Source organism: Mesoplodon mirus (genome assembly GCF_964341445.2).
Source record: "Mesoplodon mirus genome assembly, chromosome: 4".
Lineage (NCBI taxonomy): Eukaryota > Metazoa > Chordata > Mammalia > Artiodactyla > Ziphiidae > Mesoplodon > Mesoplodon mirus.
The window spans coordinates 127,485,420-128,062,135 of record NC_138979.1 but is presented as its reverse complement, the minus strand read 5'-3'; the positions used below and the strand labels follow the sequence as shown (position 1 = coordinate 128,062,135).

The 576,716-nt window shown below is 38.9% G+C and overlaps 6 protein-coding genes across 9 annotated transcripts; 1 reads left to right on the top strand and 5 right to left on the bottom strand.

Moving 5' to 3' along the window:
• Positions 1–5,273: 5,273 nt before the first annotated feature.
• On the bottom strand, positions 5,274–9,657 carry SSTR1 (somatostatin receptor 1). Its single transcript, XM_082619231.1, has one exon. It carries the CDS (start codon positions 8,917–8,919, stop codon positions 7,747–7,749), a length of 1,173 nt encoding a protein of 390 aa, XP_082475357.1. The 5' UTR covers positions 8,920–9,657; the 3' UTR covers positions 5,274–7,746.
• A 56,993-nt stretch (positions 9,658–66,650) lies between these two features.
• On the bottom strand, positions 66,651–292,581 carry LOC309802015 (uncharacterized protein). Of its 4 annotated transcripts, none has more exons than XM_082617173.1 (8): positions 292,485–292,581; positions 264,996–265,074; positions 226,860–227,062; positions 178,313–178,496; positions 174,799–174,934; positions 117,534–117,631; positions 115,750–115,823; positions 66,651–66,843 (listed from the first exon to the last, which is right to left on the bottom strand). In XM_082617173.1, exons 3-5 carry the CDS (start codon positions 226,939–226,941, stop codon positions 174,832–174,834), a joined length of 369 nt encoding a protein of 122 aa, XP_082473299.1. In that variant the 5' UTR covers positions 226,942–227,062; positions 264,996–265,074; positions 292,485–292,581; the 3' UTR covers positions 66,651–66,843; positions 115,750–115,823; positions 117,534–117,631; positions 174,799–174,831. The 4 variants fall into 4 exon arrangements, with proteins under 4 accessions (XP_082473299.1, XP_082473300.1, XP_082473301.1 ...); XM_082617174.1 differs by lacking the exon at positions 292,485–292,581 and adding an exon at positions 291,606–291,819; XM_082617175.1 differs by lacking the exons at positions 264,996–265,074; positions 292,485–292,581 and adding an exon at positions 233,545–233,605.
• Positions 292,582–316,779: 24,198 nt separating this feature from the next.
• Positions 316,780–382,430, bottom strand: LOC309802012 (tetratricopeptide repeat protein 6-like). Its single transcript, XM_082617170.1, has 18 exons — positions 382,367–382,430; positions 380,292–380,428; positions 365,834–366,003; positions 363,176–363,296; positions 361,607–361,757; positions 358,855–358,937; positions 357,839–357,915; positions 357,244–357,404; positions 354,430–354,564; positions 350,666–350,779; positions 347,525–347,644; positions 341,550–341,623; positions 335,721–335,931; positions 332,577–332,729; positions 331,657–331,827; positions 323,079–323,304; positions 322,498–322,628; positions 316,780–316,849 (listed from the first exon to the last, which is right to left on the bottom strand). The coding sequence occupies exons 1-18, from the start codon at positions 382,412–382,414 to the stop codon at positions 316,787–316,789; spliced, it is 2,346 nt and encodes a 781-aa protein (XP_082473296.1). The 5' UTR covers positions 382,415–382,430; the 3' UTR covers positions 316,780–316,786.
• Positions 382,431–382,476: 46 nt separating this feature from the next.
• Positions 382,477–562,285, bottom strand: LOC309802905 (uncharacterized protein; the record flags this gene model as incomplete). The annotated part of the gene is made up of 12 exons (XM_082618776.1): positions 562,200–562,285; positions 535,263–536,222; positions 473,958–474,050; positions 469,202–469,411; positions 463,471–463,604; positions 458,880–459,074; positions 438,893–439,034; positions 417,118–417,222; positions 400,735–400,827; positions 386,011–386,381; positions 383,814–384,273; positions 382,477–382,539 (listed from the first exon to the last, which is right to left on the bottom strand). Exons 2-12 carry the CDS (start codon positions 536,205–536,207, stop codon positions 382,477–382,479), a joined length of 2,811 nt encoding a protein of 936 aa, XP_082474902.1. The 5' UTR covers positions 536,208–536,222; positions 562,200–562,285.
• Positions 415,389–416,135, bottom strand: LOC309802016 (NADH dehydrogenase [ubiquinone] 1 subunit C2-like). The gene has a single exon (XM_082617177.1). The coding sequence runs from the start codon at positions 415,824–415,826 to the stop codon at positions 415,464–415,466; it is 363 nt and encodes a 120-aa protein (XP_082473303.1). The 5' UTR covers positions 415,827–416,135; the 3' UTR covers positions 415,389–415,463.
• Positions 562,286–563,196: 911 nt separating the features above from the next.
• On the top strand, positions 563,197–568,680 carry FOXA1 (forkhead box A1). Its single transcript, XM_082618821.1, has 2 exons — positions 563,197–563,337; positions 565,716–568,680. The coding sequence occupies exons 1-2, from the start codon at positions 563,266–563,268 to the stop codon at positions 567,042–567,044; spliced, it is 1,401 nt and encodes a 466-aa protein (XP_082474947.1). The 5' UTR covers positions 563,197–563,265; the 3' UTR covers positions 567,045–568,680.
• Positions 568,681–576,716: the final 8,036 nt, after the last annotated feature.

Sequence of the window (576,716 nt, the reverse complement as noted above, 5' to 3'; positions counted from 1 at the left end):
GTTAAATCGCTACTTCTCAAACTTTAAAGTACTTTAGAAATACCAAGGCTCCCCCCAGACCTAATGAATCAAAATCTCTAAGGTGGAGCATAAAGAACATACATTTTTTAAGTCCTTGGGTGATTCTGATGCAAGGCTATAGACCACTTGTTAAAAAATGTTTGCCTTAGAAACATATAATTTCAAGGATGCTGCTGCCTGACCTTCTGATACTATGTCCTTCTTCTGGAAAATAACACCTGAAGCCTAGTCAGTGATGTAAACTACAAATCAAAAGAAATTCTGAGAAAAGCTCTATTGGGAGAAGTGGGAAAAGTCAGAAAACAAAGAGTCCCAGGCTGGGGGGAGGAGAGTTAGGAAATGGGAACTTAAAAGGGAAAGGAGGTGGGGGGCAGAGATCTGAAGTTCTGTTTCACCAATTACTACCTAAGAAATCCCTTTTTGCTCAATTAATTACCTTGTGTGTGTTTAAGTTCAGATTCCACACCGAGTTTTATATAGGGAGACTTGGGGGTCTTTTGAAATAGACGTGCAGACATCTGGTTGATTTTGCTAGTTACAGTGGCTCATTGGACATGAAGGAGAATGTTTAATTTAATTATTGACTTTGAATAGACATTTTTCCACTGCTAATAATATTAGCTAGATTAATGAATTGTTCAAGGGTTATAGAGACAGAAAGAACACTATTGAGAGTTACTGTTCATCGATATTTGGACAGCCTTTCCTAGAATAATCATGCAAGTCACATGTGTTATTGTAAAATATTTTCCTGCTTACCTATCTTGTCTCAGATTTCTTTTTTCTCTCTCTCTCTCTTTAAATTTAAATGAAGTATTAGTTGTCTTTTGATACAGGTATTATTATTGTGAAAGTCAGAACTTTTTCTGTGCATGCTATTCTACAGCATCTCCATAATAAGTCTTCCTCCAAATGGAGTCTGATACATAGTAAATCTTTCTTAAATTTTTAAAGCTGGGAGCACTGGAGGTCGTGGTCTGTGTCTGGTCCCGGCATGTAGGTGCTGAGGAGGGGCGTAGAGTTGAATTCCACTGCAGAGATAGTATGTTAGCTGATGGCCACATCTCATTTCATTTTATACATCTTGTCCACTCAAAACTGAAGACTTGAATCAGTCTGGCTTAAAGAGGTATTTATTTTTAGAGTCTTAAGCTCATTATTATTCCAAAGAATTTTAGAAGCATGCCTGTAGTCTCAGCCTTAAATAAGTATAATATTTCCAGCTTTAGGCCAAGAAGATTGCATTTGATATATGTTTTGACAATAGTTAGGTTTATCATCAAAGTGAACGTTTTACCAAAGGGTTTTTAGATAAAATTGTATCTCCTTTTTAGATGATGCTTTTCTCTACCCAACAGTTTGACAAGCAGGTGTTTTGATATTTTAGTTTTAACTGGTTGCTTCTGTTCACAAGCTGTGTCATCATTGCAGGAGCACCTTCCTTTTCCTTATGGGTGAAATCAGAAGCTGGATGTATCTGATCATCCCTAAGGCAGTTCTCTCAGGAGCACACTCAATACAGTACCCTGTCTCCAGATATTCAGCAAAGCAGTAAATAATCACTTATAACATTTTATGGGCACCTGCCTCCATCTTGGGAAACCATGTAACAATGTTGAACCTCTCTGGCTTCTTTTAACACCAACAAATGAAATGTGTTGAATGAAAAGCAAGATATCCGTCTGAATATGTGGAAGAGGTTCTCATGGGCTCAGAGGTGTATGGTGCAGCAAGACAGCAGCATAGACTTTGCAATACCTTGTTTTTAAAGCACACACTACTGTAACAATTATGCAACTGTCTATGAATCATTATAGTTAAGGACCTAACCTCTCTGATGTGGCATGCTAGAATGGAGACGGGAATGAACAAGATTTGCAAGACATAACCCTACTACCAAAGTGTTTTTTAGAAGACTGATATAAATATAACATCTCTATTATTTGTTTAAAATATGTTGGGAATATATCACAATTTTTAAAAATGTATCTTCCATAATATTTTCCAGGAGAACTCCTTGCCTTTTTCCTCAGGCCCAAACCGTACATTCAGCATTTTTCAATGGTCACTGTTAAATTGGATGAAGCATCAAAAGATTTTCAAACGTGATCCTTTCTTGGGCCATTCCTGGGGGGAGAAAATGGCCTCAGAAATTCCACTCTGAGAACACAGAGGTCCCCAGTAAGAGAGAGAGCAAGGACATTAAACTGATACATTTTACCTTACTCAGTAAATGTTTCATTGCTGTCTCTCACCCCGAGGTGAGGCTCATCGCCTTAGCATAAGAGAGAGCTCCCTAACACCATACACAAAAATAAGCTCAAAATGGATTAAAGACCTAAATGTAAGGCCAGAAACTATCAAACTCTTAGAGGAAAACATAGGCAGAACACTCTATGACATAAATCACAGCAAGATCCTTTTTGACCCACCTCCTACAGAAATGGAAATAAAAACAAAAATAAACAAATGGGACCTAATGAAACTTAAGAGCTTTTGCACAGCAAAGGAAACCATAAACCAAAAGATAACCCTCAGAATGGGAGAAAATATTTGCAAATGAAGCAACTGACAAAGGATTAATCTCCAAAATTCACAAGCAGCTCATGCAGCTCAGTAACAAAAAAACAAACAGCCCAATCCAAAAATGGGCAGAAGACCTAAATAGACATTTCTCCAAAGAAGATATACAGACTGCCAACAAACACATGAAAGAATGCTCAACATCTTTAATCATTAGAGAAATGCAAATCAAAACTACAATGAGATATCATCTCACACCAGTCAGAATGGCCATCATCAAAAAATCTAGAAAAAATAAATGCTGGAGAGGGTGTGGAGAAAAGGGAACACTCTTGCACTGCTGGTGGGAATGTGAATTGATACAGCCGCTATGGAGAACGGTATGGAGGTTCCTTAAAAAACTACAAATAGATCTACCATATGACCCAGCAATCCCTCTCCTGGGCATATACTCTGAGAAAACCATAATTCAAAGAGTCATGTACCAAAATGTTCATTGCAGCTCTATTTACAATAGCCCAGAGATGGAAACAACCTAAGTGTTCATCAACAGATGAATGGATAAAGAAGGTGTGGCACATATATACAATGGAATATTACTCAGCCATAAAAAGAAATGAAATTGAGCTATTTGTAATGAGGTGGATAGACCTAGAGTCTGTCATACAGAGTGAAGTAAGTCAGAAAGAGAAAGACAAATACCGTATGCTAACACATATATATGGAATTTAAGAAAAAAAAATGTCATGAAGAACCTAGGGGTAAAACAGGAATAAAGACACAGACCTATTTGAGAATGGACTTGAGGATATGGGGAGGGGGAAGGGTAAGCTGTGACAAAGCGAGAGAGAGGCATGGACATATGTACACTACCAAACGTAAGGTAGATAGATAGTGGGAAGCAGCCACATAGCACAGGGAGATCAGATCGGTGCTTTGTGACCGCCTGGAGGGGTGAGATAGGGAGGGTGGGAGGGAGACGCAAGAGGGAAGAGATATGGGAACATATGTATATGTATAACTGATTCACTTTGTTATAAAGCAGAAACTAACACACCATTGTGAAGCAATTATACTCCAATAAAGTTGTAAAAAAAAAAAGAGAGAGCTTGTTTCCAACTTCTAGGCAGTGCAGAAAGGCTTGGGAATCAGGTGAGGCAGGGGGGGATAGGGGTTGCCTAGAGATTTCTAAATTCTTTTTTTCCTGCCTTCCTTAGCCTTCACAAGGCTAAGACTAAAGGACTCAAGTCCTATGCTTTTCCTCTAGTGTAACACGGATGCAAGGTATGTGGAATGTTTTTCATGAGTGAGTTTGACAAAGGTAAGGAGAGATGCAAAAGACCTGAGACAGAGCCACGGAAAAAGTTATCAGCCAGAAGAGCTCCTGAGGGTCACCAGTTCAGAGCTACCCTAGACCCCCTGTGGTCACGGAGCCAAGAGGCTCACCACAGGGCTGCCTGCTGCGGCAGGGCCAGGTCACTGCTTTCAGAGGCAGAGGTAGACCCCAGGCTGGTGGGCCATATGAGAACTCCCAGAAGACTCCTGAGAGGGTTGCAGCGCACAGGAGCTGTGGCGCAGTGCTCACCAAGCTGAGAAGTCAGATCACTGGCTCCAGAAGCTGCTGATTTCAACAAACTGCAACCAGGAATCATCCAGGTGACAAATGACCAGTTCCCAGAGAGCCAAGGGCAGACAGAGCTGCTTTTCCAAGGACCCTACCTCGTCCCTTCCTCCACTGGGACACAAAGTCTCTCCCAATATTCACTCTAAAGCCATTTTAGAGATGATAAAAGGGGAAAGGGAGGCCAGCCGAGAGACAGTTGAAATTTTCTGAAAATGGCTACTTAAATTATCAGCTCAGTTGGATGTTTGAACATTTATTTAAGTTTTCCTCCCAGCTAACCAGTTGGAAGGGGCTTGGAATTATGTTCAGATTAGTTAAAACCAAAAGAACAAAATGTTTTCTCTGCACATCAAAGTTATGAGTTCAATTTGCCACCTTGCTATAGCTTTTAAAAGTAATAAAAACAAGTCCAGCTGAGATAATGTACAGAACTATAAAGCCTACAGTTACAAGGCATTTGAAGGTATTTGAAGGCCACAGTCCCCCCACCCTGCTTCTGGAATCACTGCTTGGAAAATACTCCTTTCTCCTTATTTTGCTGTGAAAATAAAATCACTCTAAAAAAATAAAGGCTGTTTAAAACAAACAAACAAACAAACAAAAAAACTCCTTTAGTACCTTCCTAAATTCTTCCAGGGATGGAAATGGCCATCATTGAACAAAGCATAAAGTATGTTTTTCTTCTTTTATGTTGAAATCTGATTTTTATATTCCTTTTACCTATTGCCCTCTGAAACATCTTTAGGTGATCACTTTTTTTCCCCCTTCCATTACCTTTCCCTGGGATGTAAATTAGCAATTACTTAGCTCCCACAACAAAGTCTGAGGTCATAAATGAGGGCAGACAGTAATTTAATCTGTGAGAGACTGTGATATCATCTAGTTAGTTTGGTAACAACAGCAAACCACAGAGTACTTCCTATTCATACTGTCTCCGTTTTTTTTTTCTTTTTTTCTCTCTCTCTGAAGTAACAGACTTTTCTTTACCAGAAAAAATCAAATTATAACTTCAATCTTGGTAAAAATTCCAAAGGTAATCGAAATCTTTCTTCTTAAAATCTATGAAAGAGCAACCAAGCCAATCTGTGTGTGTTTTAAGTAATCTGTTGAAACAGGAAAATTCCAATGGCAAATTCAGACAACTTGCAGCAACATAATACATTTGTTTATTTAGTTAATATTACAGTGGTAACAGGTTAAGAGCACTAGATCTGTGTCCTCAAAAGAGGATAGTGATCAAGATTTTTATTTGTAAATTTCACTGTTCTTAACTATTAAAAATCTATTTTCCAAAGGAGTAATAATATGCATTATTTTTAAATGACAGATCTAAACTTTCAAATTTATGACCAAGAGCATATTTGTTCATTAAACAAAACATTAGGGACATTTTAACTATTGGTTGCTGCTTTCAGGAAAGCACAATGTTCTTGAAGCAAATATACACAAAACATACTTTTCCATGGTGATTTCAACCATTGTGTATCATGTCAGTGAGGGAACCTGAGAACCCCAGATGTTGAGAACTCTCCGATTGTTGCAATACACTCTGGTTTAAACAATCAACCAACAAACATGTATTTAGTGCCTACTATGTACAAGCCAGCATCCTAAACCAATACAGGAAACACAAAGAAGTAAAATTATTGGTCCTTGCCCTGCTCAGGCTTCCAACGAAGTGGTCAGATTACACACAGACACAAATTACTCTACTTTCAATGTCTTCAAAAGAAGTGATGACGTTAACTAGATTGTATGTTAGAATCACCTATGCTGGAACCGAGAGGAAGCAGGGACATAAGCAGGGGCATCCTCGGCACCGATTAAAGTCTGTCTGAATCAGATTTCTGAGTTCTAAGTCTGAGGGCTGCTTGAACCCTCGTATCTGAAAGTGTTCTAGCCAGTCTCACATCTGCCACTGTTAGTGACTGTATTTGGCAATTGTTTCACGGACTCATGATAAGGGAGCAAGATAAACAAATATATATAGTATGTGAGTATATTATGATTTGAGTACAGTATATATTATTTGAATATAGTATATATTCAAATCATATGTAGGGTGATGTTGAAAGCTAGGAGTTTGGGACTTTCCACTCTGCATGGGAGAAGGCTAACCCACGTTATTTATTTATTATAAGACAAACAAGAGACTACATAAGAAAAGTACGAAAAACTCTCCAAACTTCACTGAACACAAGCAAAAATAGAAAGGCTAGAGGAAAGGATAAGAAAAGAGGGCCTAGCACAAAGGAGAGGCTTGGATGGGACCCTGGGGAGAGAGCCTTCCCCACTGCTACCTCCGCGCCCGCCCCATCGCCAGTGTCCCAAAGAAGAGGCCCTGGGCTAGGCAAGTGGAGGAAAGGAAAGCAGAGACACATTTTTTCAAACACCACAAATAAATAAATAAATACGTTAAGCAAGAAAATAACCTATTAGGCACCGCTTGAAAGGCAGCAGCCCTCAGGGGTCGGGCAGGCCGCACCCTCTACCTGCAGGTGGCGGCGACGCGGTCCGGATCGGCCGAGACTGGGAAGCCGTCACCTGAGGTCCCGGCGCGGTGCCTGTCGTTACTCTTGGATGTGCACCTCCAGAAGCTTGGGTGAAGGAGAAAGCCTAGTGGAGCTGCAGCCAAGCTCCCAGGCGGCCCCCGGGGAAAGTGCGCCCTGTCCTTCCTGGCCTAATGCAGACCAGCGCCCCGGGAGTGCCCAGCTCTTGGTCTTAGAAACTAAAAGAGTCGTTTGTCAACCGGGCGGGAGGATGGCTTCCATTACAAGCCCTCCTCCCCCACCAAAGCCCGGAATCTTTTAAAACCCCCTAGTCGCTTGTTCTCAGCTCCTTTTTGCTCCAAAGTGGGCTTTAGATAAGGACTGCAGGATGCCTGGGGTTCGAAGCGCGGGACCGATTTTACTAAGCACCTGGCTCCGCTCTGGGTGCCGTGGGAGGGGCGGAGGGGCTCAGCGAAGCGCGCACCTTCCTTCACCCGAGGGTGGGAGAAAGGACCAGCTGCCGAGATCCTTCTCAAGTCTGACTTCCTTTGAAGTAGGGCTGCAGAAAGGGAGAGTGGTGGTTCTCGAGACTCCGCTAGAGGCATCAAGCAGAATCTGGAGAGCGAGGGGCCCTGCAGGGCGCGGCTGAGGGCTAGCCGGGTTTTCCCGAGGGAAACCCGTGGCGGTAACCGTGGCTCAGCTTAAACAGAAACGACGGCTGGCGGGGCTGAGGGTCAGGCTCAGCTGGCGACGTTAGTAAGTTCGCGATCTGCACCAGTAGGACGGGGCGGAAAGAAAGACCGAAATTGCCAAGGGAGGGGCAAAGAGGGATGCAGAAGTGTAATCGCAGGGGAGGAAGAAGCGAAAGAGGAGAAAGGGGCCCGCTAGTCTTCCCAGTTTATAAGCAAAGCGTCCAATTCCACCTTTGTCGCGTGCCTTTCCCGGGTCTCCACCAGAAGCGCGCAGTGTCCTAGCCCCGCTTTTCCCATTGCACCCTGACTCCTGGGATACTTTCACCTCTCGCACCCGGCCTTCCTTTCTCCTCATCCTCCCCTTCTCTTGGTACAAAGCTCCTGCTTGGCCCTGGGCTCAGAGAGTAGTGATCCGGGACGTGCAGGTGCCATTACGGAAGACGCCGCCGGACTCCAGGTTCTCAGGCTGGAAGTCCTCCACACTGTAGGCGCGGCTCTTGAGGGCCGTGGCGTAGTAGTCGACTGGCTCCTCGGCGGCGTTGTCCATCCAGCTGAGGCAAAGGATGCGCTGGAAAGAGCGCTTGAAGTTGTCTGAAAGGAAGCCATAGAGGATGGGGTTGGCGCAGCTGTTGGCATAGCCGAGGATGACCGACAGCTGGCTCACCGTGGCGTCGTCCTGCTCTGCGAACACGTTGACTAGCTGCACCACATAGAAAGGCATCCAGCAGATGACAAACACCATCACCACCATCATCACCATCAGGGTGATCTTGCGCTCTGAGCGCTTGCGCTGTTGCCAGCCGGCCTTGAGGGCCACCATGCGCATTTTGGCGATGATGAGCACGTAGCACAGGCAGATGGCCCCGACGGGCAGCAGAAAGCCCATGAGAAAAGTGTACAACACGAAGCCCACCAGCCAGCGCTGGGCGGGCTCGGGCATGAGCATGTTGCAGGCCACCGTGCCGTCACTGTTGGCCGCCGTGCGCGAGAAGACCACGATGGGCAGAATGACGAGCAGCGATAGCACCCACACGCCCAGATTCACCACCTTGGCCACGGTGGGCCGGCGGTAGCGTGCTGCCTTGATAGGGTGCACCACGGCCACGTAGCGGTCCACGCTAAGCACAGTAAGACAGTAGATGCTGGTGAACATGTTGACTGCGTCCACGCTGAGCACAAGGCGGCAGAGCAGCGCGCCGAAGGGCCAGTGGCGAAGCAACGTGGAGGTGACCAAGAAGGGCACGCTGAGCATGAGCAGCTCATCGGCGATGGCCAGGTTGAGGATGTAGATGTTGGTGGCCGTCTTCATCTTGGCGTAGCGCAGGATCACGTAGATGACCATGGAGTTCCCACACAGCCCCACCAGGCACACCACGGAGTAGATGAAAGAGATGAGGATAGCGCTGCCCTGGCCCTCGCTCAAGGTCCCGTTCTGGGACGCATTTCGCCCCGGCTCCTCCATCCCGTCTGCAGCTCCGGCCCCGGGGCCCCTGCTGCCGCCGCCTTCCCCACAGCTGCCTGGGCTGGGGCTAGGAGAGGAGGGAGAGGAGGCGGTGCCATTGGGGAACATCTCAGCTGATGGGGGCCGATGGGGCTGCCAGGGCTGGGGCGTTCTCCTGGCGCCCCCGCCGCTTGCGCTGTCACTTGGCACCCCGGCCGTTCGCCCGCAGCTCACAGCCGCTGGGCGCCTGGGGGAAGCGCTCAGAGACTGCAGGGAGCGCGACTCCACCGGCGCCGGCGGAGCGCATCGCCCAGCGGCTGCCTGCGCGCAGCCGCTCGCCGTTCCAGGGCACCTGGGCACACGCGAACGTGGAGAGGAGAGGCCGGGAGACTAGGGCCCCGCGCGGCACAGCCATTAACTGCCGCGGCTGTGGGCTGGTGAATGATTAATAGGCACCACCCGCGCGTCAGCAGCTACGAAAAAAGGGGGGGGGAGGGGGCGGAGAAAGAGAGGGAGGTAGGCGATATAGGTGGCTTATCACCCCTCGCCCAATTTTTTCCTTCCCAGTTTTGAGCTCCGGTCGACTAGAGCAGCTGCTTCTGGGGTTCCCCTGCAGCACCCCTTTACCCATCCTTCAGGGGGACCTGGGGAGTTTCTCCGCTTTACTGGAGGGTGGATGGGAAACAAAGGTGGAGATTCTGTCCCATCCCACCCTGCTTCTATCCAAAGCAAAGATTGAAGCAGACCCTAGGCACGGATGTCTGGAGTTCATCTCCGTTTCCCTCAGTTGCTGCCCCACCCTGGGGGACCCACTCCCGTCCAGTCGTCCGGGGCCCCAAACTCCCACCTCCCGCCCCCGCCTGCCCTGCCCCTGAGAACCGCTGCGGAAGTCCTTACCCAGGGCACGCTACCTCCAGACCGACGCGTAGATGGCCCGTGCAAAGTGCCTGTGCGGTCTGGTAGCGCGGTGACGTTCTTCGTGCAGTCCCACTCCTTTCCTTGGGCGGGACCCCAGCACAGGCGCCCACTCAGATTTACTCTGAAGAGTCGCGGAAACTGACCCTACGCCGCGAACGTTAGGAGGAAGGAGGACAGCAACTGTGCATTAGGGACTCCTGCGTTACAACCCCGCAGGCAGCTCTTCGAGGGAGGGAGTGTTCGGAGGCTTGAGAAAACCATTGCGAATCTCTAAATACAGCTTGTAGTGCCCAGAGCCCCCTGCGTTTCCCAGAGGAAAATCGACTTTAGAAAGCAGGACGCGCGCCTGGGGGCACAGAAGGAGCCCGAGGCTCCCCCCGCCTCCCTCTCCCCCCCCCCCTCCCAAACGTGCCAGGCGCGATATTGGAAATCCATCTAGGTGTTCGCTGGGTATAGATACGGCTGCGACGCTTGGAAAGGCTCCGCCCGCATCCCTGATGTACTTTGTACCCGGGAGAATTGGTGGGCCCCGGGGGAGGAGAGTGTATAGGCCTGAGAGAGCAGGGATGCCAGTCGGGGCCGGCAGGTGATCAGACCTGTCACCAACTCCAGGAACATCAGGACGACCTTCGAGTCTCTCAGTGAAATACTTAAGATTGCAGCCTTTTCTGAGGCCCCTGGATGTGTGCCACGTGCCTAAACTTTTAAGACACAAAAAATCAATGTAGGCATGCCTAAAGCTCACTGACTTCATTTAGGAACTGAACAGTTACTGTGTTTAAAAAAAAAAAGTTCAATTATCATGATTTTTAAGGATCTCTAGGACTTTCCACCATCCCTACTCTGGGCTCCCTTTGGCTTTCCAATCCTTCCAGTCCAAAGAAGAATCACTCCATCCAGCTCCCCAATTCTTTTCAAGATCCCTTCAAGTCTTTGTCTGAACCGTGCAGGTTCCCAGGAAGACTGACCTTCAGCAGCCTAGTGCTGCGGGCCTCTTGCAAGCCTAAGCTTTGTGTCAGTTTTTGTTAGTTCTTCCTCTCAGCCAGGCGGCACCCACTGTGCTGTGAGTCTCAGCTTCCCTCCCACCAGTACAGTTTACACTAAGGAGAGGCAAACCTAAACAGAAACTAAATTCCTCATCGAGGATATTTGTACCAGACAGTCCAGAATGCAGAAATGGATGCAGAAATTGGAAGAAAAAAAAGTAAAATTTCTATTTTCCCCTTGCTTTATCTGGGTATCATTTGCATGTATGTGCTTTAGTTCTCAAAACTAAGTGCTCCTCAAAGCAAAAGAGTAACTTTTGTAGTGTGTTGATTATAGCAATCAGAGATAAAAGAAAAGATGAAGACTGTCATAGGAATGTGTGCAACGGACACTGAATTATTAATGAGAAATGTGCTGGGAAGATATCTGAAATTTCCTAAGACCCAAGCTGCTTAACCCATTGCTTTATCTCAACAAATTACTTTATCTTAAGTAGGATGTGGAATTCGTGGTTAGTTGTATTTCATTTTCCTTAAAAAATACAGTGCATATGGAGGGAAAAAAAAAGAATGTTTATCAGGTTTTTAAAAAACCGGCTTCTTTTTCCCCAGCAGAGCTTTTAACAAGCCAAGCCTCGTAATGATTTAAATGTCTCTTTGCCAGTCACTGACTAAAGACACCTGGCTATTCCTCAGGGGGGTGACATTTCAACAGTCATCATCTAGATGCCTTGGCTTTGATCATGGTTGCTCCAGGGGGAGTGGGTGATGGGAGCCAGTAAAACACAGCTCTGTTGTTCAGGATCTCATATGTTTATTTTGCAGCTCATCTTAGGGAAATCTCCTCTCAATTTACTGGTAGCCTCATATACAAAAGAAGAAAACTTAAGACCTAATGTGAGCATGCTTTTTTGTTTCTTTGTGAAGTGGTTTCTATGATGAATTTTTAATCCATGAAAAGAGATTGACAATGAGATGCTACTTTACATCCACTAGGGTGGCTATAATAATTTTTTTAAGGAAAAGAAAGATAACAAATGTTGAGCATATGAAGAAATTAGAACCCTTATATGTTGCTGGTGGGCATAAAAAATGATGCAGCAACTTTAGAATATTTGATGATTCCTCAAAAAGTTAAACAGAATCGCCATATGACCCAGCAATTCCACTCCTAGGTATTTACTCCCCAAAACTAAAATAGGTATTTGAACAAAACATTGTCCATGAATCTTCATAACAGGACTATTCATAGTAGCCAAAGAGATCAACAATCCAAATATCCATCAACTGATGAATGGATAAACAAAATGTGATATATCTTTTTATGATCCATCCATAAAAAGGAATGAAGATTCAAAACGCACTACAACATAGACAAACCTTGAAAACATTATGCAGAGTGAAAGAAGGCAGACACAAAAGTCACATATTGCATGATTCCATTTATATGAAACATCCAGAACAGTCAAATCCATAGAGACGGAGCAGCTTAGAGGTTGGCAGGGGTTGAGGGGGAGAGGGAATGGGAAACGAGTGCTTCATGGGTATGGGGTTTTTTGGGGGGGTTTATGAAAATTTCTGGAATTAGATAGTGGTGGTGGTTGCACAATGCTGTGAATGTACTAAAAGCCACTGAATTGTACACTTCGAAATGGTTAAGATTATGAATTTTATGTCATGTGAATTTTTCTTCAATAAAAAGAGATTGAGATGGATATGAGCCATGCAGTGTTATCAAATCTTTTCAGCCATTTATTTCTTAACATTGTATCTGTGAACTAATCCATGAACAAAGGAAAACAACCAAGAAAAAGGCAGCATGTTTCTGGGCTAAACAACATATGATTGGAGTTGCAGCTGTTTTAAAATTATATTAAAGGCAGAAGCCCAGTTAGGAATCTGCCTTCCTCTCAGACCTCAATTTAATATAAGCATTTCTTAAAGAAACAAGAACACTAATGTAGTTAATTATGTATCTAAAGCCTTGAAAAGCTTAAAATAAGCTTGTTTTCTCCAAGACAGTTAGCTGTCCCTCATTTCTCTCTTCTTCTGTTACTATCTTTCCTATGCCTCTATGATCTGAATATTTCTCCATATGAGAGAAGAAAGAAGATGGCTTTCAAGAAGGGGAGAATGAAAGTCCTAATTTAGGAAGCTGCAGATTCTTAGGCAGACTCATTTTCTTCCCCCACCTCAATTCTCTCCTACAAGCTACACTCCCCCGTGCTATCGTGTACCAGGTGTACACTTTGATTACTGTGTTTATCACACTGTGCTGTGATTTGTGTGTGTGTGTACTTGTCTGTCCTCACTTCTAAATCTGTAAGCTTGTCCAGAACAGGGGCTATATTTTATTTATCTTTATACCCACGACACCTAGCACAGAACCTGGAAAATTGCCCAGTACCTCCTTGTTCTATTTTCCCAAGGCATCCCATGGATAGTACCTTCTTTCTTCTAACCCATAAAATTTAGACACAAAGAAATGAACTTTGGGCCTCTTGCAAGAAGAGCTTTAATATCTGTGTAATATCACCATCTGTAATAATTCCTTATACATTTCAGTCTTCTGAATAATTTCAATCTGCATATCCTATATCAACAGTGATCATGCTGATGACTCATTCATTGATCATTCTTGGTCTTAAATTTACTGGCAGAGAAAGGGCTCTGGAAAATGGGTAGTACATACTTTAGTAGCTCATGATAGTTATTTAATAGTGTCATGCAATATGAAAACCATTATACGTGGAAGATCAATTCTTTCTCATTGCAGCCCTATGTCCCAGTTGGTTTGGTGAAACAGTAATTATCAGGAACTCAAACTCTGCTTCTGTCAAAATCATTACTAATGTGTTTTTTTCCAGTTGGAGCCTATGGTGATCCTCAAATGAGCTCCTTTAATCCATGTCAGTGGTAAAGGGCTGGCTGGGGCCAGGGATTAAAGGGAACGCTTCCTGGAACATACTCTGCACTGGCATCATCAGAGTTGTGTTTACACACAACTGTCTTGGAAGATGGGACCAAACTGGCTCTGAGGGGTGGGCACCGCTCAGCAATGTGACCCACAGCAGAGGTATATGTCACTCAAGGGCCATCTGTCATTAAGCAGTTAACATGATGACAGCCTAATAAGAAAGTCACCAGAGTGCAAAAGTAGCTATGGGGGGCTTCCCTGGTGGCACAGTGGTTGAGAGTCTGCCAGCCGATGCAGGGGACACGGGTTCGTGCCCCGGTCCGGGAAGATCCCACGTGCTGTGGAGCGGCTGGGCGCGTGAGCCATGGCCTCTGAGCCTGTGCGTCCGGAGCCTGTGCTCTGCAATGGGAGAGGCCACAGCGGTGAGAGGCCCGCATACCGCAAAAAAAAAAAAAAAAAAAAAAAAAGTAGCTATAGGGCTAAGAAACAATCCTGGACCTCATTTCCCAGTGATGCCCCATCGCTTCACAACAGCCCTGATGGCACGTGGTTCAGTTCATCACCAATCTCAGCAAACCTGCCCTAGCTCACTGATTTTCCTATTGCCTCTCTGTGAAACAGCAGGACAGTGTCTTTTTTTGTGCTTTCAAAAAACACACATGGTGCAACAACTCCCATTTATCTCTATGGATTCTCTACTACGAAATGATATTTCTAAGAACAAGAATTCAACACATACAGAAAAGTTTTCATTATTACTGATGGATAAATAAAAATAAAACAAAAGCAGCCACACGTTACCTGTATTATTTTGAGTATTCTTGCCCAGTAATACATTCTTCTGTAATGTAGTCTCTGTTAGTCAAGGATTTCAAGATCGGTTGCATTGGTTTCAATGCACTTTGGGGGCATTTTTCTTTTTAGCAGAAAATACCAAAAAAATGCTTTCAAAGGCACAAAATCATAATTTTGTTTCTTTTTTTTTTTTTTTTTTTTTTTGCGGTAAGCGGGCCTCTCACTGTTGTGGCCTCTCCCGTTGCGGAGCACAGGCTCCGGACGCGCAGGCTCAGCGGCCATGGCTCACGGGCCCAGCCACTCCACAGCATGTGGGATCCTCTCGGACCGGGGCACGAACCCGTGTTCCCTGCATCGGCAGGTGGGCTCTCAACCACTGTGCCACCAGGGAAGCCCTAATTTTGTTTCTTTTGATTGATGTTTGATTTTTGAGCAGAGTGTCTAAACATTTACAACAAATCACCCATTCTTTGAGAGAGGGCTGTTCCTTTGGAGTGGGCTGTATCTGTCACTCAGCTTCACCAGTTAAGGAACAACCCAAAGCCAGCAAAGGGCCAGGTGTGGAAAGTAAAGCCATTTTGTAGGTGAAAGCTATGTAGCCTTCTTTAAGATATAAAATGTTTTATTCTTAGTTTAAAAACAAAAGGCATATAATTAGAGAGAGATTTAAATCTATGTAGTCATCATAACACCTGCCATGTTGAGACAGGAGCCTAGGCACGTGCTCCATCAGCCAAAACACTGCTTTACTTAGATGACAGGAAGCAACTTAAATGCTGGTCTTTTCTCCTTTTCCACAATTAAGTTGGAATTGGTCAGTGGCATGTCTGTGTTGCTTACATGTCTGTCTTCTGCTCGAAGCAGGAAGAATGGGCCGTGAGTGATGGACTCAGAACCACCGAGAGTGGTCCAGGAAGGGAATGGCTGGATCGCCTGCGCACTCCCTCCTCCTGAGGACTGGCAGCCTCACCACCTACACTGTGCCCTGCCTCTGCTCTCTCCTTTCTTTAGGCAGTTGCTGGGGCAGGGGTGGGGAAGGGATGGTACTTCACTTTGACCTTGAGGAAGCAGCGAGAATGCCTACCCCTCCTTTCCTATTGGGAGAAGCAGGTGAGAAGATTGCACAGTCCAGGTGGGACCACCTGGCCTGATCAGGAAGTCACCATTCTTTGACAGCTGCCTGGGTGAACTGAAATTTCACTGCTCATGCAATTAGCCAGAACACTGGTTTCTGATACTAGATCCTATGATTTTTTAAAAAAATTCATAGAAGTCATATTCAGACTATTGTAGAATACTGACATAATTACATAATTGTATATTGTCACTTATGGTCCCCATTTCTTAGTGAGAAAGAACTGGAAATTAATATCAGAATTCCATTATGTATGAATAATGCTGTGTTTTTAATCAAAACTGAGTAATCTGTTCATTAATTTAACAAATATTTATTGAGTGCCCACTGTGTGGCAGGCACAGTTCTAGGCATTGGAGATGCAGTTGCAAAGATGAACTCGTTTCCAGCGGAATTCTAGTGAGGCAGAAAGAGAGTCAACAGATGGACACATGGGTAATGTAACTGCATTTAGTGGTAAGTTCTAAGAAGACAAGTAGGGGCAAGAGACCAGAGAGTGCCGGAGGGGTGGGTGTATTTGACCTAGATTAGATCAAAAGGGCAGGGAACGTGATGATGAAAGAGCAGCCCTGGAGGATGTGAAGGTTAAGAAGTACTGTAACTTCAGTTATAGCAGCACGTGTGAAGCAGTGGTTCCAGGCACACTTCAGTTACACCCCTGCATCCCTCCGTTTCATTTATTTATTTTTTGCTTCCTAACGTCATCATAATTTAGAGAACACCTTTAGATCTCATCTAGACTGCTCTTTGAACCTGGTGGATCCCACTGACTATTTCAGTTGAGCTTTCCGAACCCTAGGAAAGTAGATTAGGGGAACAACAGCCTCTGTAGAGTGCTGCCTTTGCAAGGTTTCTCCTCTGGGGCTATGCTTCATGTTACACTGGCACCTGTAAGCAGACTAAGGGAGGAAAAGGCCAGGAGTTCAACATGTGTAAAAGCCAGTTCTGAAACTGAGAACACTTGAACAATGCATTTCTTCTTCTTCTCAGTGAACTGGGAAAACTCCTTCCTGAGTGGTGAGGCACAAGCATGCGTGCTCTGGATTATCTGCCAGGGAAGAGCACGGGAACACCTGAGCTCATCCATGAGATGGGTGATGGCGTGCTGCTGGTTTCTCGTGGCCAAGACTTAAAAACAGATGAAAACGAGGATCTGCTTCGGACCAGAACTGTGTGCAAATGAGTACATTTGACAGCAGGGACTGGAAAGAGGAAGGCAGGCTAGTTGGGGAAGGGGTTTGGTGGGAAAGGGAAGGTTCTGGCACGTCGTAGGACACGTGGGCTTAGTGTTGTCTTCTGTAATCACACTTTATATGCAACTGTCTACTATAGCAATTCTGGGTAAAAGCAAAATTCTGGTTTTCAATCATCCCATGTTTCTCTCATTGGTGGTAGTGCAAAACTCATACTCGAATTAACAAAGTCTCTGATGTAAATAATTAATGATTCAGTTGACTCAGCACCTCCTAGAGAGCACAGCCCCGTGACTCCCTGCCCAGGGGTCCCAAGCCCACTTCCAGGGCCAGTGTGGCCGACTGCAGAGCAGATACACACACCTCTAGGCTGGAGGGGAGGCCAAATGATGACTGGGGGAGGATGAGGCAGATGAGGAGCGAGCTTGGCTGAGGGGGCCAGGGTGTCTCTACTCATGTACATGAGGCTGCTCACTGTGCAGGACAGAGCCAGGGGTGAAAACTGAAGTGGGCAGGTTCCAGTGCAGAGCTCGTGAGGAGTGCCGGAGTCTACATTCAAATTCTGCCAGGTCCTAACGAAGGTAGGATGATAGGGCATATTTTATTAATAGATCCTAAGCTGGATTTATAACCCTCAAGGTAAGCCAACCAAACAAAACAGTTGGGTCTCTGGGAGAACTCTGAGCACAGATGTTCGACCCAGGCCACTGAGAATATGAAGAGAGGATGTGGTACCAGCCATTGTTTCCTTTTCTGCCCGTTCCCTTGGCCCTTCCCCATTTCAAAATGAAATTTTGCTCCTCCTCTAGTCGCAAAGCAAACTATTACATAAATAACCCTTGAAGCAAAGAAGTAACAGCACAAAGGGTGGTTCAGGCCCTTGGAAGAACGATAGGGGGTGAGGTGTTATGGAAATGTAGTTAACATCTGGGTCCCAAATTTGCCAGTAAACAATAGCCTGGGGCATCCCTGGTGGCGCAGTGGTTGAGAGCCTGCCTGCCGATGCAGGGGATGCGAGTTCATGCCCTGGTCCGGGAAGATCCCACGTGCCGCGGAGCGGCTGGGCCCGTGAGCCATGGCCGCTGAGCCTGCGCGTCTGGAGCCTGTGCTCCGCAACGGGAGAGGCCACAACAGTGAGAGGCCCGAGTATCGCACAAAAAACAAAAAACAAAACAAAACAAAACAAAACAATAGCCTGTCACACCTTTAACAGTGAAAAACTGGATGGGGCAAAGGAGGCATATTTCTTGTATTTAATACAACAGAACAGTAATTAAACTCTAAAACTGATGTTGCTGAGGAATTTTTATAGACACAGAAACATATTCAAAACATTGCTGTGTGAAAAGTCTACTTCAAAGCTATATGAGCCCATTAAATACACACACGCACACACACACACACACACACACACAAACCGCAAACGAGCATATGTCTGCAGAGGTCTGAAAGGGCAGTTACTAAGATATTAAAAGTGGTTATCATGAGGCAGCTGTGTAATGGATGACATCTCCCTTTTGTACATAGAGATTTTCTCATTTTTCAGCCATGAGTGTGTATTGCTTTTAAATAAAAGTGATAAAAGCTTTTCTTTTTTCATTTAAAAAGAAGAAAAGACTCCAGGCCATAAAGTGTCTGCTCTATTTAATGGAGCATTCGCTGATTTATTTTCTCCTTAATTATTTTTGCTTTCAGAAAAACAGTAATAAATTTATTCTAGAAATTAACATGTTGTGATGCAAATTAAACAGTAAACAAAATGTATCCAGTAGAAGGTGACAGAAGGAACTAAAAAGTTTCCTTTCTTCCAGAAACTCCTATAGCCCCATGGCCACGTGGTCTCTTGAGTGTGCTTGAGTCTCCTATGCCCACCTCTTGGAATCGCTATTGTCATGTAAATTACAATATCTACAAAATCGTGCTGTTTGTGAAAGCATGGTATAGTTGTCTACTGCCAAACTTTTGAGTTTAGATTACATATTTTCCATGAATTTAACCTTGTGCAGATTATTTGACCTGTTTGTGACTCCGTTTTTTCTTTTGTGAAGTATAATGCATCTACGTGACAGGATTGTTAAAAGAACTAAATATGTTCAAAGTGTTTAGAGCTGTGTCTCACATGTGGTAAGCATTATATAAGTATTTAGTATCACAGGATTCCCCTGCTATCTGGAAGTAGAGCATTCCTTTGAAACCTTTCATAAGCAGAAATGGCATAAAGCAAAGAAGCAATTACCTTAGGACACATTTTGCTAACAGATGCGCAAAATAAATCAAGATAAAACACAGATGCTCACAGACACTTTTCAAAGCTATGGTGCTGGATGCTGAGATGTTGAATGTAGTTCTGGGGAAGGACCATGGCTATGCCTCTCTCCCTACTTCAGCTGCGTGGTGCCTCTATAATCATTCATTGCAAAACAAATGCTGACTGCTATTTTTGCTTTTTGCCTTTTTTTGTAGAAGCAAAAATCCTCTTCGGATTTCTTTCCCTTAGCAAAAACAGTTACTAATGTAGGTCTTTCATAAAAGGGATGTGGCATAAATCGAACTTTCAGTATGCAGGGGATACCCATATAAAATAATGTCTAAAGTATGAATTACAATGTAACATTATTTTTTAATCAGTCAAAAGAACTTAACAATTTTGTTTTTGCCTCTTGCTCAAGAACGTAATACAGTAGCTCTAGCACGCACTTATTCAGTTTAAGAAATATTTACTGAGCAGTTACTCTGTGCATGTTACCTGTCCTTTCTTTTCCCTCCTGCCTACACAGTTTCATAATTCAGCTCTGTGAACTGTGTTCCACCACAGGCTTTTAGTACATGTCACACATTCAGCTAAAATAACTCTAAAATGTTAATCACTTCTATCAACATCATGCCAAAGTCCATCCAGTCCATCCACATCATAAGGATTTGAACGCACCACTGTATTCATTGCTTCAAATAACCCAGTTTTTACACAGGCACAGTATGAGTTTACTATAACCTTTCTTTTTGTCTCAATTTCCAGTGAGACCTCCAAGACCCCAAGCAGATAACTGTAGTTGGGATGGGACCTGGGCTGCACTCCTCCCCCCATCCTCCCACAGTAGAAACACGGGGAGTCCTAACCACTGGACCACCAGGGGATTCCCAGAAAATGTTTTCAAATTCTAAACAGAGGTGCTGGTCCACCTCTCTCAACCCATCACCCACTTCCAGTCTATATTTAAGAGTAGAAAGGAAGATTGAGGGAGATTATTTCCTTAGAGAGAGTTGTCAGAGTGCTGTGCACTTTCCCTCCCACAGAAGATGGAAAGTGACTTCCTACCCAGTCAATAAAGCATGGGGGCTTCTATAAAACCACTTGGAGAGCTTGTCAGATGTCCCCTGAGGTTGGTAAGACACAGAGACTGGTGCCTGATTCTTATTTGGAAAATTTGAAGGTGAGCAAGGGACCTGCTGGAACTTCTGATGACAGAGTGAAGAGGAAAGACTACAATTGGAAAAAGCTCAAAGTGGGGCAGAGGCGGTGTTTCCCGTGAGCTGGAATGGACAGCACAGCGCACACAGGTGGGAGCACCAGGAGGGACTCAGGTTGCCTGGCGGAGTGAGGTGACCTCAGCAGGAAGTTCGTGTATGGGGTGGGGGGCTGAGGGGGGTGCAAGACCAGCTGGCAGAGGTTGCTGGGCCAGAGAAGGGCACAGAGGAAGTCTCTAGAAAGGCATGGGGGTGATGCTGAAGAAACTACCAAGGAATTCCACAAGAGAAAGAGCCACTCCCAGAGGTCACCCATGCACAGTTATAATTGCCAATCAAGGAAGAGCCTTCCTGTCCCTTAAGGCCCTTCCCTCTCCCTCACAGGCACCAAAGGCAGACAAAGGGAGTGAGGGAAAATAATGTAGAGAAATAATAAAGACTCCAATAAGCTGTGAGGATACATTGTGCAACACAGGGAACATAGCCAATATTTTATATTAACTATAAATGGAGTATAACCTTTAAAAATTGTGAATCACTATGTTGTACATCTGTAACTTATATAATACTGTACATCAACTATACTTCAATTTAAAAATTTTTAAAAAGAAGAAATAATAAAGAATCCAACCACTCGCCTCTTCCTTACTGTAGAATCTAAGCATGGGTCAGGCTGAAGCTGGTACAGGGACAGGGAGCTTTAAATTGAATCAGAAATTAACGTTTCAATTTAGAAAGAATTGCTTTTTATAATGTCTGAAAATGAGACTGTTAATATCTGAAAGTGAACCAAAAATTGATGAGATCCATGTGTATTAAGACTTTCCACTCAGTTTTGTCGTATTGAACTTCCAACCACACACACTATGAGGAAGTTTCTACTTACCACCCTCATTTTACAGATGAAGAAATCAAAGCACAGAGAGGTTAGATAAGAGGCTCAGGTCACACAGCTAAAAAAGTCAGAGCTCAGATTTGTTTAGCAATCTAGCAGAGGGCTTATCCTCTTAACGACCATTCCACACTTCTGTGGTCTTATCTCTTACAGAACTCACTCAATAAAAAGATGGTTTTGGATGGTAAAGAAGTTACATAAAAGGCAAATCTGTCATTTTTGTTATTTATGTTTTCCTCAATGAGTCCAACAATTACTTCATTTTTCCCCTTTATTTGTATTGCCTAATCATTTGAAAAAAACAAATGTGCCCTTGGTTAGAAATTTAGAATAATGTGTTTTGAAAAAAATTAGCCTTAATAAAACATTACTGCAAACAATTTAAGACTGAGCCATTGATATATCTGTACCAAAGAAAATGCATTTTTCATTAACTGCTGACCACCATTTTTCAGTTCTAAACGTGTAACGGTCAGCACTGTAGGCAACCTAGCACTTTGCTTTGCATGAGAATTTCTGTGTAGTTTTTTTTCTTGCTTTATTCCTGTGTTCTTGCCATGGCTTACTTTTGCCCTACCTCAGACAAACGTATACCAAGCAGTGGGTCAGCAGAGCCGCTTGATAGAGGGGAAGGACTGGCAGCTGCTTTGAAATTTGTACTGACTCCACAGAATTACAGCCAAAATGTATTCCCAGGACAGGGAGAGGGATTGCTGCTGAAACAAAATCAATTAAAAATAAATAAATGTTTCTTCCTTAAAGCAAGCGCATGTACATTTCAAGTGGTCTAAGGGCTTGGCACTTGGACCTTGATTGATTTGACTGACAACTGTAATAAAGCTGAGAATATACAGATGCCAGATTCATTCAGATAGGGGCACATTCTTTCCTAACTGAAACGTCATGCTTCTCTTCACTAAACAATTAAGTGGGAAATCAGCATTTTCAGTTCATAAAAATGCCTTAACTCACTTGGGGTAGTCACATAAGAGAACAAAATTGTAAAGTTCAATATTCACACTTGTCCAAAACAATTCTACTTTAGCACTGGAATTCTTTTTTTTTGATGGTAAAAGTTTAATTGCTATGTTATCACCTCTAAACTTAGAGATTCTTAGATGTGATTTTCACACCTGCAACATTTTAGCACCTATTTATTTTCTTGGAGAATTCTATCCAAATCTCTTCGTGAGAACACATGCTCTTAAAATCCACCAGAGGGAGATTTTAACATTGAGAACTTCAACAGAGAAGTTCTGGATTTGACATAGTTGTATTTTGGCTGACAGCTGGAACAACTTAAATTTTGAACTAAGCCTTGATGATAAGGTTTACATCTTGATAAAGCTACTCAAGATATTCCAGCTATATTAAAACCAGGGTTGAGTGGCTAGGGAGAACTGATGAAATATTGCTCTGTCTTGTCAGAGAATACACGAGGTGTCCGAGTGTGTCTGGGGGGGGGGCGGAGCTGGGTGTGGATGGGATAAGACCTTGTGTCTCTAGAGGAGAATTAGATGACATAGATGACAGAGTAATCTCAGGCCACTGCCACTATGTACACTGTCAGTAATTCCTGGTTTCCACTGATGCGTAATACCTTGATTTGGCCCCTCAGGGCAGGCTTTGACACTGCAGTTCTCTATAAGAATGATAAAAGAAGAAGTGAAAAAATGTATATAAGGGATATTTTTGAAACAGTTTGTTTTATTTGGGGAGACATGATATTATTGCAGAAATCTGGATAACCAAAACCATTGTGCCCCATCAAATCACTTGTTTGTATCAAGCAGCAACAACATGGTGCTATCAAAATTCCAGTTAATTTTTTAAAATAGATGATCTCTAGAAAGAACTCTGTAACAGGATTTGAGATGCAGTGTCTTCTCCAAAGTTTGATTAACTCCTACTAACATATGGAGGTGTTCTTAATGCCCAGTTTAACAACTGCAGTTTTGTGGATTTTTTTTTTTCCTGTAATTGAGAAACAGGATAAAAAGACCTGGTTCTGGTGCTGGTTCTAGTACAGACACTTCCCTTTCTGCCATTTTCAGAGGTGAATTTCTGCCACATACAAATGACTCAGTCATTTCTCCCAGTGAATGAATTTTTTCATACTCTTGAGTGAAAAAAAAATATATATATATATATATCCTTTTTCCCATGCAGTATAGTAAACAAACTAAGTGCATCCTTTAAAATATTGTGGGACTGGTTTTTGTGGTTGTTTCTTTTCTTTTTAGATTTGAATTAATGTTTTATCCCTTTATCTCCCCAGCTCAATAGGCAACACACTGTTAGGTTCTTGCCTCAGTGTGGTATGTGGCTGGTTTCCAGGCTTTTATTCTGTAGGGCTTAGGCCAACTGAGAGAATATGTTTTGAGAAGAAATATTCCTCCAAAATAAAAGGAGCTCCCTGGCAACATGATGGGGTCAGGGCAAGGGAGAGGTCTGTGGGTTCCAAAGATAGAGAGCCGCTTGACTTTGCTCCCTGGAAGAATTCTACAAGTATGGCAGGACCCTGAAGTCACTGGCCACATCCCATAGCAGGGAGGCTTGAGTGTAGACCCAGGGCTACCAGTCTCATCCATGAGTTCTGTACCTGGAACAAGCATGGGAGCAGCAGAATAGTGGACTGTGAAAGCTGGTCCCTGGATGATTGAGCTGTAACAAATGTAGACCAACAACCAAGGTCCAGAAGAGTCTCCAGATACTTCAGATCTGGGTGTGAAATACCCTTGGAGCTTGACACAACCTCGAAGGAAAGGAAGCACCAGAAATGGCAGGAAGGATTTCTCGCCAACTTTAGAAAAATCTGTGCCCTAAACACAAGCATCAGCTCTTCCAGATAGTTCATGTCTTGTCTCACCATGTATGTTCTTCAGGTCAGAACTTCCAACGTCAGACCCTCATGACTTTACAGTTTTCCCTATTCTGACTAGATCCAGGACGCACTACTCTAGATACTTTCTTACTAGCACTCTCAACATCCTTGCTCCCCTGTTCATCTTCTGCAGTTGTCCAGCAAAATCGCCACCCCTGACCAATCCTATCCATGTTCTCCATCTCTAAACCCAAGCTGCTGAATGGCGGCTAGAGAAATTCCTCAACAGCGTGGGATCGTTACTACTGAAAATCGCTTTTCATCTCAAACTGGACCCATAACCTTGCCTGACAAGACTTTGATCTATCCCTACACAGTCACCTTTCCTATTCCCCACAACTGCTACTTCAAATCAGTACCACTCCTTTCAAGTACCCTACTTCATTCTGTCTTTCCTTAATTCTCTCTCGCTGGACCTCTGATGTTTCACAGAAAAAACAGAGTTCATCCATGAGGTAGAAAATCCCTCATGTTCATTCACTCTATTCCCCAGAGTTTTTTGTTTTTTGGTTTTTGGCCATGCCACAGGGCTTGCGGGATCTTAGTTCCCCGACCAGGGATCAAACCCGTGCCCCCTGCAATGGAAGGACGGAGTCCTACCACTGGACCGCCAGGGAAGTCTCCCCCCAACCCCCCCAACCCCCCTGCCACAAACTTACTAACATCCAAACTCATCTTTCTCTCCTTCCCTCTAATCTTGGGGGAAAACATATCCCCTTCTTAAGCAAATTCCCTACTTTGCTTTGGATCTCTTGCCCTCCAGCTTCCTCAGGGAATTCCTTCACAGGTTGTCCCCTTTCCCTCTTTTGTGGTGGACTGTCTATTTGCTTTTCCTACTCAGCATCAGCAAGTATCTCAGCCAATAATATGTATTGATCTTAGGCATTTGGCATGGTGCCAAGGATTTTCTCTTATTTCATTTTATTAATTTTTTGTTTAATTAAGTTAAACCTTGTTAATTCTCACAAGAATATGAAGTAGGGACACGAATCTCTCCATTTAACATATGAGGAAACTGAGGCATAAAAAGATTTTTGTAACTTGCCCAACACCTCACAACTAGTAAATAACAGATTTCAATTCAGTTGTCTATATTCCAGTAGATGCAATATTTAATTATATACACACACACTCAAATATGTGTGCTGTTCTAAAAGATTGTGCTTTTCATTAAAAAAAAAAACAGGGGCCTCCCTGGTGGCGCAGTGGTTGAGAGTCCGCCTGCCGATGCAGGGGACACGGGTTCGTGCCCCGGTCTGGGAGGATCCCATATGCCACGGAGCGGCTGGGCCCGTGAGCCATGGCCGCTGGGCCTGTGCATCTGGAGCCTGTGCTCCGCAACGGGGGAGGCCACAACAGTGAGAGGCCCGCATACCGCAAAAAAAAAAAAAAGAAAGAAAAAAAAAAAAAAAAAAAAAAAACCCTCCATTGCCCCTCTGTGCCCCTTTATTTGCACCATATCTCCTTCCTTCCATTCAGGGCCAACACTTTAGGAAGAACAATCAGCACTTGCTATCTCGTTTTCTATCATCAACCTGCTCTTATTAAGGTCATCACTGTTCTCCTTTTGCTAGATATAATGAAACATTTCAGACCTTATATTAGGGACTTTCCAGTTGCATACGACAATGCTGACATTCTCTCCTTCTTAATGATTTATCCTACCGATGTTTCCTTGACATTCTCTTGCCTAATTTTCCTCTTACCTCTCTGCACGTCACTTAAGTTGATATTCCCTGGGGTTCTACACTCAAGCATCTTCTCCCTCTGTCCACTCTCCAAGAGCAATCTCATGCATTATCACAGCTACAACTTTACCTTTAGGCTGATGACTCACATATCTATCCCTACCCCAGGCATTTCCTGAGTACCAACTACCTATTAGACACCTTCACTTAGATGGTCTAAGTGCATATCCAACTCAACATTTTCAAACCTCCATCAACACCTTCTCCTGAACTCTGCTTATTATAAATTTATTCTACAAAAATGCATTGACCAGTTAGTTTATGCCAGGTACTGTTCTAAGGTCACAGCAATGAACAAAAAACCCCCCAAAAGTCTGCTTTATGTAATCTGCATGCTACTGGGAAATGCTGCTGTGTTTCTATCTGTATCTGCCAGGATTTAATCAGGGAAGTAGAATCTCTATAAATATTACAGACTAAAGGGTTTATTATAGCTATAATACTTTCCACAATGGTGGGGGAAGCTGGGAATATAGCAGTCTGAGGGAGAGAGTTGTAGGAAGTTGGGAAAGTCACTAAGCAGGACTCCTGGAACCAGACCCATCCAGGTGTCAGAGCAGGAACTTAAGAACTCGTGCGTCAGGGTAGGGACAGCTGTTGTCTCTTCTCTCCCTACATCTAACCTCTAGGACCTTCAGAGAGTAATGGCTGAGGCTTCACTTATGCTCATTTTACCCTGAGAACCTACAGCAACAGTCATAGCTCAGCTAAATTGACATAGTCCAAAACCACCACACTCTCATAAATAATATATAGCTAATTTTGCCATTGGTGTTTTAAATCTATTCTGGAAATGTCTATCTTTTAATAGCTAAGAAAGGAAAGAAAAAGGAATATCCAGGATACACATCTCAAAGGAGGATGTGTTTTTCACATAAACATGGAGGAATAATGGAATAATAGGGAAGAGGGGCAATGGGAGCCCCAGAAGAATGCTCTTGAGATGCTCTTGAGAGAGAAATTCAGGGTCCTCAGTGTGGACCCCAGTTTCAGTTATGGCAAGAATACTGGCTTGAATAGAGTTTAACCAAAACTGAGGTCCACCCAAGACCTCAGAATGTGATCTTATTTGGAAAAAGTGTCTTTGCAGATGTAATCAGTAAGGATCTTGAGATGAATTCATCCTGATTTAAGGTGGGCCCTAAATCCAATGACTAGTGCTCTTTAAGAAAAGGCGAGGACAGAGAGAGATACACAGGCAAGGTGGCCATGTAAAGACAGAGGCGGAGACTGGAGTGATACTGCCACAAGCCAAGGAACACCAGGAACCACCAGAAGCTGGAAGAGGCAAGGAAGGATTCTCCCCTGTAGGCTTCAGAGGGAGCATGGCTCTGGAATATCTTAATTTTGGACTTTTGGCCTTCAGAACTGTAAGAGAAGAAATTTCTGTGGTTATAAACCACCAAGTTGTAGTCACCTGTTACAGCAGTCCCAAGAAACTAATAAAGTAAGAATATTCTGCAAGTGTATTGCACCTGTGTGAAGAGGGTGAGTTTTGATAATCTTTCATTTTTTAAAATATTTTATATAAAATACCTGCTTGTACTATTTAAATAAATCCATTTTCTCCTTAGACCAGCCAGAGAGGATTCTGTTATCAGCACTCAGAACCCTGGTGATACAGATAGAGGAGCCCAGTGAATAAGAGACGGTGAAAAGGAATTGTCTGCAAGAAGCTAATTCTTTAAATCCCTGCCAAGTTAATTAAATAATGTTAGGCTATGAACTTAAAACCTACCTACTCTATCTTACTTAGGCTGACATTTTCTTCCACTGTATTAAAATAACTCTACATTTTAAATTTGCTGATTGCATATGCTCTGTGTAGATTAGGGAAGAAATGCCACAGAGGAAAGGAAAGGCTGTGTAAACTAAGTGTGTACCTCTGGAAGCATAATATTCCCCACCCTCATTTACTTCCTGGGTTGTGCCAGATGACAGACAGCCAAGAGAGGCACAGAAGTGTAGAACCTCAGAAACAGAAGCTGCTATAAAAGCCATCTAGTCCAATCACTAGATGGTCAGTCGATCCTCCTTACAACATCCCTTGAAAGACATGTCCAAACCATCCCTGAGCCTCTCCAGTGACAGAGGTCTCATTACCTCCTGAAGCAGTCGATGCATTTTAGGACACTCCAAGGGAGACAAAAACTTCTCCAGATGATTTGAAATCTGATACTTTTGATAATTTCTAAATTTTGCAGTCTGGGGCTGCTAAGAATCACACTCATCTTCCTGAAAGACGGCACTTCCCACATTTGAACCCAACTATCACTTCCACACTAATTCTCTTTCTCAGGCTTAAGGCTCCATTTTCTTTGACTAACATGATTTCACTCCTTCCCCGCTTTTAGGTTCATCTCCTTTGGCTGTGCTCCAATTGGTAGCACTAAGTGTTCTTTCAAAGTCAAAGGCAACAGCCTTAACCTTCCTTCATTTCTCACAGTGACGCTGCACGAGATTTTGACTTCCCCACCACCAACAGATTCCATCAGAACTCCCTCCTTTGTGCTCCAATAGCTTTAGTCTGATAGCTTTAGTATCACTTTGTGCTACAATGTATATTTAAGTTCCTGCCCTGCCCTGGATTGGGCAGTGATTTTACGGAGGACAAGTATAATTTCTTCTATCTTTGAATCTTAAGTAAAAATATCACATTCCTGGGCACATAGCAGGGTTTAATAACTGAAGTGTAACCAAAAAACGAATGGGTTGTAAATATATTCCTAGGAATGGTCTTTGACCACTGATGTATCTCATGAAATGACTAAGGAGTCAAAAAGAATGCAGTTATATAAAACCAAAACTTTGGTGTGTTGTGTGATCAAACTACCTCAAAGAACTCAATAAAAATCACATTAGAGAAAATAGGCCTTAGATCTATGGAAGCATCAACTCGGGGTGGGGAGAACCTGGATTGGACAGGGGTCTTGACTGGTGCAGATCAGGGTCTGGATTTTGTTCAGGTTGCTACTTCTCTAACAAAAGTCACACATTCACCAAACAGGTAAAGTGATTACAGCTGACACTTGAACAACACAGGTGTGAACTGCACAGGTCCACTTACACTGGGATTTTTTTTTTCAATAGTAAATACTACAGTTCTAGAGGATCTGCGGTTGGTTGAATCCTTGGATATGGAACTGGGACCATGGAGGAACCATGTAAACAGAGGGCCGACTATTAGTTATACTGGACTTTTGACTGCAAGGAGGGCTGGTGCCCCTAACCCCTGCATTGTTCAAGGGTCCACTGTAGTTTGAGGGGAGGGTAATCTAGGGCATGGGGAAGTAAATGACTGTGACATTGAAGGGTAGTGGGTGGCAGAAAGTGACAGCATGAGATTCAAAGTGGAAGTTTTCTTGAAGCAGCTAGGAGAATGGTCCATAATGGCAACGAGGAGAATGGAGAGCACCTATCCTACCTCTAAGTCCAGACATTAAAGTGGGAGAGAAACAGCCACTATTTGAGAAGGCTCCAGAAGAAGAAGTGTTCTTAGAAGAAAGCCAGGTTTAAGTCAGAGCAGGGTGAAGATCTTGGAAGACATTGAGGATACAGGGGATGTAGTATTAGAGGGAGCACAGTCCACAAGACCATCCTCACTTCTGAGACCAATTGCAAGTTCAGGGAGTTCCCAAAACCACCCTCAGTTTTGATAATTCACCAGAAGACTCACAGAGCTTACTGAAAGCTGTTATCATCACAATTATGGCTTATTACAAGGATACAGATTAAAATCAACCTAGGGAAGAAGTATCTAGGGCAAAATCTGGGAAAGTACCAAGCTTGGAGCTTCCAGTTGTTTTCTCCCCATTCAGTCATGGAAAGCTTTACTTCCTCAGCACTGATGTCTGATGATAGCATGGAACGTTGCCAGCCAGGGACATTCACTCAAGCCTTGGTGTCCAGAGTTTTTACGGGGGCTTCATCACTTAAGCTTAGTTGACTGATCAGTGGCTGATCTCCAGCTCCAGCCCCTCAGGAAATCAAGCTAATACTGTGTAACCCAAAGCCTCCACCCTAAACCCCAGTGCTATTTATCTGACTTGCCAGCAGGTAAAGACACTCTTACCTGGCACGATATTCCAAGGGTTTAGAGAACACCTCCAGAAGCCAACCAAGGGCAAAGGCCAGATCTCCCTTTTGGCAAGGTTAAATTCTCTAGTACACAGGGGATTATACTAATGATTGATTTTTCACATTGTGTTATAAGTATTTGTAGATGTGTATGTCTCCTACAATGGAGGTAAGATCCTTGAGGTCAGAATCCAGGCAATATGCAATGTCTTCATGTTGGATGAACAAAAGAGTAAATGCATGCCTCTATGTTTGGTGTGGATCTGTACAATATAATAACCTCTAATGCCCTGGTCTGTGAAATGTGATTTTACTTATTCTTTTTGAGGAACATGAATCTTTCAACTTCTCTTGTTCCTGAAAATGAGCAAAAGTTTTCCTTTTATCAGTGGGAAAGTCTCCAGAAGAATATTGCTTTAAAGCATCCCTGCTCTACGCCTTGAAAGACAATGCATTCAAGGATTTATTCGACTTCAGAAGGACACAGTTCTCTACAGTGTGGTCTTGATGCCTAAACCAGTGCATATTTTACTAGGAGAGAAAATGAATAAATTTGTAAAATGTTTCGTGGCTTGACAGGCATCTGATTTACCTCAGCACAAAGGAGACATCTCAAAGGCAGATGTCAGCTTATTGGTTTGACTAACAGACTTATTCTAACCATCATCTCTCTCATTACCGCTGGAAAAATGAAAGAATGACTGGAAAAGAAAACATAAAAGAATGTGCATAAAAGGCTAGAGTTAAATGGAGATATCAGAACTTCTTTTGATGTTATAAGTCCCCGGCTTGAATTCTGTCAACAAGCACAGCACCTCAGAAGGTGAACCTTGCCGTTATTAAAAATAGCTATAAAGAATATAAAATACCCTTATGCAATCAGAGTATAAAATATTTCAAGGTATTAGAAAAATCACTGTCGAAGGAGAAAGGATTACCATTCCCCTAATTCTTCTTATGCTAACAATAGTGTTAAATCCATGTAGTTACCTAGAACAAACCATTAAGTCTATTATTCAATCTCCATCTAGGGTCACTTTTTTGGTTTTCCCGCAGAACATAATGTAAGGATTAAAGAAATTGTCAATAATTCTTTTTCTTTTTTCTTCAAAGAAGAGACACTTTTTCATTCTAAGTTATTTTGGACATGGTTCTCACTCTCAGGAAGCAAAAAGAATGGCACTTAACAGAAATAAATAAGAAAGTTACAACCATTTATGTATGGGAAGCCATACACAATCTGAGGCCAGGAAGCCGTATCAGCTATTTCATGGTAAAGCACTACCATCATGGTACCTGGTTCAACCTGATCACTTCATTAAGGCACTCTGATTTGACCTGCCAGAGAGTATCTTCAAGACAATCTCGAGACAGATTTGTTAGGTCTGCGATGTGACTCTTAATGAAGCTCTTTCTATTACTGATTTTTAGTTATTTCACTAAAGATTATGCATTCACAACTTAATATAGTGTTCTTACAGCTAATATTGTCCCACTTCATGTAATACATGAGAATCCTATCAGAGTACGTTCCATTTATTCCACAGTTCTTTGTGCAACTGTTACCATATATTTTACTTCTTCATATTACATATATTTGACCACATACATTTATTTTTATTTTGAGCAGTTAGTAATCTTTTAAAGGAATTAAGAGGAGAGAAAGAGATAACTATTTATATTGATCCACATATTTTCCATTTTTAGTGCTCTTCATTCCTTCTTATTGATTCATGGTTCCATATGGTATCACTTCCCACTAGCCTTAGCATTTCTTATAGTGCAGGTATGCTGAGGTGAAATTTGTTGTTTTCACTCCTCTGAAAATGTCTTTTACTCTCATTGTGAAGGACATTTCTACTGTGTGTAGAATCCTGTTTAATGTTTTTTCTTTCTTTCTTTTTTCCTTTCAGCTTTTTAAAGATATTATTCTACTTTCTCTTGGTCTGCATTTTTCTGATTTCTCAGCCATCATTTTTATCTGTGTCTGCCTGTATGTAATGTGTATTTTTTCTGACTACTTTTAATATTTTCTCTTTATCAGCAGTTTGATTAGGATGTGCCAGGGTATGGTTAGCTTTATGTTTATTCTACTTGAGGTTTCCTAAGTTTTGGATCTGTAAGTCAATGTTTTTACCAAGTTTTGGAAATTTATGGTCATTATTCATGTATTGTTTCTACTCTATTAACTTTCTCCTTTCCTTCTGGGACTCCAGTCACACATTTGTTAGATTGCTTGCTCTTGTCCCACAGGTCCCTAAGACTCTGTTAATTTAATTGCAAGTCTTTTTTCTCTACATTTTTTTGGATTGGATAATTTTTATGATCTGTCTTCAAGTTCAATGACCTATTCTTTACAGTCTCCAATTTCTTATTAAGCCAATCCAGTAAATTTTTCATTTGAGATATATGCTTGTAAATTCTAGAAATTGAATTCTTTAGAGTTTCAATTTCTCTGCTGACATTTATCATCTGCTTGTCCTTTATGTTCATCTTTTCTCCATACTACAATAAAGATGTTAAAAAAATTTTTTTTAATAAATAAATAAATGAAGAAAGAATGCATCAGTGAATAAATAGTTTTGATTCATGTATTAGAAACCAGTATCTCAGTGACAGATGAAGTTGTCCAGGAACAGATTTACTTGATCTATCCAAGCTCATTGCTTATCTTCTTTGAGCCATTAATACATCATTTCATTTTTTATATGAAAATGCATCTTAGGCACTTACTAAATACCTAATTATACAGAAAATAAAGATATAATTTTAGACATTGTTCCTAAATTTGAGGAGTTTGCTGCTTTAGTGAAGAGTCAAGATTTCAACATATAAAGCATTTATAAAATAATATTATGTATATACATATAGGTTTCTTTTTTGTTTCAAGTAAGCATTGCAAAATGAGCAGTTTTTAAATTATTACTTGCATACTTAATTACAATCAATTTAGCAATTTGGAAATACTATTAGCAAATTTTAAGAGCCATTTTTCAAAGTGGCAGATATGTGTGCAGCACTATACATGTTGTAAAAATGCTGATTTACTTTCTATGTTCTCTACCTTAATTTGTTTCTGATTCACTAAATAAACATTCCTTTTGTTCTTGTGCGTAATTCTTGTCTCTCCTTTTTAGTTCATATAATAAAACTTTCAGGCCACTAGAAATAGGTTCTTAAATTCAAAGAAATACATTTTTGAGATTTAAAAATACAATGAAAGAAAAGGAAATGCCATGTGAAGGCCAGAGAAAAAAGTTAGAGTGAACATTAAGCAAATTTAAACCTGCCATGACTCTTCATGAATGAGTGTTTTATATAACAACCTAAAAATACCTGGGCCCAGTCATTGTGGGCATTGTTTGTGGATTGTTTTTTAAATATGTGCTGAGTGTCCATAATGTGCAGGAATTGAAAAGAACAAAGGCAGCACGATCTTACCATCTAAAGTATAAGAGTCTTAGTATGACAGGTGTTACGTAAGAGTCACCTGTAAAAATTCATTTTTGCGAATTGACTAACTTTAAATCCACTTGGAACTTTACTATTGTATGTTTTTAAAATACTATGAAAAATAAAACAAAATCCTATTGTTACTTCAAGACCACTTACTGATGGAAAGAATATGGACTTTGGAGCCTAACAGATTTAGGTTCCCAATCCTTTGTCCAGACTTAATAACTATGTAACCTTCGTTGTTTTACTTAGTGTCTGTGGGCCCAAGTTGTAAAACTGGAATAATAATAGACCCTCCATAGGGCTGCTGTTAGAGTTAAAACATCTGTGCTCCTCATATATAGGATATACAATCCATGTTCCTTCCCTCCTGTTAGAGCCCACCCTCTGTCCTATGCAAGTGAAACCGAGTCCCCCTAAAAGCGAGTCCCCCTAAAACCGAGTTCCTCTGCTGAGTTTATGATTAACCTCTCTATCCAAAACGTTATTACCATTCTTCTCCAACACCTGTTCTCCTCAAGATTGAGGAGAATCAAAGAAAAGGGGGGACTGAAACCGAGCAAGACCCTGTGGCGCCTTCCCACGCGCAAAAGTCTTTCCGTGTCCACCTCCCCACACCCCCAGCTTTCTTGTTCGTAGGAAAAGGGCTTCAACCTCCTAGACCTTCCCTGAGTTCCAAAGGACAGATTCAAAGTTACTAATTATGGAAGGGAGGGAATGCAGAAACAAAGGAGAAGCAGTTAAGAAACCATATAGTGCAACCATAAAGCTGGGTCCTGGGTCCTCCTTAGGCTATATACATAACAAGGTATCTCTGAGTTCTGCAGGAGCTAAGGCCCCCACCCAGGTGGAGGATGGTAACTTCAGGTTGAGCACAAGCACTTGGACCCCAGACTGGCTGGAACCAGAAGGCTGGTAATTGAGATTCCTAGACCACCACCCTGATACCTCACCACCAACCAATCAGAGGAAAGCCACACACCCTGCAGACCTCCCCCCAAATTTTACCTATAAAAACTCTTCCCTGAAAACCATCGGGAAGCTCAGGTCTTTTGAACATGAGCCACCCTATTCTCCTTCCTTGGCCCTGCAATATCTACTCCAAATTTCGATGTTTCGGTTTGCTAGGCCTAACTGTATCAGGCACATGAACCTGGGTTTGACAACGCTAGTAATAGGGCATACATCTTAAATTTTGGAAAAATTCAAATCTCATACACATCAAAATTTCTTAGTGTAGATTTTGAGTAAAAGCAAGAAGCATAATGCCCTTGCATCAAATCAAGTAAGTCACCCATAATTTTAAATAACATGATTTTTCTTATAAATGTCTTAGCTTCAAATTCATTTTGCATAATTGGATGATCCAAGACAATATGATTAAGTCAAACTGTGATTTATTCTTTCAAAATCTCTCTTGGAAGTCACTTTCAGGACTGGCAGTTTCCATGAATATTACTGATTAATAAATATCCATCCATTCCATGAATATTACTGATTAATAAATATCCATCTATTGATTGCTTTTGTCTTACAGATGAGAGTGTCTTAGTACCAAATCATTTTAATGTTTCTTCATCTAAACTGGACTACATGTTAGAGGCTCATAGAATCACATCCCCTGAAAAACAGCATTTAGTGAGTTTCCAGGATTACACTTAATATTATTCCGTTTGAAGTAAATTTAACATAAAGAAATCTTTATTTTTCAAACAGATAACTGGGGAGAGGATACAACTGATAGTTACTACACATCTATGATATGACGGTCATAATTAAGGCATTAAAATGCTATTTCAAGCTCCTGTTCTTCCCATGGCATCACATTTCCTCAGGGAACATGTTAGAGGTGTCTGATCCTAACAGGCAGATTATGTCTGGTGATCTCCCTTAGTAGTATCAGGAAAATATGTGACCCACATTCCTAAGCAGAAGATTTGGAATCTGATAGAGAGAGCTCTCAGAGACAGAAACATGCCATTTTCCCCTGGGTTCCATCTGAGATCTGGTGAAGAGAGATGAGAAGTTTCTCAAAGTAGGGTCTATGGAATGCTAAGTTCCAAAAGATACTTTGTGAAAAAAAGAATTCTGTAATCAATTTGGAAACACATCAGACCATATCCCCATCTTGGATGTAATTAGCATATTGAAAGCAAATTAGCATATTGAAGGCTGTGAGTAACACTAGAGGGAAAAAAAAACTGTTAGCCTTAAAAAAACTCAATATTCCCTAAACTGCTTGCTTTCGGAAACCCTTTTGCATGTAACTCACATTTTCTGCAAACAAAATAGACCACCTTACCTCTCAAAAAAGAAAGACTAGTGCACTGTGTTTCAGGTTCACACATACATATTTTTTGTACTATTCACCTCTTGATTATAAAAGTTTAATTAATTGAAACTATTAAAACATTCCAGATATTTTAGGGTATTTTTTCTAGGTGTCCATTTTAAAAAATGAGCAAGCATCTGAATAGTTCAGACTCCCCACACCCACAAAGTCTTCAGTTATTAACCTACTCCAAGCAAAGCTTGAAAAGGTCTTTTTTCAAAGTGTCAGAACAAGAGCTGTGTTCTGGGTTTTGATGCAGTGGTAGAAATTCTGTTTTTGCAGGAGAGATTGGTGCGGGCAGAGGCAAAACTATCTCAGTATAGTATATACAATCATGGTAACTGTATATCTTTTGGCTTAAATGCTGGAGCAACACTAAATTACTTACCACAAGCCTAATGAAAACATAACTAATGTCAGACTATACAGTTTCCATGAATGGAGCTGCTCTCTATTGTCTTTTAACTCTAACGTCCGGATAAAATCAATGGAACAGAAGAGAGTGGTCAACATGACACACATTTTCATTTTAACTCTGTTCCTAAAAGAGAATGACAAGCATAATTTTCTGTCTACTGCTAGAGATGTCGTGGCTCAGAGAAGCTACAGAGACAGTGTTTGGCATGGTTGTGACTTCTATCTGATACCTTCCTAAACAGAAGGAATTGATTGCTACAAAATCAGTTAATCTAAGATCTTGGAGGACATTTACCATATATTCATTGGAAGCAAGTCAAATGCTTTTCATAGACCATCCTTCTGGAAAAGTTTTTGTAAGCTTGGTAACTTTTCATAAGTTAGCATCCTGGGCAGCATAAAAGGCAGTCTGGTAACATAATTATGTTTCTTTTTAAGGTAAAGGTAAATTATTTTAAACAACTGAAAGTCATTCCTTCTTCTCCTGTCCTATCAAGGACAGGTATTGGCCCATGCTGGTGATAAGCATCAAAGGGGTGAACTGACTGTAGTTAATTTAAAAGTAATAAAGTCAACAAAACGTTCCTCTGTTTTTATTATCACCACGCACCAACAGTTCTAAGCGTTGTCAGTGATAAAATACACAGCATTGAAAAAAATACTGTGTTGGTTTATGTTCAAACAATTGTTATAGTTACAACTGAGTTTACTGATATATCTGTAAAGTTCATATTGGTACATTTTATTACTTACCATTTGATAAAAACTCTATTCTACATGGAATTTAGTTCAGAGAATTTCCAATTATACTTTTCCTCCAGGACTCAGCCACACATTTTCAATACAAGAATAAGTTTGTCAGAGATCAGAATTATCTAAACTTGCTTCAGGCTCAGTTCGTGTCTACAACCCTTGTGGTACTATCGATACATATTTCTGTATTTAAACAGTAGATTGGAAATAAGCAATGATAGCTCACAGTGATCATAAAGCCAAAGAAATAAAATGTGATTTTCTTCAATCTTGTCATTCTAAGTGCAATCACTTGCTTAATCTTGAGGATTTCACCCTTTGGAAGTGTTTTTTGGTTTTTTTTCTTGTTTTTTTTTCCTGTTTCTCCCCCTTTTTCTTTCAAAAAAGACATTAATATAATTAAATAGTATTAATCCATTACTTTCTTTTCTTTCTCTTTTTTGGACTTAATATTTAATTAATTTATTTTTGCTGTAATGAATATTTCTTTTCTGGCCATTATTATTATCATATGTTTCATTTCATAATTATTACTGAGAACCATTTCACCATATAAAGGAGTGTTTGTTGAAAACTGATCTGCTCTGGTTGTCAAATATGCTAGGGATGCTACCCTCCCATCTGAGGAGTTTCATTCATCAATATGTCCTTTTGAAAATAGGAGCAGGTACAGTGCTTCATACATGATTCATGTAACTGGTTTCTTCAGACTATGTTCCACGGTGCATTCTTACATTATGAAGCAAGGACTAGGTGGAGTTGGATATACTCTTCCTTGTAGGAGACTGGATATTTGATGTGTTCTTGTTTACTTCTTTGGCCTGAGGTTTTTGTGACAGAATTTGGGTGGAGTTTCAAAAGAGTGTCAATGGAAGGACATAGAAGAATGTTGCTGAAATACCAGATATAATGCCCCTCATGTGGGCCACTGTAGACAGAGAATTGGAAAACAAAGATACAAATAAACAAAAAAACATGATTCTCAGAAGAATAAAGTTCACAAATAGAAAGCAAATCATGGAGAACCAAGCCAATCTGCATACCTAAACACCAAGGCAGAGAAGGAAAGTTCCTTCAAGATCATGTGGAATAGTGGTGCTCAACTTTTATTGGTTAAAAATCACTGTCCTAGACATTGGTAAATGTTTGGGGCCCTCTCCTCAAAATATCAGATATATCAACACAAAGCATATACAAACTTTTATGGTGTTTCATATAATATCTGGAGTTTCACGACTCCATCTTTGTAGTCTGTATTCAGAAACTCTGGTCTAGTTCAGAGGTGATGAAAATGGCTCACAGAGGTGGAGAGATCTGCCCAGCATTCCTGGGAAGATCTCCTTGTTCTAGTCTAGTGCTTTACACCCTACTGCTTTAACATTTGCTGAATAATAGGTTCATAAATAAACATTTACTAAAGTAAGGTCAGGCAACAAATTTTAAATATACAAATAATTCATGCATTGCTAATTATTCGTTGGTATGCATTTCTCTTAACAATTTCATCTTGTTAAATTATTTTGTATATAAAATACAGAACTGTGGATAAGCGCTCGACATCTGAACCACAATCTCTTCATCTTTCAATCAAGATATTGATTACCGCTTGGGAGAACTATACCAAATACTGTAGGTTCTCAGTAAATAATAGTTATTATTATGAGTTATTATTATTCTCATTATTAGTAAGGCTAGGAGAAACCTTAAAGGTCACATCATCTTTTTACGAACAAGAAAACTCAGACCAGGGCAGTGAATTCTTTAGGGATATGCAGCTAATTCATAGCAGACTACTGGTAAAGAACTCACTAGTAAAATGTATATGCTTCTCAGCCTCCTCTTTTCCCAAAACCTTTATCCACATGCCACATAAGCTCCAGGAACAGAGATAATCTCTGCTCCTACATGTATAAGGAATGCTTTCTCTTCTTCCTGGGATTTCTTGAATTCTTTTAATTTTTAATTTTTTTATACCTAGCCCAACTGATGGTGTGTGTGTGTGTGTGTGTGTGTGTCTTTCTGCTCATTTCTCTGGCTTGTTTTTTTTTTTTTTTAAGATTTCCTAATCAAATATTGGTAAAACATCCACAAGCACTAACTGAGGAAGTCCAGGCCTCATGTCTGAGGTGAAGAGCTCTAAATAAACATGGAGGCCAAAACTTCTCCTATATGCTACACTGGCTTACAAAAATAAAACTGACTTTCTGCCCAGGCCAGAAAAGGTGGAACTGTCATCCGAAGACTATGATGTGTGCACAACCCCCCACCTTATTGACATCCCTCTATCCCCCTACCCTGCCACCACCCCTCCCCCGCCGCCTAAAGATGGGGAGGAGGACTTAGAACTTTCTGGGACAACGTATTAGAAAGGCAACAACTCCTCTTCCTACCCCATCACCATTTTCATTCAAGTAAAATTAGGTTAACCACAATTTTCAGAATGGCCTGGAATGGGGGGAAATGCCTCTAAAATCTAGTCTCAGAGGCTGTGTATAGAAGAAACAGACTGGGCTGAGGCAACGTTTGGATTGAGGAATGGTCAAGGTGGAAGAGATTGATAGAAGAGCTAGAAAAAGACCTTCTCGGTGAGAGTTTCTGGTCTACTCCAGCAGCAGTTAGAGGACCGAACACTTTCTCCTCTGCCAGCACCTCACAGCATAGGTGCCATGCCTCCAGCCCTGCCAAACAGGCCTGGAATGATCAAGCAGGTGACTGTTTGTGAATGCGAAATAAAAATGACCCAGCAGAGGCAGCAACCTTAGAATTAATGACTTGGAGAAAGCAAAGGTCAAGTATTGTTTCTTATCTGTTGGAGAATGCTTTTTTTACCAAATGCTTTTAACTTTATCCTCCTCCATAAGTATTGTAGGTGTTTTTCATTGAGGTATACTTTCTTTGACATATTTCAAAAACTGGGTAGGGGGGGAAATCTTCTGAACTCTCTGATGCTCTCCTCCAAGTAAAATATAAATGCCAATTGTGCTCTCAAGTTTTATGACGTCACAGATGGGACGAGATTTTCTATGCTCTGTTAACACTCGAACACAAGTTCCTAGCTAGCTGGCTCTTTGTTATTTAAATTAAGTGAAATAAATACATATAAACCTACTATGCATGCCTGATATTTAATAAGTGCTCAACATATATCTAGGGCATGAATGAATAAATGTATGACATCCTGGACTAGATACCAAAATTTAAAACAATTGGTAGAAGTCTGACTTACTACTGTGTTTCTCAAATTATCTTTTTCTTTAAAGTGGTTCAAACAGAATGGGTAATACATATGCTTGCACATATGGCAAAATGTTTAAAAATTGGAATTGTATCTTTCAAATTTGTGGTTTTTAAGTCCTATCTTCTATGCATAGAAGAACCATAACAAGAAAATAAAAGGAAAACAAAAGTATTACCCCTTGTATTTGAATATAATATAAATTTTGATTCTACTACTGATGTGATATTGTAGCTCACCAAGTCTTGTCTCAGTGGACACAGTCCATTTTTTCATCACACTCTGGAAATCCCAAAGAAACAGACATCTATTTTTTCCTTTTACCTAATTCACCCTAAAAGATTTCTCCCCTACCTGTGTGTATTGATGTTGTTTCAATGTTCACACACAGCCTCCTGGTGAGCCGGGGCTGTGTACTTCTAATTCTTTCTTGTACAATATTTTTCCCATCATATTTTAAGTCCTACACCCATACAAAGGCTATTTGATTGATATTTTGGTGCATAAAACCTAGGAACCAGTCGCCCATCCCAATTACTTATGCATAAGTTTCCAATTTTCATTTTCAAATGGCTGAACAAAAGGCTTTTGTGTAAGAAGCAATACTTCAATAATTCCTCCTTGATAATGATGATATGGCCATTTAATTATTTTTCCTGTTATAAAAAAATTCATCAAGGATCCAGCCTTCTATTTATCACCAACCGGTCGACACCCACTGGTAATATAAATTGCTTTTTATTAATTTTATGCATAATTAAAATTTCATTTGAATGTACCAGATTATAAAGATGAGGAAGGTTAAAGCCAGACAGATTTGAAAGTGGTAATAATTACACTACCATTTTCATCTGAAATGAATGAGAAAACTACCCTTTTTATTTCATTAAATCAAGCTGTAAATGAAAAGTGAACAAAGCTAAAGGATAATCTACTATAGGTAGTGAGGAAAGAGGAAACCCCAGAAGAGGTTGCCAAATAATTTAGCTGTTTATGTGCAAACACCCAATGGGAAATCAATAGGATTCACACATTTAAAGCAAATCTTACCCCATGCTTCTTGGTGTCTTTGTAAATATGGCAATAGCAATCAGAGAATTCATTTTGCACTTTTTTTTACTGGTACTAAAATATGTAGACTCAATTTATAAATTTTAATATTAAATAAATTATGCAAAAAAGACATCAATAAAATTCAATTTTATAATGGAAATATTTACTAACTGAAGTCTTTATTGACATTTAGCTTTGAGATCAAGAGTTGGTACAGTATACTTTTTACTGATCAATAATAATTTAGGATAATTTCACTGCTTTGGTTTGTGTATATAAATAGCTCATAAAACGGTAAGCTTCATTTGCTCATTCAGAAAAGTTAGACTTACTGTACTATGTTATCAATCACTGGGAGAGAGTCAGGTACCTTCAGAAGCTACATTAACATTTTAAGGTCACTAAGGGGTCATTAGAAAATTACAATAGGGCTTTAGGTAGAAAGTTGGATGACAGGTGGATAGGTCAGCACCTCCACCTTTAGGCAAGTTCATGCCCTTGGTTACCTTCATTTAAGTTGTTTTGGAAGAAATCACCTATTTGTTTTCCATGCATACACGCTAGTAAGAAATTGAACAATAAGAACTAGGACTCAAATCCATGATGGCATTCATTCATCCTCAGGTGAACTTACATTTGCCCTTGTTTTAAGGTATACTGGCCTTGTTCCCATGTGTGTCGACTAAATTTTTCTTCCAGAGTTACAGGAGCTCTTTCAGATCAACAAGGTGACATTTCCCAAGCTAGAGTAAAAATTTATTTAATGGTACCCAGTCTGCCTAAAAGAGTTAATACAGATGATTTTTTTGTTCCTCCCTTTAACAGAATATGGCCTGAGATTGTTGTGGTTTGTTTCATTCTGAAACAAGGAATAGCTGACCATTTTCTACTGTTAACAGGGAAATATTACAATCAACATGGAAATATTTTATTAAAAATAAATTTGAAAAGTTGGGGAAGAAACAATGAGTCTTTTGTGAAAGACTGAGTTTGTGAAATCCTGAAGTGCAGTGCTCAGGTCTTGTGTATGTCGCTCAGACTGTCTCTTGGCAACACAAAATAAAAATAGCAGTAATGAGTTTACAGGCTATGTCTATAATTTAAAAAAAATTCTTTTTTTAAATCACACTGGTTGACAAGTGTAGAAAACCAGGCCAAAAAAAAAAAAAAAAAAAAGGAAAAACCTATCAAGTGGGGTAAGAGAGTTCTGGTCTCGTAATTTACAGATTAATCAAAAAATGTTTGTAAGGCAAAGAGTAGAGAAAGAAAATATCAGAGATGAAGGAAATCGAACAAGAAATATTCCTTTCTATAGCTCTTGTAATTTTACAGATGTATCTAGAATCATAGAATTTACACAGCCCAAGCCATTGACATTTTTTAGATAAGAAATTAAAAATAGGGCCTCCCTGGTGGCGCAGTGGTTGAGAGTCCGCCTGCCGATGCAGGGGATACGGGTTCGTGCCCCGGTCTGGGAGGATCCCATATGCCGCGGAGCGGCTGGGCCCGTGAGCTATGGCCACTGGGCCTGCGCATCCGGAGCCTGTGCTCCGCAACGGGAGAGGCCACAACAGTGAGAGGCCCGCATACCGCAAAAAGAAAAAAAAAAAAAAAAATAGAGTAGGAGTGAGACCAACAAACATCTCCAAGTCAGTGGAGGGTCAGTGACCAGATTTCCTGGCTGGTGCTATTTCCACGTTCCATTCCTTCCTCTTGCTGTTCTGATCAGTGTGGCTGAGCTTTGTCACTGTGAAAGCTCCTAAGGAATAAGCACCGGCTACCGTAAGGAACCCCAAATTGGGGTAGGGAGGTGCATAAAAGATTAATGAATGGCTTTACCCACAGATCCAGGCATTATTTTTTTAAGCAACCAAGTCAATGTAAGTTCCCATAAATAAGATTTTTCAGTTGATTCTCTCACTGTGAAAACATTGGCTTTCATCGTTAGAAGTAATTTCTCCCAATTTCTCTCTATATAGGAACGGCTATAAAGTTTAGTCATGAATAAGCTCATAAAGACGAGAGAAATGCACTGTACAAGATAGAAGGAGAAGGAAAAACAAGGACATGCAAAGGAGAAAGGAGTCAGTCCAGTGACAGAGCTCTGTGCCATCCAACCTAGAGTTCCACCCTAGTTGTGTAAGAGATGGCAGCCTCAGTGGATGCTGGCACACATACTTTGCATGACCAAGAATTTTATACAAACATATGGTTCTGTGTGATGCTCCTGAAGAAGAACAAAGTAGAGGACTTGTTCTCCCAGATAGCAAGTCTTAGTATAAAGCTATAGTAGGTAAGGTAATATGGTTTTGGCACAGGGGCAAATAAATAGACAAAAATATGTTAAATCAGAGCCTAGAAACAGACTCAAATATACATGAACAATTGATGAAGGAATGGTCTGACATTACAAACAAGTGGGTAAATGATGGATTTTACTATAAATTATTCTGGGACAACTGGTTATCCATATGAGGTCAAGATGGGGGAAGAATATGGATCCACACCTCTTTCCCATTGCCCTAAACACACATAGAGAAAAATCAGCTCTAGTTAGATTTAAAACCTAAAATAAAAGGCAAAAGTACAAAACTTTTAGAAGAAAATATGAGATAATTTTTGAAGAATTTGGAGTAAGAAATTTTAACAATCCACAAAATGCCCAAATTATAGCCATACCATTTTCAACCAACCATATTAAAGTAAGAACTTCTGTTCATTAAAATACTGTAAAGAGAGGGAAAATACAAGACACAGAGTAAGAAGAAGATAGCTTCAATTAACATAACTGACAAAAGAAAACAGTTCAACAGATAAATACATTAAGGTATATTCACAATGAAACAGCAGTGAAAATCAATGAACTGTAGCTATATGCACAACACAAACAAATCTCCAAAATAAAGGAGCAAGTCACAGAACTACCTATTAAATAAGTTTCAAGTTACACAATGCTCACAAACAAGCAAAGCTAACATGTGATAAAAGTGTAAAGAACCCAGGAGGATGTTTATTGCAAAAGGCAGGATAGTGGGGGATAAGGAGGGAATGCAATAATTGGGGAGGGACACAGAGGGAAACACCTAAAATACTGACAAATGCTCTACTTATCCTGGATGGAGAATATATGGATAATCTCTTTATTAAACCATATACAGATACATACTTCTATAAATGGAAAAGATAAGTTACTTTTATTCTAATTTAGAATTTCTCATGTTCTTCAGGTTTGGAAAATAAGTAAGCTATTTAATGAAGAAAAGGTAATCTCCAAAATTGGAGAAGGTGGGACAAGACTATATTATATACATGTGTAAGTATATGGCTTTGAATGGTCTAATCAGTCCTGGTTAGAAATTCAGTATAATTCAACTCACCCAACATTTACTACACACATTTATTAATATGTAGCTCTAGGAGCACAAAAATAAAAAGAGATAAATCTTTTCCTAAGATTGGCCACAACACTTTTTTGGGGAACTTGCCGCCCCACTCCTACCCCTGTTTTCAGTTTAGTTTACAAATAATTCATTTGTATTAATGCTTGGGCTTGTTCCATATGGGTGTATTTTCTTAGATGCTTAACCAAGTTCAGTTAGTGTAACTGAATTGTCAGAAAAGTTATAAAATGTAAACTTGAAGGAGTATTGAAGAACTAGGTCTAGAACCCAGTTTACTTGACATTTCTGTCATGGTTTTTTAACGTATGACAAACAAACGTTTCCCAGGAAAGATTTCCAGCTTGATTAGACTATGTGTGTGACATTCATAATGCCTATATTCATGAGCTCCTTCAGGGCAAGGGATATGTCTTCTTCATCTTTGAATCCACTGAATCTAGCAAAGAGTCTGATACTTTACTAGGGTATAAATACGCCAATAAAAAACATATGCATGTTTTTCATCCACTCAAATATATATGTGTATATATGTGTATGTGTTTACACATACGTATACACACACATATATATGTATATGCACACATACATATAAGAAAGTCTCTGTGTATATATTTATATACATACACACACAATGAAAGTGTACAAATATAATGTGTAACTTTCTTTTGACTGCTTACTATATGCCACAGACTATGTTAAGTGTTTTAATTGTATTGACTCCTCTGGCCAAATGACCCTAAAGGACAAGTACCATTATTATCCCCTTTTTACAAATGAGGAAACTGAGACAGAGCCGACATGTAAACCCAGTCAGTTCACTCCAGAGTGATGCTCTTGACCACCACACTATACTATAATGACTCATATAATAAGGAAAGCTAAAATGTAATGCAATTCAATTTAATTCAACTCATCCAACACTGATTACCACTATTGGTCAAGTACTACAGTTAGCTCTAGGAACACAAAAATAAAGAGAGGTAAGTCTTTTCCTAAGACTGGCCACCATACATTCTTTTGAGAACTTTCCACCCCACCCTGTGAACATGTTTAGTTTCAGGACCTCATTACTTCAGTCTAGCCCAGAGATAGCCATTTGATAAAGGCCTATCCTACTGAACTACAATATCTTATTCTCCTAGAACCAGTAACTGGTCTGGGAGTGAGCATGTAGACCAGTGAGACCAATCAGAGTTCTTTGGAGATGATATATGGATGCTGGGAAAAAGAAGTTGAAAGATGTTCCCTTCCCCTTGGACTGCTAAATACAGATGGTGAATAGGGGAAGGCGTGTGCATTTTCCTCAGAAGATGCTCATCTGTAGGAAAGAAGGAGAATGTCGGCAGCTAGTAGGAACAGACATAGGACCTAGAGGAGGGAGGAAGAAGCCCCACTATGTGGTTTAAGCCCTGGGATTCAGCCAAATTTAAAGCCCCTGGACTCCCCAGTAAGTGAGTTAATAAACTGTGCTTTCTGCTGGAGCCTGAAATCATCTTGTTCCTATGACAAAAAAACCTCAGGAGAGCATCTGCCATTCTGCTCAAGCAGTCAAGTCAGAAGACTAAATTACAATGTATTCTGGTTATGGATAAAGAACTTACTAAAGTAAATATTCATTTTATCTTCAAGATAAATGCCAATCATGGATCTAGCAAAATTACAGGTAACTCACATTCCTTCTCTTGACTTATATGGAACAATACTATGATTTACAGCACAATAAGGGAGAGAATGTTCCCACAATTTCCATAAGAGAAAGGGGAGCTGGGGGAAGGCGAGCATTGCGGAGTGGAAATTGTTTACATTTGGGAAGACAGTGGCTAGGCAAAGTTCAAGCTATCTGGTACAATACTTTGTACCGATAAAAAATAGATAAAAATACAAATCTCAAAATAACACTATAGTTAAAACACAAGAAATTCAGAATCAGGCAGTTGGCCTGGGAAATCTTTTAGGAAGAAAAAGCTTTAGGGCTTCCCTGGTGGCGCAGTGGTTGAGAGTCCGCCTGCTGATGCAGGGGACACGGGTTCGTGCCCCGGTCCGCGAAGATCCCACATGCCGCGGAGCGGCTGCACCTGTGAGCCATGGCCGCTGAGCCTGCGCGTCCGGAGCCTGTGCTCCGCAACGGGAGAGGCCACAACAGGGAGAGGCCCGGGTACCGCAAAAGAAAAAGCTTTAGTTCAGATCCCAGTCCTCCATCCCCTAAGAGGAGGAAGTGCTCAAAACATCAAGCAGAAGCCAAGCTCTAAAGTGTTAGCGTTAACAGGTGGGCCTTTGTGTTACTCCATACCCATGTTTATATACCCTATTTTTTCACCTAAATAATAATAATAATTCATAAATAATAATACATCTTAGGAAACAAAGCTCATTTTTCTTAAGACTGTCCTCAACAAAATATATAGAACAAAGATTTATTTTTGTTCTACCACTTGTTCAGTGGGAAATGTGTAATAATAACTGTAAGTACTTTTCTTTTTCCAGCTGCACTTGGGCAAAAAGTTTCCTGGAAAGGCTAAGATCTGGGATATTCAACAATGCAGACTGAGATACTAGGACAAAAACAAAGACCTGTTTACCAGACCTAGAGCTCAGAATCAGAGCCAAGATCAGCATGGAGGGGCTGAGGCAAGGACCCAGTGTTCTGTTTCCTATTGCTGCTGTAACAAATCACCAAAATTTATTATCTTACAGTTCTGGAGGTTAGAATCTCTAAAATTAAGGTGTTGGCACGACTTTGTTACTTCTTTAGGCAGTAGGGGAAAAATTCGTTTCCTTGTCTTTTCTAGCTTCTATGAGGACCCTTGTGATTGCATTGGGTCCACCTGGATAATCCAGGATTCACGGGTTCTGAAGGTTAGGATTTGTACATCTTTGGGGGGGGAAGGGGTGCATTATTTTATTTACCACACATAGATTTGTGGCTCCCTTACTGAAACCTGTCCCAACTAAGGCCAGGATATGAGCTGTGGGATGGAGCTGGCATGGGGAGTCAGTTCACCTGTGGTGGGGAAAAAAAATAAGGATGGGCTGGAGACCAAATAAAATTCAATGAGTATAGCTGCATATTCAGTGTTAAATTGCTTTTAGCCTCTAGCTTGCTAAAATGGGTGATTTTTTAGGGTTGTGCTGTATTAACTTTTTAAATAAAATTATACGAAGTCATTTTTACTGTCTGGCCAATATATAGTGACATTCAGTTTATGGCACAATAGAAAAAATGGACTTTGGATTATTTAGACTTGGTTTTGCGTCTCAGTTCTTATATTTATATAACTGTCATCTTGGGCATTACATATTCTCTCTCAATTTCCATTTCCTCATTTGCAAAGGGGTGGTAATTTCTGCCTCATAGGATTGTTCTGAGGATTAAATGTAATAATCATGTAAAGTGTTTACTTAGCACACTGCCTGGCATATAGCAGGCATATCGTTTCAGCCTTCCTTTGAAGCATGTGAGCCTTCCATTTTTTTGGTAGGAAATCACACAATATCTGAATATTGATTGTTATTCAAGAAGCTCTGTTTCTCTTTTTTTCTTGTAAAGCCCCCTTTTCCTGAAAGTGGGAACATTTGTAAATTCTACTTATTTAAATTTTTCTTTCACTTCTGCATTCAGAGAAGTTTTAACTCCAAAACTATTGGTGTAACTCACCAGATAAATGATAGTTTGAGTACGGTTAGTTTGAATACGATATTAATGCTTCCTTACTAAAATCAATACCTAGCATTCAAATTGGTAGAACAACTGGATTTTAATGACTACAGTGATACTGGTTCACCTTTGGAACCAATTTTCAGTTCTTCAAAGAATCTCTGGGGAAATATATTGACAACTTCTTGCAGTCCAGTTGTTTGACTGGCTTAAATGTGTCCCACATCCCCAGTGGTCTGGGAAATCTGTTACTTTCAGAAGCCTTTTGTGTTATGTCCTTGCTTTAACAAACTGAAACTTCCTTGTAAAGAAAAGAACATATTGTATGTCCACAGTGAAGCTCTCAGTAATCTTAAGATTTTAATCTTAGAGAAAAACCTTAAAGATTTTAATCTTAAATATTGCCTTTAGCAACTTGAAAACTTATGTTTTGAAAATAAAATTATGAAACTTAAGCTGGTCACAGCGGATAGCTGACTTGAGTTCACTTTCAGTTCAGAGTCCACAGCCATCAATGAATGTTTTTGCACAATACTGAAGCCTCTTATAGGGATCTATTGTTATTTATTGTAATATAAATAATAGCTATCGAGTCTTGGGCCCTGCTGTGCATTCTACTGGATTTCGGATGGGGTACACTCCAAGTGTCTGTATTCTGCTTCTGTGCTCTCCAAGCAGAACACCCACACAGTTCTCTACACAATGATCAGGGTTTGGTATATCTGAATGAACTTTAAATTTTCTGAAAAGAATATATCTCCGCTTTGTTTACCCAAATGGTAAGGGCATTGCTATATATTGAAAACTGCTCCTTTGATTTGAGAAAATTAGCGATGAAATTTCTTTTTGCTGGATCCTTTTCCTGGATCATTAAAATTATCAAGTGTAGTTCAGTTAAGAGGCAAATAAGAGTCCTTTGTGGGAAATCCCCCATAATAGAAGATTACACAGCATATAAAAACAATTTCCCAAATGTTCTTTGTTGAGACAGATGGTGAAACTATTCAATGTAAGCTACAGTACCTCCAATTGTAATATTTAAACATCTGAACAGTGACTGATGGAGCTTCTTTAGTAATGCAATCATCCCATCAAAAGTCTTGTTCATAAGTATAATAGGAGTAGAGAGAGACCTTAGTTTGCCATATGTTTGGCCCCTACATCATCAATAACATCACACTCCAATACACCTTCTCTATATTGTTTTACTGCAAAATAAAATGAATGTCTCACAGTATGTGAACCCTAAGAAGAGTAATTTAGAACATCAAAATTTTCAGGGGGCCCCAAAGCAGACATTTGAGGCCTGCTCAAGTTTTGCTGTGGAGGTTGGATTCAATTGTTTGCCAAGACTATTTGAAAATGAATTTATACTGCCAGCTGCTGCCCAGCTTTTATTGCCAAATAAAACACTCTACTTTATTATAACTAAAAATTGACATAAATAATCTCCCTTTCTCCTGTAGCCTACCCAATAGGGAGGTAGCAAAAAGGAACAAGTTAAAAACAAAAAGTCAAAAAAATAGAGAAGGTAAAAAAAGATCATGACACTACAAAATTTGGGGTGCTGAAAATGAGAACATGCAGTTCAGAGAATTAGGCTAAACTCAGCCTTTGCTTTTGTCATGAAAAAATAAAAGGCTTATAATGGAGATTTTACTAACACAATATTGTCTCTTTTATTTATTTCTGCTTTATTTACATAGAAACTCAAATTAAAATCATAGCTCACACAATGGCTACTCAGTGATACCTATAACCTTTGAGGAAGTTGAACTGGTCCATCAAAGAAGGGTGAGTTCATTGTCCCTTGAAAGAAAACTTTAGTGATTTTTTTTTTCTTTTCTTTTTTTTTTCTTTTTTTCTTTTTTTTTTTTTTTTTTACTGTAGTCAAGTCTGGCTCTCAGTCTTGCAGAATGAGAGACTAAATTTTGCCTACCTGTGTACCAAGAGGTGAACTGACAATTAACCAAGCTTGCAAGATAATGATCTCAACCCAGAACACTTACATATGCAAGACCAGCCTATCTTTCTCCAGAAGCAGAATTACATGGGAAATAAAATTATAATCACAAGGTTAATCTATTAGTTAATAATTATTAATTCCTGTTACAGGGACAAAAATCCTTAAAAATGTTAATTCTCTTTCTATTGGAACAATGACATTGGAAGTCAATTAATTATTAGAAAGTTGACTATTATTTGTTATGGTATAGGCTAATATATTATATCACAGAAAACCTGTCAAAAATCCAGAAACAGTAAAAACCAAAAGCACATCAGTAAAATAGTATTTAATGAGAGTTTAGTATGCTCAAAAGAATAGTTCACAAATTGGGAGTCTTCCAAAGCTGAGATGGAGTTCAGAGGCACGACGTTACAGGATGGCTTATAAAGTGAAAATGAGGAGTTGTTTAATGTGGAGTTATTACAATGTGGGTTCCAGATGGTGGGAGATTGGTTAAAAGTGATTATCTTACATCATTTTAGGAAGATGACTTAAGTATCTTTTATGATTATCTGAGACATCTATAAGAAATAACCTAAGTTTAGTTTCACTTAACGTTCATGAAATAAGCTAGATTTAGTTTTGTTTACATGGTTCAAATGGTTTTGTCTGCTTGGGGGATTTTTAAGTCTGGTCTCCATTTTATTTTACTTTAACAAATGCCAGAATACCATGGCTTTCACATAACCATCCGGACTGGACAAGCTATTCTGCTCCAGGAGGCCGTCTAGTGACCCGGATTCTGCTGCGGTGGCATATCATTATCCCTCAGGGCTGCCCTTGTCCACCTGGTGGGAGCTGTCTCACAACCATCCACATCTTCCAGCCGGAGGCAATGGAGCAAAATGAAGATGTGGGGGAGGGGATGGAGGTGCATTTCTGCTTTAAAGCTATGATCAGCAGTTTCACAAAATACTCTGCTCACATCCCATTGCCCTGAATATTGTAACATGACCAACCTTAAGAGAAGCTGGAAAATGTAGTCTCTAAGGAGGTGGCCATGTGTCCTGCTAAAACTCAGCTGTACAGCAGAGGTGAGCGGTTCTGTTACTCAAAGGACAGTCTCTGCCAGAGCATGGTATCTGAACAAAGTGAGTTGAACTAAATGTTTAATAGAATCAAGTTATGGTAAGCCATTCCAGCTCTAACAGGTGAAATATTCAGTCTGCTTCTTCCTTCCTTGTTGATCTGTGATGCCTCCTTTGATATGAAATGGGCATAATATATAAACATCAATTGTTCCTACCTCTTGAGATTGTTATGAGGATTAATCCTCAGGTCTTAGCTTTTTCTTCTAGAAAGTCTTCCAGGCAACTTCTAGGTTCCTTATAGCCCAGCATATACTTCTTTAATCATAAAGCTGTCACGCACCCTTAAAATTGTTTGCTTATTTATCTGCCTCTGCCATTAGACTATTAAGCCCATGGAGAACAGGCTTTTAGGTTTTCTTGTTTACTCTTATACCCTAACTCAATGCTTGACACATTATAACTGACTAAGGTACAGCCCACTGTACCCACTGAAGTAGTTTATGGGAAAGGGAAGGCATGTTCCTGAGCAGCCAGAGGCAGCAAAAGGGCCCTGAGATATATGGAAGAGAGGAGAAGATGCTGAAAGGTTTTCAGAGAGTGAACACATCCACTTCACAAGCTTGGTCTGAAGCTCCATGAATCTGAGTAAGTAAAAATAAGGAAGGGAATCTTCAAGATGATTAGAATGAGGAAAAATTAGGAAACAGTTGTGCTTAGTAAGCGATCGCAACCGGTTTGCACAGTTGACCCCAGTTCTTTTACTGAGAGTAGAAGTTGAAGGTAGCTTTATCCCCTCCCTCATCATGTGAGGAGATTCTGGGTGAAGTGAGCACCACTCCTATTCTAGGAAGAGCTGTGCCATTTTTTTCTTGTGTTTATGAATTATACAAGATGAATCTTAGGATGGGCCTCTGATTGGCTGTGTGTCACTTGGCACACTGGTTTTCCATCTTCAAGAAGGGAAAATACCACTGTGAGTTATATTCATAACCACACAGGAGACGCATTACTGTGGAACCTGGCTGGCATGGCTGTAGCTCAGCATATGGGTCATCAGGTATAAAACAAGTGATAGGATACCTGCAGGGGTATCGCTATGGTTGTTCAGTATTTTTAAAAGTTCCTTGTACCTCAGAGGCCTTAGAGGGCTGAAAGCTCTTACAGACACATTTGCCTATCCCCTCTCCAATATCAAATAGAATCCAAGTTTTGAAGAGCAGAAGAGAGTAGTTTTATCCCCTTCTCTCAGGAACTCCATGTGGGAAGAAATTAACAGGGAGGCAGAATTTAGGGAAACATATGGGGATTTTTACCACCTTCAGAGCTGTCTAAAATGAGAGTAAACGAATTGCCTCTCAAATACGGAAATTCACTTCACTTTCAGCCAGAGAGGAAAAGCTAGATCTTAGTTTTCAGCAGTGATTTGGGGCAGAGAGGATGTGATGACCTCTAAGTTCTATTCTGACTATAAAATTCTATAATGTAACTTTTTCTTGATGACTCAGAGGAACATGATGAATGTGAATGACTGTACTGTACAATGATGCAGTGAGGTCCTCAGGGTCTGTGAAGTGAGTTCAGCTGCATTTCCCTATAATGCCTTGCTCCAGGCTTTGGTGCTTTTGCTGTTAGTTTGTATACTTCTGCCCTCAACTCTGTCCATCCCCCTGCCCAGACTGGTCAGTTAACACACTACATATTGACTTCTCATCTAAACTGAAATCTTTGGTAGACAAGAAGCAAATTTACTCTGGGTACATAAGACAGGGCTTTGGCCAAAAAATTCCACTCAATGAATATTTGGTGATATTTGATGAATATTTGGTGAATGAACGATGAGTGACTTCTTGTGAGAGAATGCTACTCTTTAGTTACCACTGCTTAGAAAGGATCCCTGCACCATGCATTCACCCCAAGTCCAAGCCACATAAGACCCCTTGCCCTTTTCTGAGCAAAACACCTTGTGCTACATTCTTCCAGTGGCTCGAAATTTCAACTGTTTCTTCCCTGTCTTCTCAATGCCTACTCATCATTAAAGCTCCCATTTAAGTATCATCTCCCGTTTGAAGCCTTCCTAGGGCATAATTAACTGCCTCTCTTATGCCCTCTTAGAATTTTATGCATACTTTTATTATGTAACTTTAATATTTTATCATAGCTATTTATTCCCACTTATTCCTCCAGTTAACTCTGAGCTTCTTGAGGACAGAGTATCCTACCCTCAGTGCAATGCCTAGCATATCGTAGGTGCTCAGTAGACAATAGGTGGCTAGGTGACTGAATGAGGCAAGTTAATGTGTCACCTTCTGATGGAGAAAAGCCCATGGCTTTAAGGCATTTATCTCAGGAGGCGTTTTTGTCAGCTTTCTAATTCCCAACTTTATTCTAGCTCTAAAAATCTTATGTCTACATGAACAGGTCATGCTGTACTACAGTGAGGTTTATTAGAGATTCACACACACACTCACACACACAAACCCTCAAGCACCCCTATTAAATTTTAAATCTTTTCTATTTTGACACATTTTGAGAAGACCATTTTTTTTTATCACTTTAAGTGTTCTATGAGATAAATGTGTTATAAAAAAGCCAATTCGATTATTACTTTTAAAATGACCATAGAATTGTATAAGGCATGGTCTACACAGAGCTTCTTGCTCCAAATTTGAAAGAATATGCAGCTAGAAGAGATTTATCCACAATGTAATAAGTTATTGGAATCATTAATATATAAATACATTAGATATGGGCCACGACGTGCATGTGCAATCAGGGATGCAAATACTACCTCTTCCCATCATTTCTGTCATCAAATCATTTCAAATATTATGTTCAAAGAACAGTTTAAGTGTTAGTTATCAAAAAACAGTTTAATTGTCTGTATATCTTTTCTACAAGAAAATTGTAGAAAGTGAGCTTGAAGCCCAAACCTTAAAAATTAGGTCTGCTAATTAATGACATCTGTTTTCACATAATTTGATTATCAAAATTCTGCCATTTTCCTGCCTTACTGATTCATCTGTGGGAATTTATGAGATCATTTTTGGCACTTAAAATATTGCTGGCAATTATCTCTTGGTAGGTAGGAGGAGCAGGTATAGTTTTTTCACCATCATCACGCCCACCCTGGCTCACCCCTGCATCACCTCTGCAGTTTTCCTGAGTCAAGAGAGTTCTGCCTTATGGACCTTGTCTTAGTATTTGAGGACACCAGTGACTGAAGGGTGATCCTATGTCACTTAGGCAAATGGAAGAATTTGACAGGAAAACAGAAGTTTCTACTTCTCCTTTACATGAGCTGCTTATTTCTAACCATGGGTTTCCAGCAACACAAGACATTGCCAGTTATGTCAGAGAACAGTTTTCAAAACAAAAAACATTTAAATTCAGTCTGCTTTTTTTAAATTCAACTTTTAGAGCACTATTTAGAAAAGAGAATAGTGGATTTGGATGAGAACAATACAACACTAAAGATGTATAATATACTTGCATAGTAACAATCAATTTTACATAAGAAAAATAATTTATTGCCAATTGGCTTTCGATAGATTTTTCTCATTAGGGCTAACTTTTTTCACTTAGGAATGAAAAATCAAGTTATATATTGCTTCTTTGAGTACTTTCAAGTCATCTGAATTGAAAAGATAGAATATCTTATAGGTTAGAGGCAGTCGTTAAACTTTTTTTTAAAGATTTTTTTTTATGTGGACCATTTTTAAAGTCTTTATTGAATTTGTTACAATTTGCTTCTGTTGTTTATGTTTTGGTTTTTTGGCCATGAGGCATGTGGGATCTTAGCTCCCCGACTAGGGATCAAATCTGCATCCCCTGCATTGGAAGGCGAAGACTTAACCACAGGACTGCCAGGGAAGTCCTTAACTTTTTAATAGTTTAGCAAATTTATAAATTGATTGATTGGAGCTCAGAATGAATTTCCGCAGGTAGATAATGTTTTACATTGGGTTGGTCCACAGGTCTATCCACAAAAAAGTTTTTAAAGTGTAGTTTACATGAAATACCACTAGGTTTTATTAAGACCTAAGTACTGTAAAGATTGTGATCCCCTTACACATGATTCAAGATAATACATTGCCTTTTTTGAAAGACAGAAAATTTGTCTACATCCAACAATTAAAATAACCCTTTAAATTTTCTGACTGCAAACATTTTAGATAAGTATATCCAACATGAAGATGAATTCTTTTCATTTCTTGTGCCATAGCTGTGCTGGTGCCTTCAGTAGGGCTTAAACAGCCTATCGCATGATCAAGTGCTAAGCAGTCATACATAACAATGCTTTAGATTAAAATGGATCCTCAATTCCACGTTGGGATGCCTGGTGCATCTCTAGTTCACAGTGTGAGACAAGGTCTGTTCCAGACTCATATTCTCAGCACTTAAATTCAGTGATGACCATGCAAGATTACACATTGGGTAAAGGTCGTCACATCGAGGTCCTTTACCCTGTACACACTAAACAAGAAGTAATGGGATGTCTGTTGCAGACATCCACTGGACTAATGGTCAAGAAACCTTGCCACTAATTCTCTGTGGGATTTTGAATAAGTCTCTGGACTTCATTATCAGTGTATTGGAGGGTTGAACAAAACTACAGCATCTCCAAGAGACCTTACCACTCTTCCACAAGCGTGTTTCTTATTTCTCGGCTGAGCAAACAGAGTTTTCCTGGATCATTAAGCAGTCCAAAGGCAATGATTCTAAAATGGAGTAGAAATGACTGAACAATCAAACAGTGGGTCCCAATAGTGAGTCTTGGAAAGTAGGGAGAATCCTAACCTATAACCACAGAGCCACTTGCAGATGTCAAATCACTATTTTCCTATTTAATAATTTCCATATGCAAAGTCTTATCCCTATTCTAAATATCTAGTATTAGTATAATGAGGCAATCTTATTCAAAAACAGATTTAAGCAAATAGTCATAATAATTCTAACTTTACTGATAGAGTTATTCAGTAGACCAACAGAAGTCAGTTTGGTGACTGCCTATATCCATTCTTAAAAAAAAAAATTCCCATTATGAGAGTCATTGCACAACTCTGATAGTATCAAAGTGACTCTTACTCATTAGAAGGTCTTTTCCAAAATCTTTATTATAATTTCATCATCTTGTGTTTTCATGAATCACAAAACTTTTCTGAAATTTAAACCAAACTGAGGCATGAGAATGGCTTGTTTTTCTAGTGAAATAATATCTCTGTGTTAAAATGGAAGCTAATGTTTATTGAGTATTTCTTTTGTGTAGGTTTTATGCCAGCCAGAACCTACCAGACCTAATGAGACGGTCAGGCATTAGTATTACTTCATTTTATACATGACTGTTTGAGACACTTGTTATTGGACAAATATTCCACCAGAATGGAAATCAGTTTTTCTTTTTTGTTTGGGGACTTCTGGTACACCCTTGATTCTCAGGGCAAGAAAGATTAGTCCAAAGGGCTCACTTTTGTTAGAGTTACAAATGTATGACCCAGTTTCAAGGCCAGTCTGTGTGACCGAGTCATGATGTTGGCAATTTATCCACCAAGATGAGACTTCAAGTTGGTGAAAGTAAACCTGAGGGTTAGCATTGCACAGAGATCTCTGTCATTATCAATTGTCACTTTATCTTTTTAAATAATGCCAAAACAGTTCATACATTATATTTATAATATTTAGCTGAACATATCTAAGTAAACAGAAATATAACTAAAGTTTAACTATGCAAACCTTTAGCTTTAGTTACCTTTAAAAAATCTAAAAGTACACATTTCCTTATTTAATGTTGAGACATATGAGTCACCACAGTACAAATTTAGTCATGACTGAAAGACTAGCTTTGAATAATTATATTCATGACAATAATAATGATATTACCATAATATAAATCTGCTCAATAAAGGGCATGTACTCACATAATTTTATAGAGCAAAGAAATCACTGGTGTAATAGTTTTCTCAGCTACACCTTCAGTACAGGGATATTATTTTCCTTAAATAGCTTCTACATTGAAAAATTCATTTCTAATATAGGCTTTCTCTTTTGATTTTGATCCCAGAGAAAATCTCTCCACGTGTATTATTTATTTTACATAAGACATATTTTTATTTAACATTAACTGTGGTTAACAGAAATAACTGCCAAGCTCAGATTCATATTAGTGTTTGATATTATTTTCATTGTTTATGTTAAAGAGTCATACTAATTGTCAGTAAAATTTTATGTTATGTAGTCACATCCTTCTTCTCATTTGCAGTGGGTTCATGTACTAAAGTATTAGTTACTAATACTAACAGCTTTACCAATTCCCAGGGTTTAATTAGAATACCATACAATGTACATAAGATGTAAAAACACACAAAAGCACACATGCACAGTGCTGTGATTTCAGAGTCAGAGAAACCTGTATTAAAATCCTTTAGACACCACTAATTCACTATGAGAGGTCAAGGAACCTAGTAGTTGCTGTAAAATATAAACACTAGTCCTTACATCTAGAGCACAGAGTGAGGTTACCTATCAATGAGGTCGCCAGTGGGTCCTCTTGCTCAAAATGCTTCTTGTGCCATCAATTTTAGGGGGACACTACTCATTCTTTATCAAGTCATTCTTTTATTGGTCTTCTAACTTTTTTTTGAGTCCATTATTCGCACCAACAGTAAAGTGACATTTATGAAATATGAAAGATGTTGTGTCTCTCTTCTGCTTCAAATCCATCCATCCATCTATGCATTCATCCACTTAACTATTTATTCTTTTTTTTTTTTTTTTTTTTTTTTGTGATACGTGGGTCTCTCACTGCTGTGGCCTCCCCCACTGCGGAGCACAGGCTCCGGATGCGCAGGCCCAGCGGCCATGGCTCACGGGCCCAGCCGCTCCACGGCACGTGGGATCCTCCCAGACTGGGGCACAAACCCACGTCCCCTGCATCGGCAGGCGGACTCTCAACCACTGCGCCACCAGGGAAGCCCCATTTATTCTTTATTATATTGTCTCAGGTCATTTCAATGGTTTTGATTTATAATACAGCTCTATAGTTTATTATTTAATAACTTGTATGATCCAAAGTGCAGACAGTACAAGTCATAAAACAAGGAGGGAATAAAAAATTAAACAGACATTTTCCCATTCTCTATAATTTAAAGAAAAGTTATATTAGATGATAAGGCCTGCAACTGCATTAACCATTTTGTGATCTGTTCAAGATTTTGGATTTGGATACAATTACCTGAAATTAAATAAACTCATGCCTGTAACATAATTTTTTAAAAATACAACACAGTAAGTCATTTCAAAATGAACCTCTCACACATCATGTACAAGTAATTCTGGTTTTATCATATTATAAAAAGTCCAAATAAAATGAGATATTCTTACAGTAGTACAGACGTGGACACAGATGCCTAATGTTTGTCTGATTAGCCACCCATTTGTTTGTTACTGGAGAAGCCTGTGCTAGATTCTCTAGTATGATCTTTATTCTCTCATTTCAGTATTGAGAGGTTCACTTCACTCATACACCCTAAACCTAGTCTAAAGGGAACCAAAATCCTAGATTGCCATAATTACTAATGGGAAATGTATGCTTTAGATTTCAATATATCCTGCATGCAAATTTAGAAAACAACACACTAAGATACATTGGAAACTATTTTGCCCTATGGTATTATTTTTTTTAATCTAAGAAAAAATAAATTTTAGAATATAATATACCTAAGCAGTCAAGTTAGTCACATCTTCAGTGCATTTAAAGCATACGTAACAATTAGTTTATTCTGCTTGTCCTTTTCCAAAAAGAAACATCCATTTTGCTATAAACTCTGACAAAAATATACACTTTAAGCAATCCAGTCATTTCTACTCCAGAAATTTATCACAAAGCTCAGAAACAAGAGCATATTTACAGAGCAGAGTTTAGTTTCCACCTACCCTGATGCTATCAAGGCTGGGTACAGTGAGATATTTTTCTTTATATATTTTCTTATTTTGCCCTTTTCTTTTTTTTTTTTTTTTTTTTTAAAGCACTTTAACATTTCTTGTAAGCCCACTTTAGTGGTGATGAACTCTTTTAGTTTTCGATTGTCTGGAAAACTTTTTATGTCTCTTTCAATTCTGAACGATAACTTTGCCAGATAGAGTGTCCTTGGTTGTAGGTTATTTTTCCTTTGAGCTTTTTAAATATATCATTCCACTCCCTTCTGGCCTTCAAAGTTCCTTCTAGTGTACTTTTCATTTCAGTTATTGTATTCTTCAGTTTCAATTGGTTCTTTTTTACATTTTTTTGTTGATGTTCTCAATGTGTTCCTTTATTCTTTTCCCAAGTTCAGTGAACATTTTAATGGCATTTTTCACAGAACTAGAACAAATAGCCTTATAGTTTGTATGGAACCACCAAAGACCCCAAACACCTAAAGCAATCTTGAGAAAGAAAAACAAAGTTGGAGGTATCATGCTCCCTGACTTCAGACTATTCTACAAAGCTGTAGTAATCAAAACAGTATGGTATTGGCACAGAAACAGACACACATATCAATGGAACAGAACAGAAAGCCCAGAAAAAAACCCACACGTGTATGGTCAATTAATCTATGTCAAATGAGGCAAGAATATAAAATGGGTAAAAGACAGTCTCTTCAATAAGTGGTGCTGGGAAAACTGCACAGTTACATGTGAAATAATAAACTAGAACATTTTCTTACATCATATACAAAAATAAATTCAAAATGGATTAAAGACATAAATGTAGGACTTGAAATTATAAAACTCCTAGAAGAAAAAGCAGGCAAGGGCAATAAAAGCAAAAATAAACAAATGGAACTGTACCAAACTAAAAAGCTTTTGCACAGTGAAGGAAACCATCAACAAAACAAAAAGGCAGCCTACTGAATAGGAGAAATTGCAAATGATATATCCGATAAGAGGTTAATATCCAAAATATATTAAGAACTAACCCAAATCAATTTTTTACAATCTAAAAAAATGGGCAGGGGCCCTGAATAGACATTTCTTCAAGGAAGACATACAGATGGCCAACAGGTACATGAAATGATGCACAGCATCACTAATCATCAGGGAAATACAAATCAAAACCACAATGAGATAGCACCTCACACCTCTTAGAATGACTACGATCAAAAAGACAAGAATTGTGTTGGTTAAAAGGTGGAGGAAAGGGAACCCTTGTGTATGTTGGTGGGAATGTAAACTGGTACAGCACTATGGGAACCAGTATGGGGGTTCCTCAAAAAAATAGAAATAGAACTACGATACAATCCAGCAATTCCACTCCTGGTTATTTATCCAAAGAAAATGAAAACACTAACTCAAAAAAGATATATGCACTCCAATGTTCACAGTAGCATTATTTACAATAGCCAAGATACAGAAACAACCTAAGTGTCCATTGACAGATAAATAGATAAAGAAGATGTGGTATATATACAGTGGAATATTACTCAGCCATAAAATAGAATGAAATCTTGCTATGTGTGACAACATGGATGGACCTGAATGTTAATATGCTTAGTGAAATAAGTCAGACAAAGACAAATATTTTATGCTTTCACTTATATGTTGAATCTTAAAAACAGAGCAAACAAACAAATATAACAAAACAGAAACAGACTCACAGATACAAGAACTAGTGGTTGCCAGAGGGAAGAGGGGTGAAACAGGTGAAGAGGATTAAGAGATACAAGTTACCAATTATAAAATAAATAAGTTACAGGGACATAATGTACAGCACAGGGAATACAATCCATATTTTATAATAACTTTGTATGGTATATAATCTATAAAACTAGTGAATCACTATGTTTTACACCTTAAACTAATATCACATTGTAAGTCAACTATACTTCAATAAATTTGAAAAAAGAAGGAGTGGGTACAAAGCCCACTGTTGGGCACTATTATGGAAATTTGTCTTCCCTCTTTGTACTCTCTTTTTTCTTCCTCAGTGGTGTTACTCACAGCTCTTGCTTCAGAATTGTTCTCGTATAAAAATTACATAGGTTCAGATGTAAACAGCTCACTACAGAGCTTCAATATCTTGAATTTGGCAGAGATGTGCCCCTTAATAAGAGAATATAAATCTTAAATCAAAGCAGAGTTTCTCAAGTGTAGTAAACTCTCAGAAACATCTGGAATCCTTGTGAGAAGTGCACATTCCTAAATCCCACTCCTGAGGATTCTGATTCAGTAGATCTCAGGTGGGGTCAAGGAACCCAGGTGACTCTGAAAATTAACCCACTTGGAAAACACCGACCTAAGGAATGACTTTTTAATTATAGATTTCAGGCATCAATGAGTCAAAGGTTCTTTCTGACAAGGTGGCATAAGGTTGTGGTGATGGTTTTAAAATTGTTTACTGCAGGGAATCAGGGGACTAGGATAACGTGATTTGTGATTTCCATATAAAATACTTGTAATTGATCATCTTTGAGATCTGCCTTTCAATTTCCCATTTTAACTAGCTTTATAATTAACAAATAATAAATGATGGACCTCTCACAGAGACCTAGCATTTCCTGCCCCTTAATACTGAATATAGCTACGAACATTAAAACAACTTCTATTTAAGACCATTTAACATATCAGTTAGAAGCTAATCCCTAGTGATTAATTTGAAAAGGAACCTGTGCTGGAAGTCAGCATCTAATTTTCAAAATGGAGAATAAGGTTGGAAATAAATCTGATGATTATTGAAGCAAACTGAGTGTGACATGGGAACGATGTAAGAGTCTCTTGGGAAATGATGGTTGGGAAGAATTATTAATAGAGAGTTTGGGCTTATTTTTCTGTTTCAAGATTTGGAACACTGAACTTAAACTTTATGTCATGAACTGTAGGTGACAGAGTCACTTTCCCTTCAATATTCATCAGATATTAAATGAGTTTGACCCTGTAGGAGACTCAGGGAGATGTGAGTAAGAGGACTATTCCACTTTGCATTCATAGTTTCAAGAACTTCAAATAAATAAGTGGTAAAGAAAATCCAAACATGCCATGTCATCATTTTGTTTGCTTATATGTTCGAAATAATTTAGAATTAGAAAATATGTCACATTCAACTGTCCCTTAAGGGAAATACCCTGGTAAGATTGGGTGGTTTTATTGTTCATTATTATTGTTGTTTTATGAGCATAAACTTCATTAAAAGAGTGGGAATAAAATAACATTCAGACTGTTTGTTCTTTATATAACCAAAGACATATGAGCTCTGAACTGGCTACCAATTAACTTTGCGAGCTTGGGCAAGTTGACTTCACCTCTAGCTTGCAGCTCCCTCATCTGTAAAATGAGGGAGTCAGATTAGACAACGTTAGTGTCCTATGCGGCTGGAACATGGTGCGAAGGAGTGACTTGACCTGACTCCTGGTTTAGGAAGGATGGTGGGTAGTGAGGGTTACTCATAGAAGTTGTATGAGGGTGTGTTTATACATTTTACACAAATTCACTACATTACCTGGATAGGTCACATTTTACAAAAGCATTAGCAGGCGTGGCAAACTCTTCTTAGCACTTTACTTACATTAACTCATTTAATACTCACAACAAAACTATAAAGTACATACTATTAGCATTGTCATTTCCATTTTACAGACAAGGACTTTGAAGCACAGAGAAGTTAAGCAATAAGCCCTGAGTCACCCAGCTAGTAAATGGCAGAGCCAAGATTTGGATCCCGACTGTGAGGTCCCAGAGAACGTGCATGCTTAACCACTGTGCTGTACCACCTCTCTGCTGGGCTGTGTGAGGAACTTGTTTAGATCTCATTGCTAAAGCTAAGTTGTGGGTGTGCTGAGCTTGGGACCGGCTGAGACATTGATGTGGGGTCAATAACTTTATTGAGAAGTTAAACCAGGGTTGCTAATATGATCTGGGGAAGCAGAAGTGCAATGTCTGTTACAGGAAACCAAAATGGCAGTTACACCAGGTACAGCCACAGTGATGCCCAACAGGTGTCGGGGGCCCTTTCAAGGCGGGGAATAGCGAGGAGTTGATCCCAACATCCATGTGATTGATGATGCCCCCAATTTCATGACCCTCCACAAGTCCTTAATAAACTGCTGCATTTGTAAAACATACTAACACCACCAAAAATGCTGTCACTCTAACCTATAAACCAAACGCACAATATGTCTAAGATTACTTGTGCTTTTTTTTCCCCAAAAGTTCAGGCTAACTTAAAAAACAGCATTGACAGTGATCAGCCTAGTGTTGGTCTTACTTTAATGGAATTCTTTTCATGTTTTACTATTAAGTGTATTTGACATTAATTTCTGAATTGTGAGCGTGTGTGTGTGTTTAATGCTAAGGGTATTTCTTTCTCTTCCTCTTTTCAACATTATTTTTTAAGAATGACTGTTGAATTTTACTAAATGCTTTTTTGGTACTTATCGTCATAGCTTTCTTTTTCTACTCTAACTACTTTAATGTTAATATTTAATGAACATTTCTATTATTGAACCATACTTATATTTCATAACAGACCATGCTGGGCTACTTTAAAATATACACTAACAAGTATTATTACAGTTTTGTAAATACAAAAAAAAATTTTACTTAATCCTACCAGACAAAATTGTGCTGTAATATAGCAGAAACCACTGAACCAATTTTAGAATCATCTGTAAAAAGAATACTAGTACATGCTTCTTTCTTCTTTTGTCTGTCAAATGTTCATTTCTTAGTGAATTATTTCCCTAGTCACTAACAATATCTAGATCCATGAAACAAAATAAAATGAAGTATAATAACTGTATGAGAATGTTACTCTTAGGAGATTCTTAACTTATGGAACCTCAGCTTAGAAGATTACCTCTCTGCATAGGAAAATTCAAGATGTGAGAAGGGACAGCTCATAAGCATAAAGTCTCATCCATCATTTTTTAAGAGAGATTAGACTAAAGGGAAAAACCTATTTTCCCCTCAGTGCAGAGGTATGTTTTCTGTGAGATTAATGCTTTTTGAAAAATCTCCTTTGCTCCTAGAAAACAGATGAAAGAAACACTAAAGCAATTGGTTCTGCACAAGAAGAAAATTCTTATCTTTTCTGGACACAATAGGCAGCAGCAGGTGGGTACTTGCTTTCTTTGTGGAAGATGAAGCGATTTTTAAAGATTTAGAAATTGGAAAGCTTCCTCTGAGAACTCCAGACGTGAATGTGAGACAGGCTATGCCTCCTTCAAAAAGAGAACAGTAGAGCGCTCAGCTTGAAAATGCAGGTTTGGGACTCAGAAGACAAGTTCTGCCACTAATTATCCATGCAACTTTAGGTAAGTCCCCTAACCTCTCAAAGGCCTCAGTTTCTTTATCCTTAAAATGGTGAACATAACACATTCTTCTAAGGGTGAACTAAGCAATGTACAGTACTTAGCTCAGTGTCTGGTACAGAATAAAGTACTCAGTAAATGTTAGCTAAATACATATACATACACTCACAGGCACACATTATGAAATACTTTCAAAGCTTCGAGAAACAACCAGAAATGCCTTGCTGAGTCCTCTGGTTCCAAGGATACAGCTGAAGAAGTGCCCTTAGGCGCAAAATGGATTGTAATTCTAACTAATCCAGCTAATCCAGCCACTATGGGACAAGCAGAGCTGTACCTAAAAGCTTCAAAACCAGGGGAATGATTCTTGTTATGAAAATTTACCAAAGCCATGTTTTCCCCAGTGAACAGACACCTTTTACAGCACAAAGGTCTTCCTCATGGGAGGATCTGACTTCTTTCTGGCTTAGAAACTAATTACAAATCTTTGCTATAAGAAAGAGCACATAGAAAGGGAGAGGAATCTAATGCAAATACTCTGCCCCCACCAAAATTCAAACATTAATATATTTAAAAGTAAGAATTAAGTATTTATCAAATTATCCGTTGATGAAATTAAATGTTATTACTAAGGTAAGTATTAGTAAAATTAAATATTGATCAAAATTATTCCAAAGTTAATTTCATTGAAGTGTGACAGAATAGGAAGGCAGCCTGGTCTGTGATGAATACCATACTTGGGAGAAGTGGGCTTTATTCTTGGCTTCACCTTTCTGGGTGTGTGGAACACTTCAGAGATACTTATTAATCCAGCTGTGAGACCCCCAGAAAATAACCACTTTGTTAGCCTTACTTCATTTCTACCTGTGCGAACTGGGCAGGTGAGGCTAAAAGCTCTCAGGCAGCTCTAGAATTCTCTAATTCCAAATTGTGGCAGGGTGGGTCACACAGCACAGCTCCAAGTGGAAAGTTACTCCTTAAGTTTTGCAAGCCAGCAGAGCATATTCTAGGATGGCCAGAATGGGGCCTGAGGAAATTAGCCAGCTCTGAGCCCCACGGGCCATGTTCCCTGCACCTTGGTTTGTTCATTCGTAAAGGGAAAGGATAACCAAATTCTTTTCCAGGGCACCTGTGAGTCCTTGCATTTCTACACTGATAGCCCAAAGCTCTTGCCTTCAGAAAAAATGCAGTTAGGTTCCACTTGGAACTGCCAAATTAGAATAAAAATGAGTATTAGGAACCAGCACCTGGATTATAGGACGAGGAGCTTCAAGATGGCGGAAGAGTAAGACGCGGAGATCACCTTCCTCCCCACAAATACATCAGAAATACATCTACATGTGGAACAACTCCTACAGAACACCTACTGAACGCTGACAGAAGACCTCAGACCCCCCAAAAGGCAAGAAAATCCCACACACACCTGTGTAGGGCAAAAGAAAAAAGAAAAAACAGAGACAAAAGAATAGGGACACGACCTGCACCTCTGGAATGGAGCTGTGAAGGAGGAAAGGTTTCCACACACTAGGAAGCCCCTTGGCGGGCAGAGACTGCGGGTGGCGGAGGGGGGAAGCTTCGGAGCCACGGAGGAAACTGCAGCAACAGGGGTGCCGAGGGAAAAGCGGAGAGATTCCCGCAAAGAGGATCGGTGCCGACCAGCACTCACCAGCCCGAGAGGCTTGTCCGCTCACCCGCCGGGGCGGGCGGGGCTGGGAGCTAAGGCTCCAGCTTCGGTCAGAGCGCAGGGAGAGGACTGGTGGCGTGAACACAGCCTGAAGGGGTTAGTGCACCACGGCTAGCCGGGAGGGAGTCCAGGAAAAGGCTAGAGCTGCCAGAGAGGCAAGAGAATTTTTCTTGCCTCTTTGTTTCCTGGTGCACCAGGAGAGGGGATTCAGAGCGTCGCTTAAAGGAGCTTCAGATACGGGCGCGAGCTGCAGCTAACAGCGCGGACCCCAGAGACGGGCATGAGACGCAAACGCGGCTGCTGCCGCCACCAAGAAACCTGTGTGCGAGCACAGGTCACTATCCACACCTCCCCTCCTGGGAGCCTGTGCAGCCCGCCACTGCCAGGGTCCCGTGATCCAGGGACAACTACCCCGGGAGAACACACGGCGCACCTCAGGCTGGTGCCACGTCACGCTGGCCTCTGCCACCGCAGGCTCGCCCCACATTCCGTACCCCTCCCTCCCCCCGGCCTGAGGGAGCCAGAGCCCCCGAATCAGCTGCTACTTTAACCCCCTCCTGTCTGAGTGAAGAACAGACGCCCACAAGCAAATTACACACAGAGGTGGGGACAAATCCAAAGCTGAACCCCAGGAGCTATGCAAACACAGAAGAGAAAGGGAAAGCTCACCCAGCAGCCTCAGGAGCAGCGGATTAAATCTCCACAGTCATCTTGATGTACTCTGCACCTCTGGAATACCTGAATAGACAAAGAATCATCACAAATTCAGGAGGTGGACATTGGCAGCAATGATATATATATATATTTTCCCCCCTTTTTCTCTTTTTGTGAGTGTGTATATGTATGCTTCTGTGTGTGATTTTGCCTGTATAGCTTTGCTTTTACCATTTGTCCTAGGGATCTGTCTGTCCGTTTTGTTGTTGTTGTTGTTGATTTTAGTATAGTTTTTAGCACTTGTTATCATTGGTGGATTTGTTTTTTGGTTTGGTTGCTCTCTTCTTTCTTTTTCTTTATTATTACTTTAAAAAAAATTTTAATAATTATTTTTTTATTTTTCATTTTAATAACTTTATTTTATTTTACTTTATTTTATCTTCTTTCTTTCTTTCTTATATATTTTTTCTCCCTTTTATTCTGAGCCGTGTGGATGACAGGCTCTTGGTGCTCCAGCCAGGCATCAGGGCTGTGCCTCTGAGGTGGGAGAGCCAACTTCAGGACACTGGTCCACAAGAGACCTTCCAGCTCCACGTAATATCAAACTGCAAAAATCTCCCAGAGATCTCCATCTCAACGACAAGACCCAGCTCCACTCACCGACCAGCAAGCTACAGTGCTGGACACCCTATGCCAAACAACTAGGAACACACCAACATCCATTAAGAGAGAGGCTGCCTAAAATCATAAGGTGGCCACAGACACCCCAAAACACACAACCAGACGTGGACCTGACCACCAGAAAGACAAGATCTAGTCTCATCTACCAGAACACAGGCACTAGTCCCCTCTACCAGGAAGCCTACACAACCCACTGAACCAAACTTAGCCACTGCAGACAGACAAAAAAAAAACAATGGGAACAAGAAACCTGCAGCCTGTGAAAAGGAGACCCCAAACACACTAAGTTAAGCAAAATGAGAAGACAGAAAAACACACAGCAAGAGAAGGAGCAAGGCAAAAACCCACCAGACCTAACAAATGAAGAGGAAATAGGCAGTCTACCTGAAAAAGAATTCAGAATGATAGTAAAGATAATCCAAAATCTTTGAAATAGAATGGAGAAAATTCAAGAACCGTTTAACAAGGACCTAGAAGAACTAAAGAGCAAACAAACAATGGTGAACAACACAATAAATGAAATTAAAAATTCTCTAGAAGGGATCAATATCAGAATAACTGAGGCACAAGAATGGATAAGTGACGTGGAAGATAAAATAGTGGAAATAACTACTGCAGAGCAGAATAAAGAAAAAAGAATGAAAAGAATTGAGGACAGTCTCAGAGACCTCTGGGATGACATTAAATGCACCAACATTCGAATTATAGGGGTCCCAGAAGAAGAAGAGAAAAAGAAAGGGATTGAGAAAATATTTGAAGAGATAATAGTTGAAAACTTCCCTAATATGGGAAAGGAAATAGTTAATCAAGTCCAGGAAGAACAGAGACTCCCATACAGGATAAATCCAAGGGGAAACATGTGAAGACACAAGTTAATCAAACTATCAAAAATTGAATACAGGGCCTCCCTGGTGGCGCAGTGGTTGAGAGTCCGCCTGCCGATGCAGGGGATACGGGTTCGTGCCCCGGTCTGGGAGGATCCCATATGCCGCGGAGCGGCTGGGCCCGTGAGCCATGGCCGCTGGGCCTGCGCATCCGGAGCCTGTGCTCCGCAACGGGGGAGGCCACAACAGTGAGAGGCCCGCATACCGCAAAAAAACAAAAAAACAAAAAAACAAAAAAACAAAAAAAAAAATTGAATACAAAGAAAAAATATTAAAAGTAGCAAGGGAAAAACAACAAATAACACACAAGGGAATCCCCATAAGGTTAACAGCTGATCTTTCAGCAGAAACTCTGGAAGCCAAAAGGGAGTGCCAGGACATATTTAAAGGAATGAAGGAGAAAAAGCTACAACGAAGATTACTCTACCCAACAAGGATCTCATTCAGATTTGATGGAGAAATTAAAACCTTTACAGACAAGCAAAAGTTAAGAGAATTCAGCAGCACAAAACCAGCTTTACAACAAATGCTAAAGGAACTTCTCTAGGCAAGAAACACAAAAGAAGGAAAAGGCCTACAATAACAAACCCAAAACAATTAAGAAAATGGTAATAGGAACATACATATTGATAATTACCTGAAATGTAAATGGATTAAATGCTCCAACCAAAAGACATAGACTGGCTGATTGCATACAAAAGAAAAGACCTGTATATAAGCTGTCTACAGGAGATTCACTTCAGATCTAGAGACACATACACGCTGAAAGTGAGCGGATGGAAAAAGATATTCCATGCAAATGGAAATCAAAAGAAAGCGGCAGTAGCCATTCTCATACCAGATAAAATAGACTTTAAAACAAAGACTATGGGCCTCCCTGGTGGCGCAGTGGTTGAGAGTCCGCCTGCCGATGCAGGGGATACGGGTTCGTGCCCCAGTCTGGGAGGATCCCATATGCCGCGGAGCGGCTGGGCCCATGAGCCATGGCCGATGGGCCTGCGCATCCGGAGCCTGTGCTCCGCAACGGGAGAGGCCACAACAGTGAGAGGCCCGCATACCGCAAAAAGAAAAAGAAAAAAAAATAAAAATAAAAAAATAAAATAAAACAAAGACTATTACAAGAGACAAAGAAGGACATTATATAAAGATAACGGGATCAAAACAAGAAGAAGATTTAACAACTGTAAAAATTTATGCACCCAACATAGGAGCACCTCAATACATAAGGCAAATACTAACAGCCATAAAAGGGGAAATCAACAAAAACACAATCATAGTAGGAGACTTTAACACCCAACTTTCACCAATGGACAGATCATCCAAAATGAAAATAATTAAGGAAACACAAGCTTTAAATGATACATTAAGCGAGATGGACTTAATTTATATTTATAGGACATTCCATCCAAAAACAACAGAATACACTTTCTTCTCAAGTGCTCATGGAACATTCTCCAGGATAGATATCTTGGGTCACAAATCAAGCCTTGGTAAATTTAAGAAAATTGAAATCATATAAAGTATCTTTTCCAACCACAATGCTATGAGACTAGATATCAATTACAGGAAAAAATCTGTAAAAACATACAAACACAAGGAGGCTAAATAATACACTACTTAATAACCAAGAGATCACTGAAGAACTCAAAGGGGAAATCAAAAAACACCTAGAAACAAATGACAATGAAAACACAACGACCCAAAACCTATGGGATGCACCAAAAACAGTTCTAAGAGGGAAGTCTATAGCAATACAATCCTACCTTAAAAAACAAGAAACATCTCAAATAAACAACCTAACCTTACACCTAAAGCAATTAGAGAAAGAAGAACAAAAATACCCCAAAGTTAGCAGAAGGAAAGAAATCATAAAGATCAGATCAGAAATAAATGAAAAAGAAATGAAGGAAACAATAGCAAAGATGAATAAACCTAAAATCTGGTTCTCTGAGGAGATTAAGAAAATTAATAAACCATTAGCCAGACTCATCAAGAAAAAAAGGGAGAAGACTCAAATCAATAGAATTAGAAATGAAAAAGAAGTAACAACTGACACTGCAGACATACAAAGGATCATGTGAGATTACTGCAAGCAAGTATATGCCAATAAAATGGACAACCTGGAAGAAATGGACAAATTCTTAGAAATGCACAACCTTCCAACACTGAACCAGGAAGAAACAGAAAATATGAACAGACCAATCACAAGCACTGAAATTGAAATTGCCATTAAAAATCTTCCAACAAACAAAAGCCCAGGACCAGATGGCTTCACAGGTGAATTCTATCAAACATTTAGAGAAGAGCTAACACCTATCCTTCTCAAACTCTTCCAAAATATAGAAGAGGGAGGAACACTCCCAAACTCATTCTATGAGGCCACCATCACCCTGATACCAAAACGAGACAAAGATGTCACAAGGAAAGAAAACTACAGGCCAATATCACTGACGAACATAGCTGCAAAAATACTCAACAAAATACTAGTAAACAGAATCTAACAGCACATTAAAAGGATCATACACCATGATCAAGTGGGGTTTATCCTAGGAATGCAAGGATTCTTAAATATATTCAAATCGATCAATGTGATACACCATATTAACAAATTGAAGGAGAAAAACCATATGATCATCTCAATACATGCAGAGAAAGCTTTCAACAAAATTCAACACCCATTTATGATAAAAACCCTCCAGAAAGCAGGCATAGAGGGAACTTTCCTCAACATAATAAAGGCCATATATGAGAAACCCACAGCCAACATCATCCTCAATGGTGAAAAACTGAAACCATTTCCAATAAGATCAGGAACAGGAAAAGGTTGCCCACTCTCACCACTATTATTCAACATAGTTTTGAAAGTTTTAGCCACTGCCATCAGAGAAGAAAAAGAAAGAAAATGAATCCAAATTGGAAAAGAAGAAGTAAAGCTGTCACTGTTTGCAGATGACATGATACATACATAGAGAATCCTAAAGATGCTGCCAGAAAACTACTAGAGCTAATCAATGAATTTGGTAAAGTAGCAGAATACAAAATTAATGCACAGAAATCTCTTGCATTCCTATACACTAATGATGAAAAATGTGAAAGTGGAATCAAGGAAACACTCCCATTTATCATTGCAACAAAAAGAATAAAATATCTAGGAATAAAGCTACCTAAGGAGACAAAAGACCTGTATGCAGAAAATTATAAGACACTGATGAAAGAAATTAAAGATGATACAAATAGGTGAAGAGATATACCATGTTCTTGGATTGGAAGAATCAATACTGTGAAAATGACTATACTACCCAAAGCAGTCTACAGATTCAATGCAATCCCTATGAAACTACCAATGGCATTTTTCACAGAACTAAAACAAAAAATTTCTCAATTTTTATGGAAACACAAAAGACCATGAATAGCCAAAGCAATCTTGAGAAAGTAGAATGGAGCTGGAGGAATCAGCCTCCCTGACTTCAGACTATACTACAAAGCTACAGTAATCAAGACAGTATGGGGCTTCCCTGGTGGTGCAGTGGTTGATAATCTGCCTGTCAGTGCAGGGGACACGGGTTTGAGCCCTGGTCTGGGAAGATCCCACATGCCACAGAGCAACTGGGCTGGTGAGCCACAGCTACTGAGCCTGTGCATCTGGAGCCTGTGCTCCGCAACAAGAGAGGCCATGATAGTGAGAGGCCTGCGCACTGCGATGAAGAGTGGCCCCCGCTCGCCGCTACTAGAGAAAGCCCTCGCACAGAAGTGAAGACCCAACACAGCCAAAAATAAATAAATAAATATATTTTAAAAAGAAAGAAAAAAAAAAAGACAGTACGGTACTGGCACAAAAACAGAAATATAGATCAATGGAACAGGATTAAAAGCCCAGAGATAAACCCACACACATATGGTCACCTTATCTTTGATAAAGGAGGCAAGAATATACAGTAGAGAAAAGAGAGCCTCTTCAATAAGTGGTGCTGGGAAAATTTGACAGCTACATGTAAAAGAATGAAATTAGAACACTCCCTAACACCATACACAAAAATAAACTCAAAATGGATTAAAGACCTAAATGTAAGGCCAGACACTATCAAACTCTTAGAGGAAAACATAGGCAGAACACTCTATGACATAAATCACAGCAAGATCCTTTTTGACCCACCTCCTAGAGCAGTGGAAATAAAAACAAAAATAAACAAATGGGACCTAATGAAACTTAAAACTTTTGCACAGCAAAGGAAACCATAAACAAGACAAAATGACAACCCTCAGAATGGGAGAAAACATTTGCAAATGAAGCAACTGACAAAGGATTAATCTCCAAAATTTACAAGCACCTCATGCAGCTCAATATCAAAAAAAACAAACAACCCAATCCAAAAATGGGCAGAAGAACTAAATAGACATTTCTCCAAAGAAGATATACAGATTGCCAACAAAAACATGAAAGGATGCTCAACATCATTAATCATTAGAGAAATGCAAATCAAAACTACAATGAGATATCATCTCACACCGGTCAGAATGGCCATCATCAAAAAATTTGCAAACAATAAATTCTGGAGAGGGTGTGGAGAAAAGGGAACCCTCTTGCACTGTTGGTGGGAATGTGAATTGGTACAGCCACTATGGAGAACAGTATGGAGGTTCCTTAAAAAACTAAAAATAGAACTACCATGTGACCCAGCAATCCCACTACTGGGTATATACCCTGAGAAAATCATAATTCAAAAAGAGTCATGAACCAAAATGTTCATTGCAGCACTATTTACAATAGCCAGGACATGGAGGCAACCTAAGTGTCCATCAACAGATGAATGAATAAAGAAGATGTGGCACATATATACAATGGAATATTACTCAGTCATAAAAGGAAAGGAAATTGAGTTATTTGTAGTGAGTTGGATGGACCTGGAGTCTGTCATACGAGTGAACTAAGTCAGAAAGAGAAAAACAAATACCGTATGCTAACACATATATATGGAATCAAAAAAAAAAAAAGGTTATGAAGAACCTAGGGGAAGATGGGAATAAAGACACAGACCCACTAGAGAATGGACTTGAGGACATGGGGAGGTGGAAGGTTAAGTGGGACAAAGTGAGAGAGTGGCATGGACATATATACACTACCAAACGTAAAATAGCTAGTGGAAAGCAGCCGCATAGCACAGGGAGATCAGCTCAGTGCTTTGTGACCTCTTAGAGGGGTGGGATAGGGATGGTGGGAGGGAGGGAGATGCAAGAGGGAAGAGATATGGGGACATATGTATATGTATAACTGATTCACTTTGTTATAAAGCAGAAACTAACACACCATTGTAAAGCAATTATACTCCAATAAAGATGTTAAAAAAAAAAAAAAAGAACCAGCATCTGTGAGTCTTTTCCTAATGGGTGTATAAGTGGGTTTAAATTTTCTGACACATTTAAACTGAATGGTAAGTCCCTCGACCATCTGGCCCTAGGACAGTTATGCAAAGTGCTGCTCCCCACCTGGGCACGGAGAACATTTTTATTAACATCCTGCTGGGCAGGCGCATGCATAAAAAGATACTGTGATTGGTACAAGGTCAAAAACCAAAGAAATTTGAAAAACACTTGGACTCTGAGAACTACAAAATAAAACCTTTTTCTGATGAAAATTATGTCTGTGAAGCTAAATGGCTGAAGTAGGAAAGTTCATAGGTTAGACTTCAATAAAGAAAGTCTTTAGCTTAGATTTAAAAGCATAACTATGGTGATGGTGAAGGTTTAACTGTCCTTTAGAAAATCCATCTTCCTTCAGAACGGCTGGTAAGAGATGACTTCAGAAATATTCCTGATCCCTGATATGATCATATTAACACTGCTGGTCACTATCACTAGATTCCATTTTTGCCAGTTGGCCTTTGGAAAATGTCTGCTTGCCTGGAAAAGTATAGCCCTTGTTATATATATTCATCATATATTTGTGCTTCAGAGATAAACTCACACCTCTGAATTTGATTACTTTTCCTTAATTAAATATAGATTTCTATGGCTCCCACGTGTCTTGAATAAATCTGATTAAAAACAAGACTCCCGCTCCCTGTGCCAGGCTGAGACTGTTGCGCTTTGCTTATTAGTAAGACGAGCACTTGGATGGCGGTCTGCACTAGCATGCACTCACTCCATGAACAGGGAAGCCTGGCTTCCTTCTCCAATTTCTTCTGCTTGCTCATTGATTCCTTTAACAGGGAACACAACTAGAAGTACAGCTTAAATTCAGGTATCACTGAGAGAGGTGATGTGTTCACTGGAATTCAAAGAGCCAGAGAACTAATCCCCTCTTCCATACTTCACAGAAGAGATTTTAACCTTTTTTGAATATTTCTATATCATCCTGGAAAAAAACACAACTGCCCAGAATACTAGAAATGAGTCAAATGTGTATTTGACTTCTCAATATGTCAGAGCCCATGAGGTAGGTGGGGGAATGTGTCTTCTGCCACTGTCTCAGCCCCGAACTAAGGATATTCAACCAGGGAGCTCCTTGAGCCAAGGTCACCAAGCTGCCCCTTATCTCCCAGGGATGTGTCTGCCTTAATAGCCTTGTGATGGATTTCAGGTGCTGGGACCCTGTGTCCATTACTCTTCTTGAGGTAGGACGTCTGCAAGACTCCTTCTTATGGATGTCCAATAGGTCAGTCAACTTAATTTGCTCCAGATCTCACAGCTAGCTAGTGGCAAAGGAATAAGACTTGTCAATCCAAGTCCTATCGCCACACATCCAGACATATATGATCAGAAGCCTAGAGGTGCCCAATGCTGGGCACAGCCCCCTTCTGTGTTCTGCCTCTCACTCCAGACTCCCCAGTCCACAAAGGCAGGCAGGCATCATGAAGCTGCGGCACCCTGGGGTTGGGGGTGGTGCAGGAGAGAGCCCCTGTCAGAGGCAGTGCATTGCTACTGAGTGCACTGCTCTCCCACTGCTTTAATAATTTGTTGTAAAACAAACAATGTCACCAGGGGAATTGCTGCCAGTGGATAATGGCCTCCTGCTTTGCAATTAAGCGCTGACATTCAGGTGTGCCTCACCAGCCATGGTATACTGCTGCTTCCTGTTCCAATGTTCTCACCCATGAGCGTTTTCTGCTAATCAAATTTATTATCCTATACCGCAGATCTTGACATTCACTTCCTTTTCAGCCTGGTGGTGAAGATTTAGAGAATATAATTTTTAAGCTACCCGTCCTTTCCAGCCTGGCATTCATAAGGCCCACAAAGAAACACAAACAGATTTAAATAAAGCGCAAAAGCTCAAAAAGTTTACAGCGGTAAGAAATACCAGTTGTCAGGGGATTCAGTAGCAAGACAACTTTTTCAAGTGGATAAGGAGGAAGAGATTTGTGAAAGTACCTTTCATGTCATGCTGAGATTACTCCCTACTGACCAGTTAACTCAGGTTCAGGTCCATAAACCTGGCCTCGGATATGACATCTTGTGGCATCTCACAGGATCTCTCAACTCAGACCTAACAGGAATAACCCTCTGATCTGCAATGATGTTTCAGTTCTTTCATCAGAAAAGGGTATTTCATGTACCACCTATGTCTCCCTGGTGGGTTCAGAATCATCAAAATACTAGTTACTCCATAGAAGTGGCTACTTTCTTATCAGCTCAGGGGCATAGAACTGTGCATTACCCCAGGCTCTGAAAACCTCACACCTGTTGCCCTGCAAAGAAGGGATAGAGAGCCATACTTCCCATAAGTATAACCACTGTTTGAAATGTCTGTACAAGAGCTAGGAAGATGAGCTCCCGAGGTCTCGATTCTCTCATTTGTAACTTGAGGGCAGTAAAATACATGATCTCACAAACCTCCTAGACCATGATCTGTGATAACCAAAAGGTCTCATGAATAGGCACCAGGAACCCATTATTCTCCCTCATTTCTCCACACCAATCTCGTTGCCCCAAGTAACAAGCCATCTTCGGGGGCAGCCCCTTCTCCTCGTCTTGTTTAAGGTCCAGCCCCCAGCATCTGCTGTCTCCAGCCCATAGCCACCTTATCCTCCTCCTCCACCTCCTCATTGCTTCCCTGGTTTGCTCTCTCATCTCTTTGCTACCCTGTAAACCAAATTTATCCCAAGCCTGCCCCAGAGATCCATTTTGTCATTGTTTTCTATCTTCTTTTCCAAAAGAAAATGAAACAAATTTGCTGTACAGTTAAATGCAAACCACCTTCAAGTAGTTAACAGGTTATTATAAATTGACACTAGGGGCTTCCCTGGTGGCGCAGTGGTTGAGAATCTGTCTGCCAATGCAGGGGACACGGGTTCACGCCCTGGTCTGGGAAGGTCCCACATGCCGCGGAGCAACTAGGCCCGTGAGCCACAACTACAAGCCTGTGCGTCTGGAGCCTGTGCTCCACAATAAGAGAGGCCGTGATAGTGAGAGGCCTGTGCACCGCAAGGAAGAGTGGTCCCCGCTTGCCACAACTAGAGAAAGCCCTTGCACAGAAATGAAAATCCAACACAGCCCAAAATAATAAAAAAATAAAGATACTACAAAAAAAGAAAATTATAGACCAATATCACTGATGAATATAGATGCAGAAATCCTCAACAAAATACTAGGAAACATAATCCAACAACACATTAAAAGGATCATACACCATGATCGAGTGGGATTTATCCCAGAGATGCAAGGATTCTTCAATATACGCAAATCAATCAATGTGATACACCATATTAAAAAATTGAAGAATAAAAATCATATGATCATCTCAATAGATGCAGAAAAAGCTTTTGACAAAGTTCAACACCAATTTATGATAAAAACTCTCCAGAAAGTGGTCATAGAGGGAACCTACCTCAACATAATAAAGGCCATATACGACAAACCCACAGCAAATATCATTCTCAATGGTGAAAAGCTGAAAGCATTTCCTCTAAGATCAGGAACAAGACAAGGTTGTCCACTCTCACTGCTATTATTCAACATAGTATTGGAAGTCCTAGCCTCGGCAATCAGAGAAGAAAAAGAAATAAAAGGAATACAAACTGGAAAAGAAGAAGTAAAACTGTCACTGTTTGCAGATGACATGATACTATACATAGAAAATCCTAAATAATGCCACCAGGGGCTTCCCTGGTGGCACAGTGGTTGAGAGTCCACCTGCCGATGCAGGGGACACGGGTTCGTGCCCCGGTCCGGGAATATCCCACGTGCCGCAGAGCGGCTAGGCCCGTGAGCCATGGCCGCTGAGCCTGCGCGTCCGGAGCCTGTGCTCCGCAACGGGAGAGGCCACAACAGTGAGAGGCTCGCGTACCGCAAAAAAAAAAAAACATAATAATGCCACCAGAAAACTACTAGAGCTAATCAATGAATTCGGTAAAGTTGTAGGATACAAAATTAATGCACAGAAATCTCTTGCCTTCCTATACACTAATGACAAAAAAATCTGAAAAAGAAATTAAGGAAACACTGTCATTTACCATTGCAACAAAATGAATAAAATACCTAGGAATAAACCTACCTAGCGAGACAAAAGACCTGTATGCAGAAAACTATAAGACACTGATGAAAGAAATAAAAGATGACACCAACAGATGGAGAGATATACCATGTTCTTGGATTGGAAAAATCAATATTGTGAAAATGATTATACTACCCAAAGCAATCTACAGATTCAATGCAACCCCTATCAAATTACCAACGGCATTTTTTACGGAACTAGAACAAAAAAATCTTAAAATTTGTATGGAGACACAAAAGACCCCGAATAGCCAAAACAGTCTTGAGGGAAAAAAATGGAGCTGGAGGAATCAGACTCCCTGACTTCAGACTATTCTACAAAGCTAGAGTAATTAAGACAATATGGTACTGGCACAGAAACACAAACATAGATCAATGGAACAAGACAGAAAGCCCAGATGTAAACCCATGCACCTATGGTCAACTAATCTCTGACAAAGGAGGCAAGGATATACAATGTAGAAAAGACAGTCTCTTTAATAAGTGGTGCTGGGAAAACTGGAAAGCTACATGTAAAAGGATGAAATTAGAACACTCCCTAACACCATACACAAAAATAAACTCAAAATGGATTAGAGACCTAAATGTAAGACCTGACACTATAAAACTCTTAAAGGAAAACATAGGAAGAACACTCTTTGACATAAATCACAGTAAGATCTTTTTTGATCCACCTCCTAGAGTAATGGAAATAAAAACAAAAATAAACAAATGGGACCTAATGAAACTTAAAAGCTTTTGCACAGCAAAGGAAACCATAAACATGACGAAAAGACAACCCTCAGAATAGGAGAAAATATTTGCAAACGAATCAATGGACAAAGGATTAATCTCCAAAATATATAAATGGCTCATGCAGCTCAATATTAAAAAAACAAACAACCCAATCCAAAAATGGGCAGAAGACCTAAACAGACATTTCTCCAAAGAAGACATACAGATGGCCAAGAAGCACATGAAAAGCTGCGCAACATCACTAATTATTAGAGAAATGCAAATCAAAACTACAATGAGGTATCACCTCACACCAGTTAGAATGGGCTTCATCAGAAAATCTACAAACAGCAAATGCTGGAGAAGGTGTGGAGAAAAGGGAACCCTCTTGCACTGTTGGTGGGAATGTAAACTGATACAGCCACTATGGAGAACAGTATGGAGGTTCCTTAAAAAACTAAAAATAGAATTACCATATGATCCAGCAATCCCACTACTGGGCATATACCCAGAGAAAACCACAATTCAAAAAGATACATGCACCCCAATGTTCATTGCAGCACTATTTACAATAGCCAGGTCATGGAAGCAACCTAAATGCCCATCAACAGACGAATGGATAAATATGTGGTACATATATACAATGGAATATTACTCAGCCATAAAAAGGAACAAAATTGATTCATTTGTTGAGACGTGGATAGATCTAGAGACTGTCATACAAAGTGAAGTAAGTCAGAAAGAGGAAAACAAATATCGTATATTAACACATATATGTGGAACCTAGAAAAATGGTACAGATGAACTGGTTTGCAGGGCAGATATTGAGACACAGATGTAGAGAACAAACGTATGGACACCAAGGGGGAAAGCCTCGGGCGAGTGGAGGTAGTGGTGTGATGAACTGGGCGATTGGGATTGACATGTATACACTGATGTGTATAAAATTGATGACTAATAAGAACCTGCTGTATAAAAAATAATAAGAATTAAAAAACAAAGAAGTTTCCAAGTTTGGAAGAAAACTGAAGCTGAGTAATATTTGGAGTCAAGGACTAGGTAATTCAGGTTATAAATAAAAATAATAATTGAAAATATTTATTGGAAATGTATTGTCAAATATATATCCTATTTAATATATGTAGAAAAATTTCTGCTTAATTAACTATTTGATTGAGCTAAGTTTTTAAGAACTATATATGTATTTGAACTTGACTTTTAATGCTGGATAAAATGATGATCCTGATGGTGTCCCTAATTTGGAGGAAACATCTCTCCTGTAATTCTGGAAATCAGTACACTCCCAAAGCTAGAGTATTTGAAGTTGAGAAGAAAAAGGAAGAAAGGAAGAAAAGAAGAAAGGAAGGAAGGAAGGAAGGAAGGAAGGAAGGAAGGAAGAAAGAAAGGAAGAAAGAAGAAAGAAAGGAAGGGAGAGAGAAAGAAAGAAAAGGAAGGAAGACGTAAAAATAATTTTTTATTATTAATATATAATATAAAATAATATAAAATGTTAATTCTACAGTATAAATTCTAACATAATATAAAATAGCCCAATAAAAAGATTACTTTTCATGTATGTGTGATAAAATAACACACTGCTAAGAGACAAATTTATAATAATCTATACATAACTGCTTAATCTCTTAGTAGCAGAACAGTTAGATCCCATATTAATATTGCATCCACTTTAACCAAGAATCTAGTCATATTAGGAAACTACTCTGGACTTCCCTCTTCCTGTTCACTTGCTCTTTAGTAAATGGAAAGTGTGGAGTCCAGGGATCACACTTTCCATTTGACATCATCAAACCAATGAATTCTCTAGTAAAGAGCTGAATTTACTACAATCTGAGAAAAAAAAAAAAAAAAGCCTTGATAGGAAGTGAATGTAAACCTAGAGTGACAATGCCTTTCAGACACACACGTGATTTCCCCAGAGCATAAAGGAGCCTAGAGTGCATGCTCATCTGTAATTACAACAGAGAAACAACTCAACAGAAGATGTCTGTAAGCAGTTTGTGCCCTGAGATTTACAGTGCTAATCTGCTCTGTTGGGTGGAGTCAGCAATGTGCCCTGACTCTGCCACTGAGGGACGTGGAGTCATTAAGACAGAATCATAATGCTAACTGTAGCAGGAAAGAAGGAACTGATGCTGAAGGCGTTCCCAGGAGCTCCAACTGTTGTTATTGCTACTGTAGAATTAACACTGCCATCTCAGAGCACCATGATGGCTGAATTGAGCCCATGCCCTGTGCAAAAAGTCAAGAGCCTAAATTTGGCATTTTGCAAACATTTTATAAATAGAAAAGCAAAAGCAAAGAAATGCAATAACTTTGATCTCGTGCTTTTTAACATTTGGAAAAATAAAATAATCCTGTTTCTTTGTTTACTCTAAGACTCTGCCATAGGCCTTGCTTGGAAAATGGGAATAAACTTGCCTTACTTTTTTTTTAGAGGTTGGGTTTTGTGTGTTAACATGTTCCTTCTCTCCCTGTTATAAATCTGTAATTGTGGAGATGCCATGCAACTTGGTAACTTCTTGAAGAGCAAGAGTTAAGGCAATAGAGAATGAGAGTTAATTTCATATGTGCTTATGTGGAAATGTTCTTAGTCAAAAGAAAAATCTATGTCTTCATGATAGATAACATAAGATAAAGTTTAGATCCTATGCTTCCCAATTACCTCAAAAGTACTAATTAATCTTGGGAAACTCAATAGTTTAGATGTTGCCAGAAATTTTCAACCTGTTTCAAGAAAACTTCCATAACCAAGAGTTTCCCTCTTTACTTAGGCTTACTGAAAAGCCCTTAGGATTTGCATATGGAAGTCGAATATGGTAGGTTCTCCATTTACCATATGACGTAGTGGGTTTCTCTACTACCACTGCAAGGAAACTGTTATCGGCTTCTTTGTTCTTGTTGCTTAGTTTGTCCACAGCTTCCAAATAAAAGTATAAGATGCTTATATAATTTCTTTAGGTAGTTCAAGAGCTCACTAGTTGGTATTATTACAAATTCATGAACTTTGGTCGATGCAAGGAGCCACTAACTGATGTCAACAGAAACGGTGGGGACCAGAAAAACTCCATTTAGCTTTAGAGTGGAAAATTTGCACAACGATGTTAACTACCTGTCTTCCAGAGTGTTGATAGTTCTGAGGCATTGGGTCAGATCAAAATCACTAGAGAAATTATTAAAACCATGAATGTCAGGAACCCATAGATGCTGATTCACATTTAAGGGCCAGGATACCAGTATTTTTGAAGCTTCCTAGGTGATCCTAATACATTAAGAAAAATTGAGAAGCACTATTCTAAATGATAGGTAGTGATTTATATAATGAATTTATTTCCAGAAAATAAAGAGTACTCTTAGAATGGTAGTATTTTCCCCTCAGGATCTGAGGGTTTTCAGGGCTCATTATTGCTTTTGAAACAAAACTATTCTTTGGGAAAAAAATTAATAAAGAATCTATATAACTCCAGTGTCTCTCCTTCCACCCCACAGGGTACAGGGTACTATATATATATATATTGCAAAAGACTTTTAAAATCTTTCCTACTCATCACATAATTTAGCTGAAAATACCTAGGAATACTAGGGGGAAAATAAAGAGCAAAACAAACACACCCACATAGAAATATACATTTAATTAAATTTAAAACAAAAACAACTAATTTTCCTCTCCTATGGTTTATTCTCCCCAAAGTAGTTACAGCAATATTGCAGGTGGGAGGAAAACAGACTTGGATTGAACTATAGAACAACGGTGTTTTGGTCCGGTGGAGTAGAGTCCCAAGGCTTCTCCTTAGGAAAAGTCTGTCTCTGCCTTGATTTCAGGCAGAGCTCTTTTTTGCCTTCCAAGTTCAACGCCGGGTTGCTAAGAAAAGCTGTTTGTGCTAATAGACTGACCTTTCTACAGTTTGCTTTACATTTCTGCGGAAGTGGGAACCACTGCAAATGTTTATTAAGATCTAATTTTATAACATACATTATACAAGCATTACATTCTATTTGATTAAGTCACCTCTGAGTTCTCGGGTTAGCTAATTACTAGAGCAGGAACCTTTCAAGGTATTAGTAGTTTAGATTAGTGGTACCCAAAGATTTCCAACCATGTTCTAGGTCACACGCACAGCTTACCCTTCAATAAAAACCAGTTCCCTGTCCTTGAAAAAACCTCTCTTAGTGATATCTGTCATTTTTCACTTCTCAGCAACAGCTTTGATTGCTTTCTTAAAAGAACATGGAAGAAGAATATAGATGTAAATCTATAAATTCAAAAGCTATTTCTCATGGGAATCTGTAAGAGCTCTGAAAATTGCATGCAACTAAAATAGAGAGAAAAAAATAAGCTTTTGCTGATTTCTTTTTTTCTTCAGCAGCATTACAGTACATACATTAGAATGGGGGCTTTTGTATTTAAATTGACAATCCTGGTGTTTCAAGCCAAACCTGTGAAATATTGTCTTTTCAGTGATGATACCTCCTTCTTAACTGATAATGGTAGAATCTGAACAATGTTTTGCCTTTTCACTTACTATTGTGGAGACCTTTTCTTCTGAGAAACTCCATGAGATTTTAAATCTTTATTTCATCCATTAGGCTACTGATGGTTTGCCTGTCTGTTTGCTTGTTTTGGTAAAATATGCATAACATAAAATTTACCATTTTAAGTGTACAGTTCAGTGTTGTACAAACACCACTGTCCTCCATCTCCAGAACATTTTTCATCTCCCCAAACTGAAACTCTGTACCCATTAAACAATAACTTTTATTTTCCCCTCCCTGCAGCCCCTGGCCAACCACCATTCTACTTTCTGCCTCTATGGATTTGACTGCTCTAGGTACGTCATGTAAGTGGAATTGTACTGTGTTTGTACTTTAGTGTCTGGCTTCTTTCGTTTAGCTTAATGTCTTCAATTTTCCTCCATGTTGTAGCATGTGTGAAAATTCCATTCCTTTTTCAGTTTGAATAACATTTTATCATATGTTGATAATACATTTTGTCTATCCACTCATCCATCAATAGACATGTGAATTGTTTCTACATTTTGGCTGTTGTGCATAAAGCTGCTGTGTACATTGATGTACAAATATCTGTTTGAGTCTCTGCTTTAAATTACTTTAGGTATATATTGCTGAAGCAGAATTGCTGAATCTTACAATAATTCTGTTAGGTTTTTGCATTTTCCTAATGGCTAGTGATGTTGAACATCTTTTCATGTGCTTATTGACCATCTGTATATATTCTTTGAAGAAATATATATTCAGCTCTTTACCCATTTTTCAACTGGGTTGTTTGATTTTGTGTTGTTGAGCTGAAGCTCTTTATATATTCTGAATATTAACTCCTTATCAGATATAGGATTTGTAAATATTTACTCCATTCTATGGGTTGCCTTTTCACTCTTTTAATATTGTTCTTTGATGTACAAAATTTTTCAGTTTTGATGAGGTCCAGCTTACTACTTTTTCTAGGTTTCCTGTGCTTTTAATCTCATATCCAGGAAATCATTGCCAAATCCAATGTCGTGAAGCTTCTCCCGTTTCCTTTAAGAGCTTTATAGTTTTAGCTCTTATGTTTAGGTCTTTAATTCATTTTGAGTTAATTTTTGTATATGGTATAAGTTAAGGGCCCAACTTTATTTGCATGTGGATATAGTTTCCCACCACCATTTATTGAAAAGACTGTTCCTTCCCCATTGACTGATCTTGGCACCCTTGTCAAAAATCACCTGACTGGGGGACCTTCAAGATGGTGGAGGAGTAAGATGTAGAGATCACCTTCCTCCCCACAAATACATCAGAAATACATCTACATGTGGAACAACTCCTACAGAACACCTACTGAACGCTGCTGGAAGACCTCAGACTTCCCAAAAGGCAAGAAACTCCCCACATACCTGGGTAGGGCAAAAGAAAAAAGAAAACATAGAGAAAAGATTAGGGACGGGACCTGCACCAGTGGGAGGGAGCTGTGAAGGAGGAAAGGTTTCCACACACTAGGAAGCCCCTTCACTGGCGGAGATGGGGTACGTGGTGGGGGAAGCTTCAGAGCCACGGAGGAGAGCGCAGCAACAGGGGTGTGGAGGGCAAAGCAGAGAGATTCCCTCACGGAGGATCGGGGCCAACCTGCACTCACCAGCCCGAGAGGCTTGTCTGCTCACCCACTGGGGCAGGTGGGGGCTGGGAGCTGAGGCTCAGGCTTCAGAGGTCGGATCCCAGGGAGAGGACTGGGGTTGGCTGTGTGAGGAGGCTAGTGGACTATGGCTAGCCGGGATGGAGTCCGGGAAAATGTCTGGACCTGCCTAAGAGGCAAGAGACCATTGTTTCAGGTGTGCGAGGAGAGGGGATTCCTTCCCTGTGTGCCCATAGAAGGCAGAGCACTGCCTAAGCGAGCTCCAGAGACAGCCGTGAGATGTGGCTATCAGCTCAGACCCCAGAGATGGGCGTGAAGTGCTAACGCTGCTGCTGCTGCCAACAAGAATCCTGTGTGCAAGGGAAGGTCACTATCCACACCCCCCACAAGAGCCCGTGCAGCCCACCACTGCAAGGGTCCTGTGATCCAGGAACAACTTCACTGGGAGAACACACAGTGCACCTCAGGCTGTTGAAATGTCACACCGGTGTCTGCTGCCACAGGCTCGCCCCGAATTCCAATTAGGACTACCATACCCCTCCCTCGCCCCGGCCTGAGTGAGCAAGAGTGCCCTAATCATCTGTGGCTTTAACCCCATCCTGTCTGGGCAGGAACGGAAGCCTGAGGGTGACCGACATGCAGAGGCGGGGCCAAAACCAAAGCTGAACCCCAGGAACAAAGAAGAGAAAGGGCAATTTCAACGTGCAGCCTCAGGAGCAGCAGATTAAATCCCCACAATCAACTTGATGTAACCTGCACCTGTGGAATACTTGAATAGACAACGAATTGTCCCAAAATTGAGACGGTGGACTTTGGGAGTAACTGTAGACTTGGGTTTGCTGTCTGTGACTGATTAGTTTCTGATTTTTATGTTTATCTTAGTTTAGTTTTTAGCGCTTGATATCACTGGTGGATTTGCATATTGGTTTCTCTTTTTCTTTATATTTTTATTATAATAATTAAAAAAATTTTTTTAAATTTTATTTATTTAAAAAAATTTTTTTTCTTTTTTTCTCCCTTTTCTTCTGAGCCATGTGGCTGACACGGTCTTGGTGCTCTGGCCTGGTGTCAGGCCTCAGCCTATAAGATGGGAGAGCCGACCTCAGGACACTGGACCACCAGAGACCTCCCAGGCCCCACGTAGTATCAATCGGTGAGAGCTCTCCCAGTTATCTCTGTCCCAACACTAAGACCCAGCTCCACCCAATGGCCAGCAAGCTCAAGTGCTAGACGCCCCATGCCAAACAACTAGCAAGAAAGGAACACAATCCAACCCATTAGCAGAGAGGCTGCCTAAAATCATACAGAGTTAACAGACATCCCAAAACACACTGTCGGACGTGGCCTTGCCCACTAGAAAGACAAGATCCAGCCCCACCCACCAGAGCACAGGCACAGTCCCCTCCACCAGGAAGCCTACATATGCCACTGAACCAACCTTACCCAATGGGGGCAGACACCAAAAACAACAGGAATACGAACCTGAAGCCTGCGAAAAGGAGACCCCAAACACAGTAAGATAAGAAAAATGAGAATTCAGAGAAATATGCAGCAGACGAAGAAGCAAGGTAAAACCCACCAGACCAAACAAATGAAGAGGAAATAGGCAGCCCACCTGAAAAAGAATTCAGAATAATGAGAGTAGAGTTGATCCAAAATCTTGGAAATAGACTGGAGAAAATACAAGAAACGTTTAACAAGGAGCTACAAAAACTAAAGAGCATACAAACAATGATGAACAAAACAATAAATGAAATTTAAAATTCTCTACAAGGAATCAATAGCAGAATAACTGAGGGAGAAGAACGGATAAGTGACCTGAAAGATAAAATAGTGGAAATAACTACTGCAGAGCAGAATAAAGAAAAAAGAATGAAAAGAATTGAGGACAGTCTCAAAGACCTCTGGGACAACATTAAATGCACCAACATTCGAATTATAGGGGTCCCAGAAGAAGAAGAGAAAAAGAAAGGGTCTAAGAAAATATTTGAACAGAATATGGTTGAAAACTTCCCGAACATGAGAAAAGAAACAGTCAATCAACTTCAGGAAGCACAGAGAGTCCCATACAAGATAAATCCAAGGAGAAACAACCCAAGACACAAAAATTAAATACAAAGAAAAAAAAAAGCAGTGAGAGAAAAGCAACAAATAACATACAAGGGAATCCCCATAAGGTTAAAAGCTGATCTTTCAGCAGAAACTCTGCAAGCCAGAAGGGAGTGCCAGGACATATTTAAAGCGATGAAAGGGAAAAAACTACAACCAAGATTACTCTACCCAGCAAGGATCTCATTCAGATTCGACACAGAAATTAAAACCTTTACAGACAAGCAAAAGTTAAGACAATTCAGCACCACCAAACCAGCTGTACAATAAATGCTAAACTTCTCTAGGTAGGAAATACAAGAGAAGAAAAAGACCCACAAAAACAAACCCAAACAATTAAGAAAATGGTAATAGCAACATATATATCAATAATTACCTTAAATGTAAATGGATTAAATGTTCCAACCAAAAGGTATAGACTGGCTGAATGGATACAAAAACAAGACCCATATATAAGGTGTCTACAAGAGACTCACTTCAGACCTGGGAACACATACAGACTGAAATTGAGGGGACGGAAAAAGATATTCCATGCAAATGGAAATCAAAAGAAAGCTGGGGTAGCAATTCTCATATCAGACAAAATAGACTTTAAAATAAAGACTATTACAAGAGACAAAGAAGGACACTACATAATGATCAAGGGATCAATCCAAGAAGATTTAACTATTGTAAATATTTATGGACCCAACATAGGGGCACCTCAATACATTAGGCAAATGCTAACGGCTATAAAAGTGGAAATCAACAGTAATACAATCATAGTAGGGGACCTTTAACACCCCACTTTCACCAATGGACAGATCATCCAAAATGAAAATAAATAAGGAAACACAAGCTTTAAATGGAATGTTAAACAAGATGGACTTAACTGATATTTATAGGACGTTCCATCCAAAATCAACAGAATACACTTTCTTCTCAAGTGCTCAAGGGATATTCTCCAGGATAGATCATATCTTGGGTCACAAATCAAGCCTCAGTAAATTTACGAAAATTGAAATCATATCAAATTTCTTTTCCAACCAAAACGCTATGAGACTAGATATCCGTTACAGGAAAAAACTATAAAAAATACAAACACATGGAGGCTAAACAATATACTACTAAATAACCAAAACATCACTGAAGAAATCAAAGAGAAAATAAAAAAAATACCTAGAAACAAATAACAATAAAAACACAATGAACCAAAACCTATGGGATGCCGCAAAAGCAGTTCTTAGAGGTAAGTATATAGCAATACAGTCCTACCTGAAGAAAGAAGAAACTGCTCAAATGAACAATCTACTCTTACACCTAAAGCAATTAGAGAAAGAAGAACAAAACAACCCCCAAAGTTAGCAGAAGGAAAGAAATCATAAAGATCATTTCAGAAATAAATGAAAAAGAAATGAAGGAAACAATAGCCAAGATCAATAAAACTAAAAGCTTGTTCTTTGAGAAGATAAACAAAATTGATTAACCATTAGCCAGACTTATCAAGAAAAAAAGGGAGAAGACTCAAATCAATAGAATTAGAAATGAAAAAGGTGAAGTAAAAACTGACACTGCAGAAATACAAAGGATCAGGTGAGATTGCTGCAAGCAAGTATATGCCAATAAAATGGACAACCTGGAAGAAATGGACAAATTCTTAGAAAAGCACAACCTGCCGAGACTGAACCAGGAAGAAATAGAAAATATGAACAGACTGATTACAGGCACTGAAACTGAAACTGTCATTAAAAATCTTCCAACAAACAAAAGCCCAGGACCAGATGGCTTCACAGGTGAAGTCTATCAAACATTTAGAGAAGAGCTAACACCTATCCTTCTCAAACTCTTCCAAAATATAGCAGAGGGAGGAACACTCCCAAAACTCATTCTACAAAGCCACCATCACCCTGATAACAAAACCAGACAAAAAAGTCACACAAAAAGAAAACTACAGACCAATATCACTGATCAACATAGATGCAAAAATCCCCAACAGGGCTTCCCTGGTGGCGCAGTGGTTAGGAGTCCGCCTGCCAATGCAGGGGACACGGGTTCATGACCCGGTCCGGGAGGATCCCGTGTGCCGCGGAGCAGCTGGGCCCATGAGCCATGGCTGCTGAGCCTGCACGTCCGGAGCCTGTGCTCCGCAACGGGAGAGCCCACAACAGTGAGAGGCCTGCATACCGCAAAAACAAAACAAAACAAAACAAAAAATCCCCAACAAAATGCTGGCAAACAGAATCCAGCAACACATTAAAAGGACCATACACCATGATCAAGTGGGGTTTATCTCAGGAATGCAAGGATTCTTCAATATATGCAAATCAATCAATGTGATACACCATATTAAAAAATTGAAGGAGAAAAACCATATGATCATCTCAACAAATGCAGAAAAACTTTCAACAAAATTCAACACCCATTTATGATAAAAACTCTCCAGAAAGTAGGCATACAGGGACCCTACCTCAACATAATAAAGGCCATATATGACAAACCCACAGCCAACATCATTCTCAACGGTGAAAAACTGAAACCATTTCCTCTAAGATCAGGAACAAGACAAGGTTGCCCACACTCACCACTATTATTCAACATAGTTTTGGAAGTCCTAGCTATAGCAATCAGAGAAGAAAAAGAGATAAAAGGCATCTAAATTGGAAAAGAAGAAGTAAAACTGTCACTGTTTGCAGATGACCTGATACTATACATAGAGAATTCTAAAGACACTACCAGAAAACTACTAGATCTAATCAATGAATTTGGTAAAGTAGCAGGATACAAAATTAATGCATAGAAATTTCTTGCCTTCCTATACACTAATGACAAAAAATCTGGAAGAGAAATTAAGGAAACACTGCCATTTACCATTGCAACAAAAAGAATAAAATACCTAGGAATAAACCTACCTAAGGAGACAAAAAACTGTATGCAGTAAAGTATAAGACACTGATGAAAGAACTTAAAGATGATAAAAATAGATGCAGAGATATACCATGTTTTTGGATTGGAAGAATCAACATTGTGAAAATGACTACACTACCCAAAGCAATCTACAGATTCAATGCAATCCCTGTCAAACTACCAATGGCATTTTTCAAGAACTAGAACAAAAATTTCACAATTAGTATGAAAACCCAAAAGACCCCGAATAGCCAAAGCAATCTTGAGAAAGAAAAACGGAGCTGGAGTTTTCAGGCTCCCTGACTTCAGACTCTACTACAAAGCTAGAGTAATCAAGATAGTATGGTACTAGCAAGAAAACAGAAATATAGATCAATGGAACAGGATAGAAAGCCCAGATATAAACTCATGCACATATGGTCACCTTATCTTTGATAAAGCAGGCAAGAATATACAATGGAGAAAAGACAGCTTCTTCAATAAGTGGTGCTGGGAAAACTGGACAGCTGCATGTAAAAGAATGAAATTAGAACACTTCCTAACACCATACATAAAAATAAGCTCAAAATGGATTAAAGACCTAATTGTAAGGCTAGACACTATAAAATTCTTAGAGGAAAACATAGGCAGAACACTCTATGATATAACTCACAGTAAGATCCTTTTTGACCCACCTCCCAGAGAAATGAAAATAAAAACAAAAATAAACAAATGGAACCAACCTAATGAAACTTAAAAGCTTTTGCACAGCAAAGGAAATCATAAATAAGTTGAAACGGCAGCCCTCAGAATGGGAGAAAATATTTGCAAATGAAGCAACTGACAAAGGATTAATCTCCAAAATATACAAGCAGCTCATGCAGCTCAATATCAAAAAAACAAACAACCCAATCCAAAATTGGGCAGAAGACCTAAATAGACATTTCTCAAAGAAGATATATAAATTGCCAACAAACACATGAAAGGATGCTCAACATCACTAATCATTAGAGAAATGCAACTCAAAACTACAATGAGGTATCACCTCACGCCAGTCAGAGTGGCCACTATTAAAAAATCTACAAACAATAAATGCTGGAAAGTGTGTCATGAAAAGGGAATTCTCTTGCACTGTTGGTGGGAATGTAAATTGATACAACCACTAAGGAGAATAGTAAGGAGTTTGCTTATAAAACTACAAATAGAACTACCATATGACCCAGCAATGCCACTACTGGGCATATACCCTGAGAAAACCATAATTCAGAAAGAGTCATGTACCACAATGTTCACTGCAGCACTGTTTACAATAGCTAGGACATGGGAGCAACCTAAGTGTCCATCGACAGAAGAACTGATAAAGAAGATGTGGCACATATATACAATGGAATAATCCTCAGCCATAAAAAGAAATGAAGTTGAGCTATCTGTAGTGAGGTGGATGGACCTAGAGTCTGTCATACAGAAAGAAGCAAGTCAGAAAGAGAAAAACAAATAATGTATGCTAACCCATATATATGGAATCTAAAAAAAAAAAAAAAGGTTCTGAAGAACCTAGGGGCAGGACAGGAATAAAGAAGCAGAGGTAGAGAATGGACTTTGAGGACACAGGGAGGGGGGAAGGGTAAGCTGGAATGAAGTGACAGAGTGACATGGACTTATATACTACTAAATGTAAACTAGATAGCTAGTGGGAAGCAGCCGCATAGCACAGGGAGATCAGCTCAGTGCTTTGTGACCATCTAGAGGGGTGGGATAAGAAGGGTGGGAACGAGACGCAAGAGGGAGGAGATATGGGGACATATGTATACATATAGCTGATTCACTTTTTTATACATCAGAAACTAAGACAACATTGTAAAGGAATTATACTCCAATAAAGTTGTTTTTTAAAAAAATCACTTGACAGTATATGTGAGGGTTTATTTCTGGGATCTCTATTGTATTCCATTGGTCTATATGTCTGTCTTTATGCCAGTACCACACTGTTTTTATTCCTATAACGTTGCAGTAAGTTTTGAAATCAGAAAATGTGAGATGCTTAACTTTGTTTTTCTTTTTCAAGATTGTATGGGCAATTTGGAGTCCTTTGAGATTCCATACGAATTGTAAAATGGACTTTTTCTTATTTTTGCCCCCCAAAAAAGTCACTGGGATTTTGATAGAAATTGCCTTGAATCTATAGATGACTTTGGGTATTACTGACATCTTAACAATATTAAGTCTTCCAATCCACTAACATGGGATGTCTTTCCATTTATTTTTACTTGTTTGTAAAATGAGTGATTCATCAGCCACTGAAAAACATTTCTCTCATGCTGAAGATCTTCTTCCAGTTAACACAGGACCTCTTACACTAGATAAGAGTTCATTAAATACAGAAGAATATATGAGCAACTAAAAGACTAGTTAAGTATGCTGATGAACAACAGAATCACATTTCCTTCACATAATGCACAAATAGTTTTAAGCACCCTCTCTGTTTTATTTTTGTCCTTTACCTAAAAATGCAACCAACAAATATAGCTCACTTTCAGTGTGTGCATGAGACTGAAGGTGTTGATTTGTGGCCACAGGTCTTTCCTTATAAAACTGTGGAAGGCTTTTTGTACCCACAATTCTGTTTAGCAAATAGCCCTAAGGATATACAGACGTATATTATTATACAGTAATATACACAATTCTTGCTCTTCCAGAGCTTACAGTCTAAACTGAGAGGGAGGGAAATAAGACAAGCATACATTTAGAGATTTGGTTGTATTTAAACAATTGTTTCCACAATAACACTTGGAAATAGCACAGTGATATCTACAAGTCAGTTCTTTTTAATTTTTTTCACCTTTACCTCTCCCACCCATGCTTTATTTGACTCTACATCTAGTAAAGCTTATTTTGAAAAATAAGTCAGTAGTAGTTTTAATTTTTTACTTTAAAAATCTAATATAAAGTCTATATTTGGGGCTTCCCTGGTGGCGCAGTGGTTGGGGGTCCACCTGCCGATGCAGGGGACACGGGTTCGTGCCCCAGTCCGGGAGGATCCCGCATGCCGCGGAGCAGCTGGGCCCGTGGGCCGTGGCCGCTGGGCCTGCGTGTTCGGAGCCTGTGCTCCACAGCGGGAGAGGCCGCAGCAATGAGAGGCTCACGTACCGCAGACAAAAAACAAAAAACAAAAAACAAAAGTCTATACTTGGTTTTGTAGTTCTTTGTCTTTTTCCTTTTTTCCTGAGAGTTGATATTCTGGTAGCCTTGGGCTTTGTGTCAGCTATTTTGTTATTATTGTTGTTAGTTTCCAGGCCAGAAATGAAAATATATTGTGTAAAGGTACATATTAAAATGGTCCTGAACTTTACAATAATTGCTTTTAGGTGTCATTAATAGATCTTTCCTTCTAATATACATATAACCTAAGTTATTAAAATTTAAAAATGCAAAACTACTTCTAGAAGATCCTTATCACAGTTCAAATAGTTTTCTGTTGATTAGCATGGAGAACATTAGTTGAGCTGTCTTTGGTAGAAATGTTGCCAACTCTGCATATTTGCTGCAGAATGGCCACAATTCATGAATATCTTACTACTGTCCATAATTTGACACTTGGAATTGAGTGAAATCAATTACTTTTTTATAGTCCATGATATTTTAAAATTATTTTTGATGCCTAAGATTTTAAAAGCCAAATGAAACTAAAGCATATGTTGTTTTAAAATCCCAGCAATCTGTCATTTAATTGACTTCCTTGTGATTTTTTATAGCAAACAGCAAAAATGAATAAGATGATTTGAGAGCTCTCTGCAGTACAGTAAATCACATCATTTTCTAACATTTAATGGACATGACTTTACCAATATTTTGGGACACAGTATAGCTTTTAACTTCATTTTTTTTTTGCTTGTGTAATTAAAGCATATAGCTGGGTGCACAATTTAATAATGTTCCTTCTTTCCCTCTGGTAATCTCAAATTGGATGACTAAATTCTTTAGCACAGTGGATATTTGGTCTATAAAACTATACCTGGAAATCAAATTCTCATGAGACTGTATACAAGCTGATACATGTTTTAGATGCAATCTGGATATCTTAGCTGGCTTTATGACTAGGTTACAGTTAGCTTTCCCAAGCTCAAAATCATGGGTGAGCCTTCAGGTACATGCCTAATAGGAAACAGCTCTCAAACACCCAGACCATCAGGAAAGGGAAGCTCAGAGTCAAGGGGCACTAAATACTAAAACTCTCTAAATCAGCCACTATAAGAAGCATGAGGATAGAGTCTGTGTCTAAACGGCTTTAGCTAAACGTAAGACTTCATATAGTGCCTCGAGTGCAGTAAACGGTAAAATCATGATATGATGGAGTTCTTTCCTTCTATCATTTAACAAAATGCAATCCATCAAATGTACGGTGACTGTCTACTATGTGTCAGGCAGATGCCCAGCAGCAAGATAAGATGGATGACATAGAGTCTGCCATCAAAGGGCTCACAGTTTAGTGAAAGAGACAGGCATATAAATAAATTAACTACAAATATGTGCTATGTGCTCTAAGAGAAGGAGGTATAAATTGCTGTAGGTACCCGAGTACAACAGCAATGTATTTTATCATCATCATCACTACAAACATCACTATCCATGTTCTATATTTAGAAGTAAAAATTATCTCAAGTATTATAAGATTAGAATGTAACTTTATAGGTTTTCTGATATTTACAATATGAAGGTCTGCATACATGTTTAAACACACCAGTGTGTATACTATTTTATATGGCACTGAACGCTCTCTTCATGCACCTCTTGACAAATAATTGTGGAAGATACGGTTGTGACAATTGTTAGGAAGATAGGTGACTAGGCGCCATTTAATACTCAATCTCATGATGGCAGATGTCATGTACTCTAAACAATACACCATTTCACAGAATATTTATCCTGACAAATGGAAAAATTATGACTATTCCTCGTTTCAGGTTTTACCTATGAGAGCAGTACATGAAATAGTCACCGATCATTTCCATCTATCACATTTTTAGCAACTGAAGTTTAAATAGTACAAGCAATTGCCCTGGAGGAAGTTTGGTTCCGCTTTGATTCAATAATTTTTCAGAGTTCAATTTTGGATTCCTCATTATTTCACTTTTCTTTCAAGCCAACCCTCTACCTCCCAACAGCAACCTGCTGCTCTAACTCCAAGTGGTAGAATTTGATTGGGGATCCATTCAGAGCTTGTCATTATCACTCAGGATTAGCTTGAAAGCTTTTACAATGGGGCAAAATAATATTTTCACTCTCTCCCTGTCACTCTTTATTATCGTGATCCTAACTACTGTAGAAAATGGCATTTCTCAATTTGATCAGGGAAGAGAGAATATGGGGCTAGAGGCAGATTAAGAGTTATGTAAGCAGATTTAGAATATCATAAGTGGGTGGTAAGGTAATTAGCATTTATCAAACAGCAAATAGGTGCCAGACACTGTGGGGACGTATGTATATAGCACACTTCATGTTAAAAAAAATCTTGTGAGGTTAGAATTTGCGCCTATATTTTACAAAAGATGAAAATTGAATCTCAGAAAGTCACGAAGCTATTAAATGGCCAACACAGGATTCAGAATCAATGGGAATATTGAATAAGCGGCAGTACAAAATTGAAGGACGTGGCATGTGACAGCATTAGAAGTCTGAATCTGAACCTTGGAAAGTACAGTATTAAAGTAAGAAACTAGATTCGGGTAGGTAGAAGTTGAGGAGAGAAAGTACCAATTGCTAGAGCCCTCTATCTAGCTCTCTGACTCTTCTTTAAAATAGGAATTGTGACTATCATAAATCAAAGGAGCCAAAGTAGAGATAAGAAGCAATGATGATAGTCCAATGTTCTAATAGATTGGGAATGGGGGTTACCTTTACATTATCTAGAAGTAGGAAGACATTTGTTAGCTTGGAGAAAAACTGCCATTAGTTGGGGACTATAATGAAAGCATCTACGGATGGCTGGTGTTAATGCCTCAGTGGGTAACCAAAGGAGACATTTAAAATGTGTAAGTAATTGTCATGCATACCAAGGTCTCACAGAAATAGGGTGACCTTGATATGCTGGATTGAGAACAGAAGGTTGGATTCTTTATTAAAAAGCTACATCACAGATTTACTAATGATCTCAAGCAAATCATTCAAACCCCCAAATATTGTGTCCTCATCTATACAACAGAGTGATTATATCTGCTACTAAAATATCACTGAAAAGTTGATTTTTTAAAAAATTGACTGTTTTACAAGAGGGAAACTTTCAATATAAGATTTTTGCATCAGGTCAATGACTAGTCAAAAATATATTGTGATGTTTATCTTATGTATCAATTTGCCTAGACTATAGAGAATAGTTGCTTAGTCAAACTCTAGATGTTGCTGCAAAAGTGTTTTTAACGCATGAGTAACTTTAACATTTACAGTAAACTGCTTTAAGTAAAGCATAATATGGGTGGGTCTCATCCAATCAGTTGAAAGCCTTAAGAGCAAAGACTGTTTCCTGAAGAAGAAAGAATTCTGCTTCCAGACTGCCTGAGTTTTCACCCTTCAAAGTCAGGACTACAACATCGAATTTTACTTCAATTTCCAGCCTGCCAGCTTGCCCTATGGATTTGAGACTTGCCAGCTGCCATGATCATGTGATCCACTTCCTCAAAATCTCTCTAGATATAAACAATATATAGATATAACTTATTATCCTAGTGATATTACCTCCATATTTTGAGTTATTTGCAGAGAGATATTTTTAAGTCACAGTACTCTAAAAATGTTAGTATCTTTTCCCCCTGATTTTATTAAGTGCTCTATTTATGGTATTTATTTTAGGGATTACCAACTGTTTGGAATATACCTAGTTCAAAAGAAAGTAAATAAAAACATGTAAATGAAAATGAAACATCAATTTTTATGCATCTATGAATTAAATTTGAAATTCACAGAAACTCATGGAGATAGTGAATACTTTAGCATTTAGAGGAAGGGAGAAGATTTAGTCGTGTATTAGAAGATAATATCCAAATGAATAAACTTTCTTTTTGGCAGGTAAAATATTCCATAAAGTTTTGAAATAAAAAGCAATTTCCATTTTTTATTGACTAATGCCTCATATCTAGCTGAAGATTTTTATTACTGATGTCTCAACTGCACTAGCAAGCCTTTTCTTCACTCAAATATTTGCATCAACTTGATCAACTTTACTTTCAGCTCAATTCTTCTTTGATTTATCATATAAGGGAAAACATCTTTTTATTTGATTTAAACAAGAATTGATTTCTTTTCCTTTAATTCTTTAGAATTGAAAAACTCTGAAATGAGTTTTGAGCCTAAATCATTCATTCATTCATTCATTTAAAAACTTAATAGTAAACATCTATTACTGGAATTGGATCTAGAGGATTTTAAATACCAAGACTGAGACCAAAAGCTCTAAGCTGTGGTCACTACCCTATAATGCTTATCCTGTCTGTGAGGAGAGACAGTACCCTTGTAGTCTAATGACTAAGGAAGATGCATCTAATTAGATCTCACAATAAGATGTAGTAATATCATAATTTGGAGAAGAAATTAATGCGTGTTTAGTGTGAGAAAGAAAAAAGTATCCCCTGGCACCCAGGAGCTTGCCTGGTATTATCATGCTTTGGTGCTGTTATAAGTTGTATTTGCAGTCACAGTAAGGCTTTGATGTCCTCCTGCCAAGCATAAACAATTTCACAGAACATTAACATCAGACAGGGCCACTCCACAAGGCTGTGATAGATCGAGGCAAAACCAAGACCACTCTGCCAGCATGTCTGAACACAAGCAAAACACGAACATCGTCCAAGCCGCAAAAGTGACAACACGTTCCGTGTCTGGCCAATATGAGTGACTGTTGCTTCCCCCTGCCCTTCTTTCTTTTGTAATTTATTTGTTAAAGAAGCTGGGTGGTTTGTCCTGCACAGCTTCCCATGCTAGTTACCCTATAAAGAGTGACTGCTGCTGCTTTACCAATTAACAGTGCTAGCCTGGATCTAGTTTGCCTTCTTCCTAGATAAGATTTATTAAGATATTCAATCATAGCCCAAATCCTTTTCTAACACCTTCATTTCCCTTGCTGCTATGGTAATTAACCTAAATTGTTAGTTCATAATAATCCAGGTAATAATGAATGTAACATACAACAAATGTGTTTACGGAGGTCTTTGGCTAGAGAGCATTGGAAGTTAAATTCAAAGATGAGGAACTGTGAGACTGAACTTAAGAGATCTTCAACATGTTCCATGAAGGTGTAGACAGGAATGACAGGATATATTATCAACAATTTGCAAAAAGTAAGTTATACACCATGGACTTCAACAGGGCACATGGGATTATTCTGAGCAAAGAGTAAATTTCTGAAACTCTCACGGCAGATGTGAGAATTTTGGAAAAGGTAAAATGTCTACTACATAGGCTGGAGGCTTCAAACAGCAAGTATGCCAGGTAGTAAAAGTGCCACAAGTAGAAGCCCAGGATGCTTCTATTAATATCCATAAATTGCTTCTTTATATATCCATTCATGTTTGTGTTTAACAAATATTTATTAAACATTGTGGGTCAGGTGCTGTGCTTAGTACAGGTAAAGACACAACTGTGAAACAGCTTTGGGTCTGAACAACCTCTTTTTTCCCACTGCCACTGTACTCCTTTACCTAAACTCCTAAACGATCACCATCCCTTTCAACTGGTTTTCCTGCCTCCCATACCTTTACCTGCCCCCAACCATTTCCAACATTCTGATGCCAAAACAAAGTGTCAGCCATTGTTTCCCACCTTAAACCCTCTAGAGGGTGCACACACACACAAAAATACAAATCCCTTAGTACAACATTTAGAACTTTCCACAGCCTCTCTCCAATCTATTTTTCCAATCTTACTTCACTGCTGTCCTACAATAACATGGGATGCCGGTGAAATTAAACATGGCTTCCGAATATGTCACAAGCTTTCTGGCCTCATATCTTACACTATTTTCTCTGCTTGGAACGTCCTCCCCTAGATTTGAATGTTCAGATCCTACCCATCTGTTACATGAAATCATTCCCAAGTTCCCCATCTAAATAAGTTCTCCCTCCCTATACTGTAACATTTCATCCATGTTTCTCTTTTATAGACATGTTGGTTTATGTCACAGTTTCTTTCCTGAACATGTTTATTTTTTAATTAAAATTTTTATTTTGAGATAATTGTAGATTCAAATGCAATTGTAAGAAATAATATAAAATGATCCTGTTAACCTCTTACATAGTTTTCCCAACGATAGTATCTTGCAAAACTAAAGTACAATATCACAAGAAGGATATTGACATTGATACGGTTAAGATATAGAACATTTCCATCATTGCAAGGATCCCTCATATTGCCCTTTTATAGCCATACTCACTTCACTCCTGCCTTCACCCCCTCCTTAACTTCTGGATACTGCTAATCTGTTCTCCATTTCTATAATTTTGTCACTTCAAGAAGGTGGTATAAATGGGATCATATAGTATGTAACCACTTGTGATTGAATTTTTTTAACATCTTTATTGGAGTATAATTGCTTTACAATGGTGTGTTAGTTTCTGCTTTATAACAAAGTGAATCAGCTATACATATACATATATCCCCATATGTCCTCCCTCTTGCATCTCCCTCCCACCCTCCCTATCCCACCCCTCTAGGTGGTCACAAAGTACTGAGCTGATCTCCCTGTGCTATGTGGTGGCTTCCCACTAGCCTGATTCAGTATAATTATCTGGATATTCATCCAAATTGTTGAATTTATCAACTGTTCACTGCTTTTATTTCTGAAAAATACTCCCATGGTATGAATGCACCATGGTTTGTTTAATCATTCACTCAATGGAGAATACCTGGGTTGTTTCAAGTTTGGGGCAAATATAGATTAAAGTGCTATAAACATTCATGTACAGGTTCTTATATGGACATAAATCATCTTTTCTCTGGCATAAATGCCCAGGAGTGCAATTTCTGGGTTGCAAGATAGTTACGTGTTTAGCTTTTTAAGAAACTGCCAAACTTCTTCCACAGAGACTGTACCATTTTATATTCCCAGCAACATACATGAGTAATTCAGTTGCTCTGCATCCTCACTAGCATTTGGTGTTATTGCCATTTTTTATTTTAGCCATTCTTATAGGTGTGTAGTGGTATCCCACTGTGTTTATAATTTGTATTCCTTAATGGCCAATTATGTTGAATATATTTTCATGTGTTTACTTGCTATGTTTCTTAAGGAAGTTATAGTTGAAAACTTTAAGAAGATCAGCATATGTTTTATAATTCATGGAGTTCAATAAGTTGTTGCTGGATCTGTAAGTAAATCTGGGAAAGGGCTCAAGAGGCTCTACGTGAAAAAATGAAGCACAGAGAAGATGGATAAACAGGCCAACAGGTCTGCCTAGTGGTATAGGTAATAGACATCAGTTCTTGTACTTCAAGAACAATGTTCTTTCCTTATACCACCCGTTACTCCCTATGTGTCCTAAATCCAAAAAAACTGTTTAGCTTTCTTGACCCTCAGCTGTGTCCCATGTAGTCAACCATGCACGTCTGCTTGACAGATTGTCTTCCCTCGGCCTTTATGGTACTATAGTCCCCAGGTTCTTCTCTTACCTCTTTGGCAACTCCTATTTGTCTCTTTCTTAGATGTATATTTTTCTCCACTGGGGTTTCTTAAAGTGTGGTCCTCAGTCTCCTCTTTTTTCATGATCTCTCCGTGAGAGAGTGCTCGTCCATGCCATTTGAGTATCTCCTATAGACTGATAACTTACACATCTCCAGACAGGCCTTCCTACCTATATATCTAATTCACTTTTGACATATCCATTAGCATGTCTCAAAAGCATTTTAAATCCAATACGTCCAAAACTTAACTCATTTTCTTCTCCTCAAAACTTAACTTATTTTGTCTCTTCCAAAGCTTCTGAAAGCAGTAAATGGAATCACCATCTGTGTTGCACTTAGGAAGAGAAGCCATCTAGCATTTTAAGAGACAAGTAGGAGATTCTGTGTTTAGATTTCAGAAAGATCATTCTAGTTTCAGTGAGAAGACCAAACTGCAGAGGTTGGAGAGTTCTTCTTTGAGTTTCATTAGTATATCATGCTCTAGACAATAGAGCATTTGCACTGGTTTTCTGTCTAGAGTAGTCTTGCACTGTGAAGTTAATTACTTTACAGTAATTAACTCTGACTTTGCTTCCAGATCTCAACTTATTCTTCAATTTCCTGTGGAAAACCTTTGCTCACCTTGCTAAGTCAAAACTTCCTATTATCACCCTGACAGTGGATATAGCATTTGTCATAGTTATTTGGATGGTTATTTGTTTAAAATCCACCTTCAAAAAAAGTCTACCTTCCATCAAAAGAAACTATGCCTGCTTTTGTTCACAACTGTATCTTGAATACCTAGCAATGTATCCATACATGGCTCTTCATAAATAGTTGTTGAAAGAACTAAAAAAATTAATAAATGAGTTCTGTGGAGAAAAAAAAGGCACACACTAAAAGCTTCTAGGGCAAGCCCTGGGTGAATAAAAGTTTCTACAATGAAATATGATATTATTCGATGCTCCTAATGATTAACCAGACCTACAGACAGATTCTGAATCAAAGAAAGATTCAATATATTTTCATTTATTTAACAGACCTGAGATTGGTCATATGCTCTGGGTATTTCTAAGTGTAATACAAGAAATATTAGTATATTTTAAAAATGTTTTCAAGATTGAAATTGACATAAAGATATCATCTGTAGGAGGGGATTTGAGAAGATGGCGGAAGAGTAAGACGCAGAGATCACCTTCCTCCTCACAGATACATCAGAAATACATCAACACATGGAACTGCTCCTATAGAACCCACTGAATGCTGGCAGAAGACCTCAGACCTACCAAAAGGCAAGAAACTCCCCACACACCTGGGTAGGGCAAAAGAAAAAAGAAAAAACAGAGACAAAAGAATAGGGATGGGACCTGCACCAGTGGGAGGGAGCTGTGAAGGAGGAAAGGTTTCCACACACTAGGAAGGCCCTTCATGAGCAGAGACTGTGGGTGGCGGAGGGGGAAGCTTCGGAGCCACCAAGGAAACCGCAGCAACAGGGGTGGCGGAGGGCAAAGCGGAGAGATTCCCGCACGGAGGATCGGTGCCGACCGGCACTCAGCAGCCCGAGACGCTTGTCTGCTCACCTGCCGGGGCAGGCGGGGGCTGGGAGCTGAGGCTCGGGCTTCAGTTGGATCGCAGGGAGAGAACTGGGGTTGGCGGTGTGAACACAGCGTGAAGGGGTTAGTGCACCATGGCTAGCCGGGAGGGAGTCTGGGAGAAAGTCTAGAGCTGCAGAAGAGGCAAAAGACATTTTCTTCCCTCTTTGTTTCCTGGTGCACGAGGAGAGGGGATTAAGAGCGCTGCTTAAAGGAGCTCCAGAGACGGGCAGGAGCCGCAGCTAACAGCGTGGACCCCAGAGACGGGCATGAGATGCTAAGGCTGCTGCTGCAGCCACCAAGAAGCCTGTGTGCGAGTGCAGGTCACTATTCACACCTCCTCTCCCGGGAGGTGCCCCGCCACTGCCAGGGTCCCGTGATCCAGGGCCAACTAACCCAGGAGAACACAGGGCGTGCCTCAGGCTGGTGCAACATCATGCTGGCCTCTGCTGCCGCAGGCTCGCCCCACATCCGTACCCCTCCCTCCCCCCGGCCTAAGTGCGCCAGAGCCCCCGAATCAGCTGCTCCTTTAACCCTTTAACCCCTTCCTGTCTGGGCAGTGAAACAGACGCCCTCAGGCGACCTACACGCAGAGGGGGGTCCAAATCCAAAGCTGAACCCTGGGAGCTGTGTCAACAAAGAAGAGAAAGGGAAATTTCTCCCAGCAGCCTCAGGAGCAGCGGATTAAATCTCCACAATCGACTTGATGTACCCTGTATCTGTGGAATACCTGAATAGACAACGAATCAACCCAAATTGAGGAGGTGGACTTTGAGAGCAAGATTTATTATTTTTTCCCCTTTTCCTCTTTTTGTGAGTGTGTATGTGTATCCTTCTGTGTGAGACTTTGTCTCTATAGCTTTGCTTTCACCATTTGTCCTAGGGTTCTGTCCGTCCGTGTTTTTTTCTTTTTTTTTACTAAAAAAATTTTTTTTCTTAATAATTTTTTATTTTTATTTTAATTACTTTATTTTCTTTTATCTTACTTTCTTTTAATTTATTTTATCATCTTTCTTTCTTTTGTTCTATTTTTTCTCCCTTTTATTCTGAGCCATGTGGATGAAAGGCTCCTGGTGCACCAGGCAGGAGTCACTGCTGTGCCTCTGAGGTGGGAGAGCCAAGTTTAGGACACTGGTCTGCAAGAGACCTCCCAGCTCCACGTAATACCAAACTGCAAAAATCTCCCAGAGATCTCCATCTCAACACCACGACCCAGCTTCACTCAACGAACAGCAAGCTACAGTGCTGGACACTCTATGGCAAACAACTAGCAAGACAGGAACACAGCCCCATCCATTAGCAGAGAGGCTGCCTAAAATCATAATAAGTCCACAGACACCCCAAAACACACCACCAGACATGGACCTGCCCACCAGAAAGACAAGATCCAGCCTCATCCACCAGAAGACAGGCACTAGTCCCCTCCACCAGGAAGCCTACACAACCCACTGAACCAACCTTACCCACTGGGGAGAGACACCAAAAACAACGGGAACTACGAACCTGCAGCCTGTGAAAAGGAGACCCCAAACACAGTAAGATAAGCAAAATGAGAAGACACAAAAACACACAGCAGATGAATGAGCAAGGTAAAAGCCCACCAGACATAACAAATGAAGAGGAAATAGGCAGTCTACCTGAAAAAGAATTCAGAATAATGATAGTAAAGATGATCCAAAATCTTGGAAATAGAATAGAGAAAATGCAAGAAACATTTAACAAGGACCTAGAAGAACTAAAGAGGAAACAAGTAATGATGAACAACACAGTAAATGAAATTAAAAATACTCTACAAGGGATCAACAGCAGAATAACTGAGGCAGAAGAACAGATAAGTGACCTGGAAGATAAAATAGTAGCAATAACTACTGCAGAGCAGAATAAAGAAAAAAGAATGAAAAGAACTGAGGACAGTATCAGAGACCTCTGGGACAACATTAAATGCACCAACATTTGAATTATAGGGGTCCCAGAAGAAGAAGAGAAAAAGAAAGGGACTGAGAAAATATTTGAAGAGATTATAGTTGAAAACTTCCCTAATATGGGAAAGGAAATAGTTAATCAAGTCAAGGAAGCACAGAGAGTCCCATACAGGATAAATCAAAGGAGAAACACGCCAAGACACATATTAATCAAACTATCAAAAATTAAATACAAAGAAAAAATATAAAAAGCAGCAAGGGAAAAACAACAAATAACACACAAGGGAATCCCCATAAGGTTAACAGCTGATCTTTCAGCAAAAACTCTGCAAGCCAGAAGGGACTGGCAGGACATATTTAAAGTGATGTAGGAGAAAAACCTACAGCCAAGATTACTCTACCCAGCAAGGATCTCATTCAGATTTGATGCAGAAATTAAAACCTTCACAGACAAGCAAAAGCTGAGGGAGTTCATCACCACCAAACCAGCTTTACTATAAATGCTAAAGGAACTTCTCTAGGCAGGAAACAAAAGAGGAGGAAAAGACCTACAATAACAAACCCAAAACAATTAAGAAAATGGGAATAGGAACATACATATCGATAATTACCTTAAATGTAAATCGATTAAATGCTCCCACCAAAAGACACAGAATGGCTGAATGGATACAAAAACAAGACCCATATATATGCTGTCTACAAGAGACCCACTTCAGACCTGGGGATACATACAGACTGAAAGTGAGGGGATGGAAAAAGATATTCCATGCAAATGGAAATCAAAAGAAAGCTGGGGTAGCAATTCTTATATCAGACAAAATAGACTTTAAAATAAAGACTACTAGAAGAGACAAAGAAGGACACTACATAATGATCAAGGGATTGATCCAAGAAGAATATATAACAATTGTAAATATTTATGCACCCAACATAGGAGCACCTCAATACATAAGGCAAATACAAACAGCCATAAAAGGGGAAATCGACAGTAACACAATCACAGTAGGGGACTTTAACACCCCAATTTCACCAACAGACAGATCATCCAAAATGAAAATAAATAAGGAAACACAAGCTTTAAATGATACATTAAACAAGATGGACTTAATTGATATTTATAGGACATTCCATCCAAAAACAACAGAATACACATTTTTCTCAAGTGCTCATGGAACACTCTCCAGGATAGATCATATCTTGGGTCACAAATCAAGCCTTGGTAAATTTCAGAAAATTGAAATTGTATCAAGTATCTTTTCCGACCACAATGCTATGAGACTAGATATCAATTACAGGAAAATATCTGTAAAAAATACAAACACATGGAGGCTAACAATACACTACTTAATAACGAAGCGATCACTGAAGAATTCAAAGAGGAAATCAAAAAATACCTAGAAACAAATGACAATGGAGACACGATGACCCAAAACTTTTGGGATGCAGCAAAAACAGTTCTAAGAGAGAAGTTTATAGCATTACAATCCTACCTTAAGAAACAGGAAACATCTCAAATAAACAACCTAACCCTGCACCTAAAGCAATTAGAGAAAGAAGAACAAAAAAACCCCAAAGTTAGCAGAATGAAAGAAATCATAAAGATCAGATCAGAAAAAAATGAAAAAGAAATGAAGGAAATGATAGCAAAGATTAATAAAAGTAAAAGCTGGTTCTTTGAGAAGATAAACAAAATTGATAAACCATTAGCCAGACTCATCAAGAAAAAAAGGGAGAAGACTCAAATCAATAGAATTAGAAATGAAGAAGTAACAACTCACACTGCAGAAATACCAAGGATCAAGCTTGTAGAGTTACTACAAGCAACTCTATGCCAATAAAATGGACAACCTGGAAGAAATGGACAAATTCTTAGAAATGCACAACCTGCCGAGACTGAACTAGAAAAAAATAGAAAATATGAACAGACCAATCACAAGCACTGAAATTGAAACTGTGATAAAAAATCTTCCAACAAACAAAAGCCCAGGACCAGATGGCTTCACAGGCGAATTCTATCAAACATTTAGAGAAGAGCTAACACCTATCCTTCTCAAACTCTTCCAAAATATAGCAGAAGGAGGAACACTCCCAAACTCATTCTACAAGGCCACCATCACCCTGATACCAAAACGAGACAAAGATGTCACAAAGAAAGAAAACTACAGGCCAATATCACTGATGAACATAGATGCAAAAATCCTCAACAAAATACTAGCAAACAGAATCCAACAGCACATTAAAAGGATCATACACCATGACGAAGTGGGGTTTATTAGAGGAATGCAAGGATTCGTCAATATATGCAAATCAATCAACGTGATACGCCACATTAACAAATTGAAGGAGAAAATCCATATGATCATCTCAATAGATGCAGAGAAAGCTTTCGACATAATTCAACACCCATTTATGATAAAAAAACCCTGCAGAAAGTAGGCATAGAGGGAACTTTCCTCAACATAATAAAGGCCATATATGACAAACCCACAGCCAACATCGTCCTCAATGGTGAAAAAATGAAACCATTTCCACTAAGATCAGGAACAAGACAAGGTTGCCCACTCTCACAACTATTATTCAACATAGTTTTGGAAGTTTTAGGCCCAGCAATCAGAGAAGAAAAAGAAATAAAAGGAATCCAAATCAGAAAAGAAGTAGTAAAGCTGTCACTGTTTGCAGATGACATGTTGCTATACTTAGAGAATCCTGAAGACATTACCAGAAAACTGCTAGAGCAATCAATGAATTTGGTAAAGTAGCAGGATGCAAAACTAATGCACAGAAATCTCTTGCATTCCTATACACTAAGGATGAAAAATCTGAAAGTGAAATTAAGAAAACACTCCCATTTACCATGGCAACAAAAAGAATAAAATATCTAGGAATAAACCTACCTAAGGAGACAAAAGACCTGTATGCAGAAAATTATGACAATGATGAAAGAAATTAAAATGATACAAATAGACGGAGAGATATACCACGTTCTTGAATTGGAAGAATCAACATTGTGAAAATGACTCTACTACCCAAAGCAATCTACAGATTCAATGCAATCCCTATCAAACTACCACTGGCATTTTTCACAGAACTAGAACAAAAAATTTCAAAATTTGTATAGAAACACAAAAGACCCCGAATAGCCAAAGCAATATTGAGAATGAAAAACGGAGCTGCAGGAATCAGGCTCCCTGACTTTAGACTATACTAGAAAGCTACAGTCATCAAGACAGTATAGTACTGGCACAAAAACAGAAATATAGATCAATGGAACAGGATAGAAACCCCAGAAGTAAACCCACGCACATATGGTCACCTTATCTTTTTTTTTTTTCTTTTTTTGCGGTACATGGGCCTCTCACTGCTGTGGCCTTTCCCGTTGCGGAGCACAGGCTCCGGATGTGCAAGCCCAGCAGCCTTGGGTCACGGGCCCGGCTGCTCCGCGGCATGTGGGATCCTCCGGGACCGAGGCACAAACCCACATCCCCTGCATCGGCAGGCGGACTCTCAACCACTGTGCCACCAGGGAAGCCCTTGTCAACTATCTTCACAATGTATCTCAAGGTTAACCACTTCTTACTGTCTCCTATGCCACTATTTTAATCCAAATCACTATTTTATCTTGCTTCGATTTCAGTTGAATTAACTGATCATCCTGTTTTCATTTTTGTTCTCCTGAAAGTCTAGATCCTACTCAGTGGCTAGAGGCATCCTTTTAGATCCAGTTTACATTTTCCTGTTCTCATCTATCCTGTGCTGGTCATCTATTGCTGCAAAATCGATCATCCAAGCATTAGAGGTATAAAATAGCTACCATTTTATTATGTTCATGATCTGTAAGTCAAGAAATGGTAAAAGGCACAGTGGAGATTGTTCACCTTTGCTCCCTAGTGAGCCTCAGCTGTGGCCATTTGAATGGCTGGAAGTTGCTAGAACAGCTCTGCTAGGGCCATATGTCTGGGGCCTTGGTTCTTCTTCATCTGACATCTGTTGAGGTCAGACTGACCCAGATGACTTCCTTACTCATATCTGGTAGCTAGGCTGGAATGGATGGAACAGCTGGGTTGGCTGGACATCGTCTTATGTTTCTCTCCCTACAGAGCTCTCTGCATGATTAGCTTGGACTTCCTCACAGCCTGGTGATCTCAGAGATGTCAGACTCCTTATAAGGCAGCTGGTAGGTTCCAAGATATCTGGGTGGAAGTTTCAAGATTTATTATGACCTGTTTTTGTTTCCGAATATCACTTCTGCTGCATTCTATTAGTTAAACAAGTCACTACGGCCAGCCCAGATTCAAGGGGAGGGAATTAGACTCCACCTCTCAATGGAGGGATTAGCAAATAATATTTGGCCATTTTTAATTGACCACACTTCTCATATTATTCAGAGTCCTTACTTACCAAGGCAATTTAAGGCCCTATACAACCTGTTTCCTGCTACTTCTCCAATCCCATCTTCTATTATTCTTCCCCTTGTTATCCTCCTATCTGTTTCTCAGATGTACCAGTTATGTTCCTATCTAGGGCCTCTTCATTTGCTATTTCCTCTGCCTAGAGTTCTCACCCCCAGATAATTGAATAGCTCACTGTCTACTTCATTCAAGTGTCTACATATATGTTGTCATCTCTAGAGAGGTCATCCTTGAGCACTTCTGTCACATTCCATTCCCCTAACCTTCATTTTCCTGCATTGTACTTATCTATCATATTATACTGTTTTTCTATATATTGTATATCTCACTGCCTAGTGTGCAATTTCCAGGAGCAGAAACACTTTCTTTTTTTATCTCTGTTGCCCCAGAGGGTAGAATAGTGCCTGATACTTACTAGGTGCTCAATGAATACTTTTTTCATGAAATATATGAGTAATTCTTAAAACCATCTGTAAATTTGGTTAATAAAATCCTGCCTCTATAGAGTATATACTGAGATATCTTTCAGTTATTATATATTTGTTGTAACTCAGACTATTAAGATTTGGGAGTAATATTGCTGTTCTCAAGAGATCAGCTGGAGCTGACACAAAATCAGAACTGGTCCTGAACAGACACATGTCCTGACTCTTTTTATTTTTTATTTTTTTTATTTTATATTGGGGTATAGCTGATTTACAATGTTGTGTTAGGTTCAGATGTACAGCAAAGTGATTCATTTATACATATATCTATTCTTTTTCAGATTCTTTTCCCATATAGGTTATTACAGAATACTGAGTAGAGTTCCCTGGGCTATACAGTAGGTCCTTGTTGATTATTGATTTTATATATAGTGGTGTATATATGTTAATCCCAAACTCCTAATTTATCCCTCCCCTCCAACGTTTCCCCTTTGGTAACCATAAGTTTGTTTTCAAAGTCCATGAGTCTGTTTCTGTTTTGTAAATAAGTTCACTTGTATCATCTTTTTAGATTCCACATATAAGTGATATCATATGATATCTGTCTTTCTCTGACTTACTTCACTTAGTATGATAATCTCTAGGCCCATCCATATTGCTGCAAATGGCATTATTTCATTCTTTTTTATGGCTGAGTAATATTCCATTGTATATATGTACCACATCTTCTTTATCCATTCCTCTGTTGGTGGACATTTAGGTTGCTTCCATGTCTTGGCTATTGTAAATAGTGCTGCTATGAACATTGGGGTGCCTAAATTTTTTCAAATTATGGTTTTCTCTGGATATATGCCTTGGAGTGGGATTGCTGGATCATATAATAGCTCTACTTTTGGTATTTTAAGGAACCTCCATACTGTTCTCCATAGTGGCTGTACCAATTTACATTCCCACCAACAGTGTAGGAGAGTTCCCTTTTCTCCACACCCTCTCCAGCATTTATTGTTTGTAGGCTTTTTGATGATGGCCATTCTGACCAGTGTGAAGTGATACTTCACTGAAGTTTTGATTTGCATTTCTCTAATAATTAGCAATTTTGAGCATCATCAGAACAGACATGTGTCCTGATTCTTTACCTCATTCATTTAGAGAATGTAAAATGCAGACTAGTTAAGACCAATGTAAAAGGTAAAAAGTCCATATATTTTAGATGTCCTAAGGCCTAATTATGCATGATATTAACCATGAAAAAGATTTAAGATGGCAGGAAAATCACTAATGATGTAAGCCATTTTTACAAAAGGCACAGCTATAAGGAGCAAGCTGGGTGATTCCTACAGTAAAGAGTGTTCTTCAGAATATGATTCCAAAATATAATTAGGGTGCTGATTTTTAGAATGACTTATAATTGTGATTCATCTTATTGGCTATTATTATTGCCTTTTAAAATAACCACTTATATAGGTTAGTAATTATTTTGTACAAGATCTGTAGTGAAGAAGTTTGATTCACTTTCATTTATTATTTACTTCTTTGTGCTGTCTATATTACAAAACTACCTTCAAAAGAGTTATTGGGCAATAATTATTTGAATCTTGTATGTAACCCTGTATTAACATTGGGAAGGCAATATTCTGTTTCTACTCAGCTGGAGAAACCCTTCTATCATTAATCTGCATGATATATTTAGCCCACATTGGGACTGACCAGTCAGGAAATTGTTTGTATAAATTTTTTGGTCTCTTGCTTGAAGGAAGGGATCAAATTGATGATCCGTGTACTGTATTATATTGCACTGGGGAGCAATGTCTACCAAAAATATATAGGCTACTAAATTCTGGGGTTACTTGCAATTGATGGCTTTTAATGTTGATAATATTAACAGAATCGATATGTCCACGTTATCATACTATGCTTGGGATAAAATCTTAAACCTTTTCACCATAAACCGGTGCCTTACAAAATGTAGTCTTTGGATCATCTGGCTCAGAATTAACTGGAGTGCTTATTTAAAATGCCCCAATTCAGTTATACTGAATCAGAATCTCTGGGGGTGCGAGTCACATATTTGCTTTTTTTTTTTTTTTTTTTTTTTTTTGCGGTATGTGGTCCTCTCACTGTTGTGGCCTCTCCCGTTGCGGAGCACAGGCTCCGGACGCGCAGGCTCAGCGGCCATGGCTCACGGGCCCAGCCGCTCCGTGGCATGTGGGATCTTCCCGGACCGGGGCACGAACCTGTGCCCTCTGCATCGGCAGGCAGACCCTCAACCACTGCGCCACCAGGGAAGCCCCACATATTTGCATTTTGACCACCGCCACCCCACCAGGCAATTATGTACTATAAAAGCTACTTTAAATTATATACTCTAAAAACCACTACTGTATGCCAGTGTGGCTGAGATGGGAAGTTATGTTCAAACAAGAAGAGAGTAAAGATGAGCTAAAAAGTCATTAACATCCATCACTTCTTCTTTTCTCAAGAAAACCTTTAAATATGTCCCTGCCCCAGGACCTAAAAAAGACAGAGTGGGGGTCACAGAGGCAAGGAGAGTTCAAGAAAGGGTACAATTTATGGATCTCTGATGTCTGGAAGGACAATGCCCCCCGCCAGGTTGCAAATCTACTACAGCTTAGGGAATAGTGTAATGTGGTGGGTATAAATCTTGACTTTATAGTCACAATTTGAATTCAAATCCTGATTTTGCCACTTATCTTTTAACTTCCCCTTTTGCACTCTCTAATTCATTTTTCATATAGGAGCCAGAAGGATACTTTAAAAATATAAATAGCACATGATGTTTTCTCATTTCTCTTAAGATAAAAGCCAAACTCTCTTCTGTATATGACAAGACCTACTGAATGATCTGGTTCCTGTTTATTTCTTCAATCCCATCCAAATCCTTTCTCCCATGGCTCACTATTTCAACTCGAACTAACCTATTTTTTATTCCTAGAAAATACGAAGCTCTCTTCTGGTTTTATACAACCTATTTCTTCTGCCTGAAATGCTCTGCCCTGAATCTTTGTGTAGGTTTTGCCTTTTTATCCAACTCATCTCAGCCTAAACATTATCTTCTTAGACAAGCCTTTGCTTATCACACTATATAAGTAAATACTGCCACCTGAGAAAATATATTTTCTGTAATTGTAGCATAATGTAATATAAAGTGATTAGCTCTGGAACCAGAGTACCTGCACTTAGAACTAAGATCTAACCAAATATTGCTATTAGTCCTATGATAGCATTATTATTACCAGTGCTTCACAATATGTCCTCAGCTTGTATTTACACAGTCGTTATATTTATTTATTTGCATATTACCTTTTAGTGTAAGCTTCCTTCACTATAATAAGCTCCACAGGAGCGCATTTTGGCTCAGGTTTGTTCACTGCTCTAAATCCTGTTCCCAGCTAAAGACTGGGCAGAGGCTCTCAGAACAGTTGTTAAAGGAAGGAAGGAATGAAAGGAAAGGAGATGTAAGGGGTAGCTTTTGTTGTTGGTATTATTATGATTATTGAATAATTATAATAATAATTATTTGTACTAGTGCTATAATATTCTATATCATGTTATAGTTAACTGGGTTTGAAGTTCTACATCTATACGGGTTCCTTGAAGGTAGTGCCTTAATCATCTGAGACTCCCAGGATATTGGGCAGATAGTTACTTAATCAGTGTCCACTATTTGCAGTAACATGGATGGACCTAAAGGGCATTATGCCTAGTGAAACAAGTCAGACAAAGACAAATGCTCTATGCTTTCACTTATACATGGAATCTAAAAAATAAAACAAACCAATGAATGAAACAAAACAGAAACAGACTCACAGACATAGAGAACAAACTAGCAATTACCAGTGGGGAGAAGGAAGGGGGGAAGGGCACGATAGGGGGAGGGGACTAAGAGATACAAACTACCATATATAAAATAGATAAGCAACAAGGATATTGTACAGCACAGGGAAATAGAGCCATTATTTTGTAATAACTTTAAATGAAGTATAATCAATAAAAACATTGAATCACTATATTTTATACCTGAAAGTAATATAATATTGTTAAGTCAACTATACTTCAATAATAAGTAAATAAATAAATAGATATTTTTAAAAACTCAGCATCCATTGGGTTGAATTGCTCAAAGAATAATGGAAGTGAGAGGGTTTCAGATAGCAGAAAGAAGGTGTTATCCTTTGATCCACATGTAAAGCATAATCATGTTTTGCTATAAATAAAATCAGACAACTAGAAAAATGAGGCAGTGAAAAGGAGTCATGCAAAGGAATAAATACCAATAAATTCTGCAGGATTTTAAATCAGAAAAGACTCAACAGCTGACAAGTATGAACAAAAGTTACAGACAAATACATTATTAGATAATGTAAAAATGTGAATGATGTAATTACTCACCAACAAGAGATTTGGATAATATTAAAAATATTACTATTACAAGAAGATTTAGTTGGAAAGTTTTGATCTCATGGCTTAACTGATAATTTAACTAAATGCAAAACTAGTAGTGTGACAGCACAAAACTAGTTTTGCATTTAGTTAAATTATCAGTTAAGCCATGAGATCAAAACTTTCCAACTTTCTATTCTTCAATTTTCATATTAAATGTTTGCTGAATCTTATTCCTTCCACATTCTGAATGCTTCCGTCAACTATCCTCTCTTTTCCCACGGCTACTTAACCCAGTCAGGTCCTGCTTAGCTTGCCCCAGGCCCTTGTAAATTTCTCTTCTCCTTGCCACTGGTCTCCCACCCTCTTTAATCTGTAGAGCTCTCTTCTAATCTATCACATCACATTACCACTGGACCCCACACATGTGACTGTGGCACTTCTCTGTTCATTATCCTTGGTCACTGCTCATTACCCATCAAATATGTACCAACTGTGGAGCATATTAGTTCAAACCTCACTTTCCTAATCTATTCCCTACCACAACGTACGTGCAGCCGACTCACCCTCTGCTCTATCCCCTCTTGCCTTTCTACTACAGTGCTCTACACTTTTTGTGCTTTGTAGTTTTAGTTATTATTTTCCTTCTGCCTGGAATTTTTTTTTTTTTTTTTTTTTTGCGGTACGCGGGCCTCTCACTGTTGTGGCCTCTCCCGTTACAGAGCACAGGCTCCGGACGCACAGGCCCAGCAGCCATGGCTCACGGGCCCAGCCACTCTGTGGCATGTGGGATTCTCCCTGACCGGGGCACGAACCCGTGTCCCCTGAACCGGCAGGCGGACTCTCAACCACTGCGCCACCAGGGAAGCCCCTGCATGGAATTTTTATCTTTCCAAAGTCTGGCTGTCAAAAGCACATCTATCCTTCGAGACCTGACTCAAATGTTATTTTTCACTATTGCCTTGTCCGATTCCTTCAGTAAGAATAACTCTTCCCCTTTCCATCTTTCTATAGTACTTAGCACCCTCACTGTCTATCATATAATATAGGTAGCTTTATCCCCTACTTGATTATAAGCTAGGAAGAAACCATATATTATTTAGCTTGGAATAATTCACAGTGCTCAGTAAAGTGCCCTGCACATGGATATCGATCTGTTGATCAACAAGTTCTATTTAAGCTCTAGTAATTCAATCCAGTGTAATCATCTGAATAACACTTTTAGAGCCCACATTCCAAAAGTTATAAAATACTGGGACTATACTACAATTTCTTTTTTTTAACTTTTTATTTTATATTGGAGTATAGTTGATTAACACTGTTGTATTTGTTTCAGGTGTACAGCAAAGTGATTCAGTTATACATATACATGTATCTATTCTTTTTCAAATTCTTTTCCCATTTAGGTTGTTATATAATATTGAGCACAGTTCCCTGTTTTATAACTTCAAAGTTGAGATAGGACATTTTTCTCATGATTCAGAAGATCATATTTTTGGAATAGAATAGTGTCTTAGGAATGGAGAAAATGAATGTATTTTAATATTTTTGTTTCCTTATTTATTCAACAAATTCTTATTGAGTACCTATTATATGCAAGAGACAGGAGATACAATGGGAAACACAAATGAAAATAGTCTCTGCCTTCAGAAGTCTGCAGTCTGATGAGGGAAAAAGGCACTAATCAAATAATCACATAATTAAATCAAATAATCCATATTGTAAATACACAAATGTGGACAGTTTTACAGACTGAGATACTTGGTATTATGAATAGTTCCAGTCAGAGCAGAGAGTAAGGTTTCTGCATTGGAGGTGATCACTGGGGTGTTGAACTGATATCTGAAGGATGAAAAGGAGTAAACTAGTCAAGAGATAAGGATGAATCAAAGGGAAGAGCGTATGCAAACTATAACAGAAGAGAGCTCTGAAGGAAGCAAAAGAAGGCAAGCCTTGAGGCGAATAGGGTACAGAGAAATCTAGGCATATGGGGAGGGGTCCAATCTCCTAGAGCCATGTTCAGGATTTTGGTCTTTATCCGAAAAGTAAAAGGAAACCTCTAGAATGTTTTAGGGAGAAAGAGGGTGGGGTAGGGTGGAGAAGATGAGGACAATTTAATTTGCATTTCAGAAAAGATTTCTCAAAGTTCCATTATTAGATATATGATTTTCAAAATGGAGCTGGTTCTGGCTTGAGATCCACCATACATGTTTACATTCGTGCTAGAAAAGTAATTTGACCCTAACAAAGCCCTTAAAATAGCCTCCCTTTTCTATCTGGACCAAAAACTCTTCAATCTAGCTTTCACAACCCTCTGTGATCTGGCTCAGCTCTATCTGGGCCCATTCCTCTTCTCATCACCTCAAATTTTCCACCCCATTCAGATGGGTCTTATGACTGCTTCCCACAAAGACTGTACACACTCTCTGTATCCACTCACCATACAAGACCTACATATTTTTTAGGTCCAGCTTGCTCTTATTCATGAATGTGTCACTTTTCTCTGTCTCCATCAACTCCTGTAACTAATACCATGAAAATAAAGCATGACCGTACATAATTTCACAAGTTGCTATTTTATTCTTTCATGTTCATACTATTATCTTCCCAACATGTTTATTACCTTCTCAAGGGAAGGACTGGATTATAGACTGAGTTTTAGTCCCTTGCAGCTGTTAGCACACTTCCATGAAAATAGTAGATATTCAAGACATACCTGAATAAGTCTTTCTTGAATGTTTACACTCCTCTACTGGTACTAGAAGGTAAGTGGGGAGGACTTCAGAGCAACTATGGAAACAATACGAAAGATTTGTGTAAGGAAGGTGAATGCTGTTGTAGGTCAACAAGGGATGAAGCATGAGTTTTAAAGTAAAATTAAGAAACCAAAAAAAGATGTTTTGGGTATAGAAATTTATAATACAAATTTTTTCCATATTTTTAATTATTTTTACTTTGAAAAGATTTCAGACTTACATATAATTTGCAAAAACAACCAAACAAACAAACCAAAAAAACAGTTCAGAGAGTCCCCATATACCCTTCACCCAGCTTGCCCTTAGAGATTATGCAAATATAGTTTCTCCTCAAACTTCCATTTGGCATCCATCTGTGGACCTTCCCTGCAACAGTTATGTTTGCCTAGTGATGACTTTCTATTTTCCTCACTCCTCCTATATTTATTAATTGGAATTCTTCTGTAAGTAGCTTTCCCTTCTCTGCTTTCTTTCTCATTGTCAAAGAAAAACTCTACAGTGGATGAGAACTGTCCCTAAAAATTTACTGTTTGCTTTTCATGAGGCACCATGATATTATTTAAGTTTAGACTCTTAGAGATCCTCTACTATTAAAAGTGGCACTCAGTCATGGTCAGATTGAATGCTTTCAGGTGACAGGACAAGGTCTCATAACTTGCGCTGTGGGTGACAAGCATGCAGTGGTACTCACAGGGGCTTAATCAGTGTTTACAGATTATATTTGACAAGTAGGCACTGAGTTTGAAATACAGATTAAATAGCCTAGAGAAGTATTTAGAATTAATATGTAACATTTGAGTGACCTTTCTCTGGTGTAATCACTTGGAGAGGCAATATGAGATACTGCTGCAAAATGAAATGCTGCAATACTAATAATGGGCTTACTTGTGAAAATATGCTCTTGCTGTTCTGCTCAAATTTAGTGTCTATACCCTAATTATGTTTGCTGAATTATGAAATCAGTGAATGGATCAAATATTTGGCATATATATAAAATAATATCTAGTGTTATGCATTTAAAGTTTCAATATGCTTTTACTTACACCACAGCTAAAGAACCATTCTAAGAAGTAGAAAGCTATTGCTTGCCTCATTTTACAGATGAGAAATCAGGTACAGTAATTAACTGACTTGCCTGAATTTAGGCTTCTTGTTCCTTCCACTGGGCCATTATGGGAGCTATTCATTACATTTATTCTCTAACTCATTGGTTCAACAATTTTAACAGACAGCCTATGTAACAATTCGATTTGTCCTAAAGCATTTGCACTTATAATACAACTGTGCTTTTGCACTGACCCAAGTCATGAAGAAGATCAAGCTGGTTTTGTTCAGCACCACCAAGTGCTAGGAATCCAGATTCCAAGCTCTTCTGAGGTTTGCAAGTTTAATGTGTCATTGGGAGTTGGGGGCGGGGGGGGGGGCGGTGTTTACAAAGTCACAGGCATCTCATACCTGAGGTGTTCTGTGGAAGATATGCTGGCTGCTGTTGAGGAATGTTCTCACCAGGAACTGATAAAAGAATTGTTAGCTTAAACCTGAGGTGTGGGGGTCTGAAGTACCCACAGGAGTGGACAATAGGCCATCAGTCAACACTGACTCTGCTATGTCCTCAGACCCAGTCACCCCAGACTCCTCTCTTCCATCATTTCCCCTCTGACTTTTAGTCTGGCAGGAGGAGTGGAGTTGGGGACATTTGTCTCTTACTCTTGGGGTTTTATCCAAAATATTTTGATTTACATACCATAAGTCCTTTTCATTTCCTCAGGGTATAAGCTTTGAAATTCAAAGTCAGGAAAAGACTCCTCTTCCTCTTCTACCTTTTTGCTGTCATTTTTTTACCTGAGAAAATAAGAACAGAATGTTCCGAAAGTTAAAGAAAAAGGCAAGGGGGAAATCTGTTACTATTTCATGAGAATTAGCTCTCCAAACACTGCTATCTGCTGGCTTTCTGTATGACAAACCAGGAGAGATGACACCACCTATAATAAAACTAATAGATTATCTGTTGTGTTTGACCATATTGAAAGAATTTTTAGAACTCTGAAGGAAAAATTTGGGAATGAAATAATGATACTTGCATGGAAAACTAAACAGACAAAATATAAGGTAATTAGTAACTACAGGAATACAAGAGTATGTAGCACAACTATGAACAATATTGACACAGTAATACTAATGTAAACCCTGAATATTAATTAAGCCAAAGTTGTGATATCCACAAAGTGACAGGCTGGGGAGTGATTTTGGGGGAGGTGGAGGCAAAAAGCAAAGACAGAAATCTAAAATTTCTGTGGGTGAAAATCAGCAGATAATGTCCAAAATGAAACCATCAACAAATATCAATATATGCATGTTATTTCATAACACATAGGTAAATATGCAGTGAAACTGCTGACACAGAAGAATAAATTTTCCCCAGGTGACCAGGAGTAGGAAGGTGCAAAGCCAGGGACTTCTGTTTTTTGTAATAAGCTTTGTAATCATTTAAACTACATATATTTATTTGTCAATAAAAATAAAAATTAATTTTAAAAGTATTTCAAATATAAACTGAAGATTTGATAGAGTCTGAGCTAGCGATAGTTTACAGTCTCTTAATCTTTTATTTTCTTAAAACAAAGGTAATATATGTCCTTAAAATGAAATTAAAAATTAGAGAAAAGTATAACTTGGAAAGTGAAAGTCTGCTGGAATTCCACACCACGCAGAGAAAGGCAGTATAAACAGTTTAATGTATAATACCTCCAAAATATTTTTTTTACCCGAAAAAGCAATCATATTATAGAAAATTTGCAACTTGAATTTCTTTATTCTCTAACAGATCTTGGACATCCTTTCATGTCAGTGTTTATAGTTTTAACGGATATAATATTTCATATTCTGGGTACATATCACACATAAAATGTTCATTGTATGATCTACTATAACGTATTAAATTATTTATTGATTGTTTCCATTTTTCAACAATATTTAAATGACTATTCCATACATATATCTTTGTGTAATTCTAAGAGTGCTTCGGGAGTAGAAATTTTTAAAATGCAAATACTGGTTCAAAAGATATGAGCACTTTACATTTTAATGGATATTGATAAATAGTCCTTCAAAAACGTTATAACTTTGAGTAGTCCCACCAACAACAGGACTATTTAGCTACAGATCCTTATTCTTATTAGACATTAGTAGTAGGTATCTACAAAGAATTTTCATATATGATGCTAGGAATTCCGTTGTGTCCCCCAAAATTCATATATTGAAAACCTACCCCTCAATGTGATTGTATTTGAAGACAGGGCATATGAAGAGGCGATAAAAGTTAAATGAGGTCATAAGGGCGGGGCTCTGATCTGATAAGGTTGGTGTCGCCAGGGCTCTTTCTCTCTCGGCCATGTGAGGATACAGTGAGAGGGCAGCCCTCTGGCAAGCCAGGAAGAGAGCTCTCACCAGAAACCAACCCCGCTGGTCCTTGGTCTTGGATTTTCTGGCCTCCAGAACTGTAAGAAAATAAATCTCTGGTATTTAAGTAGCGCAACTTGTGTTTTTTTATGACAACCCAAACGGAATAATAGATATGGCATTTCATTTAAAACTCCTATCAATGCATTGAGGTACCACTATCTCCAATTTACAGATGAGGAAATTAAGAACTTGCCCAGGTCAGGTGGTTTTTAAGTGGTGCTGCAGAGAGTAGAATGCAGTTCTTTTTACTTATAGTCATGTAATCCTTTTCACTAGAGAAGAGTAGTCTTGTTTATTACAATTCCAGCTCACTTGGTAGCTTCTACTATGGGAAACCTAATGAAATCATAAAATGACTGAGCTGGAAAGGTCTTTGGAGATTATCTAGTCCAGCAAAGGAAGTGAGGCACTGAAAAACAGAGTAATTGACCCAGGATCACGCAGCTAGTTAATGGAAAAACAGGGATTGAAATTCAATTTGACTTCAGTTTAGTGTTCTTTAATTCTGACACACTCATATTTCAGAGTTATATTTTTTAATGTACAAGTTATTTCTTGCTATGGGAAAATCTATAAATACAGTTATTTTGCAGGTCACAAACTTTATCTTATGAAATAGAGGTTGCCCTTTAAAATCCCAATTGAATTTATTTTCTGATGCCCTTTGGTTAAAGTGATGTAGCAGGTAATGGCCAAAGCTTGTTTCAAATTTTTTCTAAACATGATCAAGACTAATTCTTTTCTATATGGCTCTACTACAGGACTTCCACATCTTTTGTTTCCACACTAATTAAGGGACTGAAGCCTTCCACATCTCTTGTTTCCACACTAATTAAGATGCTGATTTCTTCAGTCTTTGGATATGTGCAACAGTAGATTAGAGTTGTGTCTGCTTCCTGTATATCAGCAAAATGGATCACACTGCTGCCAGGAGAGTTCCACTAGTGTAGTAAATCTTAGAAGTACTGTACATATTCTGAGGATGAAGTGCAATATTTAGAAGGCAGTACAGCAATTTTCTGGTGATCGATACCCCCACCAGGACAAAAAAAAGAATCTCAGCAGAGAGCCACAGATTATCCTCAAAATTAGCAAAGTAAGAAATGCTTTTTGAAAATAATTATTTTCCCTCTACAAAGTTGTACAGAATTTTTTAAATTTTTAGCTTTTTTTTCAAATTTAGTTTTGGCGTTTTGTTTCATAGGATATCAGAGTTAAATTGAAATTGGCAAAGAAAAGAAGCCAGTCACTTCATAACTCTTTTCTACCTCCCTACAATATAGCACATTCAGTAGCTTGGAGATTCGACAGAATACTTGGTGTGAAACTGTGGTATGAGTAGAGGAACTAAAAGGTAACATTGGGCTTCCCTGGTGGCGCAGTGGTTGAGAGTCCGCCTGCCGATGCAGGGGACACGGGTTCGTTCTCCGGTCTGGGAAGATCCCACATGCCGCGGAGCGGCTGGGTCCGTGCGCCATGGCCGCTGAGCCTGCGCATCCGGAGCCTGTGCTCCGCAACGGGAGAGGCCACAGCAGTGAGAGGCCCGCATACAGCAAAAAGAAAAAATAAAATAAAATAAAAAATAAAAGGTAACATTGATTCACTGAATGTTTCCAAGACTTAGTAGAACCTTGGACTAGAAACAGCCTGAGGACATCTGATTCATGTTTTTTCTAGTGTCCAGGAGAAAAATTGAGCTTTTAAAAATCTTTTAACAATACCATAAGTATTTACTCAATCAAGTATGAGCTGCACTTATTTTTAGTGAAATAAACACAATTATAAAATTATTCCCAGTAACACTATCCACAGGAAGCTGATTATCAAACGATTTTGTTGTTCAAAATACAATGTTTTTCTCCACACAGAAAAGCATAACACAGAAGAAGAAAGGCAACAGGAAGTAGGATGATGGAGGGAAGAGAGAGCTGGCAACCTGCTCTGCACATCACAATCATTTGTCGGGGGAGGAAGCTTTTCTAAAACACAGGTACCCACACTCCACCCAGGGCTTCTGATTAAATTAGTCTGGATTGGGGCCAGGCATGAATCTCATGCACAACCTAGGTTGAAAACCACTATGATAAGAGAATGAACAAGCAGACGTGAAGGCACATGAGGTATCTCAATGACCTTGGGAGAACTGCAGAGAATGGACACTCCTGTCATCTGAGGGTTGGCATTATTCTAGGGACACAGTGTCCAACCCCCAAAGACAGATAATGATGATCTTGGAGTCTTGGAAAGGAAACAATTGGCTGTGCTGCCTGCTTGAGCAAGTTACTTAACTTAACTTGTTACTTAACTTGTTACTTAACTTGTCTGAGGCTTGAGCAAGTTACTTAACAGTTGGTGTCTCAATTTTCCCATCTGAAAAAAGGAAATGATAATACTATCTGTCTCACGAGGTTATCATTAGGATAAAATGAGATCATCCACATAAACAGTGTTGCTCAGTGTCTAGCACATAATAAGTTCTCAGTACATGTTATCTACCCCATCGGGAGAAAGTAAGGAGATCATTTCTTTGCCTTTTAAGTACTTACTAGCTGAGGTATTTACCAAAAATAAATGCTCAACCAAGCTGTGCTGCATATATTGTGGAATGAGAAATGAAAAGCAAGTAGAAGTGGTCGTGATGAAGCCCTCATTACAACTGCACTCAGATTGCAGCAGCATCCCTCATGCAATGTCTCGCCTGCCATGGCACAGAGTGGTGGATGGTTACAGTAACAACCTCTCTAAGAGAAAGAGAAAGAGTAGCTGGAGCAAGTGTGTGTGTGTGTGTGTGTGTGTGTGTGTGTGTTTTGTTACTGTTGTTGTTGAAGTTGAAAAAACTTGAGTAGATCTATAGGCTGAAAGGAAAGAGCCAAAAAAGAGGCAGTGGGGAAAGTGCAGATGAGGGAGAGGTGTTTGATGGAACAAGAACCTTGAAATTGCAGGAACTCACGTGGCAGGATCAGCCTCTGATGGAGCAGAGCACAGTCCTCCACTGAGGTGGGAGGAAAGAGCATTAGAAAGCCATAAAAGCAGATAGATATGTAGGTAGGGCAGGAGAGTGAGCTGAGCAAGGTCTCCCTTGTTGGTCCTTATTTTCTCTGTGAAATATGAACTGAGGTAGTCTGCAGAGGTTGGAATGGAGGAGGAGAGGAAGGGAGCAGGAGGGCTTTAAATAGCTGCTGGTGAGATCCCAAAAGCTCCAAAGTATCCCTTACTGCAGTAAGTCATTTAGATGGTATTCTTGATTTGTCTTCTTGGCAGATTCTTGACAATTTGCAGCCTTTTGGAGATAATTAGTTTTCCAAACAGATCCCACTCTGGGAGAATCAATTGCAGTCTTTTAATGCAGGCTTTTATGAATAGCAATAAAACATTCTGCCATCTAACCATAAAGAAGAGACTCACATAAAGTCCTCCCTTCATTGAAAAGGGAGATGTTATCTTCTAAAACTAAGCTGCAAAATATCGCTGCCTCCATACATTGTGAGTTCCTATTAAATAACTGTTTTGGTGGCAGAGGCAGAGGTTAAAAGCTGCAGTTTTTAAAACAGAGATTTTTATTTCTAGTTCTAGATAATTAAACTTGCTTCTCTTTTGAAGGAGGAACAAGATTTTTTTTAATGAAAACAAACTATACAAGAAATACAAAAATAGAAAAGTTAAAAATGTAAATATACATATGCCAAAAGCCAACCACTTTTCCATTTTTCTGACTTAACCCTTAACCAAAAAAAAATGTATTTCATGTAGTTTAAGCTAATGAATAAAAGGTCAAAGAGCTGAGGAAAGATAATAACAAGAAGCATAAAAACAATTGAGAGAGATGAGGAAAGCATTGGAGCAAACCACTTTGCAGATGGAATTGATGCTGAAGTCCATAGGCAGGCCAGAACTGGGAAATACAGTTGAAAGCTCAAAAGACAGAGCGATAAGAAAACATAGTAAAGGGCATGCAACAGCCCTTCAGGGTCTAATCACAAGTGCCCAAGACAATTAGAGCTTTAACAAATATAGCACTGCTTCAGAGAAAGTCAAAAGCAAAATGAAAGTGCTTGCCTCCAAAAGGAATCAGAGACCCCTCTGATCTGGAAAAAAAAAAGAAAATTATAATGTAGGAAGAATGATTGCTTTTTTATTTATCAGTACTCAGTGTCTCTCTAATATCTGTTGCTACATTTTTCCTTCATGTCATTATGTAATTCAATTCATTTCAACAAAAATATTTAAATTACTTGAACCCAGGCCATGAAAATATGTATAAGGTATACATATACACATGTATAGGAAGTATAAATTCCTTCTTCTTCTTGTTTTCTCGTTAGAAGATTTATATGTAATAATCTGTAGTAGATTTATATTATTGTTCAAAACTATGGACTGCCTGCCACTCCCTGCAGGAAGATTATACTTTCTCATTGCATTGATTTCAGGTTTAGCCATGTGACCTGCTCTGTCCAATGAAATGCGAGCAGAAGTGATATGTATCTGTGCAGAAGTGAGTAAACATAGCAGACCTGAGGTGGGTAGGCTTAGAAAGGCCCACTTTCAAGGCTGGCCCTTGGCTGGTGTTGGGGAGTTTGGTTTCAGGAATGTTCCCATCATTCTCTGGTAAGACAAGCTCACTGTACCCAAACTGTTTGCACAAACAGTGTGGCTTATGCTGAACACAGGGTCCCCTTCTTGGAGTCCAGAATTGTGGTACATGCTAGGCAGAGGGTACCCATGTGACTATCTTCCAGTAAAACTCTTGGGTGGTGAGTCTCTAATGAACTTCCCTAGCAAACAACACTTCAGACATGTTTTCACAATTTGATGCTGGAAGAACTAAGCCCATCCTGTGTGACTCCACTGGGAGAGGACTCTTGGAAACTTGTGCCTGGTTTTCTCCAGTCTTTGCATCATGAGCCTTTTCCTTTGCTGATTTTGCTTCATATCTTTTCACTGTAATAAATCACCACCATATGAGTATATGCTGTGAGTTTAGTGAGTTCTTCTAGTGAGTCACCATATCTAGAGGTGAGCTTGGGGACCCCTGACACAGGGTCACTTCCAGGAAGTCCTTCACAGCTTTTTCTCCTCTCTCAGGATAAGTGTCACTGCTCCAGCCAGAGGCTGCTCTGCCTTCCGGGTCTCAGAGTGAAGATGACATGACAAAGCCAGAGCCAACCTGAAACTGACTAACATGAGGCTTTGAGATTTTGGAGTTTCCATTACCACAGCAAAACCTAACCTTTTCTGGCGGATCTGTAATTCCAGTGATACATTTGCACAGTTCTTTTGTGCTCCCATAACCTTGTCTCACATTATTTACTTTGACCATCCCAAAACGATATGAAGTGTGGAGGCCAGTGGTGATATTTCTATGCTAAAGACTAGCTGGATCCTTCTCTTGTTCCCCAATAACATGACATTAAATAAACAAATCTCTAGTCAATTTGAAGCATAGTTCCATGGAGTTGCCTGTGTAAAAAGCAGATGAATAGCAAGTTAGTCACTGCAATCTGGAGCACTCGCAGTTACAACTTTCTATTCGAGGTTCCTCTTAGTGTTTACTTTTTTGTTTTTTGTTTTTTTCTGTCCATAGCATCTTAACAGGCATAGGTGTGTTTCCAGGCCTCTGGTAGTCCATCAGTTAATTTGCTCTGGTGGTTAAGTTTCTTTGAGATGATCTCGTAGAATTACTAAATTAGATATAATTTATGTCACATAGCTTGTATTTTAAGTCATACTAAACCAAACCTAATTCTCAAGTTCGGAAAAACTCAATTTATTAATTATCTATTGCTGTGTAAAAAATTACTCCAAAATATATTGGCTCAGAACAACAATAAGCATTCATTATCTCATAGGACTTCAGTCCATGAGGAATTCAGGAAAATCTTAGCTGAGTGGTTTTGGCTCAGGACTTCTCATCAGTTTGTAGTCAAGATTGTGACCAAGGCTGCAGTCCACTTTAGGCTTGACTGGGACTGGAGGATCTGCTTTTATGGTGGCTTGTTTACATGGTTGGCAAGTTAGTGTTGTCTGTTGCCAAGAGGCCTCAGTTCCTCTCCACATGTGTTTTCCATAGGGCTGCTTGAGCATCCTTTGGGTATGACAGCTGGCTTCCTGGAGGGCAAGTCATCCAAAAGAAAGCAGGGAGGAATCCACAATGCTCTTTATGACTTTATCCTGGAAGCCATACACCATCACTTCTACATTTTATTCATTATAAGTACATCACTAAGTCTAGCTCACATTCAAAAGGAGAGAAATTAGACTCCACCTTCTGAAAAGTGGAGTGTCAAAGAATCTGTGAACATATGTTAAAACCATTGCATCCATGTAAGTAATTATTGCTGTTCATCAATATGTGCAATTCTCCCTGACTCTGGGCAGACTGCAGACAGTGAATTTCCTGCCCCCTCATGTTAGGTGGGGCCATGTGACTAGATCTGGCCAATGGGTTGTGAGTAGACTACTCAATAAATACTTCTGGAAAATTGGCTATTTATACAGAAAAAGATGAGCCATTCTTACTTTATGTCATTCACAAAAATAAAATGCAGATGAATTAAAGAAGTAAAGAAGAAAATCAGTAACATGAAGACTTTCAAAGAAAGTTTATAATATTTATGACACTGGAGAAGACAAGAATTTCTTAAGACACAGAAAATATAAAGATAAAATTTATCTTCAACAAAAGACATAGCCAACAAAGTGAAAGGTAAGACACAAATTAGAAGAGGACAAACGCAACCCATGTAATTAGCAAAGAATCCAGGGTACATACAGAAGTCATAGAAAACCGTAAGGAAAAATAACAGACCAGTAAAAATAAATAAACAATGCATACAGTAAGACAAGTCACAGAAGGGGAGATGAAGGTCTTTCAATGTCACTAATAAACCAGGGAAATGCAAAATAAGCTACAACGCAATACTATTTCACACTTGTCATATTAGCAAAAATTAATCAATCTAAGAGTACAAACTCTTAGCCAGGTAGCTATTACTAAATAGCTGTGAATGTAAATTGAATATAAATTGGTACAAGCATGATGGAGAGCAATTGAACTAGAGCCAATAAAATTTAAAATGTAAGTAGTCTATGACCCAGAAATTCCACTTTTATTTCCACCTTCCTGACCTTGGAGAAGCACAGGGGATATGTGCACAAGGAGACATGTGCAAGGATGCTCACTGAAGTACTGTTCAGAATAATAAGAACCTGGAAATAACTTGACCATTTCTCAAATGTAAAATGGAATACAATACAGCAGTTAAAATAAATGAACTAGATCTCCATTTACCAACATGGCAAATGTACCATGTTAGTAAAAATCTCAAAAATCAATAATAAGTGAAAAACCAATTTGCAAAATGGCATTCATAATGTGATTCAATTTATGTAAACTTTAAAACATGTAAAACAATACCATATAGTGTTACTAAATAAAGACATATGTAGAAAAGATTAAAAACCCTGTATGCATTTCAAGGTTGCGGTTACTTCTGGGGAAAAAATATGCAAAAGGAGTGGGGAGTGGAAGAGGGGTGGTTTGCTGTATCAGGCATTTTTCCTATTTTTTAAAAAGAGATGTGAAGCAGATATAGCAAAATGTTACCATTTGCTTAATACTGGTAGTGAATGCAGGTTGTTATTTTCCATAATTTTCAGTGTGTTTGAAGAATTTCAAATTTGAACACTAAAATTTTATTTTAAGAAAACCACTGGACTAGATTATCTCAATTTCTTATTATATTAAAATCTGTGATTCCAATGGGTACAGGGGTAATCCCTAAATCATGAGTGATTTGTAAGATCCTGGGCTTTAAAAATTATCCTGCACTAGCACCTCCTGTAAGATGAATTCTGTATATGACATACCAAAGCCACCATCCCTGGAGCAAGACTCACTGATGCCTGTAGCCCAGGAAAGTCCTCAGGCCACCCAAAGTTCTGTCCCTTTACAACAAGATAGTGCCATTATTTCAGTTCTGGAAAATATCCTTCAAATCATTTATCTGTTATCTCCTCAAAAGAACAAAAATGATTTGCACTCTACTGAGTGGTTCTAGCTGATATAATAAAAGTCTCTGTTTTGACAGAGATAGGTTCAAGGTATTCAATTCCCTCTTTCCCAAAAAACCAGTCCAATCACATTTGAATTTATTAGGAATGAAAAATACACATAAATCTTCATCATCTCCTAATTTCCTAAGGTTTTGGAAAGAGTGGAAAACATATGAATTATACTTTGATTGTAATTGTCACTTCCTGGACACAGCTGGATTACGAGAAACTGTGAAATTGCTTAAATTAAAAAAAAAAACTAACAGTTCTAGTTTTGCTGACAAGAGAAAAGTCCAACTTTCTCCCACAGGAAAGAATCTTGTTATGTTTCTAACCACATTTGGAGCTGGATGGGACTGAATAATGTAGATAAGCCTCCAGTCTTCCAGATGTTTATCCTGAATAAATCTCCAAACTTTGAAGGGACTGCCTGGGAGTTAAGCTTTTTAGCTTTAAGCTTGAGCTGGCCAATAATGAACAATAAAATAGAAAGTTGATCCATTTCCCAGTCTTTCCCATCATTACAGTACAATACCAAGAGCAACATTAATTTAATCTACGATGTTTCTGCACTGGGTGTGACTGCATATGTGTGAATGAGTATGTGTATGTGTACCATTGTGCAAAAAGATCTCCATCCAAGGACTCAGAATTGCTCCTTCTCAATAGCAGAGGTTTGCAAGTCTCCACAATATGGACAGTGTTTTGGATTTGGGCCAAATAATCAGGGAAGAAATTACTGAATTATCCTAGTCATAAATTGTCCTTTCTAATGAGTCTAAACCTCATGATTATTTCTTAAAATCTCTTTCTTTTATTTGTCCATCATTCTTTCATTCAATAACACAACAATATTTACTGAGCACCTACCCTGAGAAGATTCTATACAGGGCATTTCACAGTCAAGTCTATGAGATTATAAAGCAACATGTCATTTTCTGTTTTCCGTATCAGTTAAGCTGCGGGAAAATTAAGTCACAGAACTCTTAGTGAAAGATATGATTTCAGTCCTATTTTCTGATCCCTGGTAATACTGGTGGTGATAATTTTCCATCACTGTAGTCAATTACATCCAGTAACTCAGCAAAATTACACAGAATGTGACAATAAGAGGAAATTGAAATGATTTGTAAAGCAAGAATTCATCACATTTTTGGGAAAAAATGAACAGTACCCTGAAATGAAAACCATTAGAAGGGAAATGCATTTCATTAGCCTGGTTTTCCAAGGATGGTTAGGTTATAAAACTAGTTTGCTTTGTTTTAATCCTTTTCCTCCACCCTCTGTCATATAACCTCATGTTGTTATCGGTGTTCCATGATTGTTTTGGAATCTTTATGAGAAGAGAGAAAAAGGAAACCCGAAACATTGTTTCGGACTATTGTTAAATATAATGGATTATATTGGACCCTTCACTTACTTTCCCTAGGAAATTTCAACAGAAACTCCAACCTCCTCTTACCTCACAAGCACACTTTCTATAGTTGTACAATGACCATATGGGTCCATATGCAGTACCATATGATGGTATTAATTTTCAGACTGTCACCACACTCATGACAAAAACAGTGGAAGACTGAAAACGTATGTGCCTGTGTGGGTGTGCATGAGTGTGTTATCATGTGTGTTTCCATGCCACACATGTAGAGAGAGACAGAAAAAAAAGAGAAAAAGAAATAGAAAAACAAGAAGTAAGTGGGGAAACTATTCGAAAAAAATAATACAGCAAAAATCCTTCTTGAATTACTCTACACCAATTGAAATTTATGGTAGAAATTCACCATGAGGTAAAAAGAGAAAGACCTGGAAATGACTTCTTTTTTAAATAAATGAAATGAACTGAATAAGAACTGGTAGTTCTTCTTAACATGGAAATAGTTGTAAAACTATCAATAAAGTTAAAATTCTATGAATAAAGTGGTCTGCGAGATCATCTTTAAATATGGTTTAGAATGCCAACACTGCCAACATTGTGGAGGGTTTCAGTGTGTTCTCCTTCCATGGTCCAAGGTAGTTGGTGCTCTGTATCCCCGGTTCTATTTCCAAGGATTCAACCAACTGTGGATCAAATATATCAAAAAAAATAATTCCAGAAAGTTCCAAAAAGCAAAACTTGAGCTTGCTACAAGCCCAGCACCTATATATACAGCATTTATATTGTATTAGGTATTACAAGTAATCTAGAAATGATTTGAAGTATGTGGGAGGATGTGTGTAGGTTATATGCAAATACTAAGCCATTATATATAAAGGACTTGAGCATCGAGGATTTTGGTATCCATGCGAGTGTCCTGGAAAAAAATCCCTGGCAGATACCGAGGGATGACTGTATTTTAAGATTATTTTCAGAGATACCTGAAGCCTTTAACTGTTCTGTTTTCTGACTCTAATATCAGAACAATGAAATAAAGAAAATCCAGAATCTGCAAGTTAAAAGGGAATTCACACCCTGGTGGGAAAACTATAGAATAACCAATACAGTAACACACTTTGTAAAACTATTAGACTTCAAGTTTGAGAATGTACTATGATCCAGGCCAAAAAGCAAGCTACTAAAGGCTGAATACAAACAGGATGGCCTTGGATTATTAATAAAGGACTTTTATATTTTAGACGATAAGGAAACTATTATGTATGTGTATATTTATGTATGTGTGGAAAATATCTAAAGGATATGTACCGTATCCATTTAGTGGTATTGTACAGGTGATCTTTGGGGGTTGGAATGTGATCTTGTGATTTTGTTTTTGCTTATTTTTATTTTCTAATCTACTGCAATGTGTATGTATTGCTTTGTAGAAATAAAATGTTGTTAAAAATAAAAATAAAATAGCAAAGTCATAAAAAACAGATAAGAAGAAGATAGTGGAGCACACTCGAAAAGGAAACAAGACACAAGAAAATTATATGAATAAAATAGTTTGATTTTTAAATAGACATTCATGTATTTTGAGGAGAAAAACAGAATTACAAAATCCAAAAAACCCCAAGAAATAACTGGACAAGGCACTTAAAAATGAGAGACACTAAGCACTGAATTATTTTGAAAACAGATATATGTTAAATAAATTATAGATACAGAATATAATTATACCAGTATTATGAAGTAAAATTAAAAGTTATAATTTAACTAACAAAATTTAGGAAATGAGCTCCAGAAGATAGGAGGAAAAGACTGAGATTTCTTCATCTTTCATAGGGTAGAGTCACTAGCTTCTATCTGTGGATGATAAAGTAATGGTAACTTAAGGATGTTCAAATGTATAAATATACTCCCAGGAAAAGCAAAAAAATAAAAATATAGAAGAAAAAAAAGCATTGATAATACCCCCAAATTACTTTACAAAATTATGAAAATTATAATGCCACTAATCAGAATTTTTGTAATATACCTAAAGCAATACTCAGTGGAAATTTATACCATGTTATTCAAGAATAAATACTAAAAATATATTAATAAAGTTAAAAAATCAATACAGAAAAAAATATCAAATGTAAGATAAAAGTAAAAATTATTTCTATAATGTAAATAAAATAAGAGAAATAATGAACAAAAACAAGAGGCGGTTCTTGGAGCAGTGGAGAAAACAACATGAAACTATATAAACTGCCAGCAAATCTAAAAAAAAAAAAAAAGGAAAAAAGCACAAATTTGCAAACTTAGAAATAATAAATGGAAAATAATTAGCAAAAATATTTTGTAAAACTCCTCATATAAATTTGAAATATCTGGAAAAACTAAGTATCACTTCTAAACAATTTTAGAGAAATATTGCTAAAATTAATTCCAGAAAGCTAAAATTGACTAGTTACATTTGAGAATCTAATCAGATTCTGATGAGTCTGATAAGAACTTGCCCTCTAATGAGAAAAGTCCAGAAAGTTGAATATATCTGTGAATGGGACAGATTATTTCAGTGTTATTTACATTGTTCCAGAACATAACTAGTGAAATAACATCTCAAAATACTTTTTCCTAAGGCAGCATAATATTAACACCCAAACTAGACAAAACAGCCCACAAAAAGGACAACAGACCATGGGCTTCCCTGGTGGCACAGCGGTTGAGAGTCCGCCTGCCGATGCAGGGGACACGGGTTCGTGCCCCGGTCCGGGAAGATCCCACATGCCGTGGAGCAGCTGGGCCTGTGAGCCATGGCCGCTGAGCCTGCGCGTCCAGAGCCTGTGCTCTGCAACGGGAGAGGCCACAACAGTGAGAGGCCCGCGTACCGCAAAAAAAAAAAAAAAAAAAAGACAACAGACCAATCTCATTTACAATGAATAACAATGAAAAATATTCAAAATAAACTTAGCAACTACATTTCAGTAGCACATTTAAAGATCAATGCACCATAAACAAGTAAGTAGGTTTTATTCAGAAACATAAGCATGATCTATGGAAACTAATAATAGGAAACCAGTTAATATAATTCATCATAATAGGTAAAGTAGAAAAACATGTTATCAGTTCTGTACATAATAAAAAATACTGTTTAGTAAAATTCAAAAATTCCTGGCTAAATTTGGAAGATATCCTATAACAACTGGTATACAGTTGATAACAGACTTACTAGAAGCCTACAGCAAAGAGTCTTTTAGTGGTTAAACATCAACAGCTTACCCATTAAGTCAAGAACAAGGTAAACATTTTTTTAAATGTATTATTCAACATTGTTTTGAAAGTACCAATCAATTCAATTATCTAAGAGGAAAAAAATAAGAGTTTTAGAGGAAAAGAGTGGCAAAATTATCTACAGATGATATAACTGTTATCTGAACAACACTAGAGAATCGAAAGAAAGAATGAATGAATGAAAGAGAGAGGGGGAGGGGAAGAAAAGAAAGAGAATGAGAGAAAGAGGGAAAGAAAGCGGGGGCGGGAGGGGAAAAGGAAGGTGAGAGGGAAGGAAGAAAGGAAGGGAGGGAGGAAGAAAGGAAAGAAACAACAAAATATTTGTTAGTTGTTACAAAATTGGTATCCTAAAAATCCAATTGCTTTCCTGTATGAAAACTATAACTGGGACTTCCCTGGTGGCACAGTGGTTAAGAATCCACCTGCCAATGCAGGGGACATGGGTTCGATCCCTGGTCCGGGAAGATCCCACATGCCAAGGAGAAACTAAGCCTGTGTGCCACAACTACTGAGCCTGTGTGCCACAACTACTGAAGCCCGCACGCCCTAGAGCCCACATGCCTCAACTGAGCCCACGTGCTGCAACTACTGAAGCCACGTGCCTAGAGCCAGTGCTTTGCAACAAGAGAAGCCACCGCAATGAGAAGCCCGCGCACCACAACAAAGAGTAGCCCTCGCTTGCCGCAACTAGAGAAAGCCTGAGCACAGCAACGAAGACCCAACACAGCCAAAAATAAAATTTTAAAAAAGAAACAACTATAACCATTTGAAAAATAGCACAGTGTAAGGGAAGATCCTATTTACCAATAACAACACTCATGTACACACAAACATTCATGTATGACTTGATAATAAAAAAAGAAATGGGTAGGGAACCTCAAAATTTTCTTAGTCATAAAAGATATGAACTCCTAGAAATACATACCTATTCTTGGTTTAAAATATTCAATAATAAATATTACAGTTTCCTATAAATTAATCTAAATATTTGGTGTGATATCATTAACAATACCAACATTTTTTTGTAAAGAGACAAATTATTTTTCAACTTTAATTGCTGGAGGACATTATGCTAAGAGAAGTAAGCCAGACACTAAAAAAAATACTGTATGATCTCCCTTACATGTGGAATCTAAAAAAGTTGATTCATAAAAGCAGAGTATAACATGGTTTCCAGAAGCAGGGAGGTGGGGAAAATGGGGAGATGCTGATCAAAGGGTACAGAGTTGCAGCTGTGTAGGATGAATAAATTCTAGACATCTAATGTGCAGCATAGTGCCTATAGTTAATAATACCATATTGCATACTGGAAATTTGCTATAAGAGTAGCTATCAGGTACTTTCACCACATATACACACACACAAATGATAACCATGTGAGGAGATGGATATATTAATTAGCCTGACTGTAGTGATCACTTCACTATGTACACGTATACCAAGACATCATGCTGTATACCTCAAATATATACAATTTTTATTTTAAAAATAAAATTTTAAATAAAGTTTAGTTGGAAAAATAAATATGTGAAGATAGCCAGAAAATTCTGAAAAAAAAGCCCCAGTAATGAAGGGGCAGGGGTGGGGAGCAGAGGGAAGCCTAGGTAGCCAGATTATGGAGGGATTACAAAGAGTACAGAAATATAAACTAGTTAGCTATTTAAAGTAAGAGTAAAGCCGAATTCTCCCTTCGCTCGATACAAAGATAAATTCAACTGGTTTAAACTTGGAAGGAAAAATAATGAGATTATAACCATAATAAAGAATATATCCCAATTTTTCAAAATTCTGAAGTTGAAAAACTTTTTAAATCAAGACTAGAAAATCCAGAAGCCATAAAAGAATATGCTGGTAAATTGCCCTCATGAAAATCTGAAACTTTTGTGTGGTTAAAACCAAATAGTATAAACAAAGACAAAAGCCAAAAAAACAAACTGAGGGAGAATATTTGTAATATATTCAAAAATAAAAGGCTATTCTCCTTAAAATATAAAACTGTCCTAAAAATCTATAAGGAAAATACCCAAAATCCTTTAGGAAAATATAGATTAATTAGCATTTCACTGAAAAGTAAACACATATGGCTTATAAGTAGATGGAAGGATGCCCAATCCTTTTCATAAATAAATGCAAATTAAAGCAAACTAAAGATAGCAGTTTTTAGCTGCCAGATTGGCAACAGTTTGATAGTATACAGTCTTGGCAAGGTTGTGAGGAAAAAGGCATTATCACACGCTGGCAGTGGGTGTACACAGTGACATAACTTCCTTGGAAGGCAGTTTGACAGTATCTATGAAAGCTAGAAGTGTGCATATCCGCCAACTCAGAAATTTGATCTTGAGGAATTTATCCTACAGATAGACTTTCATATTTGTGCAACTGTAAATGTACCCCAAAAAAGGCTTTGAAGCACAGTTTGACATATTAAAAAAAATAAAAACAACCGGGAACAATCTAAGTATCAATACAGTTAGAGGGTTAAGTGGGCATGAGCCCTGGGACTCTACTGCCTCGGCTGGTGTCGGGGTGGTTCAAAGACTTACTAGCTCTGTGACCCCAAACAAGTGCCTTAAGCTCTTGTGCCTTAGTGTCCTCACCTGTAAGGTGGTGCTAAAAGAAGTCTCTATTTCATAGAATTGTTGTTGAGAAGAAATGAGTTAATACATATAAGGTTCTTATGACACAATTTGTATCATACATATATAAAGGTATATATGATATTTTAAATTATAATATTGTCATATTTTAAAAATTATATTTGCAATATTGTGATATTTTAAAATTGTTATATTTTTGAATTATTTTAAATTGTCACATTTTAAAATTATTTTAAAACACTGTAAGCTCATTGTTGATATGAAAAAATCTCCAGGATATATTGTTACACTCAAAAAAATAAGAGAAAACAGAGTGGGTCTTGTGCTCCTAAGTATGTCCAAAAAGATATGTGTTCACGTAAATCTCCAAAATGATATGTGAACATCTAAATGCATCCCACACTCCTCACAGGATGCACAAGGAACTGCTGATGGTTGTTGCCCATGGGGAAAGAGTTCAAGATCTGAGGTCAGAAGCAGATATTTTAGTGTGTACTCTTGCATGGCTTGACATTTCTACCTTGGAACTACATTAATTTTGTAATTTAAAAATCTAGGTTGTTATTTTCTTTTTAAAGAAACTGAAACAAAGAGCAAATTAGAGAGGTCCTCACATTAAATTATAGTTCTCAGCCTTATTCAGGAATAATGTAACAGTCTACAATTTCCTTTTTCTATTGGATGCCCCTCTGATTACATTACCCATCATAACTCCAGAAAACAGAGCAATTAGTGTCATGAAAACACCTGTGTGTTTTGTGATTACAATGCTTAACAGCTGAGATATCCAAAAAAATTCCAAGCTTGAAAATAGAAAGCAATAATAGAAAGCACAAATCCTCAGCTCAAACATCCCACAATTGGTTCCTATACGGAATCCCCTCTGAGTGCACAAATGACTTGCCTTTCCTTAGGCTTCCATTTTTGCATACAATTAAAAGGCTGACTATTTACTAGTAACCTTAAGTGAGCTATTAAAGTTTATTAAAAGTTGAAATCATTTAAAATTATATTAATACTCTACAATTCTGTTAGCACTCAGTTCTTTCAACAGGGAAATGAAAATGAATAGGATAGGCAGGACATAGCATCTATATTCATTCCTATCACTGTGTAACAAATGGACCCCCCCAAAAAAAACAATACACACTTATTATTTCACAGTTTCCATAGGTCAGGATTCTGGACACAGCCTAGCTGGGTCCTCTGCTCAGGATCTCACAAGGCTGCAATCAAGGTGTCAACTGGACCAAGTTCTCATCTGGAGCTTGGGCTCCTCTTCTAAGCTGATTCAGATTGTTGGAAAAATGTCTTTCCTAGTGGTTGTGTGATTAAGGTCTTGCTAGCAGTTGGCTGTATACTGCTCCCAGCTCCTACAGGACTCCCTAGGTCCCTGCCACAGGTCCCCCTCCATATACTGTCCCACTGTATTCAGCTTACTTCTTCCAGGCCAGCAGAAGAAGCTCTCACTCTGGTCTGCTGAGAAGGAGGCTTATATAACCTCACATAATCACAGGAGTGACATCCCAGCACCTCTGCCATATAACGTAACCTAATCAAGGGAGTGACATCCCTTTACCATATTCTATTGGCTAGAAGTAACTACACATTCATCCTGCATTCAAGGGGAAGGATTACACAAAGGTGTGCCTCCCTGGGGTGATCTTGGGGTGTGTCTGCCTTGGCATTCTACTTGAAAGGCCAGTCAGGAAAGTCTGAGAGTTATTATTATTAAAGATATAAGGGGTAAAATAAAATAATTTAATGTGATATACTTACAAATGCCAACATCTGGCAGAGCCTACAGTGTGATGATGTTGGTTGATACGCTATGTGGTAGTTAGAAAATGGTAAGTAAATATATATATATATATTTTTTTTTTTTTTTTTTTCTTCCCTTTGCGGTACGTGGGCCTCTCACTGTTGTGGCCTCTCTCGTTGCGGAGCACAGGCTCCGGACGCACAGGCCCAGCAGCCATGGCTCACGGGCCCAGCTCCCCGGGGGCATGTGGGATCTTCCCAGACTGGGGCCCAAACCTGTGTCCCCTGCATTGGCAGGCGGACTCTCAACCACTGCGCCACCAGGGAAGCCCAGTAAGTAAATATTTTAGTGGATGAAAAATACTTGGATGGTCATGTTCCATAAACAGTTCCATAAACCATTTTGATTTTTGCCTTCTATGCCAGCAGGTACATTTTTAAATAAACACACACATACAAAAAGGCCATGCTTCCAGAAAGTATCCATTTTCTACTACAACTCACACCTGACATTTGGATATAATCTCTCTGGGAAATTTTTGGTGTTTTTTTAAAATGTTATTTCTTCAAACCCTGACATTCAGAAGATGGCAGCCACCTGTTCAGAAATAGGTCGGGAAATGATATCCAAGGGCATAGGTGCTTATAGGCTACTGGGCCTCCCTATCGCTTCCTCATTTCCTTTGCAGTCACCTCTGGAGACATGCTCTTTTCTCCAGTCACTGAATTTATTTGAGAGAGATTAGAATTTATCAAGTTCAATTGAGCCCTGGAGGAAATGATTAGTCACCTTCCCAGAGTAAGTATCACTTTTTGCTTAGAAGATGGTTAAAAAAGTAATGATTAAATTCACTTTCTGTAGGAAATTATTATAGGCTGGTTAATAATTCGTATTTATTTATAAGCACAATTTAAGTATGTGCATAGCTTACCCTTGAGAACTACAGAAAGCACAGGCTTAAATAGGCCAAACATTTCCAACAGAGATATGAAGGAAATACATACAGACTTCAGTGAATGAGAACACTTCCATATGTGGCTTTCCTTCCTGTTTTTGCAAGATTGAACAAAGTCTGGGAGGTACTTTGAAGGCCCCATAACATCTGAGATCAGAGGATCCAATCTATACAAATGCTAAGGTGTCACATACAAAACAATGATTGCACTACTTAGAAATGAAGTTGACATTTGAGTGAAATTCCAAGATAAAGCTAAGACATTATCTGTACCTAAATTATCTTTAAATAATCCTTAAATAAAATTCAAATGCTAGGATTGCCTATTCCTGGGTCTTAGATAGATAAATGGAAGCACATATCCTGAAAATGCCATTTACAGTGAATTTTCCCCATAGATTCCTGCTCATACTACCTGAGTTAAAACTCAACTCTTCCACAGTAGCTTTTTGAACTTAGGCAGGTTACTTACAATCTGTAAAATATGGGTAATTGTACAACCTATAAAGTTCTCCAAATATGAAGAGATATTGTAATGCAATTGTTTTTAACACAGTGCCTTGTATGTACATAGTAAGTGCTCATTAAATGCTATTAAAATAACACTATATAGAAAAAGATTAAGTCAGAATCTTGTGTGGACAAGTCTCTGCTATCTCATTTGTGGGTTTTGAAGGGAGACGGTTTGAGTCTTGAAATACAAAATAACAATGCTGATAGATGTAAACATTTCTCTACATGATAAAATTATACTGCTCTTCTTTAAACGGTACCTGCATTTTACACAATTGAAAAAAAAAAGTTATTTTCTAAAGTTTCTGTGTCATGACTGCTGAAAAAGTCCAAAGAGAATTTTCAGGGGGCAACAATCTGAGTCAGAGAAGAAAGACACATGCAGTCACCTCTTACTCCTGGTGAGAAAACGGCTGTGTTCTTGTCAAATGAGAGTCGTTTGATTTGCTGTTTTCTTAACCCCATTTTGCACATCGAGTTCCTCTAAAGGCCTGCCATCTCCTCTCTGTTTCTTCCTCTCTGAGATCTTGTGCACTCTCAATATCTCCCTCCCCCTCCCCCTCCCCACCCCCGTCCTCTCTTTCCCTCTCTCTCTCCCTGTCTCTCTTTGTTTCTCTGTCTCTCTTTCTCCTTTGCTGTCTGGAGCTGAGTAGCAGCAGCTCCACAAACTCCATACCTCTCTTTCTCAACCCCTATGGATTTGATCATCTCATTATTGAAATGCAGTGTCTTTTGTTCATATCTAAGGTAGATATTAACATTTTTATTGAAAACCAAAGTAATTCACTTACTCTGTGAATTCTCCACTGCTGTAAATGACAGAAGAGACCCTCTTGCCAAGTGCAGTCATTTCAGAGGTTTTATTACATTCAAGAAGAAAAAGGTCCAGGTTAAAATGAAGTTAACAGATTTGCTGAAGGGCATGTTTCTACACACAAGAAAGTGTTTCCCTTTCTAACATATTTCATTGCTGAACTCTGTGATCTCACTCCACAGAGCTGCCTGTCTTAAGGTGAAACTCCAGATCTGAATGGTGCATTGGAGCAAGTTTTGGAGTACCAAACCAGAAAGTCCCCCACTTTATGCACAATGCCCAGGGCAATGGCCAGTATTCTACTTCTTTCAGCTGGATATTTTTCTGAGCCCAGGAATAATCAGGGAAACCACATTCCAGGTTCATTGTCAAAATCAAGGGACCCAATCACAGGGTATCTGCTAGCATCTGGGAGCAAACAAATCCTCTCTGCATGGCTCCTGCCTTTCGGGAGCCTCAACAGGCCTCCCTGATCTACTGGTCTGAATTAAATAGTGGCAAAGGCACCCTCAGTATCATCACTAACTTAAGGGATGTCAGGTTTGATGAAATGACTCTGAACACATGGGAGACACCGGGATATTAGGCCTATCTCAGGGACCTCCACTCCAGACCAGATAAGGTAACATAAAACACCTTAAGACCTTCCCTCTCTTCTCAAGAGCTTCCCAGTAAGAAGAGAACTGAACTGGAATTCAGGAGACTCGAGTTCTAATATGCCAGATCACTGCCTGTCTTTGAACTTTCCCTCTTCTGAAACTCAAGGTTCTTGATGGAAATATAATGACTGTAAAAATACCAAACCAATCTATTTGAGTACTTATGATGAGCAAATAAGATAATGCATAAGAAAACTTCTGATAAAATGTAAATACCATAAGAATGAAAAAGGCCATATGCGATTTTTCAGTCCTCACTCCAAAGCCCCATTCAGGATCCAAAAAGCACTTGAGATCCAGGAGATCAGCCCAGAGTCTCCTGATCATACCCATCAGGCAAACCCATGTACCCGGCAGTACCTGCAAAGGTTCTGAGCCCTACCACAGGGAAAGGAGGACCAGTGCCTGGCAAAGTTCTTGTCAGATGCCTAATCAGGAGGTGGATGATGCTGGTGGTCTAGGAAGAATTTATGGAGAGAGAGCAGGTAGAGACATGATCAGAATACAGACTCTATTTGTTCCCCTACCATTTTACTATTCCTACAGACAATTATACACCTCCTTCCTGGTCTTTGAAGTTATGAAGATAAGACTTAACAGATAATTTCTCTCAAATTTAGGTTCCTGGACTCAGGATGAGTATACATTTGACTTTTCTACAAAGTGTGACATTAATCTGAAAATAAACACAGCTAGAAGATGTGGAGGATCCAGGAAAGAGAAGATAAGACTTTTCTTAAGGGAAATCTACCCAACATGCAGAAGATGGAGAACTCAGTATCAGAGTTCATGCTTTAGAGATGCTTTGTTCTGGAATGAGACCTAATGAAAGAGTAGTCTTTGAATGGAAACTGTTTCCCTCGCAGTGCATGGCATCTGCGATTATTTAATGGGTTTGCTGATTAAAAAACATCTCAGAAGAGCCTACATCTCTCGTTCAGGTTTGTTTCATCAACAGAGGTGTGGATACAGACCCTAATGGAGCATTCTAACTTGGATGGTCCCCAGAATCCTCACACTCATTATGTACAGAACTGTACTTTTTATCTCCTCTATCCCATATTTTCCCTTCCTCACCACCATAAACCCTATTGAGTTCTTTATCACACCCTCAACTGCCCAAATGAAAAAATTAAAATGAAAATAGGAGAACTAATCAACTTCTTCCTCAATTTCACGTTTCCAAATGCAATCAATCATCAGATCCCGATGATCTAAATTCTAAAATACCCATTGATTTCACATCCACTTTTCTTCATCACACTACTACTATTTTAGTTAAGAGGGCAATAATTCCTGACTTTGTTTACTGGAATCTAAGCCTCCATACTACGTAAACTGCATTATTATTTATTGCATCACCGAGAAAGAAAATAAAATCTTCAGGTTAATCTAAAACATGCCACCAATGGTAAGATAAATGCAGACTTCAGAAATAATAAAATGTGGGGAAAAAATATTATAGAGCAAAATTCTGTACTTTTTCACCTCCAGTTTCTCTCCTTTCATCTATTCCTGCCCTCCATTCCATTCACATTCCATTTAGAATGTTCTTTCAATAATGGGACCACAGTGGTTTCTTGCTTACCACATTTCAAATTATTCTCTATACGTTCAGGATAAAATCTAACATTAGTGCAACATACAAGGCCCTGCTGATTTCTGCAACTCTCGACACTCCTTCTCTTACTCTAAGCTCCAGTCATGCAGAGCCACTTACAAATTCTGAAAACAAGGAAAAGAAGTTCTGTCCAAACTTCACATTTCACACATACTCTTCCTTCTACTGACATGATCTTCTCAACCCTTCTAACCCCCTACTCAACCTTCAGGTCTCAGCCAGCTCAAATGTCGTTTCCTCCAGAAGCTGCTTCTGACTTCCAGAATAGGTCTGGGCGTCTCTTCTGTGTTCTCATAATATCCTGTGCTTAACACACATCACACGCCATGGAATTTGCCTCTTCATCTCTTTCTCTCCAGAGAGTCCTTGAGATCAGGGACTGTGTCCTGTACACTAGCACATCCCTAGTGCCTCCCATGGTGCCTGACACCTAGATATTTGTTTAAAACTGACAACACATGGAGAGCCAATGAGAAGTTACCAGGCAAACAATTACACCTGCCATAGGATTTTTCTTCAAAGATTTCACAGTTGGTTAGCTATTATCTGCTACCTGAATCAAATATCAAATCTCTATCAAAAGTTTCTCATCAGGACTTCCCTGGCAGTCCAGTGGTTAAGACTTCACCTTCCAATGCAGGGCGTGTGGATTCGATCCCTGGTCGGGGAGCTAAGATCCCACATGCCTCGTGGCCAAAAAACCAAAATATAAAACAGAAGCAATATTGTAACAAGTTCAATAAAGACTTTTTAAATGGTCCACATCCAAAAAAAAAATCCTTAAAAAAATGTTTTTCATCAATGGATTAAATACATCATGAATTCCAATCATATATCCAGCTAGAGTTAGATGCTGTTGTGTTTTTAGGGAGACCATCCTGGAGTCGGAGAGTGAAAACTAATACAATTAGGGAGCAAGCTTGAAAACAAAACAATTAGAGAAAAAGCAAAACAGGATAGTGTAGAAGTGCCTAGTTATGTGCGGCAGATATACCCATTGTTGGCACTCAGAGGAAAGAGAGACCACTGAAAACTGGAACAGTCATAGAAGGATCCATTGAGGAAGATAATCTTGAGCAATCTCTAGAACAAAGCACAGAACTTAGACTGGTCACATTTAGGAGGGACTCTTGTGAGCTACCAAAAAGAGGGCCATCTGTCATTTTATTCAGTTTACCCTATCTTGGTGGATAAAAAATCTTTTTCAGAAAGATTAGAATCATAGTCTTCGGGAAATGGAATAACCCAATTTGAAATCCACTCTTAGTTAAATTCTCAAGCAGATTCATTCTTCTCTCTTCTCACCCTATCATAGTCTTCCTATTCCTCCTGCATTATGTTGTTATTTAGCTTAGGAAAAAACCTACATAAATCCTGAAGAAGTCTAAGGATAATTATTCTGAAAGTGGAGAATTTCAGCAACACTCAACAGAGCTGTCCATGCAGCCAGCATTTGCCTGTTTCAGCCAATGTTAGCAGCCCATCAGTTTCTCAGACAGAACGTCACAGTGACCTGCAGTTGAAGACTCACTTTGCACCACTTAGTCAAAATGACAAGCATGTCCCTAGTGACACAATGTTTGAATGGTTGGCCATGGGTTTGCTGAGGTGACAGCCCATGGGTCTAACTGGAATGGCAATTTCCCCCTAAAGAGCTTTTAAAGGCTGCTTCCACCTCTGTCTCCATGTCTTCCTATTATTTTTTTAAATTTTAACAACAACACTTCAGTTAATGATAGAGAATTCTGCCCTTATCTTATATTGTCAAGCTCATCACTCACGAAAAAATAGCTATCATGAAGTCAGAACTGGGTCCACCACCACCCTTGAGCCTGAGACAGTGAGTAGAAGTCGGGTAGGAGACCATGGCTGGGATGAAGTACCTGTAAGGATAATCAGAAGTTGTGTACGTGAAAAAAGATGTAGGCCCCCTCTTTTCTGTCATGGTGGCTAAAATGTCATCTTTGTGGATACATCTCTGTTATGTATCATTTCTGCAAGCAACCATTTTTAACAGAATTTCCACTCCCATGGTCCGTACCATGAACCTCTCATCATTACCAATAACTACAAATCCTTTAATAGTAGTAATTTTATACATTTTGGTTTTTTGATAACCCTATTTTCCCACCTCATTCCCTCTAGAACTTCAGTATCAAAATTCTCATGATACCATCTTGATAGCCAGTATATTGACTATCCACCTTTACCCTGTCCCTTTGACTTCTTCTCTCCTTCCCTTACTCAACTTAAGTTTCATGACCAGTCATTATAATCACCTCTTTGCATGCACTGTCTGAGAAACCATTTTTACCTTTATATCTTCAAACAGGTCTGTTGGTTCCTTTCAACGTTTGTCTGAAAATGTCTTTATTTCCCCTTTATTTCCAAGAATCTTTTTATTGGATATAGAATTACAGATAGAACAATTTCTACTTTGAAAACTTCAAAGGTGTTTTTAGTGTCCTATGGCTTGTATTATTTCTGATGGAATGGCTACAGTAATTCACTGATTTTCTATATGTAATGTGGGTTTTTTTCCTTATAAGTACTTTAAGGATTTTATCTTCATCACAGATTTTCATCATTTTGCTTTTAGTATATCTTGGTGTGATTCTATTTGTGTTATCCTCCTTGTAGCTCACTGGTCTTACTGAATGAATCAGTCAATTTATAATTTTCATCAGTGAAAAATTTCAGAATAGCTTGAAAAAATTTTAGGCCTTAATTTATTCAAATATTTTTTGCTCTCCCCCCTCCTGTCCTTCTGGGATTCCAATTACTCATATTCTAGTCTACTTAATTTTGTCCCATAGGTCACTGAAGTTCAGTTCCTTTTTTTTTTCAGACATTTTTCTCTCTGTGCTTCACACTGTATAATATATAATACATATTGCTATGTCATCAAGTTTACTGATCTTTTTTTTTTCTGCAAAGTTTACCTCTTTTAATCCAATCCAATGAATTTGTCATTTATGGCACTGTATTTTTCAGCTCTACAATTTCCATTTAGGTCTTTTTTCCATTTCTCTCATTATGTTATATTTTCCTTCAAAGTCTATTACCTTTTAAAAATTTCAGTCTACCTATCTTATTTTTTAAAGTGTCAGTCTTTTAATTTTATATCTCATTTATTTCTTTGTCTGTTTGTAGACTTGACTTTTTTTCTCCTGGCAATGGGTTACATTTTCTCATTTCTTTGTATTTATCATATTCTGGACATTTTGAATTTTATGTTCTTGAGCGCCAGATTTTATTTTCTTTCTTAAAAAGGGTTAAACATTTTTCTGTCAGGTAGCTAAGTTACTTGTTCAGCTTGATTATTCTGAGGTTATTTTTTTAAAGTTCTGCTGAGGTGGGTTTAGTTTAAACATACCACTTATACATGAGCTTTCTAGAGTCTTTACTGAATGTCCCAAGTGTTCATTGAGGACCCTCTACTCTGGCTAATTAGAACTCGAATGTCTTCTACCCTGGCATACACTATGAGAATTGCTTCAGCTTAGAGCTTTCTATTTGTTCCTTTTCTAGCATCATTTGTGGCTGAATATTCAGCAAAAGAATCAAAAGTATCCCTGTGCAAATTTCCTGAGTTATTTCTCTGCTATTTTCCCTGCAAATGCCAACCACCTCAGCCTCCCTCAACTCCTCAATTTTTTCTTCTCAACTCAGTGAGACCACTGTGTTCTGGTTGGGTCTCTTCCCTGTACTTTAGTCCAGAAATGCCTCCAGGCTTAAATCCAAGGAAAATGTAGGGTTCACCTCACTTACTGCCTCTCCCATAGTGATCATTTCCCCACATTTACTGATGTCCAATGTTTACAAAAGTTTCACTCATTTCTTCTGGTTTTCTTGTTGTTGATGGTAAAGTCTCATCCCAGTTACTCTAACATGTGCAGAAGCAAATGTTCTGAGTATGTTCCTTTTTAAAATAGGTGCTTAGAATAGTGTCACAGTTCAAAAGCTGGATGTATGTCCTCATCCCCAATGAAGTGTTCAAGAGAAAGCATGAGGTTAGAGTTGAACAAGTCTGGGATTCAACTCTGGTTCTACTATTTGTAAGTTGCATGATCTTGAACAAGACCCTTACCCTCTCTGTGCTTATGTCTCCTCTTCTCTATAACAGTGGTAACAATAATGACCACAAAGAAGAGTAACTGTAAGATTTAGATGAAATATTACACATGGAGAGCTTACAGCGATTACTCAAGTTTAACTTCCTCAATGAATCCTTCTATGACTGTTCCAGTTTTCAGTGGTCTCTGTTTCCTCTGAGTGCCAACAATGGGCATAATCTGCCACACATAGTTAGATAGTCCGTATCTATCTTGTACTGCTTTTTCTCTAATTGTTTTGTTTTCAAGCTTGCTCCCTAATTGTATTAGTTTTCTCTCTTCGACTCCAGGATTCTCCCCCTAAAAACAAAAGAGCATCTAACTCTAGCTGGGCATATGACTGGAATTCACAATGTATCTAATCCATTGGCAAGAAAATTTTGATAAAGATTTGTTATTTGATTCAGGTAGTAGACAGCCAACCAACTGTGAATTCTTTGAAGAAAAGTCCTATGGCTGGTGTAATTGTTTGCCTGGTAACTTCTCATTGGCTCTCCATGTGTTGTCAGTTTTAAACAAATATCTAGGTGTCAGGCACCATGGGAGGCACTAGGGATGTGCTAGTGTACAGGACACAGTCCCTGATCTCAAGGACTCTCTGGAGAGAAAGAGATGAAGAGGCAAATTCCATGGCGTGTGATGTGTGTTAAGCACAGGATATTATGAGAACACAGAAGAGACGCCCAGACCTATTCTGGAAGTCAGAAGCAGCTTCTGGAGGAAACGACATTTGAGCTGGCTGAGACCTGAAGGTTGAGTAGGGGGTTAGAAGGGTTGAGAAGATCATGTCAGTAGAAGGAAGAGTATGTGTGAAATGTGAAGTTTGGACAGAACTTCTTTTCCTTGTTTTCAGAATTTGTAAGTGGCTCTGCATGACTGGAGCTTAGAGTAAGAGAAGGAGTGTCGAGAGTTGCAGAAATCAGCAGGGCCTTGTATGCTGCACTAATGTTGTTGGATTTTATCCTGAACGTATAGAGAATAATCTGAAATGTCGTAAGCAAGAAAGACAACAATGTAGCTTCACAAGATCAGGCATCTTTGTTTTGATGTATCTCAGGTGTCTGAACAGTGTCTGACACAAAGTTATGCTCAAAAGAGATGTGCTGAATGAATGAAGGTATCTATACATCAGTAACAAACATGGAACCTCCCAGTATCATTGCCAAGACAAAGCTGATGCTAAGTCCATAGCATGTCAGCCCTTTCACTCTACAATTTTTATGTTGCCCATTCTCCCTTAATCTTCACAGAAGTTTCAGCCCATTTTCTACCCATCTGGCTCACAATGATCTGTTCTAAGCATTTTCTTGCCCATATTTGCTAAAAACATGTATTCTTGTCCTGGAAAAAACATAAATTAAATTACCGATTTGTAGTATTTGGGATAATTTCATTCTTATCCATAGGAATAAATGTATTTTGTCTTAATTACCACTATAATTGCCTTCACAGACTACTATACAGCCCTCTGCAGACTGCTCAAAGTAAAACCTAGTTAGAAATTTGTAACAGAGGTTCTTAATATCTTAAGGATATAATGATATTTTTAAGAATGACAGCACCCTACTTTGATTGTATATCATTTCTTACCATCTGTCACTTTAAAATTCAGGTTGCTGAGCAGAGAGAGTTCCCTGAGGGTAAAGGTTGTTATTTCTCATCCTTGTGTCACTAATCCCCATCATAATGCAGGACACATTGTAGATGCCCAGTGCATGTTTGTCAAATGAAAGTTAAACCATCAAAACGTATTTGCCGAAGGCCCTCTGAGAAGGTAATCTCACTCAGGGGTCAGGACACACACATAAAAGAAAAATAATATGAAGTAGTAAAGCCTGGAGATGTGGAGAATGTCCCCAGAGTACTAAAGCTGTCCCAGTTAGCTGTGTCCTGCAGAACCCCAGGCTACAGTCACACTTTTAGAAAGAAAGGTGAAATATGAGTTTTCTGCTTATTTACACCTTGAATATTCTAGGGAAATGACTATATTTGACATGTAGAATTAAGGAAAAGGCGGGAAAAGAAAAACATTTAAAAATGGGTTTTACTTGTTCTTATTTCTTATCTAAAGGCATATTTTCCTAAAACTTGTTAATCAAAACAATGTAAATGTTTACCATAAAAGCATTAAAAAGCATTATTATGAATATATTTACTATTGTTTTCAAAGCAAAGTGACATTTTAACTCCATCTTTCTTTGTTTTATCATGAAATCTCTGGAGAATGGCACGTAGAGAAAGAACTTTGGACTTGGATTCAGAAGACTTGAATTTTAAGCCCAACTCTGCTTTTAAATAGCTATGTGATTTGGGGTAAGTCTTTTTACTGAGAACTTTGGTTTCTTAGCTATAAAATAAGAGCATGTTCCTAGATAATTACTGAGTTCCTTTCAGGGACTAAATTCAATGACACCCATTCTGTAGGTCCACAATTTACAACTATAAAGCAAGTTACAAATAGGATGTTTTAAAAGAGTCAACCTCCAGGTAAAAGACATCTCGATTCATTATGTCTTTAGGAATTCTGTTCCTTCTCCATGTAATCAAAAGTAAATGCAGCCTGAGGGATATAAAAGAATAATGCATCATCATTACTATGATTAAATAGAAAAAGCCCCAGAGTTGGCTTGCTGCTGTATAAATCACAAATTAAAACTTTGTTATGGACATTCATATTCCAAAAATAATCTTTTCCCGTAGGATGGTTCTAGTGATTATTGATCATTTCACATAGAAAAAGAGACGGGTCTATTATAGTTAATATTAGTTGTATCAGTCAGTTCTTGGCTGCATACAAGAAAAGTGCACTCAGTTATCTAATCATAAAGGTGGGAAGGACATTGGGGGTTCCCAAGGCGAGGTTTGGAGAGCAGGCAGAAACCCAAAGAGGTCTGAAGCTTTCATAGTTTGGGCCACAAAAGGATCCATGCCCTACGGCAGGAAAAATCTGGTTACCGGGCCACTCTCTGTGACCAGTCCGACCCCCAAATGCTATTTTCACCTTGAATCACTCACGTAAAAGTTCCAGGAGCAGGTTCCTCCTACTCTTGGCGAAACCAGGGATTTGGTCCCTCAGATTAGAGGCCAGAGTGGAAGTCTGAAGCCAGGGAATATCCATCCTTCTTGGACTACCCGTAATAGAGAAGTTTCACAAAATGGACATGTGGGCCTAATAGCTGTGTTTTGGGAGGGGGAAGGGGGAGAAAAGTAGGTGCACAACAGTAAAAAAAAAAAAATCTCTATATATTGTTCAATATATCAATAAAAGAAAGCAAATACATGCATACTTATGTTTAACGGATTAGGTGGGAAGTAATAATCACAGAGTTAAAAGCAACTGTAAGTATTTTAACATGATTTGTAGATTTTTTTAATGTTTAATTACATAAGTAACACAGGAATAAATTCAGTAAGTTTATTCAAATATTACTTAAATACGTAGAGTAAAAATTGTAATATTCCTTTCAATTCCCCCAGTATAGCTCCTTTTCCCAAAGGTAACCACCACCATCCATTTGTTGTTAAATTTTCTGGAACTTTTCTGTCTATTTATAAATATATATCAGTGAAAATATAATTTGTATATATATACATTTATACATATACACAAATGTGAAATAATATATTGTATATATAAGTATGTAACTTTTTTTACATAAAATATATATTGAAGGTCTATCCAGATAAATCCATATAGATCTATCTTATTCTTTTTAACCGTTGCCTAGTATTCCATTGTCCATTATATACCATATTCAACTAGTGCCGTATTGGTAGATATTTAAATTCATTCCAAACTTTTAATTCAAATGTGAGTGAAACACTAAACAGTTATTTTAAAGCACTTGGCAGAATGTGTGCATGTCTGTGTGTGTACTCCTTCTCCTTAAAATGAATCATTATATGGGGAAGGAGTGATATCAAAGCTCTACTTATCCAAGTAGGAGCTATCATGTTGCTGAGTTATTTATCTCCTATAGGAAGGCGAAAAAAAGATTCATTTTGAAATCTGATTATAGGTTGAATCAGTTAGGATGATTTGAGCTGTAAGTCACAGAGTTCCAACAACAAGAAAAACAAAGTGGCTAAAATTCTTAAGGAGTTTATTGCCTCACAACAAGAAATTCAGAGGTAGATTTTTCAGCAACAGGGCAATATCAACAGGGACCCAAGTTACCTGCCTTCCTCAGCACTTTAAGAATGACTTTGTCTTTCATTCTGCCATGAGAGCAACATGGCTGCAGCAGTTCTAATGCAACAACATTCAAATCCAAAAAAAAAAGAGAGAAAAAAACCCCACGCCACTGCTTTATATCCCTTTTTAGAGACATTTCCCCAAATCTCCCCAATGAACTTTCATTTGTATCTAATCAACGGGGATTGTGTCACATGTCCACGCTGACACCCATCACTGGCAAGAGGAAAAGAATTAGTACAACTGACTTAGACTAGAAAACCTGCACTATCCTCACCGCTTGAAACTGGAGAAGAGCACATGAAACATGGCCACCCAATACACTGGGTTTCTTTAACAAGGAAATAGTTGAGGTAGAGCAGATGATGCTCTGTAAGCAAACAGTGGTCTATAACACCAACAAACCACAAACTTCCCTAAGGAAATTTCATAATGCGTACAAGTGAAGGTCTTAGTGGAGCATAAGTCATTAGCATGCCAAGTGATTCATTTCTCCTGACCTGAACATCCCAGTTGCAAAGCTAAAGTGACAGTCCTACAGCCAAACCAGGTATGATTCCGAGGAAAATGGGAGCTCGAAGACCCATCCCCAGACAAGGGAAGAGCTAGAGTTTCCTGCTTGTCTCTAGACCACCCTTTCTCATCCCCTTTTTACTTTTCCTACCCCATAAACACACACTTCTGACATAGAATCCTGGGAGGTGAAAACAGATGTTTCTTTGAAATAGCAGCTCCTCCTAAGGAAAATATCCACTTAAGTATACATGTTGTGTATGTATGCACACGTGTACACACACATGTATGTTCATGTATATGTGTGTGTGCTTTTATAATACAAATAAATCATTTAGAAAATGAAGATGAACAAAAAAGGAAGAACTTTAAATCATCCAAAACCCTCCAGCCAGAAATAACCACTGTTGATATAGGATTATACTATTTTGTAGTTAAAAACTCCTTTTCACATCAATGTTTGTTTATGCCATCAAAGAAAATTAATTCAAAACACAGATTTTTACATTGCCACATACTCAATTTTCAATATATTTTCTAAACTTCACCACTAAAAATGTTTAAATGTCTTCTTTATCAAAATTTCTGCATAAGTTTCATCACAAATGCAATGGAGGAAACCAAGCAAAATAAAATGAAACACAAATGGTTCCTCTGTAAATAGCAGTCCTGGCACTACTCTGACCCTGTGCTAGAAAGTCATTACGAAATTCATGATAAGTTGGATCAGAGCCTTCCCCAAAGCAGCTATACCTCTAACCCAGATGTTCTACTGGCGCTCTTTCAACTCTAGTATTGACTGGCGCCTTCTCTCTACCCCACTTGTAGGCCAATCCACTACCAACCCAGCAGCAACGCAACATTAAACAGGAATGATACCCAGCAGCACTCTTTGAAAATGGAAATGAGAGTCTTCATTAATTTAGAAAATCCAGGACTGCGTAGGAACATTTTCTGCAATAATTTCACTCCCAGATTAAATCACTGACTAAACCAGTACTCACAGCCACATTATCCAGACCATTCGCTTTGATCACCTCCTTTGGTTAAAGCAAGCATTTGTTTTTTCACTCGGGCTCGAAAAGGTAAAGAGGTAAGTTTAGATTCAGACAAGTAATGCTCAGTTCACACCGAAATCTGGGAGAATACAATTCCTTATGGTCCAAATGTGTGGCCCTGAGCAGCACATAAATGCTAATTGGGTTGTGGAGAGACAACAGACAATGCTGCTGAAGGGGGCCTTGGCCCAGTTACATAGATGCAGTGCCACTGTATATCTGCTGACATCTGTTCATGGACCATGTCCTTGCCAGAGCTATAGTATGAAGGCATTTATAATAAAGATATGTGAACATGGTACCCTGAAGCCAAATTTTTTTTTATTTTTAATCTCCACTGAAACATAACCTCATAGATCATTTTAGAAATCTAAAAAAAAAAGGAGATGGGGATGGAGTTCGAAGAACCTGCTTTAGTGAAGTGGCAAACTGATAAGTACTTTTCAAAATCCTCTATGCCATAATTTGTTGCCACAGTATGAAGACTAATAAGCGGTGAAAGCCTAGTGTTGTTGACCATAAAAGTAGGTTTTAAAATATAGAGTTTGAATAATAATTACACACATTTGTTTATATATATATGGAGGCTGCCCTTAGCGTCAGGTTTGATGTGTGAGGTTGCAGGGTTGTCTGTAATTCATGCCTCACAGCAAGGCAGGTCTTTTTATGTCAGAAACCAAACGTGAGATTACCTGTTCATTTAGACATCAATGTGGCACTTGGCACCTGAATTCAAATTGTGTATTATTCATCTGTGGTTCAATAACCTGATTATTTTTACATAGGAATTTAAAGTAAAATGGCACCTGGATATATTGAGAGTGGCCTGCAGCTGGAATCTAACTATCACAGACAGCATTTGCTTGAGGAAAATATAATTTTCAAAAGGCAGGGGTCAGCAGCCACAGGTCACTAAGAACTGCTGTAGGAAGTCACTGATTCCTGGAAGCTGTGACTGGGGTCTTGACACCCTGAAAGTTTTCCCAGACTACTTGGCTAAAGCTCATATGTATTTCCTTGTTGATAATGGAAGACGGGAACAAGGGAGAACAGTGCCTTGGATTTGATTTTGCAGGGAACAGAGCAGCACTTTATTCATTCAGTAAGTTATCTAACAAATGTTCATTGAGCATTTACTATGTACCCAGCACTGTATTAGATGCTATATATATAACAGTAAGGGAAAACAAATATTCCCATGTCTTCATGAAGCATAAGGCTTAATGGATAAGATTAACATTAGTCAAATAATCATACAGATAAATAAAAAATTTCTACATGATAAATGCTGCCAATGAAAAGTCTATGGTACTGGGCTTCCCTGGTGGCGCAGTGGTTGAGAGTCCACCTGCCGATGCAGGGGACATGGGTTCGTGCCCCGGTCCAGGAGGATCCCACATGCCGCAGAGCGGCTGGGCCCGTGAGCCATGGCCGCTGGGCCTGCGCGTCTGGAGCCTGTGCTCCGCAATGGGAGAGGCCACAGCAGTGAGAGGCCCGCGTACCACAAAAAAAAAAAAAAAAAAAAAAAAAAAAAGTCTATGGTACTATCAGCTCAGACAGGAGGGAAATATGACATAGCCAAGAAGGTAAGACAGGGTATCCCTGGAGAGGAGGCGATTTTCAAGTCTGAAAAATGAGTAGAATTCTTAAGTGAAGGGAGAGGGAGATCATTCATAAACTTGGAATAATATGTGCAAAGGTCCTGAGGCAGAAGGAGCACATACATTTGGGGGACTGGCAGATCAGTGTGGCTGACACAGAGTGATCAAGGACAGGCTGTTTTCAGATGAGCCTGAAGAGGTAGGAAGAGGCCCACCATAAGGAAGCCTTGTAAACCCTACCAAGGGCTCATATTCTCAGCCATACAGACAAAATTTGTGCAAACGTACTTTAAAAAGAGGTAACAGGTACATATAAAAAAATTAAAGTCAACATATATTGATTTGCTAGTGCTACCTGCAAGGAACAATGCTAGATTCTGAAAAAGATGCCAAAGGAGTACAACTGTCTGTGTCCATAATACATAAGCAGCCCAACTAATAGACAGTGGACTGTGCCCCATGTTGTGAGAGAACATCTTTAAATAATATAAAATTTACTAGAGGAAGAGATCATAGAAGATGACAAGAGAAAATGGAATCTGCGAAAAACTTCATGGAAAAGGTTTGATGAACAGTCAATAGAATTTCTACCAGAAGATACAGAGGGCCTGGTGTTGGTACTATCAACAAAGGTATCAATGTGAGCAAAAAACCAAACACCAAAAGTAGACCATGTTCTTCATCTTTAGGAAAAGGTAGAAACTCCAGTTAGGTTGTGATACAGGTTATGCATGGAGATGGTGCAACATAGCAACGTCTTACACTTACATAATGCTCTACACCTTTATTAAACTCTTAATCTCAATAAATCTTCAAAATAACACTATGAGAGAATATATAGGAAGCTTCAGCAATTGTTCCTGTTTTACTGAAATCTAGAGAGGATAAATCATTTGTCCAAGAACACACAATGAGCAAGTGATTGCCCCAGGATTAAAACACAGGCCACGAGTTTCCACTCCTTCACTGATTCACAAATTTCATTCATTCAGAATCCATCTTTATGATTTTGCCACATCTGCACATCACTTTTCTGTTATACACTTAACTGTTTCTCTTTCAATAACTTATTCTTTTTCCTTAAAAAAATTTTAAAGGGAAATTTTATATCACTCCCTTAAATGAAAAACCAATATCATCTGTCACAACTTAAAGGTAACCATAAACATAAAGACTTTTAATACAAAACATTTCTTTAGATATTACTGTCTTTAAAAGAGCCTGAGACACAAACATTTCTTTGTTAAAAAAGAGAGATTGGGCCTCCCTGGTGGCGCAGTGGTTGAGAGTCCGCCTGCCGATGCAGGGGATACGGGTTCGTGCCCCGGTCTGAGAGGATCCCATATGCCGCGGAGCGGCTGGGCCTGTGAGCCATGGCCGCTGGGCCTGCGCATCCGGAGCCTGTGCTCCGCAACGGGAGAGGCCACAACAGTGAGAGGCCCGCATACCGCAAAAAGAAAAAAAAAAAAAAATGAGAGATTAGCCAGTATTATAAAGGCGTTAAGAAAAACATGCTGGTAAGGACATGGAGAAATGGAAACACTCAAATACCCTTGGTGGATGGGAGTATAAATGGGAACAACCACTATGAGAGTAATTTGGCAGTATTTACAGTATGTGTACATGTGTGTGTCTGTATATACACACACACATATATAATGTATATAAATACATAAAATATATTTAGATATGTATATATATATGTATATATATATGTGTATATATATGTATATATATATATGTATATATGTATTATTTTGAACACAGAAATTCTACTTCTAGATGCATACCCTAGAGCAGGGGTCCCCAACCCCCGGGCCATGGACTGGTACCAGTCCATGGCCTGTTAGGAACCAGGCCACACAGCAAGAGGTGAGTACGGGAGAGCCAGTGAAGCCTCATCTGTATTTACAGCCACTCCCCATCGCTCACATTACCGCCCGGGCTCTGCCTCCTGTCATATCTGCAGCATTAGATTCTCATAGGAGTGAAAACCCTACTGCGACTGTGCATGCGAGGGATCTACGTTGCGCGGTCCGTATGAGAATCTAATGCCTGATGATCTGAGGTGGAGCTGAGGCCGTGATGTTAGCGCTGGGGAGCGGCTGCAAATTAAGATTATCATTAGCAGAGAGGTTTCACTGCACAGAGACCATAATAAATCAACTGCTTGCAGACTCATATCAAAACCCTATTAGTGAGTGGCAAGTGAAAACAAGCTCAGGTCTCACACTGATTCTGCATTATGGTGAGTTGTATAATTATTTCATTATATATTACAATGTAAAAATAACAGAAATAAAGTGCACAATAAATGTAATGCGCTTGAATCATCCCGAAACCATCCCCTGCTCTGCCCCCGGTCTGTGGAAAAATTGTCTTCCACGAAACCGGTCCCTGGTGCCAAAAAGGTTGGGGGCCGCTGCGCTAGAGCAGGGGTTCATGAGCTTTTTTCTATAAAGGGCCAGATAGTAAATATTTTCAGTTTTGCAGGCCATCCAGTCTCTGAAGCAACCACTCATCTTTGCTGTGGTAGTGCGAAATTAGCCATAGACAATAAGTAAACAAATGAGCATTATTGAACTCCAACAAAACCTTATTTATGGACACTAAAATTTGAATTTCATACATGTCCTGAAATATCATTCTTCTTTTGATTTTTCTCAACCTTTAAAAAATGTAAAATCCCTTCTTAGCTCACGAGCTATACAAAACAAGTGGCAGGCTGGATTTGGACTCCTGGACTGGTTTTTTTGCTGATTCTGCCCTAGAGAAATTCACCTGCATGTGGATAAGGAGAAATGTACAACTAGAGTATGTCTCTTGCAAGTGTGTTTTGAATAGCAGCCTTAGTTTAGGTTCCCAAGAATAGATCTGGAAACAAGGATTTGCATTCACATAGTTTATCTGGAAGGTGATCACAGGAAAAACAAGTGAGGAAGTGGAGATGTGACACAGGGACAGGCAGGAAAACAAAGGGTGCATGATCAACAAATTGCAACCGTGGGCAATTGAGGCAAATACTGGTGGGAAACACACCTCAGGGTTCTCTCATAAGCGGTATGAAAAGAGCTGGGTTATTTATCCACTAAATTCCTGCCTATCATTGAATGAAGACTGCTTCAGGCTCTCTGGCATTTCAACTTGCTCTGCGAGCAGGCTGAGTGTGCTCTTAGTGTACCAGAACAAAAACCCTCCAGCAGAGTGTCACTGGAAGCAGCCTTCAGCCTGAAGAAGTGAATGCCAAGGTTGTAAGGGCAAAAACTACAGCATATGCTAAATAGCAAAATTTATAAACATGAACCTGAAAATGAATCGATTGCTATTTGCTCATACAAAGGAGTATTACATATCAGTTCAAATGAATAGTGTAGATCTACATTAGTCAAGATGGATACATTTAAATACATGATATTGAGGAAAAGTGGAATTTTTATCATGGCAATTACAAGATGCAACATTTATGTGAAGCTTAAAAGAATGCAAAACTGTAGCAAATTCAGAAATAGCAGGTGCATTTAGAGAACAAGGGAAGGAAAATTACACAGAGGACCACAACTTTATCTCTAGTCTCTTTTTTTTTTAAATGGGAAAATGTTATGTAATAAAAAATCTGGGTGTGGTTGCATGTGTATTCATGTTAATATTTTTATATATCTCTTTGTGTATTTGAAATTTCATAATAAAACAGATTTAAAGAAATGAGTCAATCTATAAATCTGGGTTGGTCTTGTCAAAGGAGCAAACCTCTAGAAAAAGGGAATGAATTAGTAGTGCAAAAAAATAAAATAAAACTTTGAGAGTGGTGTGGAAGTTTTCAATACTTATTGTTTTTAGAAATGTCATTGACTTTGGTAGAGAAGAATTGTATGAATATGAAATATGTAAATAACTTTTATAGTAAAATAGCTGGGAAGATTACGAAAAAGATTAAGAAAAAAAAGCTAGCAAAGTAGTATTACTAAAAGACAGTGACATTTTGAAATGTTCAAACTCTTGGTGTTAGCTGTTGAATATTTATGGAAATGGCTGCCTTGTCTTTTGTCCAAACAAAACAGAATTTCCTTTTTCTCCTGTTATCATCTCTATCATGATAGAATCTCATTTTTTGATAAAATTTCACCCATATTTTAATGATTTGGAAGTATCAACAACTGAAACTTTTGAAAATATTGAGTGTTTGTGCTTTGTACATAATTATTTATGGCAAAGAATTTAAAATATGTCTAACAAATATCAAGTGCTTACAGTATGCTAGCAATGTGCTAAGTGCCTTAAATATATAATCTCATATAATCCTTATTCAACCTTATTATGTAGGCATATTACTCTTCCTGCCTGGAAACAGCTCAGTGTGACTTGCCCAAGAATATAAAGTTAGGACTTGTGGTGACTAGGCATTTGAAATGCGTCCTGTTAGTTCATTTTGGTCTTTACCCTTAGTCACTTGTAGTATACTGCCCCCCAAAAGAAAAACGTTTATAAGTCAAATTCTATCATACAAAGTGAGGAAACATCAAATTTTACTTTAACATTTTTCCCCCAAAAAATTGGCGATTACTAGATTTTGGAAATCTTTTGGGTCACCAGCACTCCATTATAATGTTTTATTGTAATAAGATTTAAGTATTTGCCATAACTCACTTTCACAGAACCAACTGCACACTTGGAAAGTTCACAAGTTAAATTATACTATGCAGAAGGGCTAAGACAATTTAGTATACTCCTGGTTGTCATGCATTTAAAAGAGGTTCATTTTTTTATAATTCTCCCTCTGACTATACAGATTGGGAGACATAGGATTCCTCCAGTAAGGATGGCACTGGCTCTGGCATTCACAGAACACTTCAGCACCTAGCCAGTGTCTGACCATGTCCTATTCCTTGCCAAGCTCAAAAAGTGCTAACAGTATTGGTGAGAATCCTGTCACTATTATGTTAGTAACGGGTGAATGGGTGTCGGGCTGACTCAACACAATTCCACAGGTTTCAGATAGGCTCGTCCTGAGCTTTGACTGCTGTCCTTACCTCTCACCTGAGATATGACCCTGCAAGCTGTCTGGTCAAGCATCTACTAAGAACAAGTTGTGCACTGTTTAATAAACTGTTTTGTGATACTAACAACCCTAAAATCTTTGTGGCTTACAATAATATTTATTCCTAAGGAGTTCAGGTCAGCTGCAGGTGTATTGGTTACATAGGTAACCAGGTTTGGGCTTACCTAGGCTAAGCTGGTTCCACTGGGCCAGCTTCGTATGTCTACTCTTCTTGGGATCTAGTCTAAAGAAGCAGCCACTGCTTAGGGCCTGGTGTCCTCGTGATGGAGAGCAGATGGTCAAGGGTGGACAGAGACAAGTCACACAAGATCATTTAAAGCTTCTGCTCAGACATGGTTTACCTCCTATCCACACATATTCCAGTAACCAAAGCATGTCACGTGACCATGGCCAAAGTTAATGGGACAGGGGCAAATGGTCCACCTATAGGAAAGATACTGAGAAAACTGTGGCAAAGGGCAAGCATGTAAAATCCTTCCTAGTGGGAGAAAGGTAATAATTGGGAACAATAGTTCAACTTTCTTCAGAAGGAGAAAATATCAAAGAAAAAGGAAGAGAAAAAACATATATATATATATATATATATATATTTATATTTATATACACACACACTCATATAAATTTATAAGTATTGTAGTAGTCAATTTTTCAGCTGGTTAAAAAAATCAATTTTCTAAAATTATAGCCATCAAAAGTATAATAATATTTGGGGAGAAATCTCAACGTCCCTCCCTCTTATGTTTTCACATGGAGGGACTTCCAGCCTCCCTCAAACACCTCATTCACTCCTCCCAGGAGAAGGAATGATAGGTGCATTTAAAAGTGTCTGGGAATCACACTCAGGTACTCTGGGCTCTCTCTTTTGAAGCAACCTCCTAGTGGGAGAGTATATTCTGGTCTATCCTCTTCCATGATGCAAGACACCTGTCCCTGTCCAGCTATGCCAGTGACTAGATGGGTAGATTTTATTTAGAGGGAAATTATTAGTAAGCCCACTGTAGCCCTAGTCATGACTTCAATCCAGCTGTTATGAGTAATCTGAGGTCCATCTGTCAGCCTTCTATGTCCATTTCTCACTTGTTCCATTCTTAGGCAGGGTACAAGTGTTCTTTATGACTTCCCCTCAAAACTCTAGTAATAATAATTAGTTAATGTTTGTTAAATACCTACAGCTTAAATATATGACCTCATTTAATTATCACAATAAGACTGAAAATTAAGTCCATTTTATAGCTGAAGAAACTAAGCCTCAGATGAGCTACGTGATCCTCTCAAGGTCACACAGCTAATAAATTGATAGATCTGAGTTTCCATATCAGGTTTATTGGAAGCCAAAACATAGACGCTCTATCCTAGCCCAGACTGCCTCTTTGTGTGGTGATGGTGGGGGAGAAGAGCAGGGAAGGCACAAAATGGCAGTGTCTGAGGTGTTAGGTGTTTTTCTTTTCTTGGCTTTCTTATCTCTCTGCAAATCGTATTGTTAATATTCAGACATGTTTTACTGTAGAGCTTTTTCATCTTTATATAAATTTTGGTAATTTATTAGTACAGCTCTGATCTTGTTAGAAGACAATGGTAAGATAGGGTTTAATTCAAAGAAATTTTCATTAGTGTAATTTTACTAATATATCCCTATTCTGATATAAGGATATACTAGTGCAGAGAAGAATAATGACCTCTTTGAAGACTTTCGTTCAAAGAGAGCCTCCTGGGTCTTGTAAAGTTTTCTACAGTGCTTAAACCCTTAAGCTACTGGCTATTTTCAAATCGTGATAATTGGATCTGTGACTTCTATCTATGTAATTGTAGAGGTCTGGATTTAGCCAGAATTAAGGTAAGCAAATTTTTATCAGTGACTGATGGTGGGATTTTTGTTCTTTACTTGATATCTTGATATTTACCTGATGCTTTAAAAAGATATTTATGTATCTTTCTGGCTTCCTGGTTTTAATTGAAGATAATATGATATCATGTCTCTTTTTCCTTCAGCCCTGAGATTAATAAAATATACTCCTGGAAACTTCCCATTCACATAATTGCTATTCTCTCAAAATCTTGATGTAGGGAAACCCCACAAACTTCAATTCCTTCTGCCCTTTTCTCCGTGTTACTTGTCAAACCGTTATTGGAAATGAGCTTCTGACCTTTTTTTCTCCCACACTATTTCTAATAAAGATGCTGCCACATGGCCGTATCCTAGTAACTAGGTTTTACAGTGAGAAAAGCGATTAATAAAGAGTCCAAGATAAGGCTGATTTCGACCATCAGCAAAGGTAATTTGCTAGTCTTGTTCTCTTTTTCAATTTCCTTAATTTAGATGAATAACTGATCTACATTTAATGCCCTTTCTGATAAAAGTACTGTCCTATAGGCCCACATTAGCATATTTACTTTTGATTACCTTGCAGAACTCTATTTGCTCTCTTTTCTGAATAGCTTAATAATTCATATAAGGCTCCAGAGGAACAAAATCACTGTGCGTGGCTGAAAAATCCAAACTCCTCTGTTGGGGTTAAATGGTAAGCTTCAAAGAATTTTTAAAATAAATAATCAAGATAGATACTCCATCTTGCCTCTGAACTGCTGCATAAGCATTTCCTCACTCATCTGAATTTGCAGGGACAAAAAAATCAGTAGTTACACAGGCAGGTACCAGAGACCAAGATGTTCCCATTTCTTACATGGGAGTCCTCAACTTTCAATGTCATAGCTTGCTTCTCTAGTCCTAAATTAAGAGCATGAAATTGGATGAGGGAACAAAATGTATTCTTCTCAGGCAGATTTGAGGAACAGAGAGGTACCCAGGAGAAGGACCCTCTGCCCTTAGAGCTGTTTGCTGGGCAGAATAGGAAGGGCTTGGGAGAAAAGGCCTGAGTGGGCTTGTGACTGTGTCATGACAAGACATTTTTGCTGTCTAAGTCACAGAGGAAGACAGGTACCTTGACCCAACCCTTACTTCCTCCCAGCCTGAGCGTGGCATGCCTCTGTCACCTAGAGTCACGAAAGCCATATTCAGGCAGAGTCCAGTAGCATTAGGCTGTGAACACAGAGGTGGGTTTCCCAACACCACTCCTCTCTCATATTTGTTGCCCTTTCCAAATTCTAGCAGCTTTAATGATGGGGACTCACTGGGCTGACAGTTCCGTGAGATTCAGATCAGACATACAGTTGGGTTTGCTCAGCATGAGAGTCACACTTCTCCAAAACATTCTTTACTGTAATCTGCCTAAAATTAATCTCTCAGAAATGCTGTAAGTCCTTTCTAAATATATACTTTTCAGTTCTTTGGTGATGGTTGTTTTTCTTCTTCTTTCAGTGGACTCAGCCCACCCCACACTAACTTGGGACTAGGGACCTCATGCTGGCCAGTATTTCAGCTACAGTGGGGTTCCTTTCCTAAATGCTTTAGGCATCTGTGGCTTTTCTTTCTTCCTTTACTGCAAAAGGGCTCCATATATCTTGGTTTATCACAGTATGTTTGCAGCCACACATATTAAACAATGCCAATTGAGATCCACATGGCAAAATATGAAAACTCAAGTGAAATTTATATCTCTATAATGCAGTGTTTCCTGAACTTTGGACTTGCACAGAGCATCATCCTGATTTTTGTCATATCTTTCCCCTGTAGTGTTGAGATTTTTCACTAAGTTGACTCACAGTTTTACTTCTGAAAATTAATTTCAAAGGAGGCTACCATAAGTATAACAATCACTCACCATAAATAAAAAGTAAATATGAAATAAATACATAATCACTAGAATACAAAACTTTTCATTCCGAGACTTCCGGGGAAGATGGCGGAAGAGTAAGACGCGGAGATCACCTCCCTCCCCACAGAAACACCAGAAATACAGCTACACTTGGAACAACTCCTACAGAACACCTACTGAATGCTGGCAGAAGACCTCAGACCTCCCAAAAGGCAAGAAACACCCCCACGTACCTGGGTAGGGCAAAGCAGAGAGATTCCTGCAAAAAGGAGCGGTGCCGACCGGCACTCACCAGCCCGAGAGGCTTGTCTGCTCGCCCGCCGCGATGGGCGGGGCTGGGAGCTGAGGCTTGGGCTTCGGTCACAGCGCAGGGAGAGGACGGGGGCTGGCGGCGTGAACACAGCCTGAAGGGGCTAATGCGCCACAGCTAGCCGGGAGGGAGTCCTGGAAAAAGTCTGGACCTGCGGAAGAGGCAGGAGACTTTTTCTTCCCTCTTTGTTTCCTGGTGCGCTAGGACAGGGGATTAAGAGCGCTGCTTAAAGGAGCTGCAGAGATGGACGCGAGCTGCAGCTGAAAGCGCGGACCCCAGAGACGGGTGTGGGACACTGGGGCTGCTGCTGCCACCGCCAAGAGGCCTGTGTGCGAGCGCAGGTCACTGTCCACGCCCCGCTTCCAGGGAGCCTCTGCAGCCCGTCACTGCCGGGGTCACGGACGGCTTCCCCAAGAGAACGCACGGTGCGCCTCGGGCTGGTGCAACGTCACGCCGGCCTCTGACGCCACGGGCTCGCCCCGCCTCCGACCTCCTCCCTCCCCCGCGGCCTCAGTGAGCCAGAGTCCCCGAAGAGGCTGCTCCTTTAACCCTGTCCTGTCTGAGCAAAGAACAGACAGACCTCCGGCGACCTACATGCACAGGCGGGGCAAAATCCAAAGCTGAGACACGGGAGCTATGAGAACAAAGAAGAGAAAGGGAAATCTCTCCCAGCAGCCTCAGAAGCAGCAGATTAAAGCTCCACAATCAACTTGATGTACCCTGCATCTGTGGAATACGTGAATAGATCACGAATCATGCCAAATTGAGGAGCCTTGTGAATGAAAGGTTCTTCGTGCTGCATCCAGGAGTCAGTGCTGTGCCTCTGAGGTGGGAGAGCCAACTTCAGGACACTGGTCCACAAGAGACCTCCCAGCTCCACATAATATCAAACGGTGAAAATCTTCCAGACATCTCCATCTCAACACCAGCACCCAGCTTCACTCAACAACCAGCAAGCTACAGTGCTGGACACCCTATGCCAAACAACTAGCAAGACAGGAACACAACGCCACCCAGTAGCAGAGGGGCTGCCTAAAATCATAAAAAGTCCGCAGACACCCCAAAACACACCACCAGATGTGGACCTGCCCACCAGAAAGACAAGGTCCAACCTCATCCACCAGAACACAGGCATTAGTCCCCTCCACCAGGAAGCCTACACAACCCACTGAACCAACCTTAGCCACTGGGCACAGACACCAAAAACAACAGGAACTACGAACCTGCAGCCTGCAAAAAGGAGACCCCAAACACAGTAAGATAAGCAAAATGAGAAGACAGAAAAACACACAGCAGGTGAAGGAGCAAGATAAAAACCCACCAGACCTAACAAATGAAGAGGAAATAGGCAGTCTACCTGAAAAAGAATTCAGAATAATGATAGTAAAGATGATCCAAAATCTGGGAAATAGAATAGACAAAATGCAAGAAACAGTTAACAAGGACCTAGAAGAACTACAGATGAATCAAGCAACGATTAGAAACAATAAATGAAATTAAAAATACTCTAGATGGGATCAATAGCAGAATAACTGAGGCAGAAGAACAGATAAGTGACCTGGAAGATAAAATAGTGGAAATAACTGATGCAGAGCAGAATAAAGAAAAAAGAATGAAAAGAACTGAGGACAGTCTCAGAGACCTCTGGGACATTAAATGCACCAACATTTGAATTATAGGGGTCCCAGAAGAAGAAGAGAAAAAGAAAGGGACTGAGAAAATATTTGAAGAGATTATAGTTGAAAACTTCCCTAATATGGGAAAGGAAATAGTTAATCAAGTCCAGGAGGCACAGAGAGTCCCATACAGGATAAATCCAAGGAGAAATACGCCAAGACACATATTACTCAAACTGTCAAAAATTAAATACAAAGAAAACATATTAAAAGCAGCAAGGGAAAAACAACAAATAACACACAAGGGAATCCCCATAAGGTTAACAGCTGATCTTTCAGCAGAAACTCTGCAAGCCAGAAGGGACTGGCAGGATATATTTAAAGTGATGAAGGAGAAAAACCTGCAACCAAGATTACTCTACCCAGTAAGGATCTCACTCAGATTTGATGGAGAAATTAAAACGTTTACAGACAAGCAAAAGCTGAGAGAGTTCAGCACCACCAAACCAGCTTTACAATAAATGCTAAAGGAACTTCTCTAGGCAAGAAACACAACAGAAGGAAAAGACCTACAATAATGAACCCAAAACAATTAAGAAAATGGGAATAGGAACATACATATCGATAATTACCTTAAATGTAAATGGACTAAATGCTTCCACCAAAAGATACAGATTAGCTGAATGGATACAAAAACAAGACCCATATATATGCTGTCTACAAGAGACCCACTTCAGACCTAGAGACACATACAGACTGAAAGTAAGGGGGTGGAAAAAGATATTCCATGCAAATGGAAACCAAAAGAAAGCTGGAGTAGCAATTCTCATATCAGACAAAATAGACTTTAAAATAAAGACTACTAGAAGAGACAAAGAAGAACACTACATAATAATCAAGGGATCGATCCAAGAAGAAGATATAACAATTGTAAATATTTATGCACCCAACATAGGAGTACCTCAATACATAAGGCAAATACTAACAGCCATAAAAGGGGAAATCGACAGTAACACAATCACAGTAGGGGACTTTAACACCCCAATTTCACCAATGGACAGATCATCCAAAATGAAAATAAATAAGGAAACACAAGCTTTAAATGATACATTAAACAAGATGGACTTAATTGATATTTATAGGACATTCCATCCAAAAACAACAGAATACACATTTTTCTCAAGTGCTCATGGAACATTCTCCAGGATAGATCATATCTTGGGTCACAAATCAAGCCTTGGTAAATTTAAGAAAATTGAAATCGTATCAAGTATATTTTCCAGCCACAATGCTATGAGACTAGATATCAATTACAGGAAAAAATCTGTAAAAAATACAAACACATGGAGACTAAACAATACACTACTTAATAACGAAGTGACCACTGAAGAAATCAAAGAGGAAATCAAAACATACCTAGAAACAAATGACAATGGAGACACGATGACCCAAAACCTATGGGATACAGCAAAAGCAATTCTAAGAGGGAAGTTTATAGCAATACAATCCCACCTTAAGAAGCAGGAAACATCTCGAATAAACAACCTAACCTTGCACCTAAAGCAATTAGAGAAAGAAGAACAAAAACACCCCAAAGTTAGCAGAAGGAAAGAAATCATAAAGATCAGATCAGAAATAAATGAAAAAGAAATGAAGGAAACGATAGCAAAGATCAATAAAACTAAAAGCTGGTGCTTTGAGAAGATAAACAATATTGATAAACCATTAGCCAGACTTATCAAGAAAAAAAGGGAGAAGACTCAAATCAATAGAATTAGAAATGAACAAGGAGAAGTAACAACTGACACTGAAGAAATACAAAAGATCATGAGAGATTACTACAAGCAACTGTATGCCAATAAAATGGACAACCTGGAAGAAATGGACAAATTCTTAGAAATGCACAACCTGCAAAGACTGAATCAGGAAGAAATAGAAAATATGAACAGACCAATCACAAGCACTGAAATTGAAATTGCCATTAAAAATCTTCCAACAAACAAAAGCCCAGGACCAGATGGCTTTACAGGTGAATTCTATCAAACATTTAGAGAAGAGCTAACACCTATCCTTCTCAAACTCTTCCAAGATACAGAAGAGGGAGGAACACTCCCAAACTCATTCTACGAGGCCACCATCACCTTGATACCAAAACCAGACAAGGATGTCACAAAGAAAGGAAACTACAGGCCAATATCACTGATGAACATAGATGCAAAAATCCTCAACAAAATACTAGCAAACAGAATCCAACAGCACATTAAAAGGATCATACACCATGATCAAGTGGGGTTTATTCCAGGAATGCAAGGATTTGTCAATATACGCAAATCAATCAACGTGATACACCACATTAACAAACTGAAGGAGAAAAACCATATGATCGTCTCAATAGATGCAGAGAAATCTTTCGACAAAATTCAACACCCATTTATGATAAAAACCCTGCAGAAAGTAGGCATAGAGGAAACTTTCCTCAACATAATAAAGGCCATATATGACAAACCCACAGCCAACATTGTCCTCAGTGGTGAAAAACTGAAACCATTTCCACTAAGATCAGGAACAAGACAAGGTTGCCCACTCTCACCACTCTTATTCAACGTAGTTTTGGAAGTTTTAGGCACAGAAATCAGAGAAGAAAAGGAAATAAAAGGAATCCAAATTGGAAAAGAAGAAGTAAAGCTGTCACTGTTTGCAGATGACATGATACTCTACATAGAGAATCCTAAAGATGCTACCAGAAAACTACTAGAGCTAATCAATAAATTTGGTAAAGTAGCAGGATACAAAATTAATGCACAGAAATCTCTGGCATTCCTATATACTAATGATGAAAAATCTCAAAGTGAAATCAAGAAAACACTCCCATTTACCATTGCAATAAAAAGAATAAAATATCTAGGAATAAACCTACCTAAGAGACAAAAGACCTGCATACAGAAAATTATAAGACACTGATGAAAGAAATTAAAGATGATACAAATAGATGGAGAGATATACCATGTTCTTGGATTGGAAGAATCAACATTGTGAAAATGACTCTACTACCCAAAGCAATCTACAGATTCAATGCAATCCCTATCAAACTACCACTGGCATTTTTCATAGAACTAGAACAAAAAATTTCACAATTTGTATGGAAACACAAAAGACCCCGAATAGCCAAAGCAATCTTTTTTTTTTTTGCGGTACGCGGGCCTCTCACTGTTGTGGCCTCTCCCGTTGCCGAGCACAGGCTCCGGATGCGCAGGCTCAGCGGCCATGGCTCACGGGCCCAGCTGCTCCGCGGCATATGGGATCCTCCCAGACCGGGGCACGAACCCGTATCCCCTGCATCGGCAGGCGGACTCTCAACCACTGCGCCACCAGGGAGGCCCCAAAGCAATCTTGAGAACGAAAAAATGGAGCTGGAAGAATCAGGCTCCCTGACTTCAGACTATACTACAAAGTACAGTAATCAAGACAGTATGGTACTGGCACAAAAACAGAAAGATAGATCAATGGAACAGGATAGAAAGCCCAGAGATAAACCCACGCACATATGGTCACCTTATCTTTGATAAAGGAGGCAGGAATGTACAGTGGAGAAAGGACAGCCTCTTCAATAAGTGGCGCTGGGAAAACTGGACAGCGACATGTAAAAGTATGAGATTAGATCATTCCCTAACACCATATACAAAAATACGCTCACAATGGATTAAAGACCTAAATGTAAGGCCAGAAACTATCAAACTCTTAGAGGAAAACATAGGCAGAACACTCTATGACATAAATCACAGCAAGATCCTTTTTGACCCACCTCCTAGAGAAATGGAAATAAAAGACAAAAATAAACACATGGGACCTAATGAAACTTAAGAGCTTTTGCACAGCAAAGGAAACCATAAACAAGACCAAAAGACAACCCTCAGAATGGGAGAAAATATTTGCAAATGAAGCAACTGACAAAGGATTAATCTCCAAAATTTATAAGCAGCTCATGCAGCTCAGTAACAAGAAAACCAACAACCCAATCCAAAAATGGGCAGAAAACCTAAATAGACATTTCTCCACAGAAGATATACAGACTGCCAACAAACACATGAAAGAATGCTCAACATCTTTAATCATTAGAGAAATGCAAATCAAAACTACAATGAGATATCATCTCACACCAGTCAGAATGGCCATCATCAAAAAATCTAGAAACAATAAATGCTGGAGAGGGTGTGCAGAAAAGGGAACCTTCTTGCACTGTTGGTGGGAATGTGAATTGGTACACCCACTATGGAGAACAGTATGGAGGTTCCTTAAAAAACTACAAATAGAACTACCATATGACCCAGCAATCCCACTATTGGGCATATACCCTGAGAAAACCATAATTCAAAAAGAGTCATGTACCAAAATGTTCATAGCAGCCCTGTTTACAATAGCCCGGAGATGGAAACAACCTAAGTGTCCATCATCGGATGAATGGATGAAGATGTGGCACATATATACAATGGAATATTACTCAGCCATAAAAAGAAAAGAAATTGAGCTATTTGTAATGAGGTGGATGGACCTAGAGTCTGTCATACAGAGTGAAGTACGTCAGAAAGAGAAAGACAAATACCGTATGCCAACACATATATATGGAATTTAAGAAGAAAAAAAAAAGTCATGAAGAACCGAGGAGTTAAGACAGAAATAAAGACAGAGACCTACTTGAGAATGGACTTGAGGATATGGGGAGGGGGAAGGGTAAGCTGTGACAAAGCGAAAGAGAGGCATGGACATATATACACTACCAAAGGTAAGGTAGATAGCTAGTGGGAAGCAGCCGCATAGCACAGGGAGATCAGCTCGGTGCTTTGTGACCGCCTGGAGGGGTGGGATAAGGAGGGTGGGAGGGGATATGGGAACATATGTATATGTATAATTGATTCATTTTGTTTTAAAGCAGAACCTAACACACCATTGTTAAGCAATTATACTCAAATAAAGATGTAAAAAAAAAAAATTTTCATTCCCCTGAAAATCATCTTGCAAAGCAACAGGTTTTGGAAAATTCTGGTATGCAAGCTTACAATTTACAAATTTCTCTAGTATACATTCATTTAATTTTCTCAAAAATCTTATGAAATTGGCTAAGTAGGTATAACCATCCCCATTTTGAAGATGAGAAATGGGCACTGGCTTCAAAAAAGAGAGTTTTCATGCTAAAAGAGACCTTGCCACTGTTTTTATTTGAAGCCCAAGTTTTCTAATTTCTCACAACTGATGTGTGACTTTCCCAGGATCATCTGTGGTCTGAGTCTAAGATTCCAGACTGTAGATTTTTTTTTAAATGCCTCTCTGAATTTGTTCCATGCATACCATAAAAAACACACCAAAAACCTTCTTGTGACTATCCACATTTTGAATGCACCAAAGCTGTGCCAAAATGATATAGTTGAAACAATTGATGATTGACTGAACACTGAAAAGTTCTTCATAACACCAAAATTTTATTTGGTGAGGCAGGTGGCATTTTTCATTCCATTTTGCAGATTAAAACATATCAAGAAGTATTTAAATAATCTGCCCAGAATCAAATTTTTTTTTCTCAAATTAGAAACAAAAAAAGTTAAAAATTTTAAAAGACCCAAATGGAGTTTAAATTGTGTTTTATAAATTACATTGGAAAACAGGACCTCTGTGTGAAATTCCTCATACTAAAAATCTAAACTATTTAATAGATATAAAATGTCAATGATTTCTTCACTAAGTTAATGAAGAGGTAAATGCTAATCATCTAAAGCAAATAGTGAATCTAAAATTTCAGATAGATATTTAAACATGAGACAACAGCTACCCTACTTACTAGTCAAAAGAAACAGAAGATATTACATAGATGTTCAAACAAAAATATCCATAAGAAAAAGAAGACTGTCATTATTATTATGCCATTGAACAGTACACTAATCCATTCTACAAATAAATGTGTTCTTAACAAACGCCCATTACTTCTAAAATTTAATTTAGTTTACTTATAAATATAAATGTCATAAAGGGAATTTAAAATTTTTAATGATAGACAAGAGTATACAATAAATATTTCTTCCTCCCTCCCTCCCTCTCCCCAGACCCACTTTCTATTTCTGCACCCCAGAGATAATCACTGTTAACTTTCTTGTATACCTTCCAGGAAAATTTGAAGTATATTTATATTCTTTGTTTTTAGGCAAATACCATCTGAAATATTTATAGCCACACTATTTTGATTCATTTTTTTCTTGACATCTTTTCATATCATCTATACAAATCTTTTGTATTCTTTTAATGGTAGCTGAGTGTTCCAGTGAATGTGTGCAACCATGTAATCAGTGGTTGGCAAATTTTTTTCTGCAAAGGGTCATATTGTAAATATTTCAGTCTTTGTGAGCTATTTCAGTCTTTGTGAGCTATGTGGTCTCTTTCACAACTACTCAACTCTGCAAAAGGCAACACCTGATTGATGTGTGTAATTGTACTCCAACTACACTTTACAGAAACAGGCTGCAGGCTGGCTTTGGCTTGCAGGTCATAGTTTGCTGACCCCTGATTTGTACAATCAGCCATGGAGTGGTGGATATGGTTATTTCCTGTTGTTGCTGTTATGAACACTGCTGATATGAAGCTCTATAATGCATATATGCTTGCTTGGTCAAGGTAGAATGAGTCCACTACAGAATATTTAAAATACTGCTTTAAAAATGAGAAGACTATCTTGTATATTCTGCACTTCTTTCCATCAAGTCCATATGGTCTCTCTATGGACAAATGGATATTTTTCTTGTCTGGGCCCTTTTATTTTTTGATCTGGCCTACCCTAATGATGGTTAAGTGAAAAATCCAGAGACTCAAATCTATTATTGTAACTATTGCCTCTTTCCCCTGGTTTGTGTTCTGTGGAGATTAGTGACAGAATATTATCCCTTTGGGAGAGAACTGTCTAACTTAAAGGTTACACATAAAGGGAAACACCTGGAGCAAGGCTGAGTGGAGATTGAATGAAATACCTGTCTTTTTCTTTTCTTTTTACTTTCTGCCTCTTTAACTGTTTTTTCTCCTTCTTCTTCCCCTCCCCCCCCCCCGAGACTCTTTGTGGCTACTTGAGCTTTAATCAGAATAGTTCCAGACAATAGGAAGTTTCTGGAATCAGCTTTTAGCATTTAATTAAAGACCTCAAAGACATTTCTATCAGCTACTTCAAAGGACAGACAAGTTAACACTTTCAACTACAGGGTTTTTGGGAAAACATCAGAACATCAGATCATGTGTTATCACAGAGGATAGTGGGCACAATTTTTTCCGCTTCCTTGAGTTAAACATTTATACGATCGATGCCTGGCAAGACACTTTCAGGTAGAGTTAAACAGGAGCCTCTGTTCTTGCTCCTCTACAAATGGTCTCATGATCAGCCCCTGCAGACATATGACTTTTAACTCATTTTTGCTTCCTTTATCCCTGAAAGGCTCATAGGGGATGTCATTACTAGCTAGAGCACTTTTATTTCCCCTTTTCACTACAGCTTGAAAAAATAAAGTCCTTGCGTCCTTTATTCACCATCATCCCATCAGACTTTTAGGCTGAGGTTTTTGAACAAGTATCTTTGTGCTTAAAATTTATTGAGTTTATAACTAAATGCCTCACCAATAGAGGGGAACACTCACCATCTGAAGAAGGTCCCAAATGACCCATAAAGATTTAGTACTGATATGACAGTTAATATTAACCTGGGTCTGAAATTTACCTTGAAAAATTAAATCCAGTCAGGTTCATTTGATTCAGGCAATGTCATGGTGTGCATGGTTGTGCCTTTTGTAATGAACTAACTTATCTTAACCAGTGTTATCTGGCACATCTCACCTATGAAAGAAGGTTAAAACCCCTTTTAGTGTTCATCCAGGTTAAGTCCCTCCCACCTATCTGGAGAATATCTGCCTTTTCTCGCTAGTGTCTCACTCCCTTTTCATAGTAAGTTTATGAAGCCCAGGGGTGTTTATTCAAACAAAGAAGGTCAGTCCTGGTTACGAGTGATTCAGAGAAAAAACATCAGAAAGTCTCATCAGTCCCCTTAATTGTATTTGCTACCGTTGCTACCAAAAATCACGGAGTCCGGTACTACTTTAGGGATCCAGGCATGGGCTACACAGAAACTAGGTTTTCTGGGGGCAGTTTCTCAGAAGAGACCAGAAAAAGGCAATGTTTCTTTTCCTGGTGTTTTAACTACCTCTGGTCTCCCCACACAAAGCATTACAGGAAATTGGAGAAAGTCTCCCTAGGGGATGGACCCTTTATGTTAAAATCTTGCGATTGTCACCCAAAAGAAATCAAGCAGATATGGGGGTGGGGGAGTAAAATGTGTCTGTCAGGTTAACATAACCAAAAAAACAAAAAGAGGGTGGGCCAGTGTGTATCGCCTGGAGCAGACACCCTGATGAGCTTGCAGTCAGACTTTGCTAACAGTACCTGCAGCTAAAACACATATGAGCTTCTTCAGAAAACCACAGAAGGGCTTTTTGGATAAGTCCCTATGTTGACCCAAGAAATCAGTTTTGGATTTGGACTGGAAACATCTAGTTTGACAGTGAATACACACACACACAGAAATCACTGTTTATTATATAAAATTTTGCTCCACACAAATTGTCACAAAGCAGCTGACCCTGATGTCAGCTGAAACTGGCTGCAGGTGATGAAGCCATCCTTTCCAGCTGCTGTCCACACAGCCTACCTACTGCCGTAGGGGAGAGCCCATAATCAAGGTGTTGACAACAGCGTATCACCCTCAGGGCTATCGAGGGATGCAGGCATTGCCAGGCTTCAGGAAAGGTAAAAATATTTGACTAAGGTAACCTGTGATAAAAGGATGCTATTTTTGCCTCACTCTGTGACACACACACACACACACACACACACACACACACACACACACACACACACACACACACACACCACCCCCCCCCCCCCCAGATCTCTTTATGATGCCAGGAATGTTGTGATTTGGACTGGCTCTCTAGAACCCCTTGAAGGCCTACATTACCAGTTCAGAATCCAGAACATGGCTTTCCTTCCAGTCAGTTTCATCTCAGGGCTAGTCCAGGCAGGGCCACTCCAGTATATCAGATAGAGTTTAATAACTTTCAAACTTACAGGAAAATTATCAAAACCTAGAGTACCATGTCCCTGGAAGGCTCTTTGATCCCTTGACAAAGTTGCCCATCTCTTCCTCAGCAACTTTTAAAATGGGGATAGGAAATAAAAAGTCCAGAACTGTCAGAGGTAGGATCCTTACCTTACAGCTACATTATCAAAAGGACCCACTCAAGTGGTCTCCCCCCCCTCCCAAAAAAAGGTCTTCTCCAGAGTGCCCTGAATGTCCTGCTCTCTAGGAACTTTTATGACAAGATCTCTTATTAAATACATATATATTTTTAAAGTTCCACATCTCCGATATCCCATTACACAATGAAGTAGTGTAGATGTTTAGTTTGAGCACATACCTTATAATACATGAATTAAGCTAGCAGAGCAGAAACTAAAATTTCTACCACTGAGTTGGTTCATCATTCATATTGAGTCAACAGTACACAGCTAACAACTGTAAGATATTTGTTTTGGAAAGACTGAGAGAGTAAATATATGCTTTCTGTTTTCTATGGAAAATTTAAATAATGGATTTCTCAATTTTCTTCTGACCAGTAATCTCAGCAGTCATCAGGTATATTCCCCTCCTGCTAATCCTCATCAAGACCTTGAGTCCCCTGGGTAGCATCTCTGACAAGAGTCCCCCCAGTGAGAGCCTGGATCATTGTAAGCATCCATGTTCAAAAGCTTCTCTTACCTTGAGCCCAAATATGCCCCTTATCGATATCTATATTGGTCCTTGTCTTCACTTTTGGGTTCACTCAAAGTAAGTCTAATCTCACTCTCAGTCCACAGCCATTTGAGTATTGGCCGGCAGCTCCCAGGTTCTTCAAAAGCTTTCCTCCTCCAGGTTGAAAATCTCTGATTGTTTCAACAAATCATCTTATCATATGGTTTTGAGTGACTCCACCACTATTTTTTACTCTTTACCAGTGTTAAAAGATAAACTGAGCTGTATTAAAATTTTTAAGAGTGTATTTGAGCAAAGATTAATTCAAATAAGGCAGTACCAAACTGGAAGTGGTTAGAAGCACAGGAGCCAGGGGATATACTTATACAGAGAAACTGCAGAAGCAAAGAAAAGAAATTATTTGATTGGCTGTAGCTTAAAGCCTAGTTGGCTATTTGTGATTGGTTGTCCTTAGTGTTTTTTTTTTTGTTTTTTTTTTTGTTTTTTTTTTGCTGTACGCGGGCCTCTCACTGCTGTGGCCTCTCCTGTTGCGGAGCACAGGCTCCGGACACACAGGCTCCGCGGCCATGGCTCGCGGGCCCAGCCGCTCCGCGGCATGTGGGATCTTCCGGGATCGGGGCACGAACCCGTGTCCCCTGCATCGGCAGGCGGACTCTCAATCACTGCGCCACCAGGGAAGCCCATCCTTAGTGTTTTGATTTTGTAACTTTGAGACATTTACAGGCCAGGATTTTGATTTGCTTACATAAGTCACTGTGCCATTAGAGCCTTAGTTGCAAGAACTATGCTTCTAGGGTACTCCATACGTTGATCATAATAATAATGTTAAAGAGAACAACTATATGTACCAAATGTATACACGGACTGCTTTGAGTGATTTACATTCCCTAACTCTCTTACCACCTCAGTAACCCTGATACAGTTTGAGTTCTCTGGAAGCAGATGCTGGGACAAAGTTTGAGAAAAGGAGGCAGCAGGGGAGTAAGATGTTTATTAGGGTTCAAAACCCGTAAAAGGGAAATCTGCAAAAGGAAGCACAACTGCACAGAGAGAAAAATTGAATAGTTATGCAGGCCTGATGAAGCCTCAGCCTATCCAGCAGGGGGCTTTGAAGCAACGATTGCCCAGCAAAGTTAGCCAAGTTATCTCTTATGGGGCCAAATGGCTGAACTTTATACAACCTATACACACACTGCTCAGACACTGGATGCAGACTTCCCAGGGAAGGGTGTGACCTCAGGTGAGGTGACTCTGCAGCTGAGGCAGATCCTAAAAGCAGTCCCTGCAGCTGGGCCACAAGTGCTTCCCAGAAGGGGTTCTGGACAGCACACCTCCATATCTGCTCCATATCTGCTGCAAACCTGTAAGGCTGACACTTTTACTCTTTCCATTTTACACATAAGGAAGCTGAAGTGAGTCGGGTTAAGAAACTTACCAAGATAATGCAGCTGGTAACTGAAAAATATTGATGACAACATTCACTCTATAGTTAAAATTATAAGTAAATTAAGTGTACTCGCACTGAACAGCTAGTTCACTCGTCTACACTGTGCCAGGCAAAATGCTCAATATTGGATAAACTCAAACACAGTGAAGGGGGCTTCCCGGGTGGCACAGTGGTTGAGGGTCCGCCTGACGATGCAAGGGACACGGGTTCATGCCCCGGTCCAGGAAGATCCCACATGCCGCAGAGCAGCTGGACCCATGAGCCATGGCCGCTGAGCCTGCGCGTCCGGGGTCTGTGCTCCGCAGCGGGAGAGGCCACAACAGTGAGAGGCCCGCATACCACAAAAAAAAAACAACAACAACAAAACAGTGAAGGGTCTGCAATTGTGCCCTATTTGCAAGCTAACAAATTAGCCTACCCCATTTCATGGTTGTTGGCAGAAGATACAAGACCCTGGGCTCCGAGAAAAAGACCTGACTACTCACAGCACAGCAGGCAGGATGAGCTTCACGTTCACATCAATCTTCCTCCCTTCCTCCACCCAGGTTGATTGCAGGTGATGTGGAAGGAGTCTCAAGTGGAGGCTGCACACACGGCTGGTTTGTGTCACAGCTGAGGAACCTGGAGTTTAGGAAATCCCATCTTTCAAAAGGGGTTGCTAGAAAATCTACCCAACCTTTCCCCCAAGGGAGATATTTTTATTATCCTGCTCAGAAAAACATCTTCTGCCCCTTAAGGGATGTGAGACACAACATGTTCTCAGGCTGTTTGCTATACAAACATCCTTGAAAAGACAGTCCATGACAAAAGTTGATATGAGACATAGAGAAATGCCATGGAAAACTGTCTCCCAAAAGATAAAGTGGCATGATTTTGGCCCTCCATGCATCTAGCGAGGAAAACAAAACCAAAATATAATTATAAAACACTATGAGAATTTCTATAATAGGGGTAAGACTAGGAAGCAACAGGAATGTACAGAAGACACCAGTGACTGGTTAATTCTGGGAAAGCATTTACACACTAGGTGATTTTGAGTTGTGTGCTGTTAACCAGTCTGTGAATTCACTGAGTGTGGCAATCATGCTTTCTCATGATTGGTGTTTAATAAGTTTTCTAGAATTTAATGACATTTGCAGAAAATAGGAAGGAAGGAAGGGTAGGATACCTCATGACCATAAAATTTACCATCATGTGAAGGACATAAACTTCGTGTAATAAAAATTTGAGTCCTAAAGATTTTAAACTTTGGCAGAATGATGGTGATGAAAACATTTGCAAAATAGCTTTAAAAATTCTAATAACCTTTTTTCCCTCATTTCTTTGATATCAAATGACAATGCCCAGTAACTGGAACATCTATACATCATCCTTGACATTCAGAGTAATATATTTGAATAGTTACTGCATTTCAGAATATGTTTTTAGATGAATAATTACAAATATGCAACATGAAACATGCATTTTACCCAGTCTGCTGCATTATCTAGCAGATCATTACAACTTGTTTGCACCTTTAGCACTGAATGTGTTACATTCGCTCCACACAATCACATTTTATAAACTCCAAGTTAAATCTGCTGCTTTATCTTATTTTATCCTGTCTTCTATTCTCTGGAACAGAGGTGGCACATAGAGTAGAATCTCTGACTCATGGAGTTTCAGTCTCGGGCATTTCAGAAAACTGAGTAAAGATACTTCTGTTAGACTAGAGAAGGACCAGCGGCACTCATGACATATAATGAGAAATAAGAAATAAAGGAAAAGAAAGGAAAAACAGATAAGAAAACTAAAGTCCAAAATCTTTTCTACAAACGTTTTGAACCCCTCTAAGAGTCCTCTAAGGGTGTATCTGTAAAAGGCAACACAAAGAATACAAACGCCTGCTCTTAAATCACTCATTACCCTCTTCTTTTAAACATTGAGGAAGAAAACATCCTCTCTTGATATTGCACATACTTTACAGGGCATGTAAAAAGAAGCATCTTCATGTGTGGGCCAATGGCATGTACTCCATGCACCAATGAAGCTAGTTCATAGCTTTATCCTCCCCTAGTCTTTTCTCTATGTCTGTCTCATTCCCATCAGTGACCAAGCCTAGGCTTCATAAGAAGACAGGTACCCCTGGACATGAGCTCAATTCAATTGGACAAATGCTTATTGCATGTTTATCATACGCAGTACTGTGTTGACTGCAAGCAATTCAAAGACAGATAGGACACAGTCCCTGCGTTTAAGAAGCTTGCTTTCCCACACTCTCACCATTTCTTCCACCTACACATTTACTCACATCCATGCCTTTCTTTCCTCTTTCCTTCATTCTGAGCTTGCCTGAAGCCAATCCTTCACCCAGGACTCTGAATTATATCTTTCCCTCACTCCCTTGTTTATGACTCCACCTGATTGCACATTATAAACCTCTTGCCTTTTACTGGCTAGGGTCAAAAGTGGATAGAGGTACAGATGAAACAAGAATGACAGAATGTTGACAAGTTTTGAAACTGGGTGATGAGTTCATGGAGGTTAATTATACCATTTGCTTATTTTGTATATGTTCGAAATTTTCCATTTAAAAGAGTTTTAAAAAGAGATAGAGCAACCAGAGAACTGATTGAGTACTATAGACTTCTTTTCTCTCTCACTGACACTGGTCATACTTAATGTAAGTAAACAATTTTTTTCTACATACACCTGTACTGCTCTCCTGTTGTGGCTGATGTTAATTCTGGGTGTAGAAGGAAATCTGAGAGGAAGCAGGGAGGGTAAATCAACACATACCTAATTACATCTCATTCTTGTTAACTATTCTTTGTTAGCTCTTTGAAGAAAAAAATCAAGTTTTTTAAAATGACATTCATGACTCTTTATAACTTCCCACCTTATCTCACTTACGTCCATCTTTATTTCACTCAATATTTGCTCGTACCATCCAGCATGGACATTATCAACTGCCTGCACCTCAATGAATTTGCCATGAACACTTACACCTTCTTGACCTTACAAATACTAATCTCCTCTGCCTGAAGAGACATCTTCATCCCCCAGGTCTTCCGGCAGTTCTCATTCATCTTGATAACCGTGCTGAAATACTACAGATGTATATTGTCTTGCCAAACCTAACACTCTATTGTACTTGTCTGTTACTCACATGCTTCCTCCACTAGACACGAGCAGCTCCAAGGCTGAGACTGTGCCTTATTTATCTTTCTATTCTCATCACCAGCCTAATGACTGCAACTTAGTAGATGTTAAAATTTTTGGTAAATTAACAAATGAATACATGTAAACCATGTGCTAAAGACATAGTTATATTATATACGAATATAAAGATATCATATCTGATAAAATTAAGAAGCACCAGAAAAACATTTTCCAATGACTCACTTAAATTTTAAAAAATCTTATAGTGCCTAATAAGACACTATTTTAGGGCACAGGGTGATGACTGAAACAGACAACGTCTCTGAGCTCACATGGCTTGCATTCTATTTAGGGCTGACAGACAATTAAAATACAGAATATAGTATCAAGTAGTGATACATGTTATGAAAAAAATTAAGGCAAGATCAGTGTTGGTGGGGAATAATAGACTACATAAGGGAGCGAGTGTAAGCATCTCTGGGGAGGTGATATTTTAGCTGGGACCTGAATGACGAGAGGTGACAAGCCAGTTGTTAATTAGGAAGAAGAACAGGCTGAGCAAAAGAAGCCAACAGTGAAAAGACCCGGGATTGGGAATTTCAGGAACTAGGAATTCTTGTGCCCAAACCTGAAATTCTACCTCCAGAAAGACGTATCCTTTGGGGTCTTACAGGCTTTTCTTCACCATTTTTCTATTAAAAACCAAACACTGCTAGAAGCGGTGACATTTCAAGTAAAGATTAATTAACCATCTGCAGCGAATGAAACAGAGTAGAAGGGGGAAGTGAATTGCAGAGCAGATCCCTGAAAGGAAAGACCAGAGGGCACTAAGCCTTGCCTGTGTCACTCTGTACCTACCTTGACCCTGGACAGAGATGGGCCATGTTGAGATAGCGTATGTACAGGTGAGAGGGAAACAAGGCGGCACTGCTGCCTCCTCTCCCAGTTGTGCGCAGCCTGTCTCCTCCATCCACTTTGCATCCTCTAAACAACCAGGGTCGGTGACAGCAGGGACGGGTAAACTCTGAGAGGCCATCAGTCACTGTAAAGAAAATAGAAGAATCAATTGTGTTTGACTTTGAGCAAATGACCCTGCTATGGCAAGACAGAAATATGTGGCGCTTAGGAGTCCAAGGGGCTGTTAGGTTCATAGCAGTGACTTTGCCACTGATACCTCTTAGCAGTGGCAGTAACTAACAGAATGGTCAATAATAAAGGCTCAGGGGACCAAGATCACTGATCCTGTAAAAAGAAGAAAATCTGATGTCCTTTCAGACACTTGGAAAAATCAACAGAGCAGCAAGAGCCAAATAAAGAAGTCAACAGCTCTACCCAACAGCAGAGATGCAGGGACATCAATCAGGAATATGTGTCACAGGAGGAAAGTAACTTATTGTGCACACAGGTGCAATGGTCAGATTACACTTTCTATTCATTTTGTTAACAGAAACACCCTCAACACCTATTGTTCCACCAATACAAAGTATTATGCCCAAAGTGCATTCTGTCTACCTCATTTCATTTAATCCTGACAAGCTCTTACTCTATCATGCATAGTTTGTACATAAAGAAACTGAGGCTCAGAGCCACATTCACAAGTGGTGGAGCAAAGGTTTTTTTTTTTAAATCGACATATAGTTGATATACGATATTATATTAGTTTCAAGTGTACAACATAGTGATTTGACATTAATATACATTACGAATTGATTGCCACAATAAGTCTTTTATTTATTTGGGCCCTCTCTCTTTTTTTCTTGATAAGTCTGGCTAAGGGCTTATCAATTTTGCTTATCTTTTCAAAGAATCAGCTCTTAGTTTTATTGATCTTGTCTATTGATTTTTTTTTGTCTCTATTTTATTTATCTCCACGCTGATCTTTGTTATTTCCTTCCTTCTACTAATCTTGGGCTTTGTTTGTTCTTTCTTTCTGGTTTCTTTAGGTGTAAGGTTAGGTTATTTGATACTTTTCTTGTTTCCTGAAGTAGGGCTGTATCACTATAAACTTTCCTCTTAGAACTGCTTCTGCCACATCCCATGGATTTTGGAATGGAAAATGGAGTGGAAAAACATTTTGGATATGTTTTGTTAACTTATTTGAAGAAACTGTAAATTACCATTAGTCTCCTGTAGACATTAGCTGGAGAGTAAATTCAATCTCAATGAATTAGTCAGAGAAACACACTTTAACTATAACTTTGGCTGTGAAGAACAAATTCACTTTACAGGGAAGAATGTATTTCTAATGGTCAGGGATTCTGTGGAATTCAAATCAATGTCACTTTATGAGTTTTTTTTTAATTGTTCTATATTTTAGGAAACACATGGAGTTTTAGCCTTCAGAAGTGTAGAACACTTATGGACTTGAATTTTTTAAATGTTTATTATTTTTTATAAGTTGTTTTCCAAAGAAAAGCATAATTTCAGAAGTGCTTTGTATATAAGCTGGCTTCCTAACAATTTCCAACCTTTTTCCTACTATGGATAAAGGAAAGAACAATAAATCTGCATTTGTACAGTGAACAAAAAAAGTGGTATCTATACATACCACTTATTACCTATGTGACATTAGACAAACTAGTTAATCTCACTGTGTTTCTGCTTCCTCCTCTATAAAATGAGAATATTAGTACCTCATAGTAATTAAAGCAGTATTTAAAGCCAGTCCCATAGTGAGAGCTCAGTAAAAATTGCTATTATAGTTATATTTCTTTCCCCTCATGCCTAATAAGCACTGGTTGACTGGATCGTCCACTTTGCCAAATCCTTCTTTTCTTGCTTCTCTCTTCTGCACCAGTCCCCTTAAAATCTCCCCATAACCTTGCCCTCAGCAACAGCCCACTCACTTCTTTTTTAAAAAAAAAGATAGATTTTTTTTTAATTAATTAATTTATTTTTGGCTGTGTTGGGTCTTTGTTGTTTCCTGACTCCAGTAACCATTTGAGTTTGAAATCCCTGTGCATACTCATCATCAAAGATCTCTATAAAGCTAGGAATCACCGCCCTTGTTAGTATTTTGTTGAGCTTTCACAGTGTGGAAATCACCCTGCTGGACTCCATAGGGCTTGGGTACTAAGGTGAGAACTGTGACACGGTGGAGTGCTCACACCCCACCTCAGGGCAGGGCTGCTACTCGGCACCAACTGATGCTTCCTGTGCAAGAATGCAAGCCTAAAGCTGCCAGATACTCCAGGGCTTTTTTAGGAAGCAGGAAATAGCCTGTAAATATTGACAACTAATTTAATTTTTAAAAATCTTCAGGCAGATAAAAAAAACAATCAGAAGTTGAGTTGTAGGCCCTCAACTTGCAACCTCTTACCATAAAAGGTCCATGTGCTTGACTTGACACAGGATAAAGTTATTTATTGTCTCAGTACCTCTATTTCTCTAACCATAAAATGAAGATAATACCTTCCTAATGGGAGTGTTTGGAGGATTAAATGTATTACTTACTACGTGGTAAGCACTTGGACTATTTGGCACATAATAAGTATTGTTATTCAAAATTATATTTTAACACATTTTCCTAGATCCTTCTGAATGAACTATGTAGTATGTAAGTCCCATGTTTGATTGTATAATCTCAATAAAAAACCTCTCAAGCTGGGGCTTCCCTGGTGGCGGAGTGGTTGAGAGTCCGCCTGCCGATGCAGGGGACACGGGTTCGTGCCCCGGTCCGGGAAGATCCCACATGCCGCGGAGCGGCTGGGTCCCTGAGCCATGGCCGCTGAGCCTGCGCGTCCAGAGCCTGTGCTCCGCAACGGGAGAGGCCACAACAGTGAGAGGCCCACGTACTGCAAAAAAAAAGAAAAAAAAAAAAAAAAAAAAGACAAGGTTTGTTAAGACAATGAACAACCTCTGCCTGTTAAGCAGTCTTTAGTTGCAGTATTCAGTTTGTTATCTTTCAAGCTGATTTGCAGAGTTTCACTATAGACATCGCACTCAGTACCACTTAAGGACACATTTTAAAATTGGATCTAGCTAAAGTAAAAATCCTTGAAAAAATAGGAATCCACACTTGAGAGTCCATTCTAAACCATGGGTGTTCAAACATAATAGCCCTTTATTTCTCAAAGTGTGGTGCTGGCGGGGCAGCATCAGCATTTTCTGGGGACTTGTTAGAAACACAGAATCTTGGGTCTCACCAAGACTTACTGAGGTAGAATGTTCACTCCCAGGGGATCCATGTGCACAATAAAACTTGAGAAACACAACTAAGTAAGTTATCCCTATAATGTCCTAGAATTTGTGTGTGATCAGGGAAAGGGATAGGAAGGAAGATAGAAGAATTTCACCTTCAAAATTACAGGGAGGGTTTTTGCTGTTTGATAACCCACTCGAGGAAGAAAAAAATGTCAAAAGCCAGCCCTCACCATCTGTTCAATTATAGACATCTAACGATTCCAAACATTCCAAAGAAACCTAAAGGTTTATCGTAGACTCAGGCCCAATTTGCTGGAAGTTGCTTTAAGCTGAGACTCTGGCTGGGATATTGACATCCTTCAGCCTGGCTGCTGGGACCTGCTGTTTACCCCTCCAAGGAGAGGAAGTAAGTACAATGCTTTGTTGGTGTGGCAGCAAAATCAGAGAAAGGTGCTAAGCTCAATTTGCCTGGAAATATCACTGACAGCCTTGCTCATTCCTAAGGGATGACAGAAACAGGTAGATAAGTCATACTTTTTCAAAAATGAAGAAAGGAAGGAATGAGGGGAAAAGAGGATGAGAAGGAGGGGAAAGGAATGAAGGAAGAAAGGAAATAAAAATCATTGTCAGGATATTTACTTGCCTCTCCCATTTCCATCATTCTCTTTTTTTCTAGCTGTTGAAAAGTCAGTGCTTCTATAATCTATCCTGGACTAATCATAAAGCAAGAGAGGCATTCTGCCAAAGAACCTCTTGGAAGTAGGTGAGGAGAGACACAGGGCTTTATTTATGAGCTGGAGACCCACCTCATATGTAGGAGAATTCAGCCACGCTTATTCCTCTTCCTGTGTAAATCCTAGGCAGGCAGACACTATTCATTTATGAGGCTGTTCACTTCCAGCCTTATACGTTCAGGCAAAGAAGGGATGGGTGTTGGGCCACAGTTTGGTTTCCGTTCCCTGACAATTCCCTCACTGTCCTGTCAGCATGGCTGCATATCAGTGAATACTCTCAACAGACTACACAGCATGTGACCAGCCATCAACACAGCCCAGTGGCTCTTACTGTAAGGAAAATGCTAAAATCCGCTCTTTAGAAGAAATAGGTTATAAAATCAGCTCACGATGTTTTAAAAATTCCTTACATTTTCCTCTACATCCTCTGTTTTTGTAGATAATACAGATATTCCTGAAAAATAGCATGTGTGTGCACACACACTCCTTGTCTGAAGAAATCTCTCTCAGAGAAGAGTTTGTAAAAATATAAGTTTGCTAGTAACTCAACCAGCAATGGTGTATACAGGCTACAGCTCATTGGTTTAATTCTTCAAGTTCTTCAGGTTTCATAGCACTCAACAAATATTTTCAAATATCTTCTATGAGTCTAGCACCCTGCTAGTTAACCCAAACCCTCATAATCCTTCTGGGAAGAAAGAATTAATTAGCTATGTTAATTGTATGTTACTATTTGATCAGTATAGGAGTCCCTCTGTATAAAACTAGTTCAGTATGGAGCACATACAAATACTAAAAACTAAAAGCATAACACATTCTAGTTGAGAGTCATTTTTCTTTTAATAATTGAGCCTTCCGGAACATTTCCACAGAAGGCATTGTCTCTGTACCATAAGTCATGTAAATTGAAGGAAAGATTTTTCAGCTGAACAGGGCCCTGGCATTCAAGAAAGTCAAGATTCTGGGAGTAAGAGAGCAGAATGTCAAAGTCTCCAGAGAACCTTGTTGTACATGAACCATCGTTTCATCCATCATTTTTTAAAGCAACTCTTTTAGATGATTTCCTCTCTGAGCATGAGAAGGGGGGCCTTGTTCACAGACCCCTGAAAAGGAAACATGAGGAGCAAGTGTGACTCTCTCAATTCTTCCCCTGCCAATTATTCCCTATCTCAGTCCCCTTGGCTTCTGCTTAGCAGAGTTCACAATCTGAAACTATTTTACTTATGTGTCGGTTTGTTTGTAATGTATTAGCAATTATAATTCTCCATCCCCAAAACTCTAGGAAGTTAGGGATCACACTTCTCTAGTTTCCTGTTTTACTTCCAGTGCCAAGCACAGTTCTCAGCCCATAATAGCAGTTAATAACATTTTTGAATTAAAAAATGAATGAATGTTTTGCCAAAACAAATCAATGCTGAGGCGGTGAGGCTGTACCCCCAACCTCACATTGCCTTTGTCTCGCTCCCCCTGCTGGCCAAGACCCACACTTGGTGTTGGGGTCTCTGTAAAATGAGAGACACCAACCACCTCTACTCCCTAATGAGATGCTTGCTTGTAATCCAGTAATATCATTGCAGTGAAAGCTGAGAAGCCAGAAAGTTTCTGACAGGAATGATTCCTCAAAAGGATAACATTACCAAATGCACTTCCTGAACATTTCTAGCAAGTGGCAATTCTTTGATGCTTTGGGAAGAGCCTGGAAAGAGCAGCTCTTGGGTACTATTCTAAAACTCACAGCATTCATTTCCAAATAGAACCTGTGTCATCCACCCTGCAGATGCTGGGATGTCAAGGTCAGATTTCCAAGGTAAACCCTAAAGCACTGCACTGAAGCAAGGAGCCCTCAGCCTTGTTTACTCATGGCTCTAGAAGCCAGTCCAGCACCCAGGATGTAAGGCATCCTGGGAAACTTGACTATTGATGAACAAATTAGGAAGAATTTTCCTAATTCTTGAATGTGTAAATAATTCTTAAATGCCTAGAAATGAAAATAATATAGGGAAAAGCTACAATTTAATATATTCAGTAAAAAGTTTTTAATACAAAGTATTTGTGGCAAGAAAAATATTGAGTCAAAAAATTGGGGGAGCACACCTAAAAAATTAAATTCAAGGATTTTTTTAAATCCTGTAAAAATTAATGATGTATAAGGACTTACCAAAAATTATGTGAATGTATATGTTATCACACATTCCTTTGAAGCCTTGATTCTTCTTTATGTAAAATACTGAGAGTGATTTCTCATACTGGACCAGACTAGCTTGTGGTTTCTTATCTAGGTTCTAAGTGGAAATGAATGCTTCAGAAGTCCATTTTTTTCCTGCTCTACCCTGGCCCTGGCTCTCTGGTTCTCTCTGTGTCAAGTTAGTCCAAAGGGAAACTCATCATGTTCTATAGAGCAAAGGGATAAGTATCACAGATAGAATTGGTGGATGCATTAATTTATTGGATGTAAAAGTACATAAAAGCCTTTTGATGATACGTTTAAGTGGAATCTTACCAGTGTGCTAAAAGGAGAACTACACTGGATGAACAGAACAATCACTAAGAATGAAAAGAACAATGGTGAATGGTAGTCCTGACTCTCGTTCCCAGGTAGAAAAATGGACTAAACATTCCAGAAAAATACCTGTTTGACTAAGCCACTGAATTGGAGAGTAGCCAACAGAACCTACTTTTGGGCTGCGGTCACCCCACCCATTGTGAAGAGGTGACTCCTCTCTGTGACTTAGAGGGCAGATAAGTGCCCTGACAAGAAGCTAAAATCTCTTAAACATAGTCACATCCTCCAATAGATGATTCTGTGCTACAATAGTGCAGTGTGGAACATCCAATATTCTCAATTTCTTGGAAAACAATGAACATCTTTACTAGTTTGTCCGTGCCTTGTTTCCTTAGCTGTAAATGGAGGAATAGTAGTAGTGACGACCTCAAAGGGTTGTGGCAAAAATGAAATGTAAAGCTTTTAGAAGAGGTGTTGACATGTAGAAAGCATGATATGTGTTTGAGATCAAGGTGTTGATGATGGTGACAACTATGATGACGTTTTCCTTTTTTATAGGAAGGTACTGTCCTAGAAACCTTCAGTGACATAAAGAAATAACGTGTTGCTTTTCAATGATAGGTCATTGTGTAGATTTGTACTATTGACCTCAATTCTTCACCTCTTCTCTGTATTCATGTTTTACTTACTTATTTTGGCCAATGGAATGGAGTGTTGGAAGTGACATTGTGCCAGTTCCACATCCAGGCCTAAAGAAGTCTTGCACATTTTGCTTGCCCTCTTGCACCTCTAACACTGCCATGACACAGACATGCATTGGGAGTCTGCTGGGCCAAGGAGGTTAAGAGATATATCAAGCAGACCAGAAGATCTGGAGCATAAGCTGAGTGCCTCCTGTGTTTACTGTTATGTGCCATTGAGATTCTGTACTTGTTTGTTATGCAGCAAGTTAATTCAGCCATATTCCATACATTAGTGAAATTAATAGGAATAAGCAATGAAAAGAATATATAATAAAGCCAGGGCTATAAAAGCAAACTTTGCTTTAGCTGAAGTGTGTGTGTGTGTGTGTGTGTGTGTGTGTGTGTGTGTGTGTGTCAAAAATTATGGAATTTTATAAGTAAATAGTGGTCAAATATGGCAATTCCATATGGTTCAACCTAAATATTCTAAGGTTTGTGCATTGTGACCACTATTTAAAATACATTCATACATAACATATACATACTACTATACATAAAATAAGTAATCATCAAGGACCTACTGCATACCACAGGGAACTCTACTTAATATTCTGTAATAACCTAAATGGGAAAAGAATCTGAAAAAGATTCTTTAGATGTATGTATACGTATAACTGAATCACTTTGCTGTACACCTGAAACTAACACAACGTTGTAAATAAACCACACTTCAATAAAAAATTAAAAATAAATAAAATTACGTAAACACGGAAAAAAATTTTTAATACATTTGTTTATCAGTTGGAAGGAGAGTTCCTTACATTTAAATAAGGAGGGGGTTTTAAAACTGCCTATCACATAACTGACATTCAATAAATAGTTATTGAAAAAGTTATTGAATAAAGACAAAAAACTCAAACTACACTTTGTATTTGCATCCTATTGGAAGGAACTTTCTAAGGGCTTTATAAAATGGGCAGATATTTTATGGATCCTGAGCAAGCTTTCCTCAAGAGCAGGGAAGCTCCTAAAAACCAAGAATTCTGTTTCCAGTGGCTACTAGATAAATTCCTCCTGGTTACATCAAAATCAAGTATAAATGTATTGAATACTGAGAAGTAAGTGCTTTCTCCTTTTCAGGGAGTAGGTCAAATAATACAAATCAGTATTCTATATTATCAAAATGTGGAAGGAATCTAAACATCAATTTTCTTTCATCAGATGTATTTGTGTGTGGATATTCTCAAAATAAAAACTCTTGTCATAATACTGGAGAACAATTTAGTAAATAGAATTTCAGATTTCTGTTTCTGTCTATATATGGGATTAGTGCTATTGTCCCATTATCTGGATCCAGTCTATGCCTAATAAATGTATTAAAGAAAAGCATCTTGTTCCACTTCCCCAAACCTTTTTTTTTTTTTTTGCGGTATGCGGGCCTCTCACTGTTGTGGCCTCTCCCGTTGCGGAGCACAGGCTCTGGACGCGCAGGCTCAGTGGCCATGGCTCACGGGCCCAGCCGCTCAGTGGCATGTGGGATCTTCCCGGACCAGGGCACGAACCCGTGTCCCCTGCATCGGCAGGCAGACTCTCAACCACTGCGCCACCAGGGAAGCCCTCCCCAAACCATTTTTGCCATGCTTACATCATGATGTTTCCTCATTCAAGCACATGTCTCAGTGTTTACCAAATTTTAGCATCCCATCATGTTGTTTAGCTTAAATGGATAATCTCAGGCTGAAATAAGTTGCTCTCAAACGTAAGATGTCTCTTCCATTTTTAGTTGCCATGAAGAGTTTTACTATTGTGAAATGAGCAACTGTTGTCATGCTGCTTTCTCTCAATGAGTATAAAGTGATCCATTTTTAGTAACCATGGTTATCACCAAAAATTCCATCAGTCTGAATTAGATGCACATCTCCTTTGTTAAGGAAAAGGACTGAAGAGCATTCACTTTCATGCCTGCATTTCATTTTTAATCCAACAACGCCTATTCTAAAAACAGGCATTGATGTACTTTTCATCTCATAATCTGCCACTTGCTTTCTCTCCTACTCTGGCCAGGCAGGATTAACAACTGGGAACACACATACGCATTTTCATATCCCTATTGATGAGAGAGACTAAAACTCAGACCAGTTTTCTCCAAGCTCCTAGAAAGCTGAGTAATCTTCAGCTATTTCCTGGGAGGTAAGTAGAAAAGAGTGGCAGATTAGAATGTAGCTCTGAGATAAATAAGGTGCTGCTCTCCCCAGATCAAGACATTTAGCTTTCCTCCCATTTGCACTCTTTCCCTCACCACAGAAGTCAGGGGTCCTTTACCAAATTGGCTACAGTGCAGCAATGGCAGGGTGAGCTATGGAAATGTGTTGTCGTGGAGCCCACATAGCAAGTGTGTCAGTCCATGCTGCAGGCAACAATGACCAGGAAGCAAAACATACCGGATGAGCAAAGAAGTAGAAAAGCTACATGTTTATTCCAAATAAGCAATTAAGATACATTTTTAAATTTCCTGCTATACCAATTTCTAAATCTAGACACTAAAGCTAATATCTTTATCCACCTGATTCAAGTTGTACATTCCTGATTATGATTTTAGTATGCTTTAAATGTCTATAATCCTTTACTAATTTTAATCACTTTTAGAAACCTGATCTTATTTGATCCTTGAAACAACCCTCAGTAGCAGTTTCTGCAGAAGGTTGGTATGTTTTATAAATGAAGAAGCTGAGGAGCAAACACCAAATATTTTCCAAGATCAACTTCCTAACTCTCAGTGTTTTTCTAACTCTGCCAGCATTTCTCAAAATTGATCATGTGAGATCCTCCATGAAAAGGGTGTTACACAACATGTATTCACATTCTAAAGTCTTGAGAAAGTCTGAAATAAAGAATGCTCCTTAAATGTTTTAACTCAAAAGTTCCTTAACCTATTGTGCATAAAACCCATTTGTTGCTCAAAATTCATGAGCATCCTCTGGAATTGCCTCTTAAGTCCTCAAAGCAAGGACTATATGTTATTCAAGTGTGTGTTTGGGTGATGTTATGGGTTGAATTGTTGCCCCCTCCATTCATATGTTGAAGTCCTAACCCCCAATACCTCAGAATGTGACCTTATTTTGAAGTAGGGTCATTGCAAATGTAATTAGTTAAGATGAGGTCATACTGGAGTAGAATGGGCTCCTAATCCAATATGACTGGTGTCCTTATAAAAGGGAAACTTGACATAGACCCACACACAAGGAGAACACCACTTGAAGATGAAGGTAGAGATGGGGGTTGTGTAGCAGAAGTCAAGGAACACCAGAGACTGCCAGAAAACCACCAGAATCAAGGAAAGAAGCATGGAACAGATTCTCCTTCACAGCCCTCAGAAGGAACCAGCACTGCCGACATCTTGATCTCAGACCCCCAGAACTGTGAGACAATAACTTTCTGTTGTTCTGAGCCATCTGATCTGTGTTCCTTTGTTATAGCAGCCCTAGGACACTAACAGAGGTGACAAGAACAGGGTATAGTCATTCATTTCCCACATTCAACAAATATTTAATAACTGCCTCTACTTACAGAGGATAACAGTCCCTGCCCTCACAGAGGTGACATTCTAGTGAGGAGACAGAAAATAAATAAATGTGAAATATAATTTATTTTCACTTGCAAGAGGAAATTGAGGCTTAGAGATTTCTATTTTGTCCAAAATATAGAGTTTTACTCATGAGCACAACAGGGAATCCCAGAAGACACATTCTCGCTAGGGTGCTATACTCTATGTCCAGCCAGTGCTCAAAGCACCATTTCCAAATTGTATGTAGCTAAGTAACATGAAATTCTCTTTCCTGGCTCTCATTTGCCAAAAAGTACGAGATCTTGGCAGAGTGGAAGTACTGGATTTGAAGTCGGGGAACCTGGGCTGAGTTTCTAATTTGCTTTCTGTGCAATCTATTACACTATTTTATACATTTGAGTCTAAATTTTCTCATTTGCAAAATAGTACCTACTCCATACAATTATCGTGAAGAGTATATGGTGATAAAGAAAACAATCAGAGTGAAGTAAATCAGACAGAGAAAAACAAATACCGTGTGCTAACACATATGGAATCTAAGAAAAAAAAAAATGGTTCTGAAGAACCTAAGGGCAGGACAGGAATAAAGATGCAGACATAGAGAATGGACTTGACGAAACAGGGAGGGGGAAGGGTAATCTGGGACGAAGTGAGAGAGTAGCATTGACATATATACACTACCAAATGTAAAATAGATAGCTAGTGGGAAGCAGCTGCATAGCACAGGGAGATCAGCTCGGTGCTTTGTGTCCACTTAGAGGGGTGGGATAGGGAGGATGGGAGGCAGACACAAGACGGAGGAGATATGGGGACATGTATATGTATAGCTGATTCACTTTGTTATAAAGCAGAAACTAACATACCATTGTAAAGCAATTATACTCCAATAAAGATGTTTAAAAAAAAAGAGAAAAGAATCAGAATTTAATTCCTCTGAATCTTTTGTTGGCTCAACCTCATAGATTCTGGACATCTTTCACATAAATTTGTTGTATATTTTGTTTTGTTTTTGTGTTTTGCTTCTTTGCTTGTTTGTTTGGTTTTGGGTTTGGTTTTGGGCTCCAGATGCCTAATTTATCTACTCATAGGTTCTGGGCTTGTGACCACATTTGGATTTCAAGGCAGGAAGTTGTTATTCTTTTTTTGTGTGTGTGGTATGCGGGCTTCTCACTGTTGTGGCCTCTCCCGTTGCAGAGCACAGGCTCCAGACGCACAGGCTCAGCGGCCATGGCTCACGGGCCCAGCCGCTCCGCGGCATGTGGGATCTTCCTGGACCGGGGCACGAACCCATGTCCCCTGCATCGGCAGGCGGACTCTCAACCACTGAGCCACCAGAGAAGCCCAGGAAGTTGTTATTCTTTATGTTCCATAAAATGTATATTAAAGTACCAACTATCTCTGTGCTCCCACTCCTCTCCCCACCACACACACATTAGACAAATAACTGGGCTAACAGTTATTCCTTTGACAGTGACCCATGGTTGGGATGATGGAAGGTGAGGGTTGTTTGAGTAATAAGGATCCCCCCCACACACATATACACCCAATACCCTTTGCTTTTCCTAACTTCTGCTGTTTTCAAATATAGCATCAATCAACCCCCTAAGGAAATAGAAATAGAAACCCAAAGCTAGCAGAAGGAAGGAAATATTAAAGACTAAAGCAGAGATAAATAAAATAAAAATTCTTAAAAATAGAAAATCAACGAAATCAAAAGTTGGTTCCTCAAAAGAATCAACAAAATTGACAAACTTTAACTACATGGACTAAGAAAAAAAGAGAGAAGACTCAAATTATTAAAATCAGAAAAGAAAGTGTAGACATTACTACAGATTCTACAGAAATAAAAAGGATTATAAGAGACCACTATGAAAAACTGTGAACCAACAAGTTGGGTAACCTAGATGAAACGGACAAAATTCTAGAAACACAAAACCTACTAGAAACACAAGACTAAATCATGAGAAATAGAAAATCTAAATAGACCTATAACTAGTAAGGAGATGGAATCAGTAATCAAAAATCTCCCAACAAAGAAAAGCCCTGGACCTGATGACTTCACTGGTGAATTCAACCAAACATCTAAAGAATTCAACCAAACATCTAAAGAATGTCTCAAACATTTCCCAAAAATTAAAGAGGAGGGGAGAAATCCTCATTCTCTGAGGCCAGCATTGCCCTGATTCCAAAGCCAGATGAATACACTACAAGAAAATAAGACTACAGACCAATAACACTTATGAACATTGATGCAAAAATCTACAACAAAATACTAGCAAACAGAATTCAGCAGCATATAAAAAGGATTATACACCAAAACCAAGTGAGATTTATTCCTGGAATGCAGGAATTGTTCGACATATATAAAAAAAAATGTAATAAGCCACATCAACACAATGAAGGGGGAAAAATATGATCATCTCAATTTGACAAAATTCAACACCCTTTCATGATAAAGCACCAGTAAACTAGGACTAGACGGAAACTACCTCAACATAATAAAATGTATATATGAAAAACCAATAGCAAACATCATACTCAATGGTGAAAGGCTGAAAGCTTTTCCTCTAAGATCAAGAACAAGGCAAGAATGCCTGTTTTCAACACTTCTATTCAACATCGTACTTGAACATCCTAATAGCCAGAGCAAATAGGCCAAAAAGGAAAAAAAAAAAATCCAAATTGAAAGGGGAGAAGTAAAATTACCTCTGTTTGCAGATGATATGATCTTATATGTATAAAGTCCTAAAGATTTCACACAAAAAAAACTTTTAGCACTAATAAATGAATTCAGCAAGGTAGCAGGATACACAGTCAACATACAAAAATCAGTTGCATTTCTATACACAAACTATGAACAATTTGAAAAGAAAATTGCAAAAACAATTCCACTTAACAATAGCACCAAAAAGAATAAATACTTAGGAATTAACAAAGCAAATGAAAGACTTGTACAGTGAAAACTACAAAACATTGCTGAGAAAAACTGAAGAAGCCATAAATAAATGGAAAGACACCCCACGTTCATGGATTGGAAGATTTAATATTGTTAAAATATCAATACTACCCAAAGTAATCTACAGATTCAATGTAATCTCTATCAAAATCCCAATGTTGTTTTTTTGCAGAAACAGAAAAACCCATCCTAAAGTTCATATGGAATCTCAACGGAACCTGAATAGCCAAAACAATCTTAGAAAAGAAGAACAAAACTTGAGGATTCTCACTTTACAATTTCAAAACTTACAGTTTTGAAAGTAATACAGTAATCCAAACAATGTGATGTTGGCATAAAGATGTTGGCATAAAGACAGACATGTAGACCAATGAAATAGAGAGTCCAGAAATAAATCCTTGTATATATGTCAAATTATTTTGGACAAGGACACCAAGACCATTAATTAGGGAAAGTGTTTTCAACAAATGATGCTGGGAAAACTGGATAGCCACATACAAAAGAATGAAGTTGAACTCACCTAATGCCATACACAAAAATTTACTAAAAATGAATCAAGGACTTAAATTAAAGCCTTAAAACAATAAAACTCTTAGGATAAAACACAGGAAAATGATTCATGACACTGTATTTGGCAATGATTTCTTGAATATGATACCAAAAGGCAAAGGTAGCAAAAGAAAAAATAGACCAACTGGACTGCATGAAAACTGAAAAATTTTGTGCATCAAAAGACACTATCTACAGAGTAAAAAGGCATCTTGCAGAATGGGAGAAAATATATGCAGATCATATATTTGACTAAGAATTAATATCCAGAATGCATAGAGAATCACTAAAACTCAACAATAAAAAAAGAACAACCTTATTCAAAAATGAGCAAAGGACTTGAATAGACATTTCTCCAAAGAAGATATATGAATGGCCAATAAGCACATAAAAAGATGCTCAACATCACTAATTATTAGGGAAATGCAAATCAAAATTACAATGAGATACCACCTCGCACCCATTAGAATGGTAACTATCTAAAAAACAAAACAACAGGTGTTAGCAAAGATGTGGAGAAATTGGAAACCTTGTGCACTATTGGTGGAAATGTATGTAAAATGGTACACCCTCTGTGGAAAACAGTATGGCAATTCCTCAGAAAAGTTGAAAATAGAATTCCCATATAATCCAGCAATTTCACTTCTGAGGATATGGCCAGAAGAATTAAAAGCAGAGTTTTGAAGAGATATTTGTAAACCTCTATTCATAGCAGTTATGCACAATAACTAAACCATGGAAGCAAGCCCAGAGTCCCTGAACAGATAAATAGATAAACAAAATGTGGTATATACATACAATGCAATAGTATTCAGCCCTTACAAAAGAATGAAGTTCTGACACATGCTACGACATGGATGAACCTTGAGGGCATTATGCTAAGTGAAATAAGCCAGTCACAAAAAGACAAATACTGTATGATTCCACTTATAGGAGGTACTTTGATAGTCAAAATCATAAAGACAGAAAATATAATGGTAGTTTCCAGGAGCTGAGGGTTAGCGGGGGAATGGGGAGTTATTGTTTAATGGTATAAAGTTTCAGTTTCACAAGATGAAAAGAGTTAATGGGGATGGATGGTGTTGATGGTTGTATAACAACGTGAATATATTTCATACCACTGAACTGTACACTTTAAAATGGCTGGTGCTGAATTTTGTTTTGTATTTTACCACAATAAAAAATGTGTAATTAATTGATTGATTGGTCTGATTTTTAGTATAATATATAAAAAATTTTTGTTTGATAATACTATTGGAGTGTTAAGAGAACTCAGAATTACCATATTTGTACTTCATTTCATTAGTGTATGAGAGTTATTTGAGTACCTGAAGTGGAATTTTGTCAAAATTCTTTAAAAAGAATTTATTAGTGACATTTTTATTATACTACTATTATCACATTTATATTTTAAATGCTTAGGAGAATTTTCATCTATAAGTTGTACAAGAAGTTTAAAACTTCCCTTAAAAGTAACTGTTGAAATTTCCTAGATTTATTATGTAGAATAATAATATTTTAAATTGGGCTTCCCTGGTGGTGCAGTGGTTGAGAGTCCACCTGCCGATGCAGGGGACACGGGTTCGTGCCCTGGTCCGGGAAGATCCCACATGCCGCGGAGCAGCTGGGCCCGTGAGCCATGGCCGCTGAGCCTGCGCGTCCGGAGCCTGTGCTCCACAACGGGAGAGGCCACAACAGTGAGAGGCCCGCATACCGCAAAAAAAAAAAAAAAAAAAAATTTAAATTAAATTGAAATATTAAAGAAAAAATTAGATTCATCATATTATTACTTTAATACCTCAAAGGTTAATTTAAAAATCCAAAGTAACCCCTAAACAATCTTTATTGTGTATAAAAAGCTGTTTTCAAGGACACCAAAATAACCTGTATTTATCATTTGTCATGATTCCCCCACACACATGGACTTTTTAGATTAAACTATCCACTACCAATTCTGACTATGGTAAATAGGTTTCATATATGATCCAATGATCATGAACCATTGAGTCATCCCAGAAGCCACAGTGTGGAGCTGCTTGATTCATGTTTCTTTAGCTGTATGGATACAGGAAAGCATAGAAATTATGAGTGCCTCACGAGTTAGATGATCTGGATTTTAAACCTGCTCCACCACACACTATATATGAGACTTCTAGCAAGTTACTTCACTTCTCTGTACTGTTTCATCACTTGTAAAACCTGTACTCATCACTTGTAAAACCTGTACTTACTTCAAAAGGTAGTTGTGAGGTTTACAAAATTCAACAGACTTGATGTACTTAGCACAGTCCCTGACGCATAATTAGGTGTTCAATAAATGTTGGCTGTCGTTGCTGTTAATTATTATTATTATCATTAGCAAGAAAGGGTTAAGGATGTCAATTTCACTTAGATGTTCTCAAAGAGGTTTAAGCGGTTATTTGTCAAAATTTATCATGAAGCCCTCTATTTGGGAGACTTCTAAATCTATCTTTCTGTATTTCAATTTCTATGACTTTCCAGTAGCCTCAGGGCTGATGATTTAGCCTGAGGAAAATACCTGCTTAAAAAAAAAAAAAAGAGAAAAAAAGCATGTGACGTTAATCTCTCGTTTCAGGTTTAAATCCTAAAGCCCTGCAGATTCTCTTGTTTCAACCACGTGGGAGATTAGCAGTTAACACACTAAAATCTTGCTGTTTTCTGACCTTTGTCTGAAGAGTAAAAACAGCTATAAAGACTGCTGGGATTGTAGGTGATCTTATCTCTTTAACTATATGGCTCTTGGATGCAAGGACTAATATGGGGAATGAGAAGTATTTCTAATAGTTCATTGTGAACAGCATAATAGCAATTACAGTAGTCCCCCCCTTATCCACAAGGGATACATTCCAAGACCCCCAGTGGATAGTGCTGAATGCTATATGTACTATGATTTTTCCTACACATACATACCTATGATAAACTTTAATTTATAAATCAGGCACAGTAAGAAATTGACAATAACTAATAATAAAATAGAACAAGTATAACAATATACTGTAATAAAAGTTATTTTATAACTTCTCTCTCTCTCAAGATATATTATACAAATTTAATGACTTTTCCATCTTAACTGAGCACTTATACACTGTGGCTGTAATTTTTGCCATTTGAGGTGTGACAGTAAAACGAGCTTGAATTTCTTTTTCCTTTTTCACAATTTCATGGACCGAAGATTTGTTCTTAACATACATCTTAGCACCTCAGCCTATGATTTTTTTTTCTTTCCTTATTAAGTCAAGAACTATCACATTTTCACTTAAAGGAAGCACTTCACAAATTCTCTTTGGCATATCCAAATTGCCAGCATTACTACTCTTGTGCTTTGGGTCCATTATTAAGGAAAATAAGGGTTACTTGAACGCAAGCACTGTGATACCACCACAGTCAATCTGATAACCGAGAGAGCTTCTAAGTGACTAACTGGCGGGATATGCTGGACAAAAGGATGATTCACGTCCTGCGTGGGTTGAAACCGGACAGTGAAAGATTCCATCACACTACTCAGAATGGCGTGCAATTTAAAACCTATGAATTGTTAATTTCTGGTATTTTCCATTTACTATTTTTGGATTGTGGTTGATCAAGAGTAACTGAAACTGTGGAAAACAAAGCCAGGGATGAGAGGGGACTACTGTACTTTTATAGCACTTGCTATATGCCAGCACTGTTCTTTGTACATTAACTATGTACTATTCAGAGCTACTGATTTAGAGGCACTAACTTTATTCACTCCTTAGAATTTCTCCCCTCAGCAAGTGTTTGAGGCCAAGTATTTCAAAGAATATAGAGGATAAATACAATTCCACAAAGCAAATCTGTGTACTAGGCTGATAAGAGAAACAGTGCATGAAGCAGTCAACCTGGTGATTATTAGGGATTGTTCGTAGCTAGTTAAGAGGCTGAAGCTGAAAAACAGACCCTGCTTTTATCACTCAATTGCATGATGCCTCAGTGGTCACCGTGACTCAGATCCAATCTGCCATAATGAAGATGAACTCAAATTTGCTCTTTCTGTTCTGAGGGGCCATTTCTCATTTATTCTTCCCTCTGCCCTCTGGAAAAAGAGAGAGCTCAGGAGAATTTCTGTGTCAGGAAATGAAAAATGCTCTGAATTTTCCTAAGGATTGAAAGATATTTCTTTAACCCATGGTTAACATATACATGATCAATCTGGACTTATGGAGAATGTGGGTGACCTCAAATGCTGCAGAAGGAAGCAGTGGACATCACAGGTTCAGTGCCCCCTGGTGGAGTACGATGAAAGGCACCCTCCTTTTCCTTCTGTCCCTAAAATGTCTCTAAGATCTTACAATACTCATGTTATAGTATATCCATTTTTTCCATTGCTTCATCTTATCTTTCCTACTTTCTTTTTTCCTTTGGCCAAATTATTTTACATTTCTATGTTTACATTATTTCATCTTTTTGTAGTTTTGTAAACAAACTTCTTTCTGGACAACTAACCTATCATTAATAAACATGGCTGATGATCAGCCTATGGGGCACAAGCTCAGCTGCCTAGGGTGTTTATGGCTAGCATCAATTCTCACTGTCTAATTTGTCAGTGACTGGGTCACCCCAATAGTTAAATATTTTTCATATTTTACCTACATATAAGTATACACATGTATATATGCTTACACATACAGTCAACCTGTGCTTTTAAAACTCTTTGTTCCTTAGGGTCCTCAAAGACTAAAGAATGCAAAGAATATTACCCTCAAATTGAAAATATGTATCCCAACTATATTCAAACAAATATATCATACAAAGTACCTATTTATTTAATGGCCTATAACTAATATCTGTAATTTTTAGGTACTCAATAAAGCAATGAAGATCACTAAGAGTTCATTGTCATCTCCAAGAGCTCTATAGCCATTTGACATCAGAATTGCTCAAAAGAGAAAGATTCTGCATCTCTGATATGACTGTACATTATGTTTACCCTCAGGCCCAGTCCCATCCATATCTGTAGCTGTGATTTGCCCATGTATTTTAAAAGAGATCTTCTCACTGATTATACCCATAGGGTTATAATACCATCCCAGTCAGGGCTGATTTGCATAAAATGGAAATTACTTTCCATAGAAAGAAGTTTAAAAAAAGAGCTTTGGGTACTTAAAAAATCAACGTAGAGCTCTAGGTTGGGCTTTGTGGAATGACTCCTATCAAACCACTGCAGAACTGACCTGCCAAGACCACAATCAGGAAATAGGGCAATCAGGAAGCTGCCACTGGAATTTTGACTTCAAGAACGTACGTCTTAGTGATGCTCCAAGCCCTACCTCACAACGCCTACAAAGCTAATAATTGGAGACAAGGATTCCACTTTAGGTAAACCCAGGGTCTCCACAACTCTGTTTTCCAGGAGAAAACAAGAGGAAGAAAAGTTGAAATGCGGCCTCTAATTTCATGCAAGTGCATTTGATTGGCAAAATCTAATCACATCTGAGCCCTTATCAAAGGAGTCCAGGAAATGAAAATTTTAGCATTCTAGTAGTTTTACCAAGCAGAAAGGCATTTTAGAAGAGCATTTTTCAAATTCTACATTGTAAATTACTTGTAAGTCATAAAATCAATTCATTTAATGGGCCATGAAATAAATTGATTTTTAATGAAATGGAATAGAATAGAATATATTCCTATGTAGTAACAGAGGATTGTTTTGCAAAGTCTTCCTATAAAGGAAGGAAGTTTTGACACACGCTACAACATGGATGAATCTTGAGGACATTATGCTAATTGAACCAGTCAGAAAAAGACAAATACTGTTTGATTCCACTTATATGAGGTACCTACCTAGAGTCATTAAATTCATAGAGGCAGAAAGCAGAATGGTTGTTTCCAGGGGCTGGGTGAGGAAAGAATGGAGAGCTGTCTAATGGATATAGAGTTTCAGTTTTGCAAGATGAAAAAAGTTGTGCAGATTGGTTGTACAACAATGTGAATGTACTTAACACTACTGAACTGTATACCTACATTAAGATGGTGTTTTCCAACTTTAAAAAATCTTTTAAAATTCTTTAATATCCCAGAGCTGGTATATTCTCCAGTATTCCCTCTCTCAGTGAGCAGCACCTTTATCTACCCAGCGGCTCAAGTCAAGGAGGGGTCTAGGAAGTCATTCTTGACGCTCCCACTTTACACCCAATCCATCATCCCTGTAATTCTAGATAACTCCCAAATCTGCCAACTTCTCTCCACCCCCCACTGCTTTTATCTTAGTTCTCTCACCTACACCATTTGTCTTCCACCAATGATTGTAACAATACAATCACCAAATTTCAGCCAGACAGAGATGTCTAAAACGGAGAATGGATCATTTTACTTCCTCAAGAAAGTCCAAACTCCTTAAACAGACTTACAGGCAAGGACTACATAACCAGGTCACTGGTGATCTCCCCAGTCACATTTCTCACCACTCCATCCAGCCTCACTTTTCATTATGTAGTACTAGTCATACTACAGACTCAGGGTCTGAGGCTGATCTGGGTTCCAGATGAGTCAAGCACTCATGGTTTTGAGAGACGTTCATACAGCTCACGGCCATCACACTTCTACCCTCTTGCACTACTCAGCTATAATCTTCATTAAATGTGTTTTGATTTGTGCAGCAATGTCTTTGGCCATGATTCACCAGGCCTACCAAGTACATTAATATCAAGAAAGAAGCTATAATGGGCTTTTAACAATATAATTCCCCAGAAAAACAGAACATATTTCAGTCTCTGAAATGTTCCTCTTTTTAAAATGTAGTAATGAAAAGATAATTTGATCTTTCAGACATTCCGATGACATTTTTCCATAATCTGCTCTCTTGTGCTCTCTACTGGGCTTACTCTGTCTTCATATATTAGGAACAAAAAGTTATAATAAAAATTTCATCCCTCATGTACAATTCTACATTATTCTGGCTGAGAAGGCTTCTTTTGCAACTTTTCTTAGGTTTTGTATTTTTTCCTCTTTCATCACCGTTCCATGAATCTCCAAGTCCTCCCCTTAGTGCTGATGCCTCAGGGTTAATGAGCCTCACTGAGGACAGCAAAGGGACTGAGCTGCCTGGCCCTTCCTGTCCTCCTCTTGACCTAGTTGAGATGCTGTCCTCTGCTTTTCGAGAATAGAAATAAAGAGAAAAAATATATCAAATAAACTAGGGAATTAACATTGCTGAGCAAACAGAAGCTCCTAAACTCAATAATGAACAGTGAATTTACATATAATCTTTTTCAGACATCACTCTTGTGGGAACTGACAGTTTATAGTCAAACCTTCTATGCTTTCCTCCCTAATTCCCCATTCTCAGAGACTTCATCCAATCTCAAAATTCAACTCTAAATTCCATCCTGCCAATTCACAACTCTGTCATTGGGCCTGACACTTCACCCAGTGATCCAGTATTTCCAACCATAGTTAAGATCTTTCTATATGAGGTTCCTGCCATTTCCATAAACACAGAATTTCTAAATGGTATTCCTTCCACATCTAAAGCCCCTATTGTTTGTTTATAACCTTATCATTCTCCCAGATACCAGGGTTCAAGTTATCCTACTGAGCACCTAATATGTGTCTCTATGATATGTGCTGGGCCCAGAGAAGTGGGGTATAATCCTCACCCCCAACATGTCCCCAGTCCAGCCAGGGATAGTGACAAATAAACCAGAGGGTAGGTGCCAAAGTCTGAAAAGTGTCACACTGTGATCGATCACAGTTTACTTTTCTCTTTCCTTCATCCTTGATATTCAACTTTTCACCAAGTGCTGCTATTTTTTAACCCAATGTTTATAAGATTCATCACTGACACCAGCCTTCTCTCCACTTTGAAACCCTGAAGTTGTCTTTCCCATGTTTTCCTGCATTCAATCAGTCTAAGTACAATCCGAACTTCTTTGGTTTTGTCTCACAGGTTCATTCCTCTTCTTTGGAAGGCTGCCAGGTCATCACGCCCTGTCTTGTGTACTCTAGCATCTTCCTTTTATTGCTTCCACTTCTTCCAATCCATTCAGAACATCAGGCTGAATTTCCTACGGTGTTACATTCCCAAAGCCATTCCCCTACTCAGGAACCTGCTGCGGACTGGATCCTATCCACAACTGTGGGAGACCTTCAGGGGGTCCCCAATGAAGGCCCACTCTAGCTCTCCAAGCTCATCTCCCACTAATCTTTAACACTCTACTCAGGAGTGAGAACCAAGGCTCATTTCCAAATGTGTGCATTTAATAAGCACCCCTACCCTGCCAGCGATTGAAAATCTACTCAAATTCTGCCTGGCCTTAAAGGACAAGCTCAGGTTCCACCTCTTTTCCTGACCATTGTGACTCAACCTAAGTGTTCCTTCCCTGATGTCAACAGGAGTGAGCCAGGTTCCCCAGGTCACCCAAGGCCCAAGGAATCTGCTTAGAAAAGGTTCTGCCTTCTCTGTTGCAGAGGTGAAAAGTCAACCAATGTCCTTTTATCTTTTTTATTGTATAAATTCTGTTAGTAAATTCTGGATTTCCAAAATAGAGTAACAAAAGAAGGAAAAGAAATGACTCAGTCTTAAAAAGACAAACTTTTTTGAAAGTGAGATATTTGAGACAGTATCAGGTACCTCCCAGGTTCCAAATGGAATCAAGAACTCACTGCCTTACCAAGCCAGCTCCCAGAAAAAGTATTACAGTAACAATCTCAGCCTTCCCTTCCCCTGCCACATTTGCCCTTCAGGCTGACTTTTTTCCCTTCCACCTTTAAGATTTTACCTTTTCTAACAAAACTTGCTCTCATGGAAGGACCTCATGAGCAAGAAAGAGAGCTGTACTAAGATCTGTGTTCTAGTGCCAGTTCTAAGAGAAGGAGTCAACATCAAGAGAAGTCACTTCACCTACTCTGTGCTTCATTTTCTTTGTCTATGAAATAAGGAAATTGAACAAGATTGAACTCTGCATTCAGTCCTCCCAGTTCTGACATTTTTATACACATGGTACTATATACAGGGTGATTAATTAACCAGTGATTAATAAATAAGTCCTAAGTTGTTACTTCTTCTTGAAGTAATTTTATTTTAGCAGACCAAACACTTCAAGCAAAATAAATTAAGCTAACAATTGTATTTCTCCTGCTCTTCTGGAGAAAGACTTTGGGAGAGGGAAAAAAAGGTGAATGAGGTCAACCTGGCTGGCATGATTATCACTCCATGGCAATAACACGACTATAACATTTTTAAAAGGGTTGATAGTTCAAGCACATAAGAACAAGAAATCAAGCAAAACCTTCATTTCAAAGCATCCATTGGTCTCACTCTATTTCTGGGTCCAATAAATAACACTACTGGTTGAGCAAAGGCATTTCTGTGATTTTTTCAAAAACTGTTTGAGTGCTTCCATGTCATAGGGGTTGTAGGAGCTCACTAATTACTGGTCCAATAGCCAAGAGGTCAGGAAGTTGAAAAAAGAATCCTGAATAGAAATGTAACAGCCATTTTGCTTTTTCCAAGCACAAGAAAAGGCCAGTGGAAGCAGATGTTTGGCCTTTGAAGAGCAGCTTTCAGAGAAGTCATAACCCAAGGGCTGAGTAATACCTCTTGTAAAATGAAAGACTCAGTAACCCCCAGGGGAGGACCCAGATCCAATATTCCAGTCTGAAGGTAAAGGGCAAGATGTTATGTATTTCACTGGAGTGACAGGTACAGCTACTACCTAGAAAAGCCATCTCGTTGAATCAGATCTTTCTTTATCATCCCTTATGTTACAGGGGTAAGATCATGAGCATAAAACAAAGGAAATCATGAGAGAATATTTTCAATCATGAAGCACCCAGTGAAGCATGTAATCAAGTGGAAAACTGTCAGTGATTGCTTATTGTATCTGTACAGGACAGGACATTGGTTTAATGGCTTTACATAAATGGGAAAAGACAGCTTGGTAATTGACTTAGTATAACAGTAGACAATGTAGAAAAGATACTTCGGGAGGCAACAGGGCATTAAGTACAATCTTAGGGATACTGAAATCTTAAGGGTGCTGAACACTGAAAAGTATGAAGAGTTGGTCAGAAATTATTCTTTAGATGATATATGTATTTAAAAACAACACTGATTTTTCTGGAGTTTATAATATTGGCTGAACTATTAGCAAACAACTGAGTCCATCTCTTCTATTTCCAACAAGAAGCCACTTTTTCTTCATTCTAGAAAAGTCTGAAGAAAGTTTCTCTGGACAATCTTACAAAACTAGATCCAAAGTATTAAAGGAGAGCAGGAAATCAGGAAAGGCCTGAAACTTAAGACAAGTGTTTGCACTCCCCCTCCCTTCATAAACAATGTAAATGCCCCTTTGCCCTACAAATTAAATCCTCTATAACTCCAAAAGACAGTGGAAAATTTTGAATACATTTAGGGATTTCATTGCATCTAAGTCTACCTACAATAAATAGGTCACTGACAACAGACTGGAAATATTTCATAACTTAGAAGAGCTTGTTGTAATATGAGGCACTGAAAGCTTTGACTGCTCTGTACTGTCTCAAACCACAGAGAAAGAAAAGAAATGAGGTGATATCAAAACTCAGTGCCAGAAAGTAATGACATCATGATAACATTATGTTACAGCTTCCTATTCCAACCTAAGAAGCAATAATAAAGTAGTGAAGGAGAATTTTGGAGAAACAGTAATGGCAGAAGAGGGTGAGCAAGAACTGGAGCTATGTAGCATGGAGTTCCTTGTCCTTTCTCCCTCAGCCTCCTTCAAGACTTCTCCCCCTTGAACTTTTACCCCATGCAGAAATTAACAGATCTTAGTTATACTGGGAATAAACTCATGTAGAATAAAAACTGCTAGTAAAGGGAACATGATAGGACCCATTTCTTCACACTATGAATCCATTGTGTAGCAAACAAGGGCAGAGAACTAACCAAGGAACAGAAAAAGATTGTGTTAAGAGGAGAATTTTTGTTAAGTTACTCCTGGTCCCTCAATTTCACCACCTCTGTTTTTCCTGTATCTTCACAATGGGATGGAGAAAAGTGATATTTATTCAACAAATATTTTATTACTATTATTATTATTATTACTGTGAGACACCTTGGCCATTACCAAGATAAAACATGGACTTCCCTAAAAGGATTTGTACTTTAATAAAAAAATTCCTTCCTTCCTGAACAATTTTGTCTTCTGGCTTCCACAACATCACCCTCTTGCTCTCCTATCACCTTTCTAAGAACATTATTTTTGTGTCCATTTTGCATTTTCCATTAGCTTTTTCTAAATCCATAAATTACAAACTATTCTTCAGGAAATGCCTTCTTCCAAGATTTCAGCTACCACTTTTTTGCAGTTTACTCACCAATCTAGAATACCAGAGCCCAGCTATTTATTAAAATTCCATTTCCTATTTCAGTTGCATTCTGGACCACCTCCAGGTGAATATCCCAAAGGCATGTCCCCCTCAAATGTCTAAAACAGAATTTATTTTCCCGTTCCCCTTTATCCTTTACCCTTTCCTAATCTCTTAGGTTTACTTCTAGAGGCAAACCCTTAGACGAGAATGTCAGTGCAAATAGTTTATCTGAATGATGATCCAAGAAAGACTACTCAGGGATTGGAGCAGCGAGACGAGGGAGAAAAGGCAGCCAAAAAGGCTTAGTTATCAAACAAGTTACCACTATGGGAACCTAGAGCTATATCCCACTGGGGAGCTCTGCGAATAGAATACAAAACTCAGAGTAACCCCACCTGCGGTGCAAAGATGCCAAGGCATTTACCCACAACTCCCGTCAAACACTGGTTGAGGGTGTTACCAGGACATTAATTCTCCAGCACTTCCCACGTCCTTTGCCTCTGCCACCAGAGAAAGCCCTCAGGCGTTGGAAGCGCACTTCAGCTTTCAGGCTGTGTTCTGCGTTTTGGTCAATGGCGCCACACCATCAGTGACCCCAGCTAGAAGTCTTAACAGTCATCCATGATTTCTCCCTCTTCTTTGTCCCCCACTTTTACTTAGACACCAAGTCCCGTTGATTTTACTCCCATTATAGTGTTAACTTTGTTTGCCCTTCTCAATCCTTATGCTATTGCCTTAATTGTTTTCATGCCTTTCTTAAAATATTGCCATGAATGGATTTCTATCTGGTCTTTGTCCTCCAGTCCTCTCCTTAGAGCTGCCAGCAGAGTCACCATCTTTTATACTATTCCTGGAGAGATAAGAATAATAATAACAGCCAATAATGCTAAATGCTCTCTCTATGCCAGGTACTAGACTAAGTGCGTTACATGCATTATCTCACTTAATCCACACAACAAATTTATAAGACAGGCAATGGTTTTTATCCCCATTCTATCGATGAGGTCACTGAGACTTAGAGAAGTTAATAAAGTCAGAGCTCATAAGATCAGAGAAGGAATCCAAACCCAGGCAGTCTACCTCCAGAACTCTGGTGATTAACAACCATACGATGTGGATATCACCACTGTACTCAGTCATCTGTTTACAGTGCAAATCTAATTATGGCATTCCCCCAATTAAAAGCCCAGCCCTAGCCCAGTGGCTTTCTAACACTTTAATGATCAAAGTCCTAACTTTTAAGCGTGACGTGACACCGCATCGCATACTGGCCTCAAGTTCTAGCTTATCTTTCTCCACCTGCACTCACATAATGTTAGTTAATAAATTTGAGCCACAAGAAACAGGAAGCAGTGTGTTTGACTGAAATATGGGGTGCTTTGAGAAGAGTCATAGATGATAAGCCTGTGTTCATATCACAGAGGCCTTCTATAAATCACTAGATCAAAGAAGCTCTATGTCCCTCCAAAAGGTAACCACCTGCCTCAGCCTTCAGCAGTTCTAAAAAGCGGTCAGGACTTTCAACCTCACACCATGGCCTGAGCCAGCTGCGAGGCTGGCTGACCTGCAGACCTGTCCACGAAGTCCTTGCAGTCACCAGCAGGTGCTGTCTGGTTTCCTGCTGTTCCCTTTGCCTGCCTATCTATGCCCCGCCCTTCCTTCCGTGGCCACTCCAACTGTTTCTTCCTCTACGAGGTCTTTGCCTGCTTCTCACATCACCCTTACTCTGCTCTGAACTCAAAAGAGTCTCATTGTCTGTCAACCAGCACTGCCTTGTATTCTTATGAGGTCATTTCATTTTCCCCTGAAAGTAGAGCCTGAGTACATAAGGGGTTAGAAGGCATCTTATATTTCACTGAATGCCCTCCAGCACCTAGCATGTAAATGATTTTCAATAGACAGTTGGATGGAAAAATAAGATGACCCATCAAGATTCTTTCCAAGCCTATGATGTTTTAAGTCCTAACGTTCTCACATTTGGAATGTATGCTACCATAGTAAATTACACATATCACTGTTGAAAGAATATTAAATTCTGAAGGTCAACACAGGTCTAAGTAATAATAAGCAATAGGCTATATTTCATATATGAAAGTGACCCACTATCAGTAAAGCAAATATTGTGAAAGTTAAATATTCACAGGGTTGGCTGTTATCAGACTAAATGGTGTTATGGGTGGTTAATATTGCACAGGACAATTCTGTTATCCTTTTAACAGGATACTAATCAGCCACCACACCCCTGCCAGTTCCCCTGCTCCACCTCCTCTTTACGATTTTGTAGGTTAGCACTTAGGATATAGATGCAGTGAGACATATTTCCCTGACAAGGAGTAAAAAAATGTCAGTAGGTAAATAAGAAAATTACATTTTACAGAAGAATTCATTTCCCAATGTTGGAAACATATGCAGATTGTTGCAGTTTTGGGTCTACTCACACTGCTAATACCTCATGTGAGATGATTAAAACTTGCTCTTCTCAGGAGAGAGATGGATGTGGAATTATATTTTCAGCATGGAATCAGCATTTTATCATCAAAGTGGCCACAAGAATTATGTTACAATTGTGTTACAGTATTTCTGCTGTGAAACATTATGCAGCACAGAGGTGGGAGAAATGGAAATTGACCTTCATTAGAATGATGATACCACCCTACGGCTGGAGACAGAAGGCAGCCTTCCTACCCAGTAGTGAACTTCATTGATGAGTGGGAGGAAGAAGCTCTTTGTGGCCAAATCACAGTAGTACAGCACAACATGCTAAATCAGCTCCAAGTTTCCTTTGTTCAAAATCAATTTTAAAGAAAATTGTGTTTCAGTGAAGATAGCTCTTTCCCCTGCGATGTTGCTGCTAACATAAAATCCGGTATCAAAAGACATACTTAGTTAACCAGAATAGGTGATTCTCTTTCAAAGTACAGTTCTTAGAAAAAGGATTTTTACTTGTTTATTTCAGCTTATTTATGGTAGTAACACTCTATTCTTTCTAATTTTATACTAATCACTAATGTAAAATATATATACACCTAAAGAAAGTATTTTTGAAATGTAATAACATAATTTAATAGCAAGAATCTTAGCCTCAAACTCTGTATGATATTCATGAAAATGGAGAAGTTAGTATAAGAAAAATTAAAGAGAAGGAGGGCATGACAATGTCTTCAATAACTTTTACAGGCTGGTGTCAAACACAGACTAAAAAAATTATTTTGAAAACTTAAAATAGCCACTAGTTGAATGATGTGTACCTTCAAAATAACTGCAGAGATTCAAGTAAAAAAATCATAGTTTATATAGAAATTCATTTGGAAAAACTATTTAGAAATATTAAGTATATTATAAAATATTTAGACATAAATTTTGTACTGTGATCCAGCAACTTCATTTCTAGGAACCCAACTAAGAAAATAATCACTGATGCAGAATTGTTGGAAAAGACTGGAGGAAAAAAAAATCTATCCATATGATGGACAACCATGTGACCTTAATGTGGGGACCATGAAAATGTCCCCCATAGACCTCCAACTACAGGAAATATAATTGACCAAGGGCCTACTTGGCTGCCGCATTTTGAAATCCATTGTTCCACCTGCACTGAAGCTATACCTCCCAAGGCCTGCCCCCAGCTAATGACCAAAGAGACAAAATATAATACTAGGACAGACTCATTCCTGGTCAGTCTTGCATGGAGGTATGATGGCTATCTCAGTCTTATCTGACTCCCTTTCTATTTTCTCTCACACAAGCACTTCTAATAAAATCCTTGCAGGTTTAATTTGCTTTGCAACCACCTAGAGGGGTGAGATAAGGAGGGTGGGAGGGAGACGCAAGAGGGAGGGGATATGGGGATATACGTATGCATATAGCTGATTCACTTTGTTATACAGCAGAAACTAACACAACACTGTAAAGTAATTATACTCTAATAAAGATGTTAAACAAAAATCATTGGGTTTTGATACAACAGTCTCTCTCTCTCTCTCTCTCTACCAGATTGTTTTTAAGTTGCTGGTCTCTTAATTTCAAATCCTTTTCCAATATCCTGCATTTGTACTCTCCTCATGATTGCTGGTTTTGATATCATATTTGTGTGTGGATGGTTTCCTACCTTTACTGTGTGTTTGCCTTTACCAGTGAACTTTCCCATTTTCTTGTTTCTAGTTGTGCCCTTTTCTTTTCTGCCTAGAGAAGTTCCTTTAGCATTTGTTGTAACGCTGGTGTGGTGGTGCTGAATTCTCTTAACTTTTGCTTGTCTGTAAAGCTTTTGATTTCTCTGTTGAATCTGAATGAGAGACTTGCTGGGTAGAGTATTCTTGGTTGTAAGTTTTTCCCTTTCATCACTTTAAATATATTTTGCCACTCCTTTCCGGCCTGCAAAGTTTCCGCTGAAAAATCAGCTGATAACCTTATGGGGATTCCCTTGTGTGTTATTTGTTGCTTTTCCCTTGTTGCTTTTAGTAGTTTTTCTTTGTCTTTAATTTTTGTCGATTTGATTAATAGGTGTCTCAGTGTGTTCCTCCTTGTGTTCATCCTGTATGGGACTCTGTGCTTCCTGGACTTGAGTGAGTGTTTCCTTTCCCATGTTAGGGAAGTTTTCGGCTATTATGTCTTCAAACACTCCTACCCCTCCTACTGTCTTCTTCTTTGTTTTTGGATGCAGGATATCTTTTTGGTAGGTTCCAGTCTTTTTTGTCGATGGTTATTCAGCAGTTTGTGGTGATTTGGTGTTTTCGTGAGAGGAGGTGAGCTCAAGTCCTTCTACTCTGCCATCTTATCCTCTACTTCTCAGTCAGCAGCAACAACTCTGTCAATATGTCCTCATCAACCTAATGAGCAATGCCAATGTGAGACCCAGGACCACTCACCCAATGGAAGAATCCCAGGTTGAGGCAGGGGACAGGCAGACTGCATGTAACATCTGGAAATTGCTTGACAGTTTACAGACTGTTCTCAATGGATTTCCCTTCCCTGGTGAGCTTCAAAGCTTCCAAGATCTTGGCAGCTGGGAAGTGAAAGGCAGAGGGAGGGAGCATGGGGCAGGAGAAGTGCCTGGACGTGTGCCTATGGGGTGGCTGCCAGAGGGACCCCTCAATCAAAATCACTGGGGACTCGCTTCTAGAAATCTACATTTTTAACAGACACACCAAGTGATTCTTACGCACACAAATTTCAGAACTGCTGATCATTCCCAGGCCCTCTCCCTACTCCCCTACCACTACTATTACCCTCATCTAAAAACACCAACAGCACCTAGATTGTCCTCTAATCCAAACCTAATTCTCTAGATCAACTTCTGAGAAACAAGTATACTTATTTTTTGGGGGGGGGTGGTATGCGGGCCTCTCACTGTTGTGGCCTCTCGCATTGCGGAGCACAGGCTCCGGACGCGCAGGCTCAGCGGCCATGGTTCACGGGCCTAGCCGCTCCGCGGCACGTGAGATCTTCCCAGACCAGGGCACGAACCCGTGTCCCCTACATCGGCAGGCAGAGTCTCAACCACTGTGCCACCAGGGAAGCCCCCACAAGTATACTTATTTCTAATCCTGAATACTAACAATCCTCCAAAGAGATGCTGTCAATGTGCCCAAAAAACTTGAAAAATTGTTGCTAGCAGGTTTACTTAAAATTGGAGGTTCTTCTATTCTTGTGTTCTTACTAGGATGACCTGTATTTATTTGGAAATTAAAGCATCTTTCACAATGTGAAAGTAGCTTCAGCAGCTTTTCCATTACGTTAGCTATAATTTTATAAACTGATTTGAAAAGCAGTAGTAGCAGTAGGAAGTAAGAACACTAGTAGATAATAGTTGACTGTATTGAATGCTTTTCCTATATCAAGCCCTGTGCACTTTATATTCAACTATTCTTGAACTTGCATTATATACGTCTGCGTTGGTGGTTATATTTAGACTTTCTTGAGGCTTAAACCACTTCGTTCACATAGTTGCCATAGTGCTTTACCCCAAGCAAAACATTGTTCCTTCTCGTATCTTGCCCCTCACTCTTATTCTCAGGCAGCAAAATATGGATTTGGAGGAAGCCTTCCTCTTAATGAAGTCTCAATTGAAATATAATGAATTCTAAATGACACCATATCAGCAAACCCAAAGGAAGATCCCTAAAAGGATATATCACCTAAGATGATTTATGGCATTGATTATTCTTAGCTGAGGTAGGAAAACACATGTAACAAGAAATGCCTACCTAGTGCAGTTTCCATAGCAGCAGATGTACCAGGATTCTAGGCTGTGCCAAGACTCTTTCTTCCATTGTGAACCCTGTGAATTTCCTACTAGCAACTACAGTGGGTGACTTTGGTCCTTTGACACAGGAAAAAAATTATTTAAAGTTTTGAACATATACTAGTTCTGGTTCTATTTGGGCAACACTAGTGTCCTACATCACAAAAAGGAAAGCTCTGTTCAGAAAACTATCTTTTCAGGAAAAAAAAACTGTATTCATTTAGGATCACAAAAAATTTTTTGTTTTATCTCTTGAGTAAGATAAAATGCTTCTTTTGAGATACATTTTTGGCGGCCTTTGAAATTGTGTGTGATGTGTGATGGGGGGGTGGGGCATGGAGCACTGTATTAACATATTCACTGTAATCAGGAAAATACATCACTAACCCCATATTTGTTTCTAACAACTCTGGCTAACAAATTCTTACCTCTCTTCAGAAAAAGTGCCTGTTAGACCTTACATGGAGCTTTCAGGCCAGAAGATAGAACTAAAGATGGAATAGGGTATGGAATAAGAGCTAAGCCAGTGATGAAGGCGCAGACCTGAGAATCAGGAATTCTCTGTTCAGACTCTACCATTAACAAGCCATGGAATCCCAGGCAAGACTGTGAATCAGTCCAACCAAAATCTCTTTCAGCTCTCTGGGGGTGGAACGCTGCTGTAGAAACACAGACTTCCAACTGGCAATATTACAAAACACTCAGTGTCCAACCCTAGCCAAGCCCTCACCAGTGTTCAGTAATATTATACTACTGTAGAGAGAGAAAAATTTAAGAGTTCAAATTAAAAGAGTAACAGAGACAGACGGGTTATAAAAGTGAAAGGAATGTCAAAGAGGAGCTTGGTCAAAGAACATGGTCTTCACTACTCTGATGTGTGAAGCTCACAGTCTTCTGCCATCGATCCTGATATCTATTGCATTCCTGGTGGAGATCTCAACCTGAGGGGCTCCATGGACACGCATCATATGGCTGTGCATCCCCCGAAACTGTATGGAAAATTAGGGGCTTATGTGTCTTCTCCTGGGAAGATGGATCATTGCTTCCTTAAGTTTTCCATAGAGATTCATGACCAAAATTATTTTTATATACTCAATAAAGAAAGGCAAGTGACATTATCCACACCAGCATGAAGATGGTCTATTTATCTTTGAATCTACAGTTCTGTGCATGATATACCTCAAAAAAGTTTCATGAAAGAATGAATGGCTTAATGAATGGAAGAACAAATGCACAAACTCCTTTTGGGAATAAGTTGCTGGAAACTGAGACGCACCCTGCCTGCCTCAAGGAGCACAGCTAATCAGAAGCCTCGATTCCTCAAATGAGCTGTGATCTCTGCTTCCCCATGGCAATTTGTGAACAAAATCCCACTGCTTTCCTTTCGACTAGATATAGTGCTTGGTATTATTGTTCATGGTCAATTAGTTTCAATGGAAAAATGAAATCCATCATAATATTCATTTTTCTAATGGAAAAGTAAGAAGCAATCTTCTCTGAAATAGGGATGCATGATAAAGAACTTACTGGAATAGAATTGAAAAGGAGAGCACTATTCTTGGACCACCATATTAGGGTTATAGGAGCCAGTACCAAGCCAGAGATACTTGTCCATCAGGCCACAAGCCAAAATCTTTGGGTTTCAAGTCTGCCCATTAATTTGAGAGGTCATTAAACTACTTTGGCTCTTACTCATAACCCAAGAATACAGGTGTCTTTGGTTTATTTACTGCACTTGTTGTTCTCTCTGGTCCCATTCCAACCAAGAGCTGTCTTTTTCATGTTCCCATTGCTGACATTCTGTTACCCTGACCATTTTCCAGGCAGGCCCCACTGATAGAGCTCTCAAAGCTGCCTTGTACAAAAGTCTGCCTCTTCATGTTCTTCAAAAAGTATTGATGCTTATTTTGCATAGAAAAGCCAAGCGTCTGCCTCCATTTTCCTACCCCCAACACAAGATGGCTGTTGGAGTCCCATTCAGGAGCCAGGAAGGTTCCTGCTGCTTCTGTGAGTATGTCATGAGACTTGTGCTGCAGGACAGTGTGTAGAATTTACAAAGTACTTTGACTTCTGCTTCTCCTCTGTATACACCATCTTTAAAAATTCAAAGTTCTGTCTTCCAGGGCAGTGTGCCTAAAAGATTGACCTTGGGCAGGAGTGTTCCCTCACTCCAACTGAATTGAGACAGGCCCAAAGGCTACAGATCTTTGAGGGTTCAATTGTGGCCAAAAATCATAGGTTCTAGCTATGGGACTCACACCAGACTTTCATGGGCCCGATGAAAGGTACTTTAGCTATCTCTGTGACATTCAAGGACACTCACTTCATATAGGCTAAGGTATTAGAGTGGTGTATCTCCACTCAGTCTAGCTCACCTTACCTTGCCCTAGATCATTCAACAGCTGCCTACTGAGTACTTATTTTTTATTCCTATATTATGTTAAGCATTAGGAATAAAAGTCCCTACCCCAAGGATTTTACAGTTTAACAACACAATGAGATAATTGTGGTTAAAAAAAAAGTTTATTACAATGAAGTGTGTTCTATTAGTTAATATTGTTCTTTAAAAGATTGGCCATTGTCATTAAGCAGGAGAAATAAATGAGGCAAAAATAAAAAGGAAAATGCAAAATTATCATTATTTGAAAATCATATGGTTACATAACCATAAACCCAAGAGAGACAACTAAAAAGCTATTAGACACAATGAGATAATTCAGCAAAATCTCTGGTTATAAAATTAACGTCCCCAAATCGATTGCTGTCTTGTATACAAATAATTACTGCTGAGAAAATACAATGAAAAGATAAAATAGTTAAAATAAATATAAGAAGTATATTGTATCTATGTAAAAAAATAACTTTTAAAATTCTACTAACAGATACAATGCAAGATGAATAAATAAAAAGACACCTGTTCATAGAAAAACAAAATAAATATTACCAACATCAGTTATTCTTAAAATAATGTATATCATTAATGCATTACTATTTGTAAAGTACTAGTTTTCTTAGTAACTCACTACACTATGAAACCTACATTAAAAAGTTGGTACTGGCACAGGAGTACACTAACAGATCAACAGAACAAATTTAAGAGTTCAGAAATAGATCATATATTTTTTAAATTTAGTATACAAAAAGTAAAATTTTTTATATCAGAGGGGAAAAGATAGATTTATCCAAAAAAAATGGTCTGGCATTTCGGCAAAACCAAAAATGGATGGCTAATTCAGTCCTTCAACCAAAATAAATTCAAGATGAATCAATAATGTAAAGAAGAAAAAACTAAAACTAATAGACAATAAAAGCCAAGATAGAAAAGAAAATCTCACAGAGATCCACGGGGACAAGTACAATATGTGGACATGGGTTAGTGGGGAGTTGGAAGTGAGGAGTGAAAGAATGGGTAAGACAAGGCAGAGATATGTCATGCCCTATTAAGAAGCAACAAATTAACAGAATAAAATAATAAGTCACTAAAAATGTACTAGAAGTTTCAGCTACAACATGCAAAAAGCTTAGAATTCTTTACCCCATCCTTACAACAAGAAAAAGCTGAAGAAACTGAAAACTAATAACTTTTCTTAAACCCATGAAAGAACTGAGTTTGCAGGGGAAACAACCACTCCCAAATCTGAAGAAATGGGCAAATCCAGGGAGTGACAGTCAAAATCTGCCTATCTATAGCAGAAACCACTGGAGCTATAAACTTGTAAGAACACTTAAATGGTAACCCTGAATAATGAGAAAAATGTCCTGGTGTCTCTGGTAGGAGGAAAAGAAGAGGAATCCTTGTGAAATACATCCAGAGTCTTCTATATAGCAAAGGCCTACTCTCCAGAACAAAAGACTCTACCAGAGCTTGTTTCCAAGCCCTGGGACTCCAGCCCTCAAAGCCTTCCTGTCTCATCTAGGGGAGGTGTGGGAGAGAGGAGAAGCTATTAAAAAAAAACTCTTGTGAGGATCTCAGGCCATAGACACAAGCCCACAAAATATCACACACACCAGGGAGACTCCAGTGTGATACCAGTGGATTATAGCTGAAAAAACTTCAAGACACAGATCCTCTTGGAGGAGAAGGACTTAGGGAAACCCAAAGTCAAGAGGGGAGATAAGAGCAGGGCACCCAAGTCAAGAGGGGAGATAAGAGGAATTTAAAGTGTCTGGCACCTTTATCAAGAGCAAATACAGCCCAACTGCATATTAACATAAATCATCACAGTGAAGGCTTATTTCCCCAGTTCCTATTATCCAATACAACATGTACAGCTTCCAACAAAAAATTCCAAGGCACACCAAAAGGCAAGAAGAAATAGTCTAAGGAGAGAAAGAAAGTGTCAGAAACAGATATGACACTGATCTCCTAAAGAAAACAGAAGCAGAGGGAATATTCCTTAATTCATTCTATGAGGTTAGCATTACTTTAATACCAAAAGCAGAGAAAGATGGTACAAGAAACAAAAGCTGCAGTCCATTATTTCTCATGAATATAGATGTAAAAATCCTCAACAAAATTTTACCAAATTGAATCTGACAATGTTTAAAAAAGAATTATACACCATGACCAAGTGGTATTTATTCCAAGTAGGCAAAGCTGGTTCAACACTTGAAAATCCATCAATATAATCCACCAAATCAACAGACTACAGAATAAAAATCATATTATTATGCCAATTGACACAGAAAAGCATTTGATAAAATCCAACCCATTCATAATAAAAAAAAATTTTTTTTCAGCCAACTAGGAATGAAGGAGAACTTCCCCAATTTGATAACATCTACAAAAAACATAAAGTTAACATAATATTTAATGGTGAAATAAATACTGATCACTTGCTCCCCAACACTAAAAACAAGATAAGGATTTCTCTCTCACCACTCAAATTCAATGTTATACAATAAGTACTAGCTAGTGGAATAAAACAAGAAAAAGAAATAAAAGGTGTACAGATTGAAACTGTCTCTATTCATGATGACAAGATATACTATGTAGAAAATCTCAAAGAATGATCAAAAAACTTCTGGAACTAATAAGTATAGCAAATCACAGGATATGAAGTTAATACACGAAAGTCAATTACTTTCCTATATACATGCCAGCAATAAACAACTGGAATTTGAAACTAATAAGACAATACCATTTAAAGTAGCATCCTCCCAAAATGAAATACTTAGGTTTAAATCTAACAAAATATGTAGAGGACCTGTATACAGAAAACAATAAAACAGTAATTGTTTAAAAATGAAAGCATATCTAAATAAATGGAGCAATATTCCATGTTCATGGATTTGAAAACTCAATATTGTTAATTAGGGTGTCAATTCTTCCAAACTTGATCTACAGATATAATGCAATCCCAATCAAAATACCAGCAAACTATTTTGTAGATGTCAACAAACTGATTCTAAAGTTTATATGGAAAGGCAAAAGACCTAGAACAACCAACACAGTACCAAAGAAAGAAGAGGAGAAGGAGGAACAGGAGGAGGAGGGGAAGAGGGGAGGAGGGGAAGAGATGCAGGAGGAGGAAGAGGAGAAAGAGAAAAAGGAGAGGGAGAGGAAGAAGGAGAAGAGGAAGAACCATGTTGGAGGACTAACCTTACTCTATTTCAAGACTTATTTTAAGGTCACAGTAATCAAAATAGCATCATCTCAGCGAAAGAATACATAGCACAATGGAACAGAATAAAGAGCCCAGACTAGACCTACACAAATATAGTCAACTGAACTTGGACAAAGGAACAAAGACAATTCAATTGAAAAAGAACAGTCTTTCAATAAATGGTGCCAGAACAACTGGATGTCCCTATGCAAAAAATAAATAAACCTAGACACAGATCTTACATTTTACATAAAAATTAACTCAAAATGTATAATAAAACTAAATGTAAGATGCAAAACTATAAAACTTCTTCAGAAAAACACAGGAGAAACTGCACAATGTTAGGTTTGGTGATAAGTTTTTTAACACAACACCAATAGCATGATCCACAAAAGAAAAAATTGATAAATTGGGCTTTGTTAAAATTAAAAGCTGCATTCTCTAAGAAAGACACTCTTAAGAGAATGAAAAGGCAAACCACAGACCAGGGGAAAATATTTGCAAAACATGTATTTGATTAAAGATTTGTATCCAAAATATACAAAGACCTCTTAAAAGCCAACAAAAAAGCAAACACCTCAATGAAAAAAATGGGCAAAAGATCTGAACATCTCCCCAAAGAAAATATACAGATGGCAAATAAGTATATGAAAAGACTCTCAACATCATCTGTCATTAGGCAATTTCAAATTAAAACAACAATATGATACCACTAAACACATATTAGAATGACTAAAACCAAAAGCTGACAATACCAAGGACTGGTGAGGATATGGAGCAACAGGACCTCTCATTCATTGTTTATGGGAATGAAAAATGGTACAGCCACTTTGGAAGACACTTTGGCAGAGAGTTCAGCAGTTTCTCACAAAACTAAATGCAGCCCTACCATACAATTCAGCAATTGCACTTCTAAGTATTTTCCCAACTGATTTGAAAGCTTTACGTCCATGCAAAAATGCATGTGAAAGTTTATAGAAGCTTTATTCATAATCAACAAGAACTGGAAGCAACCAAGATGCCTTCCATAAGCATAGATAAACAAACTGGTATATACATCAAATGGAATGTTATTCAGCAATAAAAAGAAAAGAGTTATCAAGCCACAAAAAGACATAGATGAATTTTAAATGCATATTGATAAGTGAAAAAAGCCAGTCTAAAAAAAGCTATATACTGTATGATTCCAATCATATGACAGCCTGAAGAAGGTAAAATTACAGAAATGGTAAATAGATGAGTCGTTGCCAAGGACTCAGGGGGAGGAGATGATTATACAGGTATAGCACAAAGGATTACTTTTTAGGGTGGTAGAACTATTTTGTGTGATACTGTAATGGTGAATGCAAAATATTAAGCATTTGACAAAACCCATAGAACTTTATAGCAAAAAGAGCAAACTTCAATGTATGCAAAATTTAAAAAAATCAATCTAGGAGGTGGTAGGATCACAACAGAGAATGCAGGATGTGGCAAAAGAATCTAAATGTCTTATAAATATATGAAATACCCTCACTGACGTAGGTAGGGGAATAGGTTGGCAACCTAAGTAACTCTGGCAATGAATGGAGTCTGTAAGAGTAAAGGCAATAGGAACTGGACATAGCAGTGTAATAAAGTTGTTTCTCTTTGGATTATGGGTTAACACTTCTGAAAGCACTGTATGTGTATGCCAGAAGTGAAAATTTAAGTAAATGGATGACAGATGGGGGGAGTGGGACCTTAGAGATAAGGAAGGGAAGAAAACTAGAATGATCCATGAAATAATAGAGTTGGAAACATCAGTATGAACTCACTGGATCAGCTTTATCATATAGATACAGTTGGTTACATATCCAAGTATCTTTAGATAGGTGTATATACATAGGTTAGAACACACACACATATCTCCTGTTCTTTCAGCTGAGAGAGCCCAGTAGGAGCACAATCAGTGCCCAGATCTTGCTTTTAAATACCATTCTTCAGAAAAAAACAGGGCTCCTGGGAGAAATGGCTGATTCTAGGACTGGGGCAGGAAATACACAAGATGAGCCTGGAGCATCCTATAGTATCAGAAAGTAAGGAGGTGCTTTAAAAAAGCCTAATAATAAATAACAATGATGTAGGTATGTCAAAGGGATCTAGGAACCAAATGAAAGAGCTCCCAATGGAACTTTGAGCAACAAAGCTGGAAAAATTTGAGCAACAAAATTAATAAAGTAATATTAGTTTATAACTTAAAATATAAAATATATACACATGAGCACTCATGAATCCATGCTGATGTAAGTGATTGAATGAGTAATTAAGTTGGGGAGAACAGACAACTTTCCCCAGCAGAAGAATTCCAAATAATTTGTGCAGATATGCCACAGTCAAAGAGGTGGAGCCTAAAACCCCACCCCTTAAGTGTGGACTGTGAATATTGACTTCCTTCTTCCCTTCCTTTCCACAGTATATGGAAAGGGGGAAAAAGAGTAACTTTATGGAAGAATATGGGAGGGAGAGCTCGGGGAAGATGGCGGAAGAGTAAGACACGGAGATCACCTTCCTCCCCACAGTTACATCAGAAATACATCTACAGGTGGAACAACTCCTACAGAACAACCACTGAACGCTGGCAGAAGACCTCAAACCTCCCAAAAGGCAAGAAACTCTCCACGTACCTGGGTAGGGCAAAAGAAAAAAGAATAAACAGAGACAAAAGAATAGGGATGGGACCTGCACCAGTGGGAGGGAGCTGTGAAGGAGGAAAGGTTTCCACACACTAGGAAGCCCCTTCGCGGGCGGAGACTGCGGGTGGTGGAGGCGGGGAGCTTCGGGGCCGCGGAGGAGAGCACAGCCACAGGGGTGCGCAACGCAAAGCGGAGAGATTCCCACACAGACAGTCGGTGCCGACCGGCACTTACCAGGCCGAGAGGCTTGTCTGCTCACACGCCGGGGTGGGCAGGGCTGGGAGCTGAGGCTCCGGCTGCGGAGGGGGGATCCCAGGGAGAGGACTGGCGGCGTGAACACAGCCTGTGGGGGTTGGTGCACCACAGCTGGCCGGGAGGGAGTCCGGGGAAAAGTCTGGACCTGCCGAAGAGGCAGGAGACGTTTTCTTCCCTCTTTGTTTCCTGGTGCGCGAGGAGAGGGATTGAGAGCGCTGCTTGAAGGAGCTCCGGAGACGGGCGCGAGCCACGGCTATCAGCGCGGACCCCAGAGACGGGCATGAGACGCTAGGGCCGCTGTTGCTGCCACCAAGAGGCCTGTCTGCAAGCACAGGTCACTATCCACACCGCCCCTCCTGGGAGCCTGTGCAGCCCGCCACTGCCAGGGTCCCGGGATACAGGGACAACTTCCCCAGGAGAACGAATGGCACGCCTGAGGCTGGTGCAACGTCACGCCGGCCTCTGATGCCGCAGGCTCGCCCCGCCTCCGTAACCCTCCCTCCCCTGGGCCTGAGTGAGCCAGAGCCCCCGAATCAGCGGCTCCTTTAACCCCGCCCTATCTGAGCGAAGAACAGACGCCCTCCGGCGACCTACACGCAGACGCGGGGCCAAATACAAAGCTGAGACCCGGGAGCTGTGCGAGAAAACAAGAGAAAGGAAAATCTCTCCCAGCAGCCTCAGGTGCAGCGGATTAAATCTCCACAATAAACTTGATGTACCCTGAATCTGTGGAATACCTGAATAGACAACGAATCATCCCAAACTGAGGAGGTGGACTTTGAGAGCAAGATTTACTATTTTTTCCCTTTTTCCTCTTTTTGTGAGTGTGTATGTGTATGCTTCTGTGTGAGACTTTGTCTGTATAGCTTTGCTTTCACCATTTGTCCTAGGGTTCTGTCCGTCCGTTTTTTGTTGTTGTTGCTGTTGGTTTACTTTAAAAGATATTTTTCTCTTAATAATTATTTTTATTTTTTATTTTAATAACTTTATTTTACCTTACTTCATTTTATTTTATCCTTTCTTCCTTTCTCTCTTTCTTCCTTCCTTGCTTCCTTTCTTCCTTCCTCCCTCCCTCCCTCCCTCCCTCTCTCTCTCTCTCTCTCTCTCTTTCTACTTTTTCTCCGTCTTACTCCGAGCCCTATGGATTAAAGGCTCTCGGTGCTGCAGCCAGGAGTCAGTGCTGCGCCTCTGAGGTGGGAGAGCCAACTTCAGGACACTGGTCCACAAGAGACCTCCCAGCTCCACGTAATATCAAACGGCGAAAATCTCGCAGAGATCTGCATCTCAACACCAACACCCAGCTTCACTCAACAACCAGCAAGCTACAGTGCTGGACACCCTATGCCAAACAACTAGCAAGACAGGAACACAACCTCACCCATTAGAAAAGAGGCTGCCTAAAATCATAATAAGGCCAGAGACACCCCAAAACACACCACCAGACGTGGACCAGCCCACCAGAAAGACAAGATCCAGCCTCATCCACCAAAACACAGGAACTAGTCCCCTCCACCAGGAAGCCTACACAACCCACTGAACCAACCTTAGCCACTGGGGACAGACACCAAAAACAATGGGAACTACGAACCTGCAGCCTGTAAAAAGAAGACCCCAAACACAGTAAGATAAGCAACATGAGAAGACAGAAAAACACACAGCAGATGAAGGAGCAAGATAAAAATAGGAAAGAGGCAGACTACATGAAAAATAATTCAGAATAATGATAGTAAAGATGATCCAACATCTTGGAAATAGAATAGAGAAAAGAGAGAAAATGCAAGAAACATTTAACAAGGACCTAGAAGAACTAAAGAGGAAACAAGCAATGATGAACAACACAATAAATGAAATTAAAAATACTCTAGAAGGGATCAATAGCAGAATAACTGAGGCAGAAGAACAGATAAGTGACCTGGAAGATAAAATAGTGGAAATAACTACTGCAGAGCAAAATAAAGAAAAAAGAATGAAAAGAGCTGAGGACAGTCTCAGAGACCTTTGGGACAACATTAAACGCACCACCATTCGAATTATAGGGGTCCCAGAAGAAGAGAAAAAGAAAGGGACTGAGAAAATATTTGAAGAGATTATAGTTGAAAACTTCCCTAATATGGGAAAGGAAATAGCTAATCAAGTCCAGGAAACACAGAGAGTCCCTTACAGGATAAATCCAAGGAGAAACATACCAACACACATATTAATCAAACTGTCAAAAATTAAATACAAAGAAAACATATTAAAAGCAGCAAGGGAAAAACAACAAATAACACACAAGGGAATCCCCATAAGGTTAACAGCTGATCTTTCAGCAGAAACTCTGCAAGCCAGAGGGACTGGCAGGACATATTAAACTGATGAAGGAGAAAAACCTGCAACCAAGATTACTCTACCCAGCAAGGATCTCATTCAGATTTGATGGAGAACTTAAAACTTTACAGACAAGCAAAAGCTGAGGGAGTTCAGCACCACCAAACCAGCTTTACAACAAATGCTAAAGGAACTTCCCTAGGCAAGAAACACAACAGAAGGAAAAGACCTACAATAACAAACCCAAAACAATTAAGAAAATGGGAATAGGAACATACATATCGCTAATTACCTTAAATGTAAATGGATTAAATGCTCCCACCAAAAGACACAGACTGGCTGAATGGATACAAAAACAAGACCCATATATATGCTGTCTACAAGAGATCCACTTCAGACCTAGGGACACATACAGACTGAAAGTGAGGGGATGGAAAAAGATATTCCATGCAAATGGAACCCAAAAGAAATCTGGGGTAGCAATTCTCATATCAGACAAAATAGACTTTAAAATAAAGGCTATTACAAGAGACAAAGAAGGACACTACATAATGATGAAGGGATCGATCCAAGAAGAAGATGTAACAATTGTAAATATTTATGCACCCAACCTAGGAGCACCTCAATACATAAGCCAAAAACTAACAGCCATAAAAGGGGAAAACGACAGTAACACATTCATAGTAGGGGACTTTAACACCCCAATTTCACCAATGGACAGATCATCCAAAATGAAAATAAATAAGGAAACACAAGCTTTAAATGATACATTAAACAGGATGGACTTAATTGATATTTATAGGACATTCCACCCAGAAACAACAGAATACACATTTTTTTCAAGTGCTCATGGAACATTCTCCAGGATAGTTCATATCTTGGGTCACAAATCAAGCCTTGGTAAATTTAAGAAAATTGAAATCGTATCAAGTATCTTTTCCGACCACAACGCTATGAGACTAGATATCAATTCCAGGAAAAGATCTGTAAAAAGACAAACACATAGAGGCTAACCAATACACAACTTAATAACCAAGTGATCACTGAAGAAATCAAAGAGGAAATTAAAAAATACCTAGAAACAAATGACAATGGAGAAACGATGACCCAAAACTTATGGGATGCAGCAAAAGCAGTTCTAAGAGAGAAGTTTATAGCAATACAATCCCACCTTAAGAAACAGGAAACATCTCGAATAAACAATCTAACCTTACACCTAAAGGAATTAGAGAAAGAAGAACAAAAAAAACTCAAAGTTAGCAGAAGGAAAGAAATCATAAAAATCAGATCAGAAATAAATGAAAAAGAAATGAAGGAAACGATAGCAAAGATCAATAAAACTAAAAGCTGGTGCTTTGAGAAGATAAACAAAATTGATAAACCATTAGCCAGACTCATCAAGAAAAAAAGGGAGAAGACTCAAATCAATAGAATTAGAAATGAAAAAGGAGAAGTAACAACTCACACTGCAGAAATACCAAGGATCAAGCTTGTAGAGTTACTACAAGCAACTCTATGCCAATAGAATGGACAACCTGGAAGAAATGGACAAATTCTTAGAAATGCACAACCTGCCGAGACTGAATCAGGAAGAAATAGAAAATATGAACAGACCAATCACAAGCACTGAAATTGAAACTGTGATAAAAAATCTTCCAACAAACAAAAGCCCAGGACCAGATGGCTTCACAGGCGAATTCTATCAAACATTTAGAGAAGAGCTAACACCTATCCTTCTCAAACTCTTCCAAAATATAGCAGAGGGAGGAACACTCCCAAACTCATTCTACAAGGCCACCGTCACCCTGATACCAAAACCAGACAAGGATGTCACAAAGAAAGAAAACTACAGGCCAATATCACTGATGAACATAGATGCAAAAATCCTCAACAGAATACTAGCAAACAGAATCCAACAGCACATTAAAAGGATCATACACCATGATCAAGTGGGGTTTATTCCAGGAATGCAAGGATTCTTCAATACATGGAAGTCAATCAACGTGATACACCATATTAACAAACTGAAGGAGAAAAACCATATGATCATCTCAATAGATGCCGAGAAAGGTTTTGACAAAATTCAATACCCATTTATGATAAAAAAACCCTGCAGAAAGTAGGCATAGAGGGAACTTTCCTCAACATAATAAAGGCCATATATGACAAACCCACAGCCAACATCGTCCTCAATGGTGAAAAAATGAAACCATTTCCCCGAAGATCAGGAACAAGACAAGGTTGCCCACTCTCACAACTATTATTCAACATAGTTTTGGAAGTTTTAGGCCCAGCAATCAGAGAAGAAAAAGAAATAAAAGGAATCCAAATCAGAAAAGAAGAAGTAAAGCTGTCACTGTTTGCAGATGACATGTTGCTATACTTAGAGAATCCTGAAGACATTACCAGAAAACTGCTAGAGCAATCAATGAATTTGGTAAAGTAGCAGGATGCAAAACTAATGCACAGAAATCTCTTGCATTCCTATACACTAAGGATGAAAAATCTGAAAGTGAAATTAAGAAAACACTCCCATTTACCATGGCAACAAAAAGAATAAAATATCTAGGAATAAACCTACCTAAGGAGACAAAAGACCTGTATGCAGAAAATTATGACACTGATGAAAGAAATTAAAATGATACAAATAGACGGAGAGATATACCACGTTCTTGAATTGGAAGAATCAACATTGTGAAAATGACTCTACTACCCAAAGCAATCTACAGATTCAATGCAATCCCTATCAAACTATCACTGGCATTTTTCACAGAACTAGAACAAAAAATTTCACAATTTGTATGGAAACACAAAAGACCCCGAATAGCCAAAGCAATCTTGAGAACGAAAAACACAGTTGGAGGAATCAGGCTCCCTGACTTCAGAGTACACTACAAAGCTACAGTAATCAAGACAGTATGGTACTGGCACAAAAACAGAAATATAGATCAATGGAACAGGATAGAAAGGCCAGAGATAAACCCACGCACATATGGTCACCTTATCTTTGATAAAGGAGGCAGGAATGTACAGTGGAGAAAGGACAGCCTCTTCAATAAGTGGTGCTGGGAAAACTGGACAGCGACATGTAAAAGTATGAACACTCCCTAACACAATACACAAAAGTAAGCTCAAAATGGATTAAAGACCTAAATGTAAGGCCAGACACTATAAAACTCTTAGAGGAAAGCATAGGTAGAACACACTATGACATAAATCACAGCAAGATCCTTTTGGACCCACCTCCTAGAGAAATGGAAATAAAAACAAAAATAAACAAATGGGACCTAATGAAACTTAAAAGCTTTTGCACAGCAAAGGAAACCATAAACAAGACCAAAAGACAACCCTCAGAATGGGAGAAAATATTTGCAAACGAAGCAACTGACAAAGGATTAATCTCCAAAATTTACAAGTAGCTCATGCAGCTCAATATCCAAAAACAAACAACCCAATCCAAAAATGGGCAGAAGACCTAAATAGACATTTCTCCAAAGAAGATATACAGGTTGCCAACAAACACATGAAAGAATGCTCAACATCATTAATCATTAGAGAAATGCAAATCAAAACTACAATGAGATATCATCTCATACCGGTCAGAATGGCCATCATCAAAAAATCTAGAAACAATAAATGCTGGCGAGGGTGTGGAGAAAAGGGAACCCTCTTGCACTGCTGGTGGGAATGTGTATTGGTCCAGCCACTATGGAGAACAGTATGGAGGTTCCTTAAAAAACCAAAAATAGAGCTACCATATGACCCAGCAATCCCACTACTGGGCATATACCCTGAGAAAACCATAATTCAGAAAGCGTCCTGTACCAAAATGTTCATTGTAGCTCTATTTATAATAGCCAGTAGATGGAAGCAACCTAAGTGTCCATCATCACATGAATGGATAAAGAAGATGTGGCACATATATAAAATGGAATATTACTCAGCCATAAAAAGAAACGAAATTGAGCTATTTGTAATGAGGTGGATGGACCTAGAGTCTGGCATACAGAGTGAAGTAAGTCAGAAAAAGAAAGACAAATACCGTACGCTAACACATATATATGGAATCTAAGAGAAAAACAAAAAATGTCATGAAGAACCTAGAGGTTAAGATGGGAATAAAGACACAGACATCCTAGAGAATGGACTTGAGGATATGGGAAGGGGGAAGGGTAAGCTGTGACAAAGTGAGAGAGTGGCATGGACATATATACACTACCAAACGTAAAATAGATAGCTAGTGCAAGCAGCCGCATAGCACAGGGAGATAGCTCAGTGCTTCGTGACCACCTAGAGGGGTGGGATAGGGAAGGTGGGAGGGAGGGAGACGCAAGAGAGAAGAGATACGGGAACATATGTATAACTGATTCACTTTGTTATAAAGCAGAAACTAACACACCATTGTAAAGCAATTATACTCCAATAAAGATGTAAAAAAAAAAAAGAGTAACTTTATGGCATGAGAAATCTGAATACACAAGGAAATTTCTAAAATTCATTTTAAAAAGCCATAGCTGGTTATGTTTTTTTTCCCACACATACTTTTTTCTGGATATAAAGATCACCTTTCATATCTTCAAAAAGTACAGAATATCTGTGCACTTCTAAAAATGATTTTCTAATGAAAGAAACAAAATATGCGAAACACAGCAACCTCTCCCACTGTCCCCACATTCTCTTAATACCCGAGCACACCCACAGAACAGTTGTAAACCCTAAAAGAAATGATCAACACCATGTGTCTCTAGTTTCACCACTGAGTACTGAACTGGAAGGACAAAATTAATCTGGTCAAGGAAGAAATGCAATAAATATAAATCCATTCCTTGCTTAAAAGAAAAGAATATTTTCATTTTAATATTTATCCAACCATTATTTAAAGAAAGTAAATTAAATTAGAAGGATTGGATTCCTTGAGCTTTTCTGCCTAGAAAATACATAATTTATTCAGCAATTTATAAAATGAAAATCTTAATGGATTAAAATATTCAGAATTGTGTATTTATCTTGGGAAACAGAATGCCCAGAAAAAGTTAGCAAATATGTATCACTGCCTGTGCTTTTCCTTTGTTGGATCAGTTATACTCTTAAGATGAAATTTTCCATGAATTTTTATGACTTCCTATGGACAGACACACTGTTTAGTGTTGAAACTGTTACCCAGGTGGAATTTTAGTACATTCTGTCTCTTTCTAGGGAATGACTCAAACTGAGCCAGAAATCCAAACATAATGGAAGGAAAGATACTAAGAGATACTAGAAGAGGTCAGGCAGTAATATTATCTTTCATATCCTGCAGATTCTGTTTTCAGAGTTCTAGCTCCCTATTGAGTCCAGTGCCCTCAGGCTAAACTATAAAGCGCACTTAGAGAAAGGTACTACAGTAGTAGTAGTAGTAATAGTTACTCTAGCTGATATTTCTTGAATACTCAGTATATGCCAGGCAATGCTGTCATCTTCGGCTGATAACATCCCTGAAGACTGTTATCGTCCCCATTTTACATCTTGGGAATGGAGAAGCAAAGAGATTAAGAGATTGGCCTAAATTCACACAGCTAGTGAGTGACCGAGCCAGGATCTGAAACCGGCAGCCCAGCTCCAGGACCCCACTACCTACCTGTCAAAGCACTGTGGTCATCAGACCTGAATCTGGCTTCTCATTCTGCCACTCTCTATTTAACCAAGCAGAGCTCCTCCAACGTGGCTCTTCAATGAGTCTATCACTGCCTACCCCTCAGGCTCTGATGGGAATTTGAGGAGATCAGGTAGGTGCCTTGCCACAGATTCAGGTCAATGGGAGGCATTTGATTACACTTAGACACGCACAGAGATACAAAGATGCTTAAGACAGGTCTCCTGTCCTTGAGGAGCTCACCTTTGGGAGGAGAAGGGGACCTGTATTCCTTCACTGAGGACAGATGGAATTGTGTCCGTATCTCTTCCACAACTGTGTGCATCTTGGATCCGTTGCTTTGTTTTATGACTTCCTCACGAAGTGAAATGCAACTCTGGATCACTGACCTCCAGGCTTGTTCTTCTGCCTCTTGCCAACTGCACAGTTGGTAACAGCCTCCTAATCTGGTGAAAATATATTATGATTATGCAGTGCTTTAGGAAGACAAAAGATGGTGAGCATCAAGACAGTAGGGCTCATCAGCTGCGGATCTCAGGCTTAATGGTGTTACACAGTGTTAAAAACAAGACAGTCAGGCCCAAAATGGAACCATTTATGCTAAGCCCCACATCAACAAACTGAGATTTACATTAATTACAGTTTTGGCTCTATCAGAAATGGAATCATAAACCAATCAGTCAGGAATCACCTGATAGCACTGGTTAGTAATCTGCCTGATAGACCCCTGCCATCCCCTAAAGGAAAGTAAACTTGAAATAACCAGCACACTTTATGGCTTAGTATAACTTCCTTGTGCCTGCTCCCTTCTGCCTATAAAAGTCTTTCATTTTGTACCGTTCCTCAGAGGTCCTTTCTACTTGCTAGATTGGATGTTGCTTGATTCTAATGAAATAAACTCTTAAAAGTTTTAATATGCCTCAGCTTATCTTTTAACAACAGGAAATCTTATGATGCCACACAATGGGGAATCCATTCCCAATAAGGACTCTCAGAAAGGATTTTAAAACGTCCTTCTCAGCATTAGAAAACCTGAACACCAACTGTGACTGCAAGAGAGCTGGCCTCCATAAAGGTACACAAATACAGAACAGTGAGGATACAGAAGAGCTCAACATCATTAAAACACGAACAAGAATTGTGCAGAACATACTGAAGCAAATAAAATTTTCCATCTAAGTTAATTGTTATTACAAAAGGCAGTAGTAATTCATCTTTGATATCCTTTAGATTCTATTTGCAGAGTTCTAGCCCCCTCCCATTTATTAAGCCCAGTGTATTCATACTAAAGTATAAAACCCACACTTAGAAAAAAGCAGTGTAGCAATAATTATAGTAATGGTTATTTAAATGATATTGTTAAGCACTTAGTATGTGCCAGGTAATACTGTAAGCCCATTTAAGCTGATAACAGCCCTATGAGATAAGTAGTATTATTATCATTCTCATTTTACATCTTAGGAGTGACAACACAGAGGAATCTAGTACATAAACTACATACAGTAAGGCAGGGCCTTTGAAAGAGATTTCAGTGATTTGATACAGTTTTATAAGGAGCAAAGAGACTTTCAAAGAGAATCACTCGGTGAGCATTCATTTTTTCTTTTGTCTGGGTAGCATGGATCAGAAGAGAAACCCACAATGTTAAAGGAAGGATACCATGGTTAGTTAGTAAAAATACAATAGTTTTAGGGAATTCCCTTGCTGTCCAGTGGTTAGGACTCTGTGCTTTCACTGCCGAGGGCCCGGGTTCGATCCCTGATCAGGGAACTAAGATCCCACGAGCCGTGGGCATGACCCCCAAAAATAAAAAGTACAATAGTTTTGCACAGTTAGCAAGACTTTAGGGGGAAACAATGCAATAAAAAAGAAGGAGACCACAAAGCATTTGTGGTCCTGGGCTCTTGGGCTGAAAGGAGGCTAATAAAATGGACAGAGAATTCAGTGAAGCTGAAATTAGACAGTGGCACCCTGTCTTGTGCTAACGTTAAAATTTGAAGATACAGATGCAAATGAAGTAATCAGAAATCAAGGCAGAGTCTCAAATGCGACTTTGGCAAAAGACCAGGACATGATTTGGGAAAGCTTCTGCTGAACACAAAGTATAGGATCATAGGGGGATAGTCGAGGTGTGCAAATAAATAGGATTGGGCAGGGCAGGTATATTCAGAACCTCCTAGGTAGTGCAGACTGTTGTTTTCTGAATAGGTCAAAACCAGTGTGAATAAACGTGGAATGATAGTAAATATATATGTTGGTCTCTGCCTCTGTTCCTGACACAGAACTCCTAAGGCTGTTATAATTTCCTGAGGGATAGGAGGGTCTGACATGGAGCCCCTAAATCCCTTGGAATTTCCTCGGTAATAGAAATGGCTTTTGTTCTAACAGTGACTCTTTGTGGGCTCGTGGATGGGGGCTGATTACCCGAAAGCCCAAGCCACGATATCAAGGCAGCTGAAGAGCTGTCATCCAAGTGGTTTTGCAGGTGATGTCAGGGTGTGGAGGACATGTAACGAGGCCGTAAGAGTCTCTCCTGGCCATGCCAAAATAACATGGTGTAGTACTGAAGAGGGCTTAGACTCTTACATCTGCTGGAGGGACCTCAAGCCAGTGAAGTTTATGATAACTACTGTTGCTTTAACTTTACTTATGCCTTTAGAATTATGATGTCTGAAAAGCTTTAAACTATATATTTGGAAGGATGTGTACCAAAATGATAATAACGGCTGTTTTTGGATGATAGGGATTATGAATAACTTATTTTCTTCCTTTATCCTTTTTAATTCCCCCAAATGTCCTATAATTAAATTATATATTATAATATGATTAGCAAACAAACACACAATGTCATTTAAAAAAAAAAAAAGAAAAGATACTCTTGGGGCTTCAGTCAGTGCCATTCAAACACTCCCAAAAGATGGTAAGCCTTCTCAAGAAATAATCTCACAACTTCAAGTTCAGAGTATAACAAAGAAAACCTAAGAACTTGGAGACCCAAGAGTGGGAGGACAATTCTTCCCAGGAAATTCTACTTCTCTTCATTTATCACCAAAATCATCAGCAACATCAGCAAACATCATCTCAGACGTCCAAAAAGCAAAGAAATTAGAACTAATTGTATTGAATTCAAGGCTTTGAAAAATTTTTACATATGTAAAATATAATACACAGTCCATTTGATGTGCTGTCTATGGTTTGAATTACTGTAAATGTGTAGACATAGATAGCTACACATAGGGATGTAAATACAAAACATACACATATACATGAAGTATACATAGGCTTAGATGTACGTATACATTTATCAGAGATCTCAGAATCATACTTGAGACCCACTCTTATATTTTCCAGTATATCCTCTTTAGTTCCTTAACTCAAACTTAACACATCCCCCAAATTTTCAGAATCCTAATCTTAAATTTCAGGAAGGAATTATTAAACAGTCCAGTCACTAGACAATTTTCACTTCTTTTTATGTCTGTTATGTATTCATAATAGAACAGGTGGTGTGCAGAGTTCAGGAAGATTTAAGAAAAAGAATATAAGTTTTATTTAAAACACCAAAAAGATTTACAGCCAAATAAATAGCTGAAGGAAAATTATTAAATATACTGCATATTATATTTAGCAATTTAGATAATAAATTTAAGGTAGTTAAATTTCCTACTTTGAAAAATCTACAATTTTAAAATACATCAGCAAATGATATTTAATAATAAAATTTTATTTGCAAATGAATTTTGTGAAGCACACATTATATTAAAAATCAGGGCTTCCCTGGTGGCGCAGTGGTTGAGAGTCTGCCTGCCGATGCAGGGGACACGGGTCCGTGCCCCGGTCCGGGAAGATCCCACATGCCCCGCAGCGGCTGGGCCCGTGAGCCATGGCCGCTGAGCCTGTGCGTCCGGAACCTGTGCTCCACAATGGGAGAGGCCACAACAGTGAGAGGCCCATGTACCCAAAAAAAAAAAAAAAAAAAATGACCTATTATCTTATAGCTTAATACAAAATGCATTAGTGTTGACCTCTGTTTATATTATTTATATGATATAGCTATAGATTAATCCATAATTCATAAGGAAAAGTAGTCCCAGTCAATATCAATAACTAAAACTTTTCTACAATTCCTAAAAGATAATATATATTTATGGATTATACTACACAGATATTTATGTAAATAAAATACCCTCAAAACTTCCTCCAGAATGATGCAGAAAAAGTGACAGGCTAGAAGGGTCCAGCATTATCAAAGAAAGAAGCTTAAGACTACATACAATTTGGTTTGTTTTTATGCTTAAAAAGTCCTTCCCCGGGCTTCCCTGGTGGCGCAGTAGTTGAGAGTCCGCCTGCCAATACAGGTGACACAGGTTCGTGCCCCGGTCCGGGAAGATCCCACATGCCGCGGAGCGGCTGGGCCCGTGAGCCATGGCCGCTGAGCCTGCGCGTCCGGAGGCTGTGCTCCACGATGGGAGAGGCCACAACAGTGAGAGACCCGCGTACCGCAAAAAAAAAAAAAAAAGCCCTTCCCATTGTGATTTTGGAATTCAACTACGAAGATTAAGACGTGAACCTCGCAGAGGTAAAAAGCAAACTCTAAGAATGCAAACCATGTACTCTAAGGACATATACAGGAATAAAATTCTTGAAGCAAATAAAGGAGCATCTGTGGCAAAAAGCCAGGTATTATCCTCCAACTCCCCTCCTCCAGGGGGGTATTCTGAGGGGTGTTCTACACTGTACCCCAGAGCTTGCAATACAATTAAATCCCAGTGGTAAATTGATTGACTCACCTTATACTTGCTTCCTTCTCTTGCCTATCTCATGTCCCCACTCCTTTGTCAGTCCTTCCTTGGATCATCTCCAAAGAAACTACTTTCACACAAATCCTTGTCTCAGTGTCTGCTTCTGAGGAAACCCAACCTAAGATGATACGTGTGTCCGTGAGTCCCTCTGAACTATAAAAACACCCTATTTCTCCATTTTCTACTGTGATAGGCAGTGAAGAATAAGAAGCAGTATAAAACTCAGTCTGAGAATATAAAAGGGCTCTAGTCCTCCTGAAAAGGGGCTATTTAGTATAGATGGAGGTCAACTTCATCCATACTATGTATTAGTTTTCTAGGGCTACAATAACAAATAACCACGAACTTAGTGGCTTAAAACAACAGAAATGTATTTGCTCACTGTTCTGAAACATGGATGTCTAAGACGCTCCCTCTGAAGCCTCTAGGAAAGGAGCCTTCCTTGCCTCTTCTAGCTTCTGGTGACTCCTGGCAATCCTTGACATTCATTGGCTTGCTGCTGCATCACTCCAATCTCTGCCTCTGTCTTCACATGGAGTTCTCCCATGTATGTCTCTCTTGTATCTTCACATGCATTCTTGTAAGGACACCACTCATGGGATTTAGCACCCTGCTCCCGCCCCAGTCCAGTATGATTTCTTCTTAACTTGATTATATCTATAATGACCCTATTTCCAAATAAGATCACTTTCAGATACAGGAGGTGTGGATTTGAAAATATCTTTTGGGGGGTACAGTTCAACCCACAACATGCCATATCTACCAGCTTAACAGAAAATCAAGTCAGAAAAATCCTTACTCAGAAAAATCAGTTGTCAGAAATCCAGAAGTCCAATATGCAGATCAAGTCTAACATAGTCTAACAATTAGAGAGCAGAATAATTATGGCTTCCCATATATCCTGGCAAGCAACTCTTCAACTTCATCACTCCTTGAGCAAAAAAGTAATTTAAAAGACGAAGAAGTGCTCATTTAGTGTCTAGGAACATACCATCAAAATGCTCTAGTGTGGAAGGCACTCCTGACTTTTTTCACCGTTTATCTCTTAACCAAATCAGTCTCCTGCTGAGATAAAAACAAAAACGGCTGTTCACAAAATTATATATGCAGTGCTATCTCAACTATTTAAAAATGTACATAACATTTTTAGAAGAAAAGAAAATATTTTAGAGGAAAACAACAAAACGCTGACTGTGGTCATCTTTGAGGATACAATTATGAGTGCTTTATTACTTTCTTTTCGATATTTTTGTGTTTTCCAAGTTTTCTACAATGAGCATATATTGTTAGGATTTTATCATTAGTGGTTTAATATGTGTTTAATGCTTATAACATACATGACACTATGCTAAGAAAATTGCACATGTTATTTTATATAATTCTGACTGAAAGGGGGAATAAAGAACCTATGTAGGAAGTATTAACCCCATTAGGTAACTTGCCAAGGATCACTTAGCTAATATATGGTAGAGTCTGGATTCAAATCCAAGTCTACAGAATTTAATTCTGTCCCCCACGTACTGTTTTCATAATCAGAGAAAAGGGGCTATTCTAAAAACAGTATCTGTTAAAAAAAAATTCAACTGCATAAACTTTAAAGATCTTATTCAACAATTTAAAGCTTTATTCAACGATTCACAAATCGGGCAGCATCCAGTCTAGCAGACAGAAAGGAGCTCTGAAGGGTTGTACAAAATAAAAGACTTTAACAGGCAGAAGGGATTAGGAATAAGGAAGTTATACAAGGCAAAAAAAAAAAAGGATTGGTCCCTGCAAGGTTACTTTCCTTTAGGGGATGGCAGGTGCTGATCAGGCAATTCCTGATTTACTGGTTTAAGATTCCATTTCTGGGAGAGCTGAAACTATAATTAAGTCTGGGTTTGGTGATGTGTGGCTTAGCATAAGTGACTCCATTTGGGGCCTGTTGTGTTACTTTTAACAGTACCTGAGATAGCAAAAATAGTGGAATCAACATGTATAAAACAAGCTGCCTAAAATGCAAACAAAACAATACACCTAGAAAGTATAAAAATCTGTAAAAATAATTTATCTCAGGTTTGCACAATGTCAATTACCAGATATTCAGTGGTCTTACAGTATGAAAATGCATATTACCACCTACACACTTGATACAGTGCCTGGAAATCAATAGTCATCACAGGTAGGTTCCACAAGTCTTTGAAGAGGGCAGCACAATGACCTGAGTCTGAGCCGATCTCCACCACTTACAAAGCTTTATGACCTCAGTCCGTTTATTTGTTCTTTCTGAGATTCCATGTTTCCATTTGTTCTTTCAACTAGCCATTAACTCAACACATATTTCTCGTATGCCTAGTATGCCAAGCATTATGCTGGGTCCCAGGGTGAGTGCAGTGTCCTCGGTACTGCACCTATGACTAAAGATAATAATGCTTGCTTCAGGTGGGGTTGTCACTAGTACCGCGTGAAACAAAGTGTCTGACACAACACTTGACATGTGGAACGAGCACAATAAGTTTTACCGCTGGTATAGTCTCAGTTTTTCCAGCTATAAAATGGAATTTATCTTATCCAACTTGGCTGGATGTGAGAGTACTGATCCCCATAATCCTTTAATTATACATTTGCCCCCGTCCAGAAAAACACCTTGATTTTTAAAAGATGCTTCAGAGAAATGGAGATCGGAGGATAAGATGAGAATATAGATATTTTATACAAGGATTGCAATAGATTAAATTCCACTTACTTTAAAATGTTTCATTTTGACTATCAAAATTTGCAATGCCATATTTATAACCCCCTGTCAAAACTGAGACTTCACTAGGAAAACTCGAAGAATATTTATTAGGCAGGTTCTTATGATCTTAGTTTCTATGATATAAGAAGTTAAGGGAAAAGTTTGATAAGAACTATGCTAAGTAAGTTCCTTTTTTAAAAGGTTTTCAGATAGACATCTTGAGATCTAAGTCAAAGTAAGTTCCTCCCCTAGCCAGAAATATGTTCGTGTACGTGTGTCAAACGATATATATTTCCTGTGATGTACATTCAGTACCTTGTGAGCATGACATTTGAAGCTATATCAAGGGATTTACATTGATTTTCTCTAATACTCCAAGCACGCCTTCTAGAAAAGTTAGACATCTCCTCCATCAGCCACTGAAGCTAGGAAACATTAGGCAGTGTACCAAGTTATACTAGTGTCAATAGTAAGTGTCAAGGCCTGAATGTGACCCCGATTGTCTAACTTCAAAAATTAACCTTTTTTGATAACACCACACCCAAGCTCCAGCAACAGAAAATTCATTACTTCCCAAAGCAGTTCCTTTTTTCTTTTAAAAGCTCTTACAATTCAGAGTTCCTTCTAACATTGAGCTGAAATCTAGCCCCTTCTAGTAGTCACCATTAGCTCTAGTTTCACCCCATTGTTAAATTAGTTAAGCTAATTCCTCTTCTGCTTGAAAGCTCTTCAAATATTCGGAAGCACCTTTCATTTCACCCCTTCTCCTCTACCAAGTTTTACTTTCTGCAAAACTGAAGAGCCCCATTTTCCCACTGCTCCTTAGATTACATTGTTGTGAGTCCCTGCATTCTTCCTACGCGGTTCCACTGATCATAGTCTCATTTGTTTATATCACTTTTAAAATGTGATGCAAAGAGCTGAAGACAATACCACAGGTGTGGTCTGAAGAGTACAGAGTTGGATTTCATTATTGCCATCCTTGTCCTAGATATTATACTTCTATTTATGTAGCTCAATAGCAAATTAGCTATCTTATTCCAGCTACTTCATGCTGCTGATTCACATAGTATTTGCTGTAATTATTATACTGAAGCTTCCAGGTCTTTTTCACATGTGCAACTATGAACCCACATTTTCAACATTCTATTCCTGTGTCTTGCTAACATGACTTTTTCTGTTAAGCTACACCCTCAGTTCTTTCTTTAACCCACAGGAAATCACTATCACCAAATGCTCATTCTGGTGCTGCTAAAGTTCTAGCCTACTGCTTTCTAAACAAGGCTAGCTTCACGGACATGTGTTTGCAAAGTCCCACACTCAGATGGGTCCCTCACTCAGTTTAATGCTCTCCTGTCACCATCTAGAAATTCTTAATTTTATTTACTTATTAAATTTTTAATTTATCTAAATGTAGAATGACATTAAATAGTAAGTTAAAAAAATATCATGACAAGTCAAGATAGAGACCACAGAAGAACAAAGCTTTATATTTTGGCATGTTTAATAGCCCTTCTACTTGCTTTTTGAAAAAGGGGTCTCACATTTCCATTTTGCACAGGGCCCTGTGCAAAATACTACAGCTGGCCCTGTTCCCAGGGTGGATGTTCAAAATACTTAACAATAAGTACAGCATGGGCCCCACTTATTGGAAAGGTACCTAACCAATCAGAAATTGGTGCTAATTGGTATGTAGAACTGCAGCATACCAGTTGAATAGTGGCCTTGCTGCTTTCTGTTGAGGTGACACAGTTTCCTAGAGAAGCATGTGACATTATAGAATCCCTTGATGTACACTCAACTACCTCAGGCCTGAGACATCAATCCTGCTTTCTCTCTCCCCACTTAACTGTCTCCAAACTGCCCCATCTCATCAAATTATCTTTGTTCATTCCTTGTTCTGAACTTGAAAGATAAACAAACAAAAAACATTATTTCCAAGAAATAATGAAAGTGAAAATTCTATTAGAAGCTTGCAAAAGTTCTAGAAATCATTAGCTGATTTACCATTTCCCATAGAGACCATACCAATGTCAGACCTGTTGCATTTTTCATTTCTTAACTTCATGCCTTGAACGATTTCTGGTAGGAGAACCTTGGGGCACTAGATGCTCTTCTAAAGACAAGGGGAGGGGTAATAGTTAAAAAAGTTTTCAGGGACTTCCCTGGTGGTCGAGTGGTAAAGAATCCGCTTCCAATGCGGGGGGCACAGGTTCGATCCCTGGTCTAGGAACTAAGATCCCACAAGCCATGGGGCAACTAAGCTCACGTGCCACAACTACTGAGCCCGTGTACCTCAACTAGAGAGAAGCCTGCATGCTGCAACAAAGAGCCTGAGCGATGCAACTAAGACACGATGCAGCCAAAAATAATAAATAAATAAATTAATTAATTATATATATTTTAAGTATTCATACATCAGTCCTCTGATGAAGGTCACAGAACTTTGCCTTCCAAAAGTACTCATCATTATTGGTGTTATTGCATATAGAGATTTGGGAACGTGCAGTTGAAATGCAATTATAACAAGGAAATTCTCTGATTCTTATTCTTTCTGAAGTAAGTATAATCTCAGTATCCAGTGCCATTTCCTCATTGACCAATAAATACTCACTCACTCACCTGCCCTGACTTCCATCCTGGTCCTGTCCAGGTCTCAGACAACAATCACATTGAAAAGTCAGATTATCATCACTCTTTATGTATATCCTCATCTGTAACATTTCCTCAACTAATATCCCACTTCCTAAAACATCCTCCCCTCTCTCTTCTATATGCCCCATATATCTTTAAGGTTTTAGTTAAAGTTCCATTTCTCTGTGAAATTCTCCTCCTCTCCACTACTAAGTTTCCTGCATTACTCTTTTCAGACTTTCTATTCTAAAGGCCTTATGTCTCAATATCTTAATAAGATCCAATGTATCTGTCTCATAATTAGAGAGCATCCATAGTTCAAGTACAGTGAAGGCTGATTAAAAAATTTCTAGTCATGTACATCTACAAAAGATTAAAATCTATTCAATATGACAGGAAGAACATTAGCTCTGAGTTTAAATTCCACTTTTCCTATTTTCTAGTATGTTATCTTTGAAAATTCCTTTACCTTTATGAACATATATGTTTATTTGTAAAATGATAATACCCACCTGGTAGGGGTGTTACATGACAATCAATACGTACAATACCTGGCATAGAGCAAGCACTTACTAAATAATAGCTATCAGTATTTGAAAGCACTCTACCACAACTTGCCTGATTATTCATCATTTCAATTCAAGTCAGTACTAAAAATAGATAATGTTTTCTACCACCAACCAATTTTGTGGGAGATAAATAAATAAATAAGTCTGATGCTTAGGAAGGCCATTATAAGAGAATAATATTTGTTAGTGAAACAGAGAACATGTTGGTGAGAGCTAAAATGAAAACAACGGCTCAGGAGACTAGAAATAGACGTGTGGGTATATTAAGAGAGTACAATATGTCCTGGGGTATCAAGAGGGACCTCATGGTTTCTTGGTCCCCACAGGAAGAAAGATATAAAATAACCTGTATTTCTTCAGAGGGTCCCTTGAGGGATATCTTGAATGCCCCACTCCTGCTGGCCAGGCATTCAAAACCCCTACTGGTCTGGTGCAGATTAAAAATTATAGGACACAGATGAGATTTATGTGACAGCCTCATGCCTCATTTTTCTCACCCCAGTGACCTTAGTTCCCAGAATGCCATTTTTTTGTAAAGTGTATCAACACTAGAGAATTTAACAGGTTGTCTTCATTTTGCTTATTTCTCCAAAATCCTACTCTACAAACTTTTTGGCCTTTCAGCTGCAGAAATTATTTCTCAGGGATACATAAAAATGTCAATATTACCAGGCGGTCTGATGATGCACGGCATACTTCTTGCTAGAGCAAAGGTGATGAGGAAGGTATTGCTTTGAATCAAACACTGACACAGGGCCAAAAATTATGGCATGTAATACATTCACCAATGGAATAAATTACAAATGTGTGGGGAGTTGTGATGATGCATATATGAGATATGTATCACACATAGGGAAAGCCAAGCCAAACTGTAAGGTGAGAACTTGAAGAACCTCTCAAAATTGTGCTCACGTTAACTAAATTGGAATTTTGAATTAAAATGCATTGCATATATGTTTGAGGCACTTAGGGGCAGGAATAAGGAAATATGCTCCTCCTTCATTTTGCTCATTTCTATTTATCCTTCAGACCTCAACTCAGCAATTACCTTCTTCAAGAAGCTTTCTGTGATCCCCACTGCATCCCTCGACACCACCCACCACTGCTGCCACCACCATCATTGTTGCTTCTGCCACTCACAGACACCACCACCACTACAGCACGATCTACTCAGGTAACCCTGTGCACGTCTCTTATGAGGCTATATATCACACTACATTTAATGGTTACTGGCTATTCTCTCACTAGACTTATTTTTTGGTGTCAGGGACTGCTTTTGTTCATCTTGTCCCACACCCCCTCCCCAGTGCCTAATAACTAGCCTACCTAGAGTAGGTACTCAACAAATGTTTGCTGGATGAATGAACAAATGTAAAAATAGAATTACTGTTTAGAAATGCTTGCAGTATGGAGTGTCTTCTTTTTAACAAATTATAGCCAGATTCTCACAGAAATTACCTAGTAACTTCATTAATTCTTTCCAGCCACTAAGGATCTCTAAAGAAGCACTTTACTGAATGATACTCTAGTGACCAGAAAGAGGGAATGTGGCTAATTCCAAAAGAAGGTTTCCATGCAGAGTTTGCCCACAGGAAAAATATGACTAAATACTTTTTAAGACCACAGATTGGGGAGCAGTAGATTAATTCAGCAGGCTGTGTCTTTCCAGACTAAGGATTGTTAAATTGCTCACCAATGACTCTTGAAAAATAAGGGGGACAATCTGAAGTTATTTTGTTCATTTCTAAGGGTTGTTCCTTTTCATTGTGAGACTTGCACATATTTGAAAAGCAATGGAAGAAACAGGAAAAAGGGGGGAGTATGGACACCAAGGGGGGGGAAGCGGGGGAGGGGGGTGGTGGTGGGATGAAGTGGGTGATTGGGATTGACATATACACACTAATATGTATAAAATAGATAACTAATAAGAACCTGTTATATAAAAAAATTTTTTAAAAGGAGTGGGGGGGAAGTGAGGCAGAGAGATAGGAAGAGGGAAATGGAAAAGTTAAAAAATATATATATATATATATAAACCCAATATCACATTAGTCATTACTGCCAAAAACCAGCATAAGTTTGGAGTCCACTCACTTGCTGTATCTGATTCCAATTCTACCACTAACAATGTGACATTAAGAATGCAACTTCACTCCTGTTTCTTTTCCATAAGTTTGGGGCGCTAGTGTTGTTTACCCAAAGGTCCCTTTACATTCTATGATTTTATAAGCTTCTACAAATAAGCACCGAGTATCCTCTGTTTTCTCAGCTCTCTCCCTCTCATTCAATTAAAAACCCAAGGGTCCATGTGAAGAAAAGTACTACAAATGAGCACCTACCCAGGGATCTCAGAGGTTGTTGTTTATTTACTTGTTTTTTAACCCACACGGTGAAAGAGAAGTTGCTTCATTCTGCTGCCAAACTTGAGGAGAGTTATAGGCACCATAACTATGTTTGAATTTTAAGTCCTTTATCAATCAAATTCCCCCAGGGTTTAGTGCTGATCTCATTCCAATAACTCAATACCTTACAACAAAAAGAAAATAAGAAAGACAAACAGACTAAGACAGAGTTACATGGCTCTCCTGGCTGTTGTTGTCACCTATTCCTTTAGTCAGTATGTTCCCAGAGAAAAGATCAATGTAGCCAAGGGAATAAATAAAATATATGTAATAATAAAATATATGCAACTTCACACATCTATTTATTTACTATCCAGCATCCACCAGAGAGGAAGAATCTAACCAATTTTCACTCCAGCCCTTTCCTCAAATCAGAGAACAAACATAAAGAAAAAAGGGGAGGAGAAACGTGGCAAAGAGGAAAGAAACGGTTGATTTTAAGAATTATGTGCACCACATACGACCATGCTTTTGTATATTATTTACTTTGTTGTTGCTTTTCTAATTAACGTTATTAGTAAAAGGTTTTTTTTAAGTTCCAACCTGCTTCAACTGACAGATATTTTGCCCTCGCTGAAGAATCAAGAGCAGAGGGAATGACTCAGGAAGCTGAGGTGAAGACCTGTAGATCTGGGACAGTGAGGGAAGTCAGCCCCTTGAAACAGAACTGAGCATTCCTTTTCCACTTGGGTATACCCTTATATATTTGCTCCTTCAAAGCTGATTTTCTGCAAGATATTAAATAACTTGAAACTCCTAACTGTAGAACTTTTTATACACTCAGTGCACCCATTTATAATTTTATCTATAGTAAAGTAAAAGTAAGGGACTTAGGAAAATAGCTACCAGAGATCTGAGACAATAAATTCTGTTGGTACATGTATTATTCTCCATAACAATATTTTTAATAGATCTTTATTGGTGTATAATTGCTTCACAATACTGTGTTAGTTTCTGTTGCACAACAAAGCGAATCAGCCATATGCATACACATGTCCCCATATCTCCTCCCTCTTGCGTCTCCCTCCCTCCCACCCTCCCTATCCCACCCCTCTAGGTCATCACAAAGCACCGAGCTGATCTCCCTGTGCTATGCCGCTGCTTCCCACTAGCTAACTATTTTACATTTGGTAGCGTATATATGTTAAGGTTACTCTCACTTCGCCCCAGCTTCCCCCTCCCACCCCGTGTCCTCAAGTCCATTCTCTATGTCTATTTCTTTATTCCTGCCCTGCATAGATTCATCAGTGTGGGGTGTTAAAAAAAAAAGAGAGAGAGAACAATAATAAAGTAAAAAAATAAAATTAGACTAGGAAACTAACAGATATGTTAGAAAGAATATAAAAATAAAAATATAGATGAATCAACAACTGGAAGGTACAACAGTACCACAATAGTAAAAGAGAGGAGGAGGGAAAAGAAAAAGGAAAAAAAGAAAGTGGGGGGAAAGGCCTTGGCTGTGGAGGGCGTGGCCTAAGCAAGGGCGAGGTTTGGGTGGTAGGCAGGGCCTATGCTCAGGACCCACAGAGCTGGAAAAGGCCCTGGGCACTGTGCGGGGTGGGGCTTAGGCTCAACGGAACAGAAGGGGTCCAGGCATGCCCCCACCCCTGGTCTCAGAGGGTGGGGGACCTCACCTGGGAGCCCAGCAGGCTTCCTGGGCTCGAGTGGGGAGGGCAAATGCCCTCCTCTCCTCTCCTGCTCTTCCAGTGTCTCCGGGAGGGCTCCTCGTGCCTACCTCTCCTGTTCTCCCCTCAGCCTGCCTCCTATGCCCCCAGGACCCAGGCAGCCTGGAGGGGCCTTTGGAGGGCAGGACTGGCCTGGGAGCTCAGCAGACTCCCCAGGCTTGAGTGGGCCAGGCGATCGCCCTCCGCTCCTCTCCCCCTCCTCCCGGAGGGCCCCTCCTGCCTGCCTCTCCTGATCTCCCCAGCCTCAGGGGTGCCTATCCTGTCTGGCTTCCACTTCTTCTCCCCGCTCAGTCCCCCCATGTCCTACCAGTTCACTTGGGGGTTCCTCCCATCTCTTTGGGCGTCAGGGTCCCCCATCAATGGCTGGCAGGCACCCTAGTTGTGGGGAGACGCTAACTCGGCATCTTCCCACACCGCCATCTTGACTCCACACCCCATAACAATATTTTTGTAATGGAAAAACATACATATATCTCTGATATTAACTGAGCTTTAAAGCTTTCATTATCTCAAAAGAGGGGATTTTTTCATCCCTATTTCCCAAGATGAGCAAAGGATCCCTTGAGGATCCCACATGAAATTAACCCAGCAATAAACCAGTGATGTGCTGGTACACCAGCTCTCCAAATAAAAAAGCCCTGATCTGTAGTATTTGCTACAGGATGTAGTTTCCATGCTATAAATATTCCTACCACGGCCAGTTAAAGCTACCAATGTTTTAACAAACAACTTGCAAATACTTGATTATTTGAAAATCAGTTCTGAGAGCCAGTGCGAGTTGATACAAGTCAGTTCCAGCACACCAGCATCACATAATTAAACAACTTAAGAATTCCATTCAGAAAGTAAATTCATTTATTTAAATAACTTGAATAAGTCATCAGGCTTCACAATTTCCTCCTTCTAGATTTTCAAATACTGACTCCCTGAAAATGTCACCAAAATAACCTGTTAAAAGAGCAACGTTGGGCCTCCCTGGTGGCGCAGTGGTTGAGAGTCCGCCTGCCGATGCAGGGGATGCGGGTTCGTGCCCCGGTCTGGGAGGATCCCATATGCCGCGGAGCGGCTGGGCCCGTGGGCCATGGCCGCTGGGCCTGCGCGTCCGGAGCCTGTGTTCCGCAGCGGGGGAGGCCACAGCAGTGAGAGGCCCGCATACAGCAAAAAGAAAAAAAAAAAAAAAAAAGAGCAACGTTAAGTTGATTGCTTACTAAGGTATGGGAGATCACTTCCTTGAGAGATTCTTGGTAGCATTTCAGAGAAAGGAAAGCAAAGATAGGCCATTTATAAGGTTTTTAGGGTCTGGTTTAGGCAGAGTTTTGTTTTTTTTTTCTTTTTTTTGTAAAAGGTGGAGAGGGGAGTTTGATTAGGATAAGTCAGACTTTTGACATAATAGTTTAGGATTGGTGAACACAACAAGGCAAGGGTTTCAAAGTGAATAGTGAGGAATAAACCATCATTTGATGTTATCCATCATTCAGAAAAGGACTATTTATTCTGATGAGGGTACATTGAGTAGTCTAGTGTTCAGATGAGTGGATTTGGGTAATGTTCCTGAAATAATAAAGTTACTTGCAACTTTCTCTTTCCCGGCAAGAGTTTCCTGGAATCTTAAAAATTATGCTAACGAGGTCAAATGGTTAAATTACTTTAATGAACACAGCCAAATAATAAAGCTCTGTATGGTTGTACCAGGTTTTGATTCCCAGAACCAAAGGTCCATGAACCTGGAGGCTTTTTTGCATGCAAACCAGTGATTTCCCTGTCAAGATTAGGAAGGGGCCACCGATTTCCCCCCCCAAGTCATGGGGATATAAATAGTTGATGAATCCTTTGAAGACACCCACAGAAACCTGACAAGTATTCTGGAGCTCCAAAATGTAGAAAGAATAGCAGGGCATAGAAAGTTTAGACATTTGTCAGGCTGGTGTAATCAGAGAATTCACAGCTAGTCCTTCCAGAGAAATGTTGCAAAATATCTACCACTCCCCTTTCTCCTCTTTGTGATACATACTAATCTGCTTTAAAATACAGATTTCTCAACATAGAGTCCCACTAACACAGTGTCTCTAATATTTTAGTGTGAATGAATTGTTTAATTCATTGGTTCAGTCTATCAATCATTCAATCAAACAACAAAGTGCCTATTAACTTTCAGATTGTGTTTAGCATGCAGTCACCAAGATGGATATAATTTTTTAAAAATATATTCAATTAAAGGGAAAAAACAAGGGGTGCAAAATATTACTATCATTGGTTACAGAATCTCCACTGCTCGTGAACTTTCCACTTTAAAATTTCTTAATAAGCTTGAAAGAAGCAACAATATGTCAACCTTGACTGCCCTTAAATAGTGGTCTTGAATACTTACTTCAGTACAGGATATTGCATTATTCATAGCCTAAAATAAGGCTATGTATGTTGTTAATGTGGAAACATTTAAGAACATTATGATCCCTGTCATATTTTATGGGCACATAAACAGTGAAAGTTATTTCAAAAACTTTTGTAAGAAGAGGCATAAAATTAAAATATAAATGAAAAGATTATTACTAATTTTTCATTAAAGTTGCTTCCTTTTCCCATTTTTTCTGGTAAAATCAAATGACTGCTTATTCCACTTTTTCCTTTATTAATTTGAGATACCTTCCATTTACCTGCTTTTATAATCAGATGCATTTTTGTCTCTACTGATATTTGAAATAAAATACCAAATGTTTCCCTCATAAACATTCTCCTTCTGAATAAACTGATACTTTTAGACTACTTCATGTTCCCTCCCCCTGCCCCATGAGACATTGGGAATACTTTTACTCTGCCCCCTCCAAGCCAATTCTTGCTTTTGCTGAGATAGTTTGCTACATTTTTTGTACTTTTTTAGCCTAGACTATTAGACTTTTCTTTTAGTAGGTTCCTTCCATTTCAGAGTCCGGATTCAGCTCTTACATTATGCTCTTCCAGACAACTTATCATTTTCTATTTAATGGATAATTTAAATTGATTCTCCCTGTTTTCTCTCTTCATCTTCCCTTATTTTACTTTCTGATATGGTTCATTTCTTGTTTAATTGGAGTCTTTTACCAAGTGGTTTTCTGAGAAGGAATACACAGTGGATAAGCTCGGCTCCTTATACAAAACTAAACCTTATTTATTAATGGTGGGCACGTCATACCTGATTAAATAAGATTTATTCTCAGATATGACACTAAAGGTATGGATTCAGTTGCACAATTTGTCCAATTATATTGTAGTAAAAAGGAGGTCAGACTTTTACTGAACCTCTGCAAACAATATTATGGCTATTGAAGGAAGAACACTAAGTATAGAAGCATTTATGAATTCTGAAGGGTCAGTGAGAACCAGCTACCATTAAAATATTTATTTCAGTTTTAAAAAGCAAGATTTACTAAACTGGGGCATAGTGATATTTTAAGAACAAAGAGAAAGAACTTACTCATCTGCATTAAAAAATGGAACATTAAAAACCATGCCAACTAAATTTCAAATAAATAACCACAATTTAATTTCCTTTATCAGTTTGTTTAGTCACACATAATTCACTTTTGTTCCACTGGATTCTGGGCCAAAGAGTCTGCTTTCATCATATATATCTGCTTCAAGACTGGAAAAAGTCCTGGAATTCCTAACAGTCCATTGGTAAAATCTGAAAGTCATCTAAGCATTGAGAGCTCAGAAATATATATCCAAGTATCTGTTCTTTAAAGTGTCAATATAGTGTCTGATAGAGTCCATCCCATGAGACTCTAAAACTGTCCTTCTTTGTTGAAGATACATCATACTAGTCTGTAGTGTACAAAATAGCCTTCAGGCAAACATCTAAGGGAAGCTGAAACTTGTTCAATAATGAAACTGAATGTGGTCAACTTAATACAGTGACTAATAGTATCAGAATGGAGGAAAATAATATTCTCTAATGGAGTACAGTATATAACTATTTCATAAGGGTTTGATCAATGTTTTTCCTGAGAATAGAAATAATGAGAGCACCAACAAATCTCAAGGGTTTTCTCACAAAATGTACAATTCCTGAAATATTTATCTTAATAACATTTTTCCTATATAAACTTAAAAAGGGAAGAGTCAGCATGTCTTCTGATTTAACAATTACTCCCATGTAGTTTTTACAATGGTGTCAAACTAATTGTGAAATATGGAGTATACCAAACACTCCTATTTATTTCTAGCATTCTTACAGGTATAGGTAAAGTTAAGGTATAAATACAAGGTAAAATAATAAATCTTTTTTATTTTCTAGGGCCCTCTGTTAACTCTCAAAGACGGTTTTAGATGTAAAAGATGTACTGATTTTATTTTTCTAGTTTTAGGGTCTAAATCAAAAGAGTTATTAGAAGAGATTTGCATAGTTAATTAAGATAACATATTTTAAAATAACATATTTTAAAATGTTATTTTAAATATGTTAAATTAAATAACATATTTTAAAATATGATATTTTAAAATAACATTAAGCAAGGTAACATGATTGTAAGGAATTTTAACTCTTTCACAAGTGAAGGATCTTTGCTCTTTATTTTTGCTTTTTAAAAAATAATTAAGAACATTACAAAAAGTTAATGCAAAACAGAAAAAATTATTCTGATGAAATATGGAGTCTCTACTATCTGAATAGAGGTACAGAATAACATTCACAGAGGGTATAGAATAACATTTTTCTATCCCTTGTTAAGATTAATTTATTATTTTCACAGAGAGAAAGCTAAATTCTAGTTTTTTTAATTAATATGATATTTGGCAGTAAAAGATTCACAAGCTCTTTTTTGTTTCTTAAATTATCTTGTAAATAAATTCTTCAAAACTGAACTGTGCCAAAATTTTAATACATTTCATAGTTTTTTTTTCAGACTAAACTATTATAATTCAAGGCAAATAAAATCACTTTCCTCAAATTCTCTACAACTTGCTGTACATACTCAGATTTTTGTCCTTCACTGTGCTCTCTTGAGAATATTCTGGAACAAACACACTTTAATGTAAGATTAAATCACTCCTTTTTTTCTTAAAAAAACAAAAGTACATACACAGTTGCATTTCTCTCACACTATGGCTCCTACTATAGTCTCAAGCATCCGTATTAATTATAACTTTTATATTGGTACAGCCACTAAATAACTTCTATTTCGCAAAGCAAACTAGAAGATAGAAAATTGAGAAATGTATCATACTTAAGAATTTTATCAGTCTAACAAAACTCATGAATACTGATAACAAACTTTCTCCAGATACACACATCCTTTACACCTTCATAAAGTGGCAAAAATAGAACATTCATTAACATGAATATTCCAAAGATACAGCAGCTCTACAGTGTATCAAAATCAGATGCAAAAAGCATATGAACTTGAAATTATGCTTAGTAATCAATGTTTTACTATCAATAGTACTTACAAATTATCTGTGTTATCTACTGATTATCTTTTAAATAACATAATTTTTTAAATTTCAAGGTTTTAAGTTACCTACTGATCTCGGAAATGATGTTCAAACTGACACACTGCAAAAATAATTACTGCTATAAAAGTGTTTGTCAGAATTGTGAAGACAAATTTATAATTTTATAATATTAAGCATTATGTATCTATAATATTAGTTTATTCGATTAATAAGTCAAAGTAACAAGTTTAGGAATTTTATATTAAACTAGTCTCCTCATGAGAAAACATACCCAAATTGTGTTTTAAAAAAATACACTGCATTATAATGACACTGATAAATCAAAAAAAAATTATTAAACCTGTATAATTCATCCAAAGATTCACTTTAATTATGTAAACTTGGATTCTTAATGTGTTCCTAAGCTAGCAGTTTCTGTAAGAAGGATTTTTTTTCCTCAGATGCCTAGTGCATTTAAAGTAGTAAAAGGTTAGTTTCTTTATTTTCTGTGAACTCTAGGAATATTTAATTTATATAAGCATTTGTTCATCTCTAAAAACCAATCAATCAGAACCGAGTTCCTCAAATTTATTATAAACTGTAATCTAATTTATTAATACCCTCCAGAAGTAAGAAAATATTTCCCATTCACACGCAAGAGGTAAAGGTTTTTCTGAATTACAAACACACAGCTTTTAGCCCAGTTGTACAATTTTAACTGCAGGTCAAAAGTAAACCCAGAAACCCCAAAATTCATCAGTCTAGATTTCAAGAGTCGTTGCCCTTCCCAACGGTCAACAAATATTTTTCAAATGATTTGAGTGGAAAAGTCGGAAAACAGAAAAAGATTAACAGATCTTTAGGAAAACAGAAAAAGATTAACAGGTCAAACTCTCACCCCTCAGGGACTAGATCTTCATCATCCATTTGACAGAGATCATCAATGGTCAGACCATAAAACCAAATTCCCAACCACTGCTGCCACCAATGGGGAATGGCTTTATTGACCATGCAGGAACCAGAAAAAGCAAAAACACAAAATCAAGAGAGAGAGAGAGAGAGAGAGAGAGAGAGAAATCTGAAGAAGCAGAGCATCAACAAAGCTAAACTTCTGTTGCTGCTTGGCATTTACTCCAGGGGGCAAGAAATGCTCAAGCAGCTCCTGAGGTGACTTCTCCAAAGAAGCAGCTCTTCAAGTGAGTGCACTTAGGTATTTCAATGGAAGATCTCCAAAACTATTACAAGAATCATTTTCAAAAAGGTAAAACCACAATTCTCGTGTGATATGAGCACTTGTCAATGATTTTTTAACTCACTAAATAATGAGAAAAACAGTAAAATATTTAAGAGAGAGAGAGCAATTCAATGAGGATTCAAAAAGGTAGGCAGAAAGGAAGGTGGAGTCAGAAAGGAATGTTAAGATAAAATTGCTGAGTATAAAATTGATTTTGTCTTACAGAGCCATAAACTATATCCTTTGGGGTTATCTGTTCCACCAAACACAAATTATTTTCATCTCTACCAGACAAAAATATGCATATTAATCTCAGCCACTATAGACTTATAAAATAGTTTAGTCAACAGAAAGTCAAGCCCAGCCCTGCACAGAAAAAGCACCCAATAATCCCTTCTACCTAGTCCAACTTTGGGATCATTTTTTTCTAACAGGAGCTCAAGAATTTTTATCATACCTCAATATATCTTTTTTCACACACCCTACCAATTTCTGGGGAGCCCTTTCAGAGTGCAGATTTAGATCTTTTTTCAAATCAGGGACAATTCCTGCTAGTATTTAATCACTGATTCTCTCTTCAAAGAGAGAGTTCCTCCTTCTCCTTCTAGAACTCATAATGCGTACAGTGGGTCTTATAGAGTCAACCTTCTCTTTTCCCTAATGATTTCCATCTCTTGGTATTTTTCCACAAATTTCTATCTCAAAAGTAACCTTCTTCTTCCAATCAGCCACTGAATTCATTAGTTGGAAAATGTGATTTTTAGTTACAGGAAGTATTTGTGCTATACTTGACTCTTTTAAAATGCCCTGATTCCTACAACTCTGTTTGCCAAGTGTGCATTCTATTTGTACTCACTACTCACCTTTCTGCTGCTGAGTCTTTAGATTGGTTGTTATTTTGTTGGGTTTTGTGTTTTTTGTTATTTTGGGTTTTTCTGTCCTTCTTGTTGACTCATCAGAGCTCATGTACAACATTCTCTTAGCCTCCTGCATAGAAAGACTCAGCCCACTCATTCACTGACCTATTGTGAGCTGGAAAATCTGGCATATTTATACAAAGCTGATTTTGATCCTCCTTCTCCCACTCTGGGCAAGGTTGGTGGGCACAGACCTCTGTGAAGCTTTTCCCAAGTGCCTCTGCTTCACCTCAAGGGTCTCTAGTGCTGCTTCTCAACTTCTCACCCAGCAACAGAGAAAGGCCCCCACGCCCAGTTTCCTCACTGGGATTCCTAAAGCCCAAGGGCTCACTTGGATCCAGCTACCTATGTGCTCCATCACACATGTGGAGGCAAAGGAAGCAGGGTTCCACTCGCCATCTTTCATAATTCTTCACCAAGTACAATTTCAAATTCTCCTCCTTCACTGGCGTTGCCTGAAGCCCCCTGAAACTGCTACGTCAGTTTGCCCATCATGCAGTGTGAGGATGGAGATTGTTCTTAAAATAAGTGGAAACATGAAAATTAAACTGCGTTTGACTAGGAAGGCTAAACTATGTCTTCATTTAACTTGAAATAAGTAAAATGCTCACGTCTAGACTCTCTACACTGACAAATCTCAGGCTGGCATTAGAATCGAGTTATCCTCTCTACCGTATGTTCACCATTCAATGAACTTGGGTTCTTTAGTTATTTTTGTTGAATTCCTATACTTGAGGGTAGGATATTTAAAGAATGGGTCAGGTACAAAGCCATACTGAGCCAGAAGAGAGCTTTTGGAAAAATGTGGGAAAAGTTAGAACTTAGGCTTCCACAGAATGAAGAGGTTGTTTTGGATTTTTGTTTTTTTTTTTTTTTTTTGAATTGCTTGTCTTTTTCTCATGTTGCACCTGCTGCAATAAAATGGACCTGGGGCTGCCTCGCAATGGGACCACCTTAGACCAGCCTTAGACCAGCACTTCTGTAGGCCTTGGAACAAATCGTTCTCCTCTCTGACTTCAGTAGTCTCATTTGGGTGTCTTTCCTTTCCTCTTTTCACCCAGCATGTGTGTGATCTTAGGAGACAGACATCAACTGCTATATTGTAGTGGTGGTTGTGGTTCTTAGTGTGTTTGTTAAAGTTTATCTCATCCACTTAGGTCTGACTGCTGTAGATTAAAAACATTTTTGTGACATATTGTGATACAGCTCAGCTCCCAAGGAAACTAAATTTAAGCTTGGAACTAAACCTCCAGCTATTTATAGTTTATCTGTACCTGAATTTATCTCTTACATATCACCTTTGCAATCTGATGCAGAGTTAGGAGACATTAATAATGATACTCTACTTAAGATAATGGACCTGGCTTTGTAGAGATGGAGAATGACACATCTTTTAGGATTACATAAGGCAGCTTTAATGGCCCTAAAAGATTTTATTTCTTCATAAAGAAGAGACAAACTTACAGCACTGTCAGTATGATTAGAACCTTGAAATGGGTTCGGAGATTTTCCTGCCTTGTTCCCGTTTGGTGTCCATAATTATTCAAAGATGCAATAAGAAAACAAACCTTGCTGAATATTTGAACAGTAGCTTGATTCTGCTTTTTTCCCTTTGTAAACAGAAAACAGTGCTTGCTTTTACTTTGAATTATAGCTTTAATATCATTTTACTGTTTTATAAAAATACAAAAACACAAGGAATAATATAAAAGTTATCTACAGTCTCAGTAACTAGAGATAACCTCTGTTAGAATTTGCTGAATTCACACATATATGCATATAGCTAATGAGTCAGTCATTTCTATATATTCAGTCCTATCTATGATTTAGACTATGATTTATCTATGATTTATGATTTAAATCTATGATTTAAGGTAGAGCTAGTTTTTAAATAATACAATCAAGTTTTTTTTTCAAAATCCTATTTGAATTTATATTTTTTCTAATTACAAAATCCAAGAGTAGTATAAGTATTAGTTTAACCTTCTTTTACTTCCCAATTCTTGCCAGTACAGCCCAAGATTATGCACCTAAAATATTATCAAATCAGTTTTCATTCTGTCTTTTTAAATTTTTATTCTTGTATTTCATTTGGATAACAATTTAAAATAATTACTTGGGCTTCACTCTATTCATATATCTGGCATCAGTGCTCTCATCATGGTCCTTTAGGATAATCTAATTTTTTAAATTGACATATAGTTGATTTACAATGTTGTGTTAGTTTCTGGTGTACAGCAAATTGATTCAGTTATACATATATATATTCTTTTTCATATTCTTTTCCATTATGGTTTATTACAGGATATTGAATATAGTTCCCTGTGCTATACAGTAGGACCTTATTGTTTATCTGTTTTATATATAGTAGTTTGTATCTGCTAATCCCAAACTCCTAATTTATCCCTCCCCCATCACTTTTCCCCTTTGGTAAACACAAATTTGTTTTCTATGTCTGTGAATCTGTTTCTGTTTGGTCAATAAGTTCATTTGGGGAATTCCCTAGCAGTCCAGTAGTTAGGACTTGGCACTTTCATTTCTAAGGGCGCGGGTTTGATCCCTGGTCAGGGAACTAAGATCCTGCAAGCTATGCGGCATGACCAAAAAATAAAAATTTTAAAAACTTTAAAAAATAAGTTTATTTGTGTCATATTTTAGGACAATCTGGTTTTTTTATCCTTTCAAGTAACCTGCCTTGAAAACTTTGTTTTTATATGGGGAATTCACATTTTCACCAGAATATGCCTGGAACTCCTCATTTTATTCATTTTATTTAAAACATTTTCCTAAATCTATAGTGTCAGGCATTTTTTTTCAGATCCAGAAACTTTTCTTTATATGTCTTTGATTATACACTTAATTATACTTTCTATTCATTCGGTCTCACCCTCAAGGATGCCAATTATTCATAGCTTCATGCTCTATTCCCCAAATCTATCCTTTTTTATAATTTTATTTTTTTCTGCATTATATAATAGATTCTACATTAACTGTCCCTAAAGGGGATTCTAATTTTGCAGTGGTATTTTAATTTTTATGGATTCTTTTCTTACCATTGGCAACTCTTTTTTAATCTTTATCCACTCCCACTTCAAATACTCTTTCACAGATATCCTTTTTGCCTTTTAATAACTCAAAGCAGGTGTATTTTAAATATTCTTCTTTTACTATGATGAGCTTTCACACGTAGTTTTTTAATTGTACTTTGTAGCAGTGGATTCCCTTTTTTATGTTACATGGGGCTTTTTTAAAGGTTCTGTTTGGGGCTTTTTTTCCCCCTTATTTACACATAACTGAATGGAGAGGAATTTTCACCAGGACTGGTGAATACCAAGCAGCAGGGGCAGTCTTTCCTTTATTCCCACTCAGTGTTCCCCAGCTCTGACAGCGTCTCCCTCTCAAGCCCTCCCCTGAACGTGGATGAGCACAGCCCCTCCAGGTGTTTCTCTGGGAGATACTCCAGGAGATACCTTCTCTTCTTGTCAAATCCTCTACCATGAGCTGCATTAATTCCTGGATAATCTGATCCTGTACAAGTCTTTTTATGTGTTCCCAGACACTGTGTGTCTGTGTGTATGTGTGCATAAAACCTATATTGAACCAGTATGCTTCATGATGTACTAAAAAGACAACAGTCCCATGTTATCCCCTTTTATTGGTGTTTTGTTTTTCTTTGCTTAACATAAGCTTTTAAATTTAAATATAATATGTGTAGAGAAAAGTTTATAAATCTTAACTGTGCAGTTTGATGAATTTTTACCTGGTGGATATATCCTCATAGCGACCAACCAAATGAAAAATTAAAGCATTATCAGCACCCAGATACCTTCCTTGTACCCCTTTCCAGTCATTAATCCTACCCAAAGGGAATTACTATTCTGATTTATATCACCACAGATTAGTTTTACCTGTTTTTGAAATTTATGTAAATGGAATTATACTGTATGTATTCTTTTGTGTCTAAATTCCTTTGCTCAGGATTATGTTTTTGAGATCCATTCATGTTGTACATAGTCAGAATATGTTCATTCTCATTTCTCTGTAGTATTCCATTATATGAAAATAGCATAATTTTTTACCCCACCTCCTATTGATACACATTTGACTTATTTCCTGTTGGGAGATATAAGTATATCTTTTGGGATACATATGCTTACCCATAAGTTATGTGTATACACAGCTGTGGCAGATTCTGCCAAATAGTTTTATAGGCAATGCATGAGAGTGTCTGTTGTTCCAAATCTTTTCTAACTTATAGTATTATCAATTTCTTTTCTATTTTATGCATTCTTATAAGTGTGAAGTGATATTTCACTGTTTTATTTGCTTACTGACCATTTGAATATCCTCTTTGGTCAAGTGTCAAGGGTTTTCCTATTTTCCGTTGGGTTGTCTGTCTTCTCATTGACTTATAGATGCTCTTTACATATTATAGATATCAGTTCATCATCAGATATATGTACTGCAAAATATCTTTTCTCACTCTGTGGCTTACTTTTTCACTCTCTTATAGACATTTTTCATTTTTTATACTGAAATAATTTTAGAGTTCAAAAAATTGCAAAAATAGTAGGTTTCCTGTATACTCTTCACTCAGTATCCCCTAATGTTAACATTAACACTTAACTAGTTCAATTATTGAAACCAGAAAGTTAATATTGATACAATTCTATTAATTAATCACAGACCTTTTTTAGAAGTCTACCAATTGTCCCACTAATGTCCTTTTCTGCTCTAGGGTCCATTGCAGAAACCAACATTGCATTTAGCTGTCATATCTCCTTAGTCTCCCCTAATCTGTGACAGTTCCTCAGTTTGTCTTTGTCTTTCATGACTTTAAAATTTTGGGGGTGAGTACTGCCAGTTGTTTTGTTGAATTTTCCTCAATTTGGGTTTGTCTGATGTTTCTTAATGATTAGGTTGAGAATACGCATTTTTAGCAATAATGACACAGAAATGATGTTGTGGCTTCCCAGTGCACTATATCAGGAGGTACATAATGTTCCTATCTTATCACTGATGATGTTAACTTTGATCAGTTGGTTAAGGGCGTGTTTGCTGCATTATTCCTCTATAAAGTTACTATTTTCCACTTTGTAACTAATAAGTGTCTTCTGGGGAGATACTTTGAGACTATGCAAATATCTTGCTTTTCATCATACTTTCACCCATTAATTTTAGCACCCATCAATGATTCTTATCTGCAACAATTATTTATTTCTATATCTGTCAACTTTATATATATATATATATATATATATATATAAACACGTGTCACAAATTCATATTAATACCTCTGATAGTTCAGTCCACAATCTTTTTCGCTTTCTCAGGCATGCAGCACAGTCCTCTCCCTGAGTGGTCCTCGTGAAGCCGCTTTTCTAGAGAAAGCCCCACCCATCCCCAGACTAGGGGAGAAATTTATACTGTTCTCACAAACAAGTTTAGACAAAACTCTTCAGTAATCCTCTTGCAAAGTCCTCTCAGAGGAGTCCAAGAGATGTGGGACACCTTGTAAACCTGCCTCTGAAGAGACTCCATCTCACACTCACTGTTACTGCCTAGCATATTGGTGCTCTATCAAAACTGAGGCACACACACAAAAAAACCCAGACTAATGGTTATATACATCCTATAGGTATTCTCAAGGTTCTGACTGGGGACAGAGGAATGCCATTAGCCACATTAGAAAACATCCATGGTCAAGTTTGGAAGGAATCTCCTGACTCCAGTAGTTGGCTTAAATGGAACACACCAAAGGGCATGGGCAGTTGCCCTCCCTACTACTTCCTTGTTGGTGATGCACAGATCAAGGTTTTTGATCATTCACATGATGGTTAGAGGCAATTCCCCCAGGTGTTGCCAAATCAGAAAATCATTTCCACGTTTCTGTGACACTATGTCTCTGCCACTGCATGTACTTTTACGAGTATCTCAACGGGAAGGTTAGGGGGTAAATCGATGTAACTAAGTTGGTCATCATGAAACATTAGAAATCTCTATATATGTTTGGGATTTTTTAAGGTTTTTAGGTTACTTTTAGGAACATCTTTAAGATGAAGGAGTATAAAAGATTAAAATAATATCAAAGTTATGCATAATTAATTACATTTTAGTCTGTCCTGTGTAATTTCATCATACAAAATATATAGCTCTTTCTATTTCTATAAGTGATTTCTTGTAATTTTTAAATTAAAATAATAGGCAGTTCACTCAATACTGCACCAGAAGTTAGGGGTCAAGTCCCAATGAGTATGGGTGTCCTGAGAATTTGAGGCTGTCAGGATTCATAGAATCTCTGCTTGCTGGGACAGTTTACCAACCTCTGGGCTGTGACTGAATGATCCTCCTTCCACACAAGTAATGAGACAGGGTGGCAAACAAGGTTACCAATAATAATCACAAAGGCCAACGGTGATAGAAAACAACTGTTGTTGATGAGTCCTATGTTCACCCCTCCCTGATAGGATGAGCTGCTAAGCGGTGAGCTCAAATTTCTATCTCATTAAATTTTACCTTGATAGAATTTCCATCCTCTCCTCCAAGCATCCCCTGTCTCTCAGTTTCATCGTGAATATGGTGGATGAAGGAAATAAATTTTCTGAATTGAATACAGAGTATTTTGTATTTCTAACTGTACTTCTTACTTATGCACAAGAGCATGGCTAAAAAGCAGAAGTTCTAAATAGAGATTCTAAGGGATTGATGAGCTGTTTCCTTTCTCATGTCATCAATTATCATGGCCAATAAATCAATCGGACTGATTGGCTCCCTACAGAACTATGTAGGATGCATTTCTTCATACATTGATATACTACCATTTATTGTTACCTTTAATGATCATTGGCCAGTTTCCAGTACACAGTGAACTGGCAATGCTTCAAAAGTCAACTAGAATAAAATCTTCCTGTTTCCATATTTTAAAAGTATTACTTCATTCACTTAACTAACATCATTACCATTTCTAACTTTTATTCTAAGCACTGTTCTAGGCTTCTAGTAATTATATCACAGTCCTTGCTTTCATGACAATACAGGAATAATTATTATTTGAGCTAGTGTTTACAAAACATTGCACAAGAAGCACGGTAAAATGTCACAGAGATACAGAAGTAAGAATAAGTGCTCCCATCTGAGAAGATTAGGGAATGTTTCACAGAGGACTTAGGAGGGACTTCGGGGGAAGATGGTGGAAGAGTAAGACGCGGAGATCACCTTCCTCCCCACAGATACACCAGAAATACATCTACACGTGGAACAGCTCCTAAAGAACACCTACTGAACGCTGGCAGAAGACCTCAGGCCTCCCAAAGGCAAGAAACTACCCACGTACCTGGGTAGGGCAAAGTGGAGAGATTCCCGCACAGATGATCGGTGCCGACCAGCACTCACCAGCCCGAGAGGCTTCTCTGCTCGCCCGCCGGGGCAGGCGGGGCTGGGAGCTGAGGCTCAGGCTTCGGTCGGAGCACAGGGAGAGGACTGGGGTTGGCGGCGTGAACACAGCCTGCAGGGGGTTAGTGTGCACGGCTGGCCAGGAGGGAGTCCGGGGAAAAGTCTGGATCTGCCGAAGAAGCAAGAGACTTTTTCTTCCCTCTTTGTTTCCTGGTGCGCGAGGAGAGGGGATTAAGAGCGCTGCTTAAAGGAGCTGCAGAGACGGGCGCGAGCCGCGGCTAACAGCGCGGACCCCAGAGACGGGCGTGGGACGCTGGACTGCGGCTGCCGCCGCCAAGAAGCCTGTGTGCGAACACAGGTCACTGTCCATGCCCCCCTTCTGGGGAGCCTGTGCAGCCCGCCACTGCTGGGGTCCGGGGATCCAGGGGCGGCTTCCCCGGGAGAACGCACGGCGCGCCTCGTGACGTTGCACTAACGTCACGCCGGCCTCTGACGCCGCAGGCTCGCCCCGCCTCCGAGCCCCTCCCTCCCCGCCCCCCCCGCCCTCCCCGCCCCGCCCGGCCCGGGTGAGCCAGAGTCGCCTAAGCGGCTGCTCCTTTAACTCCGTCCTGTCTGAGCGAAAAACATACGCCCTCCGGCGACCTACACGCAGAGGCGGGGCCAAATCCAAAGCTGAGACCCCGGAGCTGTGAGAAAAAGAGAAAGGGAAATCTCTCCCAGCAGCCTCAGAAGCAGCAGATTAAAGCTCCACAATCAACTTGATGTACCCTGCATCTGTGGAATACATGAATAGACAATGACTCATCCCAAATTGAGGAGGTGGACTTGGAGAGCAAGACTTATGATTTTTTCCCCTTTTCCTCTTTTTTTTTTTTTTTTTTATTTTTTTATTTTTTGCGGTACGTGGGCCTCTCACTGTTGTGGCCTCTCCTGTCGCGGAGCACAGGCTCCGGACGCGCAGGCTCAGCGGCCATGGCTCACGGGCCCAGCTGCCCCTCGGCACGTGGGATCTTCCCGGACCGGGGCACGAACCCACGTCCCCTGCATCGGCAGGCGGACTCTCAACAGCTGCGCCACCAGGGATGCCCCCCTTTTCTTCTTTTTGTGAGTGTGTATGTGTATGCTTCTGTGTGAGATTTTGTCTGTACAGCTTTGCTTCCACCATTTATCCTAGGATCCTATCCGTCTGTTTTTTTATTTTTTCTTCATAATTATTTTTTATTTTAATAACATTATTTTATCTTATCTTACTTTATTCTATTTTACTTTATCTTCCTTCTTTCTTTCTTTCCTTCCTTCCCTCCTTTAGACAATGCATCATCCCAAATTGAGGAGGTGTACTTTGAGAGCAAGATTTATGATTTTCCCCCTTTTCCTCTTTTTGTGAGTGTGTATGTGCATGCTTCTGTGTGAGATTTTCTCTGTATAGCTTTGCTTCCATCATTTGTCCCAGGGTTCTATCCATCCGTTTTGTTTGTTTGTTTTTTCTTAATCATCTTTTATTTTAATAACTTTATTATATTTTATCATACTTTATTTTATTTAACTGTATCTTCTTTCTTTCTTTCTGTCCTTCCTTCCCTCCTTCATTCCCTCCTTCCTCCCTCCCTCATGCCCTCTTTTCTTTCTTTCTTTCTTTCTTTCTACTTCTACTAATTCTTTCTTTCTACTTTTTCTCCCTTTTATTCTGAGCGTGTGGATGAAAGGCTCTTCGTGCTGCAGCCAAGAGTCACTGCTGTGCCTCTGAGGTGGGAGAGCCAACTTCAGGACACAGGTCCACAAGAGACCTCCCAGCTCCACATAATATCAAATGGCAAAAATCTCCCAGAGATCTCCATCTCAACACCAGCACCCAGCTTCACTCAACAACCAGCAAGCTACAGTGCTGGATACCCTATGCCAAACAACTAGCAAGACAGGAACACAACCCCACCCATTAGCAGAGAGGCTGCCTAAAATCATAATAAGTCCACAGACACCCCAAAACACACCACCAGACGTGGATCTGCCCACCAGAAAGACAAGATCCAGCCTCATCCACCAGAACACAGGCACTAGTCCCCTCCACCAGGAAGCCTACACAACCCACTAAACCAACCTTAGCCACTGGGGACAGACACCAAAAACAACGGGAACTACGAACCTGCAGCCTGCGAAAGGGAGACCCCAAACACAGTAAGATAAGCAAAATGAGAAGACAGAAAAACACACAGCAGGTGAAGGAGCAAGATAAAAACCCACCAGACCTAACAAATGAAGAGGAAATAGGCAGTCTACCTGAAAAAGAATTCAGAATAATGATAGTAAAGATGATCCAAAATCTTGGAAATAGAATAGACAAAATGCAAGAAACAGTTAACAAGGACCTAGAAGAACTAAAGATGAAACAAGCAACGATGAGCAACACAATAAATGAAATTAAAAATACTCTAGATGGGATCAATAGCAGAATAACTAAGGCAGAAGAACGGATAAGTGACGTAGAAGATAAAATAGTGGAAATAACTACTGCAGAGCAGAATAAAGAAAAAAGAATGAAAAGAACTGAGGACAGTCTCAGAGACCCCTGGGACAACATTAAACACAGCAACATTCGAATTATAGGGGTTCCAGAAGAAGAAGAGAAAAAGAAAGGGACTGAGAAAATATTTGAAGAGATTATAGTTGAAAACGTCCCTAATATGGGAAAGGAAATAGTTAATCAAGTCCAGGAGGCACAGAGAGTCCCATACAGGATAAATCCAAGGAGAAATACGCCAAGACACATATTACTCAAACTGTCAAAAATTAAATACAAAGAAAACATATTAAAAGCAGCAAGGGAAAAACAACAAATAACACACAAGGGAATCCCCATCAGGTTAACAGCTGATCTTTCAGCAGAAACTCTGCAAGCCAGAAGGGAGTGGCAGGACATATTAAAGTGATGAAGGAGAAAAACCTACAACCAAGATTACTCTACCCAGCAAGGATCTCACTCAGATTTGATGGAGAAATTAAAACGTTTACAGACAAGCAAAAGCTGAGAGAGTTCAGCACCACCAAACCAGCTTTACAACAAATGCTAAAGGAACTTCTCTAGGCAAGAAACACAACAGAAGGAAAAAACCTACAATAACGAACCCAAAACAATTAAGAAAATGGGAATAGGAACATACATATCGATAACTACCTTAAATGTAAATGGACTAAATGCTCCCACCAAAAGACACAGAATGACTAAATGGGTACAAAAACAAGATCCATATATATGCTGTCTACAAGAGATCCACTTCAGACCTAGAGACACATACAGACTGAAAGTGAGGGGATGGAAAAAGATATTCCATGCAAAAGGAAACCAAAAGAAAGCTGGGGTAGCAATTCTCATATCAGACAAAACAGACTTTAAAATAAAGACTATTAGAAGACACAAAGAAGGACACTACATAATGATAAAGGGATCGATCCAAGAAGAAGATATAACAATTGTAAATATTTATGCACCCAACATAGGAGCACCTCAATACATAAGACAAATACTAACAGCCATTAAAGGGGAAATCGACAGTAACACATTCATAGGAGGGGACTTTAACACCCCACTTTCACCAATGGACAGATCATCCAAAATGAAAATAAATAAGGAAACACAAGCTTTAAATGATACATTAAACAAGATGGACTTAATTGATATTTATAGGACATTCCATCCAAAAACAACAGAATACACATTTTTCTCAAGTGCTCATGGAACATTCTCCAGGATAGATCATATCTTGGGTCACAAATCAAGCCTTGGTAAATTTAAGAAAATTGAAATTGTATCAAGTATCTTTTCCGACCACAACGCTATGAGACTAGATATCAATTAGAGGAAAAGATCTGTAAAAAATACAAACACATGGAGGCTAAACAATACACTACTTAATAACGAAGTGATCAATGAAGAAATCAAAGAGGAAATGAAAAAATACCTAGAAACAAATAACAATGGAGACACGACAACCCAAAACCTATGGGATGCAACAAAAGCAGTTCTAAGAGTTAAGTTTATAGCAATACAATCCCACCTTAAGAAACAGGAAACATCTCGAATAAACAACCTGACCTTGCACCTAAAGTAATTAGAGAAAGAAGAACAAAAACACCCCAAAGTTAGCAGAAGGAAAGAAATCATAAAAAGCTGATCAGAAATAAATGAAAAAGAAATGAAGGAAACAATAGCAAAGATCAATAAAACTAAAATCTGGTGCTTTGAGAAGATAGATAAACAAAATTGATAAACCATTAGCCAGACTCATCAAGAGAAAAAGGGAGAAGACAAAAATCAATAGAATTAGAAATGAATAAGGAGAAGTAACAACTGACACTGCAGAAATACAAAAGATCATGAGAGATTACTACAAGCAACTCTATGCCAATAAAATGGACAACCTGGAAGAAATGGACAAATTCTTAGAAATGCACAACTTGCCAAGACTGACTCAGGAAGAAATAGAAAATAGGAACAGACCAATCACAAGCACTGAAATTGAAACTGTGATTAATAATCTTTCAAAAAACAAAAGCCCAGGACCAGATGGCTTCACAGGTGAATTCTATCAAACATTTAGAGAAGAGCTAACACCTATCCTTCTCAAACTCTTCCAAAATATAGTAGAGGGAGGAACACTCCCAAACTCATTCTATGAGGCCACCATCACCTTGATACGAAAACCAGACAAGGATGCCACAAAGAAAGAAAACTACAGGCTAATATCATTGATGATCATAGATGCAAAAATCCTCAACAAAATACTAGCAAACAGAATCCAACAGCACATTAAAAGGATCATACACCATGATCAAGTGGGGTTTATTCCAGGAATGCAAGGATTCTTCAATATATGCAAATCAATCAACGTGATACACCATATTAAATTGAAGGAGAAAAACCATATGATCATCTCAATAGATGCAGAGAAAGCTTTCGACAAAATTCAACACTCATTTATGATAAAAACCCTGCAGAAAGTAGGCATAGAGGGAACTTAACTCAACACAGTAAAGGCCATATATGCCAAACCCACAGCCAACATCGTCCTCAATGGTGAAAAACTGAAACCATTTCCACTAAGATCAGGAACAAGACAAGGTTGCCCACGCTCACCACTCTTATTCAACATAGTTTTGGAAGTGTTAGCCACAGCAATCAGAGAAGAAAAGGAAATAAAAGGAATCCAAATTGGAAAAGAAGAAGTAAAGCTGTCACTGTTTGCAGATGACATGATACTATACATAGAGAATCCTAAAGATGCGACCAGAAAACTACTAGAGCTAATCAGTGAATTTGGTGAAGTAGCAGGATACAAAATTAATGCACAGAAATCTCTGGCATTCCTATACACTACTGATGAAAAATCTGAAAGTGAAATCAAGAAAACACTCCCATTTACCACTGCAACAAAAAGAATAAAATATCTAGGAATAAACCTACCTAAGGAGACAAAAGACCTGTATGCAGAAAATTATAAGACACTGATGAAAGAAATTAAAGATGATACAAATAGATGGAGAGATATACCATGTTCTTGGATTGAAAGAATCAACATTGTGAAAATGACTCTACTACCCAAAGCAATCTACAGATTCAATGCAATCCCTATCAAACTACCACTGGCATTTTTCACAGAACTAGAACAAAAAATTTCACAATTTGTATGGAAACACAAAAGACCCCGAATAGCCAAAGCAATCTTGAGAACGAAAAACGCAGTTGGAAGAATCAGGCTCCCTAACTTCAGAGTACACTACAAAGCTACAGTAATCAAGACAGTATGGTACTGGCACAGAAACAGGAAGATAGATCAATGGAACAGGATAGAAAGCCCAGAGATAAACTCACGCACATATGGTCACCTTATCTTTGATAAAGGAGGCAGGAATGTACACTGGAGAAAGGAGAGCCTCTTCAATAAGCAGTGCTGGGAAAACTGGACAGGTTCATGTAGAAGTATGAGATTAGATCACTCTCTAACACCATACACAAAAATAAGCTCAAAATGGATTAAAGACATAAATGTAAGGCCAGAAACTATCAAACTCTTAGAGGAAAACATAGGCAGAACACTCTATGACATAAATCACAGCAAGATCCTTTTTGACCCACCTCCTAGAGAAATGGAAATAAAAACAAACAAATGGGACCTAATGAAACTTAAAAGCTTTTGCACAGCAAAGGAAACCATAAACAAAACCAAAACACAACCCTCAGAATGGGAGAAAATATTTGAAAATGAAGCAACTGACAAAGGATCGATCTCCAAAATTTACAAGCAGCTCATGCAGCTCAATAACAAGAAAACAAACAACCGAATCCAAAAATGGGCAGAAGACCTAAATAGACATTTCTCCACAGAAGATATACAGACTGCCAACAAACACATGAAAGAATGCTCAACATCATTAATCATTAGAGAAATGCAAATCAAAACTACAATGAGATATCATCTCACACCAGTCAGAATGGCCATCATCAAAAAAATCTAGAAACAATAAATGCTGGAGAGGGTGTGGAGAAAAGGGAACACTCTTGCACTGCTGGTGGGAATGTGAATTGGTACAGCCACTATGGAGAACAGTATGGAGGTTCCTTAAAGAACTACAAATAGAACTACCATATGACCCAGCAATCCCTCTACTGGGCATATACCCTGAGAAAACCATAATTCAAAAAGAGTCATGTATCAAATTGTTCATTGCAGCTCTATTTACAATAGCCTGGAGATGGAAACAACCTAAGTGTCCATCCACAGATGAATGAATAAAGAAGATGTGGCACATATATACAATGGAATATTACTCAGCCATAAAAAGAAACGAAATTGAGCTATTTGTAATGAGGTGGATAGATCTCGAATCTGTCATTCAGAGTGAAGTAAGTCAGAAAGAGAAAGACAAATATCGTATGCTAACGCATATATATGGAATTTAAGAAAAAAATGTCATGAGGAAGCTAGGGGTAAAACAGGAATAAAGACACAGACCTACTTGAGAATGGACTTGAGGATATGGGGAGGGGGAAGGGTAAGCTGTGACAAAGCAAGAGAGAGGCATGGATATATATACACTACCAAACATAAGGTAGATAGCTAGTGGGAAGCAGCCACATAGCACAGGGAGATCAGATCGGTGCTTTGTGACCGCCTAGAGGGGTGGGATAAGGAGGGTGGGAGGGAGGGAGACGCAAGAGGGAAGGGATATGGGAACAGATTTATATGTATAACTGATTCACTTTGTTATAAAGCAGAAACTAATACACGATTGTGAAGCAATTATACTCCAATAAAGTTGTAAAAAAAAAAGAATCATAGAGGATTTAGTATCTGAGCTTATCTGTAAGAGTTGTTAGGTTTTCAACAGATGAGATTAAGAGATAATGGAAGGACACCCCTAGCAAATGGAGTAGCATGGCAAAGTATATGAATATTAAAAAAAAAAAAGGCAAGTGGCCTTTTGACTGACGGGTGGGGTACTTAAAGATAGATAGAATAAAATGTAATTTTGGAAATGCAGGTTTGAAATAAATAAGGGAAAATTTGAATGCCAGCCTAAAAGTTTCAGATTTCCTTTTGCAATCTGTCCAGCAAATAAAATAGACTTTGAAATTTTATTTACTTAAATTCTGACTAAATATGTCCCATTTATTCTATCTGAAAGACTTTCTTACTTGCAAGAAAAAATGTTTTCAAAATCTACAGATTTAATGTTCTACAATATCAATTCAGTGATTTTTTTAATAAATTGAAATTTTTCGTTTTCACTAAGTACATTATATGTTAGAGAGCGACACCTAATGGTAATATGTTATTTTACAGCTAATTCTATGATTCAGGAAAGATTGCAGAGTTCTCCCTGAAGGGAGACTTCCCAGGACTACTGTAAGGGCTGTGATGGACACTAAGGACAGTGAGAAGAGATGGCAGGTGATTGGGAAGGGCCCCAAATTTCCTGAATTACCAAGTTCCAACAGAACACCAATTATCAGTTGGCATGTGGGACCCTCCATGCCTCTGTTTCCTGCATCTGCCAGGTGATGACAAGCCTTAAATATTTTTAACTAAGGATAGTATAAGAGTGAAAAATGTACACCTATCTAATACTAGGTTCTTCAGATCCCCGGGAATTATAATGTATACACAGCAAGAAGACAAACCCCAAATGTCCAAATGTTTGTCTAACACCACACATAAACCATAAAAATTTATAAGAACAGTCTTACATTCTATTACTGGTGTCTTTCTGAAAAAAGGAGGTAACATCACAAAGTGTCATAAAATGCCTTCAGCCCCCGAAGTTATTCTTGCGCCACCTCCAGTTCAAATGCCATGGCAGCATCTGCCTATCCCTGGTCATGGGTTTATGCTGGAGGACCTTCTCTTTTGCTTACATCCTGCAAATATAGTGGGGGATGATCCAGACTAGGGTACTCTCTGGAGCACGTTGGGGGAACAAATCCAACCCATTAAAAAAAAAAAGTCATGCAATGACTACAATAACTTTCAATGCACACATTCTCTTGCTCACCCTCTAATACTGGCAAGCTTAGAAAGAAAACGTTCCATTGTTTTAATGAACAGGAACTTAGTTCTCACTTACTCTCTGCCTGTGTTTAGTATGAAGACCAGTCATCACTCTAACCAACTGGGACTCCGGGCTGCAATCCATAAATGCTGGGCTAGAGAAGAAAAAGTAAAAGTTAGCACAGAACACCTAGGTCGTTTCAGGTCCTCCGTTTGTCAACAACACAGCCTTCTACTCACATCTTCAAGTAGTACAAAAAAGAAAACGAAAATAATCCAATTTGCTTATATGATTCTATCTGGGTACACTTCATTTCAGCTTTTAGCTCAGGTTTTATCATTTTAGCTCCCACCATGACTTTGAATTATATTTCTATTAGGATACAAGTTTGTATATATAATTTATTTTCCTAACTGACATTAATTTAATGCCATGTATTGAATATCTGTTATGTGCCATCACACAATTATGTACAAGGAAAAAGGCTGACAAAAAACAAGTAACCTTCGTTTCCAACATCAAGTGTTTGTTTTTCCTCTACATATGCATCCTAAGAAAATATTCTTAGGCACATCAGGTTTACTCAAGTCTCTTAGCTTGACTCAGCTAGATTTATATTATATAATGGCTAAAATAGACTTAAAAATTTTTCAATTCCTATTCTTGTTTATATTGTAATCTCCCAAGAACTTATGAAACATTGGAGGAAGAGACGGATGTTCAAATATACAGGGACTATCCTAAGACATGAACATTGGCTGGCAATGCATATAGAAATATTATTGTGGAATCTGGAGGGGTTCGATGAGAGTGATCAGGGTATATAGGCCCCACCTGCCTTTTCCAGCCCCCAGAGGCGGGGGGCAACTAGTATGGATGGAAGGACCTGATGTTTCCCAAGGTGGCCCTGCATGCTAACAGCCCTGCCAGGACAGGCTCCTTGGTGCATTGTAAACAGAACAGCAGGCAGGATAAGTGCTCTCAGGAGGATGCCTACCAGCCACCCCAACACAGGGTTCTTTCCAGCTGGTTGGAAGCCTGCCTCTGTGACAAGATAAATCCTAAAGGGACTGATTCTCCCTTCATCTCTCCTGCTTCCCCCCACCTCTAGCAGAATAATATTTCTAGCGAGAATCACAAACAGATAGTGATGCCTTTTGTCCACAAGTTTGTTCATTTATTTTAGTATGAACACCCCAAGCCCGATTTGCATTCTCCTTTAAAACCACAGCTTGGGCAACATCGCTTGTAAAAGTAGATAACAAACAGCTACGTAAAGTCTAAACCACAAAAAAACACTTGTGTACAAGAACTTTCCAACTTTTCTTGGCCACTTTGAAGAGCATGAATTTCTTTAAACAACGTATAGCATATTTTTAAACCAAATCTGAACTTCTCTGTCTTTCGAGTCACGAATTTAGCCCATTCACATCTTATGTGAAAGAAAATATACATACCTTAACCCTGTTTGTTGATTTTAGGTTTACTCTTTATTATTCTTTATTGTTGTAGATCCCTCTGTTCATAGGGGCCTCCAAACACACACTCTAATAAAGCGGCACCATCCAATAGGACATTCTGTGATGAGGGAGATGTTCTATATCTGCGCTACCCAATTCAGTAACCCCTAGCCACAAAAGGCTATTGGGCACTTGAAATGTGGTTAGTACAACTGAGGGACTGGAATTTGTATTTAATTTAATTTTAGTTATCTTAAATTTAAATGGTCACATGTGGCCAGTGGCTACTGCATTGGACAGTGTAACCTAGAAGCTTCTGTCAGGCTGGGATGCTGGGAGAGGAGGGTCCCCACTTGACCCACAGGAGCCAGGAGCCTGAGGCTGGCATATCTGAGTCCAGCCTGCTTTGTCAGCAATTCCAGAGCAAAGGAGGGTCCAGGTAGCAGAGAGGAGAAGAAAATCGCCATCTTAAACGGGCTCTGGGTCAGCTCTCCAGGTGGCTTTTGCCTCCTCTCTGCAGGCTACTGGCATCAAGAGCATCGAAATGTCTCATCTCCAGGACTCTGAAGTTTTCCACAACACCAAGAAGCCCTCTCAGGCATTAAGGGATCTCTACCTGATGTCTTAATGAAGATCATGGGTAGCCAGTCCCCTTCCTCTTGCATACTTGGTTTGCTGCTCTGGTTTCTGGCCCTAGACTTAGAACCGTGGCTCTCAAACTTAAGGAGACAGTGGGATCAGGTAGGTCATCGGGAACCACACACAGCAAGTAGACAGGCCAGCTCCTTTTCAAGAGGATCCAGAGGCTTCCACTTGTTGGGCCCTGAAGAAGCCACAAAAATCTGCCATTTCACCATAGGCTTTGAGGAGAGACTAGCCCTCTCCGTTTCTGTGTCTCTCAACTCCTCACAGCAGCACAGGGGACTAGCAGCCCAGGGGTTCTCCCAAGTTTCCTCCTTTAGTTGTTATAATGTTCCAGAAGGAAATGGGAATGGGGGCTGTCAAGCCTGTCATATTCCAAGAATCTCCTCCAGCAAATTCTCTGAGAAAGTGTTGTATCATTGTCCTACCTACCTTCCAAATGAATAACTAAGGAGTTGGAAATGCTAGACAATTTCAGCCTGGGTCCCAGAAGCCTGTTCACCCATGGTTGGATGGCACTTTTCTAAAACTTAGCTCTCTTCCTACATTCTACTTTAGGCAATCTTTCCCACCTCTAACTGCTGACCGTACTCTGTCCTCTGTGGCAGCTCCCCTCCTGCCCTTCCTCTTTGTTTTTTGTTTTTGGAATATACCTTACATATTATTAACATTTTAGAACTACAAGGAGACTAAATATCTTCTACTCTAAGTCCCTAAATTTAAAGGTGAGGAAAAAGAATCACAGGAAAGACAAATGAAGGCATGCATGCTGTCACTTTCCCTTCCTCTTCTATACCATAGCAGAGATCACTAATCAATTAAAGAAATCTTTTGGACTGGCCTCCAAATCTTTCTCAACAGAATACTCCAGGCAGCCTCTTCATATTTAATTATGAACATGATTGGCATTATACATTAAGCCCATTTGCCAATCCAGTGTTAAATGATGTCAAAGTAATCTGTGGCAAAACTAAGACTGAGACCTGAACCCATGTCCCGTTTCTCAGGCCACTGACCTTTCTACTACTTCACAGTGCTGTGCTTATGTTCAAAGGTCATGCTTTACATCCTCCCAGCAACGCTTCATTTAGGTTTAAGTTTTCCAAAAACCATCTAATCATGTTGTCTTTTAACTCATTCTTCTTGAATAAGGAATACATTTACAGGGTTTAAAAATCAAAGTTTGGGGATTCCCTGGTGGTGCAGTGGTTAAGAGTCCGCCTGCCGATGCAGGGGACATGGGTTCGTGCCCCAGTCTGGGAAGATCCCACATGCCGCGGAATGGCTGGGCCCGTGAGCCATGGCCACTGAGCCTGCGCGTCCGGAGCCTGTGCTCCACAACGGGAGAGGCCACAACAGTGAGAGGCCCGCGTAAGCAAAAAAAAAAAAAAAAAATCAAAGTTTGGGATTAGCAAATGCAAACTATTATATATAGAATGGATAAACAACAAGGTCCTACTATATAGCACAAGGAACTTTATTCAATATCCTGTTATAAACCATAACGGAAAAGAATTTTTAAAATACAAAAAAAATCAAAGTACTATAAAGGTGTGTCCCGAGAAGTCATGCTCCTACCCCACTCCCACACACACCATCCGTCCACTTTTACTAGTTTCTCATTTATCCTTCCAGGCTTTCTTTGTGCAAATACAAACAAATCAAATATATATTCTAATTTTCTGCCCTGGTCACACACAAAAGGTAGCATATTATATACAATCTTAGTTAGCACTTTGCTTTTTTTTAACTTAATATCTTCTGGAAACGGATCTTCCTCATTATTCAGCAGGTACAAAATCATGTTACCTCTGACATTTAGCTCCTTCAAACAAGATCCAGTCTGCAAGACATGTCTTCTTAAGCCCTGTTTTTGTCCTCTCTGAGCTGTGATGCCACTATTTGGGCAGTTAACGTCCAAGCAGCCCTTTTTACATAAGTTTAAAGATTATTCATGATCCTCCTCAGAATGCAGGTCAAGTTTTTCTATTATCCAGCAGTTATGGCCAACACATTTATTTTAAAATAAACTTTATTACAACCACCACTCTTTTGAGAAACATTTTTTAAAGGCATGGAGGCACACATAAAGTATCATAATGGCATTGATAAGAGTTCAGTATTTTGGAGTTGCCAGGTAGAAACCTGGAGGCTTCAGAATTGATTTTAAGGATGGAGGCCTGGTTATTACACATCTGCTCCTAAAACTGCTGTCAGTTCCGCTCTCAGAAGGCCCGAGGCTTCTCTGGCATACAGGTCCCTGGTAGAGCCCCTTTAGATCTGTGGCTGCCCTAAAATTGACCCACTAGACCGAGCTCTGATTAAGTGGACCCCAAAGTGTCCACCCATATTCTTTTGTCAACTGCCCTGAGTGAGCGTGCCTGATCTATCAGAGGAAAGTGTAGAGTCTTCGGTCTGCGCAGCATCCTTGCATTTTCTGATCTTTATTACCTTCTATATAGGTACAAATCACTTCTGCATTTTTCAGTTCCTTTCAATTGCCCTGATAATAGAGAATGACCCCTCCTTAGAAAGCCAGCATCTCTATGGGAAAATAATGCTGGGGACATTATACAAAGCAAAGAAACAGATTTAAGGATATATATCCTCATTTCCTTCACAACACTTCTTGGATGGCCAATTTCTTTGAACAAAGGCTAAGAAAACAATTTAGGCACAGCGTGGATGGAGATAACAAATAACAAGACCTTGTAGCTTGGATTATTGATGCCAGAGAGGTGGAGACATCACATGGAGATTGTTTTGCCTCTTTCCTACCACGGCTCCCCAGAGAGAGACAATCTGGGAGTCCCATGAAGAGAGCACACCAGGCACCCCGCAGGGCCCCAGGACTGAGCAGACACCAACAAGTCAGGCTAAATGCTAGACAAGAACATCAGCCTTAATAGCATTAATTAGTCATTTTTTTCTTCCTCATGTAGCCAACCACTTAAAAATCTGAATCTTGGGAGGTAGCTGAGTAATAAGTCACTGCTGGACAACCCATCTTGACTTTAGAAGTTGCTATTGTTTTTTACCTTACCCTCAAGTGTTATCATTAGGTTTTAAGCAAAACCCATTTTCTTAATCATCCCCAATCTCCCCACCCCTTCTTCACTAGAATAGCATCATCAACAGGCTGCACAAATTGGGCATCTGAGATTTAGCTGGATTAGTAACACCTCAAAAGATCATTTATGGCTGTAGCAATCAGCCTCCAATTTCATCTAATTAGACAGCAAGATTATTTCCCTAAATCCTCACTAATATTTTGAGTTAACAAACAAGGAAGCAATCCTGATAAAGAGAATAAATGAGTTTCATAAAGCCACTGCTCTTTTGCTCCCTCTTCAATAACCTGACCGCTATGCCCCACGTACAAATTTAAGTGTCAAGAACAGAATACATAAGCATTCGTCACAACAGTCATTAGCCAAGAAACCTCCAAGGAAAATCCCCTGAATCAGAAGCATTTTAACTCTGGGGCTGCCATCCACCAGGAACAATGCTACCTACTGCTTTTATGCTTAAATTCTTAAAACACTCAGGGACGGAGAAAAATCTTGCTTGGTCCCTAATCATGAGAGTACTTAAGTATTTACTAAAGCTAATTTCTCCCAATAAATTATAGCTCATTCCCCAAAGATGTTATTTCTCAAAGACACTGTGAAGCATTTAAAAAGATGCGGATGAGGCAATCTGACTAAGCCTGCTCTAGCTTGGTAAGTGACAACTTTTTTCATCTGAGACAACTGTAGCCTATGTCTATTTTGAGCACACATAAGGATATTAAAATTAATGTAGGGCTTCCCTGGTGGCGCAGTGGTTGAGAGTCCGCCTGCCGATGCAGGGGACACGGGTTCGTGCCCCGATCCCGGAAGATCCCACATGCCGCGGAGCGGCTGGGCCCGCGAGCCATGGCCGCGGAGCCTGTGTGTCCGGAGCCTGTGCTCCGCAACGGGAGAGGCCACAGCAGTGAGAGGCCCGCGTACAGCAAAAAAAAAAAAAATAATAATAATGTAAAGTTGGATCGAATGTTGGCAAGCGTGCCCCATGGGTAACAAGATGAGAAATAACATAGCAAATACACAGAACAGGGCGTAGAGAAGAACTGGCTGAAAAGAAGAGAAGGAAATAAGTAGAAGACAGAAGAAGGGTTAAAGAGGGAGAGAGAGCCTGCTGAGGTTGCCTTGACAAAGAGTGTGTGGCCACTTTTGTGCTCCACGAGGGGATCTGGTACGTCAGAACTTGGGCTGATTGACTAAGTGTCCTGTAAATGTGCCTGGCTTTGTCCCAAAGCTCTTAATGCACAGTGACCCTGGCAGGGTCATGCTATACCTCGGCTTACTTGGCAACATTATTCTGGAAGATAAGGGAGAGGTTGTATTGGGGAAGCAATAAGAAACGGGGTGTCCAGTGGGATATTGGGGAATTCTGGTTTTCTCCTTCCTCAACAGAAGAAGTTCAGGCAGGGTCCCTTAACATTTGCCCTCAGCAAAATTAAATGTGTCACCCACTCCTGCCATTTGTAATCAAAGGAGTACAATGGGCAGAGTTTACAACTTGCTTTCTGGAAACTTTAAAATGTCTAGTAATTTATTTTAAAGTTAATTACTCACTTGCAGGTGTGCAAACTTACATTTCCTAGAAATCTGGAAAGCCAACTAAACCCCTTGATTTTCTGAGGACCAATAGTATAGCTTATTAAGGCAAATGTCAACAAAGCAAAGAGAGCCTGCCCATTGTTTTCCCACTTGCCATAAGTGCAAATAGCACCCCAGTGGGAGTCTGGAGACCTGTTTATTTTTCAGCTGACAAAGGTGAAAGCTATTAAGTGGTGGAGTCCGCTCTGAGCTCCATTGTGTCCCACACTTGTTCCCTAACCTCTAAACCACACATCAGCCAGTCCTTTGTACCCTGATTAATTACCGAACGAATATTTTTCAGACTTCACAGATATCCGAGAAATGCCAAGATACTAAAGAGCAAGTCAAAGGGTCCCACCTTCTGCTGATGGGCTGCCTACCTTGTGTGAAGCCATCCCCACCTTGGTGGAACTGAGGACCCTTTTAATAGCTGACATTTATTAAGCACTAAACTATGTGCCAGTGTTCTGAACACTCTCTGTGAATCAACTCATTTATTATTCACAACTGCTCTGAGAAGTAGTTGTCCCATTTTACAGATAAGGACACTGATCCCTAGAAAAGTTAAGTGGCCCAAGGCCTCACCACAAGTGGCTGGGGGATGCCTGAGTATAAACTGTGGCTCCAAACTGTCCCTCTGTGAGACCAAGCCACCATCTCCCTATCTTCTCTCACTCCTTTTTTAAGGCTGCTGATATTTTTCTTTAAGGTCATACCCCCAAATGCTTAGTTTAGAAACGTTTAAATATGTTTTATCATTGCCATCTTCTACTAAATTTGTACTTTTTCCCAAATATTATCGTGTCTTTCCAGTATTTTGATTTTTACTTAAAAAAAAAAAAAAAAGAAATACCCAGGTCGTATACTATAGGATCCCTCTCCTTCCAACCACAGCCTGTGCAATCAAATTTAACCCCAGAGACAACCAGGGCTAACAGTGTGAGGTGTGTGTATGTGTACCCGCTATGTATTTACTGTATTGTATCTAGGGACCATATGTATGTATGTATGAACTTAAATACATACACAAACACATTTACCCCTTCTAACATAAAGGGATTATACCCAAGATATAGTTCTGCAACTTGCTATTATCAATAAACAATAGATCCTGAAGCTCTTTCAATGCCTATGCATATAGATATGTCATTCTTCTAAGAGATGCATATAGTCAAATGTCACCTTGACCGAGGGTATCCCTGGCCATCCGTCCTATACAAAATAGCACCCCACCCACCTCTGTCATCCTCCTGCCTTTGCTTTATTTTCTTCTCAGCTTTTATCAACCCCAGACACGTATTTATTTGTTTACTGTCTCCCTCCACTAAAAGGTAACCTTTATGAGACAGGGCTTCCTTTTTTTACTGGTGTATTCCCAGCCCATAGAGCAGTGCTAGCACCTCTGAGGTGCTCAAAACATATGTTTTTTCAGTGAACACTGTTGAGATTACCCTTCAAAAAGACTTTATCGATTTACATAATCACAATAGTGTATGCGTGCCCACTGACCCACAGCCTCACTAACATTGCATATTATAGGACATTTAAATTTTTGTTAATCCAAGAGCTCATTTTAATCTACATTCCCTGAGAATCTGCTGAGTAAATTACCTGCTTAAATATGTTTTTTCAATGTTTCTGATGAACCTAGGGGCAGGACAAGAGTAAAGATGCAGATGTAGAGAATGGACTTGAGGACATGGGGAGGGGGAAGGGTAAGCTGGGACGAAGTGAGAGAGTGGCATGCACTTATATACACACTACCAAATGTAAAGTAGATAGCTAGTGGGAAGCAGCCACATAGCACAGGGAGATCAGCTCGGTGCTCTGTGACCACCTAGAGGGTGGGATAGGGAGGGTGGGAGGGAGAGGCAAGAGGGAGGGGATATGGGGATATATGTATACGTATAGCTGATTCACTTTGTTATACAGCAGAAACTAACACACCATTGTAAAGCAATTATACTCCAATAAAGATGCTAAAAAAATAATTAATAAATACGTTTTTTCTCTTTGGCAGTTGGATTTGATTTCTTCTTACCTACTTGTAGGAGCTCTTTATACCTGCTGGGCGCCAATCCTTCGTATTTTATGAGCTGAAAATATTTTGTCCTATTCTGGCACTTGTGTGCCACTGGTTAGGAATGGAAGCTTTGACTGGCTCCTCAGGGAGTCCCGCTACTGGGTGGAGACCAGAAGTCCTGTGGACTAAACATCATCGTGAACTGGCTTGTTCCAGATGACCTGGGCTTTCCAAAACCATTCGGTCAGCAGCTACCATTCACTGAACCCTACTCTGAATAAAAAAGATTCCCAAGATTGTGCCTCCTACAAAGCCTTGTCAGAGAGCACAGTGTTGAATCAGCTGCTGTCAGGCGCTCATCAGGTCAAGCTAAAACATTTAAGGAATATTGCTGGAGGACACACTGTCCATCTAGGCCTTTGTATATCCTATCCGGCCTAATTATCGGAGAGCTGAATTCTTGGCCTCTGCTCTCTTGGAGTCACACTAGCTGACCTCCACTTATCCAGCTAGCTGGTTAACAGATGTTCCTCATTCCCTCTGAAAATGCACCGAGGAAAGCCCAGGGCCAGCTGAATGCTAGCAGCTAGCAAATCCGAGCGTTTCTGCCTCCCCAGTTATTTGCTTGCCAAGACTCAGTTGTGTTTTTTCTCAAATCTATTTATACTATTTAATTGTGTTACTATAATTTATAATTTGGTTAAATATTATATAGAGTAATCAAAATGTGGATGAAAAGAGATTAGTTGTTTCTGTGAAAACTTAGTTGATTGCTTTGGATACTCTCAGTAAATTAGGTGCTAAAAATTGCTGTCACACTATATTTATATGAGACAACGGTAAAAAAAAAAAAAAGGGAAATTTCCAAAAATGTGGAAATTTAGAATCATTCCTCCTTCAGACTGGATAGTAAAGAAAAGGCCCAGGCTCTACATCAAAAGACAGCTCAATGACTGCACCTTTAGTTATAATAAAATGAATGTCACATGCATGAATTTTTTTATGATTCTCTGCTTTAATACACTTTTATAGTAGCTGATCCTACCCAAATTGTATTCTGCAGATGGCAGCGGCGGCAGCAGCGGTGGAAGCTTATTACAAATGCAGGACATCTGGCTGGCCCCAGACTTGCTGATTCAGGACCTACATTTTAACAAGTTCCTCAGGTGACTGAGCACGTTGCACTTTGAAAAGCACCAATCTACAGAATGTGTTCCCTCTGATTTCATAAGCGATATTAAAATAAATCTATGCAGTTGAGGAATTTTCTAGATATTACTCAGCCCATGTCAAAATGTCTTTTAAATTTGGTGGTAGAGAAAGTTTCTTCCTCACAGACAGTAGTAATTAAAATATCAATCTTAATTTCCTTTTCGTTTTGACCACAAGGAAATTCATGAGCAGAGTTTTTACTCTGCTATGTCATCTGTTCTCCTCTTCTTATTTTAATTGGTACTTCCCCTAGTGTGACAGCTGTTATTTATGCTTTGTTATTTCACTGCTTTATGTTTCTTGAAATTTATTTACTTTAGTGTCTTCCCTAACATCATTTACAGAGAAAAGTAGGGAGGTTAAGAGATAAACACTCCTCAGTCTAGCACTGTCAGTCTAGTCAGAATTTAATCTGACTCCTCCCATATCCCTGACCTCAGCTCCTGCTTCCGCCCACATGGACATCAACCTCTCTCCTTTACTCAAACATCCTTTTGCTTTTCTCCTGAACTCTTGATCTCTCAGAGTTCAGCCCAAATTATATCTCCTTTTTTTAAGGTTTTCTCTGGTCATTCTGGAGCAAAAGTCCTTTCCCCACTAAACTCCAAAAGCACTCTGTTGGTACCACCCCTCCAAATACAAATTCACATTTAGGCAAGTATTGAGTCCAACTGCGTACGTGGCTTGCAAGAGCACTTTGAGGGGAGGGAACATGTGTCATTTGGCTACCTGCTGCACAGTAAATGCTATATTAATGAATGAATAAATAAACGTGTAATGGTATGAATTAAGTACATATGATGAGAGTTTCATTTGGTTTAAATTCAAAAAAAGAAAATTTGGCACAGGTAGCCACCAACCTGGTCAGTAAAATAACACATTATTTTTACATTTTCTGCTTTACTCATCATTCGAAGAGAGTCATAACCCAGAATTTGGTTGGGGGTCTGAAAATTTTACTCAAAACATGTGAGATGACATGTATGATGTGAACTTTAAGTCAAGACAATGGGATGTTAGGATGTGTGGTAGGGTAGGTCAGATGTCCATGTACAATTTGGACGGGTGATAGAAAATATTTCCATCTTTACACAAACAACACTGCTCACCTGGGGCTTCTGAAACGACTTCTAAAGACTCACAGGCCTTTAGCCTTTTAAGGCCAAAAGCTCCCCACAGACTGTCTCACAAGGATCTGCAGGGGAACATGGTAACATTGACTTCGGTGGCTGAGAGATAGTGCAACACAGCAGCAGACAGACAGTCTGGCACACAGCCAGCCAAGAAAATGGAACATCTGTGTATGAGCAAAATACCACTGCCCTTGAGCTAAAGGCATGAACCTCTGGCAGGGAACATTAAAAGGCTCAGACTCCCTAAGCAGAGAACGAACTTCACTCCCGTGTAAGTGCAGGGGAATGGCTCATGCCACATTCACTCGCCTGGCACACAGCAGTAAATCAACGAAGCCAATTTTGTAATTAGGAGACACAGAGGACAATAAAGTTTACCAATTCTCTCACCTTCCATTGAGATCAGTACTGTCTGACAGAAACGTAAGGCAAGCTATGAATGTAATTTTAAATTTTCATAAAAAGGTTTAAAAGAAATAAGTGAAATTAATTTTAATAATATGCTAAAAGTAGTAATAATAAGCTATGTTTAACCCAATGTACATGAACTGTTAGCATTCCAATATGTAATCAATATTTAAAAAATTATTAATGAGACATTATATCCACTTCACATACTAGGTCTGTGAAATACACCATCTCATTTTGGACTAGCCACATTTGAAGTGCACAGTAGGCACCTGTGGCTAGTGGTTACGATATTGGACAGTGCAGACTTTAGATACTGAAAACACAAAAGTGGTAAAGTAAGCATCCATAAATAATGGGAAAGGTCCTGGCTTTGTAGACCAAGGCACCAAGCTACATTTCTACTCCTTGGCTTACTAGCTAGCTCTTGGCACAAGAGAGGCCACGTAACCTCTCTGAGCCTCTCCACATTAGGGAAATGTTGGTAAGTAATCTCTACCTTCAAGTTGTAGGGATGAATGTATGAAGAGTCCTTAGCAGGATATGGGCCCCATAGGACACTCAGTAAGTGACAATGGATATGATAATATATCCAGAGAGAAGGACTCCAGTGCTAGCTGTGAGAAATCCCTCTGAAGGGTGTTAAATCCTTGTGATTTTCCTGGTTTAAAATCACAGTAATAGGGCTTCCCTGGTGGCGCAGTGGTTGGGAGTCCGCCTGTCAATGCAGGGGACACTGGTTCATGCCCCGGCCCGGGAAGATCCCACATGCCGCGGAGCGGCTGGGCCCGTGACCCATGGCCACTGGGCCTGCGCGTCCGGAGCCTGTGCTCCGCAACGGGAGAGGCCACAATAGTGAGAGGCCCGCGTACCGCAAAAAAAAAAAAAAAAAAAAAAAAAAAAAAATCAAAGTAATAGAAGAGAAAGAGGACAGTTTCATTCTATTTTTTTCTAATTTTACAGTACGTTATTCCAATAGATTGTATTCCTTTTATGAAAATACACAGATTGGAGAAAACCACGTTTTGTTATCATCTTTAAATCAAGGAGTCAAAACATTTTGAATGTGCAACAAATCAATATTTAGAGAAGTTAGAAGATAAATACCTTTCACCAAGGAATGCTTCACCTCATACCCCCACTCACACAAAATGATTTCATGATCAAGAACTTTAAAAGAAAGTGGCTAGTGTCAAACAGCTAAGTAGATAACTGAAAATGTTTTCAGACTTCTGTAGTGACCTGGGGCCCAGGTCACTACAGAATTTAACATCTCATGTGCATAAGTGTCCCTTTCTCTTCTGTCACCAGTGGGTGTAGCTGGGGTCTTGGGAACCCAGTCTACATTTTTGCTGTATTAAAAAGTATTGATCATATTGGAAAATATCTCAGAAGAAAAGGAAATGAGATTAGGCATTCAGCAAGTAGGAAGTTGTTCTAGAAACAGAGTTGCTTTACATAGATTTTAATGGAAAAAAAAAAAAGACTGTCAAGAGACAAATTGTGAAGAGACAATTTCCTGGCCTTAAGCAAAAGGAGAATAGGATCAGTTAGGTAGGTGGAAGCAGGGCTTGGGAGATATAAGAATTCACAGTCTTCCAGAAAAATCTAAGGTCAAAATAATTACTAGAGAGACTAGGAAAGAAAATACATTATGATATAAAGACACAGGGTGCAGGGGGCAATGTCTCAAATCACTGTGCAGGAGGAAAAGGGATTGGTTTTTGATGGACAAGCAGAGCAACAAGGTAAGAGTATGAAACTAGAAGGGAGATACCAGAGTGACTTCCTGGAGTGCAAGAATAATTAGAAGACAAGAATAATTTATCCTTTCAGAACAGAACTACAACTTCAGAGATGCACCAGTAAGAAGCTGGGTCGAAGTCACTGCAGCCCTTAGAGAGGTCAGATGTGAACTGTGGCAAACCGCTTCCATGTGGAAGGAGAAAGAAGGGCTGGGGCACTCTGGAGGCTGAGGGGACAGAAAGATATCCCATGTGGTAGAAAGCAGAGAGCAATCTCACTTACGAAAAAATTCAGGACAGGATTCTTTTTAGGTTGACATTGTTAACTGTAATTATTAACCATCTTTTACATTCCCCCCTGCCTCCAACTTTCCATCCTTTACCTTTTCTTTTTTCCTTTATGGTTGCCATTGACAACAATTTAAGAAGAACCAGCTCTTGCCTCCTAAGAGTGAGGAAATTCTACAGAACCAACCTATCAAGTGGTTAGATTAGAAGGTACTGCTGGTGGGGAAAAGAGACATTTGGGGAAAATGTTTTTTATTTAGCAAATTTGAAAATAGTATTTCTATAAGAATGATTATTTCCCACGTGTTTTTTTTCTTTAGAAAGTTTCCAACTGACACAAATTTTCCAGAAGACTTGTAAAAGTTGTTAGCCAGGTTCGGAACAAGTTTCACCACATGGCTTCTTGAGGTCAAAAGCAGTAATGTGTGACTCTTACAAAGGAACTCCTCTTTCCTCATGTTGTTTGGCCACAGTTTTGTGCCCCTACAGCCTCACAGGATAAAGCCAAGATAAACTCTCCACATACTCTCACTCTGCCGTGGTTTACAATCTACACTTACTACACTGTCAAGCATTTCAAAATTGCTCTGGGTCTTGTTGGCAAGTTATTATCTACCAGGAAGTCTGGAATTAGTAGAGGAAGCATCACCTAAAGCAGTGGCTTTTAAACCTCTTTCTTACCTCAACCCACAGTACAAAATAATTTTTATATCGTGACCCTGCATACACATACACAAAATACACAAAAACATACATAAACTGAATCAAGAGAATCGTGAAACAATACTTTATTACCCTAGATGCACTCTGAAATTTCAATTCCAGCTCTATTTCATCCAAAAATAAATAAAACAAACTTGTTGCTGCCCACTATAACTGATCACTGTCCATTAATGGGTCCAAACCCTGTTTGAAAAACACTAACCTAAAGACTTTCCACAATCTGGCCCCATCTCCCTATCTTGTATGAGTTCCCATTTCTCCTAACATAGATTTTAAAGTAATATAACAGCTTTCTTTTATTGTGTACCTATAATGTGACTATGTGTATAATATCTCTATTACTAACAACCCTGTGACAAGAGTATTGATTTCCTCCCAATAGACAGATGAAGAAACTGAGCCTCAGAGAAGTTGATCAAGCAAGTAAGTGACTGAGCTAGAACTTGAACTAAATGGGTGTAACCCTGGAGCCCCTTCTTTTTCCACTGGAACACATTGGCCTCCAAGTGGGCATGACTCCTTATTGCCCCTCCACCCACTCTGCCTGGAGCCCACCCATGTTCATGCTGTTCCCCTAACTGGAAAGCCCTTCCAGCCTCTTCTTCTAGCAATTCACACATGCCTACTGGTATTTCTGGACCCAGCTCAAACCATGCTTTTTCCAAGAAACTACCCAGATGATGGCCCTCGTTCTCCTTCCTTTTCACTCTAGGAGGCAGGAAATCTCAGAGGTCAGAGCTGAAGCACAGGAACCAGACTGCCAGTTTTGATTGTTAGTTCAGCCGTATACAGTCTGGTGGTGGTGTTAAACTTCTGTGTCTCCATTTCCTCTTCTGAAAATGGAGATAATAATTGCTCCTACCCCAGAGGACTGTTCCCAGGATAAATAAATTAACAGACATAGACGAATTTGTACAGAAGCTGGTACATAGTAGGTGATTAATAAATGTTAGTATTCAGTTGTACCACAATGAAACTTCATCAGATCCAGTCCTATCCCTTAATGTTACCCAATATGTATGTAGCTTATTTCTTTGACTAGAATGTAAACTCTTCTTGGGCGGGACTGTATCACATTTATATTTATATAAGTACCCCAGAGTTACACAGTACCAGGCATGCCATATGCACTTAACAAATATCAGATTTAGGAATTACAAAACTGGCAATGCCAGATGAAGAACTTTTTTTTTTTTAGCAAAAGAACAGCTGAGGAGGACCTGCTAGCCTTCACTTTTCTGAAGGTAAATATTAGTTACCATTGGAGATGATTTTGTTTTGGGAAATTCCTCAGGATGGTTTTTAAGTCCCACACATAGAAGTGCTCTGAGGACATCTGTGGTGCAGATGCTACTCTGTGCTCTGTTTAGTGACTAAGCAGATATAAATTTCATAGATTATGTACTGAGGCTGATGTTATTTTAGTTCTTGAGCTTTTATTTCCACTTAAGTTTACTTAGTCTCTTCAAATTTAATGTTGTCATTCTAAATATGATTCTCTCTCTCTCACTTCCCTTTCTTTCCTCCTTCACCAGGACAGTCTAAGTTCCTAAGCCCAGCCACAGCAAGCATGGAGTGAGAAATAGGCCAATAAAGTCTGAAGATTTTTTTCCAGCTCTGGGCATTTAACGAGGCTGTGAACATGGCTCTCACAGGTTGGTCTGTTACACGCACCACTGCAGAAAATAGGACATTTTAAACTCACTCGATATAGCCTCTTTCTTTGTCCCTGGTTTTCTTTTTAAGCTCACCCAGTTTTATTCATTCTGCAAAAACCTCTGCCCCCCACAATAAGTACCTTGCAGTAAAGAAGAGACAGTTGGAGCAAAGGCAAAGACCTCCAGCCTGGCTGACTTTTGCCACCGGTTATAATGAAAACACAGTTTTTTTTCTTGAACACAGAACACAAAACAGCAAACACACACCAAACAAAGGCACAAAGAGAAATCTCACGGGAAATTCATCCGGAACATCTAAGGAAAATCACGTATTTTACTGTATTTGTTACCTTTTCCAGGAAGTGAAAGTGTGAGAGCCCTTAGACATCTGCCTTCAGGGAAAACATTTCCGTTCCACTAGAAATGCCCTTACTGATTTTGATGGCACCCAAACACTGGTCTCCCTTCTAGAACTTCACCTGGTAAACGCTGATCCTCAGGACGTGGTTCTGCACTCTTGCTCCCACATTTGGTGGTCTTGTTCAAGGAAGATTGGTGGGTGAAAAGGAAATACAGAGAGAAATGACAGCTCCCTGGAAGCGGCATTTTTTTTTTCTAGAAAGTGACTTGAATAGGCTTTAGCTGAGGGATAAATCTTCCCCAAACTCTACCTGCTCTATTGAGGGTTTGTACAAAGTTCTAGAAGAGCCTGGACACTCACTGGATGCTCAGAATTCTTGGTGTTACAACCTGTCATTGTATGATTTCACTACAGAATCCCTCAGTGTGTTATATGGCATGTGCTTATGTTGGCACAAATAGAAATGTATAAATCAGTGTACAATCAGCCAGGTCTGAGGATTTTACAGCCTCCTTTGGAATACTGGTAGCACACTAACATTGCAAAATCAGATTCTTGGCTTCAGCCCAAAGCAATAGGTGCTGGTGTGGTCAGGGTAGTGCTTTAGGACTCATGTTTATGTGAGTTTGGAGAAACTTCTTTTCAGAACCACATACCCACTTTGGTTTTTGTACTGAGACTTGTTCTCCCAGGCTCCTTGGGACACTTCTGAAGACCCCATGTTCTACCTCCAGCCACGAGCTCAAGTGATCAGTCAATAAGGCCCGCTGGAGCCCGGGCTTGACTGCTCATGGAGCTTATGACAAAGACAGACAGTAAGTACTGCAGAGCAGTGTTATTCATGTAAAATAAATAGTTCTGTTAAGAAATCTTAAGCGACTTCCGGGGAAGATGGCGGAAGACGAAGACGCGGAGATCACCTTCCTCCCCACAGATACACCAGAAATACAGCTACACGTGGAACAACTCCTACAGAACACCTACTGAACGCTGGCAGAAGACCTCAGACCTCCCAAAAGGCAAGAAACTACCCCACATACCTTGGTAGGGCAAAGCAGAGAGATTCCCGCACAGAGGATCGGTGCCGACCAGCACTCACCAGCCCGCGAGGCTTGTCTGCTCGCCCGCCGCGGGTGGCGGGGCTGGGAGCTGAGGCTCGGGCTTCGGTCAGAGCGCAGGGAGAGGACGGGGGCTGGCGGTGTGAGCACAGCCTGAAGGGGCTAATGCGCCACAGCTATCCGAGAGGGAGTCCGGGAAAAAGTCTGGACCTGCCGAAGAGGCAGGAGACTTTTTCTTCCCTCTTTGTTTCCTGGTGCGCGAGGAGAGGGGATTAAGAGCGCTGCTTAAAGGAGCTGCAGAGACGGGCGCGAGCCACGGCTGAAAGCGCAGAACCCAGAGACGGGCGTGGGACGCTGCGGCTGCTGCTGCCGCCGCCAAGAAACCTGTATGCGAGCGGAAGTCACTGTCCATGCCCCGCTTCCAGGGAGCCTGTGCAGTGCAGCCCGCCACTGCCGGGGTCCGGAGATCCAAGGACGGCTTCCCCGGAAATACGCACGGCGCGCCTTGGGCTGGTGCAACGTCACGCCGGCCTCTGACGCCGCAGGCTCGCCCCGCCTCCGAGCCCCTCCCTCCCCCCCGCGGCCTGAGTGAGCCAGAGTCTCCAAAGCGGCTGCTCCTTTAACGCTGTCCTGTCTGAGCGAAGAACAGACGCCCTCCGGGCGACCTACACGCAGAGGCGGGGCCAAATACAAAGCTGAGACCAGGGAGCTGTGAGAACAAAGAAGAGAAAGGGAAATCTCTCCCAGCAGCCTCAGAAGCAGCGGATTAAAGCTCCACAATCAACTTGATGTACCCTGCATCTGTGGAATACATGAATAGACAATGAATCATCCCAAATTGAGGAGCCAGGAGTCAGTGCTGTGCCTCTGAGGTGGGAGAGCCAACTTCAGGACACTGGTCCACAAGAGACCTCCCAGCTCCACATATCAAATGGGGAAAATCTTCCAGAGATCTCCATCTCAACACCAGCACCCAGCTTCACTCAACGACCAGAAAGCTACAGTGCTGGACACCCTATGCCAAACAACTAGCAAGACAGGAACACAACGCCACCCATTAGCAGAGAGGCTGCCTAAAATCATAAAAAGTCCACAGACACCCCAAAACACACCACCAGACATGGACCTGCCCACCAGAAAGACAAGGTCCAGCCTCATCCACCAGAACACAGGCACTAGTCCCCTCCACCAGGAAGCCTACACAACCCACTAAACCAACCTTAGCCACTGGGGACAGAAACCAAAAACAACGGGAACTACGAACCTGCAGCCTGCAAAAAGGAGACCCCAAACATAGTAAGATAAGCAAAATGAGAAGACAGAAAAACACACAGCAGGAGAAGGAGCAAGATAAAAACCCACCAGACCTAACAAATGAAGAGGAAATAGGCAGTCTACCTGAAAAAGAATTCAGAATAATGATAGTAAAGATGATCCAAAATCTTGGAAATAGAATAGACAAAATGCAAGAAACAGTTAACAAGGACCTAGAAGAACTAAAGATGAATCAAGCAACGATTAGAAACACAATAAATGAAATGAAAAATACTCTAGATGGGATCAATAGCAGAATAACTGAGGCAGAAGAACGGATAAGTGATGTGGAAGATAAAATAGTGGAAATAACTACTGCAGAGCAGAGGAAAGAAAAAAGAATGAAAAGAACTGAGGACAGTCTCAGAGACCTCTGGGACAACATTAAACGCACCAACATTCGAATTATAGAGGTCCCAGAAGAAGAAGAGAAAAAGAAAGGGACTGAGAAAATATTTGAAGAGATTATAGTTGAAAACTTCCCTAATATGGGAAAGGAAATAGTTAATCAAGTCCAGGAGGCACAGAGAGTCCCATACAGGATAAATCCAAGGAGAAATACGCCAAGACACATATTACTCAAACTGTCAAAAATTAAATACAAAGAAAACATATTAAAAGCAGCAAGGGAACAACAAATAACACACAAGGGAATCCCCATAAGGTTAACAGCTGATCTTTCAGCAGAAACTCTACAAGCCAGAAGGGACTGGCAGGACATATTTAAAGTGATGAAGGAGAAAAACCTGCAACCAAGATTACTCTACCCAGCAAGGATCTCATTCAGATTTGATGGAGGAATTAAAATGTTTACAGACAACCAAAAGCTGAGGGAGTTCAGCACCACCAAACCAGCTCTATTACAAATGCTAAAGGAACTTCTCTAGGCAGGAAACACAAGAGGAGGAAAAGACTTACAATAACAAACCCAAAACAATTAAGAAAATGGGGCTTCCCTGGTGGCGCAGTGGTTGGGAGTCCGCCTGCCGATGCAGGGGACACGGGTTCGTGCCCCGGTCCAGGAAGATCCCACATGCCATGGAGTGGCTGGGCCCGTGAGCCATGGCCACTGAGCCTGTGCGTCCGGAGCCTGTGCTCCGCGGCGGGAGAGGCCACAACAGAGAGAGGCCCGTGTACCGCAAAAAAAAAAAAAAAAACCAAACAAACAATTAAGAAAATGGGAATAGGAACATACATATTGATAATTACCTTAAATGTAAATGGATTGAATGCTCCCACCAAAAGACACAGATTGGCTGAATGGAAACAAAAACAAGATCCATACATATGCTGTCTACAAGAGACCCACTTCAGACCTGGGGACACATACAGACTGAAAGTAAGGGGATGGAAAAAGATATTCCATGCAAATGGAACTCAAAAGAAAGCTGAGGTAGCAATTCTCATATCAGACAAAATAGACTTTAAAATAAAGACTACTAGAAGAGACAAAGAAGGACACTACATAATGATCAAGGGATTGATCCAAGAAGAATATATATCAATTGTAAATATTTATGCACCCAACATAGGAGCACCTCAATACATAAGGCAAATACTAACAGCCATAAAAGGGGAAATCGACAGTAACACAATCACAGTAGGGGACTTTAACACCCCAATTTCACCAATGGACAGATCATCCAAAATGAAAATAAATAAGGAAACACAAGCTTTAAATGATACATTAAACAAGATGGACTTAATTGATATTTATAGGACATTCCATCCAAAAACAACAGAATACACATTTTTCTCAAGTGCTCATGGAACACTCTCCAGGATAGATCATATCTTGGGTCACAAATCAAGCCTTGGTAAATTTAAGAAAATTGAAATTGTATCAAGTATCTTTTCTGACCACAATGCTGTGAGACTAGATATCAATTACAGGAAAAGATCTGTAAAAAATACAAACACATGGAGGCTAAACAATACACTACTTAATAACAAAGTGAACACTGAAGAAATCAATGAGGAAATCAAAAAATACCTAGAAACAAATGACAGTAGAGACACGAGGACCCAAAACCTGTGGGATGCAGCAAAAGCAGTTCTAAGAGGGAAGTTTATAGGAATACAATCCCACCTTAAGAAACAGGAAACATCTCGAATAAACAACCTAACCTTGAACCTAAAGCAATTAGAGAAAGAAGAACAAAAACACCCCAAAGTTAGCAGAAGGAAAGAAATCATAAAAATCTGATCAGAAATAAATGAAAAAGAAATGAAGGAAACGATAGCAAAGATCAATAAAACTAAAAGCTGGTTCTTTGAGAAGATAAACAAAATTGATAAACCATTAGGCAGACTCATCAAGAGAAAAAGGGAGAAGACTCAAATCAATAGAATTAGAAATGAACAAGGAGAAGTAACAACTGACACTGAAGAAATACAAAAGATCATGAGAGATTACTACAAGCAACTCTATGCCAATAAAATGGACAACCTGGAAGAAATGGACAAATTCTTAGAAATACACAACCTGCCAAGACTGAAACAGGAAGAAACAGAAAATATGAACAGACCAATCACAAGCGCTGAAATTGAAACTGTGATAAAAAACCTTCCAACAAACAAAAGCCCAGGACCAGATGGCTTCACAGGCGAATTCTATCAAACATTTAGAGAAGAGCTAACACCTATCCTTCTCAAACTCTTCCAAAATATAGCAGAGGGAGGAACACTCCCAAACTCATTCTACAAGGCCACCATCACCTTGATACCAAAACCAGACAAGGATGTCACAAAGAAAGAAAACTACAGGCCAATATGACTGATGAACATAGATGCAAAAATCCTCAACAAAATACTAGCAAACAGAATCCAACAGCACATTAAAAGGATCATACACCATGATCAAATGGGGTTTATTCCAGGAATGCAAGGATTCTTCAATATACGCAAATCAATCAACATAATACACCATATTAACAAATTGAAGGAGAAAAACCGTATGATCATCTCATAGATGCAGAGAAAGCTTTTGACAAAATTCAAAACCCATTTATGATAAAAACCCTGCAGGAAGTAGGCATAGAGGGAACCCTCCTCAACACAGTAAAGGCCATATATGACAAACCCACAGCCACATCGTCCTCAATGGTGAAAAACTGAAAGCATTTCCACTAAGATCAGGAACAAGACAAGGTTGCCCACTCTCACCACTCTTATTCAACATAGTTTTGGAAGTGTTAGCCACAGCAATCAGAGAACAAAAGGAAATAAAAGGAATCCAAATCGGAAAAGAAGATGTAAAGCTGTCACTGTTTGCAGATGACATGATACTATACATAGAGAATCCTAAAGATGCTACCAGAAAACTACTAGAGCTAATCAATGAATTTGGTAAAGTAGCAGGATACAAAATTAATGCACAGAAATCTCTGGCATTCCTATATACTAATGATGAAAAATCTGAAAGTGAAATCAAGAAAACACTCCCATTTACCATTGCAACAAAAAGAATAAAATATCTAGGAATAAACCTACCTAAGGAGACAAAAGACCTGTATGCAGAAAATTATAAGACACTGATGAAAGAAATTAAAGATGATACAAATAGATGGAGAGATATACCATGTTCTTGGATTGGAAGAATCAACATTATGAAAATGACTCTACTACCCAAAGCAATCTACAGATTCAATGCAATCCCTATCAAACTACCACTGGCATTTTTCACAGAACTAGAACAAAAAATTTCACAATTTGTATGGAAACACAAAAGACCCCGAATAGCCAAAGCAATCTTGAGAACGAAAAACGCAGTTGGAGGAATCAGGCTCCCTAACTTCAGAGTACACTACAAAGCTACAGTAATCAAGACAGTATGGTACTGGCACAAAAACAGAAATATAGATCAATGGAACAGGATAGAAAGCCCAGAGATAAACCCACGCACATATGGTCACCTTATCTTTGATAAAGGAGGCAGGAATGTACAGTGGAGAAAGGACAGCCTCTTCAATAAGTGGTGCTGGGAAAACTGGACAGCTACATGTAAAAGTATGAGATTAGATCACTCCCTAACACCATACACAAAAATAAGCTCAAAATGGATTAAAGACCTAAGTGTAAAGCCAGAAACTATCAAACTCTTAGAGGAAAACATAGGCAGAACACTCTATGACATAAATCACAGCAAGATCCTTTTGGATCCATCTCCTAGAGAAATGGAAATAAAAACAAAAATAAACACATGGGACCTAATGAAACTTAAAAGCTTTTGCACAGCAAAGGAAACCATAAACAAGACCAAAAGACAACCCTCAGAATGGGAGAAAATATTTAAAAATGAAGCAACTGACAAAGGATTAATCTCCATGATTTATAAGCAGCTCATGCAGCTCAATAACAAAAAAACAAACAACCCAATCCAAAAATGGGCAGAAGACCTAAATAGACATTTCTCCACAGAAGATATACAGACTGCCAACAAACACATGAAAGAATGCTCAACATCTTTAATCATTAGAGAAATGCAAATCAAAACTACAATGAGATATCATCTCACACCAGTCAGAATGGCCATCATCAAGAAATCTAGAAACAATAAATGCTGGAGAGGGTGTGGAGAAAAGGGAACACTCTTGCACTGCTGGTGGGAATGTGAATTGGTACAGCCACTATGGAGAACAGTATGGAGGTTCCTTAAAAAACTACAAATAGAACTACCATATGACCCAGCAATCCCACTACTGGGCATATACCCTGAGAAAACCATAATTCAAAAAGAGTCATGTACCAAAATGTTCATAGCAGCCCTATTTACAATAGCCCGGAGATGGAAACAACCTAAGTGTCCATCATCAGATGAATGGGTAAAGAAGATGTGGCACATATATACAATGGAATATTGCTCAGCCATAAAAAGAAACGAAATTGAGCTATTTGTAATGAGGTGGGTAGACCTAGAGTCTGTCATACAGAGTGAAGTAAGTCAGAAAGAGAAAGACAAATACTGTACGCTAACACATATATATGGAATTTAAGAAGAAAAAAATGTCATGAAGAACCTAGGGGTAAGACAGGAATAAAGACACAGACCTACTAGAGAATGGACTTGAGGATATGGGGAGGGGGAAGGGTAAGCTGTGACAAAGGTAAAGAGAGGCATGGACATATATACACTACCAAACGTAAGGTAGATAGCTAGTGGGAAGCAGCCGCATAGCACAGGGAGATCAGCTCGGTGCTTTGTGACCGCCTGGAGGGGTGGGATAGGGAGGGTGGGAGGGAGACGCAAGAGGGAGGGGATATGGGAACATATGTATATGTATAACTGATTCATTTTGTTATAAAGCAGAAACTAACACACCATTGTTAAGCAATTTTGCTCCAATAAAGATGTAAAAAAAAAAGAAATCTTAAGCAATGAATTTCAATAAATAAATAGTTTTTCAATAACAGCAGAATACAGAACCAAAGAAAACAAAACTTCGGTGCAGAGTAAAATCTTTCTGACTCGTACCAACTTCATTTTCACTTCTCTTCCTCACAATCTCCACATAGTTATTTTAAAAGCAATTTCATTTCTACTAACAGGTTAACATATCTTTCTTCGATGCTGCTGAAAGCTATAGCATCAGAAAGGCCTACTAGTCAGTTTTCAGAGTTTCTAAATAATCCACGTGCTCCTTCTAGAATAGTATGAGTACTTCCTCCTGAAGTAAAACTTTGTTGAGCAACATCATACTTCTGAGATTCTTCTTGGCAAATCAGAATTCTCCCTTTGAACTTCCCTTTCCAGTAATTCTATCCAGGGATGAACTGACATCAGTGTCTGTTCTAAGCCTAAAGGAAGATATCCTTAACCTTTACACACCAGGGGCTTATTTTCAAAGAATAAGCATCATTTCATATGGAGTCAGAACACATCATGGGAAAAAAAACTTCAGGGAGACTAATCGAATCCTTCACTGAAGCTTTGGAGCAGGGGGCTGGCTGGCTAGGAGAGAAGAGGCAAGGACCTATTTCAGGGAGTTGACAGAAGGTGGGTAGGCAGAGCCTGTAGGCCTGTGCTGAGGGAGAGTGAGGACGGAGGAGACGTGGGTGTCCTCCCATCTCACTGGGTGCAGTGCGATATATCTGTCCTAGAACTTGGGGCTAAGCAGTTTACTCCCTGAGACAGTCACCACACTGAGATGAGGAGAAGGAACGAGTGAGAGAGTGCTGAGCCATCCCAAGGGCACAGAGCCTACACTCAACCCAAAGACGGGTCCTCCCCGCAGTGGTGCCATGGCCCAGAGATTCAGGGTCAGCTTCAGTCTGTATAAACAACAGCACGTTGGTGAGAACAGAAAGATCACATGACGTCATTCCCCTGAGTTTAACTCTCCAGTGTCTCCCATTGTTCTAATGATAAATCACCAACTAAGTTCCAGGAGCTTTTCAAGCTTGCAGATTGGGCCTCGACACACCTCGCAGGTCTCCTCTCGGGAGACTCTCCCTCTCCATTCTTTTTTTTTTTTTTTTTGCGGTACGCGGGCCTCTCACTGTTGTGGCCTCTCCCGTTGTGGAGCACAGGCTCCGGACGCGCAGGCCCGGTGGCCATGGCTCATGGGCCCAGCTGCTCCGCGGCATGTGGGATCCTCCCGGACCGGGGCACGAACCCGTGTCCCCTGCATCGGCAGGCGGACTCTCAACCACTGCGACACCAGGGAAGCCCTCCCTCTCCGTTCTTGTGCTGCGGCCACAGTCACCTTCTTGGTGCTGCCACGCTGTTCCTGCTCCTCTCAGAACCGTCTCTGTCTAAAATGCTCTTTCCCCCACTCCTCACCAATTCCGGTATCCTTTAAGTGTCATTTATTTCATGGAAGTCAACCGATCTGCCATCACCCTACACTTTCTCTTTTAGCACTTGATACAATTTTATTAAACCACAATTTGTTTAACAGCTGTCTTTTGACTTTGACTGGAAGATCAGTGAAAGTAGGAACCATATCTGCCATTAATTCTCAGCATCTAACACTCATAGTGGGTGCTTGGTAAACGTTTGCTGACTGAATGCCTGAGAATAAATGCCGTTGTGCAGGAGAACATGGGAGAGACTTCAGTTAATAACATGTTCTTTTTCTGGAATTCTGAACCCCCCCCCCAGATTAATGCTTCCTAAGTACCCTTTCAGTTATACACAGAGATTTTATAAATTATAAATAAAATAGATCTTTTAAGAACTTATAGAATAATTTTAGTCTATCTTCAAAGCCAAAATATGACATTTCTATTAATAACTGTGGGAAGAAAGAGGAAAATATGCAGAACGATTAAGATACTGTAGCACAATTCATGTGCTATGCCTTTTCACCATTTGATTTAATGGATTAATTTTAATTTAGTGAATTTTAAAATTTAGAATTCCAATTATGCTACTTTCTGTTCTCTGTTATTATAGGCAGTTGTTCTGGCATAAATGGAGCAGAAAAAAGTATCTGGGCAAGAATTGATTATTACCAGGTAACAGGACTGGAACAGGTATTAGAGTGATCAGAGATAATTACCAAGTAGGTAAGATTGATCTCAATTCTTTCCTGAAGTGTAGTTGAGTTTGATCTAGTGCTTCTCCAAATTTCGTGTGCACACAAATCACTTGGGGATCTAGCTAAACTGCAGATTCTTATTCAGTAAATGTGGGGTGAGGCCCAAGATTCTGCATTTCTAACAAGCTCCTAGGTAATGTCTACACTGTTAGTTCAAAGATCACAGTTTAAGAAGCAAGGAAAGGCCTAGAACAAACTGGACTGGTCAACACAGATTGGCACAGGTCAGAGGGCACATTAGTGCCGTGAAGGTAAGGATTTTCTTCACTTAGAGATAGAGGCCAAAGTGCTAAAGGTAACATATTTCATTAAGAGGCTGGTGGGACCCAGATCTAAAGGGTGAACAGTAAACACCAGCTGTCGCCAGCAGGGGGCAGCAGAGTTCAGGGTAAATTGCACAGGACTCCTCCCACCACCACCCCCAACAGGCCAAACACCCCTGAGGGTAATTATAATAAAGCTCAGAACAGTACCTGGGTAAGAGGGCAGTTGGAAAAGCAAGACACCAAGAAAATCTGCAGCATGGAGGGAGATGCTCACATAGGCCAGAATAAACTCGCAGGAGGGGACACTTTGCAGCAGTGGAAAGCACACCCGTCATGAGATCTGGAGACCCAAGATCCAGTTCAGACATGGAAACGGAGCAGTGCCTTTGGGCCAGCTCTCACGCCCCATCAGCCTTGATTTCCTCGGCAGGAAATGAGGAAAAAGTGCAAAGGGTGATCTCCAATGCGCGTTTCCAACCTTCACATCCTTTGACCCGGGCTTCTGGTTTTGGCTTTGAGAAAACTGACAGGATCCCTATCCTTTAGGCAACGGGTTGGGAGTCAGAGGGAGGCAGAGCCCACAGAGGGCCGGCTGCTCACTCTGCTGCGTGAGGCCCAACAGGGCGTGTGGATGGGCAGTGAAGCTGTTCGGTCTGCAAGCGGGGGCTCCGTGGCAGCTGTGGGGGGGGTTGTATTTGTTTTTAATCTGTTAAAGATTACACGCAAACTGGTTAAAAAGTAAATAGGCCTGAAAGGCTTATAACTGAAACAAGCCTCTCATCCCCCTTATCTTCCTCATCCTTTTCCTTGGAAGCAACGTCTTTGAATCCTTTCCGTTTCTTCTTCAATTTGCCTCCATATTTCCAAATAATATGTATAATATAATCCTACTACTTGATCAGTAGCTACTGGCTTTTTACTCCGGTGGATCAGGAATTAATTCAATCACACCATCTCTTCCCTTCATTATTCTCCAGATACCATTTTTCTCGTTTTTTGGATCATGTCTATATTTGTCACCAGCAAAGACCAGTAGCAATTCTTGGAAACTAAAAATAGAATCTGGGTAGTAAAACAAAGTCTAACCTTCTTCTTTTCCTTTGCGCTTCCTCTAATTTCACTTGTTCATAGGGGGCCTCGCAAAGAAGCTTCGCACCCAGCCCTTCAGACCAGAATTCCTAGTCCAAACAGCCGCAACTGAGACTTCAGCCCTGTGGACGGACCGTGCGCAGAATCCCCGCGCTCCACACTCAGTTCCAGATGGCGGCAGCGGGCCGTGTGCAGAGACGTTGCGCCTGCGCTGTGACCTGGAGCCTGAGGAGCACGCCCGCCCTGGACCCGGAAGCGTTCCGCTGCTGCCACCCCCACCCCCCCGCCCCGCCCCGCCCCGCCCCGCGCTGAGGAGAACTCAGTAAAGCAGCCCCGCCCACAGCCTATGGGTAGAGCATGTGTGCTCTAGAGCTCAGGACCCTCCATTCTCTGATCAAAGAATAAAGCTTTCCTTTGCTTCTGAACCAAACTTGGTCTCGTTCTGTCGGCTCCAGTGACACCAGGCAGAAGGACCCTTGTTGGGGCCCCGACTCAAAAGGGTTGGTAACATAGTCACTGTTTCTATTATTATGACTATGTAAATATTATTCAAGGAACATACTATGTTAAGGACAATAATATACTGTGATTATATTTAGCTTCTTATACAACCTTCTGTTTATTCTGAAATTAATAATTGTCTTATTTTTTTAGTTGCTTAGTTTACTTTGACCATCTGACTAAATTTTGCACACACCCCAGCACCTCTATAAAATGTCCCTTCCAAAGACAGTTTTCCACAAAGGAGAATTTGTCAGATTATTCTGTTTCACATTTTGGTGTTGGATCCTGCTTCCTGGATTCCTGTGTTTGGGGGATTTTTTGTTTTGTTTTGTTTTTTCCTCATTTTAGTGGAGCATATCCTCCAGTAACATCCAATACCCTTATGTCAATGCCTCTTTGGTTATTGTGGTTGTCTAAGGTACATTGTCTAGTAGATTCCTCAGGAAGAACTCACGGAACCAATGCTTCCTGAGTTTTGGCATGGTCATGACAGTGGGTCTGAATGCTGTATTTTGTTTGGCTGGTTATGAACTCCTTAGCTTACATTTTCCTTCCTTGAGTATCCTAATTATGTTATTCCATTGTTTTCTGGCATAACACATTGCTCTCGAATGGTCTGATAAAAATTGATTTTCTTTACCTAACACATGAATTGTCTTTTAACCTGGATACCCTGAAGATTTTTTCCTTTTATCTCTTTCAAGTCCCATATGTTTACTAGACTATGTATCGAGGTTGGCCTTTTGGGGGTCAGTTTTCCCAAGTTTTCTCTTTTAATCTGAGGCTTGAAATCATCTTTGATTTCAGGAAAGTTTTCTTGAATTATAAACTTTAACATTTGTTGTACTGCAGTTATTTGGTTTTCTTCTTTGAGGATTCCTGCCATATGTACACTGGATCTTCTCTGCTAATCCTTCTATCACTTACTCTCAAATTCTGTTTCTTCAGTTCTGCTTGATTTTTAAAAGTTTTCCTTTTCCCCTCTTCTATTTCTCTAAGGCAATATCCATTGCATTTATTTTCTTTTGTTTTCCTCCTTGTTTCTTCATTTCTAAAATTTTTTTTTATTTTTACTTTTGTGAATTCTGTTGTTTCGCATTTAAATGTCCCTTTCTCCAGTATCTCCTGAGTCTTCCTAATTCTGATTTCTGTTGTTCTCTCATAATTTCTATCAATTTCTTTTAGCTTGTTTTGAAATATTAGTTTACAATTGTCATCTGCTTTGTGGGAATATCTTTCTAGAATCTTTCATTGAATGGGGATGTTATTCTACTTCTTAATTCTTTTTTGAATAACTCTGTATTGATTCACTCACAATCCTTTTCTGTTGCTCATTTTTCAGACAGAGGGGTTTTACTATACTTTTAGGAAGGAGGGGCGAGTGCATAGCTTTTCTAGTTTCATAGCACTAGGATTCCCTCTTGTGTTGTTTTTGAAGAGATAAATATTTACATGGCCTTGAGCTTTCTGAGACGTGCCTTCTGTTACCCTCTCCCCTCTTCATCAGAACTTCTCATTCCTTTTCCATCATTATTTCTATTCTCAATTGGATTCTACTTCCAGCAGTTTCTCCTCAGTGCAGATCTTTGCCTGCACTAAGGAAGGAGCTTTTGGTTTTTTGTTTCTAGAGTTGGCAGTACCCAGATTACCCCAAGTTCTCTCTCATTAACTGTAGTCTCCAGCTCTAGTCACGGATTTAACTCAGATTTGGGTATGGAAACTCTAAACACTGTGGTCTTTTGACCACATCTCACTGTAAGCCAGAAAGTGTGTGCTGGTTCCACATTGCTTGTACTACATTCCACTCCCAGGGTTTCCTGAGTATGTGTCACTTTCAGAGGCAAAGTCTGAAAGGATTTGGGGAAAGTGACAATAGCATAATTTAGGAAACTCCTTCAATCCCTCTCCATATAAGAACTGACAGAGCAACTATTAACCTTGAGTTTTTGTTTTTCCAGTATTATTTTTTAAATTGGCTACTTACTGGATCCATGATTTTGGGTTTTCTCTCCTAGTTGTTCTGTCCGAGACCTGAGTTTGAGGTGAGCCTGTGATCTCGGGCTTACACAATCCACTCTTTCATCATTTGTAAATAGGATCAAGAATAATACCAGAGTTATCAGGATAAGATGAGATGATGTGGAAGTTGAAACTTATGAAATTGCCTATGATTTAACCTGACATGTAAAAAAATTATGAACTGTAAAATGATATGCCATCGTTAGTTATTTCAAAATAGATTTATGTAATATGTGAAAACCTATAACTTTATGTTTAAGCACATTGTTAGCACCTAATATGCTTTTTTTTTCTTTTCATTTTTTTTTTTTCTGTCTCTTCCCAACGGAATATTGCTTCATAAAGAGTAAAGATTTTTATCTGGTTTCTTCAGTGCCATATCCTCACTACAGAGTTTGGTGCCTGGCACCTCATAGGCACTCCATAAATACTTGATGAATGAATGAATGAATTGTGCTAACTTTGCCTTAAAGCATATTGTGAAGGATAAAATGAATGGGCAAAAAATAAATTATTATTAGGCCGTTGTTGAATTGGGCCTGTGTAACATGCTCTGACAAACTTTTCCTTCCGCATCTCCGTTTGCTTTGCATTCTTGCCAAAAAATAACATTGGTCCTTGCTGTGGAGCACGGACGAGGCAACACCCAGGGCAGCGCCAGAAAGGGCTACTGCTCCCAGCCTCCATCCTCCCATCCAAAATACAAAAAGCCTGAAACAATGTGGAGAATAGCTGGACTGAGAACAAGGGACAGCTCTGTCCCTCTCTCGCTGGCGTTTATGCAAGGAAGGCTGGCAGTTTGTTTTTAAGTAAATAGACTTGCTTTAATGGAGCAATCTGTCAAAATAAGCCGGGCTGCTTAGAGGGGGCTGAAAAGGTGCAGCACCGCTTCCGTCTCCCATGGGAGCTATTTATTTGAGGAGGATGACAAATGAGAGGCAGAATCCTGCGGTAATGACACTCAAAGCAAGAAAAATAATAGCGTGTGGCTTAGAATGGGCTCATCTTCACTCGATGTATAGATGCGTTTTGTGTGTTTAAAGAGCCAGCCCTTTTCATTTGCATCTCAAACACACCCTCCAGGAGCAGACAACGCAGAGGCATTACCGGGCAGCTAGCTTCTGGTTTGAGGGTTTTGTGAGAACAGGGGAGGTAACAAAGACCAGATTAATGAGCAAAAGTTTAGTCTCTACAGGTTTTCTGCCTCTTTACTAATGGAGGGGTGACAAAACCACTAATTTGCTTCATCGCCACACAGTGTACTTAATAAATAACATGTTTACATCGTGAGATATATGGGGTTGGACACGGTGCAGAGGGGCGTGGAGGGAAGAAATTACCAAATACTCACATGAAGACTCATATTTTGGACTTTACTCAAAATATTCGCTGCTTGTGAAATGACACAATGAAAGGGCCAGGTGTAGTTTAACCCTTTTAGTTTGTGCCAGAACCTTGAATTCTTTGGAAAGAAGAAAAGGATTTATTGTAAACTGCAAACGCTTTAATCAAGTGGCTTTCTTCACATACCATGAAAGCATTTTGAAACATTCAAGTAAAAAAAAAAAAATCCCTATTTTCTGAATATATAACTTCTTAAACACCAAGGACGGGGCCAGACCAAGTCCCATCAAGTAACAAGGCACAATAAGAAGCTTAAAATAGGTAAGGATTAAGTTACATTTGTATGAATAAGCTCATTTTTGTTGTTCTGGTCTCAATCCTTAAATGATCCTATCGTGTGCATGGAAGGTGTCTCCTCATTAAATGGTACATTAATATTCTCAGTGTGGGTCCCAGTGAGACCCAAAGTGTCCCCAGGGCTCACCAACCTTTGGAAATAACTACATCAATAGCAATAATTCCTAGTTTGCTTGCCCAATGTCCCCACCTGGAGGGCCCTCCCCTCACCCCAGCCAGGTGCTCCTGAGATGCCCTGGACGTGTCTCACGTGCAGGTGAGAAGTCTGCACCTGCTCCCTTCACGTGAGTACAGGTGCTGTCCCACTACTGGCACGTTCTGAGGGGAAGCCATTCTCAAATGCCGTTCTTGTCCCAGGGCTATCCCCAGTCTCCCAGATCTGCAAGACACACCAGCTGCCAAAAGATGCACATCCCCTTCGGGCCTCTCAGAGCCACTCATGCCAGCTCCATGTCCGACTTTGTTTCTTGGGCCTTGAAACAGACTGACTTGTGCCCCACATTTCACAAAATCTTTCATGAAATCACCTTCATAGCTTCTACCTTCTGCCTCACTCTCCACCTGTCTCAGATATAGACCAAGGCCCTGGAAATGGAATAAATACCCCTCCACCATCACCCAAAGGAGCACAGGTGTCCTCCTTCCAAGAAATATTAACATCCCCTATGCAAATTAACTTCTTCAGGGCCTTCCCTCCCATTTGACAAACGTGTCAAGATACACTTGAACCTTAATAGGAGAGTGTCTAATCCTGCCTCTGTCTCTCACACTCAGGCACCAGGTCCTATAAATGAATTTTTCCTTTGTAAAACTTCACTCTGACCTTCCTTTCCTTCTCATCTGCCACCATCTTCATTCAAGCTTCTTATTTCTTTACTCCCGGCTGACCTCAAAAGTTCACTAATCGGAATCACTTTGCTAATTCAACCTAAAAGCCGCTTCCAAAACAAAAATCCTTAGACTCTGTCTTGAGAACATATACTTCTTGCTGTAGTTTCTGACTTTCCACTGGCCGTATGAATCAGGTCTGTTACAGAAAGAGTGCTAGCCTTGGAATCAGTTACCATGGGTTCAAATCTTAGCTCTACACTTGAATAACTTTTGTAACTTTAATTGCTTAAAGCCTAAATGTCATCATCTGTAAAATGTGATATTAATATCTGCTTCATAGGGTTATTGTAAGGAAAAATTAAATAATGAATGTAAAGTGTTTTTTTAATGTGAAAATACAAATGTGAAGAATAATGTTATGAAAATTCAAGCACTTCCCCTTGGAACTAAAGTCCTCCATAAGCTGGCCACCACCCGCTTTTTCAAAATTTTCTCCAATTAATCCCATTTCCAGCCCTCCTTCCAGGACTTATCAATCTGTTTCTTGCCCTTCAAACATGTGTTTCACTTCCAAATAATGCTACTTGTTATAACAGATAAACCAAATGTCAGTGGCTCAGTACAAGAGAAGTTTATTGCTTGCTCACTTAAAATCCAAAACAGGTATTCCTACTTGGCAGGTGGTTCCCCTCCAAGTGATGATTCGGGGATTCAGGATCCTTCAATCTTGTGGCCCTACCATCCTGAACACGTGGTTTCCAGGGTCACTCCAAAAGGAGAGAGACCAGGGAGACTCACACAGGGAGCTTATTATGGGTCAGGCCTGGAGGAGGCACATAGCAGAGCTGAGTCACATAACAGCATCTAATATAATCACACAGGGTGTCCAGAAATGGAAGGACACAGGTTTGGTGAACAGCTGGCTACTCTGTGCTACCACCACAGACATACGTATTTCCCAGACTGTATTCCCCAGATACATCCTTCAAAAACCAGCTCAGGCCTCGCTTAATTCATGAAGTCCTTTTGGAGCAATCTGGATGATGATCTTATTCTCTGAACTCAAACTCCTAGCATACATTGATTATGCCAGCCTTTGACTCATTTGCCTCTTTTTTGTTAAATCACATAAACTTATATCAAGTCTCTTTCTTCTTAAACTCGGAGACATTTAAATCTGATAGTGCCCTCCTTGATGAAACATTTCCTACATCCATCAACATCCATCATTTCAGACCTTCTCCTGCCTCCTGTGAGCTCTAGTCATGGTTCAGTGCTTTTTTCCACTGAATAACTGTGAGAGTCCCCCAAAGAATGATTCTTCTGGTGAAAGTGGCTGGGAGGCTGCAGTCAGGCCCCAAACCTCAGCCTCAAATCCAGAAGGCATTGGCTGGGGAAAAAGCTGACTTCAGCTCAGAGATCTTCCAAAGTTTCTAAAGCCTCTTCAGCTGGTAAGTAGAGTTTTTCGATGTTAACAATTCAGACAAAAAAAACAAAACAAAAACAAAAACAAAAACATGATAGAGTAGAATTTATACTTGTTTTTAGCCAAGAATCCATGGTAAGAATTGGGTTGTACTGGCTATAGAGATGTAGTAATAATAGGAGTTAAGTATTTAAGTGACATTGGGAATAGTAGAAGATGAAAAAATGTCTCTGTTCACTTTTTATAGTGTTCATCAGGCAGACATAGTCAGGCATGTAATCCATTTTCTCCCTCGAGACGGCAACATGTGTTCTGTTCACTCCTGTCTGTTCTTCATTGCTTTGGGGAACAAATAAGACTCTATGAGATGAAAATATGGGTATAATTTGGAGATGGAAGAAAATTAAGAAGCTGGATTCAACAGTAATTGCTTACAGAAATTTAAAATATGAAAACAATTTACCAGGATTCCAAAAACCCATTGCAATTTTAAGATGACTTTCAATTCCCTCTCCTCTCCTCCTCAGATGCCTGGCTCTCACAGGACAGTTTGGACATCACTAGATTCTGAAACCTCTAGAGAAGCCCAAAAGGTAGAGAGTGATCACTGCTCTCCAACCGCTTCAGCAGCACAGTGTGAAGCCTGCATGCTCTGGGCAGAGAAGCTGGCTCAGTCCATCGTTTTGCACAGACACAAACCTCGCTTCTCCTTCCGCTGTTGACGGCAGGGAACGGTGTAAACACTCCTTCACATTTATTCACGCAGCTCCACTCCTGCTCCGTTGACGTTCCTAAGCAGATGTACAAGTGCCCGATGACAATTAACTGATGATTCATCCTTCAGGACGCCTGCTAAGGCAGGCAGGCTGCCTGGCTGTGAGTGAAAACATACTTTTGCAGTAGCTAATCTTTCCCTTTGGTCGAGGACCAAGTCAGCCTAGGCATGGCTTTGAAGTTATTTCTGTCTCAGTGGATTAGAGGTATCAAAAGAAGCAGCTCCACAAACCTTTAACAAATATTTACAGTTCTGCACTAAACAACCTCCACCGTACCTTAACCTTTACTGTCTTGTGAAATGCTTGCCAACTTCCCTGCCAAACACATACACTTGACAGAGTAGGAGAGAGGGCAGCAGCTCAAAGAAAATGAAGTGCAAAACGGTAAGGGATCCACTGTCTTTGCTGTGGGGGAGAAAGAGGCCCTTTTGTGCTGACCTACCTGCAGAGGGGGACTCCCTTCCCCTGTCCCCTCCCCCATGAGGGATACTCCTCCACCCCTGATAGCTCACCTTCTCAACCAGGGTGCTAAAGAGACACGTTCTGTATTCAGCTCACTGAAGTCGTGGGACTGCCCTGAACCCAAAGTTTCCAAATGTGCCAAAGGATGGCTGTAGCCAGTGCAGGAAGGACACAAAACAGTAGGTTAAACCCCAAAGGAGGCTGGTTATGAAGCTGTTGGTGTTTTGGTCATTTAGAGGACTGCCACACTTCGCATAGTTTATAGTAAGCCTCCCTCCTCAGAGGTTTTTCAATGAAACTGCTCATCACAGAATTCTCTAGTTGCTTCCAAAACGCTGTAGGGATTAGTTAAATAGATGACTGATGTGTTTTCTAGTTTTAAGACTCCTTACTGTGAGCACAAAAATCTCGTAACAAAAAGAGGTGGATAATTATTTTTTAAAAAGGATAAATGAAAGGAGCCGGCAGGCAGGATACCCTGTCGATGGGGTGGAGAAGAGCAGCAGGCCAGCCCCTGCCTCTTCTCTGTCCTGACTTCTCCGGGGGCCGCTGCATCTTACCTCTGGAGTCAGGTCCACGATAAGATACATAAAGGAGACTCCTAGCAGGGTCCAAATTGGTGAGGTCCCCCAAGGGGCTTCAATCAGAAACAGAGGCCCGTGGCAGAGAATCTACCAAAGGAAGCTTTAGCGGAACAGCAGCTGCCGACATAAGAGCCACTAAGGTTTGTTCATGAATCCCCCTAACATAGTACTCAGGGACCCCCCAGAACTTACTGTGAGACTCTGAGGGGACCTAAATGGAAGCCTGCAGCAGTGATGGAGGCAAGGGTCAAAAGGATGCTATACGGTTAACAGGACCACCAGCTGTTACCTCTGGCTAGATGCAGATGAACTCAGAGATATAGTGGCTAGGGTCGTGGTTAGGCATTTCATTCATTCATTCACTCATTCACTCATTCAACAAATGTTTATATTTCAAGACACTGGGTTAAGTGCTTTGCAAAACAAAATTACACATTGGTTTTGCCATCTAAAAGCTTGCACTAATCGCTACTACAAGTACACAAATATCCATAACACAGGTTAGGAGTGGGTCATTATATAGTCACAGATAAAGTCTGCACTGGCCAGGTGGAAGACAGTGATGATTTCTTGTTGGGAGAATTTGGAAAGATTTTGTATAGGAGCTAAGGGTTGAGGTAAAATTAGTGTGTGCAAAGGTGATGCAGAACGTATTCTCAAAGAGAAATATTCTGAGTGATGGTATTGAGAAGGGAAAGGTTGCACATGCTTAAAAATAAAAGTAGGTAGTTCCATTGTCTGGGCAATAGTGTACAGGAAAGGAAATAGTGGGAAACATGGTCAGAAAAGTGGGATAGTCAGGAAATGGAGGGCTGAGTGCACCAGGTCAAGGAGTCTGATTTTCTGTATAAAGTGATGGGAAGTCATTCAAGATTCCTTGGCAGAGGAGAGACTTGATGATTACTTCTGGAAAATTAATCTTTGTTTAACAGCCAAGAAAACTCTTGTATACAGGGACAGGTTTATGATCGAACTTTACAGTAACTCCTGTTACAATAAGACTCAGTATCATAAACAAGCAAGAAGATCATTCATCAGTTTTCAATCCTAAACTTATGTTTTCCTACTGCCCAGAGCACTGTTACAGGCTACCCACTTTCTGCATGCTCAGGGAGTGAAAACTCGTAAATAATAGCTTATGTCAATCATAATTAGGAAAGTCTGTCTGCTAGAGAGAGGGGCAGGGCAGACACAGTGAATAGCTAATTATTATATAAAAATGACTCTAACCCATGCTTACCAACAAGGGGCACATCCTCCAGGAAGTCTTTCTGGTTGCCCCACAATCTCTCCTCACCTCAGACAGATTTGGCAGGGAGCTTCTTTCATAGTCCACAATCCCCAGGCATGTATTCTTAATATCTCAAATGACTTACAAAGTCATTAATGCACAACTACATTCCAGAAAATTGGTGAAAACATCTTTTTTTCTACAGGGATATTTTCCTTGTTAATTATGTAAAAATAACAGGAATAGCTCATAGACATTGAGAGTCTTATTTTGAAGCATTAAACATAGCATAAACTCAATATACTTTATTTCACACATTTTAAGAATATGAAATAGGAACAATGGTCATAACTCCATGAAATCGAGCCAACACCTGTTAGTTGTAATCAAAACCATCTCTATTTATAGAAAATGCTTCCATGACTCCTGCAGCAGTTCATGAATATTTGCTTTTAATTTCAGAATTGCTTTACAGTTTCAAAATTTAAAGGACTTAAAAATTCAATGTAAAGTTTTCTCTCTTTTCAAAAAGGTAGAAAATACATCTTTATTAGCAAAATTAGAAAAATTATATAAGCAAATTAAAGAAAAATCTTTAGTCCCTTAATCCTACCATTCAAAGATAATGACTATTAGTACAATGTTGTACATATTCCTCTAGATAGTTATGTAAACAGGAGCACATTACCTTGTAGTTGTATATTGAACAATATATTGTGAGCATCTTTCTATGGAAAAAAATTCAGCTATGATACGCAGTAATTTTTAATAGAGAAATAACATTTTATTGTATAAATAGACCATAATTCATTTAATCTATATGCTCTTGTAGATTTAGTGTTTTCATTTTTTTCATTTTAAAAGCAGAACTTTTATGAGCATGATATCTAAATATTTGCTTACATTTCTAATCACTTCTTATGACATGTTTATAGAAGTCTAATTTCTAGGTCAAGGGATAGGCATATTTTAAAGGGTTTTGATGAGTATTGACAAATCATACAGAAAAGTTAGACCAATTTAATTTCCCTCCTGCAATGAATGAAAGTGGCCATTTTCTTGAACACTGGATATTATTATATTATTTGTGTATTTAAGTATTTTATAATGCATATTACTCATGTGATTTCTTCCTTTTTGAGTTATGTTTGGGTTTTTTCTTTTTTCGGGGAAAGGGGGCTCATTCTTACGTTTAACAAGTATTTATATATGTTGCAAATATATTTTAATGTTTTGTTTTATCATTTTTGTAGTATTTTTGATACAGAGTCATTTAATTTTGTACATGGCCATATCTATCCACCTTTCACTTTCATGATTTCTGAATTGTTGTCAGATATAGGAAATCTAGCACACTCAAGTTTACGTAAATATTTATCAAATTTTTATACTATTCTTATGAATTTATGTTTGATGTTTAAATATCTTTAATCCATTTGGAATTTATTTTGGAACGTGGTGGCAAAGCAGTGGTTTGTCCCTGTGTGTTTTGCAAGTAGCTAGCCAGTTGTCCAAACACTATTTGGTAAAAATTTCATTCCCCCGTTTAATTATATATCAAATTTTTATAGATGAATGGACCAGTTTGAGGACTTTCTATTTTTTCTTTTTCTTTTCAATTTTCTCTATTTTATTTTAGCTTTATAACACCTTGTAATATCTGGTATGGTATGGTGAGGGCCTCATGATTGGTTTGTTTTGTTCAAACAGAAATTGTGCTAGTCTCACCTATTTATCCTTTAACAATTTCAAGATGTTATGAAAATTTTAAACCATTTTAAAAGGCATATAGAATAATTAAATGGACACTCATGTACCTAATACACATCTTAAGGCTTTTTTGAGTTTACTTATATCCTTACTATGTATGTCAATATATATACTTGTTTAACATTGGTAGTGTTCAATATTATGTTTGTGAAGTTTGTGCAACTGACATATGTAGCTCTAGTCTTTCATTTTCATTGTTTCCTAATATTCCATTGTATGAATGGGATGTATCATTTAAATTATTTATGCATTACCTTGTAAATAAAGTTTTATGTGGTTTCTTTTGCTATGAACAATCTTGTCCCTGTCTCCACGTATATATGTAGGTATTTCTTGACAATATATACTGATAAGTAGAATTGCTGAGTTGTGGCATGTATATTCTTCAATTTATACTTGGTGTTCTTCTGTTGCTGTCCAGAGTGGTTATACATTTACTTTGCTACTAGCAGTGTATAAGAGTTCCCATTGCTCCACAGCCTCACAGATTTTAGTGTTTTCAAGCTTTTAAACTTTCACCAACCTGATCAATTTATTTTTCCAGATGAACTTTAGAACTGTGTTGTTCTATGACAAAGGAGGCAAGAATATACAATGGAATGAGAACCTACTGGGTAGCTCAGGGAACTCTACTCAGTGCTCTGTGGTGACCGAAATGGGAGGGAAGTCCAAAAAAGAGATGATATATGTATATGTATAGCTGATTCACTTTGCTGTACAGTGAAAACTAACACAACATTGTAAAGCAACTATAATTCAATAAAAATTAATTTAAAAAAGAATATACAATGGAGAAAAGACAGTCTCTTTAATAAGTGGTGCTGGGAAAACTGGACAGCTACACGTAAAAGAATGAAATTAGAACATTCTCTAGCACCATACACAGAAATAAACTGAAAATAGATTAAAGATCTAAATGTAAGACTGCATACTATAAAACTCTTAGAGGAAAACATAGGCAGAACACTCTCTGACATAAATTGCAGTAAGATTTTTTTGACCCACCTCCAAGAGTAATGAAAATAATAACAAAAATAAACAAATGGTACCCAATAAAACTTATAAGCTTTTGCACAGCAAAGAAACCATCAACAAAACGAAAAGAAAACCTACAGAATGGAAGAAAATATTTGCAAACAAAGTGCCTGACAAGGGATTAATCTCCAAAATATACAAACAGCTCATGCAGCTCAATATCAAAAAAACTAACAACCCAATCCAAAAATGGGCAGAAAACCTAAATAGACATTTCTCCAAAGAAGGCATACAAATGGCCAACAGGCACATGAAAAGATGCTCAACATAGCGAGTTACTAGAGAAATGCAAGTCAAAGCTGCAATGAGTTATCACCTCACACCAGTCAGAATGGCCATCATCAAAAAATCTATGAACAAGAAATGCTGGAGAGGATTTGGAGAAAAGGGAACCCACCTACACTGTTGGTGGGAATTTAAACTGGTACAGTCACTATGGAGGTTCCTTAAAAAACTAAAAGTAGAGCTACCATATGATCCAGCAATCCCACTCCTGGGCATATATCAGGAGAAAATAATAATTCAAAAGGATACACATGCCCCATTGTTCATTGCAGCACTATTTATAATAGCCAGAACATGGAAGCAACATAAAAGTTCATCGACAGAGAAATGGATAAAGAAGATGTGGTACACATATACAATGGAATATTACTCAACCATAAAAAAGAATGAAATAATGCCATTTGCAGCGACATGGATGGACCTAGAGATTGTCATACTGAGTGAAGTAAGTCAGACAAAGACATATATCATATGATACCATTTTTATGTGGAATCTTAAAAAATGGTACAAATGAACCTATTTACAAAACAGAAATAGAGTCACAGATGTAGAAAACAAACTTATGGTTACTAAGGAGGAGGGGAGAAGGGATAAATTGGGAGACTGGGATTGACATATACACACTATTTTATATATATAAAATAGATAACTAACAAGAAGCTACTGTATGAAACAGGAAACTCTATTCAGTACTCTGTAATGAACTATATGGGAATAGAATCTAAAAAAGAGTGGATATATGGATATGTATAAATGACTCACTTTGCTGTACAGCAGAAACTAACACAACATTGTAAATATACACTTCAATAAAAAAATAATTTAAAAAATAACAGTGTTGTTAAGTTCTAATAGAATTTGTAACTTCATGTATTTGGAAAAATTAGCACACACACACATAATATATTATATGAACTCTGCTTACCTCAGAACATGATTTTTCTTTCCAATATTTTCTTTTGCCTCTGTAGTTTTACACTTTTTCATAGTTGTGAACATTGCTTAAGATAATTCATATGCATTGCATATTTTGTTGCTACTGTGAATGAACTCTTTTATTCAAAAGTTGATTTTTTAAGCCAAAAATTTACTTTATTCTTTTATTGACTTTGAATATAAGTAGATTAGTGCCCCCCAAAAGATGGAAAATATGTTAAGAACAAATAACTGAGCATATCACAGCATTACCTAAAATGTCAACTAAAAGGTCAGCATTGAAATTAAATTTCAGTACCATTATAAACACTGCTGGTCCCCTTCATTTGATCTGCACCACTTTCCAGAAGCTTGATTTTTTTAAAAGTCACTTTCAATGACTCCTCCTCCTAACAGGCTGATACAATGAGGTGATCTAGAATTCATCACATGGAAGAGTGGGCAGAGGGTAGGCAATTCCTTTGGGATCCTCCTGCCCAGGACACTTTGCAACACCTTAGTAAGTTTCACTAGCAGTTGTAAGGACAGTGCTTAACCATTAGCTTTAACCATATGCTCAAAACTCAATGACATAAGAGAAGGTAGGCATAAGAATGGGGTCTCCTATCTCAATGCTCCTCCCTTGGTCTCTGAGCATCCATCTCTTCATCAATAGAAGTTATCAAGTACCTACTATGGACCAAGGGTTGGGTCTGATGCTGTTAAGTTAGGGGGAGAGAATATGAAAAGATCCTAAGACATGGTTTCTGGCCTCAAAGAGCATACAGCCTAGCTGAAAAGAGAACCAACGTGCATGCAGTATTCAGTTCAGTACCCCTAAAGAGTACTCTCATGTTTTTCTATAGTACTCTTAGTTGCATCCAAATATAGAGATAGACAGATCATAGATAGACTGATAGATACATAGATAGATAAAGATAGACATATATAAAATTGTTGGGGTATTTTAGTTTCTATGTCACCCTGTGAATTGGAACAATGGAAAATATTCTTTTAATATCACAACTGGAAAGATGACCTAATTTAATGCTCTGCATCTCAACAGTCACAGCCAGGTACAAAGGAGACCATTATTTCTCTTGGGGCCCTGAGTATGTTCCTCCTGCCATCACCACCCACTGGCCCCCAGTTGTGGGTTGTCCTGGACTACAGCACTTTTCTCCCCACCTGGGGGAGATATTATGCTGAGTGCCCAGCTCTGTTTAAGCAATCTCTGGTGTGAAACAGTAAACTCACCTACTTCTCAGAATTTTGAAAGGTGTAGAAAAAAAAGTCCAGAACCCTGTGTACCTGGGATTAATTTTACCTGTCTTCAAAAAATAAAATAGTTCCTCCCTCTAGTCTCTGCTTTAGAATGACTTGGCGTAACATCTAGTGGGAGAGAGATTATTCTGTTCATTTGTCTTGCATTAGGGTGCACATCATTAAAGACCTAAATACAAGATTAAAAGTAAATTGCAAGCTATTTTGATTCTTCAGAGGGAATTAATAGTATCACATTCCTTAATCTTCTGTAGAGGATTTACAAAGTAGTTTCATAAATATGATCTCTAATTCCCACAACAACCCAGTTGGGTAGGCTGAGCAGGTTAAATACTACCCCCATCAAATCCATAGAGCTTCAGGCTAGAAGAGACTTGAAGACCCTTTCCTGAAAACAGGTTCAGAGAAGCTGAGTTGACACAACTAATAGAGATGGGACTAGAAAACCTAGTTCTGACAACCAGACCCATTGCCTTTTTACTACACCATGATGCCTCATCTATCTTATGTAGAGAAGGATGAAAGTGGTCGCTTAGTCTGTAGATGACTGCAATGGAAGGAAGGAGGGCAAGGCGCTCAAGAGTTTCAATAGTAGAATGTCTCTATGACCACATCACCTGAGATCCCCACATTCAAGATTATGGGAGTGTGAGGCATAGAACCACTTAAACCTCCTGTGGTTTGTGTTCCAATGTTACAACTGATGCAGAAGTGAAAAGCCTCACTTCAGCTTCTCCAACTCCAAGGGAACATTGCTTTCCAGTCAATGCATCCCACTCGGCTTTCTCAGGGGATGTCTACGTCTGGAATTTCAGAATCTCTGAGAAGGAAGGTAATTTCTAAGACTGACTATGATGCACAGGGTCCAAACTTAGTCCAAAATCTTGAAACCCCATTAGAACAAATTCCACCTAGAATGGAATCAAATTTTACATTCCCCCCGCCCCCCACCAGAACCAAAGCCATGGAAGAATAACAAAGCCAGAGCAAGAATAACTTTTCAGCCCCTGCCTCCTTGAACTAACCCTTGTGTGAGCCCATAGATGTACTGACAAAACTAGACATGCTGGGAAGGAGGTGAGAGACTGTTTATTTTATATGGGGACCCCTGTGTCTACCTTCATAGCAATCAGCGACATGGGAGATGTAAAGGTGAGACAGGTTGCCCAAGGACTGTACGGCAACCTCCTTCCCCTCGTGAGGCGGGGTAGTGTGTGGCCTCATAGCTAAGCTCTTTACTTGGCAAGCCACCAGGCATTTGGGACAGACAACTGGATCACCATGCCCCCGTGACATCAATACTGTTCAGACACTGGAGTGAATACGACAGGAATTTGATCCAAAGATTGGTTTTGGAGAACCATACTCAGACTAGAAGGCTGAGCCCCTGAAAAAGATCTGTCTCGCCAGCTGGCCAAAATAAATACGTGCAAAAATAAAAGAAAAGGGGAGAAAAGCAAATTATGAATAGTTTTCCCAGACATGCAATTCTAAACCTAAGTCCAGATATGCACTTTAGAAAAAAAAAGTGCCCTAGTCTTTTGAGCTATTTCATCTCTGGGAACAAATTTATTTTACTTTAAATTTGCTTTGATTTAGAAAACAGACATAGAGTGAGATCAAGGAACTTATATGCATTTATGCAGAAGTTTATTATTATGAATATTAAAGCACATTAATACAAGACTGAAATGCACATCACTTGATCACTACTGATATGAAACATATTAATACATGACTACCTACTATATCCTGGCAGTAAACCCTGACTTTTTGCTGTGAACACTGAAATTCATGTTCACATTTTAAATTCTATTTTTTGTTTTGAGAGGTCAAATTTCCCCCCAATATTAAATTGACTTATTTCTACAAATATGCATCAAATGCCTTCTCCATGCTATGCAATCCATTACTGAACTCAGGACTTCTTGTTTTTTATATTGAGGAGAGGAAGGAGAGAAAGAAAGTGAAGTTTCCCATGGGAAAATATAACTTATTAGAGACGACTGTTTACATTGCTAATTTTCATGTAACTTAGAAAAGTACATATCAAATTTGGAGATGTTTTAACTCTCCCATTAAGAAGAGATGGGTATTATTTTGTTCTGCTCATAATGACCACGGTCATATTATATTTTGAAATGGTAGCACACATTGGTTGTTTTCAATCCCACAGTCTCAAGTAAAGACAACATCAGTGAAACAAAATTATTATGAATAATAGATTAACTATTATGTGCTACAAGTTTAACAGCAATAATATAACTAGTAAGTAGACTGTTTAAAAGTAAAGTCTTCAATGGTAAAGAAATAATTCATTCAAATACTATAATATTATGTAAAATGGAAAAAGATATTTTTATAATTAACTGTTATATTCCCTTGTTGTAATATTCTCAGGCCTGGGAGAGCAGAATGTTTACAACTGGTATTACAATCCATATCCTCAATAGCTTTTTAATGACACTGCTCTTCTTTGGTTAAATTATGTCACATAAAACCTCCAAGAGAAATGAAAAAGAACACAATAATGAACAAGACATATGAATTTCCCACACTTCTTCAACAGCCTTGCTGATCAGCTCATACATTACTGAGCATGCTTTCAGCACGGCCACTCTGACCCTACTAATGAACATCTTTTGAGAATCACAACTGTCATGAAAGGAAAGAGACCTTATTAACCAAGAAAGTTCATATCCCACGTAAGCCTCGCACGTTAAATATTGCATAATCTGTTCACAGGGGAGCAGGAAAGATCAATATTTTAAGTACAATAATCTCAAATAAGCTTAAATGAATGTTTTTGTATTTGGAAAATAGTGACATACTTTGAACCCTAAACTATGAGTAAACGTTTTAATAAAAAGCACCTAAACACTTTCCATTACTTTTGACAATTTATTTAAAATTGTGTTTATGCCTTTGATGCCTGACCCATTTATACCTGAGTTATACTGTAAGTGAAAGTCAAAGAGAAGACACCTTTATTATTATGACAGGTTACTGTTTAACACCAAATTTCTGCATCTAAATGGCTAAAAAAATCTTGTTCTGAAAACTCTCTAATCAAAGAAATGTGGATAATAGAAGATGAATAACAACAAAAACATTCAAAAGCAAATCCACTCATGTTGTATTGATGTTGCATCTATATGCTTCATGTGTTTAATTACATCTTAATATGTACTTACCCACATCAATGATGTGTAGTTTTGTGGTAAATCTCAGATTCATTACTTTTCTTTAATAGTGTCTAGCACAATATGAAGCCCATTTAATAAGAACCTTTGATGATGGTTACAGACCCACAGTGGAACTCCCAGTTACCACAAGGGTATCTTGTTAAAAAAAAAAAAAACCCTTTTAAAACAAATTTATAATCACCAATAACGAAAATTCCAGCACCGACTTGTCACTATTTTTTAAGTACTCTTTCTTCAGTCAGAAAGAAATTCTGTAATCCAGTCCTTCTCAAACTTGAATGCACAGACAAAACACCTATCTATTCTGATTCTTATTCTGATTCTGGGGTGAGGCCCAAGATTCTGTGTTTCTCACATACTCCCAGGTGAGACCAATGCTGTTGGTCCAGGAACCACAGTTTGTGTAGCCAGAGTAGAGGATTATTTCTAGGAAACCAGTAAAAAGCCTCAGCACCCTACTAGAGTGTTCCTTGGATTTTATTAAGTTTTACTATAAAGATGCTCATCCCAAACACGACCTACCTTCTCAGCTAAATTAAAGAATGATTGTCACTGCTGTGAAGACAGATACTTCAAATGGAAAATATAAAGCATAAACAGGCTAGCTCTGACTTAAAGGAATTAAATTTATCCTTCTCCCACTGAAACAGTCATTCATTAATCAAACATCTGTTGCACATCAAGGAAGTACCCCCCTGTGAAGCAAAACAAAATAAGAAAGGTCACAAACCTCATATTTAAGGAGTTTGCTGTATGGTAGGAAAGATGAAACATCTTCCCCCAAAACACAAGTAAGTGTATCCCCAGGAGAAAAGGAGTCAGTCAGTGTCCTCGAACAGGTGAAAAGCAGAGGCTGGGGAGAGTCTGAAGAGAGAGATGATTCATAGTTGTGTGAATCAAGCCTTCCTGAAGGGAGTGGGAGTCACCCTCTGAAGCATGAGTTGGGTTGAACCTGCAGAGATGGAAAGTGAGCAATGGTCCCCACAGAAGTACAGAGAGAAATTTCAGGGCTTTTGCTAACATTTTAATTTCTACAACAAAATACTTAATATTTAACATTTGAGAGCAAGTCATTAAGTTGGAAACCCAGTGGACTAGACCTTCTTTGCTTCAGTATGGATAGGAATCTCTCAGGAGCTTATTGAAATGCAGAGTCCTTGGCTCCTTCCTAGAGAATCTGTTTTACTACAATTGAGATAAGGCCTGAAATATGCATTTTTAATAAGCATTCTAGCCTATTCTGACCCAGGTGGACCACAGACCCCATTTTGAGAAACCGTGAGTTCGAGTATGGTCTCAGGAGAGGAGATGAAAGAAAGAAGAAGGGATGTGAAGAGAGTCAACAAAAACAGTTAGGAAAAGAAGAAAAAGAAAAGAAAACAGCTCTGTGTTTATCAGTATGAAAGCAGCCAGTAAGGAAAGAGTTTAATTCTGAATGCTCTGGAAAGGAAATGAGATCCAGAAAGCTGATACCTAAGTAACTCACACATTTCATAAAGTTTGATGGACAGTTCCACCAGGATTTTTCATTAGCCATAAACAATTCCTCTTTTATAACACAGGTCTCCAGGTATGACTCCTCTTGGCATTACAGGTGTAGAGAAATCACTTGAGTTCTCCCCTGCCTGATGCCCAAGAATTCGATAAGCCATTGCCATTTTTAAAAGACTGTCATTTATTGCTTGTGGGTCACAGGAGAGCTGAATGGCAGAAATTACTCTTAAAGCCTTGCCCTGTTTAGAGAGTTAGGTCACATTAGCCATTTCCTGTCAGAGGGTCCTTCCTTTATCCCGTAAACTTCCAGGGATAAATCTCAGAGAGTCTTAGTATCCAGAAAATAAAGTCTGGCTCAGTAGAAACTACAACCCTATAGCATAGTGAAGAAAATTACTAGGTTTTAAGGTTAACTTTTATCCTTTAATCTTCCTCATTTTAAAACAAAATTGAATTGCTTACTTTGGGTCTAGGTTATTCCAAACAGAAGATAAAACGTGGAGTTCCTGAAGTCCTCAAGGAATCGCATAATTTCTGGGGTGCCAAGAGATTGAGTTTCCAGGGCATAGATCTCCCTGAAACCTGCAGGCTGATGACAGGCAACTCCTTTGAAGGTGACGGGGCCTCAGTACCTGTCCTCCCTCACACAGCTTAAAATCAGAGGAAAGAGCAAAAGCCCTGGAGTCAGACTGTTCAACCCCTTAATTGATGTGTGACTTTAAGCAAATTACCTAATCTCTCTCTGCTTCAGTTTTCTCATCTATACAATGGGCATGTTAATCATAATAACTGTATGGGGTGGTTGCAATAATTAAAGAGCTAATACATGTACAGCATTTAGAAAAGATCTTGACACAGTAAGCACTTACGTGTTTTTATTATTCCACATATTTTACCTGGCGCAGAATGGATCCAAGTAGATATGAAGATGGAACTTAAAATATTAAATAAAAACACATGTAACATTGAAAGTACTTTGAGAAATGGATTACTCTTCAACAGGTTAGTCAAACATGCATCAAACAAACAAATAAAACTCAAAAAAGAGGAGCTTCAGCCTTTTTTATCTGGCTTTCATAGGTATTTCCATTTCAAAGTATTCCAGAAACACCATTTCTCAAATTTCTCAGGTTGCCTGGGTTTGTATTATGGCTCCTCCCTTAACTGTGGGACCTCTGTGAGCCACCTAATCTTTCTGGACCCAAGTTTCCCCATCTATAAAATGGGCTCATGGGCACCCACTGTGGAGGGAGCCTCAGGAGTAACGTTGCTGTGTTGCTGTGCTCTGGAGGCTGCTTCTGTGTCTCGGTGCCCAGCAACGGAGGAAAGTGAATGCTGACCCCTACTGGTCTGTGGCACATCCCGAAGCATCCACCCAAAAGGGAGAAATGTCTCCAAAGTCTTACGTTTTACTGTTAAGATTCGTGTGAATTTTTAAAGTTCTATTCCATGACATTGCTGTATCCTTTTATGTCTAAATTGCTTTCCAGTTAAATTACTTAAATTTCTCCTTCCCCTTTCCCTCTGACACTCCTCCAGTAAAATTAATATGCATTGGCTACCCACTTATTTCCCTAGTGGTTAAGACATCCCAGGTTCAGAAACCCGAGAGGAAATTTCTATTCAAAAACCACATTTCGAACTTCCAGGAGAGTGAACATAGGCAGATGCTGCAAGAGTGATTCCCTCAGAGAAAGATGGAAGCTTCCAGCCCTTTCCCTGTGTGCCTTGCCTTGTGCGTCTCTCCCATGTGGCTGTTCCCTGAGTTATATCCGTTGTAAGAAACAGCACACAGTGAATGGTGCTTTTGAGCACCTTCTGGAATTACCTCTCACAACTTTTCCAGGGACACTTTCTTAAAAGATCCAGCAAGCATCCAGTTTACTGAGATATAATCCCAGATTCATGGAGTTGTTGCAGACCAGATACCTCTTATCTCACTAAGACTGGCCGTGTGGCTGACAGGGTCTTGGTGCTCCGGCCAGGTGTCAGGCCTGAGCCTCTGAGGTGGGAGAGCCAAGTTCAGGACACTGGTCCACCAGAGACCTCCTGGATCCATGTAATATCAAATGGCGAAAGCTCTCCCAGAGATCTCTATCTCAACGCTAAGACCCAGCTCCCCTCAACAACCAGCAAACTATAGTGCTGGACACCATATGCCAAACAACTAGCAAGACAGGAACACAACTGCACCCATTAGCAGAGAGGCTGCCTAAAATCATAATAAGGTCACAGACACCCCAGAACACACCACCAGACGTGGTCCTGCCCACCAGAAAGACAAGATCCAGCCTCATCACCAGAACACAGGCACCAGTCCCCTCCACCAGGAAGCCTACACAACCTACTGGACCAAACGAAGCAAATGACAATCTCCAAAATTTACAAGCAGTTCATGCAGCTCAATATCAAAAAACATAAACAACCCAACAAAAATGGGCAGAAGACCTAAATAGACATTTCTCCAAAGAATATATACAGATTGCTCAACATCACTAATCATTAGAGAAATGCAAATCAAAACTACAATGAGGTATCACCTCATACCAGTCAGAATGGCCATCATCAAAAAATCTACTAACAATAAATGCTGGAGAGGGTGTGGAGAAAAGGGAACCCTCTTGCACTATTGGTGGGAATGTGAACTGATACAGCCATTATGAAGAACAGTATGCAGGTTCCTTAAAAAACTAAAAATAGAACTACCATACGACCCAGCAATCCCACTACTGGGCATATACCCTGAGAAAACCATAATTCAAAAAGAGTCATGTACCACAGTGTTCACTGCAGCACTGTTTACAATAGCCAGGACATGGAAGCAACCTAAGTGTCCACTGACAGGTGAATGGATAAAGAGGATGTGGCACATATATACAATGGAATATTACTCAGCCATAAAAGGAAACAAAATGGAGTTATTTGTAGTGAGGTGGATGGACCTAGAGTCTGTCATACAGAGTGAAGTAAGTCAGAAAGAGAAAAATAAATAACGTACACTAACACATATATATGGAATCTAAAAAAAAAAAAAGGTTCTGAAGAACCTAGGGGCAGGACAGGAATAAAGACGCAGACGTAGAGAATGGACTTGAGGACACGGGGAGGGGGAGGGTAAGCTGGGACGAAGTGAGAGAGTGGCATGGACATATATAAACTGCCAAATGTAAAATAGATAGCTAGTGGGAAGCAGCCACATAGCACAGGGAGATCCACTCTGTGCTTTGTGATCACCTAGAGGGGTGGGATAGGGAAGGTGGGAGGGAGACGTAAGAGGGAGGAGATATGGGGATATATTTATATGTATAGCTGATACACTTTGTTATAAAGCAGAGACTAACATACCATTGTAAAGCAATTATACTCCAATAAAGATGTTAAAAAAAACAACAAACCACATTTCCAAAACCAAACTATACTGAAAAGTTGAGCGTATTAAGCTATTTTCTGGATTGCCAAGGACTTTCAAACATTTTTCCCCCATCTTGTCTACTCACCATCAAAGATCCAATATAGTAAACACACAGCATGGAATTGAACGCAGGAGATGCAATACTAGAGAAGCCAGCTTTTGGTGGAGATGAGAATATACTGCAGAGCTATTACACAGCTCATATATTGTTCAGGGTAAATTACAACCTGAAAAATTGTGTTGAGATGTCTCCCACATTTCAAAGGCATAGTGGTACTATAGAATTCGTAAATTTCCTGAATAGGGCTCCAAGACTTTAATAAACTCATTGCTCTATCATTTTTAGGAAGGAAGACCTCATCTCTAGTTTTTGTGTAATAAATCATCTTAACTTAGACACTAAAATTCTTATCCTGGTCTTCAAATTCAAAAGAGAGATTCATTCTTAGCTTATAAAGCAAACACACCTAAATGGCAGTCTCCCAGACTGATAAATTCAGATTATTGCGATTTATAACAATTTTTAAAAAAACACTTACTACTGTGTAACAGTCATAATGCCGTAAAATATTAAGTTAAACTCCCAGTTTCTTTTTCTTTTTTCAAATGTAAGTCAAGCTAAGTTGATTTATAGGTCTCCTATGGGAAGATTATAGAAAAAAAGAAATGTTTCATGTAACATAACTAGGGATCTATTCCTTACGGCTTTGAACCACATAAGTAAAAAGCATACTTTAAAGTGTCAGATAGGGGACTTCCCTGGTGATGCAGTGGTTAAGAATCCGCCTGCCAATGCAGGGGACACGGGTTAGAGCCCTGGTCCGGGAAGATCCCACATGCCAAGGAGCAACTAAGTCTGTGAGCCACAACTACTGAGCCTGTGCTCTAGAGCCCGCGAGCCATAGCTACTGAGCCCGCACACCACAACTGCTGAAGCCTGCGCGCCTAGAGCCCGTGCTCTGCAACAAGAGAAGCCACTGCAATGAGAAGCCCGCGCACCACAACGAAGAGTAGCCCCGCCGCAACTAGAGAAAGCCCGTGCGCAGCAATGAAGTCCCAAAGCAGCCAAAAATAAAGAAATAAATAAAATTTATATTAAAAAAGTGTCAAATAATAAAAAATATATATGTAACAATAAATGGAATTGTCTAACCTATTAATCAATTGAAGTAAGATTAAGGAGCATTTTTATATTTGAAATGTAAATGATGCTTTTTCCACTTAGAGATTTATTTATTTTAAGTTATAAAATTTATGGTTATAAAATTACAAGTATCATCAGAATAAACCCCTGGTCTCTTAAGATCCCTTTCTCTATTAAAATTTGTGTCATGAAGTTGATACACATGTTGAAGCAAAGTTTTCAGTTGGTTTTTTTTCTTCTCATCAGAGGCTTTGGAGATGTTTCTACTTTCAGAGAAGAGATCTAAAATAAAGCAAAATCACCACATGAGTACCTGCAAACTAATATCTTCTCCTTTTGCAAGTAAATTAAAGTTGCAGTGCTGAGAAGATAAACGACCTCAACCCACTCACACAGGTTTGGACAGCAAATTTTATATTTTCCTTGGAAATTTAAGTGACTATGACCTTACCATATATACTGTAGAAAAAGATTTTTTTAAGACTAAGTTTTTCCAAAGAGATGGTGATGGTGCAAACATGGACCTCAAATGGTTTGTGGGCAGGACCTGCCTGAACCAGCTGGACCTCTAAAGAGGGCCTGCAGGCCAGATCTAGTTTGAAGTTCACTGTAGGCACCCAGGGAAGAAGGCAATGTGCATCTTTTACGGTCATAAATATTGCCTCAAGTAAGCTATTTAACTAAGGGGGTGAGGGAGATTATTTTATATTTTTCCTATTATAGAGCCAAGACACGTTCAATGATTTAAAAATGAATAAATCAGAAAATGCAGAAGCGTCAAAACTAAAAAATCAAACTGAGCTTCTCTTAAACATCCCACACACCCTTTACCAACAAACCCTACACCATCAATCTCATTCTCCACAGGTACTAACTGTTAAAGGCTGGTGTATTAAAATCATTTAAGGCTTTAAAAAAAGATATAATGGGTATATTCTTTATATGTTTAATTTTACAATAAAGTGGAATTATACTATAAATATTGTTCTACATAATGAAAATCAAATTATCACTAAAGGTTTCCAGGCTAGCATAGAATCAGAAAGAAGAGAAGTAGCTGGATTACCTTAATGGTTTAGTGGATTAAAACTATGACAATGGTATGACCCATTTACTTTATGGGGATGAACTAACAAGAAGTCAAAAGATCAGAATGTTCCTATCCACTCTTTGGAACACCAGTTCAGCAGATAGAGCCAGGAACATGCATATAAATGTTTGCACTCTGACCATTCCCTGCCCCAATTTTAGGTACAGTATACACCATGGCCCCTTGATTACTGCAAGATATCATTTTTTAAAGGGGAATAACAAAAAATTTGTTATAGTCTCTTATTCACACTATACTTGATTGGGTTACAGCTTGATTATGTCATAGCATCATCCAATTATAAAAAATTACAATGATTAGCCTGAGATGTTAACACATCATGATTTCAGACATTTCACCTTCATCACCTTGACAGCTACTTACTTGTTATTTTTACAGCAGACTGATCTCATTCATTACATCTTGGTTTTTCCAAATTTCATTTTCTAAGGCATTCATCTTATAGTTCTAAGGGTGCCGTGTGTGTGTGTGTGTGTGTGTGTGTAAGTTAGACATTGTGAAAGCTATGTGGATGCTAAGAACCTCTCTACTCACAGGAGATATTAAATAAGAATAGCACTGAGGATGAGTGCTGTCATTGCTTTAACCTTTGAACAGTCTGTGCCTAGAATCTCACAGGATGCTCACTTTATCAGAGAAATGAATAGTAAAACACATATCTGTAGTGTGTTGGGTCATAATGTCCTGCATTATGAGTGTCCAGGCCTGCATTTTACTTAAGTAAATACATCAAATATTTATGAAGCACCAGCTATGTGCCAGGAACTGTGACAAGCATTGGTGATACCATGGTGAACAGGATAGACCTAATCCTTGCCCTCGAAGTTTCTAGTCTAGTGCGGAAGACAGTCATTAAACAAGGATATACAGATTTGAAGGGTAATCCAAAAGAGTAGGTAGCAGTGCTGTGGAAGTGTAGAGGAAAAAGACCTAAGGCACACTCTTAGGGAGAGGAAGATATATCTTCCTGAGAATAAATAAGCCAGGTAAAGATGGGTGAAGAGAAGAAGACAAGTTGAACATTGGGATCTCATAGTAGATCGCCAAAGTGCCTGTTATTTTTGGAAATCAGTGATTCTCAGGCATTGACAAACAAAATATTTTTATGCCACTGGAGAACCTCTAGGAGTGAGATCCTGTTACAACACGCTAAGAAGGAAGAAGGTAGAACGAGACTCTCACAGCTCAAGGATATTGCTTCTAGCTCCGAGCTGCCTGTCCAGGCACAAATCAACTTCTCTTCTTGCTCACTGAGGAGGCATTATATGTTTTTCCCTCCCTCAATGTGATTTCTCTTCCAGCTACACCCATCTAGTAGTGACACTATAGAGCACAATGTTTCCTAAAATGTGATATGAGGAACACTGGTATAAATTAGGTAGAACAAGGACAAACTTATTAATAGTTATGCATTTATTTTTACAAATTCCTTCTCTCTAAATAAATTCAATTAATACTAGCAAGTCAACTTAAAGAAATATATTGAATAAATAAAAATGAAACTACATTTGGATAACATCATTATACTCGAGGTGCTTTAAACCAATTATTTAACCTTTCTGCACCTCATATTTTTCTTCTGTAAAATGAGAATAATAAGACTGTCTCAAGTATAATGGTGAAATGAAAATGTCCTTAAGCTATAGGTGAGTTTCTGGTACTTAGTAGATTTTTAGCAAGTGGAGTTTTCTTTTTCTTCCCTTTCTTGCTGCCTACATACTGATCTTTCTACTGTCATTCCTATCTGGTCTGTATTATTAAAGATAAAATGTAAAATGCTGCCCATTGACTGTATTTCAAATTAAAAGCTCAAGATAATCTTACTACTATCACGCATTTATCTAAGGCTAGGCTAGATACATAGATACTTAGACATAGACATAAATAAATACACATATATGCCAGTACAAAAGAAGTGTTAAAGACTGGAAATCCCTTTTTTGCACTAATAATCATTAGGCAGACAGAGAGCTTTAATGTCATCACAATAAAGGTTATTTAATAGACTATGAGTTCATCTTGTTTTATTTCTCTTTAGGTGAAAAGGAGCAGAGGCTTTTAAACTAGAATAGAGGTTGACTTTCAGCTCCACCATTTAAAAGCTGTGTGACACTGATCATATAACTGGATCCTTCTGAGCCTCAGTTTCCTCATCTAATGATACCTGCTACCTTACAAGACATGGGTAAAGAAGTAGAGACAATGAATGTGAGGCAGAGAACACTATACCTTGCCTGGTCTGGCTTAGCCTATGTGTGGACCAAGAGAAGGGCCTCAGGTGGAAAGTTGTAGGTTCTTGCAAGAGGTTGGGGGTCAGTACAGACAGAAACTGTGGGTACCCAGGGGATGTGGACCCTGGGTCATGTAGCATTTGGCATGTTAGGTATGATTTTCTCCATTACGCTATCATGGCCCTTGGTTTGTATCATTCCTGCCTCTTGTTATAAGTATTTGTATGTAATCAGGAAAAAAATATTAAATTACTAATTCTTTTAGCATGGGTTGTCCCAGAAAGCAGAACCAGAGGAAAATGTTTCTGGGCAATGACTTTATCAAGAAGTGTAAACCCAGAAAAGCAGCAGCAGTAACAAAAGGAAGCAAAGCAGGGAAGCCAAAAGCCAAAAGCCAAAAGCACCAGTACATCTCGAAGCTGACCGCTAGTATGTGTGAACTGATTGCTTAATCTCCAAGGACCATCCTCCAGGAGGCTGTATAAACCAAGTGTCTCAGGACACTCCACCAAGAGATGGAAAGAGCCTATCTACTAGTTCCTTTCTCTCATCATCAAAAGTTCATTTGACAGGGACTTGGGTCCCCTGCACATCTGCCAGGCACGTAGCTGGGCACTACTGCAGCAAGTGACACCTCAGCTTTAAAAGAGATGCCCAGCGCTGTAGGTGAGAGATGCGTGGCTGGAGCACAAAATGAGGGTCTGTCTGTGGGTGCATGAGGTTGGCCTGAATCTCATCTGTGGCCGGGCTGGGACTAAAGGTTCTAGAGATGAGTGAGAATGAGAGGATCTGAAGAGGCGTATTAAAGGTGTCTGAATCACCAACTGAAATAACTTACTAGGCACGACCCAGTCCTCACATGGACCCACATATCATGCTAAGAAAACTATCCTGAAAGAGTGTGAAGAATCCCCACAGTGGCTTACGAATAAAAATCAGCTTTGTATTGTGAAAATCTGGTACATCAAACTGAAAACTGAGTAGATAGGGGTATTTTTTTCCACAATGCCTCATCTCAGTGAAAACAGGTCTCTGAGGAGCTGGAGATGTCCTGGAAGAACGAAACGAAGAAGGAAAATAAACTGAGTGAAGCAAATCTAAATGAGTTTACAAGTCAGGAAACCTTGTTACTATCAGTGAGATAAAGGAAAGGAGTTCTCTGGTTCACCAAAGAGATATCCTATTAAGAATTTTTACCATATGACCCAGCAATCCCACTACTGGGCATATACCCTTAGAAAACCATAATTCAAAAAGAGTCAAGTACCACAATGTTCACTGTAGCTCTATTTACAATAGCCAGGACACAGAAGCAACCTAAGTGTCCATCGACAGATGAATGGATAAAGAAGATGTGGCACACATATAGAATGGAATATTACTCAGCCATAAAAAGAAAGGAAACTGAATTATTTGTAGTGAGGTGGATGGACCTAGAGTCTGTCATACAGAGTGAAGTAAGTCAGAAAGAGAAAAATAAATACATATGCTAACACATATATATGGAATCTAAAAAAAAAATGGTTCTGAAGAACTTAGGGGCAGGACAGGAATAAAGACGCAGACATAGAGAATGGACTTGAGGACACGGGGAGGGGGAGGGTAAGCTGGGACGAAGTGAGAGAGTGGCATGGACTTATATACACTACCAAATGTAAAATAGAAAGCTAGTGGGAAGCAGCTGCATAACACAGGGAGATCAGCTCCGTGCTTTGTGACCACCTAGAGGGTTGGCATAGGGAGGGTGGGAGGGAGAGGCAAGAGGGAGGAGATATGGGGATATATGTATAGCTGATTCATTCTGTTATAAAGCAGAAACTAACACACCATTGTAAAGCAATTATACTCCAATAAAGATGTTTAAAAAAAAGAAAATTTAGCTGTTTTAATGTATTTCTACTTGTCAAGTTCTATGATGCACTAATTATAAGTGTATGCAGATTTTTAATATACTTTTATGACATATGCATTAAAGAGGCAGAGGTATCTCAAGGAAAGCGGACGCTCAAAATCTTTATAGGTGCTGTTCTGGAAGGGAGGCAACATGAAAAAGAGGAACGTGTTTCTCTGTTGGAAAAACATGAGTAGCAGGAAGAATACAGACCTGTGTAGATATTGTTCAAAGGAGGAGAGAGGATATGTGCTTGACTTCAATTTCTTTATAGTCATCAGCTCTCTATTTTTTTTGATCTGGATACTGTTGATTACATTTATATATTGATGAAAATGTCAATGAGACTTTTTCTAAAATCACACAGTATTATTTTAAAAGGAATTATTTTACTTTAAAGAAAATATTGTGTGTTAATATGTCCCTTGAGAAACATTCTCATTTAAATTCTACACCTTGTGAAGAAATTCAATTATTGAGTTGTTCCAAATCTGCAGAAAATGATCTGAAAGTTTTATAATTAATATAAAACAAAACGGTATTGCTAAAATGCATTAAAGAATTATATAAAAGACTAAACATAAAGAACAAAACAATGAAGATAGTGCAAACTTTTTTTAAAGCAACAAATACGTTTCAATTTCTGGAAGAACAGCTGTGTAAACTACTACAGAATCCATGGTCTATGTAGTCATACCACTGAGGCATGTTCTTGAAGATCAAGTGCTTGTTTATAGTCAGCCACAGCTTCATCAATCAGACCTATTTTACCACGAACTTCTGCTCTAAGATTATATACTAGAGCATCATTAGGTTTCAAAGACAGAGCTGTAAAAGAAAAAAAATTTCAAGATATGTTTTGTGCTAGCACTCAAAAAGCCTCACTTTTTTAAATAAAAATTTTATAATATAAGAACTTTAGTATTACCTATTTGAAAACATTTTCCTCATATGTACCTAATTATTTAGTTAAATTTAAAACACTGAATCTTTCTAAGAAAATTAACTTGGGAAAACACAGTACAATGTTTTTTTTGAAAGGCTGGCAATGTTTATGTATGGTTTCCCTAATAATTTTCTATGTCTTAGCTTACCAATGCTGTAAGTTATTACATAAAGGAATCCATACTGATTACATTAAAGATATGATATATAAAACCATTAATTCTAATGTTAGTTTATCTAGGCAAATAGACCTGATGATTTTCTTCTTTTGTCATCAAAAACAAACAAATCAACCATTATAATATTAATCAAAAAAATTACAAAAAAATATACCTTTACTTAGGTCTTCTTCAGCTAGTTCATATTGCTTTAAACAACAGTAGAAGTATGCTCTGTTAAAATATACTGCAGCCCAAAATGGACAGCTTTCAACTACATATGCAAAGTCTTCTTTTGCTTCTTCATATCTCTTTAATACTGTATTTGCAATAGCTCGATTCATGGTAGCACATTCATTTTCTGGATCAAACTTTAAAGCCTCTGAGAAGTAGTCACTAGCCTATACAAATGTGAAGATAATGATAATCTGAATATATTTTAATTGGCAGCTATACAGCAACTTGAAACACTTTTAATATAAAACTAAGGCCAGTGGCACACTGAGGAGATAGTGGAAGCATTTCATCCCACATACAGATGATAAGGAGGTGCCAGCATTTGTAGAGAATGTAAAAGATAATAATAAAACCAACCAATAGTTGGTCTGCTTTTTGTTATCACCATGTGTCAGCAGTTTTAGACAGTGTCAGAGATAAAATACTCTCTGCTGAGGTGAAATGTTCCACTACCACCTCCCCCTCCCCACCACACACAAATCTCACATCCCTGTACAGCACTAGAAAAAAGTAAAATATAAGTTAGAAAAGAAGGTCACACAGGAGGATGAAATATAAGTTCGAAAATTAACATTTTTCATATAAAAGCAGAGTAAGGGCTAAAGAGAGAAGTGAATTTTGAAAATAAAGTTCTAAACCTTACCAAAAGAGATTAAAAACTCCGTTATACTATGAAAAGCTATAAAGGAAGGAAGACAGAAGATTAAAATCAGCTTGTCAAGAAGATCAAAAACTCTAGATGATTCACAACTCATCATCAAGCCGGAAGGGACCCTCCAAATTGTGGTCCATCTACTGGTGTTGGGGTCTTGATCAACAATAAGTTAGAAAATTTTAAAAAACTGGTCTTTCATCACACATAGCTTGAGATGCCAATTAGACACCCTACTACTCAAGGTAGGAATCTCATCTCTAACTCTATGATGGATGGAAAACTCCTACTTTAAAACTTCCCTAAAGGAAAAGTCGTTTTTAACAATATGGCTTGCTGTCTCCAATTCCTTACCACTCGACTTTTCCCCAGTACAGCACAGTCTGGGTTCTATCTACCTCCCCCTAGCCCGTGAGGTCTGCTCTTGCTAAGGCTGAAGATGTCGTCAAGCCCAGTAGGCATTTTCTAGTCCTTTCTTTCCATGGCATTTCTGTGGCACGGATGCTCTTGGTCTCTCCTTCCCTCTTAAAACTCTCTCTGTCCTTGAGACAGGGTGTCTCCCTAGTTTTTCCCCTACCTCTCTGATTATTTTCTATCAGTCTTCTTCATGGAACTATTTTTCTCTATATTTCCCAGGGATGTGTCCTCAGTTCACTTCCATTGTGGGTGAAGTGAAACATTGAGAGCATGGTGGCCAGGAGCCCAGACCATGGGGCCAGATTTCTAGGTTCAAACCCTGGCTCTACCACTTATTAGCTCTATGTCCTTTGGTGAGTAACTAAAACACTCTGACTCGATTTTTCTCATCTATAAAATGGAGGCAACAAATCGAACCCTACTTTCAGTGCTGCTATGAGGATTAAGTGAGCTGACAGGTAAAGTACTGAGAACAATATGCAGAATATAGTAAGGACTCAGTCAATTATTACTGATACATCATTTTTTTTTGCCAGTGTCTACAAATGGAGAGATGTCATAGCCCTCAGGTAATACTCCATGAATTTTACTGCCTGAGACTTTTGAGAAGCAATTAGATCAAGATTGTGTGCCCATCTCATCCCAGAATGGGAGCTATTCTATGCTGTAGTTAAGTGCAATTTAAGGATCCCTTAAGATGGCAGCAGAATTGACATCCCTCTGTGAAGAACTTAAATTAAAGAGAATTCACTCCTGAACAGGAGGCTGGACTCACAGTCATTATAAATGAAGCAAGGGAATGACTCCAAGCAGAGCCAAGACTTCCTTCAAAAATTAATTTGTTTCATTTTAATTCACCAGTAAATGATCGATAAAGGCTACACAATTCTACATCACAAAAGCATGACTTGCAATCAGGTAGGAGCAAATGCCTACCTCAGCTAAAATAAATGAACTTAGTAAAACACAATAGTATGGTTAACTTTGAACAATGTAACTTTCTATTACAGCTTTGAAAACATATTACTTAGAAAATGAAAGCCTATGAATTTAATGAGGTTACTTGAAGAACAGGAGCATTAACTATGAAGTAGTTAGAGGCCAAAGACACCTACCACAATAGATGGCCTTGATTTAACAACTGGTCTAATGCCCTCATATCTGTAATTAATTAGAAAGCAGATCCAGGTATTTTTTAAAAGTCGCCTGTAATTCATGACACATGCATGTAGCTCCTCCAATTGTGGTTTAAAACCATTAAGTCACTAACCAACCATAAAAGAAGCCAGAACACATACATGTTTTAACCCTTTAGAGATTATCTGGTCTGTTGAGGGACACTTCCTCCTGGCCCTAAATCTTCTTTCCATACATCAGAAACAAAGGGGGAGGGGGAGGATGGACAGGAAATAGAAGAATTTGCTCCACAAAGAAGCATAGAACATACCAACATAGCTGAATAACTACTCTCAAAGTCTGCTTGTCTCTGAAGGGAGCACATACTGCAAAGCCCGAGTATCCAGTATATCAAGACAGAGAGCAGAATACATTTTAGATCAAATATTTGCCCAGCTGATGTGTCCCCAGCTTGGGGGAGAAAGAGCCATACTTAAAAAAAAAAAATCAAAGATCAAACTACACTTTAGATCTAACCAAATAGTTTTATACATGATGTCCATAGAGTGATTAAGGACAAATAAGTTTAAATGTGAGGGTCTCCCTCTCATGTGGACCTTAAACACTGACAGAAACAGAAAATTGCCCTGGGCACTGTGTTTGTCTAATGCTCGTTAACTAACTCTACAATGCAGAGAAACATTGCCAAGACCCAGCCAGAGAGTGGTCTGAGCTTGAGGAAGTTTAAGGCAACTGACCCTGGCCTGTCAGCCTAGGAAAACATTAGCCTCCTAGCTGTCTGAGGTTTGAGCTATGACAATCTCATTCATGCCTTATATAATAATACCTTTGATAATTCTCTGTCCCAGCAGCTAGCTTCACCACTGAGGTCAACCAGCCTCATCAGAGGGGTCAGCAAGCTAACTGATCTAACTTGGGCAACAGCTAAACTAAGGCAATGGCAGTAGAAATAGAATGGAAAGGGCATATCTGAGATAAAAACTAAGAAGGAGGGCTTCCCTGGTGGCGCAGTGGTTGAGAGTCCGCCTGCCGATGCAGGGGACACGGGTTCGTGCCCCGGTCCGGGAAGATCCCACATGCCGCGGAGCAGCTGGGCCCGTGAGCCATGGCCGCTGAGCCTGCGCGTCCGGAGCCTGTGCTCCGCAATGGGAGAGGCCACAACAGTGAGAGGCCCGCGTAACGCAAAAAAAAAAAAAAAAAAAAAAAAAAACTAAGAAGGAAATTTGACAGGATTAGATGACTGATTAGATGAAGAAGTTGAGGAAGAGAAAGTTACAATTGATGCTAATGTTTTTACTCAGGTGATTCCATGGAATGACATCTTGAATTGAGACAGGGTTATAAAAAGAAGAGCTGGACAGGGCGTAGAGGATAGAGAGGTTAATTCAGTTTTGGCTCTCATGCACTTGTAGAACATCCAGTTTTAGCAACTGGTGATAAATATGGGTTAGGAGCTCAGAAGAAAGGTGGAGGCTGACATGTAGTATAAGCCATGGGTATAGATGGGCTTTCTGAGTAAGGAAATATGGAGAGAAGAGAAAGCAGTGTGATTCCTGGCATTAAAGAGCTTAACTGGAATGAAGAGATAAGAGACTAACACACAGAAACAATTGTGGAGTGACAGAAAGCCGTACTGAATCTGTATAGAAATAATTATATACAAAGAAGTATGGAGTCAAGATCTCACTTTAAATTTAACCACAACCTCAAATGAGAACTTTAAGTTGTCTGGTGGTTCTACTATACTTCCCTAGAACGTTCACCCTACTGTTCTCTAAAACAATTATTTCACATTTTCTCTTTTCTCTTCAAAACTCCTAGCCATACTCTCCCCCTTTTTACCTGTCTACCTCACTCTTAACTGGTAACTGGTACTCATATTCCATGGAAAAAATGTAATCATTTAAGAGAAATACCTACTATCAAAATCTACCTATCTACAGCCAGCTGTGCCCCAATTCTCTGCCTTCTCTCATGACATAATGGATAGTGTGTCCTGCTCCCTTCAAAGGCCACCCCTGGAACTTCCAAACTTTAGCCCCATCAAATCCTCAAAGATTTTGATCCTAATTATCCCTGCCACTCTCCCCTGCACCAACAATTTCTCCCTTTCTACTAGATCCTTTCATTAACACAGGAGCATGAATCAGCATCCCTCATATTTTAAAAAATTAAAAATATGAACACCTTACTCTACTTTAGCCACCACCCCCATTTCACTACTTCTCTTCACAGAAGAATTTCTTCAACTCGTTGAACTGTCTCTAATTCTTCACCTCACATTTTCTCCACAACCCTTTCCGCTCAAGGATCTGATGCCATTGTGACTCCAACAATGTTCTTGCCAAAGTCATCAATGATTTTCTCCATCCACCCCTTCCTTGACTTCTCAGCAGCATTTGACACAGGACACATTTCCCTTCTTGAAGTACTTTATTCTTGAGGTGATATCATGCTCTCCTGCTTTCCTTCCCAACATCCTGACTGGATACTTCCCACTCGGTCTACACTCTGGAGTCTCCTCTCTGCTTCACTTCTAAACATTGGTATTGCCCCAGGGCTTGCTCCTTAAACCCCTTCTCTCCATCTATACTATTCACCCAGATAATCTCATATAGTCCCACACCTATGCTAGTACTGATATAATGACGCTTAAATAAGATGGTATTAGATGTTTATCACTACTAATATTGCTTATTTTCTATTTCTTCCTCCAATAAAATGTAAGCTACATCATAAAAGAAGTCTTCCTTATCTTGTTTAGCTCTGTATCCTCAGGGCCTTAATTCCTAGCACATGGCAGGTACATTATAAATATAAGGAGAATGAAAGAATGAAGAACTAAGTGGAATCAGGAAATATCTGCTCAGCTTTTCCAGCAAAATACATACAAGGACTTTATCCTCTCGGTAGATAAAGGTGCCCCAAAGATCATTTTTAAGGGGTGTGGTGACAGTATTGGGTGTTAGAGGAGAATACAGAGGTTACAGATCTCAGAAAATGCAAGCAATAAAAACAACTTTTTAAAATGAGAATGTTATCTTAGAAGCAAGGACTGTGAAAAGTTCTGAGAAACACAGAGTTTGTGGTAGAAGCCTTCCCAAACCAGGCTAGGCTAGAAAGGACATACTGTAAAGTCTTGTGCAACAGCATCAGTGGTAGCTCAACTCGGAAAGTTACCGTGGCCTATCACTGTATCTCTCACAAGAAAATCTGCTATTAGTCCAGGAAAAAAAATTATCTCATTCAAATATAAGGAACAGAAAAGTAATTTGCATGCCTTCATTGTAAAAAACAAAGATAAAAAAGTAAGAGCTTAATTTTTGGAAAGATCATAAAAACTGACCAGAAAAAAAGTATTCCTACAATGTAGATAAAAATTATAATGTAACATTATAAAATAAACTAGAAAAAAATTGTTAAGGAAGAAACTACATTTAAGAAATAAATAAATAAATAATAAAGGATCTTAGAAAAAGAGGTGGCCAGGAAGATATGTCATGGAAATGGTACAGAACTAAAAAAAAAAGTTTTAAAGAAACCTGGATCATAAGGTCAACAAGGGAATAATAGAAAACACAGTAAAAATTTAGGGGATGCAAAAGAAAATGAAACAGATGTTAAAAGATAAAAAACATTTGAAAAAAATAATTGGCATATAGGAGTCAAAAGATGTCCTATTTATAATCATTGGTATTCATCCCCAGTGAAGAAAATCAAAACAATGAAATCGAGAAAAATATTTACACTGAATTCAACAAAGATTTTCTGAAATCTACATATTGAAAATGCACACTCTGCACTTGATAACTTTGACCCCAAAAGTTTAACTCTAACACATACTTTTTTTTTAAGTAAAAAAACTTTTCACTTATGGGCTTCCCTGGTGGCGCAGTGGTTAAGAGTCTGCCTGCTGATGCAGGGGACATGGGTTCGTGCCCCCGTCCGGGAAGATCCCACATGCCGCAGAGCGGCTGGGGCCGTGAGCCATGGCCGCTGAGCCTGTGCGTCCGGAGCCTGTGCTCCGCAACGGGAGAGGCCACAACAATGAGAGGCCCACGTACCGCAAAAAAAAAAAAAGAAAAAAAAACTTTTCACTTAAAAAAAATAAATAAAATAAAATAAAATAAAAACTTTGGTTATCCTGATGAAAAGAAGTCACCAATAACAAAAATCAGGTTTGCATCAGGCTTTTGACACTAACATATGCAACACCAAAAAAATAGTGAAACAACACTTACAAAACACTCAAGGAAAGAAAAAATGAGTCAAGGACTCTAAACCCAGACATGTTGTCGTAAGATATAAAGGCTGCAGGCTAACAGCTGTGAACATGAAACAATTCAAGGAATATTGTTCTCATGAACCCTTTTTCAGGACTCTACTAGAAGACTAATTTCAGAAATGAAATGATTGGTTAGGAGGGAAACTTTTGCAAAAAGCCTGGTGATGAGAATTAAATATATTTAACTGAAGAACTAAGACTAAACGTGAAATAAAGGTAACAAAATACTATGCAAATATTAAATCCTCTGGCAGTGTAGGAATAACGAAACACAATAAAATGGAAGAATACAGAGAGAGTGGAAAGCAAGCTGACATGACAAGCTGACAGAACAAGCTCAAGTATATTTAAGGATATAAATATAAACATTTTTCAAAAGAGCATACTATTAACTAAAATTGACTAATAGATGAGAGGGAGAAATAAGGGAGGAAGAGATTAAAGGGTCATTTTATTGTTCTTCATAGAAGAGAACTAAACAAATAAGGAAGTAAGGGTACAAAGGTATTTTTATAAAGGTCATCACTAAAGCAAACTGTAAACCTTCCTAAATATTAGAAAAACTCTGTAATTTTTAAATAAAACAGACCACAGAATAAAATATTTTAAATACATGTAAACAGGAAATATATAAAATAACAGAACTAAGACCAAACATATTGACCGTGCCAAAATGTCAATGAGATATAACCCACCTATTAAAAGATAAATATTTTCAAATTGACATCTAAACCAAAATCCAGCTCTATGCTGTATAAAAGAGACACAGCTAAAACAAAAGATTCTAAACACTGAAAATAAAAGGAAGGACAAAGGACTATCAGGCAAAAGCAAACCAAATGAAATCAGAGGTCAGGATCTTCACATCAGGTAAAGGAGAATTTATTCCAAAGAGAAACAAAGAAGAGCATTTGTAATGCTGAAGACTACAATTCACAATGCATATGTAATATGTATGAACATCTATACATGAAATAGCAGCAATTTTCATAAAGCAGAAATTACAAGAGATGTAAAGAAAACTATATAGGGCCACACTAATTATAGGATACTTGAATAAACCTTCCTCTGTCCAAGATAAACCAAATTAAAAAAAAAAGTATAGATATAGACTAATTATACTCCAATATTAGAAAATATAAAAGCCCTTCCTCTTGAACATTTTAAGTGCCCTATTAATTTATTCTTTAGTCAAAGGAGAAATAAAATTTCAAGTGCAATGTTTTGGGAAAACAAAAACAAAAACATTAAAGAGCAAAATACAGGGGATACTGCTGAAATAGTACTCGGGGAAAAGGCATAACCTTAACAATTTATCACAATATAAATGAAAGGGTGACAATAAATGGATTAAGCTTCTGACTCAAAAAGATAGACAAAGAACAAAATAAAATTGAAGATGAACAAAAGAGTGAATATAGATTTAAAAAAACCCAAAAAATAGCGTTTGAGTCATGCAATGCATTACAGTTCAAATAAAATAAATTCAAAATATAAAAAATATCATCTAATAACCCAACACTTTCATTTCAGCCGTTATGAATTAAGGTCCAAAAAGATTAGGTTGTCATGAAAACCAGAACTAACAGACATATCTCCATACTCCAGTCAAGTGCTCATGTGACTGAAACTTAGCAAAGGTAGAAATTAAGACAAGTTAGATAATCACATCACGAAAGAGAGTCTGGAAGGAAGTCTGACATTTGGCTAAGTGGGGGCAAAGAGCAGAGGATTCCAGGCTGGAAGCTGGTGACAATGGATAGCAAGGCGACTGCCGGCACTCAGAGAAGTCCAAAACAATGTTTACTGGACAAGTGCTGAGTGGCTGATGGTAATGAGGAGAAAAAATCCATAAAGGTGTAAACATTTAATAAATAATTATAAACATTTTTATGAAAGAGAAAAATATTTTTAAAGAGCTAATGAATAAATTAGCCTGACATATAAGGATTGCATTTTGAAACTATATGTAGCAGAGAAAGCATTTATGGTCAAAAAGAAAATGTTAAGGAAAACTCACATTACCTGGGAAAACTGCCTGTGGTGAAAGTAGATATTTCCTGCATTAAAGTAAGCCAGCGAGTACGTGGGGTTTAGAGAAATTGCTGCTTGATAGTCTCTCATTGCGTTCTGTTGTTGGCCCATAAACTCATGAATCACACCACGATTTGTTAAGAATTCTGCTCTAGTATTGATCTGCAATATAATAGTATGAGTATTTAGCATCTGGGAATAGTACTTATCTCCAATTTCATGTCTGCAAAAATGGACGTTATGAAATCTTTTTGTGGGAAACTAATAATTTTACAGGGCAGGTGAAACCCCATTAGAGCAAATATTTTGAGAAACAACTCTGAGTGAAGTTGGTTCAGTGTCAACACTTTGTTGATTTGGTTGCAGTAAAACAATCTTAGTGCTCTACTCAGTTCCTTTGCAAAGAATAGATGCACGGGGGAAAAAAGCTCATCTGTTTAGCTCTGTTAAAGATTACAACATCTACCTAAATTTACAAAAAAAGAATCCGAAGTCTAGAAGAAAAAAGGCAGATTTTCTGTCACTGCATTTTTTATTTGCCATTTCACTACAGAAGAAGCTGGGGATTTATACTATTCTTTCTTTAGTTCCTTCAAACCCAGAATGTTATTTTATTTTTTGCATTCATTTTTCATTACACAATAATACTGATGTATCATGAAACTATAAATTTGCATTTACTGAGAGGAATCAACATTTATTAGGGATTTGTTTTTAAATTTTTTTAATGCATTAGGTTATAAAACTGGTAAGCTATATAAGACTCTTTAGGAATCTCCTGGGGAAAAAATACAAATATTATTTTCTCTACAAGTCACTTTTAGAAAGCAACAGAGAACTTCTTATTTGATCTTATTCACTGATGATGTTAATTTAATGCTAATGATAATATAATCTGAGTGGATTTTTACCTTTATGGCAGCATTTATATCCTGAATTGCAGCAAAATTATCACCCATCTGAAGAGAGACAACAGCTCTTCCTTCATAGGCTAGGTAGCTCTTTGGATCAACTTCTATGGCAATGGTAAAGTGGTTCCAAGCTTTCTGGAATTTTCCTTGGGCCTAAAATAATTTTCCATTTACACCAAGTAGGAAATTGTCCATATCACAACAAATGTTTATGATTCTAACTTAATCAAATAAAGCCTTTAGTAAGGGTATATTTATATTGTACTTAATCTAAGATATTTTAAACAAGAAAGTAGGCTGTACTGTGAGTGCATTCAATTGACTGATTACCCCTGAGCATTTATGCTGAAATTTTAATTAACTGAAATAAATCTAATTGTCAGAGTCATCTCTTATACCAGTCTTGAACAACATAAAATCTTAACCACGACAGGAAACACCAATGCTTCTGACAATCACCACAAATTTTACATTGAGCTCTGCACACACAGGCAGGAATTGTCTATTTGCTTGGCATTGAATCTCCAGTTATACATACTATACATAATAAAATAAATATGTGTTGAATAAGTAAATGAATAAACTGATGGTGTAAAACCTATTTGATAAATTGTACCAGCATCACACATTCCATGAAAACTGCATGCAAATCTACCAGGCAGGTGTTTATACCAACCTTAGCGCCAACTGGAAAAAAAGAAAGAAGGTTAGGAGAGGACACTGTTAACAGAATGATGTCAGAGTATTTCCTACAGAAGGCCATTTGGCAACTAAATACCTCATCACAGGAAGGCAGTGAGTGGATAAATTCAGCACAGTCCAGGGACTGTCCTTTATTCCTGTGGGTTCAAAATCCCAACTTGCCAGAGCCTCAGAAGTGGACTCTCACATAAACCAAGCAAAGCCCAGGGACTCTTGCATAAAACTAACACGAAATATAACTAATAAGTTAACCAGACATTGTTCTTTAACCAGTAAAGCTTCTCCCTCACAGTAAATTATGTGGAAACCAACATCGTCACCACATGTTCATTTGATAAACAAGGAATTGAACTTGTCTGTTCTGACAACAATTGTTTTGCTCACTTCCATAACTCTAGTGGTAGGCACATAGTAGGGGAATCTGTTTCATATTTGTCCAAGAAATGGTCACTCTTCCCCCGAACAGGATTTGATGGGCCTCTCTGACTCTCCTTTTTCAGTCCTTCCTTTCCTGATTCAAGCCTTCCTCACACTAATATGTTTTTCAATCCTCCTTCAGGTTGATATATATCAGTGAGATCATCATAAAACACAAATCTGATATCAGTGCTCTGGTGAGTGACATTCACATTTTTCACTGACCTGGACCAGTTAAAAAGACTTTCACCTCCAGTCATTACTCAATTCAGTCTCATCCCATACCACTCTCCCCTTGTCCATAACATTCCATCCCCTTGAGCCCTCTGTCTCTTTCTCACAAAACTTTATAATGGGCTGTTCCCTCTCTCTGGAACACTGTGTTCTAAGCCCTAACTCCTAGTCCTAATTACTAGTCTTTCACACCTCAGTTTAAATGTTAATTTCTCAAAAAGCCTTCCCTCACCCCTAAAATGAAGCTAGGTTCCCTTGTTATAAGTTGTCCTAAAACCCATCCTTTTTCTTTGTTGCACTTATCCTGAATAGAATTAAATAATTATTAATAAGACTGCTTGGTGCTTACCTCTCTAGTAGGCAGTAAACTCTACATGAAGAACCAGTGTATTTTGGGCACTGCTGCATCACTAGGCCTAGATCAGTTCCTGTCCTATACTACGTGCTCAGTAAATCCTTGTTGAATGCAATGAATGATGCTGTTAACACATTTCTTTTGATTACAGTAAGTTCCAGCTGTTTTAGGAGTTACCCTGTCTCTAAATTGACTTTGCAAATTTCTACTATGATCAAATAATGGCTAATTTTATGTTTAACACTCAGAAGGCAATCTTACTTCCCTTATTAATCAGTTCTTGGGCATACCACACTATAACCAAACCCACAACCACCTCCAATTTTTTTTTTTTTTTTTTTTTTTTTTTGCAGTACGCGGGCCTCTCACTGCTGTGGCCTCCCCCGTTGCAGAGCACAGGCTCCAGACACACAGGCCCAGCGGCCATGGCCCACGGGCCCAGCCACTCCACGGCACGTGGGATCCTCCCGGACCGGGGAACGAACCTGTATCCCCTGCATCAGCAGGCGGACTCTCAACCACTGCACCACCAGGGAAGCCCAGCCTCCAATATTATTAATCTTAGGTCAGCCAAATTCACTTACTTTTAAATGAAAAAAAATTCAACTTTAATGACAGATTAATAGGAATTTCTGCAAATTACCATAATTTAAACATACTTTGGACCACTGTTTAAATTTTTTAATATTAAAGGGGATAAAAAGATTATTCCTTTCCTTTTCATGGAAAATATAACACATCTGGCACTTTATTCCACAAATACCACTACATCTTTTGTTAGTGCAAATAGCTCGGTGAGTGCATGGGTCAGGTCAGAGTGTCCCAGAAATCACTCAGAGACCTGCGTGACAACACAACAGAGCAACACCCTTCCAACTTGCTGGAAGGACAAATGCCTGGTCTCTTGCATTCCGGTATGTTCTAATCCACTGCCATTTGGAAGATGACCTGAATTCAGAAATCTCTATACAGTGGTTGTCTGATCCATTGCATAGATCATACATTGTTTATTCCCTTTAGCTTTTCACTAATTTAATAGGCCAAAACCTATGGAGCCCAGGTATAAGCTAGTGAAACAAATTTTAGCCAGGTTCTTATATGTGAAACTCATCAGGCAAGTCTTAAAAGTTGTCTATAAGTGTGGTAGGTATAAGGGGGTGAGTTAGAAAGGGGTGTAGGTGTTAAGGAAACTCAAGTTCAGAAGATGCTCATCTCACTATCACACCAGGTCCCTGGGTATGCTCTCCAGGTAGGCTGCCTATAACTCATCAAACCCCTGCTTCCCACTGCTGCTCTGAATACGAATAAGAAAAGAAAGGTAAAATGTTCATAGCCAAAGAAATATCATGTATCCCCATCACCACTAAAAGGCCAAATATATTCTTTTTCTTGTCCAAAAGGTGCTTCCGTGGTAAAATGTTGTTATACAATATTACCTGCAAATTATAGCCTAAACAAATTCTGGCTTTTGTATAGACTGGATTAAAATGCAGTGCTTTCAGAAAGTCCTTCTGTGCTTGTTTGATGGCCTCATCATGTCCATATTCCATGTAAGAATTTCCCCGTCCAATGTAAGCATCCAGAAAACAGGGATCAATTTTAACAGCCCAGGTAAAGAAATTGACAGCTTCTTCAAACTCTTTATTTCTGAAAATAAATTAAAATATTGATGATTTCTGGTGAATAATCTAACTGCTTTTCCTGTATATAACCTCTTCATAAAGAAATGCATTGACCCTTAAAAAACTTAATTTTTATTTATTTTATTTATTTATTTTTTTGCGGTACGCGGGCCTCTCACTGTTGTGGCCTCTCCCGTTGCGGAGCACAGGCTCCGGACGCGCAGGCTCAGTGGCCATGGCTCACGGGCCCAGCCGCTCCGTGGCATGTGGGATCTTCCCAGACCGGGGCACGAACCCGTGTCCCCTGCATCGGCAGGCAGACTCTCAACCACTGTGCCATCAGGGAAGCCCAATTTTTATTATTTTTTATTATCATAAGAACTAATTGTGTAAGTCCATATGACCTAAGGAAGCCTGATGGATTCTTTAAAGATATTGGTAAAAGGAAAGAGGGGAGGTAAGAGACATTTTTATAGCAGAATATGCTGGGATGACATGCTAGAGTTCTTTTTCAGAAGTATAAAAATCTGAATGGCATTCTTGAACCTGTTTTTAACAGTTATCAGTGGCCAGTATAGAAAAACATATGCTATTATTTATAAAATACACTATTTAAATCAGATTAAAATAAATCCATTGTTATTTATTTAATATGTCCTTTATAATGAAAGGAGCTAAATTTTTATCACATAGGAGTTCTTACTTCAGATCTTCTATAAAGGCAGCCCATTTCATCTTGGACACCAAGAGAGGAGGGGAGAAAAAGAAGTAAAATGCATTTTGTTTATTAACTTGTGAATATATGTGACTAAATGATAACTCTGTCTATCTTCCTTAATTAGTCTCCTATGGTGAGGAGAGGGTTGTTGAAGGAATCGAGTATTCCCATGTCCACTTCACATGCATATGTAATAATTATTATTATTATTTTTTTTTTCTTTTTGCGGTATGGACCCAGCTGCTCTGCAGCATGTGGGATCTTCCCAGACCGGGGCACGAACCCATGTCCCCTGCACTGGCAGGCAGACTCTCAACCACTGTGCCACCAGGGAAGCCCCCTAATAATTATTTTTAATCTCAATTAATATGGAGAGTCTAAAATTTTTTTAATAGAATGAAGGCTCTAACACTGAATAACTGCTTACTTACCAGGTACTGTGCTAAGTGCTTTACATATGCGATTTTACTTAATTCTTCCAACATTTCTGTAAGCTTGTTATATTTTTTTATATTTTATAGATTAAAAGAATATCATGGCTCAGAAAAGTTTGCACATAGTAAATAACATAGTAAATAGCATGCTAATATTGCACTGAGCAAATATCTGGGACTCAAACTCAGGTGAGCCAGACTCCAAAATCCATGCTTTCCCACAGTCATCTCTACCCACATTCTTCACCTTTAACATGCTTGTAGTTGGTGCACAGAGCCAGTGAGCTGATATCTCAACAGTGTAGTCAGAAGAAAGCCTTGGAATTCAAACCTAAGCCCAAACATACAAATTAATAGTAATTTTTCAGAACTGTTAGAAGGATCAAATGACAGCATGTGAAAAACCCTTAGCACAGAGACCCTCGCCCAGTAAAGATTATTATCTTCCTTCCATTCTTTTCATTACTTCCCAAAAAATTTTCAAATTTTTATGAGATGCATCATTACTTTGCTAACTTCTCCTTTGTGAAATACATGGAACACAGGGTAACTGTTCTAGAAACTATCATCTCTTAGATATTACTCAGCATTATCTTTTAAAATACTGTTTCCCAAACCTCAGCCCCTCCTTTGTGACAGTTGCCCTATGTTCCACCTACACTATCGTTTACTTAGTATTTTTCTTTAAGTCAAGTCACTCTCTTACTTAAGTAAGTCTATTTTTTAAAATAACTTAATTTCAGTACCACAAATACAAAATCAGTATCTCATGCCATAAACAGAAGGCAACCATGAAAATAAATAAATATTGGTGTTGGATAGTGTAGTCTGTAGAAAACTAAACCTGAGAGCTGTACCATCTATTACCAAGTGTGGGAAAGATGTTAAAGACTAACTCTTAGCTGACATCTTCTCCTTGATGTATTCAGAAGGTTTGAGAAAGAATTCACTTTGAAACTGAAAAGCAATTCAGCTTCTCATAATGTGATTCAATATTTTTTTAATGCTTGTGCACACCATAAAAAATAATGGAGTTACTCATGATATTTGCTCCATGTTTTGGCAAACACTACCCAAAAGCATTCACCAAGTATTGTGTCAGAAGATCACCCAAGAATCAACACTGAAGCACCAGGAAAGCCTGGCCTCTGACGTTACAAACAGGGGAAGGTTAACATTCACATACGTGGGCCACCTGGTATCTTCTGAGTTCACTCTGTGGATTCTCACTAAGAAAACATGGGCTCCCTTCCCTCAAGTAGTTTACAATGAAACTATCCTCCTCCTTCCTCATAACTGGCACTATTTGAGAAGTAAAAGTTCACTGAACATAAGGTCACAATGCTTGTAGCCCTTTCTCACTGTATTACAGAAAAAATTCTAGCATAAATAACAAATTTTTTATCAAGAATAATTACCCAGTAGTATTCCTGTATAAAAATGCATTTAGTTGATAGGTTTTGTTATGCTCAGTATTTCTATCTATGGATAGTGAACTATTTACTTATGATGCATACCTATGGTGACCATGTAAACTGAAGTTTACAGGGCAACCCCAGCTCTCTCATATTTTTCCCACAAAACATTGAAATGCTTCTGGCATATTTACATTCAAATTGTATCATACACATTGCTCCCCTCTTACGCAGAGGGAGATTTAAAATCCTTGTGAGTACATATGCCGATATATGGTTTATAAAACATAATCTCACCCTTTGAATAGTCTAACCAATTTAAAAAGAACAAGAACAAGCAATGAATTGAAGCTATTTTTCTATACATATCTAGTTATCAGCACTAATGTTTAACGAACATCTAGTCTGTTCTGACTAAGTAAATAATCATTAAACCTTAAACCTGGAAAGGGATCCCGAAAGCTACCTGGCAAGTTCTTCAAAGCTGATGATAACTAAAAATCAAGTCCAGAGGAGGTGAGAGAGCCAAAGCCAGAGACTCCCAGACCCCTCCATCACTAGAAAAAAAAGAAAAACTCCATAGACACAGCAACTTCATTTTTCTGAAGATGTGTTTATCACACAGTGCCCTGCAGGTTGGAGCTCCTGTTAAATAATCACATGGCAGTTAGACAATGAAAAAATGTGGCAGTGTCTCTTATATCAGGATACAGGTTCACTGGCACATAAATTGTTAAACATCAATTACACAAATATAAAAGTATATTAAATTAGTTTTTCTAAAACAAAAAGTGTTTGTATAAATCTAAAATAACGTGATCACTGATGGAAGGTGCATGCCTCTCATTATGGTGTCTATTAACTAAAAATCGTATGCTCAGCTTGCAGGCTAGGCCATGGACACCAAGGCCCACCTCATTTTCCAAATTAATCACATAGGTGACCAGACGTGCCCTACTGAGTTGTACAAATAAATCATAAATACCTCCCAAAACTAAAGAATGTGGCTTGCAGAGTCGAAGACTCAGAAATATTTTATGCAATTATAAGAATGGTAAAATAAATGTGCTGAAGTAAAAAAATGGACAGAATATGTAACTCTGAGCCACCAGGCTCTCCCTCTGTGACTTTTTTTTTTTAATCTTAAGGTAGCTTTCTCAAAGAGATCTAAAAATTAACTCTATCTTAACACTCTTAGTGATCAAATTGGGCAACAAGTAGGATATTCAGCCTAAGGAATGTTGTCTCCTAGCAACCACAAAAGTGAGAACCAGAGATATACAAAGGCACACTTCAAAAGTCTGCAACCCCACGAGTTCAAAGATCAAAGCCCTAAAATTTAAAGATTTATTGCTTTTTAAAAATTTTCCAAATGGGAGAATTTTTACTTTCTCCACTATAAGACGCCAATAGTGAATCTCATTATTTACAAACCATGCTGCTGTAGTAATAGGTTATAGCTCACCTTGAAAAGCAAAAATATTTTTCCTGAAATAAATGTAACCAATCACTAAACATTCCTTATTGTTAAATTCAGTAAAACTGTTAAAACACATGGAATTGGGACTATGAGTTATCAGAGCTTTACTGTTGATTTAAATTCTACTTTTATTAAAGGACAATAGAGATTCTAGCGGGATGATGAAAGGTGGTTGTTTGGAATTGCAAAGCAGTATCAGCTTAAGGAGGCTCCACCATATATACCCAGTGATTACATTTCATAAAAGAGATCAGGAACTGACACACAGAGAAATTTACTGACTCTAATAGTTGCAAAACATCGGAATGAGGTTGAGAAAAATTTTGGTGTCTATTTTTAGTTTTAAGAGAATTCAATGACCTCAGACATTTTTGGCCTGTACTCGCCTACCAAAATAAACACATCAGTCATCGTTATTCCATTTCTTTTTAAGAATGACAATTACTTAAAAAGATGAATTGTACAAAGGTTGCTGGATTAAAATAGACAATGGTGTGACTGTGTTTTGATGTCTGTATAAAACTAAAGGTCCGAGACCAGTCAGTTTAGGCCTTTTAACCAAAAACGCCTTCACAAGTTCCAGTTATTATACTACTATGTTCATAAAATTTAAAAAATCTAATTCTCATAGGGAAATGTACCTGTACTAGCTATGTCCTAAAAGGGGAAAAAAGAATTTCAATTTCCTAAATAATTCAAACTATGTTTTATTGTCTAAATTGTATATTTACACAGCCTAGTCTACTATCCTAATTTCCTCATCCAATTAACTGCTATTGTTTCTCTCATGAAAAATAATGCTGTAAACTATTACTTAACCAAATACACTTTATTTCACATTAAAATACTCATGTGCTGCATTTCTATGCTTTTAAAAGCAAAGTGTTTAGAAATTAATTTTTAGATGTCAAATGTATGTGTAAAAATGTAAGTATTATAGTTAGCAAAATCAATCTACTGTACTCTAATATTATCTCAGAGTAAATTTTAAACTGATCTTCCTCTGTATTTTAGCCTCATATAACTGTTCTTTTCTCCCCTCTATAACTTACTTATTTTTACAATAATACCAGAAACAGGTAATGATGTTTTAAGTAATACATTTTTTGTAGATTTTATTATACCATGTAGATATTTACTGGTATTATTTTAATCATTTTTAGATTTAGAAATGCTTTCTAAATGTAAAATTTTCTTGGAAATATAATATTTTTCTAAATCAACCTCTCTTCCAAGAAACAGGCTTTTTAAAAGTTAGTTCCATTTTATGAACAAAGTTAATAACTTTATTTTATTCTTAGATATTTCAAGTTATGCATGATTTCATTCTGTGTATTACCAAGGTCCTTTCCAATAAATGGGCTTGAATCAGATGGATACCCGCAATGCTCTGATGCAGGTATTTACTTGCTGACTTGGCTAAAATAGTTTATTAGTACGTAGAAGAGTGCTGATACAGGGATTCTTTGTGCCTCTCTCCATTTTTGTACTCTGTCACTTCCACAATATTCTCCTCTGTTTCTTCTATTCTTCTATTATAATTATAAATCTGATGGTCTCACTTGCTCTCACTTCAACATAAATTGCACCCCATACCTGTGACAGCATATGGCAGTAGCTTGACAAAGGCTCACATTAGTCTTGCTTATCAGTGCAGCTTGTTTAAAATCCTGAAACAGTTTAACAAATTTTTGTTAATTTTACAGCATTATATTTTGTGCTTTCTTAAACTTCCTTCTAACATTGATTCTACCATGAATAAAATTTACACAAGCATTAAAATATACATCTTCTTAAAACCCTTATTTTTTCCTTTTAGTATCACATATAGAGCGAGAACAGCTGGAGCAGAGGAAACCCATAACCAAAAACTCACTCAGAGTCTTGCGCTACTGTCCACTTTTCCTGTGATTTTGCCTGGTATTATAAGGAGGTATCAGGTTTACTTTCTTTTTATTGTTTTTTCCCAGTGAACACCACCAGAGACTTCCCTATCCAGACAGAGATAGAAATTTACCTGCAGAGAACCTTATGACTATAGGACAAACAGGCACTCAGGCCCAGGGAAAGGGCATAACTGAGCCTCTATGTGTATTAACTAAAGCAGCTGCTACCTTTGCAACCCACACTTCTAGGGGAAAGTGTGTCATTTTATCCAGAGGTCCTAGAGGCCTCCCAAGAGGGAGCAATGGAAACGCTAACCACAAGATTTGAAGTCAGGGCAGTCAGCTGGGGTGTACATGAATGGCACTGGGGAAGAGGTTAAGAGAACTGAAAGTGCTAAGTCGGCCAGAGATCCCGTGGCACCAGAGACACAGTGTCTGAAGCTCTTTAGCTTTTTAAAGCCCTACATAAACAACTGAAACCTGAAGCAAAATAAAAACATCACTAAACTGAAATAAATAAAATATATAAATATCTACATATCAAAAGATCATGTCAACTGCAATGAGATATATATGTGTATTTGTGTGTGTACACATATACATAAATTATGTGAGACTGATTTCAATGTTTGCCATAAAATGGGAAGGAACCAGGGCTTCCCTGGTGGCGCAGTGGTTGAGAGTCTGCCTGCCGATTCAGGGGACAAGGGTTCGTGCCCTGGTCCGGGAAGATCCCACATGCCGCAGAGCGGCTGGTCCCGTGAGCCATGGCCGCTGAGCCTGCATGTCCGGAGCCTGTGCTCCGCAACGGGAGAGGCCACAACAGTGAGAGGCCCAAGTACCGCAAAAAAAAAAAAAAAAAAAAAAAAGGGAAGGAATCTTTCGAAAGTAAGAGTTCAAAGCCTATGAAGGAATAAAGATGGCTCTGGTTTTTCCCAGAGGACTGCTTCAGCAAGAATCTTCTTGGGCAGTTTTGGTTGTGAGCTCACTTGACCAAGCTAGACTGTGGAGAGTACTCTATAGTCCCCTAGAGTGACTAAAAGAAACCCTTCCAGACTCCTTTATCATTTCCAGGAGGCTGGGACGTGGGCATTCTACAATCTTAAAGGGCAAGTGTCAGAGTTCTGGTTTCTACCCAACAAGGGAGAACCCAACCATAACGACAGTCTCCCTCCTCCCTCTCCTCCTCTATCCCCTTCCCCTCCCCCTCATCCTTCCAAAAACCTTCCTTGGCTGTACTAGAGAGAGGAAGATGGCTGTTTTTTTGTTTGTTTTTTTTGTTTTTTTTGGTTTTTTGTGGTATGCAGGCCTCTCACTGTTGTGGCCTCTCCCGTTGTGGAGCACAGGTTCCGGACGCGCAGGCTCAGCGGCCATGGCTCACAGGCCCAGCCACTCCGCGGCATGTGGGATCTTCCCGGACTGGGGCACGAACCCGTGTCCCCTGCATCGGCAGGCAGACTCTCAACCACTGCGCCACCAGGGAAGCCCAAGATGGCTGTTTTATGGGGGTAGAATAAGTTTTCTGCTAATACTGGGGGTGGAAGATGGATGTACAGTCAAACTGAGCACTCTTGGATCCTACTGGAGGAGAAGGGTATTAGTCACAGACCCACCTGAGAACATGGACTCCCCACTTAGATTCCCAGCATATTTTGATACTAAATGGAATTATTTAGAAGAAAATAAGAAATTTATTGTCTAATCAAATATGCTACCAGATAACTCCCGTAGGAGAATTTTTTTTTTCTGAAATGGGGGCAAACTTACAGTGTAACTGAGATTTATTACAAACATTCCTATTAATTTTGGGAGTTAGGAGGAGTGACCACAAACTTAAAAGGCTGAGAATACCAAGTTTAGTTTTATAATCAGATAAAACTTACAAAAGTCAGCTTGACTCTATATATAAAATCATTGTGATGCTACATGGTAGTTAGACATTATCAGCAACAGACACAAATGATGAGTTGGGATTACTTAGAATAAAGCTAACTGCAGTTTTTATGATTTTCCTCTTCTGCACTAGTTTTATTTCTAATATGGATCATAAATAACAAACCACACAAAGTCACTCACATACAAAGCAAATTCCCTCCACTCCCTTCCTTCTGCTGATGAGTTTATTTATAAGACTCTTCACCTGCACCATCTTCCTGTGTGTCAGAGGATGCGCTCTTGACCTCATCCTTCCCATCTCTGGAAACTTGCTCCATCATCTTCTTCTGTCCTTTGTAACTTTAATCCTTTTCTCACCACCCCAACCTAGTATGCCTTCCCTCAAACCTGCCTGCCCGCAAGCTACACATGGCTTTGTCTTTCTAGTTCCTGTCACTACCGATCTCTGAAAGCAGAGTCAACACTCACCATCTCCATGTCCCCAAATGCCATCAACTTCTTGTTGTTTAGTAAGTCCAATTTCATTTCATAATTTGTAAACTGCCTCTAAAGGCATTTTTAAATTTATTTTTCTCAAAGTAACTCATGTATCCAGGGTAGGGTAGAGGGTCCAGTGAAACTAGAAAACTCACAATGCTTACAGGGATGCCCCACGCCACCTCTCCTTATCTCTGAGCCCCACTCCCCAGAGTCAACCATTTTTCATCTTGCTGTTATTTCTTCTGCTGTTTACCTCTGAATTTCTAAATAACATGAGTATTTTATCATGTTTAACTTCCAACATAGGATAGAACTTAGCTACCTTACACCATCACTCCACACACCTCCCCTTCTCCCACCATCCCCATATCCCTATGACAATGTGTTTATTTTACTCTTTATTTTACTTCCCTCAAGTGTAGAATCTTTCTCTACCCACTCATATTTAAGTTTTAAAATCTGGAATGGTAGTTTGGGGTGTCTGGGTACCTCTTCTCCACTATCTTTAACCTTGTGGGATTATGTCTTTTTTATTCCTTCACTGTCTTCCTGGTTTTCAAGAGGACAAAGAAATAAACAAATGCTCTCAATCCAACAAGCTTAACCATTAACTTCCTAAACAATTCCAGTTTAAATGCCGCACTCTACTTCCCACGTTCTTATGAAGATCACACAACTATCAATTAACTAACATGTGTTCAGTGCTCATCCTACTTGACCTTTCTGTTAATCAATCATTCCCACTAAAAATGTTTCCCTGGTTAGGTTTTAAGACTCTGTTCTCTCTTGGTTCTGCATTTAGCCCTCTTATTATTCAGTCATATATTACTTCATTGGTCTACCTGAGCCAGCCTCTTTTTAAAAATTTTTCAAATTAATTTTTTAAATTTACAGAGGGGTGAAACATTTTTTTTGCTTTTAATTACAGGCATATCTTGTTTTATTGCACTTCGCAGATACTGCACTTTGTACAAATTGGAGGTTTGTGGCAATCTTGCCTCAAGCAAGTCTCTTGGCTCCATTTTCTCCAAAAGCATTTGCTCACTTCGTGTCTCTGTAACACATTCTGGTAATTCTCACAATATTTCAAACATTTTCATTATTATTGTATTTGTTATGGTAATCTGTGATCATCAGTAATCTTTGATGTCACTACTGCAAAAAAATTACAACTCACTGAAGGCTCAGATGATGGTTAACATTTTTTATCAATAAAGTATTTTTTAATTAAGGCATGTACTATTTTTTAGATATAATGCTATTGTACACTTAATAGACTACAGTATAAACATAACTTTTATATGAAACAAAAAAGTCACTTATTGCTATATTCACTTTATTGCTGTGGTCTGGAACCAAACCTGCAATAATTCCAAGGCAGGCCTGTAGTGTTTGCAGGGCATATTTTTTTTCCAGCTTTTTTACTTTTACCTATCTATATCTTATATTTAAAATGTGTTTCTTGCAGTCAGAATATTGCTGGGACTTTAAAAAAATTCTAATCTGGCATTTTCAATATTTCAATTGGTGTATTTTGACAATTTCCATTTAATGTAACTACTGATAAGGTTGAATTTAGGTCTACCATTTTTTTTTTTAGGTCTACCATTTTGTTATTTGTTTTATGCTGGTCTCCTCTGTTTCTGTTCCTTTGTTTTCTCTTTCCAGACTTATTTGGGATTATTTTAATTTTTTAATATTCCATTTTAATTAAAATACTCTTTTTGACTGAGGAGGTCACAGTTGAGAAGAAACCTGAAATGAAAGGAGGGTGTGAACCAATAGGAGGAATATTCTACACATAGGGAACAGCTTGTGTGAGGACCCTGAGTCAGAAAGGGAGCCTGGCATTTCCAAGGAATAGCAAAAGGCCAGAGTGGAGTAACCTGAGTGGAGAAAAGAAGAACGCTGACAATGAAGTCAGATCAGTGAGCAGCAGTTAGGTCACTAGGGTCTTGGTTGGCCATAGTCAAGAGTTCAGATTTTACTCTAAGTGTGATGGGAAGTCACTGGAGGGTTCTGAGCAGATGAATAACTTGCTCTGCTTTATGTTTTTAAGAGTGCTCTTTGGCTGCTGTGTGGAGAACAGCATGCAGAGGGAAAAGAGCAGAAGCAGAGAGGCCAGTTGGGAAGCTACTGCAGTGATCCAGCGCAGAGAAGGTGGAGGCTGGAAGGAGGAGAGCAGTGGCAAAAAATGAGAAATGACTGAATTTAAAATATGTTTTGATAGCAGAGCTGACCACACTTGCTCATGATTTAGATGTGGGATGTGAGGAAAGAGAGGGATCAAGAATGATTCTCACCAGACTATGAGCTCCTCAAGGACTGGAAATCTGTCTTACTGATATTTGTCTCTGTATCTTCAATGTCAATGTCAGTACCATGACTTGTCTGAAGGAACACAGGATTTGGAATCAAGTGAGACCTGAGTTCAAATCTTGCCCCAATACTTCCTGGCTAACTAAGACTTGATTTAACCTCTTTTGAATATCAGCTTCCTCTTCCGTAAGTTACAATCATAAATTGTGCAGCATTATTGAGAAGCTGGCAGGTAGGTAGTGAGTGTGCGATAACTAGAGTTAATGTTGTTCTTAAGTACTAAATAAATACTTACTAGGTGGATAACACAGGCCCTACATTTAATTCTCCAACAGCTGAGGTCTTTTGCTTCCAACTCCCATTTTCCTCACTTTCTCCACCCAACACTATTGCCCAGAGTTCCACAGATTTTTGCCTACACCAAACAAAGCTTCCCCTACCTGAGGGAATTCTGAATGGTATATCTCAAAACCAAAACCTAAGGGAGTTCCACTCTTGAAATTACATTTCACCATAGTGTAAATTGCCTAGAATACAGTTTCTCAGACACTTCCTTAATAATAAGTAATTTTGTGGGACAGAATCTCAAAAGATGACTCCAGAAGTTGAAAAATAATATCAATACAAGGAAAATTGTGAATGAGAAAGAGCACTAAGCAGCAAAGTAAATGATACATAAATCATTTTATTGAGTTTTGTCTGTAGCTAAGACACTCCCTTAGGGGAGATGATAGTCTTGATATTTTATCAATTCGGAATTTTTTTTTTTACATATTGGCTATTTATCTGTATTAAAAAGAAAGTAAAAAAACACTTTTTTGCAAAGATTCTATTACTCATTCAAAGTATTTCAACACAATTCTTGCTAAAGTTGAATTTTTGCTCATTAATATTGCCATTTGTTATCAAGAAAAACTTTTTCACTGGTTTTCAGAAGTGAACATGCAAAATCAAGTGGGTTCATTTTTACAAGTAAACAGAAAGGTTTACCTCTAATGCAAAACTGAACTGCTCTAGTTCTGTGTAGATGAGTCCACGATTAATAAGGGCATTTAACATCACAGTTTCTCCAGCATCAAGGAGAAGCACAATTCCATAATCTGTTAATGCCTAAAAATGAAATAATTACTTACACCCTAAAGTCAACTCTTTAGAGCATTACTGCATTGACCATGGACAAACTAGTACCTCATAATTGGTTCTTTAATGTGACAAAATTTATGGCCAAAAATAATCATTTGTTAGATTTAAAGGTTTCCCTTAATTAAATACTGTGGATGTTGCTCTCTCCTAATAAGCGGTGTGCACTGCGCTTGCCCTTCACATGTTATCTGTGAATCATCTGTGAACTACTTTTATTGTGTATGGATTGAAGCAGGGATGCAACACCCTTCCCCAACTTAATAGTTTCACCAAAAGACTGCTGACATTAAAGCAGAGCACTTGTTACCTTTTGAAATTTAATTTCTTTGTAGTGATTTATTGTTTTCTTCACTGAAACCTAAGTTTTATGGAGGCACAGATTATCCATTTTGTTCACCATTGTAAAGCCAGTAACTAGCACCATGCCTGCACATACTAGGCATCTGATAAATTTTTGTTGAATGAATAAATCATAAAGCAATGAAAACAGATCTTAATAAAACTAACAAATAAGTACTTATTGGAATATTACTTCAATATTCTCATTTTTTTAAAGATATTAGTCTAAGCTGAGAATCAACTCAGAGGACCTCTCTCCATTTTTTATCTTTTTTTTTTTTTTCATTTAATGAACAGCCAAGTTTTTACTGGTCATCTACTCTGTACCAGGTACTAGGAGCATCTCAAATTTGGGCTGGAGCTGAATCTCTTAATTCATTTTCCTTCTGAACATTTTGTCCCAAAGAGCCATATAATTTCATCAGAAAAGGCCCAAATCATATTATATATGCCTGTAGCACATGCTAACTGAAAATGCAAATAAAATAGTATTTTACTATTTGCTTAGTGGTTCTCCTCTACTGTTTCATGATTGGGCACTCAAGCATCTAAAAGAATTGTACAATTAAATATCCTATATGTATATTGTGGCATAACTATAAATAAACATTGACAAGGCTGTAAAAATAATTTGTAACACTTGTAAAACAAAACAGAACTAGAATGTTTGCCATTTTCCTTTCACAGAATCACAGAATTAAAACCTGTATATATATCAAGATGCCTTAGAAATCCACTAAGCAGCTGAATATGTGACACAAGAGGAAGCAAAAGCTGGGAAATGAGATTTCGTGAAGGTGACAATGAGCAGGCTTTGTGTTTTGCCTCTGCTATTATTACTAACCTTTCAGCCTTGAGAAAGTTACTTAACACTAAGCCTCAGTTTCCTCATCCACAAAAATGGGATATTAATAACTCATCATATTGTTGTAGAAGTCCACTTTAAAATATTTTGATTATATGTTGGTAAAGCATTTAGCCCAGTGCCTGTCACACAATAAGCTCTAAATGAGTGGTAACTGTTACTGTTTTTATTAATATAAGGTGATAGGAACCAGAATTCACCTTTTCTAGTTTTTATGAAATCATATCTTGGGAGTGCATTTTCTGCACAAAGTACTTGGGTTTTCTCAGTCTTGTTATGGGAGGAATGCTGAGAAACGGGTGGAGGTAGACAAAAGGGAGGAGGTGACACTGTAAAATGACATCTGGTCCACATGCTGGAGGTCAGATGGTTTCACAAAGCCACCTAAAGACTGTTAACCAGAAGCAAACAAACCTGCGAACCGATACAGGTCCCTATTCCCTGTGTGACTTGGATGTGTTTCTAACCTCATTTCCTCAACTGTAAAAGGAGCCCATTGAATGAAAAGCGTTGGGTACCTGGCAGCTCTAAATAACCAATATGTTCTTATTCTAGTTAGGTTTCTATTTAGGTAGTTTTTCGTTTTCTTTATTCATGGAGCACTAGCTCTGTTACACATCAGAGATAACAAAGATAGTAGTTCCCTGCCCCCACCCAGACCACTGTTTGCAGTTCAGGGTTACCCAGAAGAGGCAGGAGTCGGGGTGGGGAGGGAGCTGTCAAAGATACCTGCTGTGCAGGTTACTCTGATAAATGATCCTTTAATTAGCTCCTAGAATGGTTTACAACAGCCTGTGTTAAAAATTAGTTATTCATTTGTCAACATTTCTGGAGGAAACCTGATAATCCGGTTACCAGGAATTCTACATCCTCTTAGAAATAATGTTTCTCAACTTCTTCCTTCCATAGCAAATAAACTACTAAATTTCTAAATGTTTTAAACAGATTTAACTTTCCAAGTTTCCAGGAAATTGTGGGAGTGTGCCCACACACAGCAGCAGGTACATGATGCAGTCTTTTAAAGAATGCTTCATTGACTATGGAAGTGGAGAGAAACAAGGAAAGGGAAACAAGTGGACAGCACAAAGGGAAGCAAGAGATTGGACAAAACACTAAGAAACTACTGACCTGCTCCCCAGTGAGGGATCCTAACTGGAAAAGAACCAAACCAACAAGGAGAGAGTGGAGAAGGGGTAAGATTTAAAAATATAAAAGAGGGCTTACACTGGTAGCATCTGCATCAGGACAAATAGAGAAAAAGGTTTGCTGCAGCCATCAGTTAGGCCTTCAAAACGCACAGACAATCCTGGTCACTGGTCCCTGAGCTGGAAACCATCACTCAAAACTCCCTGCTGCATCTGTGGTCTGACCACTGTAAAAAAATACCTCCACAAACTATTGTAGTTAATGTTGAGATTTTGAAGCAAACAATATTGCTAGTGGTCACTGCTTAAAAATTCTGCACACGTTCATCAGTAGAAACATTTTCTCAAATGAGAATTATGTAATACATTTAAATTTACATGGCCTTTAAATGTTTATATAAGCATTGTAAAATTAAGTTTTCATTTGACATTGCAGAAATTGTATAAGAAAATTTGGTAAGCACTAAAAAGAAAATAAATATTATTTGAAATGGTTCTTTGGTTTCTCAAGTTTTATGTGTATTTCCACAGAATTATTTTTCCAAAATTGTAACAAAAATAATAAGAAAATACTTTACACATGCTTTAAATAAGTTTACAAATGCTTTAAAGTGTTGTTTACTAAGATGGTCATCTTACCATTTGAAGTTCATTTATCTTGGTGTAACATAATGCTCTATTATAAAATGCTATATAACTGTTTTTATCCATGTTGATAGCTGTAGTTAAATCTGTAATCGCTAGTTTATAAGTCTATAAAGAAAAAATAGTTAAGTGAGAAGGGTTAATCATAATGGACTGAAATTTAGTTGTAAAATAAATTCTTGATTCTATCAGAGTTTTGGGAATACTCATTTAACCATTCTGTGTATCATCCATGAAATTAAGACAATCAAGCTAATCTTTCACAGAATTAATTAAGAAGGTCCCTTGGTAGGAACTGCTACAGTTTCTCTCACCTGCAAATAAAATTCAATATATAAACAACTTTAAATGATTATCTTATTTCCATTGTTGCTATATAGCAAGGAAAAAATTAAATTTCTTATGGATAAAAGAGAAGCAAGCCTTATTCATCCAGCAAACATTCACCAGAGCTTGCTTGCTTCTGTCACTCTCACTGTCATATCACATAATTGTCATGTTTTCTATCCATGTTCTCTTTTGCTTCTCTTTGATGCTTCTCTGATACCTTAGATCATCCATTTATATAGATAGTAATTTTCATGGAATTAACAGGTAATACAAGGTCTCACCTTTGCTTTAAGGTATTATTTGCAAAATATTTCATATGAAATGGCTACAGAGAAAGTTCAAAAAAGAAACTCAGGGAGAAAAAAAGTATTCCTTGAAGCATCAGGTATCGATAGTGTTGCTACACCCAGTAATTTCCATTTAGGAACCATAAACTCAAGTAATGATTTTGTTCTGTGTGTATAACTGTATTATTTAAAAGAGTAAAATAATAAAAAATTTCAAACAATCCAAATGTCCAACAATAAAGTGGTTAAAAGTACACTATGGTGGAATATTATGCAGCCATTAAAAATGGTATCTTCAAAGATTAAATATAAGAAGCAGGGCACAACACAGATTATGTAAGTAGCATAGTCACAATTTTGGAAAGTATATATTATATTTTATTAGGAAAAAAAGACAAAATTCAAATACATCAAAATGTTCTCAGGAATTACCATTTGATGGTGGGAAAACAGGTGATTTTTTTTTATTAGTTTCTGCTTTATAACAAAGTGAATCAGTCATACATATACATCTGTTCCCACATCCCTTCCCTCCTGCGTCTCCCTCCCTCCCACCCTCCCCAAAAACAAGTGATTTTAATCTTCTCCTTTATTCCTCTCTGTATTTTCCAAATTCTCTACAATGAATATTACTTTCCTAGTAAAAATACAGAATCAGTGCTATATAAAATGCAAATGTCAAAAATAAATATCACCATTTTATGAAAAATTATGAATTGAAATCCTTTTGATGTACTGTCAAAGTGTAACACCTTCTATGTAGTTCTGCCTTCGTACCATGGCAATACTCCTCTCACAGAGGAAAAAAAGGAAGTGAGTCCCTCCTTAGCACCTGAGCAGCCAACCACTCTAAAATGCCAGAGAACAAGGTAGGAAATGCCTTACCCTGTTGTAGTATTTCAGAACTCCTCTGTAGATGTAGGCACGCACACTCTGAGGATAAATTTTGATGGCCTCATTACAACTCAAGATTGCTTTGGAGTATCTGCCTTTCAAACCATAGTAGGCTACTCGACTTAAATATGCCTTTTCAGAGAAAGAGAGGAGGAAAGCAGGAACAGATATTTTAGTAAAAGTATCAGTTCTACCAAAATATATGGTAGCTGGAACAAATTTATGCCACCCAAAGATGGTATAAAATATAGACTTTTTGTCACTCTCTTTTATTAAGAAAATTTCAAACATACAGAATAATTGAAAGAATAGTGAACACCCATATGCCTACCACCTGGATTCAATAATTATTAACATTTTTCAATTTTGTTGTATCTATTTTTTTCTGAACTATTTGAAAATAAGTTGTAGACATCATAAAACTTCACCCCAAGTCTTCCAGTATGCATCTCCTGTGAAGAAGACATTCTCCTACATAACCACACTACCACTGTATGTCTAAGAAAATTAATAGTATTTCCCTAAAATCATCTAATATTTCATCCATATTCAAATTTCATATGCTTTTAAAATCAAGATCCAACGGAGTTTCACCTATTGGGTTTTGTGTTGTCTCTAGTCTCTTAAGAGGCAGGAATCAATATGACAGTGAAACAAGAAGTAAGTAAAATTAATAACATAGTATATAAAATAATTATTAATAGGTACATTAAAATATTTACAATATTTGTATACACCACAATTCATGAAGCACTTTTACCTATATAATTTCCCTGTTGGAAATCATATTTTTAGTTCAAGGGGAAATACAGATATATGGATTATTAAAACTGTGCTGAAAAGTAGGTAAAACTAACTGACTGTTGCTAACTAATAACAATAACATTTAAAGATTTAACAGTTTTAGCAAATTTAACACACTTTCCAAACCACTGAAATTGTTCAGTTAAATACCTGGTAATGTTTTGGATCAAGGGTAATTGCACGATTAAAATCCAGGATTGAACTATCCTTGTGGAGTTTTACTTTACAAAGCCCACGTTGATAAAAGCCTTCTGCAAAATCAGGATCTGCTTTCACAGCTTTTGTAAAAGAATCAAAAGCCTAGAAGAGCAAATCATGTAGTGAGTAGAATGTATTAATTTAAAATGTTAATAAATTACAGTATATAACTATTGTTGAAAAGTTTTCATTTTAGTTTTTGGTCATTTTAAATATGTTTCTCCCAGTGAACGTTGTGGAGCAAAAAAAATTTATGAACAAGCCAGATTTATTATTATAATTTACAGGTTCCCTTACTCCCAGACTAATGTCTGCATAATCCATGTTGTTACAATACTTTCAGAGGTGTAACTTTAATCATTATTCTTCCTATTGTGTTTCTTCAAAGAAATCACAATTAGTACATTTATTTTCCATGTGGGCCAGCAGATATATGGTTAAAAAATTTCAAAGCAATGGAACTCCAAAATTTTTCCTAATATTGTAAAGCAAAGTTAGGTTTCCTCTGCTTGTCCAAAACGGCTAAAAACATGAAAAATATTTGTAATTAATCTTAGATTTATTGTAATTTCTTAATGGAACAACTAATCAAGTGCAACTCTTTTTTAAAGTTATGAAGATGCAAGTTTCAGACACTGTCCACCCCTATGAATATAAGGACTGGAATGGTGTGTGTGTGTGTGTATAGTTGTGGAATATTCAGAAATAGCCAATGGAAAATACATATTTATCATATCACTGAAAATTTTGAAATGGAGAATTGTGTGAAAGAGCCAAATACTGGATAAATACGTAATAATTGAATCAACTGGTTTTCAGTGAATCTGGTTTTATTCTGATTTGAATTGCTCAGTTGTCAATAAAAGAAATCAGTGTCCTAATCATTTTCCATTTATTCTACATTACACTGAAGCACTCAATATAAAGTACTTACAATTTAATAAGTAAATTTATACTAATGTGATGAAATTTTGATATAATAATTTCTTACAATTAAATTTGTTTAGTGGGAAACATTCATTAGTCTTCCGAATAGTGTTGACGAACAAGCATCAATAAAATGTTTGAATAAATAAAACAATGTAGTAGGTTTTGCAGGGTGCAGACTGCCTATAGTAAGCCAAGCTTTATAAGAAGCTTTGGTCTAGTCGCTCACTGTTTAGGTAGCCTTCAGAAATGGAACTGAATGCAAGGAAACAATTTCTAAAACCATAAAATACCTATGCTCTTAAATACACAAAATACCAGTTGTAAGTTGCCTTCCTCCATGTAACAAAGACCCAAGTGATACAGACAGTCTGATGAAGCTGCTACGGCATTTCGTCCTTTATCAGAATGAGAAAAGATATCCAGCGCCTTTTTAAACATTCTCATGGCTTCCTATAATGATTTTTAAAAAAAAGAGAGGGAAGGGAATGTTTCTTTCTAATATTTATTTAACACAACAGCCTTAGGTGTTAAAAGGAATCCTGAGCACACAGCCCTACTCTCATTTCACAAGAGGACACACAGACCTGGTAAAGACACAGATCTTGTCAGTGCACCAAGAGGCAGGACTTCTGACAGGCAGGAAATCTGACCCACCCAGGTGCCTATCCTACAGGCAGGTACGTAAGCAGGGTTACACAAGTGGACTTTTGGAACTATAATTTCAAATTCTAAAGGGTATTTTCTCATAGTCTTAAATAAGACTAAAATTTATAGACCAATTTATGACCAATTTCCTAGTAATTCTCCTGAAGGGAATGCTGGGCAGCTATTAGGTAGTAAAAGTTCTCCACTGATAATATCTGAGGTTGTTTTAATCAACTTTTATTTTGTCCTGCTATGCTCTCAAGGGGGTTCCATTGACACCAGAAAATAAACTAACATCAAAAATTACCCATTTAAACTATTCTGTCAAAATAGTTGAAACTCTTAATGAAAAAAATTCAATTTTCCAAATAGAAACGTGTTTTCATAACTAGCTACTCAATGTATTTACCTAATATATAGAAATATAGCTACTTGTGACTCTTTAGTCCACTTTCTTAATTATATTAAATTGCTAAAGAAACAATGAGGTTTAACTTGGATATGCTGTGTCCTTTGTGCCCACCCTTAGTTTACATCACATGTCTACAGCTTACCTCAACATTCATCCTTCCAGCCTCACTCTCAGCACATGCCTTTGCAATAGAAAAAAATGCATCACCTTCTCAATTTCCCTCATTTTTACTTTTCAAAGTCTATATCTTCTGCATTTCCATCTTTTTTTCTCCTGTCTTTGAATGGTTTCCTTTCTTCTTTTCAGAACTAACTCCTCAAGCTGTGCCCTTGACCCCAACTCCTTCTGTCCCGCCTTCTGCTTTTGGATCTCTGCCCCTTCATTGCCTCCTGGAGTCCATAAAGTCTTCCATCACATTTAAATTTAAATGAACACATCTACACTTCCTCCTGTAGTTGATGTCCCACCTCTCTTTCCTTCACTACTCTAAATAGTAGTGGACGCTCTCGTAGGGCAAATGTACATTCCAAACACAGTACTGTGGCAGCCATGTGGAGAAAAGCTTGGAAGAGTTCAACACTATTATATAATTCAAACAAAATACAAATATGTTCTGGACTAGGATAATGACCAGAGAAATAGAGAAAGGAAGTGGATTTGAGAGACATTTAGAAAGTAGAACCAAGAGAGCATGACTATTGATTGGGTAGAAGAGGGACCCAATCAAAAGTGACTTCAGGTTTCAGGGAGGTTAAAATAAATTTAAGATTATTCCAAAGAAGGAATTTGATATCATAAAGGTGTCAGTTCTCCCTAAAATAATCTAGAGATTCAATACAATTCAATCAAAATTCCAGCAGGGTTTTTAATGAATCTTGACAAGATGAATTTAAAATCTTGACCAGCTGGAAGAGTAAAGGCCCAAGAATAACCAGGAATTTCCTGGAGAAGAAGATGGTGTGGCAACTTGCTCCACCAGATGTCAAGAATTACAATAAAGCAACAGTAGATAAAACATTGTACTATTAGGCCAGGGATAGAAAAATTGACCAAAGGAATAGAATAGAGAGCCCAAAATCAGATCCACACATACATGAAAGGTTATAATAGGACAGATGTACCACTTCAGATCTTTGGTTTAGGAGAACATTTCAATAAATGATACTGGAACATTTGAGTATCCATATGGGGAAAATTGAAATTTTATCACTATCTCACATTCAAAAATATCAACTTAAGGTAGAGTGAGGTCTTAAATGAAAAAAGCAGAATTTTTAAACTTTTAGAAGAAAATATGGGAAAATATCTTCATGACCTTGGTGTAGGGAGGGAATTTTTAAACAAGAATTTTTTTAAAGCTGTGACAATAAAACAAAAAAAGATACATTCAACTACATTAAAATTAAGACCCTCTGCTCATCAGAAGACATCATGAAGAAAATTTTAAAACCAGCCACAAATTGCAAGAGGATACATGACACACATGTAACAAATCAAGGACTAATACACAGGACTTATTTTTTTCAATGCCAAAAATCAACATGAACAAAACAAACAAAAATGTGTACAGCAAATTGATAGAACAGGAAATATAAGTGGCTATAAACATATAAAAAGATACCTCAACCTTTGCTCAAACTGAGAAATGTGAATTAAGACCATAATGAGACATTAGTTTTTATCCACCAAACTGATAAAAATAAAGTAGACAGCACCAGTTATTGTAGAGGATGGAGATCAATGGGAATACTCATACACTACAGGTGGGAGAATAAATTGGTACAACCCTATGGAAAATGTGCCATTTTCTTGAAAGTTAAACATTTACATTCTCTACATATCAGCAATGTTAACAGAAAACATGAAAAAGAATATTACCCTTACTCTTAAGTGGGAAAAAAACAAAAGGAAACAACCCAAGTATTAATTAATAGAAGAATCCATAAATAAATGGTATGATTTAGTTTTGTAAAAAAAAAATATATATATATATATATATGTAAGCAGTAATTTCAAGCACAATATAAAAATTCCATTAATAGGTTTAGTAAACGTTACTCAAGACTTTTCACCTTGTTCCTCTTGGCCTTCATTTGAGCTTTTGCTAATAGAGCATACATGGTGACCTCAGGCTTATTCAAAGTGGTCCCATCTAAGACCTGAATGGCCTTGTCATGGTTCTCACAAAATGAATAAATGAGTGCTTGCTGTATAGGACTCAACTCAATGAGACCTAAAAGGAAAGGAAAATTTATCAATAACTTTGCCAAGTATCTAGGACTTAGAATATAATTATTTTAAGACAGTCAAGCAATTCAATAATCTATTTTTACAATATGAATTAATAAATCAATATGATACTAAAATCTATTTACTGTCAACAAACAATAAGACATTCCAACTGTAAACAAACAAACAAAAAATAACAGCGTAAGCCTGGTATTTCCTATAATAATCTCTCTCACAAAATTCACTAGGGTATGAAGCATTTTACAAATTGGTTACATACATGTGAAACTCAAGTTTTAGTTTCAAAATCTAACTTTGACTTTCAAGTGAACCCTTCATGCTATCTATACAGAGCTTCTGAAAATAGTATAAAAAATTTAAAGAAGTATTTCTTTTTAAATTAAGACAATATTATAATTTTACATTGATTATATTTACCTTCGGTCATTTCTGCTACTTGATAAATAGTGAACTTTGCAAGATCATAGCACTTCATCCTAAGAAGATATTGTCCTCTGGAAGAAATAACAGCTTTTTAATTCTAAGCAGTTAAAAATAATTTTTCTAAAATAAAGATTTTATACTCAGTTACTTAAAATTTTAAAATTATAATACATTTATTCATACTTATTATAATACATTTATTCATACTTATGTATGACAAAAACAATATGAAAATTATAAATATTTTATGTAAGTCTAAATAGGCCAATTAACGTGGAGATGTGAGAAGAAAACAATTTAGGAAATGTGAAGCTGAAAGAAAAATTGTCAGATCTTTTTGTAATTATTGGCATTTAAAAAGTTATACTCTGTTGCTGAGAAATTTTAAAAGCTAAACACAGTTTAAGGGGTATACAAATGGAGAAGTATTTATATAAATTGTTAAAATGTGGTTCAAGAATTAAAAGACAAGCAAGACCTTATCAGAAAGCATTGTTCCAGTCCACTTTCCCATTTTCCGTAAATCCATTTCCCATGTTAGTAATTATGATATATTTTTGGTAGTGATAACTCATAATTTGCAATGGGTCCTTTTATAGCAAGCTCTACTGCATTTGAAATACAATTCAATGTATCTTTTTTTTTCACTGAATTATCTGAGGTTTATACTTGGTACCTCTGGGTACACAATCAAAATATATTACCTTACTTTCATGAGATCTGTGATAACTATCTAACCAGTAATCTAGAGAGGCCTCAAAGAACTTAAACACAGACAGTTGTGTTTTGATGCAAGGACAGAACAAAGGGAAAGATCTGTTATCTTATATTATGAATTATCTTAAAGTTTAACAAAAACAACTATATCTGACTTGCTGGTTTGGAGATGGCCATTTCTGGGAGATTAAATGTAAAACAAGGAGGCTGGAAGGATCAAGAAAGAACTAAGGATTCCAACAGCTAGCTCAGATACTAAGATCCCAAGAAGAATTCTATTTCTATGCACATACCTTATTATATATAATTGGATTCCATCTGGCTGAAGGTGGATAGCACGAGATAACTCTCTTACTGCCTTTTTCAATTTGTGCAACTGTTAAGTGATAAACAGAAACTTAGCTCATAAAAATACTGATTGCTTCCTTTCTGATAGTTATTCCCTCCCACCCTTCAATACAGAAATTTTGCAGGAATCTCTCCTAATACATGTGTTTCTTAAGAATCATCAAAGCAAGTGGGATACAGAGAAGTTTAAAAAAACATTTATGAAGCAAAGTCTTTTGTTTTTCTTTAAATTATCTTTAAATTTGAAGAATGATTACACAGATCCACAAATATATAGTTTTAAATAAATATGATTATATCATATATTCTAGTTTGTTTTTCCTTTTTGTTTAGCTTTTCAGTTTTTCTCCCTCAACCATAACACCTTTTACACCAAACTTTACTCATGTTAATAAACTAGCTTGCAAAGGAATGTAAAATAAAAAGTAAAAGTCAATTCCACTTAAAAATAAGAAAGGAAAAACAAGCTTGCATTTAATGAGTAAAATGAATGAATAAAACAAAATACAACAATGATGAAAAAGATATCTGTTTAAAATCAGTATACAATGAAAAGTAAACAATGATTCTTTTCTTAATACTGGTTACAGAGCATAATCTGAATTTATACAAATTTTTACAAACATTGGGGGAAATTACAAAAGGGGGAAATAAACACATCCCAGCAAAATGAACCTGGGACAACAAACGACTCCTCTTACTATGCTGACATGGTGATCAAAACATTTGTGCATGGAAGTAGACAATACCTCTTAAAATGGTACAAAGTGTTTGGAGGAAATAGTGGGTGGAGTCAAAAGAGGGAATTCAAAAGGAGGGAGTCTGAGATGTTTTTAAATAAATTTAAGAATTACTGTGGAACTTCAGGCCTGCTGCTTCTCAAGCTAACCCTGATCAGGTTGGTGTAATTAATAAACTACCTTTCATATGCCTGCATTGCTCCATCTGGTTCCAATCATACATAGCTATGCATTGAGGAAACCCTGAATGGGAATGATGGAAGCTCACTCTTTGGTCTTTACAAGCTTTCCTGGGGTTGGACTTCTCCAGGTAGCATTAGATTGGATTTACCCTGGAGCCTAAACCCACACTGTAGGCATATGTATTCTTCTATATACATACACAGGGTTTGGTTTGTCATTGTTTTATCTACATGGGATCATACTGTATACACTTTAAAGTCTTCTAAATCTTGTTCTAGAATATCTCTTGGAAACCCCTCCAAATCACCTGGCATAATTCTAACTATTCTTTTTATTGACTATATAATACTCTATAGTGTGAATACAACATAATTTATTCAACCATTACTGTAAAGAGGTTTTTGTCTCCTCAGAACAATGAGTCTTTGAATATATGTCCTTGCACCTTGATATTATGCTGGTGCTTTGGTTTCTAAATATGCTTGGAGGAAATTCCAACTTCCCCATAAGGCCTCAGCTCCATCAACAGGGAGTGAAGCAAAAGGGCCACACACACTCCCCACCCCTTCCCAACAGGGATCAAAAGCAAACCTACCCTGAGGACAATACCAAAATGGCCCCAGGGTCTTCTGCTTCCATCATCAGGAAGGTAAGGACTTAGTCACACTGCATCCTGAGATGAAGACAATAACAGAGCCTCTAGCAAACTCCCAATGGACATGCAGTGTGAGCAAGAAATGAACCTTTGTTATTTTAAGATGGTGATTTTTGAAGCTTTATTTGTTGTTGTTGTTTTCCACAGCACAACAGGCTATCCTGACTGAAACCAATGTGAGTAGAGGACTTGTAGGAGACGAGGGCAGAAAGGTAACAAGGAGCCAGTTCACATGAGCTCTTGTAGGCCTTTGGCTTTTGCAAGATTTGGCTTTTATTCTGAGCACAAAGGGAAGCTATTGAAGGGTTCCAGGCAAAGAAGTGAAATAACCTGATTTATGTTTTAACAGGATCACTATGCTCCTGTTTTGAAAACCCATCAAAAAGGAATAAAGAACAGAAGCAAGAAGACCAGGAGGCTACTGCAATAACTCTGGTGAGAAATCAGTGTCTTGGACAGGACGGTTAGTGATGGAGCAGTACAAGGGAATATCTATTTTGAAAGGTAGACACAACAGCTAACAGTCTTTATCTCTGGAAAGTCCAAGTTGGTTGGAGTCAGAGAGAGCTCTTATTATTTACTATATTGTTTGAATTTTACACTAAGGATATATTATTTTTTTAATTTAAATAACTCGTAAATTTTAAACAAAATTTAAAGGAAAGTGTGAATGATTTGGACACCATTCTATGCACAGATCTCATTCTATGAACTCACCCATTCACTCACTCCTCATACACACACACACAAAACTGATGGACTCTAAAATGTTAACAGTAGTTATCTCTAGAGGATGAAATAATGGATGGTTTTTAATGTATTCTTATTTGCATACATATATTACATGTGGTAAATATACATTGCTTTTGTAATAAGAAAAAAAACAGGCATTATTAAAAAAAAAAAAAGACAAAAATTCACACCTAATCAGTAGAGGATTTTTAAGTGGGTAATTATAGTTAACTATCAATATATCTATCTAATATGTATTGTTTATAAATGCATTAGGCTCTGTAATTAGCTGAAAAAGAATACATTGATATATTTTAAATTACATTGAACAAATATTCAAAAAATTAAAACTTTTTAAAAAAATCAAAGTTCTCAAACCTTAAATACCTTATGATAGGCTTCTGCTTGACAAATATAGCTTTGAATATACATAGGGTCAAGTTTAATAGCCTCAGAAAAATACCAAGTGGCTTCAATGTAGTTATCCAGGTGTAGTAGATATATGAGGCCAATATTTATATAAGCCAAAATAATGGTTCTAAAAAAATGAGAAAGCAAAATATTCTTAGACATTTAAATTATTCCAGATGTTCTCCAATTATAAATGAACCTAATGAAATACATACATCAATTTATACCAGGGTTCTTTCTCAATGTTTTCCTAAAGCAAAATAAATTAGTTAAATATTTTCTATTAAAAATTATAAACACCTTTATGAAATCCTTAGTTAGGAAGAAACATTTGTAGAGTCTGTCCTAGGAACTGATTTCCTGAAGTCTCCTAGACTCTTAGCAATACTTCACTCTTCCTTGACTTAATCTTGACTTATCTTGGATAACAAGCTTAGTTTTCCTCAACTCAAAAGTTTTTGCCTCAAGCTATGTTATATTCGACAAGAGAAAGGGTGAGGAACAGTGAGAAAGAGCAATATTCTCAGAGGCTTAGGGTTAAAAATCCTCTCCACAGAGGTATTAACCCAGTTGCTTTTCTATATCAAATAAAAGTTGTTTTTCTCTCTTAGAATCAAACAATTTTCAATGTAGAAATAACCTTAGAAATTATTTGTTCCATGCCTCTATTTCAAAATGAGGAAACTACACATTCTGTATCCCAACTGCACAGAAGCCCTGACCCTTTTGCTAACTGCCCACTTTCTGGCTTTCTGCAACTGAAACTCATTTCTTTCTCTTCCTGACTCAAAAATATCCCAAAGAAAACCACTGTGGCCATTGTGGAGCCATGTTCCATGACTTTTCCCTAGTCAAGTTCAAAGTTTACCTTAAATAAGGTAAGTAAGCAGTCTGCCAGTTGGCACAGAATGGGCATGATTTGTTACTCTTTCTGACACCTTCCATTTTAAAGAATACTTCTTTGGAAAGAAGATGAATTATTTAATTAAATTCTACCTTTTACAGCCTGGCTTTCTGACTAGTGTATGTAACTTTCAGTCTGTTCCTTCCTGAACCTGTGTTCTAATGGTATTTGCTTTTTTATTTTGCTTTACTAAACAAAATGTAGCCAGAAGTTCTAAATAGAGGATTTCTTCCCACTGAGTCATATACTGTGCCTAGCAACAATATATCAAGCAAATATTTTGCCATTATTTTAAAACTTGATGACAATTTTCCATGAACTTAACTTCAAAGTTTTAACCTGGGCATCCCCAAACTGCTCTTAATTACTGGTTGATTTTGCTATCCTTGGATTTAAACTCCTCTCAAACCCATTCAATCTCTAAAGTTTGCAAAAGCATCTGAGGCAAACAGATATTGAGAATAGTTCTTATTTTAGAAGTAATCTTATTTTCCGAGGTTGTATTCTAATTCTAGGATGACTTCATAATAGTCTCATTTTTACAAGGTTATTGATGAGGGGAGAAAGCTTTTTCTTTCATCTTGGTATTTTCTTGATTTTATATAAAAGTGAAATCAGTAAGAATAAAAGGGAAAACATACCTTTCTAGAGAAATAACAGCTTCAAAGTCACAAATTGCCAGCAACCAAAGTTTTAGATTCGCATAGAGTATGCCCCGATGTAGAAAACAACTAAGATTCTCATAGCCATCATTTATGAGAGCTTAAAAATAAAGGTATATATCTTATTCAGGTTCTGAACAAACATATCTGAGTTATATTTTAGCCTATGCCCCTTCCTACTGCTTATTCTTATTTTTTTAACATTACATAAAATAAAACATATCTATAATGAATGTACTTATTTGGTGAGTAAAAAACAGTACTCACATAAAAAAAAAGTGTATTTGTTTATAAGGAACAATGTGACTATTATGGTTCACAAACTCATTAGAGCTGGAAGAAATCCTGGTATTAATCTAGGATAGTCCACTCACTTTACAGATGAAGAGATTAAGGTCCAAAGGGGCCAGGTACAGTGACCATGCAAATCAATGGCAAAGATGGGCCTAGAATCTAACCTCTGATCCACTGCAGTGGATTGCAGTCAGAAAGGTGCCATTGCCCTTGATGGCTTGTTATTATTTGGAAGATAGGAAGGCATCATTACTGGCCAAAGAACAGGTTCTGGTACAAACCCAGACTAGGGCAGACAGCAGAGGTCAGGCTTATACACATAAACCAGGAAGGGCAGCGCAAAGAGGCTACTCTGATTGCAAGCAGACCTCGGAGTTAAGGCAGGCAACTTGACGATGCGTATCCCAAAGAACAGAAGCATGGGGCAAAAATAACCTCCTCTCAGGACTCCAGGCATGTGGCTCTCATCAGTGACCAGTCTAGCAGTCTAGAGGTTACCTCGTGTCTCCTCACTTGCTGATTCCCCCTCAACTTTCAAAAACATGCAATGAAGTAGATGAGATTTTTACATTTGATCCACATCGCCCAAGTTTCTCAAGCTAAAAAGGGAAAGTTCTGCAAAAAATGTACATAATGTTCACAGCCTGGGACACAAATATGCACAATACTAGATTTGGGGAAGTATTCCTAGTATAAGCAGTGATCATACAGATTAAGTAATCACTTGAAGGCCATTTGACTAATCAGTTCACAGTATGACTGTCTAGCAAGGAGAAAAATAGCTGCAGTTGGTTAGTTGGTTGCTCTAGAAAAATAGAAACATTCTTCTATTTTTTAATTTATTTATTTATTTTAATTTTTGAATTTTATTTTATTTTATTTTTTTATACAGCAGGTTCTTATTAGTCATCAGTTTTATACACATCAGTGTATACATGTCAATCCCAATTGCCCAATTCATCACACCCCCACACCCCCACCCCCCCCACCCCCCCGCCGCTTTCCCCACTTGGTGTCCATATGAGAAACATTCTTGAGGAAACAAAACTATTAGAATTACTTATCTTCTCTGTGCTTCGGTTTTCTCATCAGTAAAATGGGGATGATAATAGTACCTACCTCATAGCATTATTCTGAAGAGTAATTGAGACACTCCATATATAGCATTTAGAATAGTGCTTGGCAAGTAGTGAAATGCCTAATGAATGTTAGATATTATTATTAGCTTAGAAAAATATATTGAGGGTCCTTTTTGATTGTGAAAGATAAAACTCCTTAGGCTAACCTATAGGAAAAGATTGAGGCTAAAATAAAGGTGGTCTGCTCTGAATAATTAAATAACAAGGATCTGTATTATTATGATAGCCTAGAAAAAAGCGGGTGAAGAGCCCAAAACTTGGAGAAGAGGGAAATACGAGAAAGCAGCTTTTAGGAAGACCAGGAAGAAAGGGGTTTAGCCAGATGGCAGATGGACAGGGATGACAGAGACCAATAAAAGATAAACTTACAGAAATAGGGGTGTTTAACCTTCAAATTTAAATTATCTGTGCTAACTTTATCCTCTGAACCGTAAAACATTTAGTAACAGATGGTAGCCATGAGCAGTGAACTGGTGAACAAAAATGGAGACTCAATCAGACAGCAGAAATTAGGTATAAAGATTCCAAGAGAATTGAACAGGAATCCTAAGCCACGTTTGGAGTGTTGGACTCTGGCTAGAATTTGCCAGTCAGGATAGGCTAATTTATTCAGCTGGACACTGTTTACTGAGCACTTATTCTACGCCCAGAATTGTGGACATATTCATATACCAAGAATGCACTGGTACAGGGTAAAGTGGAAATGGCCACTTTTAGCTGTTGGCATCCTCTTACTGAGGATTCTCAAAGCCCATTTTTAGTCTAAGGGTTACAAAACTCTGAATTTGACTAATCCATGGGCTGGGTCTATGGAGTAGGACGCAGCCCACAAGGAAAAATCACTGCCATTTTAGCAAGACGACTAAGAAATAGGCCTAGATTTCCATAAATAGCCTCAGAACTTCATATATAGAAAGAAATTTCTTTGATATGATATTCTCTTTTTGTCACAGTTGTACACACATAAACACACACACACTCATACACACTAAAAGGGAATATTAGAAACACTTTTAGCTAAATTATTGTAGCTTTAAGTATAAATAAATATATATGCTATATAAATATATATAAGTACATATATATATATGTATAACAATGTACATATTACATTAGTCATCCCACATTAGTATTCCACTCCATGAAAGTGAGCTGCTGAACCTCAGATTAAATTCCCATGTATTTGCCAGTAAAAGTGAAGTACCTGAAACACTATAATCCTGCAGTGCTCTAAGAGGGTTACTCTTCCTAAATAAGCAGGCTCTGTAATACAATGCTAACCAGTTATTAGGATCTAAGTGAATTGCAGTAGAAAGATCTTGAGTTGCTTGCTTATAAAAGTGCCGTTTAAAATACACTCTCCCTCGGTATGTCCTAGAAAAAGAAAAAAATTCATTTTAACATGTACTGCAAAATATAAATTTTCTCTTTTTGGCAAACTTATACAACTAATTTTATATTTGAATAACAACTTGTGATTATTTCTCTTTGCTTCCCAGGAAAGTTTAGTCATAATGTTAATAGCAAAAAGGATATGGACATTTTATAAATAAATATGTAAATATATAATAAAATACTTTATTATTATATGTATAAATAAATATATAAATATATAATAAAATACTTTATGCTTATTGATAATATTATATATTAATTATATATATGCTTAATAATTATTACTATATTTCTTACATTTATCAGAGAGGTGTGTCAATAAAATAAATGAGGTATCCAAGATACACTGAAGATACACCCCCCAAAATGGGAGGCTGCTCTATCTGCAAGGGTAAAAGCTATTGCATCAGTTTTATGAGTTGAATTCTATTTCCATTAACTTCTAACTTCAATTTTGAAATTTTCATTGACCTATATCAACTCTGAAAATCTCATCTTCGATCACTTAATAATGTAAAACAAATCAGTTTTTACAGCTAAAATAAAAAAGACAATTAAGGAAAAACAGGAGAATAAGCTAGTAGGTTGCCTGCTCTGAAGAAGTTAAATCCAGGGGGAGGAAAATAGATGTTCAAGAAGGTTATAGTATGAAAACAATGGTAATTTGGAAAAAAGAGTACAGCAAGTAACAGAGGTCTTTCAAAAGCACTAAGCATCCTAAGACTCAGGATATTTTATCGTGGAGCAAAATATTTTTTTACCCCACATATAAGAAATGTCTTATGTAGTTTCTAATGAATATAAGAATCTTACATTTATTTTTAACAATTTCTGATTGCTAAAGACTATTACTAATTATTTCTAAGTATATATATGATTCTGAACTTAAAATCTTACAGAATAAAGCATTACTAATATTTTTTGTAGGATGCCATTAAGTCATGTCAATTCCTCAAACACACTGGCTTCTGCGTCCATTCCTTCTTTCATTTCTACTGCCTCAATACTGAAGATCCGCATCAGATCACATCTGGGCTACTACTTTATTCCATTCTTATCTCTAGAGTGATGAGATTTGATCATCAGTTAATGAAGATCACTTTTCTCAAAAACATTCAACAGCCCCCTATTGACAATGGGATAAGGTTGAATTCTTTAAAAAGGCATATAAGGCCTCCCATAAGATAACACCACATTATAACACCTTGAATTAACCTTCTGTTCTTCTCCAACTAATCTGATGCCTTCCTGCAAGTAATTCCCCTTTAAGTAAAGAAGTAGACAACCAGAATAGAATAACTAGGGATGAATTTTTAAAGAGCTTCAAAAAAGTTTGCCCTCCCTTCAAATGCTGCAAGCTGAGATAATTTTAGAAGTAAGTTATTTCAAACTTTCAAAGAACAAAAATTATCGAATTCTAAAGGACATGTTTCTAAGAAAAGAAAAAGATGAAAGACTTAATTCATTTCGAGAAAGTAGCCAAATCCTGAAATCAAAATCTGACTATGAAATTAGTGAACAATCTTACTATGAATATAGATGAAAAGCTCTTAAAGAAAGTGAAGACAAAGCAAATTCAGTATTGTTTAATAATATTCTATCTAAAAATATATGATTGGGGCTTCCCTGGTGGCGCAGTGGTTGAGAGTCCGCCTGCCGATGCAGGGGACACGGGTTCGTGCTCCGGTCCGGGAGGATCCCACATGCAGCGGAGCGGCTGGGCCCGTGAGCCATGGCCGCTGAGCCTGCACGTCCGGAGCCTGTGCTCCGCAACGGGAGAGGCCACAGCAGTGAGAGGCCCGTGTAATGCAAAAAAAATTTTTTAAAAACTAAAAAAAATAAAAAATAAAAATATATGATGGCCAAGAGGCATTTATCCTTCAAAATTAGAAAGCCTATTACCATGAAATTCTTATACGTAGATCATAGGAAAAAAATTTAAACAGGAATAAAGAGATACTCCCTTGAAATAATTAAAGAATAAATGGCTCAAAAATTACAACTGTGATGTTTCTTGGTAAACGTCAAAGACATTTTCATTAAGTTCAAAAGATGAAGATTCTTATTATCACCAACATTATTGTTAAGTTAAAGTTGATGCAATGATAAAATGAGTTGGGAGATAAGAGTAGAGCAAAAGAGGTAGAACAGGGAACTCCGAAACTCCACCTTTCCACAAAAGCAATGAATAAGCAGGCAAACACTGTCAGAAGCAATTAAAGAATTAAGAATCTAATTAAAAACTTAGAATCACCAGGGTAATACTTAATGAAGGAGGAAAGGCTGCTGAATTTTGGTAAGAGAGCTCTGTGGTGTTCTAACTCATCCGATTTCCCTCCCCAACTTCCTAGACCCATGGTGGCCTTGAAGAAAACAACCTGCATTCCTGATGCAGGTTACTAGTACCAGAGGGAACAATACAAATCTTATTCTCAAAGAACTGTAGCTGTGTAGTTTTGACCTGTCTGGTGGATCACTGAAAGACTGGCTCAAATGTTTCCCTTTGTTTTGACTGCCTTAGAGCTTTCCCAGGGCTAATGTGACTTCCTGGATGGTATTTATCAAAGTCATTTAAAGGCAAATGTATTAGCTGCTGCCACTTGGGACAAGGGATAACAGTTGGGGCAGGCAATTGTCAAACCAAAAACCCTTGTAAGAAAGAAGGTGGAGAAGGAGATACCAGGGGGATGAGGGCTTTAGAAAGTTTCTGCATATTGTAGGGAATCTAAAAGGCCACATGCAAACCCAAGGCTGAAAGCATGCACAGAAAAGACCTACGAAGACACTTAGCTTTCACCTCTGGTTAATTCAGGCTCTGTGCAAGTAGGACATGAAAGCTAAGGCATTGAAGTTGTCTGGATAAGCATTCAAGGAGTGCCCCAAAAGAGAGTCAATCTGCAAAGACTGAGAGAGTTTTTTTGATTGTTTCATTGGTTGGTTTAGTTGGAATCTTAGTCAAATCACTAGCTAACTCCAAGGTAACAGAACACAGACTTCAGTGGCCACACATGACAAAGAATACAGACTTACAAAATCTGTTCAGAAAAGTCACTAAACAAACTACATGAATGACAAGAAGCAGCAAAAAAAAAACACTGGAAGAGGAGGAGGTGAATCTGATATCCAAAGGTGCCACATAATAATATTCAAAGTGACTACTTTTCAACAAAAAATTACAAGTAATGCAAAGGAAGAAGAAAATATGGCCCATTCACAGGATAAAAAGAAAAAAATAGAAACCATCCCTGAGGAAGCCCAGACATTGGACAAAGACTTAAAATCAACTGTCTTAAAATCAACTTAAAAGACTTTAAATAAACTATCTTTGGGAAACCCATGGCAGTCCAGTGGTTAGGACTCGGTGCTTTCACTGCCAGGGTGCAGGTTCGATCCCTGGTCAGGGAACTAAGATCCTGCAAGCCATTTGGCCCAGCCAAAAACAAAAAACAAAACAAAACAACCCACAAAACTGTCTTAAATATGTTCATATAGCTAAAAGAAACCATAAAGAACTAAAGAAAACTAGGAGAATGATGTCTCAACACATAGAGAGTATCAATAAAAATACTGATAGATAGAACTAGATTGATAGATAGAGAAATTATTGAAAAAAAGGAAGCAAATAGAAATTCTGGAGTTGAAAACTATAAAAACAAATGAAAATTCACTAGGTTTCAACAACAGATTTGAGAAGGCAAAAGAAAGATTCAGGAAACTTGAAGTAAGGTCAATTCAGATTATCCAGCCTGAGAAGCAGAAAGAAAAACAGAGTGAAAAAACAAAAAACAAAAAAAGGCTAAGGGACCTCTGGAACACCATCAAGCATACCAATATATGCATACATTGCAAGTCACAAAAGGAAAGGAGATAGTAAAGGAGCAGAAATGACATTTGAAAAAGTAATGGTTGAAACCTTCCCAAATTTGATGAAAGAAATGAGTCTATACAACCAAGAAGCTCAGTGATTCCATAAATTTGAAGAAATCTACAGGCACCTTATAATCAACCTGGTGAAAGCCACAGACAAAGAAAGAATCTTGAAAGCAGTATGAGAGAAGCAACTCATCATGTACTTGGAATACTCAATAAGATGAATAGCTGATTTTTCATCCAAAATCACAGCTGGAAAGATCATGACTCACTGAATAGTCTATGAATCATAAACACAATAAGTAAAAAGAAAACCACTCTTAGGCACAATATACCAAAACTGCTGAAATCCAAGGACAATAAGAAGGGCTTCCCTGGTGGCACAGTGGTTAAAAATCTGCCTGCCAATGCAGGGGACATGGGTTTGAGCCCTGGTCCGGGAAGATCCCACATGCCACAATGCAACTAGGCCCGTGTGCCACAACTACTGAGCCTGCACTCTAGATCCCATGAGCCACAACCACTGAGCCCACATGCCACAACTACTGAAGCCCACACTCCTAGAGCCTGTGCTTCGCAACAAGAGAAGCCACTGCGATGAGAAGCCTGTGCACCTCGACGAAGAGTAGCCCCCACTTGTCGCAACTAGAGAAAAGCCCTCGCACTGCAATGAAGATCCAACACAGCCAAAAATAAATAAATAAATAAAAATTAAAAAAACAAAGACAATGAGAAAAGTTTAAAAGCAACCAAAGGAAAAAGACACATTACTTTCAAAGGCATTGACTAACCACTGATTTTTTTCACTTAAAAAAAAAAGGAATCTATATGACACTGCATTGCAATATGTTCAAAGTGCTAAAAGAAAATAAATGCCAAGGGAGGACCTTCAAGATGGCAGAGGAGTAAGACATAGAGATCACCTTCCTCCCCCAAAATACATCAAAAATACACCTACATGTGGAACAACTCCTACAGAACACCTACTGGCAGAAGACTTCAGACTTCCCAAAAGGCAAGAAAATCCCTACGTACCTGCATAGGGCAAAAGAAAAAAGAAAAAACAGAGACAAAAGAATAGGGATGGGACCCGCACCTCTCGGAGGGAGCTGTGAAGGAGGAGAAGTTTCCACACACTAGGAAGCCCCTTCGTGGGCGGAGATAGGGTGTGGGCAGGGGGGAAGCTTCGGAGCCATGGAGGAGAGAGCAGCAACAGGGGCGCGGAGGGCAAAGCGGAGAGGTTCCCGCACAGAGGATTGGTGCCGACCAGCACTCACCAGCCTGAGCGTCTTGTCTGCTCACCCGCTGGGATGGGTGAGGGCTGGGAGCTGAGGCTTGGGCGTCAGAGGGCAGATCCCAGGAAGAGGACTGGGGTTGGCTGCGTGAACACAGCCTGAAGGGGGCTAATGCACCAGAGCTAGCTGGGAGAGAATCTGGGAAAAAGTCTGGAAATGCCTAAGAAGCAAGAGACAATTGTTTCAGGGTGTGCGAGGATTGGGGATTCAGAGCATCCCCTAAACAAGCTTCAGAGACAGGCGCGAGCCGCGGCTATCAGCACGGACACCAGAGGCAGTCATGAAACGCTAAGGCTGCTGCTGCAGCCACCAAGAAGCCTGTGTGTAAGCACAGGTCACTATCCACACCTCCCCTCCCGGGAGCCTGTGCAGCCCGCCACTGCCAGGGTCCTGGGGGGCATGCATCAGGCTGTTGCAATGTCAGGCCAGCCTCTGTAGCCGCAGGCTCACCCCGCATTCTGTACCCCTCCCTCCCTACAGCCTGAGTGAGACAGAGCCTCCTAGTCAGCCGCTCCTTTAACCCCATCCTGTCTGGGTGAAGAGAAGATGTCAGAGGGCAACCTACATGCAGAGGCAGGGCCAAATCCAAAGCTGAACCACAGGAGCTGTGCAAACAAAGAAGAGAAAGGAAAATTTCTCCATGAAATAACTGAACAGACAAAAAATCCTCCCAACATTGAGGCGGTGGACTTTGGGAGCAACTGTGGACTTGAGGTTTGCTATATGTGACTGACTAGTTTCTAATTTATAAGTTTACTTTAGTTTAAATTTTAGATCTTTTTATCATTGTTGGATTTGTTTATTGGTTTGGTTGCTCTCTTCTTTTTTTTTTATTACCTTTAAAATTTTTTTATTCTAATATTTAAATTTTTTTAATTTTATTTATTTATTTATTTTTCTTTCTTTTTTTTTTCTTCTCCCTTTTCTTCTGAGCTGTGTGGCTGACAAGGTCTTGGTGCTCTGGCCAGCTGTCAGGCCTGAGCTTCTGAGGTGGGAGAGCTGAGTTCAGAACATTGGACCACCAGAGACCTCCTGGCTCCATGTAATATTGATCCGCAAGAGCTCTCCCAGAGATCTCCGTCACAACATTAAGATGCAGCTCCACTCAAAAACCAGCAAGCTACAGTGCTGGAAACCCCATAGCAAACAACTAGCAAGACAGGAAGACAAACCACACATTTGCAGAGAGGCTGCATAAAATCATAGTAGGGGCACAGACACCCCAAAACAGACCATGGGAGGTGGTCCTGCCCACCAGAAAGACTAGATCCAGCCTCATCCACCAAAACACAGGCACCAGTCTCCTCCATGAGGAAACCCACACAACCCACTGAACCAACCTTACCCACTGGGGGCAGGCATCAAAAACAATGGGAACTATGAACATGCAGCCTGTGAAAAGGAGACCCTAAACACAGTAAGTTAATCAAAATGAGAAGACAGAGAAATACACAGCAGATGAAGGAGCAAGGTAAAAACCAACCAAACCAAACAAATAAAGAGGAAATAGGAAGTCTACCTGAAAAAGAATTCAGAGTAGTGATAGTAAAGATGATCCAAAATCTTGGAAATAGAATGGAGAAAATAAAAGAAATGTTTAACAAGGACCTAGAAGAACTAAAGAGCAAACAATGATGAACACACAATAAATGAAATTAAAAATTCTCTAGAAGGAATCAGTAGCAGAATAACTGAGACAGAAGAACACATAACTAACCTGGAAGATGAAATAGTGGAAATAACTACCACAGAGCAGAATAAAGAAAAAAGAATGAAAAGAATTGAGGACAGTCTCACAGACTTCTGGGACAACATTAAATGCACCAACATTCAAATTATAGGGGTCCCAGAAGAAGAAAAGGAAAAGAAACAGACTGAGGAAATATTTGAAGAAATTATACTTGAACACTTCCCTAATATGGGAAAGGAAATAGCCAACCAAGTCCAGAAAGGGCTAGAGTCCCATACAGGATAAATCCAAGGAGAAACACGCCAAGACACATATTAATCAAACTATGAAAAATTAAATACAAAGAAAAAATCTTAAAATCAGCAAGGGAAAAGCAACAAATACCATACAAGGGAATCCCCATAAGGTTAACAGCTGATCTTTCAGCAGAAACTCTGCAAGCCAGAAGGGAGTGGTGGGACATATTTAAAGTGGTGAAGGGGAAAAACCTACAACCAAGATTACTCTACCCAGCAAGGATCTCATTCAGATTTGATGGAGCAATTAAAACCTTTATAGACAAGCAAAAGCAAAGAGAATTCAGCACCACGAAACCAGCTTCACAGCAAATGCTAAAGGAACTTCTCTAGGTAGGAAGCACAAGAGAAGGAAAAGACCTACAATAACGAACCCAAAACAATTAAGAAAATGGTAATAGGAACATACATATCGATAATTAACTTATGTGAATGGATAAAATGCTCCAACTAAAAGACACAGACTGGCTGAATGGATACAAAAATAAGACCTGTATATATGCTGTCTACAAGAGACCAACTTCAGATGTAGGGACACATAAAGACCAAAAGTGAGGGGATGGAAAAACATATTCCATGCAACTGGAAATCAAAAGAAAGCTAGAGTAGTAATTCTCATAACAGACAAAATAGACTTTGAAATAAAGACTATTACAAGAGACAAAGAAGGACACTGCATAATGATCAAGGGATCAATCGAAGAAGAAGATATAAAAATTGTAAATCTTTATGCACCCAACGTAGGAGCACCTCAATACATAAGGCCAATGCTAACAGCCATAAAAGGGGATATTGACAGTAACACAATCATAGTAGGGGACTTTAACACCCCACATTCACCAATGGACAGCTCAACCAAAATGAAAATGAATAAGGAAACACAAGCTTAAATGATACATTAAACAAGATGGACTTCATTGATATTTATAGGACATTCCATCCAAAAAGAACAGAATACACTTTCTTCTCAAGTTCTCATGGAACATTCTCCAGGATAGGTCATATCCTGGGTCACAAATGAAGCCTTGGTAAATTTAAGAGAACTGAAGACATATCAAGCATCTTTTCTGACCACAATGCTATTAGACTAGATATCAATTTCAGGAAAAAAAATCTGTAAAAAATACAAACACATGGAGGCTAAACAATACACTACTATATAACCAAGCGATCACTGAAGAAATCAAAGAGGAAATCAAAAAATACCTAGAAACAAGTGACAATGAAAACACGACAGCCCAAAACATATGGGATGCAGCAAAAGCAGTTCTAAGAGGGAAGTTTATAGCAATACAATCCTATCTCAAGAAACAAGAAAAATCTCAAATAAAGAACCTAACCTGACACCTAAAGCAATTAGAGAAAGAAGAGGAAGAAGAAAAACAACAACAAAAACCCATAGTTAGCAGAAGGAAAGAAATCATAAAGATTAGATCAGAAATAAATGAAAAAGAAATGAAGGAAATGATTGCAAAGATCAATAAACCTAAAAGCTGGTTCTTTGAGAAGGTAAATAAAATTGATAAACCATTAGCCAGACTCATCAAGAAACAAAGGGAGGGGCTTCTTGGTGGTGCAGTGGTTAAGAATCCACCTGCCAATGCAGGGGACATGGGTTCAATCGATCCTTGGTCCAGGAGGTTCCCACATGCCACAGAGCAGCTAAGACTGTGTGCCACAACTACTGAAGCCTGTACACCTAGAGCCCGTGCTCTGCCACAAGAGAAGCCACAGCAGCGAGACGCCCTCACGCAGCAATGAAGTCAAATGCAGCCATAAATAAATAAAAAAATATAAAAATAAAAAAAAGAAACAAAGGGAGAAGACTCAGATCAATAGAATGAGAAATGAAAAAGGGGAAGTAACATCACACTGCAGAAATACGAAGGATCATGAGAGATTACTACAAGCGACTATATGCCAATAAAATGGACAACCTGGAAGAAATGGACAAATTCTTAGAAAAGCACAACGTTCCAAGACAGAACCAGGAAGAAATAGAAAATATAAACAGACCCATCACAGCACTGAAATTGAAGTTGTGATTAAATATCTTCCAACAAACAAAAGCCCAGGACCAGATGGCTTCACAGGCGAATTCTGTCAAACATTTAGAGAAGAGCTAACACCTATCCTTCTCAAACCTTCCAAAATATAGCAGAGGGAGGAACACTCCCAAACTCATTCTAAGAGGCCACCATCACCCTGATACCAAAACCAGACAAAGATGTCACAAAGAAAGAAAACTACAGGCCAATATCACTGATGAACATAGACGCAAAAATCCTCAACAAAATAATAGCAGACAGAATGAAGCAAATTAAAAGGATCATACATCATGTTCAAGTGGGTTTATCCCAGGAATGCAAGGATTCTTCAGTATAGCCAAATCAATCAATTTGATGCACTACATTAACAAAGTGCAGGATGAAAACCATATGATCATCTCAGTAGATGCAGAAAAAGCTTTTGACAAAATTCAACACCAATTTATAAAAACCCTCCAGAAAGTAGGCATAGAGGGAACTTACCTCAACATAATAAAGGCCATATATGAGAAACCCACAGCCAACATTGTTCTCAATGGTGAAAAACTGAAACCATTTCCACTAAGATCAGGAATAAGACAAGGTTGTCCACTCTCACCACTAATATTCAACATAGTTTCAGAAGTTTTAGCCACAGCAATCAGAGAAGAAAAAGAAATAAAAGGAATCCAAATCAAAACAGAAGTAAAACTGTCACTGTTTGCAGATGACATGATACTATACATAGAGAATCCTAAAGATGCTACCAGAAAACTACTAGAACTAATCAATGAATTTGGTAAAGTAGCAGGACACAAAATTAATGCACAGAAATCTCTTGCAGTTCTATACACTAATGATGAAAAATCTGAAAGAGAAATTAAGGAAACACTCCCATTTACCATTGCAACAAAAAGAATAAAACACCTAGGAATAAATCTACCTAAGGAGACCAAAGACCTGTATGCAGAAAAGTATAAGACACTGATGAAAGAAATTAAAGATGATACAAACAGATGGAGAGATACACCATGTTCTTGGATTGGAAGAATCAACATTGTGAAAATGACTATACTACCCAAAGCAATCTGTCAGATTCAGTGCAATCCCTATCAGACTACCAATGAAATTTTTCACAGAAGTAGAACAAAAAAATTCACAGTTTGTATGGAAACACAAAAGACCCTGAATAGGCAAAGCAATCTTGAGAAAGAAAAACAGAGCTGGAGGAATCAGGCTCCTGGACCTCCGAGTACACTCCAAAGCTACAGTAATCAAGACAGTATGGTACTGGCACAAACAGAGAAATATTGATTAATGGAACAGGATAGAAAGCCCAGAGATAAACCCAGGCATCTATGGCCAACTTATCTTTGATAAAGGAGGGAAAAATATACAATGGAGAAAAGACAGCCTCTTCAATAAGTGGTGCTGGGAAAGCTGGACAGCTACATGTTAAAAAATGAAATTAGAACACTCTCTAACACCATACACAAAAGTAAACTACAAATGGATTAAAGACCGAAATGTAAGGCCAAAGACTATAAAACTCTTAGAGGAAAACATAGGCAGAACACTCTATGACATAAATCACAGCAAGATCCTTTTTGACCCACCTCCTAGAGAAATGGAAAATAAAACAAAAACACAGAAATGGGACTTAATTAAACTTAAAAGCTTTTGCACAGCAAAGGAAACCATAAACAAGACCAAAAGACAACCCTCAGAATGGGAGAAAATATTTGCAAACAAAGCAACTGACAAAGGATTAATCTCCAAAATATACAAGCAGCTCATGCAGCTCAATATCAAAAAACCAAACAACCCAATCCAAGAATGGGCAGAAGTCTTAAACAGACATTTCTCCAAAGAAGATATACACATTGCCAACCAACAATGAAAGGATACTCAACATCACTAGTCATTAGAGGAATGCAAATCAAAACCACAATGAGGTAGCACCTCACACTGGTCAGAATGGCCATCATAAAAAAAAATCCAGAAACAATAAATGCTGGAGAGATTGTGGAGAACAGGGAACCCTCTTGAACTGTTAGTCAGAATGTAAATTTATAGTCACTATGGAGAACAGTATGGAGGTTCCTTAAAAAACTAAAAATAGAACTATAATACGACCCAGAAATCCCACTACTGGGCATATACCCTGAGAAAACCATAATTCAAAAAGAGTCATGTACCACAGTGTTCATTGCAGCTGTATTTACAATAGCCAGGACATGGAAGCAACCTAAGTGTCCATCGACAGATGAATGGATAAAGAGGATGCAGCACATATATACAATGGAATATTACTCAGCCATAAAAAGCCATAAAAAGAAACGAAATTGAGTTATTTGTAGTGAGGTGGATGGACGTAGGGTCTGTCATACAGAGTGAAGTAAGTCAGAAAGAGAAAAACAAATACCGTACGCTAACACATATATATGGAATCTAAAAAAAAAAAAAAAAGGTTATGAAGAACCTAGGGGCAGGACGGGAATAAAGACGCAGGCCTACTAGAGAATGGACTTGAGGACATAGGGAAGGGGAAGCTGGGACAAAGTGAGAGAGCAGCATGGACATATATACACTACCAAATGTAAAATAGCTAGTGGGTAGCAGCCACATAGCACAGGGAGATCAGCTCAGTGCTTTGTGACCACCTAGAGGGGTGGGGTAGGGAGGGTGAGAGGGAGGGAGACGCAAGAGGGAGGAGATATGGGGATATATTTATATGTATAGCTGATTCACTTTGTTATAAAGCAGAAACTAACACACCATTCATTGTAAAGCAATTATACTCCAATAAAGATGTTTCTTAAGACAATTAATTAATTAATTAATAAAAAAAGAAAAAGATATGAAAGAGACTTCTTTACACAAACTATGAAACATTACTGACCAAAAGGAATGAAGACCTAAAGAAACAGAATGTACCGTATGCATATATGAAAAGACTCAAAATTGTTAGGATGTCAATTTCCCCCTACTGCTCTATAAATTCATTGCAACCCCAATCAAAATACAAAGGAATTGCCACAGAAGTTGACCTGCTGATTCTGTTAGGTTAAACTGTATGAAATTTTGAAATTTTACTATTTTGATCTATAAAGAAGTCAATTTTCATATAGTTTAACCCAACTTAATGTGTTTGGAAATGCAAAAAAGCCAAGGAATGCTCTGACAATTTTGACAGATCAAAAGAACTGTTCTACAGGATTTCAAGACTTATTATGAAACTATAGTATTTAAGGCAGCATAATATTGGTGCAAAGATAGATTTTTTTAAAACCCGCAAAATAGAAAAAGAGACTGAGAAATAGATCCACCCATACATGGATCTTCATTTCCTACAAAGCTAACACTGCAAAGCAATGGTAAAGGCACAGGGTTTTTATTAAATGTTGCTTGGAAAATTGAGCATGCACGTATAAAAAGTGAAATTTGTTTCCCTACTTCACATCATATACAAAAATTGATTCTAGGTGCACTGTAAATCTAACTTTAAAAGCGAAACAATAAACCTTCTGGAAGATCAGACAGGAGAATATCTACATGACACAAAAATAGGAAAAACTTATAGTATACAAAAAGCACTAACCTTAAATAAAAAGGTTACTAAATCAGACTATGTTTCATTTTAAAACTTTGTTTACCAAAAGACAATTATTTAAGGAGTGCAGTGACAATCTGGAGGAGGAAAAAAATGTGCTGTAAATATAACCAACAAAGGGCCCATATCAAGAATATGTAATAGTTCATACAAATGAATAAGAAAAAAGACCAAAAACCCAAAAGTCACGAACGACAAAAAAGAAAATCCAAATGGTTAAGAAAATTTTGAAAATGAATAATCATGTTGGTAATGAAGAAAATGAAAATTCAAACTAAATGAGATAATACTACACACCCACTAGGATGGCTAAAATTTGAAAGTTATAATAGTACCCAGTACTGGTGTGGAGCCTGCATATACTGCTGGTAGTACAACCAGTTTGTAAAATTAGTTTGGCCCTACAGCTGAACAACTGCATACCCTATGTACCAGATGTTCTACCCCTACTTGTGTATCCAAAGGAAATGAGTACATGTGTGTCACGTACAAGAAAGTTGAAGGAAACAGTATTTGTGATCATCAAAAATTAGAAACACTCAACTGTCCATCAACAGTAGGATGGATAAGTAAACTGTAATATATTCATGTAACTGAATACTATACAAAAATTAAAAGGAGCAAACTACAGCCACATGCAATAGTACATAATATTCAATGAAATAAGTTAGAATTGAAAGAAAACTACCTAATGATTCTCTTTATATAAAGTTCAAAAAAAAAGAGGCAAAATAAACCAAGAATGTTTAGGGACACATACTTATGTGTTGAAACTATAAAGAAATACAAGTCAGGACAGTGGTTACCTTCTCAGGAAGGCAAAGGCACAACGGGGTGCTAGAAATGTTGTTTCTTGACCTGATAATGGTTACATGAGCATTTACATTGTGATAAGTCATTAAACTGTACGTTTGTACTTTGTATACTTTTTTTGGATGCTTGCTGTATTTTTCTATAAAAGTGTTAATGTTAAACAAAAACTGTGAGTGAAGAGATGAATAGGTATGGCTACATACACATTTTAAGCCTCTTCAAAACAAAACTTAGATGAAAAGAAAAGCAACAAAATGGAAACTGTATTATGCACAATAAGGTTGGAAGAGCAAAGTTTAATATCCCAGTTACAATAAGATAGCACAGAAATCTATATGAACAGTTCTCTGTACTGAATGAATACAAAGTATATGAAAAGAAATCCAAAGAAATAAAATATAGGTCAATACTTCAAAAATTGATAATGTAACTAGTATTCAGGAAATGCAAATGAAACAATTCTAAATTATCATTTCATGCCATTTAAGTTAAACTACCCACTACTCTTAGGGTATAGGTAAAGATTTTCCTTCACTAGTAGCACTAAAAATCGATTCACTACTTTTAAAGGGCTGTCTGATGTATTTCAAGAAATTTTCTTTCCTGAGAATGTATTTCAAAAAAAAAAAAACATTCAAAAACCATATCTAAAATAATTCTCACCTTGCTTGAGAATTTTGGGGATCTATATTTAACAAGGCTGTAAAATCCTCTTCAGCTGCAATCCAGTTTTCATTTTCATAGTAGAACATCCCACGTTTAAATAATGCCTCCGTTCTTCTGGGATCATAAAAGATACACTACACGGGGGTATGGAAGGGAGGCACAAAAACATATCACATAATGAAAAAAAAAACAAGAAAAGTATATAATCCCATAGCAAATTAAATGGATTAAAACCATGTTTTTAACTTCAGATTACATAAAAACAAACTAAGATGCCAGAACTTTCAGATTTGCATTTGAAGACCATGCCTTTATGAAGTCCATTTGTCATCAAATTCTAGAAAGGGGAGGTTTTATTAAAAAAAACAAAAACCAAAACCAGCACATACAAGAAGCCAAGGTTTCTGCCCACTAAAATTTTTATTAATAAAACCTCATAAGTAATTGTTCAGCTACAGTAGGGTTATATTGGATCTATCATGGCATTTTATTCCAATTAAAGACAATATATATTAGATCACATCAAGGCTGATTCAATGAAATTAAATATGGATTAATTTAGCCCCTAAAACGGTGAAAAGAAATGAATCGGCCTTGGCATGGGTCATTCATTTCACATTGACATACAAGGCAATAGAGTAATGAGACTAAATCATTGTAAACTCAGTTGTAAAGTTCCTTGCCTATTGATAGTGGGGAGAAAAATGAAGCACAAAGATTATGAAGTATTTTTAAAACAGGGAAAAAAAACTCTAAAGATTCTGAAATTTGTTTGACCTCAAGTTGCTGCATTAGTCAATCTTTAAACTATTGGTGCTAGATAAAGGAAATGATCAGAAAAGATATTTTAATAATTTTAATATCTTCAAAAGAGATTTGTGGTCACTTCTAGACAAGAAGTTACCAAAACTTATAATATTCTCTTGAAGCAAAAGAAAGTCAAGTATGTGGCTAACCATCATAGATTAAGAAACAGGGCAGTTGGGAACATGAAAAGCTAAATTATTTCAAAAACATCTAAGTTCTCAATTGTACTAAGAACTAAGAATTTAAAGTCAGGAGTTCATGGTTACAATTCTGCCACAATCAGTGGAATATCTGCCTGACTCCAGCCTCAAAATACAGTTCAGCTAAAATTCACTTCCTCAAGGGAATTCTCTGATATCCCCCAACCAAACATAAATTGCCTCCCATAATCTTTATTTCCATCATAGCATTCATCACAATTTGTAATTATATATTAGTATATATATTTATTTAATATCTGTCCTTTAAATTATAGGCTCCATGTAAGCATGAAACATGTCTGTTTCATTCACCAAGATTTATCCACTACATTACACTACACAGTGCCTTAGCCAATAAATATTTGTGAGTAAATGAATGAATGAATGAATGAGCCAGTGAGCATAGCTTTCTTTTAAAGCAGAGAGGTTTGCTGCAGAAGAGAATCAGCTACGTCTCAAGAGTTAAGAAGCAGAAAATGATTTTCTCCATTGTTTGAAAGAAAGAAGCAATCTTCAAAGGTTTCTTTATTCACTGCTTCATAGTCCAAGAGAAGAGAGCTGGAAAAGTCAAGTCCCCCTCAAAGTTGCCTCTTGCCTCAATGCTCCCACACCTGACTCTGATGTAAATCCATCCATTCAAAAAAATCATTGACATACTGTTAATATCAATCCCAGTAACGAATGTTCTAGGGCCTAATCTAAAATAAACTAATTTTAGGGCTTCCCTGGTGGCGCAGTGGTTGAGAGTCCGCCTGCTGATTCAGGGGACACGGGTTCGTGCCCTGGTCTGGGAGGATCCCACATGCCGCGGAGTGGCTGGGCCCGTGAGCCATTGCCGCTGGGCCTGCATGTCCAGAGCCTGTGCTCCACAGCGGGAGAGGCCACAACAGTGAGAGGCCCGCATACCGCAAAAAAATAAATAAATAAAAAATAATAATAAAATAAAATAAAATAATTTTGATTATATAACATATGAAAGAATTTCAACAAATTGCTCTAATATTAGGATGAGAATATCATGCTCTAAAATATATAAATGGCAGAATTATATGTGATACAGCTTACTTTAGAAAAGTCATCAATGGCCAGTACTTTGTTTTCTATTTCGTACATCTCACCCCTCCTGAAATACATATCAGCATCCATGGGCTTGCACTTAATTGCTTGAGTATAATTTAGAATTGCCAAAGTACTGTCTTTTTTTCCTCTGAAAATTTCTGCCCTTGAAAAATATGCCTCTAAAGAAAATTAAAAAGGTAAAATTTAGTGTTACAGTCCTAAATTTTTAAAGATGAATCCTTCACCCTCCAAAAATGTAGTCTTAGAATAATGTATCTCTATTATACTTTCTTTGCCATTTAACTTAAGATTTGTTTTTTATTTCAACAATGCAAAATTTGTTCTCAAAGCCTGGATAAATGCTTATGGTTAAAAGTGTTTTCAATTTCAATATGAAATAACAAAAATTAACTTTTCTTTTTTGTATATCTGAAATGTTTCATAATCCTTTAATATTCATAGTAAAAAGTTATATTTTGATGGTACAAAATCTTATGGACTTTTAGCAGAGATCAGCATAGATTTAAAAAAACATTTATTAAGCTCATGTTATATTCTAGGGGTATGTTGTGGGTGCTGGAGATACAAAGATGAATATGACATTTTCTCATTCCCCAAAAGTTCCATGTCTGGTCATTCAAGTTGGTTAGAGAATGGTACGTAAATACAAATGTAAATGTGAAGTCTTAAGAACGCTACAACTCTAATTCAGACTAAATTTGTAAATCATTTCTATAACTAAAAATTGTAAGTTCATATTCTTCTTACGGGATGAGCAGTAAGGAACTAATTTATTGTAATGTATACCAAGGACATTAACATTTCAAACCATGATAAGTATTTTTAAAACAATAGGATCACAAACAGTCCTAAATATATGATATCGAGAGTAAATTTAACTTGGGAAGTCACAACCATTTGTGGAGATGTATATGTCTTGAATTATGTATCTTTATACCACTAAATGACCAAAGCTTAGGTAAAGATCTAAGTAATATAACTGCACAGACAACCCACCTGCATTATTTTTATTATATTTATTTATATAATTCAAGTCATCCAAAGCTTCATTAATTCTGCCTTGGAAAAGATAAATGAAATGTCGGTGCCAATAGGCATTGAGAAACAATGGCTCCAAGAGTATAGCCTAGAAAATAAATGTATAAATTCAATTTAAATTGATTTAAGGGAAGATATCCCATCAAATAAATTTTCAAACATTATTGATCCCAATGGCTTTGTATGTGTATAGTATAAAATGATGCTTCCCAATCTGACAGACAAAATCAAATGTTTTTAATGTTAATTATTTGAAAATGCCAATAATCATAATTTCACAATCCCATATGTATAATACAAATATTCATTGTTCAAAATTCTAGTAAAAGTTAATATATAGTTATAAGCAAGGATAAATTGTTAATATTATTATTTTGATTAAATAAAAACTTACTTCCTGTAGATCATTCATGGCACTCTGGAACTTTCCCAGTTTCCTATAAAGAGCTCCACGCCTACAATATAAAAATGCAGGATATTCCTTCTTACTATTTATTTCTTCAGTCAAGATCTCCACTTCGGATTCATAATGTCTAATGACCGCTGGAGGAAGACCAGACTCCAAAGAATCACTCAATTCTATTTTTGGTGTTTTTTTCACTCTTTCAGACGAGTCTTCATGAACAGATATTTTAACAACTTTCTCTCTTGGAGCTGTCTTTTGTTTAGGCTTAGAGAACATGCCAAGAGCCCATGTTTGAGGACCACTATTTTCTGGAATTCTTCCTTTACTTTGGGCAAATTTGTCAAAATTTAAACACAAAGGTAGACTGGGACACCGTAATAGACGTTCATATAGTGGAACTTTGAGCAAAAATTTCTTCTGTCCAGGAAGGATTCCATGAGACTCTGATCTAGTATTCAAAAGAGTGATTTTTAAATTACAGAAATATAATTTTTATAATGAATAAATCAACTCAGCCACAGAAAAAAATTACTATTTCTCTGTTATCAAAATAAAATTACATGGTACTTTTATGCAAACCAAGTCCTCCTGTTCATTCATTGAGATCATATGAAGAATCTCTGTGAGTTTATGAGAGCAGAAGACTGTTATTAAAGATGCAGCCTTTGTAGAGAACTGAAATAAAGAGACAGTGCTCCCTTCAGGCTTAATTTACACCCTTACCACCAACCGGAGGAAATACAATGGAGAATTGAGGAGTTAAAACTTGATGTGAGAAAGGAAACGACATCTAAATGGTTCGCAAGGACATGAACTTGAAGAAGGAAAGATTTGCCTCCACAACAGGCTAACAGAAAAACATCCTAGACTTCATCCCAAACTTAGTAGGCAATCAAATTAGATGACATGTAATAAGCTTTCAAATGGTATGTTTCTTCCAGGATTATCCTCCTCAAACTCTCCATTTCCCACACAGTTTTCATTCAGTAGCATTTATGCATGCCGGTGCTATACTAGCTACACAAGATAGAATAAACACATTCTATGGGAAGAAAAAAAAATCACACCCCATCATTTCATTAATATTTACCAAGTGTGTACTATGAGAAAGACCCGTGCTAAAAGTAGGAGAATAAGAGTGAGAAAAATCAGTACCCTTCCCTTTCCTTACTTTGTGACACTACCCACTCTTCTCTACACTCTAGTGCAAGCCACCATCACCTCTTCTGTCTAGAGTACAATAACTTCTTAGTTCCCTGCTTCTCCTCTTGGTCTCATCCGTTCTCCACATGGCAGCTAGCATGTTTTTTTTTTTAAACAAATGTAAATCCGATCATGTCATTCCCTGCAAGAGTTTTCTCTAGTACCTAGAATACAAATCAAACTTTTCACCATAGTCTACAAGACTCTACATGATAAGACCCCAGCAAATATCTCTAATAACACTACTTTCTCGCCTCCCACTGTTCCAGGCACAGAGCAAGCCTCAAGGGTATTGCATTTTCCAGTCCTTCTGAGTGGCTGACTCCTTCTCAATTACTATTTCTGGTCAAATGCCACCTTAGAAAGACCATCTGTGCCAAATAGGTTTTGTTTCCACCTGCACATTTATCTCTATCCTTCTCTGCCTTGCTCTTTGCCCTGGAGTACTAGTCTGTACAGACTACAGACATAGGATCCCTTGCTGTCTTCTAATCAAATATGTCCAATTAGGAGCCCTGAAAAGGGAAAGAGTGAAGTCAAAGTATTTATTCCTCTGGTCCCCTCCTGAAGGGTTGCCTCACACTGGCCATGATCTTTGACCAAAGTTCACTACTTATTTCAAGGAAATCCTTTCCATACAATTTCTTTCTTCCAGGTTCTAGTAATCACTCCCTCTTTTTGTCCTCTCATACTCAGGGGTAGAGATTGGCTCTATTATTTCTAGTCCCAGGATACTACTCTATCATTTGTGGTTTCCCTATGCCCTGACATCTTTGTAAATTGCCCTTGTTATACCTTCCTAGAATTATTCTAAATTGAGAGTGCTGTTTACTCCTGGGACCCTGACTGATAAATTAATTGGTACCAGAGATGGGCCCAGGAAATAGACACACAAAAGGATGCTTCAATGAGTGAATTATAAAAGTAAGGCCCAAACCATAATACATTTCTTAAACTATAACAATTGTTGATTAAACAAGACCTTTTAAGAATTTTTGGAGGCTTGGATAACTCATCATACACAAGTGTAAGTTTACTGAGTCTTAATCCTTTCTTCAGTTTCATCTTCTTTTTCTTGGGATAAGCAACGTAAGTAATGCCAGCTTGTCTAGATGATTCAATGAGAGAGAGAGACAGGTCTCTCGAACTGTATCTGCCCTGCATGTTGTCTAAGATAGTATCTATATTTTCTTTCACGGAGACGGGTTCCTCAGTTTCATTTTGCTCAGCCATCCAGTGCTCCAACTCCTTTGTTTTTTGAAACATCACCTCTTTCATATTGCTTTGCATGTCATCCTTAATCTCTAATGGAGTTATGGTCTCCTTCTTCAACTCAACTGCAGATTTTACTCTCTTATTTATAAGGAGACAAAGAAACAGAAAAAAATATAAAATCAATTTAGTTGCTGTACATTTAAAATTAATTCGGTTACAATTGCTATTAATGTAATTTGGTCACTATTGAAAAATTTTAAATCATCTATTCTTGATGTTTTTCAAAAGTGAGCTTATAAGTTAACAGTGGGTTAGTTAAAGCAAAGTGCAATAATTTGGTCACATGACATTGCATTAGCTACATAAAAGTAACACCATAAAGTAGATATGAATTAATTGTGATTTTATATATTCTTAATTAAAAATGAATGCTCTTTACATATCCAAATAAAGTGCATTCTCTACTTTTATTTTAATGCAAAAACAAGTGGTAGAATGGGCAAAAATTATTAAAATGCCTTACCTTATAAAATCAATTTGTGGGACTTCCCTGGTGGCACAGTGGTTAAGAATCCGCCTGCCAATGCAGGGGACATGGGTTCGATCCCTGGTCCGGGAAGATCCCACATGCTGCAGAGCAGCTAAGCCCGTGCACCACAACTACTGAACCTGTGCTCTAGAGCCCGCGAACCACAACTACTGAGCCCATGTGCCACAACTACTGAAGCCTGTGTGCCTAGCGCCCATGCTCCACAACAGGAGAAGCCACTGCAATAAGAAGCCTGTGCGCCACAACGAAGAGTAGCCCCTGCTCACTGCAAGTAGAGAAAGCCCGCGCACAGCAATGACGATCCAATGCAGCCAAAAATAAATAAATAAATAAATAAAATCAATTTGTAAGTCTATTTTCAAAAGCACCTTAACAATATTGAATTTCTATACATAGTATTCAATTATTTTCAATTCAATACTTACAGGCTTAAATAACAGAATTTCAGCCTAATATTCATTTTATCTAATCATTAGAGAACCAACTTAATTTTTAATAATAATATTAATATAATACATTAATAAATAATTTACAAGAATTATGCATTAGTAACTTGAAACTCTAACAACACTCATTACTAATAAAAGAGAGAGCAGTTCCAATCCTTTGATACAGCATTCCTTGCCTTTTGAGCTACTGTCACTAAATTAACTGCATTTAACTTTCCTAGTAAATAATAATTTGTTACAGAAATATTTTTCTTTATAGTGAATATAGGCCCAAATTCCAAATATAACAATTCCATACAAGCTGGTTATATACTTTAAGATGTACTAAAGTGAAAAAGGGATATTGACCCTCTCTGTGACTTACTATATATACTTCCCCCATCTCAAGAAATTGTATTCAACTCAATATGTAATTAGAATAGAGAATAGAGAAATACAGACTATAGAATATATGTATGTGTATGTATATGTATATATCAAGAAAAATAAACACATATGTATGTACCAAGAAAAAGTAGAACAGCCTGAAAAAAAGTAGAATGTAAGATTTTCATATTCCCCGCTTGCTGACTAGCTATGGATTATGAAGTTCTGCAGAACACTTGAGAAGGAATTACTGACAGAATCTATAACTATAAAGCAGAACTAAAAGGTAGGTTTGGGTTTTTTGTTTGTTTTCCAGCTTCACTGAGATATTATTGACATATAACATATATAAGCTTAAGGTATGCTGTGTAATGATATGGTAAACATATATACTGTGAAATGATTACCACGATAAGGTTAGTTAACACCCCAATCCCCTCATATAATTACCATTGTTTTTGTGTGGTGATAACATTTAAGATCTACTCTTTTAACAACTTTCAAGTATATAATATAGTATTGTTAATTATAGTCACCATGCTGTACCTTAGAGCCCCAGAATTTATCTTATAAATGAAGGTTTACACCCATTGACAAACATCTCCTCATTCCTCTTCTCCTGCCCCAGCCCTTGCAACCACAATTCTATTTTATGTTTCTATAAGTTCTGCTTTTTAGATTCCACATATAAGAACAGTATTTATCATTCTACTTTTTATTATGTAAGTTTCAGGTGTACAACACTCTCATTCAACTACAAAGTTACCACCCTCAAAGTCTACCGTCCATCACCATAAAACTGACCCCCTTCACCCCTTTTCCTCACCCCCCAAGCCCCCCTTCTCCTCTGGTAACCAACAATCTGTTCTCTGTATCTATGAGTTTCTTTTGGTTTTGATTTGTTTATTTATTTCTTTTGGTTTTGTTTCATTTTAAATTCCACATATGAGTGAAATTATATGACATTTGCCTTTTTCCTTCTGACTTATTTCACTTAGAATAATAACCTCGAAGTCCATCCATGTTGTCACAAGTGACAAGATTTCATTCTTTTTATGGATGAGTAGTAGTCCATTGTGTGTGTGCACGTATATGTATAAGGCACACACACACACACGTATATATGTGTATATATATATACACCACTATGTATGTATGTATATATATATATATATGCGCCACATCTTCTTTATTCATTCATCCATGGATGCACACTTAGGTTGTTTCCATATTTCAGCAATTATAAATAATGCTGCAATGAACATAGGAGTGCATATATCTTTTCCAATTATTGTTTTCATATTCTTTGGATAAACACCCAGAAGTGGAATACCCAGATCACATGATAATTCTATTCTTAATTTTTTGAGGAACCTCCATACTGTTTTCCATAGTGGCTGCACCAATTTACAATCTCACTAACAGTGTAAGAAGGTTCCCTTTTCTCCACATCCTCTCCAATACTTGTCATTTCTTGCCTTCTGGATAATAGCCATTCTAACAGGTGTGAGGTAATAGTTCACTGGTTTTGATTTGCATTTCCCTAATAATTAGTGATGTTGAACATCTTTTCATGTGCCTGTTGGGCTACCTGTATATCTTCTTTGGAAAAATGTCTATTAAGATCCTTGCCCAGAGCTTCCCTGGTGGCGCAGTGGTGGAGAGTCCGCCTGCCGACGCAGGGGACATGGGTTCGTGCCCCAGTCTGGGAAGATCCCACATGCCATGGAGCGGCTAGGCCCGTGAGCCATGGCTGCTGAGCCTGCACGTCCGGAGCCTGTGCTCCGCAATGGGAGAGGCCATAACAGTGAGACGCCTGCGCACCGCCAGAAAAAAAAAAAAAAAAAAAAAACAGACACAGAGACCAATGGAACAGAATCAGGGTCTCAGAAATTATAGCATGCATATATAGTCAACTAATATTTGACAAGGAAGCCAACAATACTCAATGGTGAAAGTATAGGTTCTTCAATAAACTGTCCTGGGAAAATTGAATATTCACATGCTAAAGAATGAAATTGGACTCCTATCTTACACTACACACAAAAATTAACTCAAAATGAATTTAAAAACTTAAATATAAGACCTGAAACTGTAAAACTAGAAGAAACCACAGGGAAAAGTTCCTTGATGTTGGTCTTGGTGATGATTTTTTGGATATGACACCAAAAGCACAAGCAACAAAAGCAAAAATAAACAAGTGGGACTACATCAAACTTAAAAGCCTCTGCACAGCAAAATAAACAATCTGCAGAATGAAAAGGCAACTTACAAAATGGGAGAAAATATTTACAAACTATCTATCTCATAAGGAGTTAATTCCAAAATATGTAAGAAACTCTTCCAACTCGATAGCAAGAAAAACAAACAATCCAATTTAAAAATGGGCAAAGAAACTCAGTAGAGATTTTTCCCAAGAAGACAAGCAAATGGCCAACTGGTTCATGAAAAGATGCTCAATGTCACTAATTATCAGGGAAATGCAAATAAAAATCACAGTGAGATATCACCTCACACGTGTTAGAATAGCTATTATCAAAAAGACAAGGAAAACAGAAAAAGACGAGACATCAAGTGTCGGTGAGGCTGTGTTGGAAGTGTGAGTTCAAGTGTTGGAACCCTTGTACACTGTTGTGGGAAATGTAAATTGGTACAGCCACTATGGAAACAGCATGGAGACTCTTCAAAAAATTAAAAATAGAACTACCATATGAACCAGCTATCCCACTTCTGGGTATATAGCCAAAGGAAATGAAATCAGGATCTTGAAGAGATATTCACACTCCCATTTTCATAGCCACATCATTCACAATAGCCAAGATATGGAAACAATCTACCTATCAACAGATGAATGAATAAAGAAAATGTGATATAGATATAGATATACACACACAATAGAATGTCATTCAGCCATAAAAAAGAAGGAAATCCTGCCACTGGCAATGACATGGATGGACCTTGAGAACATTCTGCTAAATGAAATAAGTCAAATAGAGAAAGAGAAATACTGTATGACCTCATATGTAGAATCTAAAAACAAACAAACAACAACAAAAAACCCTCATAGATACAGAGAACAGATTCATGGTTGCCAGAGGCAGGGAGTAGGAGACGGGCAAACTGGGTGTGGTGGTCAAAAGGTACAAACTTTTAGTTATAAAATAAATAAGTCCTGGGGATGATTTAATGTACAGCATGGTGATTACAGTTAAAATACTGTATTGTATATTTGAAAGTTGCTAAGAAAGTAGCTCTTAGAAGTTCTCAGCACAAGAAAAATGGTGTAAATATGTGGGAGGATGGACGTTAACTAGACTTACTGTGATGATCATTTCACAATATACACAGGTACCAAATAATTATGTGGTACACCTGAAACTAATATAATATTATATATTAATTATATGTCAATAGAAAAATCTTAAGGATGGTGTCAGTGCACAGGGATACAAAACAAAACAATCAAAATGTTGGTAAGAAAGAAGAATGCCAGAAATGAAATAGGAAGCAGGCTAAAGTTAAGCAGGTTAAAAGCAAGTTAGAAGCAAGTAACATGGAGAATCAAGGAAGCTGAGTGTCAGATTTCAGAGAGAAAAACAAAAGCTGGGAGCTATTTGCCAATGCCACTAAACGTAAGATCGGCACTCAAAAACGCTTATGGATTCTTGTTGCAGAGGAAAGTCCATTGCGTTTGGTAAGAGAAGGTGTGGGTTTAAGTACTAGCTCTGCCACTTATCACTTTCTGACCTTTGCTTTTTCATATATAAAACAAGGATAGTATCTGTCCCATCTTCGCTCTTATCAGGATATTGTGTAGCTCAAGACCAAACTGGAATAGAGTCCATGAAAATGCATTAACACTGTGAGCCCAATGCAAGTGTAGATCAATATTATAAGTGACTTGAGACAGAACACCTACTGAACGCTGGCAGAAGACCTCAGACCTCCCAAAAGGCAAGAAACTCCCCACGTACCTGGATAGGGCAAAGCGGAGAGATTCCCGCACAGAGGATCGGTGCCGACCAGCACTCATCAGCCCGAGAGGCTTGTCTGCTCGCCCGCCGGGGCAGGCGGTGCTGGAAGCTGAGGCTCGGGCTTCGGTCACAGCGCAGGAAGAGGACTGGGGCTGGTGGCGAGAACTCAGCCTGAAGGGGGCTAATGCGCCACAGCTAGCTGGGAGGGAATCCGGGAAAACTCTGGAGCTGCCAAAGAGGCAAGAGACTTTTTCTTCCCTCTTGGTTTCCTGGTGCGCGAGGAGATGGGATTGAGAGCGCTGCTTAAAGGAGCTCCAGAGAGGGGCGCGAACCGCGGCTGAAAGTGCGGAGCCCAGAGACGGGCGTGGGACACTGGGGCTGCTGCTGCCGCCGCCAAGAGGCCTGTGTGCGAGTGCAGGTCACTGTCCACGCCCCCTTTCCGGGGAGCCTGTGCAGCCCGTCACTGCCGGGGTCCCGGGACCCAGGGACGGCTTCCCTGGGAGAACGCACGGCGCGCCTCGGGCTGGTGCAACATCACGCTGGCCTCTGCCGCTGCAGGCTCGCCCCGCACTCCGTGAGCCTCCCTCCCCCACGGCCTGAGTGAGCCAGAGTCCCCGAAGCGGCTGCTCCTTTAACGCTGTCCTGTCTGAACGAAGAACAGACGCCCTCCAGCAACCTACACGCAGAGGAGGGGCCAAATCCAAAGCTGAGACCCGGGAGCTGTGAGAACAAAGAAGAGAAAGGGAAATCTCTCCCAGCAGCCTCAGAAGCAGTGGGTTAAAGCTCCACAATCAACTTGATGTACCCTGCATCTGTGGAATACATGAACAGACAACGAATCATCCCAAATTGAAGAGCCAGGAGTCAGTGCTGTGCCTCTGAGGTGGGAGAGCCAACTTCAGGACACTGGTACACAAGAGACCTCCCAGCTCCACATACTATCAAATGGCGAAAATCTTCCAGACATCTCCATCTCAACACCACCACCCAGCTTCACTCAACAAACAGCAAGCTACAGTGCTGGACACCCTATGCCAAACAACTAGCAAGACAGGAACACAACCCCACCCATTAGCAGAGAGGCTGCCTAAAATCATAATAAGTCCACAGGCACCCCAAAACACACCACCAGACGTGGACCTGCCCACGAGAAAGACAAGATCCAGCCTCATCCACCAGAACACAGGCACTACTCCCCTCCACCAGGAAGCCTACACAACCCACTAAACCAACCTTAGCCACTGGGGACAGACACCAAAAACAACGGGAACTAAGAACCTGCAGCCTGCAAAAAGGAGACCCCAAACACAGTAAGATAAGCAAAATGAGAAGACAGAAAAACACACAGCAGGAGAAGGAGCAAGATAAAAACCCACCAGACCTAACAAATGAAGAGGTAATAGGCAGTCTACCTGAAAAAGAATTCAGAATGATAGTAAAGATGATCCAAGATTCTATTTCCAAGATCCAAAATCTTGGAAATAGAATAGACAAAATGCAAGAAACAGTTAACAAGGACCTAGAAGAACTAAAGATGAATCAAGCATCAATTAAAAACAAAATAAATGAAATGAAAAATACTCTAGATGGGATCAATAGCAGAATAACTGAGGCAGAAGAACGGATAAGTGAGGTGAAAGATAAAATAGTGGAAATAACTGCTGCAGAGCAAAATAAAGAAAAAAGAATGAAAAGAACAGAGGACAGTCTCAGAGACCTCTGGGACAACATTAAACGCACCAACATTCGAATTATAGGGGTTCCAGAAGAAGAAGAGAAAAAGAAAGGGACTGAGAAAATATTTGAAGAGATTATAGTTAAAAACTTCCCTAATATAGGAAAGGAAATAGTTAATCAAGTCCAGGAGGCACAGAGAGTCCCATACAGAATAAATCCAAGGAGAAATACGCCAAGACACATATTAATCAAACTGCCAAAATTTAAACACAAAGAAATCATATTAAAAGCAGCAAGGGAAACACAACAAATAACACACAAGGGAATCCCCATCAGGTTAACAGCTGATCTCTCAGCAGAAACTCTACAAGCCAGAAGGGAGTGGCAGGACATAATTAAAGTGATGAAGGAGAAAAACCTGCAACCAAGATTACTCTACCCAGCAAGGATCTCACTCAGATTTGATGGAGAAATTAAAACGTTTACAGACAAGCAAAAGCTGAGAGAGTTCAGCACCACCAAACCAGCTTTACAACAAATGCTAAAGGAACTTCTCTAGGCAAGAAACACAACAGAAGGAATATACCTACAATAACGAACCCAAAGCAATTAAGGAAATGGGAATAGGAACATACATATCAATAATTACCTTAAATGTAAATGGACTAAATGCTCCCACCAAAAGACACAGATTGGCTGAATGGATACAAAAACAAGACCCATATATATGCTGTCTACCAGAGACCCACTTCAGACCTAGAGACACATACAGACTGAAAGTAAGGGGACAGAAAAAGATATTCCATGCAAATGGAAACCAAAAGAAAGCTGGAGTAGCAATTCTCATATCAGACAAAATAGACTTTAAAATAAAGACTACTAGAAGAGACAAAGAAGGACACTACATAATGATCAAGGGATCAATCCAAGAAGAAGATATAACAATTGTAAATATTTATGCACCCAACATAGAGGCACCTCAATACATAAGGCAAATACTAACAGCCATAAAAGGGGAAATCGACAGTAACACACTCATAGTAGGGGATTTAACACCCCACTTTCACCAATGGACAGATCATCCAAAATGAAAATAAATAAGGAAACACAAGCTTTAAATGATACATTAAACAAGATGGACTTAATTGACATTTATAGGACATTCCATCCAAAAACAACAGAATACACATTTTTCTCAAGTGCTCATGGAACATTCTCCAGGATAGATCATATCTTGAGTCACAAATCAAGCCTTGGTAAATTTAAGAAAATTGAAATTGTATCAAGTATCTTTTCCGACCACAATGCTATGAGACTAGATATCAATTACAGGAAAAGAGCTGTAAAAAATACAAACACATGGAGGCTAAACAATACACTACTTAATAATGAAGTGATCACTGAAGGAATCAAAAAGGAAATTAAAAAATACCTAGAAACAAATGACAATGGAGACACGACGACCCAAAACCTATGGGATGCAGCAAAAGCAGTTCTAAGAGGGAAGTTTATAGCAATACAATCCTCCTTAAGAAACAGAAAACATCTCAAATAAACAACCTAACTTTGCACCTAAAGCAATTAGAGAAAGAAGAACAAAAACATCCCAAAGTTAGCAGAAGGAAAGAAATCATAAAAATCAGATCAGAAATAAATGAAAAAGAAATGAAGGAAACGATAGCAAAGATCAATAAAACTAAAAGCTGGTTCTTTGAGAAGATAAACAAAATTGATAAACCATTAGCCAGACTCATCAAGAAAAAAAGGGAGAAGACTCAAATCAATAGAATTAGAAATGAACAAGGAGAAGTAACAACTGACACTGCAGAAATACAAAAGATCATGAGAGATTACTACAAGCAACTCTATGCCAATAAAATGGACAACCTGGAAGAAATGGACAAATGCTTAGAAATACACAACCTGCCAAGACTGAATCAGGAAGAAATAGAAAATATGAACAGACCAATCACAAGCACTGAAATTGAAACTGTGATTAAAAATCTTCCAACAAACAAAAGCCCAGGACCAGATGGCTTCACAGGCGAATTCTATCAAGCATTTAGAGAAGAGCTAACACCTATCCTTCTCAAACTCTTCCAAACAATTTCAGAGGAAGGAACACTCCCAAACTCATTCTATGAGGCCACCATCACCTTGATACCAAAACCAGGCAAGGATGTCACAAAGAAAGAAAACTACAGGCCAATATCACTGATGAACATAGATGCAAAAATCCTCAACAAAATACTAGCAAACAGAATCCAACAGCACATTAAAAGGATCATACACCATGATCAAGTGGGGTTTATTCCAGGAATGCAAGGATTCTTCAATATACACAAATCAATCAACGTGATACACCATATAAACAAATTGAAGGAGAAAAACCATATGATCATCTCAATAGATGCAGAGAAAGCTTTCGACAAAATTCAACACCCATTTATGATAAAAACCCTGCAGAAAGTAGGCATAGAGGGAACTTACCTCAACATAATAAAGGCCATATATGACAAACCCACAGCCAGCATCGTCCTCAATGGTGAAAAACTAAAACCATTTCCACTAAGATCAGGAATAAGACAAGGTTGCCCACTCTCACCACTCTTATTCAACTTAGTTTTGGAAGTGTTAGCCACAGCAATCAGAGAAGAAAAGGAAATAAAAGGAATCCAAATCGGAAAAGAAGAAGTAAAGCTGTCACTGTTTGCAGATGACATGATACTATACATAGAGAATCCTAAAGATGCTACCAGAAAACTACTAGAACTAATCAATGAATTTGGTAAAGTAGCAGGATACAAAATTAATGCACAGAAATCTCTGGCATTTCTATATACTAATGATGAAAAATCTGAAAGTGGGGGCTTCCCTGGTGGCGCAGTGGTTGAGAGTCCGCCTGCCGATGCAGGGGACACGGGTTCGTGCCCCGATCCCGGAAGATCCCACATGCCGCGGAGCGGCTGGGCCCGCGAGCCATGGCCGCGGAGCCTGTGTGTCCGGAGCCTGTGCTCCGCAACGGGAGAGGCCACAGCAGTGAGAGGCCCACGTACAGCAAAAAAAAAAAAAAAAAAAAAAAAAAAAATCTGAAAGTGAAATCAAGGAAACACTCCCATTTACCATTGCAACAAAAAGAATAAAATATCTAGGAATAAACCTACCTAAGGAGACAAAAGACCTGTATGCAGAAAATTATAAGACACTGATGAAAGAAATTAAAGATGATATAAATAGATGGAGAGATGTACCATGTTCTTGGATTGGAAGAATCAACATTGTGAAAATGACTCTACTACCCAAAGCAATCTACAGATTCAATGCAATACCTATCAAACTACCACTGGCATTTTTCACAGAACTAGAACAAAAAATTTCACAATTTGTATGGAAACACAAAAGACCCCGAATAGCCAAAGCAATCTTGAGAACGAAAAATGGAGCTGGAGAAATCAGGCTCCCTGACTTCAGACTATACTACAAAGCTACAGTAATCAAGGCAGTATGGTACTGGCACAAAAACAGAAATATAGATCAATGGAACAGGATGGAAAGCCCAGAGATAAACCCACACACATATGGTCAACTTATCTTTGATAAAGGAGGCAGGAATGTACAGTGGAGAAAGGACAGTCTCTTCAGTAAGTGGTGCTGGGAAAACTGGACAGGGACATGTAAAAGTATGAGATTAGATCACTCCCTAACACCACACACAAAAATAAAATCAAAATGGATTAAAGACCTAAATTCAAGGCCAGACACTATCAAACTCGTAGAGGAAAACATAGGCAGAACACTCTATGACATAAAACACAGCAAGATCCTTTTGGACCCACCTCCTAGAGAAATGGAAATAAAGACAAAAATAAACACATGGGACCTAATGAAACTTAAAAGCTTTTGCACAGCAAAGGAAACCATAAACAAGACCAAAAGACAACCCTCAGAATGGGAGAAAATATTTGCAAATGAAGCAACTGACAAAGGATTAATCTCCAAAATTTATAAGCAGCTCATGCAGCTCAATAACAAAAAAACAAACAACCCAATCCAAAAATGGGCAGAAGACCTAAATAGACATTTCTCCACAGAAGATATACAGACTGCCAACAAACACATGAAAGGATGCTCAACATCTTTACTCATTAGAGAAATGCAAATCAAAACTACAATGAGATATCACCTCACACCAGTCAGAATAAACATCATCGAAAAATCTAGAAACAATAAATGCTGGAGAGGGTGTGGAAAAAAGGGAACACTCTTACACTGCTGGTGGGAATGTGAATTGGTACGGCCACTATGGAGAACAGTATGGAGGTTCCTTAAAAAACTACAAATAGAACTACCATATCACCCAGCAATCCCACTACTGGGCATATACCCTGAGAAAACCATAATTCAAAAAGAGACATGTACCAAAATGTTCATTGCAGCCCTATTTACAATAGCCCAGAGATGGAGACAACCTTAGTGTCCATCATCAGATGAATGGATAAAGAAGATGTGGCACATATATACAATGGAATATTACTCAGCCATAAAAAGAAACGAAATTGAGCTATTTGTAATGAGGTGGATGGACCTAGAGTCTGTCATACAGAGTGAAGTAAGTCAGAAAGAGAAAGACAAATACTGTATGCTGACACATATATATGGAATTTAAGGAAAAAAAATGTCATGAAGAACATAGGGGTAAGACAGGAATAAAGACAGAGACCTACTAGAGAATGGACTTGAGGATATGGGGAGGGGGAAGGGTAAGCTGTGACAAAGTGAAAGAGAGGCATGGACATATATACACTACCAAACGTAAGGTAGATAGATAGTGGGAAGCAGCCACATAGCACAGGGAGATCAGCTCGGTGCTTTATGACCGCCTGGAGGGGTGGGATAGGGAGGGTGGGAGGGAGACGCAAAAGGGAGGGTATATGGGAACATATGTATATGTATAACTGTTAAATTTGTTATAAAGCAGAAAAATAAAAAATAAAATAAAAAATAAAAATAAAAATAAATAAAAATAAGTGACTTGATTTATAATATACCAGGTAAAGTCAAAGTATGAATATGAGACACTTCCAAGAGATGTTGGAAATCTTCAGTTGGCACTATGAACAACAATCTTACAGGGGCTACCAAATACATACACAGTTGAATCCAAAATTTCAGTCAACTCTGGATGAATCAAGTGATCACACTATTTCAGGAAAGCCAACAAAAAAGCATAGGTGGTGATTATTACTAGAAATGTAAACATTTCTTTTGAATAACAAAAACTGAAAAATTATCATACCTTTAATTGTGGATATTGCATGCTGAAACATTTCTGGATATTTTCCAATGAGGCAGATTTTCTTAGGAAAAACAACTGTGAAATAATCAAATGACAAATATACACTGACTCTAGACACTATTTGGTAAACTAAAATATCATATGACAATCGGCTAATAATAACTGTTTAAGTAAATTAATGAAATGCAGAAACACTAATTAAAATACAGGTTCTTACTGATTTTGAAATCACTGACTTCACAGATGGGAGCAGAGCTTAAAATCCATCAATTAATTTTGAAAAGTGTGTAACAATGCCAGCTATCTTATTGTTTTAATTCAACATATATAACAAACACTAAAGTTTCCAGAAAGTAGCACAGGTGTGTGCAAATGTGCCATAGATATGCTGGGCCATTAATCCTCTTAGCCCTGGGGCTGCACTAGTGGGACCTGGAGTGGCTACTGTTCCTCCTACTTTTCAGTGGCTACTGAACAGTCTCCTCTAAATCATGAGCAACTTCAACCTGTTACCCCATAAGGCCACACAAATATTATTATTTGCTATGAGAACTATTATACTAAAAGAGTTGTGAAGTACTAACATACTAAATAGAGTAGAAAGTACAAAAAAAATGACATATTTCATGTATGATGGTGGAAACAGACATAAAGAAGTAACTATAATCCAAAGCAGCTGTAACAATGACTGTAAAGATAGCATGAATCAGGTATAAAGAGAGCACAGGAGAGGTGGAGGTCAATTCAGAATGGAAAGGAACCTGGATTGACCAGATTGAAGAGGTAGCATTAGGGCCGGCCTGTAAAAGGTAGTGACATTTCCATAAACTGAGAAGGGGTTGAGAACATCCCAGGCCAACGGAATAGCCTAAACAAACACAGAGAAGTGTCAAAGTTCTGGGATTTTAGTCCCCAAGGACTCTGGTGCAGGCAGAGTACAGGGTACCTGGGGGTTACATGGAAGCAGAAGCATAATGGGAGGTAAAATAGAAAATATAGTCAAGGCCAGGTTATGAGGCTTAGTTAAGCACTCTGACTTTGATAGGTGGAGTTATTCAGTTTGTTGAGATTGAGTGTTGTAATTACACCTGTGTTTTAAGAACATTGCTGGGGACAATAGGGAGGATGGATTAGAAACAGCCGTTAAAAACAGTAATATCTGACAGGTAGGTATAAGTAATGCTACTAGAGTAGTCTATGCATTCCAAACTAGAAAGTGTCATTTGTTGGTTCAATTATGTTTTTAAGTGATGGTCACTGTTCTAGGTGCTGTGGATAAAACAAGAATGATATGACCCCCATATCACTCAGACTAATGAAAAATAAAAAGATAAAACATATATGAGGACAAATATTTAATAGGCAATAGTGATATATGTTACAAACAGCAAAAGTGATCTATATTAAATAGAAATATTACTCCAAAACAAAAAGTATTACCTGACTGTTTGGGGAATACGGAAGGAGGCACAGACACATATTAAACCTAGTGTAACTGACCAGAATGGGGATTTGATTTGTCCAAGGTCAATAAGGCTCTCTACTATGTGACACTCAGCATCCCAAGTGATCACCAAAGGGAGTAAGGGCTGAATGCCTTAAGGAAAGAAAAATAAAACCCTTTCTTGTTTGTCCCTGATAAAGTTCAAGATATTTATTAAACCACTAATATAAATTTCATACCTTTCTTCTTCCCTCAATCGCTCTTTTCTCTCCAATTGTGTTTATTAATTAGTTTATTTAGATACACTGTAGGGATAATAATGTCATGGGCATGAGTCCAATCACCATTTAGAGAATTCAGTTTTACTCTGTTTCATAGCCATAAACAATTCCATCCCTGCATTTGGTCAAAAGATTCATAAACATGTTCCTTTGATCATTTAAGACCTCGGCAAGCAGTGATAAATGAGTGCAAACCCAGACATTTTAGGAATTTTAGGAAAACTCACAGCAGATATCCTGCTATTGATTAGTAAATAATATCTTCTGAGTGTCATAAAGACCACAGATTTGAAAGAGGAAACATGTCCTCTGCAAAGACACTAGTGAATTTTCTGAGGCATTTCCCAGAATGAGGAAGCATCAAGAAATTATTTCTGAAATCGCCAGAAATAATATCTGAACTGTAGTCACATAAAGCCACCAACCCATAATTTAGAATAAAAATTATACTTACCCTAGAACTTCTCCTACACTGATTTAAAGTAATGACACTTTCCTTGCTTTCAGATGTAAATTTCTCAAATAAAATTCTGCTTGCTTGCACACTCTGTGATAAAAAAAAGATAACAGTTTTAAGCTATATAGTGGAATACTTTTAAAAGCCTATGATTACCATTGCTTCATAGTATAACATTGTTACCAAAAGAGCAATATACAGGAAAGGTAGAATTCTAGAAAACACCAGAGATGCATCAAAGTCTGGCTGCAGACTAAGTATTTGGCCAAAACCCACAGTTTGGCTTCGGCATTGGACTTTAGCCAAAGACATACTTCTACATTATTTCTGACATCCCTGGTCTTAAGAGCAATTGATGGTCCTGTGACCTCATAGGTTGGCATTGAATCTCTTTAGTATATCAACGTCAGTATTATGAACAAAACATATCATTTGGAGTTACTGACAATATGCAACTATTCACTGACAAATACAAGTAAGCATTCTAAATATTAATTGGAATGAAAATTTCCTTAAATGCTTTATAATTTTAACTCAGTCAATTAAATTATATAAATATTTATTGTTGTAAGGGTGAATTACTGCAATAATTATGATTTTTTATTTTTTTTGCAGTACGCAGGCCTCTCACTGTTGTGGCCCCTCCCATTGCAGAGCACAGGCTCCGGATGCGCAGGCTCAGCGGCCATGGCTCACGGGCCTAACTGCTCCGCGGCATGTGGGATCTTCCCGGACCAGGGCACAAACCCGCGTCCCCTGCATCGGCAGGCGGACTCTCAACCACTGTGCCACCAGGGAAGCCCATGATTATTATTAAATGTGCTACTTCTCTATCTTGTAATCAGAGATTTGGATATATAGAAACAACTACAAGACCTAAGGTTCATAGCCCGGTGGATACACAATGAATAAAATCCTTCTTCTGCTTTGTTTGTTGAAATTTTTAGGTCTCAACTAACATTTCAAAAATTTTAAATATTTATTCAATAGAAACGCAACTTTTAAAAGTATCACGTAGGGACTTCCCTGGCAGTCCAGGTGTTAAGACTCGGCGCTCCCAATGCAGGGGGCCTGGGTTCGATCCCTGGTGGGAGAACTAAGATCCCACACACCGCAACTAAGCCCGTGTGCTGCAACTAGAGAAGCCCGCACGCCACAGAGCCTGCATGCCTAGACAAAGACCCAACGCAGCCAAAAAATAAATGAATAAATAAATTTTTAAAAAGAGTATCACGCAGTTATCACCGAGAATGGAACAGATATGCAGAAGGCTATGGGTAATTTAAGAATCACCAGCATTGAATTTTTGTTCATCCTCTCTGTTGTATTTACGGAAAGTAGTTATAGCACAATGTAAGGTAAGAGAATTACTGAACATGACAGAAAGATACCTGGTCACTTTCATCATTATTCTTCAAAGACAAACTATGTGACACACAACAGATTTTGGAACTATTTTACCATATGCTTGCACAAAAATATTCAAATATGATGGAATAGCAGCTATTACATACTTAAAACAATGCTTTTAACAGTAACAAGGACAAAAATTTTAACACTGCACTTTATAGATATCAGAACAGTAGAGCCTACTAACGATCAATGATTGCTTTTTAAAAAGAGAATGTGGAAGGAGACCTTCAAGATGGCGAAGGAGTAAGACGTGGAGATCACCTTCCTCCCCACAAATACATCAGAAATACATCTACATGTGGAACAACTACTACAGAACACCTACTAAACGCTGGCAGAAGACCTCAGACTTCCCAAAACCCGGGTGGCTGACAGGATCTTGGTGCTCCAGCCGGGTGTCAGGCCTGTGCCTCTGAGGTGGGAGAGCTGAGTTCAGGACATTGCTCCACCACAGACCTCCTGGCTCCATATAATAACAAATGGCAAAAGCTCTCCCAGAGATCTCCAGCTCCACTCAGCTGTCTCCAGCACTGTAGCACCAGCAAGATAACACTACTGGACCCCCTAGGCCAAACAACTAGCAAGACAGGAACACAACCCCACTCACTAGCATAAAGGTTGCCTATAATCAAAGTAAGGTCAGAGAAACCCTAAAACACACCACCGGATGCAGTCCTGCCCACCAGAAAGACAAGCTCCAGCCTCATCCACCAGAACACAGGCACCAGTCCCCTCCACCAGGAAGCATACAAAACCCACTTACCAACCTTAGCCACTAGGGGCAGACAGCAAAAGCAACAGGAAGTGAAACTGCAACCTGCAAAAAGGAGACCCCAAACACAGTGGATTAAGCAAAATGAGAAAACAGAGAAACACACAGCAGATGAAGGAGCAAGATAAAAACCCACCAGACCAAACAAAAGAAGAGGAAATAGGCAGTCTACCTGAAAAAGAATTCAGAGTAATGATAGTAAAGATATCCAAAATCTTTGAACCAGAATGGAGAATATACAAGAAATGTTTAACAAGGACCTAGAAGAACTAAAGTGCAAACAAACGATGATGAACAACAAAACAATTGAAATTAAAAATTCTCTAGAAGGAATCAATAGCAGAATAACTGAGGCAGAAGAATGGATAAGTGACATAAAGATAAAATACTGGAAATAACTACTGCAGAGCAAAATAAAGAAAAAAGAATGAAAAGAATTGAGGACAATCTCAGAAACATCTGGGACAACATTTAAATGCACCAACATTCGAATTACAAGAGTTCCAGAAGAAGAAGACAAAAAGAAAGGGATGGAGAAAATATTTAAAGAGATTATAGTTGAAAACTACCTTAAAAGGGAAAGGAAATAGTCAATCAAGTTCAGGAAGTGCAGAGAGTCCCATAGAGGATAAATCCAAGGAGAAACACGCCAAGACACATATTAATCAAACTATCAAAAATTAAATGCAAAGAAAAAATATTAAAAGCAGCAAAGGAAAAACAACAAATAACATACAAGAGAATCCCCATAAGGTTAACAGCTGATCTTTCAGCAGAAACTCTGCAATCCAGAAAGGAGTGACAGGACATATTTAAAGAGATGAAAAGGAAAAACCTACAACCAAGATTACTCTACCCAGCAAGGATCTCATTCAGATTTGATGGAGAAATTAAAAGCTTTACAGACAAGCAAAAGCTAAGAGAATTCAGCACCACCATACCAGCTTTACAACAAATGCTAAAGGAACTTCTCTAGGCAGGAAACACAAGAGAAGGGAAGGACCTACAATAACAAACCCAAAACAATTAACAAAATGGTAACAGGAACATACATATTGATAACTACCTTAAATGTAAATGAACTAAATGTTCCAACCAAAAGACATAGGCTGGCTGAATGGATACAAAAACAAGACCTGTATATATGCTGTCTACAAGAGACCCACTTCAGACCTATGGACACATACAGACTGAAAGTCAGGGGATGGAAAAAGATATTCCATGCAAATGGACATCAAAAGAAAGCTGGAGTAGCAATTCTCATTTCAGACAAAATAAACTTTAAAATAAAGACTATCACAAAAGACAAGCACACTACATAATGATCAAGGGATCAATCCAAAAAGAAGATATAATGATTGTAAATATTTATGCACCCAACATAACAGCACCTCAATACATAAGGCAACTGCTAACAGCCATAAAGGGGGAAATCGACAGTAACACAATCATAGTAGGGGACTTTAACACTCCACTTTCACCAATGCACAGATCATCCAAAATGAAAATATATAAGGAAACACAAGCTTTAAATGGTTCACTAAACAAGATGGACTTAACTGATATTTATAAGACATTCCACCCAAAAACAACAGAATACACTTTCTTCCCAAGTGCTCATGGAACATTTTCCAGGAGAGATCATACCTTGGGTCACAAATCAAGCCTTGGTAAATTTAAGAAAATTGAAATCATGTCAAGTGTCTTTTCCGACCACAACTCTGTGAGACTAGATAACAATTACAGGAAAAGAAATCTGTAAAAAATACAAACACATGGAACTAAACAATACACTACTGAATAACCAAGAGATCACTGAAGAAATCAATGAGGAAATCAAAAAATACCTAGAAAAAAAATGACAATGAAAACACAATGACCCAAAACCTATGGGGTGCAGCAAAAGCAGTTCTAAGAGGGAAGCTTATAGCGATACAATCCTACCTTAACAAACAGGAAACATCTCAAATAAACAACCTATTCTTACACCTAAAGCAATTAGAGAAAGAAGAACAAAAAAACCCAAAAGTTAGCAGAATGAAAAAAATCATAAAGATCAGATCAGAAATAAAGGAAAAAGAAATGAAGGAAACAGTAGACAAGATCAATGAAACTAAAAGTTTCTTCTTTGAGAAGATAAACATAATTGATTAACCATTAGCCAGACTCATCAAGAAAAAAAGGAAGAAGACTCAAATCAATAGAATTATAAATGAAAAAGAAGTAACAACTGACACTGCAGAAATACAAAGGATCATGAGAGATTATTACAAGCAACTATACGCCAATAAAATGGACAACGTGGAAGAAATGGACAAATTCTAGGAAAGCACAACCTTCCAGGACTGAACCAGGAAGAAATAGAAAATATAAACAGACAAATCACAAGCACTGAAATTGAAACTGTGATTAAAAATCTTCCAACAAACAAAAGCCCAGGACCAGATGGCTTCACAGGCGAATTCTATCAGACATTTAGAGAAGAGCTAACACCCATCCTTCTCAAACTCTTCCAAAATATAACAGAGGGAGGAACACTCCCAAAACTCATTCTATGAGGCCGCTATCACCCTGATACCAAAACCAGACAAAGAGGTTACAAAGAAGGAAAACTAAAGGCCAATATCAATGATGAACATACATGCAAAAATCCTCAACAAAATACTAGCACACAGTATCCAGCAGCACATTAAAAGGATCATACACCATGATCAACTGGGGTTTACCCCAGGAATGCAAGGATTCTTCAATATATGCAAATCAATCAATGTGATACACCATATTAACAAACTGAAGGATAAAAACCACATGATAATCTCAACAGATACAGAAAAAGCTTTCAACAAAATTCAACACCCATTTATGATAAAAATCTGCCCAAAAGTAGTCATAGAGGGAACTTACCTCAACATAATAAAGGCCATATATGACAAACCCAGAGCCAACATTGTTCTCAATGGTGAAAAACTGAAACCAAAAACTGAAACCATTTCCTCTAACATCAGGAAAAAGACAAGGTTGTCCACTCTCACCACTATTATGCAACATAGTTTTGTAAGTTTTAGCCACAGCAATCAGAGAGGAAAAAGAAATAAAAGGAATCCAAATCTGAAAAGAAGCAGTAAAACTGTCACTGTTTGCAGATGACAGGTTACTCTTCATGGAGAATCCTAAAGATGCTACCAGAAAACTACTAGAGCTAATCAATGAATTTGGTAAAGTAGCAGGATACAAAATTAATGCACAGAAATCTCTTGCAGTCCTATACACTAATGATGAAAAATTTGAAAGAGAAATTAAGGAAACACTCCCATTTACGATTGCAACAAAAAGAATAAAATACCTAGGAATAAACCTACCTAAGGAGACAAAAGACCTGTATTCAGAAAACTATAAGACACTGATGAAAGAAATTAAAGATGATACAGATGGTGAGATATACCATGTTCTTGGATTGGAAGAATCAACATTGTGAAAATGACTATACTACCCAAAGCAATCTACAGATTCAATGCAATCCCTATCAGACTACCAATGGCATTTTTCACAGAACTAGAACAAAAAATTTCACAATTTGTATGGAAACACAAGAGACCTGAATAGCCAAAGCAAACTTGAGAAAGGAAAAAGGCACTGGAGGAATCAGCCTCCCTGACTTCAGACTATACTACAAAGCTACAGTAATCAAGACAGTATGGTACTGGCACAAAAACAGAAATATAGATCAATGGAACAGGATAGAAAGCCCAGAGATAACCCCACACACATATGGTCACCTTATTTTTGATAAAGGAGGCAAGAATATACAATGGAGAAAAGACAGCCTCTCCAATAAGCAGTGCTGGGAAAACTGGACAGCTACATGTAAAAGAATGAAATTAGAACACTCCCTAACACCATACACAAAAATAAACTCAAAATGGATTAAAGACTTAAAAGTAATGCCAGACACTATCAAACTCTTAGAGGAAAACATAGGCAGAACACTCTATGACAATTATAATTCACAGCAAGATCCTTTTTGACCCACCTCCGAGAGAAATGGAAATAAAAACAAAAGTAAACAAATGGGTCCTAATGAAACTTAAAAGCTTTTGCACAGCAAAGGAAAACATAAACAAGATGAAAGGACAACCCCCAGAATGGGAGAAAATAGTTGCAAACGAAGGAACTTACAAAGGATTAATCTCCAAAATTTTCAAGCAGCTCATGCAGTTCAATATCAAAAAACAAGCAACCAAACTCAAAAAAGGCAGAAGACCTAAATAGACATTTCTCCAAAGAAGATATACAGATTGCCAACAAACACAGAAAAGGATGCTCAACATTACTAATCATTAGAGAAATGCAACTCAAATCTACAATGAAGTATCACCTCACACCAGTCAGAATGGCCATCATAAAAAAATCAACAAATAGAGCTTCCCTGGTGGCGCAGTGGTTGAGAGTCCGCCTGCCGATGCAGGGGATGTGGGTTCGTGCCCTGGTCTGGGAGAATCCCACATGCTGTGGAGCAGCTGGGCCCGTGAGCCATGGCCGCTGAGCCTGCGCGTCCGGAGCCTGTGCTCCGCAACGGGAGAGGCCACAGCAGTGAGAGGACCGTGTACCACAAAAAAAAAAAAAAAAAAAAAAAAAAATCAACAAATAATAAACGCTGGTGAGGGTGTGGAGAAAAGGGAACCCTCTTGCACTGTTGGTGGGAATGTAAATTGATACAGCCACTATGGAGAAGAGAATGGAGTTTCCTTATAAAACTAAAAATAGAACTACCATATGACACAGCAATCCCACTACTGGGCATATACCCTGAGAAAACCATAATTCGAAAAGAGTCGTGTACCACAATGTTCATTGCAGCACTATTTACAATAGCGAGGACATGGAAGCAACCAAAGGGTCCATTGACAGATGAACTGATAAAGAAGATGTGGCACATATATACAATGGAATATTACTCAGCCATATAAAGAAACGAAATTGAGTTATTTGTAGTGAGGTGGGTGGACCTTGAGTCTTTCATACAGAGTGAAGTTAAGTCAGAAAGAGAAAAACAAATACCGTATGCTAACACATATATATGGAATCTAAAAAAAAAAGGTTCTGAAGAACCTAGGGGCAGGACAGGAATAATGATGGAGAGGTAGAGAATGGACTTGAGGACACGGGGGAGGGGGAAGGGTAAGCTGGGATGAGGTGAGAGAGTGGCATATACTTATATATATTACCAAATGTAAAATAGATAGTTAGTGGGAAGCAGCCACATGGCACAGGGAGATCAGCTCAGTGCTCTGTGACCACCTGGAGGGGTGGGATAGGGAGGGTGGGAGGGAGACGTAACAGGGAGGAGATATGGGGATATATGCATATGTATAGCTGATTCACTTTGTTATAAAGCAGAAAGTAACACATCATTTTAAAGCAATTATACTCCAATAAAGATGTTAAGAAAAAAAAAAAAAGGAGAGAATGTGGTTCATATCTAGGAACCTGTCAGGATATGGCCCAGGGCAATTACAGCATTGCTTACCTGACACATGATGTAAAAATTCTCCTCCTCTACTACAGGAATATTGCTAAAATTAGTATGCATGTAATAAAAGCTGGGATGTAGATGGAAATTGAAACAGTTTTGCTACCTTAAAAGTCAGTTATGACTTCTGCTTCTAATTATGGCATGCTAGATACTTCTGAGAACAACTGCTGAGAACAACTAAGAAAGTGTGTATTATGTCAAAGATAATCTTCAAAGCATCAAAAAGCTAAGAAGATGATGAAGAAATACTGAGGAAAAATATAGGAAAAAGCAAAAACCTGAAAATGTAAACCCAGTTTTCAAAGATGATTTTGTTTGCAAGATGTTTGCCAAAACCGTTGCAAAGCTGAACTGCATATCTGCAACATTTGAGGGCAAGGATGACAGAAATCCAGGCCCAGAATCTCCCTGAGGTATGGAAACTGATTTTATATATATAAAATATACAAGTATCCAAGGCTACAGGGATACTACAGGGCTGTACCCTCAGATTAGGAGTGAATGGAAGTAAATCAACATTTGTGTATACTTTCAGCCTAGGCTCTGTCACAAGGTGTTCACAGAAACTCAAGCCTCAACCTTAAATTTAGGTTGAGTGGTACAGATTTCAGGTTCTGAAAAAAATTTATTTTCTCTAGAGGAGGAACTGCCATTCCAGGTCTCAAATATTTACTAAAAATAATGTTTTAAATACAATGATAAACATTTAAAGGCAGACAGGTACACAAAGAAACAAAACACCAGAACATAATAGGTTTGGAGGAAATATATAAATTCTAAAAAGAAAAATACAAAACCAAATTTAAAAATACAGAGAACAAGTTTAACAATATATTAAGCATAACTGAAGAAAGAATTTATGAACCTGAACTAAAGACAGATCAGAAAAAATTGTCCAGGATCCAGTTTCAAGAGAAAAAAAAGTAGCTAATACATGTGATTAAAGTCCCAGAAAATGAAAGAGAGAATGGACAGAGGCAAAATAAGAAGAAATAGTGACTAAAAATTTTACGTAGCTGATGAAATATATCAAACCACAGATTCAAAAATCCCAATTATTCCTAAATACAATAAATAAGAAGAAATCTACAACTAGACACATCATACTGAAACTGTATGGAAGAAAAGAGAATAACTTAAAAGTAAAAAGTTAGGGGGAGGATGCAGAGAATTGATTATCTTCAAAGGATTCATACTTAAGACTCAATTCTCAACAGCCACAGTGTACACCAGAAAATTGTGGAACATCATTAGTGTGCTAAAAGTAAATATTTGAAATTGTATTATCCCCAAGTAAAATATCCCACAAGCATGAATATAAAGACATTTGAAACAAAGAAAAAACAGGATTTTACCACTTTCCTTAAAGCAAGTTCTAAAAGATATACTTTAGCAGAGGGCAAAATGATTCCAGACAGGATGGTCTGAGATGTGCAAAAAACAGAAAGGTTCATTGTTATAGTATAATGTTATGTAAGTAATTTGGTGTTGTAAGCAAAAGTGAATAGATGAAAATCTGTGTAAAAAAATAATTTTTGCCCCCCCCAAAAAATAGGAAGGAAAAGAGAGAGAGATAAATACATGGGTAAAACATAAGGAATATTGCATAAAATGATAAGAATAATGTCTTTGGAATTTTAAAAGATAAGGATCTAAAAATGTATCAAGTTAGAGCATATTAAATCAAAAAGGAGTAAATGGAATAAAAGGTTTAAAGTCATTGTCGTTTTCTGGAAGAGTATAAAGGTACTGATTAATATTAGATATTGAGGGACTTCCCTGGTCTAGTGGTTAAGACTCCACGGTTCTACTGCAGGGAGCACAAGTTCGATCCCTGGTTAGGGTACTAAGTTCCCACATGCTGCATGGTGCAGAAAAAAATTTAAAAAACAAACAACAACAAAAAATATTAGCTACTGATAAGTTAAACATATATATTCTATGGAAACCATCATAGGAATAAGAAACAATATATATAACTTCCAAAGTAGGCATGATAAAACACAATTTACCCAAATAGTTAAAAAATGAAAATAAGGGCAGAAGACCTGAATAGACATTTCTTCAAAGAAGACATACAGATGGCCAGTAGGCACGTGAAAATATGCTCAGCATCACTAATTATGAGAGAAATGCAAATCAAAACTACAGTGAGGTACCACCTCACACCGGTCAGAATGGCCATCATTAAAAAGTCTACAAATGACAAATGTTGGAGAGGGTGTGAAGAAAAGGGAACCCTCCTACACTGTTGGCGGGAATGTAAGTTGGTGCAGCCACTATGGAAAACATTACGGTATGGAGGTTCCTCAGAAAACTAAAAATAGAATTACCATATGATCCAGCATTGCCACTCCTGGGCATATACCCAGACAAAACTATAATTCAAAAAGATACATGCACCCCTGTGTTCATAGCAGCACTATTCACAATACCCAAACATGGACACAACCTAAATGTCCATCGACAGATGAATGGATAAAGAAGATGTGGTACATATACACAATGGAATACTACTCAGCCATAAAAAAGAATGAAATAATGCCATTTGCAGCAACATGGATGCAACCAGAGACTATCATACTAAGTGAAGTAAGTCAGAAAGAGAAAGACAAATACCATATGATACCACTTATATGTGGATTCTAAAATATGGCACAAATGAACCTATCTACAAAACAGACTCACAGACATAGAGAACAGACTCGTGGTTGCCAAGGGAGAGGGTGGTAGGGGAGGGAAGGACTGGGAGTGTGGGATGAGCAGATGTAAACTACATATATAGGATGGATAAACAACAAGGTCCTACTGTAGAGCACAGGGAAATATATTCAATATCCTGTGATAAACCATAATGGAAAAGAATTGTTTAAATGTCTATATGTGTGTAACTGAGTCACTTTGCTGCACAGCAGAGATTGGCACAACATTGTAAATCAACTCTACTTCAATAAAAAAATAAATAAAAATTTTTAAAAATTAAATCTGAATATATTATATGTAGACCACTGACATTTTTTAAAGGAATAATAAAAAAGATAAATTTAAGATAGGAAATAAAAGGAGAATATAAAACAAACAAAAGGCAGCATCTATGAAAAACAAAAATCAAATGGCAGGATAAAACAAAAAATATCACTAATCATAATATATATAAACAGGTAAAAGTTGCTTTTAAAAGAAATGAGACACACAGATCTTTGTATCTAAATATCATTTCCCATTCAAAGAAACCAAGAGTCTTTGAACAAAGGTCTGATTACAGTTCTGGTGAATGGAAAGTGTTCTGGGCCCTATTTTTGTACCAGAAAGTCCTGTTGGATCCTTTTCCTTCTGGTCATTGGGTGTGAACAACCACCAGTACCAATTTACTTCTGGACTACCTTTCCAATGCATTACTCCATCATCACTAGTTCTAACCAACGCTTCTTATAATTGCTACAATTCCTACTTCTGTTCAGACAATTCTGCCTACTCTCAATTCCCTATATTCACACTTTCCTATATACAAAGACAGAAAAATACATGCTCATACTTTATAAGCACACAGTTTAGACAACATTGTACTCATATTGCAGACACCCCTATTGTGTCAGTTCATTTAAATCAGATGCTACCAGTGGAGGATAAAGAGAGAGGGAGCAACATGCAGGGGGAGCCTTCAGACCATGATGTAGATCTGACAACTGTGGAAGCGGAAAAGAGAGGAAGGACTCGGTAGGAAGAGCTTCAGATTATGGACCAGTTCTGAGAAAGAGTCAGCCAGGCAGATGGAAAGTCTCTGAGCCAAAGTGCCTGATAAAACAGTCCCACATTGAGCTGGAAAGTGTCAGCTTTAGAAAGCCCCTGTGCTCAGTCACTGGCTGGGAGCAGTCCAGAGGAAGAATGGCCCTGGAGTGAATGCCATGGTAGACCTACAGGACAGCAGCTGGAGGCTGGCCAAGTATGCTCTTCCATCAGATTCTCTTGAAGGAGATGTGAGCATCACATCTTTTTTTGTGAATGCCACACCTATTTACACAATTAATATTCACCCATCTTTTACATTAAGGAATCTTTTATATAATTTGTTATTAATCTTCTCTTTTTAGCTCATGGCATTGTTTCCCCAAAATATATAATTATCATTTTCTTAAGTAAATGAAAAGTTTAGATTACACTTAAAAAAAGGAAGTGCAAATATACACAATAATCTTCCAATTTAAATTACACATACACTTTGGCCAGGAATTCCAAATAGAAAAATACACATATGTACACAAAGATACGTGCAAGTATGTTTTAAGAGAAAAAAAATCAAGATGCAGAACGATATAGATTACCTTATTCCACATATGTAAAAACATTAATCTGCACAAACCTGTATGAAATAAATAAAAATGAAAATGTCTGAATAGGTACATACAATGCATTTGACAATGGTTGATTTCAGGGAGAAGAGGACTGGGGAGGACAGCATTCAAGATGGGGAGTGCTCTTTATGCCATGCACATCTTTGTATTTGAATTTTTTCTACTACTTGTGCAAGCTCTTAAGTATTTTTAATAGGTCTTATCACTCTGAAAACAGCACAGACAATAATATTGCTAAAGAAAATAATAGTTTAACAAAAGACAAACTAGAAAGAAAATTTTGAAAAGAAACCACAAAATAAAATAATGTTAGTAAGACCAAATTAACCACATGTCACTTATATGGTTCATATAAAACAAAACAAATAACAAAGAGATGATTAAAATGAAAATATTCCTGAACACAAACAGATAAAAACACAGGGCTGGCCATATTAGAGTAGAATTGCAGCATTAAATAGGCCAAAGTAGGTCATTCAAAACTGATAAGAGGGCTTCCCTGGTGGCGCAATGGTTGAGAGTCCGCCTGCCGATGCAGGGGGTACGGGTTCGTGCCCCGGTCCGGGAAGATCCCACATGCTGCAGAGCGGCTGGGCCCGTGAGCCATGGCCGCTGAGCCTGCGCGTCCGGAGCCTGTGCTCTGCAACGGGAGAGGCCGCAGCAGTGAGAGGCCCGCGTACCACAAAAAAAAAAACAAAAAAACAAACAAAAAAAAACTGATAAGAGACAGAATTCATAAGAAAGATAAAACATTGCCAAATTCGTAATAAAGATAAACAGCTTCTACTCACATAAAGTAAAAGCTATTAGTAACATATGGAGAAATTGACAAAACACAGGTGCATTGAAAATCTCAAAAAGTATTTTTTAGATCAAGTGAAAGAACTATGCCACAGAAGAATGGAATAACAGAACAATATAACAGCTAAACCTATTATTAACTGAGCACTTACCATTCATCATAGTCTCTTATTAAATCCCCAGAACACCCACATTACATACAAAACTCTGAGACTTCAAGAAGTTAAGATACTTATGAAAACAAAGTTAAGATACTTAAGAAAAACTTATGGTTACCAAAGAGGAAAGTGGGGAGAGATAAATTGGAAATTTGGAATTAACAGATACATACTACTATATATAAAATATTATAGATAAACAACAAGGACCTACTGTATAGCATAGGGAACTATATTCAATATCTTGTAATAACCTATAATGGAAAAGAATCTGGAAAAGAAAACACATATATACATACATACATATATATATGTATAACTGAATCACTTAGCTATACACCTGAAACATGGTAAATCAACTATGCTTCAATAAAAAAATAAAAATTTTTTAAAAGAAGAAGTTAAGATACTAATACAAGGGTATCCAGAAAACAAGTGGGATTCAAATCCAATACTGTCTGATTCCAAACCTGCACACCGCTTAGTGCGGCTACAATATAAAAGTCACTGCATATAATAGCATTGAATTAGAATTGTAGATACTATTGGGATATCTAGTAAACCACAAAGCAAATATCAATAAATTCCAAGAAACTGTTACTCTAAAGAACATATTTTCTTATGTTAATAAGGATAAACAATAAAAATTAAACAAAATAATTTCAACAAGTTAAAAAAACACTTTCCCATATAAGTTGTGTATCAAAAAGATAAAGAAAACTGCAATAGAAATTATTTAGAAAATAAATGAACACACCATAAATAAAAATGTATAAAATAAGGTCAAAATACTTATATTTGTTAAAAATATGAAAGGTAAAAAAATTAAATTTTCAACAAGAAATTAGGAAAATGCCCAAATAGAGATGTCAACCTTCTGTGGAAGCAGGAAACCAATAACCAAAACATTTTCAAAAAGAGAAGCAACAAAAACTCAGAGGGGCAAAAATTGAATTTATAACTAATCCAAAAGTTTTTTGGTCAAATATGGTAGGTTGGACTCATTTGTTTTTCTGGATGACTGGTCATGATATCTAATAGCTAGGGAATCATACACCATAAACCTTGCTAAAAATATTAAAGAGATGGTTTTACACTATGTGGGTATAGTCATTTGACAAGTAGAGAATAAGGTACTTGTAATTGAAAATAAATGAGAAAAGACCCAAAAAAAATACTAAACTAATTTCTAGAAAATTTATTCTAGGGAAGCAAAAACTTCCCCAAATATCATTGGAAATGGGAAAGAAAACAATGCAACTTTAGAAATGGAGATTAAAACTAAAGAGAGAATATATACAAACTCTGCATATAAGCTTATAAATTTCAATTGAATAGATGGCTTTCTGTAAGAATATGTAACCAACTGACTTCAGGAAAAATATTAAACATGAATAACCCAAGAATTAGAAAATAAAGTTTTAATTGTCAAAAAATTACCTTCCCAAACAGTTCAAATGTTTCTAGACAGTGAATTCTTCCACATTTTCAAGGTTATTCCTATGCTATTTTAATTCCAGAATATTAAAAAAGAAGAAATGCTACCCAATTAACTTTTTTTTTTTGCTTATGATGACTATTTTAATCACAAGGTGTTAATGTATACATTAACATAAACTTCAGATGTCATAGAAACAGTTCCACAAAATTCAGAAAAAAATGGTATCAGTGAACCCGGAGCAAGCATTTTGGAGACTTCAATGCACTGGATGGAATTCTTCAAGAATTTCACCATAAGTTTTCTTATCTTTTTCAGGAAAATCCTCTGGATGTGACTTTACATATGCAAACATATCATGGTCCCTCAGAGCATACATACAGTCTTGACGTTTTAAAAGATAATATCCGACAAAAATAAAGGAAGTAACATATAGAAGCTGGCGATGCAAACCAGCTGACACCACCGGCCACCACCGGATTGCGTTATCAATCAGGCCGGAGCAGTAACCCAAGAAGCCGACGTAGATGAGCCGCGGGTCGGTTAGCTTGGGCGGCGGCAGGCTCCGGGCCTCATTCAGCAGGAACTGTAAGGGTACTTGGCCCGGCCGGCTGTTCATCATGGTGAGGCCGTTCCCACTTGAGGCCTGGCCTCTGACCTCCAACTACAAAGAAAATCACCAAGACCACGGCCGGGGCCCAAGCCACGAGATTTCACCTCTGAGCACGGGGCTGAAGGGCATGGCGCGAGGCGGTGCGGCACCCAAAACACTCCCAATTAACTTTATAAAGCAAGAATGACCTTGATAACAGAGTCCAACAAAAAAAATACACTAAATACATATTTCATTCATGAGTATATATTTTAAAAATACAATAAAATATTGCCTAACAGAATTCAATATAATATTTTAAAATAATACATCATAATCAAGTAATGCAAGGAATGTAAAGATGTTTCAATATCAACAATGATGTTGATGACCATTTCAAACAAGGGCATATATGGACAGAATTTCTTTGATTTAATCTTATCTCTGAATTTATTATGCTAATACCCTGGTATGCTTTCCCCATGATTAACTTTTTTGTCTTATTCTTTTCTGATATGTGTTATCAGTAAGCTATCTAGGATCCTATGCAAATAAACTAATTCTAAATACCATTAAAAATGTATGCACCATGATGTTCATCACAGAATTATTTTAAGAGGAAAATATAAGTAGGAAGAAGAAAAGGGGGGAAGGAGAAAAAAAGAAGAGGAGGAGGAAGAAAAAGAATTTTTAACAATGAAAGAAAATGGACGAGAAAGTGGGCAGTGATTGTCTTGAGGGAGAAAAATAACAGATGATTTTGGTTTTCTTCTCTTCATTTTTCTAATTTTTAAAATATGCTATAAAACATAAAATGAGAGCAAGCAAACACTTTAAGGGAAGAAGAAAATAGATTAATAATTGTATTGGGTAGTTTTAAACTTTCTTAAACATTAACTAAAAATGCACTTTTAAAAGCAAATGAAAGTATCATAAAGATCTTCTAAACAACCCAAGAAGCTTTATATCTTGTCAGTCAAATAAATGATCCATTCAGAAAGAAAAGAGAATATTCTTTTTGACTGGGTAAATTAACATGAATAAGTACAACTTCTTTTTTTTAGAAATATACGTCTAAGTGTATTGCATAAGTGTACATATAGTTAGGTGTTATGTGTGCATATATGTATACACATATAACACATACATATAAAAATTATTTATTTTATATGTATAATTTCTATAGTGCCATCCAATCATTCAATTATGGCAATCTTTACCAACAATTTACATAACAACTGTCTGGTAAAATTTAATGTCATAGTCAATTATACAGTCTAATTATTAAATAACAATAGAGAAAAGTCATTCAGTATTTTACCTCATATTTTGGATATATGGTTTCCTTTATGACAGATACTGGAACAGAGAATTTGGGTGAAGTTAGATTCCAGAAGAACTTGGTAAATCCTGGATAAGCAGACACCTTTGAAAATAACATAAAAGGCTATTAGAAACTAACAAATGGTCCATAGGGTAAATATCCAAGCTCCTATCAAAATTAGTTCTAGCTGCTGAGAAAATGAGGTGATTGGTTCCACAGGGTCTGCAAATCTGGGAAAGACAATTTATCATACCCATCAGATTAGCAAAAATATAGTCAGGAATTTCAAGTGATGCCAAGGATGTGGGAAATGAGTAGAACCACACTAGAGGCAAACTGGCCATTTCTAGTAAAATAGAAAATGTACATGCCACATAATCCAATAATTTCACTTCCAGCTATATATTCTAAGGAAATTCTTCCATGTATTCATGAAGAGATATGTACAAGGATGTTGATACAGTATACGAAATAGCAAAAAACAAAGCCCAATTTAAATGTCAATTAGTAGAGAAACAGATGAATAAAATGTGGTGTATTCATATAACTAAACACTGTAAAGCCATTCCAGCACAAAAATTACAAACCATAGATGGATCTTAGAAGCATAGTATTAAGAGTAAAATAAGTAACTTTTAGAAAGATACATACAAAATCGTGTCATTTATATATATGTACCTAGAACACACAGAACTACAGTATTTATTGTTTAGGGTCATAAGTACATCTAATAAAGTATAAAATCATGGACTGGAAAAAAAACATAATTGTAACAATAGCTGTCCCTGCATAAAAAAGAAGAGAAATGGAATTTGGAAGAAGTACAAGAGGACTTAATTTGTTTTTAAAATGTCTTTTAAAAAATCTAGAACAAGTATAACAAAATATTACTTAAAAATTTTTGATAATATGTACCCATGTGTTTGTTAGTTTGGTTTCTGTATTTATTTGTTTCTTTAAACTTTTTCAAATAAAATTTAATCAGGCATAGAGGAATTTTTAGGGAGGTGAAACTATCTGGCATGATACTAGAATTGTGGCTAAATGGCATTCATTTCTCAAAGTCATCGAACTTTACAGCACAAAGAGTGACACAATGTATGCAAATTTTAAAAAAATCATTTAGGAGGTCAAGAGGAATCCCACGATAGTAACCTTGGAAATGAGTAGGGTATATAAGACTAAAGGCAAAAGAAACTGTATATAGAACTACATTTTAGTTGATAAAGTTGTTTCCCACAGGAATATGGGTTAATAATTCTGATACTTCTATACTGGAATTGAAAAATAAAGTAAATGGATGGAGGATGGTGGGAGCCAGGTTTGTCACTCACTATAGGGAGTTTAAAGATAAGCAAGGGACTTCTGGGGAAGATGGCAGAAGAGTAAGACACGGAGATCACCTTCCTCCCCACAGATACACCAGAAATACAGCTACACGTGGAACAACTCCTACAGAACACCTACTGTACGCTGGCATTAGACCTCAGACCTCCCAAAAGGCAAGAAATTCCCCACGTACCTGGGTAGGGCAAAGCGGAGAGATTCCCGCACAAATGATCAGTGCCAACTGGCACTCACCAGCCTGAGAGGCTTGTCTGCTCGCCCGCCGGGGCAGGTGGTGCTGGGAGCTGAGGCTCAGGCTGCAGTCGGAGCGCACAGAGAGGACTGGGGTTGGCGGCGTGAACACAGCCTGAAAGGGCTAATGTGCCACAGCTAGCCGGGAGGGAGTCCGGGAAAAAGTTTGGACCTGCCGAAGAGGCAAGAGACTTTTTCTTCCCTCTTTGTTTCCTGGTGCGCGAGGAGAGGGGATTAAGAGCGCTGCGTGGAGGAGCTCCAGAGACAGGGGCGAGCCGTGGCTGAAAGCGCAGACCCCAGAGACGGGCGTGGGACACTGGGGCTGCTGCCGCCACCAAGAGGCCTGTGTGCGAGCGCAGGTCACTGTCCACGCCCCCCTCCGGGGAACCTGTGCAGCCCGTCACTGCCGGGGTCCCGGGATCCAGGGACGGCTTCCCTGGAAGAATGCACGGCGCGCCTCGGGCTGGTGCAACGTCACGCCGGCCTCTGCCGCTGCAGGCTACACCCGCACTCCGTGCCCCTCCCTGCCACCCGGCCTCAGTGAGCCACAGTCCCCGAAGCGGCTGCTCCTTTAACCCTGTCCTGTCTGAGAGAAGAACAGACACCCTCCGGCGACCTACACGCAGAGGTGGGGCCAAATCCAAAGCTGAGACCCGGGAGCTGTGAGAACAAAGAAGAGAAAGGGAAATCTCTCCCAGCAGCCTCAGAAGCAGCGGATTAAAGCTCCGCAATCAACTTGATGTACCCTGCATCTGTGGAATACATGAATAGACAACGAATCATCCCAAATTGAGGAGCCAAGAGTTAGTGCTGTGCCTCTGAGGTGGGAGAGCCAACTTCAGGACACTGGTACACAAGAGACCTCCCAGCTCCACATACTATCAAATGGCGAAAATCTTCCAGACATCTCCATCTCAACACCACCACCCAGCTTCACTCAACAAACAGCAAGCTACAGTGCTGGACACCCTATGCCAAACAACTAGCAAGACAGGAACACAATGCCACCCATTAGCAGAGAGGCTGCCTAAAAGCATAAAAAGTCCACAGACACCCCAAAATACAGCACAAGATGTGGACCTGTCCACCAGAAAGACAAGATGCAGCCTCAACCACGAGAACATAGGCACGTGTCCCCTCCACCAGGAAGCCTACACAACCCACTAAACCAACCTTAGCCATGGGGGACAGACACCAAAAACAACGGGAACTAAGAACCTGCAGCCTGCAAAAAGGAGACCCCAAACACAGTAAGATAAGCAAAATGAGAAGACAGAAAAACACACAGCAGGAGAAGGAGCAAGATAAAAACCCACCAAACCTAACAAATGAAGAGGAAATAGGCAGTCTACCTAAAAAAGGATTCAGAATAATGATAGTAAAGATGATCCAAGATTCTATTTCCAAGATCCAAAATCTTGGAAATAGAGTAGACAAAATGCAAGAAACAGTTAACAAGGACCTAGAAGAAATAAAGATGAATCAAGCATCAATTAAAACACAATAAATGAAATGAAAAATACTCGAGATGGGATCAATAGCAGAATAACTGAGGCAGAAGAACAGATAAGTGAGGTGAAAGATAAAATAGTGGAAATAACTGCTGCAGAGCAAAATAAAGAAAAAAGAATGAAAAGAACAGAGGACAGTCTCAGAGACCTCTGGGACAACATTAAACGCACCAACATTCGAATTATAGGGGTTCCAGAAGAAGAAGAGAAAAACAAAGGGACTGAGAAAATATTTGAAGAGATTATAGTTGAAAACTTCCATAATATGGGAAAGGAAATAGTTAATCAAGTCCAGGAGGCACAGAGAGTCCCATACAGAATAAATCCAAGGAGAAATACGCCAAGACACATATTAATCAAACTGCCAAAAATTAAACACAAAGAAATCATATTAAAAGCAGCAAGGGAAACACAACAAATAACACACAAGGGAATCCCCATCAGGTTAACAGCTGATCTCTCAGCAGAAACTCTACAAGCCAGAAGGGAGTGGCAGGACATAATTAAAGTGATGAAGGAGAAAAACCTGCAACCAAGATTACTCTACCCAGCAAGGATCTCACTCAGATTTGATGGAGAAATTAAAACCTTTACAGACAAGCAAAAGCTGAGAGAGTTCAGCACCACCAAACCAGCTTTACAACAAATGCTAAAGGAACTTCTCTAGGCAAGAAACACAACAGAAGGAAAAGACCTACAATAACGCACCAAATACAAATAAGGAAATGGGAATAGGAACATACATATCAATAATTACCTTAAATGTAAATGGACTAAATGCTCCCACCAAAAGACAGATTGGCTGAATGGATACAAAAACAAGACCCATATATATGCTGCCTACAAGAGACCCACTTCAGACCTAGAGACACATACAGATTGAAAGTAAGGGGATGGAAAAAGATATTCCATGCAAATGGAACTCAAAAGAAAGCTGAGGTAGCAATTCTCATATCAGACAAAATAGACTTTAAAATAAAGACTACTAGAAGAGACAAAGAAGGACACTACATAATGATCAAGGGATCGATCCAAGAAGAATATATATCAACTGTAAATATTTATGCACCCAACATAGGAGCACCTCGATACATAAGGCAAATACTAACAGCCATAAAAGGGGAAATCGACAGTAACACAATCACAGTAGGGGACTTTAACACCCCACTTTCACCAATGGACAGATCATCCAAAATGAAAATAAATAAGGAAACACAAGCTTTAAATGATACATTAAACAAGATGGACTTAATTGATATTTATAGGACATTCCATCCAAAAACAACAGAATACACATTTTTCTCAAGTGCTCATGGAACATTCTCCAGTTTAGATCATATCCTGGGTCACAAATCAAGCCTTGGTAAATTTAAGAAAATTGAAATTGTATCAAGTATCTTTTCCGACCACAATGTTATGAGACTAGACATCAATTACAGGAAAAGATCTGTAAAAAATACAAACACATGGAGGCTAAACAATAAACTACTCAATAACGAAGTGATCACTGAAGAAATCAAAGAGGAAATAAAAAAATACCTAGAAACAAATGACAATGGAGACACAACGACCCAAAACCTATGGGACGCAGCAAAAGCAGTTCTAAGGGGGAAGTTTATAGCAATACAATCCCACCTTAAGAAACAGGAAACATCTCGAGTAAACAACCTGACTCTGCACCTAAAGCAATTAGAGAAAGAAGAACAAAAAAAACCCAAAGTTAGCAGAAGGAAAGAAATCATAAAAATCAGATCAGAAATAAATGAAAAAGAAATGAAGGAAACGATAGCAAAGATCAATAAAACTAAAAGCTGGTTCTTTGAGAAGATAAACAAAATTGATAAACCATTAGGCAGACTCATTAAGAAAAAAAGGGAGAAGACTCAAATCAATAGAATTAGAAATGAAAAAGGAGAGGTAACAACTGACACTGCAGAAATACAAAAGATCATGAGAGATTACTACAAGAAACTCTACGCCAATCAAATGGACAACCTGGAAGAAATGGACAAATTCTTAGTAATGCACAACCTGCCAAGACTGAATCAGGAAGAAATAGAAAATATGAATAGACCAATCACAAGCACTGAAATTGAAACTGATTCAAAATCTTCCAACACACAAAAGCCCAGGACCAGATGGCTTCACAGGCGAATTCTATCAAACATTTAGAGAAGAGCTAACACCTATCCTTCTCAAACTCTTCCAAAATATAGCAGAGGGAGGAGAACTCCCAAACTCATTCTACGAGGCCACCATCACCTTGATACCAAAACCAGACAAGGATGTCACAAAGAAAGAAAACTACAGGCCAATATCACTGATGAACATAGATGCAAAAATCCTTAACAAAATACAAGCAAACAGAATCCAACAGCACATTAAAAGGATCATACACCATGATCAAGTGGGTTTTATCCCAGGAATGCAAGGATTCTTCAATATACGCAAATCAATCAATGTGATACACCATATAAACAATTTGAAGGAGAAAAACCATATGATCATCTCAATAGATGCAGAGAAAGCTTTCGACAAAATTCAACACCCATTTATGATAAAAACCCTGCAGAAAGTAGGCAAAGAGGGAACTTTCCTCAACATAATAAAGGCCATATATGACAAACCCACAGCCAACATCGTCCTCAACGGTGAAAAACTAAAACCACTTCCACTAAGATCAGGAACAAGACAAGACTGCCGACTCTCACCACTCTTATTCAACTTAGTTTTGGAAGTTTTAGCCACAGCAATCAGAGAAGAAAAGGAACTAAAAGGAATCCAAATTGGAAAAGAAGAAGTAAAGCTGTCACTGTTTGAAGATGACATGATACTATACATAGAGAATCCTAAAGATGCTACCAGAAAACTACTAGAGCTAATCAATGAATTTGGTAAAGTAGCAGGATACAAAATTAATGCACAGAAATCTCTGGCATTCCTGTACACTAATGATGAAAAATCTGAAAGTGAAATCAAGAAAACACTCCCATTTACCATGGCAACAAAAAGAATAAAATATCTAGGAATAAACCTACCTAAGGAGACAGAAGACCTGTATGCAGAAAATTATAAGACACTGATGAAATAAATTAAAGATGATACAAATAGGTGGAGAGATATACCATGTTCCTGGATTGGAAGAATCAATACTGTGAAAATGACTCTACTACCGAAAGCAATCTACAGATTCAATGCAATCCCTATCAAACTACCACTGGCATTTTTCACAGAACTAGAACAAAAAATTTCAAAATTTGTTTGGAAAAACAAAACACCCTGAATAGCCAAAGCAATCTTGAGAATGAAAAACGGAGCTGGAGGAATCAGGCTCCCTGACTTCAGACTAAACTACAAAGCTACAGTAATCAAGACAGTGTGGTACTGGCACAAAAACAGAAAGATAGATCAATGGAACAGGATAGAAAGCCCAGAGATAAACCCACGCACATATGGTCAACTTATCTTTGATAAAGGAGGCAGGAATGTACAGTGGAGAAAGGACAGTCTCTTCAATAAGTGGTGCTGGGAAAACTGGACAGGGACATGTAAAAGTATGAGATTAGATCATTCCCTAACACCATACACAAAAATAAGCTCAAAATGGATTAAAGACCTAAATGTAAGGCCAGACACTATCAAACTCTTAGAGGAAAACATAGGCAGAACACTCTATGACATAAATCACAGCAAGATCCTTTTTGACCCACCTCCTAGAGAAATGGAAATAAAAACAAAGATAAACAAATGGGACCTAATGAAACTTAAAAGCTTTTGAACAGCAAAGGAAACCATAAACAAGACCAAAAGACAACCCTCAGAATGGGAGAAAATATTTGCAAATGAAGCAACTGACAAAGGATTAATCTCCAAAATTTATAAGCAGCTCATGCAGCTCAATAGCAAAAAAACAAACAACCCAATCCAAAAATGGGCAGAAGACTTAAATAGGCATTTCTCCAAAGAAGATATACAGACTGCCAACAAACACATGAAAGAATGCTCAACATCATTAATCATTAGAGAAATGCAAATCAAAACTACAATGAGATATCATCTCACACCAGTCAGAATGGCCATCATCAAGAAATCTAGAAACAATAAATGCTGGAGAGGGTGTGGAGAAAAGGGAACACTCTTGCACTGCTGGTGGGAATGTGAATTGGTACAGCCAATATGGAGAACAGTATGGAGGTTCCTTAAAAAACTACAAATAGAACTACCATATGACCCAGCAATCCCACTACTAGGCATATACCCTGAGAAAACCATAATTCAAAAAGAGACGTGTACCAAAATGTTCACTGCAGCTCTATCCACAATAGCCCGGAGATGGAAACAACCTAAGTGTCCATCATTGGATGAATGGATAAAGAAGATGTGGCACATATATACAATGGAATATTACTCAGTCATAAAAAGAAACGAAACTGAGCTATTTGTAATGAGGTGGATAGACCTAGAGTCTGTCATACAGAGTGAAGTAACTCAGAAAGAGAAAGAAAAATACCGTATGCTAACACATATATATGGAATTTAAGAAAAAAAATGTCATGAAGAACCTAGGGGTAAAACAGGAATAAAGACACAGACCTACTTGAGAATGGACTTGAGGATATAGGGAGGGGGAAGGGTAAGCTGTGACAAAGCGAAAGAGAGGCACGGACAGATACACAGTACCAAACGTAAGGTAGATAGATAGTGGGAAGCAGCCGCATAGCAGAGGGAGATCAGCTCGGTGCTTTGTGACCGTCTGGAGGGGTGGGATAGGGAGGGTGCTAGGGAGGGAGACGCAAGAGGGAAGGGATGGGGGAACAGATGTATATGTATGACTGATTCACTTTGTTATAAAGCAGAAACTAATAAAAAAAAGATAAGCAAGGGAGGAGGTTAGAATGATACATGTGGTCATGAATTAGAGTTTTACACATCAGTATGAACTCATGCTTAGCTTAAGTCAGACAAATATGGTTACACATACGATGATCCAAATCCTGCAGGATGTGGCAAAAGCAGTTCTAAGAGGGAAGTTTATAGCTATACAATCCTACCTCAAGAAACAAGAAAAATCTCAAATATACAATCTAACCTTACACCTAAAGGAACTAGAGAAAGAAGAACAAATAAAACCCAAAGTTAGCAGAAGGAAAGAAATCATGAAGATCAGAGCAGAAATAAATGAAATAGAAACAAAGAAAACAATATCAAAGATCAATAAAACTAAAAGCTGGTTCTCTGAGAAGATAAACAAAATTGATAAACCATTAGCCAGACTCATCAAGAAAAAGAGGGGGCTTACCTGGTGGCGCAGTGGTTGAGAATCTGCCTGCAAATGCAGGGGACACAGGTTTGAACCCTGGTCTGGGAAGATCCCACATGCCACGGAGTAACTAGGCCCATGAGCCACAACTACTAAGCCTGCACATCTGGAACTTGTGCTCTGCAACAAGAGAGGCCGCGACAGTGAGAGTCCCACGCACCGCGATGAAGAGTGGCCCCCGCTCGCCGCAACTAGAGAAAGCCCTCGCACAGAAGCAAAGACCCAACACAGCCAAAAATAAATAAATTAATTAAATTAAATTAAAATTTAAAAAAATTTTTAAAAATTAAAAAGAAAAAGAGGGAGAGGACTCAAAATCAATAAAATTAGAAATGAAAAAGGAGAAGTTACAACAGACACTGCAGAAATACAAAGCATCCTAAGAGACTACTACAAGCAACTCCATGCCAACAAAATGGAAAACCTGGAAGAAATGGACAAATTCTTAGAAAGGTATACCCTTCCAAGGCCGAACCAGGAAGAAATAGAAAATATGAACAGACCAATCACAAGTAATGAAATTCAAACTGTGATAAAAATCTTCCAACAAACAAGAGTCCAAGACCAGATAGCTTCACAGGTGAATTCTATCAAACATTTAGAGAAGAGCTAACACCCATCCTTCTCAAACTCTTCCAAAAAATTTCAGAGGGAGGAACACTCCCAAACTCATTCTATGAGGCCACCATCACCCTGATACCAAAACCAAACAAAGACACTACAAAAAAAGAAAATTACAGACCAATATCACTGATGAAAATAGATGCAAAAATCCTCAACAAAATACTAGCAAACAGAATCCAACAACACATTAAAAGGATCATACACCATGATCAAGTGGGCTTTATCCCAGGATGAAAGGATTCTTCAATATATGCAAATCAATCAATGTGATACACCATATTAACAAATTGAAGAATAAAAACCATATGATAATCTCAATAGATGCAGAAAAAGCTTTTGACAAAATTCAACACCCATTTATGATAAAAACTCTCCAGAAAGCGGGCATAGAGGGAACCTACCTCAACATAATAAAGGCTATATATGACAAACCCACAGCAAACATCATACTCAACAGTGAAAAACAGAAAGCATTTCCTCTAAGATCAGAAACAAGACAAGGATGTCCACTCTCAGCACTATTATTCAACATAGTTTTGGAAGTCCTAGCCATGGCAATCAGAGAAGAAAAAGAAATAAAAGGAATACAAACTGGAAAAGAAGAAGTAAAACTGTCACTGTTTGCAGATGACATGATACTATACATAGAGAATTAAAAATGCCACCAGAAAACTTCTAGAGGTAATCAATGAATTTGGTAAAGTTTCAGAATACAACATTAAAACATAGAAATCTCTTGCATTCCTATACACTAGTGATGAAAAATCTGAAAGAGAAATTATGGAAACACCCCCATTTACCACTGCAACAGAAAGAATAAAATACCTAGGAATAAATCTACCTAGGGAGACAAAAACCTGTATGCAGAAAACTATAAGACACTGATGAAAGAAATTGAAGATGATACCAACAGATGGAGAGATATACCATGTTCTTGCATTGGAAGAATCAATATTGTGAAAATGACTATACTACCCAAAGCAATCTACAGATTCAATGCAATCCCTATCAAATTACCAATGGCATTTTTTATGGAACTAGAACAAAAAAATCTTAAAATTTGTATGGAGACACAAAAGACCCCAAATAGCCAAAGCAGTCTTGAGGGAAAAAACGGACCTGGAGGAATCAGACTCCCGGACTTCAGACTATACTACAAAGCTACAGTAATCAAGACAATATGGTACTGGCACAAAAATAGAAACACAGATCAATGGAACAAGATAGAAAGCCCAGAGATAGGGCTTCCCTGGTGGCGCAGTGGTTGAGAGTCCGCCTGCTGATGCAGGGGACATGGCTTCGTGCCCCGGTCCGGGAAGATCCCATATGCCGCAGAGTGGCTAGGCCCGTGAGCCATGGCCGCTGAGCCTGCACGTCCAGAGCCTGTGCTCTGCAACGGGAGAGGCCACAACACTGAGAGGCCCGCGTACCACAAAATAAATAAAAAAAAAAAAAAAAAAAGAAAGAAAGCCCAGAGATAAACCCACGCACCTATGGTCAACTAATCTTTGACAAAGGAGGCAAAGATATAAGATGGAGACAAGACAGTCTCTTCAATAAGTGGTGCTGGGAAAACTGGACAGCTACATGTAAAAGACTGAAATTAGAACACTCACTAACACCATACACAAAAATAAACTCAAAATGGATTTGAGACCTAAATGTAAGACCAGAAGCTATAAAACTCTTAGAGGAAAACATAGGAAGAACACACTTTGACATAAATCACAGCAAGATCTTTTTTGATGCACCTCCTAGAGTTATGGAAATAAAAACAAAAATAAATGGGACCTAATGAAACTTAAAAGTTTTTGCACAGCAAAGGAAAACATAAACAAGATGAAAAGACAACCCTCAGAATGGGAGAAAATATTTGCAAACAAATCAATGGACAAAGGATTAATCTCCAAAATATACAAACAGCTCATGAAGCTCACTATTAAAGAAACAAACAACCCAATCCAAAAATGGGCAGAAAACCTAAATAGACATTTCTGCAAAGAAGACATACAGATGGCCAAGAAGCACATGAAAAGCTGCTCAACATCACTAATTATTAGAGAAATGCAAATCAAAACTACAATGAGGTATCACCTCACATCAGTTAGAATGGGCATCATCAGAAAATCTACAAACAACAAATGCTGGAGAGGGTGTGGAGAAAAGGGAACACTCTTGCACTGTTGGTGGGAATGTAAATTGATACAGCCACTATGGAGAATAGTATGGAGGTTCCTTAAAAAGCTAAAAATAGAATTACCATATGATCCAGCAATCCCACTACTGGGCATATACCCAGAGAAAACCATAATTCAAAAAGACACATGCACCCCAATGTTCATTGCAGCACTATTTATAATAGCCAGGTCATGGAAGCAACGTAAATCCCCATCGACAGATGAATGGATAAAGAAGATGTGGTACATATATACAATGGAATATTACTTGGCCATTAAAAAGGAACGAAATTGAGTCATTTGTTGAGACATGGATGGATCTAGAGACTGTCATACAGAGTGAAGTAAGTCAGAAAGAGAAAAAGAAATATCATATATTAATGCATGTATGTGGAACCTAGAAAAATAGTACAGATGAACTGGTTTGTAGGGCAGAAGTTGATACACAGATGTAGAGAACAAATGTGTGGACACCAAGGGGGGAAAGTGGTGAGGGGGTGGGGATGGTGGTGTGCTGAATTGGGCGATTGGGATTGACATGTATACACCGAAGTGTATAAAACTGATGAATAATAAGAACCTGCTGTATAAAAAAATATATAAAATAAAATTCAAAAATTAAAAAAAAGATGGTAACATATAGAAATATTATGTATATTTATTATATTTATTATGTGTATTATAATATGTGTATTTACAGGAAGGAGTTAGTATACAGACATATATTTGTGTGAGGTGAGAAGGCCTAGAAGCAACAAAGCCCCAGCAGTAACAAGCACATCCAATGCTGTGATCTTAGTTTCTAATTACATTCTCCAATAAAGAGAACTGAGGCTCCCTGTAGAAATGGCTGACTCTATGGACTGGGGCAGGAAATATGCAAAATGAACTTGGAGCATCTGTACTACTAGTAATTAAGTGTTAAAAAAAATCCCACAGTGATGGGGTCTGTCAAAGGGACATAGGAGACAACTGAAGGAGCTCTCAGTGACCAAAGCTCAAACAATTTTAGCAAAATAATAATAATAATAATAAAGTAGTATTGTAATATAACTCAAAGTATAGCATAAACATCCATGGGTCATACTGATATAAGTAAATGATTGAATAAATAAATAAATGGGAAGAATAGACAAACATCCTGTCCAGATGAATTCAAGTTAATCTTTGTAGATACTCTGCTCTGAAGGAGGTGGAGCATAGCTCCACATTCCTTAAGTGTGGGCTGCACATAGTGACTTCTTTCCAGAGTACAGAACAGAAAGGAGGCAAAAAGAGAAACTTGACAATGAAGAAAACCTGGCAGACACTACCTCAGCCAGGTGATTAAAGTTAACATCAACAATGATAAGTCATATTGATAATATGTACTCTCAGTACGATATGATGAAAATGGCACCTTACCTCAGTGGTCTTCCTCCCAAAATCACATAACACAATCAAATCAAAAACACATCAGTCAATCCCGATTAGGGACAGTCTACAAAATACCTGACCAGTACTCTCCCAAACTGTCAAGGTCAACAAAAACAAGGAAAGTCTCAGAAACTGTCACAGCCAAGAGAAGCCTAAGGAGACATAACAACTAAATGTAATGTGGTATCCTGGAGGGAATCCTGGAACAGAAAATGGACATTACATTAAAACTTAGGAAATCTGAATGCAGTATGGACCTTAGTTAATAATAACATATAAATATCAGTTCACTGATTTTAACAAATCTACCATACTGCTCTAAGATGTATTGGTAGTTTCGTAGGGTTACTGTAGCAAATACAGTTTGGTGGCTTAAAACAACAGAAATTTATTCTCTCAGAGTTCTGGAAACAAGAAGTCCATCAAGGTGTCAAGAGGGCTATGCTCCCTCTGAATGCTATAGAGAATTCTTCTGTGCCTCTTCCTAGCTTCTAGTGGCTGCCAGCAACCCTTGGCATTCCTCAGCTTGCAGCGGCATCATTCCAATTTGCTTCCATCAGCTCAAGGCATTCTTCCCTGTGTGTCTGTGTGTTCACAGAGCATTCTCTTCTTATAAGGACACCAGTCATACTGGATTTAGGGCTTACCCTTGGGTTTAGTGCTAACCCTAAATCCAAGGTGATCTCATTCCAAGATTCTTAATTACATCTGCAAAGACCCTATTTCCAAATAAGGTCACATTCACAGGTACCATGGGTTAGGACTTGGATATATCTTTTGGGGGCCACTATTAACCCACCATTATCATGTTAATAATAGGGGAAACAGAGTGTGGGAAATCTCCACACTGTCTTTGTAATTTTTCTGGAAATCTAAGACTATTCTAAAAAATAAAGTTTACTATCAATAAAATAATAATAATAAAACAAACAGTAAAAGAAAAAGAATTTTAAAAAATAGCTGGAAGTGAAAAACTTAATCAGGCATTCATGACAAGATTTGAAGAAAATGTGGCAAGATTTTTAAAAATAATAGCTATTTGAATCCATGGTATTATTGGTAATTATGTTTTCCTTAACTTTCATTGACTTTGAATAATATTTAATTGGACCAAGCACTTTCCCCAACAAGATTTGTCTTTCACCAGAAAAAAATGAGTGCAAATGATTTTAAAGCATCAACTTACAAGCATTACTCTAGCATTAACTATGAACCCTTAAGAGTAACCATCTCCTGGAGCATGGTTGCTATACAGACTTCTGACAGTAATATCCAAAGACCCAAACACAGTAAATAAAGATTCACAATTATAAGGTGATACTGAGTCTTCAGCACTTTTATTTCTAGTCAACTATTCTTTGATCACATTTCCTCTCTACCAACAGAGTATTTATTTAGAGAAATGTAGATTTTGCAGTTGCCACGTTAATTTGTCCACCACAGAAATTCAAAATTGTTTCCATCTCACTCATCCTCTATTTGGTGGGCACACTGCATCACTTTATGCTGTATAGACCTAGAGTCAGGAATTCCTTGACAAAAGATGAATAAACTCTTCCAAAATCAGCTGACAATTCTTTTTCCAAAGATCACCTAGAAATTAAGATTTCAGATATTCAAATGATATGTCACATACAATATGGTAAATCTTCCCTTGTAGTAGGTAGACTTTCAGCAGCTTAAGCATCCAGAATAAAATTATTCCCCTAAAAGAAAGCAGTATATAAGCCTCTAAGTGGGAAGAGAGGAAAATCTATCACTAAACAGCACAATTTTGCTCTCAAGGAAAAACACAGATGCATTTTCAGGAGAGAATGTGTCAAATTAAACTAGCAAAGAAACACTCATCATGGTAAACTGGTTTCCCCAGCAATGCTCAGAACTTTCTCAGAGGAAATCAGGAAAATGGTTAAAAACAGCTGGGTTGGTGGCTGCTCGAACTTAACAGGAGGGTAAAGATTGCACAGCAAACTGAATTACTAACTATAAAGCAAGCTAGGTTAATTTAGTAAAACAGCACCTGCACAGCCCCTAAGGTTACTACATATATTACAACCCAATACAATAACTCACGTTCATACTGAAGACTCGATGTCAGAATATTATATTCACTAAGGGAGAGAGACATGCAATTAGCTTCAGGGGTAAGTTGAGCTTCATATAAATGAAATATAAGGATGAACAACAGTTTCTAAAATGTGGTCTGAGCTCTGGAGAGCCTCAAGACCTTTCAGGGGTCTTTTCAAGACCTTTCCACACTAAAAATACAAAGAGGTCATTTGCCTTTTTCACTGTGTTGAAATTTGCACTTTGTGTAAAAAAAAAAAAACAAAAAAAAAAAACAGAGAGTAAAACTGGTGGACCTCAGTGTGAATTAAGGCAGCAGGATCTTAAAAATACCCCCACAAAGCAGCAAAAAAATGTTTATTTTATTAAATCTCAACTTTTACATGAATATCTTTTTAATATTCAGTGTAACAAAATGATAAGTACACATGAAGTGCTTCTGTGGCTATAGTGCAGTAGGATGGTGGTTTTGAGGAAAAACGTGTGCTATTGTTTGAGTTCTGAACTGAACTAGCCACCATTTTTACTTGAGAGGACAAATATTAAACTACCTTTATTCAGACTTCTGTTTGTGGTAAGCATTTTCTTGAAAATGAGAAAATCAGTCATTTCAATAAAATAATTGAGAGTATTTGTGTCAAGAGAAAAAATTTAAGCTTTTAGCAAAAATTAGAATTTTGGAAAAATTGTGTCCCTCACCATGAGCTTGCCAGGTTCCCAGTGCTAAAAGACTTTTCTGATAATATTAAAATTGAGATATTTTGACATTATATATTAGTGAAATGTGTCAACATTTGAAGATCTACATAACTTGATGAATAGTATTTTCTAAATGACCAATGCAAAATGTTACAAAATCATGCATGGGTAAAAGAGCCATTCAAAGTACAAAATGAGGCAATAGATTTTCATGTAATAAGGTATAAAAAAGTCATTGACATGGTTTCAGATTCAATTGCAAGAAACTTTTTTTGTGTGTGTGGTACACGGGCCTCTCACTGTTGTGGCCTTTCCCGTTGCAGAGCACAGGCTCCGGATACGCAGGCTCAGTGGCCATGGCTCATGGGCCCAGCCGCTCCACGGCATGTGGGATCCTCCCAGACTGGGGCACGAACCCATGTCCCCTGCATCGGCAGGCGGACTCTCAACCACCGCGCCACCAGGGAAGCCCTGCAACAAACTTTTTTACCTATACAAATTATCATTTAATACATTTTCTTTTCAGCTAAGTTTAATTTTTCTTTTTTCTTTTTTCTTTTTTTTGGTACTGGTCCAACAACCACAATTCTTGTATTAAACTTTTAATTTTGAGATAATTATAGATTCACAGACAGTTTTAAGAAATAATACAGAGAGACCCTATCTATCCTTTACTCAGTTTACCTCAAAGGTAACATCTTGCTAAACTGTAGTACAGAATAACAAAATATTGACATTCATATAGTTAAGATGCAGAACATTTCCATCACCGTAAGTGATCCCTCATATTGTCCTATATAGACACACTCCACCCATTCCCAGCCACCCTCATTCTGAAACCCTGAAAACCACTAATCTGTTCTCCATCTCTGTAATTTTGTCATTTCATGAATGTTATATAATAAAATCAGCCAGTGTGTAGTGTTTTGGAATTGGTTTTTACCAGCATAATCCTCTGAAGACTTATCCTTATAGAGTTTATGTATTCATTCTGCAACATGATTAATAGTAGTTGCATGTTTATTTTGGTTTTTTAACTGCCAAACTATTTTTCAGGGTTCTGAGAAAGGAGTTTTGTTAATTAAGCATTCACTTTCCTTAACATTATAGAGCTATTCAAAGTATTTATTTCATATTGAGTGAGTTGTGGTAGTTTGTGTTTTTTGAGGAACTGCTCTGTTTTGTCTAAGTTGTCAAATTTATGTGTGTAGAGTTGTTTATAGTATTCCCTTATTATTATTTTGATGTCTGCAGGGCCTGTAGTGATATCTCCTGTTTCACTTCTCATATTGGTAATTTGTGTATTTTCTGGTTTTTCCATGTCAGTCTTGCTAGAGGTCAATTTTTTCTAAGAACTACCTCTTTGCTTCATTGATTTTCTCTATTGTTTTCATGTTTTCAACCTCATTGATAACTGCTCTTCATTATTCCTTCCCACTGCTTGCTTTGGGTTTATTTTGCTCTTCTTTTTCTAGGTTCTTGAGCTGGGAGCTTAAATTATTGATTTGAGGGCTTCCCTGGTGGCACAGTGGTTGAGAGTCCGCCTGCCGATGGAGGAGACACAGGTTCGTGCCCCGGTCTGGGAAGATCCCACATGCCGCAGAGTGGCTGGGCCTGTGAGCCATGGCCGCTGGGCCTGCACATCTGGAGCCTGTGCTCTGCAATGGGAGAGGCCACAACAGTGTGAGGCCTGCATACCGCAAAAAAAAAAAAAAATTATTGATTTGAGACTTTCTCTTTTTTACTATAAGCATTTAGTGCTATAATTTTCCCTCTCGGCACTGCATTATCTGTGTTCCACAAATTTTGATGTGTTGTATTTTCATTTTAATTCAGTTCAATTGATTTTCAATGTATTTTTTAAATCCCTTGAGACTCCCTGGATTAACCCATGGATTACTTATACCTGTATTGTTTAGATTCCAACTGTTTGGAGATTTTTCTGTTACCTTTGTTATTGATCTCTAGTTTGATTTCATTATGGATTTGTTTTATCTTGGTATATGTCCTGCAGGAATGTGAAAAGAATATGTATTCTGCTCTTGTTGGGTGTAGTGTTCTGTACATTTCAATTAGATCCTGTTGGTTGATGGAGTTATTGATTTTTCTATATCCTTGCTGATTTTCTAAGTGTTCTACCAACTATTTAGAGAGGGGTGTTGAAATCTCCAAGTATAATTGTGGAATGGCCTATTTGTCCTTTTAGTTCTACCAGTTTTTGCTTCACATATTTTGCAGCTGTTTTGTGCACACACTCTTTAAGACTACTATATCTTCCTGGTGGATTGACCTTTTTATCATAATGTAATGCCTCTCTCTGTCTCTGATAACTTTCTTTGCTGGGAAGTCTACTTTATCTGATATTAATATAGTCACTCCTGCTTTTCTTTGATCAGTGTTTGCACGACTTATCTTTTTTTACCCTTTTACTTTCAACTTCTGTAAGTCATTATATTTGACGTCAGTTTCTTGTGGACACTAAATAGTTGGTCATGTCTTTTAACCTGCTCTGCAAGCTCTGTAACTTAACTGGTATATTTAGACCATACATATATATATTTTACATCTTTATTGGAGTATAATTGCTTTACAATGTTGTGTTCGTTTCTGCTGTATAACAAAGTGAATCAGCTATATGTATACATATATCCCCATATCCCCTCCCTCTTGAGCCTCCCTCCCACCCTCCCTATCCCACCCCTCTAGGTGGTCAGAAAGCACCGAGTTGATCTCCCTGTGCTATGCTAAGTGCTGAGTTGATCTCCCTGTGCTATCTCCCCATGCTATGATCTCCCTAGCTGTCTAGTTTACATTTGGTAGTGTATATATGTCAATGCTACTCTCTCACTTCGTCCCAGCTTCCCCTTCCCCCCAACACTGTGTCCTCAAGTCCATTCTATACATCTGCATCTTTGTTCCTGTCCTACCCCTAGGTTCAGTACCATTTTTTTTTAGATTCCATACATAAGTATTAGTGTACGGTATTTGTTTTTCTCTTTCTGACTTACTTCACTCTGTATGACAGACTCTAGGTCCATCCACCTCACTACAAATAACTCAATTTCATTTCTCTTTATGGCCTAATAATATTCCATTGTATTTATGTGTCCCATCTTCTTTTTCCATTCATCTGTTGGTGGACACTTAGGTTGCTTCCATGTCCTGGATATTGTAACTAGTACTGCAATGAACATTGTGGTACATGTATCTTTTTGAATTATGGTTTCCTCAGGGTATATGCCCAGTAGTGGAATTGCTGGGTCATATGGTAGTTCTATTTTTAGTTTTTTAAGGAACCTCCATACTGTTCTCCATAGTGGCTGATGTATTTAAGTTAGGGATTTTGTCTGCCATTTCATTTTTGTTTTCTCCTTGTTCTCTCTGGTTTCTTCTGTATCTCTGTTTTCTTTTTCCTGCATGGACATATTTTAGAATTCCACTTTTATTTATCTATGGTATTTTTGAGTATATATCTCTTTGTATAGCTTTTTAGTTTTGCTCTAGGTATTACATTATATACACATAATAAACATAACTTATCAAAGTCTACTGATGTCTCCAATTTACCAGTTCAAGTGGTGTGTAGAAACCTTACCTCCTTTTATGTCTCTTTACTCTTCTCCATTTATAATACAGTTGTCTTAAACATTTCCTGTATATACATTTAACGGTATAATTTTTTTTTCAACTGACAGACATAATTTAGAAAACTCAAAAGGAGAAGGAAACTCTATTGCATTTACCTGTGTTTTTGCTTTACATGTTTTTGTTCCTTTTAGATATTCTGAGATTTTTTCTTTCATCATTTTTTTTTCCTGTTTAGAGAACATCTTCTAGCCTTTCTTGTAGTGTAAGTCTGATGGGTGACAAATTCTCTTAGTTTCCTTTCATCTGAAAATGTCTTGATTCCCTTTCATCCCCGAAGGATATCTTCTCTGGATATAGGACTCAGGGCTTACAGTTCTTTCCTTTCAGCATTTGAAAAATGTTCCACCACTTATTTCTGGCCTCCATGGTTTCTGATGAGAAATCCACTGCCATTAAAATTGTTTTTCTCCTGTAGGTAACATATTACTTCTCTCTTGCTGCTTTCAAGATGTTTTTCTTTGTTATTAGTTTTCATAAGTTTCACTAGTAAGTGACTTGGTACAGATTTCTTTGGATTTTTCTTGCTTGGAGTTTGCTCAGCTTCCTGAATATGTAGGTTTAAGTCTTTTGCTAAATTGGGGAAGTTTCCAGTCATTATTTCTTCCTATACATTTTCAGTCACCCCTCTTCCTTTTCTTCTCCTTCCAGGACTGTGATAACATAAATGTTACATCTTTTGTTTTACTCCCACAAGCCCCTGAGGGTCTGTTATTTTTTTTTTCAGTCTGTTTCTCTTTGTTGCTCAAACTGGATAAATTCTATTGTTTTATCTTCAAGTTCACTTCCTCTTTCATCCATGCTACTTTTGAGCCCACCTGCTGAGCATTTTATTTTAGTTACTATATCTTTTCAATTCTAAAATGTCTTCAATTTCTTTACTATGTATCTTCAATGTCTAAGACTTTCTATTTCCTTTCTGAATCTTTCTATTTTTTTAAAATTTGTTTCAGGTGTGTTCATAATTATCGCTGAAGCATTTTTAGGATGGTAGCTTTAAAATCATTGTCAGATAATTCTAACATTTCTGTTATCTAAGCGATAGCATCTATTGATTATCTTCTTATGTTCAGTTTGAGACTTTCCTGGTTCTTGGTATGATTAGTGATTTTCAGTTGAAATTTGGATATTTGGGGTATTTTGCTCTGAGGCTCTGGATCTTATTTAAACCTTCTGTTTTAGCTGACACTCTGCTAGGCTTCTTCTGGTACCACCACAGTGGGGAGGGAGAGGAGTGGCTCATTACTACTCGGTGGGGATGCAAGTCCAGGATCCCCATGTGGTCTCAACTAACACAGTAAGAGAGGAAACCTCATTACCACTTTATTAAGGTGAAAGCTCCAGTCCCAAACAGCCTTCATTGATACCACCCTGGCAGGGGTATTATAGTGCCTTCTTATACTCTGGGCAAGAGTAAAAGTCTAGTTTTCCTACTAGGCCTTTGCTGGCAGAGGTGAGGAAAGGACCAGGGCCACCATTTTTTCTGTGGTGTCTGGCTAGGGTAGAGTAGTTATTGTTGAAAAGTTTTGTCTTGCTAGGCTGTCCCTTTCCTGGTTCTTTGGTTAGAGGGAGTAGGCTTTTGTTTGGACTTTTTTTTTTTTTCTGTCTTTACATAGTTTTCTTTCTAGGTTACCAATTTTTTCAACTCTAAGTCTAGAATATGTGAAGCAAAAAAGAAAACCCAAGGAACTAACTCGCCACTGTGCCATTTGTTGGATCCCAAAGTTCCTAGTTAGTGCCTTAGTCTCTCCACCTTTTATTTATTTATTTATTTATTTTAAAGAAGATGTTGGGGGTAGGAGTTTATTAATTAATTTATTTATTTTTGCTGTGTTGGGTCTTCGTTTCTGTGCAAGGGCTTTCTCTAGTTGTGGCAAGCGGGGGCCACTCTTCATCGCAGTGCTCGGACCTCTCACTGCAACGGCCTCTCTTTTTGCGGAGCACAGGCTCCAGACGCACAGGCTCAGTAGTCGTGGCTCACGGGCCCAGTTGCTCCGCGGCATGTGGGATTCTCCCAGACCAGGGCTCGAACCCGCATCCCCTGCATTAGCAGGCAGACTCTCAACCACTGTGCCACCAGGGAAGCCCCTCTCCACCTTTTAGATCTGTCCTGTTTGTAACACCCAGGTTTTTACCTGTACTTAGCAGGAGGAATAGGAAAAAGTACTTCTACTGCATCATCCCCAGAAGTGGAAGTCTCACAACTAAGTTTCAAGAAACTACCACTTGTAAAGTTTTGGTATATTATTAAAGGAGAATATCCATAATTATGTTAAAAGTCTATTAAAATAATCTCTTCTTTTCCAACTACATATCCTCATGAAGCCAGAATTTTCCTCATATATTTCAACCAAAACAACCTACCACAAAATTGAATGCAGAAGCAAACATAAGAATCCAGCTATCATCTAATAAGCCAGACATTAAAGAGATTTGCAAAAAAAATACAATCCTAGTTTTACACTACTTTTCTGTTTTAAAAAATATAACTATTTTTCATAAAAATACATTATGTTAACATATATGACTTTACTACTGTTATTTTTAATTTTAAAAAATAAACATTTAAGAATTTTCCCAGTTTTAATTTCCAGCACTGTAAATGTAATAGATATAACCCACATAAATAATTATTGAAGTCCTCAAAAATTTTTAAGAGTATAAAAAGGGTCCTGAAACCAAAAAGTTTGACAGCTTGTAAGATAGAGAAAACTAATATTAAAGGAAGTTCTTACTTCCTCTCCCGAGAGTTGTAGGTGTGGTTTGTGAGCACTCCGTCCAGTTCCTGGTGCCAATTCAGGTGGTATCCCTGGTCTTGTTGGAAGGACAGCAACATATTCTTGATTGTCACCCATAACAGGAATTCCTTGCAGTATTCTACAGGGTTTTTAATAACAAAAAAAAATGTTCTTTAAGTCATTGATAAATCAAAGGGTGTTTTCTCTCATTTTATATCTCTACCAAAATAAACACACTGACGTTTGATATCTGTACTAAATAGATACTGTGCAGAAGTCAGATAATCTAAAATGGGAAATAATTCAAGAATAATTTTTGCTTCTGAATGTATTTTAGTAGTAATCTTTTGGTGGTTTTGTTTTATAATATTGGAATAATAAATTCACTCTATGAAAGCCTCATTATAAGAGAGGTAAAAAGTTCTCTGCCTTCTGATCCCTAACCTGCTCCTCACTCCAAGTCACAGGAAATGGTTTCATTTCTTAGACTGAGGCAAAGCAACAGCCTAAGCAGAACTGCCTTCTCACATTAAGGTTTTCCCTTCCTGATTCATATCCTGCTAAGATGAACAGAAAACTGTTATGACATTAGGTCTTTATTTCTAGGCTACCAACTATATACACATAAGAATATACACAGGAGGCTTAAAACGTATCAACAGGGGGCTTCCCTGGTGACACAGTGGTTGAGAGTCCGCCTGCAGATGCGGGGGACGCGGATTTGTGTCCCGGTCCGGGAAGATCCCACGTGCCACGGAGCGGCAGGGCCCATGAGCCATGGCCGCTGAGCCTGCGCGTCCAGAGACTGTGCTCCACAATGAGAGAGGCCACAACAGTGAGAGGCCCGCGTACCGCAAAAAAAAAAACAAAACACAACAACCCATCAACAAAAACCTAAATTAAACCAAGAGATGAGATAAATCAAAATCTGAAGGCAAAATGTGTCATTAATGACTGACTTACAGACTCCTTGAAAATACATTATCTTTTGTATTGCAGCACTTACTGTAAAAGAAATATAAAATAAGTATAAAGTAGACCTACACAGACTATAGCTATATTTCAATTTCGCTTGGAAGTAGAGCCACTGTTCCCTCTAACTTTTTGTTATACCATTATATGAATAGACAATCACTTTATGAGCCACCAAATGTGAAGACGAAGCACACACATATCAAACTGACTACTTAACGATATGCTGAAATCCTTAGATTCCATCAAACCACCTCTTAAAAATCAGGCCCACCCAAAGCTAGGCTGGAGAAGACAGGGCTTTGCCAAAGTAGGTTCACAGGAAAAAGCTTCCTATCTCATCCAGTCAAATATTTGAATTCAAAGAGAAGATAAAGCTCAACTCCTAGCACAGTGGACATAACAGATTGCCATTCGACATCCAGTCCATCCTCCCTCCAATACATTTTCTCCAACTGCTGAGGATGGGGAGGTGAAGACCCTCCTGCAGCCAGTGTCCTAGATGTGTTTTAGGATCTACTAACCACGTGCACTCACATACAATTTGGAAGGAAGAAGGTTCTGATGTTCCTGCTGGCAAGCAGTCATGGTTACATTGAGTTCTTTTGTGGCAGGGTTCCAGTTACTTCTTTTGTGGGTAGCCTTTTTTGCCAGTGAGTATTCAAACAGACACAGCAAGGCTCCAGAGTCAAAAGCTGTAACACTAGAGGCCACACGATCCCTGAATTTCAGCTAAGGTGGTGGTTTGTTGCCAATGTTGGCCTCCAGATTTCCCACCCTCCTGACTATGCCAGAAGGAGCAGCAGCTTTGGCAGCCAGTTAAATGTGCTGTATGAGTCATCTTTGGAAAACCCTCCCTGCCTAGAGCCCATTCTTCCAATCTTTCCATTGATTTTAAAAGCATCACATTCCCATTATTATAGAACCCTTTATGCTTAAAATAGCTAAAAATATTTCTGTTTTCTGCAACTGAATCCTGACTGATATATCCAGGAAAAACAAAAGAGCAGGGTATTCTATTGTCTAGAATAATGAGCGAGAGAATACATATATCAAGATCAAGGAGGAGAGGGGTGATTTAAGAAGCTATCTTGAGGCACTGCAATGTTTTTATCTGTTCATAAGCCAAAAACAAAGTAGTCAGAATCATTCACATATTATTGTCTTCTCACATCCCAAATGTGCATCAAAGAAATAGAAATTCTATTTGGTTGGAAGGAAAGTGAAAGAAGTCACTGGCCATTTTAGAGTGCAGAGCTCTGGTAGACATAAACTGGGGGCCTTAGTGGAAAGGCTCCCCAAGGTTAGCAACTGTTCCTGTCTGACAAAGATGAATCACTTGCTTTGAAATTTTTGTCCAGATTTTCCCTGCTTCCTTCTTTATTTCCAGAGAAAAGAACCAATCCCTTTTAGAGATCTCCCTTTTGGAGACCACCACCATCTCAGTGGTTCAGAATGAAAATCTCTTCATCTCCAACCTCTCCCACACCCCCAACAGTAATCACTAGTCCTGATCCTTCTCCCTCCAGTGTTTCTCCATCCTGTTGCATTTTCTCTCAGCTAAGTCCTATGATAACATCTTTGCTGTCCCTCACCCCCAGACTTTCCCACCTCCAATCCATGTTACAGATCTCTGACAGAGTTGTCATCAGCTACCCCCTTCCAAATACTTTAGTGACTACACACACAGGGTAAAACCCAAGTTCCTGAGCCTGGCCATCAGGGTGCTCCACAGTCTGGGAACCACCTACCTTACCAATCCTACTTCCCTCCCCAACACCTGGCCCAACCTATATTCACTGCACAAAAGATGCTCTAGGTGCTGAGATTACTATAGGTGCAATAGGGGAGACAGGCAAACCGAACTACAATGCAGTGTGGCTATGACAGTGTTGAAAATAAGACTTTCAGACCTCAACTGTTCCATGAAGCCTTTACAAATGTCCCTCTGCCCAACCAAAATTCATCTTTGCCTCCCTAGTTTCTCTGGTGCATTTGATCTGCAAGTTCATTATAGAATATATTACATTTTATTCTGTATACTTTTCATAGTAGATTACAGGCTGGTTGGGGTGGGAGAGGCGTGATTCTTATTCATTTTCTCTCTTGAACGTGAATACAGTAGATACTGAATATGTATTGTTTAACACTGTGCTTGAAAAGTCCCACAGCCAAAGTTAGCCCGGACCCTGTCCTGAGAAACTGAGATTCATAGGTTAGCATGACGTACTGCACTGCTTCTCAAAGTGTGTTTCCTTACCAGCATCATTAGTATCACACAGGAACTTGCTAGAAATAAAAATTCTTGAACCCCATCACACTTAATGAATCAGAAGCTCTGGGGAGGAACCCAGCCTTCTGTGTTTTAACCAGCCTTACAGTTAATTCTGATGCACAATGAAGTTTGAGAACCACTGATGTACTGCAATCTTTCCTAAAAGAGCCTGATCATAAGAATATCCTGGGATACTTGTCAAATCTATAGCTTCCCAGATATCTCCTCTGGAGATTCTAGTTTAGTTGGTTTGGGATAAAGCCTAAGAACTGATAGACTTAAACGACCCAGATGGCCCTTATACTCAGGGGAAGCCTAAAAAGCACTGCTATAGTGAGAAGAACTAGCCTTTGCAATGAGGTTAAAAACCAGGAGTTTAGCCTTAGTTTGGCCACTTGATGTGCTGTGTTGGATAAGTCACTTTTCCTTCTTAAGTCTCAGTTTCCTCATCTATGAATAGCAAAAGCAATGGGATCTTTCAGGGTCTAACTCTTAGAAATAATATATGTGAAGAGTTTGCACAAATTACAAAAAAAAACCAGTAAGTGGTTGATATTACAATCATTTTTGTTATTATGACTGAAGAGACTGAATGAAGTTAACAAGCCCATCTCTCTCAGAGTGAGTTAAACCGCCTTCCCAGTCAACAATGGTCTCCCATGGGGCCAGAGATAAAAAATGTTCTTCTTATTATAGGTTGTGTCATAGAAGTTTGGAGAACATTTGCTCCAGGCTATGAGCACTCTTAAAAATCTCCACCCACATCTTTTATGAGTTACACAAATGTGACTGTGGGCTCCATCCTGTGAAGCGCAGGGAAGGGTTCTCCCTCCTGCAACCCTATCCCCTCCCTGGTGTGACTCTAACAGAGAAGTTCCCCCATCACATCTTCCCTATCCCTTCCTTAGAAAATGTACTGTGCTCCTTGGGGTACTAAACCTGAGGGAGCCTTGGCAGGATAAAGCTCATAGTCACTTTTACACAACTCAGAAAAGATGTGTTCAGGGATATTTTAAGAGTGTTCAGGGACTTCCCTGGTGGTCCAGTGGTTAAGAATCCATCTTGCAATGCAGGGGACGCTGGTTTGATCCCTGGTCAGGAAACTAAGATCCCACATGCCATGGGGCAACTAAGCCCCCGTGCACCACAACTAGAGAGCCCGCAGGCTGCAACCAATAAGCCTGCACGTTCTGGAGCCCTCACACCACAACTAGAGAGAAGCCCACACACCACAACAAAGAGCCGGCGCGCTGCAATGAAAGATCCTGCATGCTGCAGCTAAGACCCAATGCAGCCAATAAATAAATAAATAAATAAAAATTTAAAAAAAATTTAAGTGTTCATGTAAAAAGCTTTGCTAAAGTAATACTTACATGCAATATTCTATCCCAGACATCATTTCTTTAAGGGACTCGTAGCAAGCCGTTATTGATTGCACAATCCACTTATTGGGTCACAATTGACAATTTAGAAAACAGTAACTTAAAAGTGTGTTGTTTGAAAAGCAAACTCCTAGGTCTAGAAAATACTTTAGGAGTTCATCTTCTTGAAGATGCTAATCTACAAATAATTTTTTTAGTAAAGTCTTTAAAATCTACAGCAGAAGTAATGAATACTTTCAATACTTTAAAAAATTCAGGGAATATAGTCTTAATAAATAATAAATAATAAATCTAAAGAAGAGTGCAATTATACAGAATTTTTTTTTTACAAAATATGATTAGAGAGGGGGTAATTTTATTTCTAATCATTGTAACTTCATTGCTACATGCAAACAGTGACATCTGGTGGAATGACATTGCTTTGCTTAAAAAAATATTCCAACTTTCAGATATTGGCAGTTATGAAATCAGACAAATCTCCAAATAATTTCTTTTTTTTTGGTGTTTCCATATAAAACAAAAATACACTAATCTAATATCTTATCAAATATTGATAGTACATACTAATATAAATTTGTCATCCCAATTTGTATTTTTTAAAGTATGCTTAAGGCTTACTTAGGTATAGGGGCTATTTGTTGAAAATGAATATAAAAATAATCTAATTGAGGTTACCGCTGATTCTAGTCCTAACTCTGCCAAAACTGATGTGAGGTGCGAAGTTTTGCCTCTGTTTCTTCATAATATGAGATGGTTAGGCTAGGGGAAGGCTAAGATCTCTTACAGCTCTGATATATGTGCTTCTGTCACACGTATCACCAGCTAGACCTCAAACAGGGATTAAGTCCTATACTCTTTGGTATCATTGTTGGGATCATGCAGCAAGGAACAAGGCCAAGTAAGGGGTGGGGGTGTGCTGGGGCTAAGATTAGACCTGACCATTAAGGAACGGCAGACAATGCAGGAAATAGGGACAGTGGGGGAAAGTCAGTCCCAGATACCCACAGTGGAAGGAAATATGAAGCAGAAGACAGAACACACTATTCCAAAGACAGAGCTACAGAACACGGGTGGTGGTGCACTGCAAGCAGCATCAGAAAGGGCTAACATGGGATGATGGCACATTCTAGTGGGGAGCAACGAGTGACAGGGAATACAAATAAAGGCAGTAGTCAGTGAGAGCTTTTAATAATTAAGTAATTGATATCAGGACAGTCTCCCTCAGTTTGCAAGGCCCCAGCCCTGGCCCAGGACTCAGAAACAGGATTTCAGTTCCTAAGAGGGAACAAACAATACAAGATAAAACCCTCACCCTAATAAGCAGAAACCTTGCTTCCAAAATTGTGTCACAATATACGAAATACAAAACATCAACGGTGAGTAAAATGATTCTTCCTAGTTTATATCAGCATTGGTTCTGAAAACAAGATGAGAATGAGCATTTGGAATGAAACATAAAGAGAAAAAAATAAGAGGCACTTTCACAAGTTCACAAAACAGTGGGATATAATGGAAATCACATTTAGAAACAGAGAGACCTGGGTCTGAATTCCAGTTTTTACCAGCTATATAAATGTGAAGTAGTCAACCTCTGAACCACATTTTCTTCATTTGGGAAATAGAATGATTTTATCTATTAGATAGAGTTGTTGTTAATACTAGATTATGCAATAACTGCACAACAATACATTTTCTATTAGATAATTTTCTGCTTTCCTATTCAAATATTGCTATTTGGGAGGGGAGCCAGATAAAATCTTTCCAATGGAAGCTCATTTTATATAGTTGATTTGTAAAGTATAAATAGTAAAGATAATAAGTCAAAATAATTACCCATATGTCTGGCCTTCAGTTTTAAAATAAAAATCCTCAAAGGATTATAACCTGTCAAAACAACATCTTTAATGTCACTTTTGTAAAATGTATGTATATGTAATATATGTACATGCACAGGAAAAAAACCTAGAATAATCTTTACCATAGTAATATAAACCTACATCTCCTGGTTCTCCTACTTAAGATCTAAAAGTAGTACTCTAATGCTTCCAAAATGAACAATCAAGAATTGCCAGGTAGGCAAGACCCACCCCTTCTGGAAGATTCGCTTCTCTCCCTGCTCAGAGGCACACTGGAACAGTGCCTTGCCCCAGGGGCCATCTAAGAGGCCAAAGACTTACCTGCAGCAAAGTGGCCTTCTGGAGGTGAACCTGGGGCCCCAATCTGACATCTGCCAAGGGCATTTTCCTGGCTTGTTCAGCACTTCAAGACAGGTCACTGCAAAAAGAATCCCTGAGGGGCCTCCCTGGTGGCGCAGTGGTTGAGAGTCCGCCTGCCGATGCAGGGGATACGGGTTCGTGCCCCGGTCTGGGAGGATCCCATATGCCGCGGAGCGGCTGGGCCCGTGAGCCATGGCCGCTGGGCCTGTGCGTCCGGAGCCTGTGCTCCGCAACGGGGGAGGCCACAACAGTGAGAGGCCCGCATACCGCAAAAAAAAAAAAAAAAAAAAAAAAAAAAAAGAATCCCTGAGAATTGCTGGACAACCTACTTGATCAAATAGTACTTCCAATACTTTCAGTTGCTCATGAGCCATGTGGCTGACAGGGTCTTGGTGCTGCAGCCGGGTGTCAAGCCTGAGCCACTGAGGTGGGAGAGCCGACATTCAGGACACTGCTCCACCAGGGACCTCCTGGCTCCACGTAATGTCAAACACTAAAAGCTCTCCCAGAGATCTCCATCTCAACACTAAGACCAAGCTCCACTCAACGACCAGCAAGCTACAATGTTGGACACCCTATGCCAAAAAACTAGCAAGACAGGAACACAACCCCACCCATTAGCAGAGAGGCTGCCTAAAATCATAAGTTCACAGACACCCCAAAACACACCACTGGATGCAGTCCAGCCCCCCAGAAAGATTAGATCCAGTCTCATCCACCAGAACACAGGCACCAGGCCCCTCCACCAGGAGGCCTACTGAACCAACCTTGCCAACTGGGGGCAGACACCAAAAACAACGGGAATTACAAATCTGAAGCCTGAGAAAAGGAGACCCCAAACACAGTAAGTTAAGCAAAATAAGAAGACGGAGAAATACACAGCAGATGAAGGAGCAAGGTAAACACCCACCAGACCAAACAAATGAAGAGCAAATAGGCAGTCTAACTAAAAAGAATTCAGAGTAATGATAGTAAAGATGATCCAAAATCTTGAAAATGGAATGGAGAAGGTATAAGAAATGTTTAACAAGGACCTAGAAGAACTAAAGAGCAAACAAACAATGATGAACAATACAATAAATGAAATTAGAAATTCTCTAGAAGGAATCAATAGCAGAATAACTGAGGCAGAAGAACAGATAAGTGACCCGGAAGACAAAATAGTGGAAATAACTACCACAGAGCAGAATAAAGAAAAAAGAATGAAAAGAATTGAGGACAGTCTCAGAGACCTCTGGGACAACATTAAACGCACCAACATGCGAATTATAGGGGTCTCAGAAGAAGAAGAGAAAAAGAAAGGGACTGAGAAAATATTTGAAGAGATTATAGTTGAAAAATTCCCTAATATGGGAAAGGAAATAGTTAATCAAGTCCAGGAAGTGCAGAGAGTCCAATACAGCATAAATCCAAGGAGAAACACACCAAGACACATATTAATCAAACTAACAAAAATTAAATACAAAGAAAAAATATTAAAAGCAGCACGAGAAAAGCAACAAATAACATACAAAGAAGACACATAAGGTTAACAGCTGATCTTTCAGCAGAAACTCTGCAAGCCAGAAGGAAGTGGCAGGACATATTTAAAGTGATGAAGGGGGAAAACCTACAACCAAGATTACTCTACCCAGCAAGGATCTGATTTAGATTCGATGGAGAAATTAAAATCTTTACAGACAAGCAAAAGCTAAGAGAATTCAGCACCACCACACCAGTTTTACAACAAATGCTAAAGGAACTTCACTAGGCAGGAAACCCAAGAGAAGGAAAAGACCTACAATAATGAACCCAAAACAATTAAGAAAATGGTAATAAGAACATACATATCGGTAACTACCTTAAATGTAAATGGATAAAATGCTCCAACCAAAAGACACAGACTGGCTGAATGGATACAAAAACAAGACCTGTATATATGCTGTCTACAAGAGACCCACTTCAGACCTAGGGACACATACAGACTGAAAGTGAGGGGATGGAAAAAGATATTCCATGTAAATGGAAATCAAAAGAAAGCTGGATTAGCAATTTTCATATCAGGTGAAATAGACTTTGAAATAAAGACTATTACAAGAGACAAAGAAGGACACTACATAATGATCAAGGGATCGATCCAAGAAGAAGATATAATGATTGTAAATATTTATGCACCCAACATAACAGCACCTCAATACATAAGGTAAATGCAAACAACCATAAAAGGGGAAATTGACAGTAACACAATCATAGTAGGGGACTTTAACACCTCACTTTCACCAATGGACAGATCATCCAAAATGAAAATAAATAAGGAAACACAAGCTTTAAATGATACATTAAAAAAGATGGACTTAAATGATATTTATAGAACTTTCCATCCAAACACAACAGAATACACTTTCTTCTCAAGTGCTCATGGAACATTCTCCAGGATAGATCACATCTTGGGTCACAAATAAAGCCTTGGTAAATATAAGAAAATTGAAATCATATCAAGTATCTTTTCTGACCATAACGCTATGAGACTAGATATCAATTACAGGAAAAGTATCTGTAAAAAATACAAACACATGGAGGCTAAACAATACACTACTAAACAACCAAGAGATCACTGAAGAAATCAAAGAGGAGGTCAAAAAATACCTAGAAACAAATGACAATGAAAACACGATGACCAAAAACATATGGGATGCAGCAAAAGCAGTTCGAAGAGGGAAGTTTACAGCAATACAATCTTACCTCAAGAAACAAGAAACATCTCAAATAAACAACATAACCTTACACCTAAAGCAATCAGAGAAAGAAGAGCAGATAAATCCCAGAGTTTGCAGAAGGAAAGAAATCATGAAGATCAGATCAGAAATAAATGAAAAAGAAATGAAGGAAACAATAGCAAAGATCAATAAAACTAAAAGTTGGTTCTTTGAGAATTGATAAACCATTATCCAGATGCATCATGAAAAGAAGTGAGAAGACTCAAATCAATAGAATTAGAATTGAAAAAGAAGAAGTAATAACTGACAGTGCAGAAATACAAAGGATCATGAGAGATTACTACAAGCAACTATATGCCAATAAAATGGACAACCTGGAAGAAACGGACAAATTTGTAGAAAAGTACAACATTCTGAGACTGAACCAGGATGAAATAGAAAATATAAACAGACCAATCACAAGCACTGAAATTGAAACTGTGATTAGAAATCTTCCAACAAACAAAAGCCCAGGACCAGATGGCTTCACAGGCGAATTCTATCAAACATTTAGACAAGAGCTAACACCTATCCTTCTCAAACTCTTCCAAAATATAGCAGAGGGAAGAACACTCCCAAACTCAGTCTATGAGGCCACCATTACCCTGATACCAATACCAGACAAAGATGTCACAAAGAAAGAAAAGTAGAGGCCAATATCACTGATGAACACAGATGCAAAAATCCTCAACAAAACACTAGCAAACAGAATCCAACAGCACATTAAAAGGATCATACACCATGATCAAGTGGGGTTTATCCCAGGAATGCAGGAGTCTTCAGTATATGCAAATCAATCAATGTGATAAACCATATTAACAAACTGAAGGAGAAAAAGCATATGATCATCTCAATAGAGGCAGAGAAAGCTTTCAACAAAATTCAACACCCATTTATGATAAAATCTCTCCAGAAAGTAGGCATAGAGGGAACTTAACCTCAACAAAATAAAGGCCATATATGACAAAGCCACAGCCAACACTGTCCTCAGTGGTGAAAACTGAAACCATTTCCACTAAGATCAGGAACAAGACAAGGTTGCCCACTCTCACCACTATTTTTCAACATAGTTTTGGAAGTTTTAGCCATTTTAGCAATCAGAGACAAAAAAGAAATACAAAGAATCCAAATCAGAAAAGAAAAAGTAAAACTGTCACTGTCTGCAGATGACATGATACTATACATAGAGAATCTTAAAGATGCTACCAGAAAACTACTAGAGCTAATCAATGAATTTGGTAAAGTAGCAGGATACAAAATTAATGCACAGAAATCTCTTGCATTCCTATAAACTAATGATGAAAAATCTGAAAGAGAAATTGAGGAAACACTCCCATATACCATTGCAACAAAAAGAACCTGGGAATAAACCTACCTAAGGAGACTAAAGACTTGTGTGCAGAAAACTATAAGACACTGATGAAAGAAATTAAAGATGATAAAAACAGATGGAGAGATATACCATGTCTTGGATTGGAAGAATCAATATTGTGAAAATGACTATAACACCCAAAGCAATCTACAGATTCAGTGCAACCCCTATCAAACTACCACTGGCATTTTTCACAGAACTAGAACAAAAAAACTTGCAATTTCTATGGAAACACAAAAGACCCCACATGGCCAAAGCAAACTTGAGAAAGAAAAACGGAGCTGGAGGAATCAGGTTCCCAGACTTCAGACTATACTACAAAGCTACAGCAATCAAGCCAGTATGTTACTGTCACAAAAACAGAAATATACATCAATGGAACAGAATAGAAAGCCCAGAGATAAACCCACGCACATATGGCCACCTTATTTTTGATAAAGGAGGCAAGAATATACAACGGAGAAAAGATAGCCTCTTCTATAAGCAGTGCTGGGAAAACAGCTACATGTAAAAGAATGAAATTAGAACACTCCCTAACACCATACACAAAAATAAACTCAAAATGGATTAAAGACCTAAAAGTAAGTCCAGACACTATAAAACTCTTAGAGGAAAACATAGGCAGAACACTCTATGACATAAATCACAGCAAGATCCTTTTTGATCGACCTCCTAGAGAAATGGAAATAAAAACAAAAATAAACAAATGGGACCTAATGAAACTTAAGAGCATTTGCACAGCAAAGGAAAACATAAACAAGATGAAAAGACAATCCTCAGAATGGGAGAAAATATTTGCAAATGAAGCAACTGACAAAGGATTAATCTCCAAAATATACAAGCAGCTCATGCAGCTCAATATCAAAAAAAACAAACAACCCAACCCAAAAATGGGCAGAAGACCTAAATAGACCTTTCTCCAAAGAAGATATACAGATTGCTAACAAACACATGAAAGGATGCTCAACATCACTAATCATTAAAGAAATGCAAATCAAAGCTACAATGAGGCATCACCTCACACTGGTCAGAATGGCCATCATCAAAAAATCTACGAACAATAAATGCTGGAGAGGCTGTGGAGAAAAGGGAACCCTCCTGCTCTGCTGGTGGGGATGTAAATTGATACAGCCACTATGGAGAACAGTATGGAGGTTCCTTAAAAATCTAAAAATAGAACTACCATACGACCCAGCAATCTCACTATTGGGCATATACCCTGAGAAAACCAAAATTCAAAAAGAGTCATGTACCACAATGTTCACTGAAGCTCTATTTACAATAGCCAGGACATGGAAGCAACCTAAGTGTCCATCGACAGATGAATGGATAAAGAAGATGTGGCACATAAATATTACTCAGCCATATAAAGAAACAAAATTGAGTTATTTGTAGTGAGGTGGATGGACCTAGAGTCTGTCATACAGAGTGAAGTAAGTGAGAAAGAGAAAAATAAATAACGTATGCTGACACATATATATGGAATCTAAAAAAAAAAGGTTCTGAAGAACCTAGGGGAAGGGCAGGAATAGAGACGCAGATATAGAGAATGGACTTGAGGACACAGGGAGGGGGAAGGGGAAGCTGGGATGAAGTGAGAGATTGGCATGGACATATATACACTACCAAACGTAAAATAGATAGCTAGTGGGAAGCAGCTGCATAGCACAGGGAGATCAGCTCGGTGCTTTGTGACCACCTAGAGGGGTGGGATAGGGAGAGTGGGAGGGAGACTCAAGAGGGAGGAGATATGAGGATATATGTATACGTATAGCTGATTCACTTTGTTACACAGCAGAAACTAACACACCACTGTAAAGCAATTATACTCCAATACAGATGTTAAAAAATAAATTAATTAATTTAAAAAAAAAGAATTGCCAGGTAAAGCTATCTGATATTAACTTTGGGCAGCCAGAAATGACCTATCTTCATTCAAAGACGAGTACACTGGAAAATCCAATAGGAGTTCTATGAAGAGAGTCTGCAAAGCATAAGAAAGAAATATAGTATTCAAAAAATTATATGACGAACACTCTTTTAGAAGAGTTTTATTATACAAATCAAAAAATATTTTGAAAAGGTCTGCTCTTTGCTGTCAAAATAAATTTTTTTAATGCTTTCATGAACCAGGTAAAGTTCAGATAAAACAAAAGACTTGGATTTTCCTTAAGAGTCTATAGAATTAAGAACGATAAGAAAAATGCCATAGTGATAAAAAGTGGTAATTAGAACAAATTTTTAAAATTTACATCTCAGAAAATGAAACCATTGATATAGAACATAGGTTTGAGAGATGAATGTAGGCAAGGAGATGATAAATGTAGGTGACGTATAGTGAAGATGCAACATATGGCTAATTGATATTCCTGAAGAAATGTACCAAATAAACAGAATGAAAACACTACTCGAAATAAAACAGAAAAAGCCCTAAACTGAAGAGCTGTATTTGCATATCAAAAGGGCTTTCCATGTACCAGGAAAAAGTAATTAGAAAACAATCCACTCCCAAACATATGCTAGTGAAATTATTAAATTTAAAGCAAAATTTAAACCCTATAAGCATCTAGGAGTGGAGAAGAAATAAATTACATGCAAATAAGATAAGATTTAAATTTCAGATTTCTGTCTCACAACATTAGATATAAGACAATGATACAAACAAAAAACACATAGACAAATGTTGACAAATATGTCAGATTATAGGAAAGAGCAAAGAAGCAAAAGAGAAAGAGAGAGACTACAAAATAAGATGACAAGAATAATACCAAATGCATCTGATATGACAATAAATGAATATGGGGTGATCCAATCTACTATAAGAGAATTCATTTCTGATTGGCTTAAAAAAGTGTTCAATACTATGCAATCTACAAGGGACACAACTAAGAAAAAGTAAAAGTAAAAGAAAGAGCAAACATATACCATATAAATAAAGCAAAAAATAAGTTGAGTTTCACTTTTCATCCATTTGGTGTACAATCTACAAGGAAAACAGAAGGATCACAGTTAACAGTTTCCTGAATTTTCTTCCAGGTAAAAAATTTGTTGTACATAATCACAAATCTGTTTATATACTTAGTTCTAACTCATTTCAGCACACAGAGCTCTACCTTATTCTTTACTGCAATTCCAATACATCCCATCATTGGATGCACTATAAAATGTCTTCCATTGATGGACACTTAAATTGTTTTCAGTTTTTAGTTATTATAAGGACAATTACAGTCCTTAATCATTTATCTTAGTTAATAATAGTTATCAGCATATAGATCATATTTAAAGCCATGGTCCTGGATAAGATCACCTTGAGAGTATAGTTAGAGGAGAAAATCTGAGGTCCAAGGATAAGCTTTGGGCACTCCAATGTTTTGAAGTCAAGAGATGAGGAGATACCAGCAACAGAGACTACGAAGACATAGCAAAGGAGGCAGGAATAGAACCAAGATAGAATGCAGTCCTGAGGCCAAGGGATAAAGGTGTTGTATGGAAAAGCAAATGATTAACTGTGTTAAGTGCTACTGAGAAGTCACAATGAGGACTGTGATATCTTAAAACAAATCTGATCATGTCATTCTTCCTCAAAAACTCCTATCAGTGGTGTCTCCATAAACTGTGAATAAAAATCTCTCCCCCAAGTCCTCACAGACATGCTCTCACATACACATAGAGAGCATCTATAAATCCTACATAATCTGACTCTTGTGTCCTCTCCAGCATCAACTGCACACTGCTCTTCCTATTCACTACTGCTTGACATCTTTCCAATTCTCAAATGGGTTCCAACTGTCCACAGCATGGACTCTCAAACTTCAATGTGCATACGAATCACCTGTATTTTTAACAAGCTTCCAGGTGATGGTGATGCTGCTGGTCTGTGAACTATACTTTTGAGTAGCAAGAAACTAAAAAAATTCTTTCCCCTCTTCCTAGCTATCTTCTATTTATTCCTCAGATTTCAATTTAAGTATCATTTCCTCAATCTCCCCCAGATAATTGGGAACTCTTCTTACATGCTTCCATACACTGCACATCTGCATATTAATTGTCACATTCACAATAATTAATTCACCACCTTTCTTCTCTGCTAATCTCCATATTCCCCGAGGGCAGGGATTATGTTTCTCTTGTTTGCAGATGCTTACCTAGTGCCTAACTCAATGCCTGCCACACAGTAGGTACACAAAAAATATTTACTGATCAATTTAAATGATTATTCAGATCTGTACTTCGTGACATTGAAAGATAATTACAACATAATAAGTTTTAAAAATCAGGTTACAAAACATTTTTTACATAGCATTATCCAAGTTTTGTTCCATGTGATTTATTTGCATACAGATAAGTCTGGAATCATATACTTAAGAATAGTATTATCTCTGGATGGCAGGATTTTGAGTAACTTTTCCTTTTTTGTATTTTCTTGCATATTTGTATTTTTATTATTATTTTGTAGCAAAATAATAAATGAAATTAAACTTTGAATTCTGACATTTAACTTTTGCTTTTCTAATTTTTGTTGTTGTAGTCACTGCTGTTTTAATGTATAGAATAGTCTGTACACGTTTTTCGAAAATGTGACTAGGAATTTCCCTTGTAATTTGAAGTTGAGTTGAGGGCTAAATCTGGGATCTATAGTCTAAGCACTGCTTACCACCAGAAGCTGGCTATAAGGGTACCTGACTTGAGAAGGTCAGCCAATGTTTTCCAAGACAGCATTTTTGCCACCAGCTCTCTCTTTCTTGATGGTGGATCAACAAAATACACAAGCCATATTACATAGAAAAATCAGTGAAATAGAACGTAAGTCCATAAATAGTCTTGATAACACATTCGAATTTAAGGTATGAAAAGTTGGCATTTCAAATTAGTGAGAAAAAGAGGATTTATTGAATAAACGATATTGTGCAATTGGCTAGTCATTTAGGAAAGAAACATTAATGCTTATTCTTCTTATCAAACTAATTAAAGATGAATCAAAGATTTAATTTTTTTAAAGAAAGCCATAATATTACTAGAAGAAAATATGACAGACTATATTTATTTGTTTGTTTTTATTTTTGGCTGTGTTGGGTCTTTGTTGCTGTGTGCTGGCTTTTTCTAGTTGCAGTGAGTGGGGGCTACTCTTCATTACAGTGCGCAGGCTTCTATTGTCATGGCTTCTCTTGTTGCAAAGCACGGGCTCTAGGCGCACAGGCTTTAGTAGTTGTGTCACGTGGGCTCAGTAGTTGTGGCTTTCAGGCTCTAGAGCACGGGCTCAGTAGTTGTGGCGCACGGGCTTAGTTGCTCCACAGCATGTGGGATCTTCCCGGACCAGGGATTAAACCCATGTACCTCGCATTGGCAGGCAGATTGTTAACCACTGTGCCATCAGGGAAGCCCCAACAGAATATATTTAAATTGAAGTGTAGAAAAGCCCTTTCTAAGAATGACACCAAGACTAGAACACATGAAGGGAACTATTGCCAGTTTTCACTACTTCTGTATTAGCATACAACTTCTGGATAGCATAAAACAACATAAATAAAACTGAAAAGGAAGCAAAACAATTTTTTAAACTCTACATTATATATGATAAAAATCTTTAATATAAAAAGATCACTTATAAATCAGTAAGAAAAAGATGAATGATAACAGAATATGAATTGGTAATTCTCAAAAGGAGAAAAACAAATAACCAAGAGACATCCAAAAATATGCTCAATCTTATTAGAAATGAATAAAACAATAAATAAAGAGATATTTTTCTTCATCAGATTAGGAAAAGATCCAGAAGATTGACAATTAGTGGTTTGGCCAGGTTGAAAGGAAATGAACAATACCATAAATTGTTGGTAAGCATATAAACTGGTATGATTTTTCTGGAGAGAAGTTCAGCAATATGCATCAAAATTTTTAAACCAAAAATTTTAATAAATAATGCCACACCTAGGAATTTTCTTACACTGCAGTATGGTTAAGTTAGCAAATATTATGAAGTAATTTAAGTGTTCACACATAACCTTGAGTGGAAAATATAAGTCTATAGAATGCCATCTATGGTTTAAACACATGTTTACACAGAGATGTTCAGAAGACTACTCACCAAACTGTTAACACTAATCTAAGTGTTTAAACACTTTTAATAATTTCCCTTATTTTAAAACCCCAAATCTAAAATTCCATGCTAAGAGTTCTAATTCTTAGATGTCTATAAACTTCTTTACAATACAGAAACTTTAAAAGTAAAAATATGATCAATATGGAATATTTTTATAGTTCTAATCAAAACTGCTATTTAGCAAAATGAACATGTTTGAACAGTACATTGCTATTTTAAATAAATTTATGCACCCACTCTATCCCATTAAAATATCCTTGGTGTTTCCCACAAACAACAGTTACTTTGTGCAAAATTAGGAAAGCATTAAAACTATATAACCACAAGTATTATGCTTTGTGGAACTGTTCATTGCACAGAAAAACTAAAAAGCCACCAAGTGAAAGGGTATTCATTTTGTATTCACAATTACCTTTCTTGAGACAACTTATTAGTGCAGAAAAAATTATACATTTCTCTGAACTTGTAGGCTCAGCAGACAGATATATTTTGAAAAGGTTAAGCTATGTTTAGCAAGGTAATCCTCAAGAGATGGATGCCAGAGAATTAAATATTCAGTACTTAAATTAACTTCTTATTTGGTACTTAGGAACAAATTGCCAAGAATTATCATCATCAAATAGAACATTTATTGACTCTCTTGGAAAAAGAAAGTGAGACCTACTTGAAAAAAAATTTAGAATTGGAAAGAAATCAGTATTTTTAACACTTTGCATGAATAATAGAAGCTGTAAGCCAAGGATGCTTGGCTTGCAGAGTACTAATAGAAATGACTCAATATAGTAGTTTCATAACTACTGGATTATGTTTATGTCTTTATGTCCACTCTCAGCTTTAGGCTTTTCAAAGACATTCCAAAGAAGTCATATGGAACTTCTATAATCTACCAGAGATACTGGAGCAATTCTGAAATTTCTAAAATTCTTCACATATAATTTTATTCATAAAATTATGAATAACACATAAATCCCTTAAAAAATCTTTTTGCCTAACAGAAAATAAACATGAGACTGAACTTCTTTTGGGGATTCATACTGAATGGCATTGTGATTACTAAACACAGGGAAACCATGACTTTAAGCCTTAAAAGAATGCAGTAAGGGGCTTCCCTGGTGGCGCAGTGGTTGAGAGTCCGCCTGCTGATGCAGGGGACACAGGTTCATGGCCTGGTCCGGGAAGATCCCACATGCCGCGGAGCAGCTGGGTCCGTAAGCCATGGCCGCTGAGCCTGCATGTCTGGAGGCTGTGCTCCACAACGGGAGAGGCCACAACAGTGAGAGGCCTGCATACCACAAAAAAAAAAAGAATGCAGTAAGGTGTTACAATTTTTACTAAAAGTGAAGTTTGAGGAAATGGGATCAGAATATAGCATGAAAAGTGTGGGTCAGTTACTTACAATTTTTTGATAGTGTTAATTAAAAGTGATCTTTTAAAATATTATTCTTATATATCTAGAATAGTTCAAATATAACACTAAACATACATCTACTTAAATTTAACTTAACATTTAATATTTTAGTATTTTAAAAACCTGTTATAGATGATTTTTCAGGATTCCTACCAGCTCTTCTGAAAGACAAGAAACTTTAGAGCATGCATTCTCTATGTGCAGGTGATATCACCCCCAAGGGAGTGAAAATTAGTGGCTGGGGAGGGCAGGGGGTGAAAAAGCTTACTCTTTTTATGTGTAAGTAAGGCACAGATATACATACAGTACCATAAACAGATATACAGTATATCTAGAGCACTACAATATAATGGAGAGGGGAAGTTGGGTGGGGGAGTCTAAAAAGCCTTCTTACTGGGGTGATAATGAAAAAAAAGTTTGAGAAAAGTTAAGTTAAACAAATCCGGATTCTTGTTTTTTTGTTTTTTGTTTTTGGCTGTGTCAGGTCTTAGTTGCGGCATGCGGGATCTTCGTTGAGACATGCAGGATCTTTCGTTGTAGCTCGCGGGCTTCTCTCTCGTGGCGTGCGGGTTTTCTCTCTCTAGTTGTGGCGCACAGGCTCCAACACGCATGGGCTCTGTAGTTTGCCACACACGGGCTCTCCAGTTGAGGTGCATGAGATCAGTAGTTGTGGCATGTGGGCTTAGTTGCCCTGCGCATGTGGGATCTAGTTCCCTGACCAGGGATCAAACCCGCGACCCCTGCATTGGAAGGCGGATTCTCTACCACTAGACCACCAGGGAAGTCCCACAAATCTGTATTCTAATCACTATCTAGAGATAAAACTTGGGCAGGTTACCTGATATTATAAAGCCTAAGTTTCTCCATGAATAAAATGGAAATTATGACTTCTCCCTTATGATTGAAGATTTAAACAGGAAAGATGCAAAGCACACAGCACAGTGCAAGGAATACAGTTCCTGTTAAATAAATGTTAGCCCCCTTCCCTTTTCTCCTCTCATTTGAGGATGCTATAAATTATATACTCTCCATAAAAGAATACTCACATACCAAAGGAAAGTGAGACACAAGGAGAAATGGAAAAAGGTCCAGAGGAAATGACATTTGTACATGATCCCTGGACCCAAGCATGCCCAATGATGCTGAAATCTAAAAACTGGCTTCAACTCCCAAATCTGTGATGTTCTTAGTTGTATAAGCCTGGCAAAGTTGCTTGGTTCTTATAAGCTTCAATTTCCACATCTGTACTCCACAGAGTTGTTACAAAGAACAAATGAGATCATGTATGTGACACTCTTTGGGAACCATAAACCACTAAACTTACCTTATATGATAGGGCATGGTTCATGTCAATAATGGCAGGAAATGAAGACACTGACCTAGACTCTGTATGTACCGGGAAGGAATGGAAAGGACCAAAACTGCTCCTTTCAGAAGCAACTCCTCAAAATCTAAGCCTCAAAGGCAGAAATTCTTTGGCCATTTAAATCTAGTTTAAAACAAAATTACCAGTGGAATTCTTACCTATCTCTTTGCTCTTCATCTGTATAGCGATCATCTAAGAAAGAGGTTCCACATACTCCAAGTACAGTACTGTGGCCTTTCTTGTCGGCTGTATGATACACTCGAGAAGCCAGGCGCAAGTCAATGGGCAGTTCTTGGGCTGGGATAGTGGCGCACAGATCGTGAAGGGTCCGAGTGGAGTAGTCTCGTGGAATTCTGCCACAGAGATAAGAAAGCGGGCCTCTTTTTATCATTTTGTGCTCTTTAGATGCAAAATACATTCACATTGACAGTTTAGTTCCGGCTCTAAAAAAAGAGGTCTAAATGTAGGAGAGATCACATTTAAAACTAGTACAGTAGTTTCTAAAAAATGTAATATTACAATCTCAGGCCATTGACCAGATCTTCAGCCATATATACAATTGCCTGCTGAAGATCTCAACCTATATATCCTACAGATATCTCAGAATCGACAGGTCTAACAGCAAACTCATTATCATCCCACCCCACCCAAATCTCTTCTCTCCGGAACTCTGTAACTCAGTCAGTGACACCATAACCAGCAATCATACATTACTTCTTTGCTACTCTGCACAAATGCTCGTGTCCCTGAAGAAGCACAACAATACAGTACATTATCCATTAACTAGCATCAGTGGAAACCTGGGTCTCTCTAAGTTAACGTAGCACCTTCCTTCCCACCATGCTAGAACTTGCCTCTTTCCTGCCTTTCCAAAATAGAGAAGAGGCCATGACGATCTGCTTTCTTAATCCCCACTGTCACACTTGTCATCCCCTCCAATCAACAAATACTTTTTGAGCATCTATTATGCACCAGACTTTGTGCTAGGCGATCCACACACATCTTCTCTAACTTCCACAATGAAACTACATGGGAGGTATTATTATCCTTATTTTGGAGCAGGCTTATTTTGCATAGGTCACAAAATCAGTGAGTGGCTACTAGGATCTACACACAATGCTGCTAACTGTAAGTCAAATTTCTTTCCTATTAACGTCTGTTAATGACCCCTGAGGAGAAAGTGGCCCTTAGCCAGTACTACTCCATCCCCACCTCCCTACTAAAGCTATATTCTTACATTAACCAAATAACCTTTTCATCAAATCAAATCAAATGAACTTTAGATCTTTAGATCGTGGTCTCTGTGACCTCCAAGCCACAGCTGGCAATACTGTTGACTCTTCTTGAAATTGCTCTTCCTCCATGAGCTTTTTTCAGCCTGCACTATCCCAGCTCTCCATCTACCTTTCAAGTTCATCATAATTTGACTTAGTCACTGTTTTTTCTTTCACCATCTTCCGAACTGGTATGGGGCTTCCAAGGTTGAGCTACTCTTTCCACATTAGAAGAATCATCTTCAGTGTTTCAGCTCTTTCCTCTGTGCTGAGGGCTCCCAAATCCCATGTCTGATATCACTATCTCACCTAGATGCCTCATCTTCAAGATACAAAACATTGGGGTCATCTTTGTCTCCTCTGTCCTTCACCTGCTTATCCAATGAAAAACTGAGTTTCTCCCTTGGACAGAGCTGTTCAGGTGTGCTCCTTCTCCCCGCTCACTTCTACCACACTCCAGTTGGAGTCCTCATCACCTCAGCTTGCAGAGCAAAGGTCTTCCAGTCGGATTAAGCACTGCACCCTGTCTCTTCCCCCTTCCATACATCCTTCAAAATTCTATCACACCGATCTTCAAATACTCCTCTCCCCAGCACAATGTTTTTTTGTTGCTTGCTGCATGCATCTAACTTCCTCTTTCTAAGTTTCAAGGCTCTTAGTATCTGGCCCTACTTCTAGCATAGTGTTTAAGAATGTAGGCTCTGCAGTCAGACTTCCTCTGTTCAAATCCTGTTTAAAGTTATCACTTGGCAATAAGCAAGTAATTAATTTCTTAATACCTCAGTAAGTTGAGAATAACAACGTTTGGTAAGCTGGGAATTACAACATTAGTGCATCCTGGGTAAAGCTGCTTTAAGATAGAAAGGAATGAATGCATTTAAAACAGTGTCTCTCACATGGCAGGTGTTGTCTCCAGGACAATTCACAGGGCCAGAAAGACCTCTCAGTTCTTTAAGTTATGGATATGTTGCTTATCTTTTTGTCCATGTCTAAACACTCTCCAAACAATAACTCAAGGACAAACTTCTCTGCAAACTTTACTTTCTTACAAATCTCTTTTCATACATTCCCCTATTCTTGTCCCACCCATTCTGACCCTTTATCTAATGGGTTAATGCAGATCCGTCCACTGACCACTCCACGTACCTGGATAGAAGCATAGTATAAATATGCTAGTATAAAGCAAAGTAAAAATATAGACTTGCATAGTATAAATATAGACTTTGGAGTTAGCTGGGCCTGGATCAGAATCCTAATTCTAACACTTGCAAACTCTATTACTGGTCTCTCTGAAGGTCTTCTGCAGAATGAGAACAAAAATTCTTAACCCTTGCCTTATAAAAATGGATAACAATAACAGTTCCTGGTCCCTGGAACTCTCAAGAAATGCTTATTTTTATTGCTGTTGTTATTTATTTGCACTGCATAGCATCTAACCCATTGCTAGGCACAACATGTACATCATTGAATCACTAATAGAGAGTGGTTTATGTCATTTCCGAAACAGCATAGGGCCCCCCAAAAAACAGGACATGAAATTTGAACATGTTTAAGTGGGGGAGGAAAAGAGAGGTAAATCTAAAACATTTGAAAATGTCTGAGACAAAGAGACATAACTTGGGGAGTGAAAATGGGTCTCCAGGAAGCCAAAGATCCCAGGCACTCAGGGTTCCTAAGAACGGACTGAGAAGAAAAAGAGGAGAGAAAAAGGTGAGTTCTGATGTCAAGCTCACCTACATCTTCATTCTATCTGGGACAGGTCCTGGCTAGTGGAATGTTCTTGAGATTACATTACAGATTTTCTTTTTTCCTTAAAAAAGCATCAGAACCAATCTGAATTCCTATGTTCCCATCATACTCTAAAAATATAGATCTGCAAGTGAATCTCCCTTGGTTGAGCTAAATAACACTGTGTTTTTAAGGGATGGCTGAATTCCTAAGGAAACAACTTAATTTGGAAGCTAGTCACTGGTGAGAAAAGCTAGGTAAAAAATTGATTAAGAAAAAGGAGCAGTGAATAAAAGATTTTCCTAAATTCTTTTATCATATAAACTTTCTAAATATCAGATTTTATTCCTCTGCACCTCATTCTTATTTCTTTATAATGGTGATTTCTGAGTTCAGTTTTAATGAATTAACACAGTAAATGAATTAACACAGTACTATATATATCAAGAAGATCTACAAATATTTTTGGCATGCTTAAGAAAGGCTGTGTGTTTTTATAGCACACTCTCCTTAAACAGGACTATTTGTCATTCTTTGAAACACTAAGACATAAAAAAGAAAAGACTGTCTCTGTGTGTGGCCACACTACTTTGCCTAATGCACTAAATGCAAGGTTTTTTAGAAAAAAAAATCAAGAAGTTTCTGCTTCATTGATAATCTGACAGTAACTATTTATTGAAGGTAAAATACTTGTTGTCTGCTGTCACTATTTGTTTTAATACATAATCTTGCTAACTAAATGAGCTTAAAGCAATGCAGATAAGCAATGGCATGTACAGGGTCACTTAAATGCCAATTTGACTCTTTCATAAACTTCGGAATTCTTTTCCCATGAGTCTACTCTCAGCTACTAAATTGTGAGTAATATCCATTTACAAAGTTTAGGCTGGCCATAAAAAGGTTGCCTTCCATGTCCTGCACACTTTTCAGTGCCCTAAGCAACAACAAAAGCTAATAATTAAAGCTTCTTTAAGCCCCCATAAAGAGTTAAATGAAGAAGAATCTAGAATAAACCAACCCATAAAAACCTAGTGGAAAAATAAGGAGAAAATAAGTTTCAACAAGATGACTGGCAAAAGATAGATCATAAACCTAAACTGCATTTACACAGTATTATTCAAAATTATGGTTGCACCCCTGTGTAATAAGAAACCCTATTGAAAATGTGTGGGGGGATGGGAATGAAACATGAAATGATAGCAGAGAAAAATAAGGCCGTCTAAATTTCCAAATCGACTGGCCTATGGACATTTTGTGCTGGGTTGTCTTTTATTTTATCATAACAAAATTAACCAATCCAAATCAGGCACTTCAGTGACCAAAAATATCAAATCTAACATGTTAATATTTTTATTCTAGCTATTGCTATGTCATTAAACTAAGTACATTGGTCAAAAAAAAAAAAAAAAAGAGTAGAAAGAAGTGTGGAGGACTTCCCTGGGGGTCCAGTGGTTAAGACTCCACACTTCCAATGCAGGGGGCACGGGTTCCATCCCCGGTCAGGAAACTAAGATCCCACATGCCACGTGGCGTGGCCAGAAAAAAAAAAAAAAACAGTGTGGAGTACAACATACATACCCTTAACTGTACTACCTGCCACCAACTCTTCCTGTGAGAAGGTTTAAGTTGGATCTCAGACATGAATTTCTGAAACATTTAGTTTTCCTTTAAAAACACACTTTCAGGTATCAATGCTACTGAATAACTTCTCTTCAGGCACTTAAATTTGTAAAGTTAAGGAATTTACCTCTTTTTAGGTAGGTTTTGATCACACAGGGGTTTTGAAACCTTTCTTTGTCTCTGTTGTGTAATTCCTAATTTACTCTTCCGCCTTTGCTTAACTTCTTTTCCTTTGATTTGCAACAATTCTGATGATTTCACCTTGGAAAAAACATAAAATGAGCCATTAAGGAAAGCTGTAGCCAAGCGTTGATCTTTCTCTCTATTTAATGGTGCACGGTATTTTTAAACTCCTAATTTCTATGTGTATTTTATAACAGAATATAAATCCTAAAGGTGGAGTTGATATGTTCCTCTAAATTTTTTCCTAAATTCTACCTATACACCTTCATAGCAATAAGAATATTAGTACCATATTTATTTATAATATTCTATTTACTGCCTTAAAACTATTAAAGAAAAATATAAGATTTTTTTCCCTCCATAAATCTACTATTTTTGATTGGTATTTCTAATAGAACTTACCTTTAGCTACTTAAAGTTTGGCATGACTGCTGGTTGCAAGCACAAGCCAAAATGAACTTTAATGCTTTATAGAACTATTTTGAACAATGTTTACAAATTTATGCTTCTTACAGTTATACTGTTTTCTATTTCCACTGTTTGGAAAAAATCAAATGCATTTTTGTCTCTTAAATAATTGCCTTTTAATCATTATAGGTATTAGGAGTATTGTTTTCCTAGATTCCTTAGGAAATTTGCAGAATTCATGGCAATAGTTCATCTAAAGATATTTTTCTCTGTGGGTTGCTCTGTCCTTTTTTGAGACTAGATTTAAGGAAGAAAGCAGGGAGGTGTTCCTTGGGGAAAGCAGAGAATGACTGAGTAAAGAGAAGGAGGCCAGATAAAGGGAGGTTCTTCTAAATTAGGTAGAGGGTTTGGGCTCGATGCAGTTGTAAGCAGAGAGCTATTGTAATGTCTTCAGTAAGGAAGTGATGATGAATAAGGAAAGCTCAGAGTACGGGTAGTCCACCTCACCATCCAGTTCATGTTTGAACTTCCTCTATATTATCTCCGCCAAAGGCCATCCATCCCGACTTGAACATGATCAGAAACAGAGGACCTGGATAAATCCAAAGGTAGCTACTTTCTCTTTGAAATCTTTCCAGTTGTTAGAATTTTTGTTTGTTTATTACTGAACCTAACAACTTTCATCCACCAGTCTCAATTCAAACATCAGGATCATACAGGAATGATCTGGTTCTCTTCCATGTGACAGACAAATATTTGAATACAGTTGATTCCCCTGGGCATTCTTTTCCCCCACATAAGCATCCCCAGTCCCTTCAACTCTACCTTACATGACATGGTTTTGAAATACTCTTGTCATCCTGAGTGCTCTCTTCCAGTCTCCAATTTGTCAGTGTCTCTCCTGGGGTTGGACACCCAGATCTGAACACAATATTTGAGGTGTGATGTGATCAGATCCACCAGGAGAAGGATGATCCTCTTTTATGGTAATCGTCAATCAATGCAAATTATGATTGCTCATATCTCCCTATCACAAACCTAAATTATAACTTAAAACTGTGAAGTCTTGTCCACATTTGCTCTAAGTCATGCCATCCCATATCTGTGCACTTAGTTTGTGGAACCAAGGAAAGAACGATACATACATTTATCCCAATTAAATTTCATCTGAGGTCTGACCAAGCAAATCTTACCAGTCACATTTTGGACATTACCTGCAAATCCAATCAGTAAATCTTCCATATTCTCAACCAAATTATCAGAAAATAAGCTGAATTGGACACAGCCCTATAACAGTCCACTAGGGACTTTCATGACTAATTGTCCTTTGCATAACTAGTTATAAATCCTCCTGGCAGTTCACCCGATTGTAGTCTTGTCTACAAAATTGTCATCAGGAGGCTTTCATAAATGGATTGCTGAAATCCAAAAGATAATAACAATAACTAATATTTATTAAGTTTTCTGGTATGCCAGGCTCTTCCCCATGATACTCGTGTGTTGACCCCCAGGTCTGACACTCTTCTTATATTCGTCCTAGTAATTCTCAAAAAAGTAAATAAATAATAAGGTTGGTCTTCCATGGCTTGCCCTTAGGGAACCCATGCTGGCTCCAGGTGATTACTCCTTCCTTTTATAAGGGTTCAAACACAATTATTTTAATGATTCATTTAATCATTCCAGAGTTTTGTCCAAGATCAGTACACACATTACAGAAACCATAACTCTTACTCTTAAAAGAAGAAATAAAACTCAGATTTGCAGTTGCCGGTCTCCAGGCTCCTAGCACCTCTCCCATGGCAGCAGCTCCTCAAAGCCGCTGCTGACAGGGGCACAGCAGGCTTAAACCTATCTATCTGAGCCAACAGGATCAGATATCTAAGTTAACTCTTAAAATCTTTTACCAATCTCGGGCTTCAAGTTTCTTTTATCAATTCTTTTCTCTTCTTTCTAAACTAAGGATCATCCTCCTTGTCAGATTTAAGAGAAGCAAAGTACCATTTTATCAGCTTCCCTTTCTCTTTGTCATAGTTCTGTTTATTTAAAACCTCAACCTTTCTCCAAAAATAAATTAAGACCACTCTGTCATCTGTTGTCATCACACTATTCATCCATAATGACAGGGTTATCCTTCCTTTTTTCTCTCTTTGCTCCAAAACTAACACCAAAAAATACTTTCTTATTCTTAGCATTATTCACAGGCCTCAACCCATTTTGGATCTTAGCTCTCCTGATATAATTGTTATAGGCACATGCCACTTTTATGTTTATCTATGGATATGTGTTTCTTCTTTCATCTTCTGTATACTTTTAAAACTCTGAATGCAATAGATCACTCAAAATTATTTTGTGAAAATTTGTGGGGTGGGGGGAGGTTGGGGTATCCCACATCTCTGAAACTTCCTTCTACTTAGAATCTCAGGACATGTGTTAACTATATATATATATATATATATATATATTTTTTTTTTTTTTTTTTTTTTTTTTTTTTTTTTTGCGGTACGCAGGCCTCTCACTGTTGTGGCCTCTCCCGTTGCAGAGCACAGGCTCTGGACGCGCAGGCCCAGTGGCCATGGCTCACGGGCCCAGCCGCTCCACGGGATGTGGGATCTTCCTGGACCGGGGCACGAACCCGTGTCCCCTGCATCGGCAGGCGGACTCTCAACCAGTGCACCACCAGGGAAGCCCCTATATATTTTTTTACAGACTTCTTCCCTCCTAAAATGCTCAACAATCCTCTCATGGGTTCTTCTGTCAGTCATTTCTTCACAGAGTCGCTATTATCTAATTTCTCCTTTTGTTGGTCATGACTTAGACCAGAGACCTAATAACCTTTATCATACTAATGAGCTTCTAAGGATAGAAATGGTCAATAAAGTAACAACTGATTAAATTCTCTACTTTTTTTGCTGAATGAGACTGTCTGGCATGTATCTGAGCTGTGAAAGTCCTGTATTTCTCCTTTATCACACCTCTGTGCCACTTCTCTGAGTGATGTCAGAAGAAGTTTTCTTGTCCCCCCAGTCTGGCCTGGCTTGCTGGAGTACACTGTTCCTCATTCCTGTGCCAGAGATGCTAGAGACTAACGTTATGGCCTCAAATGTCCAAACAGGGTAAAGCTCACGGATATTGACTGATCTTGAGATGTTACCACAAATAAAAGAAATCCAAGGTGAAGATTTGGTGGGATGAGTCAGAAAACTTCCAGCACTATTTTCTCTGGCATTTCTGATGTGTCCCACAATATCCCACAGCTATAACCATAAAGTCTTATCAGACATTCTCTTCTCCTCCTTTTGAAACACTTCTGGTTTCAGTTTAGAATCCTCTTAATCTGTTCTCTAAGTCTCTCTCATCAAACCATTCCCCCTAGTTAAGTGAGGAACACTCAATCCATAGTCATTTTTGCCACTGTGAGTCTTGTACTTAACCAGATACCTGTTAATTGTTGTTATAAAAGGGCAGTGCTGCAAAGCGGCAAAGAGTGAAGGATCCAGAATTAGACCACCTCAGTTCAAGTCCTGACTCTACAACTTAGCCATATGGTTGTACCTGGGCAAATTATTTATCTTTTTCATGACTCATTTTTTTAACTATAAAATGAGAGTAATAATAGGGTTGTTATCGGGGGGAAAAAAAGATAACATATGTAAAATATTTAGCAAAGTGGCTGAAATGTGGTAAGTACTCAATAAATTCTAGTTACCTTAGGAAATGACTGTTTTTAGCAAAAATAAATAATTTTGCATATTTCTTAATAATATTTAATATCAGCCACAGCAAACCAAAAGAATGAACATTATGGGATTTTTTCAATGAGGGATTCAAATTCCTGACAGGCCATTGTGGTTAAATCACTGTCCAGAAAATCCATTTCCTTCTTTGACACATTTAGTAGCTAACCATTTGCCCCTCATTTTATTTCCAAAGTCCCAATGTTCAGGTAGGAGAATAGATAAAAACACTACCTGTACCCACAAACCTAACACTCTTTCAAGATGCCATTGTTTTAAAAGATGCCTTCTAAGTTCTCCACACCTAGAAGGTGTCAGCCTAACACACAGGCTGCACCTGCAGTAGTTAGCAATGAGTGGGGTTACTCAGCCTTGGCAAGCTTCACTTCATACCCCAAATGTGAGCTTTAGGAAGACAGCATGACTTCTGATGGAGTCATTCACCAATCACAGCCTAAGTCCCTTCCCCCAACAGCAGTGGTGTCACCTGTTACTTGTGGATCTTCCTTATGATCTATTATTGCAGGAAGATCTGTATGCTAGTGTCATGCAGGATGAACCTAAGAAAGTAGGACTTGAGAAATGAATAAAAACCAGGAGGCAACTGTACTAATCCAGATATAAGGTCAACTGTAAAAAGAAGAAAAAAATTATAAGCAATAATATTAGGAGGAATCTAGGCCTGGGAGGCTGATTATTTTGTGAGAGGCAAGAAAACAATGAGGTCATGGATAAATCTAAGGTTTCAGAGTTGGGATTTTGGGGCAAAAGTTGAAGAACTGTTAATGGCTAGTTCGCTTGGGTGAAGCACAGTAGTAGGATCATGGTCATTGGTGGGGGGAGGGAAACCCAGGAGAGGGACTGACTAGAAAACTTGTTTACCCAAGAAGGGGTATCCATCTAAATCTGTCAGAATAGACTGCTGGAGATAATACCAAGATAGTAAGCTGTGGTTCAGGAAAAAGTGGCTTTTTAAAAAATCCTAATAATAATATATCTATTTTTAAATAAACGCACTTACTCAAGTTAAAAAGTGACTCAAATTAAAGAAATGTACTAAGTAAATAATAGTAAGGCAATATACAAATATGGTAAAATTATGAAAATTATGCATAAATAAAGTGGAATAAAATTATAAATAAAATAAAATTCTCACAGTAGGAAAAAACTCAGGGAGTAGGATAAACCTAAATGGGGCAAAGGCTACAAAGTTCACCCAGTCCAGGTCCCTGGGCTACAGGTTCCTGACTCTCTCAAGATGGTAACAGGAAGACTCTTGGTCAATTTCTGAAAGCCCTGAGGTTCCCTCACTCCTTAAGAATCTTTATTCTCCCCCCTGAGTTGCAATTAGGTTTGAGACTAAAATCTCTGAAAAAACAGAAGTCCCCTTTTCCCAAATGAGCAGTTTTCACATATAAGGCCCTTTTTTCAGGGTGAACGCTCCCACAGGCCTTGGCCCTTTCTGGGCCATATCTTCACACCTACACATCCTCATCTCTCATAACTCTGTTTCCAACATAAGTAGTGTTTTACCTTTAAAGACAGCCGCTTGGTTGTTTTTGAATCACCAATGGGCTGTTCACCTTCCAAAGGTTTACTTGATTCATCTGCTGACTGAACTTCCAAAGTTTCCTGAGGCTTAAATAATATGCTTTCTGCATCTGAGACTCCCCATTCCAATATGTCCTCTTGTTCAATCTGGAAAATACTTGATACAGCTTCAGGAAGCTTCTCAAGCACATTCTGTTGGGAAACATAAATGTACAAATATGCTCTTTTTATTGGTCCTTCCAAAGTTTTAAGTTATGCAATGTTTTCTCTCTGACAACAAATGACTATGAAAATGCGTGACAGAAATTAAGCAGAGGTAATAAGTGAAGATTTAGAAAAAGAAACTCAAATTGACTTAAGAAAAACATGAAGCGTGGCAAATTATTTTCCTTGGCCCTTGTCTCAGAAAATACTGCTACCCTCCTGTATTATGCAAGAACACTAAGGAAATAACAAGACTCCAGTCTTACCCTGATTCTCACCCACACTCACACAGAATCAAGGCCCACTGAAATATATGACCTCTGCCCAACCTGAGGTTCTTTGGAGCTAAGCAATGAGATGCCTGCTAGCCAAATGCTCTTCCAGAAGCATGACTTCAGTCCCTCAGAGAAGAGCTGACACAGAGGCCCCAAGAAGACCACCCAGACACCCCAGCTCCATGCCAAGCCCTAATGAAAAATTCTCACAAAATATCACTCCTACACCTGTTTTGTGTTTCTTAAAAAGGTCTCACTGACTTAATGTGCATCTCACCAAGCCTTTAAGAAAGTATCTTTATAGACATATTTTGGGTATTACCCAATTTTAAACCAAGATTATTTGGGATTATGAGCACTGCCTCAAATTAACAGATGAGAAAACCAGTCTGATTTACATAGAATCCGAATTTTATAGAATGACTTGAAAATGCAATTGTATCACTTTGCTCTCTGGCACACTCATTTGCTAATAAGTAAAATAAAGGGTAAAGATGGCATATAGTAGTTCCAAATACTATTTAAGTTTCTTTATTATGTAGGAAAGAATGGCTAAACCAAGAAATATACTTTTGTAAAACATAACTTTAATCTAGAGCTTGTGTTTTTATAAAGCTACTCAATGGTGCTGGGGAAAGAGTAAGAGCTTTGTAACTAGACAGGACTTAATACAAATCCTGGATGTGTCTTACCAATAGATGTGTAATCTTGGTCAAGTTACTTAACCCTTTTTAGCCTCATTTTCCTCATTGGTAAAAAAGGGGTTTAAAAAAGTCCTTCCATAAAATGGCAGAATAGCTACACAAGGGAAACGTGTTATGAGCCTATATTGTCTACCTATGACAAACTCATTCATTTTATGTTCCGTAGCGTTTGGAACTGTTCATCACTCCCTTTCTTTTGACCCTGTCTGCTCCTGGCTTCCTCAACACACTCTACCAGGGTCTAGCTGGGGAGACTGAATAGATGAAGGTTCCACCCTTCAAAAGCTTGAGAGGGAAAGGGTAATCCTCCAGCTTCAACTGACCCTCTCAGAACTCTGCCAGCCTCGCCTACCCAGAAAGCCATTAGTGATCTTATCACTACCCTGTGGCCTGCTCTATTTTAGCGTATATCACACTATATTACATTCGTCTAAGTAATCATCACTATAATTGTCAACATATATGAGCATTATCTCATTTAATTTTAATCTTCACCACAACTCCATGAAGTAGAGGAACTCTTTGTAATCCCATTTTATGGATGAAGAAACTGAGGCTTAGCTAAGTTAAGTAACCAGCCCAAGGTCATACTGAGACTAAGTAGCAGGACAGTATTTGAACCTAAACAACCTGAATCCAAATTGTACTCTCTTACCCTTTTTTTAGCCCACACAATAGACTACTGGTTCTCAAAATGTGCTCCACAGACTCCTGACAGTTTAGGCCCTTTCAGGGGATCTACAATGTCAGAACTATTTTCATAATAATATTAAGGCTTATTTTCCTTTTTCACTGTGTTGACATTTACATTGATGATGGAAAAGTACTGAGGAGTAAAACAGTGAGTCAATACTTTTCAAGTAATTAATACATGAGGTACAAAATCATGCAGGGGGTTAAAGGTCTGTTCAAGGAGCAAGGTAGATCAATTAATTTTAAAGTAATGATACACAATAATTTCATTTATCTGGTTTCAGATTCTCCACTGCAACTAATTTTTAAGAAACTATCACTTGTGGAGTTTTGGTGTATTAACAAAGACGACCATCCATAACTATGTAAAAAAAAGGTTATTAAAATGACTCCCTTCTAATCTAATCAGACTAGACTTACTTAATATACTTCAACCAAAAGAACACATACAACAGATTGAATGCAAAAGCAGATATGAGAATCTAGCTCTCTATTAAACGAGATATTAAAGACATTTGCAAAAAGTGTGAGACAATCCTACTCTTCTCACTGAATTGTTTTGTTTTGCACATTATTTTTTCCTAAAAATATGTTTTATGTTAATGCATAACAGGCTGATTATTATTTTAAATGAATGAATAAATAATTTGTTTTTCTCAGTTTCAGTTTCTAGTATGGTAAATGTTGGTTGATTGAATCCACACAAACAAAAACTCTTTTGGGTCCTTAAAATATTTTTTAAGGGTTTAAAGCCATCCTGAGACCAAAAATTTTGAGTACTTCAAAACCTTCAAGTTTGAGAATTCCTTAAAAAAGAAATTGTGTCTCACCTGTTTTTTATACCTCAAGCACTTAGAACATTGTAGAACTTGTGCAATTATTTGTGAATGAATGAAAGGAAATTATATACATTTCTTCTCTACTATGTAATTAGTCTCTATTTAGAATATTTATTAAACAGTATTGTACTTTGTCTCTATATACTGCTCTACTCTATACAATGAGTTCCTCAAGCACAAGAGCTGTATTTTCTATCTTTATATCAACCATGTCTAAAACAATGCTCACCACATCATAGGAAAAGGAATGAATTCCTTGATTTTTTGGTAAGTATGAGAGGAAATCATTCTCCATGATGATTCAAAAACAATTATATTTAAAATGGTGGGTACTTGGAAAGATATTGCATTAAGAATGTTCTTTTTTAAAAGAAAATAAATTTCATCAAAGAACTAAGAGCACTCTGGCCTGTGGCACTGAGATGCTCACAACTGAGGCTGCCATGCTCTAATGGTAGGGTGCCTGGTACCACTTAGAAAGAGCAGGCCCTCTCCAGATGGGTGCTTGTTGGCCAGTGCTGCACAGGCAAATCTCAGTCCAGGAAGCATCTACAAGTCTAAGGGATAGGTACAGTGAACAGATAGAGTTCTGTTCTCTGGCACAGAGCAGGTACCCAAAAAATGTGTTTGGAATTAAAGATACCACAGAGGAGCTTTTTTACCATGGCCAGGTATCAGCTTAAAAGGTATTATACATCTAAAGAAGTGGGAAGCTTCCTCTTAAAAAGCCAGTGACCAGAAGAGGTCCAGTAATTGCTTGTAAATGTCAAAGCTGAGGGTATGGTTCCTACAGAATTACAAAGCAATTAATATTTTTGCTTAAATGTTTATTCTAAATAATCAAGGTGATGTATAAGCTAGGTATCTGGTAATTGTCCTTTTTCATAGTTTCCTTCAAAATGGAATAATTTTTTCTTATACTTTATATGAATATTCAGTGAATGGTATTAAGTCAAGTTTATCCTACTAATGAAGATTTCTATTTTTCTGAACCTAACTGATCTTGTATTATCAGTTTACTATACCTATTAGAAACTTACAGGTCAGAGGTTTTGATATCTACCTGTAAATGGTGTCACCTAGAGGCAGCTACCCTAGATATCAGTTTTAAGCCCATAGCATATGTGGTGAGGCTTCAAAATTGATTTATCCGCATATTGTGCCATATTTCCTGGGTCTTGAGACAGGTGATGAGAATACAGAGGAGAAAAATACATGATCTCAACCCAGAAGCATCTCAAACTCTAGTAGTCAACCATGTGTAGTAACTCTAACATTACAGGATCCATGATTTTTGTGAAAAGAAAAGATTCAATACATTTTCTAAACATGATATATTATCCTAAAACTGAATTGTGATCTGAATTTTTATGTGTGTGGAATCATATTTTCAGGAAATAAAGGAGCTTGTTATTTAATGATATCATTTTACAAATCCTTTGTAAAAGACGGATCATCGTGCCATCATTTGTTTTATGTAAATGTGGATTTCTACACACAGGGAGGCACTTCCCATTCACAAGGAATATGTTTCAGATTGCTTTGAATCCCTAAGTATTTTGCCAATGATGGATGAAAAGCAAGTTCTATTTCTGAAACAAACTTCTGTCACCAAGTGTCCATATTTCTCTACAAAATATGCCCCTTGTCAATGCTTTTCACAATTCTTCTAGGTAAATAAAGAATAAAGTGATGGATGCTTTCTTAGAAGCTAATAATTTTTAATTAATTCTCCAGCTACCTTCTAGATCTAAATGTCTTTAGATGAGAAGAATTGTTAAAATCTTTTCCTTCTGAAATGAGCCTTGGGCCTTAGCTCCGAAGGTCTATGATAGGCAGCAATGGAGAGCCAAAATAGCCAAGACTCTCAATGTGGTATTAGATTAGATGTGCTTACAGTTAAACACGCCTCTAAAATAAGTTAGAGGAGAATTTTTTTAACTCTCTAGATAAACATTCAAGCAACAGAAGCAGACTATTACTTCAATATAGGCAAGAAGGATTTTTTTATTAAAGACTTTACCATTTGAGGTTCCTTAATTCTTATCTGCAGTCCTTGCTCTGCTTGCACTTCCAGTGTTTTGGGCCAGTACACTTTTCCCAATAAAGAAATATCCTTGAAGGAGAAAAAGAAAACAATTAAAACAATGTCAATTTTAAAAATCACTGAGATATTATTCAATGCAGTAAAATGCTAGTCAATATGATGCAGTAAATGAGAAATATAGAACAAAAGATACAATAAAAATATTTTGTCTATTGTTCCAATTTTACGGCTTTTTAAATTACTGGGCTCTATAGATATATCATCAGATTTAATAAGACAATTAGGTAATATTAAATCAGATACCATAAAACACTGCTTTTAAATGGCTGCACAAGAAAGATAAAATCAAAAGTAAAATTTAATCTAACCAAGAGTGAGAAGGAATATAAATATACTTTAAATGTTAATGGAGGGGACTTCCCTGGTGGTCCAGTGGTTAAGACTCCGTGCTCCCAATGCAGGGGGTCCGGGTTCGATCCCTGGTCAGGGAACTAGATCCCACATGCCACAACTAAGAGCCTGCATGCCACAACAAAAGGAGCCTACATGCCACAACTAAAGATGCCACATGCCAAAACGAAGATCCTGAACGCGGCAAGAAACCGCATGCCACAACTAGACCCAGCGCACCCAAATAAATAAATAAATAAATAAGTATTTTAAAAAAACGTTAATGGGTAGAACTGTTAGTGTCATTTTTTTCAAAACTAATGCTAATTGCTATGATATATCCTCAACTCAGTTGAAGTGGTAAAAAGATAGTGCACTACAGTGTCCAACAATGAATAGGAATAAAGAGACCCAGCTCCTGCCCAAATTGTAAAGTCACAGACCAGACAGCAATAGGCAAGTTATCTTGCTTCCCTTTACCTCAGTTTTATCATCCTTAAAATGGATGCTCATGACTTTTTAAGGTCCTTTTCTCCTCTAGCCTTTTAGTAATGTCAGTAGCAAAATATGAGCATTCCTTGTACTTTAAAATACTGCTTTTCTATCTTTGCTTAATTAAAAAGATTCAGCTGAGGTTACTAGCTTCTACTTCTGCTCGCTTGTCAAAAATAACTATAAAACTAGACAAAATATAAGGACAACTCTTTTAGGGTTGGACAACAGGCAGTGCAAGACTATAATGACTAAGAGAATGGAAACAAAAAAGGCTAAGAGCTAAATCACCCCAGATTTCTGCCTTACACAATTTCCAGACCACAACACAAGGAGAGAGAAATCACACAGAGCACAGGTATCTCACTGAGTTAAAGAGACAGAAATTAGAGTAAGGAAAAGACAAAGAGGGTAGAATTTGTAGGGCACATTATGGGGAGGAGGGAGCTGCATAGAGAAAGAGCTCCAGAAATCTGCACAGAATCCTTGAGTCTTTGGCTGAACACCAATCTGCTTGTACAATGGTGAAACCCATGAGGCCAGACAAAGAAAAACTGCCAGGGGAAAAAAAGCAATTACCAAAGAGCTGAAGCCACAATTCCCAGAGCTCACACAATGCTAGGAGTCATTAGATCTCCCACCAGACATTCTTAATACATGGTATTGGGTTGGCCAAAAAGTGTGTTTGGGTTTTTCCGTAAGATCTTATGGAAAAAACCGAACGAACTTTTTGGCCAACCCAATACATTCATTACAAACCTCAGACAGATCATACATTAGTCCTAGAGTAATAGCTTCTCTGACATTGACAATACTTTAAAATAATACTTTAAAAGATCAAGCTGATCTTTAAGTAGCTTAACTGCCTAACAGAACAAACTCTAACCCTTTGTAAAGGAAGACAACAAAATCCAGTACTCTACAATGTAAAATTCGCAATGTTCAGCACCTAATCAAAGTTACTAGTCATATGAAGAGGCATGAGTATGTAACACATAACCAGAAGAAAAAAACAGAAAAAGACCCAGAAATAGCAGACATTGGAATTAAGAGATAAAGATCTTGAAACTTCTAACATAAATATTATAAATTTCAAAGATGTAAACATAATGAGGAGCAAATGTAAGACAAAAAACAGAATCAAATGGAATGTCCAGATAAAATGTCCACTATCTGAAATAAAAATTTCACTGAGTGGCATAAATATCAGAGAAAATACTGCAGAGGAAAAGATCATTTAAAGACGTAGCAATAGAAACCATACAAAATAAATCACCTAGAGAAATAAAAATTGCAACAAAATTAACAGTCAAACTGACATATATTTAATTAGAGTCACAGAAAGGAGGGTGTGAAGAGAGCAGAAAACATTTGTACAAAAAATAGCCAACATTTTTCTAAATTTGATAACAACTATAAACCCCTGGTGCAAAAAGCTCCATGAACCACAAGCAGAAACACACAAAGAACACTGTGCCAAGCACATTATAATCAAAATGAAAAAAAATAAAACAGTAATACAGGAAAAAATCTTAGAAGCATCCAGAGAAACAATAAGTACAAAGACATAAAGAATTACTGGCAACTAATTACCACAAATTAATACTGCAGGTTTCGTGTCAGAACAGTGCAAGACAGAAGACAATAAAGCAACATATTTAGAGTACCTGTACTGAAAGAAAACAACTGTCCACATAGAATACCATATCCAGCAAAAATATCTTTTAAAACTGAAGGTGAAATACTTTTGTAGCAAATACAAGGTGAAAAATTTATTGCCATCAAACTTGCCCTACAAAAAAATGTTAAAGGAAATTCTTCAAGCAGAAGGAGTAAAACTTGAATGCACACAATGAAAATAAATGATAAAATGATTTAAAAAGTGGGTAAATAAAAAAGACTTTTTCCCTTTTTGAAGTTTTTAAAAATATAACAGACTGTTTAAATTAAAAATGATATATTTTGAGATTTATAACTTATATAGATATGAAGTATACACAAATGAGAATCACAATAACAGAAGAAGGGAAAAAGAAGTATACAGCTATAAGTTTCTTATACTATATACGATTTACTGGGATAAGTTAAATATGCATATTGTAAACCCCATAGCACTCACTAAAACAATAAAACAAAAAGGTAAATAAGCTAACAGTATGAAATAGCATGAAATGCTAAAAATTAATCAAAAGAAGGCAGGTAAAGAGGGAAAAGGGGGCAAAGAACAAATGTGACAAATAGAAAGCAAATAGCAAGATATAAATACAAACCCAACCATATCAATACTTGCATGTAAATGATGCTAACCACTCCAATTAAAAGACAAAGATTGGGCCTCCCTGGTGGCGCAGTGGTTGAGAGTCCGCCTGCCGATGCAGGGGATGCGGGTTCGTGCCCCGGTCTGGGAGGATCCCATATGCCGCGGAGCGGCTGGGCCCGTGAGCCATGGCCGCTGGGCCTGCGCGTCCGGAGCCTGTGCTCCGCGACGGGAGAGGCCACAACAGTGAGAGGCCCGCGTACGGAAAAAAAAAAAAAAAAAGACAAAGATTGTCACACTGCAGAAAAAACAAGATCCTACTATATGATTGCTATGGGAAACCTACTTTAAGTATAAAGACACAAATAGGTTAAAAGTAAAAGGATGAAGGAAAATATAACATGCAAACACTAGCATAAGAAAACTGGCATGGCTATATTAACATCAGACAAGGCAGACTTCAAAACATGAAGTATTAGAAGGAAAAATCGGATCACTGCATAATAAAAAAAAAGAGTCAAGTGCCTCAGAAGACATATAGTATGCACTGATGACAAAGCTACAAAGGGCATAGGGCATAAAACAAAAACTAAAAGAACTGAAAACAGAAGCAGAAAATCTCACTATTATAGTTAGATACTTCAAACAAAGACTATCTGGCTCCAGAGACTACACTTTTTACAAATATAATAACTAAACAGTTAATTTTAAATGTGAAATCCTACAAAAAAATTCTTCACCACCTTTTAGCTTTATAAATACATCATTAAAGTATAAAAACATGACAACAATGAACACCAAATTCAGGATATTGTTCACATCTGAGGTGGAAGAGAATTACTGGAAAGAGATACAAAGGGGGCCTCTTCTTTACTTCTAATTTTCTATTTATTTAAACAATCTGAAGTGAATTTGGTAAAAAATAAATAAATAAATTTTGAAAAATCTGAGTGAAGAGTATGTGTTCTACAATTGAAATATATCATGATTAAAAAAAGATATTTCTCCACATATTAATGTAGGTAACATAAAAATGTCAAAAATGGATAAAAACATCTTAATAAAGAAACCTAGAGCTTACATCACTTGTAAACATAAATGCAAAAATCCCCAATTAAAATATTTGCAAATCTAACTAATCAGCATATTTAGAAACAATGCATCTTGACAAAGGAAATTTTTTGCCAAACTGGATGGATAATTCATTGCCAGTTTATGAGATTAACAGATTAACATGGAAATTCATATGATCCTTTCAATAACTGCTGACAAAAATCATCAATAAAATTCAACCTATTTCTGAGTGAAAAGTAACTAGAAATATATTAATTAGACCATATATTTGGTGGAAAAAAGGAAATCATTTGAAAAACTATCAGACCAGAGTAGAGGTAAAAGGCATGCCTAACAAATTCAACAAATGAAATTTCATACCAGCAATAACCAGTTAAGATGCCATTCTCAAAATAAAAGTTAGCTATTAATATAAGCAATGAAATGAATGAATCTCAAAACCATTGTGTTGAGCACAAAAGGCCAGGTTAAAAGGGCATCAAAATGGCCAAAAATAGCCTCTCCAAACTACCCAAAAAATAAGTATGAAGACAAAAATATATGAAAATTTAAAGTATTTGTCTAGTAAGTCCAATGTCCTTCTTCAATGACAGTTTCTATTAATTTTTTTCTGTGTATGGGCCATATTTTCTTGTTTATCTCTGTGCCTCATAATTTATTGTTGAAAGACTTATAGTAACCTAAGGAGCACATGTTCATCAAAGACTAATGAATCTCAGTAAGAACAATGAGGTTTTTTTATTGTTGTAACTTTCTATTCCCATACTCTTCTGTCCAGCTCAGGTGTAGCCTTGAAAAAGAAAGATAACAATAAAATAAATATTTTAGTGACTAGTCCATATAAATGTGTAGTTTGATTGTTCTGAGTCAGTCTCAGCCTATCAGTAGTGATGCTATCACCTAGAAATGCTTGTGAGCACTCAACTGGGCTCATACTATTTGTGGCAAGCTCCCACAGACATTTCTCTGACTGGAGGCACCATTATGATTGCAAGGTATACCTCAGCAAAACCATCTGGGAACTTTGAAAAGACAGGCTTATTATTTATGAGTCCTGAAAGATACACAGCATACCTGGGGCCACACAGTGAGATCTCAGGCAGATAGAGAGGGGGGGTGGGGGGAGAATGGACCTGGGGTTCTGACTTTATTAGTATAAAGGGTGAGGTGGCCAGGGTTTTACAGGTTCACTCGCTATTGATGAATTTAAAACATAAGGGTGGGAATCAAAGTGTTCAGTCAAGCAGTCAGTTATCTAGATCAACCAGAGATTTCCAAAAGGGGGAATTTCATGGGTGAGGTGGTCTGGCTCTTAATCTAGTTGTGTAGCTGGCAATGTGTTTATTCAAGATGGATGTCTTTGAATTGGATGCCTCAGGAATCAAAAGTTTAATGTTAGGCAATTACATTAAAATCAAAAAAGCTAATTGTCAGGCACTTACACTGCACTGAAGTGCATACCAAGGGCTGTGCACATGCTCAGAAAAGACCTAGAAGCCCTAAATTTTCACATCTGACTGACCTTGAGGCTCTAGGCAAGTTGTAAGTGAGGGCTAGTGCAGAGTTCTAAACTGCCTACCTGGGCACTGAAGGTGTGTCCCAACACACAAAAGAGCTCCTTAGCAAAAACTGAAAGACATTGGTTCCAGGCATTCAAGGAAGTCTATATTCAGTCATCACCTGATCACTAAGCTTAGCAAGCAGAGACTTCAGTGGCCATACATGACTACAAATACAGACTTTATAAAATTAGTTCAAGAAAGCCACTAAAATTTTTTTGGGCTTCCCTAGTGGCGCAGTGGTTGAGAGCCTGCCTGCCGATGCAGGGGACACGGGTTCGTGCCCCGGTCCGGGAAGATCCCACGTGCCGCGGAGCGGCTGGGCCCGTGAGCCATGGCCGTTGAGCCTGTGCGTCCAGAGCCTGTGCTCTGCAACGGGAGAGGCCACAACAGCGCGAGGCCCACATACCGCAAAAAAAAAAAAAAAAAAAAAAAGAAAGCCACTAAAATTTTTTAAATGATAACAATAAAAATAAGAGCTACAACAGCAAAACAACAACAAACCCTGGGGGGGGGAAGGAGGACCTTATTTCCACAATTATCACATTATATTATTTTAAATGACCGATTTATAACAAAAAATATGAGATATGCAAAGAACAAGGAAAGTATGGCTCAACACAGGAAACAAGACAATCAAAAGAACCATCCTTGGGGAAGCGCAGACACTGGACAAAGACTTTAAATCACCATGTCTAAACAACTGAAGAAAGTATGACAATAATGTCTCATCAAACAGACAATATCAATAAAGAGATAGAAGTTATAAAAATGAACCAAATAGAAATTCTGAAAAGTTCATTAACTGAAATGAAAAATTCAATAGAAGTGCTCAGTAGAAATTTGAGCAGACTGAGAAGAAAAATTGGTGAACATGAAGATAGGTCAGTTGAGGCTATTCAGTCTGAGGAACACAAAGAAAAAGAAAAAGTAATGAAAAAAACTGAACAGAGCCCTAGAGGCCTGTGGGACACCATCAAGCAAAATGGGAGTTCCAAAAGAAGAGGGGAAGGCAGAAAGAATATTGGAAGAAATAATGGCAGAAAATTTCCCTGGTGAAATCATCTACATATCAAAGAAGCTAAACACACCATAACCAAACTGTCAAACTATTCAAAAACAAAGAGAAAATCTTGAAAGCAGCAAGAGAAAAGCAACTCATCACCTACAAGGAATCCTCAGTAAGATCAACAACTGATTTCTCATCAGAAGCCATGGTGGTTAAAAGGCAGTGGGATGACATACTTAGAGTGCTAAAAGAAAAAAAATGTCAACCAAGAATTCTAAATCCAGCAAAACTATACTTCAGAAATGAAGGAGGAATGAAAATATTCCCAAATAAACAAAACTAAGAGAGTTTGTCACTAATATAATTTCCCTACAAGAAACACTAAAGTGAGTCTTCAGGCTGAAATGAAGACACTAGACAATAACTCAAATACACATGAAAAATAAAGAGCACTGGTAAAAGTAAATAGGTAAATATGTAAGACAATACAAATAAAATTTTTGTTTGTAACTTTTCTCTCCTATCTGATTTTAAAAAAATGAATAAAGCAATAATTATAAATATGTGTTGATGGACACATATTGCATTAAAAATGTAATTTACATGACAACAGCATCACAAAGAGTGGGGAACAGAGCTATCCAGGAGCAAATTTTTTATATTATTGAAATTAAGTTGTATAAATCTGAACCAGATTATTATGTTAGGATGTTAATTATAATTTCAAAGGTAACCATTAAGAAAATAAGTTAAAAATATAAAGTAGGGGCTTCCCTGGTGGCGCAGTGGTTGAGAGTCCGCCTGCCAATGCAGGGGACACGGGTTCGTGCCCTGGTCCAGGAAGATCCCACATGCCGCAGAGCAGCTAGGCCCATGAGCCATGGCCGCTGAGCCTGTGTGTCCAGAGCCTGTGCTCCGCAAAGGGAGAGGCCACAACAGTGAGAGGCCCACATACTGCAAAAAAAAAAAAAAAAAAGTATATATATATATATATAAAGTAAAATAAATAGGGGATAAAAACGGTACAAAAAGAAACCTACAGCTTTTCATACTTTTCGTTAGTTCAACATTTTAGAAAACCATACCATGGGTACTGAAGAAGATTACACTACAGTGAAATAGAGATTCCATAGTGAAAGCTTACTAGAACCAGGAAGTGAGACTCAGAGCTTGGCAAGTCAACCTACTCAATAGATAGGGCTCTGGAAAACAGTGCAGGGTAAAAGAAGCCCACAAATGCATTCAGTTCATAAACTTCTAGACTTTTTTTTTAAGGTCATATAATTTTAATGATTTTTAAAAATTTTTTATTTTATATTAGAATAAACTTCTAGATTTAAAGAACATATTCATTTCATGAATAAAGAGAAAAAGGCAACTTAAGGTCCATGGAAAACCATTGCAGGATAAGGGAAAAGAGACAACACTCTGAAATACCAAAGGAATAAATTTTTTTTAATTGTGTGATGTGCTCAAAAGATGCAAGAAGATATGAATTCTGCCAAAAAATATAGAAATCCATGCAGAGTAAAGATAATGAGTTGAAAACTGCAAGATAAAAATGAAACAAACTGAATCAACTAAGAAGGTTTGAAAAAAATTAAAATGCAATAATAGTATTAAAATATTTAAATACATCTTAAAAAGCAGATTTTAAAATATGTTAATGAAGAAAATCAAATCAGATGGTAGAGGACAAATTATAAGGTCTTCCAAAATATAGAGGAAAATGACTAAAGGGCGATGGGGGGGATGGAGGTGGAAGCAATGGGAAGATGGTAATAAAATCAGAGAAAATGAAGAGACAATGTGAGGGTAAATGATGTTTTTTTAATATAAAAGTAAATTAAATAAAAGCAAAAGTGAGTAGCTGGATACAAAATAATTTAACTGATTTTTTTTAAAGGTGTAGGTAAGTTAAAAGGGTTTGTGTTGTCATGTTCCAGGGGAAAAAATCAGTGAAAATAAAAGCACACCTAAACATATGCTATAAAATATTTAATTAGAAATGTAGCAGATGTGTAAGTTTGTGCCCAGAAAAAGATATTCTGACAGATTCTGGAAGCAAATGCTGACCTGTCAGCAGAGTTCCCAATGGTCAATTTGGGCAGAAAATGCAGAGAGGGTTTCAGGCAGACAACAGTGGGAAGGTTGGATGATTCAGAAAACAGTGGAATCTGTCTCAGACACTGATGCCTGGTCCTTAGAAGCTTCTACAGACAGAAGCTAAAGGAACACTTTTCAGAGGTGACTCCATGAAGCTAAGAGACACACAAAGAGAGAACAGGGACATCCTCTCCTTTTGGCTCAGAACTCTGCATGTCTCCTTTGCAGTGGGGATCACAGATATACTCAGCTCAGAAAACCCACCATACATGAAATAACCTTCTAGAAAAATTATTTGAAGATGCAATTAAGTGCTCCAAAATAAAAGGTTAAAGTATAAAAATATATGAGCAAAAGTGGTATGCAATGAAACTTTAAACATAAATAATAGCCTAAATAAGTTTTAAATGGCTAACAAAACTGAGTGTAAATGTCAAGAATTACATTTTAAAATACAAGCAAACTACTAAAACCGACCTAAGAGAAAGCAGAAAATTTGATTAGACCTATAGCAAGAGATTGAATCAGTAATCAAAAAACTTCCAACAAATTAAAGTCCAGGACCAGATGGTTTTACTGGTGAATTCTACCAAACAATCTTTCTCAAACTTTTCAAAAAATAGAAGAAGAGGAAACACTTCCTGATTCATTCTGTGAGGCCAGCATAACTCTGATACCAAAGAAAGATAGAGACATTACAAGAAAAGAAAACTATAGACAATTTTTGTTATGAATATAGATGCAAAAATCCTCAACAAATTGCTGGCAAACTGAACCAGCAGCAAATTTTAATGATTATAAGACATGACCAAGTGGGGTATATCCCAAGTGTGCAACAATGGGTCAACATACAAAAAGCAATCAATGTAATACATTACATCTTCTTCATTAATAGAATGAAGGGGAAAAAAAAACCATGATCACCTCAATTGTTATAGAAAAAGGATTTGACAAAATCCAAAACCCTTTTGTGGTTAAGACAAAAACAAAAAACACTAAAAAAACTGGGAATAGAATGGAACTTTCCCAGCTTGACAAAGGATATCTATGAAAAACCAAGAGCTAACATTATACTCAATGGTAAAAGACAAAGTTTTCCCCCTAATATCAGGAACAATGATGCCCAATTTCACCACTTCTATTCAACATAGCACTGGAAACTCTAGTTGAAGGAATTAGGCAAGAAAAAAAAATAAAAGGCATCCAAATTGCACAAGAAGAAGTAAAATTATCTTTATTCCCAGATGATATGATCTTATATATAGAAAACCATAAATAATACCAAAAAACTATCAGAGCTAATAAATAAATTCACTAAAGTTGCAGGTACAATATAAAAATATTTTAAAGTATTAAATTTCTATACACTAACAATGAACAATCTAAAAATGAAATTAAGAAAACCTTCCATTTACAATAACATTGATGAGAATAAAATAATTAGGAATAAGTTTAACCAAGTAGACACAAGACTTCTATAAAACATTGCTGAAAAAAATTAAAGAAGACCTAAATAAAAGAAAAGACATCACAGGTTCATGGATGGGAAGACTTAATATTGTTAAGATGGCAAGATTCCCCATAGCAATCTACAGATTCAATACAATTTGTATCAAAATCCTAAAGGCCTTTTTTTGCAGAAATAGAAAAGCTGATCCAAAAATTCAAATTGAATTGAAAAGGACCCTGAATTGGCAAAACAATCTTGAAAAAGAAAAATAAAGTTGGTGCACTCACACTTCCCTATTTCAAAACTTACTATCAAGCTATGGTAATTAAAAATTGTGGTGCTAGCACAAGGACAGACATCTAAATCAATGGAATAGGACTGAAAGTCCTGAAATAATCTCATCCAACTGTTAATGTTTACAAGGGTCCCAAGATCATTCAAAGGGGTATAAATCATCTCTTCAAATAGTGCCAGGACAACTGGATATCAACATGGCCCCCCATCTCACATGTTATACAAAAATTAACTCAAAATAGATCAAACACCTAAGCGTAAGAACTGTAAAATTATTAGAAGAAAACGTAAGGGTAAATATTCATGACCTTGGATTTAGTAATAGATTTTCAGAAATGACACCAAAAGCATAAGAAAAAAAATTTGGACTTCATCAAAATTAAAAATTTTCATGCATCAAAAAGTGAAAAGACAACCTATAGAATGGGAGAACAACCTATTTACAAATCATTTATCTGATAAGGGTATGTATCCAGAATATAAAAAGAACTCTTAGAACTCAACAAAAACAAAAAAAATCCCACTTTAAAAATGGGCAGGGCTTCCCTGGTGGCCCAGTGGTTGAGAGTCCGCTTGCCGATGCAGGGGACGCGGGTTCGTGCCCCGGTCCGGGAAGATCCCACATGCCGCGAAGCGGCTGGGCCCGTGAGCCATGGCCGCTGAGCCTGCGCGTCCAGAGCCTGTGCTCCGCAATGGGAGAGGCCACAACAGTGAGAGGCCCGCGTACCGCAAAAAAAAAAAAATGGGCAAACGATCCCAGCTTTGAAGTTGATAATACTCTTTGGCAATAACACTAGTAATTTTGAAGTTGGGGAAAAGCAAAAGGAGGGAATCAATAGGAGCTGTCCTGATTATTTAGCTTAAGAATTTCCCTCCCTCCCTCTTACTACCTGTTGTAACTCTCCTGACCACCCCACTCTCTCTGACCTTAATCCTAATACTAATCATTCTTTAGTGTCAACGACTTCAGCATTTCTCACACAAGAATGCTTTTCCTCTCAGAATCACTTGTTCATCATTAATATTATAATATTACCATGCAACAGAAAACCATCTAGTGTTCTTTCCTTTGGCACAATCTTGACACTAATATGCAATAAAAATATTCCGGGAGTTGAAGCACTAACTCTCTGCTTTAGAAAACCCTGTGATTTATTTAGTGAAAGTGAGAAGGAAATCACAGGAGAGAAAATAGCCAGTAAATTTTCATTTTTATACAGTCAAGAAAAATGTGCAAAGGACTTGAATAGACATTCCTCCAAAGAAGATATACAAATAGCCAACAAGCATATGAAAAGATATTCATTAGGGAAACACAAATCAAAATCACAGTGAAATACAGGGACTTCCCTGGCAGGCCAGTGGTTAAGATTCTGCAGGGTGTGAGTCTGATCCCTGGTTGGGGGACTAAGATCCTGCATGCCATGCAGTGCAGCCAAAAAAAAAAAAAATCACAATGAAATAGCACTTCACACCAGATAGGATGCTATAATAGAAAGAAAAAACAGACAACAACAAAAGCTGGTGAGGATGTGGAGAAATTAGAACCCTTATACATTGCTGGTGGGAACGTAAAGGGTGCAGCCACAATAAAAAAGTTTGGTGGTTACTCAAAAACTTAAACATAGAATTACCATATGATCCAGCATTTCCACTTTTAGAAAAATGCCCAAAAGAATTGAAAGCCAGGTATTCAAACAGACATTTGTACATCAGTGTTCTTAGTAACACTATTCACAATTGCCAAAGGCTGGAAATAACCTGAATGCTTATCAACTGACAATGGAATATTATTCAGCAAAAAATAAAAGAAGTGAAGTACTAATACATGCTAAAACATTAATGAACCTCAAAATTATTATGTTAATTGAGACACCAGACACAAAAGGTCATATACTGCATGATTCCATTTATATGAAACATCCAGAAGCGGTAAATCCCTTGAGACAGAAAACCAACTTGTGGTTGCCAGGGGCTGGAGAGGGGCAGTAGATGGAGAGTGACTGCTTAACGCATGTGGGATATCCTTTGGGGATGATTAAATCATTTTGGAACCAGATGGAGGTGATAGTTGCTCAACATCGTGAATGTACTAGATGCCACTAAATTGTGAACTTTAAGGTGGTTAATTTTATATTATGTGAATTTCACCTCAATGTGAAAAGAAAAGTGATTGGGTTTGATGAGCACCTGAAAATATTCCTGCTCCTTCAACACTTCCTTATATAGCAATAAAATTTATACTTGATAATTCTAAGACATTGTCCCATAACAAAAGAACTTATTTTGCTTGTCTGTATTATAGTAAATTTATAGAAATAAAATTCACATTTGACATTTTAAAAAGACATGTAATGTAAAAAATAATGATTTATTGATAACAATTTAGTGTTAGATCGAAATTTTAACATAAATTTAGTAACATACATGAATGTGGAGGTAACAGGTAAGAGTTACTACCATGGTAGTCTCAAGTGAGAATCATATGGGAAGGCACTGTGATAAGATGATTGAGTACACTTGCTTTGTAGTCAAACTGCTTCAATTCAGATCTTAACTCAGTCACTTTAGGGCAGACTTGAACAAGTTACTTAATCTCTCTGGGCCTTGGTTTCATAAAATGGAGATAATAATAGTACATATCTCTTATGTTTATTGTGAGGAATAAATAATACATGAAAACAAAAAATCTTGTATGTAATAATAGCTATTACTGTTCACACTGAAATAAAAAACAAAATAAGGATGGCTATTGTCACCATCATCATTTGTTATTATACTAGAAATTCTAGATATGAAATAAATAAAATATAAGATTATAAGAATGATTTAACCAAATTACTGTGATTTAAAAAGGCTATGACTATATGCCTAGAAACCCCAAAAGAATCTATTGCAAAAGTATTAGAAATAGTGTTATTTAGACATAAAATCAATTCGTAAAAACCAAATTTAGAAAACGAGAAAAGGAACAAAAGTCACAAAAAGCAACAAAAAATATAAACTACCAAAACAGTGTCTTAACAAATGTGAGGAAAACTAAAAAACTTTACTGAGATATAAAAACTGCCTTGAATCAGAAGTCTTGGATTTAGGACTAAGAATAAAAGCAAAGATAATTCTTTAAAGAAACACAATTAGTATTTTGCCTAACATGTATTAATTCTATTTTGTCTCCCCAACTGAGTCAGAAACTATAATGAGTAGCATTGTTCTGCATCTTTCACAGGTCTTTTAAAATTTGAAAATGTACACAGCCATCAGCAGTCCAGCTTCACAATCCTAGATACATTTTTCATGTGTTTCTCAGGGCAGTTTCAAACTGTGGCGTCTAACTTAGAATCCAAAATATCAGAGCTGGAAGGAACTTGAAAGATTAGTAAAGTCTGAAGGAAGCCCAAATTTCACAGACACTGAAACCAGAGCTTTAAGCCCCAAAGCGTGCTGGGTAGTATTCAAAACAAACAGAGTCTGTGGTCTTTCCCCTAAACTGCTTCAAGCAGATGGACCAGCAACAGAAGCAGCAGTGTTCCGCTGGCCTGTTAGGCAGGGCAGTATTTTTTCAATCATCTTTTAAAAGTGACGGGGAGGGCTTCCCTGGTGGCGCAGTGGTTGAGAGTCCGCTGCCGATACAGGGGACACGGGTTCGTGCCCCGGTCCGGGAAGATCCCACATGCCGCGAAGTGGCTGGGCCCGTGAGCCATGGCCGCTGAGCCTGCGCGTCCGGAGCCTGTGCTCCGCAACGGTAGAGGCCACAACAGTGAGAGGCCCGCGTACCACAAAAAAAAAAAAAAAAAAAAAAAAAAAAAGTGATGGGGAGAGCAACTTCCTCCTACTCTTCCTCAAGCAATCCAGTTCTCCCCAAATGACGCTTGCTGCTAAGATAGAGGCCAAAGTGTATTTCTACCACATACTCTTTTATGGTTTCGTCAGCACTTATTCAAGGTGCACGGCCTTTAAATGACTCACTATGAAGTTCAAGTTTCAGAAAGAAGGAAAGAAAAGACATTTTTATGGCCCTAAGCAAATACTTGTCCACACAGGTTATTTTCTTGAGAAACTGCCCTGATTTGCATTGACTTTCTCTTGCTTCCCGCAGGCAAAACCCTGCCGGCATTGGCCTGTAGAATCCTGCTTACAGGCACAAGAATGTGTCAGAGCTGCTTTGCATTCATTCTTAACCACATTTGACTTTTTTTTTTAATTAAACATTTTATATGATTGTTCTGGATGGCTGGCCCCTGTATTCAGTAAACTGTCAGTTCTAAAAAATATGATTTTAAAAAACTGAACCGGAATGGCAGCCATATAAATGTAAACATCAAAATTGCTACAGACACTATCTATAACTAAATATGTATGGTAGCTTTTCCACAAAGCCCTAACAGAACAATGTCCATTACTTAAGCCTGTTCAAAAATATATATTTCCAGAATACAGTGTTTCAAGTGGATTTTCACTTCTTATATCACATTTCTGATAGGTGCTATATACTATAAAATTATATAGTGCTTTTAGAAAAAAATTATTGAAGTATTCATAAAAGGCTTGTTTAATCCAGGTCACCTAAAACAGAGGCAATCAATAAAATATCTTCAGGATATGATAAAGCCTACAGTCAAGTAACACACTATCCTTTACTCCCTGACATTCTTACTAGGGAAGACAACACAAAATCTGGGCTTTTCCTTTCAGAAGCCTATAAATAAATTTTAGTTAATATGCCTGCTTCTAACTTATAGTATCTGCTGTATCAGATATGACATTCCTTTGAATTAAGCACCAACTATTTAGTGAGTTATAGCCAGCTATGTGACAGCTCTATGCTACAGAGCATCAAGGCTAGGAATCCCTGAGAAATATGAGGCAAGATGCTTTTCTTCAAGAAGTTTACAATCTAGGGACTTCCCTGGTGGCACAGTGGTTAAGAATCCGCCTGCCAATGCAGGGGACATGGCTTCGAGCCCCAGTCCAGGAAGATCCCACGTGCCGCAGAGCAACTAAGCCCGTGTGCCACAGTTGCTGAGCCTGCTCTCTAGAGCCCGCAAGCCACAACTACTGAGCCCACGAGCCACAACTACTAAGCCCATGTGCCACAACTACTGAAGCCTGTGCTCTGCAACAAAGAGAAGCCACCGCAGTGAGAAGCCCACGCACCACAACTGAAGAGTAGCCCCCGCTCCCCGCAACTAGAGAAAGCCCGCACACAGCAGTGAAGACACAACCCAGCCAAAAATCAATTAATTATTTTTTTAAGTTTACAATCTAGTTAGAGAGCTGAAAATAACAGACTAGAAACAATGTTTTTTAAAATGCAAAGCAATGTATTCAATCAAGCATAATTATTATGCACAGGCTCCAAGTTCAATAGGGATTCAGTTTATATAGAGAGATGAGGATAAGTGTATAAATACAAGAAAATGCACCAGTTCCAATTATACCACTGGGAAATAAAATTGGGGAAGAGCTGGGTTCTTGGGTTGGAAGGGCAGAGGAAGAGGGAAGGGACAATGGCGGTTCTCATTTCATGTCTTAATATAAGACCGCCTGAAAATATGTGCTTGTGTTAATTCGTTTTGAAAGTTCCTATATCCCTCTTTTGTTTACTTAGTCAATAGGAATCTATAAAACTGGAACTTTCAAGACACAAACTGAAGAAGGATGAAAACATATTTGTTATGGTTTCTTTCAGTTTCCACTGTTCTAGATCAAATAATAAGTTCAATTAATTTTCTTAAATGTTTTCTATTGTAAAATCATTCAAAAATTTTTAACTAAAATAAAACTCAACAAGTTACTACACAGCTAACCTATCTCTAATATTCAGCAAAAACATTCGTAGTATCATTTGCAGATCTTATTACAAAAAGGCTCTGATACCCAGGGTCCCAGATGGTCCCCAATGATTTCCATCTGGTGGTAATCATGCCCTTCAGTAGTCCCCTACTCAGTGAATACGGCGGACCTGTGTCATTAGTAAACTAGAGGGGAAATGTGTAGCTTTATCATATAAGATACTGCAGCTCCAACCTTGCTCTCTCTTAGAACACTAGCTCTAGGGGAAGCCAGCTGCCATGTCATGAGGACACTCAAGCAATCCTATGGAGAGGTCCACATGATAAGGAATTGAGATCTCCCAGCAACAGCCAGCACCAAACAGCTAGTCTTGTGATTGAGGTACCCTGAAAGTGGATCCTCCAGACCCAATCAAGTCTTCAAATAATGGCAGCCCCTAACAAGATCTTGACCACAATCCCATGACCTTGAGCCAGAATCATCCAGCTAAGCTGCACCTGAAGTCCTGACCCACAGAAACTAGGTGAAATAATACATATTCATTGTTTTAAGCTACTAAGCTTTGGGGTGATTTGTTACAAAGAAATAAACAACTTTAAAAGGCACTAAAGGTAAAACTCTAGCTCTTCAGATATTTCATGGCATTTCCTAGAGAACCTAAGATCTCAAGATCTCAAAACAATTACAATTCTTTATTTAGGTAATTATGTGTTTTCTTCCTTATTACCTATAATTACATAATTTTTCTTAGCCCTTTTAAAAGATATATATTGTTTAAGAAAGTCCATTAAAAAGTTAAGTATTTTGTGCTAGATCTTTAAGCAATACAAAAAGTATGTGCATTAGCAATAAATACTGGGTGATATTTAACACGCCTTTCTTTGTCCCACATAATTATCCTGTACATCACGAAACATTATCATCTAACATTTCATTACATATGTCAGCAACTTTAAAAGACACATGCTATGCACCATTACTATAGTATTTGTGAAAACCACAGAATTAGAGAGAATTAAAGAGCTTACACACCAACACCAAGAACCCCAAGAACATGGTTCTTTGTCCTATTACTAGGTAAAGTCAATGAAGGAAATTCTGTAACTCCCCTGAGAAACACAAATCTATAAATAATATCCAACCTATGTTTATATTTTAGGCAATGTATACACCTTCCTTAGTTAAGATGAAGAATGACTAATATCATCCATAAAAGAGAATTAATAATCAGATTTCATTTATCTCTTCCCCATACTAAACTCCAGCTCCTGCAAACTTTTCTCATATGGATCTGGGAGTGGAAATGGTAAGTTTTCAGAAGAATCCATAAGAATATTCTTGAAGCCTCCTCATCTCACACAGGATTTAATAACATAAACACTTCAATAATAAAATTCAGGTCTCCAAGAGTAAGCTTATTTTTATTTACAACATTCGACAAATATGTATTTATAGTGACTACTAACTACGAGGAATTATGTGGGGGTGATGTGAGGGATAAAAAGACAAAAGATAAATAATGTTGCCTCCAGGTCATTTACAGTCTTACAAGACAGATTTGGCGTTCATTTGATCCATCCTACTAAAAATAGAAAGACAAGTAAGACTCGATTCTGATCACTTGGGTATTCACAGCTAGACAAACACATATATTGGTGTGTATGTAAATAACAATAATACGTGTCATAAGAGAGGCAGAAAGTAAATTTGTACCATGGAGTTAGGGCAAGGAGGGGGCAAATTAAATATTTTTAGAATAGAAGGCAATATTTCCCTAAAATGGGCTATGAGAGAAAGGTAGGATCTAAATGTGTCTGGGGCATACAAAAGGCATTTCATGTGGAGAAGGACTCTTTGGGCAAATTTTTAGGTCCTTTCTTTTCCTCGGGGGCAGGCACACACGTCACTTACTGAAGATAAGCAGGGTGAGGATGGAAAAGATCTTCATATTGGCTCCCTCACTTCCCCCACATCTATTTCCAAGGGATGGTAATGAGTCTTTTGGCTGTGTGTGCTCACCTGATTCTCTTAAATGGCTTTTCTGACAAGCAGGTTTCAAGTCAAAAGGGAAATCACTCTATTCATCTCGTTTATATGAAGTTGTAAGAACATGTACCAGATTATCTATGTCCTTCATTTCCCTCCTCCTACTTTGCAAATTTCTGAAGCAAGAAAGTTCATCTCTTGGGGGAAGCAAGGAGCTTACTCAAGTCATCAAGTGATTCAGTCAACATTCTCAGTCGGGAGCATCAGAAACAGACTCTTGTCATACAGGAGGCATTGAAAGACTGGCAAGACTCACAGAATCAATGGGAGAAGGACCAAAGGAGTCACAAAATCAAGAAGAGAGAAGCATCATAATAGTGTTTCAGCAAGAATAGACCTGCCAGGCTTCCTCATGACACAATGGCTCTGAATGAAACCTTACCAATAGTGCCATTACTTGGCACAAGTAATGATGTGCCAATTCCAAGCCTAGGGTTCAAGGTGTCTTGCATGTTGCTCTCTTGAGCTTCTGCTGTCACCATGAGAAAGGCATGCTTGGTCAAACCAATGGCTCCAGGGTAAAAACATGCATGGATGTGCCTGCTCTAGATGTTGGTCCCAGAGGGGAGACACAGGGCAGAATTGCCCCAGCTAAAGTCTCCAGCTGACCCACTGATACATGAAAAAGCTGAATGACTCACAGACACATGTGCAAGTACGGCCTAGATCAACTGACTTGAGCCAATTCACAGATGTGAGAGCTATAATAATAATGTCTTAAGTCACTAGATTTGGGGAGCTGTTTGTTACACAGCATTAGCTGACTGATACATCTGGTGATTGACATTAGATTGAAAGAGAAAAGTATGAGGCTAGTAAGGTTAAATCATGAAGGATGCTCTATGCTATCTATGCTTTGGAGTTGGACTCTATTCTGTGGTCAGCAGGTATCCAGCCAAATTTTTAGTCAGAAATAACATAATAACAAGTTTCTGGTAAATAAACTTAGTGGGGGATAAGAACTAGCAATTGGTACCGAAGATCTTGAAAGGATCCATGTGAAAGCTGATGAGGGTCTAACTTAAGACACAGTCAGTGGAAATAAGGAGAAGGTTTAAAAGAATATTCTCTTTAAATTCTCATTCTCAATTCCTTAAGGATAGCCTTACAGATCAAAAGAAAAGATTAATAAAAAAATAACCTTCAAGTTTTTGAAATATAGGGAGGCTCTCTTGAGTCTAAATGGAATTCAGATATGTTTGGACAGTCTGGCAAAGTCTAATGGGACAGACTTCCCAAAATCTCATCTGCATGAATATAGAGTCACTTGTGGAAAAAAACCCAAAGAATAAAAAACCTAGCCATGATGAGCAGAACCCCACAAGAAAGCCTTGATCTGAGAGAGGTGACAATTCTGTCTCTCAAATTTGTCTCCTCGTCCAGCCCATCAGGACTCATGTCTGATTCATAGTAGGTATGTGTTTGGGGGGATGAGTGTTATAAATAAACAATGAAACAGTTAATTAACTTAACACATCTCGCTAAGGGATGAAGAAGAGCCCTTCTCTCCAACCCAATCCCCCTGCCCTAACCAGGGATAACTTGTTTAAAAGCAGGATCTTTTTTTGTCAAATTCATGCTTGAAGGTCCAGCATGTAAAGTAGATCAAAAGGGAATCCTGGGACTTCCCTGGTGGTCCAGTGGTAAAGAATCCGCCTTCCAATGCAGGGGACGCAGGTTCGATCCCTGGTCAGGGGACTAAGATCCCACAAGCTGCGGGCAACTAAGCCGGAGCACCACATCTACTGAGTTTGCGTGCCTCAACTGGAGAGCCTGCGTGCCACAAACTACAGAGCCCACACACCCTGGAGCCCACGCACCACAACTAGAGAAGAGAAAACCCGCACGCCACAACTAGGGAGAAGCCCACGAGCTGCAACGAAAGTCCCGCATGCCTCAACAAAGATCCTGCGTGCCGCAACTAAGACCCAACACAGTCAAAAATAAATAAAATAAATAAATAATAAATAAATCTTTTTAAAAATCTATCTATATAAAAGGGCATCCTGGGCTTCCCTGGTGGTGCAGTGGTTGAGAGTCCGCCTGCCGATGCAGGGGACACGGGTTCGTGCCCCGGTCCGGGAAGATCCCACCTGCCGCGGAGCGGTTAGGCCTGTGAGCCACGGCCGCTGAGCCTGCACGTCCGGAGCCTGTGCTCCGCAATGGGACAGGCCACAACAGTGAGAGGCCCGCGTACCAGAAAAAAAAAAAAAAAAAAGGGAAACCTGCACTTAGGTGAGGGCTGATGGAGAGTGCTGGGAGGGCCAGTGTCCACTCATTCCTCCTGCCCACCTCCACAGGATCCCAGGACTCCCTGGGACACTAGAAATCACTGTTCTTACTAAGTTACAACATAATATAGATGGGTCGATCGAAGAACAAATTTACATTTAGAACTCATTTCGTTTGTAAATTACTTTATAATTACATATTCATTTGGCTCCAACATATTTAACTATATATGCTGGAGTAGGGTAAGAAAAAGAAGTAAGCTATTTAAATCAAGGCTCTTGCATGTGCGTGAGATGACAAGCTTGACTCGGCTGCTGCCTTAGTTCCTGGTGCAGCCTCAGAGTACGAACATCACACCTAAGAAGTATGATTCCGGTTTTAAGGACATGTACAGCCCCAAAACATAACCAGCCAGGTCATCTTGGACTCAGCCTAGCTCCCCTGAACTTACTTGGAGACTGTGTGGCTGTCTCATATGGCCCCTTTTCCTTCAAGATATTCAAGGGTAGTTAGGACTGTTCATCGTTTTCAACTTAAGTGTTGATTTGGGAACCTGACCGCCTCATAAGATAAAACTCCACATTGACTTTCATCATGGCAATTCTGTGATTTTTTCAAACAGTCAACAGTGGTACAAATGACACTGTTTTCTCAAAATTTTATCTATGTTAATACCATGAACATCACGTCTGAAGCAATTGGCAAGTTTCAATTTGATAACGTAAGAGAACTGATGATTTAGACTAACACTTGAAATCAACATGTAAATCTTGGTAATTAATCATCGTATAATTTATATTTCAAAAGAAAAAATCATATACTTCAACGATTACAGTTTTGTGAGACCAAGATCTAAATTTTAGAGTGGAAGCATAGATATATTCCCAAAAATGTCATGAGTTTCCATAATCATTTCACTTCACATCCATTTCTAAAGTGAAGGTGAAAGACTTTTTCAGATATTTTACTTATCCAGGGCTTTTCTAAAAACAGAAAGCCAAGACTAGCCAAACCAAGAATAACGCCAACTGCAAGTCCCACCAGCTCACATGCACTTTTAAATAACAATGGCCAAGGGACCTCCCTGGTGGTCCAGTGGTAAAGCATCTGCCTTACCATGCAGGGGACGCAGGTTCGATTCCTGGCCAAGAAACTAAGATCCCACATGCTGCGGGGCAACTAAGCCTGTGAGCCACAACTATTGAGCTTGCGTACCTCAACAAGAGAGCCTGCATGCCTCAATGGTGACCCGATGCAGCCAAAAAAAAAAAAAAGAAAGAAAACAAATTAATTTAAAAAAAAAACAATGGCCAAGGTCTTTGCGGTCTCTCTTTTGTTCAAAAGAGGAAAACTTGAACACATAAAATGACAGAGTCTTTCATAATACAATGTAAGTCAAGATTTGGCCAAGGATGGCCCACCTACCAAATCTGGCCAGCCACCTGTTTTTGTTTGGTCCATGAGCTAAGAATGTTTTTTACATTTTTAAGTGGCTTTTAAAAATCAAAAGAAAAATATTTCATGACGTGAAAATTATGTGAAATTCAATGGCCATTAATATCATTTTTAATTTCATCAATAAATATTTTTGGAAATTTGTATTCTCTCATTATATAAGTACCTACATACTATTCCTGACTTTGCCTCTTGGCGCACAAAGTTTAAACTATTTACTACCTAGTACTTTACAGAGACGTTTGGTGATCCCTGATGTAAATGACTGATAAGTAATAAGAAATCACCACTCTGTGGGAAAAATGCATCTCTAAAGAGGACCAAAGGAATGAATTTTTCACTCTGAAATTTCAGACAAAACAAATACTTTTAAGAGTTGGTACATATCAACAAAAGAAATCAAACTATCTCCTTATGTAGAGTTACATGGGTTAAACTGATTTTATCACCTCACTACATATCGTATTGTCTGAAAAACAAGAGAAATTGGGATCTCCTCTCAGAATTAACTTTACTGGGAGTTTAAGTCAAAGAATTAAGCAACCACTCTACTTTTCCCTTCTGCTTTAAACTTGACAAGATTTTTATTAATCAAAATAATATTTTATAAAATTGATATCTGTGAAAAAATCTACTTAATGACAAGCAATGTATTAAATAATTTTCAATTCATGAAGCATACCAATACAGGTATGCCTTGTTTTATTGCACTTTGCTTTATTGCACTTTATAGATAACGCATTTTTTACAAATTGAAGGTATGTGGCAACCCTGAATCAAGCAAGTTTATCGGTGCCATTTTTCCAACAGCATTTGCTCACCTGGTGTCTCTGTGTCATATTTTGGTAATTCTTGCAATATTTCCAACTATTTTCATTATTATATTTCTTACAGTGATCTGTGATCAGTGATCTTTGATATTACTATTGCAAAAAAGATTACAACTCGCTGAAGGCTCAGATGACGGTTAGCATTTTTTAGCAATAAAATATTTTTTAATTAAGGTGTGTACATTTTTTAGACATAATGCTACTGCACACTTAATAGACTACATTATAGTGTAAACGTACCTTTTATACTCACTGGGAAACTCAAAAATTTGTGTGACTCACTTTATTGCGATGGTCTGGAACGAACCTGCAATATCTGTGAGGTATGACTGTAAACGTTTTATTTTTCTTTATAGTTCAAATTATTCATACTGGTATAGTTTCCCAAATACACTGGGTCCTTTCCTGGTTCAGTGCCCTTGCTTATGTTTGTCCCTCTGTCAGGAATTTTCTTTCTGAATACCCTCTTGCAGTGGTTCTTTCCATGTAGCATATGTAGATAAATAAGACATTTGGGAGGTTTGGGGGAGGAGGAGGTTTTCTTTTTTTTACTGGAAAGCTTCCAAACCTTCCAAAACTTTTGAAAACAGTTTTTTATTGAAATACCTCTCCTCCTTGAATGTTCACTCAGAATTCATTGTTCCCACAATGCATTACTTATACTTCTATTTTGCATTTATGCCATTCTATCTGACTAGAATGTGATTTTAGAATCATCCACCTCTACGTCTTTACAGATTTCAAGAACCTGGTTGTTTTCTGGTGTTCCTCATCTCCAGAGTGGCATCCCCAAAGTGCATATGCAGAAAGGAGGAGCTATCTTTGACATCTCTCCCCTCCCTCACCTCCCAAATCCAGTTCATCACCAAATCCTTAAATTGCTGCATAAATATTTCTGGAACCCTTACCATAGCGTCTTAACTGTTACAACCCACAACCAATCTAACCACCTCCTACCACAGCCATTCATTTCCCACACTACAGTCAGGATAATCCTCTTAAATCAAACTCTCATCCATATACACATACACTAACATCCCTGACTATTTCATCTACCCATATCACAAGGGATCCTAGCACCATGTGGCTTGCAAAGTTGTGCTGGAGTTTGAAGCCTGTCTCTTCCACTAGATCATAAGGGTATGATATGTTTACAGTGGCCATTCAAAGACATTTCATGATTGGATTAATGCTCAGCAACACCTCATTCTTTGCATTCTCGAGGTTGCCAACTACTTTAAAGGAGTCCATTTTGGAAGTTCCATACTTAATTCTATAATTTTTGGAATATCTTTTGGAACTGCCTTCAAAGACAGTTTGCCATCCACAAAAGAAAAATTATCTTTGTTTTCATTGCTACACCTGAATTTTTGACCCAGAAAGGTTTTACTCCAAAGTGTTCACCCATTTTATTTGAAACACATTGCTTTAAATGACATTTGCTTGTTTCCAAAATATCTAACCCACCTTCAAAAGCTAGATACTTGACAAGAGAAAGGCAAAAGAATGTGCCATGAACTAAGAAAGCTAAGAATTACTGAGCGCTTAGAGTGCTCCAGGCATCACTGAACACTTGACAAACATATTCAACAAACCCAGGTGATAATGACAATTATCATTCCAACAGTTTTCATATTAAGAGAAAACAACAACAAACTGAAATTAAGAGCAGTGGTTAAGACTTTGTAAGAAAGTACTTTATGAATACCTGCAAATGAAATATTGGGTAATGGCAGGTATTGGGTAGTGGTAATATCAGATTAATATTTATCTTTGCATTTCCAGGGAATATACAGCCTTATTTCATTATCGTTTGTTGATCTCTGTTCAAAGTATTTTGGGTCCCTGCATGATACTGAGTCATGCTGAATAAGCCTGGGAGGAGCTGTTAGAAAAATAAAAATCTAGAACAGGGATATGATGTGCCTACATTATAGATACAGCAAAAAGTTGAAAGAAAAGGAAGGTTACTTCAAATTGACACAAAGGTAGAAGAAAAGAGTAATCCTGGTTGGCTGTTCATACTCTATAAATTCAAGATATCATAACTCATATTAATAGTGTGGTAGCAAAGTAGCAATATAGAAATTAAGACACAAGGTTTTATTTTTAAACTGCTGGAAATAGCTTAAAATGCAGAAGTTAAATGGAAAATAGAAGAATTAATGTGAGAAACTATTCACTTTATACATAAGAGTATTTTTTCTTTTTTAGTCTTTGCTCTTCTGGGTACCATTCAGTTTCTCAATTTAGATAAACATATTTGTCATTTTAGGTTTTATCATAAATATTCATCTTTACAGTATCAAAATTCAAGGGTGGTATTTGGCCATGATTCTTTTTTTTCCAGTCTTTATGTCAAAACCTCTAGGCCTGCTACACTAGACATGAAAGTGGTTTAAACAGCTAGGGTGTGAGGTGGGGGTGGGGGTGAAAGGAGTCAGTGGCACATCCTAAGAGCAGCCAAAACAACTCACTCACAGAGTTTCCAAACCCATCCACAGGGTAATGAAATCACACACTTAGTATGGATTTAGAAATTATTTAAGGAACAAGTTGATAAATGGAAAAGCATAATCTCCAGATTAGCATTAATAGATTATAATCAACTATAAAATCTAGCCTTATTCTCTATAAATTAGAAAACAAAAAATTTTAATGACTCAAATATCTGACTTAACCATATTTCTGAGAGTGCTAAAATACAACCATACAAAAATCTATAGGATGCAGCAAAAGCTGTCCTAAGAAGGAAGTTCATAGTGATAAGGTCTTCCTCAAACAACACGAAAAATCTCAAATAACAACCTAACCTACCACCTAAAAGAATTAGAAAAAGAACAAACAAAACCTAAAGTCAGCAGAAGGAAGGAAATAATAAAGATCAGAGAGGAAATAAATAGAGATCAAAAAAGCAGAAAAAAATCAATAAAACCAAGAGCTCATTTTTTGAAAGGGTAAACAAAATCAACAAACCTCTGGCCAGGCCACCAAGAAAAGAGAGATGATCTAAATAAACAAAATAAGAAATGAAAGAGGAGAAATAACATCTGATACTGCTGAAATACAAAAAACCATAAGAGAGTACTATGAACAATTATATGTCAACAAATTGGACAACCTAGAAGAAGTGAACAAGTTTCTAGAAACATATAGCCCACCAAAACTGAATCAAGAAGAAATAGATAATTTGAACAGAGCAATCACTAGAAGCAAAATAGGAAATGTAATTAAAAACAAACAGACAAATGAACAAACAAAAATCTCCTTGCAAACAACAGTCCAGGACTGGATGGCTTCACTGGGGAATTCTACCAAATATACAAGGAAGAACTTATACCAATTCTTCTCAAACTCCTCTAAAAGACTGAAGAGGAGGGAACACAACCAAAGTTATTCTATGAAGCCACCAACACCCTGATACTAAAATCAGACAAAGAAACTACCAAAAAAGAAAATTACAGGCCAATATTTTTGATGAATATACATGCAAAAATTCTCAACAAAATATTAGCAAACAGAATCCAACAACACGTAAAAAAGATAATGCACCATGATCAAGTTGGATTCATCCCAAGGTCACAAGGATGGTTCAAGATATGCAGATCAATGTGATATAACACATCAACAAAAGAAAAGACAAAAACCACATGATTATTTCAATAGATGCAGAAAAAGCATTTGGTAAAATTCAACATCCATTCATGAAAAAAACTCTTAGCAAAGTGGGTATAGAGGGAACATATCAACATAACAAAAGCCATTTACGACAAACCCACAGCCAACATAATACTCAACGGTGAAGAGCTGAAAGCCTTCCCACTAAAATCTGGAAAAAGACAAAGATGCCCACTCTCACCTCTTCTATTCAACATAGTATTGAAAGTCCTAGCCACAGCAATCAGACAAGAAAAAGAAATAAAAGGTATCCAAATTGGAAGGGACAAGGTCATTATACGCAGATGACACGATACTATAGAGAAAGAGAATCCTAAAGACTCCACACAAAAACTACTAGAACTGATAAGTGAATTCAGCAAGGTAGCAGGATACAAGAATAACAGATACATATCTGTTGCATTTCTAATAGAAAGGGAAAGTTTAAAAAATCCCTTTTAAAATAGCATCAAAAAATAAAATACTTAGGAATAAATTTGACCAAGGAGGTGAAAGACTTATATGCTGAGAACTATTAAACATTGATAAAGGAAACTGAAGATGATTCAAAGAAATGGAAAGATATCCTATGCTCTTGGATTGGAATAATTAATATTTTTAAAAGCAATCTACAGATTTAATGCAATCCCTATCAAATTACCTGTGACATTTTTCATAGAACTAGAACAAATAATCCTAAAATTTATATGGAACCATAAAAGACCCAGAATTGCCAAAGCACTCCTGAGGATAAAGAACAAAGCAGGAGGCAGAACCCTCCCAGACTTCAGACAATACTATAAAGCTACAGCAATCAAAACAGCGTGGTAGGGGACTTCCTTGGTGGCGCAGTGATTAAGAATCTGCCTGCCAATGCAGGGGACGTGGGTTCGATCCCTGGTCCAGGGGGATCCCACATGCCACGGAGCAACTGAGCCCATATACCACAACTACTGAGCCTGCACTCTAGAGCCCACATGCCTCAACTACTGAACCCCGTGTGCCTAGAGACCATGCTCTGCAACAAGAGAAGCCACCACAGTGAGAAGCACGTGCACCACAGCAAAGAGTAGCCTCCACTTGCTGCAACTAGAGAAAGCCCGTGTGCAGCAATGAAGACCCAATGCAGCCAAAAATAATCAATAAGTAAAATAAATACATTTATATTTTTTTAAAAAACGGCATGGTATTGGCACAAAAACAGACATGGGGATCAGTGGAACAGAATAGAGAGCCCAGAAATAAATCCACACGTCTATAGTCAATTAATCTTTAACAAAGGAGGCAAGAATACACAATGGAGAAAAGACAGGCTCTTCAGCAAGTGGTGCTGGGAAACTTGGACAGCCACATGTAAATCACTGAAGTTAGACCACACCCACACACCATATACAAAAATTAACTTAAAACCGCTTAAAGACTTAAATATAAGACCTGACACCATAAAACTCCTAAAAGAGAACATAGGCAAAACATTTTCTGACATAAATCCTAGCAACGTTTTCTTAAGTCAGTCTCCCAAGGCAATAGAAATAAAAGCAAAAATAAACAAATGGGACCTAATCAAACTTACAAGCTTTTGCACAGGTAAGGAAACCATAAACAAAATGGAAAAATAACCCACATAATGGGAGACAATATTTGCAAACAATGCTACCAACAAGGGATTAATTTCCAAAACATACAAACAGCTCATACAACTCAATAACAAAAAAACAAACAACCCAATCAACAAATGGGCAAAAAACATAAATAGACATTTCTCCAAAGAAGACATACAGGTGGCCAACAGGTACATGAAAAGATGCTCAACATAGCTAGTTGAGAAATGCAAATCAAAACCACAATGAGGTATCACCTCACACCAGTCAGAATGGCCATCATTAAAAAGTCTACAAATAATAATTGCTGGAGAGGGTGTGGAGAAAAGGAAACCCTCCTACACTGTTGGTTGAAATGTACATTGGTGCAGCCACTATGGAGAACAGTATGGAGGTTCCTTAAAAAACTAAAATTAGTGTTACCATATGATCCAGCAATCCCACTCCTGAGCATATATCCAGAGAAAACTCTAATTCGAAAAGATACATGCACCCCAGTGCTCATAAAAGCACTATTTACAATAGCAAAGACATGGAAGCACCTAAATGTCCATTGACAGATAAATGGATAATGAAGATGCGGGTGTGTGTGTGTGTGTGTGTGTGTGTGTGTGTATCACAACAGAATATTACTCAGCCATAAAAAAGAATGAAATAATGCCATCTGCAACAACATGGATGGACCTAGAGATTATCATACTAATTGAAGTAAGCCAGACAGAGAAAGACAAATATCACTTATATGTAGAATCTAAAAAAAAATGATACAATTGAACTTATATAAAAAACATAGACCCACAGACATAGAAAACAAACTTATGGTTACCAAGGGGGAAGGGGCGGAGGGATAAATTAGGAGTTTGGGATTAGCAGGTACAAACTACTATGTATAAAACAGATAGACAACATGGTCCTACTGTATAGCACAGGGAACTATATTCAATATCTTGTAATAAACTATAATGGAAAAGAATATGAAAAAGAATGTATATGTATAACAATCACTTTGCTGTACACCAGAAACTAACATAACATTGTAAATTAACCATACTTCAATTTTAAAATAAGAGTAAGTGACTTCCCTGGTATTCCAGTGGTTAAGACTCGGCTCTTACAATTCAGAGGGTCTGGGTTTGATCCCTGGTCAGGGAACTAGATCCCACGTGCTGAAACTAAAAGATCCCACATGCCACAATGAATCCCTCATGTGGCAACGAAGATCCCATGTGCTGCAACTAAGACCGGGTACAGCCAAATAAATAAATAAATAAATAAGAGTAAAAAACAATAAAACAATTATCTCAGACAAGCTTTAACTATAAGAAGACATTGCTTTAAATAAACACTCTTCTAATTGGGAGCAAATATATTAAAGGAAGTTTACTTTGGACATGACTGAAAAGACAGTAAGAACCTCAAAATGTATTCTGCAAGACTGTTATTTATTCTTGTGTCTTACTATTGTAATGCGTATAGTAAGTTGCAAATAAAGGCATATCTTAAAAACAACAATAAACATTAATAAGCTGACCTAAGAATATCTTGTAAATATTTTATTATTTTATCAAAAATGCTCTACGAAATGTAACCTCATTTTACAAAAATGAAAACCCAGAAGCAAAAGAAGTCAAACTGCAGAACCTCAGAAAGATTTAGGAATTGGAGGCAACAATCTCCAAAAGTGAGGGTGCAAGTGAGGCTGAAGACAGCCTCCCTAGACACCCCTTCATACAGCCAAATAACTGTCTCTCCCACACCAGAGCAGAGGACAGAAAGGGTTGAAAATAAAATACGCCAGCAAGAATGAATACATCAATACAAAAAAAGAAAAATTAAGAAAATTCTCCCAGAACAAAGAGGCGACAACAAGGAGGAAAATAGTAGGGAAATATATAAAAATAAAAGAATCACTCCAAATAATAGGAGAACCAACACCCAAATAATAGGAGTTCCAGAGAATCAACATTCAAATAATATGAGTTCCAAAGAGAATTGAGAAAACACAGATGAAGACTTTTCTAAATAATAAAAGGAAATTTCCCAGAACTGAAGGGTATGAGTTATTAGAATGAAAGGGCTATGGAGGGCCCTTAAATGAGAAATTAATGATAAAGGATCCATAAATGAATGATAAAGGATCCACATCATGTCATTGTGAAATTGAAGAAAACTTGGGGTAAAAAGCTTTTGGAGAGGGGAGAAAAGGTCACTAAAAAGGAATAGAAATGAGAACATCATTGAAGTTCTCACCTGCAACCACAGATGTTAGAAGAATATGGAACAACACTCCCAAAATTCTGAGTAAAACAACTTGCAACCTAGCATTCTTTGACCAAACCATTAAGTGAAGGTAGAATAATGATTTTCACAAGTGAGACCTTTTATAAAAAGTACCTCCCATGTATCCTTTCTTGGTAGTTAGTAAATCAAGAAAGGGGAAAATATGGGATTCAATCAACGGATGTTGAAGGCAAATGCCACAGCTAAGTAGCAGCCCAGAGAGCAATTAATCCTGATCTTACCAGGAAATCAAAGAACTCCAAAAGGAATGTCTCAAAGAAAGAACATGAGAGATTATATGACGTATCAAAGAGCTCAGGAATAAATTAGTGATGTTTACATAAAAAACTAAGAAATTTGGGGAAAAAAGAGAACCTTTGTAATCGTCAATTCTAGGAAAAAGGAGTTACTCAATAAAGAAAATGTTAGTTGTGATATCTTCCTAAATAATATATTTCAAATACCAAAAATTATGATTAACTATATTGAGAAGATAGGAAAGTGTATGTGCCATGGGGTGGGGGTAAGTGGTAGTAAAATCACTAAATTGTCATATTCCATAAAGGAAATCAATAGATGCTATCTAATATAAAAAAATCAGAAATAGCAACATTAAAATATTAGTTAGAAATACAAAGATATATGTAAGATGAAATAGCTGAAAGGTTGAATAGTAATTTTCTATGGGGAGTAGAAATGGGAGGTATGGAACTGTTGTTATAAACCAAGTAGTACTATACGACTTTTTAAACTATATTTATGTATTATTTTGACCAAAATTAAAATTAAAATAAAACAAAAAATAAAGCAATAAAACAACAACAACATTAAATCCATTTCTTCTTATGTCTTCAATCTCTCTCTCTCCTCCCCCAGGTCTTTCCCCTTAGCATATAAACATCCTTTCAAAGAAAATCCTTATATAACCTCTTCCAGCCATAGTCCAGATTCTTTTCTTTCCATCACAGCCAATTTTCCTGCAAATTATCCTCTACTCTGCTGCAATAGATTAAATTCAACCATGTGGAAAAGTGTTGATCTCATCATTTTTTAACCTATAAAAAGAGCATTTCATATGGTTCAACCTAATGGCTTACTCTCATTACCACCAAATTCTGAGCCCATCACCTGAATATGTCCTGCCGTCTGTTTCATTTGTACCCTGCTCTCCAGCCACACTGCCCGGCCTTAATTCAGACATTCTTCATTTCTTTCTGGATTAAGGCTTTAACCTCCTAATGCTTGCTTCCCACCAGGCCATGTTGGCACTGCTGCCGGAATGGTCTTTCTAAACACTCACTGTATCATGTCACTCCCCTACTTAAAATGCATCACAATACCATCAGAATCAAACCTAAACTCTCTCCCACAGTGAAACGCTGACCACTGTCTACCTCTCTTGCTTATCTTCCTCCATTCTCTGTACCCATCCTAGACTGAGCACAGCTTTGCATTCTATACTTGAGTCATACTAAACATTCAGTGTTTTCTTAAATGATCCCAAAAGTAATCAGGGATGAAAAATATATAAAAATTCAATTTCTTCTATGGGCCAAGTCAATACTGAAAAGGCTGATTATGTTTACTAAAATATTCAAATGCATAGTGACAGGGAACTAAGAACAAGTCGTATTGAAAGAAGGAGAGAGAGAGAAGGAAAGAATGAGAGAAAGAAAAAGAGGAGTGGGAAAAGGCAGAGAGGAGAGGAGTCTGGAAGAAAACAGCTTCACCTCAATTTTACTGTGTAACAACTATGTGAAGAAAAGTTGCAAACATTACAACAAATCTGTGTTCAGGAAATTGTTATCCACTTTCCAAAAAATGATAAAACTAAGACCAACTTATGGTTAGCCTTAGGGAATATATGTACCAAGTATTAGTACTTCTATTTATCTTTTGGTGAAGAACTGCGTCATTAAATTTTAAAAGCCGTCCAACCAGTTCTCAAACTAGCACCTCATCCAACAAAAGTTTAATTGGGTTTGGAGTTTTGTTTAAACTGACAGCTGTGGTTCAAAAAGCCCCCAAGGTCAGCAGTATAGTTTACATCAAATGGCCCAAAGGTATCCTGTGGTTCTGTGGTGGTTATTTTTTTTATTCTGATTTGCAACTATCTAGTTAATAGCTCTCTGCTAAGAATGTGGCATATTCAAATGCAAAATATTTTTACAGTATCTCTGAATCAATAAAAAAAAAAGAAAAAAAAAAAAACAATTGTTCCTCACCTGTTCACTGTGCAGACATCCTGCACCCTCACAAATCTAGCCAAGACGAAGCAGGATGTAAGCAAAAAAGGCCTTTGAGCAGGTAGAGATGTCAGCAAAGGCTTGTGCAGAGGAAGCTCACAAACTTTCCCATAGGAAAGCTTGGGAGGCCCTCCCTCAGAGGCTATTTACTCTCACTTTACAAACAATATTACCCAGCTTATTTACCTAGTTTCAAAGCCTAAGGCAGAATAGAAATAAGATATTAGGAAGAGAGCTATGGGAGAGGAGCTACTTACAGCATACTGAAATACCGACTGCAAAACAGAGACAGTTGTCAGCCTAATGGGAAGGAGGAAACAAAAATTATAAAAAGAAAACAAGGGAACTCAAAGCACAGTTGGATATAGGGTGTGGGGGACAAACATCCCACTCACCCAATAAGACCATGGCATCACTTTATTACAGCATAGGATAAGGAACAACTTCAAAAATGGCGTCCTTTGTCCTCAAGAAGAGGATCAACTTAGCACCTCTGCTAAGGCATACCTGAGCTAGGTAATGGGAATGCAAGGGGGGACAAGTCCTGCCCACTTTTACAAAGGGGACGAAGTATAACAGATTTTAGAATATGTTCCTACTGGAAGAGTAAACATTTTAAAAGGGCATATTTTTCTTGAATCCAAATTATTATGAAAATTCAGCATCTACAATGGTTCATTTGCTAAGGGACCCTCATGATGACAGTTACAAAGTATGTGAAATCTAGGTGAAATATATATTGAGTTGTAGAATCTAAACTCCATACATGTTTCAAATAACTGTTAAGATAATATATAACATCAAAGAACACAGAAGTAGCAGTTAGAGGATCTGGAGTTTGCTCTCTCTGCTCCACCGCTAACTGTATATGACCTTGGCAAGTCAGCTGAGACTCTGTCTCCTCATCTGTCGAATGAGGGTCTGAAGAGATAGTTTTCAAAAATCCACTGACATTTCCCCCCATCCCACATACCCAATATTCTCCCTTTATTCAACTTGGCAATTCTGGGCCCATGGCCCTAAGCAAAAGGTGCTATTGCAGAACATAAAATGATAAAAGAAGAGTCCTTTTCTGGCTTTTGGGTGTCAAAATCCGGGGAGTCTTGTGGAAAAGAAGAACATAGGACAATAACAATGGATTTGGGAGAAAACAAGATGAGTTTATCTGAGTAATATGTGCCTCCTTCACAGATAGAAAAGAATTGAATTCCTGGACCAGAAGAAGTTTGTGGGGAGGTGATGAAAACATAGATGCCGGTGAATCCCTGGGATAGGGACGCATACCCAGCTCCCCAGGGCTAAGCCCAAAGGAAACAAGAGGGAGATGTGTTTGCAGGAATGGAGAGCAGAAAAGATCTGAGATCATGTCCCATGGAGAATCCAAGAAGCAGCAAGATCCCTGAGAAGACATGACCATGTGGGAGCATCAAGGCAGATGGAGCTTTGTATAATCTTACAGAGTTTACCAGGCCCCAGTGTGTCTTGAGAACAGCAAAATGACTTCTGTATACCCAAGAGTGGCAAACACAGATGGGAAATCTGGGGAAACTGAAGGAGCCTTAGAGATGGGAACAAGGGGCAACTCAGCAGGGACCTCTGTAGACTGATGATGGAGGGGAGATCTGTCAAGCAAGTGGCATCTGTTGCCCATCACCAGGAGTAGAAGTCCAAACACTTCTGCCCACTGCATCTTGGTACTGGAGGAAAGCACAACACAGTCAAGCGCTGGAGGGAGGGAACAATGTTACATAGAGAAGAGACAGAGTAAGATCAGCTTCACTAGTGGCCGGAGGTCCGCCATGGCCAGCAAGTCCCTCCCGACAGCCAATGCAGGACCATAGGCCTTCCTACACCTCTCTTGTGCTGTACAAGAAAGGGCCCCGTCCCCTCCCTGCAGTGGGCAGATAAAGTAGTGGGGCTGGTCACATGCCATATAATACACATGCTTAAGCAGAACAAAGACATACATTTTGAGTCTGAAACAGGAAAAGATATTCCCACACAAGGATACAAGTCCAACACAAGCTGTGAGGACTCTATCTTTTGGTAGGGAGTATTCCAAGCCCAAGGCCCATTCTTATGTGGCTGAGTTGGAGGGTCAAGGGACTTCATGTATGAGACTCCCTTTCTCAACATGACCTAAGTGGACCACCAGATGGAAGTATGTCCCAACAAAGATCAGAATGGGATGTAATCTTAAGGGACTCTGTAAATATCCCTATCCCAGAGATAGGGAATCCCCAAATTGCCTAAGACCAAATTTCTGTGGTCCTGATGGAATGAGAACTCCAAATAAAGACTAAATTGAGTTCTAGAGAATAAACATATTTCTTGCACATCTGTGTTTGGAGACTGAGATTCATACCCACTACATGCTGAGACAGACTCCACAACTATAAAATCAAAAGACTAAACCACAGAATAAGAAATAATCTATGAATAACTCCATGCCAGTAAATGCAGCAAAACTTAATTTAAAAAATTATTGTCTAGAAATACATGTCACAAAATTGACCTGGGGGAGGGAGGGAATTGAAAGTCTGAATAAACTAATAATCATTAAAGAAACAAATAATTTTTTAAAATCTCTCTTTACCCAAGACACAAGCCACAGCATTACAAGTGAAAACCACCAAAGTTTCAAGGAACAAACAACCCGTCTCTCATACAAACTGTTTTGAAAAAACAGAAAAAGATAGAAAGCATCCAACTTATGTGGCTAGTACAACCTTAATATCAAAAATGGACAAGGACTGTACAAGAAAAAAAGTATACACCAATCTCACATATGAACATAAATGCAAACACCCCAATAGAAATTCTCGGTGTATAAAAACATACTGTAACATAAACAAGAACTTTCTCTCAGAATGCAAGAACAGTTCAGATGGACTACCACATAACAACAACAGAATAAAGAGGCAAAAAAAGAATTCAATAAAATTTAGCACCCGTTAATGATAAAAATTTTTAGCAAGCTGATAAAGGAAGAGAAAATAAAGAGCATCTATCAAAAAGCTATAGTAAACATCATACTTAGTGATGAAACTAAAAACCAAGCCTTTGTTTTAAAGTCAGATATAAAACAGGGAGGCTCACTATCACCACTTTTATTCAACACAAATTTTATTAAACAAGAAGTTCTACAGGCTAACTATTGGAACAAATAAGAGAGTTAAGAGAGGTTATGGGATACATGATCAACACATTAAAACCAATATGGTAATAAACAATTCAAAAATGTAAATAGAAAACAATCTCATTCACAAGAGCAATAAAATCTATAAGGTAGATATAGTTACATGTGTATAGCTAAATGTTATAGTTAAAACTTTATGGTTAAACCTTACAGCGCTCATCTAACTTGACCCAGGAGGATCTGACACAGTTATCACATCCTTCTGGAAATACTTCCTTCACTTGGTTTCTAAGACCCCATATACCTTCTCCTGGTTTTCCTCCCATACCTGGCTCTCCTTCTCAGTCTCTTTTGTTCATTCTACCTCTTCTCCAGCCTCTAAACATTGGTGGGTCCCCGGGCTCTTAGTCCTTAGATTTCTTCTCCTTTCCAACTATACTCTTCCCTTTGCTCATCTCTTCCAGTTTAATAAATTCAAATACCACCTAATCCCTGATGAGTCCCAATCTTTCTAGCCCTAACCTTTCCTCTGACCTCTAGAATTATAAGTAATTACCTATTCAACATCTCCACTTGGAATTACATTAGGCACCTCAAACTTAAATCAACCCCACAACCTAGCTCACCCTTGGTCTTCTCCATCTCAGAAAATGATAACTATATTCTACCAGTTAGCTTCACCCACCAAAAACCATAAAGTCATCCTTTACTCTTCTCCCTCCACATATGCAACCCATAAGTGACCTTCAGAATGCATGCTTAGACCATTTCTCACCTCCTTTCCACCACTATCACCATAGTTGGACAAAGCCACCATCATCTCTCATGTGGATTACTGCAGCAGGCACCTAACTGGTCTTCCTCCACCACTCCTTCCTCTGTAATTTACTGTCCACACAGTAGTCAGTTGATCATTTTAAAACAAGGTCAGATCATGTCATGCCTCTGCTCAAAACCCTCCAAAGTCTTCCCATGTCACTCAGAGTGAAATCCAAAGTTCTTATGAAGACTACAGCACTCTACGCATCAGTGATTCTCAGCAGGGATGATACTGCTTCCTAGGGAACATTTATAAATTGCCTGAGGGTGGGGGCAGCATTTTTGGTTTTTACAACGGGAAAGTTCTACTGGCATTTAATGTACAAGGAAGGACTAGGGATGCACCAGACATCCTGCAGTTCACAGGACAGTCCCACAAAACAAAAAATGTCCCTCATCGTGTATAAGTTTTTCAAATGTCTGGGAAGGCTTTCTTGTGGGTGAAAAGCATTTTATAAATATCTGAGACCAGACTCTAACCCCATTTTAAATATTAAAGCACAAAATATTCCCCTTATTTAACCCACACTATGTTTTCCAGGAATGCAACTACTATGTAAACCAAAGAAAGATTGTACCTTATTTTCTTGGGAACTTCAACAAGAGTTTCTTACCATTTTAGAATATCAGGTCAACCAAAGGCAACTCTGCTAATAGTTTGTTCACCAGAACAACACACCTGTTTCATTATGCATCGTTAGCAGTTGCATACAAATATATACAGGAGGATAGATGAAGTTAATTTTGTAAACTTAGAACTGAACATAATTAATTTAGCAAAGACGTGAAACACAGAAATAATATTTAATTAATAAAGGGACAAACTATATATCATTACCAATCTATGTAATTCTTAAATGTTTTTAGCAAAGGATAATAAATTTGTCATAAAAATTACATGTTGAAGTTATTTTTTTAATTTTGAATGGCCTGGTTTGGTTTGTTTGTTTGTTTGTTTGTTTGTTTTACTCTCAAACTGTCCACAATGGTCCATTTCTCCATGTCTTCTTGTATTACTCTTTTTTTTCCAGTCCATCCTGTAGTCTCATCATCTATCAAAAGATATGTATTGCAAGCTCTAAGTTCCGGACCCTGAATGTGTCCTGACATCTGTTAAAATTTCAAGTTGGGAGATATGGGGCTTTTTTTGATGCTTTTTCACTTTGTCCCATGTCACAAAAGAAATTTATTTTGACAGTACACTTATAAAGAGGCCTAGCTCATTTTCTCCATTTCAAAAGTCTTTAATTGTTCATAGCATACTTCCCCACTTAAGGTTATTTCCCATTTTCTCTTATCATACACACATTAAGTCTAGTCTGCTATTATTTATCTTAATGTGTATTCTAGTGCCACCTGTGCTGCTTTTTCATTTTTTGGTCTTTCTTATAAATTATGACCATTTATATTCCTACACAAAGCACATTCATTATCAGTAGATACAAGCAGCTAACAACTTTATTATGTCTTCCAGTGTAGTCATTTATAATTATAATTTAATTATTCATCACTCATTTTTTTCTTTATATTACAAATAGGGCATTATATTGATTTTTGACATTACATAGGTAGGTAGATGATAATTATCTATTAATTTCACTTCAGGTTAGTAAAAGGGGTAAAATTACATGCAAAGTACATGCAATAAGAAGGGAGTGCTAAGTCTGATAGTATTGAGAACAACTGCCTTGGCTGATCTGGCTCTTGGCTTCCTCTCTGACTTTTCTCCTATCATACCCCCCATTCAAAGCCCCCCACCTTGCTGTTCCTCAAACACCACAGAAATATTTCTGCCTTGAAGGTTTACAATGTTTCTTCCCTTTGCCTAGAATGATCTTCCCCCATACATGAAGTATATGGCCTGCTCCATTACTTCCTTCAGACCTCTGCTCAAACGCCATGTTCTCTTACAGTCCTTTCCTGACCGTCCAATTGAAACATCTCTCCATTATTCTTCTTTATGTCACTTATTGCCACCTGAGACATTACTGATTTGTTTACTCTCAGCCTCATGTCTCTAGAATGCAAAGTGGCCCAAGAAAGGGGCTTCATTTGTTCATTGCTGCTTCCCAGTGTCTAGTATGGTGCCAGATATAGTAGGTACCCAATAAAACTGAATGGATAGGCGAATGTCTTAAAGGCCATAGAATGTGCTGGTAGGAGCCTGAACCTAGTAGGTTGGTTCCAGGTCCTTCATTGACAACTGACACAATGCTGCCATGCTATTAAATGTTTGGGATATTGAACATTTGTTGAATGTTTCATCTGAAGAAAGGTTCCACAATTGAAAAGTATTGGAAAGCCATTGGCCTTTCAAGTTAGCAAAAATGCAAAAGCACAGTAATACACAATGCTGGTGAGAATGTAGAGAAACAGATTGGTATTCATTATTTGTGGTAATGTAGGTGGTTCAATGTTACTGGGAGGAAATATGTACTGAGAGCCTTTAAAAACTGCAGTATATTTAACATGTGCTGTTTCATTTAAGATCATTTTACTCTCACAGTATTGTAAAATAAGCATTATTAACTCCACTGCACAGATGAGAAAACTGAGGCTCCAATAAGTTTAAGTAACAAATAAATTACAAGTCAAGGATCTCTATCTAGGTCATCAAACTGCAATTCCAGGGCTTTCTTCACCAGTTTCCATTGTCTGTGAGTTCTCTTGTTAGGTTACCTAACTCCTTAAAGCTAAAAATTGTCACATACAAAATGTTTCAACACTTAGTACCTAGTACACAATGCTAAACATTGCAGGTGCTCAATAAACCTTTGCTGGAAGAGGGAATAACTCTTTCAACCACAAAAGTCTCCATAGACAGTGCAAGACCCATAGAGACAATAACAGAAACTGACCCAATATCTCTTCTACCCTCATACTAACAGAATGTGAACCCTGCCACACAGCTGCCCAGAATAGTGACTTCATTTTCACCATCTTTTGTAGGTAAATGTGGTCATGTAGATAAGTTCTGGCTAATGAAATATAAGCAGAAGTGGTGGACAACTTCAAGTACATGCTCTTCTTGCTTAAAGGCTTCCTGCTGGCTGGAATGCAGATGTGATGGCCAGAGCAGCTAGACTGGACCTTGAGATGACCTTGGTAATGAGGGGTATACTCAGAGAAGCAATAAGAAGGCAGGGGCCTCCCTGGTGGCGCAGTGGTTGAGAGTCCGCCTGCCGATGCAGGGGATACGGGTTCGTGCCCCGGTCTGGGAGGATCCCATATGCCGCGGAGCGGCTGGGCCCGTGAGCCATGGCCGCTGGGCCTGCGCATCCGGAGCCTGTGCTCCGCAACGGGAGAGGCCACAACAGTGAGAGGCCCGCATACCGCAAAAAAAAAAAAAAAAATAAAGAATAAGAAGGCAGGATCCCTGACTCTACAAAACACCGTATCAGTTCAACATTACCTTTCATATGACTTTTCTATAAGAGAGAAATAAACTTCCACCTTGTCTAAGTCACTATTATTTGGGGTTTCCTGATTATCTTGCACCCATTAGCTGCCCTGAACTAGTTCTATTACGACTGCCACTTACTCCCATTTCCTTGATACTTGATATCGGGCTAAACTGATTTGGCATTGTACTAGTGACAACCTATATGAATTATGCATTCCATTTAGCATTTTCAAAGATTCCATTGTAAATGGATATTTAATAAGCTTTTTCACTTAACCCTAAAGAGCAATAGAACAGAGTCATGCATAAAAAGCCATAATTCAGTGAACTGTTTAATAATCACTTTCCAGAGTAATAATTGATTGTCAAAGACTGTACATCTAGGCAGGTCTCAACAGCATAATGAAATCAGAACAATGAAAAGTGTCCCAGCTGTCTCAATCTTTCATTTCTTCAAAACCCTATTTCCAATGATTAAGAGATGAAGAGCTTGATACTAGAGATGTTCTTGAGGGGAAATCTGGCTGAAATGATGAGGTCTGGCTTTATTCTAATCTTCTCCTGTGTGCCTAATAAATTTGTAGTAAGCCAAGCAAAGGACAGGAATTTTATTTACTGTATTATCTGTGAGATCTAAAAAGAAGATAGACTACCAATTTAAAAGGTGGGAAAGGGGTGGAGGATACAGGGGATTTTACTCATTATCAAGACTGGCCAAATCTGATGACCAGAATGCCAATTAACAGTTAACCATGTGATCATGGCAATCTTGCAGTCGTACTTAGATAATATCCAAAGTGTTGACTCTTCCTCCTAGCTGTTGGGAATTCTTGGTAAAGCCACTGACACACTCCATTCTCTCAAGTCGAGGAGTCTCAACAAGACCCCAATCCATCACAGATAAGATTTCAACTATGTCAAAAGAAACTCTCCTTCCCCAGAAGGATGGGGACTCATAACCTATACCACTGGGCTAGAAAGAAAAAGTACATGCAGGCATTTCTTCACCTTGAGAATAGCTAAAAGATTTTAAAATAAAATAAAGCTAATAAGATGAAGCAGACATGGGTCAGACTTATTCTGCCATGAGAGATGGCAGATAATGGCAATTTCATCTTTTATTCATATTAACAGCAACCTAAGTTGGCAGAATCAGTGGTACTTGGTTACCTATAACTGGTTAGTGATCATATAGTCAACTGTTAATGCCATCACTACCTATATTCATCCCACCTGTATTCTTTCCCTTTATGACACAATCTTAGCCCAAGTCCCATTCCACACACACCATCTCTACCACCACCACACTGCTCTGTGAGCAGCAAATCCTTGCTTCTTGCTGACCTTCCCAGGCCTAAGTGTGTTGGGTTTAGAAGTCACCAGCAAGAGGCTATGGGTGGCCATCTCAGGACAGGAGAGTGTGATGGGCCTCTCACTAAATGCAGAGTCATCACAGAGATCTGAGAGGGGAAAACTCATAATGAGAAGTAATTCTGGATACCTGGGGTCTGAGTCTTAAGACAGTAAGGAGGGAAAAAAGAAAGGAAGATGGAGCAAAAGAGGAAAAGGAAGTGCCATCAACATGATGTAGTAAGAATAAAAACAATTCTGGTCTCGTTGTCAAAGGAACTAAATTGGTTCTGATCCCAACTATGCTAATTGGCTGTATGGCCTTGCAAAAGTCACTTTCTCCCACTGGGTCTCAGTTTTGTTATCTATTGTATAATACAAAGTTAATTAGGTTATCTTCCAGCTCCAGACTCTATTTTAATGAAAAATGAAGGTAAGAAAACACTATGGAAAAATTTATCACAGGACTCTGAAAGTCCTTTTCCACATAAGAACACAAAGTAAAATATGTAAAAGAAAATTTATTAAATAAGAATGTATTATTTCTAGTTTCAATGCAATAGACTAAGAATTTAACCTTTTTCCTACTATGCCTAAAGAAACTCATACAGATAATAAATATGGCTGATGTGTCAAGCCATCCTTCTCTATAGTGAGACCAAGATGCAGTGCAGCCCTCTGTGGGCTCCTGGATCCCGGGAGAACCCCTCCGCACTGGGGCCTGAGCCGAGCTCTCCTTTGCAGATGGCCACGGCCGGCTTCGTCCACTGTTCCACTGAGAACGAGCCCGACCTGGCTCAGTGTTTCTTCTGCTTCAAGAAGTTAGAAGGCTGGGAGCCAGATGACGACCCTATAGAATAACATAAAAAGCATTCATCTGGTTGTGCTTTCCTTTCTGTCAAGAAGCAGTTTGAAGAATTAACCCTCAGCGAATTTTTGAAACAGGATAAAGAGAGCAGAGAACAAAACTGCAAAGGGAGCCAACAATAAGCAGAAAGAATTTGAAGAAACTGCAAAGAAAGTCCACTGTGCCGTTGAGCAGCTGGCTGCCTCGGAGCGACGCCACCCCACCGTCACTGCCCCACAGACACACAGACACATCGTTTCCAATGCACATCCCTCAGGGTTACCAGCTTTACTCTGGGGCCTCTTAACTGTGCCTTAGGGAAGGAGAACATCAACATTTTGAAATTAGAATATTTAAACAGTATTTTTGGTTTTATTCTTGAAGGTGGTGCCAGGAGCTATTTCTGTTGTACAGCTGGTGCTAAGTACAGTGAGGGATTCTCTTTTTCAAAAAAAAAAAAAAAAAAGATGCAGTGCACTTTACAGTGGACTAAGGAAACCAGGTACTTGTGAAAGAATATTCTCCCCAAAATGACATACATATTCAGCACAACTGGATAATGTGCTGTACAGTCTATTAGATTACTTCCATTTGGGATGAGAGATGCTTAAACATGATTGTAGTTGGCTAATTCTCAAGATTTGATTTTCCTGTCAAAACTATTTATCTACCAATCCTTAAAACCCACATGTTTACCTATTATGCTTTAAAACAAGCATTGTAAAGAATACAGCTGCCTAGCTTCAGGCTGTTTACAGCTACAGAATGACTGACTTAAATCACCACCAAATACTGTAGTTTTCAGTAATAAAAAATAAATGATTTACTGTGTACAATAAGTCAACATGTAACCTAACTGTGACATTTAGTTGGTTCAATCTGCTGTCAAGGTAGCCATATTATTCTAAGCCCTAATATAAACTTTACGTTTTTTAAAACTGCTTTGAATTGCATAAACTCTTTCCTCTCATTTTACACAGAATAGGTAAAAATCATGACTTGAAGGTATCACAAATGGACCCAAACTCTACAATGTTAAGGTGGCAATTAGTGCTATATTTTAAACATGCAGTTTATCAGCTGTACCCACCTCACCACCCACTGGAGGAGATTCTAAGCCCTTGGACTAGTCCTTAAAATTTTAAAGCATTAAAAAGGTCTATAGGCTTCCCTGGTGGCGCAGTGGTTGAGAGTCCGCCTGCCGATGCAGGGGACACGGGTTCGTGCCCCGGTCTGGGAAGATCCCACATGCCGCGGAGCGGCTGGGCCCGTGAGCCATGGCCGCTGGGCCTGTGCGTCCGGAGCCTGTGCTCCTCAGCGGGAGAGGCCACAACAGTGAGAGGCCCACATACCGCAAAAAAAAAAAAAAAAAAAAAAAAAAGGTCTATATTAGGAAATCAAAGTTAAAATTGAGTTGTGTATTGAAATAACAGTCCACAGAGGGGAAATGTCTTAATGCTAACTACCCAAATATCCAGTGAAAAACAATTTTAATAAGGTAAATAAAGAACTGTATCTGCAGATGGAGAGGGTAAACTGAAAGTTAATGAAAATATAACAATACTCAAGCCAGGGATTCTTAACTTGACGTTCTCCATGGATGAGTTTCTGGTTGTTAATGAAATTTTTAAATTAGAGCAAAAAAATGTGTGATCATATTTTATCTACCACATCTTTACACTAAAATTTTTATTGAGATATATTAAGATCAAGGGTTCTTAATCTTTTTTGTAGGCCTTATATCCTTATAAAGATTTAATTAAAGTTATTGATCCTCTCCCCAGAAAACTGTACATATATTTACTATTTACCAAATGCCACATGATTTTGTTACAACAGCACCCCACTTCCAGGTACCAATTTTTCTTTCAGTTAAATATCACCATGTAAGAACTGTAACAAAATTTTTTAAGATTTATATGGAAACACAAAAGATCCTGAATAGCCAAAACAATCTTGCAAAAGAAGAATGGAGCTGGAGGAATCACACTCCCTGATCTCAGACTATACTACAAAGTTAGAGTTATCAGAACAGTATGGTACTGGCACAAAAACAGAAATATAGATCAATGATACAGGATAGAATGCCCAGAGATAAACCCATGCACATATGGTCACCTAATTTACGACAAAGGAGGCAAGAACATACAATGGAGAAAAGACAGCCTCTTCAATAGATGGTGCTGGGAAAACTGGACAGCTACATGAAAAAGAATGAAATTAGAACACTCCCTAACACCATACACAAAAATAAACTCCAAATGGATTAAACACCTAAATGTAAGACCAGACACTACAAAACTCTTAGAGGAAAACAGGAAAAACACTCTTTGACATAAACCACAGTAAGATCTTTTTTTGACCCACCTCCTAGAGTAATGGAAATAAAAACAAAAATAAACAAATGGGACTTAATTAAACTTAAAAGCCTTTGCACAGCAAAGGAAACCATAAACAAGATGAAAAGACAACCGTCAGAATGGGAGAAAATATTTGCAAATGAAACAACAGACAAAGGATTAATCTCCACAATATACAAACAGCTCATGGAGCTCAATATCAAAAAAACAAACAATCCAAGTAAAAAATGGGCAGAAAACCTAAATAGACATTTCACCAAGGAAGACATACAGATGGCCAAGAGGCACATGAAAAAATGCTCAACATCTAACTATTAGAGAAATGAAAATCAAAATGCAATGAGGTATCACCTCACACCAGTCAGAATGGCCATCACCAAAAATCTACAAATAATAAATGCTGGAAAGGGTGTGGTGAAAAGGGAACCCTCTTGCACTGTTGGTGGGAATGTAAGTTGAAACAACCACTATGGAAAACAGTATGGAGGTTCCTTAAAAAACTAAAAATGGAACTACCATATGACACAGCAATCCCACTACTGGTCACATATGCTGAGAAAACCACAATTCAAAAAGAGACATGTGCCACAATGTTCATTGTAGCACTATTTACAATAGCCAGGACATGGAACAAACCTAAATGTCCACCAACAGAAGAATGGATAAAGAAGATGCAGCACATATATACAATGGAATATTACTCAGTCAGAAAAAAACGAAATTGAGTTATGTGCAGTGAGGTGGATGGACCCAGATTCTGTCATAAAGAGTGAAGTAAGTCAGAAAAAGAAAACAAATACTGTATGCTAATGCATATATATGGAATCTAAAAAAAAAAAAATGGTACTGATGAACCTAGTTGCAGGGCAGGAATAAAGATGTACACATAGAGAATGGACTTGAGGACACGAGGTGGGAGGGGGATGCTGGGGCGAAGTGAGAGTAGCATCGACATGTATACACTACCAAAAGTAAAATAGTTAGCTAGTGGGAAGCAGCAGCATAGCACAAGGAGGTCAGCTCGGTGCTTTGTGATGACCTAGAGGGGTGGGATTGGGAGGATGGGAGGGAGGCTCAAGAGGGAGGGGATATGGGGGCATATGTATGCATATGGCTGATCCACTTTGGTGTACAACAGAAACTAACAGAGTACTGTGAAGCAATTATACTCCAATAAAGATCTATTTTTTAAAAAGTCTACATTAGGAAATCAAAGTTAAAACTGAGTTATGTATTGAAATAACAATCCATAGAGGGGAAATGTCTTTATCCTAACTATACAAATAACTGTACCCGAAGTAACCAGAAAAAAGCAATTATTTCACTAACATTTAAAAATTCTTGGGAATTCCCTGGCGGCCCAGTGGTTAGGACTTGGTGCTCTCACTGCCAGGGGTCGAGGTTCAATCCCTGGTCGAGGAACTAAGATCCTGCAAGTTATGTGGTGCAGCCAAACAAATAAAAATTAAAAACCTCACATGTACTCAAACCATGGCATATGTGAAAATGGATTACTTTCAAGATTCAAATTCATTTGTCCTTTATAGTCTAAATGAAGAGACTTTATTATGCAAACAGGCAAAAGAAAAAAATCATTGTTGGGCAGTATCTGTACTAACAATCAGGGGAAAAGTACACCTGAATTCTATAATAAATTAGCATTTCATTTTTCAAGTAACTCTGTATTTCAATCTTGAAAAAAAATCCTCATGGAAAATAAAATGTGCTTGTATCCAACCAAGAATAAGTTTATTTTAAAGAAGCAACTCCTAGCTTGGTTCAAAATTATTATTACAACCAAACCAGCTAAAGGAATAGGAATTTTCTCTCAAGAACTAATAAAAATAATATTTTCCACCTTTTAAAAATGAATGAAATTAAACACATAAGCATTTTGTATTTATTGAAGGCATCTAAATGTTATCTGAAAGACTTTAAAACTCCACAGGAAAAAAAAACTGTAAATCAAGAAACTTCTTAATCATTACATTATTTGTACTACTTTAAGCTGTTAACATCTATGAAAACAAAAAAGTACTGCACAAAGGGAATGTGTAAAAGAAAAGTGTAATAAATGCATCTGTCACTCTGAAGAGAAAAGATTTGTCCAAACTAGTCCCTCCCAACTGCACTGGTGACATTCAAACAATAGACTGCTTTTCTTTGCCCAGATCCTGGTAGGTTCCCTGATTTATACCTCTAATGAGCAAAACTTTGTTCCTAGGATAGGGAAACATAAAATTTGAAAAGCAAAGAGCCAAGGAAATGTTTAAATACTATTTTAAATGTTTAAATACTATGCAGCTATTTAAAAGAATAAATTAAAAATCAATCTCCATTGATATGTGTCAAAAAATAAGCTGCAGAATAATGTGTACCATATGTTCTTATTTTTATAAGAAAAAATCCTATATATGTATGTATGTGTACACATTTGTACTAAAGACTTAAGATAAATAGAAGGATAAACAACTAGTATTGGTTACTGCTGGTGAGTTAAAGGGGATTTAGAAGAGAATTTATTACTGTTTCCTTATGTTTCTTCTTAAAACTTGTAAAAATAAATTTTATAAAGAATCTGGTAACATTTTAATTAAAGTTTCTGTTTTGAAGTAATTGTAGATTCATATTCACTTGTAACAAATAATACAGATATATCCCATGTACCCTTTATCAGCTTTCCCCAATGGGAATATCATGCAAAACTATAATACAAAATCACAGGCAGGATACTGACACTGACACAATCAAGATACAAAACATCTCCATCACCATGAGGCTTTCCCATGTTGCCTTTCTAAAGCTATACATACTTCCCTCTCACCCTCCCCTACTCCAAGCTTGTTCTCAACCCCTGGCAGCCACAAATCTGTTCTCCATTCCTATAATTTAGTCATTTTAAGAATGTTGTATAAATGGAATTTTTCAGTATGTAACATTTTGAGATTGGATTTTTTGCTTCAGCATAATTTTCTGGGGATTCATCCAAATTGTTGCAGCTATCAATACTTTATTTCTTTTTATTACTGAGTAATATATGACCATTTACCCCTTGAAGGATATCTGGGTTATTTCTAGTTTTTGGTTATTAAGTACTACAAGCGTCTATGAACATTCATCTCAGGTTTTTGTTTGAATATAAATTTTCATTTCTCTAGGATAAATGCACTGCTTTACCTATGTCCCATAAATATTGATATTTTGTACTTTTATTTTAATTTAGTTCAATTTTTAAAAATTCTCTGAGGCTTCCCCATTGACCCATGGATTATTTAGAACTCTAATGTTTAGTTCCCAAGTGTTTGGAGATTTTCTTGTTAACAGTCTGTTATTAATTTCTAGTTTGATTCCATTATGAGCAAAGAACACACTCTACATGAGTCAATTCTTTTTTTTTTAACATCTTTATTGCAGTACAATTGCTTTGCAATGGTGTGTTAGTTTCAGTTGTATAACAAAGTGAGTCAGCTTTACATATACATATATCCCCATATCTCCTCCCTCTTGCATCTCCCTCCCACCTTTCCTATCCCACCCCTCTAGGTGGTCACAAAGCACTGAGCTGATCTCCCTGTGCTATGTAGCTGCTTCCCGCTAGCTATTTTACATTTGGTAATGTACATATGTCCATGCCAATCTCTCACTTCGTCACAGCTTCCCCTTCCCCCTCCCCATGTCCTCATGTCCATTCTCTACGTCTGTGTCTTTATTCATGTCCTGCCCCTAGGTTCTTCAGAACCATTTTTTAAAATTCCATATATATCTGTTAGCATATGGTATTTGTTTTTCTCCTTCTGACTTATGTCACTCTGTATGACAGACTCTAGGGCCATCCACTTCACTACAAATAACTCAATTTCGTTTCTTTTTATGGCTGAGTAATATTCCATTCTATATACGTGCCACATCTTATTGATCCATTCATCTGTCAGTGGACAGTTAGGTTGCTTCCATGTCCTGGCTATTGTAAATAGAGTTGCAATGAACATTGTGGTACATGACTCTCTTTGAATTACGGTTTTCTCAGGGTATATGCCCAGTAGTGGATTTCTGGGTCGTATTATAGTTCTATTTTTAGTTTTCTAATGGAACTCCATACTGTTCTCCATAGTGGCTGTACCAATTTCCATTCCAACCAACAGTGCAAGAGGGTTCCCTTTTCTCCACACCCTCTCCAGCATTTATTCTTTGTAGATATTTTCATGATGGCCATTCTGACTGGTGTGAGGTGACACCTCACTGTAGTTTTGATTTGCATTTCTCTAATGATTAATGATGCTGAGCATCCTTTCATGTGTTTGTTGGCAATCTGTATATCTTCTTTGGAGAAATGTCTATTTAGGTCTTCTGCCCATTTTTGGATTAGGTTGTTTGTTTTTTTGATATTGAGCTGCTTGTAAATTTTGGAGATTAATCCTTTGTCAGTTATTTCATTTGCAAATATGTTCTCCCATTCTGAGGGTTGTCTTTTCGTCTTGTTTCTGGTTTCCTTTGCTGTGCAAAAGCTTTTAAGTTTAATTAAGTCCCATTTGTTTATTTTTGTTTTTATCTCCATTTCTCTAGGAGGTGGGTCAAAAAGGATCTTACTGTGACTTATGTCATAGAGTGCTCTGTCTATGTTTTCCTCTAGGACTTTTAAAGTGTCCAGCCTTACATTTAAGTCTTTAATCCATTTTGAGCTTATTTTGGTGTATGATGTTACAGAGTGTTCCAATTTCATTCTTCTAAATGTAGCTCTCCAGTTTTCCCAGAACCACTTATTGAAGAGGCTGTCTTTTCTCTATTGTATATTCTTGCTTATTTTATCAAAGATAAGGTGACCATATGTGCATGGGTTTATCTCTGGGCTTTCTATCCTGTTCCATTGATCTATATTTCTGTTTTTGTGCCCCCTACCATACTGTCTTGATTACTGTAGCTTTGTAGTATAGTCCAAAGTCCAGGAGTCTCATTCCTCCTGCTCCGTTTTCTTTCTCAAGATTGCTTTGGCTATTCAGGGTCTTTTATGTTTCCATAAAACTTGTGAAATTTTTTGTTCTAGTTCTGTGAAAAATGCCATTGGTAGTTTGATAGGGATTGCATTGAATCTGTAGATTGCTTTGGGTAGTATAGTCATTTTCACAATGTTGATTATTCCAGTCCAAGAACATGGTATATCTCTCCATCTGTTTTTATCATCTTTAATTTTTTTCATCAGTGTCATAGTTTTCTGCACACAGGTCTTTCGTCTCCTTAGGTAGGTTTATATCTAGGTATTTTATTCTTATTGTTGCAATGGTAAATGGGAGTGTTTCCTTAATTTCTCTTTCAGATTTTTCATCATTACTGTATAGGAATGCAAGAGATTTCTGTGCATTAACTTTGTATCCTCCTACTTAACCAAATTCATCGATTGCCTCTAGTAGTTGTCTGGTAGCATCTTTAGGATTCTCCATGAAGAGTATCATGTCTTCTGCAAACACTGACATCTTTACTTCTTCTTTTCCAATTTCGATTCCTTATATTACTTTTTCTCTGATTGCTATGGCTAAAACTTCCAAAACTATGTTGAATAGTAGTGGTGAGAGTGGACAACCTTGTCTTGTTCTTGATCTTAGAGGAAATGGTTTCAGTTTTTCACCACTGAGAACAATGTTGGCTGTGGGTTTGTCATATATTGCCTTTATTATGTTGAGGTAAGTTCCCTCTGTGCCTACTTTCTGGAAGATTTTTATCATAAATGGGTGTTGAATTTTGTCGAAAGCTTTTTCTGCATCTATTGAGATGATCATATGGTTTTTCTCCTTCAGTTTGCTAATATGGTTTATCACATTGATTGATTTGCATATACTGAAGAATCCTTGCATTCCTGGGATAAACCCCACTTGATCATGGTGTATGATCCTTTTAATGTGCTGTTGGATTCTGTTTGCTAGTATTTTGTTGAGGATTTTTGCATCTATGTTCATCAGTGATATTGGCCTGTAGTTTTCTTTCTTTGTGACACCTTTGTCTGGTATTGGTATCAGGGTGACGGTGGCCTCATAGAATGAGCTTGGGAGTGTTCTTCCCTCTACTGTATTTTGGAAGAGCTTGAGCAGGATATGTATTAGCTCTTCTCTAAATGTTTGATAGAATTTGCCCATGAAGCCATCTGGTCCTGGGCTTTTGTTTGTTGGAAGATTTTTAATCACAGCTGCAATTTCAGTGCTTGTGATTGGTCTGTTTATATTTTCTATTTCTTCCTGGTTCAGTCTTGGAAGGTTGTGTTTTTCTAAGAATTCATCCATTTCTTCCAGGTTGTCTATTTTATTGGCATAGAGTTGCTTATAGTAATCTCTCATGATCCTTTGTATTTCTGCAGTGTCAGTTGTTACTTCTCCTTGTTCATTTCTAATTCTATTGATTTGAGTCTTCTCCCTTTATTTTCTTGTGTGTCTGGCTAATGGTTTATCAATTTTGTTTATCTTCTCAAAGAAGCAGCTTTTAGTTTTACTGGTCTTTGCTATTGTTTCCTTCATTTCTTTTTCCTTTACTTCTGATCTGATCTTTATGATTTCTTTCCTTCTGCTAACTTTGGGGGTTTTTTGATCTTATTTCTCTACCTGCTTTAGATGTAACATTAGGTTGTTTATTTGAGATGTTTCCTATTTCTTGAGGTAGGATTGTATTGCTATAAGCTTCCCTCTTAGAACTGCTTTTGCGGCATCCCATAGGTTTTGGGTCATCGTGTTTTCATTGTCATTTGTTTCTAGGTATTTTTTTATTTACTCTTTGATTTCTTCAGTGATCTCTTGGTTATTTAATAGTGTATTGTTTAGCCCCCCTCTGTTTGTATTTCTTACAGATTTTTTCCTGTAATTGATATCTAGTCTCATAGTGTTTTTGTTGGAAAAGATAAGCTGATAGAATTTCAATTTTCTTTTATCTACCAAGGTTTGATTTGTGACTCAAGATATGATCTATCCTGGAGAATGTTCCATGAGCACTTGAGAAGAAAGTGTATTCTGTTGTTTTTGGATGGAATGTCCTATAAATATCAATTAAGTCCATCTTGTTTAATGTATCATTTAGAGCTTGTGTTTCCTTATTTATTTTCATTTTGGTTGATCTGTCCATTGGTGAATGTGGGATGTTAAAGTCCCCTACTATTATTGTGTTACTGTTGATTTCCCCTTTTAGGGATGTTAGCATTTGCCTTATGTATTGAGGTGCTCCTATGTTGGGTGCACAAATATTTACAACTGTTACATCTTCCTCTTGGATTGATCCCTTGAGCATTATGTAGTGTCCTTCTTTGTCTCTTGTAATAGTCTGTATTTTAAAGTCTATTTTGTCTGATATGGGAATTGCTACTCCAGCTTTCTTTTGATTTCTATTTGCATGAAATATCTCTTTCCATCCCTTCACTTTCAGTCTGTATGTGTCCCTAGGTCTGAAGTGGGTTTCTTATACACAGGATATACATGGGTCTTGGTTTTGTATCCATTCAGCCAGTCTGTGTCTTTTGGTTGGAGCATTTAATCCATTTACATTTACGGTAGTTACCAATATGTATGTGCCTATTTGCATTTTCTTAATTGTTTTGTGTTTGTTATTGGAGGTCTTTTCCTTGTCTTGTGTTTCCTGCCTAGAGAAGTTCCTTTAGCATTTGTTGTAAAACTGGTTTGGTGGTGCTGAATTCTCTTAGCTTTTGCTTGTCTTAAAGGTTTTGATTTCTCTGTCGAATCTGAATGAGATCCTTGCTGGGTAGAGTAATCTTGGTTGTAGGTTTTTCCCTTTCATCACTTAAAATAAATATGTCCTGCCAATCCCTTCTGGCTTGGAGAGCTTCTGCTGAAAGATCAGCTGTTAACCTTATGGGGATTCCCTTGTATGTTATTTGTTGTTTTTCCCTTGCTGTTTTTTTTTTTTTTTTTTTTTTTTTGCTGTACATGGGCTTCTCACTGTTGTGGCCTCTCCCATTGTGGAGCACAGGCTCCGGACATGCAGGCTCAGCGGGCATGGCTCACAGGCCCAGCCGCTCCATGGCATGTGGGATCGTCCCAGACCAGGGCATGAACCCGTGTCCCCTGCATCAGCAGGCTGACTCTCAACCACTGCGCCACCAGGGAAGCCCCTCCCTTGCTGTTTTTAATATTTTTCTTTGTATTTAATTTTTGATAGTTTGATTAATATGTGTCTTGGCGTGTTTCTCGTTGGATTTATCCTGTATCGGACTCTGTGTTTCCTGGACTTGACTGACTATTTCCTTTCCCATATTAGGGAAGTTTTCTACTATAATCTCTTCAAATATTTTCTCAGTCCCTTTCTTTTTCTCTTCTTCTTTTGAGACCCCTATGATTTGAATGTTGGGGCATTTAATGTTGTCCCAGAGGTCTCTGAGACTGTCTTCAATTCTTTTCATTCTTTTTTCTTTAATCTGCTCTGCGGTAGTTATTTCCACTATTTTATCTTCCAGGTCACTTATCTGTTCTTCTGCCTCAGTTTTTCTGCTATTGATTCCTTCTAGAGAATCTTTCATTTCATTTATTTTGTTGTTCATCGTTTTTTGTTTGCTCTTTAGTTCTTCTAGGTCCTTGTTAAACATTTCTTGTATTTTCTCCATTGTATTTCTAAGATTTTGGATCATCTTTACCTATCATTACTCTGAATTCTTTTTCAGGTAGATTGCCTATTTCCTCTTCATTTGTTTGGTCTGGTGGGATTTTACCTTGCTCTTTCATCTGCTGTGTGTTTCTCTGTCTTCTCATTTTGCTTAACTTACTGTGTTTGGGGTCTCCTTTTCGCAGGCTGCAGGTTCGTAGTTCCCTTTGTTTTTGGTGTCTGCCCTCAGTGGCTAAGGTTGGTTCAGTGGGTTGTGTAGGCTTCCTGGTGAAGGGGACTGGTGCCTGTGTTCTGGTGGATGAGGCTGGATCTTGTCTTTCTGGTGGGCAGGACCACATCCGGTAGTGTAATTTGGGGCGTCTGTGAGCTTATTATGATTTTAGGCAGCCTCTCTGCTAATGGGCGGGGTTGTGTTCCTGTCTTGCTAGTTGTTTGGCCTAGGGTTTCCAGCACTGTAGCTTGCTGGTCTTTGAGTGGAGGTGGGTCTTAGTGTTAAGATGGAGATCTCTGGGAGAGCTTTCGCCGTTTGATATTACGTGGAGTCAGGCGGTCTCTGGTGGACCAATGTCCTGAACTCGGCTCTCCCACCTCAGAGGCACAGGCCTGATACCTGGCCGGAGCACCAAGACCCTGTCAGCCACACAGGTTTTGGAAAGTCTGAGCAACCAAACCATAAAACAAATCCACCAATGACAACAAGCGCTAGAAATCATACTAAAAAAAAAAAAAATGGACCGAAGGAACCCTAGGACAAATGGTAAAAGCAAAGCTATACAGACAAAATCACACAGAAAAGCACAGACATAACACTCACAAAAAGGAGAAAAAGGAAATATAAATATATATATATATATACACACATTATATATATATATAAAAGAAAGAGCATAACCAAATCAATAAACAAATCCACCAATGATAATAAGCTCTAAGTACTAAACTAAGATAAACATAAAACCAAAAACGAATTAGACGCAGAAAGCAAACCCCAAGTCTACAGTTGCTCCCAAAGTCCACTGCCTCAATTTTGGGATGATTCGTTGTCTATTCAGGTATTCCACAGATGCAGGGTACATCATTTTTTGGGGAGGTTTAATCTGCTGCTCCTGAGGCTGCACAGAGAAATTTCTCTTTCTCTTCTTTGTTCGCACAGCTCCTGAGGTTCAGCTTTGGATTTGGGCCCCCTCTGTTTGTAGGTCGCCTGAGGGCATCTGTTCCCCACCCAGACAGGATGGTGTTAAAGTAGCAGCTGGCTCTGGCTCACTCAGGCTGGGGGGAGGGAGGGGTATGGATGCGGGGCGAGCCTGCGGCGGCAGAGGCCAATGTGACGTTGCACCAGCCTGAGGTGTGCTGTGTGTTGTCATGGGTAAGTTGTCCCTGGATCATGGGACCCTAGCAGTGGCGGGCTGCACAGGCTCCCGGGAGGGGAGGTATGGATAGTGACCTGTGCTTGCACACAGGATTCTTGGTGGCTGCAGCAGCAGTGTTAGCATTTCGTGCCTGTCTCTGGTGTTTGTGCTGATAGGTCCTTCTTCTAGGTCCTTGTTAAACGTTTCTTGTATTTTCTCCATTGTATTTCTAAGATTTTGGATCATCTTTACCTATCATTACTCTGAATTCTTTTTCAAGTAGATTGCCTATTTCCTCTTCATCTGTTTGGTCTGGTGGGTTTTTACCTTTCATGTCTGTCTCTGGAGCTTGTTTAGGTGGTGCTCTGAATCCCCTCTTCTCACGCACCCCAAAACAATGGTCTCTTGCCCCTTAGGCAGTTTCAGACTTTTTCTGGAACTCCCTCCCGGCTAGCTGTGGTGCACTAGCCCCCTTCAGGCTGTGTGCACGCAGCCAGCCCCAGTCCTCTCCCTGGGATCTGACCTCCAAAGCCAGAGCCTCAGCTCCCAACCCCCATCCGTCCCAGCAGGTGAGCAGAGAAGCCTCTCAGGCTGGTGAGTGCTGGTTGGCACCAATCCTTTGTGTGGGAATCTCTCTGCTTTGCCCTATGCACCCCTGTTGCTGCACTCTCCTCCATGGCTCCAAAGCTTCCCTCCCCCACCACCCCCCATCTCCGCCCTTGAAGGGGTTTCCTAGTGTGTGGAAACTTTTCCTCCTTCACAGCTCCCTCCCAGAGGTGCAGGTCCCATCCCTATTCTTTTGTCTCTGTTTTTTCTTTTTTGCCCTACCCAGGTACGTGGGGAGTTTCTTGCCTTTTGGGAAGTCTGAGGTCTTCTGCAAGCATTCAGTAGGTGTTCTGTAGTTGTTCCACATGTAGATGTATTTCTGATGTGTTTGTGGGGAGGAAGGTGATCTCCACGTCTTACTCCTCTGCCATCTTGAAGGTCTCCCCTGATGTCAATGCTTTTAAACTTACTGACATTCATTTTTATGGACCAGATATGGTCTTAGTATACGTCACATGGACAGTGACAAAAATGTGCCTTCTGCTGCTGTTAGATGCAGTGTTCTAAAAATGTAGATTCGATCCTGATGTTTGATGGTGTTGGTGAGTTCTATATTCTTGGGAAATTTCTGTCTACTTTTCTATCGATTGTTGAAAGAACGGTGTTGACATCTTCAACTATGACTGTGGATTCATCTATTTCAGTTTTTACTTCACATATTTTTTCAGCTCTGTTGTTTGGTTCATACAAATTTAGGATTGCTTTGTCTTCTTAATGGATTGAAACTTTTATCATATTATAATGCCCACTGTGTCTCTAGTAATTTTCTTTGTTCTGAAGTCTACTTTAACTGAAGTTAATATAGCCCCTCCTATTTTCTTTTGAATAAGGTGTGCCTGATGTTTTTTTCATGCTTTATTTTAAACCTGCCTATATCATTATACTGGAAGTATGTTTCTTGTAAACAATATATAGTTGGGTTATATATAGAATCCACTTGCCAATCTCTGCTTTCAATCAGTATATGTAGACCATTTACCTTTAATGTAGCTATCGATATATTTGAGTTTGAAACTGCTACTTTATTTCTTGTTTTCTTTTTATTCTCTGTTTTTTGCTTATGTTTATTTTACCTGCCTTCCTGTGGGTTACTTAAAATTTTTTAATTCTATTTTGATTTATCTATAATGTTTTTTGAGTGAATCTCTTTATATAGCTTTTTTGGTCACTGCTCCAGATTGTACATTATATATACATAACTTATTACACTCTACTGGAATTGTTATTTTCCAATTAGAGTGAACTATAGAAACCATATTCCCTTTATATCTATTTACCTTCCCCTATTTATAATTGTCTTAAATATTTCCTCTACATACATTTAGAATCACATCAAACAGCATTATAATTTTAGCATCAACCATCAAATACATTTGAAAAGTTCAGGAGGAGAAGGAATGTCTATTGTATTTAGCCATAGTTTTTGCTTATTATATTCTTTCTTTCTTCCTGGTGTTTGTTCCAAGTCCTTTCTTCTAATCATTCCTTTCTGTTTAGAGAACTTCCTTTAGTCATCCTTTTAGGGTAAGACTGCAAGTGACAAACTCTCTTAGCTTTCCTTCATCTGAGAATGTCTTGATTTTCCCTACATTCTTGAAGGATAATTTCCCTAGATACGAATTTTGGATGGACAGTGCTTTTCTTTCAGCATTTGAAAATGCTGTGCCAATCCTTCTGGCCTCCATGGTTTCCAATGAGAAATCCCGTCATTCAAGTTGTTTTTCCCTATACATAACACATTGTTTCTCTCTCATTGCTTTCAAAGACTTTTTCTTTTTCTTTAGTTTTCAAAAGTTTGACTATTACATGTTTTGGTGTGGATTCCTTTGGGTTTCTTTGGTTTGGGCTTTTGTCATTTTCCAGGACTTTGATGGCATGAAGGTTAGATCTTCTGTTATAGTCCCACAAGTCCCTGAAGCTCTATTTTTTTTTCCTCAGTCTATTGTCTCTCTGTTGTTCAGATTGAGAAAACTGTATTGTTCCATCCTTGTGTTCACTGATTCTTTCCACTGTCTCCCCTCCATTCAGTTTTTGAGCCATCCATTGAGTTTTATTTCAATTACTGTATTTTTTAGTTCTAAAATTTTTCTTTGATTCTCTTTATATGTTCTGTTTCTTTACTGAGACTTTCTATTTCTCTGCTAAGACTTTCTCTTTTTCTCATTGTTCCAACTGTGCTCATTATTATTGCTCATTGGAGCTTTTTTTTTTTTGAGGGCCTCTTTAAAATCTTTGTCAGATAATTCTAACATCTCAGTCATCTCAATGTTGGTATTAATTGTCTTTTTTTCTTCCAAGTCTAAATGTTCTCAGTTCTTGGTATGACAAGTGATTTTCTATTGAAACCTGGACATTTGGGGTATTATGAGAGTCTGGATCTTATTTAAACATTCCTCTGAAACTGCTCTAGTAGGGGCAGTAGGAGGAGGGCCAAGGCTGCCTCATTACTGCCAGGTAGGGATAGTGGTCCATATTCCCAGCTTGGTCTCCACTGGCACCAGAGGTAAGGGGCTCCCTGCTATTGCTGGGCAGGAGTAGGAGTTCTGGCCCCCACTAGGCCTCTACTGATACCATCCTGGTGGGGAGGGACAGAAGTCTCTCATTACCGTTCCCTACAAGGCGTCCAGTGACACTACGGGTGTGGGGTGGGTGGGGGGTGGGTAGGGTAGCCTCTTTACTGCCGGGCAGTGTTGAAAGTCTTGACTCTCCACTAACACCACATCATTAGGGAAGGAGTTGGGGTACCTTGTTTCAGCCTGGTAAGAGTGAAAGTTTAGGCTCCCCCCTCAGCCCCGGCTGGCAGGGGTGGGGATAGGGCCATAGGTTTTTCTGTGGTGTTTGACTAAAGTAGCACAGTTATTGTCTAAAAGTTTCATCTTGCTAGGCTGCCCCTTTCTTGATCCTTAGCTAAAGAGAGCAGGCTTTTGCTGGGGCTTTTTCTGTCTGCACCCATTGGCATTCTTAGGTTGCCAGCTTCTTTAGCTCCAAATCTGGCAGACATGAGACCAAAAGAAAACCTGAGAACTCATCAGGTTATGTGATTCCTTGGATCCCAAAGTCCCTAGCCAGTTTGCTTCTCTCCACCTTTTGGAGTCTTCTCATGTTTGTTTTATAAATAACATCTAAGGTTTGTACTTAGTTGTACTTAGCAGGAAGAAGAGGGAAAAGTACATCTATTTCATCTTCCCTAAAGTTAAAGGCAGGCATAAGTTTTATGATAAAACATCTGCTTGTGAGCTATACATTATTTGTTTATAAAAGACCTTGGGACATGAATTCCCTCTTACCTGGGTCATGTTAAGCCATTTTTCTTTTGAGCTATATGGCCAAAAACAACTACACATGACAGAAGCCAGGATGGGCTGATTCCTTCATCCTCAATTAATATCTGGAAGGTAGTCTCTGAACTTCAGTCTCATATAATTAGAATGTATTTTGTGAGTGACAGTATTGAACTCCTCAGTAAAACAAACATAGGCCCTTATAACATTTCTATCCCTCCTGCTATAGTGTATGCAAACTGTTTAAGACAGTAGTTCCTAACTAGATGGGAGGTTAAAAGGGGAGCGATTTTGCCCTTCTCCCCAGAGTCTCATGCAGCAACATCTAGAGATATTCCAATTGTTATGACTTGGTGGTGGGGAGGGTGACAAGAGGATCATACTACTGGCATCTACTGGGTAGAGGCCAGGGATAATTCTAAACATCCTACAATTACAGGACAGCCACCCACAACGAAGGATTATTCAAACAAAAAGTTAAGTGCCAAGGTTGAGAAACCCTGGTTTAGATGTTTGACCTACATTTGACAGCTGAGTTTAATCTTTAGATATTCTGTGCACCTTTTGGCCTATGTAATTGTTTGTGGAACTCTGAATGCTAGGTCTGAAAGGGCTCTGCCCAAACTCTAAACAGAGACAGCACACCCTGCCAGGACTGTCTTATCCTTTGGCTTTCCCTCCAGGGACTGGCTCCAAATTAAGATGTCTAAAGTAAAGAACCATATTCCTTGCTTATCATGGGGAGAACATTGTTTATATAAACTCCAAATGTTTAAAACAAGTGTCCTTATTGTAATCTTAAGAATTTTTAAAATCATAATTTAGATACCACTTTTACACTTGCATTCTCATTGCTTTCTCTTACCTACCCAGCCACAGCCATTTCGACAAATTCCCCATTGTTCTCTTCTCACCCTAATAAAACTTCTGAAACCAAAATAATGCACAGCTCCATCTTCTGGAATTGTTGGGTGGGGGGCAGGCAGAGGCAAAGTTTTAAAAGCAAGAACAAAATCTAGCTACACAAAAAAATCAATACAATGGAAGGCAGGATGGGACTGAGGCATTTGAAACTGGCCAAGTCTTATTACAATGTGGGGCTAGTTAGTGACCCTGGCTTCTGACCCTAATCCTTCAGGCCACTCTCCTACATAAAACAATTCAGGTAGCTGAAGCACCAGAAAAGGATACACAAGAGAAATGGAATACCAGAAAGAACAGAATTCACTGTCCCAGGGCCCATTCGTCACTGATACACTCCCTTCTTATATTCTATTCTATTTGAACCCTTCAAAATGTACTTTCTCTATGGGGCCTTGCTCTAAAAGTGTAACTTTCCCCAACTGTACAGGACCTCGAGCCAGCTTCTAATATAGGCCCCTCTTCATGTCACATGCCTTGACTATGTCACAGAGTTCTTCTCACAGGGGCAGGCAATGAGGCTTTGTTCTCTCCATTGAGGCTCTCCAGTGTGCATCCCTGATTCATTTTCTGTTAGGCCCACAGAAAACTTAATTAGAAATACCCATTTTGAAACGGCCTGAGCAGTCACACTGATCTTGTTCAGTAACCGTATCGAGGTATGGGTCTTAACTGAAAACATTTGTCCCATTCTGCCGACAAACATTAGGTCAAAGACGACACTGGGGACTCTTGTCCTTACACGTTTTTGTTTCCCTAATGGGCTTTAGGATCACATTCCTTAAATCACAGCCAAGAGTATATTCTGGGCTGAAACTATTTTAAAGACATAATGTGGCAGCAGTATTCTGTGTACTAACAAGAGGTTTGGAGCTGCAGCCAAGAACAGTAATAGAATCTTCTTCCCCCCTAAGTGCCATTCTCATTACCATTCTCAAAAAAAAAAAAAGTTCTCTCTCTCTCTCTCTCTCTCTCTGTCCTTTCCTCCTTCCCTTCTTCCCTCCTTCTCTCCCTCTCTCTCTTTCTGTGTGGGACTCAGATTCCCCTGCTATTATTTTTACTTTGAAGGTCCCTGTCAAGGCAAAGTCTATATAATGAACAAGATATCTTAAACTATGACCCTATCTAGCTTTGCTCCCTGCTGGGGGCACATCACAATCAACAAATAGCCAGCCCTGGCATGGTTCCAGTCTACTCTCTGGGGTGTGACCAGCTGGGATGGAATCCCAGCTCTGCTCTGCCTTAGTTGCAGGACTGTGAGCCAATCCTCTTAACCTCACTAAAGCCAGGAAGCCTCTTATGTAAAATGGGGCTCTTATGGGTACCCACCTGATGGGGTTGTCATTGGGACAAATAATCACTTATAGTCTCTATAATTGGGAAGACCTAGAAAGTAAATTTTTAAAAGATATTTTAAGAGAACGGTTTTCACTGAAAATAGTACAGAACTCTTATAAATTCAACTTATTAGTAATATACTGACCTTCTTAAGATATAGATTCACTGTTAATAATAATAAACTGTACAGAAAAAGACTCTTTCATATAAAACATCTGCTAAATCAATACTAAATAATCACAAAGACTGAAAGGAAAGGTTACCAGTGATGCATTAATCAGGTCAAAAAACTGATGTTCTTTGTACCAGTTTTTGAAATATACTCTCAATTATTTTCACTTTTTAAAGAGGATATACTCCCTCGATGGAAAATTCAAAATTCAAAAAACCTGAATAACACCCCAGGGTTTTGTCTAGCTTATAACACACCACATGCACTGATTTTATGTTTGTATCCTTAAGATACATTTACCCAGGTGAAATACTACTCTTCTTTTGGGTCACCTACTTCCATTTTAATGTCGTAGTTCTGGCTGAGGACGCTCTGGATGAGCTCTTTGATGCTCTGGTCGGAGGCCAGCTGGGTGTCGGACTGAAGCGAGGCGATGATCTCGATGGACGTCGGGACCGCTCGCATGGGCTGCGGGGCCTGCGGGGCGGCCTCCCGCGCGTCGCTCGGCGGATTGCTCTCGCGGTCGGTTTTGAAAACCGACACAGGGACGGAACGCGACTCGCCGCGCGAGCCCTCGCGCAGGAAGCGGGTGTGAATCCTCACTTTCCTCCGCCGGCCGGCCGCCTCCGAGTCTCCCTCGTCTCCGGACAGGGAGCCTCCCTTCCTCTCTCTGGCCTTGCGGGCCTCCGCGAGCCGAGCCGGCTCCTGGCTCGCGTCGCGGCCCCCGGCCGGGTCGAGGACCGGCTTGGAGCCCGCGGGCCGTGGGTTCCTGGCGCCCTGGTGCGCCCGGGCCTTCCCCCTGGGCGCAGGTGGCGGCATCAGGACCACGGGTCTGGACGTGCCCGCCCTGGAGGCGATGACCGGCGGCTTCTTCTGGGGCCGGTGCCAGAGGAACGCGGAGCTCCGCAAGTAGAAGTCATGGGGGCAGAAGGGCCGGGTCTTCCCGGGAGCGGCCGCCTCGCTCGGGCCCGGGGGCCGCGCTGCGCCTCGGGGCGCTGGCTGCGGGAGGGCCGCAGCGAGGGGCGCACGGCCTTTGGCCCGAGGGGAGCCTGATGGCTTTTGGGGTCTGGCGCGGGAAACGCTCCACTTCCCCCCATGCCGGGCCGGGCCGGGGACCCGGAGGCCGAAAACAGGGACTTCACCCACAGCCGGCTTGGAGGCCAACTTCTCCTTGAATTGGAGAAATTCCTTTTTAGTCTCCTTGCGAACCTTCTCAAGTTCTTTAAAGATGTACGATTCTTCTTTGTATTTCAGTCCAAAGTGCTTAGAAATCGTGGACATCTGGACTAATTTGTCCTGTGAAATAACAATAAATATTATACATATATACATGAAAACTACTGATATACAAAATTCCAGCTCAAAAAAGCTTCTCATGGTAGAGCGCTCACTGTGCTTGCTGAAGCACGATGGGTAGTATTCGTTTATATCATTTTAAGTCCAACTATTGGCCTTTTCACAGGAATAATGAAAAACCTTTAAATCAGTAACATTTTCACAGTGAGAGTTTCCGAAACCCCTACTGGGTTTACTTTAATGTTTCTTTAGACTATAATGTAGTGCCCCAATTCCAGGCAAGAGAGACCACACTCCACATAGGCATAGAAAATCTAAAGTAACACTGCCAAGAAGAGAGAACAGAGGTCAAATGTGGCCTGGATCCTACCTGCAAACATGTTTTTCAATTGCTCAGGGTTTTTCAAAAATATTAATTCATAGCCAACAATTTTAAATTGAGAGATTTTCATATAAAAATGCAGATTTGCAGTTTCTCTGGGGAAAAAAAAAAGAAGGCCCTGGCAATTCAAGAGCCAAATCCCTAGTCTTGTGGCAGGGTAGCAATTTCCCTTTACTTCTCCAGCTGGCCCCGGGTGTCTCCATTTCTTACCCAGCCCACTTGCCTCAATGTTTGACAAGAAATAAAGCAGAGTGTATGAAGGGAGAGAGGTGATCAGCCACAAGGTAGGCTGCAGTGAGATCAGGAGGCCTTGAATGCCAAGTGTTTGTACTTTTTCTGTGGGCTACTGGAAACCATTCAAAACCTTTTAACAGAAAAGTGGCTTGATAGGTTCTGGGGCTTGGGGGATACTAATGTTAAGTGGGAGAAAGAATAGAGAGAGGGCAAGTATGAGTCTGCAAGGCCTAAGGCCTGGGGTTTGGTAACAGAGCCGAGTGAAAATACTATATAAGGTAAAACTGATAGGATCTGGCCAATGACTAGGAATAAATAAAATAGCAACTTTGAATCGCTTTGATGAAGTCTTGGTCATAACCAAGTACATAAGAAAGCTGTTGCTAGTCACTGAACTTTACGCTTAAAACTGTTAAGATGGTAAATTTTATGTTTATGTGTATTATCACAATATAAAAGAAAAACTTAGGCTATTCAGCAGAGCCAGCTATCTATGATTACAAGTGAATTTTGAGATCTTGAAAGCTCTGGGATCAATACCAAAAGCCAGGATAACAAGAAATACAAGTAGAGAATGGCTAATGACAGAGTCTTCCGACACTCACAGGTGGGAGGTGGGAGGAGCTAGAGCAATCACAGAGTTGGGAAAATGAGAAGAGAGTTCCATAGAACCCAAGGAGAGAAGAGTGTCAAGAAATAAGGGTAAAACAATGAAAATAAAAGCGAAAGTAATGAATTAGAAAAACTAATTTACTTATTTCTTAGAAAACCCAAGGCCAAGGTTCTTTGAAAATAAAATAAAATAATAAAGCAGAAATACCTCTGGAATATCATCATTATTTGCAAATGATGCAAATATCTACCTAGAAAACATAAGCACTAAAAGAACTGTTTAGAATTATAATAGAGGTCTGCAAGGCATTTAAGTTTTTTAAATTAATACAAAAAAAACCCCAATAACTTCCTTTACACCAAAAGCATAATGGTAAAATTCCATGTATAATTTTTTTAAAGGAGTAAATATCTAGGAGTAAACATAACAAGAAATGTGCTGAAACTGCATGAATAAATTTTTTAATTTTACTGAAGGACATAGAAGAAAGACTCTACTAAATAGGCAGTTAATGTTCCTTGGTAAGAAGACCAAATATTTTAATTTTATCAGGTCTTCCCAAAATACTGTACTAGTTTAATGCCATCATAATCAAAACTGAAAAATGATATTTTGAAATTTGAAAAGTAATTCTGGATTCATTTGAAATAATAAACAGGGTAGATTAGCCAAAATTTTGAAAAAGAGAAATGAGGGAGCCCTTGTCCAGCAAGATAATTAAAACTCATATGGATATAAGAATTAAAATTGAAACACTCCTGATAGAATCCACATGTAAACTGAATGAGCAAAAGAATTAAGAATAATATGGGTTATATTATAATAACAGCATTAAATTGGTGATAAAAGAAGAATTAATCAATAGATTGTGCTGAGGCAATTGGTTGACTATGATGGGGGTAGGGGTGGGTGGTGAGGGGGATTACTGCACTTTATGCCAAAATACAATGGGTTAAAACAAATATGGAAAGAAATATTTTCTTATGTTCCTTTGCATTTCTTTGCTTATCACCTGTCCATATTTCTTGGTTGAATTTCTTTTATATCACCTCATAAGAGAGTTATTTTTACAATTAGATTTCTTCATTTATCATGTAGTGAGAGCAATATGAAGAAAACATCCTATTTAGCCTCTAAATAAAGTCATATTGCTTTTAATCACTAAAATAGCCATTTTGGGTTCTCCAATTCAAGACCCTGCTATATGACAGAGCTCTCATCTGGGAATCAATAGGCTTTCTTTCTCCACCCAGCTCCACCAGTGACGAGACCTTGGACAATTTAATACTATCCATAACAAGATTTCTTATTAAAAAGTGAAAATAATCATCTGTTGCCTCTTTTCCAAGCCATAGAATATGAACATTAGAAATGACTTCTAGGGCTTCCCTGGTGGCGCAGTGGTTAAAAATCCGCCTGCCAATGCAGGGGACATGGGTTCAAGCCGTGGTCCGGGAAGATCCCACATGCCGCAGAGCAACTAAGCCCGTGAGCCACAACTACTGAGCCTGCACTCTAGAGCCCGCAAGCCACAACTACTGAGCCCGCATGCCGCAACTACTGAAGCCTGTGCGCCTAGAGCCCGTGCTCCGCAACGAGAGAAGCCACCGCAATGAGAAGCCCGCGCGCCACAATGAAGAGTAGCCCCCGCTCACTGAAGTGAGAGAAAGCCTGCACGCAGCGACAAAGACCCAATGAAGCCAAAAATAAATACATTAAAAAAAAAAAGACTTCTAAAGCCCTTAAGGAAGTTTCCTTATTTAAAAAATGCTGTAAAATCCACCTCATAGTGTTTTGGCTGTTTATTGTTTGCACAGGTGGTAATATGCTCATACTGACACCATCTGCATTTCTTCCTACAAAAGCCTGAAAGGTAGTAACTGGAACAGAGTACAGACCAGAAACACATTAGTACCTGATGGGAATCTGATTTGACTCTCTCAACTGCACTTCCCTTTTGTTTCTTACTTCTGCTTTGTATTCCTTTCCAACTTCTCTCAGGCCTTTGGTTTGCTATTGAAGTTTAACAAGTAGGTCATTGTTTAACATTTCTCAGTACACTCCCTTGAGTTCTTCATAGGAAAGTTGTTCTTTATATGTAAAGATGAACCAATAGGAAATGGAACTTCTATTGTGTTTTCAAGGTAGGTGGTATCCCATTGTTAAACGGGCCAATCCATCAAAGCCAGTGCCTTTATCAGCCCCAGCCACACCTTAACACTACAAAATGTATAAAATGATTTTTAAACATCCAATCTCATGGGAAAATAACATGCTCTCTTTTTTTGCTAGCAATTTATTAAAAGAAAGAGACTAGTTCTGGTTTGGAGATACTCAAGGAAAAATAATGTAGCTGTCCCAAAAGGAGGAAGTACTAATCTACATACTAATCTACATACATACATGTGCTAATCTACATCTACATACAGTACTAATCTACATACAGGGTCACACCTGCTGCTCACAATCTAGGTTGACTGTTTACCCTGCACTTTGAAATGGGACAGAATGTGCTTGAAATCTTTGCAACCTGAGCAGTAATTTCACTCTCCTCTTCCTTCCCAACTATTGGAACTCTCTGCCTTTTCCTTCCTCCTCCACCAGAGGTTCAATGCCTGAGCAGTGAGGTAGTCAGAAAGGCCAAGAGCCAGCCTTCTCTCCTCTCCCGCCAAGTCTGGTCAGACATAAAAAGGAAGCTCTCAGCCCAAAACAGCTAAAGGTCCAGGGAGGGCTACCTGTGTGAATTCTCTAGACTCTGAGACAGGTTGCTCTCTGGTTCTTGCAGGTGTGGTTGTTCCTCCTGTTAGAACAGAAGATCCAGAATTCTGCTCTAGACTCTAACTAAAGGAGAAATAAATAAAGCAGACTACCAGATGACTTGGTTCCAAGTCACATGAACACCTCACATAGGGCCTAGCCCATCAGAGTATTGCATTGGGAACTGAGCCAAAGCCCCAGCTGGTTATACGAATTAGTTGTCCTTGACCTCTTCCTATATATAGTCACCTATATACAGGCACTTTGGTGGGAAGAGTGACCCATTAAGGACAAGATTTAGGTTTTCTTGAGTCCATAGCCAGATATCTCAATTCACTTCCTAAATTTCACACCAACATCAACTCCCAACACACAGCACCAAAGTTCCAGAAGAAATGTCCAAAGACAGCCTATCTCATCTAGTAAAATCTTCAGCATTGCAAGGAAGATAAAAATATTCTGAAAACCATATTTGTTTTTGTAACATCAATGGTAGAAATGAGATCTGTTTGTACACTGATTATAATTTATGAAAAAGTCTAAAAGGAAATATACAAATATTTTAATGATTTTGCTAAGACACAGGATAACAGCAATTTTTTCTATTATCCCACACTTTCTATAATACGTGTTTTGCTGTCTTTAATCCTAATAATATCAATAATAGTAATTAACACATATTGTGCTGGTTTAAAAGTGATATAGAAAATAGAGAGAACCTGGGCTTCCCTGGTGGCACAGTGGTTAAGAATTCGCCTGCCAATGCAGGGGACACGAGTTCAAGCCATAGTCCAGGAAGATCCCACATGCCACAGAGCAACTAAGTTGGTGCGCCACAACTACTGAGCCTGTGCTCTAGAGCCTGCGAGCCACAACTACTGAGCCCATGTGCCACAACTACTGAAGCCCATGTGCCTAGAGCCCGTGCTCCACAACAAAAGAAGCCACCGCAATGAGAAACCCGCGCAGCTCAACGAAGAGTAGTCCCCACTCTCCACAACTAGAGAAAAGCCCACGCACTGCAACAAAGACCCAAAGCAGCCAAAAATAAAAATAAACAAATAAATAAATTTAAAAAACAAACAAAAAAATAAAATAAAAAAGAGAAAAGATGTTTTTAAGCTCAGAAAAGATTTTTTTCTTAACTATTCAGAAGCCCACAGAAATTTCAATGACTATAAAAACATAACTTAACTCTTTATAACCAGTAACTAGAGTATGTCCATACCCTATGAATACATATAGATACATACAAAATACATGCATACATAAATATCTAATAGGTAATAGAACAGCAAAATGCTCTCCCTGCCTTTTTCTTCTCCCCACGTTTTATCTTTCCTTCTTGGACTTCCTTCATGTAATTGCTTAAATAGCCAAAACAGGAAGATGAAAGGAGAGGTTTTTTTCTTAATTATTATCATCATGCTTTTGACATGATAAATGTTGCATGTTCTCAATTTCAAAAGCACTTTGTTGGAGTTTCACATCTACATCTTACAGACGAATCCCACATTAACAATAATTTATAAACTCCAGACAAAATATAAAGAACAACTACCTGAGGATTCTTAGAAGTAAACAAAAGCAGGCAGGTTGTGGAGAACAGTTAAAACTTATAGAAACACTGACCTGAAGGTGAGTTTCCAGGCTTATTGTGGCTTTTCCCTAAATGCCTTCCATACTGAAGGATGGCATAATGCAGGTGGCAAAGACTTTGATAGAAAGCTCTTCCTCATTCTGGCCAGAAGAATTAGAGAAAAGAGCCCAGGCAACAACCACCACTGAGGAGTGAGAGAGAAATCCCAAAGGAGAGAGAACCAGAGAAGTTAATCCCCCAATTCTGTGCTTAAACCCCACACAAGTCTAGACTGACCTCTGAACATTACACATATGGGACAAACTCAAAGCTCAATAATAGTACCTAACACTTATATTGTGCTGGTTAAAAATGATATAGAAAATAGAGGCAAAGGCTTAAAGAGCTGAACTGAGATTTAGCTGAACTTAACCTCCAACCACAGGGAACGAGATGGAGCTTACAGCGAGTCTAACCTGGTGAACTGCCTGCTAAATGAAAAAAGTAAACATTCTTCAGAGGGATATAACAGAACCCAGAGTTTACACAGTCAAACATTCACAATGTCCAGGGTATAATAAAAAAATACTTGGCATAAAGAGATTCAGGAAAATATGACCCAATGTCAAGAGCAAAGATTAACAGATGCCAGTCCAAAGATGACCCAGATGTTGAAATTATTAAACAAGGGCTTTAAGGCAGCTCATAGCTTAACTATGCTCAATGAAGTAAAGGAAAATATGTTAAAGAAGAATAAAAAGAAAAAATCTTAGCAGAGAAATAAATAGAAATTTTATATCTGAAAAAATATAATATTGTCAATAAAAATTTTACTAATGGAGTGGAGATGTCAGAGAAAAGAGTCAGTAAACTGGAAGATAAATTAACAGAAAGTATCCAATATTTAAAAGAGAGAAAAAAAAGTTTTAAGGAAAAAAAAAGTCCTCAGAGCCTTGTGAAAAAATATCAAAAGCTCTAACATATGGATTATCAGTATTCCAAAAGGAGAGGGCAGAATGGAGTGGAAAGAATATTTGAAGAAATGATGTCTGAGAATATTCCAAATTTGGAGAAATACATAAATTTATAGATTCAAGAAGCTTGGAATAAAGAAGATTTTATTCCAAGCTGGATAAAGAAAATCCATGTAAGCTGCTGGAAACCAAAAACAAAGATAAAATACTGAAGGAAACAGAAAAACAACACATTAATTATAGGGAAATAATTCAAATGACCATGGACTTCCCACAAAACATCCCTGAGACCAAAGGACAGTGAAACAAGGTTTGTAACATGCTAAAAGACAAAAAAACTGCCAACCCAGAATTAGATATCTAGCAAGCATATTATTTAAAAAATGAAAGCAGGGGCTTCCCTGGTGGCACAGTGGTTAAGAATCCGCCTGCCAATGCAGGGGACACGGGTTTGAGCCCTGGCCCAGGCAGATCCCACATGCCACGGAGCAACTAAGCCACAACTACTGAAGCCCGCGTGCCGTGCTCTGCAATAAGAGAAGCCACTGCAATGAGAAGCCCGCGCACTGCAACGAAGACCCAATGCAGCCAAAAATAAATTTATTTTTTAAAAAATGAAAGCAAAATGAAGACACATTCAGATACAGGAAAACTAAGAGAATTACTCACCAGCAGACTAAAACTACAAGAAATGTTAAAGAAAGTTTTTCAGGCTGAAGGGAAATTAAAGGAGTGGAAAATCAAAATTTTCAGGAATGAATGAAGAAGATCAGAAATGGCAAATATCTGGGTACATTTAAAAAACCATCTTTTATCATGTTTTTTAAAATTGTATGAACATTGTCTCATGGGGTGTTTGCATACATATGACAACATTGTCTCATGTGATGTTTGTATACATAGATGTAATGCATATGACAACTAAAGAGACTGGGAGTGGGTAGGTAAGGGAACTATGGTTGTTAATATGTCTGCATTTTATGTGAACTAGATCAATATTAACTCTAGACCATGGAATGTTAAGGATATATATTGTAATTCCTAGAGAAAAAATTTTCTCGTGGCTTGTGGGATCTTAGTTCCCTGACCAGGGACTGAACCCGGGCCGCCGCAGTGAAAGCACTGGGTCCTAACCACTGGACTGCCAGGGAATTCCCCGAGAAACAAATTTTTAAAGTAATACAAAAAGGTGTAATAAAAAAGTTAATAGATAATAAAAATGGAATACAAAAAATTATTGAATCTTAAAAAATATTTTAGACTTAATAATAGTAAAAATACAATATATCAGAATGTGTGGGGTACAGCTAAAGCACTGGTTAGAAGGAAAAGTACAGCTTAAATGCTTAAATCAGAAAGAAAAAATGGTCTAAAATCAGTAACCTAAGTTTCCACCTTAAGAATCTAGAAAAAGAGGAGTAAAGTATACCCAAAGTAAATAGAAGGATATAAGTATAAGGACATATATCAATCAATTAGAAAACAGAAAAAAATTGAGAAAATTAACAAAGCCAAGAGCTAGTTCTTTAAAATGAATCAATAAAATTTTTATAACCCCTAGCTAGACTGTTCAAAAATAAAAGAGAACAGGGCTTCCCTGGTGGCGCAGTGGTTGAGAGTCCGCCTGCCGATGCAGGGGACGCGGGTTCGTGCCCCGATCCCGGAGGATCCCACATGCCGCATAGCGGCTGGGCCCGCGAGCCATGGCCGCGGAGCCTGTGTGTCCGGAGCCTGTGCTCCGCAACGGGAGAGGCCACAGCAGTGAGAGGCCCGCGTACAGCAAAAAAATAAAAAAAAATAAATAAATAAAAGAGAACAAAAATCACCAATATCAGCAATGAAAAAAGGATTTCACAACAGATCCTAAAGATAGTAAAGGATAATAAGAGGATATGATAACTTTATGCCAACAAATCCAATAATTTAGGTGAAGTGGGCAAACCTCTGAAAACTGCAACTTACCAAAATTAAAATAAGAAACAAACAAAAAAAATAAGAAACTGAAAATCTTAATAGTTCTATACTAATCAATGTAGTCATCGCCAAAAATCTTACCACAAAGAAATCTCCAGGACCAGATAGTTCTCTCAAACACTCAAGAAACAAATAACATCAATCTTACACAAATATTTTCAGAAAATAGAGGAGGAAGGAACTCATTTTTTGAGATTTGCATAACCCTAATACCAAACCTGACAAAGACATTCTTTTAAAAAAGGAAAATTATGTACCAATATCCCTCATAAACATAGATGCAAAAACTTTTAATAAAATATCAAATAAATCTGAAAATATATTTTTGAAAAGAATAATATATCCTGATCATATAGAGTTTATCCCAGAGTTAAAAAATTGATCTAACATTTAAAAATCAATATAATTCACAACATTAACAAAGTGTAGGAGAAAAAAAATATGATCATTTCAATAGGTAGTGGAAAATCACATGAAAAAATCCAACACCCTCTGTGATAAAAATAAATAAGTAACTCTGGGAAAACTATGAATCATAGGGAATATCCTCAATCTGATTAAGAGAATTTACAAAAAGCTTGCAGCTAACATTTTATTTTTGCTTTCCCCCTAAAACTGAAAACTAGCAAAAATGCCTCGACTCTTAACACATCTATTCAACATTGTACTAGAGGTCCTAGCCATTGCAACATGACAGGGAAAAGAAATAAAAGGAATTAAGACTGAAAAGGAAAAAGTAAAACTGTCCCTATTTGCAGGTGACATGATTTTCAGGTTAAAAATCTCAAGGAATCTACAAAACAATTACTAGTGCTAATGAGTGAATTATCTAAGTCTTACAATACAAGGTTAACATACAAAACCAATTGTATTTTTATATACTAGCATCAAAAAATTGGAAAATAATGCCCCCCGAAACATAAAGTACTTAAGAATTAATCTAATAAAGATGTCTAAAATCTCTACACTGAAAAGCACAAAACACTGCTAAAAGAAATTAAAGATCTACATAAATTTAGGAACCATGTTCATAAACTGGAAGACTCAATATTGTTAAAATGGCAATTCTCCCCAAAAAGACCTATAGATTCCGTGCATTCCCAATCAAAATTACAGCACAGCAGGCTTTTTTCTAGAAATTACAAGCTGATTATAAACTGTATACACAAATTCAAAGGTCTTAAAACAGCTAAAGTGATTTTTAAAAAGAAAAAGTAGAAGACTTACACTACCCAATTTCGAAACTCAGTTTATTCAGTAATCAAGGCAAAGGTCCTGGCAAATCATTATGCTGCATAAAGGAACCCAGACACAAAAGAGTATATATTGGATGCTTCCATTTATATAAACTGACAGAAAATGCAACCAGTTCTATGGTGTTACACAACAGATCTGTAGTTGGTTGGGGGCAGTAGGAGAGGGTGAGAGCAGGGGTGGACAGCAGAAGCAGTAGAAGCAGTAGAAGAATGAAAAAGGTTCTGTTATTTTGATTGCAGTAATTGTTTCAAAAGTGTACACATCTGCCAAAACTCATCAAATTGTACACCTGATCATACAAACCATAGATTTTGTACAGCTTATTGAATACAAATTATACCTCTATAAAGTTGTAAATGGAGGGAAAATGTTAAACTTTTATATTTGAATGTTAAAAATAAAAAAGAATTATTGAACTTCTTTAGATGCCTGCAGTGGTAGTCCCCAATAGATTGACTGTGGATCTGTGGCCTTCGATACCAAATAATTATTGAATTAAGCCTAGAGTGTCCCACTGCCTACCGAAGAGTTTTAGGACCACACTCAGGAAACAGCTCCCTATTCCTAAGTTAGACACACTGACCTCAGTGGGGGAGGTCACCTAACGGTGTTTAAGGTTTGTCCAAAACAACCAGGCCCCTGTCAAGGGATAGCAGAAAAGGTCAGGGAGTTGGATAATTAAATTCCCTCCATTGTGACCTTTCGCCCTCCCCACCGCCCCTCCGATTCCTCCTTCTTTTTTGCCTTCCTTACTCATTCTTTTCCCTACAGCCCAGTCGTCACAATCTACCCATTATTCCCTCCCACCAGATTTTCACTCCTCTCAGCTCCTCCTCAACCCTTGCTCCCAGCCCCAATCCCTTCTCCAACCTCAGCCCTATTTTCCGCCCTGATTTTCATGGAGATTAGAGGGGCGGAACAGAGGAGACAACTTCTCCGCCCCAGTATCGCAGCCACTCCTTCCCACAGCCTCCCAGACGAAGTTACCTGCGCCCCAGTGCGCGTCCTCCTCTCACCCGCCTCCCGGGGCGCCTCTGCTCCCATTCAGGTGGCGGGGAGGTTGTCAGGACCACCGCCCGGCCCAGTATCCAACCGGCCTTTCCCGGGCTGAGCTGCCGGGTGAGCTCGCACCACCTCTCTGGGAAGGAAGAATGCGCGCCGTCGCCCAGTAACAAGCCGCGCGCGCACCTCCGCGCCGGCTTACGCACCTCCGCCCCTGGTCTTGCCCTCGCGTATTCATCCGCGCTATGGGCTACCACTCGTGCGTTTCTGCCTCGCAGAACCAGCTCCAGGACCGCCTTGGAGTCTGAGCCCAAACAGTTGAGAGACCTCACCTCCCCGGGCGGTGTAGACGCTCGTTCCAGAGTCTCCTGGAGTAGTCTCCTAGATCGCTGCTTTTGCCCAGCTTAACCCAGCTGATTTCTTGGCACTCTTGTGGTTCTTTCTACGTTTAAATGAATACTGGACTACAAGAATAGAAGTATTCTTTTTTTTTTTTTTTTTTTTTTTTTTGCGGTACGGGGGCCTCTCACTGTTGTGGCCTCTCCCGTTGCGGAGCACAGGCTCCGGACGCGCAGGCTCAGCGGCCATGGCTCACAGGCCCAGCCGCTCCGCGGAATGTGGGATCTTCCCGGACCGGGGCACGAACCCGTGTCTCCTGCATCGGCAGGCGGACTCTCAACCACTGCGCCACCAGGGAAGCCAAAGAATAGAAGTACTCATTTCTTTTCTTTTTTCTTATTATTTTTTAAAAATATTTTAAAGCTATATGTCTACACTACAGTTAAGGGTACATCTGGGGGGCAGGGGTTGCCATGCTCTCCACCTAGAGCCCAACTCTTAAACATAATCTTAAAATCAAAGGCATGATATTCAGACTTCTGGAGAGTTCCTATTAAAATACCGGGTTCAACCATATTCAGTTTTTGATGTCCAAGATAAGAAAGGTTATAAGGAGCAAAAACTGGCATTATCTATTAAAGTTGAATATCCACAAACTCTATGACCCAGCAATTTCACTCCCAATAGAAATGCATGCACATGTGTACCAAGAAACACGTACACCAATATTCATAGCAGTTTCATTCATAATAGCTAAAAACTGGTAAAAACCCAAATATCCATCAAAAGTAGGATGCATAAATTAATTGTGGTATATTCTTAAATGCAATACTATACTTGAAGGAGATGAAGAAACTTTCTCTGTGGGGAACAACAAAGATGAATCTCTAAAAAATGTTATGTTGAACTAAGAAGCCATACCCAAAGGAGTACTTACTGTACCATTCCATTCAAATGAAGCTTAAAACCCAAGCCAGCAAAAACTATAGTGCTTATGGATGCATGCTCAGCTGATGGAGTACCAATAAACACAAAAAAGTAATAACTGTAAGACTCAAGATAGTAGTCATCTCAGGAGGGGAGAAGGTGATGGTGAGTGGGTGGGCAGTATAGGCAGAGTCTTGAGCGCTAGCACTGTTCTAGTTTTTAACGTTGGTGATGGCCGTTTGAGTTTTTTCTTTAGATAAAGCATTCTCTGTCTTGCTCATTTTCCTGTGTTATATCTCATCATTGTTTAAAAAGGCAAAAAGAAAAAGAAAAACCACTAGATGAAATCATATAAATGATAGTGCTTTGCTCAGTGCCTGGCACTTAGCAGGCCCTCAAATGTTTATTTTATATTCCTCTACTCTCTACTAACCTGTCTTTCTCCAAATACCCAAGCAACTAATAAACGAGATCAAGAAAGTGGCAAATAAAACCTTCTGGAAGTCCTCCACAGGACTCCAGATGCTGGAAGGGGGGCAATATGCTTCCCAGAAGTTCAAGATAAAAGAATCCTGTGTACAATTCCCTGGTGCTGGGACTCAGAGCAGCCCACCTGTGGAGGTGGATGCACTCAGACATCCTTAGGCCTCCCTGAGGGAAGCTCCTGCTCTATACGCATACAAAGCTAGGTAGGGATGCCCAGCTTTGCCACTTGGGCAAGTGCTTCCCTCTCTGGGTTTCTGTAACCTCATCTGTAAAATGAAGATAATACTCTTACCTCGAAGGTTTGTTGCTTTACCCCCTCACATAATGCGTTCAAAAATTGTTGCTGAATGCCCACAAAATGAGAAGCATCCTACAGAGAAGGCCCTGCCTCCCACATCACATCTCACGCCCTGTGGGTGTTCCATGAGGGCAGCTTCATTCTAAGCATGGGAGTAACCCCTTCAGACAATAAGAAAATTACTTTTCTGTGCCAATTAAAGTAATAAGCAAATAACCAAGTGCTTAGGAAGTGACTAATTGTTCTTGGTACCATCCTGGATGCTGCAAAAAAAATAACATATAGGCCATGTTCCTAAACTAGAAAAATTCAAAAATTAATGTAACCTTGAAATATGTATAACATATGATCAGGAAACAATCTAAATGGTAAATAAATATTGTTCATTAGTACTTTTAATAATCAACAACAGTGCTTAAGCGTTCAGATATCTATATCATAGGATAATACAATCCATAAGCTAGATACTATTAGCTTCATTTTATAGATAAGGTACTAATGTTCAAAGAGATTAAGGATTTACCTTGGGTCCCCTAGCTAGTAATCAATCCTGTACTAGGAACTCTATTCTAGGTCTGCTTTCACCAAAAAAAGAAAAGAAAGAAAAGAAAGAAAGAAAGGAAGGAAGGAAGGAAGGAAGGAAGGGGGAGAGAGTGAGAAAGGAAGGAGGGAGGGAGGGAGGAAGGAAGGAAGGAAAGGAAGGAAGGAGGAAAGGAGGAAGGGAGGAGGGGAGGGAGGGAGGAAGAAAGAGGGAAAGGAAGGAAGGGAGGAAGGGAGGGAGAGAAGAAAGGAAGGAAGGGGGAGGGAGGGAGGAAGGGAGGGAGGAGGGGAGGGAGGAGGGGAGGGAGGGAGGAAGAAAGAGGGAAAGGAAGGAAGGAGGGAGGAAGGGAGGCAGGGAAGGAAGGAAGGGAAAAGGAAGGAAAGGGAAGAGGGGCAAGAGAGAGAAAGGAGGAATAGCAGTTAGTTATTAATCTAAAAGCATTTCAGATTCATTGTTGATATTGTAATGCCTTCGTATGAAAATGTTAATACTTATGGTGCCATCATAAAGACAGAGAACTTAAACTCAAAGAGCAACATAAAATTACTCATCAGTCACTGAAACACTGATTTCATCTAGTTCTTGTCACTCTCAAACTGCCACCTACCCATCCTCTTGTCATCTAGTTTTGGAGCCCCCTATTGGTTCACTACATAGCAAGTGAAGGAAGGTCCAATGTAACATTCAGCTTCTGTACCTCCAACGTATCCTCACAGAACAAATTCCAAACAAAGTTTTCCAAAGAGAATTCAAGGCCCCTCACAATTAGGACCTGCCCCAAGGTCTAACTTTTTGGAAAATAAATGATTAAGGTTATACCTTCACTTCATATAATAATTTCCAACTGCAAAAAAGATTTTGTTATATACAAGAGTAGCAGGTGTAGAAAAAACTTGTAAGCATTGAACTACAAAAGGCAGAAACTATAAATAAAAATATTGATGGATGTGTTCTTCAAAATCCATGCATTTAAGAATAAGCAAAATTATAGTGTAAATGAAAACCTGGTGAAAAACTCACAGTATTTATGGCAGACATGGGATTAATATTCTTTAAATGATAAATAGATAAGCACTCAAAACTTTAAATTGGCTAAAGAAGGTGTGAACAGAGTTCCCAAAAGAAGAAATATATAGGACCGATAGAAATATAAAAATATTCAACTTCAGTAGTAATCTCTGAAATGCAAATTAAAACAATTGTATGTAATTTTTGCCACACTACAAAGTTACGGGGTACATGCATAGGAGTGAGGATTTCTGTTGCTGTTTTGCTAGATGTTGTGTAGCAAAATGTCTCAGAAGTCTTAAACACTTACGTCTTTTGATCCAGAAAGTTCACTTTTATTAGCTTTTCCTAATAATAGAGATATGCAAAAGTTAACAATAATGATACTGAAGAATCGTTTCAATCATTAGAAGGCAAAACTCTCGTCTTAAATGGAGTCTCTTTAGTGTCTATCACAGAGCCTGGGACATGGAGAGTGCTCATTGATAGACACACCTAAATAATATCACTGATTTAGCATTAGTCAAGACCAAGTTGTTGCCAGAGCACAGGTACAGGGAGAACTGAGCTAAAAAAAAAAAAAAAAAAAAAAAAAAAAAAAAAAAACAACGTTGGATGCTATCAGTATTTGGTTTTAACATCAATTACTTTCACAATGATATCAAACGCAAATTAGCAAATTAACACGGCGAATATAAAACAAATATACTCAGAGTTTGCTCCCCTGCTAGACCCAAAGGCAGCCTTGCCTGCAGAAAGCAACCACCACAGAAACCCTGGAGCCTTCACAACTGCACCCCACCATGGTGACAAGGAAAGAGTAGAGCCTTTTGATGAGTTATATGAAGATCACAATGGAAAGGGTTAAAGACATCGTGTTTGACTTCCATTCCTCTCCTCATCAGTTAGATCCCCACAGGGGACAGATGACATGCTCAAAAGGCAGGGGGTTGGGGGGATACACACAGAGAATGGAAAGAACTGTTTACAGGGTATAGGCGGGGTTAAAGGGAACTAACATTCAAGGTCTAGCAACAGCAGGAAGGTATTACCACCCTTGATCTGAAGGGGAAAGGGGGTAAAAAAAAAAAGAGGTGCTAGCAGAGCCCGGTGAGAGCTGAAACTGGGAAGAGGAGCTGCCTGACAGGAGCTATAGACACAGAGGCAGTTAAGGACAAAGCCACACTGATGCAGGGAGAAAGCAGGAGTAAGTACTCCTACTGTTCTGGCCTCCTGCTCTCTCCATGCCTGCATCATTATCCCCACATTGGCCAAATCCAAGTGGAAATCCCATGGCAAGGAAAACTGGGTAATGTGCCCCCATAGAGACTGGCCTCTGGGGCAGAGGACAGAACAGAGGAGGAAGCTCAGAAGAATAACAGAGAATAACTAGCAAAGTCTACTACCCAAAGTTGCCTGTACTGCTTTAATCCACAGAAACTAATGAACTGAGACAGCTTCCCCGCCTTAGGGTCCTCCCTGGCATTGCTCACCCCAGCCTGTTCACCTACTTTCCCTGTAGTGACCTAATTAACATATGCCAGGCTCCCCTCCTGACCCTGAACTCTGATTTGACTCTAACACCTGAGCTTACAGAGTTCAGGAATGGACCCCTGGGAAGCTAGCCATCACCCTTCCCTGGGGTGTCTCAGAAGTCTGGCGCCAGGCCTGATCTCAGGGTTTTTAAGGTAAGATAAAAATAGCAAGCACAGAGCAGAAAGAAAAGTCTGTGAGTAAGACTATCCACTTGAAAAGAAAAGATACAAATAACACTAATAAGCCTGGTCCAAAGCAGGTGTACCTGGCTGAGAACTAAGGATTTATTTTTCTTGGAGGTAGTGGATGGTATGTGACATTCCAGTTACACTTTACACTTCCAAAGGGCTTTGCTTAGGTGTTCTCCAAGTATGGTAATGCACTAGAGATTTTGCTGAGTTTGGGGTCAGACCATTTTTTTCTAAAGGTAAGCATGTAAGACTGTTGGATATGCTTTGTAGCCTAAACACTGAGCTTAGAGAACCAATGCTTGGTTTATGCTTAGAAAAACTAACAACTCTCCCTAAGTAAGCTGTAAAAACAGAAGCTGCATTTAGCTAGGGATCCCTTGCTGCCTGAGACTTCTGTGTACCAGCCCACTTCCCCTGAATGCACCTCCCCCAATACCAATCCAAGGAAAATTAATAAGCTTTGAAGATGTGTTGTTTTTCTGTCCTCCAGGGAAGGAAATATTTTATTTTATCTGCCTGGCTCTTATTACTAAGTGAAGCAGAATTCAAAAACTTACTAGAACCTTGTACACGGGACCTTCTTAGCCCATCCAAGCTCTGTCTGAAATATGTGGGCTGTTATTCATATGAGCTCCAGGGATTCACCCCAAAACTTTAGCTCTTCCAAGCCTCCTCAGTAGGAAGGGTTAATCAACTCGTGAATTTTCACCTCATCAGATGAATCTATATGTATCTGGCAAAATCCTTTTGTGGCTTGGTCTTTTCATATACTATAATTATTTGTCTTGATTGCACCTCCGTGCCCCACTAAGCTTTCTTGCACATGCAAAGTACTGTTTAGGGTCTTTAATATTTGAAAGGTCAGACATAAGTCCAGCATGCTTGCTTCATTTCAGATGAACTTGGACTACCAGAAAGCAACATTTTTATAAGGGAATCTATATCAAATAATTATAAAAGACAGGAACTAAAGTTCCCTTGCAGTAGTATTGTCTCAGGTTTTGAGGACTTTAGAAAATGTCTTAAGTGATACTTCTCCAAATGAGTCCTAAGTGGTTTCTTCTAACTCTGTCCATGACAGGGACAGGGGAAGTGGAGAGGGTGATCCCAAAAAGAAAGAAAAAAAGTGTTTGGGCGAATCAAGCGTCCTGCTTTCTCACCTCAGTGCTCCCCAAGTTCAGGTGCTGAGGGTGGAATAGCTGGAATAGCCTCCCAGAAGCCCAGACTCACTCCCTTCACCTCTCCCACAGGGATGCTTCCTGGATCCAGGCCCCAGGTCTTGCCTGAGGCCACCGGAGCCAGGACGATGGTTTAGGTCCACCTAGTGTGCCTGTGCCCCGTCGACGGTGGGGAGGGGGAGAAGCAACGAAGGGCTTCTGGAGCTGGACCTCCCTCCTCTCACCGGAGGATGGGGGGAAAGACAATTTGTCTGGCTGCCCTGGGCAGGCTTTGCGTGTCCTAGGGGTCCGGAGGCACGGGATCTCTCATCTCTTCGCCCCTTGAGCCTCCTCCCACCAGAAAGTCCTTAAGATGTGCCTGATGCAGCCTCCGAACCTTCATCTGCCATTGCCAGCTCCCCAGAGGGCGGCCCCGCCGCTCCGGGAGATTGGGAGGAGATTCTAGTCAGGGTCGCGATGGACGCCCAGAGATGTGGCTGGGCTTGTGGCCCTGTGCTCAATAGCCACGCGGGTGCTTCCTCCTCCCTGCCAGCTGTATCCGGGAGAGACCATGATTTCCGGGAGCCTGGCTTGTGACCACCTGGAAAAGACCGGTAAAAAGGGAGGGCCGAAGGCGCCTAGAATGCAGGTTCACTTTACCTGCCACTACATGTTCCAGCATCCAGCACCACACAGGTTCCTAGAGTTCTGCGAAGGCGCTTTACCTTTGTTACCATTTATTGTACTTACACTCTGCACTCAACTGGTGCGATGTAGGTACTAATGTGCCCATTTTATAGTTGAAAAAACGGAGGCTCAGAGAGAGCAAGTCTCCTGCAGAGTACAGATTGGAATCCAGATCTGATTCCAAATCTGTGATCTTAAACATAAACCCTATTGTCCTTGTCAATTGCATGAAGAAGCCAGGTTGGGGCTTGTGTAATGAGAGACTAAGACTCAGAGATCCTCAGCCTCAGAGGTGCCAGCCCTGCACAAGGGAGTGTGCAGAGCGCTCCTAGCTGAGGAGGCTTTGCCTGGTCTGAGAAACTGAAATACAGCCTCTACTTTTGCTGCTGCTGCTTCCTAGCTGAGGAGGCTTTGCCTGGTCTGAGAAACTGAAATACAGCCTCTACTTTTGCTGCTGCTGCTTCCTAGCTGAGGAGGCTTTGCCTGGTCTGAGAAACTGAAACACAGCCTCTACTTTTGCTGCTGCTGCTTGCTGTCTTTGGAGATGTTGGGAAATGGAAAAGGAAAAGGCTTTTGCCCAAAATTAATGGAGAAACATAGACCACAAAACTAGAGCAAACAGGAGGAAAATCTTCTGCTACCTGTTATCCCAGAGTCTTCGCCCCTCACAGAGAGATGCTTCACCACTCCAGAAGATGAGTAATACCTCTTCACCCTCCATCACCAGAATGGTTTCCTTCTTCGGTTCACACAAGTCCTGGTTCCCCTGGGTGGGGTCTTCAGGCCTGACTGTTGCACCAGCCACTCCAGGTTTCGTTCCTACAAGTGACAGCTGCTGGAAGCCAGGCATCAAGTACAGGCTCCTCATTTGTAAAAGGAGGGAACTGAGGCCCGAAGTATCTGTCTGGGTTCCCCAGCAAATTCAAGGTCGGTTGGAGGGTAGCCAAACTCCTGACCACGCCCTTCCACCCCTTTCAACATCCTGCCTGTATCTCCTCCTATCCTCTCTAGTCCAGGCTTCCTCCCTCTCCCATCTCTTGGGACAATGCCTTGGTTTATTCCCATTCCAGCACCCGAAGGAGTTTTAGAAGCTTCCGCCCTAGTGTAAACCTTCAACCCGAGCACTGTGCTTTATTTATTGAAACCACTTCTCTTGGGGGGGGCGTGAGGGGAGGGTCATGAGGAGGTCAGAGGAGAGTAGCCATTCACAATGGAAGGTATTTTGGCAGAAGGAGGCCAGTGGGGTGAGGAGAGTGGGATCCACCCCGCCGACTGCATCATCCAAAGCGTTTGAAAGAAAACAAACCAAACAGCAGATCTCTTAGAAGCCCAAGCCTCCAAGGTGGGTCGCGCTCCATCCAAGTGCCAAGCCCCTCTCCCGGGCCGCGGGACCGGGGTCCCCGTGAGTAGCTGCCCCGGGAAGAAAGCGTGGTCTGAAAGCAGGGAGTTTGCCGCTTAGCTTCCCGGGCGGCATCCGAGCCTTGGCTGAGCTCACAACGCCGGTGCGGGTGGGGTGTAGGGGAACTTCACATCAAGGACACCAGATGCGGCTGGGGGGTATCGCGCTGCCAGGTGGCTTCCCGAGCGACAGCAGTCCAGAAGAGGAGGCAGACATGCATCCTCTCTCAAGGACTCCCACGCATGGTTTCCTGTTAAATAAAACTTCAGGAGGAGAAGTTGACACGACGGGTCTCCAGTTAATACCTTGTAACAACATGGCAGGTTCTGAGAGGTTCAGTGATCCTTTAAGAAAATCATTACATCGCACTGGGAAGGTGTGTGGACTAAAATGCTTTAGATCCTAAAAACAGGAAGACAATTAAGGTAAAAGCCTGATAAATTTCGAGCGCGCTGCCACCTCCGTGGCGCGCTGAGCGTCTGGCATCCGGGAGGATCACATCTGTGACTCGCCCTGCGCAACCCGGCCCTGTTCGCGCCCCGCCCCGCAGGCGCCCCCCAGAGCCAGGGCGGGAACTCAGCGAGCCTCCCGCTGGAAGCCCGAGAGCACAACCCCGGACTAGCAGATCTGCTGAAAGGCTATTTCTTCTCACTGCGTGGGATCGGCTTCATTTCTTGGACAATTTAAACATATTATTTAAACACGGAGGTTTCCTTTACAGCTCCGAGTGAAACATTTTGCCTGATGGAAAGTTGATGGGGTTCTTTAACTTTTAATCGATATCTTTATTGAAAGGTGCGCTGCTGCCTTTTCACAGCGGGGAAAGTAAAATATTTGCCTTGGGTCACACGTTGACGGTCCTAGGTGGAAAAGCACGGCCACTGATTCTGCCAAAAGACAGGTACAGGTGAGGTGGGGGCATCTCCCATTTGATCATGTCACCACGATGATTTTGGTTAAAATTAAGCATCGCTGCCAGGGGAAGAGCCATGCCCAGAGGGCCTGGAAGCCCCAGGATTCCAGGGCTCTGAGACCCTGGCCATTCTGCCAGAAATATCTGTCCATCCATTTGTTCATTCTACTGTCCATTAGTCCATTCATTTCACAGGCCCACCAGACTGAGACGCGTCCCTGGGGTGCTCTCACTTGGAGACTTTGGAGTCAGTGGATACAGTTTCTAGGCTCTAGCATCCTTTCCCATCTGACATCAACCTGGCTAGTCTCTGGATTGGGGCAGTTAGTTCAGTGATTGAGTCAACAAATCATCATAGAAGTCTACTATGCTCCAGGCTCTGCTCTGGCCGTGCAGACAACTGTGGTCCCCAACCTCAGAGAGCTTCTAATCCAGTGTGGGAGAGAAAAGAATGAAAAGACACAAACGGAATTTGCTGTCGAGGAGTGATAAGAGCCCGGCAGGAATTTAGAGCAGGGTGTGGACCTAAGGAGGGTAGACCTCAGTTGGTTGGGGAGGTCTGCAAAGTCCTCACCACAGACCCAGGGAGGCTGCACTGGACTTGCCACAGGTAATGCCCAGTGTTGACAGCTGCGTTTCCTTACTTTGATCCATTTACAGTAGGCAACCAGGATGGCAGCATTCAGAAAGTGGTGAGAGTTCCTACAAATTTTGCTAGTATCCTAGCAAAAGGGAATGCTGCCAAGGAGGCCTCTTCCTAGTGTTTCTCTTTAGAAGCAAATTCACTGCAATGTGAGCTAAGTACTGGTTTTGCTCTGTGACCCTTAGGACAAGGAAAATCAAGCGGCTTCAAGCAGATGCACTATTTTTAAAACAAAACTTTCCTCTGATCTTAGCTCTGGAATAGCTTGCTGGAAGTCCCAAAACAGCCACTCAATAGTGTTGTCCAATCGAATTTTAATTTTAAATAATGAATGTAACCTCCCTCTAGTCATGCCATGCCAATCCAAAAGCACACTTTTAAAATTAGGAGAGAGATCAGGAAGCCAATACAATGCGGAAAGCCTGGCTATAATGTATTTTTACCCTTTTCCCCGCATGTGTAGGATATGATTTATATAATTGTTACAAAAGCATGTGTTAAATAGAACTATGTAAATTTGAGGGTAATCACATTTGAATAGCCCAAGTTAAACCATCAGAGCAGACTGAAGGGCCGTGGGAAAGCTCCTGGGTCTATGTGTGGTGGGGCGCGGGGGAGACGGGTGGATGGGGAAGGGGGCGGTTCAGGGACTGAGATGTTAAACATTCGTCGACTGTTAGGGAAGGATTGAGGTTTAAGCTAACAGCCTCGACCCTCGGTTTCTATCACTGCTCCCCACTAGCGTGAGCTTCTGCGCATTTGGAGGTTCTGAAACACCAATGCCCAGGCTTCCAGCCTCTTAGCTCTTGCACAGCCGGAGCAGCATACGGGGAAAACGTCGGGATCTCAAAGTCCCCCACCCACCCTCCCCGTCGGTGGCACACAGTAGGGACTCATCCACTCTAGTCCTTTTCTGCTCTCAGACCTAAAAGTTTGTCATGTTTCCCTCTAATTTTTCAACTCTGAAGCGCGCATTTCCAGCTTCTCCCCCCAACACCCCCTCCCTAGAGGTTTTCAAGGAGCCAGAGGAAAAGTATGGGCACCACTAAGCAGAGATAGCACTCCAGGGGCGTGCAGGAGTGAGGGGAGACTAGTTGGGACTGGGGCACTTGGTGCTGACCGATGTGAATAAAGCAGTCGTCGGTAACTCGGAGAAACAGCTGCCTGAAGACGCGCGACGGCCGTGGGGACCAGGCCTGGCCGGGGGGGCGCTTTGTGCGCTACCCTCCAGGGAGAGAGGCTCCTGCTCTCTGCGAGGACCGACCGGACACTTCTACCTCCCAAGGCTAGTGATTGCTCAGGAGGGCAAGTCGCCCTTCCCATTTCTCGTTTGAATACATGAAAATGAGAGTTGCTTTTGGCAAGGAGATGCTGGCTCTCACGGCCAGAGAGACGGTTGTGTCGCCCGCGGGCGAGGCCGGGTGGAAAGTAGCTCCGGCTCTGGCATCCGGCTGCGGGCGAGCCAGGCCCGCGCCTCGGATCGCTCAGAAACCCGGCAGCGGCTCCAGGAGCAGTAGGGGAAGGGACACACCCAGTGGTAAAGAATTGGGATTCAAATGTTACATTAAAATTTTTTCAGTAAAGTGAAAGCCCTTAGATGTGCACATGTGTTGATCCACACACACAGAAACACCGGCCAGGGCTGCGGCCGGAAAACTTAGACTTCCCCGCACGTAACAGACAAGACAGGTTAAGGCGGTCCCGTGGCCCCTACCTACTGAGGGTCGGACGTCTTGTGAATTGTGAATTAATGTCTTAATTAATGACTTAATGATAGAAGGAAGGGCAGAGGAAGGACGGAAAGAAACAAAAGTAAAGGAGAAGAAAAGAGAGGCAGCCACGTAACAGGACCTCGGTGCTTCTCTTCTGCCCTTCTGCGCCTCGCACTGGTCCGGGCAGCGGCCGGACTCGAAGGCCGCGCCTCGGGCCGTTGTGGGCGCGAGGCTGACCGCAGGCGCCGGGGTCCGCCCTCTCGCGGCGCCCCGGCCCTTTCCCAGCTCCGGCACACACCTCTGTACTCGAAGGCCAGGCACAAGCAAGAGCAAACAGTTGCTTGCAGCGTCCCAGGCCTTCCTCAGTCCTAAACCGACCCCGGTCCCGGACCCGGGCGACTTTGAACCGCGTGAAAGACGACAGGTCTTAGTTTCTTTGCGTCTGATTCTCCCCGGGAGGTGGAGGATTTAAGCTTCTTATCCGGGTGGCGGGTGGGAGCCTGCAGAGGGGCAGGAACCACTCTGCAGCGAACGTGGCTGGGCCCACGGCCGCGGCCGAGATCTGGCTGAGACTCGTCGGGGGGAGGGTTGGAGGGGAAAGGGGACAGACTTTTTGACCCCGCCGGCCCGGCCCGGCCCTGCTCTCTGCCCACCCGGCTAAACGGCCCCGCTGTACAGGTAGGACCTAGTGCCGCCAAAGGCAGCCAGCTGGGCCCGAGGCGCGAGCCCCCGGCCTTTGCTTCCTTCTCTCGCAGTCGTCACCCTCTGCTTCTCCCTGCCCCGGTGAAGATCTGCGGAAGGGGCTCCCAGCCACGTTATGCTGGGAAAGCGAAGCAGAGATGGTCGAGCTTGGCGGGTGGACCACGTGCCGTCGGCTCCCTTGGCCTTACTGCGCGGGGAGCGGAACCCAAGGGCTTAGGAGGCGCAGCTTCCGCGAAGGGCGGGGCCCCTTCCTCCTTCCTCAGTCACCTGGAGTACCCGCGCACCTCACCGTCTTGACTGCCCCGACTCCCTCCATCTAAGGAGCCTGTCCTCCCTGCTACCTGGGCCAGTCCAGGCTCGCGCTATTCTCCCTGGTCCAAGAGAGTTTGGCCCGGGACGCCCCAGGAGCCGCCATGTGGCTGCCCTCGGGGCTCCCTTGCCTCGAGTCCCGCCCCCCGCAGCCTTCCCGATGCTGAAGTAAGGTCTGGTTCCCCGGAAAGCGCAGCAATCTTCTGCGAGTAAAGACAGGGCCTATTTGGGAGAAAAGGTTGGAAATGGCTGCAGCAGCCAGGCACGTCACCTGGCTGTGTACTGGTCAGCAACCCAGAGACAGCAGCTTTGTCTTATTTATTTATTTGTTTGTTGTTTATTTTCCAAATCAAAGACCCAGCATGGCTCTGATGCTTCTTTTCTAAACCTCGGGGAAATGACTGACAGACATCTGGGTACACTAGAACTTCACCTTCTAAACTTGTTAGGTGTCTTGGAATACCGCCACTGAGATGGAGAGAGGCTAGGAGCTCACCGAGCTGCCACCTTTCCTTCTTCTTGGCCTCGGGCAGTCAGCTCTATGAACCAAAACTCTCTGGCTGAGGGAGGCGTGCGGGATTCCAATCTCTCCTGCGGGCGCTCCGTGGGGGGCGCCTTCGGGAGGATTCAGCGTTCCCTTCCCACGACAGGAGGCGCTGTGATCGCGGGCATTCCTCGGGCCGCGGACCCGGGAACCCCCAAGCTGGATCAAGGCTCTAAAGCTGGCAGAGGCCACTCTTCACCACCGATCTTGGGCTTTGAAGAAGCCCTAGAGAAACTTCGCTTTGGACATCCCCTATGAAAAGTGGGCGCTTGTTCCCCCTTAAGCTGATTTTTTGTATTTAAGATGAGGCCTAGTAGGTTTGAGATGTGCGCTGAAAGGAAGAATATTTGATTTTCTAATTGACCCCCTTTACGGTTACAGTGTTTTGTTTGGTTTGTTTTTCCCTTAAAGCACCGGCTTTTTGTGCACCATAAAAGCTATTACTAAGTTGTTATTACCCATAGAAAATACCCTGGTCATGCTCGATATGGTTGAAGAGCCAAGAGGGCGTTGGAGAATCACTGCGGGGAGGAACAAGGAAGCTCATTAGCACTGAAAGTCCCCCCATCCCCCCATCAGGCTGAGGAGCCTAAGCATCCGTGTACTTTACAAATGAGACTAAGGTCCTGCTGCTGGTGGGAACTTTGCACAAAAGAATTAGTTTCTGACTGTAGCCCTGAGAAATATGTGCAGACCCATACATGTGCAGATACATTTACACAAACTGATAGGACTGACTTGCAGTCACAGGGACAGGCTGCAGTTGGGGAGGGCTCCTGCTCTACTGAGTTCCAGGTGGATTTAATTTCACTCATTTCTTTTCTTACAATGTGACGTTTCTCCCCCCCTCCTTTTTTTGTTTAAAAAAAAAAGGAATTAAATCCAACGCTTTTATCTTTTTTATTTCCTTAACTGCACATCTTCACCCTCTCGTGCTCCCCTGCTGATTTAAGAGATTTGTTTGGTTCAAGGATTTAACGTGATTCTCTTGCCAGATTTCAAGGAAGAAAGATTTAAAAGAACAAAGCTGGGGGGGGGGAAGGTATCTGTTTGGAAGACAAGTTAAAACACATTTCTTAAAATGAGATTAATAACAGTTTAAAACTTTGCCAAACAAGAATATTTTGCGGATTCTTAGTCCTTTTAGAAAGACTTTATTGCTACTTAAAGAAACCTAGTGGTTCTCGGAAAGTACAACACATACATGGTCACACACACACACACTCAGAAACTCACACAGGCACCAAGGTGCAACCTCTCACCAACTCAGTGCTTATCACCCAGTCACTTTAGTTGGGCCTCCCCAGCACTTGTGGGCAATCCACTACCCAGAGCCTCATAGGAGCCAAAAGGCTTTGCTTGGAGGAGCGCTTCCCACCGATGTCCAGGACTGACTAGAAACCAAGTGAACACCGGGGGTCCCAGCCTGGCCACTCCAGATCAGAGATGGGACCAAGCACCGCCGTCACCACCGCTGGCTTCGGCCTGGCACCTCTCTAGCCGAGCAGATGCATTCCCGTGCCCAGGCTCTCCCAGTGCGTATTTAGGGAGATGTCCCCTCCCCCTGACCTTTCCCTATCAGAAACCAGACTGTCGCCTCCAGCTCAGTCCCCGAGGCTGCGGAAGGGGGGCGGGAGGAGGAGCTGGGCAGAGGGAGGACGGCCCGACTCGGGTCCGCCTGCCCTATCACACAGACATCTGTTCTCAGTTTCTTCCTCTTTATGATCGCTACAGATGACAAGGGGGAGTAGAGAGGACGGAGGCGGAAAAAAAAAGTTATGTCATAAAGATATAAAACGGTGCTGTGACTCACCTGCTGTTAGCCGCAGGTACGGGTTTCGTGGCAGTGTCTCCACTCTGCTAGCCAGGAGCCCGGATTGGCCTAACGTCACTCAGCTCGGCTCAGATGGCCGAGTTTCTAGTGACGGGGCAAAAGTGGGGCTTTTTCCTTTATCATGCCTGAAGACCGGGGCGGGGGCGGGGGAGTGGGAGTGGTGGAGGGAGTCTGTATTTTCCAGTCTCCCGCGGTTGAACTTTAGGTCAGGAATCAGAAGGGCGGGGGCTGGAAGCTGGCAGAAGAGTAGGAGGCAGGAGGGGCGCGGGACGGGGCCGCCGCAAGGGCCTCCGGAGGGTCGTGGGTCCCCCTGGGGAGACCCTGGGGTCATGTAGCCGCACTTCCCCGCGAGCCCGGCCTCCAACGCCACCGCCCCTATCCCTTCTCCGGCTGCGACGTTCTCATCCAGAACCCTCGCTAGACGGCCCGGCCCCGCCTATTTTTCTTTTTTCCTCTTCCAAAGGGGGTCACACACACACACCCACACCCACCACCCATTTCCTTCTTCCCCCCAGCCTGTCGGCTTAAACCAATTACGCCGCTTGGCAAACAAAGTGAGGGTCGGGTTTGGGGGAGGGGGCTCGGCGGGAGGGGGCGCAGGGGGCGCGCGCCGCGGCGGCGTGGCTGGGCGGGAGGCGCGGCGGCTGGACTGGCGGGCGGCCGCCTCGCAGGTGCACCTCGGGCTTTGTAGGTGCGAGCGTCTTTGTGCGGCGGACAAATGGGGAGAGGACGAGGAGGTGGGCACTCGAGCGACGTAAGATCCACATCAGCTCAACTGCACTCATCTCGCAGAGGCCGCCCGCTCACTTCCCGCGGAGGCGCTCCCGGGCGCCGCGCTCCGCGGCCGCCGCCTGCCCCCTCCCGCCCTGTTGCCGCCGCGCACGCCGCGCCCCGCAGCGCCTGGCTTCCTCCTCGCTAGGGTGGCTTTGGGCCGGCGCGGGCGCTCAGTTTACTGCAGCTACTCCGCTCCCCGCCCCCCGCCCCGCGCGGCTGCCAGTCGCTTCGCACAGGGCTGGATGGTTGCATCGAGCAGGGTGGCTCCAGGATGTTAGGGGCTGTGAAGATGGAAGGGCACGAGAGCAGCGACTGGAACAGCTACTACGCCGACACACAGGAGGTGAGAGGCGGGCAGCAGGCGGGGGGGTTCCTGGAGCCCGTACTGGGGGAGGCCGGGCGAGGCGGGCCCCCGGCAGGGCGGGGGTGCTGGCGGACTGGGGGCGCCTCCTCTGTGCCACCGGTGCCTACCCACCGGGTTTAGCCCAGGCCGGGCCTGGGCCGGGCCTGGGAGCCGGATCCGCAGCCCCGCCGGGGAACTGGATCCCAGCGATCGGCGCTCAGAGAGGGCGAGACGGTTTTAGGAAACTCTGGCTTTGAAAACACGCGCTCTGAGACGCACTTGCCTCTTCCCTGCCGAGAGCGGGAGCCAGAGCCCGGACCCGGGTCCCGAGCGCGGGTTGGCGGGCGGGCGCCGGCACGAGTTTGAGGCAACTTTGAAAAAGCCAGAATTCGCCCGCAGGGCGACCTCTTCCTTCCGCAGTTGGATTCTCAGATGTCTTCTGATGAAAGCGCGCAGCCGCTAAGTTGAGCGTCTTAATAATGAAATGATTCCGAAATTTTTGTAAAACTTCAAAAGCCGTTTGGGCAGAAGTGTGCTCCTTCCTCTCTAGAACCGCTGGGTGGCGCTAGTGCGAGCTGACTTTTCCTCCAGCACTCCGGGCGGGCGGAGAACCTGTTTCTCTTCATTGTCCCCTTGGTGGCACGTTCATGTGGTTTATTTTACAATGTGCACAAAGGGATTGCGAGGAAAACCAGGTACAGGCAGGACCACCACCTACTAAAAGTATTTGTCTGGAAATAGCTGGCGATTACCCTTCAATAGTTTACCATTATTGAAAACGTTTACTGAAACTGCCTTGCATAATCTTGGGAAGAGGAAAAGAAAAGTAAAAAATACTTTAAGACATGCACAGAAAAATATAAAATCAGGAAATATTTTCGTGGTAATTAATTTATTTAGATTTGTATATGTATATGTTCACAAACTTACCTCGAGTTTATTTACATACTACAGCAGAACGTGTGCCTAGTTAAATCTGTTTGTTCACCTTTTATGTTTTCAAATAAAGTCATATTTTCTGATGAAAATAAATTTAAGGATATCATTATTTTTATTAAATAAGAGAAATAGTTTTTATATTTCTGTACTCTATATTTTTAACATATATAGTGCATTCTCGGATTGCTATTGATAAGGGTTTTCTCCTACTGATGATTTAAGAAAGAGCTCAGAACTCTTCCTCAGGTTTAATTCAAATACAGTCATCTCCAGTCACTAGTCAATTAAATTCTCTATGAAAAGAGCTTCTTTACAGGTTAAAACTGGGAATTAGGAAGTAGAATAGCATTAAGAGAAAATAAGCGGACTTTGATTTTGGAATTGTAAAGTATTTGAAACTATTCGTATATAGTTTGAAAAGCCAGGTTTTGAGATTATCAGCAGCAAAATATCAGAATGTGGAAAAAATATGATTATTTCTACAAATTGTGTCACCAAAATTTTCAAGCCTTTAGGGGCCTGAAAATAGGTAATGAAATTAGTGCAAGTTTATGAATGGCTGTAAAGTCATGTTAAAGTTAAATGTATGTAGTGCCTTGATATTATTATGCACCCTTCCCTACCCCTTCTCCTATTATAGATCTATTTTTAATTTTTTTCCAAAAGTTAACTTCTGAGGTTTTTTTTCCCTTTTAAAATTACAATCGCTACAAGTAGATGGAAAACACCGCTTCTAAATATAATAAACAACAAAAAGTCACCATTTGGTGAAAACTGCTAAGACGGTAAAGCCAGCTGTTTGGAAATGTTTGGTCATATGGCCATGGATGATTTGCTCTATCAGGGAGAGTTTAATTAACGGCCACCCCGCGCAGCCCAGGCCGCTACGTGGTCAAGCCGGGCCTGGCAGGCTTAGGTGAGATGTGTGCCGAGCTGGCGCTGTGGTCCTACTGGGGGCGGGGGCGGGGCTGCACCGCCATACACACCATCGTACTCTTAAGGTGGAGTGAATAAGCAAAGGATCCGAGATTAATTCTGTTTTCGGAGTTTTAACTCCTTTTAACCAAAAGGGCGCTTTGCCGAGGCTGGTCTGGGGTGGAAACTGGGATACCGCGTGGCATGGATAGAGGCGACGTAGGGGCCCTAGAAGCCAGCCCCCGAGCCTGGCGTGTAAGGCGATTACACATCTTCCTGGGGACATATTTTCTGTGAGCTCTTGTCTTTCATGCCTGCGGAGATAGGATTTTTCCCCTGCCGTGCAAGACAACTCTTTGCGGGTTCTGGGGAGGGCGCCCGAAGGTTTGCCCCTGGTGGGGAGTCCTACCTATGCTTTGCAGAAATGCTCTTCTCTTGTTTTCGGATTTGCCCCGGCCGGTAGGCTGCCTGCGCCCACTACTAACTCCGCCCTTCGGGGCCTCTTCACGCTGTCTCCGCTCCAGGCCTACAACTCGGTCCCGGTTAGCAACATGAACTCGAGCCTGGGCACCATGAATTCCATGAACACGTACATGACCATGAACACCATGACCACGAGCGGCAACATGACCCCGGCTTCGTTCAACATGTCCTACGCAAACCCGGGCCTTGGCGCCGGCCTGAGCCCCGGGGCGGTTGCTGGCATGCCGGGCGGCTCTGCGGGCGCCATGAATACCATGACGGCGGGCGTGACGGCCATGGGGACGACGCTGAGCCCGGGCGGCATGGGGGCCATGGGCACGCAGCCCGCTGCCTCCATGAACGGCCTGGGCCCCTACGCCGCTGCCATGAACCCATGCATGAGCCCCATGGCGTACGCGCCGTCCAATTTGGGCCGCAGCCGGGCTGCTGGCGGCGGAGACGCCAAAACTTTCAAGCGCAGCTACCCACACGCCAAGCCGCCCTACTCGTACATTTCCCTCATCACCATGGCTATCCAGCAGGCGCCCAGCAAGATGCTCACACTGAGCGAGATCTATCAGTGGATCATGGACCTCTTCCCCTATTACCGGCAGAACCAGCAGCGCTGGCAGAACTCCATCCGCCACTCGCTCTCCTTCAACGACTGCTTCGTCAAAGTGGCCCGCTCCCCGGACAAGCCGGGCAAGGGTTCCTACTGGACGCTGCACCCAGACTCCGGCAACATGTTCGAGAACGGCTGTTACTTGCGCCGCCAGAAGCGCTTCAAGTGCGAGAAGCAGCCAGGCACCGGGGGCGGGAGCGGCGGCGGCGCCAAGGGCGGCCCTGAGAGCCGTAAGGACCCCTCGAGCGCTGCCAACCCCAGCGCCGACTCGCCCCTTCGTCGGGGCGTGCACGGTAAGGCCGGCCAGCTAGAGGGCGCGCCGGCCCCCGGGCCCGCTGCCAGCCCCCAGACTCTGGACCACAGCGGGGCGGCGGCGACAGGGGGCGCCTCGGAGTTGAAGACTCCGGCCTCCTCGGCTGCACCTCCGATCAGCTCCGGGCCTGGGGCGCTGGTATCTGTGCCCCCCTCCCACCCGGCGCATGGCCTGGCACCCCACGAGTCCCAGCTGCACCTGAAAGGGGACCCTCACTACTCCTTCAACCACCCTTTCTCTATCAACAACCTCATGTCCTCCTCGGAGCAGCAGCACAAGCTGGACTTCAAGTCATACGAGCAGGCACTACAGTACTCGCCCTATGGCACCGCATTGCCCGCCAGCCTACCCCTCGGCAGCGCCTCGGTGGCCACGAGGAGCCCCATTGAGCCCTCAGCCCTGGAGCCGGCCTACTACCAAGGTGTGTATTCCAGACCCGTTCTAAACACTTCTTAGCTCCCTGGGACTGGGGGTTTGTCTGGCATGGCCTTGCTGGTAGCAGGAGAGAGAGAGAAAGAGAGAAATCAACAGCAAACAAAACCACACATACCAAGCCGACAGAAGCATAGTAAAATCCCAACTATTTTTATTTTATTTTTTTGTGCACAATCTTACCCCCAGTACAAAAGACTGTTACTTTGTTACTGTTCCGAACGCTTTGTGTATATTATTACAAAAAAAACAACCCCAAACCAACAAAAATTTTTCCTGCAAAGTTTAATGATCCACAAATGTATATATATAAAATCCTCCTACTTCCCTGTCCCTCTCCCTTTCTTTCCTCTTCCACCTGCAGACGTGTTCTAGTCTGTGCAGGATTTATTTAAAAAAAAGAAAGATGGTCAAGCTTGTAAAATATTTGTTTGTGCTTTTTTTTCCCCTCCTCACCTAACCCCCATCCCCACATACACACACACAGGAGTTTACAGGTCTGTGGCAATACTCTTAACCATAAGAACTGAAAGGGTGGAAAACAAGTAGACACTAGGGCTGTTAAAAGTATTGAAGGACAAGGCTGCCATTATGCAGCAAATCATAAACAGATTATAAACATCAGAGCCACTTGTTTTTCAGCTTACATTTCAGATACATTCAGATAGCAGATGTCTTAAAATGAAATACATATATATCATATATGAACTTATTTATGCACATGCTCAGCTATGTACATCTTCCATATATTTACATAACATACAGAGGTGATAGGTAGGAGATATACACACTCTTGAAAGAGTTGCCTGACCAAGAAGTTACAAAGACACCCTCCTCCCCTCCTCTCCACCCATATATAGCCCTGGGAATCAATTCCTCAAGAATTGCCCTCCTGAATAACTCTGTTCCTTGCTTTGCAGAGGGCCATGGTCTTATCATTCTGAGGTCACATAACATGTAAAATTAGCTTCGATGTATCCATACCATTTAAAGGATATTTTCTCCAGAAAAAAAATACGGAATATTACAATGTTAGAGGAGAGATAAGTTATAGGGAGATGTATTTCAAAATTTGGTCCAAGATTCTAAAATCCAGTTGATTGTGGTCATTTTAATTATTGCCATCGTGTGCTTGTTTCATTCAGTGTTAATGCACTTTTCACAGTTGGACATGGTGTTAGTATAGCCAGACGGGTTTCATTATTATTCCTCTACGCTTTCTCAATGTTAATTTATTGCATGGTTTATTCTTTTTTTCTTTACAGCTGAAATTGCTTTAAATGACAGTTAAAATTACAAATTAAAATGTTAATTTTTATCAATGTGATTGTAATTAAAATATTTTGATTTAAATAATGAAAATGATAAATTTTAAGCCGTGGAATATGTTCTTGATCATTTGCAGTTAAGGACTTTAAATAAACCAAATGTTAACAAAATGAGGATTTCTGTTATTTTCCTTAATTAAATCCAAAATGGATATTCTAAATATGATATTTTTCAAAGTCCGGGCACTGAATATAAATGACAAAAAGGAAAATAATCTTAAAATTTTGTTTTGTTTATGTTTATTATATGAACATCTAGCTAGTAAAAAGCAATTAAGGAGATTCAATAAAAGTTGATAAATAAAAAGGTAGATAAACTGATTTAATATCCTTGAATTGAGATTTTTTAAGATTCTTTATTCCCAGTAATGTTTACTTCAATTTTTGACAAGGTCTTAAGCCTTCTGTGCTTCCTTTGCGCCTTTCCACAATAAACTCAAATATTATTATTTTAACTACCTTCCCCCCTTCCCCAATGTATCATTTTCCTTTATCTGAAAAGTATTCGAGAATTCTTAAGAATAAAATATCAGATGTAGCTGATAAAATTAAGTTGTCTACCACAGAGGATCCAGAACCCTCTTTTTATTAAAAGAGCAGCAAAATTTAACCATCATGGTAGCTTTAGAGGGGGCCCGGGGAGGCATGAGTTAATTCATTCCTGCAGGGGAAGCTTTGTGCCACCAGGACATTTCAGGGTTGCTGCTATTTTGTATTTTGTGAAGATATTTTTTTAAAATATTGTTTCTAATTTTTTTCCTGAGAGCTTAAAACTGATGATTTGTTTGCCTTCTAAGAAGCTTTTAAATGCAGCTTCACACCCCTACAGTTGGTTGAGATCACAAAATCATTAATCTCCTTTGATAGTAGGCTCACTTTCCAGTCCACCTATTTCTTTGTAAGCCTCGTTCGGATTGACATCAACAATAACAACACCAGCCCAAGCAGAGGCTGGCCTGCCTGAGCCCTTGTGTATGAACTCCATCCTCGCCAGGGCTTGAACTTGGACAGCCTTTACTTTGATCGCCCCACTCCTTACCGCGGACAAGATAAAAAGAGCTGTGTGAGTCCCTTAATTATCGCGTAATTGCCTCCCCAGATGAGAGAAGGGGTGCCATGTAGCACTTGAGAAAAATCCAGAGATCCAACCCCCGCTCTCACTTCAGCTAATGAAAGGAGGAGATGGAAATTACTGGTTTGAGTAATTTCACAATCTAATTTAGAGGCCTCTCGGAAGGACGTTAAAGTCTCAAAGAGAGGAAAAAGCTTTCAATCCCAATAGTTATTTATATTTATACAACGGGCAAACGTTGGCAAATTCGAATTCCAAAAGTATTATAAAGGCGTGAGCTTGGGCCTCGGAATTTTACCCGGCCCCACTGAACCTAAATCGTCTAACTTTGTTCCCTTCCCTCTCTTTAACATGTTAATAATATCAGTGTCTCGCATTCACCCACCAGGCTAAAGTCGGCCTATTAGCTCTTGCTCTTACTTGGCGGAAACTTTTTCAGGGTTTGCGGCGGCCGAGGCGCCGCGGGTTTACGGCCGTGGCCACTTTGGAGACCTGCCTGGGGAGCTAGCCCTGTGGGTGGCGGGGAGCGGGGCTCGCCTCGTGGGCTTCTCACGCGATTTTCTGACCGCTCCCTCAAGCCACCTCTGGGCGATGCCATCTGCTCCCTGTGCGTTAGGGAGCGCGCGGGCTGGGGTCGGGGTGGCCGGTTGCCGGGTAAGGAGGGAAGAGAGAAGGAAGGACCGCAAGCATCTCGAGGTGACAAGTGCAGTTAGTTCTTCATTGTTGGGGCATTTTCCCCTCCTAGCGAATAAATCTTCTGTTGAGCCCGAGACCTAAAAGTCAACAAAGAAGGCCAGGCGCCTCGTTACCGCTCCTGCGGCTCCAACGTCCGCGCTGCCGCGGCTGCTCCCGCTGCGTAATCCCTTCCTCGGAAACCCGGACACACAAACGCCGGAACGCCCGGGGCCAGGGCGCCGCGCCCCAGGGCCAGGAGGAAAACATCTGTGGTTTCGAGGGAGTGCTGGGACCCTCCCGGAGCGCGCCGCCTTCCCGCGACCCCTTCCCACCTCCCTTTTCGTCGTGGAGCATCTATATTTCTTCACCTCGGAGGCTCCTGCAGAAGAGGGCCGGAAAGGGGATGCTGATCCCTCAGCTGCGGTCCACCGGACTCGCTTTATTTAGGAATTTTGCCCGAGGTGGGGGAGGGGTCTCCAGAGGGGAGGAGGGAGGGAGAAGGGAAAACCTTCTTTTAAACCCAAGTGCAAAGCTCCGGAGGCCCTCCGATCCACTGACTACGCCACCGAGCAAACATTTTTAGAAAACAAGAAAAATGTTTTGAGAGTGAGTATAGTGCTGGGGAGGGGAACTTCAGATGTTACCTTCACCTTGTCCCAGCCTGAAACATTTTTTTTAATTGATAAAAAAAGACAACTAAATTTAGGGAAGAAGAAAAGCTCACCAGTTCTGCTCAGAAACTACACAACTTAGAAGTGTTCCCAAGTAGAAAGCAGCTCAGTATTTCTTACACGAGAGCTAATACAGTGTTTAAACCAAAGATAAAATTTAATTTCCATTGTCCCTTGGTGATCCCCTCATTGTAGAATAAACTAGTGAGAATTATTATGGGAGGAGGGATTAAACAAACAAAATCCTATTAAAGTTCTCAACTTCTGTTTTCATTTTCTGAAAGCTAGATACCCGACTGATTTCACTGAAAGTATAAAAAACAATATTTTACTCAGGAGTCTAAGAGATTTGAATAAGCCATAGCAGAAAAGAATTCCTGGAGTGATAAAATTTTAAAACTTTGTTGTTTTGTCACTTTAAAAAAATTGATCTCAATTCCACGAAAATGCTTATTACATTTCTTTCCAGAAAACTTCTGTGATCGATACAAATTCCTTTCAGTGGAGGCCAATGTAGGAGACCTGTAGCCCAAATTAATTAACCTTTCCTCAAGATCAATTGGTCTTCTGTTGATTTAGCAGCAATATTGTAGAACATTTAGCTATAATGTATTTTAATGTGATACCTCAATATGTCAAGAGGAAAAGCTCATTGAAGAGATAAAATTGCTTAAATTATGTAATGGATGTTTAATAAATTTGTAAAAATGTTTTACTTTCAAAAATTAAATGTTAATTGCTTATTTGAATTGTAGTAAAATGTGTTTGCAACTAAATGGAGTTAAGATAATGTCTAATTACTTCAAGGTAATTACGTGCAAAAAGGTGATTATTTTTAAGCTACCTTGGGCTAAATAGGAAATTAAATTATGCTGAAATTTAGAAATAAGATGTTCCTGAGCCGAAAGAATCATTGGCATCTGCAGAAACTCATGAGAGTAAAAATGTAATTAAATGAAGTAACTTGGAAGGTTTTACAATCTTACTAATTAAAAATACAATCCATTTGGGAAGATATAAGGTTTTTTAAAAGAAGCCATTTATTCAAGTTTTATTTTCTACCAATGATCCAATCTACTGTATCCAAATAACATTTAATAACAGATTACTTTAAATATTCTGACTTTTTGAGGCCATAATGTTTCCATTGGTGTTTCTCTTTTTAGCTCCTAGTCTAGCTCGGTTCATTGAACTTTGGACAGCTCAGACTGAAGCCCTCACCTTTTTTTTTTCTTCTCCAGCCATCATACTAGTAAGCAATTTGGGGCTGGAAAATACCCATTCAGTTCAACTTTAACTTGTAAAATGCATGCATTTTCCTACTTATAAATATACTTTTTAATCTAAGAAAGGGGAAATCCTCACTTGCTACCTTTCTTTTTCTAACTTCCTCATTTCTCCAATTGTTAGCTGTGACTGCGCAGTGTAAGAGCAGAGCTCGTGATGAGCGTGAGCTCCCCTCTGCAGCCCTGGAAAGTGAGGAGCATCCCTCCTTCTAGATGCCACTTCCTGATATTTTGGGGTTCTCTACGTCCTAGTCAACTTAGAGTATAAAAGCAGAATATTCTCTCTCAAAATCCGGGAAGGAAAGGGCTTGAATGGAATAAATGCTTGAAGACTTCAGAATTCAAGGGGGATGCTAATCAAGTCACATCCAGATCAAGTTCAGACCTGGGCCAGCCAGCGCCACTCAGTGTGAGGTTGCCTTGGGTTGACTTTCTACTTATTTCCTCAACTCCTCTTCAAGATTACACATCAGGGGCTTTTTCTTTTCTTTCTTTTTTAATTCCTGAAACTAAGAAAATCAACCTGGAAATACTCCTCCCCCAAAGCATTGCCTGGAATTAGGGAACAATGTTTTCAACTGGAAACCTTAGTTTCTTTCCCCTCTCTCCCATAAAATTTCAGTTACTCTTATGCTTGTCTAATTATGTCCCAGGTCAGTTCCCTCTCCCTCTCCCTCTCTCCCTCCCTTCCTCTCTCTCTCTCTCTCTCTCTCTCTCTCACACACACACACACACACACACACACACACACACGGAGTTATTTTAAAACAAGCAATTTAATGAGAAGAATGTAAGGGGCTTTGTGGGGGGTTGTTTCGTTTATCTATTTAATTTTAAGGACCCATTTTGCACGAGGGAGTTAGTAGGCTCCCGCCTAGTGCTGCACTCCTGGAGAACTGATTTTCTTTGCGCGATTCCGGTGACCGGGGTGTTTCTGGAACGTTCCCGTCCGTAGTCCTGGGTCCCATCTGGGAGCCTAGTGCTTCAGTCCCATAGCCCAGCTACAAACGCCTAACTCAACTCTGAGGGCCACCTCCTGCCGCGTTCTCCACCGCTTTTTTCCTAGGTGGAGGCTGATTCACAAGCTTAGACTGCAATGAGCCGTATTGCAGCGCAGGGCACCGGCCAGGTTTCCTCGCCTCTTCCTGGAATCACACTGCCTTCTGCTGACACGCTCTTCCTTTGTGTTATGCCTGGCTAACATACTAACGGGGCGGATAACCCAGATCCTTTGAGGAGGGGTGGAGGGGGTTGGAGACACGGAAGGGAGAGAAGGGAACTGAACGGCTCTAGCTGCTGACCCTTGGGCCAACGTGCTCAGAGGCGGGCAGGCGGGAGGGCTGGTGGGCAGGAGGGGGAGGGGTGCGCGGGTTGCGAATCCAGGTGGGGAAAGTTCACGTTGAGGGCGCTGTAAGCAAACTTAAATGCCTGCACCAAGTATTTAGAAAGGGTGATCTGATGCTAATGTGCTGTCTTGCGTTCGGAACTGCGAGGCCCGGACGCCACGGACGCTAGAGAACCTGCCCCGCTGGCCGAGCGGCCGTGCGCCTGCTGCCGAGGGTCCGCTTCCCCGCCCCTTCTTCCGCCCCACCCCCTGCCCTGAGCCGGGTCGCGCTGCGCGGTGTCCTCGAGCCACAGGTGAAAAATTCTAACTGCGTGTCGCACGGATGCCCCTCTCCGAGGTGTACACCTTCGCAGACTCATCAAGCTCTAGATAGGCCAGCCACCTTAGATGCTCGGTTCCAGCGACAAAAGACTTCCAACCTCCCCGGCCCGCTGCGCTCAACGAGAGCCCTGCCTTCCCCGGCCTCACCTCTAAAGGGCTGTCTGGTCTCCCACTCGGAGCCTTAACTGATTAACCACGGCTGGAACTCCTGCGCTACGCCACAAAGTGGGCACGAGGAACCGCGACCCCGGGGCCGGAGGCCTGGGGCCCCAGAGGACGCTACCTCTTTGGTGCGGGCCTGGTCTCGGGTCCCAGCCTCACAGCTCGCACGGCCGAGCCCCCTCTCCGCCAGGCCTGCGGCCCCGCCCGCCAGACGGTGCCCGGGCGCCCCGAGACATATGCTGTCCGCAGGCCGCGCGGCCCGACGTGGTGCTCATTGCAAAGGCGGTTCTCAGCCCATCAAAAGCCCAGGCTTTCTTCAGCCGTATGGGCCGCGAGGTGAACAACAATGCCCGGGCCCCTTCACTTCAAAAGCGGCGATCAGGGAAAGGCTCCCCTAGAGAATTTTTTTTTTTTTTCCTCCTCAGCCTTTCATTCCTGGTTTTAAAAAAAAAGGCATCAGCAACTCCAGGGCCCGGGCGAGCCTAATGCCCTTTGATGGGGATTGAATTCATTATCTCCAATAACACAATTGTGCTTGGCCAACGAAAAGAGCAAAGCAGAGCTCTATCCCGCCCGAGGGGCCCGGTCGGGCGGGGCGGGCAGGCGAGGAGCGCTCCTGGGACCCGCTCGTAGGCGCAGTCGCGGCGGGCCCGGCGGAGACGCTACACCCCCTAAGCGCGGGGGCGCGGGCCCGCCGGGAGGCTGCAGGACCTGTGGCGCCGCCCGCGGAGGCAGCGCGGGGAGGGGGCGGGGCGGCTCTCTGGCTTGATTTATTTTTCGCGTCTCCCTTGCAACCATTCCCCGAGGGCGGCCCCTCCGGCTGGGTGTTTACTCTCTTCCCTCCCGGCCTCCAGCTGTGAAGCCTGGCGCCCGGGCGCGCCGGCCAGAAAGGACGCCCCTGGCTGAGCGCGAAGGGCTTCCAACATCCTGGCCGCGCCGCCCAACCCCGGCGCCCTCGGCTGGGAGCCAGCTTTACTCGCAACCCAGCACTGACAAACCGGGCTTTAAATCGCCCCTGCCCTGGAGCCCCCTCCGCTCAGGCTCTCCCCACTGGCTTTCACACCAGCCACCCGCACTGATGGCGGAACAGCGCCGGGAGCCTGAGCCCGGACGGCGGGACCCCACGTCCGGTACCTAGACACTGCGCCCGAGACCCGGGCATGAGGCGCCGTTCCTTCGCTTCCGGCCTGGTGGACACTGTCCCGGACCCCGACATCCACGCGAGCGCCTCCTCCCGAGCTCCACTGCCATCCTTGCCCTTTCAGCCTCCTCCAGCCCCTGCTGTCCTGAGTGTACGCAGGTGAAAACAGGGGCCAAAACGGGCACTATTAGGTGCCTTGATTTCAGGTGTGTGTGTGAGAGAAATTCCCTAAGAATCATGAAGACTTCTCTATGGTTTACTGTCTAAAATTCGACTTTAAGTCATTTCATTACTAGGCATACTTCCTACACAATCCTATTTCCCCCCTCACTCATTACTGAGGACAGTATGTATTGCAGTTTTATTTCAGTCAGATAAAGTATAATAATAAACAGAATTTAAAGTACGTTTGTTTATTTTTGCAAGAATACATAAAATGCTCTATGGTAGTAACTGTGAGTTAGGATTAGTCATCCCTTGCCAATTAGTCATGACTATCCCAAACTTGAAGCAATTGACTCTTCACCTTTCTCTTCAGGGAATTAGGGCCAGCCCACATACACTGTAGGAGATAATATAGATAGGTAGATAGCTATATATGCCAGCATACATATATGTGTATGCACACACACAATTAGATACGCTGATTTAGAGGAGCATACCTAAGATCTTTCTGTCCTTATGACTATCCCCAAGCATGAAAGCAATAAATTAAGTGATCTGTTGACTTGGGGCAAACCATGAAAAGCGTTTCAGATTTAAGACTTTCAGCTAGGCGTTATTCTCATCAGGAGATATAGGAATTTAGTTATTTAATCCTCTTCAGCATTAAGTGGTGAAAACTTTACAAATTTAGCCCATGGAACTCTGACCACTCCCTCCAATTTTTAGGCCTAGGTACCTGGGGGAGGTGGAGGAGAAAAGTCCATTGTGATAGGAAATGTTGAGGAGAAGATTTCAGTTCTTTTTCCTTCCCTTTTCTTTTTTTCTCTTCTTTTTGTCTTATAGAACAGCATCCTGAATATAACTTACATTAAAACATGTATTTACTTTTGTGAAGACTTTATGGTTTTCATTTACATCAAAAAGTATATAAAACATTTACTTGCAGATACTCTGAGTCTCTAATAAAGAGGTCTATGGGTAATGCTAATCTTTAGATGAGTTATCAAACTCCAAATATGTATTACAGATTGTCAAGGAATGAGTGACTTCTCTCCTTCACCCTTACTCCACATTTTATTAACTTATTAAAGAATAGGTCTGAATCTTGGTGACCTATACCTTTACAGTGTGGTGTTACTTAAGTCACCTTTTATAAAATCTCTTTTGTAATATCAAGTGGAGGTTTAATCTTTGTCCTCAATATGACATACTATTCCACACCTGGTGGACTGCTGTGTTTCCTTTGTCTATTCATTATCACATGTTTAGAAATACTGGGAAGAGAAAGGCATTTATACAGGGTAAAGATGTCAGTGACTTGGATTTTACAGATTAACAATTTGAATAAGAGTTTAACATAACATGTACGACCAGAATAAATTATATATAGGTATAGCTATTTGGGGATTAATTTTTCCAACATTTTGAGGACTTCAGAGTAACCACATTCTGGACTCAGTGTAAGAACCATCCTGTGAGTAACAATATGTTCAAAACAACCACCAAAAAAGCTTTAATTCTGACATGTAT

What these genes read in the sequence shown, in the direction of transcription:
- SSTR1 (XM_082619231.1), bottom strand. Translation starts at nt 8,919, where the DNA reads ATGTTCCCCAATGGCACCGCCTCCTCTCCCTCCTCTCCTAGCCCCAGC.
- LOC309802015 (XM_082617173.1), bottom strand. Translation starts at nt 226,941, where the DNA reads ATGCACACAGTTGTGGAAGAGATACGGACACAATTCCATCTGTCCTCA. An exon ending in GTCCCCTTCTCCTCCCAAAG is followed by an intron (nt 178,497 to 226,859) that starts GTGAGCTCCTCA and finishes TTTTCTTTACAG; the next exon opens with TGACTGATGGCCTCTCAGAG. An exon ending in CATCTCTGTCCAGGGTCAAG is followed by an intron (nt 174,935 to 178,312) that starts GTAGGTACAGAG and finishes CCTAAACTCCAG; the next exon opens with GTTCCTCAGCTGTGACACAA.
- LOC309802012 (XM_082617170.1), bottom strand. Translation starts at nt 382,414, where the DNA reads ATGTACGAAATAGAAAACAAAGTACTGGCCATTGATGACTTTTCTAAA. An exon ending in AAGCAGAAGCCTATCATAAG is followed by an intron (nt 358,938 to 361,606) that starts GTATTTAAGGTT and finishes ATCACTTAACAG; the next exon opens with TTGCACAAATTGAAAAAGGC. An exon ending in AGATAAATGAACTTCAAATG is followed by an intron (nt 347,645 to 350,665) that starts GTAAGATGACCA and finishes TTTCATTTTTAG; the next exon opens with GCATTAACAGATTATGGAAT.
- LOC309802016 (XM_082617177.1), bottom strand. Translation starts at nt 415,826, where the DNA reads ATGATGAACAGCCGGCCGGGCCAAGTACCCTTACAGTTCCTGCTGAAT.
- FOXA1 (XM_082618821.1), top strand. Translation starts at nt 563,266, where the DNA reads ATGTTAGGGGCTGTGAAGATGGAAGGGCACGAGAGCAGCGACTGGAAC. An exon ending in ACTACGCCGACACACAGGAG is followed by an intron (nt 563,338 to 565,715) that starts GTGAGAGGCGGG and finishes TCTCCGCTCCAG; the next exon opens with GCCTACAACTCGGTCCCGGT.